General features: G+C 47.8%; 1 protein-coding gene and 1 long non-coding RNA gene across 12 annotated transcripts; one reads left to right on the forward strand and one right to left on the reverse strand.

The window, feature by feature from the left end:
- The first annotated feature begins 101,918 nt into the window (after nt 1–101,918).
- Nucleotides 101,919–451,890, forward strand: LOC100081752 (DAB2 interacting protein). Of its 11 annotated transcripts, XM_029062226.2 has the most exons (17): nt 215,711–215,920; nt 243,788–243,891; nt 292,582–292,700; nt 390,957–391,110; nt 401,268–401,366; nt 402,590–403,141; nt 422,100–422,244; nt 423,803–423,947; nt 427,630–427,866; nt 430,336–430,537; nt 431,453–431,640; nt 434,065–434,959; nt 437,381–437,533; nt 441,959–442,161; nt 443,868–443,955; nt 445,784–445,854; nt 447,973–451,890. In XM_029062226.2, exons 1-17 carry the CDS (start codon nt 215,800–215,802, stop codon nt 447,980–447,982), a joined length of 3,486 nt encoding a protein of 1,161 aa, XP_028918059.1. In that variant the 5' UTR covers nt 215,711–215,799; the 3' UTR covers nt 447,983–451,890. The 11 variants fall into 11 exon arrangements, with proteins under 11 accessions (XP_028918058.1, XP_028918060.1, XP_028918059.1 ...); XM_029062225.2 differs by lacking the exon at nt 215,711–215,920 and adding an exon at nt 101,919–102,262 and having other exon boundaries at nt 445,784–451,890; XM_029062227.2 differs by lacking the exon at nt 215,711–215,920 and adding an exon at nt 187,193–187,267 and having other exon boundaries at nt 445,784–451,890.
- On the reverse strand, nt 230,000–233,006 carry LOC114811089. Its single transcript, XR_003758790.2, has 4 exons — nt 232,871–233,006; nt 231,228–231,247; nt 231,007–231,103; nt 230,000–230,502 (listed from the first exon to the last, which is right to left on the reverse strand). It is a non-coding gene; the product is annotated as an uncharacterized LOC114811089 (long non-coding RNA).
- Nucleotides 451,891–499,232: the final 47,342 nt, after the last annotated feature.

Here is a 499,232-nt window from a genome sequence, read left to right on the forward strand (position 1 = left end):
GAACATGCTTCACCCAGCCATTGTTACCCCAGAACAAGGAGTTTGGAAGGAGGCCTTTAAATATCAGCTGCTTAAAATAATGATAGTAGTATTTGTTCATAATAATAGTAATAATATTAATAATAATTATGTTTATTATTGTAATAATAATACTTATGGTATTATTCTAAGCACAGTTCTAAGCACAGGGGTAAATACAAGTTAATCAGGTTTTCCTACATGGGGCTCACAGTCTTAGTCCCTATTTTACAGATGAGGTAACTGAAGCACAGAGAAGTGAAGTGACTTGCCCAAGGTCACACAGCAGATAAGTGGCAGATCCGGGTTTACAACCCACGTCCTCTGACTCCCAAGCCCGTGCTCCTACCATTAAGCCACGACACACATTGACTCCCCATTTTGCAAATGAGACACAACAGAGAAAGACTAATGAAGTGACTTGCCCAAGGTAACACAGCATGTAAGTGGCAGAACCAGGTTTAGAACACAGGTTTTCTGATTCCCAGGCTCATGCTCTTTCCACTAGGCCATGCTACTCCTCTGGCCACTACTAAACAGATCCACCGCATTCTCCCACCCCTACTTTTATCCACTCCCTGATCTAGACTGTGATCCGGTTGTTGGGTATGGATTATCTCTATTTGTTGCCTAATTGTACTTTCCAAATGCTAAGTACAGTGCTCTGCACACAGTAAGTGCTCAATAAATACAACTAAATGAATAATAGTACCCTTCCAGAATTCCCCTCCTGCCACCATGTGAGCTGCCACAGAAAATGGCCACACTAAACTCTATGGTAGAAGGACTTTGTCTTGCAGAATTACTCCAAATGCCAGAGAGAAATTATGCTAAGATTAATTACAGGAAGTTTGAAGAGTTTTAATAATTCCTCAGCTCTCTCCCACGTCTTCCTAAATTAAAAGTCTACATTCAAGGCAGTGACTAGTGGCAGTCCTTCAGTTTAGCCTTAGCGTCTGGGCAGCTTTTTGAGCTATTGGGATGAGCATGAGTTTCAATCCCAGTGCGGTGTTCTTGGGCAGATCACATCGCCTCCAAGAGGTCTTCCTGGATTAAGCCCTCTTTTCCCCCTACAGCCTCTCCTTTCTGCATTACCTGTTCTCCCTCCCCCTTAGACTGTGAGCCCCATGTTGTCGAGGGACTATGTCCAACCTGATTATCCTGTGCTTAGTACATAGAAAGCACATAAATACCAAAATTATCATTATGCCACACCCCATGACATAAAATGATTACCAACAGGGCCTGAAAATATAGAAGAGGAGACTGTGCATGAATACGTTTCCATGCAACAAGCAGTCAAAATTCCTGGGAGACAGTTCCATAAGGATGACAGTTTAATGGGATTTAATGAACGTTAAAATGTAGATTGCTTTCCTTCTCAGATAGGAAAAAAATGGAGTTCATTGCTCATTTTGTTTTTAAATCCTATGTTCAAGGTATATCAGTAAAACTGTCATTTCCTATCCTGGATCCCGCTGAAAGAGAAGCAGCATGGCCTGGTGGATAGAGCATGGGCCTGGGAGTCAGAAGGAGCTGGGTTCTGATCCCACTTGTCTGCTGTGTGACCTTGGGCAAGTCGCTTAACTTCCCTGGGCCTCAGTTACGTCATCTGAAAATGGGGGTTGATTGTGAGGTGCATGTGGGGCATGGACTGTGTCCAAACTAATCAGTTTATATCTACCCCAGTGCTTAGTACAGTGCCTGGCACAGTAAGGGCTTGACAAAAACCACTGGAAAAAAAAAACACCTGGAAAATACAGGTGAGTAGACATTGCTGGGCACTGTCAGTTTTGTTGAGAAGTTGAGCAGTGCAATTCACAAAGTTTTGTCCCAAACAAGTCTGGTCCTAGCTGCCAGAGGATCTCTAGAACCAACACGTGAAAAAGAATTCAGTCTACCCATCGCCTAAGTGAGGAAAAAGTGGATGGGAGGGAAGGGCTGTCAGCAGGAGGGAACGTGAAGATGGTTCTGAGTCATAGCTATATCTCGGTTTCCGTACTGGGGACCGGGCAAATGGAACCAAGAAGGAAATCTAGCTTTGTTGCTGGCATGGCTGCTGTTGTTCTGTGGCTTTCACTTTCATAAGCTCCAGGATTAGCTTCAATAGCACACATGCATACCAGTCACTACCTCCCTCTAAAACTTTCACTTTTGTGGCTTGTTGGACACATTTCAGTATTGCACAGTGTTTCAACATTATTCAGTCTACAGACCGCCTGCCTGGAACAGAAGGTGGTGGAATTTCTAACCCATCGGCCCTGGATAGTTTACTTCCCTTGGAGATCCCTTCCAGCTCTTGGTTTACTTGGTTTACTATTCTAAGTAATTACTCTATGAACATATATTCTATGTACTAATTCTACCTTTTCTGTAGCCACTCCATCAATATCTACTGCTCTCAATGAATGGTATTCACTGAGGGCTTACTCTGTGCAGAGCACTGTACTAAACACATTGGAAAGTACAATAGTAGACACCATCCCTATCCTCAAGGAGCTACCCCATAACAACAGGTTAAAAGAACAAAATACATGCCTACGAGTGCATCCAGAGTTCAGATGGATTTCAGTGAAACCTAAATCGAATAGGAAATAGCAGATAAACTTCAATTCCTTATTAAATTGGTTCCTTTATTTTTTAACTAGATTCTGGAACTTGAGCTTATTTTCAAGTCTGCTACAAAGAGGCTCAGCCCAAACCTTCAAGACATTAGCAGCGGCCAGATGTTCGAGAGCCCCAAAGAGGAAATGGAGACCATGGAGGCAGAAGAGGGAAGCAGGAATGTACAGGTGAGTGCCCCTTGAGGGATGCCTGCTGGCTTGTTGAGGATAAGCCACAGTCAATTTCTCCCTGCTGGTTTGTTCATCTCACAGTCTATACGAGATGAGGTTATAAAGTGGTCATTCAATGTCTGGGCATGATGGAAGTTTTAGATCTTTCCATAGACTTACGGTAAGTACAGGTTTCCCCTTACCTAGATAGCCCCTGTGTTACTGAAATAACATAGTAATAACAATAATAATACTTGTTAAGCACTTACCAGGAGAAGCAGCGAGGCTCAGTGGAAAGAGCTCGGGCTTGGGAGTCATAGGTCATGGGTTTGAATCCCAACTCTGCTACTTGTCAGCTGTGTGACTGTGGACAAGTCACTTTACTTCTCTGTGCCTCAGTTCCCTCATCTGTAAAATGGGGATTAACTGTGAGCCTCACGTGGGGCAACCTGATGACCCTGTATCTACCCCAGTGCTTAGAACAGTGCTCTGCACATAGTAAGCACTTAACAAATACCAACATTATTATTATTTGCCAGGAACTGGGGTAGGTACAATTTAATCAGTTTGGACATAGTCCCTGTACCACATGGGGCTCACATTCTTAATCCCCATTTTACAAATGAGATAACTGATGCACAGAGTAGTTAAGTGACTTGTCCAAGGTCACACAGCAGACATACAGCAGAACCGGGATTAGAACCCAGGTCCTTCTGACTCCCAGGCCTTGCTTGGTCTTCTCTTCTTATCCTGCCACTCTTAAGGCTCATTTGCTTGGTTTTCTTGCCCTTCCCATTAATCTGACGTCTTCATTTGCACTGGGCTCCTCTTTTCCTCTTCGCTGCCTGACAAAAGATTGATGCCTTGGGTCCCAGTAGGTTGTAGCAACATGCACAACTTAACTCTCACTGATTCACCATTTGAAAGTTCAAGTAAGAAAAATCCTGTCATAGGAAAGCACTCTTGTAGAGTCTTTTGCTGGAGTCATTAAAAGTCAATAATATATTTGTTAAGCACTTAGTTTGGTGCCAAGCCCTGTACTGAATGCTGGGTGAGGTAGGTAATCAGGTTGGACCCATCCTCCTGTTCCACATAGGGCTCCCAGTCTAAGGGAAAGGAAAAGCTCAGAGTCATGTGAAAGTAATCAAAAACCAACTGAGAAGCAGATCATAAAGATCATAGGGTGTTGGTCCAGCCAGCTGATTCTGATGACTAACACAGAACTAAGGCTACCCTGAGAATTAGGGAACTATTTCTTTATCACATGAAAGTCTGTTTAGTGATTGTTCTGCTATTTATACGTGGAGCAAAAATCAAGACACAAGACACAAACAGTGTTTTCTGGCAGTTTACCAACCAAGGCTCTAGAAAATTGCATTTCCCACATCCCCTAAGGGTGATCAATCAGTTGCATTTATTGAATGCTTACTTTGTGCCAAGCACTGTACTAAGCGCTTGGGAAAATACTATACTATAAAATTGGCAGACATGTTCCCAGCCTATAGCGGGATTACAGTCTAGAGGGGGAGACAGACATTTATGTAAATACATTAGTAATTTATAATATGTACTTTAAAGATTTGTACATTAGTGCTGTGGGGGTGAATAACAAGTGTCCGAAGGCCACGGATCCAGCAGCATGACCTACTGGATAGAGCGTGGGCCTAGTTCAATTTTATATTGAACTATGAGTTAGGAGACCTGGGTTCTAGTTCTGGCCCTGCCACTTGCCTGCAGTGTACTCTTCATTTCTCTGGGCCCCTGTTTCCTCACCTCTAAAATACTAGTTCTCTCTCCCTCTTAGACTGTACACTACATGTGGAACTGCATCCGAACTGATTGTCTTGTATCTACCCCAATGCTTAACACACGGTGCTTGGCACTTAATGAACTCCATCATCATGCAGAGCCAGGCTCTTGTTCATACCTGGGATTAAATCAGTCTGACAGCTGGAGCTCTTCTGAATGTTCATTCTGGTGCCTGTGTGCAAATAGAAAGAAGCAGAAACAGTGGCAGATAATTTCATGTAGTTTGACAAGATTGAAGGTAGATAACTAGGCTGAAGCTATACTGATCCATGAAATATAAATTTAAAATGAGGCGATGGAGTTGAGGTGTCACAATCCTTGACTGATTTATAAAGATTAGTTACTCTGATCAAGAACCTCAGGATTTACACAGGAATTACCATGCCCTTTAATGTGAGAAATTAATAAATAAAATCTCTTAAGCACCTCCTTGGGTGTTTCAGCCATAAGATTAAAAAAGCTCATTTAATAAAACATTCAAAATTACAACACAGCCTTCCTTTTTCTTCATTACCCTTCCCTTTTGATCTAAATTTCCTAACATTGTTACCGATTTAAAGCGAAGGAATATAAAAGTTTGGAGGAGGTGTGGCCTGGTATATGACCCTTTGATCCTTAGTAATTATTCCAGCTTCCACTTCAGTCTGAAGTGGGGCATGGTGAACTTTCTAAAATACACTTGAGTTGCCAAAAATCTAAAGCATTTTGCACACCCACTGACAAAATAAATAACCTTCAACTCAAGTTGAGAAGCAGCATGATCTAATGAAAAGAGCACAGGCCTGGGAGTCAGAGGACTTGAGTTCTAATTCCAGTTTTGCCCTTGCCGAAGTGACCTTGGGCAAGTCATTTAACTTCTCTCTACCTCAGACACCTCATCTGTAAAATAGGGCTTAAGACTGTGAGCCCCATGTGGGATATCGACTGTGTCCAATCTGATTATAGTATGTCTACTCCAATGCTTACTGCAATGTCTGGTACATAGCAAACACTTAAAAAATGCCATATTTATTTTTTTTAAAGTATGGACTGGATTCTCATACCCCCTGACAGTTTGCCGTTGTCACATGTCCTAGAATCAGCACCTCAAAAATATCAGGGAATTAGAAATAATAATAATAATAATGTTGGTATTTGTTAAGCGCTTACTATGTGAGAGCACTGTTCTAAGCACTGGGGTAGATACAGGGTAATTAGGTTCTCCCACGTGAGGCTCACAGTTAATCCCCATTTTACAGATGAGGTAACTGAGGCCCAAAGAAGTTAAGTGACTTGCCCACAGTCACACAGCTGACAAGTGGCAGAGTTGGTATTCGAACCCATGACCTCTGATTCTGAAGCCCAGGCTCTTCCCACTGAGACACACTGCAGATTCCTGACCCAAATGGATTTCAAATCCAGTTTGCCACAGGCAAAGTAAGTGACTGCCCCTCCTCACTGCCTGCTCTCCTTAGAAAGTTTCCTGTTCTTGTTCTACTAAAGCACTTATCAGAGGAGCAGGTAGGTTCATTTCTTGGGGTCACATTGGGCCAAACCTTCCATAATATTGGAGCCCATCCAGGAGTGGGATCTGTGACCCAGTATCAACCAGAATTTGGGCTAATTATAACCAGCCTTCTGTCGGGGGTGGGGCACTCTGGGCTGCGATGGGGGACAGAGAGGGTGAAGTCCAGAGGTGATTTATTTTAGCTACTTTACCTAGAGCAGATTGACCTTAGTGCAAATGCATCACCAATTAACCTGGCAAATCCGTGCCTGGGGATCAGTTGGCAGGGAAAAGACAAAGTTGTCAAGCTGCCCTTTTGCAAGCTCCCTGAAAAAACGAAGTCCAGAGAAAAGACATCACTTAGTGATATCTATAAATCAAGTATAATTGATTAGAAAAAAGAAACAGCCAAACATTCTTACCCACTGTGAAACCAGCTATGTAGCCACCATCCTCTTTGAGTGTTCATGTAATTAGTATCTGACTTTCTGTGGAGTGCACAAGAGGCAATAACATTTGTTAAAGAAAAAAAGATCTAACATAAAGAGATGTCTGACATAAAATAGGGTCCCAAGAATGTGATTTAGGAGTAGGGTAAACAGAGCCACTTTTCTACCAGACTAAGAGTGTTAGTTTCAAAAAATATTTGAGACTCTTTTAATCAAACAGCCCATAATTAACTTGAAAGAACACACAAAAATTTATTCATTTTTTGCTAGTCTAAATGGGCTTGGATTTAACAGACTTAGAATTTCAATGATCTATCATATTGAAACAACAACTCATGCCTCATTTTTAAAATAAACAATCAGTATCCTTTGGCACCGAAAACAACTCTTTGATACTGGACTTCAAAGGCCATAATGAACAACAAATGGAATAAAGTAGGTTATCAAAACCACTGAACACCTAAGGGTCTTCCACTGGGTTGTGAGATAAAAAATTGGGAACTTGTGTCGTTTGTACTGTACTAAGCACTTGGGAGAGTACAATATAACAGTTTGTAGACAATCTTAGAATCTGGAGTGGGAGGCAGACATTAATATAGGTAAATTATGGATATGCACCTAAGTGCTGTGGGGCTGAGAATGGGGTGAATAAAGCATGCAAGTTCAAGTGCAATAGAAGGGAGTGGGAGAAGAGGAATTGAGGGCTTGGTCAGGGAAGAGTTCTTTGAGGAGATGTGGTTCTTTTAAGACTTTGAAGGTGGGGAAAGTAATTGTCTGTTGGATATGAAGGGGATAGGAGTACCAGGTCTTTCCTTTGGGCTCCTTTCAGTCCCTCCTCAAAGAAAGCTAAACCCATTCATACGCTGATCATCTCTCAGATTAATGTCATCACCTAAATAATGATGTTTGCTGCAGTGGTTAACACAGTCCTAATGCTCAGTGATGTTAAGTGAATATGCGTACAGAACTAAGCATATCCAAACTCCAGCAAGACGGATGCTAGTTATCTTTCTAGCAGGAACAAGAGAGTGGACACAAACAGGCCCAGAGCTTAGACCTTGCGCTGCAAGCTAACAGAAGGAACAAGACTGAATGAGTCTTTGTATAATATGTATGTACACTAGCAATAGGATTTGTCCAGTGGGATGGCAGATATCTGGACTCTTAAACCAAACCTTCAGACTCACTTGGATTTATTTGAACCAAAAACCCAGCTTTGACCTGATAAGACTAGAATAAGTTAGGTCAGTATGTGAACCTTCCCCATCACGTAGGCTGCATACAGTGAACTCACGTAGGCTGCATACAGTGAACCTTGTGGTCTAAGAAAAGATTAAGTGGACAAGGAAGTTCAGGTCACAAGGTTGGGTGTGAAGGATTCCCTTGGAGAAATCAAGGCACTAAATGTTAGGGTAGATACAAGCTTATAGGGTGGGACACAGTCCCTGTCTCATGTGGGGCTCAGTCTCTAACCCCATTTTACAAAGGAGTAAACTAAGGCACAGAGAAATTAAGTGACTTGCTCAAGGTCACACAGCAGACAAGCGGCAGAGGTGGGCTTAGAACCCAGATCCTCAGACTCCTAGGTCCATGCTCTATCCACTACCCATGCTGCTTCCAAATTAGGGTATTTGTTAAGTGCTTACTATGTGCCAGGAACTATACTAAGCACTGGAGGGGGTACAAGGTAATTGGATGCAGTCCCTGTTCCATTTGTGGCTCACAGTCTTGATACCCATTTTATAGATGAGGTAACAGAGGCACAGAGAAGTGAAGTGACTTGCTCAAGGCCACACAGAAGACAAGTGGCGGAGCCAGGATTAGAACCCTTGACCTTCTGATTCCTAGGCCCATGCTCTATTCACTATGTCACATAGAGACAAGATAAACAGTTCAGACAATCCCTTGTCCTATATGGGGCTCACAGTCTAAGTAGGAGGGAGTATGATTTAAACCTCACAGAAAAATCTGTAGTATTTATTGAATGCACAGCCCTGTAGTAAAAGCCAAAAGAAATTTGTGCCCATGTAAATTTATGGTTTAAAGAATATCTGTAGACTCCTCAAGATTATCATTGAAGGCTTCTGGGGACTAAAGACATTTCCTTTCTATTCAGTGCATCCTAAAATTAAGACTTCTCTTTTGGAACAGGAAGAATATTTGGGCAACAACAGGATTGTCCAAGAGGTGGTCCATTTCTGGTACTGGTTCTTTCCTAAAAGAACAACTATTCCCTGTGAAATTCAACTTTTATCATTTAAGGAAGGTACTTAAAAACACTGTGGCTTCAGAGGAAGTTTTTTGACTTGTGGAAATTAGGGTACATTTAGTGCACATGATGTTTTCTGTTTTGTTAGGTTTTTAAGCGGGGTAAAGTTAAACATGACTATGCTTTTTCTTTTAAATCCTGCTATTAATGCAAAAGGGCTTTCTAATCTCTTATTCCCTGGCATCTGCACAAGTGGGGTGGGTGGTCTCGGATGGTGATCCCTGGATTTGTGTGGTCATGAAGAGGGTAGAGGGAAGTGATGGGATGCGGGGGGGGGGGGAGGAGGAGGTGGGGTGTGTGTGTGTGTGTGTGTGTGTGTGTGTGTATGTGTGTGGGGAAGCCACCACCCCAAAGTCTTCAGGTTCTCAACAGGAGGACAGGTCTAGTGTCAAGTGTTTCTTCCTTCCTCCTTCCGATCATTCCTTCTTCCTTTCTTCCCAACCAACTCTGGGGGCACGCACCTCCTTGTTGCTCAGTTCGTCCAGATAATTTTTGCCAGGGAGCTGTCCAGCTGTCCAGTTGTTAGCTAAAAATACCTCCCAATCCGGAGGGGCAAGTGGAGGTGGGAGCCCACGCTACCTCCAGCTGTCCCGAAGCTCTTAAAGGGCCTGGACTCGACCTCTCCCTGGGACAGATGCAGGGCTAGCTCAGTGTTTGAGAGACATCAGGCAACAGATCTTTAAATCGTGTCTCTTTTTCCAGTACCCCACTGGGGAGGTAGGAGTTCCCAAATACACGCTATGGAAAGACATCTTGCACCGTTGCAAGATAAGGTTAGTGCTCCTTTTTTTGAGGGACGGGGCATGGGGTGAAGTGAGGAAGGGTGGCGTGGTGAGATATTAAAGATATTAAAGCTGGGGCCAGCTGCAGAACTGGGATTTTACTCTCGGATTCCAGAGGCCATGGGTAGCTCCGGGCAGTGGTAGCCATTGACGTGCTGTTTATCCCAGGAGAGTTTATAGAACAGAAATAGAGAGTCCAAACGCATTTCCAAACCCTAAGGAAGTGGGTGTGTCTGTTCTCAAAGCCTGACAGTACAATTTAGTGGTATACACCACCAACTAAATGACCTTTCAGTTGGAGAGAGAGATAAGGAGATCCTGAAAACAGGGGCTTACAACATCCACACACCACACTAGGAGAAAAACAGCAGCAAATGTTCCCATTTCTAGAACCAAAATGTGTGCTCTCCTGTAGATTCCTTTCTCCCATCAAGTTAACAAGGTCGACTCTCTACAGCTCCAAAGCTTAAAGACAAGAGGTTTCTGACTAGGCAGGGCACTGTAGCCAGGGGATTTCTTATTAAAAATAAACAGGCAATTTCCACTGGAGAGCTTACCGTATTCCATAAACTAGCAAGCTTTTTTTGTCACTAGAAATTGCCGATTTCCAAAAAAGGATGCAAAATGGAAAAATTCCATTTTTCCCTAATTGAGGTCTTCCCAGCCCCCTGCCCGCCTCCCAACCAAAAAGACAGACACCAAAAACTACATTTAATAAATATATCTTTTGAATGTAAAATTTAACCAGAGGGAAAATGTAAAAGGACAATTTATTTTTGATGTTCATTAGAAACTCCGAGTCACTTTATCTTTGCAGCACTTAACCTGGGGCAGTGACAAGCTAAATGAGAGTGCTGAGTGAATGAGCCAAATTTATATCCCATAGCTAAGCATTTGGGGAATGGGTTGGGTTTATATTGTGAGCAGAGTAATTCTGTAACTCTGCATTCCAAGTCTGCTGAAAAGTAACGTGACTTATTAGCTCTAAAGAAAACTTTTGGCTATTTTGTAGTAAAAATTATTTCTAATTTCAACTGGTGGCTAAGTGGTGCTACATTTCCTCCACCAAATTTCTAAGATCTGCCCCTCCCTCTGCATCCAGTCATCATACTTGTCCAGTTACAGGTATATCCCTGTTTGACTCCTGCATCAGGCTAATTCTAATTTCTCACTTGTCAATCCAAACTTGACTGTGGCCCAGATCATTTTTTCTTTTGACTTCTCACTCCCCCCGATTCTCCTCATCCTCAAGAGCTTCTAATAATTTTCAATTCCTCAATTCCCGACAGTTGGTTTTAAGACTGACTGACTTACTCACTCTTGGCCCACTCCATTCCAGCTCACACTCTTTCGTCCTCTCAAGCTAACTCATTGTACTTTGTTCTCATCTCTCCTGCTGCTGACATCTTGTTTATGTTCTCCCCTATGCCTGGAACTCCTTCCCTCTTCGTATCCAACAGACGACCACACTCTACATTTTCAAAGCCTCTCTACTAATAGTAACTGTGGTATGTAAAGCACATATTATGTGACAGGCATTGTTCTGAACACCAGAGTAGATACAATATTAGCAGATGGGACATGATTCATTCACCCATTCAATCATATTTATTGAGTGTTTACTGCGTTCAGAGCACTGTACTAAGCACTTGGAAAGTACAGTTCAGCAACAGAGACAATCCCTGCCCACGACGGGCTCACAGTCCAGAAGGGGGGAAGTAAACAAGTAAACAGGCATCAATAGCATCAATATAAATAGAATTATAGATATGTACATATCATTAATAAAATTAATAGGATTATACATGTGTACATATACATTTGTCCCACATGGAGCTCACAGTCTAAGGGATAGGAAAACAAAGTATTTCATCCTCATTTTATAGTCAAAGAAACTGAGGCACAGGGAAGTTAAGGGATTTACCCAGGGTCACACAGCAGGCAAGTGGTAGAGCCGGGATTAGAAACTAGGACTGCTGACTCCCAGACCAATCAAACCACTTCTGAAACTTCTAAAACCATATCTCCTCCAGTAGGCCTTCTCTGATTAATTTCCAATCTCTCTACCTTATATTCCCCCAACTCTCATATCTGCGCTTTCGCATTAGAACTTTCATGCCACATAAGCACTCCTTCTCCCAGCCTCCAGTGCACTCTATATGTATAATAGTAATAGTATTTATATTATTATATATTTAAAGTAGTAATAGTATTTACTGTCCACTCACAGGATGCAAAATTATATCTCCACCCTTATTAACACCCATACCCATAGTCCTCACCAGTTGTTCCAGACATTTAATTTCCTCCTCAGGGCCCCTGACCCCCTGCCTCCCCCGTCCCTTGCCCAAAATGATCTGGCCACCTACTTTATTAAGAAAATTGACACTATCAGGCTCGAGCTCCTTAAAATTTCCCCTGGCCATCCTGAGTCACTCCCCATTCTTGCCCCCTCTTTAACTCTCCCATCCTTCCCAACAGTATCTCTAGAGGAGATCTCGTGCCTCCTCTCAGAAGTCACCCCCCCCCGTCCACTTGCGCATCTAACCCCATTCCTTCGCACTTTATTAAAACTCTTGCCCCCTCCTGAACAGCCATTTTCAACTGCTCCTTCTCCAGTGGCTTCTTCCCCACTACTTTCAAAAATGCCCGTCTCCCCTATCATAAAAACCCTTCCTTGACCCCATGACTCCTTCCAGTTATCTTCCCATCTCTTTCCTACTATTCTTCTCCAAACTCCTTGGGAGAGTTGTCAACACAAGCTGTCTCAAATACCTCTCCTCCAATTCCCCTTTGACGCCCTCCAATCTGGCTTCCATCCTCTTCAGTTCACAGAAACCACCCACTCAAAGATGACCAATGGTCTCCTTCTTGACAAATCCAATGGCCTCTACTCTATCGTAATCCTCCTCTACCTTTCAGCTGCTTTCGACACCGACCACGCCTTTCTCCTGGAAACATTATCCAGTCTTGACTTCACTAAAACTGCCCTCTCCTGATTCTCCTTTTATCTTTTTGGCCATTCATTCTCAGTCTCCTTTGCGGGCCCTTCTTCTACCTCCCACCCCCTAACTGTGAGGATTCCTCAAGTTTCATTTCTGGATCCCCTTCTATTCTCCATCTACACCAACTTCCTTGGAGAACTCATTCACTCCCATGGCTTCAAATACCACCTCTATGCAGATGATACCCAAATCTACATCTCCAGCTCTGATCTCTCTCCCTCTCTGCAATCTTGCATTTCCTCTTGCAGTCACTTGGATGTTCTCCCATCACCTCAAGAACTCCTTATCTTCTCACCTAAAACCTGTCCTCCCCCAGACTTTCCCATCACAGTAGACAGCACCTCCATCCTTCCAGTCTACAAGCCTGTAACTTTGGCATTTTCCTTGACTCCTCTCTCTCATTCAAACCACCCACTCAATCCATCACTAAATCCTGTTGGTCTCACCTTCACAACATTGCTATAATCCACCCTTTCCTCTCCAAACTGCTACCATGTTTATTCAATCACTTATCCTATCCCACCTTGATTATGGTATCAGCCTAAATTATTATTATTATTAATAAAATAGTAGTATTTGATAAGTACTTACTATGTACCAAGCACTGTACTAAGCACTGGGGTAGATAGAAAATAATCTAGTACCACTTGGAGATCACATTCCAAGTAGGAGGGAGCACAGGTATTGTGCAGATAAAGGAACTGTGGCACAGAGAAGTTAACTGACTCATCCAATGTCACACAGCCAGTAAACTGCAGAACTGGGATTAGAACGTAAATCCTCTGACTCCCAGTCTCAAGCTCTTTCCATGGGGCCATGCTGCTTCCTTGGGAAGGAGAAAAGAGTATGGGGCCAAAAACTTAAAGATGTTAAGTACACAATGCCTAATCTTCTGTTATACTTATTAAGAAAGTACTTACAATGAATTGGGCAGTGAAAGGAATGTAAAATGACATCAGAGTTTACTAAATTGGGCAAAACCTCAAGTGTAGAACTAGAAATGAGATGACTAATTTCAACCATCTAAAGCATGCAAATGGGAAACAGACCCTGCATAAATTCGGATGATAGAAATAAAGGACAGAGAAATTAGCAAATCCACTTTGACAGGAAAAGGCCTAGCACTGTAGTCTAAAGTAAAAATGCAGAGGCTGTGGATTCTAATTCTAGTTCTGCCCCCATCTGTTGGGTGACCTAAACAAATTATACCAATCTTTCTGAACCTCAATTTCCACTTTTGTAAAATGAGAGAATAATTCTGTAAGTTGTAAGATCCTTATTGTATTATACTTTCCCAAGTGCTTAGTAGAGTGCTCTGCATACGTTAAATACTCAATCAACACTGATGATTGACTGAAAGTCCCTGCTTCTCCCTACTTCTTTTAGGGATGATGTAAAGATCAGTGAGATTATGGATTTGGCAATACTCTGGGAAATGATAGTACCATATAAAGTCAAGATTTCAAGATATTTCCTTTTAATTTTTTGCTGTTCACTCTCCAATGGCTTCCCCTGCCCTCCCCCCTACCTCAACTGCTTCCAAACATGCTCATGATCCCCATCTGGTTCTTCAAGCAGAGGCTTCTGGTGCGTAGGGGTGGTTCCCCTGTTTTTTGGAGTGTACCTAGTGGTTAAAGCTTGGATCTGGAAGTTAGGACCTGGGTTCTAATCCCAGGTCCACCACATGTATGCTGTGTGACCTTGGGCAAGTCACTTCACTTCCCTAGGCCTCAGTTACCTCATCTGTAAAAATGGAGATAAAGAGTATGAGCTCAATGTGGGACAGGAACTGTGTCCAACCTGTTTAATTTGTATCTTCCCCAATGCTTGGCACATAGTAAATACTTAACAAGTACTATAATTATTATTATTGTCTCTCCCTTGGCTCCACAGCTCCTTTCAGTCATTGCTTAATCTCCCTTCTACCATTCCTCTCCAAACTCCTTGAGTGAGTTGTCTGGAGCCCATCTCCACTTTCTCTCCTCCAATTAACTCCTTGTCCATCTCTATTACTAAAGATGATATCAGAGGAGCTTTAGCAATCTAGGTTTGAATCTAAATCTCAAGTGTGATAGAAAAAAAAGAGAGGCAAAGTGCATGTGCATACTTAAATCATTGTAACTATTCTGAGCAATCCTCGACCGCAGGCGGCAGTGGATTTTTGGGGTCACATATTTATATGTTTCCTTTGTTAAAAGGATGGAGACGCCAATATCCAAATATTATTTCAACCTTGTTGACCTACTGCCCCTTTCCGTGAACCTTAGTTTCATAAATCCTTCTTCCTTCAACAAAAGCCTTATTCTCCTAATGGTGCCTAAAATCACACCCAGAAAACAGACTAGACAGAAGTCAAAAGGCTTGAGGCTGAGAACGGGAGAAATTTTTGAGGTGCTGTGAGGGATGACAAGCTAAAACAAAAAGCAAAAAAAACCTTGCCATGTAGTCAAAAACCTTCTCTTTCTACTTTCCATGTTTAGGAAGTCAAGAAAAATAAATAAATAAACAAAGGATCTGGGGAAAAGAGGTTTCTTCCACAGGCAAACCACCAAATAAAGTGCTTTTTAACTTAGCATCCCAGAAGTGCCCCTGAAAGGCAGAAATAAGTTATTTCAATATTTCACATACCTGATTGTCTGCTTATTCCCCTAGTGTATTAAAAAAAAACAAACAAGGAAAAGTCGAGCCCTGATCAGAAGACTCAAATCGAACTGAAATTAAAAGAAACTGTAAAGTTCCAGTCCTTTCTGTCAAAAATAAATATTAATCAGTTATTCCAGAAAGGGGACAGATCACCATGAAGCCTGTGAGTGTTTTCTTGAAGCCAGTGAAGACCTGGGATGGTTGATTCCAAAATTCATGGAAAAGGAAAGAAAGAAATTCCATCTGTGGTGGGGGAACAAACTATTTTCAAACCCAAAGTGAAAACAAATCCCTCAGTTCTGTTTCTGCTTATCAGGCTCAGTGGTGGGGAGAGTGGGGGCTCAAATATGCAACACACAAATACACACACACCATCCCAGCCACACATTTGCTTCAGTAACTGAAACTTTTCTGAACCAAACACAACTAACTGCTGAAGCCTAATGAAAGCCTGAGAAGACCAGAGGACCATGGAATGAAATACTGAAGAATCTAGGGCTGTGAATAGAGGATTTTAAAATTTAAAATCAACACTAAAAAATATTGCCTCCTTGAGGGCTTTTAATGCAGGGGTTCAGTGTAAGTTTGAAAAAGGGGAGAAACACTGAAAAAGCACAGATTATGCATATACTTTAGAAAGCCATCCCAGTTTAATTCCACCTGCATTTATAACCCTTGTCACGTGGGAATTCAGCAGTATCAAGTGGGGTTAGGCAGCTTGTAATTTCATGATTTTTTGTGTTCATTTAAAATCATCAACAGTGCCACCCTGGGTCAGACCAATAAGCCATCCAGCCCATATTCCATCTGACAGTGGTACAAAAGAGTAGTGCTTTTTTTCCTTGATCCCATCCTCATAGGATTTATCTTCTAGAACCTATAACCTTTCCCTCTAGTAATGAACGCATTTAAAAGATAATAATCAAAGCACCTGCTGTGAGAAGAATAAACCATTTATTTTTGGTATGCATTATATTTGTTTAGGTTGTCAGAGCTTCCTGCACTTAGGTAGTGAGACCTTGGGAGTCAGGGACTAGAAGCCAAGGGTCTGTCAATTGATTTTCATGTAATGATTCCAGCACTTAGTTTTTTACCCATTATAAAGGGCTTAATAAATGCTTATAGTAATAATGATTAATATATGTATTATGTGGGTTCTGTGCATATTCATTTGAGCTTACTTTGCTTTTTGAGAGCAGGGAGTGGTTTTTCTTCTAATTGCCCTCAAAATCTCATTCAGGGCTCAGTGCCCAATGGGCACACAGACATTTTCATTACGTGCTTATTTTGGGTGGTGCACTGTTGTGGAAGTTGCAAAAGAAATCAATTAGATAACACTTTATACCCAATCCTTACCAGCAATGATTTTTACTGTCTCAGAGGGTCTTCATGTCTCACCTCCTGAGCTGAGTGCAGGAATGATGGAGGGGGTTAATGTTCCCAGGGCCTCTTGGCAATGTGTGATCAGAGGGGCTATAGGGGAGATGAAAAGCTCATAGTAGGCAAACTGCAGGAGAAAACCTAGCCTTGGGGGAGATCAGTAGATCATTGAATGAATGAATGAATAAAGTTCTGCCCTTCCCTGGTCATCAAATAGCTGTTTGAAGCCACCTGTTCCAACCTTCAAGATCATATTTATTTATTGAGCATTTACTGTGTGCAAAGCACTGTATTAAGAGCTTGGAAGAGTACAATATAGCAGAGTTGGTAGACCCACTCCCTGCTCAAAACAAGCTTACAATCTAGAGGGTCCACAAGATCTTGAAGAATCTTACAACCCAGCTCTCCCTTCCCTCTAGCCCTCAGTCAAATCAATAGTTTTAGGAATTTTTTTTGGCAGAAAAAAAAAGCCTTGAACCCTCTTAGTAGTTTTTCTTTATCTCTGCCTAACAGCCGAAATTCAGTTTCTCCAGATAACTGACTGGATAGAAACCATGCTACCATAAAAACAACAAAAAAATGGTATAGTGACATTCTTCCACTTGTTCACTTGTCTGCTGTGTGACCTTGGGCAAGTCACTTCACTTCTCTGTGCCTCGGTTACCTAGTTTCTAAAATGGGGATTTAACACTGAGAGCCCCATATGGGACCAGGACCCAGTCCATATGCCCAGCCGGATCTGCTTATATCTACCCCAGTCCTTAGTACAGTGCCTAGCACATAGCAAGCATTTAAATACCTTTAAAAAAGAAAGAGAGAAGGGGGTGGTCCACAGTGTGGAAGTCAGCTGAGAGTTTGAGGAGGATTAAGATGGAGTAAAGGTTATTGTTCAAGTCATTTGAAATCTATCTTGTAAAACAGTGAAAGTTCTGATCCTATTCAAATCCCATCCAAGCAAAGGTTCAATTACCTTTAGGATATAGCTTTTGCCTGTCAATCTTGGGGGGCGGGGGCTGATATTTAACCAGGATTTGTACATCGTTCCAGTTAAATTGGTCTTATTTTTCCAAAATATGAACAGCTATTTGTATTCACCTACTGTAGGGAAGGCACAAGGTCATTACTATAAAAATTTCTCAAAGCAAAGATTTAAGTCAAATAAGATTTCCTTCCCATTTACCTGCCACCCTTCCCCCTCAAAGGTGTTCATGAGTAAACTGATTAAAATTGCAGCTAATGAAACAAAGCTTCGAATTACTTAGAAAAATTGGTAAACTCCATGCAGCAGAAATTCAATGAATCTATAGTAGCTACACAGCACTTGGAAATTCAGGCCTTCTTATCCCATCACTTGTCAAAGCTATTTTCTTTCCCATCAAACCTCAAGAAATAGGAAACCAATTACAATGACTAAAAATATTACAGGACACATTAGGGAAATATAAAGACACTGAGAAATACAGAAATTAGCTTGAGAGATGTGTCAAAGAACAATGTGTTTGTCCTCTGGATATCTGAAGTCTTAATAGACTGTAAAGAGCCAGTGGGGCCAATAATGTAGACTTCCCCCTAGTTGGATTGATAATCGGGGGGCTGTGTTGGGAGCTGCTACATCTGTAGGTTTTTTCAGAGTGTGAGGGTTAGTAGTAGCTACTGGTTTCCACCTCAACCATCCAAGGAATCTTCATATCAAATTACAACTCTAAACCTCTTAGTCCACTTTCTGCTCTAGCCAGATTCCTAGATAGGAAGTGTCTTAGAATGGACTGTAAATAACCCAACTTCTCCAACCCCCTGTTTCTTATCACACCTAAACCAGTCATATATGATTGTCTCTTCTAGTCTTTTGAGATTCTCAGAGAAAGATCCACCCACTGCCTCCAATGACCCATTGCAAGTTCTTAACTGTTTCCCAGCCCTTCAAAGTATCATTTAAGCCCCTTTATTTTTTCTAGTTCAAGACACAGGCACCTCCAAAAAGCCCCCCCAAAACAACCCCAAATACCCAACAACTCATGCCACCATGTCTCCTCCCCTTCCTGTACAACCCAAGAAAATATTAAGATTAACATCACCCTCCTTTAATATGGCTTCAGTTTTTGCAGGCTTTCTGCAAAAGTGGTTTAAATAGCAAAAATAGAAACTTACACCTACTAGGAAAAAGACCCAGGGTAGAATTTCTATCATGCCAGTTCAGAAATAGAAAGTAGAGGCAGATGGAGGTGAAGTTCTGTAGTTTTGGTGAATGTTCTACCTGGAAGAGGTTGAAAACCCAGATGCAGTTGAACTTCAGCTCCCTCTCTGTCTTTAATCAGCTTCTTCTATCACTTCCTCTTGTCTCATGTCTCCCTTCTCACCTCCAGACACAGGCACTAGCTACTTGCTTTCTCACCATCCCCATGAAATGTAAATCAGCAATTATTGCCAGAGCAGAATGAATGACAAACACCAGCTAGAATCAGCATCTCAGGCACCCATACCTGTCTTCACCTCCTCCTGGCCCTACTGAATCTTGGAGCTCTGAAACCCCGAAGGATTAGGAGAAGCCTTCTGGTTGAATCCCCTGGCTCCAGGATGCTGACCCTCAGACCATTCCAGACAGCTGAGAACCTCTCCAATGGAGGCAGAAAAACCCTAGCCTCCCTTGGGCACCCCCTTCCAAGGCCTAACAGCCCTCTTTTTTTAAGAGCTACTTCCTCAAACCAAACCCTAATCCCCCTTTCTACAGCTTTATTTCTTCTTTATCCAAATCACAAACTTTTCACAAATTGCTCATCATCGTATTACAATCTTTTAGTCCACCATCCATGACTTCTTCATCAGGCCAGATGACCCCAGGACTTATTTCCCCACGTTTTTGTCTCCTCCAGGACTGCCTCTGAAACATTTCTCAATATCCATATCTCTTTTGAACTAGGAAAATACTAGACAGTGCTAAGCCCAGTGGAAGGATTACTTTATATCATTTCTGGATTTTACTTCCAGTTTTGCTCATCACTGTGTTGGGGTAGCCTTCTTTTCAAGTAAAAGAGCCAGAAGAGTGAGGCAGTGGCCACAGGGAGAAATGTGTGTGGGCGAGGTGGTGGTGGCTAAAAATAAACATCCCTCCCCCACCAGGCCTGGTCAGAAGCAGAACCTGCTTGAACAGGGATGCGAGAGGGGGACTGCAATGGCTCTGGAGCAAATGGGTGCATTGGGGACCCCTGGAGTCTGTTCCTGCTTGCATTGTATGAAATAAGGGGGAGGGGCAGGGAATACCTCACCACCTCAGGGAGACCAGATGGCTGAAGCTGGCCCTGACCATCACAGTCAAACCTCTTTGCAAAGCCACTAACAGGGCCTAGGGCCCTGCCACTTCTCTGAAGGGTAAGGGTCCCACTCCTGCTAAGCATCCAGAAGGGAGGCATTTTGACAACTACTGAGCAGCAGTGTGGTCTAGTGGAAAGAGCACGAGCCTGGGAGTCAGAGGACCTGAGTTCTAATCCCGCTCTGCCAAATGCTTGCTGTGTGACTTTGGGCAAATCATGTAACTTATCTGTGCCTCAGTTCTCTCTTCTTCTTAGACTGAGATAGGGACTGTGTCCAGCCTAATTCATTTGTATCTACCCCAGCTCTTAGAACAGCATTTGACACAATAGTTAAGGCTTAACAAATACTATTTAAAAAAACCCAAAAAAACTACTGCCTCTATCACACCAGCTGACATCGTCAGTCTCACACAAGTCCTACTGACAGGGGCTTGTTAGAGTTCCCTGGCCCAGAAGCACACCTGCAACAGGTAGAGACCAATTGAGATTAATCCCACCGAATCCTATTTTTCCTCCCACCCTACTCACTTACAGAGTACCTGCCTTTTGATCAACACGTGACAGACAAGTCTTGATGCTCCTCTACACCAAGAATCCATTTTAGGAGCCTGCTAGATTTCCACAATGCTGCCCTGAGTAAGTGCTGCAAAGACATAAAATGTTTCATATAGCTACAGTTTGGGGAGGAGGAAGAGGAGACACAGAGGAATGGGGAAAATCATCCATCACTTAAAGTGGACTCTGATGGAGAAGAGTAAAAGGTTGATGTGCTAAAGTTTCACCTATCATGATCTTGTTTCTGAAAAGTTCTTTTCCACCTCCCAGTCAACCATCTCTTATGAGGATGGACTGAGCAGCCAGCCAGCAGTAGTTTTTCACAGTAGTCTTCTACTGCCATGGGAAACCTGTTCTTACTGGGGTTCTATCCTCTCTGTTCAGGGGAATGTAATCCTCATCAAACCCAGCCAGCCTAAACTGTATCCCATGGCTGCCTCTCATAACCCAGCTTTTTAGGGGTAGGAAAAGCTGCGGCTGCCCATCTTCCTGTGGGTTGAGTGTTATTCAAAAGAATGACCTAATCAAGCCCATACTCTGAAAGCACATCAGTGTTCAGGATGTGGGGGCAGCTTGCTCCAAAATGCTAAAGGCAAGATATAGAAACAGAATTAACCTAAACCAAATGCAGCAGGAAGTCAAGTTTGCAACCAGCATTCAGAGAAATAGAAAGGAAGGGAAGGGAAATGGAGGGCAAGGGAGGGGTTCTGGATCTCTATCAGCTGGCAGCAGTTGGCACTTGGGAGAGGGCGGGACTTTCTCTTCCCTTCTGCTTCATAATCTCTACCCCCAGAGAGAGAGAGAAGGTTGTTGGGTTTTTTTTGGGAGGGGTGGTTTATTAGCATTTGTTAACCATTTATTATTTGCCAGGCACTGTACTATGTGCTGGGATAGATAGAAGCTAATCTAGTTGTAAATGAACACTGTTCCACATAGAATTTACCATCTTAATCCTCAGTTTACAGGTAACTCAAGCACAGAGAAATGAAGTGATAATAATGTTGGTATTTGTTAAGTGCTTACTATGTGCAGAGCACTGTTCTAAGCGCTGGGGTAAACACAGGGGAATCAGGTTGTCTCACGTGGGGCTCACAGTCTTAATCCCCATTTTACAGATGAGGGAACTGAGGCACAGAGAAGTTAAGTGACTTGCCCACAGTCACACAGCTGACAAGTGGCAGAGCTGGGATTCGAACTCATGAGCTCTGACTCCAAAGCCCATGCTCTTTCCAATGAAGTGCTTTGCCCAAGGTCAGACAGCAGACAAGTGACTGAGCTGGGATTAGAAGCCAGGTTCTTCTGACTCCCGGGCCTATGCTCTATCAGGCCAAGCTGCTTCTCTAAAGGTTGAGGCTTTATTTGAATAGCTAAATAACTAAAAATCACCCATATTGGTTTTCATTTTCTGAGCAGAGGAACTTTTAAAATATTTATTTGGTTTATGTTATCCTAGTATGTGGAAGAGAGAAGACTTGGATATTAGTTTAGCAATTTTTTGTTGCCCAGTGCTGCATCTAATCTACACAGACCTCATGCTGTCAGACTGGCTCAAGAAATTCTTGTTGTTGGTGAGGATGTGGGTGATGATGAATTAGCTGGGTAAGTGTTTCATCGTGTGGTTTGGCTTTGATTGGGGAAAGTTGGACTCAATGTCTCATTTTTTGGGTACACTTGGAAAGTTAAACAGCAGTGGCTGTGCAGGCTGGTCTCTGCCAGAGGGGATTAGATTTTCTGTCTTTGAGGGGAGGGAGGAATGGGGAAAAAAGAAGGAAGAAATGGAAAGAGGGGAAAAAGAGGGAGTGGGTGGAGAAGGAGAAGTGGGGAACAATCTTCAAAACAGGATTTGCTATATTGCCTCCTTCAGCTCTCTTCTGCCAAACTTTCTCTCTCTCCCCACCTTCCCTTCCTTCCTTTGCTCATATGTCCCAGGAGTCCCATCGTTCCTCACCTGTATACAAATGCAGATGCAGTGTATCTGGTGAAGTCCAGAAACCCATGTTTGGTTGCTCAGTTCAAAGCTTGGTGAAAGCTAGTTGTGGGCTGGGAACGTGTCTACTAACTGTTATACTCCCAAGTGCTTAGTACAGTGCTCTGCACACAGTGAGTACTTAATAAATATGACTGAATGGGTGTACCACTCACTCTTCCCCAGAGGGGAGGGTAAGTATCCCGGCCTCCAGCCTTTCCTTCTTCCCATCTTTGCTACATGCAGCTGAAGAGGACATTTTCTTGAAATGTCACTTGGTCAAAATCTTTCCTCTCCTTAATACATTCTCCTGGTCTCCTGTGTCTCTCTGCATCAAATCTCTTTCACAGTCAGCTTTAAGGCCCTCTACTAACTCACCTTTTGATTCCCTCCTCCCATTATTCCTCAACTTTCTTTTTGCCCTTCCCCAGATAACCTTCTAGCTGTGCCTCATTCCCAACTCTATTTCCCCCTATCTTGAAACTCCCTCATTCATTCAATTGTATTTATTGAGTGCTTACTGTGTGCAGAGCACTGTACTAAGTGCTTGGGGGAGTACAGTACAACGATAAACAGGCACATTATTGCCCACAACAAGCTTACAGTCTGGAGCTTAAAGTCTACAGTCTAGCCTGCCCTTCTTGAAATCTGACAGGCCAAAGCCCTCCCCACATTCAAAGTCCTCTTAAATCCCATTTCCTCTGACAAGTTTTCCATGATGATTTTCTCAGTTCCCTAGGGAATTTTATACCCCTCTTCAACACTCACCTATCCAATTATTTTGACTCTTTTATTTACAAATGTTTTATATCTGTTTCCTCCATTATCGTGTAAACTTCTTGTGGTCAGGAAACATGTCACTGCTTTATTTTGTTCGTATGAGGAAGCTACTCTGCTACTCTGCATCCATGAGTTGGCTCCAACCTCAGTGAGTCATGAGTCCAGAAACAGGTAGCAGTAACAGAAGGCAGGCTAGTTTGCTTGAGCACACTCTGCTTGGTGCATTTCCAAAGCATATCAATTGGCACCCCAAACCTTCTGTCAAAGAAACTGCATCCTGAGCATCCTGAACTCAGGTGCCGAGGATGGGCCTGTTTTTTCTCATTGCCCTGGGCAGAAAGGCCACGTAAGCTTGGTTATCAGCTTAGTTACTTCCACTGACTTCCTCTGTCTCTCTGGATCAAGAAGCACCACTTTGTCATTCTCCTGAGCTTTTGGCCTGAGCTGTGGGAGCACTCAGGAAGCAGAATGGGCTTGCTGCGGCACGTGTTTCTTAACTTACGCCTGTGCTGGCCTCTGGATCATTCCTTCATCTGGTTCAAGGAGTCTGGAGGAAGTTTCAAAACAATGCAGGGAAAGCATACTTGAAGCATTTATTAGAAAAGTGGTAGGAGGTGTACTCTTCAGTGTGTGGTTGGGGCTCGCAATGGATGATGAGTTTTGTGCTTTAAACATGGTTCCTAGGTGGACATATGTGTGAATCATTTGATATAATAATAATTATGGTATTTAAGTACTTACTATGTGCCAGGCACTCTACTGAGCACTGGGGTGGATACATGCAAATTGGACAGTCTCTTGTCCCACATGGGGCTCACAGTCTCGATCCCCATTTCACAGATGAAGTAACTGAGGCACAGAGAAGTGAAGTGATTTGCCCAAGGTCATACAGCAGACAAGTGGCAGAGCTGGGATTAGGACCCATGACCTTCTGACTCACAGCTCTATGCTCTATCCACTATACAATGCTGCTTTTCTCTCTTTTCTCTCTCTGTCTCTCTCTCTTTCTCCCTTCCTCTCTTTGTGTGTGTTTGTGTGTGTGTAAAAAGATTTGTAATGGTGGGAGGATATGAAAGCCTTTCCACCTATTACCAAGAATGAAAACCTCTGCAAACATATGCACAGGAGTCAAGCTGGATGTGGATGACAATTCTAGTTCTCATCTACCACATTGCTTGGAATTTATAGCTGCTGGAGGGGTAGAGTTTCCTTGGTCCCTTTCCCAAAGGTCAGACATAGGACCCAGTGCTGTCCTCACTCTCCTTGATATCCTGAAATCTAGATGGGTTTTAAAACCATTCCAAAGCAGGGCTTTAAAATTCCCACCAAGACTGTTTTCATGTATTCATTTTGGCATCAGGTCCTCTGTCTCACAAGCCAAAGAGGAGCAAAGGGCAATTTCTACCTGTATGCTATGCAGAAGGGATTGTCAGTCTCATCATGGTTTTATGGTTTTATTTCACATCAATTAAAAAAATCTCACTCCCAACAGAATCAACCTCAAATCTGTAGGCTAGAGATGGTTACATATTAAATACACATTTATCACCCCATATAAATCTCACTGTCATGTTGATTTTTGTAATGGGTAATAGATGTAAAAAATCATCTTTTTTTTTTGGTGGGAGGAGGTTGTATTGGGTTCCTTTATTGTTGGCAACTGTCCAACAAGGAGCCTGTGGCATTTAGAAAACATGGGGTACCTGTGTATGACTACTGGACTATTTTTCCAGCTAGCATGTCACAGCTACAAACCCATGAGGGAGTTGCACTTATCTGTAAGAGACCCCTTCTTTCCAGGTTGGGATTTAGAGCTAGAAAAAGTTTCTAAAAGAATGTCCTTTCTCACTCTTACCTTGCTCCTCTCTGCTGGTGCTGCTTCAAAATTCCAGGTACCTGCCTCTCTCTGGTTACCCAGATGGAAAAATATTGGATTTACCAGCTTCTGTAGTCTTGGTACCTGCTCTTCATATTCAGTGTGACTCTGCGTGCAGCAAACAGTTCCATTCACACAGCTCACTGTTCCTCTGCCAACCTTCTCACTGTACCTCAATCTTGTTTATCTCACCATCTACCTCTATCCTGAATCCTGCCTCGTCTGGAATGCCCTCCCTCCTCATATCCAATATAGAATGACTCTCCCCAACTTCGAAGCCTTATGGAAGGCACATCTCCTCCAAGAGGCCTTCCCTGACTAAGCCCTCTTTTCCTTTTCTTCAACTCCTGTCTGCGTCACCCTGACTTGCTCCCTTTTTTCATCCCCTCTCCCCACAGCATTTACATATCTGTAATTTATTTATTTAATGTGTGTCAACCCCTCTAGACTGTATGCTTGTTGTGGGCAGGGAATGCTTGTTTATTGTTGTATTGTACTCACCCAAGTACTTAGTACAGTACTCAATAGTAAGCACTCAATAAATATGACTGATTGACTCTAGCCTGAGAGTCAACTGGAGCTGCCATAGGGCCCACTTATTCATTCGTTCAGTCATATTTATTGAAAACCTACTATGTGTAAGCACTTGGGAGTGTACAATATAACAATAAACTGACACATTCCCTGCCCACAATGAGCTCACTCATCCTGTTCTGACCAGCCCAGTAGCTGCTGCCACTTGGCTAATGACCACGATGACATCACTGGGCCAGGAAAAGCAGCAGAGACTGTTCTACCCAGCAGGGCATAAACAGGCTAAGCAGCCCCTCTGGAACCACTGGTCAGATCCTGAACTCTAGGAGGACAAGAGAAGCAGGGCCACAGTGCTGCAGAGGAGAAGGAAAAAGAAGAAACAGCATGGCAGGAAGGGTTCATTCAAGTGTGTTTACTGATTGCCCACTCTCTGCAGACCACTAGATTAGACATTTAGGAAAGTACAAAAGCAGAGAGAGACATGGTTTATTTCCTCTCTCCTTTCCTCCTGTCCCCCTTCTCCTTTCCTCTTCTCCAGCTCTTGTTTCTCTTTCTCGCCTCCTCCCCCATTTACTCCTCTTTCCCCACCTCTTTTCTTTCAATGGTTTACTTACAATTCCCATTCCTGCTCTAAATGCAAAATTGGGATCTTTTCTGGGGAGTGTTTGAAGATTCTGGTTAGCTTTTTTAAATTACAAAATTAACATTTATATGATTTTTTTTCTTCCAAGCAAAGAATAGTTTTTTGCTTTTTTGTCCCCTCTGAAATTTCCCTCCATCGAGACATTAATCGACCCTAGAACACAAAAGGAGAAAGACCTGCTTTCCCAGGGCAGATAGAGGACTGTTTAGACAAATTTCCTGGGGAAAAGGTTGGGAAAACTGTGGACAATTTCTTTAGGAACCTGGTGGTTCTTTAGGTCTCAAGCCCAGAAAGAAATCTGGCTAAAGTTGAGAGCAGGGGACAGGCACACCTTGACAATTAATGACATTGGTCATGCTCTCCATTTTATTATTATTATGATCAATAGCATTAATATATAATATAAGGCATTAGTATATAATTTAATATAATTGTAATAATTATAATTGTTATTAATAATGTCTCAGTTTCCTCATCTGTAATGGAGATTCTACTCCTAACGCTCTCCAACTTAGACTATGAGCCCCATGTGGCACAGGGACTGTCTGAACTAATTAACTTGTTCTAACCCAGTGCTTAGAACAGTGTTTGACGCAAGTGGTTAACAAATCCCATAAATAATATTGATGATGGTAATTATGGTATTTAAGTACTTACTATGTGCCAAGCACTGGAGTAGATTCAAGATACAGGCCCTACATGGGCCTCCCAGTCTAAGTAGGAGGGTGAACAGGTATTGAATCCCCATTCTGCAGATGAGGGAACTGAAACCCAGAGAAGTTAGTTGAATTTCCCAAAGTCACACAGCAGAAGAATGGCAAAGTCGACATTAGAATCCAGGTCATCTGATTCCCAGGCCTGGGATCTTTCCATTTTCTCCAAATTAGCATGTTTTGAGGTTTCTATTAGCTATTTCTGTTTCCTTTGCAGCATCAAACCTAGCACTTCTCACCCACTAAGAACAGAAAGCACCCAAACTTTAATAGATATCTCCATTCCTACCTCTCCCTCGTACAAAATGGCACCCTAGGATGCTTGAGCGTGGCTTGGGGGATAGTGCAAGGGACTGGTAGTCAGAAGGACCTGGGTTCCAATCCTGAGTTGGCCACATGTCTGCTGTGTGACCTTGGGCAAGTCACTTAACTTCTCTGGGCCTCATTAACCTCATTTGTAAAATGGGGATTAAGAGTGTGAGCTCCCTGTGGAACAGGGACTGTGTACAACCTGATTAACTTGTAACTACCCCAATGCTTAGAATAGTGCTTGGCACATAGTGCTTAACAAGTACCATTATTATCATTATTATTGGGCTGGCAACACCCCCCCCCAAGAGGTCATTTAGTTCTTGCCTCTGCCTTTGTGCAGGACTTCTGTTAACTCAGCCCAGAAAGAAGAGAGGCTTTCTTGTCATTGAAGTTCTTCAGGAAAGAAGGAAACCAAAGCTTTCTCAATCTCCCAACATTCCTCAGCCCAATTCCTCCAGTCTAGTCTGATCTCCACATTTCCTTCTTCAGCAGCATGTTGCCACTGATTACCTCCAGGAATGTGTTTTGCCTTCTGAACGTATGGTCTTCTAAACATAAAAACACGATGGCTACAGCTGTTTCAGAAGGGGGCCAGCAAATTTCCAACATTTTGACTGCTTAGTTCAGTGCTCTGCAGAGGGTAAATATTACTGATGGAAACTGTAAGCTCACTGTGGGCAGGGAGCATGTCTGCCAACTCTGTTGTATTGCACTCTCCCAGAAGTTTAGTACAGCTCTCTGAACTCAGTAAATATCACTGATGATGAAACAAACCTTGGGCTCTGAAGAAGTTTTTCTCTTTTAGATTTTTAATGGAGGGCAAAATGCATTGGGAAGAAAATGGGAATAGGAGGACCGCAGCCTTCCTTAGGGAGAAAGTCCTGGTAAGATACTAAACCTGATTTCTCAAGGAACACTGAGAGAAGCCAGAACAGCCGCAATGGGTTAGTTTGAGTCCAAATTAGCCTTGGGGTCTAAGACCAAAGTACATAAGGAACTTCTTTGCTACAACTACTAGTACGGCTAGCTGTCAGTACTTTTATGAGCACTGACTGCTGTTTACGGAAGAGTCAATTTCTGTCTAAGGAGGATAACTGGGAGAGAGAAATACAATTTTTTTTAAAACCTAGCACATCCATCTTAAAAGCTTAATTTGTGAGCAAATGGGAAAGGGAGGGAGCCCCTCATCACAATTCAAACTACTCTCCCTAAACATCTCTGGTGACACCTAATGACTAAAAGCCAATCTCTTAAGAGACTAAAAGCCTGAGTTGCTTAAAAGCCTAAGTGGAGGGAAGCTTTGCTCACAGGCAGAAATCAATCATTTGAAAGAGAAAGCAGAATAAGCTAACAGATGAGTAAACTTTGAGGTTTCTCATGCCTCTAAGTGAATAAACCCTCCCGCTCACTGTGATCTCCTTCTGGTTTGATGGATCAGCCCAGTGGTGAGGCTGTGGAGGTGCACACGGAATTTAGCTTATGGGAAAGGAAAATATTTATTTTGAGTGCATGCTACACCTCCATCCTCTTTCCACTGGAGAGTCATTGGGAAATTTGAGGACTGTCTTGTGTGTTTGTGTTGCTCTTTGAAGGAGAAAAATGTTCCATTTTAGTATTTTCTGGGCCTCTTTCAAAAGTTGATGCAGTACTTTCATTTGTGTTGTTTTCTGCCATTTGGTTGCTTTTTAGGGGTTTTTTAGGGTGTTTTTTTTTTTGGTCTTGGATGTGAAGAGAAGATGTTTAGAAATATAATGTCTGCTTCCATGCAGGTTCTGAGGAATGTTGCTTATACTGTTTTCCCCCGGCTATCTCTTCATTCAGTTTGCTTTGTGACATTTACCTCCCCTTTTGTAACCTCTGTATCTCCCCCCACCCACCTCCCATCCTGCAGGAATTTTTAGGAAAAAGACAGTTAATGTCTTTTCCTGACTCTGTCGGTCACTATCTCCTTTTCCCAATTAGCAAAATACACCTAATAAATACAAGTGGCTTTAGTGCCCGACTCCTTGTCCAGATCTCTTTAAATATAATATACTTCACTCTCCAGAAAAAGCCCAAGTTTTTTTGGGTTTTTTTGTTTTAAATTTATGCAAACAAATATTTTCCCCCAGCCTCCAGCCAAAGAAATAAACAGGACCAACCTGCTTCCCAAGGGAGTCCTTAACTTGCTCATGTGGCATCTGGGATGACCCTTTCTAGTACGAGCCCAGAGGGTTGACATATCATGGAACCAGCTGCCCCTGACTCCGATGGAGGGTGTGGACTCCTTTCTCTTTCTGTACACTAGACTCTGTGCTGTACTGCCTCTCTCCTCCCTCTCCACATAGTTGCTGGTTTTCTACTTCCTCAGCACATGCTGGCAGGATGAAGTGATGACTCTTCCCTTCAGAGCAGCCTAGTGCCGAACTTGCTTCATGATACTTCTGGTCTTTTGCAAACCTGTTGCCACCCCAGAGAGCTGGCAGAAAAAAATGTTAGACCAGCAACAATAATGTCACAAAAAAACATGCTAATAGGGCTTCTCTGTCCTCGGCCTTCTGTCCCAGCCCTCAGGAGAGTTTCAGGATGCTCTCGCCGCTGGCCTAAGAGGGATTTCCAGGGGTAGAAATAATTCAGCTAACACTGTGGCATGCTTCCTGATGAGTGAAAAGCAGGAATCAGATGAGCCCAGGTGAGGGACATGTCTCCACAAGAATCAGGAAAAAGAGGAGCAGCGTATTGCTGGACTTCTCTTCCTGACTCCAACCAGGATTTTAATAAGGAGCTCTTAGGCAAACCTCAGACCCACCTAAGCTCCTTGGGCAGTGCAGAGGATCTTCCAACCGAGTTTTTCCTACACTCTGGTTACACCTTCTGGTGCCTGCTTGCTACTGGCACTTCCCCATCAAACAGGAAACCTATATGAACAGGATCCAAGTCAGGGTATCTGTCCTGGGTTCCCTGTGGGACTGGGGTCCCGCTGAGGGCAGGGTCCGTGCATTTCCTGCCTCATCTATTAGACTGGGGGTGCCCCCTGAAGGCGGGGACCGTGTCTGTCCTGCCTCACCTACTCACCTCTCAGATGAGGAGTGGTGTCAATCAAGCAATCAGTGGTATTTACTGAACACTTACTAGGTTCAGAGTACTGTACTAAACTCTTGGGAGAGTACAGTACGACAGAATTAGCAGACCCATTCCCTGCCCATAATGAGCTTACAGTCTAGAAGTGATCTCCTGGTTGCCAGGACCTACAGACAGAACTCTTTTTTGAAGCCTTAGACTAAATTGTTCTTGTCTTGTCTTCCGCTGTCAAGTTGTTTCCGACCCATAGCGACGCCATGGACGCATCTCTCCCAGAATGCCCCACCTCCATCTACAATTGTTCTGGTAGTGTATCCATACAGTGTTCTTGCTAAAAATACCAAGGGGGTTTACAGTTGTCTCCACGCAGTAAGCTTGAGTCTCAGCCCTTGACTCTCTCCCATGCTGCTGCTGCCCAGCACAGGTGAGTTTTGTCCCCTCCAAAATCCCCCCTGTTGTGTCAAATGTGTTGCCTAAGCCAGTGACAAATTAATAATCAGGATGCTTTATATGTTACCTGTGCTATTTTGGTTTCTATGAATGTGTGGTATTGGAGCCTCCAGTTTTTTCAGAAACTAAAATGCAATCCTGAAAAATCTGTTATTTTCAAATTGACATGTATTTCAATCAATCATTTGAGTGCTTACTATGTGCAGCAAGTACAGTAGAAAAGAGCTATTAGAGAGTGGGGAATTGTGCCTGTCCCACCTCACCTATCAGACTAGGGGTTTTCTTCGGAGAGCAGGGATCACATCTATTCTCTTACACTGACTTGGAGCACTGGGTTCAGACAGAGTTTTGCACATGAAGGACCCTCCTAATTGGAAGCAGTGAACCTCTGGAAGCAATAAACCCAGTAGAGCCAACGGACCTGAAATGGGGTGATCTCTCTGGGTACCCTGGTCAGTTGTAAGGTGATTGTTTTGCTCCCCTTCCCCCATCAATTGAGCACAATCACCGCTTTCAGTGGTCTCTTTGAAATTGAAGTCTCTGAGGACTGCTGTACAAGTAACCAGGGCTTTGGATTCATTCTTTCTTTGCCCCGCTGTCACTTTTTTTTTAATGGCATTTGTTAAGTGTTTACTATGTGTCAGATACTGTTCTGAGTGCTTGGGTAGATACAAGCTAATCAGGTTGGACACAGTCCATGTCCCATGTGGGACTCACAGTCTTAATCCCCATTTTACAGATGAGATAGAGCACCAGAGAACTGAAGTGACTTTCCCAAGGTCACACTGCAGACAAGTGGCAGAGGTGGGATTAAAACCCAGTTCCTTCTGACTCCCAGGCCTGTGTTCAATCCACTAGCCCATGCTACTTCTCTACTACTTCTGTTTTGGTAGTCAGAGCAATAGGCCAAGGTCATCTTTATGCTGAAAATGAACAAACATGGCAAAATTCTTTCATGCCTATTGGGAAGCAGTTTGGGCTCCAGGATAGAGCATGTGCCTTGGAGTCAAAGGACCTGGGTTCTAATTTCAGCTCTGTCGCTTATCTGCTGTGTGACCTTGGGCAAGTCACTTAACTTTTCTGGGCCTCAGTTCCCTCACCTGGAAAATAGATATTCAATACCTGCTCTCCCTCCTACTTAGTTTGTGAGCCCCAGATGGGACAAGGACTTGGTCCATCCTGATTATCTTGTATCTACCCCAGAGCTTAGTACAATGCTAGGCATAGAGTAAGCGCTTAACAAGTACTAGCTTTATTCTTACCAACCCTCCTCCCAGCAGAGAAGTCTGGGCTTCTCAAGGGGTCAGGTGAGGTGCCCTCAGAACTGAGTGCAGAATTGGGGGTGGGGAGGGCTGTGGTCTGAAGTTGTATGAGTCTCAAGTAATGGCTGTCTAAAATGATAGATCTCCTCGTAGCACAGTGTTCACCAGGTAGTTCTTATAAGGAGAAGGACCCAAGGAGCTGTTGCTTTTGTCCTACGATCCTAGTGTTCTGTGATTGCGGGAGTCCTGAAGCCCAGCTTCTGGACTTGGGAGCTCCCTTTCTCGTACAATATTTCTTAATTTGGCTTCTGTCTCCACCTTTTCAATGGCCAGCTAATGGTTAAAGAAGTTATCCATGCCACATGTGTACCTCTTCTTCCTCTAAAGGAGAAGATGATAATTATTGCTACTACTACTAATTATAGTGGTATTTCTTAAGAGTTTACTATGTGCCAGTCATTGCATTAAGCACAGGACAGATACGAGATTACCAGATTGGATGCAGTGCCTTTCCCACATGGGACTCACAAGTGTAAAGGAGAAGATGCTTTCATACAATTTTGCAGATAAGTATGCAGCCCAACAGGATTTCAACACTTTCTTAGGCCCTTTCACTTTTATATACTCCCATCTTTTAGCTCTGAGCATCAGTAACTAGAAGCAATACCTTGTCAATGCCCTGGGCTTTCTATTTTTATAGTAACATTATAACATTAATTGAACACTCATCTTATCCTGCCCTGATTAGTGAAGCAACCTCCCTGCCTCCCATCTCTCCCCACTCCAGCCCATTCTCTTGCCTGGATCATTTTCCTACAAAAACATTTAGTCCTTGTTTCCCCACTCCTCAAGAACCTCCAGTGGTTGCCCATCTACCTCTACATTCTCTCCCAGGTATTCTCTCCCAGCACTTAGTACAGGGCTATAAACCTAATAAGCTCTTAATAAATACTATTATTCCTAGAGAGTTTCCTAATCCCATTTTACACTGAGGAAACTGAGACCCAGAGAGGTTAAGGGGAAGCAATATGGCCTACTGGACAGAGGTCTGGGAGTCAGAAGGACCTGAGTTCTAATCCTAGCTCCACCAATTGTCTTCTGTGACCTTGGGCAAATGACTTAACTTCTCTGTGTCTGTACATTATCTGTAAAATGGAAAATTAAACTCTGAGCCCCATATAGGACAGGGACAGTCTCTGATCTGAATCTTTCATATTTACCCCCAGCACTTAGAACAGTACCTGTCGCACTGTAAGCACTTTATAAATTCCATAAAATAAAGTGATTTGCCCAGAGTCATGACTGCAAGCGGGTGTTTGAGTTGGGATTATTCATTCATTCAATTGATTTTATTGAGCACTTACTGTGTATAGAGCCCTGTACTGAGCATTTGGGAGAGTACAATATAACAATAAGTAGACACATTCGCTGTCCACAATGAGCTAATAGTCTAGAGGGGGAGACAGACATTAATTATAATCCAGATGTCCTGCCTGACTCCTAGTTCTATGTTCATGTCTGCAGCCTGTTTTGCTTTTTAAAGCCTGTGTCTGTGCTGGCCAGTAATAGTAGTTTGCACAGGTGATTTATTGCCTCAAGCCATTTCAGTGGGGTAACAACCTCATCTTGCTACTTACTAAACCCTTTATATGTGCCAAACACTATAGTGAGTTCTGGGGTAGATACAAAATAATCAGTTTGGACACAATGCCTGGTCCATGTGGGGTTCACAGTCTAAGTAGAAGGGTGAAGGATTTAATCCCCATTTTACAGATAAGGAAACTGAGATATAGAGAAGTTAATTGACTTGGTCAAGGTCACACAACAGACAAGTGGTGGAAGCAGGATTAGAACCCAGGTTCTCTGACTTCTAGGCCAATTTGATCTATCCAATTCCCTTCCCCACCTCTCCTGACCTTACCAACTTATCTCCCAATATTTTCACAGCTGAAAATAGAAAAAATAATTTTCTAATGTCAGTCGCACTTTTGAATCCCCCTTGAACAGTCCTTCCTCCTTCCTTAGCATAAATAGGAAAAGAGAAATTGAAAATCACAGCAGAATTTGGGCAAATTTGGCTTACAATGGAGTATATGAGGTTATCTGTCCAGTGAACTCTGGTAAAGCCATTATTTCATTTTTACAAAAGTTGCTTTCTACCTTTTTATTTGGTTAAATATTTGGACGGCTTTTGTATTCTAAAGACAATGAATTCCACCTCTGGTATTTTTACATATGCCGAACTGAAAAGGCAATGACAGGGGTGTACATTCAATTTTTTTTTAAATGATGCTATGCTTGCATTTTTAAAGTTTAACACCTCAGGACCAATAATTTTTCAGCTTGAAATCAAGTTTGTTGTTCCTAAGCAAATATAGCTTGACAAAATGCCTTTTTTTTGCATTCTACCACCTCTAAACTAGGCCCTATTTAGTTGTAGTTTAATAGTTGCCTAGGATGATAATACCTTAAAATCTCCCAGAACTATTCTTTCTAGGAGCTTCCCTCTAGCCCCACAAACCTGAACTATGCTTATTCTCACCCTGGACCTGGGATGGGGAATGGAGAATTGCAGAGAGCCTGTGAGACTGTGGAAGAACAGACACCTGACCCAGAGAATCAGGTCTCTGGATACACAGTCAGTCCAGAGTGCTCTCCAGACTAAGCTCTGAACCTGCCTCTCATTCCTACATTTTTGGAATATTGGAAAAGCATTTTCCCACTGGGGAGTCAGCTGAGCCAGAGCTATGACACAAAACTGGCCTGGATCTCATATCTGTCTAGCCGAGGAGTCCAAGAGTTAAATTTCCATGGAAAAAGCTGAGTTGGGAATTTCTCTTACACATATCTTATGGGAGATGGAGAATTTTTTCCATTCTGAAAAGTCTCCCCCTTCTTGACAGAGCTGAATGTGAGTAGTTCTTCTGAATCCACTCAAACAACTGTATCCTTGCCAACTTATTAAGCAGGAAGAGGCTAAGGGGTTTCCTAGCTGTCAGAAGGGAGTTCATCTGGCAGAGGGAAACTGCTTAAAGTTTTCTCGTAGTGATATTTCCTAATTTTGTGATCATGGGAATGGAGCCAAAGACCTTCGTTGAATTGCTTTGAGTGACAAACTCACACCACCTGGCTGCCTTTTTCTAAATCTTCAAAAGCTCTGTTCTTCCCCGCGCCGAAAGCAATCTCCTTGGGTTTCCCTTGATCGACACTTTTCCCTGCCCTCCATTTATTTCCCTCTGTCTGATTCCCTTCCTTGATTAAGATGTTTTGCTTGTATTTTTCTTCCTCAATGACTTACAAGTAGGCAAGAAGGAGAGTGTGAGTTGCCTCAGTCCATCATTTGTATTTGGCAGCCACTCTCCTTTCTCTGTTCCCGGATTTTCTCCCGGGGCTCAGTAACATTCAATCTGTTCTTCTTGGCCCCCACTTTGCGATTGACAGCTTTGGACTATCCCCTTCCTTTCTCTCTGCAATCTGATTCTCATAACTTAGTCCAGGCTATGGAAAGCACAAAGCCAGTCAGGAGATCTGGGTTCTATTCCCCACTCCACTACTTAATAATTATGGTATTTAAGTGCTTACTATTTGTCAAACACTGTTCTAAAAGCTGTGCAGACCCAAGTTAATCAGGTTGGACACAGCTCCATCCCACTTTGGACTCTCAGTTTAAGTAGCAGGGAGAACCAGTATGAATCCCCATTTTTACAATTGAGGAAATTGGGATACAGAGAAGTTAAGTGGCTCTACTGTGTGCTCATTGGCAAGTCATTTAATTTCTCTGTGCCTCAGTTTTCTCATACGTAAAATGTGGATTAAAAACCTGTACTGTCTCCCCCTTAGGTTGTGAGCACAATTGTGGGACAGGGACTATATCTGACCTGATTATTTTGTTTCCACTCTAGTGTTTAGTACAACGTTTGGCATGTAGTAAGTGCTTAACAAATATCACAACTACTATTTTTGGACTTATTATTGTTATAAATAAACTCATTTCCATCTCTCCCCAAAATCATCAGCCCTCTTTACCCTCTGGTAACAAAAAGATGGGGACAAGTCCCAGAGCACTGGTGAATGGTTTTTGGGCCCCTGAGCTTCCTGGCATAAAATTTGACTTTTTAATAGTGTCTCTCAGGAACTGAGCAGCCAACATCCCCAAACTTGCTCCCGCCGTTCTTTCCCCTTCCCAGCCCCACAGTACTTATGTACATATCTGTATTTTTTTTATGTTAATGTCTGTCTTCCCTCACCGTCTCCCCTCCCCACCGCCCCCAGCCTCTAAACTTGTTGTGGGCAGGGACTGTGTCTAAATTGTCCCAAGTGCTTAGCAAATTGCTCTGCACACAGTAAGCACTCAATAAATAAGATTGAATGAATGAACTTAACTGTTCTGTGCCTGTTTCCTCATTTGGAAAATGGGGATTCAAACCCTGCTCTCCCTTTTATTTAGACTGTGAACACCATGTCGGGTAGGGATTGGGTCTGACCTGATTATCTTGCATCTATCCCAGTGCTTAGTTCAGTGCTTGACATATAGTAAGTGCTGAACAAACATGATAATAATAATAATCAAAGCAGTCTTCCCCAGGGAGGGCTCTAGTAGAGCCATTCCAGCCAGAACCTGATTTATTTGAGTGTGGCTTGGCTAGAAAAATTTTCAAAGCAAAATTGTCATAAGATGGTTGTGAATTGTACTTTCCAAGTGCTTAGTACAGTGCTCTGCACAAAGTAAGCGCTCAGTAAATGCAATTGAATGAATTGGTTATGTCCAGAGTTTTATAACTTTGCCAGGAATGCATTCTAGAGCTACTGTTATCAGGAGTTCATTAGCATAACAAAAGGATCCAGTTACAACCATTTAAAATTCACTGTTGGCTGGAAATTGTCTGTGAGCAGTTGGAAAGCAATTCCCTAGGGGATTCTAATGACTACTGATGAGTGTGGGATAAAGATCAGAGAAAGAGACAGATTGCTTGAAACAAACTTTAAGTCAATGTTGTTTATTGAGCACTTACTGTATGTAGAGCACTGTACTAAACACTTGGGAGAGAATAAGGCAACAGAGTGGGTAGAGAAGTTCCTGCCCACAAGGAGCTTACACTGTAGAGGGGAGAAACATTAAAACAAATTGTGAATATGTACATATGTGCTGTCATTCATTCAATAGTATTTATTGAGCACTTACTGTGTGCAGAGCACTGTACTAAGCACTTGAAAAGTACAATACAGCAGTAAAGAGAGACAATCCTGGCCCACAACGGGGTCACAGTCTGAGGTGGGGGAGGGGGCGGGGGAGACAGACATCAATACAAGTAAGCAGGCATCAATATAAATAGAATGATAGATATATACTTATGCATAAGTGCTATGGGATGAAGACCAAAGGGAGCGCGTGGTGGGGAAGGGAGAGGAGCTGAGGAAAAGTGGGGCTTACTCTAGGAAAGCCTCTTGGAGGAGTGTGCCTTCAGTAGGGCTTTGAAGAGGGAGTGATTGCTTGGAGGATTTGAGGAGGAAGGGCACTGCAGGACAGGGGTTGGCAGTGGGACAGGTGACACTGAGGCACAGTGAGAAGGTTAGTACCAAAGGAGTGGAATGTGTGGGTTGGGCTGTAGAAGGAGAGAAGGGAGGTGAGGTAGGAGGGGGCAAGGTGATGGAGAGCTTTAAGCCAATAATGAGGGGTTTCTGTTTGATAAAGGTAGATAGGTAACCACTGGAGATCTTTGAGGAGGGGAGTGACATGCCCTGAACATTTCTGTAGAAAGATATGGGCAGCGGACTGAAGTATGGACAGGTGGAAGAGAGTGAAGAGGCAGGTGGTTGGGAAGTCAGAAAGGAGGCTGATACAGTAATCCAGGCAGGATAGGATGAATGATTATACTACTCTGGTCGTGGTTTGGGTGGAGAGGAAAGGGTGGTTCTTGACAATGTTGTGAAGGTAAAACCAACAGGATTTGGTGATGGATTGGATATGTGTGTTGAATGAGAGAGCAGTGTCAAAGATGGCACCCAGGTTACGGGCTTCTGAGATGGGAAGGATGATTGTGCCATCTATAGTGATGGTCTCAGTATCACACCTAGAGAGTTTTCAGAACTCTACCATTCTTGACTACAGGAGACTTCCATTCCTAGCTTGGACAATGGATATCAAGTGGAAGCAATCTGCGCTACAAGTCAAAACTCAACTGTGCTGGGCAGCAGCGGCATGGGAGAGAGACAAGGATGGAAACTCAAGTTTACTGTGTGGAAGAGGGTAAAGGTAAACCACTTCCATATTTTATCATGAAAACTCTATATACTACAGAACAATTGCAGATGGAGGTGGGGCATTCTGGGAGAGAGATGTCCAAGGTGTCACTGTGGGTTGGAGATGACTCAACAACATAAGACAAGACAGTAAGTGCTCTGAGGGTGAGGGTGGGGTAAATAATCAGGTACTTTAAAGGAAACAGATTCAAGAGCATAGGCTATCTAGAGGAGAGAGAAAGGGAAATGAGGGCTTAATCAGTAAAATCTTCTTGGAGGCAATGTGATTTGGTAAGGTTTTGAAGGTGGGGAGAATGCTCATATCCCCATCCTAAAAAAACCCCTCTCAACTGCAATGTCTCCCTTGCAGATATCACTCCATCTTCCACCTATTCCTCTCCAAACTCCTTGAGTGAGTTTTCTACACCTGCTGCCTCCACTTTCCTCCAATTGTCTGCTACCCCTAGTTTGGCTTCCAACCCCACCACTCCAGAGAAATTGCCCTCTTTAAAGACCTCAATGACTTCCTTCTTGACAAATTTGACAGTCTCTATTCCATCCTAAACTACCTCACTTTTCAGCTGCATTCAACCATGTGGACCACCCCTTTCTCCTGGAAACAATACCTAACCGTGGCTTCTCTGAAACTGTCCTCTTCTGTTTCTCCTCCTTTCTGATTGCTCTTTCTCAGTATTTTTCACAAGCTCCGCTTCTGCCTCCCACCCTCTAAAAATGAGAGCCTCTCAAGGCTCAGTTGTGGGTCTGCTTCTATTCTGCATCTGCACCAACTCCCTTGGAGAATTCATTCTCTTCCACAGCCTCAACTACCATCTCTATATAGGTGATTCCTAAATCTACATCTCCACCCCGACCTCTATCTTTCTCTGCAGCTTCACATCCTGCCTTCAGGATGTTCCTCTAACTGTAACTTATTTATAATAATGGGTCTCTCCCCCTCTAGTCTGTAAGCTTGTTGTGGTCAGGGAATGTGCCTGTTTACTGATATACTGTACTCTCCCAAGTGCTTAGTATGGTGCCCTGCACACTGTAGGCACGCAATAAATACGATTGAATGAACAAATGGGCCCTTGAATTGAATGACTTCAACGCAGATGTGTGAATGACCTCATTGTGGGCAGGGAATATCACTGTTTGTTGTACTGCACTTTTTCAAGTTCTTAGTACAGTGTTCTGTACACTGTAAGTGCTCAGTAAATATGATATAATAAATAGGAAATAAATGCCTCTGTCAGCAAACCAACCCCCACAAAACTATTGGCTGAGCTGGGTCAAGACCCAGAAGCAGGGAAGGGGGTGGTGGTTACTTTCGATGATCTGTAGCTAACCCAGACCTTAGTACAGTGTTTGCCACATGGTAACTGCTCAATAAATACCATAATTACTATTAATGGGACTCTTTAAAGACCCTTGCAGCTCTGGAGGTATGAGGTCCTTGAAATTAGAGTTGAATATCGAGTAGCAACGTGATTTTATTTATTTATTTAAAATTACCCCCTCTGTTTCCTCCAATTCCCCTTTCTCCTCCCACATCCTATGCCTGCAATCTTTGGTTCGCACACAGATTTTTTCACTTCTCAGCTTCTGCCAGTAGATGACACTCACGGCGTGGTCTTGGACTGTGTTTTTAAAACCCGGCCACCTTGCACTCCCCAGTGTGCTGCTGTGGCTCTCTCCTTTGACTCTCTACTTGAAGCCTGTTGGTCTTGGGGATGAAATCGGGATGATGCTTGAGTAGAACAGGCACACATTTAAAGGGTGAGGGAAGATGGGTTTTTCACTGCACCTGAAAGGACTGAAATTAGACCTTGCAATTGTCAGGCCAACTGGAAGGACTAGATGGGGCAAATCTCTTCTTTGTGTTTTCATTATGTCTAATGTAGACAACAACCATATTTTCATTTCCTTTTACTGGAGGACTCTCCGTTTTCTAGACCTCCCCATGCTTATCCAAGGCAGGGCGATGGTGTGGCTGATTCCTCGTTACTGGGCAGGGATCATCTCTATCTGTTGCCGAATTGTACACTCCAAGTGCTTAGTACAGTGCTCTGCACAGAGTAAGTGCTCAATGAATACTATTGAATGAATGCAGTTGTATTTTTTGAACGCTTACTGTGTGCAGAGAACTGTACTAAATGCTTAATAAGTCCCATGACTAAGTGCTACAGCTGATGCTGGTGACAAGAAGTAACCTATAGAATGTCTATTATTGTATTGTACTCTCCCAAGCACTTAATATAGTGCTCCATACACAGTAAGCGCTCAATAAATATGATTGAATGAATGAAGGAATCTAAAGCCATAATCACAACAGCTAAGATAAAGGCAGTCTTTGAGTCAGGCAGTAGGAAACAGTCAAGGTGTTGCCCTCCATCCTGCTGTGGTGAAGAGGGAGGGCTGTGAAGTTGGGGTAGTCCACACAAATAAGACAGGGATGCCACCTGAGACCGCAGGTTTGCCCCACCCATCCCTGCTGCTGCTCTACTGATGTCTGTTTAATAATAATGATGGCATTTGTGAAGTGGTTACTATGTGTGAAGCACAGTTGTAGGTGCTGGGGGGGGATACAAGGTGACCAGCTTGTCCCACTTGGGGCTCATAGTCTTAATCCCCATTCTACAGATGAGGGAATTGAGGCATAGAGACGTTAAATGACTTGCCCAAAGTCACACAACTGACAAGTGGTGGAGCCGGGATTAGAACCCATGAACTCTGACTCCCAAGCCTGTGCTTTTTCCACTGAGCCACACTGTTTGGCTGGCTAGGTAGCCAGAGGGTATCAGGATGGCAAAATTGCTCTTTTGGGTAGTACGTGCTACCCTCTCCTTCCCCCATTTTTAAACTAATAGTTAAGCGCTTGCTTTTATGCCACTGGAGTGGATGCAAATTAATCAGATTGGATACAATCTATGTCCCACATCGGATTTTCAGTCATAATCCCCATTTTACACATGAAGTAACTGAGGCACCGAGTAGTAAAGTGAGTTGCCCAAGGTCACACAGTAGACAAGTGGTGGAGCCAGGATTAGGACACATCCTTCTGACTCCAGGCACAGACCATGCTGCTTCTCCCACCATCCCCTTCTTCCATTCCCTGCATCTATTCTGAGCTTGCTGTGAGGAAAAAACAACAGGGAGGTCCAGGGATGGGAGATGGGGGACAGGAAAAAAGGTTTTATCATAGGTACAGGGCAGGCTTAACATCCCTACGGGCGTTTAGTACTAGTGCTATGGATTGTGTGGATTCCTAGAACCTCTAGGTCTCAACTCTAATCTAGCTAGCTCTAATCTAATCTAGCTCTAATCATCTCAAAACAGGTGATTACCTAGTCCAGTGTTTTAAATTTTGATTTATTTTCCCCTCCCCTCCACCCCAAGCCTGATTTCTTCACATGAATATTTGTAACTAACATCTTCAGGAAGGAAATAGGTGCACAGAGGATTGACTTAATCCTAGAGTTGACTAGGCAGCTTTAGATAACTCACTTTCCATTCTGGTGTTTGTTTACCCCTCAGTTACTGGGGGCTTGGGATTTACCAGGGGGTATGGGTGGTGGAAAGTTTTATCAAGTTTCTGGACAGTAGTGTTAATGCATGACCTGAATCCTTCCAAAGCGAACCAGCCTCTTAGCTATCTTAATTAAATCTACTTTAATTCTTAACCAATTTCAATTCTGCTTTTTGTCACTCTACCAGTTACTTGCTGTGTGACCTTGGGCAAATTACTTTACTACACTGTGCCTCAGTTTCCACAATTGTAATAAGGAAATTAAATTGTACTCCCTCCTACTTCAACTATGATCTCCATGTGTGCCAGGGACTGTGCCCAACCTGATAAATTTGTATCTATCCCAGTGCTTAGAACAGTGCTTGCCAAATAGTAAGCATTTAACAAATACCTTTAAAAAAATCAGTATCCTGGGCCTCAACTAAGTACCCAGTCATATCACCATCAGAGCTGAAACTGAGTAGAATGTACAATCCACCCTATGGGTAAATAAGTATGGGGAGAAGGGCCTGTAGAGGCAAAATTGGGAGTGGTGAAAAATTGAAGCCAGGGAGAGGTGGGGAAACACACTCCTTTGAGTCACCATGTTTTGTAAAAATCTGCAATTCCTAAACCAGAAGACCAGAGCAAGTTTGACACTTGCTTTCTGTTAGAATGTTGGATCTATATCACAGCCCCAGTAGGAAACTTGCTGGGATTTGGCAGTCTTCCCCTGAGGTGCCTAGAGCAGGGTTCCGGGATGAGGGCACACTGGATAATCAATCACTCAATCATATCTATTGAGGACTTACTGTGTGCAGAACACTATACTAAGCCCTAGGAGAGTCCAATATATAATAGAGGAGTGAAGTGTGCGGGCTGATTTGTAATAGAAAAACAGCATTGATTGAGTTGGTAGATATGTTCCCTATCCACAAGCTTAGTCTAGTGGGGAAGACAGACGTTAATATAAATAAATTATGGATATGTTCATAAGTGGTGTGGGGCTGAGGCAGGGGTGAATAAAGGGTGCAAACCCAAGTGCCCGCATGATGCACCAGGGAGTAGGAGAAGAGGAAATGAGAGCTTAGTCAAGGAAGGCTACTTGGAGGAGATGGAGATGTGTGGAAGAGAGAAGCAGCATGACCTACTGGCAAGAGCAAGGGCTTTGGAGTCAGAGGTCATGGGTTTTAATCCTGGCTCTGCTGCTTGTCTGCTGCATGACCTTGGGTAAGTCACTTCACTTCTCTCTCCCTCAGTTACCTCATAGAGGACAAGGACTGTGTCCAACCTGATTACCTTATATCTACTCCAGTGCTTAAAACACTGCTTGGCACATACTAAACATTTAAATACCATTATTATATTATTTTTATTATGTGCCTTCAATAAGTCTGTGAAAGTGGAGAGAGTGATCCTTCCAGGCCAGAGACAGGATGTGGACAAGAGTCAGTGGCCAGATAAACAAGACTGAGGTACAGTGAATAGGTTGGCATTAGAAGAGTGAAGTTAGCAGGCTGTGTTGTAGTAGAAAAACAGCGATGTAAGGTAAGGGGGGGGCAAGGTGATTGAGTGCTTTAAAAGGGCAACTATCCTTTGCTGGGCAGAATGGACATGAGGTTGTCTCGCCCTGACACTGTCCCCACCCAGCTTTGGATTGAGAAGGGCAGATTGATAGACTACTGGACTCTCACAAGTCAGGTCAGGGACACAACTGAGAAATGAAGCTTCCCATCGGCAAACATGAAGGCAGTTTATTTGGAAAGTTGACCCTTAGCCTCCCCTTCATCCAGATGGAGAAAAAGGAATGAAAGCCATGAGACTTGGGGACATGGGAGCTGAACACGTGTATCCGTGTGTGGCAAGGAGAGAGGCCAGAGGACAGCAAGATAGAATCAGTGTCGATCTTTACCCTAAGACCCTGCAATGCTACAACTTCCAAATGAGTTATTAGGGAAAAGACAAAGAAAGAGGTTTATGTTGTTTCTTCAGCAGAGAGTTTCCCAATTTGGGTAGTCTGTTTATTGCAAAGACTGCCTCTTTCTCTGCCCCCTCCCCCACCCAAGATATGGGGAACAGAGAACAAAGGCATTTAGGAAACCCATAAAAACGTGTAGCTATGTTACAAAACTGAGAAACTGTATTTCTTTTACTCACATTCCTAGGCAGCAAAGGCAGTTATGATCTCTGGACAGGACATCATATTCTAGTAGATTGCACCTTGGCTCAAGGCTTCATCATGGACTCTGTGCTCAGAGTACAGTTTTCTGAGTTTCTCCACTCTTCTGTTCCCCCCCTTCGTAAGCGGAGGGCCACTTGAAAACTTAGCGAACCACCCCACTGCCCTAGAATCTATAGGAGAGGATGTAATACCCAGCTACTCTCAACACTCCTGAAACCTTAATCTCTGGCAATACAGGAGGTTGAGAAGAGACAAGAAGCAATGGAATCCATAACCTGTCTAGTCTGTACATTTGTCTTTACCCAGTGTCTGGTTTGAGTTTCTTGAACATCCTGGTGGTAGGTGAGGCGATTCTACAAGCTCTTAGATTAGACTGTAAGCCCGTCAAACGGCAGGGACTGTCTCTATCTGTTGCCGACTTGTTCATCCCAAGCGCTTAGTACAGTGCTCTGCACATAGTAAGCGCTCAATAAATACTATTGAATGAAAGCTCTTAGATCTCAGATTTGTTGGGCTGGGGAGAGTAAACCTTAAGGAGATGGTCTCCCTTCCTCCCCCTACACACCATGCTCATGTTCTTTGCTCTTTCCAAACAAAACCCTTATCTTCCCTTTGCTCAGGACTCACCTTGACTCTGACATATTTTCTCATTTCCCCCCCCTTGTCTGGAACTCTGTCTCGGATTTGCAGAAGCACATTCCTCCCTTCCTTCGAAGCCCTCTACTAAGGTACTTTCTCCAGTAAGCATTCCCTGATTATTTCCCCCACCTTCCTGGTCATGCCTTCCCATCAGCCAACATAAAAGGGAATTATCTGATTAGTTGTTTTTAATTTGTTTATTCAATTGGGTCTATTCTCCTTATCTTTTGTCTCATTCTAAGAATTTAAAGAACATCTAAGCAGTGCCATTCTGGGTCAATCCCATGCTTCATCCAGCCCAGGATTCTATCTCTAGTGCACAAGATCCTTGGAGGGATGTGGGGAGGTTGTCTCTTAAACACTCGTCATGAGGATAGGAATGGACCATCCAAGATATCTAACTTTCTCTCTAGTACTTTATTATGATCCCACAGTATATTTGACAGTTTGTGCCTGTCTTCCCCTTTGAACTGTTATTGCTTGAGGAGAGGAATTGTCTTATACACAAGCCCTGAGTTAGAGTGCTTTGCCTATGGCAAATGCTTAGTTCTAGAGATACTTCCTGAAATTCGTATCTTTCAGCCATTAAAGCTCTTTTCAGTCAGTGGGGAGGGAGGGTGGGGAAGGGTGTGGGAGGGGAAAGGAAGAGATAAGGACAAGGAGAGGGGCTTCTAGGGAAGAAACTTACATTCCAAAGATTACTGGGGATTCAGCAGGTGGCTGGCATCTCCTCATAGAACTGCAAAACATCCTTTTCAATATAGGGTGTGGGGGGGATGATTGACAGCAGCAGTCATTCAGTCCATCACTGGTATTGATTATTGCTCAGAGCACAGCATTAAGTACTTGGGAGAGTACGATCCAGGTGGTAGAAATGATCCCTGCCCTCAAGGAGCTTAGAATCTAGTGGGTAGCAGGGTGACAAGGGATCCTTATGTTAGTACATGACAGCCAGCATAGGAAAAGTTTGCCTCTCCTTTGGGCAGCTATCATTAAGTTCTAGCCCTTTTCAGAGCAGCTTGGAGAGCTAATCTCACTTGAGGGGAATTGAGGGATGGAATCTGGGACTTTTCAGTATTTGGTACCCATATGCTTGTGCTGTTAACCAGCACAAGTCCTTTCTTGAAATTTCTGTGGCTTTGCTTTCCTACAGGATGGTAAGGATAAACTGTTGGCTTTAGAAAGCCAGTAGAATTCTTTAGTGGAAAAGGATTCTGTCCTGTTAAAGTTGCTGGGCCTCTGGAAATGTTGGTATAGGCCTCTGTTCTGGGGCCTCTCTCCCACTCTTTGAGCCTCTCAGATGTGGAAGCTTTCAAAAAGAAAATTTTAAACCACTTCCATACCCATGGTTTCAGCTACCACTTCTATGTATGTAGTTGACACTGAAATCTATTCCACCAATAATAATACCAATGATGGTATTTATTAAGTGCTTACTATACGCCAGGATAAATGCTGGGGCAGATGCAAAGTAATCAGATTGGGCACAATCCCTACCTCACAAGGGAATCACCGTTTAAGAAGGGAGAAGAGCAGGTCTTTTATCCCCATTTTACAGATAGGGGACCTGGATTGCAGGGAGGTTCAGTGAATTGCCCAAGGTCACAGAGCAGGCCAGGGGCAGAGCAGCAACTAGAACCCAGATCTCCTGACTCTGAGTCATGAGGAGAAATTTTGCTCTTCTAGCCACAGCTCCCTACTGACTTTTGTTATTTTGGGTATTGTGTATTTGTCCTCGTCCTTTATGCTGTTTTAATGCTTTAGTGTTTCATTATTCTCAATATACCCATCTTCAGATGTCCCCTATACACCCCACCTCTATTCATAGACTTGGAGCCCCTCTGGAGACGAGATTCATGTCTAACTTCCACCTGTGTACTCTTTCCCAGAGCTTAGTACAGTGCTCTGCACACAGAGTAAGTGTTTAATAAATACTATTACTTTTACTACTATTCATTCAATAGTATTGAGCGCTTACTATGTGCAGAGCTCTGTACCAAGTGCTTGGAATGTACAATTTGGCAACAGATGGAGACAATCCCTGCCCAGTGATGAGCTCACATAATATAATGGTACTTGTTAAGCACTTTTTATGTGGCAAGCATTGTTCTAAGCTCTGGGGCAGACACAAGCCAATCAGGTAGGACACAGCCCATGCCACACATGGGGCTCGTACTCATAATCCCCATTTTACAGAAGAGGTAACTGAGGCTCAGAGAAGTTAAGTTACTTGCCCAAGGTCAACCAGCTGTGTGACCTCAGGCAAGTTACTTTACTTCCCTGGGTCTCAGTTACCTCATCTGTAAAAGAGGGATGAAGACTGTGAGCCTCAGGTAGGATATAATAACCATAGTAATAATGATAGTAATAATAATTATGGTATTGTTTAAGCACTTACTATGTGTCAAACACTGTTCTAAATCCTGGGATAGATAAAAGATAATCAGGTTGGACACAGCCCCAATAGCACATATAGACTATGTATATCCTGATTAGTTTGTATCTACCCCAATGCTTAGTACAAGAGCCTGGCACATAAGTGCTTAATAAATACCATAAAAAGCAACAAAAAACTCTGTTATGTTGTATAACTTTGTTATACTGTACTCTCCCAAGTACTTAGTATAGTGTTCTGCACGCAATTAGCTCTCAATAAATATGATTGATTCTGTGACTTTGGACCAGCCATGAGACATGGGTCTCAGTTTCACCAATGGTAAAATGAGAGTCACCTTAGTCCCTTATCTGGGTCTTCTGACTCCCCTTCCCGGGTGGATGGTTGAGAGAATCAACTAAATAAAATCCACAGAGCAGCTCAAGCTTCTTAGGATCAAGGTGTCCTTAGGGGTTCTTCATGTTTTTTCTTTCTTCATCTAAAGTTTTGTTAACACCTTCCAAATGGGGATAGCTAACCCTAGGACTAATTTGAGATTCCCTTCTGCAACTCCCTAGTGTTTGTTGTGTTTGTTCCCTTTATTCACCCCTTCCTCAGCCCCACAGCACTTTTGTCAATATCCATAAATCATAATTTACTTCTTTATATTAACATCTGTCTCCCCCTCTAGTCTGTAAGCTTGTGGTGGACAGGGAATGTGTCTGCCAACTCTGATGTATTGTACTCTCCCAAGTGCTTAGTATGAGTGCTCTAAATACAATAAGCCTCAGTAAATGTGATTGATGGATTGATTTCCCAGATTCCACAGCTCATAGGTGATCAATTCCTAAAATCCTACTGGCTTCTCTAGGGGACAACTCCTCGGTTCATCCAATTTTTGTTCAGGAGCCATAGGTACCTCTTGGTAGCTCTGATCATTCCTCCCTTATTCCACCATCCCTTCAACTTGCTTCATTATGAAAATAGCATATGGCTCTATTTGGAGCTGGTGTGGGCTAAGCTTATCTGGGGTTTGACGGGCCTCTAGCAGCGCCTGTCAGAGCAAATAAAATAGCAGCTGTTTTCCAACTTTCAGTCTAATGAGGAAAAATATTGAACGGAGGATCTCTGAATCTAAGCATGGGCCGCTGCTGAGGGGATGGCGCCAGCAAGCACGCTGCCAGCTCTTCTGAGAAAGCAACAGATGGTACCCACAACCAGCAGAAACAAATGCCGGAGAACCTCTTTGGCGGGGGTGACTTGTGAATGCAGAATGCGTCATTGGGTTCGGAGAAAAACAATGGTGACCGTGCAAGGGAACCCAAGGCAGTCTGCTGTTGGCTCTGCTGCTTCTCACCCACTGCTCCTAATAATTGTGGTATTTGTTAAGCCCTTACTATATGCCAAGCACTGTTGCTAATCATGTTGGACCCTGTCCCACTTGGGGCTTAGAATCTCACTCCCCATTTTAAAGATGAGAAAACTGAGGCACAGAGAAGTTAAGTGACTTGTTAAAGGTTACTCTGCTGACATGTAGCAGAACTGGCTTTAGAACCCATGTGTCCTCTGACTTCCACTGGGCCATGCTACTTCCCTACCTGGAGCGCTCGCCTCCCTTTGCTCTGCCCAGCCTTTGCCTACTCTTTCTTTCAAAGTTAAGGCCAGCTTCAGAAAACCGCCTCCTTGTGGCTGGGAAAAATGTGTCTTCCCCATCAACAGCCAGCTTGTGTTTTGCTGTGGAGTCGTCTCCGCCCCCACAGCGACTCCATGGACACATCTCTCCTAGAACGCAGTCTATGCCCACATGGGGCTCACAGTCTTAATCCTCATTTTATAGATGAGATATCTGAAGCACAGAGAAGTTAAATGACTTGCCCAAGATCACACAACAGACAAGTGGTGGAGCCAGAATTAGAACCCAGGACCCTTCTGACTCCCAGGGCCATGCTCTATCCACTAGGCAAGCTGCTTCTCAGTAAGTGCTTAATAAATAAGATTGATTGACTGAAGTTACAAACCCAGCCCTCAAGGAGTTTACAGTCTTGCAGAGAAGCAGATTTATAATTTACAGATGACATTATTATGCTTCCTTGCATGCATCCCTGGCCTACATAATGATGTCATATTAGTACCACGTTTTGAAGAACCTTTCTCAGGTGCCATATTGCTGCTAACCCTCCAGAAATCCCACCCCTCATCTATACTGCATGACCCCCAGTGACACTAACACCCCGGCATTCAAGTTTAACAGTGAGAGAGGGAGTCTAGGGAGAGAGAGACAATAAAGGGGATTTTTCAGTGGAAATAAGTAGTGTTGAGAGAACTCTCATGGCAATGTGAAGGCACCCCTGGCAGATAAGTTTCACATCTTCGAAGGGAACTTCCTTTTGGCTTTAGCCCATTCTGAACTGACAGCAGTACCTGCTGCTTCTTATACTTCCTGCTAGAGGACCCTCCAGCCCAAATCTGCCCTGTTCCTCTTTCCCACTGTACAGTGCTCTGCACACAGCAAGTGCTCAATAAATACTATTGATTCTCAGCATTTTACTAGCCAGATGTTGCCTGGAACCCAGATAAATGGCCCTATTGTTTCCTATTTTGCTCACACCTTCCTCTGGAAAGGCAGTGCTTTGGGGATGTGGGTTAGAGCTGGGTCTTATTTTCAGGTACTGGAAATGGGAAGCAGTAGACAAAAGGAAAAGAGCAGCCTTTTGTTCTGTGACCTAGGTCAGTGATGGTGGCTCAGTGGAAAGAGCACGGGCCCTGGAATCAGGACTCATGAGTTCGAATCCCAGCTCTGCCACTTGTCGGCTGTGTGACTGTGGGCAAGTCACTTAACTTCTCTGGGCCTCAGTTCCCTCATCTGTAAAATGGGGATTAAGACTGTGAGCCCCACGTGGGACAACCTGCTTCCCCTCTGTCTACCCAGCGCTTAGAACAGTGCTCGGCACATAGTAAGCGCTTAACAAATACCAACATTATTATTATTATTATGATGGGCAAATCTATAAAGAAGAACTAAATTTGGAAAACTTTCTTGGAGGTTGGTCTGGGTTCATAGGTAACTTCCAAGCTAGCTCCAGTAATTTCCAGCTTCTGAGAGCTGCCAGCAATGAATTGAGTTTGTGGAGGTTAAAGAAAAATACTTGTTTAATATTTTTTTATTTTAAGAGTTCTGGGCTTTTGAGGGGGAAGACATTTCTGAAGAACATTTGATGGAATTTTGAGGCATTCCCAAGCTAACACTTCTTTTGGAATGTTTTTACCGATTTGTACATTCCAAGTGCTTAGTACAGTGCTCTGCACATAGTAAGCGCTCAATAAATACTATTGAATGAATGAATGTTGGCAACAGGTGTCGAAGCTGGCATGCTGCTGTCTCCCCTCTATTTCTCCTACTTTAGCTCTCTCTCTCTCAAAGCCTTGGAGATTTTCCTCCATATTCTACTCTGATTAATTGAAATGGCTATTGCTGCATTATGCATTTTTAATAATGAACTAGCACCCGTCTCAGAAAATTTCAGCTAGAATAGTGCTGAAGGGCTTTTCAGCCGGTAATTAGTCTAGGGACATTTAGTTTCCTGGCAGCTTACATCCTTAGGGTATCCTTGCAGAGGTGGGGCACTGAGATGCTCAGGCTTGCTCTGACCTTTAGTGATTTCTGTTGTCTGGGACACAGTGTGCCATCCTCCCTCACCCCAGAATCCTTTTCTGACCTGAACATTGCAGACCCCGTCTTCTATCGATCCACTGCCCTTTACTCCAGACACTCATCCGGGGGCTCTGGGCAGTCTCTCATGGAGAAAGAAACCCAGTTATTTTGTTCTGTCTTTCTGGGTTCTGCTGGCTCCTCCTCCATGCCCTGTCATTGAGCAGAGCCCTCCCTCGTGTCTCTTGATGGTCAATTGCTCCTGTCTGTGTTTCTTCTCCTGGGCAGTCTCGCTCTCTCTTCTTGATTTCCTCTGTGTGTTGTCCATCCTAGCTGGCTTCTTCTCCATCACATGGATATGTCTTGGCCCAAGAACTGTCTTTTTGTGGTTTCTATGCCTGTGGAGCGCATAGACAGGTGAATCAAACTAGGAATCAAGCATACAAATAAACTGGGGAAGAAGCTTCTTTCTAGCATAGCAGAAACTTCCATACTCCCTCTGGTAGAATCTGTGAGACACCCAGAGAAACTTGCTTTTCATTCACCTCTATCGATGTCCCAAGGATTAAAGTGAAGCCAGGGCAGAGGGAATGACCAGAGAGAGGGGAAGTAGTCACCTGTCCATTACCTCAGTGAGGTAGTCGAGTGAGTTTGAGGCAAAAGAAAGCTGGGGGACCCTTCCCCTCCCACCTAACTTCTATGAAAGATCTTCCAACCCACCCTCCTTTCCCATCTTGGAGCCTCCATCAAAGCTGACCTTCCTGCTTGAAACGGCTCCCTTACCCTCCTATAGTGCTCTGCATACAGTAAGCCCTCAATAAATATGATTGTCAACTTCCTTTTTATCTTATTGCATCTATCACCTCTTCCAAACCACTTCCCCAATCTCTGACTATTCCTTCTCCTCTCAGTTTATTGCGATCACAAATTAAACTGTTCAGCCAGTACCTATAGATGTGATTGCCTATATGTCTGGGTGCTCTTTCACACCAGAGATCCAACTATTCTGTAGCTGGGATCTATGATGGCCTGCTCAGGATGCCCTGGCAGCAGAAGGGAAATTACGGGCCTTTCTGCCAGGAGGTACATGTCATCGCGGGGACGTTTTTGTCTATCACTCTTGCCACTCAACTGGTGACAACTGCAGCAGTTCAGCCGATTCCAACAGAGAACTGGGGTGAAGTTGAGATCAGAAGGAAAGTTTAAAAATAGAAATTCTCTCTTAATAATGATTGTGGTATTCATTAAGCACTTACTATATGCCAGGCACTGTACTAAACACTGGGGATGGGGTACAAGCAAATCAAGTTAGACATGGTCCCTGTCCCACATAGGGCTCATAGTCTTAATCCCCATTTTACAGATGAGGGAATGAGGCCTAGAGAGGTGAAGTGACTTGCCCAAGGTCATACAGCAGACAATTGGCAGAGCATGACCTTCTGACCCCTAGGCCCCTGGTTCCCTGGTTTATCCACTAGGCCATGCTGCTGCTCTTATTTCAATCCCGAGTGAAAGTCATTTCTGTGGTCTTCATCAAAAACTCAAGTGGAGAGCCTCCAGGAGGAGAAAAGATAAATAGATATTACTAACTTTGGGTTAGCCCAGATTAAGTTTAAGACCAACACAAAACTAGGTTCAGTCTGTAGCTAAGCCAGAATTTTGTTGTAAAATTTTTATTGCCTAAATCCTGCTGCTATGAAGTCATTTATTCCCAGCTAAGGGAGATGTTAGATTCTGATTTGGATACTTCCGTGTGCATAGAGTAATTATTTTATATCTCTCTTATATGATGAGGGATGTCTCTGTGAATCTCTTACCTCAGGGAAGTCTTGATATTGCCTTGAGGGGAGGAAGTTGAAGGAATTGGATTTCTTCTCTAGTAGGTTGCTGAACACCTTGTGTGCAGACCAGTAGCAAAAGCCTCCCAGCAAGCTTCCCGTGCCTCTGAGTGGTCAGATATACTGTCATGGGACAGCAGATGAAAATTATCTGCATATTATCAGTAGATTCATTTATTCATTGAATCATATTTATTGAATGCTTACGGTGTGAAAAACAGTGTAAAGCATTTGAGAAAATACAATACAACAATAAATAGACACATTCTCTGCCCAAAATGAATTTACAGAAGCATTTGAGAAAGTACAATACAACAATAAATAGACACATTCGCTGCCCAAAATGAATTTACAGACTAGTGGGATACAGCTGAGCTATTTCCTATTGGGACAACAGAAGTGAAGCAATCCAAGTATCTTCCTTTAAACTAGAAAGGGCTCACCCTGATCACCCTCTCTAATCTGGGGAAAAGTTCCCCTAAAGTCAGTGAAACTTCATAGGATCCTAAGCCAAAAGGAAGTCTCTTCTAAATGGGTGAGGTATGCACATAGGAATATGATTCTAGGACCTGATTCAACTGTACAATCCACTTTCAGAAATCCATACAGATAAGGTGCAGGTAGCATGGAAATCTACAGATAATTCTAAACCTCAAGTAGGTCAAAGGCTTTAATCTCCTTCCTTCAATCTACCTTATATCAGAGCTGCCTTTCTGGAGCAAAATAGTGTGACGTTTCATTTTTCTTACTATTCCCCCACTCAGTCTCTGATGTCGGAGCTGAGGAGCAGTGGAGGGATGGTAAAGTGTGAAGTAGTTGGGAGTTTGAAGAGAAGCAGATGGTCTGAAAAATCCACCAAGTGGATAATCAGCCCTGAATAATAAAGCAGGTTTCCCAAAGTATTGATATCACTTCCACAATTAATGATTTTCCCCATCTGATCTTACGGTGGTCTTAAAAACAAGAATTATGGTATTTATTGTGTCTGTATTCTGTGCAAAGCTCTGGGGCAGGTACAGGGTTATTAGTTGGACAAGCCCCTATCCCCAACTGGGCTCACATCCTATCTTATCCCCTTATTCAGATGAGGAAACTGAGGCCCATAGGGGCAAAGTGACTTGCCTAAGCTCTGCCAAATGGGAAGAGCAGAGACTAGAATCTGGGTCTTCTGACTCTGTCCCATGATGTACTCCTACAGTCTGGAGTTGTTGATCTATAATCAGTATTGAGTATCTAAGGAACCCAGTCTGAGTGGGAGTCAAAAGGAATGATCTGGATCTTTACCTCATGCAGGACCACAGCTAAGGCTTGATAATTCCTTCCCTCAGGCTCTCTTTGTTTGAGAGAGATGTGAGGTCCAGGTTGCCATCTTCTCCCAAGTGTTTAGTAAAGTGCTCTGCACACAATAATTCTACAAAAATACGATTGAATGATTCATGCAGGTACATGCTAGAATACTTCTCCATGCTTCACCCTTCTCTCTTGTCTAAGCTGCTTCTCTGTTGAGAAGCAGCATGGTGTAGTGGATAGAGCACTGACCTGCAAGTCAGAAGGTCATTAGTTCTAATCCCAGATTTGCCATGTTCATTCAATCATATTTATTAATTATTTATTAATTACTGTGTGCAGATCACTATATTAAGCACTTGGGAAAGTACAATATAACAATCAACAGTCACATTTCCTGCCCACAATGAGCTCACAGTGTAGAGGGGGGAGACTGACATCAATACAAATAAATAAAATTAAAGATGTGCTGTGGGGCAGGGGCAGGGAGGAAAGGGAGCAAGTCAGGGGGATGCAGAAGGGAGTGGGAGATGAAGAAAAGTGAGGTTTGGTCGGGGAAGGCCTCTTGGAGGAGATGTGCCTTCAGTAAGGCTTTGAAGTGGGGGAGAGAAATTGTCACATTTGAGGAGGGAGGACATCTCAGGCCAGAGGCAGACTGTGGGCCAGGGTCATTTGCTAGACAGGCAAGAAGGAGGTACAGGAAGACAGCACTACAGGAGAAAAGTGTGTGGGCAGGATTGTAGAAGGAGAGAAACAAGGTGCGGTAGAAGGGGGCAAAGTGATGAAGTGCTTTAAAGCCAATGGTGAGGAGACTTTGTTTGATACAGAGGTGAGTGGGCAACCATTAGAGATTTTTGAGGTGGGGGTGTGTGACATAATAATGATAGTATTTGTTTGTTAAGCGCTTACAGTGTGTCAAGCACTATTCTAAGCACTGTGGGAGATCAAAGGTTATCAGGTTGTTCTGTGTGGGGCTCAGAGTCTTAATCCCCATTTTACAGATGATGTAATTAAGGAACAGAGAAGTTAAGTGACTTACCCCAAGTTACACAGCTGACAAGTGGCAGAACAGAGATTAGTGCCTACAACCTCTGATTCCCAAGCCTGTGTTCTTTCTAAACCATGCTGCTTCTCCTGAAAGTTTTTGTAGAAAGATGATCTGGGCAGCGGAGGAAAGTATGGACTGGAATGGAGAGAAACAGGAGGTTGGGAGGTCAGGAAGGAGGCTGACGCAGTAGTCCAAGTGGGATAGAATGAGTGATTGCATTAACATGGCAGCAGTTTGGATGGAGAAGAAAGGGCAGATTTTAGCAATGATGTGAAAGTGACATCGACAGGATTTAGTGCCAGATTGGATATGTGGGTTGAATGAGAGATAGATGTCAAGGATAATGCCAAGGTTACAGGCTTGTGAGTTGGGAAGGAAGGTGGTGCCTACAGTGATGGGGAAAGTCAGGGAGAGGAGAGAGTTTGGGTGGGAAGATAAGGAGCTCTGTTTTGGACATGTTAAGTTTGAGGTGATGGGAGGACATCTAAGTAGAGATGTCTTGAAGGCAAAGATACGAGCCTGGAGAGAGATCAGGGAAGGAGATATAGATATGGGTATCCTCTGCATAGAGATGGCAGTTGAAGTCTTGGGAGCAAATGAGTTCTCTAAGGGAGTAAGTGTAGATAGAAAATAGAAGGGGACCCAGTGTCTACTGTATGACCCTGAGCAAGTCACTTCACTTCTCTGGATCTCAGTTCCTTCAACTCTGAAATGGGGGTGAGACTTTGAGCACCACTTGGGACAGGGACTGTGTCCAAACTGATTTACTTGTACCCACCCCAGGACTTAGTACAGTGCCTGGGACACAGCTCCCCCCCCACCCTCCCCGGCCTCCACCCAGACATGTGAGCTCACTGTGGGAAGGGACTGTCGCTCTTTATTGGTGTACTTTCTCAAGCGCTTAGTACAATGCTCTGCACACAGTAAGTGCTTAATAAATGTGATTGAATGAATAAATGGATAATAAAAACCACAGTTATTATTAAGCTCCATCATAAATAGTGATTGATTCCTTCTCGTACTTTCTCCCTTAGCTTTTCCCCATCATGTCCAGGCAGTTCATCTAATGATGATGATAATGGTATTCATTAATCAGTGGTAGTTACTGAGCTCTTACTGTAAGCAGAACACTGTACGAAGCACTTGGGAAAGTACAGTAGGACAGTACTAAGCAAGCTAGGGGAGATTAAAGATAATCAGGTCTGACCCAGTCTCTATCCAACATAGGGTTTGCAGTCTAAGTAGGAGGAAGAATAGATCTAGAATCTTTATTTCACAAATTAGGAAATTGAGACACAGAGAAGTTAAGTGACTAGCCCCAACTCACAGAGCAGGCAAGTGGCAGATCTGGGATTAAATTCAAGACCCTCTGACTTCCAAGCCAATGCTCTTTCCACTAAGCCATGCTACTTAATAATAATGATATTTCTTAAATGCTTACTACATGCCAAGCACTGTAGTACAGTGCCTGACACACAGTGAGTAGTCAAATATCACAATTACTATCATTATTACGAAGCACTGGGGTAGATGCAGCATAGGTCTTACATTGGATTTACAGTCTAATTAGGAGGGAACACAGGAATTGAATCCCCATATTAAAGATGGGGAACTGTGGCACAGAGAAGATTAAGTGACTTGCCCAGGGTCACACGGCAGGGACATGGCAGAGCTAAGTTTAGAACCCAGGTCCTCTGAAACCCAGCCCCATGTCTTTTACACTAGGCCAAAGTGCTTCTCACCTGTGGGCAGGAGCAGAGGCCAAGGCAACTCAGCACCAGGAAATACCTGGGTGCTGGAATTGCTTCCAAGGGTTTGAGTTGAGGCTTTGGCTTGTGGTTTATAAAAAATAAGCTTTTAAACTGTCAGGTTGACTCCAGAGTCTGTGACTTTTATTGCTGTCTATTGTGCCCTGTGTATTGTGTTAGGATTATCTTGTAATGAGCAGCCCCAGCTCCTTGAGGGTAGAATGAAACAAACATTGCTTTCTTATCTCTATTGCTTCAGCTAGCTCATTTAATATCGAGGGCATCTGCTTTCATGATTTCACCTGGTAGTGATTTAAAGGGCAGGACTAAGGGGAAAAGGGCTCTTGGTTTTTCCACCAAGAGGTTTTTAAGACATGTTTGAAGCTGGCTCAGTGTGGAGCCTTGATGTTCTCCTGGCAGTGGGGAGTTTCGCTGACGTGTACAGAAGAGCAGGAGGATGGATTGTCAATGGTGGAATTTCAGGTTCTGTGATTGGAGGCTATTTGCCTTCCTTGTTGCCATTATCTCCTTGATAGCCAGGTCAAGTGCAAAGAGAAGGACTTGTTTAGTCCTTGTGTCCTTGGACCATTTTTCTATTTCAGCCTCTAGTGTGTAGGCTGGAAAGCCAGGTGGACCCTGTCCACCCATCAGGAGATGGTTGGTCTAACTGGGGATGGAGGCCTGGAGCCTGGGGACAAGGCAAGAGGCCGGGCATCTAGAAACCAATGGTGACCACCAAAAGAAGTTTTCTTTTTAGAAGAGGAGTAACTAGTGAGAAACCAGATTTCAACTTGTCCCTGTCGTTCTTCACCTTGGAGTGAACCCCTCACTCCTCTTGAAGGGCCCTGGCCTCCCACTACAGAGTACCAATCTGGAAATATGTGGTCTTGGGGTGGTTGGAGGCTAAACCACGTTTTCGACCAAGGTCTCCCTCAGAGAACTTGTGTCTGTCAGTCGAGCAGAGCAAACTCCTCAAGGAACTATTCCTGAATAACATGCATTCTCTGTAGGGGTGAGGGAGAGTCAGGGATGGGACAAGGCTTCTGCTTCAGATAACAAACTGTTTCTGCCCCTCCACAAAGGCCCAGCCTCTCTCCCATATACCTTGGGTTCCCCCCAGTCCCTATGTGGATAGGCATTAGATGGAGAAGCAGGCATGGTTTAGTGAAAAGAGCACTAGCCTGAGAGTCAGAGGACCTGAGTTCTAATTCTGGCTCTGCCATATGATTGCTGTGTGAATTTGGGCAAGTCACTAACCTTTTCATGCCTTAGTTTTCCTGCTCACCTTCCTACTTAGATTGTGAGGCCTATGTGGGACAAGAACTGTGTCCAACCTAATTCACTTGTATCTACTCCAACTCTTAGAACAGTGTTTGCACATAGTAAGCACTTAACAAATACCATTAAAAAATTCCTGTGAAAGGCTGAACATCATCAAAATAGGCTGCCTGAAGGAGTGTTTCAGGCATGGGGAGGCCTGGCTGGGCACTGAGCATGCCTATTTAATTTTTTGGGAGTTTTTGGTATTTGTTAAGCACTTACTATGTGCTAGGCATTGTTCTAAGTGCTGGGGTAGATACAAGTTAAACAGGTTGGATACAGTCCTTGTTAATTTCCATTGAACAGATGAGGTAACTGAGGCACAGAGAAGTTAAGTGATTTGCCCAAGTTCACACAGCAGACAAGTGGCTAATCTGGGATTCAAACCGGGGTTGTTTTGACTCCCAGGTCTGCCCTCTATCTACTAGGCAAACCTGCTTCAGTTGATTTTAGTCTCAAGGAAATGGGCAGAAGAATGGGTTAGCTGACAATACATTTTGCTGAAGAAATTCCGTGCTCTACTCTGCTATGGTTAGCACCATTCCCAAGATTCTCATTCCAAACTGTCTTTCTCCAGGGGGAATGGAGGCAGAAGGAGAAGGAGGAGGGATACCAACCAGCTGAAGGATGCAGGGTTCTGATAAACAAGGTGCATCCACTCAGGACCTAATTAATTAACAAAATTATGTTGACTTTATTGAAAAAACAAATACCACCAAAATCCTTTTCCCCTCACCCTCCTCCCCTCAAAAAATCTGTTCCATCTTTGATTTCTAAAGTAGCCAGAGGAGGGAGGAGAGCAGTCAGTACTCCCCTAAGTGCTCCCCAAGCCATTATTTTCTAAGTGAGATTGTGCTTCCCGCTAATATGGAATAGGCCTGTGTACCTCTGGGTATTGTTTTTTAATATCTTGTTTTTATTGAAATTACTTAGAAATAAACAGACAAGCAGAAGATACATAATAAATGATGCAAAAGGCAGCTGGTATGTCCAAATACCAGTCACTCAGAGAAACTGAAGCTGTGGGGTATCACCCTCTGGAAATGGTTGATGGGGTGAACTCAAACTCTCTTGTGATCATTCTTTCTCCAGAATATCCTCCAAAAGTGCAGGTAGAATTAATATTGATGGTTTACAGATGGAGAATTAATCATTTATTTAGCATTTACTATATGCAGAGCATTTGGGAGAGTACAGTATAACAGAGTTGATAGATACATTCCCTGCCCACAATGAGCTACAGTCTAGAAGGGGAGACAGACATTAATATGAATTAATAAATTACAGATATGTACTAAAGTGCTGGGGGCCTGAGAGAGGAAACCCAAATGCAAGGGCTAGAAACTGCTCAGAAGAATTGATAGTACTAGGGGCTTGCTCTTCCTCAGTGCCACTCTCACTCTCTCTTTCTTGCTAGATGTGTTCCCACTTGGGGCAGAGTGTGTGAAAAAGTGAGTAGATCAGCAGAGATGTAGTAAGAGTGCAGCACACTGTGAAGTGCATCTATGGTCTTCATCCAAGATAGTCAGCAACAGGTAGAATTGGAGCTAGAACCCAGGACTCCTGATTGCCTGGGCACTGCTTTTTCCACTGGACTAAAAGCAGAGCTTTTTGATAAAATGAATATTTAGTAGAAATCATTAGGTTTGGCAAAATGGAGATCATGAAGTCTCAGGTTCAGGAAATGGGGGAGAGAGTTGATTGAGTACCTTAAAACTGATGGTAAGGAGTTTCTGTTTTACATGGAGGTGGATGGGCAACCATTACGGGTTTTCGAAGAGAGGGGAGATGTGGACTAAGCTTTTTTTTTTGATTAAAATGATCCTGGAATCGGAGTGAAGTATGGATTGAAGAGGGGAGGGAGGCAGGGAGGGCAGGGAGGAGGCTGATGAGGTAGTCAAGACAGAATATGATAAGTGCTTGGATCAGCGAGGTAGCAATTTGGATGGAGAGGAAAGGGTAGATTCTAGAGATATATTGAAGGTAGAACCATTATGATCTGAAGGTTGAATGAACATGTGAGTTGAATGAGAGAGATGAATCAAGGATAATGCCCAGAGTAAGGATTTGGGAAATAGGGAGGATGGGATTCATTCAATTCAATAGTATTATTGAGCGCTTACTATGTGCAGAGCACTGTACTAAGCGCTTGGGATGAACAAGTCGGCAACAGATAGAGACGGTCCCTGCCGTTTGACGGGCTTACAGTCTAATCGGGGGAGACGGACAGACAAGAACAATGGCACTAAACAGCGTCAAGGGGAAGAACAGCTCGTAAAAACAATGGCAACTAAATAGAATCGAGGCGATGTACAATTCATTAACAAAATAAATAGGGTAACGAAAATATATACAGTTGAGCGGATGAGTACAGTGCTGTGGGGATGGGAAGGGAGAGGTGGAGGAGCAGAGGGAAAAGGGGAAAATGAGGCTTTAGCTGCGGAGAGGTAAAGGGGGGATGGCAGAGGGAGTAGAGGGGGAAGAGGAGCTCAGTCTGGGAACGCCTCTTGGAGGAGGTGATTTTTAAGTAAGGTTTTGAAGAGGGAAAGAGAATCAGTTTGGCGGAGGTGAGGAGGGAGGGCGTTCCAGGACCGCGGGAGGACGTGACCCAGGCGCGGGAGGACGTGACCCAGGGGTCCCAGGGGACCCAGGGGTCAGGATGGGGGTATTGTACAGTTATGAGAATGTCTTGGGGAGGACAGAGTTTGGGTGGGAAGATGAGGAGTTCTGTTTTGGACATGCTTAGTTTGAGGTGACAGCAGGACATCCAAATAGAGACGTCCTGAAGACAGGAAGAAATGTGAGACCGCAGAAAGAGAGAGAGGTTGAGGCTGGAGAGATAGATTTGGGAATCCATCAATCGTAGATATGGTAGTTGAAGCCTTGGGAGCCAAGAGGCCCATTAAGCCATCAACATTTACTCTTTTGCCTCTAAAGGGTTCTTTAAGACTGTCCTGGGCCCTCTACTTTGCTCAGTTTATATTTATTCTCTCAGAGTTCATCTTCTTCCACAACTTGAGCAACTACTTCTATTCAGATGACTCCCAATCAAGGGAGCACTAATCTCCCTCCCTATTTCCTATCTTGCATCTCTGCTAGTCTGAAAGACATTTTCATATGGATGTTCTGCCACCATTTCAAGCTCGTCGTGTTGAGAATTAAATTTCGCATCTTCTCTCCTAAATCTTCTCCTCCGTCTATCTTTCCCATCACAGTGGACAACGCTACCATCCTCACTGTTGCCAAAGCCCACATCCTTGGCATTATGCTTGATACACCTGTCTTCCCCTTAACATTGAGGGCAAGGATCATATCCTGGACCTTCACTGGGCTTTTTCAAACAGTACAGTACTAAGCACAAAGTATGTGCTCAAGAAATACTTTTGATTGATGGACTAGAAATTTAGAAAAAAAGATCTTTCCCTTTGGAGGATCATGAGGTACAAAGCCAAGTTCCATATAAGCAGTGTAGCTTAGTGGAGAAAGACCATGGGCCTGGAATTCAGGAGATCTGGGTTTTTATTCTGGCTCTGCTGCTTGCCTGCTGTGTAACCTTAGGCAGATCTCTCAACTTCTCTGTGTCTCACCTATGATGTGGGGATTGAACACCTGTTCTCCCTCTCTCTTAGACTGTGAACCCCATGTGGGACAGGGACTGTTTCTGAGCTGATTAGCCTATATCAATCATATTTACTGAGTGCTTACTGTGTGCAGAGCAATGTACTAAGCACTTGGAAGAGAACAATATAACAGAGTTGGTAGACATGTTCCCTGCCCACGACAAGCTTGCAATCTGGAGGGAACTTGCATTCTAGAGAGAGCATCCACCCCAGTTCTTAGTGCAGTGCTTGGCACATAGTAAGTTATTAAAAACTACCCCAATTACAGGCACCATCTCCCTATCCGCACTTAATGCTGGAAACTGGTGATCCCCAGGACCCATTGATCCCATTTCACTGCTGTGTTTCTTCTTGTTTTCTCCCTTCAGGGCTAGGCTCCCAAGGGGACTCTGGTGCTAGGGAAGAGCTGCAAGCCCATACCCAATCTTGGGCTTGGTGGGGTGGGATAGAAAGTAGGGGCCAGGTCTAGGTGGGACACTTAGACTCGAGCCCAGAGAGAAAGTGGCTGGCTCAGATTTCAGGGCCATCAGAAACCCGACCACCAGGAAAAGAATTCGTCAAAGCAGCGCTGCAAATGAGATCATGATGAAGGGGATCTCGGGGGCAGTTAGCAGTTGGAAATGATTTCAGCCAATATCTGTCCCCTAAGGCTCCTGTTGGCTGGCTTTGGCTGGGAATTCTGCCAGGCCTTTTGCATGTGGGCTCTGGCACCTTGCGCTACTGAGTATTACATCCTTGGCAGGTCCGGGAACACATCCCGCCTGTCATTTTCACAACTCTCAGGATGGTGTCCTTTTCTTTCTACTGATGCTCTGCTTGGTCCCTGGGCCCAAGGCTTCCAAGGCAGAATGCAGAGTAGCCCAGCACCCAAGGTAGCCTGTCAACCACTTTTATACCCAACATTAGATTTTCAACTGCCCCAAGTGCCCCCACCCCCTACCCCACCATCCAGTACCCATATGGCACCGAGCACCTCTACAGCCAGTTTTTACTTTTCCACTCCCAGCCTGCCTCCTGCCACCAGGTTCTAGGGATCAGACTCAGCACCTGAGCTCACTTGGTCCAGGAGGGGAATGTGCTGATTCTGCAATAGGTGGAAGGCCCAGGGGTGCCCTTGGAGAAATGCTCAAATCTCAGTTCTAGTGGCTTTCCAATTTGAGTATCAGTGAATACTCTTCACCAGAGGTGGCCAGCACACATTTTGCAAGCCATGATTAGGACTTGATGAAAGAGAATGTTGTCAGATTTTTAAAATATCAACCTAATCAGATATAATAGAGAGTCCCACAGGCATTTTTACGGAACAGCCGTAGTTAAAGGGAAGCTACGGTTTGGCACAATAAGGCCTCCAACAAAATAGAGTGAGCCATCACCGCTTGGTCCCGCAAGGCAGATACATTGATTTGTGAGATTCTTTATCCTCTCGCTTCTGAAAGGGAGACACCCTGCTAAAAGCCATTGGATCATAAATGATAACATGAATTGAGGTGGGGTTTTCCTGGCCCCCTCGTGGCTCACAAGCCAACATTTTGTTGATTAGAGGAAAGCAGCGCTCAGAAATAATTACGTTTGGATTCATTCTGAATCCATCGACAAACAGATTAGAAGATGCAGTTGGAGGCCTGGGCTATGCTGTGCCCCAAGATGGGCTTTGAGAACCTTGCTGTGGGTGGGGGGATTTCTAGACTGCAAATGGTATATTATTATTATCATTAGTAGTAATAATAATGATATTTGCTAAGCACTTACTATTTTCCAGGCCCTGTACTGGGCCTGGGGTGGATATAAGTAAATCAGGTTAGACAGAGTCTCTCATATAGGACTAACAGTCTCAATCCCCATTTTACAGATGAGGTAATTGAGGCACAGAGAAGTGAAGTGACTTACCCAAGGTAACAGAGCAGACAAGTGGCAAAGTCAGGATTAGAACCCATGACCTTCTGACTCCCAAGCCTGGGTTCTATCCACTGTGCCATGCTGCTTCCCACCTACATAGTCTTTCCCAGCATTTAGTACAGTGCTCTGCACCCAGTAAGTGCTTAATAATAATAATAATAATGTTGGTATTTGTTAAGCGCTTACTCTGTGTGCCTCATGAGGCTCACAGTCTTAATTCCCATTTTACAAATGAGGTAACTGAGGCACAGAGAAGTTAAGTGACTTGCCCATAGTCACACAGCTGACAAGTGGCAGAGCCAGGTTTCGAACCCATGACCTCTGACTCCCAAGCCCGTGCTCTTTCCACTGAGCCATGCTGCTTCTCTATTATTACTTCTAAACTCCCCCACTATATTGTACACTCTGAGGGCAGGATCATGTCTACCTACTCTACTGTATTGTACCCTCCCAAGTTCCCCAACTAAACTGTAAGCTCTTTGAGAACAGGAATCTTGTCTACCAAGTCTAGTGCATTATCTTCTCCCAAATGCCTAGTACAGTGCCCTGCACACAGTAAGTGCTCAATAATTACAATTTATTGATTTCTACTGGTCACTAAATCTTGGAACAGACTCTTTGTCCTCTCCTCCAGGCTCCCATCATTCTTCATTGGCAAAGTTTGGGTGACCTAAGACCTGGCTTCCTGTTTGTAGGTGCTTTTTGTGCCTTTCCTGGCCTCAAAGGAATTGCAGAATTCTCTAGATAGGGTCATGTTCCCCCTGGTCAAAATCTGATCTCCTCATATTCATTCTTTAATCTTACTTGGACTGGAAGCCCCATGTGGGACACGGGTTGTGTCCAACCTAATTATTGCAAAATACTCCCAGCACTAGCCTGGCACATAATGAGCACTTAACAAGTACAATAATAATATTAGTCGTAGTATTTTTGCCTCCTTTTTCTTTTCCATCAACGTCTCCTTTCTGTCACTGCCTCCTTTCTCAGAAGCTCTGACGTTTGGTGCCATCTTGGACCTTTCTCTTTTACTTCCCATTGGACTCGAAAATTTCTATAATATATGTAGATCTTCCCCTTTCTCTCCCACTTATGGCCACCTGCCAGACTGAGTCCTTACCATATCCTGGCTGGATTGCTGTAGCAACCTCCTTACTGGTCTCAACCAATCTGCAGAATTACTGAACCCCTATGGTCTGTCAAGCACTGTACTGAGCATTTGTAAAATGGAGTTACTCACCCTGCCTCAAGCCTCTCCCTTTCTCATTCTAATCCTGCTTTGACCACCTTAAATCACCACTCATAGGGCAACATTCCCCTCCTCAAGAGTCCCAATGGCTACTCATTTCTCTCTCCATTAAACCAAATCTCCCAACCATTGAGAAGCAGCATAGCCTAATGGATAGACCATGGGCCTAGGAGTCAGAATGACTTGGGCTCTAATCTCAGGCTTGTCACTTGTCTGCTGTAAATCCTTGGGAAACTCACTTCACTTCTCTGTGCCTCAGTTACCTCATCTGCAAAATGGGAATTAAGGCTGTGAGCCCCATGTGGAACAAGGACTGTGTCCAACCTGAAAAGTTTGCATTTCTCCCAGTGCTTAATATAGTGCCTGGCATATAGTAAGTGCTTAACAAATATCATAAAAAAATGGCTTCAAGGCTTTGTCCCAGATGTCTAGATCTTATCTACTTACTGTCTATAGCTGCTACACTTCAGATCACACTCTTACTTCCTCTCAGGATAACTGAATAAATAGCACTTCAAATAATCTGATAGCCACTAACTAGCATGGCTCAGTAGAAAGAGCCTGGGCTTTGGAGTCAGAGGTCATGGGTTTGACTCCCGGCTCTGCCACTTAGCTGTGTGACTGTGGGCAAGTCACTTAACATCTCTGTGCCTCAGTTACCTCATCTGTAAAATGGGGATTAACTGTGACCCTCACATGGGACAACCTGATTACCCTGTATCTACCCCAGCGCTTAGAACAGTGCTCTGCACATAGTAAGCGCTTAACAAATACCAACATTATTATAAACATATCTGATAATCACTGAATATTTTAAAGCCATTTTAGGATTCCTCTTACTGTGGGCATCCTGCAAGGCTTTGTCTGGATCCCCTACTCTCCTCACTCTCTTGAGGAACTCATCTTCTCACATGGCTTCAAGCTATCAAATCTCTCTCTCTCTTCCTCTCCCTCTCCCTCTATGTGAGCTGAAATCCTGCATCTCTTCTTGCTCCCAGAGCAGCTCCATTTGGCTGTCCCTCTGGAACCTCAATATGTATAAAACAGATCTACTCATCTTTTCCCTAAAACCCACTCCTTCCTCTAATTTTCCCATCTCAGCCTAAAATACCACCAATCGTCACTGTCCCAGTAGCTCACATCCTTGAAGTCATCTTTGATGTCTTGCTGTCTTTCAACTCTCACATTCACTGTACTGCCAGATCCTGCTTTCTAAACAATCTCTTTTGGATCTGACCCATTTTCTCCACCCACCGGCTACAACCCAAGTACAAACTCTGGTCAAACTGTGGCTAGGCAGTTGAAGAAAAAAGGCTAGTGTTTTTAACATCTTCCAATATCAGGAAATCTTCTTCTAACTCTCTCCCTCTTTCAGAATCCAGTCTTAACCAGGACCTTTTCTTCATCGAGGAAAATTATTCTTAGAGAGGTGATGAAGGGAGAATTAATTCTTGGCACAGAAATAAATCAAGTTATCAGAAAGCTTTCCCCAAAGACCCAGGAAAATCTTCTCTTTCCCAGAGTTGTCCACAAGAGGGAGGTTGAGAACGTCACAGAAAGAACAGAGAAAGGGAATAATGGTGGAATTCACTGAGTTTCAGTTATGCCTCTTAGGGACCACCCCAGCAGAGGAGAGGAAAGAGAGGGGAGGAAGCAGGAAAAGGAGCCAGGCTCAGGGTTCTGACCTGGGCTGCTCCTTGACCCAGCTTGAATAGGAAAACATATTCCCAGGCATTGTTTTGACACCTCTATGGCAGTGCTAATCTCTTCGGAGTCCTAACCTCTTCTTTCCCGTTTAGTGTGCCAGCGTGGACTATACATCTCATCTGCCTCGAGTGCCCAGTAAGCAAATGCTGACCCATCCCCAAGGGAAGACAGGCAAGGTGCCCCTTAAGCATGGAAGGTGTTTAAAATTTACCTTTGGGACAGTTGGTGAATAGATCTCACATAATGCAACAGCTAATAGAGAGTCCAGGGCTTGCTCAGGCTTTAGAGCCTCAGCCTGACCTCTCCTGAACTTCAAGTGCTTCAACAAGAAGCAGCATGGCCTAGTGGATAGAGAACAGGCCTGGGAATCAGAAGGATTTTCATTCTAATCCCGGCTGTGCCACTTGTCCGCTTGCTGTGTGATCTTGGACAAGTCATTTGATTCCTCTGTGCCTCAGTTACCCATCTGTAAAATGGGGGTTAAGACTGTGAGCCCCAGTGGGATGTGGACTACATCCAACTCGATTACCCTGTATCTACCCCAATGCTTAATACAGAGTCTTGAACATAGTAAGTGCTTAACAAATACCATGATTATTATTACTATTATTGCTAATAAGAGAAGCAGCATGGCTCAGTGGAAAGAGCACGGGCTTGGGAGTCAGAGGTCATGGGCTTGAATCCCAACTCCACCACTTGTCAGCTGTGTGACTGTGGGCAAGTCACTTAACTTCTCTGTGCCTCAGTTACCTCATCTGTAAAATGGGGATTAAGACTGTGAGCCTCACGTGGGACAACCTCATTACCCTGTAACTACCCCAGCACTTAGAACAGTGCTCTGCACATAGTAAGCACTTAACAAATACCAACATTATTAATAAAAGCTGCTTTCTCTTTTCTGGGCAGAAAGATCTATAGAGATATGAGTTTTCCACTTGCTGGTCTGGAGACAGTTGGGATTCAGTGAAATAGAGAGAAAGTAGAGAGGGAGAGTAATAATATTTATTAACCACTTACTGTGGCTAAACACTGTACTAAGTGTGGCAAACTAAGGGCAAGATGCTTTAGCATCTTAAGCGTGGTGGAGTCTGTGGTGCTTAGAACAGTGCTTGACACATTGTAAGTGCTTAACAAATACCATCATCATTATTTTTAGAAGTGAAGAGGCCAGGCAGCAGCTTAGTAGGGCTCTAGGACAAGGGGCAGGAGGAAAAGCCGGAAGGACTTCAGAGCCTTCCATTACCCATCTCCCTTCAAAACTCAGATGCTAATCTATTATAAAAACCTACTCTTTTGAAGTCTTTCCAAGAGACAGCAGGGAGCAGAGTGTGTGCATGTATGTGGGTGTGTTTTCCTTGGGGAGAGCAGAATGCCCTTCAAATAACAGGAGCATTCCCAGGGAGATGAAAGGCAGGAATAAAGCAGGATATTCAATTCTCTCATGGAAGTAAAGAAACGGGGGAGAATGGGGTGGCTTCCCGTCTGCTCTGAGCCTTGGCAGAATTGGCTGCACCCAGACCAAGGACTTCTATTCATGATCATTTATTCATTAGAAGCAGCCTGGCCTAGAGGAAAGAGCATTGACCTGGGAGTCAGAGGATCTTGGCTCTGTTGTGTGACGTTGAGCAAATCACTTAACTTCTCAATGCTTCAGTTTCTTCATCTGTAAAGTGGGGATTCAGACCTATTCTCCCTCCTACTTAGACTGGGAGCCCCATGAGGGACCTGATTATCTTGGATCTGTCCCAGAGCTTAGTACAGTTTTTGACATACAGTAAGTGCTTAATACCAGAATTACTATTAATTATTATTTTCTCCTTCTACAACTTAGCCCGCACATTTCATTCCTCTAGTGTTAACCTTCTCACTGTGCCTCGATCTTGCCTGTCTTGCCATCGACCCCTAGCCCACATCCTGCCTCTGGCCTGGAATGCCCTCCCTCCTCACATCTGACAGACAATTACTCTCTCCACCTTATGGAAGGCACATCTCCTCCAAGAGGCCTTCCTAGACTAAGCCCCACTTTTCCTCATCTCTCACTCCCTTCTGCGTCACCTTGTCTTCCCCATTCCCAGCCCCACAGCACTTAGGTACATATCTGTAATTTTATTTATTTGTATTGATGTCCGTCTCCCCACCTCTGGAGTGTGAGCTTGTGGGCAGGGAATGTCACGGTTTTTGTTGTGTTGTACTGTGTCAAGCGCTTAGTATAGTGCTCTGCACACAGTAAGCACTCAATTAAATGTGATTGAATGAATCAGAGGACTGTTTGGCCCCAACTGGTACCACTGGAGGGTGGAGGGCCACATCCTACCCTGGAGGTGGTGACAACTCTTCCATGAGCTCCTCAACAGTGCTTCCACCAGCAGAAATGAGGTAATCAATCGGATTGATTGAGGTCTTACTGTGTGCAGAGAACTGTACTAAGGGCTGGGGAGAGTACAATATAACAGAGTTGGTAGATTCTCTCTGCCCATAATGAGTTTACAGCCTAGAGGGGCAGACAGACAGACATATATACATAAAGAACATATATATATATATATATATATAATTATGGGATAAGTACATAAGTACTGTGGGGAAGCCCTATAAAACCCAATAGACCAACTGAAATATGATGGTGTGCCCCTCATTCCAACTTTGGAGGACCTCCCTGCCACTGCTAAACCAGGAAAAATGCTAAAGCATTTTGATCTGGTGGCCATTTTGCTGAAATGTGCAAGGAAGGAAGGATTTGAATGCTTAAACATCCGAATGGGCTTCTCTCCAACACATGCTCTGTGAAAAAACATGCCATTCAAAGATGTCACCACAAATCACCATCTTTGGGAAGGGAGATGAGAAGTCAATAATAGGAATAGTATTTATGAAAGCACTTATTAGGTGCAGAATACTGACTCAGAGCTGAGAGAGAATATCCAGGTGGGAATTGATCTGATCATGAAAATAACCAGGGGTATCTCACTGCTCTTGGAGCATCTACCTGAGTTCTTCTGGGCAAGCTACTATAATACTAGCCATGTATTAGCTGAATGAGTCCAAAATGCAGCACAATAGATAGAGAAGCAACTTGGCCCAGTGGAAAGAGCAAGGGCCCAGGAGTCAGAGGACCTGAGTTCTAATCCCAGCTCTGCCACTTATCGGTTGTGGGATATTGGACAATTCACTTGATTTTTCTATGCCTCAGTTACCTCATCTGTAATATGGGGATTAATTCCTCTGACTTAAAATGTGAGCCCTATGTGGGAAAGGGATCATCCAATCTGACTATATTGACTCTAACCCAGTGCTTAGAACAGTGTTTGACAGCCTAACGAATACCATAAAAAAGTGTGTACACACACATACTCACTCACATACCAGTGCATGTTACCTAAATGTTCATCTCACTCAAACAAGACATTACTGATGGTGAAACTCGTGTGTGTGTGTGTGTGTGTGTGTGTGTGTGAGAGAGAGAGAGAGAGAGAGAGAGAGAGAGAGAGAGAGAGTGAAAAATCCCATTGCAGGACCCACAGTCCCAATCCGCAGATAAAGAGACTGTCCCTTATTGGGTTGTTGTGACTGTTGTTTGCTGCGTGCTATTTCTGTTCCTCTCTCCATTTCTCATGATCCTTTTGAAGCTTCAGTTCGTGGTAAAAGAGATGCACAGCCTTAAGGGATGCAAGGAGAGGAATGTGAAGATTTTTCTCATAGCATGTTCTCTGGAAGATTGACAGCGTTTGGTGACATCTGGGCATCACATTTCACGCCAAACTGCAGGACTAGAAAGTTGTAGCATTTTCTGACCTCTGATATGGCAAGAGCAATTCCTGGATATTACACGGAAGGCTCACTCAGCTAGTAAAGCAGTTTCATCAGCGTCACCTTCTGGCCAAACTCAGGATCAAATGGCAAGATAGTGTCATCAGAATGAGACGCAGTCGTCTCTCTAGCACTTATAGTGATTGGGACTGTTGTACTCTGAGCCGTAAGGGAGCCCAAAACTCTGCTCCTCCAGCCATTCAATCAATGAATGGTATTTATTGACTGCATACTGTGTGTAGAGCACTAAATGATGTGCTTGGGAAAGTATAGTACAAAAGAGTTGGTAGGCACTATGCCTGCCCTCAAGGAGCACAACCCACGATTCGATTGTTTTTTCTGTATTTTGCATGTCTCATTGTTCTAAGCATTTTATGGTTTCATCTCTCCTTATGTGGATGTTGCGTGTCTCCTATGTCCTAGGTTCCCTGCATAGATTGTGAGCCCCTTGAAGGTCAGGGATGATATAATCCCCTCCTGTGTTTTCTTTCCCAGAACTTAGTAGAACATTTCCAACAAAGTAAGTCTGAATAAATACTATTGCTACCACTACCTTCTAGCCTAAAATCAATCAATTAATAGTGTTTATTGAACACTTACTTTGTGCAGCCCCCTGTACTAACTGCTTGGGAGAGTACAGTACAATAGAGTTGGTAGATAATTACCCTGACAACAAGGAGCTCACAATATAGAGGAGGAAATAGACATTAAAATTAATAAATAACTCATGGATATGTACATAAGTATTGTGGAGCTGAGGATTGGGGGAATGTCAGGTGCTTAAAGATCCAAGTGCTTAGGTGATGCAGAAGGAAGAAGGGAATAGGGGAAAAGACAGTTTGTTTAGGGAAGGCCTCTGGGGGGAGTTATGATTTTAATATTGCTCTGAAGGTGGGGAGAGTGGTGGACTGTCACTTATGAAGAGGGAAGCAGTTCTGGGCCAGAAGGAGGATGTGGACAAGGGGTTGGCACTGAGATGGATGAGATCAAGGAACAGTAAATAAGCTGGCATTAGAGAAACTGAGTGTCCAGACTGGCTTGTAGTAGAACTAAAAGTAGAACTCAAAGAAATGGTCTAAGCAACACAGCTTCACTGAGCGAGACAGTTGAGGAGGCTGGATAGTCATAACATGTAATGTTTGTTAAGCACTTCCTATATGCAAAGCACTGTACTAAGCAGTGGGGTAAATACAAGATAATAGTATATATTGAGCACTAACTATGTGCAGAGCGCTGTACTAAGCACCTGGGAGAGTACAATACCACAGAATTAGCAGACATGTTCCCTGTCCACAGTGAGCTTATGACTGTCCAGAGATAATCAGCTAAACTAATTGGTGACATCAGGGCATCACTCTTCACACCAAATTATAAGATTGAAAAGCAGTAGTGTTTTCTGACCTGTGGTATGACACACATGGGGCTCACCATCTAAGCAGGAGGAAAAACGGATATTGAATTCCCATAAACAGATGACAAAACAGAGACACAAGCAAGTTGTGACTTTCCTAAGATCACACAGCGGGCAGAGCCAGGTCCTCTGACTCCCAGGACCACACTCTTTCCATTAGGCTACACTGTAGGATTCCCAAGAAGCTATTAGCCGGTGAGCTGAATTGGAGTTTACACAGCAGCAAGTGAAGAGCAAAGAATTTAAAGACATCATGAAGCACTAAGATCAACCTGATTTTCTCATACCCACCCCATTGCTTAGTTCAGTGCTTGGCACATAAGCCATGAATGAATGATGCCTCCCTACATGTTTTGTTTTCTGTCTCCCCCATTTAGACTGTGAGCCCGTCATTGGGCAGGGATTGTCTCTGTTGCTGAATTGTCCATTCCAAGCGCTTAGTACAATGCTCTGCACATAGTAAGCGCTCAATAAATACTATTGAATAAGCCATTAACAAATATCACCATTATTATCATTACACTATTGTAATGAGAACAAGAGTAAAAACCAAGTTACAACTGGCAAAAAAGGAAGAAAAGGTAAATACAAAATTGGAATAGATAAACTTATAATCATCTTAGTGCTAAGGACAGCCAATAGGAGGACATGGTAGGAGAGGCAGGGATTTATTGGGAATCTTCCATGAATGAGCATTAAGACAACAAAGACCAAAGTGTTGTAGGAAAAGAGTGAAGAAACACATTTTCCCAACCTGTGAAACACACATTTCTCTCTTTAAGCAAAAATAAAAATGGAAATAAAGCACCCTGTGAGCAACTACCCTCTTGTAAAATGGTGGGGGGGCTGGGGGAAAAAATCATAGCGGATCATTTAGCCTTGAAATTTCCCCTTCAGTAAAAACTCAGATTTACTGCTCCCATTGATTGACATTTGTTTTCATGCTATTTGGGCTGAAAAGCAGAGAGATGTGAGATTCTCAAGTCCGGGAAACTCATCATTCAGCTCAAACCACCAAGGTCCCTGTGACCCAGGGGCTAAACTACCTGTATTCTCTAGTCTACACAGTCTTATCTTCTTAATTTTCTCCTCCTTTATCTCCCACTCAGGGCTCTGGGGCAAGCTGGAAAAAAGGAACCAATCAACATGCAAGACCTCTTTCTTGCACTAATAAAGCTGTGTGTGGTGCATAGCAGGCAGCAGCTGGCCTCAGTGGAGAGTTGGTTCATTCCTGGCTATTTGCTATTTCTGGGAAGGAGAAAGCTGCCTGTCCTGGGTTAAGGCGAGTGGGGGAGGGATGTCCCCAGATCCAGTGGGGAAAGGGCCCTTTCCCTTGAGGTGATAGGACCCAACTCCTCAGCTCTAGGCCAGAAGCCTACATGGTTACTCTATTTATTTAGACTCCCTCCTGTAATCACACCCTCACTTCTTATGGCATTTGTTAAGCACTTACTAAATGCCAGGCACTGTACTAAGAGCTGGGTTAGATACAAATTAATCCATCATTCAAATTTAATGAGTACTTACTATGAGCAGAGCGCTGGACTAAGCACTTGAGAGAGTACAATATAACCCACATTCCCTGCCCAAAATGAGATTACTTTCTACAAGGGGAGACACACATTAATATAAATAAATTACGAAGATGTATATGTGCTATGGGGTTGATGGGGAGGGCTGAATAAAGGGAGCAAATCAGGGTGACAGAAGGGAGTAGAAAAGGAAATGGGGGTTTAATCAGGCAGGTTTTTTGGAGGAATTGTGTCTTCAATAAAGCTTTGAAGGAGGAGAAACTAATTGTCTGTTGGATATGAAAAGGGAGAACATTTCAGGCCAGAGGCAGGGTGTGAGAGGGTGGTGGCAAGATAGATGAGAACAGGGAATAGGTTGGCATTAGAGCAGTGAAGTATGTGGACTGGGTTGTAGTGGGAGAGTAGCAATGAGGTTGGAGTGGGCAAGGTGATTGAATGCTTTAAAGCTGATGATAAGGAGTTTCTGTCTGCTGCAGAGGTGGATGGGTAACTACTGGAGGTTCATGGGGAGTGGGGAAATATACCCTGTATGTTTTTGTAGAAAAATGATCCGGGCAGCAGAGTGAACTATGGACTAGAGTGGAGAGAGATGGGAGGCAGAGAATTCAGCAAGGCGGCAGATATAATAATCAAGAGAGAATAGGATAAATTGCTTGTATTAACGTGGTAGCAGTTTGGATGGAGAGGAAAGGGAGGATTTTGGCAATGTTTTGAAGGTTAAACTGACAGGATAATCAGATTGGACACGGTTCATGTCCCACGTGGGGTTTATGGTCTTAATTCCCATTTAACAGATGAGGTAACTAAGGCACAGAGAAGGGGTTTCTATGGTATCTGTTATGCACTTATTATGTGCCAGACACTGTACTAAGCACTGGGATAGATACAAACTGATCAGATTGGTCACAGTCCATGTCCCACATGGGGCTCACAGTCTTAATTCCCATTTTACAGATGAGGAAATCGAGGCACAGAGAAGTGAAGTGATTTTCCCAAGGTGACACGGCAGACAAATGGCAGAGCGGGAATTAGAACCCAGGTCCTTCAGACTCTCAGATCTATGCTTTATCCATTAGGGCACACTGCTTCCAAGTTAAGTGACTTGCCCAAGAACTCACAGCAGACAAGTTGTGGACCACCCACCTGTGCTCTCTGCTTTTAGAGGAGGAATTGGCATCACTGCCCTTATTCTAACACTCACATTATACCTCTATGCCTGAGGAAGGGACTCAGGACTTGTTTGATCAGGCATAGAGGGTGAGCTACAAGGAAGACCCTACTTCTGGACAAAGAAGACTTTGAAGGGAGTTGCCCTCCTAAACCTCCTCCTTCTCTCAAAGGAAATGATAGTGGTGTTTTGGGGGGGGCTTTTAATCATATTTATTAAGTACTCACTATGTGCCAGTCACTGAATTAAGCACTAGGGTCAATGCAGCTAATCAGATTGTACACAATCCCTGTCCCACATGGGGCTCACAGTCTTAATCCCCATTTTACAGATTAGGGAACTGAGGCCCAGAGAAGTGAAGTGACTTGCCCAAGGTCCCCCAGCAGACAAGTGGCAGAGCCATGAAGAGAATGCAGATCCTTCTGACTCCCAGACCCATGCTCTATCCATTAGGCCATGCTGCTGTTTAGAGAGTGGTGTTGTAGTAGACTGCCTGGAGAGTCACTGAGCCCCGTCAAAGCAGATAAAGGAGTGTCTTTCTGCTGTTCTTCAGAGAGCAGCCACTGCCACTGCTGATCACCTGCTCCAGTGTCTAACAACTCTTACCTTCAGCAAATTCTTCCTCCTATATAACCAACCTCCTCCTATCCTACCAGCTGAGGCCAGTTGCCTCTGGTTCAGCTCTCAGTGGGGATAGAGAAAGATTGGTCCACCCCTGCCTTCTTTCCCCTGGTGAACCTGCAGGCAGAAAGTTTAGTGGACTAAACTTTGCTCTGAAACCAGGCTGCACAGTTCATATGGCTTTCAGGCTTTTTCCAGGGCTTGCTATTAACAGTTCTATTTCCTGCTCAGCTGGCTCCCAAGCATGAATAATTAAGATTTACTCCAACTTTTCTTTTCTTGATTTTACAGTTGGGAAAAGACTATCCAGCGTGGATGGTAGAGTGCCTTCAATCTTAGAGTCTGGCTGTCTCCTTGCAGGGGCCTGCTTTTTAACACCCCAGAGACTCTTAAAGGGTAGAGTGTTCTTCTTTATCATCACTTGGTCAACTGTTTCTTCTCCAAAAGACAATGCCTAGGCATCAACATTTCTCTCCATGAGGCGCCACTCTAGGCAGGCAGAAGGACTCAAGGGAGCGGGAAAGTCCTGTTATGCAGAAACAGCCTGGTAGATTTTGGGTGGCGGAGGCAGGAGAGTGCTGGCAAGCCAGCAGAAAGAGAATTTGAGAATTCAGGGAGGGGTGTGTGCTGCCTGTTCTTTGCCCTCAAGGAAAAGTCACAGAATAATGATGCAAGTGCTGGATTGAGTTCTTCAAGATTAATAATACCTTGAATTTGGATTGCAAGTTTATTTTTCCAAAACACTTTTGCATCAGTCGTCTCATTTTATCCTCACAATCCTGAGAGGGAAGGGAGCGTAGGGGGATGTTATATATGATCTCAGTTTTACAGATGAGAAAACTGAACTTCAGAGAAGGTAAGGGTCATGCCTGAAATCACACAGCAGGCCAGAGGTAGAACTAGGGTGACTTTTGGGGAAGAGAGGCTCTGGGTCCTGGCCTTGGAGGCATGGGGAAGGGAAGATTGAGGAGGGGCCAGTGCGCCATGGGGAACAGAGGGAAGAAGCAGCTAGGGATGTACAGAGGAGAGCAGAGACGGAGGAAGGGTTAGGGCAGACCTCTCAGTGAAGAAACCAGAGGCTGGAGGTGCTGCTTCTGGGAGGAGCCAGCAGACTCATCCACAAGCATGGGTTGCTCCATGTCCAGAGATAGGGCTGTGGGCGGTTCTGTGGCCCAGGGTGAGTAGAAAGGTTTGAGTTAGAGGGGGTCAACTCTATCTGAGACTAGCTGTTATATCATGCAGCAAAATGATATCATTAAATGCATATGCATGATGACGTTATATCTTGGATCTCTTGCTCCAGGATGTACAACTGGCTGAAGATGCCCTGGATAGGAGGGGGAAAGCCAAAGGATTCTGGGATGTCTTGGTGAGATGGTTATGTCTGAAACCTGCAGGCCGTTTCTCATGTCTTTGCTGGACATTAGCCACTGAGTGTTTGAAAGCACTCTGGTGCAATATCCAGGTGTCCTCCCTGGATTCAGATCAGTAGGAACAATGTTTCTAACAACTTGATTGAAGAGGGAATATGAGACACCCCTTCCTCGGATGTGTTGGCCACTCTGGGAGGGAGTTAGTCCTTTCAGGAACGAAGTGATTTCCCCTCCAGGTCAGTTTTAGCTGCAGGATTAATACTAGAATTATTCCAATCCCTTGGAAGTAAATTAACCAGCCCCACACCCTGTTTAAACAGGAAAGACTTAATGACATTCAGTGATATTGGCATGATGTCCTTCATGCTTACTTAGAAAAATTCACCACCAAAGAATTGTGGTATTTGTTAAGTACTTACTATGTGCCAAGCCCTTTACTAAGCCATGGGGTAGATACAGGATAATCAGGTCAAAAACAGTCCCTGTTTTGGGGTGTCCCAGTCTAAATAAGAAGGAGAACAGGTATTAAATCTCCATTTTATTTATGAGAAAACTGAGGCACAGAGAAGTGAAATGATTTGCCCAAGGTCACACAGCAGACAAGTGGCAGAGCCAGAATTAGAACCTAGGTCCTCTGAAGTCTTATAACTTATCCAAGGTCCTATAACAGGACTCATTTGAGCCACAATGACCATAGGATCCAGGAAGAAGCTTCAAGGCCCTGGAGGAGTGTCTACATTCTCCCACTGATCAAAAATAGCTAACATAGAACTCACAGGGCCTAGCAAGCTGTGGGGGACCCTTCCTTATCTAGTAGGATCTGGTTCACTCTCCTGAGGTATATTTTTGAATATTTATAAATATGAAGCCTCTCCCAAAGCCTTCCGGCTGTACCTTCCAGCCTCTTTCAGCCACCTAAATTGCTTTTGCAGGTGCACTTGCTGCTTTAGTATATTAAACCATTTTCATTATTTTTATAATTTAAAACTGTTAGGGGCACAGAATGGGCCTCGGGGCAATTTTGGAAAATGAAATTAATGAAAAATAAAATCCCCTCCCTCCACCCCACCAAAGGAAGAGCTGTTTGCAGGGCTTTAACCATGAGCTAGGTATGACGCCAGCTTCCCAGAAGCCTCCATCACATCTGGCCCAAATCCTGCTCCCAGCTGTCTGCCCCACCTCCTCCTTTGTATAAGAAGGGCCGGGTTTGGGGGCCCAAACTGCTGACATCTTTGCATCATGGACTGACTGTTGGCTTTCTGGCCCTGGCCAGCCTGAGAAGGTTTCCAGACAAGTGGACTTGGGCGGGGGGTGGGGAAAGGGAACAGGAAAGGGTCAGGGTGGATTGGTCAGATGCTGAGAGGAAGGTCTCTCTGACCCACCACCTCTAGCCCAGGACAGACTCTGTCAGTTAACCTTGTTTTCCTCTGGGGAACACTGGGTTTAGACTCCATTTTTTTTTTAATAGGATCAACATGTCTGGGTCTCTGTTGCTGCCTGCAGAGCGTGACCCCCAAAGCATGGCTGACTGAGTGAAACCCAGAGATCAACTTGTGTAGGGTTTTTGTTGTAAATTAATCTATGAAACTTGTCCAGAATATCTTGTTCCCCGCAATCACGGTAACTCAACATCTCTCTTTTCATTGTGAAAGAGCACGCTGGAATCCATTAGTTAATTCAAGCTGAATAAACTCTGGGCTGAAGTTCATGCCAAGGTCTATAAAAGGGAATATTGAATTGGTCCTTAGAGAGGCCCTTGCTTGGGTTTCTCAGGGCCATTCAGTGCCCTTCCCAAGACAGAATCTCCCTCCAGTGTCTGTTAGGAGGGGGGAACTTTATCTTCCTCACATCATAACTTGCCCCATGAGATACACACCACCCTAACCCATAGAAGGTTTGCTTATGATGTGACTGGCAACAAATCTAGTGATTCATATTCTGAACGTCATTAGGCAAACTCCTAGTCAAAAATATATGCAGTATATATAAAGTGCTAGTGGCATAACTTCTCTGTGCCTCGGTTTCTTCACATGTAAAATGGGATTTCAATCCCTGCTCTTGCTCCCATTAGAATGTGAGCCATGTGTGGGTCAGGGCCTGCGTCTGTCCCGATTATCTTGTATCTACCCCAGCACTTAATACGGTGCATGGCACACAATAAGCCTTTAACAAATACCAGTTATTATGTTCCTCTTTTTTCTCCTGTTGTTTTATAATAGCCCCTCCCTGTTTTGGAGTTGCAAAAATTAGGCAGTCAATCAATCTTCTGCATTTATTGAGCATTTACTAGGCTCCGAGCACTGTACTGAGTGCTTGGGAGAGTATCATATGACAGAGTTGGTAGACACATTTTCTGCACACATTGGTAGCGTGGCTCAGAGGAAAGAGCCTGGGCTTCGGAGTCAGAGGTCATGAGTTCGACTCCCGGCTCTGCCGCTTGTCAGCTGTGTGACTGTGGGCAAGTCACTTAACTTCTCTGTGCCTCAGTTACCTCATCTGTAAAATGGGGATTAACTGTGAGCCTCACGTGGGACAACCTGATTACCCTGTATCTACCCCAGCGCTTAGAACAGTGCTCTGCACATAGTAAGCGCTTAACAAATACCAACATTATTATTGGTAGACACAATGATCTTACAGTCTAAAGGGAGAGACAGATATTATTGAATTACGGATATATGATAAGTGCTATGGGACTGAGGGAGGGAGTGAATGAATCCTAGTGCAAGGGAGACACAGAAGGGAGTGAGAAAAAAAGAAAATGAAGGCTTAGTCAGGAAGGCCTCTTGGGACAGATGTATTTTTAATAAGGCTTTGAAGATGGGGAGAGTGACTGTCCGATATGAAGAGAGAAGACATTCTAGACCAGAGGCAGAATATGGGAGAAAGGGTCGGCAGCAAGATAGATGAAATTGAGGCACAGTTAATAGGTTGGCATTAGAGGAATGAAGTGTGCATGCTGGTGGGTAGTAGGAAATTAGGAAGATAAGGTAGGAGGGGAGGCAAGGTGACTAAGTGCTTTAAAGCCGATGATAAGGAGTTTCTGTTTGATGTGGAGGTGGATGGACAACCACCGGAGGTTTTTGAGGAGTGGGGAAACAAAAACTGAACATTTCTGTAGAAAAATGACCTGGCAACAGAATGAAGTATGGACTGGGGTGGGCGGAGACAGAAGGCAGAGAGGTCAGCAAGGAGGCTGATTCATTAATCAAGGCAGGATAGATTTAAGTGCTCGGATTAAAGCTGTAGCATTTTGGATGGAGTGGAAAGGGAGGCTTTCAGCAATGTTGTGATGGTTGAACTGACAAAATTTGGTGACAGCTTGAATATGTGGGTTGAATGAGTCAAGAATAATGCCACGTTTATAGGCTTGTGAGACAGAGATGATGATGGTGCTGTTTAAAGTGATGGGAAAGTCAGGGGGAGGACGGAGTTTGGGTGGGAATATAAGGAGTTCTGTTTTGAAAATAAATTTGAAGTGTTGGCGGGATACCCAAGTAGAGATGTCCTGAAGACAGGAGGCAATATGAGACTGCAGAGAAGGAGATAGATCAGGGCTGGAGATGCAGATTTGGGAATCATCTGCATAGAGATGGTAGTTGAAACCATGAGAGTGAATGAGTTCTCCAAGGGTGAGAAGAGTGGGTGTAAATGGAGAATAATAATAATAATAATAATGTAGGTATTTGTTAAGCGCTTACTATGTGCCGAGCACTGTTCTAAGCGCTGGGGTAGACACAGGGGAATCAGGTTGTCCCACGTGGGGCTCACAGTCTTAATCCCCATTTTACAGATGAGGTAACTGAGGCACCGAGAAGTTAAGTGACTTGCCCAAAGTCACACAGCTGACAAGTGGTAGAGCCGGGGTTCGAACCCATGACCTCTGACTCCAAAGCCCGTGCTCTTTCCAGTGAGCCACGCTGCTTCCCCAACAAGGGAACAAGGGAACCCCCAACTGAGCTTTTGAGGACTCCCACATTTAGGGGATGGGAGGCAGAGGAGGAGCCTTCAAATGAGACTAAGTGGCCAGAGAGACTGGAGGAGAGCCAGGAGAGGACAGTGTCAGTAAAATCAAGTTTGGATAATGTTTCCAGGAGAAGGGAGTGGTTGTCAGTGTCAAAGGCAGCTGAGAGGTCGAGAAGGATTAGGATGAGGTAGAGGGCATTGGATTTGGCGAGAAGGAGATCACCGGTGAGCTTTGAGAGGGCAATTTCTGTGGAATAAAGGGAGTGGAAGCCAAATGGGAGTTGGGGGGTTGGTGGTCAAGGAGAGAATTGGAGAGGAGGAAGTGGAGGCAATGAGTGTAGAAAATTTGCTCAAGGAGTTTGGAGAGAAACAGTGAGAGGGAGATGGGGTAACAACTGGAGAAAGCAAAAAGCAGGGGCAATTATGCAAGCGAATATGGTAAAGATGGCAGCACATTCACTCACACACATATGCACTCACACACACAAAAGCACACACACAGATTCAAACATGCACAACTGAACAAGGAGGACTCTTGCTGGACCAGACAGTCAGGACAGGATTCTGTGGCAGTGAAAGCATGAGAATGATGAGATAGTGGCTTGAGAGTCTGTCCTGTCAATGAGAAAGCTATGAGTTTAGGGTGAGTGGGGGTGTGGGGTGTGACGAAGGATGCTAGGAAACATAAACTTGAGGCACCAGAGGCATTATTCTTGGAGGGGAGGCCTCATGCTGAGGAAATTCAGCTAGCTGGAGACAGGGAACACTCTGACATGAAACAGAATGAGTGCAAGGCCCTGCCAGTCTGATAGCGACTGGACATGTCCTTCTCGGTGGATGAGACGATGTAAAACCTCAGGTCCCTGTAAATCAAAGACACTTAAGGATTTCCCTCTGTCTGACCAGACCTTTCTCTGGACCTCTGTTCTATGCGCTTCCTGCTCACTAATTCCCGTAGAGTTGAGGTGGAAGGTAGGAGAGACGGGAGGGGGCATTTCCTGGCCTTAAAAAACAAACTGCACTGATTCAGTGAAAAATACATTAGTGGGAGTATTGTATCGGTGTCCCCAAGGTAAAGTGCTGAACGGGAACCGTTTCAGCAGATGTCCCTTTCTATTCTTTATTAAAGAAAGGCAGGAAGTTTCCATGGAAACAACTTTAACAACAACCAACACTCTTTAGAGGCCATTATGTGTTATCTATATGGTATTTTTAATCTCCACAGTGATACAGTTTCACGATCCACATCTGTATCAACAACACAGGCATGCTGGGGTTGTATAATATATGTTCTCTGCAAGCAGGTGGGGGGAGATTAGATTTTGTAGGAGTAGCAGGACAGTGCCAGATAATAATGTTAGTATTTGTTAAGCGCTTACTATGTGCCGAGCACTGTTCTAAGCGCTGGGGTAGACATAGGGGAATCAGGTTGTCCCACGTGGGGCTCACAGTCTTAATCCCCATTTTACAGATGAGGGAACTGAGGCACAGAGAAGTTAAGTGACTCGCCCACAGTCACACAGCCGACAAGTGGCAGAGCTGGGATTCGAACTCATGAGCCCTGACTCCAAAGCCCATGCTCTTTCCACTGAGCCACGCTGCTTCTCCAGATGAAGAAGAAGGACATATGAGAGAGACAAGACCAAAAATGGCTGGTTGTCAGAAGAGGGGCTTGGTTCAGAAAGGAAAGCTTTGAGGATGACGAAGCAAAGTCTGATGAAAGAACAAAGGGAAAAAGCTAAGAAACCCGAAATTCCTATCCAGATAGGACTTTGACGATTGACTTACTGGCAGACTAGGAAACTCTTCCAACTCAACAGGCTATGGGAATCATTTTAAATCTCTGCTCCAGACACCCAGGAGCTGCTGAATACTGATGCCTGAGTTCCTGAAGCACACAGAAGAATCAGTCAGTGGTAAGAATTGAATGACTACTCTATGCAGAGCACTGAGCGCAGAGGAGAGTACAATACAACAGTTAGAAGACTCGATCCCTGCCCTCCAAAGCTTACAGTCTTGTGGACAAGTGAAGATGATTATGAATCACTTTTCAGAGTCAGCAGAGTCCTATGGGCTAATAATAAACCTGACGACCAAGTTTTCATATCACTCTGCAACAGGAAAATTTGGCATCAAAGTTTTTCATGAGCAACACAGAGTTTAAAGAGGCCACGGAAATTCTGTTATATAGTTGTCTTCATTCCAAATTCAGCATTTGTAGGATATAGCCTATAATAATAATAATATTTATGGTACTTGTTAAGCTCTTTCTATGGCAAGCACTGTTCTAAGTGCTGCAGTAGATACAAGTTAGAGTGGACAGAATCCCTGTCTTACATGGGGCTCACACTCTTAATGCCCATTTTACAGATGAGGTAACTGAGGCCTAAAGAATTTAACTGACTTGCCCAAGGTCACACAGCAGACAAGAGGTGGAGATGGGATTGGAACCCAGGTCTTCTGACTCCCAGGCCTCAGCTTTACCTACTTAGCCATACTGTTTCTCTAAATAAGAGAACTGAGGCATGGAGAAGTCAAGTGACTTTCCCAAGGTCACAGAGCAAGGAATTGGGGGAATCAAAATTTAGAACCCCGGTCATCTGACTCCCAGGCTCCTGCTCTTTCCACTAGGCCATGCTGCTTCTCATGAATCTGAATCCTGGAATGGAAGGGATTTGGACCCACCAGGGATGGGACATTTGCCTTCTTAAGCAGTTTCATCATCATCACCTCAGCTAGCTATATTCACCATCAAATAGCCAGATTAAGGTCACCAAAAGTGAGTTCTTGGACCTCAGCTCACCAGCATCGAAGCAGTCCTCATGGCCACGCAGCTTTGCAGAGAAGCAGTGTGGCCTAGAGGATAGAGCACAGGCATGGGAGTCAGAAGGACCTGGGTCTAATCCCAGCTCTGCCACTTGTCTGCTGTGGGACCTTGGGCAAATCACTTAACTTCTCTGTGCCTCAGTTCCCTCACCTGGAAAATGGGGATTAAGACTGTGAGCCCTGTGTGAGACAGGAACTGTGTCCAATCCAATTAGCTTACCTGGTTGTTTGGCCACATTCGTTACTGAGGGCTGAAAATTTGTGGCATGTCTGTTCAAGAACAGGAGCTCAGCTGTCTAGAAGGCTGTGGCTTGTACAAAGGCTTGTGGGTGCTCTTGGCAGCTCCTGAATGAAGCAAAATAATCAGTTTGATTTGTTTTCATTTTAGGCTGTAACCCCACCTGAAATCAGCAAGTAACCTCAAGTGTCTTGAAGGCTGCTGAAGAGGAGGCAGCAGAAAAGCACCATGATCTAGTGGTGATGACAGCATGAACTTGGGGGGCGGTCAGGAAATCTGGTTTCTAATTCCCAGTTCTGTCACTTGCCTACTGTGTGACTTTGGGCAAGTCACTTTAACTTTTCTAGACCTCAGTTTCCTTATCTGCAAAGTGGAGATGAAATACCTGCTATCTCTCCTTCTTAGGCAGTGAGTCCCATGTGGGGCAGGGACTCTGTCTGAACCTGACTGTTTTGTATCTAACCCAGGGCTTAGTATAGTGCTTGGCACGGAGTAAGTGCTTAACAAATACCACAGCTTTTATTGAGTACTTACTGTGTGCAGAGCACTCTACTAAGCATTTAGAGGAGTACAATAAACAGAGTTGGTAGACATATTCCCTGCTCACAACAAGCTTATAGTATAGAAGGGGAGACAGACATTATTATGAATAGGTAAGTTATGGATATGTACATAAATGCTGTGGGGCTGAGGAGGGGTGACTCTCAAGGCCTCAAAGGGTATAGATCCAAGTACATAGGTGACACAGAAGGGAGAAGGTGTTGGGGAAAGGAGGGCTTAATTGGGAAAAGCCTCTAGGAGGAGGTTTGACTTTATTAAGGCTTTTTAGTTGGGGAGAGTGGTGGTCTGGTATATATGAGCAAGGAGAGGAGGAAGTTCCAGGCCAGAGGGAAAACATGGGATAGGAGTCAGTGGTGAGATAGATGAGATTGGGGCCCAGTGATTAAACTGTCGCTAGAGAAGTGAAGTTTGAAGGCTGGGTTGTAGTAGGAGATTAGTGAGGTAAGGTAGGAAGGGGTGAGCCGATGGAGTGCTTTAAAGCTAATGGTAAAGAGTTTCTTTTTGATGTGGAGGTGGATGGGCAATCACTGGGGTTTCCTGCAGAGTGGGGTGACACAAATGAAGTTGGTTTTTTTAGAACAGTGATCTGGAAGGTAGAGTGAAGTATGGACTGGAAAGGAGAAACAGGAGGTAGGGAAGTCAACAGAGAGGCTGATGCAGTAATCCAGGTGGGATAAGTGCTTGGATCAATGTGGTAACAGTTTGGATGGAGAGGAAAGGATGGATTTTAACAATGTAGTGAAGGTTGAACTGACAGGATTTGGTGACAGATTGAACATGGTTAAATGAGAGACATTAGTCGAGGATAATGCCAAGAGTACAGGCTTGTGAGAAGGAGGATGGTGGTGCTGTCTACAGTGATGGGAAAGTCAAGGGGAGGACAGGGTTTAGGTGGGAAGACAAGGAGTTCTTTTTTGTATGTCTTTTGGACACTGCTCCCCATCTCTAGAGCAGTGGGGCTCCAGCTGTTAGGTTTGTGAAACATATGATGATCCATATTGAGAGGGGATGGATAGACCCTTCTGCTCCCAGAGACTTTCATCCCTGCGATCAGGAGTGGTCAGAAACAAAGACAGCTTCTGAGAAGGAAGGCACACCGCTTCGTGGAGATGTTTGAGAAACACTGCTCCACTGCTCCAACCTCTGACCAAAACCTCTTTCGCATGAAAACCTGGCTTGTGGCAACCACCACTGGTCTCATCTCCTCTGCCCGAGCCGGAAACCTAGGGTTTATGCCCACTGGACTACTTAAGTTTTAATGAAATCTTCTGATATGATTGTCAACTTCACCCACTAGGTGGCACGTTTGGGAAAATCTCTCTGCTTTGAAGCACTCAATCACCTTGCCCCCTCCTACCTCTCATCGCTACTCTCCTACTGCAACACACTTCACACACTTCACTTCTCTAATGCCAACCTACTCACTTTACCTCCATCTTGTCTACCTCACCACGCCTATGTAATCCTTCTGGCCTGGAACCCCCTTTAGGCTGTAATCTCGTTGTGGACAGGGAATGTGTCTGTTATATTGTTATATTATACCCTCCCAAGCACTTAGTACAGTGGCCTGCACACAGTAGATACTCAATAAATATGATGGATTGATTAACTGATTCCTCTGGTAGCAATTCTGCACATCCTATAACTTAGGGTTTTGACGTTTCATGAACTACCAGACTAGTTGTTTGTCTCCGAGGGCGTTTTTCAAGGAGAAGATTTTAACACGCTGACATCTTTCATGAATGGAACAGGGGAGATCTTACGCTTTCTGAATGAATCATCCCTGTGGGCGACTTTTTTCTTCCTTGCGTCTGTCCTCCTCCAGACTTGTTGGAAAATGACGTGCAGAAAATTAACCAAAGCCTGTTCCCAAGCATTTCCACAGGTGTGAGGAGAGGTCCCAGCCACTATTCTCTTACCTCTGGGACATTGCCATGCATCAAAGCCAAACCAGCCACTCCTGGCCTTGGGGTGGGGGAGGAAAGGGGGTGGCTGGGGGGGGAGGCAGAAATCAGGGAAAATCGTCTTGACTCACTATGACCAGAACTTGCAGTGCAGCTGGGGTGTTTTGCATAGTTCCTACATCATATTAAGCTGACCTATTGTATCTCCCACTCTTTTCACCAATTCAGAATCCTTCTTCCGGTAATGAGGGCCTGCAAGAGTCAAACAACTCTCTGGGAAGTCCAAGGTGGCCCAGAGAGAGAGGCAATTAGTCTGAAGGAACTCTGGCTATTTAAATACAAAATTATTTCAATTAACTTTAGTTTTCTAGGTTTCTTGAAGTTCTGAGTATGATCTACCGGGATGTGTTTCTTTCTGATCCTGGTCTGAGCTTTCCTACATTCTCTCCTCCTGGCCTCTCCTATTCCCAAGTTTATACTAGCTCAGTTTCCTAGCTGACTTCCGATTCTGCGTGGCTTAAGGGGCAGTCTGTCCTGAATAAATGGCTAAGTCACAGTCCCTTCTTTCCTGACCTCGGCACTAGGCCTTATTCCAGCACGTGGTTGAATTGCATCTACCTTGTTGTCTCTTCCCCTTATACCATGATGGTAAAATGGATAGAAGATGATTTCTTGGGGAGAAAAGGAAGGGCAATTATTCACTCTATGAGGTAAAGATGGGAAGATGGTTGAGGTGTGCATTGCCTGAACTATTGGATTACAACTGCCCCTGGGCATCTGTTTCTGATCACTGTACACCTAGTTAAAGGGGTGGATTTTTGACATGCTTGTGAGCTGTTTCCTCTGACTAGTTCTTCAGAAAGGATTTGATTGATTGGAAGATCTGCCAATCTTCGACACAAATAAATCATAGTGTGACACAGAAACTGAGATGATTCTGAAAAATCAAAATCACAACAATGTTTCCTGGTTCCTAAGGTTGGAGAGGGGATGTGCTTGCAACCTCTGCTGAACACCTTCCCCTCCCCACTTCCCCCCCTCATTCCCATGAGCCCCATAATACTTGTCCCTGCTCCTCAGGTGACAGGGAGGAAAAACAGAGGAGGCTCTGTCCTGCCTCCTTGGGATGGGTTGTGCCCTCCCCAGGCATTCCCCTCTGTAAGCGCTAGTCCCCAGAGCCACCACCCCTGCCGCAGTCAGAGAGGAGGTAGAGAGGACTCCGGGAAGGGTGATGTCAGTTTAGAGGTACAGAGAGGCTGCTGCAGGAGGGATAGAAGTTGGGCTCCCCAAAATATCTCACCTCCCTCTTCCCCAGCTCTTGTCCCCCTGTCACTGGGCTGGCAAATAATGTAGTTTAAAACACTTAGTGGGTGAGGAGGTAAGACACTGCAGCAACTTACCCAGTTATCTTATAGAACTTGGCCAGATAATGGGTCCTAGTTCAAAAGATTATAATCCTCCATGGAACCGTAAAGGCCAGGCCCTGAATTATGGAGGTCTGGCTGAACCTCTCTAGAGAGAGAGAGAGACAGAGACCCAACTACCATCCCCAAAGATTCCAAGAAAGTGTGCAGCTGATCACTTTGTCTGGCCCAGGCTGACATCATGCTCTGGGCCCAGCCCAGAGAGAGGATCGAGAAGTCTCCCCTTCCAGCTCCACCAGGGGCCATCAGTCTGCAAGCTTCCCTCACAGAACAAACCAGAAGATGGTGGCCAGATTTATGCCACCCATACCAGCCTCTATAGGCTCGCACGTGCTACCATCATAGACAGGCTCCTAGCATTGTGGTGGGAGAGGCATAGATGGATTTTTGGTTTGACAGGTCAAAGGTTGCAAGGATCAAGCTGCCCTGCTCTGGAGTTGCACACTCCTGGAGTCGACAGATCTCAATTCCAGTAATTGGAGTCTTTCATTCCCTACCTCCAAAAAGCTCTGCCCCTGACAGGCCCCAGCTTTCCTTCTCAGTGGCGGAGGGCTAAGGGTAAGCTTAGGGCCACCACACACAGTTTGGCCCTAGCAGGATGCCTGAGGTTTGGAAATTAGTTTGATTTTAATAATAATAATAATAATAATAATAATAATAATAATGATGGTATTTGTTAAGCATTTACTAGGTGCCAAGCGCTGTTCTAAGCACTGGTGGAGATACAAGGTTGTCCCAAGTGGGGCTCACAGTCTTAATCCCCATTTTGCAGATGAGGTAATTGAGGCACAGAGAAGTTACGTGACTTGCCCAAAATCGCACAGCAGACAAGTAGCGGAGGCGGGATTAGAACCCACAACCTTTCACTTCCAAGCCCGTGCTTTTAGCATTACCCCCACCAATCTCCCTTTCCCACCCCTGCTCCCCTTCCCAACCCCACGAGGAATCTGCATTTGTCCCCCGTGTGCTGGCACTCCTGGTTCTGGAGAGGTGGATGTAGAAATTGATCTGGCCTGTCTATCACTTCCTAAACAGCCAGGTTAGCTCCTGGATTTGGACAGAGAGCGATCACTGCCCTTGGGGCATTCTGGGGCCAAAGGCTAAGCAGCTCAGCCAAACTACCTTGGGGACTGGAAGCAGGTTGGGATCAAAGTCCTGGAGGAGAAACCTCATCCCTGTCTCCTATTCTCTGCAGGCCAGCGGCTGATGTAGGACAGTGGCTGCCAGGTGAATGTAATACCTCTAATAATAATTGTGGTATTCATTAAGTGCTTACTATGTGCCAAGCACTGTACTAAGTGCTGGGGTAGATACAAGATAATTAGTCTAGATAAAGTCCCTGTCCCACAGAGGGCTCACGGTCTTAATCTCCATTTTCCAAATGAGAGAACTGAGGCACAGAGAAGTGAAGTGACTTCACTTGCCCAAGGTCACACAGCAGAGAAGTGGCAGAGCCGGGATTAAAACTCAGATCCTTCTGACTCCCAGGCCTGTGGCCTCTAGTGGTCTGCTGGAAGGGAATTGCCAAATCTGCTAGGTGGGGACCAAGGAGCTTCCTTTGGCTATGGAAGAGAGGAGCGGCCTGCTAGGTTTGCCTCTCAGTGAGGCTCCCTAGCTGAATGGAGGTGGGGAGAAACGCCCCTTGGCAACTGAGCAGTGAGTGGGGAAAAGGAGAAGCAATCTCCGAGGCTGAAAATGGGGATACAATAGCTGTTCTCCTCCCAACAAAATGATATTGTGAAAAGGTAATCATAGGGTCACCGGGGTTCTGCCAGGAAAACCCAAGCAGGGAGAACCCAAGCAGGGACTGGGTAAATGGAAATAAGCAAACTCTGCTCTGTCATTGCAGCAGAAGGAGGAAATGAGGGTGTCAGGGGACAGAGGGGTCAGTCACTGAAGCTACCAGGGCCAGTGATCATGATGAAGGGTTGCCCTCCGTTTGAGATCATGAGATTGGGAGCTTGGACAATTGGGAGCTTCAAAGGTGTAGAGGAATCTTTTTCTTTTCTTTATAATAATCATATAACAGTAGTAATAATAACATTTGGTAAGCATTTTCTAGTGCCAAGCACTGGGGTTGATACTAACATTAGACACAGTCCCTGTCTCACAAGGAACTCACAGTCTGAGGAGGAAGGAAAACAGGTAGTGAATCAGGAAGGAAAACAGGTAGTGAATCCCTATTTTGCAGATGAGGAAACCGAGGCATAGAGAATAATAATAATAATGTTGGTATTTGTTAAGCACTTACTATGTGCAGAGCACTGTTCTAAGTGCTGGGGTAGACACAGGGGAATCAGGTTGTCCCACGTGGGGCTCAAACTCTTCATCCCCATTTTACAGATGAGGGAACTGAGGCACAGAGAAGTTAAGTGACTTGCCCAAAGTCACACAGCTGACAAGTGGCAGAGCCGGGATTTGAACCCATGACCTCTGACTCCAAAGCCCGTGCTCTTCCCACTGAGCCACGCTGCTCCTCGAGAGAAGTTAAGTGGCTTGTCCAAAGTCCAAGAGCAGACAAGTGGTGGGGTTGAGATTAGAACCCAGGTCTTCTGACTTTGGGTCCTACCTTCTTTCCACTAGGCCAAATGAATCAGAGAAGTATTAGCCAGAACTGAGAGCCAGGCTAGTGGGGACACTGAATCTGCAGGGCCTCGGAATGGGAATGGCTGCGGTGAACTAAGTGAGATGTGAGCTTTGGAAAGCAAAAAAAGCCCATGTCTAAGCACCAACTTTTGAGAGCCTCTGGGCCTCTGGAAGTCTCTTGGTGGGCTTTTTTTGTCAGCTGTTGGGTGAGGCCAGGCACTGCAGTTTAGAGAGGGAGGACCCTACTGTCCTGACCCTTGGGCAGTAGTAAGGTGATGTGATTGTGGTCAGCTGGAAGAGACTCCAGGTGGGGAAGGGAAGACAGCATGAGGAAACCCCAGTGGTTTGAAGCCGAGCCCCAGGCCGAAGTCTGAGATAGGGTTTGGGAAAGTTGAATAAGTGAGTGGTTAGAAGTGGAGGGGTTGACTGAGGCATCACAAAAAGGCCCAGTTTCATCCCCGTGACACCATGAAACCCTGGGAGAAAGGGAGAACAATAATATTTTGCATTTATATGGCCCTTTAATTCTTCCAAAGAACTTTCACATTACCACATTTTGTCCTCACAATATCTCAGTGAGGTATGGAGAGGTATGTATTATTATTCCCCTGTTAGTGATGAGGCTCAGGCAGGTCAAGTAGCTTTGTCCCAAGTTACCTATAAGGCAGAGGTGGAAGATGCAGGCAATTCTTTAGCAACAAAATGACTCTGCCTCTCAGACTCAGGCTCTTTCCACAGGACTGAACTGCCTCTCAAACAAGAGCAGAAGTAGACGGGGGACAGGAAGAGACTGTGTTCTGAGTGTTTGAGGCCAGCTTCCAGTCCAACTAACTGAACTTGAGGGAGAAAAGCAGCAGAGGGAAAGTGAGGCAGGGCCGTTTAGTGAACTGTGCTGGGAGATGAGTGTTCACTCCTCTGCTGGCAGCAGCAGCAGCTACAGCAGGCAAAACAACATCATTCAAAATCACCTAGGGATGGACCCTTCCTGGAGTCCTGTAATGATAAATGGGAGAACTGGAATGGAGGAAGCTCTCTTCTGAAATGTTAGAATCAATCAATCAATGGCATTTATTGAGCACGTACTGTGTGCAGAGCACTGAACTAAGCGCCTGGAGAATACAGTAAAACAGTAGACACATTCCCTGCCCACAACGAGCTTACAGTCTGTACTTTAGAATCAGAAATCATAGTGGCTCAGCTTCTAGTTCTAGAATGGCTACAAGTCCTATCCTGAGATGACTTTGGAGCCTAGAAAGTTTCAAATTTGATTAGCCGGAAATATTTTTATGTTTGTCTTCCCCTTACAAGGCAAGGTCCTTGTGGGCAGGGAATGTGTTACTTCATTCTGCACGTCCCAAGCAGTTAGTACAATGCACTTCCCTAAGTCAAAACTCGATGAAAGAGATTACTACTATCTAACATCCCAGCACTGCCGGGCTAGACCAGACTGCTCCAGAACACAGGGAGAGACACTGACAATGATAAAAATACCCAAAGGATCCCAGCAGAAGTCTGACTGTTAGTCGGCAGGAAAAGGATTGGGGATCTCATTGACAGTTGCCACAAAGAGTCACATTTTAGCTAGAGTTCGCTCTGTTCTCCGACACAATTTCTCCCTCCCGTTCCCTCCCTCCTCTCCACCTCATCTCTGAATGAAAGACTGAGCATCTCTGATACACCGTATGCTCCTTCAGTTCTGCACAAAGTTACGACTCAATAAATGCTATTGAGTGACTGAATGATTGATCCCAATCCAGAAATGGTCAGAATCAGGAGGAAGTAGCTTCTGAACATTTTCTTCAAAGCTTAGCCAAAAACTCAACCAAAATTTACTCTTTGGGCTTCAGGAAAGGAGAGTTCCTAGGATAAAATGGGGCAGTTCGAGGGATCCAGTGAAGCTTTGCCAGCTTTTCCTTAGAAAAAAGCATACATCTCCCCTACCTAGGCTTTTAGCTCTCTCTCACCCCTTACCCGATCCTCCCCAAAACAAGCTTGGATTACCACTATTAGTAGTAGTAGCATTCATTAAGCACTTATTATGTGCCTAGCTCTATACTAAGCATTGCGGTAGATACAAGCTAATCAGGCTGGACACAGTCCATGTGGGGTTCACACTCAATCCCCATTTTACAGATGAGGGAACTGAGGCACAGAGAAGTTAAGTGACTTGCCCAAAGTCAAGTGGCGGATCAGTGATGGAGCTGGATTTTGAACCCAGGTTCTCTGACTCCCAGGTCCATGCTCTTTCCACTATGTCACACTGCCTCTCTTGGGTGCCTTTTTGATGGATGAGATGGGCTCTCTTTTAGCTTCTTTGCAGTTCTGACACCAGAAAGAACAGAGTCAAAATAGCAGAGAAATCTAGTCAGGGAAGGAGATAGGTGTGGGGCATTGTCCAGGAAATGAGATACCAGACTGGCAAGGGATAGTACTCCAGGGAATAGGACCCTGGTTCAGGGAGTGTCCTTGGGGAACAGTCTGCCAAGTTCACGTTTTGTGCTTACTGGGGCAGGGGGGGATGGGTGGTAAGATGGAGATTGCCGGGGGAGGGGGTCTGGCTCAGTGACTTGCAGGGAGGCAGAGTAGGAAAACCGTATTTGCTGCCTTTTCTGCCCTGCCTATTCCTATCCAGCCTGAGAAGGGGAAAAGACCCTTTTCCTGGCATAAGATGGATTCTAAGCATCCCTGGCCCTAACTGTAACTGTAACCCTAACCCTAATTAGGTTCTAGTCTCCCACTGGGAATAGCAGGCTCTGCAACAGAGGGGAATGGGAGGGTGTGTGGAGCCGGGGGGTGAGGGGGTGGGGAGGAGATGGACAGAAGTGTCTCAGCTCTCTTCTTTGTCCCTGAGCCCCAAGCTACAGCCTGCAGACCCACAGGGAGCCCTTCTTCCTCACTCTAGGCTTCAAGGCTCTATATCACCTTGCCCCTTCCTACCTCTCCTCCCTTCTCTCTTTCTACCGCCCACCCCGCACGCTCCGCTCCTCCGCCGCCCACCTCCTCACCGTCCCTCGGTCTCGCCTATCCCGCCGTCGACCCCTGGGCCACGTCCTCCCACGGTCCTGGAACGCCCTCCCTCCTCATCTCCGCCAAACTCATTCTCTTCCCCTCTTCAAAACCCTACTTAAAACTCACCTCCTCCAAGAGGCCTTCCCAGACTGAGCTCCTCTTCTCCCTCTACTCCCTCTGCCACCCCCCCTTCACCTCTCCGCAGCTAAACCCTCTTTTACCCCTTTCCCTCTGCTCCTCCCCTTCTCCCTTCCCATCCCCTCAGCACTGTACTCGTCCGCTCAACTGTATATATTTCCATTACCCTATTTATTTTGTTAATGAAATGTACATCGCCTCGATTCTATTTAGTTGCCATTGTTTTTACGAGATGTTCTTCCCCTCGACTCTATTTATTGCCATCGTTCTCGTCTGTCCGTCTCCCCCGATTAGACCGTAAGCCCGTCAAACGGCAGGGACTGTCTCTATCTGTTGCCGACTTGTTCATTCCAAGTGCTTAGTACAGTGGTCTGCACATAGTAAGCGCTCAATAAATACTATTGAATGAATGAATGAATTAATTCTTTCATAGAATCAATCGAACAGGAGTATTTATATATTGAGCATTTTCTGTGTGCAGAGCACTGTACTAAGTGATCGAGAAAGTTCTATTGACTAAGAAGACATGATCTTTGCTCGTAAAGACCTTACTATCTAGCAATGGAGAGAGACATTAAAATAAATTACTGTTAGGGAAAGAGGCAAAGTCTAAGGAAATGTACATTAGTGTTGTGGGGATGAGTAGCAAAGCATTTAGGGAATATGGACTCAAGTGCCTAGATGATGTAGGAAGGAGGGAAAAAGGGTGGGGAGATGAGTGATAAGTCAAGGAAGGCTTCCTGGAGGACATGTGGTTTTAATAGGGGAAAGTGGTCATTTGTCAAATATGAAGAGGGAGGGATTCCAGACAGGAGGGGAAGGCCACGAGCAAGCTGTCAATGGCAACAGAGATGAGAATGAAGCACAGTGGGTAGGTTGCTGTTAGAGGAGCAAAGTGTGAAGACTGGGTTGTAGTAGGAGAAGAGTGACGATAGCTGGGGAAGAGAGATGATTGAAGGCCTTAAAGACAACAGTCAGAAGTTTCTGCTTGATATGGAGATGGATGGGTCTGTCATCTCTCCCCCTACACTGGAGCAAGGGCCTCTGGGGTTTGTCCGTGGCATGCGATTGGGCAGCTTATCTCCCATGTGGCAGAATCTGGCAGGGTAAGAAAGAAAATGTTCTGGACTTGGAAGGGGCGGCTCCCAGGGGTCATTTTGTCCATCACCCTGCTTCTGGGGCTGCTTGCCCATTTTACAAGACCTTAGAGAAGGCAGTTGCATGTGTTTGGGTCTTTTTTTCTTTCTGCCACTGCAGTTTCTGTGGACGCCGGGGCCACACTCCCCCTTCTCATCATTCTCCTTGGTGATTCTCCTGGTCATGGCCCTTAGTCAATTAGGAGCCTCATTAGCAGGCTGCTCGGCTTAACTCACTGCAAAGTGAATGAGAGAACAAGAGTTCTCTCAGCTACAGACATGACCTGACACTTCTGGAAGAAAAATGGGAGTTAATTAGTAATTGATTGCCAGTTGCCTGCATTCCACATTAATTTATTTTGAGCCCTGTGATGGGCCCTGAACCTCAGCCCATAGGAGTGGAGTGGCATGACCAGGTATTCTGCTCCAGTGGGAGTGACCTCCTGGCCTTCTGAGGGGTGGGTTCTGAGAGATCATCTCAGCCATCCCCCTATATCCACCCAGCTCTTGCCCTGCTCAGGCAGAGGACTGTATTCTCCAATATTAATGAGCACTGGCTCCCACGGGAATATCTGGTCCTTTGGAGGGTGTTTCTTTGAAAGAAAAAACACTTCAGGGTGCTAGCCAGAGAAGGAGAAAATCCAAGGCCCAGTTACTCTCTGTCCAAACAATTCCCTGGAAACCAGACTCTGGCATGGCTGACTCTGAAGTAGTATCTTTCTGCAGCTTATGTCCTCCAAAGAGCCCAGAGTCTTTTGGAAAGATGAGTCAATGATGGACTGAGTCCAACCCCAGCTCACGGGCAGTTTACCCTCACTTGGTGTCCTAGGGACCAGGGAAGCCCTGAGGCCTCCTCTGCTGGAAAATGGATGCTAGCCCACCCCTAGATCCTCTCTCCTTCTTCCCTGACTCCTGTTGTCCACCATCTCTGGGCCCCCCTGCCTTGTGCCCTCCTCCAAAGGGTGCAAGAGCCTTCTCCTGTGGGCCCTTGTCCTCCAGGGATAGCCTTCCTGTACCTCCATGTTGAGGCCATTCTGAGCCTCTCTCCAAAACAGCCCTCTCCTCCTCTTTGCCCTCCTCTGACCCCGATTCCTCCAGGTGGAATGTTATTAGTCAATCAATCATTCAATAATAATAATAATGATGATGGTATTTGTTAAGCGCTTACTATGTGCCAAGCTCTGTTTTAAGCTGGGGTTGATACAGGGTAATCAGGTTATCCCATGTAGGGCTCACACTTTTAATCCCCATTACAGATGAGGTAACTGAGGCACAGAGAAGTGAAGTGACTTGCCCAAAGTCACACAGAAGACAAGTGGCGGAGCCGGGATTAGAATCCACATTCTCTGACTCCCAAATCCATGCTCTTTCCACTAAGCCATGGTAAGCAGAGCACAGTACTAAGCACTTAGGGGAGTACAATGCAACAGAGTTGGAAGACATGTTCCCTGCCCACAATAAACTTACAGTCTAGAAGGGGAAACAGACATTAATATAAAGATGAGATACGGTGTGGCCTAATGGATAGAGCATGGGGCCAGGAGTCAGAAGGACCTGGGTTCTAATCCTGGCTCTGCAGCTGTCTGCTATGTGACCTTGGGCAAGTCACTTCATTTTTCTTTGCCTCAGTTACCTCATCTGTAAAATGGGGATAAAGCCTGTGAGTCCTATGTGGGACAGGGACTGTGTCCAACCCGATAAACTTGTATCTACCCCGGTGCTTAGCAGTGCCTAGCACATAGGAAGTGCTTAACAAATGCTATTAAAAATAATAATAATAGTGAATGTTTTTCTGTTTTAAGGTCATGGTTGAAAGTTGTGTGATTTGCCAAAAGCCAGACTTGGGGTTGCTCTTGGGGGAGGGCCCCCCCCCACCTCCTGCCTGCCGGAAGAGTAGATGGGCCAGTGGGTCACCTAGGGGACCTCCTGCCCCAGAATCACACTCCCCGGGGAGAAGCAAGGGCCATGAGGCAGTGACTCAGCTCTGGCTCTGACGTCCTGGTGCTCGTGGGGCTGGGGAGGGGCGAGGGGCCTGCGGAGACTCCCCAACCCAAATTGCAGAGATCGCGTTCTGCAGTAAATTGGAGACTTGGATAATAAGTAGCTTTGCTGGAAAACCTCCTCCGTGTAATTAAAGAATCAGAAGAATTCTGTAGCTGAGCTTTAAAAGAGGTAAACAGAGAAGGGGGAAATAGAGGACTCCACCATGCATCCACGCGCACCGTGAAAGCAGCCAAGTGCTACTTTGGGCCTAGTCCTAGGCGACTGTTCTGAAATCCAGGCTGCCCAGGCCTGGATGGTCCCTCTGGCCATGCCCTCTGCCCCAGCGTCTGTGGGGCCTGCAGGAATCTGGGAGCCAGTGGGCCTGGCTGCTCGCTCAGGACATGGCCCCTGCTACAGTTGTTCCCGAGTGGTCAGTCTGCCGCTCCCTGGACTGAAAAAATCACTTGGTAACAAATTGTTCCATTGGGCGTTCTCCAGTTGGCCAGAGGGGCAGTGCTTCCCACATTTGGTTGGGATTTTTAGCTTTTTTCCCCTCTCTCTCCCTCTCCTTCTATAATTATGGCATTTATTAAACCTTTACTTTGTGTAAAGTCCTGGGGTAGATACAAGGTTATAATGCTAATAATACTAATAGGTATGGCTACAAGGTTATAGCAATAATGAGAATAATAACAGTTATAGTATTTGCTAAGTGTGAAGCACGTTACTAAGCACTGGTGCAGATACAATATAAGCCGATTGGACACATGCAGGCGGGGAATGTGTCTACCAACTAGGTTATATTGTACTCTCCCCAGTGCTTAGTACAGTGCTCTGCACATAGTAAGTGCTCTGTAAATATAATTGATTGGCTGAGTTCCTGTCTCATATAGGGCTCACGGTTTAAGTAGGAGGGAGAGTAAGTACTGAATCTTCTTTTTAGAAATGAGGAAACTGAGGCACCAAGAAATGAAATGTTTTGCACAGTGTCACACTGCAGACCAGTGGCAGAGCTGTGATTAGAACTGAGGTCCTCTACCTTCCAGGCCTGGGCTCTTTCCACTAAGCCACACTTTTTCTCAGATGAGACATAGTCCCTTTCCCACACAGTGTTCACAATCTATCTTATCCCCATTTTCAGATAAGGAAATTAGAGCCCAGAGAGACTTGCCCAAGGTCACGCAGTACTCCAGTAGAGGACAGCCTAATAGAGCTTCCTCAGGAGAGTTTAGGAGGGTCAGGAGGTTCTAGAACATGGGTCTCCTGACCCCCAGTCCCAGCCTCTTTTCCCAGGGTCATTTTGCTTCCACCTCTCCTCTCTCACCACAAAATTGTGCTCTGATATATTTCTTCTCTTCTCTCTGCCAGTAATTGATTTATGGTATTTGTTAAATGCTTACTTTGTGCCGGGCACTGTACTAAGCACTGAGGTAGATACAAGTCAAGTCCAGTTGGACATAGTCCATGTCCCACATGAGGCTCACAGTCTTAATCCCCATTTTACAGATGAGGTATCTGAGGCACAGAGAAGTTAAGTGACTTGCCCAAAGTCACTCAGCAAACAAATGGTAAAGCCAGAACTAGAACTCAGGTCCTTCTGATTCTCAGGCCCATGATCTATCCACTAGGCCATGCTGCTTCCAGATCGGGGATCGTGTTTATCCAATCTAAACTGTTGTACTCTCTCTTCAAAGCACTTCAGTGCTCTGCACACAATAAGTGCTCAATAAATATCTCTGTTTGACTCTTACTCTGCTTGGGCCTGGGAGCAGGTTGGAAACCGAGGTGGTTCCTGGATGTTGATGTCAATCAACGACTGCACTTATCTGGTTTGACCCGAGCTGCATTGAGCTAACACCGTGGTACCTACATTAATACTGGATGTTGGGCAATTTTGTCCCTAGCCTCAAGGGTGGGGCTCTGCTGGAGGACCACTGATCTGGTGCTTGCTGGTGATGGAGGCAGGGGGGCGAGGGGCACCTTTCAGCCCCTAACCACCTCCCACTACCCCTGCCCTGCCTGCCTCTGAGCCCCACTCCATCCCTACACTAACCCTCTAAGGAATCTTTCCACACTCTAGGCCACAGTCAAACCACAGGAACTTCCATTGAGTGTTAACAGCTTTCCTGAGCCAGTGCGGGGTGGGTAGACAATCAGGATTCATTAATTCATTCATTCAATCTCATTTATTAAGCATTTATAATGTGGAGAGCACTGTATTAAGCACTTGGGAAAATACAATGCAACAATAAAGAGTGACATTCCCTGCCCACAACGAGCTCACAGTCTAGAGAGGGGGAGAGAGACATCAGTGCAAATGAACAGACATCAATACAAAATTACAGATGTATACATAATAATAATGTTGGTATTTGTTAAGTGCTTACTATGTGCCAAGCACTGTTCTAAGCAATGGGGTAAATACAAGGTAATCAGGTTGTCCCAAGTAGGGCTCACAGTCTTCATCCCCATTTTACAGATGAGGTAACTGAGGCACAGAGAAATTAAGTGACTTGCCCAAGGTCACACAGCTGACAAGTGGCAGAGCCGGGATTAGAACCCATGCCCTCTGACTCCCAAGCCTGGGCTCATGCCACTGAGCCACGCTGGGTTCTAATCCCAGCTCAGTGGAGCAGGGAGATGGGGGAAGAGCAAAGGGAGCAAGTCAAGGTGGTACAGAAGGGAGTGGGAGATGAGGAAAGACCTCTTGGAGGAGATGTGCCTTCAGTATGGCTTTTAAGGAGAGGAAAGTAATTGGCAGATTTGAGGAGGGAGAGTGTTCTAGGCCAGAGGCAGGACATGGGCAGGGGTCAGTGGTGAGACAAGCAAGATTGAGGCACAGTGAGAAGGTTAGCACCCGAAGAGTGAAGTGTGCAGTTATAGAAGGAGAGAAGCGAAATGAGGTAAGAGGGGGCATGGTGATAGAGTGCTGATGTGAATAGACCTTGGAAGTGGCTTCCTCAATGAGGCCAATCTCCTGGCAGTTAGAACATGTTCTTCTTCAGAGCCGGCCCCTGCCATCAGGGCCAATGCCTCTCTGAGGGTCTCTAGAGGTTGAGTTCCCTTGGGAGGTGATTGCCCACTGAGCTCTTGAGGGAAATGGAGCCAGGGCTAATGGTGGATAATGGCAAAGAGCTGAATGGAAAAGTAAAAGGATCAGATTTTCTGAAGGTCTGACGGGGGATGCAGGGGAGGGCTTCTCAGTCAGGACAAATAGTGAAAGGAGGGAGAAAAAGGTAGGCAAGAGAGGCAGAGAAATGCATCAGAAGACAGAGGGAGAGAGAGAAGGATACAGAAAGGGAAACCCAGCGAAGACAAAGATATTTATAGAAGGAATGTGCTCCAGGTTGAGCTCCACTTCCCCCCACATCCAAACCCTCTCTTTCTGTCCTAGGCCTTTGCTCCTTCTTTCCTCCCCAGCGACTGCCCCAGGACTTGGTGGGATAGTTTGGTCCTGCTTAGGTGTGGTGCCTATCTGCTTCTCCACAGCCCAGCTCACCGAAATCACAGCTGAGCCCCACCTCCCCTGGAAAGATCACCATGATTTCTCCCACCCAGTACCCAATTTGCCAACACAATCTGACCCAGCTCCACCTCCCGCTAATCACTTCTGTAATTACCAGTATCCTCTGTTCACAGGGAAGTGGACTTGTTGTATTGGAGCATCCATCTGACCTCCGCCATGATGGTCAGAAAGCGTAGTGGCTGGGGCTATGAGAGAGCCTCACTGAATTCCTGGCTCCCTGAGGAAACATTACTGAGTTGGAGTCCAGTGGAGCTGGGGGTGGGGTGGGGGAGAGATTTGGGGTGAGAGATTCATTAAGAAAGTGATTTTTAGTTTTTAATTTCCTTATCGGAGAGTCTGCTCTGGTAATGCCAGGGTGAGGGGAGCCATAGAAGGCCCAGGGTACTGTAGATACCCTCTCTTTTGCAGGCAGGAAAGAATTCATTCACTCAATCATATTTATTGAGCGCTTACTGTGTGCAAAGCATTGTACTAAGTGCTTGGGAAAGTACAATATAACAACAAAGAGACACTTTTCTGCCCACAATGAGCTCACAGTCTAGAGGAGGAGGATGAAGCCTTGAGCCCTAGAAGATACTCTCTTTGCTGCAGGCCTTGGGGACCAGAGACCAGTTCTGGGCCACACCTGTGGAACGCCTCTGTCCAGAGTTCTGGCCTGGGAGAACTTAACCCAACACATGCAGGTACACACATGCACATGAGTCACTACAAACATAGACACACATGCACATGCCTATGCACGTGTGCCCACAGATGTGGCTGCACAAACATATATCCATGTGTAAGCATTCATCAGTGCACATGTGCATGCACATACATGTACAGACACATATGCATGCAGACCTCTGATCAGAAGTAGAGTTGAAAGTAAACTATTTCTTTTCCCAGAGCAGTAGGCAGGCACTGGTTGGGAACAGGAGGAATGGGAGAAGGAGGATGGCAGCAAGTGGGCAGGCAGAGTCTGTGTGTGGGTCTTGTGGGATAGAGGGATAGGAGCTCCTCCAGATCGCTCGACAGCCTGGTAAGGACACTGGAAGCCCACTGGTCCCTGGGCCGGACTGTGTGCCACCCCCCAAAACAGCTGGAACTGTGGGAATCCGAGCCAGCTTTCTGAGACCCCAGAGCTGCTCCAGATCCTCCGGTGCCCCACGGGGGACCAGACGGTGCTGCTGAGAGTCTCGGGCCAGGGTGGGCATCACAGCAGGGCCAAGCCAGCTCCTTCACAAACACAATTATGGGAGCCTCCAAATCAGTGGGGGTGTTCAATTCCCACACCCTAATAAAGCCCCTAGTCCAAAACCCCAAACCCTTGGCCAGCCCTTCTTCTGAGCCATGGCAGAGGGAGGGTCTGTGCTGAAGAGGAAAAATGTATCTGTTTTAAAATATTAATACCAGAATGGCCTCACCAGCACTTGCTGCTTTCCTGGTACAATGCCCTACAAGACTGGAGCTGACTTTAATAATAATAATGGTGGTATTTGGTGAATGCTTGCTATGTGCCAAGCGCTGTACTAAGCACTGGGGTAGATACAAGACAATCATTCCGGACACAGTCCCTGTTCCGTTCTGGGGTTCACAGTCTAAGTAGGAGGGAAAACAGATATCGAATCCCCATTTTACAGGTGAGAACTGAGACGCAGAGAAATTAAGTGACTCATCCAAGGTCATGCAGCTGAAAAGTGGCAGAGCCAAGATTGGGGCTGAGGTCTTCTGACTCCCAAACCCGGGCTCTTTCCACTAGGCCATGCTGCTTTCTGCTTTCACTTCTGGCCAGAGGAGTCCGGGCTCAGCAAGCAGGGCTTCACCCAGCGTTCATCCTCTGAGGCCTTCCTGCAGGAGGAGGTGGGGAGGCTAAGTCTGTCTCTGGGCATTCGAGCTAGTGAAGCCCGGGAAGGCATCTGTTTGCGCATAATGGGCAGTGGAGAGAGGGAAGAGGCAGGCTGTCTAGCTGCTGCAGGGACCCAGGCGGGGATGGCAGGGGTGCCGGGTCAAAGGAATCCCACTGGCTCGCTTCATCCCGTCGATTCCCCACTCCTCCCCTCCCTCCTAGCCTTGGGGTGGCCGTGCAGTGGGTGGTCTCGGGTGGGGCTCACAGGGCAGCTGGGCCTTGGATCAGGGCGCTCCCTGACCTCCCCAAAGCTTAGTCCGTGCCCATGCCACTGCTGTTTACCTCGACTTTCTTCCCCTCCAGACCCCGCCCCCACCTCCGGGCCCGGGTCCTACCGAGAGCATTAATCACTTCCTTTTTCTCTTTCCCTTTTTTTTTTTTTTCAATTCTGCAAGCGCAGGAATGCCAGCCGCCACAGCCACGCAGCGATGCCTGCGGGTCGTTCTTATTTTAAACTCTCTTAGTCAGCTCGCGTCCCAGTCCCAACGTTTCCACCGAGGCCGAGGGAGGCGAAAGTGGCTGCTGCTACTTTAAATGTAACGCATCGAGGAGAATGCTGGAAAGGGGCCTGCCTGCAGGGATACTCAGTCATCGAGCGGGAAAAGCAGCCAGACGGCGGACAGAAGGAGAAAGCCGGGCTCTCATGGACGCAGCGCTAATTCATAAATCAGGTGAGGCTGCCTCGGCCCACTGCCGTCTTTCTGCCGCTGCTGCATGGAGTCCTGCCTGTCGGATGTTTTGATCCGTGAAGTATGGACTCCGACGATCTTCTGGGTCAAGACAACCCCAATGGTGAGCAGCGGGGCTGGTCTGGATTTTGGGCAAGGGGCCGGGAGCAAGAAAGTGCTGGGCAGGGACAGCATCCTGATCCTGTGGAGCAGGGGAGGGGAAGGGGGAGGACCTGGATCTTCTGTATTTCTTCGATTTTTATTTTTTTTTGGTCGCACGAATCGGTTGTGGGCACCCCACAAATGCCCTTTGTCGTACACCTCGGAGCACGGGCTGGGGAGTCAGAGGTCATGGGTTCAAATCCCGGCTCCGCCGCTTGTCAGCTGGGTGACTTTGGGCAAGTCACTTAACTTCTCTGTGCCTCAGTTACCTCATCCCTAAAATGGAAATTAAAACTATGAGCCCCACGTGGGACAACCTGATCACCTTGCATCCTCCCCAGCGCTTAGAACAGTGCTTTGCACATAGTAAGCGCTCAGCAAATGCCATCATCATCATCACTGTCATCATCATTATTATTATTATCCCTGTTTGACCGAGGCGGGGGGGGGGGGGGTGGAGGGGGCCCTGCGACCCTGCCCGTTCGGGACAGGTCCTGGATCAGAGCTGTCGCGACTCGGCCGGAGAATTCGTGCGCCAGTCCTGGGGCGGGGTCGGGGGGGGCGGGGGAGATCAGAGAGGGAGGGTGTTTGCCCATCCTCGGCCAAGAAGCGAAGGAAATAACTTTGGGACCTCCGAACTGTCGAAACGTACTGCCTGGAGAAGCGGTGGAAGGAGCAGAGGGTCGTTGTTGCCGAATTATACTTTCCGAGCGCTTAGTACAGTGTTCTGCACACAGTAAGCGCTCGATAAATACGATTGGGTGATGAAATGAGTTAGTAATAACCGGGAGATAAATGGAGATGGAGACGGCACCAATAAGCCCCCCGGAATTCAAGTCCCCGGCGAGGAACTGGGAGCGTCCTCTAGATTTATTGGGCCGAAATGCTGCGAGCCGCTGTCTCCTGGCCGGCAAACCGACAAAACGGCACCAAACTACGAGGAGAATTTGTTTATCGCTCAAACCCCTTTCTGCAGAGACTGTCCTGACCCCCGACGCTGGCCGGGCTTGCAAAGACCTCAGCCTGGGGGACAATCGAAATGCGAGTTTGGGCTGTGGCAAGGAGGGGCTGTCCTTCACTCCGAAGCGAGCCCTCCACCCACTTATTCGGTAAAAAAAAAAGGACCGTCTCCCTCCGGGCTGCGATATCTAGAGGAGAGATGCACATTCACCTAGGCCTGAGAGGGAAACTTGGATCCTGGATGGGTCGGGTCGAAGATTTAAATCCTGGAAGAAGGAACAATAATAATAATAATGATAATAATAATAATGGCATTTGTTAAGCGCTTACTATGGGCCGGGCACTGTACTAAGCGCTGGGGTAGGTATAAGCAAATGGGTTTGAACACAGTCCCTGTCCCATGTGGGGCTCACAGTCTCAATCCCCATTTTACAAATGAGGATACTGAGGCCCAGAGAAGTAAAGTGACTTTCCCAAGGTCACCCAGCAGACAAGTGGTGAAGCCGGGATTAGAACCCATAACCTTCTGACTCGTGCTCTGCTGGAATGTGGTCAAAGAAGTGAGGCAATTGTGAAAGTATTTCCTGGGGCTCTGAGCCCAGCGCCGCCGGCCAGAGGAGTCTCCAGACAGCGGCCACCCTCTACGCTGCGGCCTCGGGGTCCCGGGCGAGGGGAGATGCCCACCTCACCAGGGAGGGGAGCCTGGGACGCCGCCTGTGCGGATCACTGAGCCCAGGGGTTCGCGACCGAGGGCCTGCGCGCTGGTCGCCTGACATCCTATCCCCTTTCCCGAGCTTCTATTTGTAGAGGCGCTGCACTTTAAATAAACTTTCTCCTCCCCCGCCCTTGCCACCTCCCCCTGCGCCCAGTGGGACACAAGTTCAAACCCAACCTGTCTTCTTGGTGCCAGGAGCTGGACTCTAAACAATGGGGCCCAATCCAGGTCTGCAGGGCTGGACGCTCCAAAACTGTCCCTGGCTGCCACTTGGACTAAGGAGTTTAGGTCAGTGCAAAGAAAGGCACCGATTTTAGAGGAAATATGACATTTCCTTTCCCACCTAGACAACATGAAGTTTTTAGAGAACCCAAGCTAAATATAGAAATACTTTAGGGTGAAAAGCATTATCATATCCCTCTCCCCAGAGACATGCAAAGTGGTTTTTGTTCAGGTTTTCAATTGCAGTGCAAGACTTTGAACAAGGAGAATTGAACATTGTTCCTCAGGAGAAGACTTTGGAAAGGTTACTCCCTCAGGAAGATGGCACTGAGTGAGAATCCCAGATTAACAGTCAACACGTGCAGACACCCACGTAGGAGTATGCACACAGACAACACATAACCTCTCTCTCTCTCTCTCTTTCTCTCTCTCTCCACACAGAGGGCTTTCTGCCTGTCTTATTACTGGGATGTTAAATTCAGGAATTCATGGACTGAATTGTCAAGTTAGGAAGTCCTGGGGGATGGGGTCTCATTAGAAGACTTGATGAACCTTTGGGATTGTTGGGTACTGCCCAGCAGCTGTGAGAGGGAGCTTGGGATACTGGAAATCCAAATATCTAACAGGAATCATAAAACTGGATCTGGCCTATGGTTGCAGGGCGAGATGGGAGTAGAGGTGGTGTAGTCATAATAGCAGTAGTATTTATTAAGCATCTACTGTGTGCACAGCACTGTTCTTAGTACTGGGGAAAAAAAAGTATGGATGAGAATTAGGCATAGTCCCTGGCCCCCAAGGGACTCATGGTCCCAGAGCAAGTGGGAAGAGGCATTTGGGGACAGACTTTTTTTTAATGGCATTTGTTCAGCTCTTACTATGTGCCAGGCACTGTACTAAGCACTGGGCCACATGCACATTAATTAGGTTGGACACAGTCCTTGTCCCACAGGGCCTCACAGTCTTAATTCCCATTTTACAAATGAGGTAACCGAAACATGGAGAAGTGAAGTGACTTGCCTGAGCTCACACAACAAATAAGTGGCGGAACTAGGATTAGAACCCAGATCCCCAGACTCTCAGACCTGTGTTCTTACCAATAGGCAACACAGCTTCTAAGGGAAAATGAAGCAACCAAAACACAAAGACAACATAAAAGGCAAAGACTATGTTCGATATCGTGAAAGCAATGTGATCACATTGCTAGAGCAGCAGAGTTTCAGTCATCTCACAACTCAAAATCTAATAGTCCTAGATGCAGCCTCCAGCCACAGCCTCAGCCTTTCCAACTTCCATAAAGTTGACAAGGCCTAACTCTGTTACTGTTTCCTGACTTTTCCGAGACTGAGCAGGAGCTGATGGAAAATACTTGTGGCATGGGGGCTGAGCAGGGTTACAAAGAGTATGAATAAAATGACTGATTCCCTAACATTTTTATTGACAGATCCAAAGCAGCAGAGAGCAGGTGTGGGCAGGTGGGAGGTAGCTGTTCCTATGGGAACAGCGGGCTGGACTCTCAGCAAATTCTGTAAAACTCACTCAGCAGTTGGCAACCCAAACCTGATCCCACCCACCCCATCACATCTTTATTATTTTATTTAAATAATACTTAAGTGCTTACTAAGTGCCAGTCATTGTTCTAAGCACCGGGGTAGATACAAGTTAGGTTGGAGACAGTCTGAGTCCCATATTGTCTTAATCCCCATTTTCCAGATGAGGGAACTAAAGCACAGAGAAATGACATGACTTGCCTAAGGTCACACGGCAAGAAAGAGGCAGATCTAGGATTAGAACCCAGATCCCCTGGCTCCCAGGCCCTTGCTTTTCCCACTAGGCTATCCTGCTTCAACGTGTACTCCTTGAGCTTGGCTGTTGTATCAGGCCACTCAGATAGCTCCTGATTAAGCTCCAAGGGACAGGGTTAGGGCCAACATAAAGGGTAGGAGGGGGTGCTAGGTCAGGCCAGGCAGGGTTTGGAGACACTCTCTGTTGTGGATGCTGAAAAAGGTGGGCATCTTGAACAGAAGCAACTAGAAAACAGCCCTAATGAGTTGGAGTGGAGGGGGGACCCAGCCAGGAAGATCAGACCACAGAGGATGGGGGCCATAAATGGATTCCTTGGGGGCAGGTCCGTCAGTGGGTCTGTAGACAGGGGTTGTCTCGCCTCTGGGAAGACGGCGGCCAAGAAAGGGGCAGGGCAGGCCCAGCGGCACCAAGTCACGGGCCAGTGGCAGGCCCAGTGAGACCCAGCAGCAGGTTTAATGACACCCAGTAGGCCAGAAGCGGAGTGGGGTGGTGGCAGGAAGAGCCAGGTCCTCTTCAAACGAGGAGGTGGGGATGGATGTGGCAGCAGCAACAGATGTGGCCATGACCCACAGGGGTCCATCCTGTTGCTACCCCAGTGCAGCGGCTTCCCGTATTTACAGATATTTTCCTAGGTTTTGTGGACATGACTAAGTTTAGCTCTGCTTTACCGACTGACAGTGAATGAAGATAGAAGTTTCCCCCTGCCATGATCCAATCAGACCGCTAGACTGTAAGCTGCTGGAGAACAAGGATCGTGTCTACCTACTCTATTGTAGAGAAGCAGCGTGGCTCAGTGGAAAGAGCCCGGGCTTGGGAGTCAGAGGTCATGGGTTCTAATCCAGGATCTGCCACTTGTCAGCTGTGTGACTTTGGGAAAGTCACAACTTCTCTGTGCAACAGTTACCTCATTTGTAAAATGGGGATTAAGTCTGTGAGCTCCACGTTGGACAACCTGATCACCTGTGTTCCCCCCAGCGCTTAGAACAGTGCTTTGCACATAGTATTTAACAAATGCCATCATTATTATTATTACTGTTTTCTCCTTAGCACTTGCTCTGCAAATAGTAAGCGTTTGTTAAATACCATTGATTAATTTATGGATGATTGGTAACCCTGGGGCTGGGCAGCTTCTCTCCAAGGCTGTAGATCTCTAGTCCTGTGGTAAAGACCCTGGTACAGGGATCCCTTCTGGATAGGAGAGACCATCCTGCCAGCTGGGGAGAATTTTGGTGCCCGAGGCAAGGGCAGTGCATCTCCCAGGCTTCTGATGGCCCTGGGTCACCAGCAGATGAGACATTCCGCTCGCCAGCTCAGGGTCCCTTGGGTATTTAGCGCAACCATCCCTGGAGTCCCAGGCCTCTGCTCCCCTCATCCATCCCCTCAGTCATGCCACCCCCAGAACATAAAATAAAGAGAGGAAACTTGTGGGACAGGCAGTTGGGGCCTATTTTAGAAGGAGCAGCAGCATAGTGGGAGAAAGTGATTTTTGTGGTTCCTGGGTTTGGGGAGAGGGGAGAGTCAATCTGACTTCTCCTGGGTAGGATTCTGAAAGGCCTGTACGTTAGGTCATCAGCACTCATGGAAGCCTCAATCCCTTTCTCCAGGCAGAGCATGGCCGGATGGGTGGATAATCTAGTTGGTTGTATATGTATGGTGGGAGGGGAGGGGGGAGAGAGTCCCTGTGGCTTAATGCCTATTCTTTCTCCACCCCATCCCTCTCCCAGCCTGGCCCCTTCCCCAGCAGTGGCAGGCTTTGTTTGTTATGAAGGGAACTTTTCCTGGAACCCAGACAGCGCCTGCTGAAAAAAAAAATGTGCTGAATCCTAAACCAGAAACCTCAATTGCTCGTGCAGAGGGTTTTGGCCAGGAATATCCCTCACCCCATTCCCCCACCCCCACTCCTCCCTGTCAGTCTTTTGTGACTTCTCCCTTTGCAGCGATCAGAGAGGCTGACAGCTTTGCAGCTCCAAACAAAGGCCACTAAAGTTTCCGCTGTAACGTTATTAACTCATTGTGCCTAGAGAGCCCACAAGCTTGACATTCAAACCCACTTCTAGGATGAGGGAGTAGTGTTGGGAGAGGGGGAATGAGAGAGGTTGAGGGGGTCCCGCTGCTTTCTGGGGTTTGGAAAGTAGTGGCAGTGATGTGAGGAGGAAGGAAGGGATGGGGGCAGTCTCTAGCTTCCAGTTCTCCGACCCCACATGGTAATTAAATACAAGCAAGTAAATGTTCAGTAACCCCCAATCCTCACACTAATGTTCCAAGCTTTTGCCCTTCTCTGAAGGGTCGAGTCTGGAACTTTCCATGGCTATCCCTCTGTACTGAAGCTCACTGTAGTCAAGGAATATATCTAACAATTCTGTTATATTGTACTCTCCCAAGTCCTTAGTCCAGTGCTCTGCACACAGTAAGTGCTCAATAAATATAATTGATTGACTGACTGATTGATTGTTGGCAGCATCGGGCCACCCAGGACTGTGACTTTCTCCTGGTTCCCTTCGCTGGCTCTCCCCTCTCCCAGGCAGAGAAGAAGAGTTCTCATGAGCAATGGCCAATGCAAGGAAGGGCTTGGGTCTCCACTCACCATCCCATCCTGCTGCTCACCCCTCCGTGGGGGTCTGAGCCTGAGTAGGGGCAGTCCTATGCCCATCTCTAACCCAGGCTCTGCCCACCTCCCTCTTGGCTCTGGCTTCATGTCATAGGTTTCCCAGCCATCCTTGGGGATAGAGCCTATGGTCCTGGCTGGAGGAGTGGACACTCTAGGGTCAAAGTATGTCCACACGTAGAACTTTTAAACTCTCATTCTGGCACTCTTGGAAGTAGTTTGGACTATCGCTGACAGGGCTTTCCTCAAGTGTTCTGTATTTCCATTGGCTAGAGTGTCAGGGCAGGTCAAACCCACTTGGTTTGGCATCCAGGCCAGGGCAGACCAGACCAGATCAGGGAGGTAATTTGAATAGGGAGAGGGTAATGAGGGTGGATTCCTTCATAGACTGTGAGCCCTATGTGGGATAAGGACAGGGTTCCCTTTAGACCATAAGCTCACTGTGGTCAAGGAAATTGTCTATCAACTCTGTTATATTTACTCCCTAGTGCTTAATACCATACTCTGCATACAGTAAATACTTATTAAATACAATTGGTTGATCTGCTTACACTGGATCTGCCCCAGTGCTTAATTGCGTGCTTGGCACTTAGTAAACACTTGACAAATTCAACAATTAATGAATTTGATTCTGTACTCTGAATTTCACTCAGGGTATCAGATTGAGGTATCAAACCCAGACTAACCACCCTCCCCACCGGTCACTTTCCCCCAACCCTACCACAGACATACATATCCCATCCCTGCACCCCACCCCAGGGATTCCAACCTTTCAGAAATGGCCAGGGAAGGAGGTGAAGAGTGGGAAACAGATTCCCAAACAGAACTTTTTCACCAGCCTCAGCCAAGGTAAGGAGGGTCAATGATGGAGGTAGCCCCAAGGTTGTACTTACAACCCTTTCAGATGTGGGGATGCCAGCTCATGCAGGCCAGACAGTTTCATGGAGGAGGCAGGGGAGTGGGGAGGGGAGAAGAGACCTGGGCCCATAGCACAGGATGAAGGAATCCAAGTCCCCCAGGAGCACTCTATAACACCATCGACCTGCTTTCCATTTTGCCTACTAAAACAGAGGGAAGTAGGGAGAAGAAGAGGTGACGAAATGAGTTGGGAGGGACAGAGTAAGTGGGAAGTGGGTTTGTTCCCTGGGAGGTGGCAAAAGAGACAAAAGGTCCCCCACAGACTCTCCAGGGAGAAGACCCCGGGACCGTCATGCTCAGCCAGGAGGGTTGGGGGATGCTGGCAGGGGCCAGCCAGGGGCCTAGCTGGGAAAGGAGTCTGTACAATGCGTCCCTTGTCTGGTCCCTCCGTGTCCAACTCATCTCCTGGATACTGACTGCATCTTGGACTGAGCGAGAGACAGTTTCCCGGGAACAGGGCCGGACATTGGGTGGGAGGAGAGGAGGAAGCAGAAATAAAGGATCAAAAGTGGAAAATAAAACACATTCATTGGAGATTGTGTGATTAAATACTGCGGTAAAGTGGCACTTGACATAGATCGTTAAGGAGGGGTTTTTTTCTTCCGCCCTTTCTCACTTCTTTTGCTTTGGCTGTGTGCGATGCTCCACTTGGGTTGCGCTGACCGGGGCAGTGAAGATTGCTATGGGAAAGATTTATTTGGGGTGTTCCTGGGCAGAAGAATTCCTGAACAAGGTGTGGGGCTTATTGATGGGCACTGGCATTATGAGGGGGCTCTGGAGCTGGAGGGGCATTTTCTGCCTAGCAATAAGCCGGTGTGCATGGTAACGGCTTCTGATTCATATTTCCAAAGCCTGGGCTGGCAGCAGGCAGCAGAGACCCGAGTCAGAACTATGCCTTTTCTAGGGAGAGCGAGCCCACTTAGGGTGAGGGAGTCAGGGAGGGGACTTGGATCAAACTGAGGAAAAAAACTTAAAGGGAAAGGTTCACTGATTTCACTTGTATAGTACAGGAGTGGGGAGAGAAGAATTATACAGAGATACTGGGTCATCTCCACTGGGTTCTTCCTCTGGGCCAAAGCCAGTCGAAAACTGACTGATCAGTCCACTTCACTCTGCCAGCCAATGAATCAAGGTGGGCCACAACTGCTGCTTCCTCTTCCTTCCTCCCCCTTCTCCTATGCTCATTTTCCTTCAGCTCCTCCCTCTCCTCTTCCCCCCACTCCCCACCACATCTCCTAATGTTTCTCTTCTTCTTCAGGTCTTATTACTTTTCTTTCCCTCCTCCTTCTCCTCTTTGTCCTCCTCCTCCTCCTTCACTCCACTTCCCCAGGAACCGCTCTGCAAAGGTCTGCAAGGACAAGAAGTTCCAATGAGCAGAGCTACTTGAAAGGAGCCGGGGAAGCGTGGGAGTAGTAGGACCTGCTGTGCCTGCCTGGCAGCTTGAGGAAATAGAAAGTTGGAGGTCTCCAGACCTGAAAGGGTGAAGCTCATGAGGGGGAAAACAGGCCTAGCTTGAGATGAGAGGCCCATTGAGAGGAGAGGAGCTCAGGCAGGGGAAGAGGGGTGTGGGGTTCTGACCTGCCCCCCTAGTCCCGCTTCCTTGGCTGTCTGCCCTTCCTTGATTTTCTCCACTCTCCTTGGGGCCCGATGGGTGTTGTGGGCTGAAAGTGGGCCAAGTGTCTCAAAGGTGGGAGAGTTACACATTGGTCTGCCCCAGTCTGGAGGGGAAGGAATTAGTGACACTTTGCATAAATGGTGCTCTTGGGTCTGGACGCCCACCAAGATCCAAAGAATTCAATGCTCCAGGGATTTCCAGGGCTTCTGTACTGGCCCAGAGGAGACAGATTTTTTCCATTCTCTTGCTGTGGGTCTGGTCAGTGACTTTCCAGGGTAAAGGGAGGCACAGGGCAGGAGGGATCCTGCAGCGATTAGAAATGACATCAACTGTGCGTGCACTAGAGACTTCTGCCCTTCTCAATACAGCTTGCAAGGCACTCAACCCTGTTTGGAACGCGTTCAAGTCCTTTAATAGTGTAGGTCATCTCATTTACAGGGGATTTGATAAATGTCACCAGAGAAAACAGCACTAGGCACTGCAAAGAACAAACCCAACAGCCCAAAAAAGGACAGTCTTCGTGTGTGAACCCTGTGCAGTAGGGACACAGTAGGGATGCAGTAGGTTCTGCTTTGGCCTTTAAAGACACACATGTGCACAGAGGTAAACGTTACCATTGGTAACATCTTCAAAGACAGAGGACCAGTGTCTATTAGTGTCACCATGTTTGATATAAAGAGAACCAGCATATCCTTTAATCCATGAGAAACAGCATGGCATAATGGAAAGAGCACAGGCCTGAGAGTCAGAGGACCTGGGTTCTAATCACCAGCTCTGCCATTTTACCTGCTGTCTGATCTTGGTCAGGTCCCAACTCCTCTGGGCTTCAGTTCCCTGTTCTGTGAAATGGGGATTCAATACCTTTCTCCCTCCCACTTAGACTGCGAGACCCATGAGGACAGGGACTTGACAGGGACTCTATCCTACTTGATTATCTTGTATTTTGTATGTTGTGCTTAGGGTAGTGTTTGTCAGATAATAAGCACATAAAAAACACCACAATTATCATTACGAATCCAGAGTGACCTCAGTCTGGGCACTACGACTCCCTCGGTGATTTTATTAGTTCATTTATTTGTTTATTTACTTATTTATTTAATGCTTACAAAATGCCAGGCACTGAACTAAGTGCTGGGGTAAATACAAGCTAATCAGGTTGGACACAGTCTCTGTCCCACCTGGGGCTCACAGTCTTAATCCCCTTTTTACAAATGAGGTAAATGAGGCACAGAAATTTTAAGTGATTTGTCCACGGTTACACAACAGACAAGTGGCAGAGCTGGGACTAGAACCCAGGTCTTTCAAACTCCCAGACCCTTGGACTATCCACTAAGACAAACTGCTTCTAAATATGTACCAACTTGGTAAGCATTCTTTTACTTATTTGCAAGAATGGGAAATGATCCGAATGCTCCAAAAAAGAGTTGTCAGCCTGAGAGGAGAATGTGGCCTGTGTCAATTGGGTAGCCCAAAGACCAGAAGGCCATGAGCCATAGAGTCCTGGATCTGGCCAAATAGTGTAAGAGCAGTGTCCCGTCTAACAGTGCCATCAGGACCTTCCATCCTCTTGGAAATAGATGGATCATTGAACATCACTAACTTACATCTATAGTTTTATCCAAACCTTTCTTGAACCTTACAGTATCTTTGAACTGCACAACTTTGTGAGCTACTGAATTTCTGAAATTTTAATTTTTTTTAATGGTATTTGTTAAGTGCTTACTATGTGTCAATTTGTCAAGCACTGTTTTAAGTGATGAAGTAGATATAGGTTTATCAGGTTGGACACAGTCCCTGTCCCACATGGAGCTCACAGTCTAAGTAGGAAGGAGTAGGATTGAATCCCCATTTTACAGTTGAGGAAACTGAGGCACAAAAATGTTAAATGACTTGTCCAAGGTCACACAGAAAGCAGTTGACAGAGCCAGGATTAGAACTCAGGTCCTCGTTTCATATTTTCCAACTGTTGGGTGAAGAAATGTTTCTATTCACTTTGTTTCGAAGCTTCTTCCAGTGATGGTGTTGTGGGATTTGGTGAAAAGCAGCATGGCCAAGTGGATGGAGCATGGGCCTAGAAGTCAGAAGGACATGGGTTCTAATTCTGGCTCCTCCATTTGTCTGCTATGTGACCTTGGGCAAGTCACTTAACTTCTCTGTGCCTCAGTTACCACATCTGTAAAATGCAAATTAAGACTGTGAGCCCTATATGGGACAGGAAATGTGTCCAACCTGATTAACTTGCATCTACCCCAGCGCTTAGTACCTGCCTGGCACCTAGTAAGCGCTTAACAAATACCATAAAAAATGTTAAAAACAAAACAAAAAACAATGATTCAGTGTTCTTGCTCTCACCCTTCAGAATACTGTAGTCTCTGACCTTATCCCTGCATCTTTCCAGGCCGAAGAGACTAACTTTTAGTACTCCTCAAACGCCACTGCCCCAGTTTTCTGGTCATCTTGGTTGTCCTCTACTGGTCTTTCTCCAGCTCTGTTTGGCCTTTTAAGGTTCAGCATCCAGATTCTAAGTGCAGGGGTACTCTGGTTTTATGCAGTTACAAAACCGAGCCTTTTGCTTTGTTTTTCTATCCCCCTCCTGAGGATTCCCAATATCCAGTTGGCCTTGTTGGCTGTTGCTGCACACTGGAATGATGATTCAAACAGATTGAGATGCATGGTCCCCCCTAAGGGGGAGACACTTGTTCGAAGGTTGGGTGGAGCCTGTGGTGAGACCACAAAGGAGAATGTGTTTTTCTTACTCTGCTTTGTGGAACAGCCAAACAAGATGATCTGGAGACTGGTTTGGACTTGTCCCAAAAGGTCTCCGGCAGGTGAATGGTAAATAAGAGAAGCTAGTGAGAGGTGAGGTGGGGAGGGGCCAAGGAGAGAGGAGCCAATATATCTCTCTGTAATGACAGAGCAATAGAGAACATGGCTTTTTTACAAGGCAGGAAAGTACACAAGCAGCCTTTAGAGCATAATTGGAAGCTATTGCTCCAAAGCAGAGTTGGAAAAGAAGAGATCCAGCATGTATGATATCTGGTCATTTCAGTCTGATTTCATTGTATGTGTGGGAAACATCAGGGCCAGCCTTCTGGATAGAAAATAGAAAATTGGATGTTAGTTTTCAGGGAAGCTATAATGATTAAGTTTTCTATTTTTCTCATTTAGGCAGATATAGGGAACTTTAAAAAATGAGACTTCGTGAAGTCTGAATAGAGACCTCCTTTCCCAGGATGGGATGAAGGGGTAGTTGGAGTTGAGGGAGAATAGGAACAACATAGGCAGAGCCAGAGATTTTAGGCCCGAGATATAAAGCAAGCTGGGATGTTTGTCGGATGATTCCCCCTGACATCCTCCCTTTAAGGAGTTTTCAATGAGGGATCAGGCCTTGATGTTTCCCATTTCCCATTTCACTCACTCCAGCCTTACAGGATTTATATAATCTTTCTTAGACTTGACTATTTCCCCTATTGGTAATCTATATTACTGTAAGTCTCTCCCTGAAGACTGCAAGATCATTGTGGTCAGGGATCATGCCTATCAACTCTATTGATCTTTCCCAAGCACTTAGTACAGTGCTCTTGCACCCAGGAAACGCTCAATAAATATCGTTGATTGATTGATTCACCCTCAGGATGGTGTCTGAGTCAGGGGAGAATGCTCTTGGGTTGATGGTTGCTTTCCAAGGCTCAGCCTCACAGCTTTCCCCTGAGGAGGTCAGACTTCATGCCCACTCCCCTACCTCAGCCCTCACTCCCCTACTTCGACCCTCACTCTCCTCCCAATGTCCTCATTCTGCTACCTCACTCCTCACTCCCCTACCTCTTCCTTCACTCCCCTACCTCTTTTCTTACTCCCCTGCCTCTGCCATCCCTCCCCTATCTGTCCCCTCACCTCTCTAACTTTGCCCCTCCCCACCCTACCACCCTAACTTGGAGTGGGCTATGCCTGTGTGGGGAGTGGGAGCTCTGACTCTGAGAAATCCCCAGCTCCATCTCCACAAACTATGCCAATCACCATTTCTCCTTCCAGCCTATCTGTACCAGGGGTGGGGTGGGAGCTTGTCAGCTCCTCAGAAAACCTTCCCCACTTTGAGTTTTGTGGTTTCCGGAGACTGACCTCCCCCCCCCCCAGAAAATACCAAACCCAGTAACTCACCGGAAACCACTAAAATTAAAGTGTCTGCAGCCACAGAGCTAAATTATGGAAAGGGGAGGGGTGGATCTTTTTTTTTATAATAGTATTTGTTGAGCACTTAACTTGTGCCAGTTCCTGTACTAAATGCTGAGATAGAGACAAGCTAATCGAGTTGGACACAACCTACGTCCCACATGGAACTCACAGTCTTAATCCCCACTTTACAGATGAGGTAACAGCCACAGAGAAGTTAAGTGACTTCCCTAAGGTCACACAGCAGATATGTGACAACACTTTTTCATGAGGATTTTTAGGAAAGCAAGAGAAAAGTAACCAGAATAAAGCTCCCCAAACCCCTGGGTGAAACCCATCCTTGCCTTCTTGGAGACCCCCTATTTACACCCAGTTGGAGTTGGTGGCTTGGGTCTTGAGCTAGTGTGACTTGGCTCAGATAAAACACATCCAAACTGCTTCCCTCTGCCCTTGCCTCCCACAGTTTCTGATTTTTCTTTTTCCAGAGTTTCTGCTACAGAAAGAGCAGGGGACTGGTAGTCAGTATATTTGGGAAACAGAGTACCTGGTACCATGAGAAGCAAGATATGGTGGGTGCTGAATGCCCATTGTACAGCACTCTACAGTACTCAGTTGTAGAGAAGCAGCATGGCGTAGTGGATGGAGCACGGGCCTGGAAGTCAGAAGGTCATGGGTTCTAATCCCTGCTCTGCCACAGTCTGCTGTGTGACCTTGGGGAAGTCGCTTCACTTTTCTGTGCCTCAGTTATCTCATCTGTAAAATGGGGTTATAGACTGGGAACCCCACGTGGGACAGGGACAGTGTCCAACCTGATTTACTTGTATGCAATCCAGTGCTTAGTACAGTGCCTGGCACATACTAAGCACTTAACAAGTACCATAATCATTATTATTATTATTACTCATCCTTGCAGGTTCAGATTCCCAGGGATTGCATCATTGGCAAGGGAGACTCAACAGGCAGATTTGTCCACCAATCAGATCTTGACTGGAGGAAACAATCAGAGGAGCGGATCATAAACTAAGGTTTTAATTGGAAGAATCAGAAAACAGGTTTCCCAGAAGCCTGTCATTTGTCATGGGAGTTGTAAATTAGCAAGCCTCGAACCTATGGTGAAACTCCCACCAGCTCACATGCTTCACTCTTCTCAAGTCAACCTGCTCACTGTACTGTTTTCACCGCTGCCATCTTGCTCACACCCTCCCTTCAGCCTTGAACTTCCTACTCTTCATGTACATCAGACTACTGCTACTCCCATCTTGAAGGCCTTTCTGAAATTGCAGAAATCTAGACTGTGAGCTTGTTGTGGGCAGAGAACTGTGCCTATCAATTCAGTTGTACCTTACACGCCCAAGCATTTAGTACAGTTCTCTGCACCCAATAAGTGCTCAGTAAATACGTAGATTGATTGATCAATCAATCACACTTCATCCAGGAAGCCTTCCCTGATTAATCTATTATCTCTCCAACTTATCATCCCCTCTTTTGCCACTTCAGTACTTTCACATCACCTAAGAACTTGGTTACTCACCCCCCACAAACCTTGCACTTATGTACATATCTTTATACTTTATTACCACTTCCTGTAATATATTTAACTGTTTATCTCCCATGATAGAGTGCAAGCTCCACGAGGGTAAGGATCATGTCTGCTAACTCTATTGTACTCTTCCAAGTGCCCAGAAGAGTGCCCTGCAGAGAGCAAGCACTCAACAGATGACCGTGATTGATCTTGAAGGAATAACTGGGTTGAAAGACAGACAGGTTACAAGCAGAAAGTCACATTCTCTAAAGTCAATAGCAGCCACTTTCTTGTCAATTATAACTGCTTCTACTCGGTCCTAATCCTCCTCAACCTTTCTGGCGCCTTCCACAGTGTGGACCATGCCTACTCATGGAAATACTATCTAGCCTTGGTTTTTCTGACACCCTCCATCCTGGTTCTTCTCCTACCTCTCTAGATGCTCCTTTTCTTTAGTTGGATCCTCGTTTGCCTCCCCCCATTCCCCTACCTATGTTCTTCTCTTCTCCTGGGTTCCCCTTCTCTTCTCATTCTACGCTCACCCCTTTGGGGATCTCATACACTCCCATGGCTTCAGCCACCACCTCTATGTGGAAAACTCCCAAATCTGTCTCTCCTGCCCTGACTTCTCACCTTCTCTGCAGTTTTGCATGTCCCCCTGCCTCCCAATATCACTGCACAGTTGTCCCACTGACACCTAGAGCTCATTATGTCCAAAATTGAACTCCTCATCTTTCCCCACAAATTCTCTTTTCTACCAAATTTCCCATGACAGTTGACAACACCACCATCCTCCGCATCTCTCAAGCCTGTAATCTTGGCATTATCCTTGACTCCTCCCTCTCTTTCAACCCCCATATTCAGTTTGTTGATGAATTCTGTCGCTTTTTCCTCCACAAACACAATCATAAGTGGTATTTAGCAATTAATCAATTCATTCATTCAATAGTATTTATTGAGCACTTACTATATGCAGAGCACTGTACTAAGCGCTTGGAATGTACAAATCGGTAACAAATAGAGACAGTCCCTGCCCTTTGACAGGCTTACAGTCTAATCGGGGGGACAGACAGACAAAACAATAGCAATAAATAGAATCAATCTATGTGCAGAGCACTGTACTAACTCTGAGTTAGCAAATATGTTCCCTGACTACAACGAGCTTACAGTCTACAATCTACAGTTCACAACCTTCCCAGAATCGTCCCCTTCCTCTTCATCCAGTCGGCCATCAATCAATCAATCCATAAATCATATTTATTAAACACAGAGTACTGTACTAAGTGCTTGGAAGAATATAAAAGAGTTGGTTTCCTGTCCACAATGAGTTTACATTCTAAAGGGAGAGACAGACATTAATATAAATAAATTAATTATGGATGTGGACACAAGTGCTGTGGGACTGATGGATGGGTGAATAAGGGGTGCAAATCCAAGAACAAAGATAACACAGAAAGGAGTGGGAGAAGAAGAAATGAAGGCCTAGTCAGAGAAGGCCTCTTGGAGAAGATGTGCTGCTACTCTTTGAAGGTGGGGAGAGTGATCACCTGTCAGAGATAAAGAGGGAGGTCATTCAAGGCCAGAGTCAAGATGTGGGCAAAAGGTCAGCGGCGAGATAGATGATACTGAGGTACATTGAGTAGGTTGGCATTGGAGGAATGGAATGCATGGCCCGGGTTTGTAGTAGGAAATTAAGGAGGTAAGTTAGGAGGGACAAGGAGATCGAGTGCTTTAAAGTTGATGGTAAGTAGTTTCTGTTTGATGTGGAGGTGGATGGGCCACCACTGGAGATTTTCGAGGAGTAGACAAACATAAACTGAATTTTTTTGAAAAAAAAAGGTTCGGGCAGCAGAGTGAATAAGGGACTGAAGTGGGGAGAAACAGGTTGCTGGGAGGTCAGCAAGGAGGCTGTTGCAGTAATCAAGGTGGGATAGGATAAGTGCTTGGATTAATGTGGTAGCAGTTTGGGTGGAGAAGAAAGGGTGGATTTTAGTGATGATGTGAACTTGAACCAGCAGGATTTGGTGACAGATTGAATATGCGAATTGAATGAGAGTGATGAGTCGAGGAAAAAGCCAAGGTTATGGACTCGTGAGACAGGGAGGATGGTGGTGCTGTCTACAGTTCTAGGGAAATCATGAGGGAGTTTTGGTGGGAAAATGAGGAGATCCATTTTGCTCATATTAAGTTTGAGGTGTCTGTGGGAATCCCAGTAGACATGTCCTGAAGCCAGGAGGAAATGCAAGATTGAAGAGAAGAAGAGAGATCAAGGCTGGAGATGTACATGTGGGAATCATCCTCATAGAGATGGTAGTTGAAGCCGTGGAAGTGAATGAGTTTTCCAAGGAATTGGGTGTAAATGGAGAATAGAAGGGGGCCCAAAACTGAGCCTTGAGGGGGTGGGAGATGGAGGAGAAGTCCTCAAAAGTGAGGATGAGAAGCCAGAGAGAGAAGAGGAGAACCAGCAGAGGACAGTGTCAGTGAGCCAAGGTGGGATAATGTTTCATTCAATAGTATTTATTGAGCGCTTACTATGTGCAGAGCACTGTACTAAGCGCTTGGGATGAACAAGTCGGCAACAGATAGAGACAGTCCCTGCCGTTTGACGGGCTTACAGTCTAATCTGGGGAGACGGACAGACAAGAACAACGGCACTAAACAGCGTCAAGGGGAAGAACATCTCGTAAAAAACAATGGCAACTAAATAGAATCAAGGCGATGTACAATTCATTAACAAAATAAATAGGGTAACGAAAATATATACAGTTGAGCGGACGGGTACAGTGCTGTGGGGATGGGAAGGGAGAGGTGGAGGAGCAGAGGGAAAAGGGGAAAATGAGGCTTTAGCTGCGGAGAGGTAAAGGGGGGATGGCAGAGGGAGTAGAGGGGGAAGAGGAGCTCAGTCTGGGAAGGCCTCTTGGAGGAGGTGATTTTTAAGTAAGGTTTTGAAGAGGGAAAGAGAATCAGTTTGGCGGAGGTGAGGAGGGAGGGCGTTCCAGGACCGCGGGAGGACGTGACCCAGGGGTCGACGGCGGGATAGGCGAGACCGAGGGACGGCGAGGAGGTGGGCGGCAGAGGAGCGGAGCGTGCGGGGTGGGCGGTAGAAAGAGAGAAGGGAGGAGAGGTAGGAAGGGGCAAGGTGATGGAGAGCCTTGAAGCCTAGAGTGAGGAGTTTTTGTTTGGAGCGGAGGTCGATAGGCAACCACTGGAGTTGTTTAAGAAGGGGAGTGACATGCCCAGATCGTTTCTGCAGGAAGATGAGCCGGGCAGCGGAGTGAAGAATAGACCGGAGCGGGGCGAGAGAGGAGGAAGGGAGGTCAGAGAGAAGGCTGACACAGTAGTCTAGCCGGGATATAACGAGAGCCCGTAATAGTAAGGTAGCCGTTTGGGTGGAGAGGAAAGGGCGGATCTTGGCGATATTGTAGAGGTGAAACCGGCAGGTCTTGGTAACGGATCGGATGTGTGGGGTGAACGAGAGGGACGAGTCAAGGATGACACCGAGATTGCGGGCCTGCGGGACGGGAAGGATGGTCGTGCCATCCACGGTGATGGAGAAGTCTGGGAGCGGACCGGGCTCCCAGGAGAATGTTTCCAGGAGAAGGGGGTGGTTGATAGAATCAAAGGCAGATGAGAGGTCGAGGAGGATTAGGATGGTATAGAGGCTGTTGGATTTGGCAAGAAGGGCACTTGCCTTATTGACTCGACTATTGTATCATCTCCCTCATTGACTTTCCCCTCTCGTGGCCATAACTTCACCTCATTTCCTCGATCATTTTTCTAAAGCAACAGAGGGCTGTAGCAGACCCCAAATGAACGAGATGAAGGGCAGAATTGGAAAGCAGCAGCCTGAGGCTTCCCTTGGGAGGAGGGTAGAGAACATATCTGTGGGAATTCCAAGTTTGGGGGAAAGCAGGAAAGGGAACCTAGCCACAGGGGTTGTGGTGAGCCTAGGGAGAGCAGGCAGAGAGGAATCACAGCAGCTCCTCAGGGTGAGATGGAGTGAGGGCAGGAGGCAGAGCTCCTCTCAGACTATGTCTTCCCTGGTGGACAGTTTTGGGGTGACACTGGGAGCCAAAATCTGATGGAGGGTGGGGCTGGAGAAGAACCAGGTCTCTCAAAGTCAGAAATAGAGTGGTTGGCTCACTGACAAGGTGAAAGGGGCTGAGTAGGTAGCATTATGCCGAGTCATTAGAAGAGAGATGGAATGAGGAACACAGCAGAATGCTGAAAATGGTGGACACTGTGGGGATGTATGTGCTGGTGCAACAGGGGACTTGGAATGAAAAGGGAGGGAGCCTAAAGGGGAATATTGACTTTCCCTATGGGTCAAACGTACCAGTGTGGCTCAGTGGAAAGAGCCTGGGCTTGGGAGTCAGAGGTCATGGGTTCTAATCCCGGCTCTGCCTCTTGCCAGCTGTGTGACTTTGGGCAAATCACTTCACTTCTCGGTGCCTCAGTGACCTCATCTGTAAAATGGGGATTAAAACTGTGAGCCCCACGTGGGACAACCTGATCACCTTGTATCCTCCCCAGCGCTTAGAACAGTGCTTTGTACATAGCACTGAACAAATACCAACATTATTAATAACACTTGGCTGCGTCTAACCCTGTTCTACCAAGGAGAGAGAGGAGACCAGAGAGGGGTGTAGGGTGCAAGGGAATTGTGGTGCCAGGAAGGAATCTTCCCTTAGTGAAGTTCCCCTGCTTTTGCCCCCAGGGTGGGGATTGAGTTTGTTTGCCAGCTCGAGGTCAGGGCCAGCTGTCAGGAGAGCGGCAATCTTGGGGAAAGGACGCTCTCTCAGGGCAAATGATTTTTTCTCCCTTTCTCCCCTCCACGCAGAAGCCCCAGGATTTGGACCAGCTAAGTGCAGAGAGTGAGGGACTGGAGTCAGTGGTGGGTGGCTCATTCACAGCTCCCTTGGGGAGAGTTGGAAGAGAAGCCCTGTCTGTTTTGTTCTCCTCTGTCATCAATGTCCCAGATTCCCGAAGAGTCTCAGCCCGGTACAGAAGGCCGGAGACAACAGGGCCTAGATATTATGTAATGCCATCCCACCCTTCCTTCATCCAGGGCAGCATGTGGGTCGCTGACCTCAATGTGAAAGTCGATTTCCGGGTGAGGTACAGAGGCTGGAGGATTCTCTGTTGCTGGCTAAGAACTCTTAAGGCTGTGAGCAGCGGGGACCCACAGCGTAGGTGGAGCAGTCAGATTGCAGTGAACAGTGCTGGGCCCTCAGGAGTCCTGGCAGAGTGTTTCCCAGAGCTTGGCAATGGACCAGCGGAGGGCTTTGCTCTTTCTCAAGAAGAGGTCAGGCTCTAGGAGCTGAAGTTGCACGACACCACCCAGCTGTACCCCACTCTACTCCACAACTTTCAGTATACTCGTAATAATAATAATAATAGTATTTTTTAAGCATTTATTATGTGTTAAGCAAGCACTGGGGCAGATGCAAGGTAATCAGGTTGGACAGAATCCCTGTTCCACATGAAGCTCACAGCCTTGGTCCCCATCTTACAAATGAGGTAACTAAGGCACAGAGAAGTTAAGTGACTTGCCCTAGGTCACCCAACAGGCATGTTTCAGAGCCGAGATTAGAACCCATATCCTTTGAGTCCTATGCCCATGTTCCTTCCACTAGGCCATGTGGCTTCTCACTCTCTGAGCAGGGAAATGAAGGGAAGGGGGCAGGACAAGGAGATATTGGTTTCTTTGCTGGTACTTAATTGTCTGGCAGGAGGTTTCCCCAGGCGGGACGTAGCCTATGTCCCCCTGGCCTCTCTGCAGGCATCCAGCGATACCTTCTTCCCTACCAAGTCTGTTTAATTCTTGCTCCCCGCACCTGACCTAGAAAACCATTCTGAGACCCTTTACTATATGGAGTAATCTGGGGGAGTCTAGTACTCTCTCCATCCCTTATGGGCAGCCCTGTAGGCAAAGATGTGGCTCTTCTGTTGGCTGCCTCAGTCCTTCTTTGTGTGTTCAGCTTGTTTCAATCCCCTAGCAGCAGGCTGGAGCCCATTGAAGCCAGAAATAGGGACTGAGTGATTTTGATTCTGTTTCCTTCCTGGGGTGGAGGGGAGAGGTCTGATTAAGGTTTAGAACTGGCCCTAGTCTAGATCTGGGGAGGGCAAACTGAGGGTCCCAAGTAGCTGGTTCAACTTGACATGAGCACCCTGAGAGAGCACTGGGCAGTGATTTCCTCCAACTCCCTGCTTTCTCCCTTCACATCCTGTGGTGGGAGACCCAGGCTACAATTCCAAGGACTCGAACCAAACCGGACCCCCAGGCCTCCAGAGACAAAGTGAGAGAGGAGGATTTAGTTTTTCCTCCTTCATTGCTGCAGGTGCCCCCAATACCTCCCTGTAGCTCTGGCACTTCTCCCTCAACTGGGTGGCCCGCCGCGTCCACCAAGCTGACTGACTGCAGTGGGCTGTGGTGGGCAGTAGAGGCAGTGACTTCCGCTGCCTGACCGTGTCCAAACTGGCCACCACTGTTAGGAGTTTCCAGTGAGTTCAGTTGACGTATTTCCCCCTGGGCCGGATTTTCCCATCAGCAGGCCCAGAGATCCAGTTCAGGAGCAGTGGCGAAGGTGGCCAAGGCAACTGCTGCTGCTGTCCTCATTGCTGTTGTCCTTTTTGCTACCTCAGCTAAGGTGTTCTGCCTCCCTGTGCCTTCAGACCAAAGTAGGACAGCTGGTCCCCTAGGTACTCCTTCCTTCTTACTCCTCGCCTCTAGCATCGGAGGGCGAGCCCTTTACCTTGTTAGCACCACTTGAAACAGCAAACCCCTACTCCAGCCTCTCCGGCATTCAATCAATCAGCCAGTGTATTTATTGAACACTTACTGTGTGCAGAGGACTGCATTAAGAAATACTGCCCCTGGAGGCCCGACATCATGGTCAGCCTGTCCCTGAGGAAAAGGAAATGAATTCCCAGAGAGGGTCTGGGGAGACCCTAAATCAGGAAGGACAATAAATAAGAAAGAGCACCACATCCGGGCCGGGGAGAGTTGGATTTCCATCATTTAAGTCGCTGAGCCTGAAGAGGGCTAATACCACTGGATGCTGATAAATGAAGGAGAACGAGGCTTGAGATGACAGGTTAGGAACTGGGGTGCTCTCGGCTCTGGTGAAGTGCAAATTACCTTTGACCCCTCTGCAGTCAGGGGTTGAAATATTGCAGCTTCTAAGAGGCAGATATGATTGATGGATTGATAAACTGAGATGAAGAATTTCATTTCAATTTGAGGGTGGGCAGGAAATGTTGTATCGTACTCTCCCAAGCTCTTAGTACAGTGCTCTGCCCACAGTATGTGCTTAATAAATAGAATTGATTGATTGATTGATGAGCAGGGTGCCAAGAAGTGGCAATCAATGGAAGAGACCAGGACATTTTTGGCTGTTTCAGGGTACTGGGGCAGTCACTGTGGGTCAACGTGAGTCGGAGCTGAGCAGGGAGAACAGGAACTAGGCCCTAAAACCCCAGAGGCTTTTCCCGGGTCTGTAGCAGCTCCAGTAGTAGCCCCAGGGGAGGTAGAATCCCATTCAGAACAGCTTTAGCCTCCTTTGCCTCCACCTTGTAGAAAAGTCTGTTACTGCTTGATTCTTTTGGAAATATGGTTCCCCCAGCCCAGTAGCAGCAGTAACGGCACCAGTCTATCGACTTCCCTCAACCTTCCCCAACAGGTCAGGGGATGAAGCTCAGGAGAGAAAAGATGTGCAGTCTCAGGATGAAGGGTCTGCTTTCCAGCCTTAATAAGTGTCTTTGGGGACCTGTGGGCCTGGGATTCATTCATTCATTCATTCATTCAATAGTATTTATTGAGCGCTTACTATGTGCAGAGCACTGTACTAAGCACTTGGAATGTACAAATCGGTAACAGAGACAGTCCCTGCCCTTTGACGGGCTTACAGTCTAATCGGGGGAGACGGACAGACAAGAACAATAGCAATAAAATGGGATGGCATGTGCTGGCATGTCTGGCTGCCCTGCAGAAGTATTGGGAGCCCAGTTCTCACCCACAAGAAGTGCCATCATCAGGAAAATTCATTTTCAACAGTAATTGCAAGCGACAATGTATCTGCTCCAAAATCTAGGCCCCTTGGTCATAGGAGGAGGTATAGACAGTGCCCAGAGCTGAGGAGGGGTGCGGGGGCAGCTGCTTTGCCTGCTTCCTTAAATAATAATAATAATCATGATTATAGTAATACCTTCATTTGTTCAGGATTTGTATTTTCCCAAACCACTTTCACATCTGTTAGCTCATGCTAGTCTTGTAACATTACTGTAAGGCTTATACAGAGAGGTTAAGTGATTTGCCCAAGATCACACAGCAGGCCAGTAGCAGAGCTGGGACCCAGACTCAGTTCCTTGGGCTCCCAGACACGTGCCCTTTCCCCCTGACCACTGTCTTCCAAACCTCCTGATCCAGATCCTGGAGGCTCCAGGGGCTTGGGAAACCCAGGGACCACCATGAAATCTCTTAGGTTTGTGTCTGGGGCCACTGATATCAACAACTCTGGGTGTTTTTTCTCTGCAGGAAGGAGGAAGGAGGCCAGTCTTTCTGGACCCTTTGGGCCCATTTCCCCAGGCCATGTGATCTTTCAGTGTGTCTTAGTGGAAAGAGCATGGGCTTGGGAGTCAGAGGTCGTAGGTTCCCGACTCTGCCACTTGTCTGCTGTGTGACCTTGGGCAAGTCACTTCACTTCTCTGGGCCTCAGTTACCTCGTCTGTAAAAATGGGGATTAAAAAAAAATGTTAGCCCCACGTGGGATAATCTGATTACCCTGTATCTACCCCAGCACTTAGAATAGTGCTCTGCACTTAGTAAGCACGTAACAAATACCATAATTATTATTATTATTATCTTTCTCTCCACTCCTCCCAGTATAGGGAGGCAAGGTGGTTGCTTTTGGGAGGGGGCTCATGCCGAGTAGGTCATGGAGAGGGCGAGGAAGGCAAAGGTTTAAAGTGGAAAATCAGCCCCCTGGTTCCTGGAGAGATCTTTTCCTGGTTAGCAGGGAAGGTTGTCTCAGCAGCCCAGATAATACGCTGTGAAAGGGCTGATATTGGTGGAGATGAGGCATGACGCCACACTCCACTGACCGGGTAATGGACAACGGGCCGCTCCACTGCCCTGAACTAAGGGTGGCCACAGAGATCAGGGGACAGAAAAGATTCAAATTAGGTAGAGAGATGAGGGAGGTCAGAGTAATTCTCCCTGGAAATGAAGAAGCGTTCTGGTTGGCAGGGTTTAAATTATGAAAGAGGGGGATACATCTTTTCCAACAGATCTGCAGGCAGGTCGGCAGAGAGGCCTCCCCGATTAGTCATTTGTTCAGCCAGTTAATACTGATGAGCATTTGCAAGGTGACTGGCCCTCTTCCTGACCCACGGAAGTATATGGGGCCTGTGGTGGGGTCCCTGCCCTCAGGGTGCTTATACCCAGGCCTTAGAACAGTGCTTGGCACAGAGTAAGTGCTTAATAAATACCATCATTATTATTATGGGCTAGTGCAAAAGGATAGTAGACAGCTAGAAGAGTTAAAGTCGACCTACAGTTAATTCCTGAAATGCAAGGGCCTGTCTTGTCTTATGCTGTCCGAGTCCTCTTCGACCCACAGCGACACCGAGGGCACATCACTCCCAGAACGCTCCACCTCTACCATCTGCCATCGTTCTGGTAGTGTATCCATAAAGTTTTATTGGTAAAAATACATAAGTGGTTTACCATTGCCTTCTTCCATGCAGTCAACTTGAGTCTCTGCCCTCACCTCTCTCTCATGCCACTGCTGCCCAGCACAGGGGAGTTTTGACTTGTATCAGATTTCCTTCCACTCTCTAGTCACTGCCCAAGCTAGGAATGAAATGGGAAATGCAAGGAGCTGGTGAAAAACTTTTTTTCCCATCCCAACCCACTCCCCAGTACCTTCCCTATCTTTTCCCGAGGTGTCTACTCACCTGCGCTCAGGACTCTGGGTATAATTTCAGCTCCCTTTCTCCTCTCCTTTACTTCTTCATGCTGTGGGGTGGGTCCTTGGAATTTGGGTCAGCTGAGTACAGGGAGTGAGGGACACCACCACCATCAACCCCATCTCTCAAACCCATAACCTTGGCATCATCCTTAACTCCTCCCTCTTTTTCAACCCCCATTGGCCAGTTTGTTGGCCAATGCTGTCGGTTCTTCCTCCCATACTCTTCCCAGAATTGGCCCCTTCCTCTCCATCCAACCCTTTACTGAGCTTCCCAGAGAGTTTGTCTCCTGGGGAGATTCGGAGAAGCTTCTCTTGGACCCAGGGGCAGTCCTACTTTTCCCCATTGTGGAGAAAAACAGGCCAGATCCAGGCCCCACTGAGGCAAGGCAGGAGCAAGAGATGGCTCCTTAGACTCAGTCCTACTTGGCAAGTAAGAGTAGGCTGGTCATTGGTTCGATTTTAGTCCAGACCAGTTTTCAGGCAATCTATCCCCTTTCCAGTAGAGATAAGACCCCAGACACCTTTCTGTCTGGTAGTTTAATTTTCAGAGCCCAGCTTCTCTCAGCATCATGGCACTGAGTTCTGCAATTTGGAAAGGTGCCCATGTTGAGAGGGGCTGAGAGAAGAGCCAATGGCTCTAAAGCATTGGGAGATTTGGGAGGTGGGGGAGATGGAGGTCACCCCTGGAGAAACACTGTGGGTTCCTGTAAGCTCATATGGACTTTTTGTAAAATGGGACTTAAAATGTCATTAAATTATGCTCCGGATCAGATGTAATGCATATGCCATCCCATGCATCTCTACGTCTGGGATTTTGCTGATCCAGCAGAGGTCCCCTATCAGCAAAGGCAGGCTGAAATTTGTCCCCACGTCTTCCTAAGGCAGCCAGCCTAGCACTCCCAGATATCCTGCTCGGTCCTCAGTCCTCTCCCTGATCTTATCTCATCCCATCCCATCCCATCCCATCCCATCCCATCCCATCCCATCCCATCCCATCCCATCCCATCCCATCCCATCCCATCCCATCCCATCCCATCCTTCTTAATCCCCTAAAACACATTTCCATCTTCTATGTCATTCTGCCCTCAGGAACCACCAGACAGGGCATTGCCAGCCTCTCCGGAGTGGTGTTCCTTTCCAGAGTCAATGATCTCTAACTTTGTAGAGTCATCAAGATACCCCTGTTGCTCTTAAACCCACAGTGCCTGTAGAAAAAACAAACTGTTCATATCCCCTTCCCATTTCCTTTCCTCCCCCTGACTGTCTGGCTTCTGGGAAGGATTGCTGCCTGGGTCATGGGAGTTTGGACTTCTCTGAGTTGCTGCAGGCAAGTAGGTTATGTAGGCTAAGTTGAACATTCACCCACCTGTGGTGTCTTCCAAGCGGAGAAGGACTAAGTCTCCTTTTTAATCGACTTAGGGGCTAGTGGTCATATGCAGTGAATTTATAAACAATCCCCACTGACCCTATTAGAGCCAGGATCACTAGTGCTGTGGTCCTTCTCTGCTGATGAAGCCAGTCTGTACCCAGTTTCTAGAAAACAAATATATGGTTTATTGTTCTATCTGGAACTGTGTACAAAGCCATTTCTGATGTTGTTCCCAGCTCTGCGCTAGACAGGCTGGCCATTGGCCAGTTTTATATGAGGCAGCCTAGTTTTCTGCAGGTTTGTCCCCTGTCCAGTTTAGACTATAGCCCTGGATGCCATTATGTCTGGTAATTTTATTTTAAGCACTCTCCCACCCACACTCCCTCCACCTTGGCTCTTGCCACCAAGTTCCACAGCTGGGAGGGGCCATAAAGGCCCTCTAGTGGAGTTGAAGTTGTCGGTTGTACAGATATCCACAAAAGGTCCTGTATGACATCATTTTTACTAAGTTGTATAACCGGTATCTATTATCAGTCAGTCTTTCAGTGGTATTTATTGTTTACTCTGTGCAGAACATTACAGTAAGTTCTTGGGAAACTACAATACAACACAATTGATAGAAACATTCCCTCCCAACAAGGAGCTTACAGTATAGAGGGGGAGACGGACATTCAAATAAATAATGGAAATGGAAATAAGTCCTATGGTTCCAGGGGTGGGGTGGATATCAAGTGCTTAAAGGGTACAGATTCAAAGGCTTAAAGGTAACCAATCCAAGTGCATAGGCAATGCAGAAGAGAGTGGGAATAAGGGAAATAAATGGGGGCTTAGATAAGGCCTCTTGGAGATGTAATTTAAAAGGGCTTTAAAAGTAGGGAGAGTGGTGGTCTGTCATATATGAAGGGGGAGGGAGTTCCAGACGAGAAGGGGGATGACAGCAAAGGATCAGCGATGAGATAGATGAGATCAAGGCCCACTGAGTAGGTTGGTGTTAGAGGAGAGAAGTGTGCGGACTGGGTTGGTAGTAAGAAAGATAGGTATGGTGAAGTGAGGTAAAATAGAAGGGGGCAAGTCAATAGAGTTCTTTAAATACTACAGTAAGGAGTTTCTGTTTGAAGTGAAGGTGGGCGAGCTACCAGTGGAGGTTGTTGAGGAAAGGAGAGACAGGGACTGAATGGCTTGTTTAGAAAAATCATCCGGGCAGCAGAGTGAAGAATGGACTGGAGTTGGGAGAGACAGGAGTCAGGGAGATCAGCCAGGAGGCTGATGCAATAGTCGAGGTGGGATAGGATAAATTCTTGGATTAGCCTAATAGCAGTTTGGATGGAGAACAAAGGGCAGTTCTAAGCAATGTTGTGAAGGAAGAATTGATCAATTAAAGGTATTCAGTAAGCACTTACTGTGTGCAGAACACTGTATTGAGTGCTTGAGAACCTACAGTATAATAGAATTGTAAACACGATCCTTGCCCACAATGAGTTTACAATCTAGAAAAGACACGATTTGGTGATGAATTTAACATGTAGGTTGAATGAGAGAGATGAGATGAGGATAATGCCATCATTAAGGGCTTGCGAGTCAAGGAGGTTAGTAGTATTGTCTGCAGTGATGGTAAAGACAAGGGGAGGGCAGGGTTTAGGTGGGAAAGGGACTGCTGTCCACAGGTGCTGCCTAGGGAAGCAGCGTGGCATAGTGGATAGAGCGCGGGCCTGGGAGTCAGAAGGTCATGGGTTCTAATCCCCGTTCCACCACTTGTCTGCTGTGTGACCTTGAGCATGTCACTTCACTTCTTTGTGTCTCAGTTACCTCATCTGTAAAATGGAGATTGGCACTCTTTGGGACAGGCACTGTAACCAACCCGATTTGCTTGTATCCACCCCAGCGCTTAGTACAGTGCCTGGCACAAAGTAAGTGCTTAACAAATACCATAATTACAATTAGTATAATCAGGTATTATTGTTACCTAAATGAACCCAAACCTGAGGAAGAATCTTCCACTAGGCAAGCAGAGGGGAACAGGTCATGGGGCCAAGCTCCAAAGGGTTGTTTGATGTCCCTCAGCCTCTTCGCCATGAAACATTGACTGACACTATTTGGGTTTCTCAAATGTGTTGGCTTGTGCCTGTCTCTCTCCTGTTCTCCTCCAGCCCGGCAGGTGGGTTGGTCTGGGAGAGAGAGGTCCATAGCTGGTCTAGGTCAGCTTGGCACCGAAACAAACCTTCCCAAAGCCCACCTCACCCACATCCTGCTGTGTACCTGGAGGGGCACCCGGGCTGCTGTGTGGAGTGGAGGGGATGTGATGGAGCAACGTCAAGTGGTTTAGGGGCAGAAACAGGGAACCCTTGTGGTGGGGAGGGAAATAGCCCATGCCAAAGGCATTGGGGATGGAGGAAGGAAGGGCCCCCGCTAAGTGAGGGGGTGCGGAGCCTAGGTCCTCGATAATAATAATAATAATAATAATGTTGGTATTTGTTAAGCGCTTACTATGTGCCGAGCACTGTTCTAAGCGCTGGGGTAGACACAGGGGAATCAGGTTGTCCCACGTGGGGCTCACAGTCATAATCCCCATTTAACAGATGAGGTAACTGAGGCACCGAGAAGTTAAGTGACTTGCCCAAAGTCACACAGCTGACAAGTGGTAGAGCCGGGGTTCGAACCCATGACCTCTGACTCCAAAGCCCGTGCTCTTTCCAGTGAGCCACGCTGCTTCTCAAAGCTAGTGCGGGTCAGGGCTTGGGTGCAGTTACTAAATCCACTGGGTGTATCAACCCATTCATCTAGGTCCTCTCGGAGGAATCGGACAGGGCTCCTCCCTCGGTGAGCGACAGGCACTGATTGTTTGGAAAGGATCAGTGTCACCAGGTCAGATGAGCTCATCAGCCCTAGATTCCAAAGCTCCCTCCCGGCTGTTTTTCTTTGCAACCACAAAGTCACCCTGCTGGTTCCACAGGGTAGCTGGCAGTGTGCCAGGTTGGGCTCGGGGCATGCCAGAGAGCTGGGGTGGCTGGTGAGAGGAGGGAAGAGGTAGTCCTGAAGCCTCCTCACCCCAAGGCCCGCTCAGGACCTGAAGACTTCCTCAACCATGGTCCAGTCCTGCCCTGGCCACCATGACTTTGGATTGATAACTCCACTGAGAGGGCCAAGACAACCCTGGCTTTCTGGTACTTCCTCAATCCCTCTAGTTTAGCCCTGAGGCTAGGTCTACCCTAGCCCAGAAGAGCATTTCTGGGCCCTGGCTAGCCATACTGCCTTTGCAAATTCCTGTGGCAGGATTGGTCTGTCGCATAGATATTGAGTCAGATTGGTGCAAACATGGGGCAACCAGATGGATTAGCATGGCCTGAGGAAGACAGTCCCTAAATTTGCAGTCACTTTTGGGTAAAGCACCTCTTAAAATGGAGAAGTGGAATGAAGATGTCTGCTCTCCCCAGAGGAGGAGAATCATGAAGTCTGTGTGGCTAGAGACATCCAGCCGATCATCTGGATGGAAGGAGTTGTTTATAGAATCACTCTTATTTGGCATGGGCAGGAACTTCCCCAGGCTCCTGCTGAAAGAAGGAACTTTTCTGGCTGTTTGGGATGGGTATGAAGAGGGGAAGTGTGGAAAGGATTAGAACTCCAGTTCAAAGGGGCTTGCATGAGTCAGGGTAACTTGGAGCATGGGCTTGGGGAGAGAGAGAGAGAGAGAGAGAGAGAGTGAGTGTGAGTTGGCCAGCAGGAGGAAGAGTTCCTAAAGTTCAACTCAGCTCTCTATCTAAGAGCATCACAAGGAAAATGCAGCCCAGGAAAGATCTTTGGGGCACATAGTGGGCCAGGGGACCCTGCCCCTTTCAAGGGGGTTTCATTTTCCCCTCTTTACCAATTCTCCCTCCCCTCCCTGACAGAGGAAAGAACATGCCCCAGCTTCGCCTCCCCTCATTGGTCCACTCCCAATCCCCAAGTAATCAAGAGTCAAGTCTTCGAAGTCAGATATGTGGTATTGCTCTGGCATCCGGCTGCCCGAATAAAGCCTTGGCCACAGCCAAACCTGTATCCGCCTAATGTGCGTTGCAGGCCAGAGGAGAAGGCCTGTTTAGTGGGGCCAGAATCCCACTTTCTTTAAGCTCCATTGTGAGGCTGCTCCCTTTTACTCCCCAGTTCATTTTTTGTGACAAGACGGTTGTTAACTGCAAATGAAAACTCTCCTGCAGGCCCAGAGCAGACCCACTTCTGCGGGGGCCGACCAGCGAGGGCAGAGTGCATGTTAAACAAAAAGATGTGTGTTTGATGGAAGGAATGGTTCATGTGGCCTAAAGTGATTTGCAGGGACCTGTGCAGAGAGCAGCAGCGGGTGGATGGGGCCTGACTTTAGGGCTGGCGAATGATCCAGGTGACAGTCAGGAGCGGTGGGGATCAGGTTCAGGAAGGGGTACCTAATGTAGGGATATTTTAGCAGGGGAGAAAGGGGTTGAGGATTCACAGTCTCTTACTAGGACTGCACTAGGTCTTAATTGAAAACTCAAGCTTTTATTCAAAAAAAGAAATGGTAAAGGAACAGTCTCCAGCCTACTTTTCTAATCAGCATCATTAATCCAAATCTGCATGGACAGTGGGAATGACTCTGGGGTCCTCCAGGCAGGTGAGCTTTTAGAGGGCAAAAAAGGTCAGGGTAAGTCGGGGGAATAGCTCCAGCCCTCCCTTGTGTTCCATCCTTCCTGGGGTTATTCCACTGGGAGCCTGGACATAGCCGAGACAGAGGACTCTGTGCATTTGTTGCCTTTTCTGAGAGCAGAGAAGGGGATCATTTTTTATAGTTTCTTTAAGTACTTCCTTTATGCCAGACACTGTTATAATAATAACAGTTACAATTATGGTATTTGTTAAGCACTTATTATGTGCAAGGCAATGTATTAAACACTGAGGTGGACATAAGCGAATTGGGTTGGACATAATCCCTGTCCCACATGGGGCTTACAGTCTCAATCCCCATTTCATTCATTCATTCATTCAATTGTATTTATTTACTGTGTGCAGAGCACTGTTCTAAGCGCTTGGAAAGTACAGTTTGGCAATAAATAGGTATAATCCCTACCCAGCAACGGGCTTACAGTCTAGAAGGGGGGAGACAGGCAACAAAAAACAAGTAGACAGGAATCAATAGCATCAATACAAATAAATAGAATTATAGATATATACACATTATTAATAAAATAAATAGAATAATAAATATGTACATATATACATATTTTACAGATGAGGTAACTGAGGCCCAGAGAAGAAAAGTGACTTGACCAAGGTGACACAGCAGACATGTGGCAGAGCCAGGATTACAACCATGACCTTCTGACTCCCAGGCCGTGCTCTATAATAATGTTGGTATTTGTTAAGCGCTTACTTTGAGCAGAGCACTGTTCTAAGCGCTGGGGGAGATCCAGAGTCATCAGGTTGTCCCACATGAAGCTCACAGTTAATTCCCATTTTACATATGAAGTAACTGAGGCAAAGAGAAGTGAAGTGACTTGCCTACAGTCACACAGCTGACAAGTGGCAGAGCTGGGATAAGAACCCATGACCTCTGACTACCAAGCCCAGGCTCTTTCCACTGAGACACACTGCTTCTCTATACACTATGCCACACTGCTTCTGTCTAAGCGTTGGAGTAGACACAAGCTAATCAGGTTGGCCATAGTCCATGTTCCACATGGAGCTCACAGTCTTAATCCCCATTTTACAGATGAGGTAACCGAGGCACAGAAAAGTTAAATGACTTACCCAAAGTCACACAGCAGACAAATGGGGGAGCAGAGATTAGAACCCAGGTTCTCTGATTCCCAGGCCTGTGCTCTTTCCATATTCCATGCTATTTCTCGCCCTTGCGAGGTAACATGGATGGACACAAAGGATGCTGGCTGGAGCTCTTGAGGGCACTGGCCCCCGGCTTTGTCCCTTGGGGTCACTTATGTCTGGCCCCAATGGCTGGGCAGACAGGCGAGGGAAAGGACTTCCTGGGCTATTCAACTCCCAGCTGCTTTCTCTCCTGCCTGTCAGCGAACTCTCCTTCCCGTACTTCTAGGCTCATAAAAATGAAGGCCTATTTAATACACCCATAAACGCAGCCCCACTGCAGGAGAGCTGGGCATCCCTCCCAGCCGAGACATAAATCTGGCGGCAGAAGAGCAGGGAGAAAACTCTGAGTGATTCTGCGGGGGTCGTTCCAGGGATGGGAATGCGGCTTCTCTCACTCCCCGAACCATTTCACCTATTTTTTTTTCCAGGAATTCGTTTTCTTCTCCTTTCTTAGCCTATGCATTTAGGGATCTAGTGAATAGAACCTGGGAAGAAGCTTTTTAAAAGAAAAAAAAATCCTTGCCTGTGGCCACCACAAAAACAGGGAGAGCAAAAGAGACGTGGAGACGAGGGGGAAGCTGGAGCTTAGGAGGAGTAGAATGGCAGGGGGAGATGTGAAGCGACAGTCCCAGTCAGTCGGTCAATTGTATTTCTTGAGCACTTACTGTGTGCAGAGCACTGTACTTCCCACTTGGGAGAGTACAGTATAACAATATAGTAGACACATTCCCTGCCCACAGTGAGCTTACAGCCTAGAGGGGAAAAGAAGCATTAATATAACTATGAGCGCTGAGACTCCTTGGAGTCAGTGAAAATTGGAAATGACCCTTAACCAAGCACAGTCACTGCCAAGTCTTAGATGCTTTGGGTGGATGTGGGGGAAGGTAGATTTGGACATGAGCAGCATAAGACATCCCAGCTTCTCATTGAGAAACCAGAGTTTACAGCTCACTTTCACTGCTGCTGCCGCCACCCACACCAGCTGTCCCAGCTCTCGTATCGGTTTCTGTAAATCTTGAGTACTCAATCCCGTCAAGTGTGCGCTTACATTTTATGCCTCCAGCACTTGCAGTTTTTTTTGTCTAATTGTATGTCTGGATGTCTATGTCTGCCCTCTGTCCCCGTTATTTTATGAGCTCTTCTAGGGCAGGGATAGGGTCTTATTCTTTTGATATTCCCCACTCGATCCAGTGCAGCATGGGTCTGTGAGAGTGCCCTAGCTCCCACTTCAGATCGTCAACCATGTAAGGGTAGGGACAGTGGTTTTTCCCCCCGCCCTCCCAAGTTTTCAGTATGGGAAGAGAGAGAGAGAGAAAGAGAGAGTCTGTATTTGTCCTTTCCTTTCTACTTGTATCCCTCCCCTCAGCGTGGTTGTACATGTATTTCTCTTGATGATGATGACAATGGTATTTGTTAAGCGCTTACTATGTGTCAAGCACTGATCTAAGTGCTGGGGTAGATACAAACTAATCAGGATGTATATAGTCCCTGTCCCACATGGGATTCACAGTCTTAGTCCCCATTTTACAGATGAGGTAACTGAGGTACAGGGAAGTTAACAGACCTGCCCAAGATCATACAGCAGACAAGTGGCAGAGGCGGGATTAGAACCCAGGTCCTTCTGACTCCTAGAACTGGGTTCTTGCTCCCTTCAATAGACTGCAAACTCCCTGAAGGCAAGGATTGTGTCTTAATCTTCTTTTATAATTCCCACAGTTCCTAGTGTAACACTCTATCAGAGTAGGTGCCCCCAAAATACTGCTAATGGTGGTAGTGGTGATGGGATGGACATCTGACCCTGCAGGATGTTAGTTACCGTGGCAGTTAGCTGTGCCCCTCCTGTGCCCCTGTCCTGCAGTGTGGCACTCTTTCCTGGTGATTGTCTTAGGAAACTCTTAGAGCCTGTAGCTTTGTGCAGTTTATGTGTTGGCCAGCTTCCTTGCCGATTCAGTTGTTTAATGACTTAAACAATTCGTTTGAGCTCATGCTCTTTTCATTGCCAACATGTTGGAATGTGATCTCTTTTTTCCATGTTCCCTTTTAAGAAAAAGGAAGAAAAAAAGGTTTCAGTAATTTATACCATGTGCCCTCGCTCCAGACAGCAGCAAACTACCTGTGGTCAATTGTGCATGCAATTATCTCCTGGGCCTGAGAAGGGGCTGAGGTGTAATTACCCTCCATGCCGTAGTCACTGTAACCTGGTTATTTTAAGTTTGAGTAAAACTCGTTTGGCCGTAGATGTTTTTTCTTGTTTATTTGCTAGTTTTTTGTTAGGGATGAACTGGCAAGAATGAGGATTTGGGACCAGAGTAGAGGAGTGGGAAAAAGGAGTCCAAACCCCATTTCAGAACCCAGCCACTTTCAGTAACAAATGGATGTCTCATTGTCTGCTTGGCTGGGACTGGCCAGAGGAACACTCCCCACAAATTGCACCCTCACTTTAGATTCTCTTTTTTCAACATTAAAAAATACCTTTCCAATTGTTGCCTTGCTGTATGTAAGGTATTTTGCAGCTTCAGCTGGAGAGAAATTTGACAAAGAGAAGCAGTGCTTGGTACAACTTTTTAAATACTTGAATCCAGGGGATACGTGAATTGTAATGTTATCCTTACCTTGTTGATGCAGTTCCTTGACCTGTCTGCATTAGCCAGTTGACCTTTCAAGATCTCCAAGCAGAGACAGCTGGAAATGGGATGGCAAATCACTACGTCACCTAGGGCTAGGTGAGTCTGGGCCTCAGCTCTGTGCTCTTGCTTCCCCTAAAGACTGGTTCCTGCCAGTCTTCAGTGGAGACAATGGTTCCAGAGAGTTCTTTGTTAAGATTACTGCATCAGCCTCTTTACTGACCTCCCAACCTCCTATCTCTCCTCACTCCAGTCCCTATTTCACTCTGCTGCCTGGATCATCTTTACAAAAATGTTCAAGACATGTCACCACCCCCTCCCCACCCAAAAATCTCCAGTGGTTGCCTATCCACCTCCATATCAAACAAAAACTCCTCACCATTGGCTTTAAAGCACTCCATCACCTTGTCCCCTCCTACCTCACCTTGCTTCTCTCTCCTTCTACAACCCAGCCCACATACTTCACTCTTCCAGTGCTAACCTTCTCCCTGTGCCTCCATCTCACCTGTCTCACCACCGACCTCTGACCCACGTCCTGCCTCTAGCCTGGAATGCCCTCCTTCCTCAAATCTGTCAGACGATTACTCTTCCCTTACTCTTCCCCCCTCCAAAACCTTGTTGAAGGTACATGTCCTTCAAGAGGCCTTCACATACTAAGCCCCACTTTTCCTCATCTCCCACCCTCTTCTATGTTGTCTTGACTTGCTCCCTCTATTCTTCTCCCCCTCCCAGCCCCACCACATTTAATAATAATGATGTTGGTATTTGTTAAGCGCTTACTACGTGCAGAGCACTGTTCTGAGCACTGGGCTAGACACAGGGGAATCAGGTTGTCCCACGTGGGGCTCACAGTCTTAATCCCCATTTTACAGATGAGGTAACTGAGGCACAGAGAAGTGAAGTGACTTGCCCACAGTCACACAGCTGACAAGTGGCAGAGCCGGGATTTGAACCCATGACCTCTGACTCCAAAGCCTGTGCTCTTTCCACTGAGCCATGCTGCTTTATGTGTATATCTGTAATTTCACTTTATTTGTATTGACATCATCTGCCTCCCCTAACCTAGACTGTGAGCTCACTGTGGGAAGGGAATGTTATTGTTTACTGTTGTATTGTAGTTTCCCAAAGACTTAGTACACTGCTCTGCACACAGTAAGCACTCAATAAATACGATTGAATGAATGAATGGAGAGGTAGAAAGCTATCTCTTCCTTTCCTTTAAGCAGCGTGGCTTAGTGGAAAAAGCACGGGCTTGGGAGTCAGAGGTCACGGGTTCCAATGCCGGCTCTGCTACTTGCCAGTTATGTGACTTTGGGCAAGTCACTTAACTTCTCTGTGCCTCAGTTACCTCATCTGTAAATAGGGATTAAGACTGTGAGCCCATGTGGGACAACCTGATTCCCCTGTGTCTACCCCAGAGCTTAGAACAGTGCTCTGCACATAGTAAGCGCTTAACAAATACCAACATTATTATTACCTTGTATCTACCCCAATGCTTAGAACAGTGCTTGGCACGTAGTAAGTGCTTAACAAATACCATTTATCTTTCTTTTTCTTCAACACTGTAGGTGTGGTTTGAAGTTATCGCTCTCCTGGAGCTCAAACCCTAATTCCTTGTTTGTATTATGTGTTATTTTGTGTAATCCTTGCTACATCTCCTCTGTAGTCAAGAGCTGCTGTCTTAGGTAAACTCAGCAGGAGCTAGTCCCTGTCCGCAGAGAACAATTCCCGAGTGCCCAGGGAGTTTCATAGCTTCCAGAGATGAACTGTGAGAGACTCAAAAATTCCAATAGTAAAGGGGCCCCTTGACTGATTTTGGGGGTGTAAGCCCACAACTCCTTCATTGGGTCTGACAGCAGATGACAATCATTATGTGAATGGAGCTGAGTTTATTGGCTGGGTCCCTGCAGATCCTTGTCCCCTCCAGGAGAGCACCCCTCTCTGCTAAAACACCCAAGGTCAAAAGATATTCAAGAGCCTGGCCCACAGTGGAGTCAGGGGCTGGAGCCTCTATGGGTAATCCTGTCCCACGTACTTGGGCTTAACTTTTATCCCTTGCAGTTCATGTGAGTACCACCCAGAGGGTGGAGTGATGTTGGTCACAATCCTTCTCTACCCACACCATCCACTGTGTAGGATTAGTAATAATAATAATAATGATGGTATTTGTTAAGTGCTTACTCTGTGTCAAGCACTGTTCTAAGCACTGGGGCAGATATGACCTAATGCCAACAAGGGGCTCACAGCATGGCAAAGTGGATAGAACATGGGCCTGACAGTCAGAAGGTCATAATAATGTTAGTATTTGTTAAGCCCTTACTATGTGCAGAGCACTGTTCTAAGTGCTGGGGTAGATACAGGGTCATCAGGTTGTCCCACGTGAGGCTAACAGTCTTAATCCCCATTTTACAGATGAGGTAACTGAGGCCCAGAGAAGTTAAGTGACTTGCCCAAAGTCACACAGCTGCCAAGTGGCAGAGTCAGGATTCGAACCCATGACCTCTGGCTCCCAAGCCCACGCTCTTTCCACTGAGCCATGCTGCTTCTCCCAACTCCACCACTTGTTTGCTGTGTGACCTTGGGTAAGCCACTTCACTTCCCTATGCCTTAGTCATCTCATCTGTAAAGTAGGGCTTTAGACTGTGAGCCCTACGTAGGACAAGGGACAGTGTCCAACCCAGTTACCTTGCATCTACCCCAGTGCTTCCAGCACTTAGAACAGTGCTTGGCACATAGTAAGTGCTTAACAAATACCATAATTATTATTATTATTACAGTGCCAGGCACAGAGTAAGCACTTAGAAAATACCACAATTACTATTATTACATTATTGTTATTTTGTCAGGTAATATGTAGACCACTTCTATCCTATCACAGTGGGGCTTTTGGTCAATTTTCCATTGGCACCAGCATGTCTATCTCACTATTCTATCAGAGTATCCCTATCTCTTTATATACAATTCTACTGGGGGTTTTATAATATTTGTTAAGAATTTACCATGTATCAAGCACAGTTCAAAGCACTGGGGTAGGTACATGTCAATCAGGTTGGACCCAGTCCCTATATAAGTAGAAGGGAGAGCAGCCATTGAATTCCCATTTGACAGTTGAGGAACCTGAGCCACAGAAATAACTTGCCCAAGGTATCACAGCCGGAAAGTGGCAGAGCCAGGACTGGAAGCCAGATCTTCTGACTCTTGGGGCACTCCTAGGCCTATGCTACTACTTCTTTACTCTTATCCTGGGGAGCAGGTTCCCCCAGAAATGTTACCCCCCACACACACACTCATATGGGGGTTCTCAACCTAAACCCTCTCCTTCCCCAATAGGGCATACCCAGGATATGGAGGGGAATTGGGGAAGCAGTCTCAGGGCTCTTACTGCAAATACCCTCGTGTGTCTCAGGCCAGAAAGAATAGCTTCTATTGGGGGGGACACCCATCAGGCAAGAATCCCTCTTCCTCTCAGGGTTTTGTTGGGCTTTGGGGGAAATACCCATGACTAGTCTCATCCAGATTTGTTAGAGCCTAGGGGAAACTACTAACAGGGAGTTTTTTTAAAATCAAGCCTGACCCTGTAACAACACACCTACAGGGGACCCAGGACATATTCCACAAGGATGCCCTAGGCTAAACCCCAAGCCCCTGGAATAAATACCTGGGGTGCCTTAAAACCAATTTGGCAGGTTTATAACTGGGAGAATATAAGATCAGAAATAGATTGGTGAACCTTTGCCATGCCTTCATATTTAGGCACTCAGAAGGCAATTCCCAGAGCATGGATCCAGCCCCCAACGAAGAAACCTTAACTTTCCCACATCCCCACTCTTCTTCCATCTCCTACTCCTTACCCTCTTCTATCCCTCCCACTTTTCCATTCCCTCCCCCTTTCCTCTCCACAGCTACTACCTATTCCTGCCCAATATTAACCTCATGGCTCGCCTCCTGTCATCAATTTATAGGCTGCAGGTTCCAGTTAATCCCTAGACTTTCACTGGGTGTGATAGCATAGTAACTTCAGCCTTCTTGAATTGAATTCTCCACTGGAATGTGTAACAAATCTGGAAATTGGAATTATTAAGTCTCTGATTATTCCAGGAGGGCCTCTGAAGGTATTAAAACTAAATTATTTCAAGTTACCTCAGTTATTAGCAAAATAATTCCAGGTGATTAAAGGATACGGCCACAGAGCCTCATAGAAGATGAACTTCAGGTGACTTCCTAGAGACAAATCACTGTGCGGGAATCACCGACTCATCTAATTGCTTCTCTATGGCACATGAGTCTAGTAATTATGTTAATGTCTCTAAGAAATCACCTTTTGTGATCCTAGACTAGGAGGGCCTGAAATTGAAGCAGACGATGTGGATGTTTCCCGCTCTAAGCGAGAAAGTTTCCAGGTAGGGTTTTCCCCGCAATCTGGCCAGCTGGTAAGGGGCTGACCTCACCTCTGTTCCACCTGGGTCTGCCCCTTGCCTCCTAATCAGCATCTTATCAGCCCTCATAATTCAACTGGGGTCAGATTGTCTTCATCAGTGCATCCAGGAAAGCTGCACCTGTTCCCATGGTTGTGCATGGCAATTGGGGGAAGCATAGAAAACTAGCCCCTCATCCCTCTCCCAGAGAAAGCCCTTTCTGGGAAATGGAAATGCCACTAATGCATATTGGGGGCTGATTTGAGCACTGCCATTTCCAGAGGCCTGTGGGAGTATGAATCTATATTCAGAGCTGTCCTTCACTTGCAAAGATCACCCAAGGACAGTGAGATCCCCTTCACACATGAAGGCTTGGCTTGGCTGAAAGGACCAATGCATGACCTATACAGTCCCTTCTACATTGTGAGCACATAAAGATGGTTCCTTGCAGGGTGGCTTCCTGCAGACATGCTGACATTTTACTTCTTGGTTTCCTGAATGCACAAATATGAATACATCACAATATACATAGGTACATACTGATTAGAAGAACATGTAAGACTGTATTGCCTAATGGAAAGCACAAGGGCCTGGGAATCAGAGGACCTGGGGTCTAATCCCAACTCTGCTACTTACTTGCTGGGTGACCTTGGACAAGTCACTTTACTTTTCTGTTCCTCCGTTTCCTCATCTGTAAAATGGGATTCAATGCCTGTTGTCCCTCCCCCTTAGACTCTGAGCCCCATGTGGGTTAGGGACTGTGCCTGACTTGATCATCTGGTGTCTACCCCAGCACTTAGTGGTATTTGTTAAGCATTGTACTATTACATTCATTATTAGCAGTTCACTGATTTATAGCTGCTTGTTTTCCCAATTAGACTGTAAACTCCTAAAGGCAAGGGAGAAATCTTATTCTTATATCCTTGTCCTCCACCTCTTTGTAAATCATACATGTATGTCTATCCTTGCCACTAGGAGATAAGTCCCCTGAGTGCTGGGACTATATCTTTGGTTTCTGGGGTGCCCTCCCAAGTGCTTCTTAGAGAAACTGTGTGGTCTAGTGGATAGAACCCGGGCCTTGGAGTCAGAAGGACCTGGGCTCTAATCCCGGCTCTGTCATCTGCTGTGTACCTTAACTTTTCTGTGTTTCAATTTCCTCATCTGTAAAATAGGGATTAGGACTAGACTGTGTCCAATCGAATTAGCTTGCATCTATCCCAGATCTTAGTACAGTGTCTTGCACATAATGAGCACTTAACAAGTCCCACAAAAAAAGTGCCTACATTCATGTTCTGCAATCAGTTAATGGCATTTACTGAGTGCTTTCTGTGTGCAAAGCGCTGGATTAACACCTGGGAAAGTACAAAGCAATAGAGTTGTTGGACATGATCCTTGCCCACAAGGAGTTTGGAGCCTAGCAAAGAACTATCCCCTGGCCAGTCTCAAGCTTATGTTGTGAAGATGGCTCGTCGGAGGGAAACTGCAAGAGGTCAGAGAAGGTCAGGACCAGGCCCTTGATAAGTACCACTGATGCTGATGATTATACTCTTTGGCTGTCCCCCAAGCACTTAGTCCAGCATTTTGCACAGAAGGTGTTCAATGAATGCTGTTGATGATCATGATATTGACGACAATAATGCTTGGCCTCCTCTCTCTTCCTCCATCCATTCCAACTGAGGACCTGTTTCTCAATTCCTTGTTTATCTGGAAAAATACTGGGTTGGAGCTGCTGATAGATCATTCATGACTTGAACTTTGTAAAAGGGGAAAGGCATTTCTGGAGCTGCAATCAACAGTACAGGAGTGTTTGTGCAAAAGAGAGATGCTAAGTTTCAAGTGCTGCAGTTTTAGGGCATGGAGAAAGAAGTGGCAATTATAGAAATGATGTCTTTCAGCATGTGACTTTTTCATCTTTCTTTTTTAAGGTATTTGTTACATGCTTACTATTTGCCAAGCACTATACTAAGCTCTGGGATAGATACAAGCGAATCAGGTTGGACACGGTCCACATCCCATATGGGGCTCACAGTCCTAATCCTCATTTTACAGATGAGGAATCTGAGGCACAGAGAAGTTAAGTGATTTGCCCAAGTTCAAACAAACTGCAGGCAAGCAGCAGAGCTGATATTAGAACCCAGGTCCTCCAACTCCCAGGTCCATTCTTTATCCCGTAGGCCATACTGCTTCCCTATTTTTCACCTTAGAATGTGTGTGTGATGGGGGTTGGGGGGAGGGGGTGTGTGTGTATGAATGTGGTGGTGGCGAAGGGGTATGGAATCCTGCCAAGTCACCACCCTAGGCCTCTGTTTCCCCTGGTGGGCAACCTGAGGATGCAGCAGCAACAGCAGAAAACCAGAAATGTGACCCAGCCAGGAAGACCAGGAGGAGGTAGGCTCCCTTCCTTGGACAGTGGGGTCCCCTATCTAGCCCGTGGGAGCTTATTTATACCCATCCTCAGCACTTTTGTATATATGTATAAAGATATTCAATTATTTATTTTGACTACCCTAGTTGTAAATGTTTTTATCTTTGTGTCCTCCATTAGTGTGTGATCTGCTTGTGGTCAGGTACTCTATCACTTCTTTATTCTGTACTTCCCAGTCACTTAGTAGAGGCCATAATGCCACTACAGCTACAGGGAGTAGGGGACTTCAGAAAACTCCAGATAACTTTAAGAAGCACTACTCCTGGGGAGAACCTTATAGACTGTGTCTGTGACAGGTAGACCCTGGACCCCTTGGTTCAGGGAGCTCGTGACTATCACACAAGAGGGTCCATGATATGGGTTTGTAGGGGAACCACCTTTCCCAGATTCAGAAGGAAAGGCTGAGGAGGATAAGCTGGGAAATAAACACTCTTTCTGCAGGACTGTCTTGACTTCCCCATTTTTAGGCTTGGTGATCCATCATATCTTTCTAGAGTCATAGGGAGCCCCAAATTTCCACTTGTATATGGTTTCTGTAATTATGGGGCATGAAAATAACTGTGAAGACCAAAGGGATCACCCCAAGGAGGCAAATAATAATAATTATGGTATTTATTAAGCACTTACTATGTGCCAGGCACTGTTCTAAGTGCTGGGGTAGATACAAGATAATCGGGGTGGAAACAGTCCCTATCCCACATAGGACTTGCAGTCTTAATGACACGGGATAAATTAAAACAGAAAGCAATGCCTCTAGGTCTTGGTATTTTATTGGACCCCAAAGAGGAACTCTGCACTGCTTTCGGAATTCACTTTGTGCACTGCCCCCTACACACACACACACACACACACACACACACACACACACACACACACACACACACACACACACGGTTTACTGCATCTGAGAGACAGACAGGAATGCAGAGGGTCATCTTACAGCGTGCTATCTGGCTCAGGGTGAGGAGGGAAAATCCCCAGGACTGGGCTCTTCTGGAAGGTACAGCTTTAGTAATTTAACCGGTTCTGTCAAACTGGAAAGGAGCATTTACTAAATATAGAGACTCAGGCGACTGTCTTGCCTGTGAAACCTGCAGCTCCTTGGGGGGAGGGGGGAAGAGAGAGAGAGAGAAAGAGAAAGGAGTTGTTTATGATTGTGGTGGAGAGGAAAGTTATGTTTGCTCCCTCCTGCTCTTATTTTTTCCAGGGAATCCAGGGAATTCCAGTTATGTTTTAGGAAGGCTGAAAATGCTTCTGGCTTAAATTTCTCCCTCTATACTGTCGTTCCCCCCCACCCCCTCAAAAGCTTCTTTAGCCACAGCTGTCTGCACAAGCCTGGAGTCTGACTGCACAGCTGTATTGCAAGTCGATCGCTGAATAAAATCTGGTTGGAGAGAGGGAGGAAGGGGGAGAAAGGGGAAACTTGCTTGTCCCTGGTGGAGGAGAGTGGAAATTCGGAGAATACTTGCCCCTCTCCCGTGTCACGGTATCAGAAAGTGGGTCGGAGAGTTCAGTTAGGTAGCTGGGCTGGTAGGGTGAGGCGGGGGACTGGAAGGTGACTGACGACTTTGTCAGATTTGGCTCGGCTTGTTGTTTTGGGGCTTGGTTTTTTGTTTATCTGTCACCGAGTTCCAAAAGGGACACCATTTGGGCAAGGATACCCAGAGCACCGAGTCTGCTGGGGAATGGGACACCTTTAGTTGTTTTTAATTTTCTCTTCACACCCCCTGCCTCATTTCTTTAATATTTATTTTTTTAAATCAGGATTTTTTGAAAAACAAACCAGTAATATTGTTCGTTAGAAATAAATTTCTGATTCTGTGCCTTGGATTGAGGGAAATTCTGCCTGGGTTTTCTCCAACGCCTAAGGACCCTCAAAACAAAGCCCTGCAGGCAGGGGGAGTGAATGCCCCGCTGAGCTCCTAGGAGAGTGGTCTCTTCCTCTGCACGGAGGGGTGGGGGTGGAGATAATATTAACTGTGGTACTTGTTAAGCACTCCCTGAGTGTCACACACTGTACTAAGCGCTGGTCAGCCTCAATCCCCATTTTACAGATGAGGTAACTGAAGCACAGAAGAGTGAAGTGATTTGCTTAAGGTCACAAAGCAGACAAGCGGCAGAGCTGGGATTAGAACCCAGGTCCGTTTGACTCCCAGACCGGCGCTCTATTCACTATGTCATCCTGCTTCCCGTGGGGTGGGGATGGAGATAGGATGAGGAAGTATAGTAAGGGTGAGGTGGGGATGGGGCATCTTTAGTTATTTGCCTTCATTTTCTCCTGCCCCCTGCCTCTTTTCTTTAATATTAATAAAACACAAAACAGATTCAGGATTGTTAGAAATGAAAACTAGTAATATTCTTCGTTAGAAATAAATTCTCAGATCCCGTGCCTTGGATTCAGGGAAATTCTGCATGGGCTTTCTCCAGCGCCTAGAGACCCTCAAACCAAAACCCAGCAGCCAGGATGAATGGGGTGCCCCCTGAGATCCTAGGACGGCGGTCTCTTCCTCTGGATGGTGGAGATGGAGATGGAGGGTGGAGGTGGGGGCAAGTTCTAGAGATTCCAAGAATAACCAAGGCGGGGGCAGCGGAGAGATGAGGTGTGGATGGAGACTGGGGGTCGGGGAGAGGGGATGGGGGCAGGTTTCAGAGACTCCAAGAGCGGCCAAGGCGGGGACTATGCAGAGATGGGGTGTAGATGGAGACTTGGAGGGCAGGTTTCAGAGACTCCAAGAGCAGCCAAGGCAGGGACTGTGCAGGGATGGGTTGTGAATGGCGACTTGGGGGGGCGTGGAGATGGGGGGCAGGTTTCAGAGACTCCAAGAGCAGCCAAGGCAGGGACTGTACAGAGATGGGGTGTGGATGGAGACTTGGGGCGGGGCGTAGAGATGGGGGGCAGGTTTCAGAGACTCCAAGAGCGTCCCAGGCAGGGGCTTTGCAGAGATGGGGTGCGGGTCGGGTGAGGGCGGCGCGGGGAGGTTGGCACGGTGCCCCGCGTCCCGGCGGGTGTCTGTGCTAACAGGTGCCCGGTGTCTCCTGGAGGGGGCGGGCCTGGCGGGGCGGGGCGGGGTGGAGTCGGGGCATTGTGCGCAGCGCTCCGGCCGCCGAGCTGCGCCGGACCCGGAACGCTTGTCGGAGCCGGTCCTGCCGGCCCCGGACCATGCGGGGGGCCCGGGAGCGCGGGCTTGACCGGGGGCGGGAGGCTGGGCCCCCCCCGCGCCGTCGGGGCTGAGCACCCTCCCCAGAGCGCTCCGCTCCGCCCCGTCCCGCCCCGTCCCTCCCCCTCGGGGCCTCCGGGACGGCCCACCCCAGCATGGGCGCCGGCAGCCCGCCCGGGACATCGGGCCCGGCCCGGCCCCGCAGCCCGCCCGGCGCCTAGGGTGAGAGTCGCCGGGGGACACCGGCCAGGGGAGTGGGTCGAAGGAGAGGGGCGGGGGCGGGCGGAGGGCACGGGGGTCCCTGCCGGGAGGGGCTCACTGATCCGAGGGCGGGGACTGGTGAATCCGGCCCGGACGACGGGAGCAGGAGCCGGGCTTCTTTGGGTCTGAAACACGACTTGGCAAACTTTTCGCGCTCGGGGTGGAGCGATTTCGCGCGGCGGTGGCGGCTGGGTCGGGGGGCACCCCTCCCCTCCCCTCCCCTCCCCTCCCCTTTCCTCCCCTCCTCTTTCCTCCCCTCCCCTTTCCTCCCCTCCTTTCCTCTCCCCTTCACTTCTTTCCTCTCCTCCTCTCCCCCTCCTCTCCCCTTTTGCTCTTCCCTTTCCTCCCCTCCCCTCCTTTCCTCTCCCCTTCACTTCTTTCCTCTCCTCCTCTCCTCTTTTCCTCTCTCCTCCTCCCCGCCTTTCCTCTCCTCTCCCCCCTTTTCCTCTCCCCTCCCCTCCTTTCCTCTCTTCTCCTCTTCCCTCTTTTTCTCTCCTCCTCTCCTTTCCTCTCCCCCCACTTTTCCTCTCCTCTCCTGTCCTCTTCTCTCCTTTTCTTCTCTCCCCTGCTTTCCTGTGGTCTCTCCTCCTCCCTCCTCTTTGTGTCTCCCGACCTCTCCTGTCCCGTCCCGTCCTCTCCCCTGCCGTGCCCTCCGTCCCTCCCTGGCTCCGTGGGTATCCCGGGGGCGGTCCCGGCCCGAGGGGCGCGGACAGTCCCGGCAGGCGAACCCCCGACCCCCTTGCCCCCTCCTTGGCCCGCCTCTCCGCGTGTCCGGCAGATTCTGGCCCGGGGGGCGGGCTGGGGGGAGGCTAGGTCCGGGGGGCTAAATTGGGGGGAGACTGGGTCCTGTGGGGGGGAGTCTGGATTGGGGGGAGGCTGGGGAGGGGGGCTGGAGCCGGGGAACGGGCTGGGGGGTGGCTAGGTCCGGGGGCCAAGTGGGGGGGAGACTGGATCCTAGGGGGGGCTGTATTGGTGGGGAGACTGGGTCCGGGGAGAGGTGGATTGGGGGGAGGCTGGATTGGGAGGAGGCTGGGCCGGAGGGGGGAGCTGGGTTGGGTCGGCTCAATCCCCCGCGGAACCCGGAGGGTTTGACAGCGGACGGTCCGCAGAGCGCTGCGTCCATCGTCTTCCTTGAGCCCGCTAGATAAGTTTTCTGGGGCAATGGAGAGCCGGACGTTTGTCCGGAGGGTTCGAAGGACCGGTCCGGTCCGGGGTGTGATGCCCCCCGGCCTCCGCGCCGCCCCCATCCCTCCCCCGGCACTTGAATCAACTACCGTCCCGACCGAGCGTGTGTTCAGAGGACAGTCGTTTCCAGCTCCAGGCTGAATGGCAAGAGCCCGGGCTTGTGAGTCAGAGGACCTGGGTTCTAATCCTGCCTCCGCCACTTGTCTGCTGTGTGACCTTAGGCAAACCATTTCACTTCTCTGGGCCTCAGTTACCTCATCTGTAAAATGGGGATTAAGACTGTGAACCCCACGTGGGTCAACATAATTACCTCGTATCTAGAACAATGCTTGGCACATAGTAAGAGCTTAAGAGACACGCTAGTAATTATTGTTATAATTATGAAATCCACAGAGCGCTGACTTTCCTTTAATGTCTAGAAATCCGCCTGGGTTACCAAGGGGTCATTGGTCATTCCAATCTGATAGACGAACCCCGGCGGGCCCCATTCCGGTTCCGAAGATTGGTCCAGCCCCCACTCTCCTTTAGGGACACAGGAAACCCTGAATCCCCTCACTGGGCAAGGTTACCAGGTTCTTCAGGTTCCCTCTTGGTCGAAACAGTCTGCGTGGCCTAGAGGTGGCCTGATGAGAGAAAAACAACTAAACATCTTTTGGGAGGCGATTTATACACGAAGCTGTGTCTTACTCCAGTCGTACTTTCCCAAGTGCTTAGTTCAGCGTGTTGCTCGCAGGTGCCTAATACATACCACTACTTCTAATCCTACCATTGGGTTCCAGTTTAAGCAAAACCTTTTAAGTCCCACCTCAGGAAGCAACATCCAGGTTCCAAGCCCACTGTGGTGCATGGCAAATCCTCCTGTTTCTTATTTTTTCTTTTTGGCTTCTAGAAATTTTTCTCCATCCTCTCCTCCAACACCCACCCAGTTGGAGTTGGGGAAGACAGGCATGGACTTGACCCACCTCACTAAAATCTAGAAACATCCCAGCAGAAACACTTTGAGGGAAGAAGCCCTCAGCTTTGGAGCTTTTCTCCTCTCTCCCGTCAGTGTTGGAGGACCCAGTAATGCGAGCAGCAGGAAAGGTGACTGTTGGGAGTTTTCCAGGTCCGTCTGGAGACAAAAGAAGCACAGTGAGCCCGAGCAGCCTGCGAGAGGCTGGGTGGGAGCCGAATTCAGTCTGTTGACGTTCACACGTCACCGGTGATTTCACATGTGCAGGCGTGTTATGGCCTCCTCCTCCCCTTTCAGCCCAGCAGGCATGCCTGGCGGAGCTCTGCCTGAGTTGCCTGTTGCTCCCCGGTCCCTGAGAAAGTCCTGTTGTGGTTGGCAGGAGGGCCCGTTTCCACGGTTTCCCAGACAGGGCCAAACCCCAAGCCTCAGACTCTTGTCAATTTCAGGTGGAAGTTTTAGCATGTGGAGTTTTGTGTGTGTTTTGCTTGTCCTTAATCAGGCAGAAACCTGTCTTTTTTCCCTAAGGCTGGGAGTGGGTGAGTATGGGGTAGGGGAGTGTGCACACGCGTGCGTGTTCACGCTTCACTGTGAAAATAACTGACCTCAGTTCAGGGTAGCTTGTTTGTGCTGCCAAGCCTGTGGGAAGGAGTGTTGGGGAAGGGCCAATGCCTTCATCTATCTCCTCCCTTTCACCCCTCCACTCCACCCCCATCTCCAGTCTCTCATTTAGTCGGGTGACGTTGAACTAAAATGTCAGGTTCAGCCGTGCATGCTAGCCGAGAGGCTGACCACATTGTTACTTTTTCCGAAAACCAGGTCATCGGGACACCGTCCCAGGCTTGTGCACCCTCCTCCTTCGCCGCCCCTGCTCCCCCCCCCCCGCCCTTCAGTGACCGCGAGCGTGTGGAAGGGTTCAGAAGAAGTATGGGGTTAAAGATCCCTCTAGATTCTGGGGGCTTCGTCCCTACAAGTCCCACAAGGCTGAGGGACCTAAATTGATTTTGGAGCGTGGTCCATGGCAGAGACAGAAGGCCAAGCTTTTAAATCAGTCAAGCAGTCAATGGAATTTGTTGGGCATTTACTATGTGCAGAGTGTACTAAGCGCTTGAGAGAGTACAACAGAATTAGCAGGCACATTCCCTGACCACGACAAGCGTATAGTCTGTGAACAAGAGAGGCTGAGGGTCAAGACGAGGTGCGATGACCAGTTCGGGGGCACTTATTTATTTTTCTAAAGTTGCTAGGGATAGCCTAAAGAAATCCCAGATGTCCCAGCTGAATGGGACATTGGGCCAACACATCTCAAGCAGGAGTGGCCCGGCTTGGTTTTACCCACCCGGGGTAACTTCACTCCCGAAGAATGTAGCAATCAGTTTGCCACGATTGAGTTTCAGATTGCTGCCGCCGCAGCCTCTACAACTGTTATGCTTCTGAAGTCATCACTGACCTTGGAGGCTGGTTGGTCCTTCTGGCTTTTGGAGTTCCTCCCCGAATACCAAAGTCCCTGCAATTATGTCAGTCCTCTCGTCTCCTGTTGGTTGTGTGGTGAGCCGCAGAAAGCATTTCCAGGGTTGTGCCATTTGCAGTTGAGTCCTCTGGAATTCAGGGCGCGTGGATGGCTGGTGCTATTTTTATTTGCTGAGGGATGCTCTCGATCGCTCTGGGTGTTTAAAAATTCGCTCGTGATGGTTTTTGTTTCTGGTGTGAGGGGCTGGGGGTACAAAGCAGCAAAGAAACTGTGATCTGGGAGCAATCTTGACAAGCCACGTAGTTTAACCTCTGCCTCCCTGCTGTACAACTGTATCACAAGTTGGGGGAAAATTGTTCCCTGTCTACCGACCTTTTCAGAGTGGCTTTTGCAAGGTTGACTTTGTTAACATGTTTCTCTCATCCACCTGGAGAGGAGGGTTGGTTTGGTTGACCCTGAATCCATACAAGGCAAAAGTGGTCCAGAGGGCTTCACTGATCCTTTTTTCTTCTGGGTCACATAAGTTAGTGGCAGACTTGGGATTCGAACTTGGAGTCCTTGAGTTTACGGTGGATTGCTGAAGCCCAGAGCCGTACCGCCTCCTGCGGGCAGTCCACAGGGGAGGACTCTGGAAGTCAGACCCAAGGGATTGGCACTGTAAATGGAAAGCCGGTGCAAACTCAAGCTCCATAAACATGAATACCGGTACACATAGAACTCTAAAGGCTGAAATATGGAAACCTGTAAAAACACAGAAGGAACATCAGAAACATAAACGTGCCATTTTTGGAAGATGAATAAAGGTGAAGGGGGTGTCACTGGAATGACTGGAATGAGTGAACTAGGTGGATTTAATCTAGGAAGGCTTTCTGGAGGAGGTATATTTGTATTGGTGTGGAGAAGGGAAAGGGGTTGTTTAAGTGAAGAGAAGGAGAGAGGCCATTCCAGCTCTGTGCAGAAGCACAGGGATGGCAAAAATGTGTGCCGGACGGTCTAAGGGGTGGAAGAGGTGAGCATAGGCAAGGCGGAAGGAGGGGCCTCCGGCAGATTGTGAGCCCTCTCCTTCCCGGAAGAAGGTGCGGCTGGCGTTTGGTGATTGATGGTGATCTACGGTAAACATGTCCCCATTTGGGAGAGCCGTCCCCATGCCAGCAAACAGGACTACCCACCTCCAACTACAGCCATGAGCTGATGAGATTCTCGAATTGTTCTCTCTGAAATAGACCGAGCAAGAGTCGGCATTCTCCACAGTCCATGGTTCCCAGTCCTTCTGTTCCTGGCCCAGGCTGGCAGGCCTGCAGGCACCGAAGCTTGACCCGGCCCCAAAGCTGGGGAGTTCGGGGCCCCGACACTTCCTTGCCAGAAGTCGGGATTGAAGCCGGCCCAGCTTCCCACCCCTACCCTCCTTCCACCTCTACCAGCACCGAGACTTGGCCGGAGTGTGGGGATTTAGTAATGGGGAACTACTGTACTGTTGGCCAGTAGCAGCGTGGACCCAGCCAGATGTAATCTAAACAAGAACCGAGCTGAGCTAGCTCACACTGCACAGCAGAGGGCCAAACCAAGACAATCCCAAAGCTCTGCTCCAGAGGAGAACCATTCTGAAATGGTCAGTCCCTTCCTGGAGGAGAGAGAGTTCCATAAATGATTCAGGTCAACTGGGCAGATCTCTACCTGCAGACCGGACTATATTTTTCAGTAGTGTATTGACCCGGGGGAAAGGGAAGTGGAAGATAGAGGTCAGGAATGAAGAAGAATTATGTGGTTCTCCAGAGTTCGGAGACACTGGAGCTAGTCAGGAGAAAGGGCCTAGGGATTGTTTTTCCTGAAACTTTCAAACGTACTCTCTCTCACCTGCCCAGGATGGCTCAGATTGATTCTGCCTGGAGACAGGGGGATGAAAGAAATGATTTCTAAATGGTCCTTCCTGCCTCACTCCATGTTTCTCTATATAAGTGTCTCTTGATTGGGTCCTTTCACGATTTCCCTGGGGAAGACTTGGTATGTTCCCTCAGCTCACAGCTGGCAGAGGTCTCAGGGCATTGGCAGGTTGTCGACCAGTGCAGAGGAGAGTAACTTTGCTGTTAAGTGCGATTCTAAAGTAAATTTCCCGAACTCTCTCTCCTTTCTCTAGCTGCCTAGAAAATCTCAAGTTCCTCCAGAATGGTCTGCTGTCTGACAAGCTGGTCTAATTTTAGTCTCTGGGTCGATGTCAAAAGGGTTGGCTCTTGGGTGCTCGAAGCTTCAGCCATCTTAGAATCTCTGGGGTCAGTCAAGCAGAGCCTCGTTACAGGTTTTTAATAAAAAGAAAAGTTGGAAATGCGTGTATTGCCCCCAGTGGATGTTTGATAAGTACCCTTTTAAAAGTACTACTACTATCACTCATTTAGATTGAATTAAAGATTCCGCTTCATTTTGAGCGAGGCTGGGTCGCCCCCACAACTGAAACTATCTTAACCGACAGCTCCCCGGTCAAGGGGTGACAGGTGTCTACCCCTCCCCATGTCAAAGATGAGACTAATATAGGCAAATGGCCAGATGGTTAAACCCATGCTAGTGCTTTGGCTTCATGTTTTGATCCCTGGGAGCTGCCCCAACTGGCTCATCAGAAGAACGTTCTTCCATTCTTAACAGCTCTGTTAGTGGAAAGAGCAGAGGCCTGGGAATCAGAGGACCTGGGTTCTAACGCCAGGTCTGCCACTCGTTTGCTGTGTGACCTTGGGGAAGTCATTTCACTTCCTCTGTGCTTCAGTTACATTACCTGTAAAATGAGGATTTAAGACTGTAAGCACCATGTGGGACAGGGACAGTATCCAACCTGATTATCTTGTATCTACTCCAGTACTAAGTACGGTGCCTGGCACTTAGTAATCACTTAAATATTATTAATATCATTAGCATTATTATTATTTTGAAACCTTTTCTTTTCCACCCCCGGGGAAGCTCCTCCTTCCCAGTTCTGGTTCGATAACACCCGTGCCCCGCCTTCTGGGTGTCTTGGCGTGAACTCCATTGGCATGACCTGATTGGAGGCCCATTATAGATTCCTGGTGCTGATGGGCTGCAAACCCCAGGGCAAGGGGTGTGAATATGAAAAAAAGGGAAGTGGGAGAGGTAGAAGCTTGCTCAGTGTCTACCTTTGACAACTTTAGCTGTGGATAAACAGAGTTGTCCTAGGTTCATTCATTCATTCAGTAGTATATATTGAGCGCTTACTATGTGCAGAGCACTGTACTAAGCGCTTGGAATGTACAAATCAGCAACAGATAGAGACAGTCCCTGCCCTTTGACGGGCTTACAGTCTAATCGGGGGAGACAGGCAGACAAGAACAATGGCAATTAATAGAGTCAAGGGGAAGAACATCTCATAAAAACAATGGCAAATAAGCAGACCTCTGCCACACAAACCGAGAGTAGAAATTTAAGATCGTAAGCCCCTTGTGTCTACCAACTCTGTTGTGTTGCACTCTCCCCAGCACTGTAGTACAGTGCTCTGCACACATTAAGTGCTCAAATACCATTGATTGATTGATTTGTTGTATTGTCCTCTCCTAAGGACTTTAGGTCAGTGCTCTACACACAATACGAACTCAATAAAGATTGATATAAGCAAAAAGAGCAGGCACCTTAGTGCCTCTCCTCTCTGGACTGGCTTTTTGGGATGTTGACTGGGGAAGCTGGGGCCTGTGAAGTGGGTGCCAGAGGCCAGGAAAAGGAAGAGAGATGGATGTGTCATTCTAGACCCTGACTCAGGAATTTGGGAGTCCTGACTGCCCCCAGGGAGTGGCTAAATTCCAATGGATGCTGGAGTTGCAGACCCGCTGGGGCTTGTGAAATCAAGTCCTCCAGGGAGATTCATTGAATTCTCCTCCCCTCTTCCCCCCAAGAGATCAACTGGCCTGCCCCCACGCCTCCAGGACCTATTCTCCTGACTAGAGAGAGCTGTGGCTGCCCTTCCCAGGATGGAGATTCCACAGCCACACTGTGTCTGTGCGAGGGCCTTCTTCAGGTCTCATCTAAATCCCTCCCGCAGCAGCTTCTATCCAATTTCCTTATAACCTGCCGTCAGAGGAGATAGAGAAGCATTTTGGGAATAATTCCCTTCCTCCAGCCCCACCCGATGCTCAGACATGATTGTTCTTGGGTGAGGCCAGGGGTGTCAACAAGCAGGAAAGACTTCTCTCCAGGGTATTTTTGGTATTTCTATTTTTGGCCTTCGCCACCAGGAAGCGGCTGGAGATTTGTGCCTCCATCTGGGACACGACAACAAAAGAGAAAACAAAACCCGGAACCGAATGGCCTTTCCCTGCCCCTCCCCCAGGATTCCGCTCCCCACAGCGCTTGGCGTCTTCTCTCTGGCTGTGGTGAGGGGGTCCGTGGGACTCAGGAGCAGCCCACCGGCAACCCCCACCACCCGAACTCCGACAAAGCTGGATGCCTCCCATCTCTGCCGTGACCTGGTCCTGGCAGAGAGGCCTCTGGATTTGGAGACTATTGGGCCGGAGGAGATAGGATGGCACATAGGATGGCCACACTCCTGTTTTTCAGTTGGCCTGTTCCCCTTCTGTTAGTCATATGGAATTGAATGGTCTTATGTCCTCTGTTCAGTTATTTTAGTCTCTAGACTACCTCTGCATGGCTCCTGCTGCCGAGTTTCATGGTCCAGATGCAGTGGCAGAGTTCATATGAACCTGGGAGAAGAACGCAATAGCTCTGGAACAATTAGGAAATTTGCCTCCCCACCCCCTGCGGAGAAATTCTCTCAGGGGTATTTCCGAGGGCTGTTAGGATTTACCCTACCAGGATGTTCTCTTGGAGGGGCAGAGTCCAGGACAGTAGCCAGTTAGCAGTGCTACCTGTAGTGCTCTCCATGGACCTCAGCACCCAGAACCAGCTCCCGAGGGGACTGGAAGGAGCTAAAGCTGTGCTCAGTGCCTCTGGAGAAAGAGGAGGAGGAGAGATGCCCTGAGGGACCTGTCTAATGAGCAATAATAGAGCCCAGGGTTTGTGCTGTATATCTGTCTTTCTACAGTGGCCACGCAGGGAGATTTTTTGGCACGCCGTCCTGTCTTTCATTCAATAGTATTTATTGAGCGCTTACTATGTGCAGAGCACTCTACTAAGCGCTTGGAATGTACAAATCGGCAACAGATAGAGACAGTTTCAGAGGTCTCTGTTCCCCTGCCCTGGCACTTGGTTGGGGCTGGCTGCTTCTGTATCTGAGTCAGTCAAGCCCCTTACTTAGCTTGGTCCCTGACCCTTCTTCCTGTGTCCCGTCCACGGATTGGGTCATGAGGCCAATTTAAAGATAGGGTTGCAAATATCCACCTCCTTTGGCCGACAGGTATGAGAGCTTAGGATGGCACCAAAAATGGCATCCCGCCCACCTCCTGCCTTCCTGATCAGGGAGGCACCGATTGCATGGCTGTAAATACAGGTCTCATGGAGGGAACCCTCACCATTCTGGTAAGCCCATTGAAACTGAGCCTCAGTGCCCAGACGGAGGGAGGGCAAGCAGGGAGTGGGGCTTCTAGCCCATTTGGGCTGTGGGAGGATGCAAGCTGGTCTGCACAGTCCATCTGCCACAGAGGCGCCTGAGTGAAACTGGGGGTGGGAAACTCCATTCTGGAATGGTCTTTCAGCTCCAAGTGCCAGCCTCTTCCTTGTGGAAGGAGCGAGAAAAAGGCATCCCAACTCACCCTTTTGGGTCACCCTTCTGCAAAAACACTTGCTGCTGGTGATTGTTACTTATCAAGCAACCCCGGTGACTGACGGATGTATACCATCTGTAAAGTGTCTCTTTGGATTGTTTAGTTGATTTAATTAAGGTGAAGAATGCCAGTTCTTTCCTGGTGCAAGGGTGGGGAGATTGGGGGCATTCCTATTTTTTTATTCTTAAAATATGTGATGATCAGCGTGGTTCCAGGGGACAGATTTCAGCTCACTTCTCGGGACAGTTCAGGAAAACCCCATAAATTATGCAGCCTCCACGTCATCATCATCAATGGTACTTATTGAACCTTTCCCATGTGAGAAAGTTCAGTACAACAGTTGGCAGACATGTTCCCTACCCACAACAAAACTTACAGTCTAAAGCGGGAGATATACATTAATGGAAAAAAATTCAGGTTAGAACATTTAAAAATATGTACATACATTCTGTGGGGTTGAAGGTGGGGCAAATATCAAATGCCCAAAGTTCACAGATTATTTTTATGGTATTTTTTAAGCGCTTACTTTGTGCTGAGCACTGTTCTAAGCACTGGGGTAGATATTAGATAATTAGTCCCACTTGGGGCTCCCAGTTTTAATTCCCATTTTACAGATGAGATAACTGAGTTACAGAGAGGATAAGCAGCTTGCTCAAGGTCCCACAGCAGACAAGTGGCAGATCTGGGATTAGAACCCATGTCCTCTGACTCCCAAGCCCGTGCTCTTTCCACTAAGCCACGCTACTTCCCCATCCAAGTTTATTGGAGCTGCCAAAGGGAGAGTGACTGGGGAGATGAGGGCTTAATTGGGGAAGGCCTCTTGGATGAGATGTGGTCATAATAATACTTTGAAGGTGGGGAGAGTGGTCGTCTGGCGTATGTGGTCTGGCCTGCTTCAAGCAATTGGTTCTACAGGTGACAGTGGAGTTTTGGCTGGCTTGCATTCTCAGGATCACATTGGCCACATGAGGATGAGACATGGAGAAATCCCTTTCAAATGTTGCTAGCTAATCATCTGGGTCCATATCTGGAAGGGAGGGATGGCCAATGAAATGGAAATAGGAAACCAGTGTGCTTATGCATTGGCTGACCTCTGATGACAAAGGGTCTGCATCTCTGCCTCACCAGGATTGTAGATTCTGATTGGAAAGTGGGGCTCTAAGGCATTTTGGATCTGAGAGTTCAGATCCCTAGCGAAGATTGTGTCCATCATCCCCCTGCCCCTCTGGCTGTCTGTTCTGCCCTGGAAAGTTGAGCTGTCTCCAGAGGGAAGAGTGGGAAAGGAGCAAGGGGAAGAGCAAAGTCTTCCTTTCCTCGAGATGTTAGATGTTAGCTTTCCCCTTGTTCAAGGAGCACTGAAAAATGGCTAATCGTTTTTCAGCAGATTCCTGTTGTATCTTCTGAAATTCCCCAAGGGGATATTACCTGGCTCTGGAAGTTACCCAATGTCTTTGTTATAATCCTACCTGGCAGAGTTCTTCATGAATGTCATTGATCTTAATAATTCAGAGCTGTGGTTGTTTTTGGAGAGGCTGCTTACATCTCCGTTTCCTCATTGAGAAATGTTTTTCTGAACTTCTGTGACTGATCAGTTCAGTGGTGGGGAGACTTTGCCAGAGCCTGGGCTCTATTTGGGTTTGGGTTCTGAAGTTGTGAGTGCATATTGTTGGCTGGGGTTTGCATTTTGAGAGAGACTTCCTGGTGCTCAAGTCAGATGTGCCTGCTGTTGGAAAATCTGGCCGGGAAAGCTGGTACCCCAGGGAGGTAGTGGGGATTTGGGAAGTCAAGAGTCCTTTGCTACTTGTCTCTGGCAGTTTGGGGACCGAATGAAAATTCTGCTTTGTCCTCTCATCTGCAGTCAGATTTAGTTATGGATTGTCCTTATTGTGGAGGGCGGTTGGAGGGAGAGGGACAGAGAGATCTGAGGAGGGGAGATGACCTGGTCGCCCCCTCTGAGAAAAGAGCTAAAATAGGAGGGAGGAAGGCAGCAGGTAGCAAGCACGGGCAGAGGCAGAGATGAGCTTGGGGATCAGGATTCTCCAAGGGCTGGGAAAATAATCCGAATGACAAAACTGCATAAATCGTTAAGGTAAGGTACTAGTCCTTCCAGAGAGTCTCTGTCTTCTCTCTCAGCCTGCAGGAATGGAGGAGCATGGGTCCAGACATCTGGAAGTGCGCCAGCAGGATTGGATGGCAGTGTTGCTATCCATCTGGATCTCTTTTGGCTAGGCAGGGATGCACATGACTCTTCCCAGGCCAATGACCAACCATCTCCTTAGGGCCATTTCTCCCATTTCCTATGGCTGCTTTTCGAGCAGTAGTGACTGGAGGAGGGAGGGACTGGTGGCACTAGCATAGCAGGTGCAACTCCTCACAGCAAAAGAGCTTGGATTAACCCTCCTCCTGCCCCTTCCCATGATGCAGCTCCCATGGCTAGTGCTAGAGTCACCAGTGGGGCTCCTCCTACCCCATCACAAGGTGTGATACCCTTGGCCAATGCCCAAGTGCCCTATCCGTGGTACAGCTATAGCCCCAGACCTCCCTAGGCTAGTAGTTCCTTCTGAGCCTTTTCCTAAATGTGAGGTTGGGGGTTGTACCCCTTGGTTATCTCCCTCCTTCCCTTTCTCAAACTCTAAATCAGGAGTTGGGGAAGCAAGAATCCCCCGCCTGGTACAAATCCTCAGTGAGGCTCACCAGGGGGGAAGGTTAGGGCTGTTAGATGGTCCATGCCTAAGCATAATAATAATAATAATAATAATGTTGGTATTTGTTAAGCGCTTACTATGTGCAGAGCACTGTTCTAAGCGCTGGGGTAAACACAGGGGAATCAGGTTGTCCCACGTGGGGCTCACAGTCTTAATCCCCATTTTACAGATGAGGGAACTGAGGCACAGAGAAGTTAAGTGACTTGCCCACAGTCACACAGCTGACAAGTGGCAGAGCTGGGATTTGAACTCATGAGCCCTGACTCCAAAGCCCGTGCTGTTTCCACTGCGCCACGCTGCTTCTCTGAATGCATGTCAAGGAAGCAAGCTTCACTTGGTTCCGCCAACCATCAAGAGGTTCTTCCAAGCACTCTGTTGCTGCGTGGGAAACAGAACACTGTTCTGGATGACCCAGAGATCTGACACAGTAATGGCTTGGCTGATGACCTTGGGGGTGTGGAGGAGACTGGTTGTCAGATAAAGATGAAGTCAGTTCCAGGATGCAGAAATCTTTAAACATCCAAACTGCAGGTATATTCGGTCCTTCTCCCTGGCATGGGATGCTGGGCTTGAGGCCTCAGGATTTGCAGGATGAAACTGGATGGGCTGACCAATTGGAAACCATGAGAGTGGCATGATAGCCAAGTGGGTGAAGGGAGAGAGAGAATCAGGGGCCAGGGACAGGGTCCCTCATCTAGCTGATGGAGACTTGGAAGACGGCATGTCACTCTGGCTCTTCTGACATCCATCAGCCTAAACGATGAAATCCCTGTTGATCACGGGTATAATAGGAATAAAACTGCTGGGCTAGACTGTTGTCACAGGATCAATGGCCCCAGCTTTTTCCTTCCCTCTTTTCCATAAACGCCGTGGCATTGATGTAGCATCAGGAGACCATTAGAGTGTCAGAACGCCTTGTTCTGTTGGCAGTTATCTCATAAATAGAACATCACCCGGAATATTTTAAAACAGCAAAGTCTGCCCGTGTGTTCTGAAGGAGAGTAATGTGGTTTCCTTAAGGGAAGCAAGAGTTAGATCAGAGACCGGCCCGGCAGTCCTGACGTCAGGGTGGCGAGCAGGAGGAGAGCAAAGGTTAGGTGGTTGTAGGGCCCCGAAAACTCCGCTGTAGCTCTCCCCCTGGAGTCAACCATTGACAGCTTGTGATGGAACCCATAGTCTTCGTGGCTGGGTGCACAGTCCCTGTGTCTATTATATAATCCCACAGAGGGCCTGGCTGCAATGGTGTGTAGCAAAGGAAGGAAACTCCAGAAGGAAGCAGATTTGAGTGGCAGGCTGCACACACATTCCTGGTAGTGATTGAAAGAGAGTGGGGAGGAGGAGTACGGTCTAACGACAAGGCTTAGGAGCATTTTAGGCATCCTATTTGAAAATGAATAATTCAGATATTTTTGAACTTCAGTTTTCATTTTTCTGTTTGAATCCTTTTCTGCATTTCAAAGAAAGTCTTCACTCTATCTCGGCTTTTCCCTCTCCTGTTTCCTCCCACACCCACCTGTCTTTTCCATTCACCCCCAAATATTTTTCTAGGCTAGGTAATGTCTTGGGGCATCCGAGGGAGCCTCTCCTTGGGAAACCAATCCAATACAATCATGGTATTTCTCGTGCAAACAAATGGTTAGAAAAATGCTGGAGGTTAAAACAGATTCCTTCGCATCTCTGCCTGCAGGAAGGTGCCTCACAGTGAGTTTTCCATCTTGTACTGGCTGCAAGGAGAGGCTGATTCTCAGGATTTTTATTCCACATTGTTCCCTCTTTAAATATCTCCCTATTTGGGCCTGGGGTTCATGATCGATAAATGGCACTGGGAGGAAGAAGAGGGCACATGCACTCTAGATCTGGCTCTCACTCTCTCCCTTTCCCCCCTCTCTCTCTCCTCACTCCCTCCCCTCTTTCTTGCTCTTGCTACCTCTCCTCTCTCTCCCCCACACTTGCTTTCTTTTTATCCTCCCCCCCAACTCTCTCTCCCTCTCTTGCCCTCTCACTCTCCCTCTCTCCCTGCCTCTCTCCCTCCCTCCCTCCCTCCTTGCCCTCACTTGATCACTCCAAGTCTGAGAGTTGCCCTGACCTCCCCAGCTTGCTCTCGAGGGCCCCAGCCCATCTGTTCAGCTAAGGCCTTGAATGGGAGGCAGACAAACCCCACCCTCCGGAGGGGACAGCTTCACTTTCTGCCCAGTAGGTCCAGCTGGATGTTCCCCACGGCGGGTATTGTGTTGGTTGTCCTGGGTGACCCGGGGGATGCTGTTGGTCTTCATGGAATCTGATTCAGCCTGAACGGAAAACATTTGTCTGTGTTTGAAGCCCAGAGCTAGGAGACAGCACGGAGGACATGTAGTCCATTTCCTTGCCTTCGGGCAAACTGGTCCCTGCTTTTTCCGGTCTTCCCCTCTCCCCCTAGAAAGCTAATTGGGAGAGGCATATTTGGAAGTTCTTCTGGGCCAACTCTTGCTCTGCTGAGCATCCTGATAGATAGTCTTTGCCGGTAGACACTAAGTCAGGGCTGGGGGATGGCACTGGGGATGGGTGGTAGGCTGTTTTGGTGGACTGCGGAGAATTAGCAGCAGTCCGCCCTGCTGAATCCTGGCCCCAAGCTTCTCCCTGCCACAGTCCATCTGCTGGTTGTACCATCAGCAGTTGTTCCTCTGGTTCTGAGCAGGAGTGCCTACAGAAAGGAGCTTGAGAACTAGGAGTCATAAGACCTGGGTTCTAGCCCCAGTTCTGCCCCTGGTTGCTATGTGACCTTAGGCATGTCTTTGCATATCAGTTCCTCTTTCTGTTGTGGGGATAAAGTAAATTTCCGAGCCCAGTGTGGGACAGGAACTGCATCCAATTTGATAACCTTGTGTCTCCCCTAGTGCTTAGCACATAGTAAGTGCTTAATAAATGTCATCCTACTAGCTCTTGCCAAATCCAGAGGCCTCTACTCCATCCTAATCCTCCTGGATCTCTCAACTGCCTTCAACACATTCGACTACCCCCTTCTCCTGGAAACTTTATCCAATCTTGGCTTCACTGACATGGTCCTCTTCTGGTTCTCCTCTTATCTCTCTTGCTTCTCCTTCCAGTTCTCTTTCGTAGGCTCCTCATCTATCTCCCAACTGTGGAAGACCCTCAAGGCTCAGTTCTGGGTTCCCTTCTGTTCTCCGTCTACGGCCACTCTCTTGGAAAACTCATGCATTCTTATGGCTTCAACTGCCATCTGTCCATGGATGATTCCCAAATCTACTTCTCCAGCCCTGACCTCTCTCCTTTTCTGCAGACTCACATATCCTCCTTTCTTCAGGACATCTCTACCTGGATGTCCAACCAACACCTCAAATAATCATGTCTAAAACAGAACTCCTTATCTTCCCCCCCCAAACCATTTTCTCCCCCTCTCTTTCCCATCACTATAAATTCACCACTATTCTCCCTATCTCACAAGCCTGCAACGTTGGTATTATCCTCAATTTGTCTCTTTCATTTCAACCCTCCAAATGTGTCACCAAATCCTGTCAATTCTACCTTCATAACAATACCAAAATCAGCCCTTTCCTCTCCATCCAAACTGCTACAAAGCTGACTCAAGCACCTTTTATATCCTGCCTTCACTGACCTGCCTGCTTCCTATCTCTCCCTGCTGCACCCTACACTTTACTCTGCTGCCCGAATAATTTTTCTAAAAAAAAAGGTTCATTCCTCATCTCTCCACTCCTCAAGAATCTTCATTAGTTGCTTGTCCACCTCTACATCAAACAGAAACTCCCTACCATTGGCTTTAAAGCATTCAGTCAGCTCACCCCCTCCTGTCTCGCCTCACTGATTTCCTACTTATAACCCAGTCTGCACACTTCGCTCCTCCAACACCAACTTACTCATTGTACTTCAATCTCTTTTCCTTCCCCACATCCTCCTTCTGAACTGGACCTCCCTCCCCTTCCATAAGTGACAGTCCACCATTCTTCCCATCTTCAGAGGCTTATTAAAATCACGTGTCCTCCAAGAGGTCTTTCCCAATTAAGCCTTCTTTTCCCTAACTCCCTCTCCCTTATGCATTATCAGATCTGTACCTTTTTAGCACTTGATATTCACCCCACTCTTAGCTCCACAGCATTTCTGTATATAGCCATGTTTTATTTACTTATATTAATGTGTGTCTCCCCTTCTAGACTGTAAGCTTCTTGTGGGCATGGGACATGTCTACCAACTCTATTGTATTGTCCTCTTCCAACCATTTAATGCCGTGTTCTACACACAGTAAGTGCTCAAATGCCATTGATTGAGTGATTGATTGGTTGATTATTACTTCTAGTAATAGTAATTCTGAGTTCCCCTGTGGTGAACAGTCTGAGAGTGGGGACAGCCCAGCATCTGGCCTGTAAGAGTTTGCAGTCTAAAGGACAGTTATTATAGGTGTGTTTATATAGTGATGAAAATAAAAATTTCTATCCTGAATTGAAGTTACACTGAAAAAGATGCACAGAAGGTCTCACACATGTGCAATATAAAGTACTGTAAACCCCCAGGCAAAGGGAACATGTTGATGAGAACCCCTGAGATGGGCTCCTGGTCCCCTTCCTAATAATAATAATAGTACTTGTTAAGCACTTACTATGTGCCAAGCACTGTTCTTACCACTGGGGTAGATATAAGTTACTCAGGGTCTCTGTCCCTTTTGGGGCTCACACTGTCAATCCCCACACAGAGGCACAGAGAAGCTAAGTGACTTGCCCAAGGCCATACAGCAGACATGTGACAGAGCCAGGATTAGAATCCAGTCTCTCACGTAACTCACAGTTTAAGGGAGAGGGAGAACCATTTAATGCCCATTTTCAGATGAGGAAACTGAGGCCAGAGAAATGAAGTGACTTGCTTTATAGTCCCTCTAGACTATAGGCTCGTTGTGGGCAGGGAATGTGTCAATTTATTGTTGTATTGTACTTTCCCAAGCACTTAGTTCAGTGCTCTGCACACATTAAGCACTCAATAAATACGATTGGATGAATGAATAAATGAATGAACATGCCCACGGTCACATAGCAGGCAAGTGGTGGAGCTGGGATTAGAACCAAGTCCCTCGACTCCCAGGCCCCAACAGTATCCATTAGGCCATGTTGATAACAGCAGTTGTGTTTATAGCCGTCATTATCCTCTTGCCTCTTATTTCCGGACATCTAAGTGGCTCACTAGCAGCGAGAAAACCAATTTTTCCTCATGTTCGGAACCACTGATGCTCATCCAGGGCTGCATCTAGCTCAAGCATTGAGGTGAGGCTTGAGTGGGCTGCAGGCATATCCCATGGTGACTCCAGACCTCAGTGGGGTATGGTCCAGGATTTTGAGCAAACCCCAACTGAAAACAGCCACTACAAGTTCCATTCCAACCCAACCCCGAATTGGGCTTTTCCTCAACAGTTGAACTCTGGTGAGACTGCAGAGTTTCCTGAGTCTCCCTGGGTTGGCTGATACTAGAAAATACCAGGAGCCCAGAGTCGCTTTGGCTTGGAAGTGGACAGAAAAGGAGGCAGGCACAGAGTCAGTTCTGAAGGCTAGTGGGGCTACAGGTTAAGGCCACAGGATGAATCAATCAGTGGTATTTATTTAGCACTTACTGTGTGCCAAGTGGTATAGAAAATGTTTGGGAGAATACAATGCAACAGAAATTGGTAGACACCTTCTCTGCCCATGAGGAGGCTCTAATCTATAGGAAAGAAAGACATTAAAATAATCAATCAATGGCACTTATTAAGTGCTTACAGTCTATAGAAAGCACTCTACCAAGTGCTTGGGAAAGTATAATATAACTGCAAAGTTTACAGACCAGAGGGAGAGACAGACGTTAAAATAAATAAATAAGTCAATGTGGCTATGTACGTAAGTGCTGCTGATGGTGGTGTGAGTAAAGGCTGCAAATCCAAGCGCTGGGGTGAATCAAAAAATTATTGATATGTAATAATAATAATGTTGTTATTTAAGCGCTTACTATGTTTCTCAATAGAGAAACAGCGTGGCTCGGTGGAAAGAGCACGGGCTTGGGAGCCAGAGGTCATGGGTTTGAATTCCCGCTCTGCCACTTGTCAGCTGTGTGACTGTGGGCAACTTCTCTGTGCCTCAGTTCCCTCATCTGTAAAATGGGGATTAAAACTGTGAGCCTTATGTGGGACAACCTGATTACCCTATATCTACCCCAGCGCTTAGAACAGTGCCCGGCACATAGTAAGCACTTAACAAATACCAACATCATTATTATTATTATGTGCCGAGCACTTTTCTAAACAGTGGGGTACATAAGGGTAATCAGGTGGTCCCACATTAGGCTCACAGTCTTAATCCCCAACATTTAAGTGCTATGGGGCTGAGAGGGGGATGAATAACAAGTGCTTATAGGAACTGATCCAAGTGCTTAGGCCACGAAGGTTTAGTGGTGATGGCCTCTTGGAGGAGTTGTGATTTTAATAAGACTTTGAATATGGGGAGAATGATGGCCTGCCATAGAGGAAGCTTGTTGTGGGCCCGGAATGTGTTTACCACTTCTGATATATTGCATTCTCCCAAGGGCTTAGTACGGTGCTCTGCACATAGTAAGTGCTCAATAAATACAATTGATTTGGGAAGAGAGAGGGAGGTTCAGGTCAGAGGGAGAAAGTGGGCAATGGGTCAACAGCGAGGTAGATGAGATTGAGGTACAGTGAATAAGTAGTTTGGCACTGGAGGAAGTGAAGCATGCAGGTTGGGTTGTAGTAGGAAATCAGTGAGATAAGATAGGAGCCTAAGGCTGATTCATTGCTTCAAAACCGGTGGTAAGGAGTTTCTGTTGGATATGAAGGAAGATGGGAAAGTACTGGAAGTTCTTGAGGAGTGGAGAGATGTAGACTCAGCTAATTTTTTCAGAAAAATAATCTGGGCAGCAGAATGAATGTGGAGGGACGGGAAGCAGGAAGGTCAGCGAAGAGGCTGATGCAGTAATCAAGGCAGGAGATACATGTGGATCAGCGTAGTAGCAGTTTGGATGGAGGAGAAAGGGGAAAGTAGCTGATGATATTTGGACCCCTGAGGAGTCAGGCAAGTCAGACACCTCAGGAGCCCGGGGGGGGGGGGCGGGGGGAAGGTCAACCAGCTTTTCCTTTGCATTTTCCAAACCAGGAAGTTTTACAAACTTGAAAGTGGAATGAATGTTCAGGAGTTGCCCTAGGTGGTTTCCCCTAGTTGTCAGGCTAGCCTGGAGTATGTAAGTGTTTGAAGGGAGTCTGAAAACCTAACAAATGTCTCCCTTCTGGTCCACTGTCACCCATCACCGGGGACATGTTCTTTCGGAATCAGCACGGCGCGAGAGAGAGAGGTGCCGGGGATGGAAAACCTGAGTTTTGTATAGAATTTATTCCACGGGGCGAATTGAATTAATAATTTAGATGCGACAAATTGGCCTTTCCTTTCGGAAGAAATATGGTGTTAAAGCTTCCCTAACAGAGGAATACACTGGTATGTTACTTGCGTGTGGCCGGACAACCGAGCCCACCTATGATTTACTCACAATGTGGTGAGATGGCTGGCTCCCACCATGTGCTCGCCCCAACCAGGAGGAATCCACCTTTGCGTTAAATACACTTATGTGTTAAACACTGAGTTACATACCCTTATGAGTTACATACACTTATGCGTTAAACCCAGTTATGCATTACCCACTTATGGTTACTCACACTTGGTGAGGCGGCTAGCTCCCATCATATTCACATCCCGCTTGGAAGGCACCCACTTAGACATCAAATCCACTAATGTGTTACTCGCACTTGATGAGGCGGCTGGCTCCCACTCTGTTTACCTCCCCCGGGGAGACACCCACTTAGACATCGAATCCATTTAAACATTACTTACCCATGGTGAAGCGTCTGGCTTCCAACCCCACGAGCACTCAGCAGGACGGGACACTCACCCATCCCACGGCTCCTCACTCGGTGCAGGCAGAACGGCCTTCTTACGCTCTGGACAGAGGCAAAACTGCAGCCGGCTGCTGCAAGTCTCATTCCTCTGCACCGAAGGTAAGAGGCGGCAGGTATTTATCACCTGTGCCCTTAGGCCATTGCAGCTTCCGGCCTCAGTTTATCCAATCTCTGCCCTCCCTCCTCCTCCATTCCTAATTTGATTGGCACGGGGGCGAGGAACACCCTCTGTATTCCCAACTTGGGCTGTCAATCTGGCAGTTTTGGTTGTGGGGGTGGTATTCCACCCTCACTTCTGAGTTCCGCCTGCTGGCTCAGGAGATCACGAGTTAACATTTGACCTTGAGATGGTCTGTAGCCCAGGGTCACCATCAACCAGGCCTGTCTTCCTGGGACTTGCACACCAACTGGCTCAAGAGGGGCTGTTACTCTTGAGGAGTAGGCACCCCCTCTGAGTGTGCAGGTCAGCCTGGCTGTTGGGCACGAGCTGGGGCAAGGGGGAAGAAATCCTCAGAGACTTCCTGGAGTCATATTCACCTCACCCACGTGTTTGTGCTGGCAGGAAGCCCACATTGCCCCCCTAAACCCAAATGCACTCAAGTGTCCTGGAGACCCCTGAGCTGCTGGGCTCTCTAGGGGTCATCAAGCCTATTCCACTGCCTACTGCAGCATCTTCAACATTTCTAACAAAGGCCCTTCCGCAATCTTAGTAATCTCTTCGAGACTCCAGCAAGACTTCCTGCAAGGAACTTCCTCTTTGCACCTAACCTAAGTCCCTTTAGTTTCCGTTTAGCCCATTTTCTCTTGCTCTATGCTCAGAGGAAGTGGATATAGTTGCAGTATTCTTCTTGGTTGCCTTTTGAGGAAGGATAGCAAAGGGAAGGGAGGCAGGGTGATGGCAGATGCTTCTGGACTGATGTAGATGAATTGATAATGGAGTTTATTAAGAATTTACTGTGTTAAGTCTTTTGATAAGCACTGATGATGATGATAGTATTTGTTAAGTGCTTACTATGTGCCAAGCACTATTCTAAGTGCTGGGGTAGATACAAGGTAAGCAGGTTATCCCACGTGGGGCTCACAGTCTTAATCCTCATTTTACAGATGAGGTAACTTAGGTACAGAGAAGTGTACCCAAAGTCACACAGCTGACAAGTGGCAGAGCTAGGATTAGAACCCACGACCTCTGACTCCCAAACCCGTGATCTTTCCACTAAGCCATACTGCTTCTCACCGGTCTAGATACAAAATAATTCAGACTCATTCCTTGCCCCACCCGGGGCTCATATGCTAAGAAGGCAAGAACAGACACATAGCAGTAGGAGCAAAGTATAAACAAGAGAATCAATTGAAACCTAGAGTTGAGAACTAAATGATGGTGGAGTCTCCCATCAGGAGCAGCAAATGAGCGTTGTACTCGAGCAAGCGAACTGATTATGCAGTGAGAGGTTTGCCCATGCTACTGACACGCTGCCATCCCTGCCAGTCACGTATGTTCCTGCTATGGCTCAGAGGACCATGCCCAGGGAACTTGTCTGCTAACTCTGTATCACTGTACTCTCCCAAGCACTTAGTACAGTGCTCTGCACATAATAAGTGCTCAATAAATAGCATTGATAATCATGTTGGGCTGGGGAGTAGCACATTGTAAAGTGCACGATGTGGTGGTTTAATTTTTTTTCATGTGCAGGACCTCTTTACAGGCAAAGTGACCACAGCCTGGTGCTAAAGCTGTTGGTGGCACCTTTGCCTGGCAGGAGCTGGCCTAGATATTTACCTAGTCAGTCAGTTGTATTTACTGAGTACCTATTGTGTGCAGAGCACTGTACTAAGCACTTGGGAGAGTACAATATAATAGACATGTATAATAGAGGGAGAGACAGATATTAATATAAATAAATTAATTAAAAATATATACATAAGTGCCATAGGGCTGGGAGGGGGGATGAATAAAGGGAGCAAATCAGGATGATGCAGAAGGGAGCTGAAAAAAAGGAAAAGAGGGCTTAGGGAAGGTAGCCTCTCTGGTCCCTTCCATTATATCAGTCAGCTATTTTTCAGGATTCCTGCTGGTTCTGTCCACATTGCTGGTCACCATAAATGGTTCTTTGGTCAGAAACCTTCCTCACTTGATGGTCTGGTCCTCACAGGCTGAACTGGAGCTAGAATCAGTCAATCAATCAGTTAATGATATTTATTTATTGTGGTATTCATTAAGCACTCTCTCTGTGTAAAGCACTATACTAAGTGCTAAGGTAGATTCAAGTTAATCAGGTCAGAATACCATAAGGAGTGCTTGGGAGAGTGTAGTGCAGTGGAGTTGGTAGGCATGATCCCTGTCCTCAAGAAGCTTTCGGTCTAGTTAGAGAGCTAGACATAAAAATAAATTACAGGTGAGGGAAGCAGCAGAGTATATACACTCATTCAGTTGTATTTATTGAGCACTTATTGTGTGCAAAGCACTGTGCTAAGCACTTGAATAAGATATAAGATGTGTACATAAGTACTGCAAGGCTGGGAGTGGGTGAATATCCAAGTGCTTAAAGGTTACGTACCTGAGAGCATAGGTGATGCAGAGCTAGGGGGTTTAGGGTGGGAAATGAGGGGCTAGTCAGGGAAGGTCTTGAGAGAAAGATGATTTCTGATTCCCAGAGTGGAGCTCTTCCACTGACCATTAGAGCCAAGAGCAATTGACACCATTGCAGGGGAAAGCATTTCTTGGAGAGGAGACCCTCAGGAGCTCCAGCTCTCCAGTCCCCACTTATGGGCCCCGTTGGCCCAGCCTCCCCACTGAGCAGTTCTAGAAGTGGGGTAGGCTGGCAGCCAATGGATGCATGGTCCTCCTTTGGGCATGGGATGGTGTCCCATGGGGTCTGTCAGGGCTGGTCAGGACTGCTCCGGCCACTGGGTAGGGTCCATCTAGCTCTCAACCAGCCCCCGAAGCTGGTGCTCAGGGCTGATTCTGGGCCCACAAGTGAATTATTCATAGTAATAGTAGTTATTAAGGGCATACTGTGTGCAGAGTACTGTACTAAGTGCTGGGGAAGACCACACAGGTGCGGTATATGGTGTGGTCTTATCTCAGGCTTGGTGAGGATTCTCCCTGCCAGGGAAGCAAGATGAACTGGCTTTCCAGCCCATCCAGAATTTGGTTCCCTACTCCACTGCTGGATATCCCTTGGATTACTTTCTTCCCTTTCTTCCATTGGAAGGGAGAGATACCCCAGATGGGCTCATCTGGGATTGGAGCTACTTTATCTGGCTGTCTGGTGTGCACCTAGAGCTTGATCCTGAGTGTAGCAGCTCTTTTCTCTGGGGTAGAGAGGGGATTTGGCCCCTCTCGGCATCCATCAGCCAATTGAAAGTAGCAAGCAGGTTCTATGTATAGAGCACTGTACTAAGCACTTGAGAGAGTCCTATAGAACTAAAACTACAATCCCCACCCTCAAGGAGACAGAGAGAAAATGACTTGAAGGGAGGAGGGAAAAGACACTGGAAAGATGAATAGGTGAATCAATAAGAGAAGTGGCATGATGTAATGGATAGAGCACGGGCCTGGGAGTCAGAAAGTCATGGGTTCTAATCCCTGCTCGGCCACATGTCTGCTGTGTGACCTACCTTGGGCAAATCATTTCACTTCTCTCTGCCTCAGTTACCTCATCTGTAAAATGGGGATTGAAACTGAGCCTCATATGGGACAGGGACTGTGTCCAACCCGGTTTCCTTGTATCCACCCTAGTGTTTAGTCCAGTGCTTGGCACATAGTAAGCACTTAACAAGTACCCTTATTATTATTATTATTATTAATAGCTTGCATAGTAGAGTAGGCATAAAAGGGCTAAGGGTGATGTGGGTGGGGCCCAGATGTTCAGGGTAAGCAGTCAGTTAATCATATTTATTGAAAGTTTACTGTGTGCAGAATACTGTACTAAGCACTTGGGAGAGTTCAATTTAGCAATAAAACAGACACATTCAAGGGGTTGAGGACCGGGGTCCTGTATTCCTCGGCTGTTGTCTGTGCCTCTGATTGTTTCCCCCACCATCCTCTTGTGGATGATGGTGGTCTCCTGTGGTTTGCCGTGTTCCCTCTCCGCCTTCTTTCTTTCTCTCTCCCTTCCTGCCTTGTTAGGCTTTCTGGACCTCCACTCGTCCTCCTGCTGGCCTCCCAAGTGTCCTCCCCGCCAGCTCTCTGCTGCAGGCATGGTTTCCCCTTGGCTGTGACCTGGAGCACTGCCCCATCTGCAGGACTCTCTGCTCCCAGGAGAAAGGGTGGACATCCAGTGGGGAGGAAGTCAGAGACCAGTGTCTAACTCACAACCCATCTACCCCTGGCATTGAGTAAGGCCCCTGAGAGCAAGGGGGCAGAAGCCATCCTGCAGGTTCAAGGTGAGCTCCTCAGGGGTAGCAGGGGGCTGAAAGGCAGAGGAAGCTGCGGGAAGGGTCTGGCTATTGGAGCAGAGCCTGTAGGGGCCCCACCGTTTCACGTCGCCCTCACGCTGCAACAGGAGTGTGCACAGCTGACCCCATAAATTTGCGTTGCTTATCTTTTCCTCCAAGCTGTGTTCTGAAAATAAGCCTGGAGATAATCGCCGGGCTACATTTGGGACCGTTTTCAAGACTTCCTTTATTTCTGGGTAATTAATGCCAGCTTTTATTAGGAATGAAAGCAGGGGCTGTTTGGTACCAGGCCGACGCAGTAGAGTGTGACTCAGCAGACAGTTAAATCCCCCTGAAACATTACTTTTGCAATTTATCACCTGTCAGGATTGCTTATTCAGAGAATAAAACAAGTGTACTGGGAACCGGCCAATGGTGTGACAGAGCCCCTCATTAGCTGCTCCTGGGGAGAGGCTGGCTTTGGGAGATTTGCTGTTGTGCTGAGGCAGTTGACCACAAAGCAATTCCCCTGTAGCTGCACCACCCCGGAAAGCAGGGGTGGTGCTTCAGACTCCCTGGATTCCAGAGTCTCCCTTACTGTGGAGAGAGTCGTGCAGCCATGTTTAACCTCCTGACCAGCTCAGAGCTGGCCTTCACTCCCCAACAGGCAAGCAAACCCCCTTCATAACCAATCCCTGGGTAACAAAGCATGCTCATTGGGTAAAATCTTACTTGGGCCCTGGCCATGCAGCCTACAACTGGACCCCCTTTAAAACACTTCTAAGCCAGGATTTCTGCAAAACAAAGCTCTCTTACTCCCCTCCCACCAGGAAGCTTTGTTGTTTTGCTCGATGGCCACGTGGCCGTGTGGGCTGGAGTAGCTCAGAGCGGACCCCTCTGAGTGATCTAATTATCTCAGGAATGGAGAGAGGGGAACTATTTTAGCCTCCTGTTCTCGGCCACCATCCCCCTTGCCCGGGTTCACCCCTGCAGCAGGGAGAGTTGTAGGGTGGGGATGCTTAAAGGTTTCCTGGACATGCTCTTTGCCTTCCAGCCCATATCCCAACATCAGTCCTTCACTTCCTTCAGCTCTCCCTCCCACGTGATGTCGTGGGCATTGACCCCATCCGAGAAAGTTCCAGGAAGCAGGGAAGGAAGGGCAGCCAGCTCAATTACTATGGTTGCTGCTGAGAGGACAGTTCGGGGGTAGTGTTGTGACTCTGTTGACCCAAAGCACACCGATCCTGCTCTCCTCTCAGTGGGCACACATCTCTGTCCTTCTGTTCAGGGACCCTCAGAGGCCGGACTTTTCTTCCCTGCTGAAGACCCCTGTGTCAGCTTCCTTCCAATGGTCCAGTGGGTCAGGCAAACTGGGAAAGGATGCTAGGTGAGAATTGAGGTCTGGCCATTCCTGACATTTCAGTAGCCTAAGGACTCCTTCATCCTGGCTTGGAAGGTGTCAGCAGGAGCAGAGAACCACAGGGCCCCTGGAGACTCTGGCTTACAGCCCCCCAAAGCCAGGGCCATTCTAATTGATGTTCAGGATTGTTCATCTTAAAGGGCCCCATGGTTTCTGCACAGTCTCTGCTGAGTTATTACACACCTGCAGGCTCCAGGGTCCCTTGGACTATAGAGAATAAATTTGCCGTGCTTTATAGAGCACGGAGAAACGTATTTCCTGTGTTTTAATCTTCTTAATAAATCGCCTTCAGATCGTGCACTATTAAACCTTGGAAAATTCATGATCACAATGGGGATAGAGACCTTATTGGGAATGTGTGACAGGAACATCCCAGTAGAAAAAGATTCTAAATTGGGTCACAGAAACTTGTGGGGTCCCCGGGGAAGGCTGTTTTCATCTCTATCCACTGCCTAGAAATTAGCCGTCAGGGTGGGAAAAGGCTGCCTCCTGGCTGCTTCTCCATTTGGTAAATGAGGGGTTTGGTAATGAAGAATTGGGCTCAAAAAACTAATTTTCTTTGAAAAAGAGAACTGTTATGTTTAGTTACACTACCCCTCCCTTTCCCCACCAAAGAGAAAGTGTGATTACATTTCAGCAGGAGAGCTGTCAAACAGAATTTTTAGATCGGATGACCTGGGTCATTTTCTTTTCTGGAATGGTTCAGTGGTAGCCTGCCCGGACACAGGGGAACAGACTTGTTGACCTTTAGCCATGCATTCCAGCCTACGTTTTCCCAGACTGCCTTTTCTAGGAAGACCACAGAAGACAGCCTGGGCTGTTTCTATTGGTTGCTAGAAATGATGTATTGGAGGGGCTGGTAATGTGCGTAAGAAATAACAGCACATTACAAAATCTTTACCTTAAGTCCCCGGCAAAAACAGAGTACCGTCTAAGGTTTGTACCCTGGACAAAGTCATCAGATAAAGAGTTGTGAATCCATTGTGCAATTTGATGCAGAGCAAGCATGGAGGGAAGTGGACATTTATAGAGGTTCCAGGGTCTGGATGGGAAGTGAGGCCTCTATTGGCCCATCAGACCTTCCCTCCTTCAAGATGGCCATGGGCTTCCGCTGTCACCTCTGGCGAGCGACCTCTGATGGGTTATTGTGTTGCAGAATATTGGGGTTTGTGATCTCGTCTTGCCATTTTACTTCTGGTGCTGGTGAATCTGCTTTAGAAGTTGATTGTAGGTCCAGGTCTCACTGTCATATAGGAGGTTTGACAACACTGCAGCTCTGTAGGTCTCCAGTTTGTGTCTGAAGTTGCTGCGATAGGGCACCCTACTCTGGCATTCTCCTAAAGGATATACTGATTTTTTTTTTCTTCTTTGTCTATCACTGCATCATTGGAGAGCATGCTGTATAGATAATGTGATTCAGGGAGCACATTCAGTTCTGCATAATCCAAGAGACCTTTTAACATTTGTAGGAATACTTCAGAAGCAGCAGGGCCCAGTAGAATGAGCACGGGCTTAAGAGTCAGAGGAGCTGGGTTCTAATTCCAACTCCTCCACTTGCCTGCTGTGTGATCTTGGGCACACCACTTAATTTCTTTGTGTCTGTTTCCTAATCTGTAAAATAGGGATTCAATGCCTGTTCTCCCTTTCTGCTTAAATTGTGAGCCCCATGTGGGTCAGGGACTGTGTCCAACCTAATTATCTTGTAACTATCCTGGCTTTTCAGTATAATGCTTGGCATATGGTAAGCGCTTAAGGGATACCACACTTATCATTGCCTAGGGGAGTGTTTTTGAATGGCCTCAGTTTTCAGCCTAATTGTCAACCCAGGGTGTTCTGTTGTTGATGAAAAGGGTGTGTGCTTCTAGAGCATTCAGTAGTGTGCAGCAGTTCCCCAAAGAGTGATTCGAGGAGTCAGAGGACTTTGAGTAACACTCACAACCTGTTGAGTTGGAAGAGTTTCTCAGATGACTGGCAATTGCTGCGTTCAGAGTGCTCAGAGTGTCTCAGAAATCCCTGGACACCTTCCATAACTGCTCATTAACGGTGGTTGAAGATTGCCATATGTGACAAAAAGTCCTGCAAGCCATTTTGACATTTTCAACATTTTAGTCAGTCAGTCATACTAAATACTGAGTAAATATCGAGCCCTTGCTGTGTGCAGAGCATGTGCTTGAGGGAGTACATTGTAACAATGAACAGATACATTCCCTGCCCACAATGAGCTTATAGTATAGAGGGGGAGACATACATTAATATAAATAAGTAAACTACTGGTATGTACATAAGTGCTGAGGGGCTGGGATGGGGGAATGAATAAAGAGAGAAAGTCAGGGTGGCACAGAAGGGGGTGGGAGAAAAGGAAAGGAGATCTTAGGGAAGGCCTCTAGGAGAACTTGTGCCTTCAGTAAGGCTATATGAAGTGAAAAAGAGTAATTGGCTGTCAGATATGAGGAGGAAGGGCATTCCAGCCCAGAGGAAGGACATGGGCGAGAGTTCGGTGGTGAGATATTTTAATGCAAAGTATCATGGGGTCTTCATTGCTTGTGATCAAATTACCCAGGGACTCTTGATAGAGTTCGCTGTACATCAGTGGTAGGTACATGGGAGCTTTTGAGGCACCCTATAATAGACGTATTGTAATTACATGGTCGAGTAATGCATTTGGGCCTCCCTCGTTCTACACTGGAAGGTAGCATTGTAAAATGACTCCAGTGGGAGGTTTGGTTCCAGTCCCCTTCAGACTGAACCAAGCCCTCAAAAATTCTCCTGAGTTTCAGGCAGACCAGTCGTGTCCTTGGCACAACTCTGTTGAGCCACCTAGGCTAACCAGATCCTGTCCAAGGTGTCTGTATGAAGGGAAGGAAACCTCACCCACTAGACAACTATGTAATCTGGCAAATAAAGTGGATGTGTGCCAAACAATGCTAAGAAGCCGCTGGGAGTCGAAGGTGTAAAACCAAGGACAATACCATCCTCTTCGCAACAGTGGTACTTCCTGACCAGGATTCTCTCTTTGACAGTGGTGGCAGAAATAGCGTGACAATACCCACCCCGCTCCTCAACACACTGGATCGTCTAACACCCCAAACTTTCCCTTCTCTAACAACCCATTTCAGACTCTTAATCCATGAATTTATCTCAATGGTTCCTAAATTTTCTAACGCCTCTAACTGCTCCCTTTAGTATGCCACTGGGGACCTATTGTCTATGAATCTAGCTTAACTTTTCCCGAGCTTTCTAGTATCCTTAACTTTTCCCTTTCTTCCCTCATCTCTTTGTTTGCTTTGTAATACAGTGGCTAAAATGAGCCTCTTGTTTGTACATATGTGTCACAGTGTAGAATCTTGGAGGAAAAATGTTCACCTGAATGGCAAGGGGCCAGAAGAGATGCCCTTCATCGTAAAATGTGTAAATGTGCAAGAGAGTCTCTCTCAAAGACACTTATATTCATGGATGCAGCCTCACCGTGGCTGCGTCATTTGCTTACCAAAGGACATTTCTCTGATACCTTGGGCATGGCCATTGGGGTTACAGCCACTTCTTAGAAAAGCAGCATGGCTTCATGGAAAGAGCACGGGTTTGTGAGTCAGAGGACATGAGTTCTAATCCCGGCTGTGCCACTTGTCTGATGCATGAATTTGGGCAAGCACTTAACCTCTCTGTGCCTTAGTTACCTCATCTGTAAAATGGGGATTAAGACTGTGATCCCCACGTGGGATGACCTGATTACCTTGTATCTACCCCAGTGCTTAGAGCAGTGCTTGGCACATAGTATCACTTAACAAATACCATAATAATAATAATTATTATTATTATTATTAGCTCATCAGTGATATTCACTAAGTACTTATTTTGTGCAAATCACTGTGTGTTTTTGTGATATTTGTAAAGCATTTACGATGTTCCAGGCTCTGTACTATTTTATTTTTATGGTTCATTCATTCATTCCATCATATTTATTGAGCACTTACTGTGTGTAAAGCATTGCACTAAGCATTTGGGAGAGTATAGTATAACAGTAAGTAGACACATTCCCTGCCCACAGTAAGCTACAGTATTTGTTAAGCAGTAACTGTGTCCTGGGCACTGTACTAAGCGCTGAGATAGATACAAGCTAATCAAGTTGGACACAGTCCATGTCCCACATGGGGCTCACAGTATTAATCCCCATTTTACAATTGAGGTAACAGGCGTAGAGAAGTTAAGTGACTTCCCCAAGGTCACATAGCAGACAAGTGGCATAGCCAGGATTAGAGCCCAGGTCCTCTGTCTCCCGGGCTTCTGCTCTCTCTTTCCACTTAGGCAATACTACTCCTCATTGTAATAAGTACTAAGCACTTAATCAGTCGTATTTATTGGTTGCTTACTGGGTGCAGGGCACTCTACTTAGTGCTTGGGTAAGTATAATTTAACAGAGTTACAGACATGTTTCCTGCCTGTGAGTGTATTAAATGACTCCATTATTTCGCAGCTCTGCTGCTATACTTGAACAAGGTTCAAATTTAGGTGTCCATTTCTACTGACACCACGACACACTTCCTGAAATCTTCTCTATGTTGGTCACAACCACATAGCCGTTAACTAAGTTGTAAGAGGCTTTGTGTTACTTGTGAACTACGGATCCTTTTTCAGCTCATGGTCTCTTTCCCTGATCCTCTGCAGCACCTCTGCACATTTGGGAGCCAGTGGGAGTTCTCCTTGTCGATTTTGGAAAGCAGCGTGATCTAGTGGGAAGATGCATGGGCCTGGGAGTCAGGGGCCCTGGGTTCTAATCCTGACTCCACCACTTACTTTCTGGGTTACCTTGAGCAAGTCACTTCACTTCTTCATGTCTCAGTTCCCTCATCCTCAAAATGGGGATTCAGTATATGTTCTCCCTCCTATCTAGTCTGTGACTCTCATGTAGGACCTTATTATCTTATATCTACCCCAGTGCTTAGTACAGTGCTTGACAAATACTAAGCACTTAAATACCATTATTATTATAATTATAGTAATTATTATTATTATTATTACTATTTCAGGCTACAGGTAGATCTCCAGCCCAAGTGGTCCTTTAAGAGATTATGTGGGAGTCTGTAGGCCTCTCTTCTTTGGCTTTCTGACTTACTTCTCAGTGACACGACAGTTCTCCAGCCAGCAGGGCTGTTCCAATCCCAGAGACCCTGAGAAAATGTTGGTTTTCTAGGGGTGTCATTCTCGGTGAGATCCTTTCTTAACTTAGGCTCAGTGAGCAAACAGTAGGGGCATGCCTCAAGGAGTTGCATTTGGACCCCTCCTTGTCCAGATTTTCTGAAAGGGAGTTCGTCTTGTGGCAGAGGTAATAAAAGTGTCAGTGAGTGAATGTGTATGCGGGTAGAAAATGAACCTTCCCGCAGTCTGCCTCATAGCCATCAAGGGGGAGAAGAGTTGGGGGAGGACAGAGGATGTGGCTGAATTTGGAGAACAGGAGCGGGGCCTAGAAAAGCTGGGGCCGTGGATTCGGGGTGAATGGAAACAAGTGGGTTTGCAGCAGCTGTATGTCAATTAGGCCTGTGGGAAAGGCATGTGAACATGCCTCAGTTCTCTTCATCTGGCCCCTTTACAACCAAGCCAGAGGATCTTGCTACACCACAGACCAGGTTTTGTTCATCAAACAAAGTTGGTTTTTCAGCATTGTTTTTCTCTCTACCTCCCATCCTCTGACTTCCATACACTTTTGAACAGAAAACTGTCTCAAGTGGAAGCTCCCTTTGGGCAGGGATCGTGTCACTTCTTTATTCTGTACTTCCCAAACACCTAGTACAGTGCACTGTATCAAGCTATTTATATTAATGCCTGTCTCCCCCTTTAGACTGTAAGCTTGTCATGAGCAGGGAACATGTTTACCAACTCTATTGTTGTATACTCTCCCAAGTGTTCAATGTAGTGCTCTGCACACAGTAAGCGCTCAATAAATGCCACTGACTGTTGATGAGGGTGATTACTACTACCATTGAGTGACCACCCTCAAAGAATCAAGTACTCTTCAGGGCCCAGTAAAAATTGGCTCCAAGGAAGAAAGGTTTTTCCCCTGCTTTGCTCACAACCCTGCCCCACCCCCACTCAGCTGCATCTTTTCTAAAAAGTTGTTCCAAGTGCTCGCACTGCATCTCGGAGACGAATGTTGGGAGTTGAACAATAAAACCTCTAAGCTGAACCCGTTGAAAGTGAGAAAATATTTACTGTGGAAATTGCATTTTGCGGCCTGGTGTTGGTATTGCAGAGGAGAAGTTTAAATGGGGCACAGTCAAATTCCTCCCAGCAGTGAAGCCAGGTCAGGCTCACAAGGATGGAATCATCTTCCATTATTGATTTTTTTTAATTTGTACCCCTTTGACACTTCTTTGGTGCTCTTCTTCAGGGCTGTGTTTTACTCAGAAATCCAAATCAAGAGCTCAAGCTTTTCCAGGGACAAAATCAGCCATGGGAGGGTCATGAAAATTTCCCCCGACCCATGAAATTTGCAGTGCCGCCTCCTACATTAGTAGGGTTCTGCGTTGGGGCTCCTCATTCCCTCCTCCACTCCCCAGTGTCAGTGCCCATGAGAGCTAAGGTGAATGTGGCTGTCGCAAAGCACCAAGCAGTGGCTATAATGTGTGGCCTGGTGGCTGGTATCTTCAAGTCCCAAACTCGGGCACTTCTCCATGGAAATAGGGACCAACTGTAGTCCTTTGGAGGACATACACCCTCCCCACACCCCCCTCTAGTCAAAGATTCTCAAAGGAGCAGGTGCCCTGAAGTCCCCACGGCTCTGGGGCAGCTTTCTCAATGGTGATTTCATTCCTTCATACTCCTCTTCTCCTCCTTGCCATCTGATTTATTTCCAGTGACTCTTCCTCCTCACCTCACTAGACCTAATGCATACAAACCCAGCCCTCTAGAAACCCTGATGCCCACAGAAACTGAGTACAAGAGAATAAGCGACATCATGTTTATGGCTTTAATTACTTTTTTTAAAAGTCTGCTGTCTGATTCTTTTTTTTTTCTGACTAGTGCTAGTCTAGCAAGTGGGCCCTCTTCCTCTTTGCCAAGAGTTGACAGCAGAGTGTAAGTGATAGGCGGTCTGCTGAGGACCCAAGGCAGGGGATTGGATGGTGGAACCCATCATTCCATGGGGCTCAGAGGTCCCCTAGTGGCTTATAGCGGGCAGTGAGTTTCAAGAGCCACAGACTAATGAAAAGAGCTCAGGACTGGACATTAGGAGGCCTGGGTTCTAGTCCCAGTTCTACCACTGGCCTGGTCAATCCCTTGACCTCTCAGGGTCTCCGCTCGCTCATTTGTAAAATGGGGATAAAAGATTTATATTATTGTTAAGCACTTACTATGTGCCAGGCACCGTTCTAAGTGCTGGGGTAGATACAAGCTAATTCATTCATTCAATAGTATTTATTGAGCGCTTACTATGTGCAGAGCACTGTACTAAGCGCTTGGGATGAACAAGTCGGCAACAGATAGAGACAGTCCCTGCCGTTTGACGGGCTTACAGTCTAATCGGGGGAGACGGACAGACAAGAACAATGGCACTAAACAGCGTCAAGGGGAAGAACATCTCGTAAAAACAATGGCAACTAAATAGAATCAAGGCGATGTACAATTCATTAACAAAATAAATAGGGTAACGAAAATATATACAGTTGAGCGGACGAGTACAGTGCTGTGGGGATGGGAAGGGAGAGGTGGAGGAGCAGAGGGAAAAGGGGAAAATGAGGCTTTAGCTGCGGAGAGGTAAAGGGGGGATGGCAGAGGGAGTAGAGGGGGAAGAGGAGCTCAGTCTGGGAACGCCTCTTGGAGGAGGTGATTTTTAAGTAAGGTTTTGAAGAGGGAAAGAGAATCAGTTTGGCGGAGGTGAGGAGGGAGGGCGTTCCAGGACCGCGGGAGGACGTGACCCAGGGGTCGACGGCGGGATAGGCGAGACCGAGGGACGGCGAGGAGGTGGGCGGCAGAGGAGCGGAGCGTGCGGGGTGGGCGGTAGAAAGAGAGAAGGGAGGAGAGGTAGGAAGGGGCAAGGTGATGGAGAGCCTTGAAGCCTAGAGTGAGGAGTTTTTGTTTGGAGCAGAGGTCGATAGGCAACCACTGGAGTTGTTTAAGAAGGGGAGTGACATGCCCAGATCGTTTCTGCAGGAAGATGAGCCGGGCAGCGGAGTGAAGAATAGACCGGAGCGGGGCGAGAGAGGAGGAAGGGAGGTCAGAGAGAAGGCTGACACAGTAGTCTAGCCGGGATATAACGAGAGCCCGTACTAGTAAGGTAGCCGTTTGGGTGGAGAAGAAAGGGCGGATCTTGGCGATATTGTAGAGGTGAAACCGGCAGGTCTTGGTAACGGATAGGATGTGTGGGGTGAACGAGAGGGACGAGTCAAGGATGACACCGAGATTGCAGTCCTGCGGGACGGGAAGGATGGTCGTGCCATCCACGGTGATGGAGAAGTCTGGGAGCGGACCGGGCTTGGGAGGGAAGATGAGGAGCTCAGTCTTGCTCATGTTGAGTTTTAGGTGGCGGGCCGACATCCAGGTGGAGACGTCCCGGAGGCAGGAGGAGATGCGAGCCTGAAGGGAGGGGGAGAGGACGGGGCGGAGATGTAGATCTGCGTGTCATCTGCGTAGAGATGGTAGTCAAAGCCGTGAGAGCGGATGAGTTCACCGAGGGAGTGAGTGTAAATGGAGAACAGAAGAGGGCCAAGAACTGACCCTTGAGGAACTCCAACAGTTAAAGGATGGGAGGGGGAGGAGGCTCCAGCGTAGGAGACCGAGAATGATCGGCCAGAGAGGTAAGAGGAGAACCAGGAGAGGACAGAGTCTGTGAAGCCAAGGTGAGATAAGGTATGGAGGAGGAGGGGATGGTCAACAGTGTCAAAGGCAGCAGAGAGGTCAAGGAGGATCAGAATGGAGTAGGAGCCATTGGATTTGGCAAGAAGGAGGTCATGGGTGACCTTAGAGAGAGCAGTCTCAGTAGAGTGGAGGGGATGGAAGCCAGATTGGAGGGGGTCTAGGAGAGCTAATCAGGTTGGACACAGTCCATGTCCCACGTGGAGCTCACAGTCTTAATCCTCATTTTACAGATGAGGTAACTGAGACAGAGTGAAGTGAAATGACTTGCCCACATGGGGCTCACAGTCTTAATCCTCATTTTACAGATGAGGTAACTGAGACACAGGAAAGTGAAGTGACTTGCCGAAGGTCACACAGCAGACAAATGAGGGAGTTAGGATTAGAACCCAGTCTTTCTGATCCCAGTCCCAAGGGTCCCTGTGGGAGAGGAACTGTGCCTGATCTGTTAACTTTGAATCTTTCCCAATGCTTAACACACCGAAAGTGCTTAGGAAATGCCATCGTTAAATTATTCATTCTCAAAAATCGAGAAACCAAAGGCCAAGTGGTCAGTGCTGTAGTAGTCACACTGTGGATCCATCTTAACCTTGGTTGGACCTCACCCTGTTCTCCCATAGATTCTGTGGCACTGGGCATAGGAGCTGGCCCGGCACTGCTCGAGAATGCCCAGAGAGTGAACACAGCATAGAGGTACAGGTCCAAATTTCCCTAAGACGGGCATTTTTTTTTTTCGGGAAGATTCTAGAGTCTCCATCCTATGAACCCTTGATAAACCCGAGAGAGATGGCCCTCCATAGGAGATGACCTGGGGTTAGTTCTGGCTGAAGGCAAGAATCCTAGAATTGGGAGGTAAAATGATTTTACAGAAGCTGTCTGGTGCGGACCCATGTCTCTAGCCCCGAGGAATGGCCAGCCAGCGCTATGCCTGCTGTCGGTTTTTCTCTTATTAATCTTTCCAGCATGCCTGTTAGGTCAGGCAGGGACAAGTTGCTTGCATTCTGTTCTTTCAGGGAGAATCTGAGGCCCCTGAGAGGGTAAAAGTCACACGGCAGCCATGGAGTCGCATTTATTCCTGCCCTTAAACCCAGCGTTGTGAACTAGACCACTGGTAAACCAGACGTTAAAGTAGGATTACCTAGTAGATAGAGCATGGGCCTGGGAGTCAAGAACCAAGCATCTTGATCTTGAACATGTTACTTAACTTCTCTGTGCCTCAGTTACCTCATCTGTAAAATGGGAATTAAGACTATGAGCCCTATATGGGACATGGACTGTGTCCAGCCTGATTGGCTTGTAACTGACCCAAAACTTAGCACAGTGACTGGCTCATAGAAAGCACTTAAAATTACCATAAAACTAACGATCTCTGCCCCACCCTCCCTTTCTATCCTCAGCTCAGTCGTCCTCTCTTTGTCTTATTTCTCCTCTCCCCCTGCCCCCCTTCCCTTCTTCCTCATCTTCCTTCTCCCCCTCCCATCCTTTCCCCTCCACCAGGTTCAACATGTTTATCAGAAGTAATAATGTTGGTATTTGTTAAGCGCTTACTATGTGCAGAGCACTGTTCTAAGCGCTGGGGTAGATACAAGGTAATCAGGTTGTCCCATGTGAGGCTCACAGTTAATCCCCATTTTACAGATGAGGTAACTGAGGCACAGAGAAGTTAAGTGACTTGCCCACAGTCACACAGCTGACAAGTGGCAGAGCCGGGAGTCGAAACCATGACCTCTGACTCCGAAGCCCAGGCTCTTTCCACTGAGCCACGCTGCTTCCCTAATGTTGAGTGAGCTTGCGAGAACCATGGCTGAATGAAAACTCTTCAGTAAAACCCCTGGAGCCAGACAGACTATTATCCAGACACCTACTGTGACCAGGTTCCAGTGGCATTGTTAACCCCACTGAAAGGATGCTTGGTCCTGAGCCCAGCTCAGTCTTATCTGTTCTGTCTCTGAAATTCCTTGGCAGTCTTTACCCCCCACCGCTGCCTCAAGCATTCTCCTCTTGTGCAAGGTCACCCTAAATCAATCAGTCTTTGGAATGTTTGATTGCTTATTCTGTGCACAGAACAGATGAAGCACTTGGGGGAGTATATTAGAGTAAGTAGACATGATTCCTTGCCCTCAAGGAGCTTAGGATCTACTAGGGGAGACAGACCTTAAGATAAATAACAGGTGGGGAAAGCAATTGAGTATAATAAATTAAGTATAAGCAATCGAGTCCTCTATGCAAGAAGAGTGAGGGGGTCGTTCTTATGGAGAGATTTATGGGTTTGGTCTCTCTGGAAACTTATTAGTGGAAGGGGAGATGGGATGGAGTGTGTGTGTGTGTGTGTGTGTGTGTGTGTCCCCATCTGTCCATCCATCCTAGTCCTCTCCTGTGGATACAGAAGAAGGATTTGGGGGAGTTCTTCCAACCCAGCGATAGACATGGCTACAATCACATAGAGAGGGTAAGTGCAGGGCCGTGAAACTCAGGAGTACAAATAGCAGCAATCCAAAAGATGTACAGAGAGACAGGATCATCCTGAGTTAGCAGGAGTGGTGGTATGACCAGGTCAGGTGAATGTGTTTTCTGGGAAGGCTTCCTGGAGGAAGCGTCTGGTTGTGTGGGAGAAGGGGTTTGGTAGGACTTTGAATGAGAGAAGGGATGTGGAAGGGTGAAGAGGAGCAGGGTGGGCACTCAGGGTTGGGGAATAATGAATGAATGGCTCAATCAGTCAGTTCCTTCAGGGGAGACGGAGCCAGGGTATTTGAAAATTAAACCTCTCGTGTTGGACCCTATCCCTGGGTCGCTGGAAGGCAAATTCTGAAGGTCACCATCTCCCCTGACTAGTCACACAAAGTCCATCCCTTCAGCCTCTCCCTGCCCTGTTCATCTATCCTGGCCTGATTCTGTGGCTGCTCTTTCTTTGGAAGGGTGGAAGTAATGAAGGAGAAAACCTACCTGCAAGCCTAAGGGGAGGCTTGTTTGAAATCCTCCGAAGTAAGATTCTTCCAGAAAGGAGTGTATGTGTGTGTGGAGGGGAGTAGAGTGGGGAATTGCATGCGTGCTCATGGTTGTACTTTGTGAGTGGATAACAGGCCGCTATTTCTGGAAGAATACAAAACACAACCTGGGGCCCTGGTACAACCACCTGTTTGCACTAGCAGTTCCTCCAGCAGTCTTTCAATGGGGCCTGTGGTATGGCACTCTAAAGACTCAAGTCATGCCTGTGCTGACTGTCCACACCAAACTCCCACTTCCTCATATAGCTCCTGGAGTCCAATTTCTGGATTTCCCAGATTCCCCAGACCAGCTTTTGGAAACGGATCTGGTTTCATGGGGGCTGGTGACCCTCAGAAGACACAGAGTCGCTTTCCCCAGTGGTGATTAAGACTAGGACAGACACCTTCTAGCCAGGTAAGAGGGGGAGGGGAAGGAGGGAGAATTCAAGTCCAGGAAGAACCTTTATGGGAGGTGCTTTGATGACTTTTCCATGTCCATAAAGGACAAAATAAGAGAAAATGGACTTTAATCCTCATAACAGCCAGGTAGTTTTTACTTATGTCTGACTGAACTCTCCCTTGGTGTATTTTAACGCTGCTGAGATGATCAGCGGTTGTGGAATTCCTATCCCTGAAGGATAGGGGAAAAAAAGGCATCCATTTGCCTGGAGGCAGGGGATTGGATCAGACATTTTTTAAATGGTATTTTGTTAAGTGCTTCCGATGTGTCAAGCTCTTTTCTAAGCTCTGGGGTAGATCCAAAATAATCAGCTTGGGCACAGTTCCTATCCTACATGGGGCTCAGGGTCTAAGTCGGAGGAGGATTTAATCATTATTTACAGATGAGGAATCCGAAGCACAGAGAAGATAAGTGACTTGTCCAGGGTCACACAGCAGACCAGTGGTGGAGCTGGGATTAGAACCCAGGTCCTCTGACTCCAAGGCCACTCTATCCACTAGGCCACCCTAGTAGCCTCTTGACTACTTTCCCAGCCCTAGGATTTGGGATTCTGTCACATTGTCCCAGAGACAATCAGAGTCCAGCTGTCCTGGGTTTTCATTCATTCAGTTGCATTTATTGACTGTTTACTGGGTACAGAGCAATGTACTAAGCGTTTTGGAGAGTACAGTACAACTATAAACAGACAGATTCCCTGCCCACATTGAACTTACAGTCTAGGACGGAGGGAGACAGGCATTGATATAAATAAATTACAGATATATACATAAGTGCTGTGGGGCTGGGAATGGGGAAGAACAAAGGGAGCAAATCAGGGCTATGCAGAGGGGAGTGAGAGAAGAGGAAAGCCAGGACCTTAGTCAGGGAAGGCCTCTTGCAGGAGATGTCCCTTCAGTTGAATGGGGGGAGAGTAGTTGTCTGTCAGATTTCAGGAGGGAGTGCATTCCAGGCCAGAGGCAGGACCTGGGTGAGGGGTTGGCGGCGAGATAGACGAGACTGAGGCACAGTGGGAAAGTTAGTATTAAAGAAGTAATATGTGGGTTGGGTTGAGGAAGGGGAGTAGCAAGAGGAGGAAGGAGGGGGCAAGGTGATTGAGTGCTTTAAAGCCAATGAGGGGGTTTCCCTGACAACCACAGGTGGGTGGACCTGTTTGTGTTCATTCATTAATTCATTCATTCAATCATATTTATTGAGCGCTTACTATGTGCAGATCACTTTAGTAAGCTCTTGGGAGAGTACAACATAATAAGCAGAGACATTCCCACCCCACAGAGAGCTTCACGTTGGACACTGCCTAGCCCCTCTCTGCGTCCTTCACCCTTGGAAGAACTGATTAATCAACCAATCAGTGGTATTTGTTGAATGCTTACTATATGCAGAGCTTTGTACTAAACCCTTGGAAAAGTCAGTACTACAGAGTTGGTAGATGTGATCTCTGCCCACACGGAGCTAATAGTCTATAGGGGTGACAGATATTGACATATAGGGGAAATAGAGAATAAGGATGTATACATAAATTCCGTGGGATTGGGGTGATTAGTAAAGTACTTAAAGGGTGCACAGCTAACTGCATAGGTGACGCAGATGGGAGGGTGTGTTTCTCTCCCCACTAACCCTCTCTTCCTCCCTCAGCATGTTTCCCCCTATTTTTCCTCACCCAGGCTAGAAAAAAGAATCAAAAGCAGAGGTCCTCGTTGGTTACAAGGAGTCCAGGCCTGGGGAAGAATGGGCAAACAAAATTGGAAGGGGCTTAAAATAAAGCAAGCTTCAAGTAAGAAAATGTTGCAGTCTAATCATGGAATGTGGAAATTTGGTGGTTCAGGTATTTCCCCAAAAAGCCTCTTTGTGAGGCTGAGGCCAGAAACACCAGGGTGGGGCTCTGTTCCTCCAGAGAAAGGCCTAGATGAATTTCTGGGAACAGAACCCTGAGGACTTTAAGCCCGCTGCACCCTGTCTTCCATTACTGGGTAGCGAGAGGGAGAAAATGTGGAGAGGGCACCTCAAAAAGAACACTTCTTGGCCTGTGGGGCCAAGGCCACCAGCGCTGCCTCTTTCAGTTGGTGGTTGTTCAAACATCCTCCCAAGCCCCTCTGCTCTCTCCTTCTCTGCAGCCCAATTAAGGTCCCCTTCACTGCTAAGACATCAGCTGGCTCTCCTCCTACCAGAGACCTTGGAAGTAACTGAACTGCCCCTGGTAACTGGTGCTTTCTCCTTCCTTTTGCTGCCTTTAGATTTTCTTTCTCTATCCCTATTTTTTAAACAGAGAAAGAGAAATTCACTTGTTAAGGAAGGGAAACTGACTGGAAAAAAAATCCATACAAAAGAAGAAATGCGGTTGCTACGGAAACTGTAAGTATAAGCAGAAAGTTTCCCTCGGACGGAGGCTGATCTAAGCCCAAGTGACTGAGGAGAGTGGGCTTTGGCGGGCAGCCAACTGAGCTCTCCTCTTGCCTGCCATCCCTCTGCCTCCCTCCCTTCCCCGAGCTAGCAGAGAAGGAAGAAATCAATCTCCCCTTCAAAATTGGAAACTCCCCTCCCCCCCCATCCCAACCATCATGTTGGAATCCAGATTTCGGTGTCTGTAGAGCCCAGAGTGGCTGTGGGGCATTGGGGCTGTCGGCCAGGCCAGGCAGTGACCGGGCACTCCCAGGCAGAACACCACCGTCCATCCTGTAGGTAGCTGGTGGACACCAGTTGGGTGGCCACTGATGACAGTAGAGAATAGCGGACATCTTTGCCGATCCGGAAGCAAAAGGCGCTCATTTATGTTGCCTAAAGAGACATGAGAGGGACTGCAGAGACCTCTGACACTCCTCCCTCCCCATTCCCGTTACTTCAGAGTCATTGCCCTCCCAGGTCTCTGGGAATACAGCGCTGCTTCTGAGCTGCAAGACTTGGCAGGGAAGGAGATTGAGTGTTTTAAAGTGAAAATTCCAGACATAAAGGCACCCGGGCCTTCTCAGTACTGGATCGGGGGCAGACGGCCTGAAAACCAGACTGCTCAGTGTACAACGAGATGAATGACTACCCTAGACACCTCCCCTCTGGGCCATTACCTTGGGTGGAACGATTTCCTCATGGGTCTCTGTTCTGGAAGGAGAAGGAGGAAGGGGGTGTGACAGCATTATTGCTTGGCCCAGGGAGGAGCAGACAATGCCTTAGCTCTGTTGATAAGGATGCCAAAAGAATATACACCTGAGACAAGTATTCCATCTCACTCCCCCTGGGTTAACGGTGTGGTAAGGTCACATGGAGGGTTTAAACCCATCGTGGTCCCTTGCCCACATCCTCCCAATGGCCGGGAATGCCTTCCACTTCCACATACAACAGACCACCACTCTCCCTACCTTCAAAGCCTTATTAATATTACATCTCCTCCAAGATGTCTTCTCCAATTAAGCCCTCTCTTCTCCTACTTCCTCTTCCTTTGTGCTGGAATCTGTACCCTTTAATCACTTGATATTCACCCATCCCCAGCTCCACAGCACTTATATACATATCTGTAATTTATTTATGCTAATAACTGTCACCTCCTCTAGACTGTAAGCACTTTGTGGGCAGGGAATGTCTCCCAATTCTGTTGTACCCTCCCAAGTACTTAGTACAGTGGTCTGCACATATTAAGTGCTCAATAAAGAACACTGACTGACTGATGAGTTGCCATTTTGGTTATTTATAAGAATCCCAGAACTCAACAGAGCTTTGAGGAGTGACCTGGGCAAACCCCCTGCCTTTGAATAGGCAAAGTAGTAAAACATCCAAGAGGAGTGGAATTCTGTTCTTTTCTCAAAGATCTCCAGGAATGGAGGTGCCATAACCTTTCAGGAGTTTCACCACCCAGTCAGTCAGGAAGTTCTCTCATATGTCTGACTGAAATCTCTCTTGCTTTGTGTATTATGTCCATCAGTCCTCAGCCAGTAGAGAGGCTAGCCAGTCAGCATCTTCTCCATAAAATGTGTGATCTGGGTTGTTTCTAAAGGCATAAGGTGCCTAGAGGGCTTCTACCTACAGAAGAATTAGATCTGCTCCCCTCCCATCCCCCACAGTCTGTGGGTATCCAGAACTCCTGCCTTCAAGATTCCATGAAGTTTGCAGGGCACCCAAGACTTCATCTCAGATCTACCTAGGCACCGGGTTGGCAACTCCTCCTTGAGGTGTAGGGGTGGACTCTCCGTCAGGGGGCGGTTTGTGAGCCCTAGGCATGAGGGGTATCCCATCCTAGGCCCCCAGAGAGAGGGAGTAGAGAGGGACCCCCTGCCTCTTACTTAAGTATCCACCATGTGAGCCTCTTGGCAGCTGTCAGGGGCTAAGAATATCCCAGCTGGATGTACTTTGAGACTGGGGCTAAAGTGAAGTGTCTTTTGACTCACAGAGGAGGTAGCTGGTTATCTGGACCTCAGTTATTTGAGTCATTTGAGTAACTGGAGAATAAAGTTAAAAAAACTATGCCACAGTAGTTCCAGGTGCCTGTCTGTGGGAGTGATAGTTTGTTGTCTGCACTAGCCTCAGGTCCTGGTTGCTCTGCTTTCTCCACTGTACTGACTTCTGGGCCAGCTCCAGTTGAGGTCTCTCTGCTCTCTTTCTCTCTTCCCTCCTCCTCCCCCTACATGTGCACGCACCCACACTCCCACACACACACCCCAGGAGCCAAGAGAAAGACATCTCACCAGAGGTGACTCCTGTTTTTGCGATCTGCCCCAGATGGATTTTTTTTTTGAATGAACGCTTGTAATTCTGCACCATCGGCCCTCTCCTCGCTTCTGTGCTGGAGCGGCGTTTTCAATTTCTCAGGGGAGGTGGAACAGAAGAACAGATATATTATTAAAAGGCAGAAAGGCCGCGTGCCGGGTTTGAAATATAATGGGCAAATTTATTTGATGGACTATAAATCATGGAAGGAGAAGCATCAGGAGCTGCAAAAGATGATTAATAAATCCTGAGTTATTACTTATTCATGAGGTTGGGAAGGGGAATCAGTTCCAATCACAGGGCTCCTGGCTCATGAGGCTAGTGTAGATAAAATTGAGAAGGCACCTCTTGGAAGTTAGCGATGAGGGCAGGTTGGGCCTGGAGAGAGGAAGGCCTTACTGGCCTGTCGAGGTGAAAAAAACAACAGTCAGAGTCTGGGCTGAAACCCCATTTCCTCTTTGCCACCAGGCCTACATCTATAGCAAGACCATCAGTACCTTCCATTTCGCAACCAAGCCCAATGTCTCTTTTAAGCCCCCCATCCCCCACCCCAGGCTTCACAGGTCTCTTCTCTCCACCCACTGCCCTCATGGCCCCAGACTAGTCCCCTGTAAATATTTTTTATGGTATCTGTTAAGCACTTACTATATGCCAGGCACTGTACTAAGCATTGGAGTAGACACAATCTAATCAGGTTGGACACAGTCCATATCCCATATGGGGCTCACAGTCGTAATCCCCATTTTACAGATGAGGTAACTGAGGCACAGATAAGTGAGGTGACTTGCCCAAAGTCAACAGCGGACAGGTAGTGGAGCCAGGATTAAAACCTAGGTCCTTCTGACTCCCAGACCCATGCTCTATCCAGTAGCGCATGCTGGATAGATCCATTGAGAAGCTGCGAGACTTAGTGGAAAGAGCACAGGCTTGGGAGTCAGAGGACATGGGTTCTAATCCCAGCTCTGCCACTTATCTGCTGTGTGACCTTGGGCGGTCCACTTAATTTCTCTGGACCTCAATTACATAATCTGTAAAATGGGGATTAAGACTGTGAGTCTCACATGAGGTAACCTGATTACCTTGTTTCTACCCCGGCACTTAGAACAGTGCTTGGCACATAGTAAGCGTTTAACAAATTCCATTATAATTAATTATACATTACTATTATTCTTTCATTAAAGTTATCAAGGTATGGTTCTAGGGGATTAAGAGTGGGCGTCCCATTTGGGAAAGGGACTGTGTCCAACTTGATTTCCTTGTGTCTACCTCAGAACTTAGTATAGTACCTGGCCCAAAATAAGTGCTTAATAAATACCATTATCATCATTATTATTAGTGTCCAGTAAGACAAAATGCCCAGAGTCCACCTGGGCAAAAATTTGAACCATCCCAATTTTGCTCTTAGTTCTCCTCTTAGTATTTTGATAAGATTTAATAACACATAAGGATATTGATTTTGTTTTAGAAAAACTTTCTTTCATGGAGTTGAGAAAGCCACCAGCAGAATTCAAGTGCAAACAAAACTTGAAATTGCAAGACAATGAGGTGACTCCAGTTTGAGTTGTAATCTCAGTTCAGATCGGAATGTGCCTCTCTCCTTACAGTATGTGGACTATTTCCCTAAACAATTCTCCAGGAAAAATAATAGTCTTCCAGGCACCCAGTATTGAGACTGTAGCCTACTGTCAACACAGGTGTTTTGGCTACTAGTGGCCACCTTGCCGATTGAATCATCAATCATAAATTTCTGTGGAACAGCGTCTGTAGAAGGGGGAGAAAAGATAATAATAATAATAATAATAATAATGTTGGTATTTGTTAAGCGCTTACTATGTGCCGAGCACTGTTCTAAGCGCTGGGGTAGACATAGGGGAATCAGGTTGTCCCACGTGGGGCTCACAGTCTTAATCCCCATTTTACAGATGAGGAAACTGAGGCACAGAGAAGTTAAGTGACTTGCCCACAGTCACACAGCCGACAAGTGGCAGAGCTGGGATTCGAACTCATGAGCCCTGACTCCAAAGCCCGTGCTCTTTCCACTGAGTCACGCTGCTTCTCAGATGTGTATGGAAGTGGAGAAGCAGTGTGGCCTAGTGGAAAGATCACAGACCTGGAAGTCATGGGACCTGGGTTCTAATTCCAACTCTGCTACTTGCCTGCTGTGAGGCCTAGAGCAGGTCACTTAACTTCCCTGTACTTCAGTGTCCTCATCTGTAAAATGGAGATTCAATATCTGTTCTCCCCCCTATTTAGACTGTGAGCCCCATGTGGGACAGAGACTGTGGCTGACCTGATTATCTTGTATTTACCCTAATGCCTATTGCAATTCTTGGCACATAGTAAATGCTTAACAAATACAATTACTATTGTTATAGTTGTTGTGATTAAGAAGGCTGTGAGTGTGGAGAGGACATTAATAATTTAATTATGCCTTTGGAGGTCTGAAAATCCGTACCAATAATCTTGTTAAAGTGTAGAAGAAAGGCAGGTAGAAGCCAAGCAAACAGAATTTATTGAAAAGGAAGCAGAGTCAATTATTGTGCTTTCTTGATCCCAAGAGGACTTGTCTGAGTTACCTTTGTACCTTTACCCAACACTTACTATTACAATGCTTGGCCCAACGTGCCTAACAAATGCTATAAATAATAATAATACGGAGTGATGAACTCTCAAAATGCGTTCTTATCAGGAATTCAGGAAATGACAACCTCTGCACAGGGTCAGCAACTAGAATCAGGGGGATTAAACGACCGACCTTCGGGAGTGGAGGGCTAGATATGCCTTCGATCTTACCAGAAGGGGGCACCAGCTTCTTTATGTTTAAAGTGACCCTTGATGTGGCCGTGATTGCTTTTCTGGGGTGACTGGCGGGGAGGGACTCCCACCTCTAGGGAGAGGAATGTTTTCCAGCCCTCCCTGCTCTCCCTTAGACCGATAATATTACAGATAGCCTTTTCTGACCCTAACCCTTCTAATAATAAGGGTATTTATTTAGCCCTTACTATGGGCCAAGCGCTGTACTGAGGACTAGGATAGATGCAAGATTATCAGGTTGAACACAGGCCCTGTCCCACACAGAGCTCACAGGCTAAGTAGGAGGGAGTAGGATTTAATCCCCATTTTAGAGAGGAGGAAACAAAGGCACAGAGAATAATAATAATAACAATGTTTGTCAGGCCCTTATTATGTACTAAATGCTGGGGTAGATACAAGTAAATCGTCTTGGACACAGTCCCTGTCCCACAGATGAGATAAGTGAGGCACAGAGAAGTGAAGGAACTTCTCCAAGATCACACAGCAGACGAGTGGCAGAGCTGGAATTAGAACCCAGATCCTCTGACTCTCCTCAAAGAGCCCAGGATCCTCTGGGGGACAGGGAGGAAGTCGAACCTCTGCTGTAAGGTTTCAGTGGGTTGGAAGGAGAGTCAGGGAGGTGTGAAAACAGTGGGGAAACCGAGGCACACACTGGGTATCTATGTCAGGTCCTGGTCTCTGACTCTGCTCACCAGCTGGAATGTCAGTTGGTGGGATTGTGAGTTTTAGAGGTGGCTGAAGGTGGGGTCCCCCTCCTTCTGCCAGTTTCAAGTGGAAGGTCCGGCCTCAGTGTGCTCATCGGGAGCTTCGACGGGAATTTGGACAGAAACTTTGGGGCTCTGGTTGGAGCCTGAGAGACTGTCCCACCCATCCCCAGCCCCCTCCTCTCCAGCCGAGCCCCTGCGGCCTCCTCGGCCTGCAAAGCCTCCACTCGGGGCTAGGTTTGTGTCATCCCAGCCCCTAACAGTGCCCACCGCCTCCAGAAAGAGACACCTGCTGCTTTGATTCACCAGTGGGAGCTCAGCTTTCATTCGTCGTAGAGGCTTTAAATAAGCCCTCAGCCAAGGTGGGAGGAGAAGGAGGCTCTTCAGCTGGCTGGATGGGCCGATACAATAGCAAAAACTTCCCCTCTCCCACTGCTCCTCAAAGTCTTTCTCAGCCCCATCCCAGGGAGGGAACGTCACAGCCGGATGTTTCTCCTGGAAGCGTTCGCCTCTGATCAGCCCCCGCCTGAGCTGTGTCTCTAGAACAGGAACACTCCTGGAATCGGCTTTCTCCTGAGGGTCTGGGCCAGCCGATGCCGGGGTCAGGGCTCCAGGGGCTCCCAGGTCCTAGGGCAGCTGTCATGGGTAGGGAGTTACTGCTTCTGGGGATTTCACGAGCCTGAAGGGAAGGCCATAGGGGTAGACAGAACACCACCCCCCTCACCGCCATTCCTTTAGTATTTGGTTTGGCCGGATGCAGTGACGGCAGAGTCCGCATCAGGGAAGGAGCCAGAGCAAACAATGCCTCGGCTGGCCTGAGTGCTCCCATCCTGTTGGTTGAAGGGAGAGTTCATCCTCAAGAGCAGCATGGCGTAGTGGAAAGAGCACGGCCTTGGGAGTCAGAAAACCTAGGTTTTAATCCTGGCCTCGCCACTTGTCTGCTGGGTGACCATGAGAAAATCACTTAACTTCTCTGATCCTCAGTCATCTCATCTGTAAAATGGGGATTAAGAGTGTGAGCCCTATATGGGACAGGGAGTGTGTCCAACCTGATTAGCTTTATCTACCCCAATGCTTAGAACAGTGCTTGGCACATAGTAAGCACTCAACGAGTACTATATTATTATCATTATTACATCTCTTCTCTATTCCTTAATTACCTCATCTGTAAAATGGGGATTAAATGTTCCTCCCTCTTACTTGGACTCTAAACCCCATGTGGGATAGGGACTGAGTCCAGCCTGATTATTTCAAATCTACCCTAATGATTAATACAGTGCCTAGCACATAGTAGGCACCTAAGAAGTTCCATTTAAAAAAATGGCACTGGTGTGTCAACCACGACCACCATCCATAGGAGATCATACTTACTGGGTAGCAGGCAAGGATAATTCGCTGTCCCCCGCCCTCCACAGAGGGAACTTCTTGCCTCTGGGCACACAGATCTGAAAGTAGGATGGGCCAATCCCTCAGTCAGGCCTTTGACCCAGCAGCCAATCTTCTGAGAAGGACTCCTTTAGGGGAACAGACCTTCTGAGGGTTCTGATCTGCCTTCTGGTCCTATTATCCCGACGTCAAATGTAACCTTGAGGGTCTGTCGATGATTTTGGATATGCTGCTCAGAAAGACAGACGGGTGAATTGTTTGGGGCAGATGCCAAGGGATTTGGGTTCCTGGGGCTTGTCAGCAATTCAGTCAATCATATTTATTGAGTGCTTGCTGTGTGCAAGGCACTGTACTTAGGAGACAACACACTAGACACAGTCCCTGTCCACAATGAGCTTACAATCTAGAGGGGGAGACAGACTATATATAAATAAATTACAGATATGTATGTAAGTGCTGTGGAGCTTGGAGGGGAGAAGTAAGCAGCTGAGAAGGCCAATGCAAGGCCGGGCATCATCAGAGAGAATCAAAGGAAGAGTCTGCCGTTATGAAAAGGTACATTGCACCCACACCTGGAGTCCCGGGGTAGCTGGAGGGCGCTTCGTCACCCTATCTTGGGGAGGACAGAATAGAGTTGGGGAAGGGACACACAGATCTGCCATTACAAGTCTTTTCAAGAAGGGAGAAAACAATTAGAGAATGTTTTCCCATCAAGATCACCTTGCCTGAGCTCTGGGTGTCACGTTATTTGAAGAAACTGAGAACAGGCAAGTAAGTCCTTAGCACAAGTTTTCCAGAATGTGAGATTTTGTCAGAACACAACCTTCATGTTATAAGAGAAGTGGGTGTACTTAGAAGGGCAGTCTAGGTAATTGGGGGTTCTACATGAGGACAAACTGAAAAGGTTAGAACTCTTTAGCCTGGAAAGACGTGATTGAAATTTTCAGTCACAAAGAGTATTTTTCCAGGAAACGTAGTATAAATGAACAAACAAATGTGACATTTATTAACCACTTTCTATGTGCCTAACACTGTACTAAGCACTTGGGTAGTTACAAGATAATATGGTTGGACAAAAGCCCACATGGAACTCATACAAGGGAGAATGAGCAATGAATCACCATTTTACAGGTGAGGAAACTGAGGCACAGAAAAATTAAGCGACTTGCCCAAAGTCCCATAGCAGGCAAGTTGTGGAGCCGGAATTAAGACCCAGGTCTTCTGACTCCCAGACCCCGGTTCTTTCCACTAGACCACACTGCGTAGGAAAGACCCATTGTAACTCAGGCGTAGCAGACTCAAAGCCAATCGAAGGAAACGTTTCTTTACGGTGATAAACGTGGAATTTGTCCGCATAAGAAGCTCTGCTACTTTAAAATATCAATACATTAAAGAAGGATTTGGATCAATTCATGGACAAGAGGTCCAAATGGAGTTACTAGAGGGCAAGTTAGAGATTAGAGATGTTTGCTGACTCATCTCTAATCATTAGGAATAATGTCGTACTAGGCATCTTATCCTCATTGATGGAGACGGAATATTGGCCTGGATGAACCATTGCTCTAACCCAATAATGGCTCTGCTGAAGTTGCGTGCTGTTGGGACTGTTGTGGTCCCGGTTCTGCGGAAGCTAACGTGGCTTTGCTCTGTGCGACACTCCTAGCCCTCTAGCCGCTTGTTTCCCTCTATGCCCCAGGAGGAGCATAATTGGCAGGGAAGAGAGAGTGTGAGTGATTCTGCACAGGCTACCAGTTATTTCATTAATTCCTCTGCACAGGTTCTCGTTCTGAATGTCTAGAGGTTGAAGCTCAGTGGCCACCCCTGCTGGGAGACCCAATCATTTGTATGTGTGAGAAATTATTTCTGTGGTTTGTATATAGGAGTGTGCACCCTATAATTTGTATGTGTGAGAAAGTATTTCTGTGGTTTGTATATAGGAGAGTGCCATGAGGAAAAGATGTGCTTTTTCTTCCCTTTATAATGAATGCATAGATGTATGTGGGTAAGCCGAGAGAGCAGAGAGGATCACAAGCTGAACATTGTAGCGTCATTATTCAAAAAGCCCAACTTGGTACCAAGAGCTGAACAATAACACTTCCACTGTCTCAGCATCAATCCATCAATGGTATTTATTGAGTGCTTACTGTGAGCAGAACACTGTACTAAGCACTTGGGAAAGTACAAACAACAGAGTTGATAAACATGATCCCTGCCCCCAAGGAGTTTTCAGTTTACAGAACCAACCAGCATTTTAGTTCTCATCACCATGTTTTTAAAATTATAATAATAATAATGTTAGTATTTGTTAAGTGCTTACTATGTGCAGAGCACTGTTCTAAGCACTGGGGTAGATACAGGGTAATCAGGTTGTCCCATGTGAGACTCACAGTCTTAATCCCCATTTTACAGATGAGGGAAGTAAGGCCCAGAGAACTTAAGTGACTTGCCCACAGTCACACAGCTGACGAGTGGCGGAGCCAGGATTCGAACCCATGACCTCTGACTCCAAAACCCGTGCTCTTTCCACTGAGCCACGCTACACTCACTGTGCCTGGTCTCATCTGTCGTGACGCTGGCCCCTTTCCCATATCGTCCCCCTAGCCTGGAACTCCCTATTTACACTTGATCACCCCTCTCTTCACCTTCAAAGCATTACTAAAGTCATATCTTCTCCAAGAGGCCTTCCCTGATTTAGCCCTTTTTTCCCCAGCTCACTCTCAATCAATCAATCAATCATATATATTGAGTGCTTACTGTGTGCAGAGCACTATACTAAGCACTTGGGAGAATACAACAGAATTAGACACATTTCCTGCCCATAATGAGCTTACAATCAAGATGGAGAGACAGACATTAATATGTGTAAATAAGTAATTTATAATATACGATTTAAAGATATGTACATAAGTGCTGTGGTGTGGGTGGGGCAAATGTCAAATATTCAAAGGTCACAGATTGAAGTGCGTAGATGACACAGAAGGGAGAGCAAGCTGGAACAGAGGGCTTAATCAGGGAAAATATATGACCTTAATAAATGCTTTGAAGGTAGAGAGAATGGTGCACTGGTGTATATGGACTAGGAGGGAGTTCCAGGCTAAGGGGGAAATCTGGGAAAGGGGTCAGCGGCGAGGTAGATGAGACTGGGGCACGTGGTGGTGTGAGAGGCGCGGAGTGTGTGTGCTGGGCTGTAGTAGATTAGTGAGGTGAGGTAGGATGGGGCAAACTGAGTGGTTTAAAGCCAATGATTAGGAGTTTTTGTTTGATGCAGAGGTGGATGGCCAGCCATGGGATGTTCTCGAGGAGTGGGGAGATGAACTGAATGCTTTTGTTGATAAACAGAATACTACTCTCCATTCTGTATCGTCTGTACACTTGGATCTGTAAATTTTGGACATTTGATATTCTCACCACCTCCAACTCCACAGCATTTATGTACACATCCTTAAGATATATGTTAAAAATTATTTATTCATATTAATGTCTTTCTCTTGTTCTAGACTGTAGGCTCATTATGTGCAGGGAAAGTGTTTGCTAATTCTGCTGCATTGTAATCTCTCAAGCGCTGAGTACAGTACTGTGCACATAGTAGGTGCTCAGTAAATACGATTGATTGATTGATTTAGAGAGACTAGAGAGGCCACCCCCACCCCCAAGAAGGGTGACAACCATGTTTATAGGCTAGAAAGCAAATCTTATGGGGAAAGTTTTGTGAGTAACAGTGTAGCCTATTAGAAAGAGCATGGGCCTGGGAGTCAGAGGACCTGAGTTCTAACTCCAGCTCTGCCATTTGTTTTCTGGGTGACCTTGGGCAAGTCATTTAACTTCTCTTGGCCTCAGTTACCTCATCTATAAAATGGAGATTAAGACTGTGAACCCCACGTGGGATATGGACTGTGTCCAATCTGATTAGCTTGTATCACTCCAATCCACATAGTATGGAGCCTGGCCCTTAACAAATACCGTAAAAGAAAAGTGAAGGGAATTGGGAAGTGTAGTCTGGGAGAGGTTGAGAAGGGATCATTGAATAGGTTTTCAGTGATGCAAAGGGTTTTTATGGGGAGGCTGCTGACCTGTTGTTCTCTGTGCTCACTGGAGATCAAACAAGAAGAAATGGGCTTAAAAGAAAGCAGGAGAGATTTCTATGGGCCATAAAGAAGAACGTTCTAGCTGTTGTGAGGATGAAACAGTGGAATGGGCTACTGAGTGGAGGCTCCATCTTTGACCAAATGATCTCTTGAGATCCCATTCATTTAGGGTTCTCTGCTCTGCTGCGGCATGCATGGGTTTTTGTGTCTGGGAATAGGTATTATTATGGTATTTGTTAAGCGCTTACTATGTGTCAAGCACTGTACTAAGTGCTGGGGTAGATACAAGTTAATCAGGTTGGATACACTCCCTGTCCCACTTGGGGCTCACGGTCTAATTAGAAGGGAGGACAGACATTGAATCCCCCTTTTACAGGTGAGAAAACTGAGGCACAGACAATTTAAAGGACTTTAATTTTATTTTAATGTACCAGGCACTGTACTAAGCACTGGTGTAGACACAAGGTAATCTGAGTGGACACAATCCACATCCCACTTGGGGCTCACAGCCTTCATCTCCATTTTACAGATGAGATATCTGAGGGCCAGAGAAGTGAAGTGAGTTGCCCAAGGTCACACCGCAGACGAGTGGCAGAGCTGGGATTAGAACCCAGGTCCTTTTGAACTCTATCCACCTCCGTTAGAGGTTCCCTGATCTGACTTGGGTCTTTCCACCACGAAAGGGCCGGGGGTGACTGCCTTAGGTAAGGGGCCAGGTGCCTTGCAGAGAAAACTGGGCACCAGAGAGACGTTGGCTGAGGGCAGAAGGGAACTTGACTTTCCTAGCCTGTTGGAGGAAGCATGGCTGAAAAGTGAAAGTGTCTTCTACTTCTGTTGTATGGTACAGCCCCAAGCGTTTAGTATAGTTCTGTGCATATAGTAAGCAACCAATAAATACCATTGATTGATTGATTGATTTAAAGGAACCCAGGGGGCCGACGTGAGGCTGTGGAGTCGTCTCAGGAGGCTCCGAGACCCCCTCTCTTCTGGTTCTGGCCTAGGCTCGTTTTTATCTTTCATTCAATAGTATTTATTGAGCGCTTACTATGTGCAGAGCACTGTACTAAGCGCTTGGGATGAACAAGTCGGCAACAGATAGAGACAGTCCCTGCCGTTTGACAGGCTTACAGTCTAATCGACTTATCTTACAGTCTTATCTGACTCCTTCCCCCAACCCTACTGAGCCTGGAATCTGGTGATTGATTGGAGAATGCCCCCCCCACCCCCCCATTCCACCCTTTAGCAAGAGGACACGCGAGCCAGGATCCCATTAGCCACTCTCAGGTGGGTCTCCCCACAACCTCCACCTGAACCCCAACTCCCATATGCACACATGCACATATATTGATGAACCTGTGGGGGGGGAGGTGTAGGGGTAGGGGGGTGGTATCAAGGGGAGACAGCGGTACAGGCTGTGTGGCTGGCTCCAGGAGGTGGACCCTCACCTTTCACAGGCCTTTTTGAGGTTGGGGTTGGTGAAGGAGGGAGAGTGTGTGTAAGACAGGCCTGTGTGCTCCTAAATGCACGGACCGCCTGTGTGCTCTAGTATGTTTGAGCGAACACCCCGCGTTTCCCGCAGAACAATCGCGGTCTGTGTTTATTTTACTTCGGTGCTTGCACAGTAATGAGATTTCGGCTGCTTCCTGTTTCAGCGGCTCAGGAATGCAGCTCTCAGCCCTTTCTCCTGCAATTTTCATTTTTCCAGATGAAGGAAAGAGGGTGGGGGAGAAAGAGGAGTGGGGGGGAGATCTTGGGCTTGGTAATAATAATAGTAATAATAATTGTGGTATTTATTAAGCGCTTACTGTGTGCCAGGAACTGGACTAAGCGCTGGGGTGGATCCAAGCCAATCGGGTTGGACGCAGTCCCTGTCCCACATGGGACTCACAGTCTCAATCCCTGTTTTTACAGATGAGGTAACTGAGGATCAGAGAAGTCAAGTGACTTCTCCAAGATCACACAGCAGATGAGTGGTGGAGCTGGGATTAGAATCCACGACATTCTGTCTCCCAGGCCCAAGCTCTAGGCACAGTGCCATGCTGGTAGGGGTCTGTGCCTCCCCGTGGCCACTTATCTGAACTCGCCCCTTCCTCAGGGGTCGGGTACATGAAGAGGTGGGAGGAGCTGAGGAGGTCAGACGTGGTCAGCTGTGGCCCAGCATGGCCAGCTAGGAATCCTGCTCACTGGCCTTCCTTCCAACCCTCCGATTAGACTGTGAGCCCGTCAAGGGGCAGGAATTGTCTCTATCTGCTGCCAAATTGTCCATTCCAAGCACTTAGTACAGTGCTCTGCGCATAGTAAGCGCTCAATAAATACTATTGAATGAATGAATCCCTGGACTCGCAGGGTTGGCAGGACCCTCCCAGGGGTCTCCAGATCCTGGCTCTGAGAATGTGTCAGTCCTGCTGTAGGAGCCCGATGGCTCTCGTCCACCAGAGGTGGGTCGCAACCCGTGTGTGTGTGTTTGGGGGGCAGGCCCCCAAAGTAGCCCCCAGCCCCCAACCCCGATGCTTAGGAAAGCCCCTGAAATGAAACCCCGGCCCAATCCTGCTGCCCAGCTACAGCCGACAATAACAGAGCCTGCTCAATCAATCAATCAATGGTATATACTGAGTGCAGACCTCTGTACTAAGCACTTGGGAGTGTACAATACAGTGGAGTAGGTCGACACGATCCCTGCCTACAAGAAGCTTAATAATAATAATGTTGGTATTTGTTAAGCGCTTACTGTGTGCAGAGCACTGTTCTAAGCGCTAGGGTAGATAGATACAGGGTTATCAGGTTGTCCCACGTGAGGCTCACAGTCTTAATCCCCATTTTACAGATGCGGGAACTGAGGCACAGAGAAGTTAAGTGACTTGCCCACAGTCACACAGCTGACAAGTGGCAGAACTGGGATTCGAACCCCTGACTTCTGCCTCCCAAGCCCAGGCTCTTACCAATGAGCCATGCTGCTTCTCTAAGGGCTGCTTACAACCATTGGGCGTGGGTTTGCCCCCCTATCAGCCGGCCCCAAGGTGGACTAGGGCTAGGGAAAAGTGGCACCGCCTGGCAATTTGGGGTCCCTTTTGGCTTGGCTGGGACTGGGCTAAGGCGGGAAGTCTCCCCCGCCTTCCTTCTTCTCCTGCCGCCCTGGTTCGTCTCTGCCAATTACCTGCTGTGTGGCCTTGGGCGAGTCATTTCACTTGAGAAGCAACGTGGCTTAGTGGAAAGAGCACGGGCTTGGGAGTCCTCTGGGACGTGGGTTCTAATCCTGACTCCGCCACTTGTCTGCTGTGTGACTTTGGACAAGTCACTTAACTTCTCTGTAAAATGGGTATTAAAAGTGTGAGCCCCCACGTGGGACAACTTGATTACCCTGTATCTACCGCAGCGCTTAAAACAGGGCTTGGCACATAGTAAGCTCTTAAATACCGTTATTATTATTATTCTCATTTTCTGTGCCTCAGTTCCCTCATCTGTAAAATGGGGATTGAGACTGTGAGCCCCACGTAGGACAGGGATTGTCCCCAATCCGATTTGCCTGTATCCACCCCAGCGTTTAGTAAGTGCCTCGCTTAACAATTACCATAATTATTATTCCCTGTGCCTCAGTTCCCTCATCTGTAAAATGGGGATTGCGACTGTGAGCCCCACGTGGAACAGGGACTGTGTCCAACCCTATTTGCCTATATAATCATAATAATGTTGGTATTTGTTAAGCGCTTACTATGTGCAGAGCACTGTTCTAAGCGCTGGGGTAGATACAGGGTAATCAGGTTGTCCCACGTGAGGCTCACCGTTAATCCCCATTTTACAGATGAGGTAACTGAGGCACAGAGAAGTTAAGTGACTTGTCCACAGTCACACGGCTGACGAATGGCAGAGCCGGGATTCGAACCCATGACCTCTGGCTCCCAAGCCCGTGCTCTTTCCACTGAGCCACGCTGCCTCAGCTCTTAGTAAGTGCCTCGCTTAACGAACACCATAATTATTATTATCCCTACTGTTCTTCAGGCAGTGTCCCGCTCCCAGGCCTGGAAGTGGTCTCTCTCCAACCCCTTCGGCCCGTCTCCCCTGGAGCCAGTCTCCCTCTTTCTTTGGGCCGGAGGGGGGGCCGCGGGGTACTCCCCTACCCCCCCCCCCAAAAAAAACCCCTCTAGCCCCTGTACCAGGGTCCTTCAGGGTCAGGGCCGGGCCAGACCAACTCCCGTGCGGCAGCTCGGGACGAGAAATGAGTCTAGGAAAGGAGAGCAGGGTCCTCGCCTCCCTCCCAACCCCCCGCTCCTGCCAGGAAAAGAGATGGATCTCCCTTCCCCCACCTTTCTTCTCGGCTTTGATTCTTCCAATCCCCTCCCTGGAGGGGAAGCTGTTGTTAATTTGGCCGCGGCCGCCTCTGCGAAACACGAACTGAACAATTCATTCATTCAGTCGTATTTATTGAGTGCTTATTGGGTACTAAACGCTTGGAAGGTACTTAATTAATTATGGTATTCGTTAGCGCTTGTTATGTGCCAAGCACTGTTCTAAGCACTGGAGTAGATACAAGGTAATCAGGTTTGTCCCACGGAGGGCTCACAGCCTTAATCCCCATTTTACAGATGAGGTAACTGAGGCACAGAGAAGTGAAGTGACTTGCCCAAAGTCACACAGCTGCCAAGTGGCAGAGGCGGGATTAGAACCCACGACCTCTGACTCGCAAGCCCGGGCTCTTTCCCCTTCCTCCCCTCAATCACTCCCAGATGACGGAATCTCTCCACACCATCAATCGGGGGGGGGGGGAGGAAAGGGACTTCAGCTCGTTGTGAGCAGGGAATGTGTCTGTTTATTGTTATACCATACTCTCCCAAGTGCTTAGTACAGTGCTCTGCACACAGAAAGCACTCAATAAATATGATTAACTGACTGAGCCAGAAAGAGGAAGGGAGTTTTACTTAATCCATGTGGGAGTCCAATGGCACTGTTATGATTGTGAAGTGCTCTCACAATAGTCATCTCATTTAGTCCCCAAGGTCCCTCTGTGAGGTAGGGGAAAGCAGGTATTACTGGCCCATTTACAGAAGAGGGAACAGGGGCCCAGAGAAGTAAAGGGATTTGCCTGAGGTCACACAGTAGGCTAGTGACAGAGCTGGAACTAGAACTCAGGGCTCTCCCAGCCCCAAACTCTTGCCTCTAAACCTAGCTGCCTTCCATACTTGATCTGTAGACTATGTGGTTGTTATTTTTTTCCATATCTTGTAGGAAGTGTGGGGATAGCAGCTGGAGGGAGTCTGCATTTGAAACATGACGGTGGAAATCACCCTCTCTCCTGTACATGGGGTAGGAAGGGGTATGGGTACTCTGGGTTGTGGGCAGAGAATGTGTCTATTTATTGTTATATTGTAATTTTATTGATGGTATTTGTTAAGCACTTATTATGTGCCAAGCACTGTTCTAAGTGCTGGGGTAAATACAATCAGGTTGTCCCACATGGGGCTCACAGTCTCAACCCCCATTTTGTAGATGAGGTAACTGAGGCACAGAGAAATTAAGTGACTTGCCAAAGATTACACAGCAGAGAGGTCGCGGAATCGGGATTACAACCCATGACCTCTGTCTCCCAAGCCCGTGCTCTTGCCACTTGGCCATGTTGCTCCTTTTACCCAAGCGCTTAGTACAGTGCTCTGCACACAGTAATGCTCTGCACAAAGTAATTTCTCTATAAATACGATTGACTGACTGCTGGGCACCAAATCGAACCAGTCTCTGGAGAAGCAGCATGGATCAGTGGAAAGAGCACGGGCTTTGGAGTCAGAGGTCATGGGTTCGAATCCCAGCTGTGCCACTTGTCAGCTGTGTGACTGTCACTTCACTTCTCTGTGCCTCAGTTACTTCATCTGTAAAATGGGGATTAAGACTGTGAGCCCCACGTGGGACAACCTGATTCCCATGTCTACTCCAGCGCTTAGAACAGTGCTCTGCACATAGTAAGCGCTTAACAAATACCAACATTATTAAATTCCATCTCCCGCCTGCATGCATACTCCTGGGAAGGGAGGGAATGAATTGGAAACTTGGGAAAGCCAGAAATCTCAAAAATCTGATGTCTCAGGTTGTCCTCACCTCACTGCTATGGGGTGAAGCAGAGGGATTCTCTTCTAGACAGGAAAACTGAGGCACGGAGAAATTTCTTGCCCAAAGCTATACAGTGACTGGGTAACAGAAACCCCAACAGGCAGACAGGGAAGGATGTTCTTTCCTTGGAAATGAAGAATTTTCATTGTTGGTTGTTGGATCATTTGATTCCAGCCCCCAGGCAAGCCATCTGTCATGCTTCTCTTGCATCGCCCTCCTCTCTACCAACCCGGGTGCACTGTCCACCAAAGGAGCTTTGGTGGTTTCTGCTTCTATCCTCTGAATTTCTCCCCTCCACTTCCTTCCATAATTCTGTGACAGGCCTTGCTTGGAGCCAGGCTGTGGCTGGCCTGGGACCCTGTCTCCTAACACTTCTGTTTGAAGCCTTGGGCCCATCTCTCTCTCTCCACTTCCTATGTACTAGAAACTCTACTAAGCTCTGGGGTAGATACAGATAACTGGGTTAGGCACAGTCCGTGACCCACATGGGGCTCACGGTCTTAATCCCGATTTTACAGATGAGGTAACTGAAGCATAGAGAAGTTAAGTGACTTGCCCAAAGTCATACCAGCAGGCAAGTAACAGAGGTGGGATTAGAATGCAGGACCTCTAAATCCCAGACCCGTGCTCTTTCCACGAGGCCATGCTCTCTCTCTCTCTCTCTGCCTCTTTCTCCCCCCTCCCACCCCCTTTCCTTCCCTCCTCAGACAGAGATTCCTTGATCCAGAACAATAATGGGAATAGGGTGTCCGGGGAAGCCCCTGGGATTCATTCATTCACCCATTCAATCATATTTGTTAAGCGCTTTCACTGGAGGTTCCTGAGTTGCTCCCATCCCAGGCACTCCCTGGACAGGTGCAAACCACAAAAAGATTTTCAAAAGAAGCTTTTTTCTCTGCCCAGCTGTTCAAAGATCGAGCCCAGCCGGTGACAGAACTAATCACAGCCTCGTTTTCAAGTCTTTCATTTCCGAGAAGGAAATGGGCATCATGCCGGAGTCCCAGGGCCGAGGCGTCCCTGCCAGGGATCAAGGAGCAATCATTTGGTTTGGCTATTAATAACCCCGAAGGAAAATCCGTGGAGAAACTGAAATGCGGCAGTGAAAAGAAAAAAAAAACACCCAGCACCAGAGCATCCCCCTCCAGACTTGGAGTAAAACCAGAGCCGGACAGGAAACTACAGTCAAAGTGAAGCCGAGAGATTTTCCTCTTTTTCAATAGTTTTGCAAAAGTAGGCATGTTTATGTGTTGTTTGTGGTCGGGGGTTGGTGAGCTGAAGGTGCTGGGTTCTGCGTTTGGGTGTGCCTGGGAGTGAGCCTTTGTATTTCCTCTCTCGTTAGCAGGCTGCTTCTCACCCATGTTCATTGCTGCCCTCAACCTCATGTACATGCTTTGTATATGCCCAAAGGTCATCTCACCTCAGGCCTGGCCTGATCACCCCTGTCCGCATCTGGGACACAGCGGCCTCTCCCCTGTCTGTTTCTGACAGTCTGGACACTGAACGCTGGGAAAAGACCGAGCCTCTCAGTGGTGTCAAGGGGCAGAGGTTTTTAGACAATTGAATATTTGAGGGTGGGGAGACGGGGAAATGGCTTAAGATAAACAACGCTGTTGAAGCCAATGCAATTGTTATAGGGTGTGGATGTTTTACACTGCCCAGCGATGGTTTATGGAAGTTATCATTCAGGGTCTGAATTATAAGGAAAGGAAATAAAATATCAAGGCACTGGGAGAGGTCTTTCTAAAATTCCCGTTTTTAGATAAAAGTGTAGTTAATTCCCAAGCAGTCTTAAGGCGGTAAATGATGAAGAGTGGTCGGTTTTCACTAGTGAGGCTGTGCTTTTCCTGAGTTGGGAGGCTACACTGGTAAGCTCCTTGTGAGTAGAGATCACGTCTACCAAATCTGTGTATACTCCCAAGTGCTTAGTACAATACTCTGCACACAGTAGCGCTTAGAACAGTGCTTGGCACATAGTAAGCGCTTAACAAATACCATCAGTTATTATCATCCCGGTTCATTTTAGCCCCTCTACCCCCAGAGGATCGCCCAGTCCCAGCTGTATTATCATCCACAGGAAGCTGGTGACTTCCGCTCCCAGACGCCTAGCCTTGTAACCTCGGTGGATGGAGCTGTGGTGTTTTTGTTTAGGCTGGGATCTGTGCATGGATTTGTGTTTCCCCAGGGCGCTGAGAATGTGTTTGTTTGGGACCTGTAGGACACCTACTGAGCTATGTTTCCCAGAACTGCAATTTCCACATTAACGAGAGTGGGGGACTTAAGGAAAAAGGTTAAAGATACCGGAGAACCTAAGGCAGTAACTCAGGCTTGATAGTTACGGGGTGAAGGGGTTGGAAGCCGGGCTAGAGAGACAGGGAGGAGAGAGGCATATGAAAGCCCACCCGATGCATGAATAATGGAAATCCCGTAGTCCTCGTTAAGTCTCCAGCTCATTAGTCGTTGAATGTGAACCCTGATTATTCCCTTTTACAACCTCTCTTTCCCTGCTGCCCTCACCTCCTCACCTCTGGGGTGGACTTCTCTGTGTCCCCCCTTCCCTTCCCCCATGACCCCACCTTCTCTCCTTATCCACCCGCCCCCTCTCCATTTGATATGGCCATGTTTAGGGGCCTACCCAGTGTCAAAAAGACCCCATTTCACTCCTACAGGCTTTCTGGAAGGGTTTAGTGCCCTGTCCCTGAGTGATTTGAACTCCTCAATCCTAGGGTGGCTCTCCATCTGGTTTTCATTCATTCAATCATATTTATTGAGCTTTTACTGTGTGCAGAGCACTGTACTAAGTGCTTGGGATAGTACAATATAACAGTAAACAGACACATTCCAGAGAGCCTAGTTCTCAGTTGTTCAGTTCCTGTCTGGTATGGATCTGGTGGTGGGCTCCTTCTTGTCTGGAATTTTTATTTTAAGAACTCAATCTCCCTCCCCCTCATCTCTTGCCTCTGAGTTCTATGGCTCAGAGGCGGTGCCTGTGTTAGCAGGGGAGAGGGAGGAGAGCACAACAGTTCTGGAGCAAGACTGGGGGGTGCCAGCAGAGGTTTCTCTGGAGAAATGCTCTAGATTAGGGTAGGTGCAGATGGATTTCACAAAACAGTGCACGCTAGTTGTGAGCGGGGAATGTGTCTGTTTATTGTTATATTGTACTCTCCCAAGCGCTTAGTACAGGGCTCTGCACACAGTGAGTGTTCAATAAATACAATCGACTGACTGACTGACTGACATCTCTAGAGTCCGCTGTGGGTCCATCGCACCACAAAGGACATCACATGTACATCACAGGAGAAGCAGCGTGGCTCAGTGGAAAGAGCCCGGGCTTGGGAGGCAGAGTTCATGGGTTCGAATCCCGGCTCTGCCACTTGTCCTCAGTTACCTCATCTGTAAAATGGGGATTAACTGTGAGCCTCATGTGGGACAACCTGATGACCCTATATCTACCCCAGTGCTTAGAACAGTGCTCTGCCCATAGTAAGCGCTTAACAAATACCAACATCACCATCATCATTATATGCTCAGTGCCGGTGAAGGGCATCTGTGTCCACTCCTTTTCAGTCCACCTCAGCCCCAGCTCGGTTTCAGCCGGCACAGAAGTTCTGCTTCAGTTCCCAATTCAAATGGATCGGGGTGGTATAGCTGCATACCTCCCCAGAAGGGGCTGCATTCCTGGGCACTCCCCGTGGCCTCAGGTGGTCGAAGGGGAGGAGGGAAGAGGCTCAGCTCTGGGGGGTACAGAAGGGGGATTGGTATGGAAGACTGGGAAGAGGAGGAGGGTTTTGTGGTTGTAGCAGCATACCCCCCTTCTCCCCCCGCCCCCTTAGGTTCAGGGAGAAACAGTGTAAAGCTTGGGAAGGGCTGGGGAGGAGGAGAGAGGAGGCAGGAACCAGGAAGAAGGGACATACGGAACGGGTGAATGGCGGGTGGGGAGAGGGAGGGAGGAGGAGGGGGTTCTGGGCTTTCTCTTTGTAGCAAATTGATTCCACATGGCATTAAGTTTCTTTCTTTCTTTTTAAGATCATGGGGGAGAAGGCCTGAAAGAATTGCTCGCCTCCACTCCAGGGGAGCAGTAGGGGAGGTCTGTGGTGGGCAGCCATTTCCCAGGTCTCTAGCCTGAGAGAGAGCGGGCAAAGTGGTCAGCTGCATGGGAGTCATTGCAAGTGGGGATGGGTGGGGACATTGTCCCCCAGGGATTCCAGCTCTGCGGGTGAAGCTGTTGGTCTCAGCCCCAGCCCTGTTTGGCTAGAGCTCCCAGCCTCCTCACTCATCCCAAGGCTCCTACCAGGAGAGCTTCTACCAGGGCTGCAGAGATCCCAAATCTAGTCTTCCCATCTTCCTGCTAGCCACCCTCCCTTTCTGCCTGCCTCTCTCTGCCTGCCTCCCCCTGTGCCCACCCGCTTGCCTGCCTCCCTCCCCGCCTGCCTGTCAGTGTCCCTGCTGTTTTATCTTCATCTCTGCCTGAATGCCTGCCTTCCTCATTGCCTGCTTCCCTCTCTGCCTGCCCACCTGCCTGTCTGCCTGGCTGTCTCCCCACTAGTCTGCCTCCCTCTCTGCTACTCCACCTCCCTCCCTGCCTGCCTTCCTTTCTCTTTGCCTGCCTTCCTCTCTGCCTGCCTTTCTCTCTTCTTGCCTCCCTCTCTGCCTGCCTCCCTTTCTGCCTGCCTCCATCTCTGGCTACCTCCTTCTTTCCCTGCCTTCCTCTTTGCCTAACTTTCTCTCTGTCTGCCTCCCTTTCTGCCTGCCTCCCTCTCTGCCAGTCACTCCCAAATCCCATCCCAATTGCCTCCTCCCCCACAAAACCTCAATCCCTTTTCACCCTGCTCTTTAAATGGACAGTTGGCCCCCAAAGCGGAGCATGATCTGCTGCTGCGATCTTCTGCTGCTTTGTTTCAGACCAATGCTGCTTCTGGAGTGGTCTTCCAGTCCTGTGGGGCAGGGCCCCAGACCCTCAGAGAATTGGACAGAAGCTAGCTGGCTCCAGGTCTGACCGAGTTAGTCCCAAACCCAGTCAAGCTCTGGGGTTGTTCCTGAAAGGGAAAATGAGGGTGGAGGCGTGAGAGTTCGTGGAAGAGTAGGATTCTGGCCCCCTAGAACATCACGGTTTGCTGCGGGCTTTCCTCTTCCTGTGTGGTGTGAGTTGGCTTTTTGCTTTTCTCACACTGAGCGTCTGGCAGGATCCCAACCCAGCCCACCCCGAAGGCAGCCGCTTGCCCTGCGCCTCAGTCGGCTGTGGAGGGAGGAGGCGGTAAGGCCTTTTGAGAGGGCAGGAAGAACGGGAAAGGAAAAGGATGAGGCTGAGTGTTACCCTGCCCGCCCTGGGTTGGTTTCTGCTACGTGCCCTCCCTGCCCTGCTCCCTACCTTCAGTCACCGCAGGGGTGCCAGACACTACCATTGCCTTCCGTGAACTGAAAACATTGACCACGGTGTGGCCCTGTGTGACGTGAGGCAGAGGAAAGTAAAGACTTGGACCCTGCCTTTGAGGGCTGGGGGTCTCTAATCAAACAATGATATTTAATGAGCACTTACTGCATGCAGAGCATTGTATTAAGTGCTTGGGAGAGTACAGTAGACACAACCCCTGCCCTTGAGGTGCTTACAGTCTAGTGAGGAAGGCAGACATTAAAATAAATTACAGATAGGGGAAATGGCAAAGTATAAGCACACATACGTATGGGTGGGGATGGGGGAGTATCAAAGTGCTTAGGGGTGCAGACTCAAGTGCATGGGTAATTCAGAAGGGAGGACGAATAAGGTGGGGAAATGAGAGGTTAGTCAGGGAAGGCTTCTTGGAAAAGACATCATAGTCAGGCTTTGAAGATGGGCAGAGTGCTCATCTATCCAGTGTGAAGTGGGCAGAGGATTCTGGGCCAGTGGAAGGGTATGGGCAAGGTGGTTGCTTGTGAGAAAGACAAGATGAAGGTACAGTGGGTGAATTGGAGTTGGAGGAGGGAAGTGTGTGGGCTGGATTGTAGTTGGAGATCAAGAAGGTAAGGTAGGAGGGGGAGAGCTCATGGAATGTCTTAAAGCAGATGGTAAGGAGTTTCCTGAAATGGATGGGCAATCACAGGAAGAGTGAGAGGCACACGCAGCAGACAGCAGAGTCAAGGATGGGCTGGATAGGTGAGACTGGAGGCAGGGAGGGCAGTGAGACAGCTGATGCAGTGATAGAGTGATTGATAAGTGCTTGAAGCAGAATGGTAACAATCTAGTTGGGGAGAGGGGTCAGACAGGCACTGAAACACTCCACATTGGATGCTGAGGGGAGGGACAGAAGGAGGAGAAAACATAACAATGGTGGTATGTGTTAAGCACTTTCTATGTGCCAAACTCTGTGGTAAAGGACAGGGTAAAATGCAATACAATCAGATTCGACGAGTCCCTAACCCACATGGGACTCCCAGTCTAAGGGGGAGGAAGAACAAGTATTTAGTTCTACTTTATACAGAAGGGAAGTGAGGTACAGAGAGGATAAGTAACTTGTCCAAGGTCATATAGCAGGCAGGTCATGGAGCCAGGATTAGTACCCAGATGTCCTGACTCCCGGGCCCAAACTCTTACTATAGGCCACACTACACTTCCTGATCTCAGAGAAGTCATTCAAGTGGAGGACCCAAAATACACGCACACGAATATGCACATATACATACACATTCATTGTCTTGAGCTCTGGGAGTAGGGGACAGAGGATGAAGGCATCACCTGTGTGCCTCAGGTTTGAAAATGTAATGGGCCAAAAAGGACACACCCAAGTCAGAGAAACAGATATCGCCTCCAAACACAATCATCAGAAAGATTACCAAATACAAGATCATTTGGAAACAAAACCATCGATAAGCACAACTGGGACTGATGTGCAGTCTTTGTTGCCGGGGCTGTCGGGGATGGGAGGACTAGTGGGCAGGGATAGTCTCTCTCTGTTGCCAAATTGTACATTCCTAGAGCTTAGTACAGTCCTCTGCACATAGTAAGCGCTCAATGAATACTATTGAATGAATGAATGAATGAATGAATAGTGGCTTGAACTGCAGGTGGGAAGCTGGAGATGGGGGACTGCTGGTTGTATGCACTGGTGGTACAGTGTCTGTGGTGCAGCATGATTCTGTCAGAGTTCTGCTGGCTTTTCCCCTCGGTTGCCTGGGAGGGGCCATAGAGGCAAAGCCCCAATGGGGACCAGATGGTGCAGGCTGCGGGCCGGCATGCAGCAACACACCAGGGGCCCCCTCCACCCTCACCTTCCTTACTGATGGTTCCCACCTGCTGGAGCAGAAGGCTGGTCTGGCTTGAAGGTGAGGCTGTCCGAGGCGGGGAGGGAGTAAAAGTCTCCCTTCACCTGGTCCCCGACCCCTTGGTAGCTGGAGGATTCCCGCTGTCCCTAGTAGAGGAGATTTGCAGCCTAGCTGGAGTTACGGCCTCAGAGCCTTGTGGGGACCGAGGGGGGCAGGCCAGAGAGCTGGCTGTTTCACCTTCCCCCCACCCCCTGATGGAGGTCAGCAGGGGATTGGCATAGCCATGTCTCCTGCCCCAGGGAGGCTAGATGAGCTGCTGGCTACCCACCCGGGACCTGTCCAGCCAGGCTGCACTTTCTCTGCCCATCCTGCCCCCCACCGAGGGCAGGGCTCATTGGCCACAGACCCCGGTCCTCCATGTATATGGGCTCCCAGGGCCAGGGACAGACTCAGCTCTCTCTGGCCAGGGCAGGAGATAAGCAGCTTCCTTTTTAGCCTCTTGTCCTGATGGGGTCACCCAAATCTTACCCCTTCTATCACAGCCCTGCCTCCCCCATTTTTATTTTCTTCTCCTGAAAACTTGGAGAGAACCTAGGGAGAACAGGGCCAGGGACTGAAGCCTCATGGATCAGGATGGAAAAGCTTAAATGGGCTCCTCATCATTTTCCCACCTCTAGGTGCTCCTCAAAAAGCTGGGGGAGTGGGCCCAAGCTTGACCCTTTCCCATCAAAACCTTGGGATGCTCCCCTCTCCTCCACATTCCTGGGTGGACTTGAGGGTCAAAGCCAGGTCAGAGGAAGAGGAACTCGGTAGGGAGGGGGATCCAGCATAGTAGAAGTGGGAGGACTCTAATTCTCTCTGGAGACTTCTCCCCCAAGAGCTTTCTCCTTTGTACCCCCAGCCCACACATGCGCCAGCGATCTGGACAACTCTGCTTTGAAGCCCTTCAGAGGCTACTTGCTTAACCCCTTTGCAGCACTCCCCTGCTGAGACGTAATCCCTTGCCTGCTGTGTGACCTTGGGCAAGTCACTTAACTGTACTCTGTCTCAGTTTCCTTATCTATAAAATGGGGCTTAAATACCGGTACTCCCTCCCCCTTAGACTGTGAGCACAATGTGGGGAAGGAACTGTGTTCTGATGATCTTGTTCCTACCCTCGAGTGCTTGGCACATAGAAAGTGCTTAACTACTATAATTTGTACTATTACTACTCTTTCTATTATTATTATTATTATTACCATCTCCCACAGTACCCTCCTCCTAATCCATGCCCCAAAGCTGACAGTTCCTTTCCCCAGCCCATCCTGGCTTAATGCAGAAGCACCCAAGTGGCTAAACTCAGTGTACTCTCAGATTTTCATCACCAAATCCTGACACTCTCCTTCACAACATCGCCAAGATCTGCCCTTTCCTCTCCATCCAAACTGCTACCACTTTAGTACAGTCACTCTTCCTAACCCTCCTGGATTACTGCATCGGCCTCCTTTCTGACCTCCCAACCTCCTGCTGTAATGTAATGGACCCCAGTGTAATGTAATGTAATGTAATGGACGCCATTACAGTCCATACTTCACTACGCTGCCGGATGATCTTTCTACAGAAACGTTCAGAGCATGTCACCACCCCCTCCTCAAAAATCTCCAGGGTTGCCTATTCACCTCTGTATCAAACAAAAACTCCTCACTATTGACTTTAAAGTTAATAATGTTGGTATTTGTTAAGCGCTGACTATGTGCAGAGCACTGTTCTAAGTGCTGGGGTAGATACAGGGTAATCAGGCTGTCCCATGTGAGACTCACAATCTTAATCCCCATTTGACAAATGAGGTAACTGAGGCACAAAGAAATGAAGTGACTTGCTCACAGTCACACAGCTGACAAGTGGCAGAGTGGGGATTCGAACCCATGACCTCTGACTCCCAAGCCCGTGCTTTTTCCACTGTGCCACGCTGCTTCTTCATCACATTGCCCCCTCCTACCTCACCTCCCTTCTCTCCTTATACAGCTCAACCCACACACTCCGGTCCTCTGGTGCTAGCCTTCTCACTGTGCCTCGATCTCACCAGTCTCGCCTCCGACCCCTGGCTCACATCCTACCCTTGGCCTGGAACACCCGCCCTCATCAAATCCACCAATCACTCTCTCCCCTTTCAAAGCCCTACTGAAGGTCACCTCCTCCAAGAGGCCTTCCCAGACTAAGCCCCCCTTTTCCTCAGCTCCCACTCCATTGCGCCTCACCCTGACTCGCTCCCTTTGCTCTCCCCCCCTCTCGCCGCCCCACAGCATTTATGTATATCTATATATCTATACTTCTATTTCTTTATATTGATGCCTCAACTTGTATTGATGGCTGACTTCCTCGCTGTAGACAGTGACCCCGTTGTGGGCGGGGATCGATTCTCTTTATTGCTGTATTGTACTTTCCAAGCGCTTAGGACAGGCCTCTGCACACAGTAAGCGGTCAATAAATAAGATTGAATGAACGAATGAATGAAATCCTTGGTCAACCAGTGTGAGCTACAAGCGGGGGATCGTAGTCTCTGGAGCCCGTGTGGAAATCCTATGGGAGGGTGGTGGGATGATCTATGCACGGCTCCACCTCCATCCCACTCCCCTCCTTCCCCCCGCCCCCCCCATCTCTCCCCTCTCCAGTTCTTTCCCCCTTCTCTCCCGATTTGCCCCCTCCCCCTTCTCTCCCCGTACCCTCTTTCCCCTTGCCCTCCTCTCCCTCCCTGCCCCTCTCCCCGCCTCCCATCTGTCCCGGCCCGGGGCCGGGCCCGAGACCCCCGGCCACTTGGGACTTGGAGAGGACAAGGCCCCGGGGACCGTCCCGGCTCTTTGTTCCTACAAGTTCGAATTCGAGCTGTTCCCTCTCATGTTTCACGGGGGGCGCGTGCACTAGAGAGAGGGAGAGAGAGAGAGAGAGAAAGAAAAAGAGAGAAGGAAAGAGAGAGAAAGAAAAAGAGAGAGAGAAAGAAAAAGAGTGAGAGGAAGAGAGAAAGAGAGCGAGGGAAAGAAAAAGAGCAAGAGAAAGAGAGAGTGAGAGAGAGAGAAAAAGAAAGAGAGTGAAAGAGAAAAAAGAGCGAGAGAGCGAGAAAGAAAGAGAGAGAAAGTGAGAGCGAGAAAGAGAGCGAGAGAAAGAAAAAGAGAGAGGGCGAAAAAGAGAAAGAAAGAGATAGCGAGAGAAAGAGAGATCGAGAAAGAGAGAAAGGGAAAAAGAGAGAGAGAGAGAGAGAAAGAGAGCGAGAGAAAGAAAGAAAAAGAGAGCGAGAAAGAGAGCGAGAGCAAGACAAAGAAAGAGAGAGCAAGAAAGAGAGCGAAAGAAAAAAAGGAGACAGAAAGAAAGCGAGAGAGCGAGAGAAAGAAAAAGAGAAAGAGCGAGAAAGAGTGTTGTGTGGGTGTGTCCCCCCGTCCCGGTCCCTCGGGGTTTCGGTGTTGGGGGCTGACCCCCGGGTGTGCCCCCCCAGCCCGGCCGGCCCCTCTCCGCCCCGCCCCGCCCCGCCCCGCCCCGCCCCGCCCCCGGGGGCCCCGCGTCCGCCGGTGGGACGATCCAGGCCGGGATTTGGTCCAGCCCTGCCGGCCGCCCCGCGCCCCAGCCGGGAGCCCGTGCCCTCCTCTGCCCACCCCCGCTCTCCCCCGCCATCCAGCCGCTCCCCGCGCCCGCCCGTTGCCCTCTCGGGCATCCCGTGCCCGGGCCCCCTGCTCCGGCCGGCAGCCGCCCCGGGGCAGGAGCATCGGTCCTCCTCCCGTCGATGTCTCCGGGGCGCCGGTCCCGGCAGAGCCCCCCCAGATCCCCGCTCCCTGCCGTGCACTAGCCCCGGGGGGCGAGGGGCGGGCGAGGGGAGCCAGCCAGCCCCAGTCCGGGAGCCGATGCCAACATGTCAGCTCCCGGCAGGAAAAGTTCTGGGAGACCGTCTTACTACTATCGTCTGCTCAGGAGATCCCGGCTGCAGAGACAGAGGAGCCGATCGCGCAGCCGGAACAGGCCGGCCAGCCGGGGTAATGAAGAAGAACAAGAATTATTATGATCGGGGCGTTTTGGGAAGCGCTGACTAGGTGCCAAGCACTGTTCTAAGCGCTGGGGTAGATACAGGTGTCCCACGTGGGGCTCATACTCTCAATCTCCATTTTACAGATGAGGGAACTGAGGCCCAGAGAAGTTCACTGTCTTCCCTGAATCCTGTGGGTCCCCATGGTGAATATTCCCTGCCAGATGGTTATTTTATTGTGTTGTTTTGAAGCACCCAGCAGGCAAGTGGCGGAGCGGGGATTAGAACTCAGGTCCTCTGATTCCCAAGACCGTGCTTTGGGGCTCCTTTCATCTTTCGGGACACCGGCCCCCCTCCCCTCTCTGCCCTGCCCGGCAAGACCGGGGGTGCCCGGGGCTGGGGGCGTGGGCGGGGGGCTGTCCGGGGTGGTACCGAACCGGCCGGGACCCCCGGAACTGGGATCCGGGCTAGGAGGACGGGCGTGGTCGCTAGTTAATGGTAATAATAAATAATAAGGGTAATAATTAATAATAATGGTATTTGTTAACCTGATTCCCCTGTGTCTACCCCAGCGCTTAGAACAGTGCTCTGCACATAGTAAGCGCTTAACCACTACCAACATTATCATTATTAAGCGCTTACTATTTGCCAAGCACTGTTCTAAGCGCCGGGTTAGATACAAGGTAATCAGGTTGTCCCACATGGGGCTCTCAGTCTTACTCCCCCTTTGACCGATGAGGTCCCTGAGCCACAGAGAAGTTAAGAGACTTGCCCAAAGTCACACAGCAGACAAGTGGCGGAGTCGGAATTAGAACTCACGTCCCCTCTGCCTCCCAAGCCTGGGCTTCTGCCACTAAGCCACGTTGCTGCTCCAAAGACTAATTGTTGATCTAGTGTCAAGAGCACGGGTTTGGGAGGCAGAGGACGTGGGTTCTAATCCCGACTCCGCCACTTGTCTGCTGGGGGACCTGGGACAAGTCACTTCACTTCTCTGGGCCTCAGTTACCCCATCTGTCAAATGGGGATTAAGACTGTGAGCCCCACGTGGGACAACCTGATTACCTTATATCTATCCCAGCGCTTAGAATAGTGCTTGACACATAGTAAGCGCTTAACAAATAGCACCGTCATTATCATTATCACTTCAGTTTACTCCCTTAAGAAACAGAGCGGAGAGGGGTGAGGCGTGTCGGAGTGGGAGCTGGTCTGGTTTCGGATTTACCCGGGGATCCGCAGGAGGAAGCCGAAACTTCTGAGTTTAACAACTTTTTTTTCCTTTGCTCTTGTCCCTGGGGCATACCCTCCCACCCCCGGGACCCAGGTCTCTAACCCAGTGTCTACTTCAACCACCTCAGAGTTGAGAGATCGAAGAGTGTAGAACGGCTTCCCTTAGGGGACTTTAACTATAAATACCTGCCTTGCCCTGAGGCAGAGGGATGGCTCCGTTTGGGGGGAGGTGAGAGCGCTTTAAGTTCACTATCTTCTCTGAATCCTGCCGGTCCCCATGGTGAATATTCCCTGCCAGATGGTTATTTTATTGTGTTATTTTTAAGCAGCTGACCTTTGCCTCTAAAGGTTAAAAGCTCAAGAGAAACTGGCCAGTCTTGGGTTTGTCAGGGCCCCCAGGCATCAGACTGGAAAACTGGTCCCATGGGGAAGAGGAAGGTTTTGATAGCCTCCTTCTGGAGGGAATAGGGAGAGGTGGGGATGGGGGAACACAAGTGGGCAGGGATCTTAGCCCAGGCCCCCTAGGGATCGCCAGTTTCTGGAATGAGGAAGGAAGAGGAGTTTCGGCGTCACCCTGAGGAGAGCACCGGGTGGATGGCCAATCCCTAAGGGAAGATGTGCTTGCTTACACCTCATGGATCAGAGGAAGGAGGTGGGGTTCTGCTCTTTGAGAAATGGAAAAGCGTCAGATCCAAGGAGTTTTTTATTTCTTTAAAGAGAAGTTCAGACGCGTGTATGAGGTACAGGGTAAGGTGCTGTGTGATGGAGTGGATTTGTGAAAGTACGGAGATTTTCCCAGCAGAGCCCTGGCGGTTCGGAGGGGGATTTGGGAGTAGCAGCTCCGTAGTCCCTCCTGGCCCAGGCTCTCTCTGTGGGAAGCAGAGATCCAGATTTGGCCTCCCTTTTCTTGGGGAAAGAAAGGGGTTTGTGGGTGCATGGTTGACCCCTGTTTTTTCCTAGGCAGTTCTTCCTTCCTTTAAGATCCCTAGGGATGCCCTTCCTTTCCTTGCTGGAGCCAGAGTTCCTGGTCCGCAAGCCAGCTAGGACACATTTGACAGTTGGGCAGACTGAGGAACAAGAAGAGGCAGGATGAGTCAGGACATGGTGCTGCCTGCTCCAGACCGGAAGCCCGATGTAGAGGAGGTGTGGATTTTTGACTGAAGAAGCACATCCAGAAGTGTCCATGCCAGAGACTGGGAGGGGAGGGGAGGAGCAGGGTGTAGGGGGGTCAGTGTGAGGCCAGCAGCCCTGTAGTTTGCCTTGCAGGCGAGGCCATGACCCTCAGGAATGTGGTGTGACCGTTTCTGGGGAGGGACTTGACCATTGAGTTAGCTTTGGTCCTTTAAGTGGTTCACCAAGCCGTCTAGAGGGGCCCTTTGAGCCCTCCCAGAGGGGCCTGGATGGGTGGATAGTGGCCCAGACTGATATGGGCTTGTCCCAGGGTGAAGGAGTTGGGGTCGGGGAGACAGCCCTCTCCCACTTGGAGGAAATCCTGTCCACAATGTGAGACCCACCTGAGCTGGCGTGGAATCAATTATTCAGTCGTATTTATTGAGCACTTACTGTGTGCAGGGCATTGTACTAAGCACTTGGGAGAGTACAAGCCAACAGAGTTAGTGGAAAACAATGGCCCTTCCCCAGAAAACAGTGCTGCAGCTCTGTCTTTTTGACTAAGCCTTCTTTGCCTTTCCTTCAACTCCCTTCTGCATCATCCTGACTTGCTCCCTTTATTCATCCCCCACCCCCAGTCCCACAGCATTTATGTGTATATTTGTAATTTATTTGTATTAATGTCTGTCTCCCCCTCTAGACTGTAAGCTCATTGTGGACAGGGATGTGTCTGTTATATTATTCTCTCCCAAGCGCTTAGTACAGTGCTCGGTACACAGTAAGGGCTAAATAAATATGATAGGCTGACTTACGTACTGACTTTCTGGGGATTTCTGTCTCTATACAAAGCCCCTCCCCCTACCCCCACCATCTTATCTTGAGGGTTTTTCTTTTTTGTACTAAGTGCTGAGGTAGATACAAGATAACTGGTTTGGACACAGACCCTGTCCCACATAGGGTTCACAGCCTAAATCTCCATTTTGCAGAAGAGGTAACTAAGGCACAGAGAAGTTAAATGACTTCCCAGGGTCACACAGCAGACAAGTGGTGAAGTCAGGATTAGAACCCCAAGAACTCTGCCTCCCAGACCCATGCACTTTCCACTAGGCCACACTGCTTTTCTCTCACTCTATCTCTTATTTTCCAGGTGTTTCTCTCAGCTGTCTCCTGTCTTTCTTTCCTCTGGGTGCCTCTGTCTCCCTGTGTCTCTGCCTGTAGGCTTCTCTTTATGTTCATTTCTGTCTCCTATCCTATCTTTGTCAACTGCTGGGCTACCTGATGCTTATTCTATTATGACTCTTAGAACTGAATACAGAGTGTTAGGTTTTGCTCTCCAGGAGGGTATTCCATCTTGAATTCATCCATCCCTTCACTCCCACCGGCTCCATCCTCCCTTCCCAGCTAGGATAGAGTAGGGGGACCAGGGAAAGGCACAATGTTCATGGTTTCCTTGCTCCCTCTCCTTCCCCCTACTGCTGTGCTAGAAGAAGCAGCATGACCTACTGGAAAGAGCACGGGCCTCGGTGTCAGAAGACCCTGGTTCTAATTCCAGCTCCACCATTTGTCTGCTGTTTGACCTAGGGCAAGGTGCTTAACTTCTCTGTGCTTTAGTTACCTCATCTGTAGCACTTAGCACATAGTAAATGCTTAACAAATACCAAGCCCCCCCACCCGGCCCCCAAAACTGGACTCTCCACCCTCTAGAAGATTTGATGGTGGATGGGAGTGGGAAAGAGGCTGATTTAGTATCCTGGAAAGAGTCATGTGATTTCTTCAGGAGGTGCCTAAGACGCAGAGCTCACCACTTAGCTTCCTGGACACTCATTGTTTTCTCTTTTCTCTTTTCTCCCACTCTGATCACTGCCCTGGTGGTTTGGGGTGGTCCACCTGGGGGGGGGGGTCTCCTTAAACAGTAACCAGATCTTCTGTGTCCCAACAAGAAAGCTGCATCATGCCAGCTTCTTTTTTCTGTGTGCCTCGTCTTGCCTGGCACTTGGCCTGCTCAGCATAGAGTTCCTGTGAAATGGAAAGAAATCCAGTTCTTTAAAAAAATCTTCTGGATGGGAACAGAACGAAAAGTTTTTTGCTGGAGGAATATCATTGGCTTGGCCCTGCCTGGCCCCAGCTGAGCCCCCGTGGACTGTCAGTGCCTGAAGGGGGCTCGGCCTCATTTGGGGGTGGAAGAGGCAAAAGGTGAGCAATGTGTTTGGCCATGCATGTGGTCCCTGTGGGATGCCAGGAAAGCTGCACCTAGTGATTGTACCATATATGTGTGGCAGCATGCTAACGCCAGAGCTCCATGGACCTTTCCACCCCTACTAGTCCCAACCTAGTAAGGGGTTCAGGGCCCCCTTATTCAAACCAGTTCTGGACCCAACTGATTTTTGACTTCTGAACCAAGTCCGCCCCTGACTCTCTTCTCGCTGTTGGATGAATCAATCCATAATAATAATAACAATAATAATAATTATGGTGTTTAAGTGTTTACCATGTGCCAGACACTATTCTAAGCACTGGGGTAGATACGAGGTAATTAGGTTGGATATAGTCTTCTGGGAGATGGAATGGTTGAAGGAAGGTATGGGAATTCTGGTCTTGTGTTTGTTCAGCAGTCCATCTGCCGCTTGGGCGAGCCTGTTAGAACCTGCTCAGTGGGCTGGACTTCTGAGTGTGCGCGAGTTCTGGCCCCCAGGAGTCCAGGCAGTGGAACTAAATTGGCCATGGACACCCTTCCTGAACCTGTAGATCCATTTGCAGTCTTGGGATCCTGGATCCCTGGACTCACAGAGCTCAGGCATAGAGCCTGACTAGGAGGAGGAAAGGATCTTGTCATCATCCTTTCCTCTTCCCTTCCTGAAGCAGGTGGGTCCAAGAGAGGCAGACCAGACATAGGAGAGCTTCCTGGTAGGCCCAGCACTAAATTTTACAGCTCAGCAGCCTGAGGTGGAGTTGTGTGCAAAGAGGAAGGGTGTGGTAATCACCCCTGACCAGGCATCTGTGGGAAACAAGCTGTCTGAGCTGTCAGTGGGAGCTTTTGAGAGGCAGCCAATGGAACCCCGTGCTAAGTACTAGACCGGAAGGGGTTTTTGACGAGGGTGGAATGAGGGTTGTAAAGAAGGAATCCACCCCTACCTCTAGTTCGGAGACAACTGTCACACAGCACCACCCTGCCAGACCCTGAATCAGTTTGGCTGCCCTCTCTCCAACATCAAACCCTCCAGGAAGAAGAGCAGATGGTTTTTTGAACCATGATAATTGGTCGGAAATCACCCCCAACCATCTCCTCCTGCTCCTGAGTTCTGGGCCTAAGCTGTGTTTGTCAGCATGTGGAGGCAGTACGATGGTGTTATTTGAAGAACAGTATTCCCCAAATCCCACCCCCCTCCCATTCTCCTCTCCCTTCGGGACTCCTGGGCTGTTTGGTAGGGGATCTTTACAGGATACCTTGGGGTCAACTTCCTGAAGTGGCCAGTTGCTGCAGCTATCAGAGGGTTGGAAGTGAGGGAAGCAGTGGGGACGCTGGATGAAAAGTGAAACTCTGTAATGCCACATATAAAGTAGGCCCTGTGTGTAAACCCACAGGCACCTGGCCTCAGGGTTTTCCTTCCTGTCCCTGCTCTCCTTTAATTAGGGCCATAAATCCAGAGAAGGTGTAGGTCAGCAACTTCTCCATGACTTTTGGAACCGTGTGCCATGGTTCAGGAAGTCAGGGGAGGCTGCTGGGTGCTGCGTAGAATGGAGGCAGAGCCTTCAGAAACACTTAGGAACCCAGAGACAATGAATGAACGATGAAACTAGGGTTCTCCCTCTACCCTCCTCTCTGCACCCAATTTTGATTTCCAGAAGGATGGGAGTGAGGCTCCTTCCTCTGATTGGTGGACAGATCAGAGGGAGCATTCCACTACCTTCTCACCCTACATCAGTGATTGAAAAATGTCATAAGAAACTAGGAGTTCTGCCTCTCAGGTTCCATGGTTTAATGAGTCCAAAAAAAATCTATTAAGAATCCTCCATTCTCCACTCTAGGGCATGGGGTGTCGAAGCCTACAGTCTCCTAGACTGTAAGCTCATTGTGGGCAGGGAATGTGTTTATTGTTGTTTTGTATTCTCCCAAGCACTTAGTACAGAATACTGCACATAGTAAGCACTCAAAAAATATGATTGACTGACTGACTGCTCCTTCTCAGCTGTGGAATTATGAGCTGCAGCCCTAGGACATTATCATTGGCAAATCCATGCAAACCCAAAGAAGCAGAGTTTCCATGGAAAGCAATGAGGAAGTTGTTGCTTGTCACCTGACAAGGCACCGGGAGGAAAAGAACACTAGGGATGGTTGGCTTTATCCGGCCTACTTGACCCTCAGATGGTCCATTACAGGGTCTAAAGCTGTAGGCTCTAGTGGGTGGGACTGGGGGCCTTGTGGATGCAGAGACAACTGCCCCCATTGTAATAATAATAACGGTAATATTTGTTAAGCACTGAATATGTGCCAAGCACTGTACTAAGCGCTAGAGTAGATATAAGGTAATCAGAGAAGTGAGAAACAGCGTTGCCTAGTGGATAGAGCATGGGCCTGGGAGTCAGAAGGATCTGGATTGTAATCCTGGCTCTGCTAACTTGTCTACTGTGTGGCCTTGGGAAAGTCACTTAACTTCTCTGTGCCTCAATTACCTCACCTATAAAATGAGGATTAATACTGTGAGCCTCATGTGGGAAATGGAGTGGGTCCAGTCTGATTAGCTTGTATCTTCCCCAGCTCTTAGTACAGTGCCTGGCACATAGTAAGCACATAAATACCATTTAGAAAAAATCAGTTTAGATCCATTCTGAGTAGGTGGGAGAACAGGTAGTTACTCATTTTACAGATGAAAAAAACTGAGAAACAGAGAAGCTAAATGAGTTGTCCAAGGTCACCCAACAGGCAATTAGAACCCATATCCTCTGACTCCCAGGCTCCTGCTTATTCTCTCCATCTTCACTTTCTCCACTCCAGAAAAGTGTAGGCTCCCCAATCGGGCTATCAGAGAATGGTCTAGTGCTCCCCCGTACCCACCAAACATGCAGGAGAGGTGAATTGAGGCCTATCTGGGTAGAGAAAATAGGCAGTCCCAGGTCTATAGGGGAGTCTGGAAAGCACTTTCACCATGGAACCTAGGCAGAGGCTGGAGAAAAGTCAGACTCGAAGCTGGGGAGTCAGAGGTCATGGGTTCAACTCCCAGCTCTGCCATGTGTCAGCTGTGTGACTGTGGGCAAGTCACTTCACTTCTCTGTGCCTCAGTGACCTCATCTGTAAAATGGGGATTAACTGTAAGCCTCACGTGGGACAACCTAATTACCCTGTATCTACCCCAGCGCTTAGAACAGTGCTCTGCACATAGTAAGCACTTAACAAATACCAACATTATTATTATTATTATTTAAGGGGTGAAGAAAAGCCCTGTAGGTAATCCACCAAGTGGGTAACCCATTTGTGGTTAATCAAAAGTTGACCAGGTTGGGAAAACTAGACATCTGGGAAGCACTTGGCAGAGGAAGGGAGTTAGAGAGCAGGCTGACTGACTTCCAGCTTCTGCGTCAAGGCGGGTAAGGAGGATTTCCCGGGGGCTCCCTTTTAGCTGATGGGATCCTTTAAAGCTGAGCCAAAGGGGTGGGGCATGGTCAGAAACAGCTGGGGATCCCGGCACCAGGAGAAACAAGCAGAAAGCAGCCCTCCTCCACAGAGGTCTAAGGCCTACCTTGAAAGAGAACAAACAGGGACATGTGAAAACTTCATGCAGCCGCAGCCCCTTGCAAGGGCAGAGGCAGCTTCAGTGGGGCTTGGGCATGCGAAGAATTTTAGCATTGAGGACAGTTCAGCAGGATTCTCCTGATTTCACCTCATGTCCCCCCTAGGCCAACACTCAGGAATTAAGGGCCCAAGTTTGAGTGTTCAGAGAGGAAAGAAATATAGCAGCCAGACATCCTGCCTGCTTCCCCTTCCCTGGATTCAGGGGGATGAGGAGCGTTTCCAAGATCTTGGTTTCAGGAAGGGCAATGAGGAAGTGTGTGAGAGAGAGAGAGAGAGAGAGAGAGAGAGAGTGAGTGAGTTTCACCCACATTGGGCTTCAGTGCTTAAATGTATTTGTTTATACTCCAAGGAGCTTACCCAGAAACACTCCAAGGACAGGGGGAAACTTTCCTGAACAAAACCCAGTTGTAGCAGCTCCATCTGCTCACTCTTTGCATGGCTTTCACCTTCCCAGTTATAGTTGGAGTGTTTTCTTCCCTGTTCCCCAGAAAGTTCCTGACTCTTACTGCCTTGTCTATCTTCCTTGTCCCTGTCCTGCTGCCCTGTCCCCCAACCCCTTGGGCTTGCAAGGGGATGACCTCCACATTCTTGCATTTTTACCATCGCTGGGACCTTCTATCAGTGGTATTTATTGAGTGTTTACTGTGTGTGGAGCACTATACTAAAGTTTTAGTTGCTGCAGGAGAACTGAACAGAAGTTGGATAAAGTAGGGAGAAGCAGAGGAGAGAATTCTACAGGAAGGCTAAACAGGACCCGCTACTTCCCCCAGACTCAGCTGCTTGGCACATGTATCTTTGACCTACTAGGTGGGCCAAGTGTGGAGGGATTGGACGGGCCAAGGGCAAGGAAATCTAAAAAATCAGTCAATCAGTGGTATTTATTGAGTGCTTATTGTGTGTACTAGACACATGGGAAGTACAATATAATAAAGTTGGCAGAACCAAACCCTGCCCATAGGAGCTTACGGACTATAGGAATCAATAATGATAAACATTTACTTTGTTAAACATTTACTTTGTGCCACGCATTACGCTAAGCAGTGGGATAGATACAATACAAGCAGATCAGGGAGTCTCTAGAAGTCTCTTTGTATTAAGAGGTACCAGGGGTAGGAGGGACGGAAGGACAGGGCTGCAATGGGCTTTCTTTACTGGCTCCATCACTGTTGCTTTGACTGCCCTTGCAGGCTTCCCCAAGATGGAAGCACTCAGTCCAGCTCCAAGATTATAGCTTTCACCACAAGGGTGATGATGCGGAGACACAGGTCAAGGGGCTGGGCCGAGGCTGCCAGGCTGATGGGAGACGGAGCGGCCCTGGGTCAGCACCACCCAATCCCTTGGTCCCTTGGACACTGCTGTGTACCCCCTGGCAGATGTCATTCTCATTCTTGATGTTTGGGAAGGATCTGGGTTCAGGCACAACAAGAATCCAGAAGTGATGTTGCTGTCCCTTCTCGGTCTGTTCCACCCCTCTGCTGTTTGGGTAGACCAACCAAGCAGAGAGGCACTTCCTGGACTCTGTAACCGGGAGAGTCCCATGGCCATGGGGTGTTGGCCAGGGGCCTCTGGGGTTCTGTCTGGTAGAGAGAGTGACCACAGACTGCAGAGAAGCCCCTGGGTGGCTTGGCCTGTGTGATGTGGAGGGTCACCATTGGCATGTGAGTATTTCTGGTCCCCCCGGCCCACTCCTCCTCTCCCCAAACTACACCTGCACTGCCTGGGCCCTTTAACAGACTGGCAGCCTTCACAGCCCAAGTCCAGAGGGCAAGACCCCAAGACAAAAGCCTCAACACCCACCGTTCCTGCCCCCCGCCCCCACCGTTGTTCCCTAACTCACATCCTGAGGAACAAAATGGGCCCCAGCCCTCGATTTCATCCCCGTTCCCATATCAGTGACTAATTATTCAACCTCTATTCCCAGACGGGGTCCCTGGGAAGGTGGCTTTGACCTGCAGCTCACAGGGCCTCTGCTGCTCCAGAATGGAGCTGGGGGCGAGGGCTGGCGCCGCATACCCCGACACATGAAGAGAGGTGGAGGGAGCAGGCGAGTCGGGCCAGATGACAGAGGTCCCTGGAACTCCTCTTCCTGAGGCCAGTGGGATGGGCTTGCAAATCGTAGCTTTACAGCTGGCCCTAGCAGGGCCCCCTGACCTTACCTTATGGTTAGGGTAAATGAGAGCACCCCATACTTTTCCTTTGCCATCCCAACTGCCTCGTGTTCCCCTGCCCAAGTGGCCCTACTAGATTGATTTAATGCCTGGGCCTCAATTCCTTCCAAGTGGAAGTCTTGCTATCCTCTAGTCTGTAGCCCATCCTCTAGACTATAAGCTCATTGTGGGCAGGAAATGTCTGTTATACCGTTATATTGTACTCTCCCAAGTGCTTAATGCAGTGGTCTGCACACCGTAATCGCTCAATAAATACAATTGACTGATGGACTGACTCCTCCCTCTCCTGCTCTGGTGGGTGGGATGGGAAAGTGAGCTGGGTGCCTCAGGCCATGGCCCCAGCGTGAGGAGGAGGTGCCCAGCTGGTCGCTGCACATCATGATGAGGGAGGCATTGGTTGCTTGCCAAGAGCCTGCTGATGGGCCCTAGTGGTAATTCAGCCCAAGTTCATAGGCCTTTGAAAACCTGTTCTCTTCCACTGTATCATCACCTCTCCATACTGGAGCGCTCTCCTGCCCTGGGAAATGGTCTTGCTGCTGAGAACTAATAGGGCAGATTTCAGATTCCAGGTGGGGGAGGGCATGGTGTGAGGCAAGCTTGTTTCACTTTACACTCAAGTGCAAACTGTCTCCAGGTGATTTTGTGGCTCAGGTTCCGCCTTGGAGCGTTCTCCCTACAGACCTGCATTGATGTGCCTCCTCAGAGCTGGGGTCTTACCCACATTCCCAGTCTGTGATGGATTCCATATCAGGTATTCCAGGTTCCACCCCTGTCCCTTAGCTCCTGCCAGAAATGCCACCAGGCCAGACTCCAGCCATTGAGAAAGGATTGAGCCTTCCATCCGAATGTGTGGGTAGATAATGGCTGGAGGTGGGGAGCTGAGCTGAGGCCTCTAAACTAGTGCAAGGGGCCAGTCTGAGGCAGCTCATGAACTAGGAGAAATGTGGGGCTCCGTCCTTGTAGGCCTAGCCAAATTGGGCACAGGTTAAGTTAGCAACAGAAATAATGGATGCGACTCACAACACTGTGTGCGGTTGCCTGTTTTATAAATGAGGAAACTGAGGTTCAGAAAGGTTAAGGGCCTTGCCTTGGACCATGCAGCCAGGTGTGCTGACTACTGCCTCCAAGTGATTCCCCAGGGATTTTTCTATCCCCACTGCACATCTCCAATTAAATCCATTGACACTGAGTTCATTCAAATTTATTTATTGAGCACTTACTGTGTGCAGAGCACTGTACTAAGCACTTGGGAGAGTACAGTACAATGATAAACAGTTGTATTCCCTAACCACAACAAGCTTAGCAGAACTGGAAAGGTTTGATTTTACTGATGTCCATCTCAAACTCATCCTCCCCTCCTCCAACTCCTCTCCTCCGCCCAGCAACATTTCTTTTACGTCCTGATTGATTCCCATGCCCATTGCCCAGGTCAGTTGTTTCAGACTTTTAACTGCCTCCTCAAGCACCCTGTCTCCCCCTCTCCTTCTCACATCTCTTGGCCCAGTGACGTGACCATATATTTCGTCAATAAAATTGAAACCATTAAGTGTGATTGCCTTAAAATTTCCCCTGCTTCATTCAATTCAATAGTATTTATTGAGCGCTTACTATGTGCAGAGCACTGTACTAAGCGCTTGGAATGAACAAGTCGGCAACAGATAGAGACAGTCCCTGCCGTTTGATGGGCTTACAGTCTAATCGGGGGAGACAGACAGATGAGAACAATGGCAATAAATAGAGTCGAGGGGAAGAACATCTCGTAAAAACAATGGCAACTAAATAGAATCGAGGCGATGTACATTTCATTAACAAAATAAATAGGGTAATGAAAATATATACAGTTGAGCGGACGAGTACAGTGCTGAGGGGATGGGAAGGGAGAGGGGGAGGAGCAGAGGGAAAGGGGGAAAAGAGGGTTTAGCTGCGGAGAGGTGAAGGGGGGTGGTAGAGGGAGTAGAGGGAGAAGAGGAGCTCAGTCTGGGAAGGCCTCTTGGAGGAGGTGAGTTTTAAGTAGGGTTTTGAAGAGGGGAAGAGAATCAGTTTGGCAGAGGTGAGGGAGGGCGTTCCGGGACCGTGGGAGGACGTGGCCCAGGGGTCGACGGCGGGATAGGCGAGACCGAGGGACGGTGAGGAGGTGGGCAGCGGAGCGTGCGGGGTGGGCGGTAGAAAGAGATAAGGGAGGAGAGGTAGGAAGGGGCAAGGTGATGGAGAGCCTCGAAGCCTAGAGTGAGGAGTTTTTGTTTGGAGCGGAGGTTGATAGGCAACCACTGGAGTTGTTTAAGAAGGGGAGTGACATGCCCAGATCGTTTCTGCAGGAAGATGAGCCGGGCAGCCTTCTTCCTCCTTCCCCATCTTCAACTTTCCCATCTTTCCCAGCAGTGCCTCAAGAGGAGATCACCCGCTTCCTCTCAAATTCTACCCCCTTCACCTGTGCCTTCCGGCCCATCCTTCTGCACATTATCAAAACACTTGCCCCCCCCCTTCTTCTCTTCCTGACCTCAGTCTTCTCCTTTCCGAGCTCCTTGAGGGAGTCATCTACACCTGCTGCCTCCATTTCCTCTCTTCTGATTTTCTCAATTCCCTGAAATATGGCTTCCACCCCTCTTGACTCCACAAAAATGGTCCTCAGTAAATATCACTGATTGACTGATTTTCAAAAATGGGGATAACAAAATGTTATGGAGACCACTGTAGCAAAATATTCCTTGGGAAACACCACTGTAAGGGTTTTGTTTTGTTTTAGTTAGTTAATCTCTGGGTATAGCAGTTGGGACAGAGTCAAAAGCTCTAATAAAGCCAAGATAGATTTCATCACTTGCTCTGTTCACTGTTTAGACTAATCTTCCTGACACGGAGTTATGTGAGGGTTATTAGGTAACCATTTATTAATTGACCTTTGACCTTCCTGGGTTCCAGGAAGCATCATGCTCCCCTGGTGTCTTGAAGGCAACTGGTATGAGTAAGAGATCATACCCCTGACCACACCTCCAGTCTCTGACCATGGCTTCTTGCAGTGCCGTCTTGCATTACTGCTATCAGTTTATCAGTTCAGTAGGGAAGCTGAAGTCTATAGACACTTTTGTCCATGGCAAGCCAGTACCTGAGACTGACAACCCCCAGAATAGAAGAGTGGTGACTCCCAGACATACTTGCTAGAGTGCCTTCAGAAGAGCTTCTTGGTAAAACTTCACCGTGGGACTCACAGCTCTTGGGCAAATTTAAGCAATCCCAAACATGCACACACCCTAAACTACTTGTGTGTTTAATTTGAAAAGAGCAGGAAGTTTGTTTTTTGGTTTTTTCCTATTTTAATTATCCCTCTTACCCCTTCCTACTAAGGGAAGGAGAGTGTAGCCTAGAGAGGAGGTCTGATTTCTCCTGGAGATAGTGCATTTTGTGTGTCTTGGGGTAGCAAAACAGTCCTATTTCCCTAATGTTAATAATAATAATAATAATAATAATAACAATAATGCATGGTATTTGATAGGTGCTTCCTCTGTGCCAAGCACTGTACTAAGCTGTGCCAAGCACCTGTACTGATATTTAGGTCTGATACAGTCTCACATGGGGCTCATAGTGTAAGGAGGAGGAAGAACAGAGGTGGAATCCCCATTTGACTGCTGAGGACTCCTACTTCTAGGGCTTGGCTCCAGCTTGCTCTTTGGCTGGCTGCCAGTGGCCTATAAAATGGTCAAAGTCTTCTAAACTATAATCTTCTTGTGGGCAGGGAATGTGTCTACCAACTCTTGTATTATACCCTCCCAACTGTGTAGTACAGTGATATGCACACAGTAAGTGCTCAATAATTGCTCATTGATTTACTGAAGAGGAACTTGAGTTATATAGTCCCTCAAAGGTGCAGAGGGCAGCCAGTTGTTTGGTGACACACAGCTCCAAGGGAGACTTCGCGGTCCTTTGCAGAATTGAATTGCCCAGTGGAAAAGGATTAATGAGATTGGAAGTGTTCTTCTATGGTGACAGTTTCTGGTAGCATGGACAAGGAAGTATGGAAACATCCGCTGCCTTTCCTCCAGGAAGCCTGGTATGGTGTGGGGTTCCCAGGGTATGAGCTTGACTCTGGGATTGAGGCGTCCAGCCAGGCATCCGTGCAGAAAACTGATGAAGCTGATTGAGGTAGGGAACGGACATCATGGTGGTGCGACATACCGCAGTTCATATAGGGTGAGATGGTCTTCCCCTGCTTGTCTCCATTTCCACATTGACTTCTGGTGGTCACTTGGGCCAGAGGACTTTTCTCAGGACTTGTCTTGGTTTTCATTTCCCTGGCCCCTGTGTTTTCTGGTAAGATAATCCAGTTGTGGGGTTCATTTCAGGGAAGTAGAATGAGAGATGTTGAGGTGCTCTCAGGCTTGGGAGAAAGGGGAGGTAGGAGGAGCAAAGGAGAGTAAAGGGAAAGGGGTTTGGGGTCGGGGAAGGATAGGGCTAGAGATGGAGGGGAGAGGAAAGTGGGAGAGGACAATTCAGACCAGGACCTTTTGTTCTTACCTTGCAGAGCCAGTTTGACATGGCACCAGCCTCCGGTGTGAGTGTGATTGCTGGGTCTGAGCTGGTGGGGAAGCAGGGAAGGGTAAGGTGACCAGGGTATGGTTTGAAGTTGGAAACGGGACAGCCAAGAGAGACAGCAGAAAGCTGGAACAGGTGTGACAGAGGCCACTTATTTGGGATCCTGGGTAAATCTCACTCCTTAGCTGATGAGAGGGATGGAGGAGTTGAGGGAACGTGGGAAGGCTGAAAAGCCCTAACAAGGTCTGTATCCCCAAGGCATACCCAACCCGAACTCACCCAGTTGTCAGGATGCCAAAACGCCAGAAATAGGGAGAGGTGGGAGTCAGGCTGTTCCATCCTCACAGAAAAAGCTCAGCATGAGGGCCGCAATCACCTTTTGTCAATCAATTAATAAATGGTATTTATTAAGTACTTACTGTGTGCAAGTGAGTGAAGCACTTGGGAAAGTAAAATCCAGTGGAGTTGGTAGACATGATGCCTGCCCATAAGGAACTTACATTGGAGAGGTGGAGACACACTAAAATAAATTACAGATAAGGGAAATAGCAGAGTGTAAGAGTATGTACGTAAGCATTTGTACTGAGGGTGGAGAGAATATCCATATCAAATGCTCAGGAGCAGGTTTGGTTCCAGGAATGGATGCTGAAGGATAGGAGCCCAGAAACACAGCAGCATCTGACTTCCATTTCAAGGATTTTCCAGAACCTCATGGAGCCCCCTCTAGGGCCAGGCTTTCCAGGGACAATTTGTCAATCACCTGGGGAATCCTCAAAGACTTCCAGGACTGGTGGACCGAGAAGGGGTTAATTCTTTCTCCCCGATTCTTCTAGAGTCCCCTCTACTGAGAAGTGAGAACTCGGGTATTAGGATTGAGAGAGAGTAAACTTGCCCTCTTCCTTCCCTTATTCCATCTTCCCCTTTACCCTGGAACCTTCAGGAAACCTACTCTGTGTCTGGTGGCATCTGAGGTCTCCAGAAAGGGGATGCCCTATCGGCTTTGGGGCCAGGTGGCTCTCTGAACACCCAAGCTCAGTTTTCTTGCAAGGATTTGGCCTGAGATGGTTAAGCAGAGTTTCTCTCCCTCCCTCCCTCTCTCTCTCTGTCTCCCTCTCTCTCCCCACCCTTCCTTCTCTCTTTCAGAAAGGAGTGAAATTCCCCTTGGAGGCTGCAGGTGAGATGCTTGGGCCCTTAAGGTCAGCTGGTGATTATAGGGTAGGTCGGGTTGAAGGGAAAACTGAGCCAGTAAGCTAGGAGTACTGGTTTGCAGCTCTGACCGGGGAAAAGGAAATCTGTGACAACACCTGGGGGTTATGGGGAGAACCTGGCCAAGAGAGACAGGGGCAGAAAAAGTAGGTCAGTCCGGGGACCACCCTTTCCACAGCCAGTGCTTTATTGCTTTTGCTCGTAAATATCCTGACCAATGCTTCTACTCATTAACACTATGGATTTATGTATGCCTTGCCCTGAGAAGGCTCAAAGTACTTTCTCATGGGTCCTCCCACAGCCTTAGGAGACAGGAAGGGGCAGGGAACTTTCTCATTCTCCATATGGAGAAACTGAGACTCAGTGACTTGACGTAGTTCCCAGAGCAGACTGGTAATAGCAATAATAGTTATCATGGTATTTGTTAAGTGTGTAGTCTGCCAAGTGTTAGGGAAAGTACAGGATAATCAGGGCGGACACTGTCCCTGCCCCACAAGGGGCTCAAAAGTCTAAGTAGGATACTCGTCTTGTGCTCAGGCCTCGAGATTCCCAGGTAGTGATGTGGTGTGCCAGAGCACCCCCGATTATTATTTTTTTTGTGTGGTGGCATCACCATCTTCAGTTCCACTCGCCCCTTCTAGTTTTGGGAGTGAACTCAGGAGTGGTGGTGCTCCCATTTGAAGCCTGGCCATCTTTCTGACACTTTCCAATGTTTCTTGACCTTTTTAGGGAGGGGAGTGGGAAGTCAGAAAGTGATCAGCCACAAACCGCCTGTCTGACGTGGGATGAGCCCTTGATGGAAAAGGTGTGAGTGTGTCTCGCTCTAACGACTAGGCATCCATTGCCTTTTGGTGCTCTATAGTGAAAGGATATCTTCTCCTTGAACCCTAACCCCACCCATCCCTCTTCTCACTCTCTCCAAGCCTCTGCTCCTCACCTGTAACTTTGTCTTTAAATGACATGTTTTTTTTCTGCAGCGGATTGAGGTCTAACTTTAACTCGTTCTTAGCATTCAGGTCCTGACACTGTAATTGGACCCCGTGAAATTTGGGGTCTGGGCCCAAACTATATGATGCTCTGAAGGCCCCTGGGTTACTATGGGAACCAGTAACCATTGTCCTTCACGATTAGGTAGTGTCCATGGCAACTGAGCTAGATGCATTTGAATGAAACTGATTTTCCTTTTCCTGGTGGGGTACAATATCCAATAGATGAGGGTTAAAAAACATTTACTTGTGCTGATGTGGGCAGCTTTGGGGATAGGAGGAGAGGGATACCCTATGCTGTCTGGAGTCTCTTTAGGTTAGGCTGTCTGGAGTCTCTTTAGGTTAAAATGGGACAGTTCTTAGGTTAATCCCATCTGGATTTAATCTTGTGAGTTTGGAAGACCCAGTTATAGCCTGTTGAATTCAAGTCTGGGGAACCCATGGCATACATCAACTCCGAACATTTCTCTGTATAAAGAGTTTGAACAAGGTAAACACTGATTTCTTGTTCACCAAAACCTATATTACAATGATAAGAAGCCACCCACTAAAGCTTGAAGGTAGTAGATCCAAAAATGAAAAGGCAACATTTCTTCACAAGTAGGGCATCCCAAGAATCAACCAATCAGTCAATCATATTTATTGAGTTCCTACTATGGGTGGAGCACTGTACTAAGTGCTTGGGAGAGTACAATACAACAGAATTAGCAGAAATGTTCCCTGCCCATGATGAGCATACAAACTACAAGTCAGGTAGACCCAAAATAGCAGGTTCCAGAGGAAATTGGATGAAGTCATTCATGAGAAGTTCATAATGGCTTACCTACTACAGGAAATTTAGAGATTCAAATATTGTGATCCCAACTAGGAGGATGAGTGTTAAAGAAGGACAATGACCACACAGTTCTTCCAGACATCCCACTGTCCCTATTGAAGGGAGAATCCTGCTTTGGCTAGACCAGGAGACTGACAATAATGCGTTTGTTGGTAGTCTTACATTTTTTGAAGACAGTAAATGTCTCCTTCCTGAGGTCTCACCCTCTCTCCCACTGTCCAAACTTGCTGATGAGAGCATTATTTAATAGTAGACATGGTGGGGGATAGGATAGAACTGACCTTTGCAGGGAAAATCACTGAAAGAGAAACAGCATGGCCTAGTGGAAAGAGTGTGGGCCTGGGAGTCAGAGGACCTGGCTCTGCTACTTGTCAGCTGTGTGACCTTTGGCCAAGTCACCTAACTTCTCTGAACCTCAGTTCCCTCATCTGCAAAATGGGGATTCAAAACCTGTTATCCCTCCTACTTAGACTGTGAGCCCCAAGTTGGACCTGATTATCTTGTATCTACCCCAGTACTTAGTCCAGTGTTTGAGACATAGTAATTGTTTAACAAATATTTTTTATTATTATTATTCCACTCCTGAATTGGGTGTTCTACCTGTTGATGTAAAAAAACAAACCAAAACAAAAAAGCCTGTAATCCTTTCAATTTGTATGAGAACTGAATCATCTGTTGTTTGAAAGTTCATCTTCTTCTGTTGCTTCTTGACTTGGGAAGACTGAAACCTAACCAGCCCTTTTGTTCTATTCCCTGGGAAAGGAGGAATTTGTTGGGCACAGTAGTGACCTTTTCAAAGGGATGTGTCTTCCTTCATCTCTTGAGTGAAAGAAAAGTAGTCCCATCTGAATTAAAACGGGTCAAGGAATGAATCTAGTCAGAGTCTCTGATGGAATTTAAACCCTGAGGGTTGGAATTAAGAAACAAGATGACATTTTAAATTGAGCCAGATCTTCCAATTTTAGAGAAAATTGGGTTTATCTAAAAGTTGAGGTGAAAGTTCTCAAGATGAAGAAGAAAGACCTTGAATAGAACCAACTCTTCATTTATCTGCTCTGTGGATTATCTGCAACAGATTTCTGAGCTTCCCCTAGCTGATTTTCCTCCCAATTTCTCTAGAGTCTCATTCCCCTCTCCCCCCAGTCCCTCATCCCCCACCCAACTTGACAATATCAAATGCTGATGTTAGAGTGTTGTACAGTAAAGGTTGAAAAACAGCTGATGGAAAGAGTGACGGGCTCTAGAGCAGAAGCACTCCCAAGCCCTTGAAGATGGCCATGAAAGCTAGCTAGCTTGTAGTTTCTGAGCCCTCTCTGATGGAAAATTCACTGGATAAGTAAAGTTTCTTGGGCAAATCATAAATTCAGTTTACAAATGGGGTGTATTGGGTTCCTGTTGGAAGAGGAGGTTGTTCCCTTAAGGATAGGGTTTTTGGAGGTCCACTCGCAAACTCAGTAAGACCACTGAGTCGAGTGGGTATTTAGCAACACTTGACTGGAAGAATTATCACCCATGCCCTGTGCAGGAAGCTGGCGGGGAGGGAATTTGGGTCTCGTGATGCCTAAATGCCTAAAATGTCCCTTAAACAGAACTGTTCTATTTGGCTTGAATTTGGGCTTCAGAATATTTAACCAGGAGGCCTTAATCAGTCCCTAGAATGAATTGATTACTTACCCCACTCACAGTGCTATAATAAATGCTTGGGAGAATACAATCAAGAAGACACATTCTCTACCCTCAGTGACCTTGTAGTACAGCGAGAAGACAAACTCAAACTAAGTTAGAGATAGAAGAGGGACCTTTTCCCCCACCCCAAAGAACTGTGGTTTTTGCTTTGCCTCTTGAGCAGCTGTTTCTTACACTTTACCACAGGAAATGCATCTAGTCCACTTCACGGGGTTCTGAGATGGAGACAGCACTACCCTTTGAGGGGTGGAGAGTCAAGAGAGGTCAGGAGTGCCTACTATTAACAGTGCCTGGGTCAACAGGACCCCCTGAGTATTGGCAGAGAGGAAGGGAAAGGTTCTTCTCAGTCTTCAGGAATATTGTTAGCTATAGAGTCACTCTTCATGAGCCACAGGGAAAGAGCCTTCCTTCCAGTAGCCCATAGTGCCTCCTATGGAAAAGAGAAAAAGCTGGTTGTTCCCATTCAGAAACCTAGATAGAAATTCATTCATTCATTCAATAATATTTATTGAGCGCTTACTATGTGCAAAGCACTGTACTAAGCACTTGGAATGTAAAATTCGGCAACAGATAGAGACAATCCCTGCCCATTGACGGGCTTACAGTCTAATCGGGGGAAACAGACAAAAACAATAGCAATAAATAGAATCTAGGGGATGTACATCTCATTAACAAAATAAATAGGGTAATAAAAATATATACAAATGAGCAGACAAGCACAGTGCTGAGGGGAGGGGAAGGGAGAGGGGGGGAAATCAAACCAGTAGTCTCCTGTCCCTCTAGCCCTGCCTTTCTGTCCTTTCTTCTTTCCTCCACCCACAACCCCAGACCTTGAGAGAACTAGTCTGCAAGAAAAGGAAGAAAAATATGGGTGGAGATTCTGTCCAGATGCACTCTGGGAGAGTTGGGGAGGGTGGGGACGAGAAATGGCTATCTACCCCTGAATCCCTTTTCTTTTTTCTCTGAACAATGAAGGGCAAAACGACTATGGCACAGAACTTCCTCCATGCCTCCACGTGGGAGGAGGAACGTAGGGTAGGTGACGGGGGGCAGGGCATGAGCAGGGTATTGGGCATCATGGGAGAAAGTTGCAGGGGCGGAGAGGACTTGGAAGGGGCAAGAAGGGGATGACGTTCTCCGACCCAGAATAGAATGTGGGATTGACTCTACCATTTTCCTGGATTCCCAGTGCTAAGAATCAAGTCTACTGGACTTGTTACCTCTGCAAAAACATCTTATAATTGTTATTACATGCTTCCCAGAAAGCTTAAATCTTAATCTGGTGTATTTTGAAACGGATGGGAGCAGAGCGGTGGGCCTGACCCCGTTTATTCCCCTAATGAAGAGCCATCAATCAAACATCTGTTTCAGCACAGTCAAAAAGAATCAAGCCTCTCCTGAATTACATTTGGTAATTACAGTTTCACTTATTTATTTATTTTTATTTCCCGAGCATAGACCTGTTACAGAGAGTGGAGTGCCTGACAGGAAAAAATGAGGTGGTAATTAAACTGTGCAGAAGATCCTATGTCGTCCAGCAATTAGGCCAGATTGAAAGCAAATAAGCAGGCCGCTGTGCCCTGCACTGGGTCTGTCTCCTAGAACCAGCTGCATTTCAAGATCTCATCAAGGGAGACAGAGGGATCTGTTTCATGTCTGGGCCCCTTTGCAGCTAGCGTTAGGGCTCTGGGGTTTAAAAAGTAAAAATACCATCATGCCAACTGCATCTGAGTGGTCTCAGCAGGGAGGACCTAGTTGGAATTAGAACACCTGCTTCATTTCCCCCCCACCCCCAACGGGTGCTTCCATATGGCAGTGGGTGGGGGGTATCACAGGGAGTGGGGCAGGCCCTAACGAGAGCCTGGTCTGAGATTAAAGGCCTGGGCAGACTCTAAAATCCATGCCCCTTGGGCAGAGGGTACAATGAATCCTTTCCATTGTTGAGATACTCCCAGGCAGCCTCGCCTCTGGAGACTCCGGAGTGACTGTTTTCTGCAGACTTTAGCCAGCGTTTGCCCTTCTCTAGTGACATTCTCCAACACTGGTTCCTCCCTCTCCTCATACCCCTATCCCCCCACACTACACTCTGAGGCCTAGTTTCTCTCTTAATGGTAGTAGTCTGGCTCTTAGGCACCAAGGAAAGAGCTTCCCTTGAGGAGCTGACACTCTGTGGAGGCAGATCAGCGCAACCTGCTGCCGTCCTGGGGAAGGAGGGCTAAAGCAGAAGGAGAAGACACAGTTCCTGACCTCAAGGGGCTGATGGTCTGATGGGGAAGATCGAACAAACACAAATAAATGGACCAAATCTAAGGTGCCCGCGGCATAATATGAAAAGCAGGCGGAAGTAAACAAGCATAGAAGCAGATCGTTGCCAGAGATGCCTGAAGCACTGAGTACCAGTGGGTGACAGAAGCCACCAGCTAGGAAGGCTTAAACTGGGAAGGTTCCCTGGGAGATGGAGTTGATCTGATTGGAGTTTGAAGGTTTGCCTTTCCATGACTCTGCTTGACTTTGGTTCCTGCCTGTCTCCTGTTTAATCAGTCCTGAAGGTGGGATTCGTTCTGCAAACAGCAGCCCCTCTGGGATCCCTCTTGCCTCTCAGCAAAGTTCACGGGTCTGTCCCTCTCGGCACAGTTCGGGGGAAAATGTTCTCGGCACAGTTCAGAGGAGAATGAGCCTGGGAGATATCGAACCCAGCTAGCAACCCGACTACCCCATCATCTCCCTGTCCATGTTCGCTTTCCAGTCTACAAACCCTGCCCCTGGCCCCTACTCCTTCTTCAGTGTGCGAGCTATGAGGAGGTCAGATTGTTCATGTCTCATTAATAATGTTGGTATTTGTTAAGTGCTTACTATGTGCAGAGCACTGTTCTAAGCACTGGGGTAGATACAGGGTAATCAGGTTGTCCCACGTGATGCTCATATTCTTAATCGCCATTTTACAGATGAGGGAACTGAGGCACAGAGAAGTGAAGTGACTTGTCCACAGTCACCCAGCTGACAAGTGGCAGAGCCGGGATTTGAACTCATGACCTCTGACTCCCGAGCCTGTGCTCTTTCCACTGAGCCATGCTGTTTCATTACTTCCACAACCAGGTGCAGGTGCAGCCACCTTGCTCTTGGTGTGTGATGAGTGGTCCCCTTTCAAACTGGAGGTGGGCATTTGTTTGGCAGTTCTCTGGACATTGGCCGGAGTGAAATGAGCCATGCCAGGAAAGGCCTTGGAGAAGGGAGATGGTGATTTAGACCCCCACCCATCACATATCACACAGTTGCCTGATTGGCCTGCTTCCTTTCCAGGTGAGAGTCAGAGATCTCATTGGAGAGTTTCTGGGGCTGGCCCCATCATCTGTTCCCCCCGCAGAGCCAAATGATGGCAAAGTCACTTTGCTATCTGATCTGACTGAAGCTCCCTTTTGGTCTGAAGCCTGACCCCCAACCACTTGCCATCAGCCCCCTGGATGGTGGGTAAGCTGGGAATCTGACCGACTCAGGTGCTGAACTGATACCTGATGACAGTCAGTCCTTCCATACTATCAAAGGTTACCAAGAGCTGCTCCCAGGGCAAGACTGCTTTCAAATTTTATCTCTTCCTCCACCCTCGCCCACCCCCACCCAGCACATTATAGTCCCAGGTTATCTCCATTCCCGGGGTTGATGGGAATGCTGAGTAACAGCTCCATGCCACTTTCCATTCAGTCACTTTCATTTTGACATTCGGATTCCTTGTAACATACTCTCCACGTATTTCTGGACACTGGGCACCAAACACTTCCCTCAGCCTTTGCACCCTCAGCCTGGCCCACCCAGATCTCCTCACGTGACTCCTCAGAGCTGGTTTGGGTGGAGTCCCTGCCCAAGCAAGGGCAACAGGTGTCAGGCAGCACCTCCCTGCAGCCCCACGCAGAAGTAGCCATACTACCCCTCAGCCACCCCTGAACAAGCGCGGGGTGGCATCTTGCTAGAGACTCAGCTCGGCTCAGCTCGGCTCAGCTTGGCTCGACTCTTGCTGGCCAGTGGTTCTAATCCTTCTTTACGAGCAAGGGCTTTGTGGGATTTCCATATCATCCATGGCGTGGAGGGGAGATTTCGGCCTTCAAATTAATTCCAGGTTAATAGTGTCCCCAGGACCTCTGGATACTGAGCCTACAGTGAGCTATTTTCTGTCTAAGCTCCAAATCAGCTCTGATCTGGAGGCAGGAAGTGGACAAATGAAGGGGTAATCTCAGCATTTCTCTGATCCTAGGATCAGGGCCAATTTGCAGAAAGATCCTCTATGAGATGGAAAGGTAGAGTGTGGTGTGAAGGGAAGGTGGGGAGAGAGGATAGTTTAGGTTCAATATCATTCATTTCTACTCCAAATCCCAGCCAGTTAGCTGCCTCTGACCTGAAGACAGAGCTTACCTCAGAGAAGCAGTATGGCATAATGGAAAAAACTTGGGCTTGGGTGACAGAGGACCTGGGTTCTAATCCTGGCTCTGCCACTTGTCTGCTGAGTGACCTTGTCCAAGGCAGTTAATTTCTCTGTGTCTCAGTGACCTCATCTGTAAAGTGGGAATTAAATACTTGCATCTCCTTCCCCTTTAGATTGTGAGCCTCATGTGGGATAGGGACTGTGCCTGATATGATCTTGTACCTACCCCAGTGCTTAGTATAGTGCTTGACACTATACTGTAAGCACCTAACAAATTCCATTATCATTACCATGATTATTATTCAGCCCAACTGTATGTTCAGCTTTCTGCCTCAGGAGGCTGTGGCTTCCCTTCCAATCAGGGATAATAATAATTATTATTATTGTGTTTATTGAACAGTTACTATGTGCCAAGCATTGTGCTGAGCCCTGGGGCAGTTACAGAGTAATCAGGTCAGATAAAGCTCCTGTCCCACGTAGGGCTCACAGTCTTAAAGGGAAAGAGAACAGGTATTTTAACCCCGTTTTCCAGTTGAGAAAATGAAAGCATAGAGAAATTAAGTGATTTGCCCAATATCACACAGCAGACAAGTGGCAGAGCTGGGACTAGAACCCAAGTCTCTTCACTCCCAGTCCTATGCTCTTTCCACTAGAAAACACTGCCTCCCAAATTTGCCAAAGATAAGCTTGCCTTGACTCCTACAGGGTCTCCAGAGAAAAAGGACTACAGGGCCCTGATGCTGCAGGGAGGCCTCCTGCTGTTTCAGCATCCAGGTGAACTAGCCAGTTTATCTATAAAGAGTGTTCCCGTTTCTCTGCTTTGGAGTCATGGCTGCTATTAATGCCTGAGGGGAAGGACACTTCTCAGAAATCAAGTTGCTCTCCCTGACAGTCATTACTGATGGTTAATGAACCCCTTCATTCGATCAATCGTATTTATTGAGTGCTTATTGCGTGCAGAGCACCGTACTCAGGACTTGATTGGCTCCTGCTAAGAGGCTAAGGGTGTTTTGGGCCAGCCCAAACCCAGTGCACCTGCTCCAAGAAAGGTGGGTGGCTTGCAGGTTGGGGACACTGCTGAGAAGCCCATTGTCAGGTGTCAACTTGCTGTGTAGCTGAGAGGCAGTGAAGGAAACTGGGAACAGCACTGGGTTTGGGTTGATCAGGCAGTGAGTCAACCCCAGGCCTTGACCCTGAGCTGTCCTTTGAGGATACACTGCCAGGCCATGTTGCCCCCAGACAATCCTCCTGCCTCTCAGAGCCAGACATTGTTGACAAAGAGTGAAAGTCCAGAAGGATGTCATGTTCCTAGACAGATGAGTAATAAGAGTTGTCAGTGCAGGCAGGGGCACCCTGGGTATCTGCATTCAACTGGCAAACCCTGAGCCAAGCACCAGCAAAGAGCCCTCCTAGGGCTCACTCCCCAGGAGTGCCAGGAGTAGCCGGCAGAGGGATTCTGATGTGGAGACACCACTTATGGGAATCTTAGCTTGCCAACCTTTTAAAATACAGGGTGCCCAAGATTTGAATTTTTCCTTTGTTTCTGCAGTCCCAGCATGCCAATTTACCCTGCTTCCTCTAATGCGGCACACCATGTAATTTCCCTTCTGTTGGAGCTTTTCTCTCTTGATGTTGTTTCCATCCCGCCTCTAGCTACAGAACGGGTCACAGCAATGTCATAATATTTGCGATGGGACATGTTGCTTTTGAACTATCATCTCCTAATGGCACCTAGGGAAGTTAGTTAAGCTTTGTTCCCACTGCTCTTTTCTTTCTTAAACAGGTAGTGAGGTAGCATTAGAAGTGCCTGTCGATGAGAAGCAGTGTGGCCCCAGTGATAGAACATAGGGCTGGGAGTCAGAGGACTGGGTTCTAATCCTGGCTCTGCTGCTTGCCTGCTGTGTGACCCTGGGCCAATTACTAAATTTATCTGTGCCTCAGTTACCTCATCTGTAAAGTGGGAGCAAAGTACCTGTTCTCCTTTCCTCTTCGACTGTCAGCCCCATGTGAAAGAAGGATTATGTCTGCTCTGCCTATATGGCATCAATCCCAGTGCTTAGTACAATGCTTTGCACTTCGTAAGTGCATAACAAATACCACAATTATTATTATTCCCATGGAAAACTTGGGGCTCAAGACAGAGTGGCTCCATTTCCAGCCACATCACATGTGGTTCTTGTTCATTTGGGCAAAGGAAAATAAGCCTTGTTCTAAGAAACCATAGCCTTTATGAAGCACCTGGATTCCCAGTCACTAGAGCCTCTTTCTGCCCACATTTTGGCCCCTCCAACAGAGAAATATCTCGATGCATTTCATTGCTGTATGATTTCCCTGCCTCTTTAGGTGAATTTGGGGAAGGGAAAGGTCCTGAGAGAAACTCTGTTTTGTCTGTGCTGGCCCAATTTCAGAATCAGTCAGTCCGTAGTATTGGCAGATCAACTGTTCTGTGCTGACCCCAGGAGGCTTTTCGGCGGCTAACAGAGAACTCTTGGACCCATGGACCTTGCTCTTCTCTCCAGTGTTAGAAGAAAAGTTAGCTGGCTGGAGCAAGTCTGAGTTTGCAGAAGCAGTTACAGTCCCGGCTTGAAATTTGGATGCCTCATTTTGGGATTTTTTTTCACTTGACTCATGTGCTCAGGTTCCATCTGTTTCTGGGGCCCAGAGGTGCCCAGGCTTGGGGAGTCGGGTGAGGTAGATTTGATCTGTTTATCTCATCGAAGGAAAGCTTTGCTGACAAGAGCTTTCGCCTACAGAAACATCTGTCACGCCGACAGGAAAAACCCAGTGGAGACCGGGAAATGTTGTAGTCGTTGGGGCTGCGTTTTTTGTTGTTGTTTGTCAGAGTTTTCATTTTTAACAGACTGAATTCTTTTCACAAGCGGGAAATCTGGACACTGGTTTTCCTCTCTGCCGGTTCAGTCCTAAGTCTGGCAGTTTCCCGCAGAGTTGACTAAGACGTATGGAGAAGCCGCAAGATAACATGATCTAAAGTTCCTGAAAACCTGTGTCTGCCGCCGCTCTCTCTGAGGAGCAGTTGTCTGAGTCCGGGCTGCGTCTCGGTTGCCCTCCGGGAAGGCAGGATATGAGGCAGCCTGGGACGGGACCAGCAGCCTAGGTGGACTGGAGAAGACTCCTTTTTCCCTTTTTCCCATTGTACTCTTGAAAACCAAGCCGTACTGTTTGTCCCCCGGGAAGGGCGGACTGGGGGAACCTGGCAGAATGGTGGGGGGATGGTCATCCTGTTAGCTGAATTCACAGAAAATGGATTTGCTCCTTTTTTTCACCCCTCCCTCAGCCCCACAGCACTTATGTACATATCTGTAATTTATATTAATGTCTGTCTCTCCCTTTAGCTCACTGTGGGCAGGGAACAAGTCTACCAACTCTGTTAGATTGTACTTTCCCAAGTGCTTAGTACAGTCAGTCAATCAATCAAATTTTTTGAGCACTTACTGTATCCAGAGCACTGTACTACGTGCTTGGGAGAGTACAGTATAACAGACCCAATTCCTGACCACAACGAGCTTACAGACTAGAGTGCTTACTGTGCTTTGTGCACAGTAAGTACTCAATAAATATGATTGATGGATTTAGAAGCAGCTCTGAGGACAGGAAGAGGTGGAAGCAAAAACTGTCATGCTTTTCTCTGGGAAACATCTCAATACTGCATGGGTCACATTCTCCCCGCTACCCAGGTGGGGAAACTGAGGCCTGGAATGGGTGATTTGGGCCCTTGGGAGGTTAGGAGGAACCATGGGTGGATAAGGTAGTGATCTTGTTTTCATCTGTCTAGGGATGCTGCTGTTATCTGGAGCCTTGTAATGTCACATGTGGAGTGGGGATTGGAGGGGATCCACTCCCCTTTCACTCCTCTAGCTGGCCCAACCCAAGGGTTTGCTTTGGGTTTCATTATCTCTCTCCTTCTGTTGACAGAGTCACCCCAGGAAAGACCAGCCCAGAGGCGCAGCATGCCCAGCGGCCTCTCTGAGAAGACCCCCAGCATGGAGCCCTCCCCCACCACGCCATTCCGGGTCACGGTAACTATCTCCCTGCAGCGACATCAGCCCTTTAGTTTTACCTAGTTCAGACTGCTTTTAAGGGTTCCACGAGATAGGGATGAGTTCTCTGCATCACCTCAATGTTGGTTCTGGCTATCCCCCCGCAGCTTCCATGGCGAAGAGAGTCTCTGTGGGTGACATCCAGGACCCTCCCTGCCCGTCTTTCCCACCCACTATGCCCTTTGACGTCTGGGGTATAGGAGAGTCCAGCCCAGTGCCAAGAGGGTGCAGGGTGAGGCTATCGTGACTGTCTGCTGGCATTGTTTTCTGCTTAATGCTGTCTTCTCCCGTGACATTCCAGAGATGGAAAGCATTAATTCAGATGTCACTTGGGAAATGCTCACAGAGCATGTAGAGAAAGAATAGAAGTTAGTCAAGGGATCGCCCCTGCTGCCCCTGCTGGCGCTTTCAACCTTCTTGATCTGGGAGAATAGATGAGTCACAGAAGGAGCTTGAAGGCTTATTCCCATCTGTGGAAGTTCAGAATGCTGGGACATGAGGGATGCTGTTGACGAAGTGGACCCAGTGGTGCTTTTGTTATTTATTACTGTTATGCTGTTGATGATGATAATGATGAATTTTTTAAATGCTATGTGTCAAGCACATTTATAAACACTGGGGTGGATACTGATTAGTTTGAACACAGTCCCTGACCCACATGGAACTCACAGTTTAAGTAGGAGAGAGACCAGGCATTGAATTCCCATTTTGCAGGTGAGGAAACTGAAGCTCAGAGAAGTTAAGTGATTTGCCCAGGGTCACATGGCATCTAACAGAAGCAGCAGGGAGCCTAGGTCCTCTGGTTCAGGAAAACCTTGAGACATATTGGTTGGCCAGCCAGAGAGTGTCATCTGCCTTCTCTGGGGGCCGCAAAACGTTTCCATTAATACTTTGGAGATCTCGCTTGGAACCTTGGTGCTCTGGGTTCACCTACCACCAGCTCTGGAGCAGGGGATGGGCTGGGTCAGTCATGGTCTTAGAATAGGGTTGAAGTGAGTGACGAGGGAAGGTGGGGATGAGCACATGTGAGGGGAGAAATGGACTCAAATTGCAACAAGAGGGCGTAGGGTTAGACTTATGGAATAATTTTCTTCCTATGGTATTCAGTATTGGAGCAGGTTTCTGAAGGAAGAGAGAAACTCCATCTCTGGAGAGCTATATAAATGTGAATATATCTACATGGATGTCCTGCGGTCATCTCAAACCTAACATGTCCCAAACAGAACTTCTCATCTTTCCACCCAAACCCTGTCCTTCCCCTGACTTTCTCATCACTGTAGACAGTACCAGCATCCTTCCTGTCTCACAGGCCCATAACCTTGGCGTTATTCTTGATTCCTCTCTCACATTCAACTCACATAGTCAATCTGTCACTAAATTTTGTCAGTTTAACCTTCACAACATCACTAAAATCCTCGCTTTCCTCTCCATCCAAACTGCTACCATGTTAATCCAAGCACCTATCCTATCCAGCGTTGATGACTGTATCACTATCCTCCCTGCTTTCTATCTCTCCCCACTCCAGTCTGCATGATCATTTTTCTACAAAATCATTCAGGGCATGTTTCCCCACTCCTCGAGAACCTCCAGTGGCTGCCCATCCACCTCTGCATCAAACAGAACCTCCTAACCATTGGCTTTAAAACACTCTATCACCTTGGCACCTCCTACTTCACCTCACAACTCTTCTACTACAACCCCAGCCTGAACACTTTGCTCCTATAATGCCAACCTACTCACTTTACCTCGATCTTGTCTATATTGCCGCTGAGTTTTCTCCCACATCCTGCCTCTTGCCTGGGATACCCTCCCTGTCCATATCTGACAGACAATTACTCTCTCCCTTCCTTCAAAGCCTTATTGAAGAAATATCTCCTCCAAGAGGTCTTCCCTGCCTAAGCCCTCATTTCCTCTTCTCTCACTCCCTTCTTCATCACCCTGACTTGCTCCCTTTATTCATCCCCACCCCCAGGCCCACAGCACTTACGTACATATGTGCAACTTATTTATTTATATTAATTTCTGTCTCCCCCTCTAGACTGTAAGCTTGTTGTGGGCAGAGAATGTGTCTGTTATATTGTTGTGTTGTATTCTCCCAAGTGCTTAATATAGTGCCATGCTCACAGTAAGCACTCAATAAATATAATTGATTGATTGAACCGACGCCCTCTGTCTTGGGTGGTTTAGTGATTTTTCTGCCTGGAGGCAGAAGGCTGGCTTGGATAGATTTCCTCCAGTCAATCATTCAGTCAGTAGTATTTACTGAGCAGTCTGATCTGTCCACATCTGGGACCCCTTTCCCAGCCTCGCAAATGCAGCCCCCACAGTTAATGTCATCCAAGTGATGCCCACTGTACATAGACCTCCCTCCCTGGAGAAAGAAATTCCAAGATCTGCCTCAGCCCTGTCTTATCCTGCACAATTCTGTCTCAAAGTTTCCTTTGGCCTTCTACTCTCCGGTGTTCTTGACCGCATCCCTAATTGCCAGAGATTTTGAGCAGGTAGTTCAAACATAAGAAGCCCAGGAACTGACCCCGGGGTGACCCTAGACAGAGCCCTGGTTGGAGAAGCCTCACCAGAGTGTGATTTCAACCAGACAGTAAAGATGCAACCAAAGCAATGCCCCACCCAACCTGTTGGCCACTGCAGAAACAGTGGATGCCTCTGGAGAGTGTCAGAGTCCTAGTGGGAGAAGGCCGACACAGTCTGCAGCTTAACTTTTCCCTACAGACCTTTCCTGAGGAAAACTTTCCAGCTCTTCATTCCTGTACTCTTCCCAGCCCAAGGTAGGGAGTCAGGCTGGGCTTCCGCATGCCAAATGAAGGGTGTTGGTTCTACAAGTAAAATCAACAGAGAAGAGGGACTTCTTGCCAAGTCAGAAATGGGACTGGGGGGAGGCGGCTTACCAGCCAGCACCAGTAATGTCGCCCCTGTTTCCAGACAGGGAATAACTTTGAAGGCACCTGGGGATCCAAGGGAAGGCCAGTCTAGTGTAAAAATACAAAGGCCAAATCATCAATCCATCAGTCTCCATAAGGCTATCCATTAGCTCGATTTCTTTTTTTAGCCAACTTGGTAACCTGAGGCTGGAGGCTCAGACTCCTTGGCCCTGTCAACTTCTAGGGGGAGCCCCTTTGGACTGGCAGGAGAGATTTGAGTAAACCAAGTGGGTGATGCAAGCGTAAAGCAAATTTGGCTAAGAGAACATTTCTCCAGGCTCACCAGCTAAGAGAATGCTGTTGATTATATTTCAGAGTTTTAGAGATGTAACATGGACTAGTGGAAAGAGCACAGGCTTGGGAGTCAGAGGACCTGGATTTTAATCCCATATTTGCCAATTGCTTGCTGTTTAACCTTGGGCAAGTCACTTAACTTCTTTGTGCCTTAATTTCCTCAACTGTAAAATGGGGATTCAATCCTACTCCCTCCTACTTAGACTGTGAGCCCCATGCAGAACAGGGATGGTGTCCAACCCAATTGGCTTCTATCTGCCGCAACTCTTAGAACAGTGTTCGACACAAAGTAAGCACTTAATAAATACCATTAAAAAAAAATTCCTCTCCCATCAGCCGATCTCTTTAAGCACCTGGAACTCCAGATGAGCGAATCCTAGTTGGCTTATCTCTGTCTCTGAAGAAACAGCAAGCAGTGATATCCTAGGTCTTCGAACTGGGCCTCTGAGGTCCCTCATAAACTTTCACTTCCCAACCAGTGGGGATGGGCAGAGATTGTGTCTACCAACTCTATTGTCCTCTCCCAAGTGCTTAGTTTAGTGCTATGCACACAATAAATGTTTAATAAATACCATTGATTGAGGCTGAGTGGGGAAGGGAGAGGGATATTTGGGGAGGTCAGTTGACTTGTGGGGATCTTAGTTTGAAAAGCCAGAGTGAAACCATTGGCTGACAATCATTGAGGTGAAATGTAATCTGTCTGGCCTAAAGGCAGTAACCTGGAATGAGAGAGCACTGATTTTTGGAAAACAATCACATGTGGCTTTTAAAGAAAACTTTACTATTATGTAGGGGCCAACTTCCCCTCTACAACCCAGGCAATTCATAGCTCCATGGCTTTTTTCTTTCCTTTATCCATTATGTCAAATAGCTGGCAGAATTTTTCAGTGAGGGCTTTCTGAATCTTACTGCCTGGCACATGTGCGAGGTCATCATCCTCTCTCTGGGACAGTACCCAGGTGGTAGCGGGTCATGGGGTCATGGTCTGGGAAGGTAGAGGGCCTGATCCTGCTTTCAAACTTGCCCTTGTCATTTCCAATAAGGGACAAAAGCAGAGTGGTGGTGAGTGAGGTGTGTTTCTTTTCCTTCCCCCTTTTCCAGAAGTCACCTATGGCTCTTTAATCACCAGAAGCTGCATAAATATTCAGGACAAGAGGACCTGGATCCTGCATGCCATCCTAGACAAATGTCAAAACTCACCCGAGGGATGTGCAGTTGAAAACCATTTCCCTGTCAGGGGAGCCAGCGCCTCTCCTGATGGAAATGTGTTTGTTTATCTGATGTGCAAGAGGACACTGTGAGGATAGGCCAGAAAGACTCCAGTGAACCTGCTTGTTTTCCTGCACAGGAGGGGAAAGCAGAGGGAAAAGGAAACTAGATGGGTTTAGTGAGATCTACCAGAGTGACTCAAAAGAGCATAAGCGATAATAATACTAATAATGGCAGTTTTTTAATAATATTTGTTAAGCACTTACTATGTGCCAGGCTATGTACTATGTACTTAGTACTATGTACTAAGAGCTGGGGTAGATACAAGATCATCAGTTTGGACACTGTCCATGTCCCACATGTAGCTCATACCTTTACTCCCCATTTTACAGATGAGGTAACTGAGGCTCAGAGAAGTGAAGTGACTTGCCCAAGGTCACACAGCAGAGATGTGGCAGAGCTGGGATTAGAACCCAGGTCTTTGACTCTCAAGCCCCTGTTCTTTCCACAGGGCCACGCTAAGAGCTTACTATGTGCCAGGCACTACTAGATGCTGGGGTGGATACATGCCCTTGTCCCACATAGGGCTCATGGTTTCAGGTTATGGCTGTGAGCAGGACTTTTCTGGGTCAGACCCATGGGCCAAGCCAGCCGGTTCTCCTGTCTCCCACAGGGGCACCAGAATACTTGTACTCCAGAGGTCAGGAAGGGTTCAGAAAGGGTTTAGCTCCAGAAGGGCTGGGTGTTGGGGGTGGAAGGGACAGCTTACTTCTCCAGCAAGGTCCAAGCCAATGGGTAAAGGACCAGCTAACCGAATGGTTGGGAAGGGAAGTCCTGTGTGCCCAGAGTAAAAATCCAGGAGTCTGGGGAATTGGGAAAAGCAGTTTGGGCTTTGGTGACCAGAGTAGAGAAGCAGCATGGCCTAGTGGATAGACCACGAGCCTGGAAGTCAGCAGGACCTGGGTTCTAATACCGGATCCACCACTTGTCTGCTATGTGACCCTGGGCAAGTCACTTCATTTTGAACCTGCTACTTCAGCTGTAAAATGGGGATTAAGACTCTGAGCCCCATGTGGGACCTGGACTGTGTCCAATCTGATTAGTTTGTGTCTCCCCCAGCACTTAGTAGAATGCCTGGCACATAGTAAGCACTTAACAAAATCCTTTTAAAAGAAAAAAAAAAGATAGAGTACCAATTCTCCCCTCTAATTGGACTAATTGGGATGGTTGACTTCCAGTAGAAATCGGGTTTGGGTTCTTGACTGGGCATAAGGCCAGTTTTTCTTGGGTGGGTTACAATTTTTTTTGATTATTTGAGCTAGCTTTGGGTCAGAGAACCCTGCCATTTAGGGTGCCTGGGCCCTGATGTCTTGATTTTGGAGCTGTTCATTTTAGTGAGCTCTGATTTGCATCAACTAGGCTGAAATGTTTTTCCTGAAATTTAAAAAGGCTTCTAATATCTGGGGGAAAACCAGAAGCTCACAGAAGTCAGAAGGACTTACTGTCCACGGGAATCCCTGGCTTGGGCCAGCGGAGTGACCTGGGAAAGAATGGAATTGAATAGATTTGTCTGCTGGGCCTCACAATAGACTGTTCTGCAACTTCTGTTTCTGCTCAGCCCAGAGCACATTCCTTCCATTAATAGGAATGGCTTCATTACGGACCTAGATTTTATGGCTGCCCGGTTGTCAGCAGATGTCAAACAGGAGAAATAGATTCCGCCTCACCTTCCTTCATTAAGCAGAAGGGACTCATTAGCAGTCGGTCCACACCTGCCACCAGGGAAAGTAATTAGCGCTTTAGTTTAGTGGTAATGGCATTATTACTTTTTAGCCCTGTTCTGGAGGGTTTTGATGTTGTAAGTGTTGGCATATTTCACAGCTGAATGTGCTGCCTGACACTTCCAGGCTCATGCCCACCCTGTACCCACGCTCGGCCCAGGGAGGCCTGGGTTTGGTGAATGTAAGGGTGACACACTGATGAGGTCCCGCTGGGAGAGAGTAGAACGCGTGCAGATGTGTGTGTGTGATAGAGAGAAAGAGAGAGAGAGAGAGAGATCTTGCCCCCTCTTCCCCCCCCCCCACTTCAGGGGGTCAAGTCCCAGGAATCATTAGGGGTGGAACAAGAAGGCAGGACTCCCCATCCAGATAACTCTCCCCACCCACCCATCCTGCCCCCCATCTAGGTGATCCCCTAGTCGACCTTGAAGAAGGTCGATTCTGGCCGCTGGGATGAGGAGGTGGGGGAGGGAGCCGTGGAGCCTGGAAAGCCGACAGTGTATCGATCCATCCTGATTCCTTCACAGAAAGTTTAAAGTGGAGAGTCGTGTTTGAAGGTCTGTGTGAAATTAGGTCTCCGGGCTGTTTTTCGCTGGGCACGGCAGAAGAAAAAGCATCTGGTCGTGAGTGGCGTCTGGGGCGGTAAGAGCAGAAGATAACCTCATTTTAGAAACTAGAGAGCCAATGAAAAGTCCCACTTGTGATGGTTATGAGCCTTATTAAGAGGGTGCATACTTGCCAAATGCAGAGCCCGCCCATCCTCTAGCCCCTACTGTGGGTACAGCAGCTCTGAAGTTGCGGGCTTTGCTGCTGTTGCCTAGGCAATGAGGTGAGAGGAAAGGTCTCGGGGAAAACTTGAAGTCATTTTTGCTGCTGCTGTTGAAACTGAGGTGGAGAATTAGAGCCAAAAGGTAACGAATAAATTAATAATAATAATAATAATGATAATAATGTCCCAAGTCTGTGTCAAGCCTGATGATCCTAGATGCCCCCAGGAAAGTGGCTCTAGTAAGCTGAGGACAGGGGCTTGCCATTGACATACCACCTCTTAATTCTGGGGACAACTTGAGCCACTGCAGGGGAGGGTGGACCTGGAAAAATCCAGCAACCTGCTGACATTCCCAGGAGTGCAGTCCTCCTGGGTTCATCTGGGATTGGAGAGCCTCAGGGGGATTTTCTAGGAGGCTGCTAGTGGACTGTGATCACCACCACTTTTCACCCCCTGCAGCCATCAGTGGTATTTATTGAGCGCTTACTGTGTGCAGAGGACTGTACTGGGCACTTGGGAGAGTACAACAGAATTAGCAGACCGGTTCTCTGCCCGTAATGAGCTTTCTGTCCAGAGGGGAGGGAGGAGGGGAAGGGCTGGCCACTCAGCACAGTCCTCAGCCTTGGCTTTGCCTGTCGGTTGGCCTGCTTTGCTGTCATCATTGGTATTTACTGAGTGCTTTCTGTGCACTTATTAAATGCTTAAGAGAGTACAATACAACAGAGTTGGTAAACCTATTCCCGGCTCACAATGAGCTGTCCTAGCCCACAGCTTCTGTTTTTGTTTCAGGCTGCTCCGTGTTGTGAGGAAGTCAAGGTTTCTCTGCCCAAAATAAGTGCTCAAATCAGTATGATTGATTGATTGATTGGTCCATATGCTTCTCTATGTGGTGCCAAAAACCCACCTGTAAACCCAGTTAGAAGCAGCTGATAACCCAGTTATCGGGAGCACTCTTCAATAGTTTTGCTTTGTTTCAGATTCCTGAAGTCAGACTAAGGCATTCACTCATTCAATAGTATTTATTGAGCGCTTACTATGTGCAGAGCACTGTACTAAGCACTTAGAATGTACAATTCAGCAACAGAGGCAATCCCTCCCCAGTGACAGGCTCACAGTCTAAACGGGGGAGACAGACAGCAAAGCAAAACAGAGCAAGACAACAGCAAAACAAGACATCAAGATAAATAGAATCAAGGAGATATACACCTTATTAACAAAATAAATAGGGTAATAAATAATATATACAAATGAGCACAGTGCTGAGGGGAGGGGAATGGGGAAGAGCAGAAGGTGGGGGGGATGGGAGGGGGAGAGAGAACAGAGGGAAAGGGTGGGCTCAGTCTGGAAAGGCCTCCTGGAGGAGGTGAGCTCTCAGTAGAGCTTTGAAGAGGGGAAGAAAGTTAGTTTGGCGGATTTGAGGAGGGAGGGCATTCCAGCACAGCGGTAGGACGTGGGCCAGCGGTCGACGGTGGGACAGGCGTGAACGGGGGACAGTGAAGAGGTGAGCAGCAGAGGAGTGGAGTGTATGGGGCCGACAGTAGAAAGAGAGAAGGGAAGTGAGGGAGGAGGGGGCAACGTGATGGAGAGCTTTGAAGCCAAGAGTGAGGAGTTTTTGTTTTGTGCAAAGGTTGATAGGCAACCACTGGAGGTTTTTGAGGAGGGGAGTGACATGCCCAGAGCGGACTCTGGAAGAATTACACCTCGTACTTCATCTTGCAGCAAGGCCAAGGCCTGCTGGCCATACCCTGACATGCATCATACCTGGCGTAATTTGCAGTCCGTCAGGAGGGATTTGTGTTGGGCTTGTTGAGAAGCATTGTGGCTCAGTGGAAAGAGTACGGGCTTGGGAAGTCAGAGGTCATGTGTTCTAATGGCTCCACCACTTCTCAGCTGTGTGACTTTGGGCAAGTCACCTCATTTCTCTATGCCTCAATTACCTCATCTGTCAAATGGGGATTAAGACTGTGAGCCCCATGTGAGACAACCTGATTACCTTGTATATACCCCAGCACTTACAACAGTCCTTGGCACATAGTAAGTGCTTAACAAATACCATTATTATTACTATTATTACTATCGTTGGGGGCTGGGGCTGTGGGGAGGGACCTGGGGAGTCCAGGTGCAATTTCGGGGCCCTCACAGAAAGCTCTCCTCTTTTGATTTTGCATCTCCCGGCCTCTTCGTTGCATCCTCTGACTCCTTTCATGAGAGATTTCCCAAAGACCAAGAGCTGCATCTGAGGACCCAGGTTTGGGAACAACAATCTTCAGGAGAGGCAGAGGAATAATAATCATCATAACTGTGGTATTTGTTACTGTGCTATTTTGTGCTAATCACTAAACTGAATGCTTGGATAGTTACAGTACATGCAGATTGGACATAATCTCTGTCCCAGTCTGTACTGGGACACATATTGAATGCCCATTTTACAGATGAGGAAACTGAAGCACAGGGAAGGTAAGTGACTTTCCTAGGGTCACCCAGCAGGCAAAACTGCGATTAGAACCCAGGTTTTCTGACTCCCAGGCATCTAACCCATCTCCAGCCCCTCCCTCCCCTGGAGCCATCTGCTGTAGACTGTAAACTTTGTACTGTGTAAACTCAATTTTATTGTACTTTCCCAAGTGCTCAGTACAGTGATCTGCCCACAGTAAGCACCCAATAAAAACCATTAATTGAGTGATTCTTTCAGGGATTCGAGGGTGGGGAAAGGTGAGAGGGCACTAATCTCCAGATAGTTATCCAATAGGGGAAGATCCCTCAAATGGGAGGAGTTCAACCTCTCCAAATACTAGCCAGGTGGTGAAGGAGAGAATTCTGACTTCTTTCCTGTTTCTGCCTGGGTTGCCAAAGCCTTGGCAGCCCAAAGCTTTCCGCTGATCTCATTTTCAGGGCTGGTTTAGAATGTTTGGTCCCCCGGAATTTAGCATAAAGATTTCCTCTTTGAGGACGGGACCCCAGGGGTTGGAGAAGATATCCGTCCCTGCTTGCCAGACCCTCCAAAGTCCGAACCGACTCAGTCAGTTAAATACAAAGCAATTTAAGCCAAGCAGAAAGGAAAAAAGTCCCATCATATTTTTCCTCACTCGTGTCCCTCTTCAAGAGCTGGCGGAAACCAAAACTTCTCCAGGGATGGAGGATAAAATGGAAGGAGAAAAGGAAGTAGAGAAAAGCATGAAGCCAAATGGAAAAAAATAAAAAGAAAACTTCCTAACTTGGAGCTGGGCCCTGGGAATTCCGTGCTAGTGGCTGGAACCCAGGAGATCTTGGCAGGAATTCTGTTGGAGATGCTCGTGGACCGAGCTCTGCTGTAATTACAGTCTTCCATTCCCTTCTCATTAGGGCACTGCCATCTGCTGGCCGCTGTTGTTAGGGCGGCCCATGCCAAGCAGCTCATCTTGGTTGGGTCGATTAATCAATCAATCGTTAGTATTTATTGAGCGCTTACTGTGTGCAGAGGACTGTACTTAGCCCTTGGGAGAGTATAATCCAATAGAGTTGTCAGATATGTTCTCTGCTCCCTCTGCTCCCCCTCTACCCCCCACCCCCTTCACCTCCCCTCAGCTAAGCCCCCTTTTCTCCCCTTTCCCTTAGACTGTAAGCCCGTCAAAGGGCAGGGACTGTCTCTATCTGTTACCGATTTGTACGTTCCAAGCGCTTAGTACGGTGCTCTGCACATAGTAAGCGCTCAATAAATACTATTGAATGAATGCTCCTCCCCCTCTCCCTTCCCCTCCCTTCAACACTGTACTCGTCCACTCAACTGTATATATTTTCATTACCCTATTTATTTTGTTAATGAGATGTACATCACCTTGATTCTATTTATTTGCTATTGTTTTAATGAGATGTTCATCCCCTTGCTTCTATTTATTGCTATTGTTTTTGTCTGTCTGTCTCCCCCGATTAGACTGTAAGCCCCTCAAAGGGCAGGGGCTGTCTCTATCTGTTACCGATTTGTACATTCCGAGCGCTTAGTACAGGCTCTGCACATAGTAAGCGCTCAATAAATACTATTGAATGAATGAATGCTCACAAAAAGCTCACAGATGGATCATTTTCATAATAATAATAATTGTGGTATTTGTTAATCAGTCATATGTATTGAGCACTTACTATGTGCATGGCACCGTACTATATGCTTGGGAGACTACAGTACAACAGTAATAGGAAACATGTTCCCAACCCATAACTAGCTTAGAGTCTAGAGGGGAAGACAGACATTAATATGAATAAATAAATCATTTATAATATATAATTTTAGGATATGTACATAAGTACTGAGTATTTGCAGGTGGGGCGAATATCAAATAACAAATATCCAAAGGTCACAGATTGAAGTGCATAGATGACGTAGAAGGGAGAGCAAGCTGGGGAAAAGAGGGCCCAATCAGGGAAGGCCTCTTGGAGGAGATGAGACCTTAGTAATACTTTGAAAGTGGAAAGAGTGGTGGTCTGGCTTATATGGAGTAGGGAGGGAGTTCCAAGCTAGGAGGAGTACGAGGGAGAGGGGTCAGTGATGAGGTAGACGAGATCGGGGCAGAGTGATTAAACTGGTACTAGAGGAGAGGGTGTGCGGGCTGGGCTGTAGTAGGTGATTAATGAGATGAGGTAGGATGGGGCGAGCTGATTGAATGCTTTAAAATTCATTCATTCATTCATTCATTCAATAGTATTTATTGAGCGCTTACTATGTGCAGAGCACTGTACTAAGCGCTTGGGATGAACAAGTCGGCAACAGATAGAGACAGTCCCTGCCGTTTGACGGGCTTACAGTCTAATCGGGGGAGACGGACAGACAAGAACAATGGCACTAAACAGCGTCAAGGGGAAGAACATCTCGTAAAAACAATGGCAACTAAATAGAATCGAGGCGATGTACAATTCATTAACAAAATAAATAGGGTAACGAAAATATATACAGTTGAGCGGACGAGTACAGTGCTGTGGGGATGGGAAGGGAGAGGTGGAGGAGCAGAGGGAAAAGGGGAAAATGAGGCTTTAGCTGCGGAGAGGTAAAGGGGGGATGGCAGAGAGAGTAGAGGGGGAAGAGGAGCTCAGTCTGGGAAGGCCTCTTGGAGGAGGTGATTTTTAAGTAAGGTTTTGAAGAGGGAAAGAGAATCAGTTTGGCGGAGGTGAGGAGGGAGGGCGTTCCAGGACCGCGGGAGGACGTGACCCAGGGGTCGACGGCGGGATAGGCGAGACCGAGGGACGGTGAGGAGGTGGGCGGCAGAGGAGAGGAGCGTGCGGGGTGGGCGGTAGAAAGAGAGAAGGGAGGAGAGGTAGGAAGGGGCAAGGTGATGGAGAGCCTTGAAGCCTAGAGTGAGGAGTTTTTGTTTGGAGCGGAGGTCGATAGGCAACCACTGGAGTTGTTTAAGAAGGGGAGTGACATGCCCAGATCGTTTCTGCAGGAAGATGAGCCGGGCAGCGGAGTGAAGAATAGACCGGAGCGGGGCGAGAGACCAATATAAGGAGATCCTGTTTGATGCGGAGGTGAAGGGGCAGCCCTTGGAGGTTTTTGAGGAGTGGGGAGACGTGAACTGAATGCTTTTGTTGATAAATGATTCATGCAGCAGACTGACTATAAGCTCATGGTGGGCAGGAAGTGTGTCTGTTTATTAATAATAATAATGTTGGTATTTGTTAAGCGCTTACTATGTGCCGAGCACTGTTCTAAGCGCTGGGGTAGACATAGGGGAATCAGGTTGTCCCACATGGGGCTCACAGTCTTAATCCCCATTTTACAGATGAGGGAACTGAGGCACAGAGAAGTTAAGTGACTTGCCCACAGTCACACAGCCGACAAGTGGCAGAGCTGGGATTCGAACTCATGAGCCCTGACTCCAAAGCCCGTGCTCTTTCCACTGAGCCACGCTGCTTCTCAAGCATTTATTTGTTATAGTGAATTCTCCCAAGCACTTAGTACAGTGCTCTGCACACAGTAAACGGTCAATAAACACGAATGAATGAATGAATGAATGAATGAATGAATGAATGAATGATTGGAATGGGGAGAGACAAGGAGCCAGGAGGCCAGTGAGGAGGAAGATGTAGTAGTCAAGGCGGGATAGGATATGTGCTAGGATCAATCAGCAGGGTAGCAGTTTGGATGGAGAGGATTTTAGCAATGTTAAGCTTTTATTCTGTGCTAAACCCTGTACTAAGCACAGGAAAAGATACAAGATAATCAAATCAAGCACAGTCCCTGCCACACATCTTCTCAGAAGTGGGGAAAAAAGGAATTTAGTCTCCACCTTACAGATGGGAAAACGGAGGCCAGAGAAGTTAAGTGACTTAGTCAAGGTCACACATCAGGCAAGAGGTAAAACCAGGATTAGAAACCAGTCTCCCAGGCCTGTGCTCTTCCCACTGGTTCATACTGCTTCTTTCATGGCTGGCGAGTACCTGGGGCAGGGTCTGGGGGAGGTGGGGTTGGAGGTGATCCTCGTGTGGAGAGTGTGGAGGATTTTGGCTTGGGTGTGATATAAGCAGAGAACCCTGAGTATCATGAGTGAAGCTCCCTGCATTAAAGGTCCTAACTGGATTTTTCTGTTCCTTAACTAGACTAACTGCTTTCAGCCAGGTCTGGATGGCTCAGCATGAGGCAGGGTAGCCTACTGGAAAAAGCAAGCAGTCCAGTCCTGGTTTGGCCTTTGGCCTGCTGTGTGGCCTAGGGATAGTTACTTCATCACTCTCAACTGAGTTTCCTTAACTTTAAAATGGGAATAATATTAATAACAGTGTTCCTACCTGACAGGAATGCTGGGAAGATAAAGTGACATCATTGATGTCATATTGCACGGAAAAGAAAAATCACTGTAGAAATTCAAGCTGCTGTTATTGCCTACTGGAGAACTTGACACTAGGGTCACTGGCTCTAAAGGCGATTCCCTTGACACCCTCCATAAAATCTGTCCCCAAACACACATCTTAGGGGTGCTTGATTTCTGCCCTTCTGCCGGTCTTGGTCCAGCATTGGAGGATTCCTCCAGGTAATCTGGACAAGGAGACCCTTTTCTCCATATCTGGAGTCAAGAAGGAGGGTAGGGAAGGGGGAGAGAGGAATCTTTACAAGGAGAGGAAAAAAAGGTCAGGGGAAAAAGATGGTAATGGTGAGTCTATGCTGGCAGCTTCAAACTCCATCTGCCTCTGTCATCCCAACCAAGATTTAATGAGGACTTTTAAAGCTCTCCCCACCTCCAAAGGCCCTCCACAAGCCATGTCGGGCAGGACTGGATGGATGTGACAAGCAGCTTTGGGGTTCCTGGGGAAGAGGTGGGTTTGAGCTGGAATTATGTCTGGTTCCATCAGCATCTTGCCATTTGGGTGCTGGTGCACGTGATGGGAAGGTAGCCTAGCCAATCATCAATCAGTCAACTGAGCTGCAGCTGTGCTCCAGCTGAAGCTCTTATGGCCCTCTATCCCACTGTACAGAATGTAGGCTCAATGTGGAGAGGGAATAAGTCTGCCAACTCTGTTTCATTGTACTATCCAAAGTACTTAGTACAGTGCTGTGCACACAGTAAGCGCTCAATAGATACCATTGATTAATTGATTAACCCAGAGCTGGGATGACTGAGACAGAGTCGGCAGCTGGCCAGATGGCAGAGTCGAGTTGGTCTGCCCTTTTGCATGGACTGAATTGGTTTATGCAGAGGGTAGGGGCCTGGCTGGATTTTGGGAGTCTTACTGAATTTTGTGGCTATTTGTAAGTTGGGAAATTCATCCTTTTTTGCCCCTTGCATTTGTCAAAATGGATCAAATGTGGACTTTATACTGGTTGCTCTAGTAGCAAGCAGCAGTGTGAAGAGGGGGTCGTGACTGTCAGCTGGGATCCCCCGGCCTCCATACCATCCAGAAATAGGTCTTGTGCCCAGGAGAACAAAATCTCATTTGCCTCTCAGTTGGAGAGAGGGAGAGAGTGAGAGCTTGCATGCATGCTGACCATCCCACTTAAAAACTCAGTGAAAAGAATTCCTTAAATCTCCTCCCAGTGGTTTACCCCTTGCATCCTACACTACATTGGCCCTTGAGTTCCCAACTGGTGATTCTGGATGCACCCAGGGACATAATTGACTTTTTGGGGAGGTTTCCCTTTCCTCCACTTCGTTGGGAGATGGTACATCCCTTCCCTACACACAAATGGCCTTCTAATTGAACTGTAATTGTTTTCTAATCCTTTGCAACCAAAAAGGAAAGTTACTATCCTGTTTGGCCTGTGGCTGCATACATCAGAGCACCCTTTTCCCAGGGGATTGAATTCAAGAAGGAGACTGTTATGGCAGATGATATGTTAAACAGGAATCTGTTAGCATTAAACTGCCAGCCACTGTCAAATCAGAGTAACAAGGGTGGCGAGGAACCTTGTGTAAATGGTGGGGGAGGATTTTATTTTGGGATTCAGCCATGGGACCATGTCTCAGTCTCCTGGTGTCCTTGTGGTCCTGCAGCTTTCTGGGGAAGATTTGGGATTAGATTGATTGGAGGTGGTGGGAGAGCCTAGGGAGTGGAGCCGGAGTCAGCCTCTTCTGACTCAAGATTTCCTTCCTTGCAATGCCGCTTACTCCGCTCCCTAATTTTTACTTCTCCTAAATTGAGTTTATGGGGTTATTTTTTCTCCCATTCCATGACTGTAGCTTAAGCTAAAGTGTCTTCCTCCAGAACCACTCCTTTTATTTACCACAGAGCCAGAAGCTGTGTTTTGTAAAGAAAGAACAGGACCAAATTGTTGGCATCTCAGACAGAAATGTTTTCCTGAATATATCTATATTTTTAAATGTCAGGGAAACCTTTTGCATAGTTTAAAATCTTCCCCTGTTGAGGAAACTGAAAGCCCAGGGCAGGGAGAGAGATGGCCTCCTGATGGGTGATAAACTGAATGCCACTCAAGGAGCAGTGCATGACCAAGAAAAACACATGGTTTTGGAATATCAGATCTTGAGTTAGGCCATCTTAGGTTGGAGGCAAAGGCCCAATCAGGCCTGTCTTTCCGGGCAGTAACGACAGGCTGTTCAGACAACTCTACAAGGTCATGTTCGAAAAAGCATCCTTCCTGGTGATGAATCAATTAGTCCTATTAATTGCGTTCTTTCTGTGTGCAGAACACTGTACTAAGCGCTTGGGAGTAGAATAGTATAACAGAGTTAATAGACAGGTTCCCTGCCCACAAGGGGCTAACAGTCTAGAGGGGGAGATAGATACTAATATAAATAAATAAATTGAGGGTATGCACATAAGTGCTATGGAGCTGAGGGTGGGGTGAATGAAGGGTATAAATCCAAGTGCAAGGATAATAATTATTAATAATAACTATGATATTTGTTAGGTGCTTACTATATGCCAGACACCATTCTAAGTGCCGGAATAGACAGAAGGTAATTGGGTTGGACATAGTCCCTGTCCCACATAGGGCTTACGGTCTTAATTTTACTGATGAGGGAATTGAGGGACAGAGAAGTTAAGTGACTTGCCCGAGATCAAACAGCAGACAAATGGCAGAGCTGGGATTAGAACCCAGGTCCTTCTGACTATCCCCTAGGCCATGCTGCTTCTCAGGAGGATGGACCTTCTAACATCCCTAACTTTTTCTCTCTGATAAATCATCACCATCCCATCATCCATAGATTATCTAAACCCTCTTTGAATTTTCCAGCTTCTCTTTCAGCCCCTCTAACTCTCCCAACTTTTCCCTCTGGGAACTCATTAGGGGCCAATCCAAACCTTTCTTGAACCTAGTGATATTTGTCAGCCTCCACAACTCCTGCTGTAATGAATTCCATATGTCTACCACCTGCTGGCTGAGGAAGTGTTTTCTTTTGTGTTTTGTTTTAAGCTCACTACCTCCAAGCTTCAGTGGTGGCCCCTTAGTCCTGCCTTTGTGGAATCTGAAACAAACCACAATTCCACATTGACCTTGTCCCTACCCTGCATGGTTTTGCAAAACTCTTTCATGTTGCTTCTCAGCCTTTGTGTTCTCAAACTGAAGAGCTCTGATCTTTTCAGACTGCCCATATTCTGACTCTGAGCACCCTGATTTTGGGGCAAACAGCTTCCTGGAGTCAATAGGAGTTTTCTGCAGGCTAGAGTTCTGGGTTCCTGCAGTGTGGGGGCTGTCAGACTCAAGCCTGGTGCAGGTGTTTGAACCATGGTGTATTTATTCCACATGTCACATGGGAGGCAGCAGAGATGGAGTCAGAGACACTGCGTTTGATGGCCTTTTTCTCTGAAAGACAGGACCATGGCAGACTATGGATTTTCTGGGTTTTTTACTCTCTTTTCAGCATGGTCTGGTCTGGCGACTTGAGAATGCAGTGCAAGGAATGAGAGCATCCATCACCCAACAGCCCCACACCACCAGTAGTTATAGGAGGAAACAAGGCCAAAGCAATGACAAGGGAAATTTTATTTCCCATGCCATTAGCTTGGTTTTATTTTCTTGGTGGCAGGACAACCAGTAGGTATTTCTTCGTGCTCCCAAGAGCAGCATGGAAAGATCATGAGACTGGCTGTCAGGAGGCAAGGGTTTTAATCCCAGCTCTGCCACTTGCCTGCTGTGTGACTTCGGGCAAGTCATATAATGTCTCTGGGCCTCAGTTTCCTCACCTGTAAAATAGGGATTCAATACCTATTCTCTCTCCATCTTGGACAATGAGCCCCATGTAGGACGGGGACTGTGTCTGATCTGACTGTATTGCATTTACAAGAGGTCCAGTACCTGCCTTGGGGTCTACCTTTCTCTCCCTGTTGTCCAGATGAGACTGGTAGAGCAAGCCAGGGATTGAAAGAATGCTAATTCCATTTTATCTTTACTCCTCGAGACATCGTTACCTTCATTAGCAATATTGCCATCACCCCCATCAATGCTGAGAGTACCGGTTAAGTGCCTACTTTGTATAGCACTTGTGTATACATGTACATATTTATTATTCTATTTATTTTATTAATGATGTGTATATAATCTATAATTCTATTTATTTACACTGATGTTATTGATGCCTGTCTACTTGCTTTGTTTTGTTTTGTTGTCTGTCTTCCCCCTTCTGGACTGTGAGCCCGTTGGGTAGGGATTGTCTCTGTTACCAAATTGTACTCTCCAAGTGCTTAGTACAGTGCTCTGCACACAGTAGGCACTCAATAAATATGATTGAATATGGAGCACTGTCCCAGGTGCTGTTGAGTGTTAAGGGAGAAGAGTGTCACCAAGTCCCTGCAATCAGGGAGCTTTCCATCTAGTAGGGGAGGTAAGCAAGCGTTAGAACAGAAGGCTGCACAAATAGACGAGGGGCTAGAGCATAATAATGAGGAAAGGTGGGCTCGTAAACCTGTTCCTTAATTGCAAGACTGGCTAATAGAGGGCTATTATTTATATTACATAGACTGTTCACTGTGTGGAATTCTATATATAGCATATGTTCCAGACATTGTTCAATAGGGAAGCATTCCCCAGGCAGGGAGCAGGGGCTTGTGGACATTGGCAAAGAGCTTCGTTTATCTGATTGTAAGATCGCATCCAGGCTGTTCGCTGTTAACCACTCTAAGTGCTCAGTGCAGGGCTCTCCTTCCTGATTGTCTGGCTGGCTCAGGTAGGGGTGTGGCAGGAAGGGGATGAGTGGATCAAGACCTGGGGTCCTGTTGCTTGAGGGGTGGGGTAAGGTGGAGGAGAGGAAAGGTATCCAGGGAACTGTGGTGTTGGGATGGAGCTGGTGTGGCCTCTCTGTCAAACAAGACAATTGCCTTGATGACTCGCCTGGGCCCAGGATGTTTCAGGGCATCTTGCCAGCAGCAGCAGCAGCAGCACCAGTAGTATTTGCTCACTGAAGGCCTGCTTCACGAAGAGTCAACCCTGTTCCAGCCTGTTACTCAGCACCTGCACAAAAGCGTCACGTTCCTCTGACCTTCCACCTCTCCCTCCTCTGCCCTGGCCAAAGCCCCAGGTCCTGTCCTGGCGGCCCCTGAGAACCCCAGGCCTCTGGTGATTTTTGCCCAGTGGTATCTCATGGATTATCCTTCCCATTCAACTTTCCCTTCTTGTTCTCTTCTCACAACCGTAGCTTCTATTGCCTCAGATTAGGGGGAAATGTTGGTTGTCATGGCAACTGGCCGGCTCCTGCAGGGGTCTGCCTCTTTCCTCTGGTATGTCGGCCTGGAAATTGGCATCCCCACCCAGCACCTCCCTCCCCCAACCCCCATTCCCATCTCCCCATCCCCACTGCATTGGGAAGAATGCAGGTCATGGGGGACTTTGGGAATGAGGTGGAAATAGGCTGGAGGGAGGCAGGGGGTGGTGGTGTGGGGGCAACATCCTGCCAGTCACTGTCCAGGTTTTCTGGGACCCTTGCCCTTTCCCATACAAACTCACATCTGGGCATCACTTCTCAGCCATCAGGGAATTTGGGGCCTGATTGCAACCCACCTTTGGGTCCTTTTATGTCCATCATCCCAGCCATCTGGGCTGTTGTCTTTGCTTGTCTTGTTCCCCAGGATGTGAGAAAAGAAGCTCCCCTGATTACAGAGTCATATTTTCCTCCACCAGAGGAGAAACAAGAAAAGTGTGTGTGTCTGTATATGTGTTTGTGTATGGTGGGTTAGGGTGGGGCGAAAGGGGAGAAATGGTCCTGGCTTGCCTCTCGGTAGTGTCCTTCTTCTGGAGATTAGGAATTTTTTCATGGATTTTCCTTTTCCTGTGGCCCATTTTGTGAGCCCTCTTTCCTCTTCTCCCACCTTTCCTCATTTGGAGCTGCTCTGGCAGAGACCCTCAGGCTAGGAAGTCCTCTGGGCCTTCTGAGGGAGAAGCTGGGAAGATCAGTTAGCTTTCAGAACAATGAATTTAATTTAATTTAATGTTAGTATTTGTTAAGCGCTTACTATGTGCAGAGCACTGTTCTAAGTGCTGGGGTAGATACAGGGTAATCAGGTTGTCCCATGTGGGGCTCACAGTCTTCATCCCTATTTTACAGATGAGGTAACTGAGGCACAGAAAAGTTAAGTGACTTGCCCACAGTCACCCAGCTGACAAGGGGCAAAGCCGGGATTCGAACCCATGACCTTTAACTCCCAAGCCCGGGCTTTTTCCACTGAGCCACGCTGCTTCTCTATGAAAAGAAACTCCACTCTTTACTCAATTACTCTCCAGCCCCCATCTATTTCAAATGCCTCCCAGGGTGAGTAGTCCCCTTGTGCAAGAACTGAGTGGAAGCTCAGGGAAAGGGAAGGAAGAAGGGAGGGAGGAAGAGTGATAAACCTAACCCTTCTGTGAGTATCCCTCCCCTGCAGCCCCAGGAAGTAGTATTCCTAGGGCAGGAACAGCAAGATGTTACTGAGGAAACAGCCCAGAAAGCCGATGGGTGGCATGGGTGTTCACAAATGCAGCTGTATTGGTTTGGTTTGCTTTAGCTATGGGCAGTTCATGACCATCCCAGTCCCAGATACCACATTATCCAGTGACTGAACTCAATCAATCAATGGTATTTGTTGATCACTCACTATGTGCCACACACTCTACTAAGCCTTGAAAGAGTACAGTGCCACAGAGTTGGTGGGCACGTTCCCCACCCACAATGAGCTTATAGGGAGACCCCAGGCTTGCAGACCCCAGGCTTGCAGACAGCAACAGGAAAATTGCATTGAGTCACATTTCCAGAGCAAGTGAGTCACTCCAATGGTCACCCTTTAACTAGAAGCTGAAGGGAAAGGAATTCCCGAAAGCTAGAGCTTAATGTCTCCTCCCTGCTCCCCCATCCCCAGGCTCAGACCTAAGTCTGACGCTTCGGAAACCTTCCCAGAAGGTGATGAAGCCCCGTTTGAACAACACACATTCTCGAAGCCATGTTGAATAATTACTGGAGTGAGGCTGCCCCTGTTGAATAATTACTGGGGCGCCCATTTCTCTGATCGGCAGGCAGGTTCAGTTTTCCCTTCCACTGTTTTCTCCTCGTGGGAAAAAGGGAGAGAAGAAGGCTGGTTCTGCTCATTTAACTGCTAAGAACATTGCCCTCCCACCTCTTTCTTTAATTCCGAATGTTGATCTTAAGAATTGTTGGCATTGTTTTTAATTCTCCGGTCTTTGTTCACCAGAGGTTAGCAATTCCTGAATCAGACTCTGCCTCCCCTATTCGGTAGGGGGTGCTGTAGGATACCACACGAGGGCAGAAATGGAGTCTAGAGGGAATCCAAGGGCATCTTGTCCTCGCAGCCATGAGACATTAGTATTTCCTGAGGTAAATGGGAAGTTGTCTCTGCTCAGGGTGATTTGAAGTGGCCCGAAGCTCTGGAGGATACCTGTGTTAGCTCAGAACCTCATGAATGGTGTAGTGGATAGAGCACGGGCCTATCCACTTGTGGTCAGAAGCTCATGGGTTCTAATCCCGCATCCTCCATCTTTCTGCTGTATATTGTTGGACAAGTCACTTAACTCCTGTGGGGGCCCAGTTCCCTCACCTGTCAAATGGGGATTAAGACAGTAAGCTCCATGTGGGACAGGGACTGTGTTCAACCCGATTTACTTGTGTCAACTCCAGCGCTTAATACAGTACCTGGCACACAGTAAGTGCTTAAAAAAACCACGATTATTATTGTGGATTTCTCAGGCTGTTGGGATGACTGCGTGGGAGATTCTTTGAAACCCGAAAAAGTCTGCTCTGGCCAGAGGGGGTGTGTGGCCCAGAAATGTGGGGTGGTGGATGGGTTGGGGGCCCACAGCATCCCTGCAGCCATTATCAGATATCAGGAGAAGTTGTTAGGGAATGGAGATGGCACCCCCGGCCTCCTCCCCACTTCCCTGTCTCCCAGAGGGAGAGACAGGCATTAATATACATAAATAATTAATAATATATAATTGAACGATAAGTTCATAAGAGCTGTAGGGGAAGCTGGCCCGCCTCGAGCCACCAAGTTTCTCTCTCTTTTGCTGTACCCCACCTACCCCACATTAGGGCCCACGGGGCCCATCCACCCCAGCCATCTTGGCTTTATGAAGATGGGTGCATTTGGAGCCTCCATCCCCACCCATCAGTGCAGAGGAAAATCTCCTCCAGGCAAATGTTCTTTGTGCCTCACCTAGAAGAGGCAGAAAAGTAGAAAACAATGCAGTAAGACTGGAGACCTTCCTCCCCTCCACCTCCCGAACCCTTGAATCAGTCAATGAATGATATTTGAGTGCTTAATAATAATTAATAATTATGGTATATGTTAAGCGCTTACTATTTGCCAGGCACTGTACTACACTTACTGTGTGCTAAGCACTTGGGAGAGTACAGTACAAAAGAGTTGGTAAACACATTCCGTAGCCACAGCAAGCTTACTTGAAAAGGTAATGCTTTGCGGCTCATCCATTGGGTTGGGGCATCTCTGCTGTAGGGCTGGTGGCCTGGTATTCCAATTTTTCAGTGTCAGATTGTCTCACACCTGCTATCAAGATGCTCCATTTGGAGCCAAGTCTCGGCAATATGCTTGACTTCTCTGTGCTGTTGAAGTCTTCCTGGGCTCAAGAAGGCCTCACCCACCAGGAAAGTAGAGAGGCTAAAGCTTCCTTTGCATTCAATCAACCGCATTTGCAGACAACAGTAAGACAGTGATATTTCGCTTCCCTAGGGTGACAGTGCCACAGGCTGGTGTCCCCACTGCCCTGGAGAGAAGACAGATTGGGGTTCTGGCTGACAATTGCTTTTCCTTGCTTTCTGATTAAACCTGAGCATTGCTTGGAGAGACTTTACAAATTATTCATTTTTAATCATGGCATGCAGAGCACTATACTAGATGCTTGGGAGAATACTGAAGGTTTCTTTAAGAGGTGTGTGTGTGTGTTTATGTGGTGAAGGAAACAAGCATAAGAAGATTAAACTCTTACCCCTGGAGACCATGTCAAGGGCAGTGTGCCCCTCTCTGCAGGCATGTGGAAAATCTCCCTGGATCAGAGAGGTTGAGCTAGTGGCAGGAGAGATCCATGGGGCTTGGCTGCTATCTCTAGGGGAAGCCCTGCGCGTGTTTAAAATTCAGAACGGCACAGCAGTGATGGCTCACCTTGGTGTGTTTCTGTTTTGCTGATTACTCACTTAGACTGCATTAGGGTGAGCCTGGAGTGGGCAGATTGCTGAGGTCCGTGAGTGACGTGCACACTGTTGGGAGGGGGGCAGAGAGGGGGTGCTTGGGGCATGGGGATTGGAAGGTAGCGGTTCTGCCGGTGTAGCACAGCCTCATGGGGTTTCTGGAGATGATTGGGAAGTCGTCCGAGTACCACACGACCTGTGGGACCACTTGGGGATTGATATCAGAGTTCTGGAGGCAGGAGAATAGGGGAGCAATGAGCAAGAAGCTAGGATGGGGTTTGAGCGGACTCACTGTTTCCCCTGGAGAGGGATCAGAGCCAGTCACCTTCAGACAGAGCCAGCTCCAATCTCCACAGACCTAGAGGAAATTCTCCCCAGCTGAACTGAGGGACACCAAGGCAGGGACCCACCATCATCATCATCATTAATGTCTTTTATCGAATGCTTATGATGTGCAGAGCATTGTACTAAAGCAGCGTGGCTTAGTCGAAAGGGCACGGGCTTGGGAGTCAGAGGTCATGGGTTCTAATCTCAGTTCTGCCACTTAGCAGTGGCAGCTTTGGGCAACTCATTTAATTTCTCTGTGCCTCAGTTACTCATCTGTAAAATGGGGATTGAGACTGTGAGCCCCATGTGGGACAACCTGATTACCTTGCATTTACCCCAGCGCTTAGAAAAGTGCTTGGCACATAGTAAGCACTTAACAAATACCATTATTATTATTATTATTATGATTGTTATTTCGAGAGTACATTACAACAAAGTTGGTAGATACGTTTCCTGCCCAGAACGAGCTTACAGCCTAGAGGGGGAGACGGACATTAATATAAATAAATAATTTATGATATATACTTTATAGATATGCTCATAAGTGCTGAGGGGTTAAAAGTGGGGAGAATATCAAATGCTCAAAGGTCACAGATCCACATGCATAGATGATGCAGAAGGAAGAAGAAGCCAAGGAAAAGAGGAAGTAGCATGATCTAGAGTAAGAGCATAGGCCTGGGAGTCACAGGACCTGGGTTCTAATTCCAGCTCTGTCAATTACTTTTTGTGTGTCCTTGGGAAAGTCACTTAACTTCTTTGTGCCTCAGTTTCCTCAGCTGTAAAATGGGATTAAATTCCTGTTCTTTCTCCTAGTTAGACTGTGAGCCCCTTTCAGGACAGGGACTGTGTCAAACGAATTAACCTGTACCTACTCCAGCACTTGGAATGGTGTTTAAAACATAATACGTGCTTAGCAAATGCCATTAAAAGAAAAAAGTGTTTAATTAAGGAAGGCCTCCTGGAGAAGCAGCATGACTTAGTTGATAAAGCATAGGCTTGGGAGTCCAAAGAATCTGGGTTCTAATCCTGACTCCACCACTTGTCTGTCTTGTGACCTAGGGCAAGTCACTTAAATGTATGCCTCAGTTACCTCCTCTGTGAAATGAAATCTGTGAAATTAAGACTGTGCACCCCATGTGGGTCATGGACTGTGTCCAATTTGATTAGCTTGTATCCACCCCAGTGCTTAGTACAGTGCCTGGCACATAGTAAGTGCTTAATAAATACTGTAGAAAAAAATGATGTGATCTTAATAAGGCTTTTCAGGTGGGGAGAGTGGTAGACTGGCATATATGGAGGGGGGGAGAGTACCAGGCTAGAGGGAGGATGTGGGAATAGGGGTTGCAGGTAAGATAGATGAAATCAGGGCACAGTGAGTAAACTGGTGCCAGAGGAGTGAAGTGTGTGGGCTGGGCTGTAGAAAGGGGCAAGCTGATTGAATGCTTTAAAGTCAGTGGTAAGGAGTATCTGTTGTAGAGATGGATGGATAACCACTGGAGACTCTTCAAGAATGGGTAGACATGTACTGAACTTTTCTTTAGAAAAATGACTCAGACATCAGAGTTGAGTATGGACTAGAGGGGGGAGAGACAGGAGGAAGGGAGGTCAATGAGGAGGCTGACGTAATAATCAAGGCAGAATAGGATAAGTGCTTAGGTCAGCAGTTTGGATGGAGAGGAAAGGGCAGATTTTAGCAAAGTTGAGAAGGTAGACTCTACAGGGCAGGGGACATGTCTGCTAATTTTGTTGTACTGTACTCTTCCAAGTGCTTAGTACAGTGCTCTGCCCATAGTAAGCTTTCATTAAATTGATTGATTCAGGATTTGGTGACACTGAATATGTGGGTTGAGAGAGATGAGTTGAAGACAATGCCAAATTTACAGTCTTGTGAGATAGGGAAGGTAGTGGTATTGTCTACACTGATGAGAAAGACAGGGGGAGAGCAGGATTTGGGTGGGAATAAAAGGTATTCTTTTATAGACATGTTTAGTTTGAGGTATTGGCAAGACAGCCAAGTAGAGATGACCCAAAGGCAGGAGTAAATGTGAAACTACAGAGAGGGAGAGAGGTCAGGGCTGGAGATGTAAATTTGGGAATCTTTAGCATAGAGATGGTAGTTGAAGCCATGGGAATGAATAAGTTCTCCAAGACAGTAGGTTTATATGGAGAAAAAAGGGGGCTCAGAACTGAGACTTGAGTTCGAGTCTCAGGAAACTGTCCGAGCATGGGAGGCAGAGGAAGAGCCCTCCTGGGACTCAGGGGACTCAAGTTCTAATCCCAACACCACCACCTGCTTGCTGTTTACCTTGGGCAAGTCACTGTTGGGCAGGATTATCTCTATCTGTTGCTGAATTGTACATTCCAAGCACTTAGTACAGTGGTCTGCACACAGTAAGCGCTCAATAAATATGATTGAATGAATGAATGAACTTAACTTTTCCGTGCCTGTTTCCTCAGCTGTAAAATGGGGATTAAATACTTTTCTCCCTCTTTCAACCCATGTAGGACAGGGACTCTGTTCAAGCTGATGATCTTGTAATAATAATAACAAGATACAACATAATCAGGTCAGACACAAACCTTATCCCAGATGGGGCTCAGTCTAAGTGGGGGAGAGAGAACAGGTCTTGGACAAAGATGAAGAAACTGAGGTCCAGAGAAGTTGACTTCCTCAAGGTCACATAGCAGGCAAGTGCCAGAGCTGGGATGAGAACTCAGGTCCTCTTATACCCAGACCCATGCTCTTTAACCCTTGACCACTCTCCTTCTCTATCCCAACGCTCAGTACAGTGCAAATTGGCACATAGTAAGCACTTCAGAGATGTAATGTTATTATTATCATTATAATCATTGTTATTGTTGTTATTGTTTTTATTATGAGAAAAACTCACAGGTCTGTAAAGAACCATCATTGTGAGAATGGTCTGGACAAAGAGCACTAGAGGAGCAGAGGTGGCTTCTTCCTAAGTAGTGCTTACATAATAAGCATCCTCCGAACTCTGGCCCAGTTCGGTTGCCCCCCTGGGGTGCAAAGAAGAGTGGAAGCCCAGGATTTGTTTTTCCATGGTAGTTTTTGTTTTCTTCTCCAAACTGGTCAGAGAGAAAGGAAGTCATTCCAGCCCCTTTCCATTGCTTGGAGGGAATGGGTTTAATGATGCCTGACCGTTTTTTCGGACCAGATGGATTATGGAAAATGTAAGCAGGAGAAGAGGGGGACAGGATAGAAGATTTTCATTTCTCTTGTCTGAGTTAGAGCAGGAAGAATGAAGATATCACCTTTGTTTCACCAGAATAATATTTTTGTTTGATTGCAAATGTAATTATATCAGAATACTAGTGTTGAAATTTAATTTTCTGAAACAAGGAGACAGACTTCGGAGCTGGCAGCATCTGTTTCTGACATGATTCCCCGTCTCCCCTCTCCACTCGCCCCGCAGAATTGCCTAATGAATTCTCACACGTTCAAAGGGTGCAAGTCATTGTTAATTCCAAACGTGTGGCAGTCAGCAGCTTTCCGAGAGGCACCGTCTTCTCCGCCACTCTGCCGGTGGCCAGGTTATTAAAAAGCAGAGAGGGCTTGTCAATAAGAGTTGCTCTGATGGTGACATTTCCCAATAAACTTGAGATGGTTCCCTCTCTTCCATCCCCCTCCCCCTGCCTCTGTGTGTGTGTGCGCACACACACACAAGCATATACATGTGGGCGGGGCGGGGGGAATGGAAGGAGGAAGGGGGTGGCCACCTCAGTCGGCCTCTGCCCATAAATTTTCATGGCTGCTTTTGGCCTGGTGAGGAGCATATGAGGACAGAAGGCGGATTGAAATCGGTGCAGCGTGCCGGCAGTAAATCAGGAAGGATGGGTGGCCTATAAAGCACCCTCCTGAAGCCTTTTATTTTGTATTGTATACGAGAAATGGTCTTTATAAAACAGCATTCACCCTGGCAGATTTATGGCGATGCTCCCCATTGCCGCCGGCCTGCGTTTATCACCCTCCCTCGACCGACCCTGGAAGCCAGCACTGGTTCTTCCCAGCCCCCTTGACAGCCTGCTTTGGTCTCCAATTTGGGCTGGCCAGGCCTTTCCTGAGCCTGTTTCTCACACTCGGGCCCTGGGTAAACCTCCCCTGGACTCAGCTGTCTACACAGTTCAAGTGGGTCATTCCTTTGGGAGGGTGCATTTCTGCCCCACAATGGGACTAAGCCAGCTTGGATTTTGGACAGGGCTCTCACTTCCAAGAAGCTCAGATAAATTTGCTGGGGTTCCCTTTTGTGTAGAAACAGGGTGTTGGGTTGGGAATGAAAGGTTGGAGAGGGTAGCTCCCGGGGCTGGGGTGGAGCAGAAAAAGTGGAATTCCAGGCTCAGGGGAGGCTGAACTCCCCAGGGAATCACTAGGATGAGGTGGTTATCAACCTTGACCCATCAACCCAGTTTGCCACGCTGGGGTGAAACTGGGCAGCTTTAGATGGACAGAGGAACCCAAATGTTGGAGTGTCCTGTAAAGCCCAAGGGAGCCCTCTGGGCACAGTGGGGGGGTGCATTCTGGGGTGGCAGCGGAGTGTCTCTTAGGAAACCCTAGGTGACTGGCTGATTAGGGCCTGCTAATCCACCATTTGCACCCCGCCTACCTCCTGTAAGTGTTTACTGCACCTACGTGCACCTCACTGTCCCCAGTGACTTTTGGGTTTGGGCTGATGTAGTGATTTTCAACCAGTGGAGAGTATCCTCCAAGTTTAGATATACAGGGCCACAAATATTTCTCTGCCCATCTGGGGATATCTCTTGTCATCTCACAGACCCTCATTCCCTCTCTGTCTCAGGTTTCAAGAACGTTTGTCTGATTGCAATCCATCACTACCCCGTTGTCACGGAAATCCCCAGTGCCCACTGGGCACAAGGGCACAGCAATTGTGAAACATTAGATTTATTTACAGTCACACATTCTAAACTCTTACCAACATAAACCTCTCAATCTTCCCAGCGGTAAATTTGTCAAGGGACGGTCTGGCCGAGTTCTTCTAGCTCAGGTGCATTGTAATTCCTAATGAGGCCCGAGCATTCTGTTCAGTTACAATCAGAGATGTGAGGATATGAATGTCATGACATGCTCCTTCAAACCTGTTTCCAGACCTTGTGGTCCTCTGTTTCTCCATCTGTGAAATGGAGAGGACTCACTGTGTTCTAACTTGGGGTGAGGAGGAGGGGATGTGGATTTCCTCTAGACTGTAAACTCATCCTCTAGATTGTAAACTCACTGTAGGCAGGGAATGTGTCCATTTATTGTTATATTGTACTTTCCCAAGTGCTTAGTACAGTGCTCTGCACACAGTAAACACTCAATAAATACTATTGAATAAAAGAATTGAATAAATGACTTTGGGAAGCAGCTGGAGATCTGTAGGAGGAAAGTCGAACAGCAGTCTGAGGTGGGAGCACATCGAGCTAGTAGATTGTGGGTCTTATGGCCCCAAATTGCCTGACCTCAGATCTGATCAAACACTGCCTTATGATCTGGCAGGCTGGTGTCTCCATGCTTGGTGTGTCACAAGGAAATTTGTATATTACATTAGAGCTAAGTGTCTGAGAGTCCTATGTCCATCCCCATCTATCTCATAAGGAAAGAGATGCACAAGTTTTAGAACCAGGAGTAATTAAGAGAGAAGACAGTTTTTGAGAACTGAGGCTTTTTTTTTTTTAGTCTAACTGACACCTATTTCCCCGTACTAGGTAGCATATGGTCCCCGGTCTGTCTATTGCATTGTTTTCCAGTTGTCTGCTTCCTCTAGAGGAAGCTCTTGATTGGAAAGCAAATGTAAACACAGAGAACATTTACCTGAAGGAGATTTCCCTCTGCAATGATGTGTGGGGGTGGAGGTTCCAAACTCACCCATCTTCATGATGACAAGTTATCTGGGGTGGGTGGGCCTGGTGGGCTCTGACTCAAGGTGAATGGGGAGAATAGCCACATAGAAGTTTGGAAGCTTAAGGCGGGGCAGCTTCTCACCAAGATCAGCAGAGATACTGAACTCAATCCCACAGCTCTTATGTACATGTCTTTCAATTATATATTATAGATTATTTATTCATATTAATGTCTGTCTCCCCCTCTAGACTGTAATCTCTTTGTGGGCAGGGAACAAGTCTACCAACTCCTGTGTTTTACCCTCCCAAACAGTATAGTTCTTTGCACAAAGTAAGTCCTCAATAAATACCATTGATTGATTGAGTGATTATAGTTATAGTCCTTTTCTGATCTTAAGGAGCTACTGTCCTCCTCTCTGGGAGTGAATGACATTCTACTAGAATCAAGTCAGCTGGATTAGCTCTGATTCCCTGCCTTCCTGACTAATGTTCTCCTTTTAGAAGCAGTTCAGTGGCCACACTCTGCTCAGTCATCCTTATCTCTCCCCCTTTTCCCCACACCAGCACTACACTGACTGGAGTCCTAAACCATGGAGGGAAGATATCGGAGGCCCCGCACCTTGGCCTCTACTTCCCACTGTACTTGGTGACTTGACAGGTCCCTCTCCCTCTCTCCATTTTCTTTCTTTGTCTCTCCACTCAGCCCACGGAGGGGGCCCTGACACCACCCACACTGTATTTGTTAAGCGCTTACTATGAGGCACTTAATGGGGTGGATACAAACAAATCAGGTTGGACACAGTCCCCGCCCCACATGGGACTCCCAGTCTCAATCCCCATTTTACAGAGGAGGGAATTGAGGACCAGAGAAGTGAAGTGCCTTGCCCAAGGTCACACAGCAGAACCGGGATTAGAACCCATGACCTTCCGACTCCCAGGCCCGTGCTCTATCCACTACTCCATGCTGCCTCTCAGCTTCTGATCTAGGTTAGTGTGATCCAGGACACTCCTTTAGAATGAATGGAAGCTCCTTGTGGGCGGGAAATCTACTGCCCAAGCAGCTGGCACAGTACATTGCCCCAATAATTCTACCACCATTATTGCTACTGTCTCTACTGCTACCACCACCACCAAGTGGCATTTTTGGGGCGGGGTTTATTGGCACTGGGCCACTCACATTCTGCTTTATGTCCTGTTTCCGCCCAACTTCCTTACCACTGTTCTCTGATCTCCACAAATAGCATCTTTTCATAATGAAGTTTTGTTTTGGTGAAAGGCGACTTTATTTGAAAAGGAGCCTGCCTGCCTGCCCATAATTAACTGCGTCTTCAGGGAGGAAATGTTCTCTTTACTGCTTATTTACTTATTGCATTTGAACATATTCTGACCCAGTGTTCTATTGGTACTGGGACAGACCAGTAATTGTGATTTGTTGGTTCAAGCCGGTAGAGTGTGCCCCAGACAGGGAAACCTCGTCATTCTTGGGAATTGTTCATCAGGGTTCTATCCAAATTTTCCCCCCTGCTGATCTCTTGCAGGAAATGAAAATGCCTAGTTTGTTCATGGTAAGGAGAGTAGGGGCTCTCTCTTCGTTGTGATGAAAGGAATCCTCTGAGACAGAAGTCAGAGGGCCCAAAAGCTCTGCTCGACTCCTCTCTCAGAAGTTAGCCTCTCTGAGCACTAGCTGGAGGCTACTGGTCAGGCCAAGAGGCCAAAGACTGAGTCTCTCTGACCTGGGGCTGTTCAGAGTCGAGGCAATAGCACAGGCCCGAGGACAGCAGGTGAGAAGCAGCATGACCCAGTAGTTAAAAACACAGGCCTAGGAGTCAGAAGACCTGGGTTCTAATCCCAGCTCTTCCACTTGCCTGCTGTGCGACCTTGGGCAAGTCACTTAATTTCTCTGTGCCTCAGTTACATTATCTGTATCATGGAGATTAAGACTGTGAGCCCCATGTGGGGACTGTGTCCAACCCTATTAGCTTGTAACTAGCCCAGTGCTTAATACAATGTCTGACACATAGTAAGCACTTTGCAAATGCCATTTTTTTTTTTTAAATAAGACAGGCTGGGCTATGGGACTGCCAACCACCAGTGGGCCAACAACCATTCTCCACTTATGTTGGCAGAGGGGCCGGGTTGGCCTGAGACCAGAGGAAGTTTTGTGGGGGTAGAAAATTTGAGACAAACCTGCTCATCCCTGTTTTCTCTAGAATCCCTGATTAACACCATCCTTTGAAAATTTCCACTACTTAACAACGTTCAAGCTTGATAAGCTCAAAACTGGGCTGGACAGGAAGGGGAAGAAACATTAGGGAAGTCACTGGGAGGTAAGGAGTGAGGCCAACATCACTGTCCCAAATGCATGGGAGAGTTCTGATGGAGGTAAAAGACACAGTCCCTACCTTGAAGGAGCTTACAGTCTAAGGGGGAGTTAATAACTTCCCTCTTTCATCTCCCTTCCTCAGGAGCAGCTCCAGGATCTCGGATCGATACTGTTTAGAAAGTGAGGGTGGCCTTCCCAACTGGGGAAACTAAGGTTAAGAAAGGGGCTGTCCCAGCCCATTGTGTCAGGGTAAATCAGAGGCTGAGACTGAAGCAAGTCCTTGGGGGCCTCAATTTTAACCTCACTGGCTCTTTCGGATGTTTGGAGGGCTTTTGAGTATTTCTCCCAACTGGGATCCAGGAAGGGAAACAGTGATGCCTGGTGGGAAGGTGACTGTAATTCTGACCTTGCAGAGCCCCAGTGAATTATATCACTCCAGACAGATTTGGGCTCCCAGCATACGACTTCCAGAGATATCCCTGGAACCAGATAAACTCTGGAGGAGACTTCCTACTTGAAGATTCTATTTAATCTGACATATCTCCCACTCTCCCTCTATCTCCTTTCTCTCCCCCCAACCCCCATTCTCCCCTCTCTCTTTTTCACTCTTTCTTTATCTCTTCCCCTCCCTTCTCTCCCGACCTCCCTCTTTCTCTCTCTCCTGAGAGTTGTGTTACTGAGTGAGGAGCTTGAGCAGGGCTTGCTTTTCTCAGAATCAAATGCCTTCCAAGAGGGACCATCTGCCCAAGCCCTCCCTTCAGATAAATCACTTCCATGATCCCCAGGTTTCCATTTCCACCCAAGGTCATGCCCAGTCTGTGTGCCCACTCACTCTTGTTGTTTTTTTCCACAATTCATCCCTGATTGCCCAATTACCCTCTCTCCACCTTCCCCGAGAATATTTATCTGGCTTGTTCTCGGATGAAATGTTGACAGTTCAGTAATCACCCGACGGAGAACAATCAGGGCAGGGCTGCAGGATGGTTTCTTAAAAAACCCCAAACACACATGGAAAATAATATCCCTGAAGTCGGGTGGGGCTGAGGGTTAGTGTCTTGCCAGTGGGTTGATTGAAACCCCCCAGGCCCTGGGGAAATGCTGATAGGCAGCCCTCGAAAGGTCTTAAAGTCACATGTCCTCCAGGAGGCCTTCCCTGACTAAGCCCCCCATTTCCTCTTTTCCCACTCCCTTCTGCACCACCTGACTTGTTCCCTCTATTCTTTCCCCCTGGGAGAAAGACATCAATATAAATAAATTACAGATATATACGTAAGTGCTTTGGGGCTGAGGGAGGGATGAAAAAGGGTACAAATCCAAGTGCAAAGGTGACACAGAAGGGAGAGGGAGAAGAAGAAATGAGAGCTTAGGTGGGGAAGGCCTCTTGGAGGAGATATACTTTTAATAGGACTTTGAAGGTGGAGAGAGTGATCACATGTGAAGAGGGAGGGTGTCCCAGGCCAGATGTAGGATGTGGGGAGGGTTGCTGGCAAGATAGATGAGATCAAGACACAGTGAGTAGGTTGGCATTAGAGGAGTGAAGTGTGCAGGTTGGGTTGTAGTAGGAAATCAGGGTGGTAAGGTAGGAGGGAGCAAGGTGATTGAGTGCTTTAAAGCCTTATGGTAAGGAGTTTCTTTTTGATGTGGAGGTGGATGGGCAACCACTGGAGGTTCTTGAGGAGTGGGAAACAATGGACTGATTGACTTTGCTTCTGGGAAGCAGAGTGAAATATGACTTGAAGTGGGGACAGACAGGAGGCAGGGAGGTCAGCAAGGTGGCTGATACAGTAATCAAGGATAGGTGCTTAGATTAACATGGTAGCAGTTTGATGGAGAGGAAAGAGTAGATTTTAGTGAACTTGTGGAGGTTTAAATGACAGGATTTGATGACATCAAATATGTGTGTTGAATGAGAGAGATGAGTAGAGGATAACACCTAGGTTAAAGACTTGAGAGATAGAAAGGATGGTGGTGCTGTCTACAATGATAGGAAAGTCAAGGAAAGGACAGGATTTGGGAGGAAAAATGAGGCATTTAGTTTGGGATGTGTTAGGTTTGAGGTGTCGGTGGGAGATCCAAGTAGAGATATACTGAAGGCAGGAGGAAATGCGAAACTGCAGAGAAGGAGAGCAGCCAGGACTGGAGATGTAGATGTGGGAGTCATTTCAAGACCCTCCCTGGCCCAGCCATCTGGCTTCTCCTTCCAGAAAGGTAGATTTAGGATGCTGACAATTAGAACAGACCGGTAATCTGAATGGAAGGCTATCTTAGATCATTAGCCAAAAATCCCAAACAATGGAAAAAAGTGGAAAGTGTGCTTGGCCACGAGAGCCAAGTCTCAGTTGGCTTGCTTGCCCCGATTCTCAGTGAACTCATCTAGCTTCAGTCTTGGTGTGCTCAAATACTCATCTTTCATCTGGGTTGCCAGAGCTGCTGCAGAAGGAAGCCCTTTCAGTTGTTCCAGGATCCCAGTCTGGACAGGATTGTTCTCCTCCATCCCCCAGCCCTGTGATCTTGACCCTAGGCTGCTGAGAATAGCCCAGCATCCGTGTCTGGCCCAGACGTCACCCGGGAGGATGTTTGATCGGCTGTAAGTTACTTGAGAGGAAGGGACCTTCGGGAAAGCAAGAGGACTGTTTAGTCTGGCCTCAAGAAGACAGTTAGGAAAGAAACTTGAGCACTTTCGAACGGGGAGGGTTGGAAGGTCGAGGGAGGGCTGGCGCCATCATTCAAGCTGTTCAAAAACCAGGTGATGGGGAGCTGACGCAAGGACTGTGTGGGCAGTCCCCAAAGAAGGGCCCTCCCTCCTCTGATCTGACAATCACTGTACCCTGCTTCAAAGCCTTACTGAAGGTACATCTCCTCCAAGAGGCCTTCCAAACTAAGCTCCACTTTTCCTCATCTCCCACTCCCTCCTGCATTGCCCTGACTTGTTCCCTTTGCTCTTCCCTTCTCCCAGCCCCAAAGCCCTTATGTACATATTTGTAATTTTATTTATTTAATGAATGTCTGTCTCCCCAACTCATAATAATAATAATGGTATTTGTCAAGCACTTACTATGTGTCAAGCACTGTTCTAAGTGCTGAGGTGGATACAGGCAAATCGGGTTGGACACAGTGTACCTATCCCACATGGGGCTCACAGTCTCAGTCCCCATTTTACAGATGAGGGAACTGAGGTTGAAAGAAGTGAAGGGAATTTCCTGAAGTCACACATAGCAGACAAGTGGCAAAGCCAGTATTAGAACCCATGACCTCCTGACTTCCAGGCCCATGCTGTAGCGTGGCTTAGTGGAAAGAGCACAGGCTTAGGAGTCAGAGGTCATGGGTTCTAATCCTGGCCTGCCACTTATCAGTTTTGTTACTTTGGGCAAGTCACTTCACTTCTCTGTGCCTCAGCGACCTCATCTGTAAAATGGGGATGAAGACTTTGAGCCCCACATGGGACAACCTAATTACCTTGTATCTACACCAGCACTTAGAACAGTGCTTGGCACATAGTAAAAGCTTAACAAATACCATCATTATTATTTATTATTATTACGCCATGCTGCTTCTCTAGACTTGTGACCTCGTTGTGGGCAGGGAATGTAACTGTTTATTGTTGTACTTTCCCAAGCATTTAGTACAGTGCTCTGCACACAGTAAGCACTCAATAAATACAAATCGAATGAATGAATGAATGAATGAATGAATGAATGAATGGGCACCAGGGCACTGCTGTTTCCTCAGGACTTGGGTATCTGCCCACCTTCCTCAGCTAGTCGGGGACCACAGTCTGTTATCTCCACCAAGATGGCTTTCACAAATGCTGTTGGAGGATAGTGTTTTTACCCTCATTGCTTAACAAATACAACAATTATTATCATTATTATTATTGCTATTATTCTGTTGCTCACCTCTTGCCCACTGTATAGTTTAACATTACTTTAAGTGGCCTGGGTAGAAAACACTCCCGTGTATAAAAGAGGTTTTTCTGTAGGGCGAAAATGTCGAAGTTTCTATGAACAGCGTGAAGTGAAAAAGCAGGTTATTGCTCTTTAAATCAGGCTTTCAGGGCTTGGCCCACACCATTCTCTTTACCTAAGAAGTGAGGAGAAAGACATTCATTCTTAAAGGTCACTTATGTCCTCGAAGCCCCAGAAATCTTTTTGTTTGTTTCCACATATCCATGGGGTCTGCATGGCCTCAGTCTGTTGGACAGTCTGCTCCTCCTTGAATTTATAAAATGGCCTTCTGACACTTGACCTTCCTGCCGACTGGATCTGTTTATGATGTGTTTTCTGGATGTTAGTGGTGTCCATTGCAAGAGCGTTTTGCAAAGCTTGGAGGGGAGTATTCAGCGGATGTTCTTGTCATGGTAACAAGGGGAAATAATGAATGTCATCCAAGGCTTCTTGGAGCCTTGAAAAAACAACACTGCAACCCTCTGTGCTTCAGCAGAAACTTCCGTGGAGCCGTTAAAAGCCAGCCAATCAATAATTGTATTATTAAGCTCCTAATGCGTGCAGAACATTGTTCTTAGCCTTTGGGAGAGTAAACAGACATGATTCTTGCCCGCCAGGATTTTACAATCTAGTGGGAGAAGCAGACTCTAACATAATTTATAGACAGGAGGGAAAAGGACAGAGGACTATGTATACGAGTTAGTCCTTACATCATAGGGTAGGTAGGATGTGTACATAAGGGGCTTGGGAAGTTGTGAGTATACCAGTGGCTCCGGGGTGCAGAAGCACTGATGTGGCAGATTAGGGGACACAGTCTGCCCATTGGGTAGAGATTAGAGATTAATTAAGGAAATTTATTGAAGGACATGTGCTCTCAGAAAAGCTTTGAATTTGGGCCTGGGTTTGTTGGATTTGAAATGGGAGGGAGTTCCAGGAAGGGAGAAAAGCATGTGCAAGAGGGTGGCAGCAGAATAATAATAGTAATTGCGGGAAGCAGCGTGGCTCAGTGGAAAAGAGCCTGGGCTTCAGAGTCAGAGGTCATGAGTTCGACTTCCGGCTCTGCCACTTGTCAGCTGTGTGACTGTGGGCAAGTCACTTCACTTCTCTGTGCCTCAGTTACCTCATCTGTAAAATGGGGATTAACTGTGAGCCCCACGTGGGACAACCTGATTCCCCTATGTCTACCCCAGCGCTTAGAACAGTGCTCTGCACATAGTAAGCGCTTAACAAATACCAACATTATTATTATTATTATTTGCTCCATGCTTGCTGTGTGCCAAGCACTGAACTAAACACTTGGAGTAGATAATCCCTGTCCCACATGGGGCTCATAGTCTAAGAGGGAGAGAGAACAGGTATTGAATCCCCATTTTAGAGATGAGGAAACTGAGGCACAGAGAAGTTAAGTGACTTGTCTAAAGTCACCCAGCAGGAAGGTTGCAAAGTCAGGAGTAGAATCTAGGTCCTATATCTCCCAGAACTGTGCTCATTCTGGTAGACCATGAGCTTATTGTGGGCAGGTAACATGCCTACCAACTCTGCTAATATTGTGCTCTCCCAAGTGCTTAGTATTCATTCATTCAGTCAGTCAGTCATATTTATTGAGTGCTTATGGTGTGTGGAGCACTGTACCAAATACTTGGGAGAATACAATACAACAATAGACTCATTCTCTGCCCACAACAGATTTACAGAGCTCTGCACATAAATACAGTTGATTGATTTCCACTAGGCCACACTGCTTCATCTCAGAAGAGATAATAATGGGACAGAGTGAGAAAGTGAACTTGGAGAAGCAGCATGGCCTAGATGATAGAGAATGGGCCTGGGAGTCAGAAAGACTTGGGTTCAAATCCTGACTTCACCATGTATTTGCTTGGGCAAGCCACTTAACTTCTCTGTGCCTCAGTTACCTCATCTGTAAACCGGGGATTAAGACTGTGAGCCCCAGGAGGGACCGGGACTGTGCCTAACCTGATTTGCTTGTTTCCACCCCAGTGCTTAGTTCTGTGCCTGGCACATAGTAAGCACTTAACAAATACCACAGTTATTAGTGAGAGGAATGGAGAATGTGACCTGGGAGGTAGAGGGAGAAGAGAGTGGGTAGATGGAAGTAGAGAGCTGATTGAGGCACTGAAAAGTCAACAGTTTCTGCTTGATGCAGAGAGGAATGGGGAACCTTTGGGGGATTTTGAGGAGATGTGTGGTGAAAATTGATTCGACAGTGGAATGGACTATGACCTGAGAGGGGAATTTGGAGTTAGGGAGACCAGTGAAGAAACATGCAGTCATGAAGCCTGGATGTGACATGGTGACCATTTGGATGGAGAGGAAAAGGTATATTTTGGAATGTCATCGGGGAAAACTGGAAAGAATTTGCCAGCAGATTGAATGTAGGGTTTGAAAGAGAGTAGTAATAGTTGTAGTAGAAATAGTAATTGTATTTATTAAGCACCTGCTGTGTGTAGGGAGGGAGGAATCTAAGTTAATGCCAAAATTGTAGGCTTCAGAGAAGGGGAAAATGATGGTGTCAACTCTGATGGGGAAATTAGATGGAAACCAGATTGTAGAGGGTCAAGAAGGGGGATGGTAAAGGGGAAATGGAGGCAGTAGTTGTATCAGCACTTAGAACAGTGCTTGTCAAATAATAAGTGCTTAAATGCCATCATTATTATTATTATTATACAGTCCATAGGCACAAGGTATATGCAATTGAGATTGGGAAACTTTACCCTCTTGTCACCAATTTCGGGGCCCGAGAGTGTTTTCCAACATTTATCACTATTAAATCTTCTGAAGACATTGGACAGGGTCTTAGCGGCTCTTCTGAAGTCACCACAGTGGTCTCTGAGGAATAGGAGTCGGGAGAGTTAAAGGCATATGCTGGCTGTCTCACACTCAGGTTGCTGAACTCCCAAACCCCCAAGGATTTCAAAACAAACATATTATGAAAGTTAAGAAAATAACATGGCTCAGAACTTAGCAGGTCCATTGTTGTAGACTGGAATAAGCCCCAGCTCCAGAACAGTTCAGTCAGTACCCATTGAAGTAGGTTTTCCTGGCTAAACCTCTCAGAGTAGCCCTGCTGAGGAGGCTTCTGCTGGGTGTAATCCAAAAGGAGACACAGTCCTTTCTCATTTGAGGCACCAAACATGCTTTAGCCCTTCCCCTTCTACTCACTGTGGGGTAGGGCTCCACACAGGCCCAGAAGCTAGAGCTCTTTCAATTGACCCAACCAGGATCCGTGACTTTGTCAGCCCTTCCACAGCAGAAAGCTGAGATATTGTAGACTGTAACCTTTAGACTCTAAATTCTCTGTGGGCAGGATCCATGTCTGTCAACTCTGTTACATTATACTCTCCCAAGTGCTTAATATGGTGCTCTGTATGCAGTAAATGCTCAATAGATAATAATAATAATAATGTTGGTATTTGTTAAGCGCTTACTGTGTGCAGAGCACTGTTCTAAGCGCTGGGGTAGACACAGGGGAATCAGGTTGTCCCACGTGGGGCTCACAGTCTTAATCCCCATTTTACAGATGAGGCAACTGAGGCACAGAGAAGTTAAGTGACTTGCCCACAGTCACACAGCTGACAACTGGCAGAGCTGGGATTCGAACGCATGACCTCGGACTCCAAAGCCCGTGCTCTTTCCACTGAACCACGCTGCTTGCCCAAGCACTTAGTGCAAGGCTCTTGCACGCTGTAAGCTCTCAAGAAATGTGATTGATTACTGAATTGATTTCATTTCTCCAATATCTTACTCGATCATAGTTGGTGGCCGCAATTGAGTTTCAGGCAGCAGGCTACATTAACCCGTAAGAAACTATCAGATTCCCTTTCCCCGGCAGAAGTCAAAGGTGAATCCTATCACCACACCTTAAGCAGCAGTGGGAAGGAGGTATGGTAATTATAATAAATAATGATAACTGTGCTTTTGTTAAGTGCTTACTAAGTGCCAAGCCCTGTACTAAGTCCTGGGGCAGATACAAGGTAATCAGATCGTACATGGGGCTTACAGTCTAAATAAGAGGGCAAACAGGTATCAAATCTCCATTTTTTAGATGAGGAAACTGAGGCAGAGAGAAGATAAATGACTTGCCCAAAGTCGCACAGCAGGTACATGGTGGAGCTTGGGTTATAACCTAGGTCCTCTGATTCCTAGGCCCAAGATCTTTCCACTAGGCTATGCTGCTTTTTTACATACAGATATGACAAGATTCTGTTGAGTGGGGAGGGAGGTCACATACTGTACCAGCATACTGTAATGAACATATTGAAGAGGAGGGATGAGGTAAATCCAGGAAAGCTTCCTAAAAGATGGGATCCTGAACTGTCAAATTGGGAAGGGAGGTGGGATCGTGGACTCCATAACTCCATAACAAATTGGCAACTTCCTGAAGCTTCTCTCAGGGGATTCCTCCCTTTGGGGACCACAGTGAAAAGGGAAAGAGGGAAGACCAGTTCCCCATGATGCTGATTGAGGTGATGACTGAGATTTCCTAGACCTGAAGGAACCTGCCTTCACTTCTGGGTGATACTGTGGCCTGCTAATACGACTGTTTGGGCAAGTCACTTCATTGCTTGGTGTCTCAGTTACCTCCTCCATAAACTGAGGTTGAAGACTCTAAGTCTGTTGTGGGACATGGACTGTGTGTCCAATCTGATTAGCTTGTATCAGCCCCCATGCTTAGTACAGGGCCTGGCACACTCCTCAATTTGAACAATTACTCTCCCGTGCATCAAAGCCTTTTTGAAAGCACATCTCCTCCAAGAGGTCCTCCCAGACTAAGCCCCATTTTTCCTCATCTCCCAATCCCTTCTGCATTGCCCTGACTTGCTCCCTTTGCTCTTCCACACTCTCAATCCCACAACACTTACATACACATCTATAATTTTACTTATTTCTACTGATGTCTGTCTCCCCCTCTCTAGACTCTAAGCTCATTGTGGGCAGGGAATGTCACTGTTTATTGTTGTATTGTACTTTCCCAAGCACTTAGTACGGTGCTCTGCACACAGTAGGTATTCAATAAATATAATTGAATGAATAAAGTGCTTTAACAAATGCCATTAAAAAAAAATTCTGGGTGTTTCTACATAGCCTGTCTCTCTGGCCTAATAGCACAGTATTATCTGTGATGGTAAGAGACTCGTAATCTTATTCTTCCCCCTCCCTCCCTTTTTTTATTTTTTTTGGCACAACTCCAGGAAAGAAGAGACTATAAGACATTTCTGTCAAAACACATTTCCCATATACATTTTGCATACCGGCATTATCCTTGTAAATGGCAAAAAGAAAAAAAAATCCGGGCATAATCTGATCTATTTTTCAATATGGTTACATTATAGATGTAATATTCATAAAGATACCCAGCACACAGGAAATCAGCTGGTCCTACTGAAACCATTTTGCTGTAGGGTTCTCGGAGCCGCCTGCTCTGTAGGTGTCGAGACAGGAAGATTGATGTTTTCCATATGCATCACCTCGGAACGATGGTGCACATTAAGTGGAGCAGCAGTTATTCCGCTCTCCGCCTCGGTCGGTTCCTTTCCTCTGGAAACCCAGCTGCTCTGGACTGAACCCCCTGCCTGGCACGTGGTCAAGACATCTCCCTAGCCCATCCACCCGATAGTTCCACATAGGCCCCTGCCAACCCGGGAGCGAGACCTGAAGACTAGAGAGACAAGAGACCATTTGGACCCTGAATCTAACTTCCCCACTTGGCTGACCTCTGGGGGCCTCAGTTTCCAGCTGCCGGCCCGGCCCAATAGCCTGCTGGAGCCGTGTTGGTGTGGACTGGGGTCTCCTCACCCCTTTTCCCAGACGAAATCACTCTAGAAACCTCCAAACGAGAGGTCAGACACTCGATGGCAGCTCCTAGTAATAATGATAATATTTATTAAGTGCTTATTAATTGCCAGTGCTGTACTATGGAGCCCCTAGCTAAGGTTACTTGGTACCCAAGAAGATTAACTTTCCCTTAGGGAGGGGTTAGTTTCTTCTGGAAAGTGAGCTTTTTGTCTCCTCCCTTAATGGGTGGGGCTATCTTAAGTGGCCATCACAGTTGGGTATAGAAGGATCTCTTGGGGGTGGAGCCCAAGGTGGCAGTCACTTGGTCATTAATGGGCGGCCAGCCTCTCCCTGCTCCTTCCCATTGCTAAGAAGGTCAAAGGTTCTAATCCCCACTCTGCCACTTGTCTGCTATGTCACTTTGGGCAAGTCACTTCTCTTCTCTGTGCCTTAGTTACCTCATCTGTATAATGGGGATTGACACTGTGAGCCCCATGTAGGACAGGGAGTAATCTGATTTGCTTGTATCCACCCCAGGGTTTAGTACAGTGCCTGCCACATAGTGCTTAGCTAATACCATAATAATAATAATCATCACTATTATTATTAAGGCCAAGATGGGGACTGACCAGTCACAGACCAATTACATAACAATTCAGCACGTAGAACAGTGGTCGGCACATAGTAACCACTTATACCATCATCATTGTTATGACATTTTTGCACTTAGAACAGTGGTCGGCACATAATAAACGCTTATACTATCATCATTATTATAACATTTTTACTCTATCCAGTTTTTGGCTTAGGACTGCCACCACTCCCCCATCCCCGGCTTAGGAGGCAGAAGCAAAACAGGAGAGGCTTCTACCAGGCTCGCAGTCTTCGACTCCAGCAACTGTCGGAATCCCCAGAAAAACATATTTCCCCCCGAAAGCTGGCAACCAGAGAGGGAAAGGCTTTGGTGCACATCCCTTCTGGTAGCAATAACTGTAAAGACAATGGGAAACAGAAGGATAGTGATTCCTCCTTGCAATCTTAAATCCTCCTGTCCCAGCCTGGCTTGTGTGTGCTGGCTGTTGTCAAGCTGGGGAAGGCAGTGTAGTGAGAGACGGCAGTGTTCATTAGTGATGCAAGATCTGTCTTCCATGGCGAATACCCCCACACGCCCTCCTCTTCTCCAAGGGAGGGCAGAGGGTCCTGGGAGTCAAGCCACCTCCTCAACCTTGATCCTGCTAAAGGCTGGGGAGGAGGGCAGGTACTTCTGGATAAGGAAGTGAGTTTCCCAGCCTGGAAGGAGACTCAAATGTGACTGAAAAGCAATTTTCTAAACTGGCTGGTTATCCAAACTGAGGTTTGGAGGCTCAAGAAACACTTAGTGAACTGAACAAAATAGGGTGTGTCCCCATTGGCGGCAGCAATATCCAACTGCCCTCTACTCTCCTAATCTTAGATGAACCAAACAATCCTCAGGCTTGATTAGGTTGGACAATCTACTTTCTACCAGATTCAATCAATGTAATTAATTTATTTATATTAATGTCTGTCTCCCCCTCTAGACTGTAAATTCCCACTCTCCCAACTCTAAATTCCTTGCGGGCAGGGATTGTTCTCCAACAAGCTTTCTCTGATTAACCTCATTTCTCATTTCTGCTTCGCCTAAGCACTCTGATACTCACCCCAGCCCAGCCCCACAGCAATCATGAGCATATCCTTATTCTCTAATAGTACCTCCATCTGTAATTATTTTAATATTTGTCTCTCCCACTGGGCAGTGAGTTTTGGAGGGTCAGGGTTGTGTCTACTAACTCGACTCCCCCAAGCAGAGTAGCTCAGTGGAAAGAGCGCGGGCTTGGGAGTCAGAGGTCACAGGTTCTAATCCCGGCTCCACCACTAGTCAGCTGTGTGACCTTGGGCAAGACACTTAACCTCTCTGTGCTTGTTACCTCATCTGTCAAAGGGGGATTAAAACTGTGAGCCCCACATGGGACAACCTGATCACCTTGTATTACTCCAGTGCTTTGCACATAGTAAGCGCTGAACAAGTACCACAATTTATTTATTTTTATTTTGTTGTGGGCGGGGAATGTATCTATTATATTGTTGTTGTACTCTCCCAAGCTTTTAGTATAGTGCTCTGCACACAGCTAGTACTCAATAAATATGATTGATTAATTGATTGGTATTTATTGAGCACTGACTATTTGCAGAGCACTTTACTAAGCACTTGGGAAAATGCAGTAGAACAGAGCTGGGAGACACGGTCCGTACCCACAAGGAGGGAACCGTCTAGCAAAGAACTATATTCTGGCCAGGCTCAAGCTTAGTTTGTAAAGATGGTGAATCAGAGGGAAACTGCAGGAGGCCAGAGAAGGTCAGGAGCAAAGAAGCTCTGCACACAGTTAGCACTCAGTAAGTACGATTGAATGAATGAATGACCAGGACTGGGCATTATCTTTTCCATTTTTATTTATAGTTTTATTTTTCCCCTTCTTGCCCAACTTCTTATAGGCCTGAAGCCTGCAGGCCTGGGAGTTTGGGGGCTGTGACATCTCTGGGTAGAGAGAGAGCGTATGCTCAGGGCTCTGGGTGGAGGATGTGGGATTATGAAGATCGTCGGTGACAAGTGGTTGCAGGACCAGCAACTGAAGGGAGGAGTGAAAGGACTACTGAGTTTGGCTAACAGATGAGCTCAAAGGCAAGCAAGAAGGTTTACGGGTGGGTCCCTATACCTTGCCTAGATCTACTGCTGAAGAGAGATTCTCGGGGTGGTTCCATTAAAAAAACGACCTACCTCCTCAACACTAAACCGGCATGAGGTTTACTCTCTACATCTACATTCAGAGAAGGACTGGTTGGGGCCTGATGCTTCTCCCCAAGAACTCCTCTCCCTTTCTTGTGGCCCGGGCCATTTGCTCCCAAGCTGTTCACTCTGGCTGGAGACCTGATTCCTCCCAGAAGTTGTTCCTGATTGCTATGAGCTGTGCTAGCTCAGTTTGGAGCAAATGCCGATCCAAAAGTGATCAGACATTCTGTACTCCAAAGTATGAAGGGGCTGGGACCCGTTGTCCAAGCATGGGGGAGAAGAAGTCGGGTGGGGGAAAGGAAGGGAGGCAGGATAGAATGAAAGGGGAGCAAAATAGAGAGAAGGGGTGTTTTGCACACAGAAAATGCTTAATAAATATTCCCACTACTGCTGCTATTACTACTACTATTCCTACCCTAAATAGGCAGGGGCTGAGGTAATACTAATAATTATTAAGGGCTTACTACGTGCCTAGCACTATTCTAAGCACAGGGGTAGATAGATATGTCAGTCACAGTCCATGTCCCACATGGGGCTCACACTTTTAATCCCCATTTTACAAATGAGGTAATTGAGGTCCAGAGATGTGAAGTGACTTACCCAAGGTCACACTGCAGACATGTGGCAGAGCTGGAATTAGAACCCAGGTAATTATGACTCCCAAGCCCCACCTAAACCATACTGCTTCTCATATAATTGTGGTGGCTCATGAGTTCAAATCCCAGCTCTGCCACTTGTCGGCTGTGTGACTGTGGGCAAGTCACTTAACTTCTCTGTGCCTCAGTTCCCTCATCTGTAAAAATGGGGATGAAGACTGTGAGCCCCACGTGGGACAACCTGATTCCCCTATGTCTACCCCAGCGCTTAGAACAGTGCTCGGCACATAGTAAGCGCTTAACAAATACCAACATTATTATTATTATTATTTGCTAAGCACTTACTTTGTGCCAAGCACTGTCCTAAGCATGGGGGTAGATATAAGGTAATCAGGTTGGACACAGTCCCTGTCCCACATGGGACTCACAATCATAATCATTATTTTACAGAAGAGGTATTTGAGGCACAGAGAAGTGACTTGCCCAAGGTCACATAGCAGGCATGTGGCAGAGCTGGGATTAAAACCCATTTCCTCTGATTTGCAGGCCCCTGCTCTTTCCCCTAGGTCATGCTGAGTGGAGGGGTCATGGTCAAATCCAATCTTGGGACGTATTTAATGATAGGAACCAGACACTCTCCCAAAGGTGAACTCACACTCTCTCCTCTGACCACAGAAATGGACCAACCCTTATACCTTTGTCACTGGCCATGTGGTGGACAGTGGGATCAGGGGACATAATCCCCTCCATACCCTTCTGCCAACCTATCATTACTCTGGATCTGTTCATCCTCATTGATTCAACCCTTGTCTGTCTTACCTCCCCAGTGAAATGCCCAGCTCCTGGAGGGCGAGGTCTGAGTCAGACCCATCCTCTGTAACTTCTAGGTCAGCTAGTACAGCACCTGACTAGTGGGCATTCAGTAAGTACAGGTTGTCAGTGAGGAAAATTCCGACAGGAAAAATCTACTGTCTCCTATTCCATAGTTTGGTTTTTGTTTGGCTGTAGAAGTTCTTGCCCACCCTGCTGCATGTTCCAGGATGGGAATAAATAGTAGTTTAAGAGCAGCTGGGATGGAGTCTGGACTCACTCCAGGACTATGATTTTGGGAAACTCTTGGGCAGTCCCAGAACTCTGGGATTCCTAAAACCTGGGACTCTCTGGAAGATTTCCTAGCAGTTTTCTGAACACCCTGGGCCCCAAAGAGACCCCCACCACCCACTCTCACTTCCACTGTGACTTTCTGTCACTGTACTGTGGAAGCAGTTTCAGTCTGGGCACAGCCAGGTTGCTTTGAAAGGAGTTCTGAGGGCCAAAGAGGGTTACTGGCCCCTCTGCGCTCGAGACCTCAAATTCTTAAGATAGCCTGCTCGTGCTTGGCATGCCAAGCCTTTCTGGAGAGGGCCCCAAGTGAGGGCAGGGGTTATGCAAACCAAATTTTCAGAGTTGTCGGGAAACCTCAGGGTGCCCGGCCTGGAATGACAGGCAAATAGTTATCAGTGGAAACATTTTTTCCCGTATTTCTTTTCCCACCCCACCCCCCTCTTCCTTTCCCACATTAAATACACAAACATCCATTTGGGTGCCAAACGGAGACCGCTAGAGCTCCATTGGATCTTGGGAATCTTGGGAGGTCATATAGTCCAGCTCCCCCGCCTCCATGCAGGGGAATGACTAAGATGTCCAGGAAAGGTGCTTTACTCCCAAGCAAACCTCTCCATGCACCATTCCCAGAAGAACTCGAGGGCCAGGAAGGGGTGGATTCAGAAGCATTTATGCCTGAGGGAAGGCTCCTCTTTCCAGTTCACCACAGACAAGTTCTGGGGGAAATGGAAGGAATTGTGCTCATGGGTTCGACGCTTCTCCCTAGCCTCTGACTTGTCCTCCCTTGGCAATATCCAGAGATGCCATCCAAACTCCAAAGCACACTCAATCAGTCAAACAGTGATATTTATTTAGCACTTGGGAGAGTTCAAAACAATAGAGTTGGAAGCCACTATTCCTGCCTTCAAGGAGTTTACAATTTAGTGGAGAAGACAGACATTAAAATAAATTATAGATGGCGAAATGGCAGAATATAAGGAAACTGAGTGACCTAGTGGAAAGATCAAGTCCCTGGGAGTCAGAGGTCCTGGGTTCTAATCCTGGCTCCTCCACTTACCTGCTTTACAACCTTGGGCAAATAATTTTACATCTCTGTGCCTCAGTTTCCTCAACTGTAAAATGGAGAATCAGTATCTGTTCTCCTCCCTACTTAAACTGAGAGCCCCATGTAAGACAGTAATTGTGCCCAATCTGATTAACTTGTAGATACCCCGGCATTTAGAACAGTGCTTGACGTATGGTAAACGCTTAACAAATACCATAAAAATAGCCCGTAGGCAATGCAGAAGGGAGGGCAAATAGGGTGGGGAAATGGGAGGTGAGTCAGGGAAGACTTCTTGGAGAAGCTATGATTTTAGTAGGACTCAGCTATGCGATTGTGGGGCCATCCACAGGCATTGGGTTTTTTCTCTGTTATTTAGATAAAGATGAAATTTAATGTTCAGATTATGTAGAACATTAACTCCTAAGAATAAGCAAATAGCACATTAGAGTTTTCTCATTATCCATCCTCTCCTACAGTGGTTGCTGGTTTATTATGTTTCCTGGGTTCTTTTTTCCTGCAGAGATAAGATCACGTCAGTCTGGCGTATCTCTTATGTTAGTCTCAGGCCTCTCCCAGTCCTGAGGTCTGGATAGACAGTTAGGGAAGCTCTTGGTTAACGTGGACCAGTTCTGATCCCAGCAGAACGAGCCGTGCTGTTCCCGGGAAAATGAATGGAATGGATTGCCTTCCCTGCTACTGCCTTGTGGGGTCTGGTTAGGGCATGAGCAGTGGGGTTCCTGTCTGATTTGTGGGATTATTGAAGCTAGATTTACCCAGAGCCCTTTCTCGCAAAGGTCCCACACCTCTCCCCGAGTCTACCCCCAGCACTACCCCCTCCTCATCTCCCCTCCCCCTGCCACCCCGTCCCACCCACACACATATCCTGGACAACCCGATCTCTGCTGGCCCCTGGGAGGGACTGGCCATCCAACAAAGCACTAATCTTGTGATTTCCACATGGCTACATCAGCATCTGCGGAGCGTCTGGACTCAGTGATCTACATGGGAAAAGAAAGAAGATGTGGAAGGGGAGCTGGGCCAGATGCAGGGATTGACTGGGGGGTCGGGGCGAGCGGAGACGGGGAGAAATGGAGAGCCTAGCAGTGGGGAGGAATAATGCAGACAAAGTTTTGTAAACAGGGAGTTCTCAATGCCCGCTGAAACCCTCGGGAGACATGATCTCATTTTCAGCATCCAGGTTTCCTAGGTAAAGGAGAAAAACGCCGTCCTTCCCATCCCGGACCCTTTTCCAAGGGCGGATTCAGGATGTCCTTCGCTCGGCTGTCAAACTGGGAACCAGAGCACCATCTCCCGCTCCCCCAGCCCCTCCCAGGCCCCCTCTCCCCCCCACCCCTCTCCGAGTTGCAATATGCTGGTCTGGTCTCCCAGACCGTATTTTTATGCGAGCTGATGGTTGCCATGGCAACGGAGGCTCAGGGGAGGCTCTCGTCGACGTAGCCCGGCGGCTGCTGCTGCTGCTGCTGCTACTGCTGCTGCTGCTGCTGCTGCCTCCCCTCCGAGCGCGGGAGCCGGGGCTGGATGGGCTCCTCCACCAAGCCCGGCCCCGCGCCCGGCCCCGCACCCCAGCCCCGCACCCCAGCCCCGCACCCATCCCCTCCAGGCGAAAGGAAACCCTGCCCCATCCCATCCTCCCTCCCCGGTCCCATCCCCCGGGAGGCGCTCATTAAGTCGTGCAGGGGAGGGTCTGGGGCGTGTGCGCCCTTGTGTGTGCGTGTGCTCCTCGCCTTTTTTTTTTTTTAATTCACCCCAGTCTTTTCTTTTTGGAGGGGCTTAATTTAGTGTTCTTGTCTCCCCTTTTCCTTCCCCTCACCCCCCGCAGGGGTTTCTCAGCCGGCGGCTCAAAGGCTCCATCAAAAGGACAAAGAGCCAGCCGAAGCTTGACCGGAACAACAGCTTGCGCCACATTCTACCTGGATTCAGGAGCGGGGACAATGAAAGGTAAGCCGGGACCACCCCCATCCCCGGCCCGTCCCCTCTGCCCGCGCCCGCAGCCCCGGGAGGGAGGGAGGGAGGAAGGGAGGAAGGAAGGAGGGAAGGAGAGAAGGAAGGAGGGAAGGAAGAAGAGAGGGAGGGAAGGAAGGAAGGAAAAAGGAAGGGAGGGAGGAAGGAAAGGAGGAAGGAAGGAGAGAAGAAAGGAAGAAGGGAAGGAAAGGGGGAAGGAGGGAGGGAAGGAAAGGAGGAAGGAAGGAAAGAAGGAAGGAAAAAGGGAAGGAAAGGAGGAAGGAAGGAAGGAAAGGAGGAAAGAAAGAAAGAAGAAAGGAAGGAAGAAGGGAAGGAAAGGAGGGAAGAAAGGAAGGAAGGGAAGGAGGAAGGAGGGAAGGAAGGAAGAAGGAAAGGGGGAAGGAGAAAAAGGAGGAAGGAAGGAAAGAAGGAAGGAAGGAAAGAAGGAAGAAGGAAAGGAAAGAAGAAAGGAAGGAAAGGAGGAAAAGAAGGAAGGAAAGAAGGAAGAAGGGAAGGAGGGAAGGAAGGAAAGGGAGGAAGGAGGGAAGGAGAAAAAGGAGGAAGGAAAGGGAAGGAAAGGAAGTAAGGAGGGAAGGAGAAGGACGCTGGACCTGTTTCCCAGGGACTCGCCCCCCCATCCCCAGTCCTGGCCGCGCTAGCCAAGGGGGTGAGGGGAGGGACCAGGACCAGTTGCCGCCGTCCGGGGCAAGGAATGTCACCAAGAATGGGAGAGTCGGGGCGAGGGCAGGGTGCGTATCTGGGGATGCCTTAGGAGCCTCCTCCGGCCGACCGGTCCTTGGCTCGGGGAAGGGGGCAGCCCAGCACTCCCTGGGTCTCGGTCAGACCTCGCCGGGACCCAGCGGCGAGATCGGGGGGCAGAGGTTTCTGACCCTCCCCCCACCCCCCACCTCCCAGACACCCGGGCAGGGTAAGGCAGGGAACTCTGCCGGGATTTTCGGAACTAGGTTGTAGAAACCATCTGATGGGAAAGGTGGTTGTCATGGGTGAGGACGGGGGTTACCGTGGGAAGGAAGGTGGACAGTGAAGAAACCCAAAATGGGGTGATGATCCAATTTCATGGGGTGATGTTCTATTTCTCCCCGCTCTGAAAATCCAAGGAGATGGGATGACCCCAGTTCCAGAGCTTGTGAAAAGGAGGAGACAGGAGGGAGAGCCAAGGCAGGGACCCCATGTTGTAGATCAACTTGTTTGGAAACTTGCCCTCCCTAAGAGCCTGGCGAGTCTGGCTTGGGAGGTGATCGGCACCACGGCCGCTGTTGGCATGTAAAGGTAGGGAGACTCCCCTTCCCACTCATTCATTCATTCATTCAATAGTATTTATTGAGCACTTACTATGTGCAGAGCACTGTACTAAGCACCTGGAATGTACAAATCGGTAACAGACACAGTCCCTGCCCTTTGAGGGGCTTACAGTCTAATCAGGGGAGACAGACAGACACAGACAGACAGACACTCCCCTTCCCTGTCCCCGACTCCAGGGGGCCGGGAGTTCCCGGCAGGGAGAATCCTGCTGACTGGGTAAGGGATGGGAGAAGGAGAGCCAAGGTCCCCTGGGTGGGCACTGCACCTTTTGGGAGAGGTCGGTTGAGCAGCTTCTAGGACTATGCTGATTGGGTGGCCTGGGTGTGTTCTGGAGACCAGGTTACCCATCATCTGTCGAGTCCTTGCTCCATTTTTGATGCTCAAGGGGATTTTGTTTCCCTGGGCCTGGAAGGGGGAGGCAGGACATGTAGGCAGAGCCCATGGCAATGAGAAAAGATGCTGACTATAGGGAGGAAGAGGGCAGTTTGCAGTGCTCTTATGGGCACCTGTGCTTTAAACAGGGCACCCACTGTGTTCTCAGACTGCATGTGGGCAGTGCCTGTGGTGGGGCATCAAGGGGGCAGTTGAAGTGTGAGGATGAAGGTGAATCGAGGTGGGGGCAGGACCAGGGAGATTTCTTTAGAGACAGGACTGAGGAGTCCAGGGCCCAGTGGAAGAGCCCTTCGGACAGGCTCAGGCCGCCTCCTTCCCTCCCTCTGTGGATCTCTCCTGGGGTCCCTGGCTACCTCTGCTTATCACCCTTTTCTTGTCAGTGATCCATCATCATTCGGTAATACGTATTGAGTGCCCACTATGTACAGAGCACTGGTTTAAGCTCTTAAGAGAGCACAATAGCATTAGTAGACATGAGCTCTAACCTCAAGAAGCTCCCGGTCTAGCGGTCTAGCGGGAGACACAAACTGAGCTGGACACCATCCTTTGATCCTTTTTGATGCTCTTTGGAGACAGAGGGAATAAGTTGCTTTTGTGGTCAAGGGAATCATCCTGGTGGTTCAGCCCAATGCCCTCCTAGCCCAGGGGGCATCTCCCCTCCTTTATCCCTCCCTACCTTCCCCTCAAAGGCTAATTGTCATTTTAGGTTAGGACAATAATTGTGCCTTTTCTTCTCTGATGGAAGTGGTGAAAGAATTAGCAGATCAGGAGCCACTCAACCTTAGCATTTGCCTCCGGCGGCTCCCAGGCCCTTTTTCCCCAATTTTCTACCCGAGACTATCTTGAGCCCCTTGGTTCTCTACGTGAATGGCAAGAACCTTGTGGATAATGTGAGAAGCCCCACTCCTTCCTCTCTGCCTTCCCTTCTCCCTAAAACCCTTCCTCCCACCAGTTCTCTGATCTGCCTGCTGCCCATTGGTGATGGTATCCAAGAGAATTTGGAAAATCATCAGAGGAACCCAGGTTTTTTAGGACATGTGCTGTCATCTGGCCCACTCCTTTTCACTCCAGCCAGATGGTCCCCGGAAGGGGCCACGGAGCTCCCATGGGATCAGTCCCATCTCAGGTTTCCTTATGCCCCAGAGAAGGACTTCTAGTGGGGCCCAAAGCCTTCTGCTTTTCCCCATGCAAATGTGTTTCCCCCGAGATTGCTTCCCCAAGGGTCTCAGCCCTGGCCCGGAGAGCCAGTCCCTGGTGTTCCAGCCATAGGAGCCACTGAGTTTGGGAGCCGGAGACAACACTGGCAGAATCTGCTGCCTGGAACATATGGTAGGAAAATGACCGAAGTCATTGACCGGGCAGATCATTATCTCCCATAACATCGAATTATTATATGTCATTATGGCTCATATATCAAACCATCACATAGAATCATAACCATTTTGAGATCTTTATTGTAATCCAGGCGGGGTGGAATGTTTTCAGCTGTTTTTTCTTTTCCCCATTGAATCGCTTAAGAACAATGTTCTTCTTTATCTACATCCTCATTTTTGCCCATCGGCAGGCTCTGCTGGTACCCGAGGCAGGTTTTTGCCCCTCATGGGTATACTAACTGCAATTAAGCTACATTCTATTGTGTGTGCTTTTCAGTATGTGCATGTAGAGACACAATCCATTTCTGGGTTTGGTTCTGGATTCATGAGGGTACAAGGAGTGGGAGGTGTTGGATTTCCTATATCCAGAAGGATATGGATTTTGGGCAGTGGAGATGGGGGTCTTTAAGAACAGGGGAGTTATGATCTGGTGCTATGGGTCGGGCGTGGTCTTGCCTTGAGGCAGGGGGATAGACTAAATGACTTTCTGAGGTCCCTTCCAGGCCGAGAAGTCTATGAAATTGATGATCGCCTTTCAGCCTTTCCATTACAGAGAGGAGAGTTGTTTGGGTGCTCGGAGTTTGGTTACGAATCAATTTCCGGGAACAATGCTAAACATTAGAAATGTTAGCAGGATGTCAAGCTGGCAGCGGTGCAGCATCGTGTTATTAATTTTATATAAACAAAATCTGGCTCACTGGCTGTCTCTGGCAGGGAAAAAAATCCCAGGTTTCCCATGTTCAGTCGGAAAGGTTCTGCTGCCTTTTTAGCCCCGAGATGTCAGCGGGAAGATACGTCTTCCATTTGTGCAGGGAGCAGGACAGTTCCAACTCTCGGACTCTGAAACGGACCCTGCCGGGACTGGGCTCTGCTGAGTCCCCGCAGGAAGCTTCCTGGAGGCGCGTTTTAGACTAAGGAGGCAGAGGCATCTCTCTGAATGCAGTTTGAGTGGAAACAGAGTCGAATCTGCCAAACCCTGAGGATCAGCTGAAGAAACCTGCCATCCTCTTCCAGACTTCCAGAGCTTCCGGACTTCCTGCCGCCTCTACCGAAGAAGCGGTTCGTCTCAGCCTTGCGGCAGGGCCTGGTAGCTGGCCATGTGGATGGGCCATTTCCAGCATGAGCTGCCAGGTCTTGGGGGAAAGGGGCTGATTCCCCCTGGGTTAATCAGGGGCGTTCAGCTCACAGACTGGTCTCAGACACTGAGACCTCCAGATTGGAAGTCCTGTAAGCCTGGTCAGGTTGGGCAAATTGCTCATTTGAGGAGAGCGTGGGCTCCACACCCGGGACCATCAGCTAATGAGGCCCCCGGGTTATTCCTGGAGCCGATGGAGTTTCGGTCACGGGTTACTGAGCATACGGAGCTCAGTCTCTCTGTCGGTGACTCTACCCGTTTGCGGATCCGGCCAAACTCATTTCCATTAACGGGGGTGGGCTCTGGAAAGGGTTTGAGCTTTGGTTTGGGTGTTTGGCTTGGGAACAGGCTGATTTGGGAAGATTTTTCATTTTTATTGCTACGTAGGAGAGGGAAGCTAAATTTCTGGTATGCAGTTTAATTCAGTGTTCACATGGACCGTTTGTGCTGTGGGTGTGTGTGTGAGTGAGCGTGTGTGAGACATTCATGGTTTGGGGTTGTTTTTCTTTAGTTGCCCTATCCAAAATCCATCTGGGTAAATCACTAGATAAATGAGTATTGACAGAAGCTGATCGCTGAATAAATCCTCTGTGGAGCCCGAGCTGACCACCTCTGGCTCCAGGGAGAACAGAGCCGTCTCCCTCCCAGCTGGTGCCACTTTGGCTGGGGGCCTGGAGTGGGCTGCGCTGGGGTCACTGGTCAGCGAAGGACAGCAAGACCCTGTGACCAGGCAGGCTGCTCAGCGACACTCCAGCCCCGGTGCCTGCCTTTGTTCTGTCAAGGAGAGGTGGAGGAGACTGTTAGCTGTCTGAGGGAGTCCAGCCCTTCCAGCAGGGAGGGGCAGAGAGGGCCAACCCCATTCCACAGGTGGGAAAACTGAGGCCCAGAGTGATGGAGTGACCCAGTTCCCCCAATCAAGTCAGGGACTAGAACCTGTGTCTCCTGGAATCCAACCCCGAGTTCTTTCCTCTGGGTAGGGCCGAATTCAGAAATCCCTCTGGGGAGAAAGGTAGGTCAGTGAGACATTTTGGCAGATTAGCAAGATTTTTGGGGTTCTGTTTACAAAGCTTTCTTCCCTTCCCTGACAGTCATGGCCCATTGGAATTCCCAGCTTTAACTCAGGACTCTTTCTGGCCCTTCCCTCCCCGAAATGTTGGGCTGGTTGGTGAGGCAGAGCAGGGGCCTGGCTTCCTCTGTTTCTAGGGTAGCAGCTGGGACAAGGCTTATGTTTTTCCCACCCCTGTGTAACTAGGGACAGAGCTCATCACCCTTTCTTTCTCATCAGAGAGATAAGATGTCTAGCAAAATGTCCATCCTCTAGCTGATGACGTCGGCAGTATTTTTCAACGGGCAGGCCGCATCCAACAGGGGCTGACCCCAGCGAATAGAAAAACTGCGTCTCCCTGGAAAACCCTGGCAAGAAGCATCTCCGGCCAAACAGAAGTGACAGGATGGTTGTTCCTTGGCCCTGCTAGGGCCACATCACCTGGGAACAGGGAGGTCTCCCTCCCCCAGCCCTCTCCCTGTCAGTCCCGAAGAAGAACCTTCTGATCGTTCTTGCGAATTCTCTTACTTAGGTCCCTGGATCGTGTTCCAGCTCAGCTTTTCCCTGGCGCTGACATGTCCTGAGCATATGGATGTGGGTTAAATGAGCCTCAGTCCTGGAAGAAATACAGCTCTGGATTAATCGCCAGCGGGGAAAGCTTGCACTAGCAATTTTCCCCCCCTAAATTCTGTTCTCTCTCAAAGATTTGTATTTATGACCCCCCAGAGGGGCCAGCCAGGAACTGATGACATGTTTAATTCTCTGGCCTCAGCTGGTGCCAGCCGGCCCGGGGTCTGCAGGTCACGGGAATGGAAGGTCGATCATCTGCGATGAGGTGAAGCCCCATAAAGCAGTCAGCCATTAGAGTGAGAATCGCAAGTTTAGAAGGACCGATTTATTTTAACTTTCTGGGGCGCTGTCTGGACAGCTGCTAGTGAAACTAACCAGCCAGCAGAGGGTGCGATGGGCCTCTGAATTGGGACTGCAAATACAGAGAGAAAAAGAGAGAGATGATTCATCTCTGGGATAGAATTTTTGTGGCTGGGAGGTGTCACCGTTCTCTCTCGTTTTTTTTAATTAATCAATCAGTCATATTTATTGAGTACTTAATCTGTACAGAGCACTGACTTAAGTGCCTGAGAGAGTACAGTATAACAATATAACCCGCACATTTCCTGCACACAATGGACTTAGAGTCTTTTTGTGGTATTTGTTAAGTGCATACTATGTGCCAGGCACTGTGCTGAGTGCTGGGGTAGTTTCAAGCTAATCGGGTTGGACCCAGTCCATATCCCACTTGGGGTTCACAGTCTTAATCCCTATTTTACACATGAGGTAACTGAGGCACAGAGAAGCTAAGAGACTTGCCCAAGATCACACAGCAGACAAGCGGTAGAGCTGGGATTAGAACCCAGGTCTTCTGACTCCCAGGCCCGTGCTCTATCCACTAGATCATGCTTCTCTCGTGATTGGCCTAAGTAAGGACAGAAGCCGAGTCTCTGCTGACCAAATCGGGCACATTATGGCAGAGCAATCATGAGGAGCAGCATGGCCTAGTGGAAAAAGCACCAGCCAGGGAGTCAGAAGACCTGGGTTCTAATACCAGCTCTGACAATTGCTTGCTATGTGATCTTGGGCAAGTCATTTCACTTCCCTGGGACTCAGTTACCCCATCTCTAAAATGGGGATTAAGACTGTGAGCCCAAGAAAGACAGGGACTGTGTCCAACCCGATTTGCTGGTATCCACCCCAGCACTTAGTACAGTGCTTGTCACAGTAAGCACTTACAAATAACACAATTATTGTTACTTATTAGTATTATTTCTCTGTACCTCTGTTTCCTGAACTGTTAAATGGGGATTCAATCCCTTTTTTCCCTTCTACTTAGACTGTGAGCCCCATGCAGGACAGGGACTGTTTCCAACCTAATTAACTTGTACCTTCCCCAGGCTTAGAACTGCATTTGACACATAGTAAGATCTTAACAAATACCATAAAAAAAAAGAAATTCAGAGGACCAAACTTCCATTTTTCCCTGCTTCCGAACTGGCTGGGCCAAACGTCACCTGAGCTCAGATCCTGCCCCATCTCAGACTTGAAATGCTTAGGTGGCTCACCTCCCTGAGGTAAAAGGAGCAAGGGAGGTTTGTCAGATAATAGGGCCTGTTTTTCCTGTTCTCTATATCGTTACCTTGTGCCATTTTCTCAGAATTAATAGGCAACAACAGCAGGGATCCAAGAGCCATGGATCATCGACCCATTTCCTGGGTTTCTTGTCTGGGACTATGAAAGTCAGACACCTGATGGAATTTCTGATGTGTCCGACTCCAGTCCCTTCTCCCCACCAAGGGACAGAGATCATGTCTAATTGAATCACATACCTAATTCCCACTTGTGCATCTCTCCCCATCCCCCTGAGTACTTAATAAAAAAATGGTGGTATTTGTTAAGCACTTCTATGTGCAAAGCACTGTTCTAAGTGCTGGGGGATACAAGGTGATTACTTTGTCCCACATGGGGCTCACAGTTTTAATCCCCATTTAACAGATGAGGTAACTGAGGCACAGAGAAGTTAAGTGACTTGCCCAAAGTCACACAGCTGGCAAGTGGCGGAGCTGGGATTAGAACCCATGACCTCTGACTCCAAAGCCCAGGCTCTTTCCACTGAGCCACGCTGCTTCTCTATAGTAGTGTTCTGCACTCAGTAAGCATTTAATAAATACTATTACTACTATTATTACTTTGCCTAATATTTCTTGAATTAAAAAGATAATTCCTGTGGCTATTTTCAAAGGTCAAAGAGGAACTGATGGGCTGTTTATGGGGTTCCCGCTTCTCTGCTGCAACCTTGAAGTAGTGCTTTTCACATTATAGGCACAAATGAATGTCATTAACTGTTGCTATTATGGCTACTATTTCTAAATTCCCACCCTGCCTCCCAGGCTACACACATGTCTGAAAGAACTGTGTGTCTTCCTCCAAGTGAGGAGGTAATAGCCCATACTCCCCTCCCTCTCCTAGACCGTGGGTGAGGCAGTGGGGTAGGATCTGTGTGTGTGTGTGTGTGTGGTGGGGGGAGGGGTTAATCTTACCACCGTTTATGAGCGGTATTTGGGGCAGGAGAACTGGAGACATTTTTGATCTTTTGCAAATCTCCCTGCCTTAGTTTCCTCATTTGTAAAATGGGAATGAAGTTATGGGAATGAAGTTACTGTTCTCCCTCCTACTTAGACTGCAAGCCCCTTGTGGGGCCTGATTATTTTGTATTTCCCCCAGAGCTTAGTACAGTGTTTGGCACATAATAAGCACTTAATAAATGCCACAGGTTTAATTTTAATTATTATTGGTATTAGTATTTTTGGTTGAGTAAGCATGGAATGCAGTTAATGGGACTATCACGGTAGACTTTGGGTCATAAGGGTCACCTCAACCTGTTGGCATTACATTTGCCTATCATTCTTGGTGACCGGGGAGAGCAGGGGTTGGCTTGCCATTGGCATACCAGGAATGCAGCATTGACTCAATTTCATTCTCTATTTAGGAGCATGGAGGGCAGAGGTGTGTGTGTGCATGTGTGCATGTGTGTGTATGCGTGCTTTGAAACTATGGCTAATGCCATCAAGGATTGTCAAGGGCATAGGCACGCTCCACTGTTTGTCCTGAATGGGAACAGTGGCCAATGGAGTGTCTTGTTACCCCTTCCCAAATCCATCCTGGAGCAGTCTCAGGGCCCTAGAGACTGAATTTCTGAACCCCTAGTGCTTAGCACAGGGTCTGGCACATAACAAGGGCTTAACAAATGCCATAGAAAAAAAAAACTCAAGGAAACAAACATCAGAAAATGCATCAGTCCTTGTGGGCAAGGAATGTTTCTGTTTATTGTTATATTGCACTCTCCCAATGCTTAGCACATTGCTGTGCACACAGTAAGTGTTCAAAAAATATGATTGACTGACTGACTAGTAAGTAACTCCCAAGACCCACCCAGACAGGGCAGTCTGCTGGACAGCCAGGGGGGACCAGGAGTCAGAAAATCAGAATTCGAACGCTTACTCCCCAGTTGTCCTGCTCTGTGACCTTGGAAGAGTCACCTAATCTTTCCCTGGGCATCTGTTTCCTCATCTGTGAAAAAGGGGACAGCAATACTCCCTTGTGGAGAGGGTGCTTAAGATCAAGGATGGGTGGATGTGGCAGAGGAAAGGCCACTATTATGTAGGGGAAGAATACCTACCAACTACCTCCCCACCCAAGACAGGACCCAGGAGAGGAGTGATGGTGCCAAGTGAGGTCTTTTGCATAGCCCCAGCCAGGACTCCTGGGGAATCAGCAGGTCCCCAATTCCCAGCCATGGTGCCCCGCCCCATTCCTCCCCAGTGGAGATCTCTCCTTCCCCAGCATGTGCATAATCTCCATCTGCCCGAATATCCTCTCTCCGGGTTCCAGAGGAGCAAAGAGGCCACCCCCATGAACTGGTTTCTAACTCCTTATGAGATGGTGAAAGAAAAGGAGAAGTACGGCTCTTTTCCGGAACTCCACCTTCTCTCAAATCTTACCCAACCCTAGCCACAAACGAGGCCTATGATCCTCCTACAGGCTTTCCCCACATGGGGCCTCCCGACAGCTCCTCCTGCAGAGACTAACCTCCCCCATGACCAGTTGCGATTCAGAAGTTTCCTACCCAAACCATTCAGAAGGGGTTTGGGTTTGGGGATATGTGTGTGGCCCTTTCGTTTCCCTAGGCTGTTCTACCATGGTAATTGACTCAGTGCGTCTTACAATTAGCCCGTGGAAAACATGGCTCGGGTGATTCTTGACCTTTTCTATATCAGCGAGGCCATTGTTCAGGGTCTCGCCTAATTGCAAAATGCTGTGTTGGGTAAAGATAGAGATGACATCCTGGCACCGTCGGCTCTAATTTGACGTGGCCCCATCGTGGGGCGTTTTCACATGGAGGGCAGGGAATTAGTGTAGCGTGAAGCTCCCCTTCTCAGTGCCCAGAGAATAAGGGGAAGTGAATTTCATGCTTTGTCTTCTTGATGCTGGTAATCAAAGCATTGTGTTGCAGCTGCAGACAGTTAGCCTTTGAAGAATGTTTGAGAATTTGGAACAATTACCATTGTTAAGGGAGGAGATGGATTAGTGGATTGAGCCCCTCCACCCCAATTTTCAACAGTTTCTCAGGGGACTCCTACCCTGGGCCCTGTTGGGACAGATTAAGTCAGAAACCCTCCCTTTTGCCCATGTTTGTGGGACAAAAACAGATTCCTCAAAGGGGAGAGAGGAGTGGGGTCCAAATTCCTTGGAGATTGTTGGCTAAAGTGTCCTGTGGTCAACTATCTCCAACCCTAAGTTCCCATGGTGCTATAAGCACTCACTTTATGGTGGTACTCCAGTCTAGACTTCTGAATGCCTGACCCGAGCCCTGGGTCAGTGCTGCCCATGGCAATTTTCATGATCACCAGGAAGGACTGTAGAATAGAAAAGGAGGCCAGGGTCTTGGCTGTGTAGATCTGCCCCGAGAGCTTCAGGGAAGATGCTGGTAGGAAGGTGAGAAAGGCACCCAAGGCCTAATTGCTCCCAGAATATCCTCTTCCTCCTCTCTGGGTAGTTCAGTCCTGTCACAGACTCCCTGGACCCGAGCTCAGTGCTGTATGGGGGAGAAGAGGCAGGGCAGCAACTGCACTTGGGGCCAGGGTGGGAGAGCCAGGAAATGCTAGGCCGTCTGCATGGACGGCCCATTCGTGCCCCAGATAGCACTCAGGGTGACACTCTCCTAGCATTTTAATTTCCCATTATCACCGTGGCTGTTGGGGTTGCCTGCCAAACATTTGCAGCTCTGTGGTCAGCTCCCGGCATCCCTGGGGCAGGACCGGTACCAGGGGAAGAGGGAAGGAGTCAAAGCCCAAGGTTGGAGTGGAATGCAGTTAAGGTGGCTTGGCCCTCAGAGTGTGGAGGGTTTTGGTTGATGAGCCTCAAGCTGCGCCTGAGCCATTTCTGCAGCCTGGGGCCGAGGTATGCCCCAGAAAAGTGGAGTGGGGCTTCTAGCCAGATTTCTCCCCCACATACTCCTTATCCACCATTCTCTGCCTTAATCAACTTCCTCCTTCTGGGCTCAGAGATGGTAATGCCCCAGGGGTTTGCACAGGCTGAGGATTTGGCCTTGAGGAGGTGGTGGGAGACTTTTCTAAGTCTACAGGGTAGGAATACTGTTCCTTCCACCATAAGAGAGACAGTGTGATGTGCTGTGACCTCATGCATGGAAGCACACGGTGGGATGGTTGCCCAGGTTCTCATTGTGGCCCAGAATTCTGGCCTGGGGAATTAATCTGGCCTGGGAACCAATTTGTTTGGGAGCTGGGGGCTGAGAGAAGACAGGGCTGCAAGGAGAGAGGACTTTAGGCGTAGATTGGTTTATGCGTAGACCACTAAGGTCCAGCTGGAGCCCATAAAGAATGTTCCTCTGGCTTCTCCCGAATGCCTTGGTAAAATATCACTGCATAAATTGGGGAATGAGGGAACAAGTGGAGGCAGATTATGGGAGCTTGGGCTTTGGCTTTAGTTTCTTCTAGGCAGAGTGTCAGGAAACCCTGTCTTGAGAAATGTCAGACAAAATGGCAGTGGCCTGGCCCCCTGAGCTGATGGAGCACAGATGCTGCCTGTACGAGCCACCCACAGGGAGACCTGGAGGGCACAACGCTGAGGCTTAGAGTCCTGAGCTTGATGACCTAGATTCCTCAGGCCCCTTGCTAGAAGCTTGGTGACTTCACTTCCTTAAAACATTCTAGAATTTGTGAGTTTTATATGAGGACTTTTTTTGTGGGGGGGGGGGAGAAGAGGGGTTAGGTCAAGAGAATAATTGTGGCATTTTTTTGGTGCCCAGTATGTGCCAAGCCTTGTACTAAACACTGGGGTAGATACAAGATAGATCGGACACAATACCCATCCCACCTGGAGCTCACAATCTAGGAGGTATTTCATCCCCATTTTACAGATGAAGAAACTGAGGCAAAGGGATGTTAAGGGTTTTGACCATGATTACACAGCAGGCATGTTGCAGAGCCAGGATTGGAACCTGTGTCCTCTATCTCTAAGGCCCAGGTTCTTACCACCAGGCAATTCTGAAAACAGGGCAGGTGAAGCCCCAACTCTTTCAATATCCTTCCTGGACAGCTGGGGTCTTCATCTCACTAGGTTTGAGTGACTTGCACCCAGAAAGGTTGCTTTGCCAGCTGATTTGTCGACTAAGTGTAACCTACCCGTGGAAAGCCCAACAGTGCCCATCTATTCTCCAAAGCTCCTGCCTCAGGCCTGGGAAATTTGCACAGCAGTAGGGGGAGGTAGAAGGAAGTTGGCTCCAAACCCTTCCCATATATGCCCACTGAGGAAGGGGCTCCCCTCCGACCTTTCCGTTTCTCTCCAACCCCTCCTGACTGGCCCCAAAGCAAGGTCATTAAGTGACCAATAGATAGAACATGAGGGTCCATCCAGGATCTCTCGGCCATGTGTGGCCTGTCAGATCCCTTGTGGTGAGCCACACCCTTCCACTGATGGTCTCAGGTCCCTGAAAACTTGTATGGGTGTCATCTCCCCTTCACCATAAAATCTCCAGTTTTCCAATGCCCCATGTTCAAAAATGCCCTTTGCTACCATCCTCTTGTCCACCTGTTCCCTTTGGCCTGGAACTTCCTTCCCCTCCATATACACCAGACCATCATTCTCCCCATCTTCCTTGATTGAAATCACATCTTCAAGATGCCTTCCCTACTAAAAACCCCCTCTCCCAGTGTCATCTGTACACTTGGATATGGACTTTTTAAGTAGTTGATACCCTCCTCACCCTCAGCCCTAAAGCACTTTTGTACATATCCATAGTTTATTTTAACGTCTCTTTCCCCATCTAGACGGTAAGCTCCTTGTGGACAGGGAAGGCTTCTACCAGCTCTTTGTATTGTACTTTCCCAAGTACTTAGAAAAGTGCTCTGCACACAGTAAACACTCAATAGCTACCATTAATTGATTGATTGATTTGAAAGAAAGTATGGGATAGGAAGGCCCAAAGGAAAGCACATGGGGCTGAGAGTCCAAGGACCTTGGTTTTATTCCCAGTTCTGCTACTGGCCTTCTCCGTGACACCTACCTATCTCTTACACAACCTGGTTCTTAGTTTCCTTATCTGTCAGTCAATTATACTTATTGTTTACTGAGTGCAGAGTGCTGTACTAAGCACTTGGAAGAATACGATATAACAATATAACAGACACATTCCCTGCTCACAACGAGCTTACACTCTATAGGGATGGAGGTAATACCTCACAGGAATGTGGTGAGGATAAAATAAGGTAACTGATGTAAAAGCACTTTGCAAAAACAAGGTATTACACAATACTGCTGGGCTGCCATTTTCAGAGGTTGGTTGAGGCCTGAGGAGCTGGGGACTGGAAGCTAGTCCTCTCTGGGAATATCTCGGAGACCAAAATTATCTTAAGAAAATCTTCATCCTTGCTCCCTCTGCCCCTTCTTCCTAACCACTGCCGCAAAGGTGAGTCAGCTGGACAATCAGCCCACCTCCAAGTCCAGTCACAGTGGGGACCCACCACATCGGACCAGGCAAAGAAAACTGAAAGATCATTCCAGAATAGCCCCTCCTCTGGCTCCCTTCTCTTCTTGATCGTAAGGAATCTCTGGTCCTTGTTTACCTCAGTCCTTGTCCCAGAGTCAAACCTCCGAGCTCCTCTCAGATTCATTTCTCCCTGATCTGCTACATTCACCCAGCGCTGGAGCGGGTGAGAAATCTGGGGGGTCTTTTTCATAAAGTCAGAGGGAAGGTGGAAGAGAGAAACAGCAGGTGAGATAGAGGCAAATTCTGGAATAAAATTACCAAGACGGGCTGAAGCTTTCAAGCCCTTTGTTCAGTGTTCTGTGGGAAGATATATAAGCCTGACATGTCTATCTCGTTATCCAATTTCCCGTTGCAGTGGCCACACACAGGAATCTGCTGATTGTGGCCGGAGGCGGCGTGGGCATCGAGTTTGTACTCGGCCGGCTGCTCGCCGGGCGAGGTAATGCTGTTGGGAGCATGCAAATGCAAAATAGTATGTCAAGTTCATCCATCACACTGAAGGAGGAAAGGGCCAGAGCCCCCACTCTCTGGTGTAATTAGCACAGGGACTATTTATTTAGTATAGAAGGGGGGATGGGGAGGGAGCCTCTAGGAAGGCTCTTATCAGAGCAATCACCAGCCAGCAGTGGCTTGTTACCTCGATGATGATATCAAAGCCTGTAAAGTCAAGGATCCCGAGGTCACAGGGCTTGCAGTAGAAAGCATGATACACATCTCTTGGAAGAAGCAGGGAATGAGATGAGACACCAGACAAATGAAGTAATGTTCTTGGCTCAGGGTGGGTGAGCTTTTGAAAGACCAAAAAGAAAACACTGGAAAGCAGTAATGAAGCTTGGTTTCAAAGCCCTACGAGAAACCCAGCTTTCCGATGGTGGTGTGTTTGGGGAGAAAGGATAAAGATTGGAGTAGGGAGAGGCTTTTTTGTGGGTTTGCGTTTCTGCATCCTACCTGTTGAGGGTGCAGAGACAGCCCTTGCAGGCAAACAATATTTTCAGCGGAGTAGTCCCACTGTGCTGGGATACTGTGCGGTCAGCAGCCCCTCTGCTGAAACAACACCGTAAAAGCCAGCCCGGTGCTCAGAGCACCACAGAAGCCTGGGCATCTCTTCCCTCCTCCAACATAACCATCCAGTCTTCCTGGTTGCCGGCTTCCCTCCAGGAGTTTCTCTGCAGAGCAGTCTGGCAAGAGTGGCTCGTGTGATTTGCATAATTGCACCGCTCTTGAATAATTAATCCAGCTCTGTCCTTGTTGGGAGAGAACTTGGCTCCATTATGAATAAGCTTTACCAGTTCCCTTTCTGGGAATTCTTGCTTTTCCCAGACTTGTTGGCTCGTCCCGGCACGCATCCCTCAGAAAGGGAAAGCCCGAGGGCCTGGAGTGAGTGGGGAGAGGGGGACGGGGTCACATGAGGGGAGAGAGGTCTGCAGGTAGGCAACATGGTGACCTGGGAAGCCCCACACAGGATCTGTTGTCCCCCAAGGAGGTGGCGAGCACAGCAGATTGAGACCGGTCCAGGCTGAAGGTTACGGACAGTTACAGAAGTGGCTGGAGAAGCTCACGGGGAAGTGCCTTTTGTTCTGTTCCTTATTTGCCTTTGTCTGGAGAGGTTTGGGGAATTGTGGGAAAGGTGAGGCAGGGGTCTGGAAACTGGAGTTACTGGAAGGACAGAGAGCTACGTGTTTGTCTCTGGCACAAAAATCGGACAGCAGGGCAGAGGGTGTGGCACTACTGGCTCAGTCTGTACAAAACCGATCACTTGTCTGAAGCCCGGAAACCAACTAGAGGTACTTTCCATTTCTCAGTGAGGAAAAGGCTTGAGTAACACCCTGAAATGTCAAGAGGGTTTTAGTCAGTCATATTTGTTGAGTGCTTATTGTGTGCAGATCGCTGTACTTAGCACTTGGAGAGTACAGTATAATAATATAACAGAGTTGGTAGACACTTTCCCTGTCCACAGTGAGCTTACAGTCCAGAGGAGCTTTAATCAGGGTGATATGACGTTCTTAATGAGTCCGGACTCCTTGTGTTCCCCAGCAGAGGTATTGGACATTGCGTTGTTAGAACATTGAGGTATCATGAAGTGCACAAGATCAGGGGCCTAGGACAGGTTAAAAATGAGCCACCCAATCTTTCTAGATGATATAGATAGTGATAGCTGGACAGGCTAGTTACAAAATCCCACATATTAGTGTCTTCTCAGTTGAGACATGCAGATCGAAGCCAGTTGATCTCACAGTTTTAATTCACATCCAAGTGGCTTGAAATAATACTGGTAGTGTTTCTCCCGAGGAGTCTTAAGCCCATCTGGGAAGTGCAGTTAAGTGAGGTGGGGGAAGGCAGCTGCAGCTCATTCTCTAAACTGGCTCACCCATCCAGTATTCAGGCTCTCCCTTCTGCCTGTCACTGGGATCCTGGAAATGAAGCTGTGCCAGCTAAATGGAGGTTGCCAGCTCTGCTTCTTCTCATCCTGTAAATGCCTGGGCTCTGATGGGAATGCTCCCAAGTGGTCACAAGGATTGTTTTTTTTGAATCATGTGCAAAACATCATGCAACAATTTCATTGTGTGCCTGTGGGCATTTTGCCTCCAGATCCTGCCAGTCCTGCCGATAAAGGTGGGAGAAGGCAGGAGACCCAGTCGTGTACACAGGCAGTGATCTTGCAGACAGACTGAAGTTTGGAGAAGGGGTGACCCCCTGCTCCCTGGGGCTCCCTGGTGGGAAGAAGAGATCCTTTTGGCTGAGTGTATGTGTGTGTGTGCTTGTGCATGTGCACATGTGCCAGGACTTGTGTATGTGTGTTGAGTGCATGTGTGCAGGGGCTCCAGGGACATCCTGAACCTTGATGAAACATTTACAGTATCACCGTTTCAATCCAACTAATGATCATTGCTTTGTCCAAGTGGGAGAGGGACGAGCAGTCCTGGGTGAAGCTTTGTGGAGGTGAAAGCCCAGGGGCTGTTGAGCACCAGGCCAGAGGCCCATAGCCACAGTAGCGATGGCAACGGCGATGGACCTGGAGCCAGGTGTTTCCAGAAGGATTGCCTTAGTTGACCTATAGGCACACACGGCTAAGGAACACCAGCCAGCCAGTAATGTCCTCCTAGGTCAGACCCAAGGCTACCCAACAAAAAGCTCTGTCTCTGACAGGGAGGGATGTGGGGTGGTTCCTTCCTTTGACTTTTGTCCTCGTAGCTAGGGGTGGACCGTCCAACATCTCTAACTCTCTCTACGATACCCCCAACTTTGAAACTGTTAATGTTTTTCCTCTCTTCCTTCCTCTTCACACCTCCTTCTATCCCCCCAACCCTTTCCTTCAGCTCCTGCTCTGTATAAACTGAAAGGTGCATGCTTTTGTGTTTGGCCTGCCCCACAGAACTGGAATGGGCTGGCTTTTCTCCATTTTTCTGTCTGTTTTACCTGCAAGCCCTGGAGGTCAATTAGCTGATTGAGATGACTGTGTGCTGTAGCTGCATGGGGCCAGACAGAGATGTAGAACTTCAGGACGTTTTTAAAGCCACAGGGGGAAAAACCCCTGATTGGAAGAAAATGAAATATAGTGTAGGTGCAAAATGCAGGGAACAGGGTAATTGCCCCCGGAGCTGTTTGAGCTGGGTTCCTGACCTCCTTGACCCAGCAGCCTGACAAGACCTGAGAATATCCAATCTTGGCTGAAGAGAGCCAAAACAGTGTCTTTCTGACCTGTTAGTTCTGAGGTCTGCTCCGTCCCTGTCCTCCCTCCCCCTCCCCCTCAAATCTCTGCCCCCTCTCACCCCCACTCGCAAAGTGGATAGTAGGCCCCTCTGAAATGTGATTTTATTATGGCAGCCTACACTTATTTTGTGGCTTTAAGAACCAGATTAATTGTACGTAATTAACTTAGTACACAAAATGGTAATTCTTGGTCTCTTTATGAAATTTAAAAGTATAAATACCTCATTTTTATCCAAACAATCATTAAAATTGAGAATGAATATGCAGGAGCTGAGCAGAGTATTTTCCCTCAAGGACCTAGCTATCCTCTTTTCTCACTAGTGAGTGAAGCAGATGTGCCCTTGCTTCAGCCCCTGAGCACCCCGGCCCAGGGTAACAGTGACCTGACTGGGGGGCCACTATCCCTAGGCCTCTGAAAGTTTTGGGTGGGGGGGGTGCTGTCCAGGGCTGGAGTGGGTTCAGGCCCCAGAAAGGCCCACTTTCCATTTTGGGGATCCCTCTTGTGCACCAGAGGCATGGAGTAGGCCGACAAGACCCCCTGCAGCTTCAGCAGGCATGAGGCCACCCACCAATTTCCCACAAGGCTTGGGAACTCCAGGTTCTGCTCTCCCTCTCCCTCCCTTTATTTTTCTTTATCTTTAAATGGTATTTTTTAAACACTTACTATGTGCCAAGCACTGTTCTAAACTAATCGAGCTGGACCAGCCCCTGTCCCAAATGGGTCTTACAGCCTTAATCCCCATTTTACAAATGAGTTAACTGAAGCACAGAGAAGTTAAGTGATTGTCCAAGGTTTCACAGCAGACAAGTGGTGGAGACAGGATTAGGACCCAGGTCCTCTGATTCCCAGATCCATGCTCTATCCAGTAGGCCATTCTGCTTCTCAATTCAATGCAGTCCTAAAAAGTCCCACCAAGTCATGGATGCGGGGACAACTGCCCGGGCCATAGCACCTTTGCTAACTTGGCAACCACCCCACCCTCTAATGGTAGTGCAGAGTGTCTAGGTCAGCAGGAGAGGCTGGGAACCAGACCTTTTACCCAAACACCCCCCATTCCCACCCCCACACCTGGTGTAGCACCCCCAGGTACTGTCCTTCTCCCCACAAGGAGAACAGGTTTCCTTAGCATGGTAACCAGGAGTCACAAGCTAGTTCTTTCTCTGGATGGGACCAAGGCCCCTCTTCTATTGAGAAAGAAAGGGAAAAAATTGGAAACTGAATGAAACTTTCAACTGTAAACTAACAGTTTTATTACCCAGACTTAGAAACTCTCCTCCAAAATGTCAATAATCTGAGTTACAGTAGAAGAAACTTGTATTTTCAAAGTCCAGATTCAGGACAGGAAACAAAAAACCTGTAAAGGGCAAATGTAGCACTATTTAAAAGACTTGTCTGCTCTGATACACATTTCATTCATCATCCTGGAAGAAAATAGTTCACAAGATGATTTTTTTTTTCAATTCTCACCAAATTTCCAGTTTTCCACTAGCAAAATAGGGAGACCCTCTGGGGAAACCACCTTTTCCCCCCTTGCCCCACAGCCCCCAGTGTTTTCACGGATCTTGTTTTTCCTGGGTGGTCACATTTTTAGTGCTGGAGGAAGAAATTGACAGGGAGGTTAGGGCTAGGAGGGAAGAGGGAGAGAGACCCAGAAAACACAAGGCATTGGTTGGAAGAAGGGAGACAAATTGAAAGGGACAGAGAGAGAAGAAAGGGTGGGAGAGACAGGAAAAGATGGAAAGCCTGAAACACTGCTGCTCTTTTGGCTGGGTGCACACAGTGGGGGCTACCAAGGGAGCTGGGAGAAGCTGCCATGTCTGATCAGCTTGATAAGGCCAGGACAGGCAAGAGTAAGGACGTTGGCAGAAGCCCAAGCTGGATCGGTGCTCTCAGTTGAGCAGTGTTTCTCACCAGCAAGAGAAGAGATGAGGGTGGAAGAGATTAAATCAGAGGAGAGGGCAGGCCAGGTCTCTGCCCCTCTCCCCCTAGTTAACTGGGCAGTGCCAACTCCACAGTCCACATGGTAGGTAGGGGTAGGGGAACTTTCCAAAGTCATCTAAGTTGGACCCTGCCTCCAGCTGGGTCGAGCCCAGGGCTCAAGCCCATTCTTAATGATGGTAAAGACTCTTGATTCTCCCTTAGGACTGTGTTTTCAGGTTCAAGTCACTCAGGAAGTGAGGAAGTTTTTCCCAGAATCTGACTGAAATCCCTCCTGCTTTCTCAAGACAGAGAATGTTACCCTCTTTCCTTCTTCTTGACTCCCTTTGACCCTTGTTGTGTGTCATGTTGAGTGACTTAAATGTGAATCCCGTTCGTGAGTGTCTGCAGATGACTGGTCCCTGCACAACAATCACTGTGATTCTCCTCAAGCCACAGATAGAGAAACTGAGAACCAGATAAGGTAAACTCAGTGTCACTCAAAGAGGCAGGGACAGGTCCAGGAATGGAATCCAGGACTCCTTTTTCCCCACTCTGTGTCCTTGTAGCCTTATTGAGCGGAAGTGCATGCAGTGACCTGGAAAGAAATCTAAGTTCTGGAGGCCACAATTAGAACAATTCATTCTGGACAACCAGGCACCAGTACTTCAGGAATGCCTCTGATGCAGGAAGTATCTGTCCCCTCTCCTCACCTGTCCCAACTTTCCTCTTGTCTCAAACTTGGCATCATTTCCTGGAGAGGAAGCCACAGACCACTTCGGAGAGGTAACTGAATTATTCAGTAATGTAACTGAGAAGTATGGACAGTAATCCTATGGCAAGTGGGGGCGGGAAGCAGATTGGCAGCTGCAGAGGATGCATTTGGGCCATCACCATGTCAGGAGGGAGCTCGTCCCCACCCCACACCCACAGAGGTTAGAGCTGCGGGGGATACCGCCTAACGACATGGGAAGTGGATCCATCCCACTACTTTGAAACTCCACCCAAGGACATACCGGGTCAAGGGGAAGGTCAGCCAACCCATGGCAGCTTTGGGTGAGACCGTCACGATGAGGAGTATCTTTCAAGCTCTTTGCTCAGTATAATGCTAGGCACTTCCTACAGTGGTCTGAACACAGTAAGTGCTCAAATAATACTTCGGATTGATCTGAAAACCTTATTGCCAACAGGCACCAGTGTAGGATTTTACCCTTCTAACGGGTTAGGAAATGGGGTTGGAAGCTTGTAACTAACCTGCTGGGTTGTTTCCCATCTGACTTGTGAACTGGCATTAAAAAGTAAACTATGATATACCCTTGCCCTGAAGGAAAGGGCTGGGGAAAACGATTGAAGAGGCCAAATGCCAGCTAAGCAATTTTTCCCACCCTGAGGCCTGCACTAGGGAACGCTCCACAGATGGCAGCCCTGGAGTCACCGGGTCCTCGGTTTCCTCCTGCCATTAGCAGTCTCCCAGGCCATCCTGGGCCTGAGTCCCAGTATGGAACTTGGGCAGCAGTGCTCTTCTCCCATTCACTCCTAACCATGGAGGGTGAAGTGGGGCTGCGCTATCTGCTGACTTCTCCTTCCCTAGAGGGTCCGGACTCCTGTCCGGAAAGCCAGGGCCAGCCTCTTGTCGGCCTCTTTATCTCCCCTGCTTCCTCTCACTCCTTCCCAGCCTCCCCCCAAGTTCTGCCAGTAAGAGTTATAATAATTATGGTATTTGTTAAGCGCTTACTATGTAACTAACCCTGATCTAAGCACTGAGCTAGATTCAGGTTAATCAGGTTGGATATAATCCCTGTCCCACATGGGGCCCACAACCTAAGTAGGAGGGAGTAGGAGTTAATCCCCATTTTACAGATGAGGTAACTGAGGTACAGAGAAGTTCAATGACTTGCCCAAAAACACACAGCAGACGTGTGGCAGAGAGGGATTAGAACCCAAGTTCTCTGACTTCCAGGCCTGTGCTCTCTCCATCAGGCTATGTTGTTTCTCAAGAGCTTCTCAATAGCTGGACAATGGGGCGACCATGCTATCTACCCCACCGCACAGCGGAGCCGCAGATAGGACAGCCACCTGATCTCTGTGGTCATTTGGGTGCAGGAAGGGCAGATGGGGCTAGAACTAAGGACGGGCTTTGTCCCCAGAAGCCTTTGTCTTTTCGCAGCCTTGATCGGTGACCAGCATCACGCTATTCTCTTTGGGAGCTCAAATGGTGTTGAACAAAGACAGGCTGGTTCCCCTGAACCAGGTTTTAGTTCCACCTTCCCACCCCGAGACCCTCCCTCCCTCTCTTATGTCCCAGAGCTCTCAGAGCTGAGCACCTGCCTGAATACCATACTTAATGCCTGCAGCCTGAGTGGTTTTGCAGCTACAACTTGGGCCCTGCTTGAAGTGGTCTTAAATCCACCCTGCAGCAGTCCCCAAGGCCTCCGCTTCCACCTGGTTCCCTGGCGAGCAGAAGCTAGGAGACGCTTCTCTTAAGTAACGCTGGAGATGAAATGATGTTTGTCTCTACATTTCTCTCACTTAGGAAATCAATATTCCGTGGCCTGCCTAATTGCTTTGTTTCTGTTAAATGAGTCATTATGGTGAGGGTTGGGGGGCGGGGGGAGCTTAAATGCATTGTGAGATTAGAGGCAGGAGAGTTGGCAGTGACTTTGGTTTGTCTCTTAAACACACAGAGGATGTCAAAATGGGAAATTTTGAGAGCCGTTGAAGGTGGTGGCGACAGTGACCTTTGGCCCTGCTGCCCAGGAGAGCGCTTGTCTCAGCAAATGTGAGCTCTGCTGCCCGGGGCCCTGTCTGCTTTGCTGACCATAAACCAGCAATTCGGCTTGAAGTATTAATGGCCTCTCAGCGTGGGGCCAGGTGGGCTGATGGCTGAGCCGCGGCCTCTTTGCCCAGAGAATCCCCCACTGGCTTGCGCAGAAAACAGGGTGGCTGGGGTCATCTCTATGGGTCTGGTGGGCACTCCTTCCGCATGGTCTGAGGCTTCAGTTAGGAGCAGGCATCTTGGATGGTGTTTTCTTCAGAATGGACTCTAAGTGCTTGAGGACACGCTGCAGACCAAATGGCAAACTGGTTACCCCCCTTTCTTCAGCATTCCCTCATGGGGGATAATAATAATAATGTTGGTATTTGTTAAGTGCTTACTATGTGCAGAGCACTATTCTAAGCACTGGGGTAGATACAGGGTAATCTGGTTGTCCCACATGAGGCTCACTGTCTTCATCCCCATTTTCCAGATGAGGAAACTGAGGCCCAGAGAAGTGAAGTGACTTGCCCACACTCACACAGCTGGCAAGTGGCAGAGCTGGGATTCGAACCCATGACCTCTGACTCCCAAGCCCGGGCTCTTTCCACTGAGCCATGCTGACGGGGACTTATTCAGTGTCCTCCTCCAGGTTGTAAGCTCATTTTGGGCAGGAAACGTGTCTGCTAATTCTGTTATACTCTCCCAAGCACTAAGAACAGTGCTCTGCACATAAATAATAAGGGCTCAATAAATACCATTGATTGATTTGATTCGTTCATTCATTGGAATGGCTGAAAGTGAAGAGGTGGCTGAGGCTGCTCAGTTCCTTGTGCTTCAAAGGGGTCTGGAAAACTTGGAGAGAAAACATGTACTGGACCCCTCTAGTCAGCCAATTGTATTTACTGAGCAGTTATTGTGTGCAGAGCACTGTACTACACACTTGGGAGAGTACAATATAGCAGTGTAACAGGTATATTCCCTGCCCACAACAAGCTTACAGACCAGAAGGGGAGACAGACATTAATATAAATAAATTACAGGTATGTACCTAAGTGCTGTGGGGTTGGGAGGGGTGATGAATAAAGGGAACAAGTCAGGGTGGCGCAGAAGGAAGTGGGAGAAGAGGAAAGGAGGGCTTGGTCAGGGAAGGCCTCTTGGAGAAGATGTGCCTTCAATAAGGGTAGGCGCTCTACAGAGCTCCTAGCACTTTGTGGCTACCCAGGATTTGTTTACCAGTCCCTGCCTCGTGGGTACATCACTGGGCAAGGCAAGTGATTCAGGTCATTACGGGGCACTGGGCCTTGAGCCTTCTGGGAGTCGGCGGGGAAAACCACCCCATCTCTCTCCAGGGCCCATGCACCCCCGGACTTCCCCATGGCAGCATCCATCCTGAACTCACCTCTACACCAGGTTGTGAGGCAGGCCCGGACAAGAGCGCCACCCTTTGCTCATCCCTCTGGGTAGGAGAGCTGGGATTCTTGGACATGCTCAGATCCCACAAGAAGGAGGCATGTGGATAAAACAGGAATCAGGCAAGATCTTGGGGGGTGGTAGGTCATGAAGGCAGAGGTCACAGGAGGCAGTGACAAAGCAAGGACTTTTGTCCTGAGGCAAACTGAGGGAACCAGCTGCAGCCAGAGAGATAACGATCTCCCCCTGTGGTATCTCAAAATGAAGCCTCTCGACTAGCAACAATAGCAGAGAGGGCAGTCTGCAGGGCTGGTTTCAGCATCCCACCCCCACCCCTTAGCCGCAAAATGACTTCTGAAATTTTCTGATGATTAAAATGCCAAATCAACTAATTACTCCTCTTTGGAGGAGCTCAGCCGGATGAAGCACGTCTTCTCCATGTGAAGTGAATGGATTTATAGGCTGTCATTACCTATGGATAGGCGGCAATTTATGAAGCCCACAGTGCTTCCTGTGGCATGGCGCCAGGGCCAGGCTGGGACGCCAGGGGGTGGCACGTAGGCTCAGAAGAACAAGCTACATCAAGAGTGAAGGTGTGGACCACCAGTCCAAGCCCTGACTGTAGCTGAGCCCTCTCTTTCCTGGGCTTTTCTGCAGAACAGCGTGGGAGGGGATCCGCTCTTGCCTTGATGCATAGTGCCAAGAAGCCCTGGGTGAGGAGATAATGGAGAAAACTAGACCTTTCCAGCTAGAGGGGGTCTGCAAGATGCCATTTCATCTCTCTCACTGCCCCCAGCACTGAGGCTCCCTAATTCAGCCCAGAATGAAGGAGGTGGGAGAGGAAATTCCATGCTGTGCCTTTGGTGGTTTTGTTCTCTCAGGTTTCAGGACTCAGTTGGTCAATCAGTGGTATTTACTGAGCACTTTCTGTGTGCGGAACATTGTACTAAGTCCTTAAGAGGGTAATTAATAAATATTGTGGGTTTTGGTAAGCCCTTACTGTGTGCCAAGCACTGTACTAAGTGCTAGAGCAGATAGAAGATAAACAGGTCCTAAATGGGGTTCACAAGCTAAGTAGGAAGGAGAACAGGTATTGAATCCCCATTTTGCAGATGAGGGAACTGAGGTCCAGAGAAGTTAAGGGACTTGTTCAAGGTCACCCAGCAGACAAGTGGTAAAGCTGGAATTAGAACCCAGAATACAATACAGCAGAATTGGTAGACACGTTTCCTGCTCACAGTGTGTGTACAGTCTAGACAGGAAGATAAACATTAATATAAATAAATAGATTAGAGAAGCAGCATGGCTTAGTGCTGCTTAGGAGAGAAGGGGGCTGGTTGACTGTGGTTCCTTCTGTTATCACCAGGACCCTGGGCTCCTTGGGATCATTGAAGATATCCTAGATGGGGCAAATCATCTGATTTCTCCCCAGGTGAGGGACCCTCTCAGGATGCAGGGTCTAGTGAGGGTGGCCAATCCTATCAGATAGCATTTCTCACAATTCCACACCCAGGAAAAGGACCTGGGAGAAAACACTGGGAAGGAATTATAGTTGTTGGGTTTGGGCACAGAAAGTGGGTCTGAAGCAGTGGTGCTCTGCACACTGCAAGCACTCAGTAAATACTACTGATCGATATCAGGGACCCTAGAAGGAGTGCACGAATCGAGGGGCAACTTCAAGGCAAAAACTTCCACACAAAAGAGAGAAGAAGGCCTCTACAATCACTCAATCAATAATATTTATTTAATGCTTATTGTGTGCAGAGCACTTCACCAAACCCAGCCCTTAGAACAGTGCTCCAGTGCTTAGAACAGTGCTTTGCACATAGTAAGCACTTAACAAATACCATCATTATTATTATTACTTGGGAAAGTACAGTGCAATTGAGTAGCTAGACACATTCTCTGTCCCCAAGGAGTTTGCAGTGTAGAGGAGAGCCAGACATTAAAATACATTTTGGATTGGGGAAATGGCAGAGTATAAGGACAGGTACATAAGTGCTGTGGGGTTGGGGGTGGGGTGTATATCAAGTGTAGTATTTAGTGCTGGGCATGAAAGTTAGACAACCCATGTCCACAGCCAACTCATGCATCTGAGATTGCACAGTTCCAGCCATGGCTCCGACAGGCAGGAGGTCTCAATAATAAAGCAAGAACTAAAAATCACTGGCAGTTTCTGGGTTTATTCCTTTTCCTTGCAGGATCCAGAGGCAAAACACTGGCTCTAGACCCCTCACCTTCACCTTCACCTTCACCCCACTGCAGATGGCTTTGGCATTCACCTTACTAGAGACTGGAAGCTGGACCTGATGCCCTCCCTCTGTTTCCTCCCATCAGCACTCTCAAGTTCATAGGAAAACCCGCTGAGTTAAGTCAAATGGACAACTCCAGCTGGTTGGTCCAGTTCCAGTTTAGCAGATTGAGCTCTTGGGCTTTTTTGTTTTTTGGGGCTCCTCCCAGGGAAACTGACAGGGGAAGGTCTCTGTCGACAGGGCAGGTCAGCGGATCTCCGGACCCATTTCTGATGGACCTTCCTCACTGGGAAAAAGCAAAGGTCTGCTCCCCTCTGGACTGGAAGGTCTCCAGGAAACTCTGGCACCAACCTAGACATTTGGCCCCACTTCTCTCATCCCAAACTGCTGTGGAGCACAGAGCATTTGGTAGTGAGTACTGAGCAGACACCACATCTGCCTTGTCCGGAAATTCTGCATTTCCTGGCCCCCAGTCTTCTCCATCTTGATCTCCTTCACCTCTACTCCATGCCAACCAATGAGGAATTGCTGGTCCTCCTCCTTCCCCTCTCCCATGACTAGACTTGAGATCCCAGCCAACTCTGGTTTCTCCTGTGAGAAAGAACTGATCCATGGACGTTGTCATTCGACCCTGCTGTAGAGGGAAAAGCACGTTTTTGAAACCCTCTGCTCCCGTCCCTCCCACCAGGTTCCACTGTGTCCATCTGCCTCCTATCCTGTCATGCTAGCCTTTCTGGGGTATCCCCAGGCCCTCCGACCCACCAGACCATGGTTTCTCCCCTCCCCCCTTCTAGCACCCCGCTGCTTTGTGGAGCTAGGATGACTCTGAACCCCCTGCCTTTTGCTTTTCCTCTGTTTCACCTTGTGTTCAGATATAAATCCTGGATGCTCCATGCTGTCAGCTCTCTATTGCTTCATGGATCAGGCCAGATGCTGCCCATCCCCTACCCTTTTACCACCCTACTCCCTTTGACTGGCAGCTCGGTTGCCAGCTTTTCAGATGGGTAGCTGCCAAAAAACAATCCATATGGAGACAGGTCCCTGCAAATTCGGAGGTTGAATCGCAGTCATTGGTGTTTTGCAAGGTGATAGACTGTGTAAGACTGTGTGTGTGTTCGTGTGCGTGTGCATTGTATGGGTACATGAACACTGTGCATGTACCCCGTGTGTGTGTGTGTATAATAGGAACATTTGATGCTGTTTGAACCTGCAGGCCAGTAGTGTAGAAGAACCATTCCCTAGCCAGGTAGCAAGTTCCATCCTGAGCTCTGGGATCGTGCTTGTTTCAAGTGTGTGCTGTGGTTGGATTTACACTTTTTCATGTATTTATCTGTTTATAGATGTATTTACTTGAAGAAATGATCCATCACGACTCCAGAGGGTGCATATCATGTGTGTAACATTTGTGTATGGATTATGCTTGGCTGGCCGGCTGGCCACATCAGAACAAGGCACGCAAAGTCAGGCAGCCAGAACCCCATTTCCAGCTAAAAGGGCTGGGCCTGTAGCACTTTAAAAAAAAAATCTCCTCTTAATAATGAACTTGGAAATAAATCTTGGACTTCCTCAGCAATCAGAGCCCCTCCTGGCCTTCTCTCTGCTCATTCAGTGATTGAGCATTATCATTTTAAATGGCTGGATTTCCCTTCCCCCTTCATCCCCCTGGTTCATTTGTAATTTACCAACAGCAGACCCCTCCAGCATCCGGCTAGTTAGCTACTTACAGGAGTAACATCCAGGTGTCTCCAACCAGTGCAGGGATAGTTCCCAAGTGCCTCTTGCAGAGTGTGTGTGTGTGTGTGTGTGTGTGTGTGTGGTGGGTTACTACAGGGACCTAATGTACATGCACACTGAGATGAGATTATGCTCCATTAAAGGTCAAGGCGATGATAGAAATAATACTTCAGGATTCGCTCCACAAGCCCTATAAAGACATTGAATGAGAGGGAAAATTGGAGAGGCTGAGATCCTCTCTGTGAGGAATTCAGGAGACTAAAGGGGCCTAGGGGCTGAAGACCTCTCTGGCCACCTTGCTGGCCCACGGGATGGCAATGAAAGAGCCTGGGTGGTGAGGGCAGCTTACTCTGACCGGAGAATGGGCGAGGAAGGGGCCAAGTCAAATTTCATGAGAAGATATTCTGTGCTGATGAATGCTGATGATCCACTTATTTTATATTTTGTTTATATTAATATTTGTCTCCCTCTCTAGATGGTAAGGCCTTTATGAGCAAGGAATGTGTTCACTAATTCTCTTGTACTTTCCTAAGCACTTTAATACAGTGCTCTGTCCATAATAAAGCACTCGATTCATACCATTAATCAATTGATTAACTTTGATTGGAACCAAGGAAACTGTAGATGCAGCACAATGGAGATTGCCCTCTGGGTCAGGCATATAGTTGTGTTAGACTCCCTGAGATGTATTTTTTGGTTTTCCAAGCCAACTTGGGTTCATAGAACTGGTTGTTATGGAAACTAGGTATTGGGAATCATTAACTTTCAAACCAAATGGCAATTTAATCAATCAGTTGATCGATTAATCATATTAATTAGACACCTACTGTGTGTAGAACACTGTACTAAGCAATTGGGAGTGTTCAATATAACAGAGTTGGTAGAAACATTCCCATCCCACAACATGCTTAGAGTTTAGAGGGGGAGATAGAGATTAATATAAATAAATTATGAGTATGTACATAAATGCTGTGGGGCTGAGGGGAGGGGTGAATAAAGGGTGCAAATGCAGTCCTAAACCCTAAGCAATGCAGTCCTTTCCATCTATCCTCATGATTTGGGTGATAGACCCCCCCCTTCTAGCATTCCTAAAGTTTTCCTTTAATTACAAATCATGGACCTATTTTCCACAAATTCATCTAAACCCTTTGGATTTTCTAACACTTTGAATTTTAACATTTAACTTTTCCTTCTGATCGCTCAGTATGGAACTCTCAGCCATGAATTTATCCTAGCGCCTCTTGAATCTACTGATGCTTCAAATCAGCATAACTTCCTGTGGTAATAAATACCACCCATGGGTGGGGGGAGCGTGGCATTTTTTAATTGATCACTTTCAGGTTGCAGATATTCCTGTTATTCCAGCACATAGAGTGCCCCCTCCACTTTTTAAGAGCCTTGAAATGCCTCCTCCAGGAAGACAGTGAGTTGCTGGTTTTCTTGACACATAAAAAACCTCATGCACTTTATGTTAGAAAAATCCAAACACCTGGGTTAGCAACTGATGGAAACATTTACCCTGGCCATGCATAGGAATATCCCTCTGTGCAAGTAGCAGCATGGCCTAGTGGAAAGAGCATGGACCTGGGAGTCAGAAGACCTAGGTTCTAATCCTAGAAATGCCTCAACTGCTGTGTGACCTTGGGCAAATCACTTAACTTCTCTGTGCCTCAGTTCCATTATCTGCAAAATGGGGATTTGATACCTGTTCTCTCTCCTATTTAGACTGTGAGCCCCATTTGGGACCTGATTATCTTGTATCTTTCCCAGCACTTATTACAGTGGTTGACAAATAATAAACAGCTTCTATATGTATAACACTTACTGTGCTCAATAAACATACACATTCCCTGCCCACAGTGAGCATAGAGTCTAGAGGGGGAGCTTACTGATAACTAATACCGGTTATTACAGAGTGCATGTGAGCTAGGGCAAACTCCATTGTTTCCGGTGGGCCTGATCCAAATAGTAATGCTGTATAGAGAAGCAGCATGGCTTAGTGGAAAGAGCACAGGCTTGGGAATCAGAGGACGTGGGTTCTAATCCTGGCTCTGCCACTTGTCTGTTTTGTGACCTCGGGCAAGCTGCTTAACTTCTCTGTGCCTCAGTTACCTCATCTGTAAAATGGGGAATAAGACTGTGAGCCCCACGTGGGACAACCTCTGATCTCCCTTCCTCCTCTCTCGCCCCGCTCCACTCTATTCTTCACTCCGCTGCCCGGCTCATCTTCCTGCAGAAACGATCTGGGCATGTCACTCCCCTTCTTAAACACCTCCAGTGGTTGCCTATCAACCTCTGCTCAAAACAAAAACTCCTCACTCTAGGCTTCAAGGCTCTCCATCGCCTTGTTCCCTCCTACCTCTCCTCCCTTCTCTCTTTCTACCGCCCACCCCGCACGCTCCGCTCCTCTGCCGCCCACCTCCTCACTGTCCCTCAGTCTCGCCTATCCCGCCGTCAACCCCTGGGCCACGTCCTCCCGCCGCCCTGGAATGCCCTCCCTCCTCACCTCTGTCAATCTAATTCTCTTCCCCTCTTCAAATCCCTACTTAAAGCTCACCGCCTCCAAGAGGCCTTCCCAGACTGAGCTCCCCCCTCTTTTCCTCTGCTCCCTCTACCCCCTCCTTCACCTCTCCGCAGCTAAACCCTCTTCTCCCCCCTTTCCCTCTCTTCCTCCCCTTCTCCCGTCCCACCCCCTCAGTACTGTACTCGTCTGCTCAACTGTATATATCTTCATCACCCTATTTATTTTGTTTATTTTGTTTAATGAGATGTACATCACCCTGATTCTATTTATTTGCCATTGTTTTTATGAGATGTTCTTCCCCTCGACTCTATTTATTGCCATTGTTCTTGTCTGCCTGTCTCCCCCAATTAGACTGTAAGCCCGTCAAAGGGCAGGGACTGTCTCTATCTGTTGCCGATTTGTACATTCCAAGCGCTTAGTACAGTGCTCTGCACATAGTAAGCGCTCAATAAATACTATTGAATGAATGAACCTGATTATCTGTATTTACCCCTTGGCACATAGTAAGTGCTTTCAGATACCATAATTATTATTATTATTAGAGTTGTGCAGCCTAGCCCGAAAGGGTATGTGTGTGTGTGTGTGTTGAAAATGGTCTGAGACACTGATACTTTGGTCAGGGAAGATGCTTTGGAAAGTAGCGATGCCAAAACACCTGAAGGAAATGGATAGTTCCTGAGACAGGAGTTTGAAATGCAGTATTGTCCCAGGGTGGTTTAAGGACAGCACTCAGTTTTCTGAGAGTTCTGATTTCAGTTTGGGACACTACTCTGTCCACCTGAGGCTCACAGTCTAAGTAGGTGTAAGCTCGTTATGGACAAGGAATACATCTGCTAACTCAATGGTATTGTACTCTCCCAGGTGTTTAATATAGTGCCCTGCAAATCGTAAGCACTCAATAAATAACATAAATTGATTGATTGATTGATTGGTTGGTTGAGGAAGAACAGGAATTGAGTCTCCATTTTCCTGCTGAGGAAATAGAGGCACTGAGTAGTTAAGTACTTTGATCAAGGTAACAAGGCGGGCAGAGCCAGGATTAGGGGTGGAAGGCTTCCTTTGGCAACAAAAGAAAAATGTGTCACTCTGAATGTCATTAAGGGATCCAGCCCCCAGGAGGTAGAGGAGGAGGGTAGAGGAAGTAGAAGCAACCCATTAGTCTCCTTCCTATCACTCTACGATATATTTTCTTGTTTACTCAGTATCTACTCTCATCACTGAATTATCTTTGGTTTTATCATTTATATCTATACTCTTAACCTTTAGCATATTGCATGTGTGCTAATTTGAGTCTGCTTGCCTTCTCCATTAGATTTTAACTCATTGAGGGCAGGAACCATATAGTTGCTTCAAGAGGATGTTCCAAGCATCCAGTTCAGTGCTCAGCTCACAGGAGGGGTCCAACAAATGCTGTGGAGGATGATAGTGGTTGGTGAGGCATAGGCAGAAGGGAATATTTGCCTAGTGGAAGAGAGCCCTTTAGAGAGCAGCAGCACTGATAGAGCCACTCCTGGCTGCTGTGCACGGTACTAAGTACTTGGGAACATGCAGTAGGAGGAAAAGATGCAGTTCCTGACCTCAGAGAGGTCAGGGCAGAAACCTCATCCCTGGAAATGTTCCAAACCAGGGCTTGCCCCCCCTTGAGAAGGGCAGGTGTGAAATGCATTGGTCAGGGGGTGAGCTGGGTGAGCGGCAGGGTTACAGCTGGAATGACCTTCTTGGCCTTTCTTAAAGAGGTGTGTGTGTGATGGGGTGGAGGGCAGAGGGAGGGTATGTAGCTTCCTGCAATTTATAGCGTTTGTATCCAAGTGCAGTAGTGGTGGCTGACTGACTGTGCCATGATATGCCAGCTGCTCATATCAGACTCACTTGTTCAGCTGGGCTGATATCCTCTCTGTTAGAGGCTGCTCGGACAGTGAATGAGATGTGTGCATTTCTCATAGCCTAGGAGAAACAGTGAGTCCTGAGGAAAAGTGGCATGACCTTGTGGAAAGAGCCCCGTTGTCGAGGACCTGGGTTCTAATTCGGGTCTGTCACTTGTCTGCTGGGCAACCTTGAGCCAGTCACTTAATTTCTCTGGGCCTCAGTTTCTCATGTGTAGAAAATCAGCTGTGTTAGTGGATAGAGTACAACCAGGGAATCAGAAGCATCTGGCTTCTAATCCCTGCTCTGCCACTTGTCTATCTGACCTTGGACAAGTCACTTCTCTGTGCCTCAGTTACCTCATTTGTACAATGGGTTTAAGATTGGGAATCCTATGTGAGACAGGGACTGTGTCCAACTTGGTTATCTTGTATCTACCCCAGTGCTTAGTACAGTGCCTGGCACATAGTAAGTGCTTAAATACCACCCTTATTTTTATTAAAATGGGGTTTAAACACCTGTTCTCATTTCTACTTAGACTGTGAGCTCTGTGTGGGACAAGGACTGTATCTGAACTGATATTTTGTCTCAGTACAATGCTTGGCACACAATAAGCACTTAACAAATACCTTATTTTAAAAAAAAACCCCACCCTGGGGTGTCAGGTTAGGGATGTTAGCACAATTACGATACCAGCATCCTGATTTTCTTATGGCTGAAGGTAAGAAGGATCCTTAAGCTGATTGAAACCCAGAGCCATGTTGGAATGTAAATGCAAATCCAAAATCCCACTTCCAAAAGAAAATAAAACTGATGGACCATGTGAGCCAGCTCCATGTCACAGGGAAGGAGGGTTGTGAGCCTGGGCGGTGTCCTCCTTCCCTTTGCTGGACACCAGACCCTACTACCCATCAACTCAAGTTTCTCATTGGTCCATCTGGAGGAAATCCTGCCTCTGGCCTGGTACAGGGATGACTTAGCCTGAAAAAATCCAAAGCTGAAGGTGTTGGGTTGCCCATGACATTTGCAATCCTCTTCAGAAGGGACTGTGAGGAGTCTGCTCCTCTGCCTGGGCCCTTTACATATAGGGAAGTGATGAAATACCTGGAAAAAATAGAAAACATCAGCTGCTGGCCTCAGTGGGAAATAGGTCAATTCCTTGTGATGAAGTCTCCAGCCTGGAATGAGGGATGAGCCTAGTTCTAGAGATTTCAGGCCCAAAAACCCATGTGAAGGAATGATAGTGATTTGTGAGGCTCCACTTTGAGAAGGGGAAGGGAATGGTTGGGATCTTCCCTTTTTCCTCAGAATTGTGCAAATGCCACAGAGGTGCTCGGGTCCTGCTGAGGCCCAGCCAGTCAGTTGCTCACTGTCTGTTAGCCCTACACAACAGATCAGCTGATCAGCCCCTTGCAGCTGATCATTCCCAAACAGCTAGTTAACCCTTCACAGTTGCTCATTCCCGCACAGTCAGTCCCTCATGTCTGGTTAACCTCTCACAAAAGGTCAGCTGCACACAGTGGGTCAATTCTGCAGAGCTGGTCAGTCCCTCAAGAGCATTTCCGAGAACAAATGCTTCTCTAAAATTCCCTCAATCAGTCTCCCCCATGCTGCAGGACAAAGTTTGGGGGATCCCCCCTTCTTCACCATCATCAGTGGACATTGGGAGCAGGAGCAGACAAAGCCAGGAAAAAGTTTCCCCACCCCCGCGTGTGTTTTGCTCTCTAGTTAGCTGCCCTGATGGGTGAAAGGTCAGCCCTGATCCTGCTTCATTGGTGGAAAGCAAGGACCAGGTGAGGATCAATAAAATCCAAATAAATAAATTTCCAAATAAATAAATAAATAAATAAAATCCAAATAAATTCTCTTCTCTGGGATCTTTCACCGTGGGGCAGTAAATCTGGCTTGTTTTCCCTCTTCAATCAATCACTGATATTTATTGAACACTTACTGTGTGCAGAGCACTGTACTAAGTGCATGGGAGAGTACAATTCTCTGGCCAATTAAATAAGAATAAGTCCTCCCTAACTTGTTGGAGACCATTGTGGATCTTTTATTGCCCCATAAACCATTCACTTGAGCAAGTGAACAGGAGATCGATCTCCCAGAGCCCTAGGAGATGAGGCTTCCTTCTGGGGTGAGATCAATTTGTGGCAAATACCTGTGTTGTCTGTCCAGTATATCATAGAGGGCCAAAACTGTTAGACCTCCACAGGTTGACAGGGGGGCCTTCTCCAGGGGCCACCAATCAGACTTCCCCTAATTTGTTCTTGTCTCTCTGGAGATGTGAGGAGCACTAACACTTAATACTACTGCTACTAATAATAAATTGTAGTATCAGTTAAGCACTTACTACATGCTAAGCACTCTACCTAGTGCTGTAGTAGATAAATGGTAATCAGGTCCACATGGGGTTTACAGTCTAAATAGGAGGAGAACAGATAATAATAATGATGTTGGTATTTGTTACGTGCTTACTATGTGCAGAGCACTGTTCTAAGCGCTGGCGTAGATACAGGGTAATCAAGTTGTGCCACGTGAGGCACACAGTTAATCCCCATTTTACAGATGAGGTAACTGAGACACAGAGAAGTTAAGTGACTTGCCCAAGATCAACAGCAGTCAGATGTCAGACCTGAGATTAAAATCCAGCTCCTCTCACTCCCAGGCCCGTGAACTATCTACTAAGCTTAGAGTAAGGAAGGAGAACGATGTGCTTGTGAATATCCAGGAGGTCAAGGGTGAAGTTAGAGACCAGACGCGGGTCTCCTCTCCCTCCATCCAGGACTCTGGATGAGCCAGACACACAGTATGGAGTTTATCTTGAGGCAGCATGGCCTAATGGATAGAATATAGTGTCTGTGGAATCAGAAAACTTAGGTTCCAGTTGCAGCTGAGCCACCGGCCTGCCCTGTGACTTCTCTGTGCCTCTATCTGCTATGTGGAGATCCTAATACCTTCCTCTTCTTATCTTACAGGATATTTTCAGTATAAAATTAGACAAGTGATGTGAAAGCACTGTGAAACTATCAAAGTGAACTTACACATTCAAGACTTTTGTTTGTTTTTTTATTTCTTTCCCTCATATCGGTTGGGGTGACATTGCAATGTACCTGCATCCAAACACCAAACTGGATTTTGAAAGGAGAACTCTCCCTACTCCACTAAGGGAAAGTTCCCACTCTTTGGAGCCCTGTCTTAAAGAGTCCTTGAAATCCAGCCTGTTGCTAACACACCACAGTTTTGCAGCCCTTACTTTGCCCTCCTCAAATTTATCATTGAGCCTGACAGGTTAATGCCAGTTCCCTTCTCCACTATTGATTCTCAATTATTGATTCTGAAGAAGCCAATGCCAGTTTTTTCTGAATTCATTGCTGTGCAGCCTTGAATTCAGTGCAGGAGAATTCACAAACACATTGGGTGTAAGGAGAAAATCTGCTTGTAAGCTCATAAATGGACAGGGAACGTGCCTGCTAATTCTTTTGTATTGTAATAATAATAATGTTGGTATTTGTTAAGCGCTTACTATGTGCCAAGCACTGTTCTAAGCGCTGGGGTACACATAGGGGAATCAGGTTGTCCCACGTGGGGCTCACAGTCTTAATCCCCATTTTACAGATGAGGGAACTGAGGCACAGAGAAGTTAAGTGACTTGCCCACAGTCACACAGCCGACAAGTGGCAGAGCTGGGATTTGAACTCATGAGCCCTGACTCCAAAGCCCGTGCTCTTTCCACTGAGCCACGCTGCTTCTCTGAGCCACGCCTATTGTACTCTCCCAAGGACTTAGTATAGTGCTCTGCACATAGTGAGTGCTCAATAAAATTGATTGATCTCAGTCATTGTAAATCAGGATAAAATGGAGGAACCCCCAACTTGGATGGCAGAACCCAACACCAACAAGGGAGCTGCAGGTACTTGCAGTCGTGAGATGGAGAGAAGCCATTTTGAATTTTCACCTTGGTGGTTGGAGGGGGTTACACACCACTGCCTCCTGCTGATTTGTGTGCACATGGACAGAGAACTCCACTTGCACTTGCTTTTCAATTAATCAGTGGTAGTTATTGAGCAATTACTATGTACAGATTACTAAGCGCTCAGTAGAGTACATTGCAACAGAATTAACAGATACATTTGTTGCCAGCAGTGGCATTTATTGAGCACTTACGTACAGATTACTAAACGCTCGGTAGAGTACACTGCAACAGAATTAGCAGATACATTTGCTGCCCAGCAGTGGCATTTATTGAGCACCTATTGTGTGCAGAGCACTGTACTGCTGTAACCTCATCTCTAGACTGTAAGCTCCTTGTGGGCAGGGAATGTTTCTATAGTTATATGGTACCCTCCCAGGTGCCTAGTACAGTGCTCTGCACACAGTAGATGCTCAATAAATAGGATTGAACTAATTAGTCCTTTGAAGAGTACAGTAGAAAGAGTAGGTAGACACAGTCCCTGCCCTCAGGCACATCTACTGGAAGCCAGTAGAGGGTGCGAGTGATTTCAGCTGCTGCCAGAGGTGCTTTAGTCCCTTAATTATTCTGAGTCCTGGTGGCGGAGTGGAAGAGTCTGGGGATGGTCCTGTTACCTCACGGAATCACTCGGAGTCCGGGCTTCGGTCTGAGGGTGGAAGCTTAAAAGCTCCCTGTCGGGACACGGCTCTAAGCCTGAACTAGGAAAAGAAAAAGTCCCCTCTGTTCTCTGATGAGGCACCATTTCCCCCACCAGGATCTGTATTCATGACCCAGAGCTGTACTCCACCTCACTTTTAAATTTATTTTACTCCAAATTCTACCGGGCTTTTCCCTTGCCAATTATGCTTGGTCTCACGTCTGAGGAGTCTTAGGAACATTGTCTATATTTTGGGTAAGTCAGAGTCTTAGGGGAAAAAGAACTACTTTTCATTCAAATTTCCTGTGACCTTGAATTGCTAGCGGGGGTTTTAGTTAATAAAGAAAAGTTTGTTAGCGTCTTCAAAGGAAGACCTTGGGCCTGTTCCTATTGAACTGTGCCTATAACTCAGTCATTAAGGATTCTTTCGTGCCTTCTAAGTCTTTGTTCGGAACTTTACCATTTCAATTTAATACCTTTTCCTCTTTCTAAAGGATAGCAGTGGGACCAGAACTGGTCTGAAAGGATCACAGACGGTTTGTCACAGCAGGAGATGCTATGCCCGTTATCACTTTGCTTATCGTATGTACGTGATCCATCAGCCCAGTCCTTTGGGGAGCAGAGATGGCATTTAGGTGAATGGTACAATACTGAACAAAAAGACCTAATTCCAGATTAATGTTAATCCTACCCTGCCCTCGGGGAGCCCTTCTCTCTGAGCAATTTGGAGCTTTGGGGTTTTTTACTCTGCCTTGCAGAGGAGACAAGAGGAACCTCCCTCTTTTGCAGATGACTTCACAAACACCCAAAGAGGGGAAATGATAATAATGATTATAATGTTTGTAAAGTACTTGTTATGTGCCAGGCCCATATTAAGCACTGGGTTAAATACTATCAATCAACTGTATTTATTAAGCACTTACTGTATGCAGGGCACTGTACTGAGTGCTTGGGAAAGTATAACACAACAATGTAACGACAAATTCCCTGCCCACAGTGAGCTTATAGTGAATCAGATCAGACTCAGTCCCTGCCCCACATGGAGTTCACAGTGTAAGGGGGAGGGAGAACAGGTATTGAATCTGCATTTTACAGGTGAAGAAACTGAGACACAGAGAAGCAAAGTGACTTGTCCAAGGTTACACAGCAGACAAGCGGCAGCGCTGGGATTAGAACCCAGATCTTCTAACCCCCAGGCTTGTGCTCTTTCCATTAGACCAAACTCGTTCTCACTGGATGAATTGCTCTGTTCTTTGTTCCAATTCTTAGTGGCCTACCCATCTGATCTTGCTGCCCATAATCAGTCATAATGTTGATGAAGCACTTACAATGTGTGAGGCACTGTACTGAGCAACATTTGGGAATAGGTGTGCAGTACACCATTTGGAGAATTGGGAGAAGCAGCATGGCCTATTGGAAAGATCATGGGCCTGAGAGTCAAAGGATCTGGATTCTAATCCTGGTCTACCACTTGTCTACTGTATGATTTAGGGAAAGTCTATTAACTTCTTGTGCCTTAGTTCCCACATCTGTAAAATGGGGAATAAAACAGTGTCATGTGGGACAGGGACTGTTTCTAACCTGATAAGCTAGTATCTACCCCACTGCCTAGAATAGTACCTGGCACATAGTAAGCACTTGCGGGATACCATTTTAAAAAACCCTAGTTCCACCACTTTTCTGATCTGAGACCTTGGGCAAAATCAGTTAACTTCTCTGTGCCTTAGTTACTTCAGCTGTAAAATGAGAATTAAGACTGTGAGCCTCAAGTAGGACATGGATGGTGTCCAGCCTGATTAGCTTGTTTCTACCCCAGTGCTTAGTTCAGTGCCTGGCACATAGTAAGTGTTTAATCAATATTATTAAAAACCCCCAAAAAGGTGCTTTGACTTTCCAGGCCAGCTGTAAGAGATTACATTCTGCTCAGCATTCCTCACCCCCACCCCACCTTATGTGATTTCATAAGGGCTTGGCAGATGGGGGTGGGGGGTTGTGGCCTGTTGGTTGTGAAAGGGGAGGGGATTCCCAGCAGAAAATAGTGGGTGAGCAAGAAGTCAGGGGAAGGTAGACACAAATTTGAGATACAGTGAGTAGGTTGGCTTGAAAGGAACCTAGGATGGGAGAAGATAGTGAAGAATAGGTTGGTCAGAATTGATTTGAGTGTCTTATGCTGATGGCAAGAAGTTTGGGGTTAGCTAAGAGATGAATGAGAAATCATTAGAAATTTCTGAGAATAGGCAGGGTGGGGAGGAATCAATCAGTCACTCATATTTACAGAATGCTTACTTTGTGCAGAGCACTGTACTAAGCACTTGGGAGAGTACAACACAACAATATAACAGATGCATTCCCTGCCCACAATAAGCTTATAGTCTAGAGGGGGAGACAGACAAATATGTAAATAAATAAAATTACAGATATGTATGTTAGTGCTGGCAGCAGGAATGAATAAATGGAGCTAGTTAGGGTGATGGAGAAGGGAGTGGAAGAAAATAAAAAGAGGGCTTAGACAGGGATGGCCTTTTTGGAGGAGATGTGCCTTAAGTAAGGCTCAGAAGCAGGGGAAGGTAATTTTCTGTCAGATAGGAAGAGGGAGGGCATTGTAGAACATAAGACAATGGAGAAATCTTGGGAGACCAGAACAGCTCTTTGAATCCTGTGGTTCCTTTACTGCCCCCACCTTCCTGAGGTGTGACTGGGTTTTGGGGATGTGCTCATTTCTGCTCCTGAGCCTTTGGTCTCCTCTCTGCCCTCTAAATTGAACCCATTTGACCTCTTTGCAGCAGCATTCTCCTTACTACTCCTGGGAGCTGTGGAGGAGGCTGAAAAATAGATGCCCGCATGCTGCCCCACAAAGAATCATCTATAGTTTAACCTCTCCTTCACCTACAGTCTGTGTCTCTCTTTTGGGAAGAGTTGAAGCGTTTTTGGGTTTTTTATAGTATTTGCTAGGCACTTATTATGTGCCAGGCACTGTGTTAAACTCAGAGAAAGAGACAGACTAATCAGGTTGTACACAGTTCCTGTCCCAAAATGGGGCTGACAAGCTATAGTCAGGGAGAAAAAGGAAAGTGGGGAGCTCCTTAAGTTCATGTCCTCCATGGGACCAAACCATGAAACTAGAACTGCTAGCTTCCAGGAAATTCAACTCTAGGCTGGTTTTGGTTTGAAATGTCCAAAAGGAAGAAGGTGCTTGGCTTTGTTTTCTTCCTACACCTTTAAAAAAAAATTGGTTAAACACTAATGTGTCAAGCACTATTCTAGCACTCAGGTAGATTCAGTTAATCAGATCAAGCACTGTCCCTTTCCTACATGGAAGTCATTGTCCAAGTAGGAGGGGGAACAGGTATCAAATTCCTGTTTTGCAGTTGAGGAACTGAAGCACAGAGAAGTTTAGAGTCTTGGCCAAGGTCAGGTGGCAGGCAAGAGGCAGAGGTAGGAATAGAAGCAAGGTCCTCTGGGTCCCAGGCCCAGGCTTTATCGACTAGACCATGCTGCTTTCTTGCTAGTGAATGGTAGCTTCCTGCCTCTGACCCCCTATCTCCTATGCATGGCAGCAGGCACAGATGAAGGTCTTTCATTGCATTTCAAAACTCCCTCAGACCGCTGTGCTCATTCCTTAAAAGGTTAATTGCATTGTCTGTTGCAAGCCACTAACTAAGTCTCCTTGATTCTTGGACTGAATCTGTGGTTCACAGAGGGGGCACGGACCTGTACTTATCCCTCCAGGAGAAAAGTGTAAGGGTGTGCGTGTGCGTGCATTTTCCCTTTGTTTGCTTTTTCATCTTGTATTGGTGTCAACAGCCTTTTCTTCTTAATTAGTCTATTTCTGGGAGTGATGATTTCATCCCCTGTGATTTTCAGCTGAGGCTTTGTCAGGTGCCCCTAGTTACATTGTGCCTGGCAAGTTGCATGTTCTTCTTAATGAGTTTAGTGTTGCAGAGTGAAAACTGGCAGAACCCGAAAGGTGGTCGGTCATACCTGCTTCTCAAAAGCCTTGGATTCACAGGTTTCTTTCAGGGAGGAACTCCAGTAGAAATGGTCTATCATTTTCCTCTTTATTCTCACTGCTAATCAGCCCCTGCTACCATTTAGTAAGTCAATCATTGATATTAATTGTGCACTTGTTCTCTGCAGCCCACTGTATTAGGGGCTTGGGAGAGGACAAAAGAGAAAGGCTCCCTGACCTCAGTGATCTTGCAGTCAACTGGAGGAGATAGACACTTAAATAAGTTAAAGGTAGGGGGCATAACAGACTATGTAAATGCTTCAGGGGTTTGTAATAGTTTAAATCCGTTGGGTCATGTGGAAGGGCTAAAGTGGCAGTTGAAGGAGTTTAGAGATTGCTCAAGGAAGGCTTCCTAGAGATGATCAATCAATCAGTGGTACTGAGTGCTTACTGTGTGCTGAACACTGTACTTAGGGCTTGAGAGAATCCCATACAACAGAATTGGTGATCTATTTTCAGAAGTGTTTTGAAGATGGGGAAATCAGAGTCTTTTGGGTATGAAAGGAGAGAGTGTTCAGAGAGTGGGGAGAGCCCAAACAAGAGGTCATGGAGGAGAGATAAGAATAAGGCAGAGTGGTAGGTTAATTGAAAAGAATCAAGATCTCAATCTGGGGTATGTTGGAGAAAAGCCAGTATAAGTCAGAGGGAGAGAGTTGATTCCCTTGAGACCAGTGGTCAGGAGTTTCTGATTGAAGTGCAGGGGAGTAGGAATCCACTGGAGGCTTTCTGAGGTTGGAGAGACATGTGCAGTACAATATTTTGGAAAAAATGATATGAACAGCAGGAGTGAAGTCTGGGCTGGAGAGGGGAGACACTGGAGGCAGGGAGATCAGGGAAGAGGCTGAGGCAGCAATTGAGTCAGGCTATACACATCTGTGTAACTTTCCATTCTTTATTCAGCTACTTCATCTGGCTATATTTGTTCTGTCTACTGTTGGATACGCTGTTCTGGCTGGCTCCTGTGACTGTTAGCTTGTTGTGTGTAGAGAACATGTGGGTTAATTCTGTTGTGCTGTGCTCTCCATTGATTATTTGTAAATTGTTCTGTTCCATAAGGTTATTAGATTCTTGAGCCAAGGAACATGTATCTACCAGTGGTAATTGAGTGTTACTTTGTGCAAAGCACTATATGAAGCACTTGGGAGAGTATGATATAACAGAGCTGATAGATGTGTTTCCTGCTCAGAAGAAGCTTACCGTCTAGAGGGGAAGGCAGATATTAATATAAATAAATTATGGATATGTACATAAGTGCCAGGGAGCTGAGAGTGGGGTGAATAAAGTATGCAAACCCAACTGCAGAAGTGACACAAAAGAGAAGAGGAGAAGGGGGAATGAAGTTTTAGTATAGGAAGGCCTCTTGGAGGAGTTGTGCTTTTAAGTAGGCTTTGTCTTGCTCCCTTTGTAATTTCCCAGGCAGGTAGTGCAGTGCTTTGCACCTGGTAGACCTCAATTAATTGATTTGATTGGTTAATTGTGTGGAGTGGGAAGGGCTTCACCTAATTGCTGATGGATTCATCCCCTCCCCAGATCAGCACATGGGGTAAAGGAAGAAGGAGCACAAACACATTCACCTTACCTAATGGAGGAGGGGGTGACCAGTCTGGGGCTGAGGGATGCTGCCATGCTGAGACTCCTTCTCCTGCCCACCTGAGGGCATTCCGATGGGGTCCTTGCTGGGGCATAGAGGTGAGGGAGACCATGCTCTCCATTTCCTGTGGGTGAAGTTTGTGGCTGTTGGGAACTCTGAGAGGTGTGACGGTGGGGTAATCCAGGCATCATGGAAGAGGCTTGTTGTGTGAACCCCGATATAGCTCTATAAAAAGGCTTTTGGTCTTGCGAAGAATGGCTGTAACTTTCTCCTCGATGGTGACTCCTGCCCACAACATTTTGCTCAGTGGAAAACTACTGAACTCGCCTTTCTCTCCTGCAGCTCTGGTGTTTCAATCAAGCTGCCAATAGGGCAGGCTCTGAATAATTCAAGCTCGGAGCTACGAAGGGGGAAGTAAAGGAATAGAAAAAATGCCCGCAGCTGTCTAAGGCCACAGCCACTGTTTCTCTCTCTGCTGAACTTGGGTATCCCGAAACAGTGAATCTTAAACAAGCTAGGTCACCTGGGGACCCCACAGAGAGGCCTGGGCTGTGATTATTTTGCTGAGTTCATGGATGAAAAAGAATAAGAAGGGAACTTCATTTGCTGTCTGTCCTGCTGGTAATTAAGGTACTTTTATTAAAGCCCTGCTTATTCAAGGAGAAGGTGAGCCACACAGACTTCTCCTGCTGTTTATTTGCATCAGGGGCTTTGTAATTGTTGCTGGGCTTGAGTGGAATTGCATTTGGAGTTAGCTGTTGACTGACTGGACTCAGATGGGTTCCAGTTCTGTTCCCCAATCATCTCCTTAAGCACCCAGGGGCCAATCCACATCCAGTGAGATAAGAGGTAAGTTATAGCAAGTAAATCAAGTGGGTAATGGCCTCTTCAATTTTTCCCTTGGGCCAGGAGGAAATTATCTTATCTGTTCCATGGGAAGTCAGAAAGTCCAGTCTGCTGGGCCCTTCAGAAGGATTTTAGTGGCTTGGAGACCCACATGCCTATACTATTATTATTATTATGGTATTTGTTAAGTGCTTACTACTAGTCAATCACTTTTGTAAAGTCTGGGGCAGCTACAAGTTAATCCTATTGGTTCTACAGGGGACTCACAGTCCAAGTACAGGAGTGTTTCCCTGCAACCCTGGCTTAATATTACTGCTGACAAGTGGCTACCAGAGCCCACCAGTGGCAGGCTTTGCTAGACTATGCTTTGAAGTCTGGGTGGTACCTGGCTTTGTTTTGTTTTTAAAGGTACTTTTTAAGTGCTTAATATGTGACAGGCACTGTACTAAGCCCTGGGGTAGATCCAAGACAAGCAGATTGGACACAGCCCCTGTCCCACATAGGGCTCATGGTCTTAATCTCCATTTTACAGATGAGGTAATTGAGGTCCAGAGAAGTTAAATGATTTGCTTCACTTAAGGGGAGAGTAGAACCCAGATTCTCTAACTCCCAGGCCTGTGCTTTATCTGCTAGGCTATTCTGCTACCATGTTGGTAGTTTCATTCAATTTATTCATTCAATAGTATTTATTGAGCCTTACTATGTGCAGAGCACTGTACTAAGTGCTTGGAATGTACAGTTTGGCAACAGATAGAGACAATCCCTGCCCATTGATGGGCTTACAGTCTAATCGGGGGGAGACAGACAAAAACAATAGCAATAAATAGAATCAAGGGGATGTACAAAATCAAGGGGATTAACAAAATAAATAGGGTAATAAAAATGAATACAAATGAACAGATGAGCACAGTGCTGAGGGGAGGGGAAGGGAGAGGGAGAGGAGCAGAGGGAAAAGGGGGAAAAGGGGGCTTAGCTGAGGGGAGGTGAAGGGGGGGATAGTTTGAATATCTCACTGTTGGTAGTTTGAATCATTGAATTTTAGCCAGTTCTGAGGTGGTTGGATCATGTTCTTCTTCTCCTCCTACATTTTGGTTGTGAGTCCCTTGTGAGCCAGGGGCCTGTGTCTGAATTGATTTTCCTGAAATCACCCCAGTGCTTAGGATAGCATTTAGCACACTGTAAGCCGCTAAGAAATGTTAGCAATAAGAGCAGCCCTGACCATATTGAGGAGGGGGAGTGGGTGCCTGAGGGGGTGGGCACAGGCTCTCAGGAGAGGAGGAAATCCCTAGGGTTCCAGTAGCCAGCCTGCTGTCACTGAAGGCTTTGTCTGGCTGTGGAGGGCAAGGGAGAGAGGTCACCGGAGACGCAGCTAGGACCCAGGAGAGAGGGTTGTACTCTACCAGTCACTCTTGGCCTAATCCCCTCTTAATCAAAGAGCTTTAGGTCCCTGAGATGTAAGCCCAAGGGATTCAGCATCTGAATCTGATCGCAGGAGAGCAGGCAGATCAGATTAGTGGAACTCAGCTGGGCGCTGGGTATTGAGAGGATCAGTTCTGCGCTAGGCTATTGCTGCAGGTCAAATTTCCTGCTCCTTAGATGTGACTTTTGTCCCTGATTTTGACTGATTCTGAGCTGGCCCCCCAGAAAAGAGCTGCCCCTCTGCCCTAGAGGAGGAAGACTACTGGACTGGGTCTCTGAGATGGCCAGGCATTGCTGGTCCCCAAAGCCCCAGTTCCTTCCATGTCAGCTGCCATTTTCAGCGGTGGCAACAGTGAGTGCACTGGCTCATCATCCTGCTGACCTCAGAGAGGCCCATCACCCCATTATCTGACTCTGGGTGGATTTCAGCTCGGAGCCCTCCATGGGTTCCAGAAGTAGCAGCTAACAGGCATGGGGAATGGGCATGACAGGGCCTCTCTCCAACACAGAACTGGCTCCTGCTGGGCCTCAGTGGAGGTAGTTAGCAATTGCCTCCTGCAGGGAGTAATTTGATGGGGATATGAGCAGTGTGGCTTAGGGGATAGAGCATGGGTCTGGGAGTTAGAAGGACCTGGGTTATAATCCTGGGTTCACCTCATGTCTGCTGTGTGACCTTGGACAAGTCACTTAACTTTTCTATGCCTGTTACCTCATCTGTAAAAATGGGGATTAAGAGTGTGAACCCCATGTAGGACAGGGACTGTGTCCATCCTGATTAACTTGTATCTACCCCAGTGCCTAGAATAGTGCTTGGCACATAGTAAGTGGTTAACAAGTACCATAATTGTTATTACTATTACATGGCCCATGAGAAGAGTGAGGGAGCCCAGAGCAGAGGCTCTACCCAAGTCCCCAGGCTCTTCTCTGGGCTTGGGGGGTTCTGTGGCAGATGACTCTCCCATGACTTTCCACCCACTCCCCCAGGTCTGGGCAGAGAGCCTGCACTGATCTGGAGGGATAGTTTTGATTCTGGGTCCAAGACCTGTTGACTGTTTGAGTCTTTTGACTGTATTAGTCCTTCCAGTGTTCTCTTGCTGGGGTATCTATGTTGGCATCCAGCTACCAAGGGGGTATCATCCAGGTGCCCTCCTACAGTGGCCTTCTGCCCTGTTAGTTTGGTTTTCTGAAACACAGGAGAAAAGAAATTAATTTTTTTATGCCCCCACAGAAGCTTTTTCTCCTCACTGTGCAAATGCCCAAGGACACATGGGTGTAAGCACACATTCTCATTCTCATTTGTCAGGTCCAGTTACATGTATTTATTGAGTGCTTATTGTGTGCAGAGCACTCTACTAAGATCTTGGAAGAGTATACAGACACATTCCCTGCCCACAATGAGCTTACAGTCTAGAGGGGGAGACAGACATTAATATAAATAAAATTACAGATATGTACATAAGTGCTGTAGGGCTGGGAGAGGGAATGAATAAAGGGAACAAGTCAGAGTGATGCAGAAGGGAGTGAGAGAAGAGGAAAAGAGGGCTTAGTCAGGGAAGGCATCTTGGAGGAGATGTGCTTTCAATAAGACTTTGAAGGAGAGGAGAATAATTGCCTGTCAGATATGAAGAGGGAGGGTGTTCCAAGCCAGAGGCAGAAAGTGGGCGAGAGGTTGGCAGCAGGTTAGGCCAGATCGAGGTACAATGAGAAGGTTGGCAGTAGAGGAGCAAAGTGTGCAGACTGAGTCATATCAGGAGAGTAGTGAGATGAGGTAGGAGGGGACAAGGTGATTGAGTATTTTAAAGCTGATGGTAAGGAGTTTCTGTTTGATACAGAGATGGATGGGCAACCACTGGAGGTGCTTAAGGAATGGGGAAATGTGGCCTCAAAGTTTTTTTGTAGAAAAATGACCCAAGCAGCAGAGTGAGGTAAGGACTGGAGTGGCGAAAGACAGGAGGCAGGTAGATCAGCAAGGAGGCCGTTACAGTAATCCAGGTGGAATAAGATAAAGGCTTAGATTAATGTGGTAGCTGTTTGGATGGAGAGGAAAGGTCGGATTTTATCTATGTACTCTTTCACACACAACACTGTGGTCATCAATACTAGTTGATGCTTAAAAACTCTACTGGTACTTGGGGGACTTAGAAGAAATGTAAGACAATTTCTGGCCTCACTGGGAAGACAGATGCAAATAGATGAAAGTATAAAATAGTAGCATGGCCTACTGGAAAGAGCATGTCCTGGGAGTCAGAAGACCTAGATAAAAATCCCTGTTCTGCCAACTACTTTCTTTTAATCCCTTTTTATGGTATTTAAATGCTTACTGTGTGCCAGGAACTGTACTAAGTGTTGGTGTGGATACAGGATTATTAGATCTGTCACAGTCTATGTCCTACAGGAACCTCACAGTCTTAATCCCAGTTTTACAGATGAGAAATCTGAGGCACAGAGAAGTTAAATGACTTGCTCAAGGTCATATGGCAGGTAAGAGGCAGAGCTGGTATTAGAACCCAGGTCTTCTGTCTCCCAGGAGCATGGGCCATGCTTCTGTATGCTACTCCTGACTGTTGGGTGATCTTGAGCAAATCACTTAACTTCTCTGTTTCAGTTTTCTCATCTGCAAAATGGGGATTGAAATCTTTTCCCTGTGATTTAGACTGACCTGTGTCCAGTCTGGTTCTTATATCTACCCTAGCACTTAGTGCCTGGCACAAAGTAAGCACTTAAATACTATAGTATACAAGGTCCTGCCGTGCTCTGTATAAAGTGGCTCAAATATCATTGATTGATAGTCATCCCCCATTATAGTCTTTTTCTTTTAGGTTCTTTAGGAAAACTGCTCTACAATTTTAGTACCTGCATTACTCAGTGCAGTATTCCCCTTTGTGACAGTGCTGCAAAGTTTACCTTGGTTTAAGCACTTCTCTATCCCCTCCCTTTAAAGTCGTTTGCCTGACTTGACTAGAGTAATTGTAGTCCATCTAAATGTACAGATAATGTCAGATATGTCATATGCGAATACAAGATGCCTTTTAACTAAACAGTTTGTAAAAGAGAACCCTGAAAATTCAGTAAGTACACAAAAAAAGTAATTTAAAATATTTCTTTGTCGGGATATTTATCGGTGTATGTTTTATCATGTAATGATTTGCAGTCTTTCATCACTGTTTCTGAATATATATTTGGTCTGCTTTTTTTGATCTTGTTAATGCAATAATGCATTTCTGTGGTACACTGTCCTTCATTTACAACTGTTTGGGTTTAAGCTCTATTTTCATGGAGCCAATTAAAAGCATGAATCAGGATATAGTCCTTAGTTAAAGCAGCATGAGAGTACATGTAAATAGTAAACACTGTATTTCTCTCTCTCTCTCTCTCTCTCTCTCTCTCATTCTCTCTATCACACATTGACACAAGCACACACACTTTTAACTCAGGCCACAGGATCAAATATCAACACTTCCACATGTGCAACCACCCACTCAATGCATGAGCTAATATACTTACTACATAGTCACCTCTGTGCACCTCTACACCTGTATAGAGACACACACACAGGTGTGCACAGCCACATGTGGATAGACATAGAATTGCACACACAACCACTTGCACACACTCTGACACAGGTACACCTGATAACTGTCCCTTAGCTGGAGAAAGAAACAAGTAAATTTCCCTCTGACCTTGGCCCATTGGAGATCCCCAGAATGGTTTCGACAGAGTGTATGTTGTATATCCCACTATGAAACTAGCAAACCACAGCCCTGCAGCCCAATGGCTAACCCTTCCTGCCTCTCTCGGCTTCTCTTAACAGTTCTGAGGCCCAGGCCAGTGCTGCTCAACCTATTGATTTTGCACATAATAAATGACTCCTCAGAGGCCAAAGCATAAGTGACCTGAATCTGCTCCAGGTCTCACACAGACTCCATAAAATCAGATTTCCTCTTCCCTCCCCCCCACCCCGGCTCCCACTCCCCAGAAGTGTTGTGTCTTTTGATTAATCCTCAGTCTTCTCAAAGCCCACATCTGGGTCTTCTCTTGTGTCTCTTTCCTCGAGGATATTACCACTCTTATGGACTCATTCGTCCTGCCAAGCAGAGCAGAATTTGAAGCAAACAGCTCTGCTCTCGCTGGACTGTGGGGCTGTGGAGACAAGCGTTCAGCTCTGACCCTACAGAGAGAGGGCAGAACTGCAGGCAGCCAGCCCAGTTTAGATCTGCCTGTCACAGAGAAGCCAAGCATCCAGCCAATTATCTGGATAATTCGGGAAAGAGAATCAAGCCCTTTGCTGAAATTATCTAGATCATTGGTTTTCTTTCCTGTCTCTGTAACCTGTGGAGAGCAGGTCCAAAAACAGATAGGTTATTGGCCCCGTCACTGCTCGTGTGGGAATCCCCATCTTCTCCTGGGATTGATAGGCACTCTCCTGGGCCAGAGGGCAGGGTACTGAACCAAATGACCTCTTGAGCATCTTTCTAGATCTGAGGGACTACCGTGCTCTGAGTCCTGGAAGATCAGATCTGATTCACTCAGGGACTCTGACACTGAAGGCATAATTATTTGTCCACATCTGCCAAGTTATAATATCAGTTTTGAACTTTTTGTAGACATTAAGAAGATTCTACACTCCTTGAAAGCAGGACTCAAGTCTGCTTACTCTATTGCATTCTCCCAAGCATAGAATTCAGTACTCTGCACACAGTAGGTGCTCAGCAAATACTGCTAAGTAAGAAAAAAGAGTAATTGCTTTCATGTTTTCTCCCCTCTCCTTTGTTCTCATTCCTCCAACTGGTTCTGGATCTTGGGGCTTCTGTGTATTAGCTTAAACTTCTCACCTCCATGGCAAGAGTGTTTGAGTTGTGGAGCATTGGCAGTGCTCCAGAGCAACTAAATGAGACATTCCTCCCCTCCTCCACCAAATTAAAGTGTTCTTTAAAGAGGTATAGCTGACAGCGTGTTTTGCTCTATCAAGTTATGAGGCACAACTATTAGCAGTAAACCAGGATCACCCTCTTCTCCAGCAGTGGAGCATTGGCTTATCCATGTTGACTGAAGTTACAGCTAAAGGCCATCAGCATGGTCATTCTGGGATAGACTAGTGAAGCAGTATGGTGTAGTGGATAGAGCCTGGGCTTAGGAGTCAGAAAGTCATCAGTTGCCACTTCTTTGTTTCTCGAAAGCATGACTGCCACTTGTCTGCTGTGTGACCTTGGGCAAGCCACTTTACTTCTCTGTGTCACTTTACCTTTATGGTTACCTCATCTATAAAATGGGGATTGAGACTGTGAGCCCCATGTGGGACTGGGACTTGGTCCAACCTTATTGCTTGTATCCACTCCAGTGCTTAGTACAGTGCCTGGCTCATAGTAAGCACTTTACAAATACCATAATAATGATATCCATCCATCTCAGTATTCCATCTCCAACAGGAGGAACAGGATGCTTGGAAAACTCATTTAGCGGTTGCCCTCCTTAACATACACTTCATGGTTCGAGACGGATGATCTAACATGTCCCTTATCCTCCGGAAACTCATCCTCGACCTCTTGTCCACTGATTTAGTCAAACCCCTCTTGATCTTTCTACCATCCTTCACTTAACTCTATAATAGACCTCTCCCCATGAATTTATCCAAACCCTTCTTGAATATCTTGACATTTTCTTCCTGTGCAACTCACTTTGGTAATGAATCCTGTACATTCTGCCACTTGCAGGCATCCTGTGGGAGTTGGGGAGTTTATTCCTCTCAAAGATTGTCTGTTTCCTGGGTCGACTCTGTCTCTGAGTTCAGCTTCTGTCTCTGCTTGCAGCTAGGCATTCTGGGGAATGTTAGTCTGGTTTTTTTGTGCTCTCTCTCTTCCCCCCCCTCTTCCTCTCTATCCCCCTCTCTCCCTCTCTCCTCTGTCTTTTCTCTCTCCTCTTTCTTTCCCCTCTCCTTCACTGTCTCTTTCTCTTTTCTCTCCTTCTCTTTCTCTCTCTCTCTTTCCACCGTATTTTTCCTGATGATTAAACTTTAAAAATACACATTGGCCTGGCAGAAGGGTTTTTTTTTTTTTTTTACTGTAAATATCCAGATACCAGTGACCAAAGTTAGTTTTTCAATTAGATGAATTGTGTGTGCCAACCTAGAGCCATTGACTGGCTACCTCTGATGTTGCTGAATTTTCCCGCCAGCTTCTGGGTCCTGTGGACTCTCCAGCCCACCTGGTAAGCTTTTCCTTCACTCCAGTCAGTCACTGGATCCCCTCTCTTGTCACAGGAATTAAACCATCTCCCACGAAACATTCCTCGGCATCAGCAGGAAAGTTTTCGGCAAAGTCTCCTTCCTTTCTTCCCTGGGCTCCCTCCTTTTCTCCCCTCTTTCAAAAAGGGAAGGAAGCCTATAGTGGTTTAAATGACTTTAAGAAAACAACACTAAACCCGCCTCACTTTTCCCCCACAGGCCGGAGGGAACATGCAAAACCTATTCATTTAAATTCAATTATTTTTTAAGACGATGGAACGAAACTGAATTGGGTCAGCAGTATGCATTTGCTGTACTCAGCTGCTTTCTCTCTGACACCCTCACCTCCCTGCCTTTATCTCCAGGCGACGCGCACCACTGTGCTCACCAATTAATTCCATATCGGTGCCTTCTCTTGGGTAAACATGGTGCTCGGGGACGGGAGGGGGAACCCACAGTCTAACTACAAGGGGAATGAAATCTGTCATTCCCAGAATCTTGTTAGCTAGTGGCGGAGAAGCCTTCAAACAAAACATTCTGCCGGTAAACTCATATTTAAAGCAGTGTGTGAATTCACTACGGCACAGTGCAGCCCAGACCTGTCAGACTCTAGGACAGATGGAGTCTGTCAGGATACTCCTGTCAGAAGGGTATCACTGCCCAGATAAGCAGCGGTCTTAGTGAAAGGCAGGGATGGGGAGACGGGTGAGAGTTCAGACCAACCTTAGCCCAGCTGTATGGAAGATGAAGTTCCAGGCTGCAGACAGACACTTCAGGGACGTGGGGCTTTGTTGCTGGCTCTGTTGAAGGCCTGATGGATGGCCCACGTATATAGAGCTGTCCTTCACTTTGAAGATGAAGCTACTCACAGAGCAAGCCTATCAAGTGTACTGCTGTAACTGAAAGACCAGTGCATGACAGATAATCCATTCCACACTGCGAGCACGTAAGCACAGTTCCTCGCCGTACGTTATATTTGCTGCTTTCGGGGCCTGTTATTGCTTTCAAGAGTGCCTCAGTATCCCTCTCTTCCCAAAGCCTCACCTCCAGGAGAGCGATCCCTCACGTGGTTGCCGCCTACAAGGCTGCTGGCCTGTGTGCTGGGGCAGCCTACCATAGTCTGCCACTCCACCATATTATTGGAAACTGAACTTCACCATGTCATTAAAACATCTGTTTTGTCCTCCCTGCTTTCAGATGCCCCCTTTCAGTCCACCATACAGATGCTTCTTGGAAATTATGCTATCATCTATTCTTCTCTCAGTTGCCCCTGGTAAAACAGTGTCCAGGGGCTTACAGTGCTGGTGAGCTGACTTCTGTTCTAGGCCCTCATTTCTCATCCCCTTGTCTTGCCATTTCATGTACAGAATGGCTCAAAGGTGCCACGGCTGGTGAAACAGCTCAAGAAGCTGCATGTGGTATCGGTGATAGGTCTAGGCTTTTTAGCCATATATGGAAGGTTGGATGTCCTTTCTCGAGGAGCCTATAAGCCTTATTGTTGTCAAACTCTGGTGGTCAGCCTCCCAAATGTCATATTGGCTTTCTTGATGTGATTTTTTTTTCACATCTTTGTCTATCAGTGCATCATTGGAAAGTCTCCTGTCTGAGATGAAAGAATCCAGGAAGACAGGAGAGAGGCCTACGGGCATCAGGCTGGACAGAAACTCTAGCCTGCTGAATGATCTGGAAATGGTAGGATGAGAGTCAGGGTGAGGGGGTTTATTCCGGGAAGGTCCCATGATTGCATTTCTCAGTCAAAGACCTAACCCCACTTACTGCCTCTGGGAAATCTTTAGAAGGATTGTGCAAGTGTCATTTTGGAGTTGAATTGTTGTAAATGAACCGGTCCCTCTGGCTACATGAGAAAATGTGGACTGAGAAGGAAAGATTGCTGTGCAAATGAGTCTTTTCATGTCCACTTACTTACCTGCAATTATTCAATTGTATTTATGAGCACTTATTTTGTGCACAACACTGTATTCAGTGCTTGGGAGAGTACAATACAACAGATACGGTAATAATGATTTTGGTATTTAAGCACTTACTACTCATTCATTCAGTTGTATTTATTGAGCACCTACTGTTTGCAGAGCACCATACTAAGTGCTTGGAAAGAACAGTTCAGCAATAGAGAGAGACAATCCCTGCCCACACCGGTTACGGTCTAGAAGGAACGTTACTATGTGTCAAGCACTGTTCTCAGTGCTGAGGAAGATACATTCATTCATTCATTCAATAATATTTATTGAGCGCTTACTATGTGCAGAGCACTGTACTAAGCGCTTGGGATGAACAAGTCGGCAACAGATAGAGACAGTCCCTGCCGTTTGACGGGCTTACAGTCTAATCGGGGGAGACGGACAGACAAGAACAATGGCAATAAATAGAGTCAAGGGGAAGAACATCTCGTAAAAACAATGGCAACTAAATAGAATCAAGGCGATGTACAATTCATTAACAAAATAAATAGGGTAACGAAAATATATACAGTTGAGCGGACGAGTACAGTGCTGTGGGGATGGGAAGGGAGAGGTGGAGGAGCAGAGGGAAAAGGGGAAAATGAGGCTTTAGCTGCGGAGAGGTAAAGGGGGGATGGCAGAGGGAGTAGAGGGGGAAGAGGAGCTCTGTCTGGGAACGCCTCTTGGAGGAGGTGATTTTTAAGTAGGGTTTTGAAGAGAATCAGTTTGGCGGAGGTGAGGAGGGAGGGCGTTCCAGGACCGCGGGAGGACGTGACCCAGGGGTCGACGGCGGGATAGGCGAGACCGAGGGACAGTGAGGAGGTGGGCGGCAGAGGAGCGGAGCGTGCGGGGTGGGCGGTAGAAAGAGAGAAGGGAGGAGAGGTAGGAAGGGGCAAGGTGATGGAGAGCCTTGAAGCCTAGAGTGAGGAGTTTTTGTTTGGAGCGGAGGTCGATAGGCAACCACTGGAGTTGTTTAAGAAGGGGAGTGACATGCCCAGATCGTTTCTGCAGGAAGATGAGCCGGGCAGCGGAGTGAAGAATAGACCGGAGCGGGGCGAGAGAGGAGGAAGGGAGGTCAGAGAGAAGGCTGACACAGTAATCTAGCCGGGATATAACGAGAGCCCGTAACAGTAAGGTAGCCGTTTGGGTGGAGAGGAAAGGGCGGATCTTGGCGATATTGTAGAGGTGAAACCGGCAGGTCTTGGTAACAGATAGGATGTGTGGGGTGAACGAGAGGGACGAGTCAAGGATTGCGGGCCTGAGAGACGGGAAGGATGGTCGTGCCATCCACGGTGATAGAGAAGTCTGGGAGAGGACCGGGAGAGGAGATACAGGATGATAAGGTCACACTCAGTACCTGTCCTTCACAATCTAAGTAGATGTGTTTGGTAGACATGTTCCTTTTGACTAGAAGCTCATTCTGGGCAGGGAATGTGTCTACCAACTGTATTGTATTGTACTCTCCTAAGTGCTTAGTTTAATGTTCCACATACAGTAAGCACTCAGTAAGTTCAATTGATTGATGTTCACTGCCCTTAAGGAGCTTACTATCTAGAGGGAAGAGCTTAAAAATTTGTCCAGTGGCGGTAGGCACTGGATCCCCCCTGGGAGTAAACCTCCCTTGTGAAGAAAACATTAATTATGCCCACCCTCCCACTGAGATCTAATAGCTATGATGGCCCCCACAAGTTGTTTAATTCATCTCTTTGGAGTTCACCATTCACCCCTGATACTTTCCCTCTAACTATTTCAAAACCTGGAATTCTCTCCCCCATTAACCTTTCATCTACAGAGTCCTGAGGTTTAAGAGTTGATTTTGTCCACATAGAGTCCTGGCCCAGTTTCTTTGCTTGAGTTCTGGGCTCTGAGTGAAGAGTCAAGCATGAAGGGGCAGCACGGGACTAGTCTTAAGGGACACCATTGACACTGGCAGTGGTGAAATTGTCAGTAGTGAAATATAGTGACTGTTTTCTGTCTTTTGTCTTTGCCACTGCAAGCTTCTTGAAGGCAGCGAATGTGTCTGCCAACTCTATTGTAGTGTTCTCTCCTAAGCGTTTAGTTCAGTGCTCTGCCCCAAGTGCTCAATAAATATCATGAATTGATTAGATTGTGAACTCGAGGGAAGGGGTGTAATTCCTCACAGTGCCTCCCGATAGACTTAATAAATGACTGATTGTTCTCTTGATAGAAAAAAATAAATTTATGAACTTTGGTCTAAGTCTGACCAACCTCCTTTGGGGCAAGTAAAACAAGCTTGACCTTCTCTCTACCAATCCTCTTTTTCCCTCCATATTTCTCTTCTGCTGCCTGTCTTTGCCCAGGGTCAATCTTTGTCACAGGAAAAATAGTTTTGGCTTTCCTGGTAGTTGAAATCATCCAGCCACTTGAGAACCTATGAAGGATCCCACTCCCCTTCCCACCACAGAACGCAGCATTTAGGAAGTTGGTATTTTTGGAAACCAATGACCCTGTAGTTAATTTTTTTTCTCTCTATATAGAGTTGAATGAGATCAAGTGACATTCTGGTAAAATATAAGGCTTAGAAGCTTGCTCATAATGTGGGGTAAGCTGGGAGGATAGGGAGGGCATTATAATAATTGTAATTATTATAATAATTATACTTGTATTAAGTACTTCCTGTGTGTCAAAACACTGTGCTAAGCTCTGCACATGAGAATCTGTTGTAGAAAGAGTGGAGTCAAGGAGAGGCTGGCAATGCCCAGGCTAGGGCAGAGTGATGAGCCTAGGGTAGAGTGGCTTCTCCCAACCCTGTCTTGGCCCTGGTTGTTCCTTGGTTGGTTTGAATGCACTATTAGCTCTGCTTGGACAAAAAATCTCCCAGAGGATGGAGAAGTAGCCTGGACTGCTGGAAAGTACACTTGTGGCTTAATGGAAAGAGCATGGGCTTGGGCTTCAGAAGTGGTGGGTTCTAATCCCATCTCTGCCATTTGTCTGCTGTGTGACTTTGGGCAAGTCACTTAACTTCTCTGTGCCTCAATTACCTCATCTCTAAAATGAGGATGAAACCTGCGACCCCCACCTGGGACAACCTGATTACCTTAAATCTACCCCAGCACTTAGAACAGTGCTTGGCACATAGTAAGTGCTTAACAAATAACATCATCATTATTATTATTACTGTCAGATTCTTGAAGGGGGGATCGTATTTACCAACTCTACTGTATTGTACTCTCCAAGTGCTATGTACAGGGCTCTGCACACAGTAAATAATAAATACTGCTGATTGATTGGAGTTAGGAGACCTGGCTTCTAATGCCAGCTTTGTCCCTTGCTTGATGCGTGAACTTGGACAAGTCACTTAATTTCTTTGTGCCTCAGTTTCCTCACCTGTTAAAATGGCATTAGATAACTGAAAGCCTCATGAGGGTCAGAGATCTCTCTGATCCGATTGTATTGGATCTACCCCCGGCGCTTTGCCTAGTGCTTGGCACATACAAAGTGCTTAGCCAATACCATTATTTTTACTGTTAAGTTCCCAGCCCCCCACAGAGTTCCTTACCCTCACCCCCACCTCGCCAGCTCTGCTCCTGAAAGTGAAGTGAAGGCCCCAAACTGCTGGAGTTGAGCTTAGCCTGGTCCAGACTTCAGGTTTTTGGACCATACAGGTCTTTATTGCTTGGGATCATATTTGAGGCACTTGGTTGTGGCAACAGAGTTGCCAGTGGATTTAGTCATGAAGAAGCAGTGGTTTTTGAGACTTCCCCACCAGGCACTTCTTTGAAAAGCAGCACAGCCTTCCTCTCTATGTTAACCCAAGCTATGTGCTGTGTTATCTGGGGGCAGGGACCTCTACACTTGGCTACCATGGCACGTTGGTGGGAGCAAGCCTTTCACAGTAAGTGGGAGTGCTTGGGGAGGAAGGAAGAGATGTCAGATTGTCAGAAGAGAACATAGATCTTCATTCATTTTAATCATACTTATTGAATGCTTAACATGTGCAAAGCATTGTACTAAGGGCTTGGGAGAGCACAATACAGCAACAGACACATTCCCTGCCCAAAATGAGCTCACAGTCTAGAGGGGGACTTTCCACTCTCTGCCCCTTCCTCTGTCACCTATGCTCTTGCCCCTGGTCTGTGCTGGGCAGACCTGGAAGAAAAAGCCAGGGGCCTGATATTTGGGGAATTAGTTCTTCTCTAATGTCCCCACTGCCCCTAATATTTCTTGACAGCCTTTCCCTCTGCTAATGGGAGAGTTGCATCAAGATATGAGAGAAACAGGGGCAAAAGCTGGAAAGGAAGCCTGTGACTCTGAGAGCAGGGGAAGTTTGATCATTTTATGAGGAGTCCTGAATGAACTAAGGATTCCCAGGGATTCAAAAGGAACTCAAAGTTTGCTGGTTTCACGTTGCAGATGTGCACAGTCTGAGAGCACAAGCGTGACATTGTAATTATAGATTTCAAGCAGGAGAGGGAACTGGTCCTGTTTCCAAACAATAATTTAACTCCAACAATATTTCTCTTTAGAGAAGCCAAATTTGTCCCTTGTAGGTGGGCATCAGACAGCTATCCCGGGAATGGGGATGGGCTTTATGGTGGGAACAGATGGGAGCCGGAGATTATTCAAATGGAGCCTGGGCCTCGCTCACACCCTCCCTTGCATACCCAAGGACACACCATTGGTCTCTCCAAACCTAGGCTGGCTTCCGGTTGGGAGCATCCTGGTCATACACTGGCCCAAAGTGAGAGCTGGGTAGGGGTGGAAAAGGGCTTGGGGGAGGGGCTTTGGTCTGTTTCTTCCTCACATGAGCATAACACTGGGGGCGGTTTCCCCCCAAGTGCTGGTTGCAAGCCAGGGATTTGTAGTGCAGAGGGAAAGAGAGAGAAGGACACAGCATACTCTCCTCCCACATCAGTGAGCTGCCCAGAAGGGTTTGAATTACACAGGAAAAGACAAGAGTGGTGCTTGGATGCTAGATTTTTTTTTTTCCCCCTTTTCCCCGCAGAGGGCAGCTCCGTTCCACTTTTAGCAATCCCCACGGCTGGTGGGCAGGAATGTGTGCAGGTAGAGACTGAGCCCCAGCCAGACGACTCAAGCCAAGCCGGCCCGGAAAGGTCGGAGGGGCCCAGAGCAGGGGGAAGATGAGTCGATGCAGCCGGCCCCGGGGTTCAGGGACCAGCCGTCCTTCCTGTACAGCCTGGGCTGGGTGGATTGGTAAGTCTGCGGGAGGGGTAGCTTTGTCCCCATGTTTGCCAGGGCAGAGCCACCCGGAAGAGGCGTCAGATGTTTTCAGGCCACCTTTCCGGAGGCTGCCATCTGCCCTCCGAGTATGTGTTCCGGGTGTGAATGGCCAGAACTGAATCGAGGGATTGTGCTACAGTTCGAGTTTGCCCCTCGGGCCGGGGAGCCGGGGTGGGCTTGGGAGGGGAGATATCCAACAGGCAGGCTGGGGTATGTAGGTCAGTGTGTGGGTGCTTATGTTCCTTTGCCGTTCCCTGAAATTAGCTGGTGGGGGGACCGGAGGGAAAGGCGGGGAGGTCTGCAGCTGCAGCGTAATCCCATCTCTGTGTTCACTCGGCTGCAAAAAAAAAGCAGCAACCCAAAAAGCATTTCCAAAGCTCAGTCAACAAGCCCCGCAGCGGAAGGGCTCTTTCCCAACTGTTTTATTCGAAAATCTTCTCCCACATGCCTGTGTCAGGGAGGAGTTGGGGGCCAGAGGGGGAACTGGGTGGAAGCTGTGCAGCATACACGCAAGCTGCAAAATGTCGTAGGCACACGGGCCAGGAGGGAGAGAGGAGATGGCCAGCAGAAGCGTCGGTCCACAGCTTGGCCCTGCTCATTGAACTCAGAGCACAAACTGTGTTCTTTGGACCTGTGACCCAACCCAAACTGTGCTTAGGCCTGAGGCAACATTGCAAATGCCAGACAATGGGTGTAGAGCCAGTGTAAGGGGAAGAAGGTCAAACCTGTTCTGTTCTGAGGATGAGGAATGGAGGCTGGTGATCCCAACCGGGAAAATGTAGGTCTCCGATACTGCTGGATCTTCCATGGCGAACTCGGATCAAAACTGGCTTGGACCAAAGAGTTGGGGGAAGGGGGAGTGAGGAATTTTGCTCCAGTTCTGAGATTCTGTATTAAATTTTGAAACACTTATCCCATCCTGGTTTCTGGCATGATTGAAAGGAATCATAAAGTCGAGTGTTCTTTCTCTTGATTAGACAGGGAGCCCTTAGCTCAGCGAGGACCGAGGACCGTGAAAGCAGACTGCCTCTCCTCTCTTTCAATCTGCAGGCCTGGGGCAAGGTGATAGCAGCTATTTGGATTTATAATGTAGCAAGGCAAATGGATATTTGCATTTATTCCCGGTGCTTTCCAGTTGAGGGATTTTATGGAGGCGTTATCTGTGAATTGGGTTCCCTACCCTCCCCCCAACACAAAAAAACACTTGTTGCACTTCAGTACCTGGATATTGCTGGGTAAGAAATCCTTTTGTTTTCCCACTGAACATGTGGACAGCTATGCCATTAGGAGCCAGTTTTGTGGGAGAGGAATGGACCTTTTCTGGGGGAGCAGAGGCGGCTGGGGTGCTGGAGATTAGAACAGCCCAGTAACTAGCTGAGGAGAAAACCTGGGGCTGGATGAAAGGAAAAGCCTGAAATCAGGAGGGAGGGGGGATTGCTGTCCCATAGCATTGTGCAGCTCTTAGCATGGCTTAGTGGATAGAGCACAGGCCTTGGAGTCAGAAGATGGGTTCTATTACTCGTTCTGCTCCTGGTCTGCTGCATGACCTTGGGCAAATCTCTTAACTTTTCTGTGCCTCAGTTACCTCATCTGTAAAATGGGGATTAAGATTGTGAATCACATGTGGGGTATGGACTCTATCTTGATTATCTTGTATCCCAGCACATGGTACAGTGACTAGCACATAGTAAGCTCTAAACAAATACCATTTAAATTTTTTTTTTTAAATAAGGGCCTACTGAGGGCATCAAAGCAGCAAAGAGGAGATTGGGATCTGTAAACTTGGCCTTCACCTCCTTCAGAAGTGTAACCTTCCAAGGAGGCAGGAGAAAGATGAAAGGTAGAGAGGGTCATGCATGTCCCTTAATTTGTTCCCATTTTGGATACAGGTTCTCCTTTCAAAATTGATTTTTCAAGGGCCAGCTGGTAATTAATGGGCCCTCACGTACCATGGAATCAATGGATTTGACACCCAGGGACTGCAAGGGATGGGCCCCACCCACCTGTTGTCTGGTGGAGCTGGAGCCCACAGCCCTGGCTGGATATTGCGCTTCTCCCCACAGTGAGGTCAAAGCCTCCAGTCTGTCTCCTGCAAGTGGGAGTAAGCTGGTAGTCTTCAGGGGAGGGAGATCATCTCTGAGCAGGGAGGCTTTGGGAATATAGTAAAAACCGAAGCCTCCAGCTGGGGCAGATTCCTCTGAGACCCAGCTGCCCAGCAGAATGCCTCCTGGACACACAGGGGATGCAAATACAGAGCCTCAGTGTGCACTTTTGGGACCCTTCAGGGCATGCCCTGGGGATCTCTCCAGCATGAATCCCTCCAATGTTTTTGCACCCCTCTGGATTCTGGAGCCTGCAGAGGCTCCTCCCCCAAAGGGTCTTGGGGTATTCATCCTCCAGCCCCACCATCTCCCTCTAGGAGAGACCTTCCAGACCTTTGTTCTTCCCCTGTCCCTGAAGAGATGGTTTTCCTTCAGCGAGATTGACCCCAGGACCCCTCAACTGGAGAGATCTGTTTGGTGCAGAGAGAGGGGGAGAGGAGAGATGAGTGATTCCGTGTCATCTCCCACAGCAGAAGTGTCAGGAATCACACCTCTTCTTATTTAAAATACTCCCCCTCAGCTGGGACTCCCGCACCTGAAACACTCTTCTTTGTATTCTCTCTCTGACTTCCCCGCAGTTAGACACTTGCAGTCTCTGTGACAGATTTAATAATACCGCCGTCTCTTGTGCTTAGTATTGCAGAGAAGCGCTTTACTCCTAAAGCGTTATCGATCGAGATGATAATCAAAAAAGGTACAGGGATTTGGTTTCCCTTTCCAGGAAGGAATTTCTCCCCACCACTTCGGTCCTACAGAAATGTAGGGGAGCTCTCCTCCCCCCGGCCCCCAGGGCCAGGTCAGAGGGAGGTGGGAACTGTTCAGTATCCTTGCTCATCCAGATGGGCCTCTAAGGACTCCCTTGGTGGTAGAGGCTGGGGACCAAATCTGTCCAGACAACAGGTGGTGATCCATCTTTGCTCCTACCTCTGAGCTTATTCTGCCTTTGCATCTTGAAGGGCTTCCCTAGGCAGCTGTAGTGTTTTGGTGTCCCAGTGAGGTTGACTCTTTCATCTCTGTGGGCACATCCCGTTTTAGCTAAGCCAGCTGCATCACCCACATTCTGCCCCAGTCTTCCAATCCCCATCTTACTGTCCCACAAATATTTAGTTTCTCTGCAGCGCTGACTTTATCAGGAGGATAACAGCCTAATCGTTTCTTAAAGGTTAGAGGGATGAAGCAGGGTTTGGTTTGGGCCTGTCTGCTTTTCGGAAGATTTATCTCCCGAGAGTTTCACTCTAGGAAAAGTCAGAAACTTTTTAGTGGTTTTATCACATGGGCTTGGATAGTCCTGCTGCTTTACCCCCCAGCCCCTCTGGGCTTCTAAGGGCCATCAATCAGCCTTTAGTTTGTTTAAGGTTATAGACTTGGAAGGCCCAGAAATGCCCCAGAGATGATTTCCTGCCTAAATATTTGGAGAAAATAGACTGTGAGTGCCATGTGGGATAGGGATGCTGTCTGATCTGATTGTATTTCATTCATTCAGTCATATTAGGTACTTACTGTTTGCAGCGCTCTGTACTAAACACTTGGAAAAAACAATTTAGCAACAAATCTGGCCCAGTGCTTAGCACAGTGACTGGTACATAGTAAGTGCTGATGAAATACCACTATTATGATGATGATGATTATTAGCAGAGGACATGCAGTATGTTCAGGGAGGAAGTTCAGGATCAGGATCTGGACCTCGGGTGAGCTTGGATGCCACTGTGGTTGCCTCATGGAGGCAAAGGGGTTTGCTTTCCTGGGGAACTGGATGGGTGCCTGCTTCTAGCCTTAGCCAAGGGGAATCAATCCAGACTGAAATTTGAAACAGGGGAGCCTGGGGTCCCCCCACCCCACTCCCACCCTTCCCTGTTATTCCAGAGAGAAGTCCTCCAGCTGGCGAGACAGGAGAGTTCTTGACCTAGAGGTTGTTTGAGAAAGAGCCGGTTATCTATGAGAGAGCGCCAAGGAAAACACTGGATCCAAACATAACTCCAAGGCCCAGTCAGTGCCACCGTCTTGCTGTGTGGTGACAATTACTCTCTCCCCAGGGTCTTTCTTGTGAGCCCTGTCCCTGGAACAGCTCTCTCTGTTCACCCTCTCTCCAAGGGCACAGAGCTTCTCACTTAGGGACCCTGTGTCTGGTTCCCAAAGTTCTATCCACCTCTTCTCCTCCTCCCTTCTCACCACCTCACAGAATTAGTTGTTTGCCTCAAACAGAAACTTCCCTGGGGGGAGAGAGGTGGGGCCCAGCCTAGTCCCCAGTGCACTTATCTCACCACGCAGGGTCCTTGTATTGAAAAGGAAAATGTTGTCTGGAGGGGAGCGCTATTGTTTCAGCCAGGAATGATTTGTCCCTGCTTGGGGTAGGTCTGTCAACATAGCCAGGGAAAAGTTGTGATGGTGGCTGCAGAACTGAGTTGGGCATGAGCAGGGGTCACCCCTGGGGCAAGAGGAGGGGGCAACATCAAGAAGGGAAATGGCAGATATTTTGATTTGGAGCAGAAGTGTGTGTTGCGGGGGGTGGGGAGAGATGGGGGCTGGTGCAGTAGCAGAAATTGAAAAGCTCTGTGGAGGTTAAACGGGGGGAGAGGAGAATTCGGGCTTCTGATTTGGGTTTGACAGGGCACTCAACAGGTGTTCAGGCAATACTGGTGATATTGATGGTGATTAAAAGGATTCCCATGTAATGTGTTGACTCCAAACAATCCCTGAGACTGTGGTAGTAGTAATAGTCATCGTAGTTATAATACGTAGCAGCAGTAGTGGTCTTTATTGAAAATCTACTGGGCACAATGTACTTGTACTAAGCACTTGGAAAAATATAGCAGATGTGTGTATTCCCTGACCCAAAGGATCGTACATCTAAAGGACATAACATCTAACATAACATAAACATCTAACATAAAGGATCTAACATCTAAAGTTATAAAAATATTTAGAAATAATCCGAATTTGATTTATATAGAGAGAGAGAAGCAGCGTGTCTCAGTGTATAGAGCATGAGCCTAGGAGTCAGAGGTCATGGGTTCAAATCCCGCCTCCACCGCTTGTTGGCTATGTGACTTTGGGTGAGTCACTTCACTTCTCTATGCCTCAATGACCTCATCTGTAAAATGAGGATGAAGACTTGTGAGCCCCACGTGGGCAACCTGACCTCCTTGTATCCTCCCCAGCACTTAGGACAGTGCTTAACAAATGCCATCATTATTATTTTTAAGCTTTCAGTACAGTGCTCTGCACATAGTAAGCTCTCAAATGCTATTAAATAAATGAATATATATACACACACACACACGTATACATTTTATACAGACACACTCACCCACGTAAAAGGGAAGGGCAAAAATTAGTATAGAAGTGCCAAAGTTGGGTCCAGAATTGGCATGACTCAGGAAAGGGTCAGAGTTGTTAGAGGAGGTGGGTTTTTAGGAGGGTTTGAACATGGAAAGAGAGCACTTTGCCACATCAGATTAAACAAGAGGATTTGGGATGGATTTCCAGGCTTAGAGACAGTGAGTGAAAGAATAGAGGTGGGAGAATCAGAAGTAAGCTAGAGCTGTTAGGTTGGTTTGGAAGGACCAAAGAGTCAGCTGGAGAGTCCTTTTTATAAGATATATGGAAAGAGCATGGGCTTGGGAGTCAGAGGACATGGATTCTAATCCTGGCTCCACCATTTGTCTGCTGTGTGAGCTACTTAACTTCTCTGAGCCTCAGTTACCTCATCTGTAAAGTGGGGATTATTAATAATGTTGGTATTTGTCAAGAGCTTACTATGTGCAGAGCAGTGTTCAAAGTGTTGGGGTAGATACAGGGTAATCAGGTTGTCCCATGTGAGGCTCATGGTCTTAATCCCCATTTTATAGATGAGGGAACTGAGGCATAGAGAAGTTAAGTGACTTGCCCACAGTCACACAGCTGCCAAGTGGCAGAGCTGGGATTCGAACCCATGACCTCTGACTCCCAAGGCCACACTCTTTCCACTGAACCATGCTGCTTCTGTGAGCCCCACGTGGGACAGCTTGATTACCTTGTATCTACCCCAGCACTTAGAGCAGTGCTTGGCATACAGGGCTTAACAAATACCAACATTATTATTATTAGATATTCATTCAGTAGTATTTATTGAGCGCTTACTATGTGCAGAGCACTGTACTTAGCGCTTGGAATGTATGTTTCTTACAGATATGTGAGATATGGGGAGATTCATTGGAGAAGCTTGGAGCCGATCACGAGGAGAATTTGGTTGATGTGGAGAGAAATGGGAAGCTTCTACATGTTGAGGAGAGGGGAAGTTTGTTGAATACGGTCTTCAGGATGATGGTCTCTGTAGTGCTGTGTAGAATAGATTGGAGCGGGGAGAGGCTGGGGGCTGGTAGACCAGTGATCCAGGTCAGTTCATCAGTTCAACTTTGATCAAGGTGGTAGCAGTTTGGGTGGAGGGGACCAGGCAGATCCAGGAATTATGCAGTAAAATCCAGCAGGATTTAGCAGTAGATGGAATGTGAGAGTGGAGAGCAGTGCTGGAAGTAACGTAGAAAATGCTGGGACTCGGCCCCAGTTTAAGTAAAAGTGGCCGAACCACGTTTCCAGTTATGAAAATAATTTGATGGACGTGGCCCCTTAGGTCAGCAAGGGCCAGTGTCCCTGGGCCAGGAAGGACCCTTAGACCAACAATGAGACCTTCCCTCCTAGCCAAGTTTGCCTTTCCTCAAAGGGAATGAACTCCCACTTGGCAGAAGGTGGAGGGTTCAGTTGTCCTGCACTGGAATACTCATAAGTCAATTAGTGGTATTTATTGAGCACTTACTCTGTGCAGAGCACTATAGTAAGTGCTTGGGAGAGAACAGTTCAACAGAGTACGTAGACACAATCCCTACCCACAAGGAGCTTACTGACAAAAGGGGTAGTTTACCGGCTGGGAGATTAGGGTACCTGCGAGCTGTGGGAAAGAGAGACCAGAAAGGAATCCAGGAACCTTGGCATCCAGCGTCACCTCACTAAGCCCTCCGCCCCTGGCTACATCTCCCTGACCCCACGTTTATGTTAAAAGTTGCTGTGACGGGTCATCTCTCTTCCCTCTTCCACCACAATAGATAGTGCCAACAACCCCACCAGGCTTTCTTGGGCCCTGGCCGGCCCTGTCTGCAATGAAAAGTTTAAGACTGGAGTGAGAGGCTGGTAGGGAACATTTTTATTCATCCCAGGTGGGAGGCCCACACCATTGTTTGGTCTTGACTCAGCAGGCAGACAGCCGGGCTTCCTGCATTGGGGGAAGGGAAATATAAAGGCCAAGCAGTTCCTGAGTGGGAAACTGGACGGACTTGGCCCAGATTAAGACAGGCAGGCATGCCTATAGAAAACCATAGCTAAAGGGAAACTGTGTGGCCTTGTGGAAAGAGCACGGACCTGGGAGTCAGAGGACCTGGTTTCTAATCCCCCATCTACCATTTGTCTGCTGTGTGTGAACTTGGGTAAGTCACTTAACTTCTCTGTGCCTCAGTTACCTCATCTGTTTAAATGGGAATTAGGACTTTGAGCCCCATGTGGGACATGAACTATGTCCAACCTGCTTAGCTGGTAATAATAATAATAATAATAATAATAATAATAATAATAATAATGTTTAAGTGCTCACTATGTGCCAGGTACTGTTCTAAACAGTGTAGTAGATACAAGGTAATCAGGTTGTCCCACATGGGACTCAGTCTTTACAATTGAGGTAACTGAAGCACAGAGAAGTTAAGTGATTGGCCCAAGGTCACTCAGCAGACAAGTGGCGTGGCTGGGATTAGAACCCACGTCCTCTGACTCCTAAACCCATGCTCTTGCCACTTGGCCATGCTACTTCTCACTGATATGTAACTCACTGCTTAGTATAGTGCTTGCAACAGAGTAAGCACTAAACAACCATTAAAAAAAAACCCTCCTCTCCACATGAAGATCAAGGACTGGGTTAGCTGCCTGACTCTCTTTTTGAGTGGTATTGATATAGGCTGGAGTGTGTCCTGAACAGAAAGGGGGCTCCTGGGACTGGCCAGCAACCCTGAGAATCCATTAAAAACCCATGCCTGGGCCAGCAGAATACCAAGGGGAAGAAGTTGTCCTCTCCTCTCCCTTCTTTGCTATCTGACTTTGACCCCTGCAGACTGTCCTTTGAATAGGGGTTAAGAGTGGGAAGGGATCCTGACCGAACCCTTTAAGTAAACATGGAAAGTGAGCCAGCCCCCACAAGCCCTGCTTCTCTTCCTCCTCTTCCAAGGGGACTCTGGGAATGGGATTGCAACTTCCCCACTGGCCTGGAACAGATTATTATCGGCCTTGGGTGAGGGGGCGAGTGAGCAGCTCTTTCCAAAGCTGCCCTGACCTGCTCACCACCACCTCTGGGGATGTACTTTGGCTTGTCCCTAAAGCAGCCCAGTCCCTGCCTCCTTGCTTTCCAGCCCAATCCGTAGCTCTTTTTCCGTGCACATAGTAAGGACTTAACAAATACCTGTAAAAAAAAAAAAAAAGTGGGGGGAGGCTCTTGCTGAGAAAACACCAAGGACAACAGGGAGATCCTGAGACAGCCACGGGCCAATGATGGGAGGGGAGAAAAGGGAAGGGCAGAAGGCAGTGGGAGCCTCTGGCAGGGAAGAGATACTTTCTGCTCTCATTCCAGACTTGCTGGCTCCTGTGGCCAATGCTAGAGGGCAGGGAACATGGAACAACAGGAGCAGAGCCACCTGGGGAGTATAAGACAAGTGTCTCTGACATCGACATTCCATGAACCTAGGAGACTGGAGGAAAGGAAGTGGGCTTACCTGCATCAATCAATTGTATTTATTGAATGCTTACTGTGTGCGGAGCACTGAACTGAGCCCTTGGGAGAGTACAGTATAACAGATTTGAAGCAAGAAGTGTTGAGTAGACATAAGGAAGAACTTCCGGCTGACAGGGATGACTGGAGCAGCCATCGGAAGGAGGCAGTGGAGTTTCTGGCTGCCACAAATGAGCAGGGCGAAGGAGCCAGGGGTGGACAGTTTAGGGACTATAGAGGCCCCCAGAAATCTCATACAAGAGAAGGCCTCGTACTTTCCCCTCATGTTGCTGAGGGAGGTGGCGACAAGGTCTTCCCTAACACAAGCCTGTCCTTATTTCCCCAGGCCAGAGTAAGAAGGGGCTGGTCAACACTGTTAGTGATTCCTTTGATGGGTCAGGGCTTGGGGTGGGAAGATGGGGGGGACGGGGGGGGAATGAACAGCTCCCAGAAGCCATCCTGGTCCTACACAGGATGGAAATAAGCTGGCTCCAGACTCTCTGATCACCTTGATCATTCTTTGTCATCATTCTGTGGGGTGCTGGTTCGGCCCAGAGGAATTACAGAAGTCAGCAAATCAATCAGTAGTGTTTACTGAATACCTACTGTGTACAGAACATTTTATTAAATCCTTGGGAGAGTACAGTAGAATTCATAGACCTGATCCCTGTCTTCAAGGAATTTACAATCTAGTAGGGAAGAAAGATGCTGAAATAAGTTGCAGATTGGAGGAAGATATAGAATTCAAAGACACACACTTTGAATCTGGGAGCTGACCATTTCCCTCCCCCACTCCCCCCTACACCCCCCACTCCAAGTTCTGACCCCAACAAAAGGAATCACCAACAGTGTTGACCAGTCCCTTCTTACCCTAGCCTGGAGAAATAAGGACAGGTTTGTGTTAGGGAAGACCATTTTACTACTTTCCTCAGTGCTAGAGTGCTAGAGGTGTGAGTAACCAAGTGCTTGCACTTGTACTCTCCTAAGTGCTTAGTACAGTACTCCACAAACAGTAAACACTCAATAAATATGATTGATTTTTAGGGGACATGGAAATTCTGAAATGACAGCTGGAGGGATATATGATGGGGACTTTAAAAGTTAATCAGAGAAGGCCTCTTAGAGGAGATGAGATTTCAGAAAGGGACAGACGGTGGGGAGAGCTTTGGTCTTTCAGATATGTAGGAGGGTGGGCATGAGCTACAGGTTGACTATGGAAGGGTTGAGAATGAGTCTCACTGAGTAGATTAATTTGAATGGAATAATAATTGTAGTAGCTGTTAATCACTATGTGCCAAGCACTGTACTAAGCACTGGGATAGATACAACATAATGGATAGATACAACATAATCAGGTCCCTCATGGGACTCACAGACTAAGTAGGAGGGAGGACAGGTATTGAATCCCCATTTTGCAGATGAGGGAACTGAGGCACAGAGAAGTTGTGACTAGCCCAAAGTCCCAGAACAGTCAAGGGGCAGAACCAGGATTAGAACACAGATCCTCTGACTTCTAGGCCCATGCTCTTTCTACTAGGCCATGCTGCTTCTCTAATGAAGTATACAAGCTTGGGTGGAGAGGGAAGTAGATAAGTAGGGAGACAAAGATGATTGAGTGCCTTAAAGTCGATGTTTAGAGTTTCTGCTTGATATGGAGAGAAGTCACTAATCATTGGAGGTTTTAAAGAGTGGTGAGTCAGAGCACTGTTTTAGAAAAATGATCTGGGCAGCACACTGAAATAAGAATTGGAGAGAGGAGAGGCTGATGCAATAGCAAAGCCAGGATATGACAAATACCTGGACCAGGATGGTGGTCATTTGGATAGAGAGGAAGGGAATGACTCTGGAAATGGTGTGGAGGAAGAACTGACAGGATTTTGGAAAGAGGGAGGTGTTGACTGAAAATGGGTATTGAAAGACAGGGAGTCATGGATAATGACATGGTTGAGAGCTTCAGAGATGGGGAGGATGATGTTGGAGTCATCTACTGTGTTGGAAAAGTTTTTTTGTGTTTTGGGGGTTTTTATAAGGATAGAGTAGATGTTTGGCATGTTTGAAGGCGGGGAGGAGGATGCCATTAGAGAGTGAGAAGTTGAAGATGATAGGGAAGGAAGAAACTTGGACATAAGTGTTTGTATAAGATGAGCAACGAGGTTGAAGGTGCAGATACAGGAGCAGATTTTCAAAACAGGATGGAGATATATGCAATCAAATGAGAGTTTATATTGAGCATTTTTTCTGTACAGAGCACAATCTTAAGCACTTGCGAGAGTACAGTAGAATAGTTAAGTAGACATCATCCCTGCCCTAGGAGCTGAACAATCTAGTAGAGGGGACAGACATACTCAATTTCATAGTCAATCATATTTATTGAGCACTTACTGTGTGCACAGCACTGTACTAAGTTCTTGGGAGAGTGCAGTATAACAATAAAGAGACACAGTCCCTGCCCACAATGAAGTGACAGTCTAGAGGGTGACATGGTAGGGCAAAATAGGCAACAGGGAGATATGAAATCTTCGCCATCTGAAGCGAAGTAGGGCTTGGGGACATTATCTTCTCTAACCCCTTGCCTCCAGTCAGATTAATGATGTTCTGCTTAGCGTAAATGGGTCCTTGGCAATGGAACCTGCATGTTCCTTTGAACTATTAATCAGTGGTATTTATTGAGCACTTGCTGTGTGCAGAGCCCTGTTTTAAGCACTTGGAAGAGTACAGTACAATAGAGTTGGTAGACCCTTTGTAAAGTACAACAGAGTTGGTAGACCCATTCCCTGCCCACAAGGAGCTTACAATCTAGAGCTTACAATCTACAGTCATCTGGAAGTCTTTATGGTGTTTTGTCCCATGACAGATAGGTTTTTAGGAGAAGAATCCATTTGTGACATGAGGATTTGTGAAGAGGTGAATTTAGACTGTGAGCCCCATGTGGAACACATCAAATTATCTTGCATCTGCCCCAGCACTTAGTACAGTGCCTGGCACAAAGTAAGCACTTTATAAATACCGTTAAAAAAAATTACATCCTTTGGGGAAAAAAGCCCTTAATTGGGAGTTGGGATTTGTGGGTCCTAGCCCTTACTCGGCTGGGGTTGCACTGGCCTGTTCCTCAGTCCTCAGTCCCCCTTTCTGTTCAGTGGAGAGATTGTCACATGCCCTCAGCACGGGCACTATGGTGAGATCACCCTCCTGGCATGGCCCAACCCAGTGCCAATCTACTCTGAGCTGGAGGCAAGTTCCAACTTCTATTTTGTCCTTGCTCTCCTGCCTGGAACTAAACCATCTGGGCGCCCTCCCAGCCTCTGTTGTTTCAGGTTGGCAGGTTCCTTGGCTTAGCTTGTTGCCTCTCATGCTAGGTTAGACTGCCTCGTGGTCAAGCCAGGGGAAGAGAAGTCACATCCTACAGCACTGGTTGTCTCCCTCAGGAAGACTCCCCTCCCTCCCCCATGAGATCCTGGAGAGACCTGCCAGGTTGGTGAGAAAGAAAGGATCGGGGAATGAATCAACAGACCTGGGCGAGTGTGAGATTTGGATCCTCACCTGTACTTAAGGGAAGGGAAAACAGGCTCTGGAACTAGAGAGCTGGTGAGCATGGAAAGAGATTTCAGTCTCCATTGAGAACCAAGCCCCAGCGGCTGGGGGAGTCACTGAACCCAGGTCATCCTGTTGAGGCTGTGTAGACATTGGGGAGGCAAGGAGGCGAAGACACTGGCAGTGGTGCAAGGCTTTCTGGGTTTGCTTTCTGGGTTCCCTAAAGGCCTGTGCAAGGAACAGCTCCTGGAAAATGTCAAAGTAGTGAGAATTTGGTGCTCTTCTCCTTCCTCCTTTTCTCTGTCTTTCATATTCTCTTCTTCTTGTGCCTGTCTTGATGCCTTTTCCTACACATTTTTCTTCAATTCCCCAGTGTGGCCTGAGGGAAGGAGCACTGTCCTGGGAGTCAGAGGACCTGGGTTCTAATCACAGCTTTGTCACTTGTCTGCTATGTGAACTTGAGCAAGTCACTTGAGCAACTCACAGTTTTTTCATTCATAAAATGGAAGTTAAATCCTCCACCCTCCTACCTAGACTGTAAGCCCCATATAGGACAGGGCTGTATCCAACCTGATTATTTTGTGTCTATCCCAGTGCTTAGAGCAGTGCTTGATACACAGTAAATGCTTAATCAATCATTGGTATTTATTGAGCACTTATTGTATGCAGAGCACTTGTACCAAGTGCTTGGGATTGGTAGACACATTCCCTACCCACAAAGAGCTTACAGTCGAAGGTGGGAGACGGGCATTAACGTAAATAAATTACTCGAATGTGGGAGATGGGCATTAATGTAAATAAATTACCGATATGTACATAAGTGCTGTGGGGCTGAGGGTGGGGTGAATATCAAATCCCCAAAGGGGACAGATCCAAGTGCATGGATGACCCAGAAGGGAGAGGGAGTCAGGGAAAAGAGGGCTTAATGGGGGAAGGCCTCTCGGAAACCTTAACAAATACCGTAATTACTATTATTCTCCAAACTCCCCCCCCACCTTTCCCCCCTCTCCTCTTTTACCTCTTAACTTCCCACCCCACAGCATCTTGGGGAAGAGAGGGGAAAGAGTCTGGAATGTGCCCTAATAGAGGGAAGCAGAAAAATCCCTTTGTAGCTTTGTTGATGAAAATTGGGTTCCTCTTCACAGTGTTTCCATTCCAGGATCTTTGGAGCCTATACCTATCAGTGCTTTCTAAATGTTTATTTTAAAAATCAGTAAGAGAAATAAACAAATCTCAAAGCCTTGGTTAGTGAAGGGGCTCTACGCCTTTAAATCTTCAACTGCCCCAATTGGGTGCTGTCCCTTTAAAAGCACATTACATAGCGTTAGAATATAGCCTTTGTCTGGAGATGATTGTTCCCAGTGGACAGGGCTGGAACAGTTTACCAGGAAGCAGAGGGGTGGAGGGTGGAGGGCACAGGGCCAGCGGCAGCGGCAGCAGCCTCCAGCCCGGGCCGTTCAGACCATACATGGAGGCGAGCAGGCGAACGGCTCCCAGATCCCTTCACTTCCTGTCCTTACAGGCCGGAGTTTGTGTTCAGATTTCTCACTGCTCCAGAGTTGGAGGGAAAGGACTAAGGGATGGTGAGTTGCTGGGCTGTTTTTCTAGAGCTACCTACCGCGTTCCATTCTGGTAGAGCCGGGGGCCGGACAGGGATGGGGAAGGAGAATAAGGGAGGGAAGAGAAAAATCTGTGACCCTGCCAGCAGCACTGTAGCTTATGAACCTTCCTCTCACTCCACCTCAGGGCGATGGGCTTAGCTGTTTTCCTTCTCCGAGTTGTTGCAGTTTGTTTTGAAATCGAAGACCTTTGTGTGAGTTCTTCCCTCTACGTTTGCCCAGACGGACGGGCTGCCGTATCCCAGAGCAGCGTCCCGTCAGGCTAGGAGCAGACAGATGGTTTCTATTCTACTGAAAGAACGGACAGGGAATGCCACAGTCGGGGGTGGTGGCGTTCAGTCCCTCAGCTTCCCCTGCCCCAGACTCCGGCGTATGCTTTCAACAGTTCAATGTCATGGCCACTCCGTCCCCCCTACCCAGGGGCCGACACCACCGTGGCCACTGTTCTTATCCTGGCCCCTTTTCTGAAACAAATAGCTACGCACAGCAGAAAGCTAAATGAATTTGGACCTGGACTAGTTGAACTCATCCAGAGTCTGGCTAATGGAATGAGCTTGCATTTGGCTCTGCCCGTTGCTGGCCTGGTTTGGTGGGGATATGGCCAAGCCACGCTGGGCATGGGGAAGGTAACCCACCTTTCAGCTCATTGGCTTCCTACACAATTTAAATCTGAAGGGTCCAGTGCCCCACCTGACTATAAGCTCTTTGTGGGCAGGGAATGTGTCTGTTATATTATTGTTATATTATTAGTACAGCACTCTGCACACAGTAAGTGCTCAATAAATATGATTGATATAGCTTTTGGGCTTCCCCAGCCAGAAGCAGTTATGATAACTAGAGTGGTCTGTCCAATGATCTGGAAATTATTAGGAATGGCGTGGCTGCAAGGGTGGAAAAACTCCATAGGCCCACCTTTTCCCGGAATGGCATGAACCCATCACGAACAAGGATTTGAATCCATCACTAATGGTGAAGCCAAAAAGCTCTCTGACCCTATGTGAGTTTCCTCAGTAGAGCAAACAGGGGCCCCATGTAGTGGTACCCTTAGCCCCACAGGCAAGTCAGACAAGGTAGGATTCATTCATGTTTGTCTCATTCTCTCTCCCCTCTGCACCCCCTAAATCCCAAAACCCCCAGCTGAGCTGTTCGTATTATTTACTTCCTCCAGCCCTAAAGATCATTCCTGGGTGAAGGCTAAGGAAGTGGTATGGACAGATGTTGGCAGGCCAGGCTCCAAGAATGCAATTTCCCAAGCTCTGTATGCATTTAAGCTCCCCGGCTTAAAGATTTGTAACAGCCGTCAAAAACTAGGTCACTCCAGTAGGGTTGAATCTCTGTTCGGGAGCCGTGTCCTGCCTAGAAGATGTGAGAATGCCCCTTCTTTCAAGAAGATGAGGTAGTAGTAGGGAGGCACCTGGCCAGAGCTGCCTGACCCTGAGAGCCTGCAAAGGGGTGGGAGGAGCCGGGCACCTTCCTGGGCATAAACAGCATCCTGTTTGTCTTCATTGTCTAATCAGAGTGGGACTCAGAGCCACACAGGCGAGTGTCCCCACTGCTCCTTCGGGGATGGTCTTTCTGTAGTGTTGCCCACCTGTGGGAAAATTCAACTTTTTGAGTGTCTGGGCGTCTGCACCCGGTTGGCCAAAGACAGAACATTCTGCCGTCTCGGTCAGGAGGCCCTGGTCTGGGCTCAGTTGGGTCTCCTGGGTTCCCATCACAGTGAGAACCCTGCATGCTTTCAGCCCCCACTTCCTTATTTTTTTGACTGGATTTCCAAGTTCTTTCTCAGTTCTTGTGGCCTCACCTGGGAAATGTCTTTTCCCATAGCTTTTCCACCATTGTTTTTTCTGTTATTCATCCGTGTTGGCTCTAAGGGTTTTGGAGGTGGGCTCAAGAGCTTCCCAGAGATAAATAACTTGTGATGATTTGCCCCAGTGCTTAGAACAGTGCCCAGCCCTTAGAATAGTGCCTGGCACATAGTAAGCGCTTAACAAAGACGATTATTATTATTTGGCCCCAGGGTCCTGACATTCTGTGACTTTTCCTTCCAGTGACCCCCTCAAGGAGTTCTTATGCTCTATCCAGAATATGAATATGTGCACCCTAGGGAGAGTCTGTCTTGAGGGTCCCATGTGGGCAGAGCAGAAGAAGGAAATGGAGCTCTTGCCCTCAAGAGGCTGACAGTCTATTGGAGGGGACATAAATGCATCTGCCTACACTGTACTGGGTGTTGCTGGAGAGAAAGACATGACTTCTGGCCTCCCAGATCTGACTGTCTGATCGGGTGGGCAGAACAGATCCAAACACAAAGAAAAAAGTAATGGTTCATTCAGGTGCCCCCCTCCCCCCCAAATCCCATATTGCCAATTAAAATATAGATTGTGCCTTGGGTATAAAACAGAAATTCAGTGATGGGGAAAAATCCTAGGTTTATTTAAGCGTCTATCCAGAGTCTAAAGAGGAACTGAGAACAGAACACCATCTGAAGGATTTTGTGATTAGTGCTGTCACCAATATTGGGCAGATTCAATGCTGATTTCAATCTCCTGCTGTGCTCTGCATATTCACATGTAAGCTCAGACGAAGGAAAGCCTTTTGTATTGATGCCAAACTGGACTTGTGGGGTTCCCCCCGTTATTGAGTTTTTGTTTTACATGAATATCTCAATCTGTTACATTTTTATTTCACTTTGAAATCAGAGATATTTTCTGGGCCCACGCCATAACAAATAAGAGAGAACACAAGTGACAGAAATCTATAAGCATAAATGTCAAGAAAGAACACAAATACCAGAAACATATAAACCCAGGAGACTCAGTGGTCTTTTGACAGTGGCTAATTCTCTGAACCAGCCCCCTCCAGGCTTCCCTCAACAATTAAAGGACAATCAGTCAATTGTATTTATTGAGCTCTTACTATGTACAGAGCACTGTACTAAGCAGTTGGGAGATCAATAATAATAATAATAATAATGTTGGTATTTGTTAAGCGCTTACTATGTGCTGAGCACTGTTCTAAGCGCTGGGGTAGACACAGGGCATTCAGGTTGTCCCACATGGGGCTCACAGTCTTAATCCCCATTTTACAGATGAGGTAACTGAGGCACCGAGAAGTTAAGTGACTTGCCCAAAGTCACACAGCTGACAAGTGGCTGAGCCGGGATTCGAACCCATGACCTCTGACTCCAAAGCCCGTGCTCTTTCCACTGAGCCACGCTGCTTCTCTAATACAATATAACAGACTTGGTAGGCACATTCCGTACTCATAAAGAGCTTACAATCAAGGTCAAGCTTTCACAGCTCTTTTAAACTCACCAGGAAGGTACCCATGGCAACTTTGGAACAGGCTGGCTGTCTCCCACCTCCCCCAAGCTGCACATTCTGTGCTGTTCCTTCCTTAGTGCCAAGCAGGAAGAGTTCTCGTCCCGGCTTCGCCACATGTCTGCTGTGTGACCTTGGGCAAATCACTTAACTTCTCTTTGCCTTGGTTACCTCATCTGTAAAATGGGGAATAAGATTGTGAGCCCTATGTGGGACAGGGACTGTGTTCAACCTGATTAGCTTTTATCTACCCCAGCGCTTAGCACAATGCCTGGCTCATAGTAAGCATTTAACAAAAACCATAAAAAACAGTAATGGACTGTGCCTGACCTGATTATCTTCTATTTTCCCCAGTGCTTAAAATAATGCTTGACACTTTGTAAGTGCTTAACAAATACAATTATTATTATTATTAATAATGGCGTTCATTCCTAACTCCACCTGTCTCCAAACTCAGGTTGGCCTCATCACTGCTGCTTACTACTAAGAGTAACTGTGGTATTTGTTAAACAATTACGATGTGCCAAGCACTGTACAAAACATGAGAATTAGAGCCCCATGTGGGCTCCAGTTAGACCTCACATGGGGCTCACAGTGTAAGTAGGAGGGAGAACAGGTATTGAATTCCCATCTTACAGATGACTGAACTGAGGCCCAGAGAATTCATTCAATAGTATTTATTGAGCGCTTACTATATGCAGAGCACTGTATTAAGCGCTTGGAATGTACAAATCGGCAACAGATAGAGACAGTCCCTGCCCTTTGACGGGCTTACAGTCTAATCGGGGGAGACAGACAGCAAGAACAATGACAATAAATAGAGTCAAGGGAAAGAACATCTCATTAAAACAATAGCAAATAAATAGAATCAGGGTGATGTACATCTCATTAAAAAAAATAAATAGGGTGATGAAGATATATACAGTTGAGCGGACAAGTACAGTACAGGGGATGGGACGGGAGGGGGGAGGAGCAGAGGGAGAGGGGGGAGAAGAGGGTTTAGCTGCGGAGAGGTGAAGGGAGGGTAGAGGGAGCAGAGGGAAAAGGGGGGAGCTCAGTCTGGGAAGGCCTCTTGGAGGAGGTGAGCTTGAAGTAGAGATTTGAAGAGGGGAAGAGAGTTAGTTTGGCGGAGGTGAGGAGGGAGGACGTTCCAGGACCGCAGGAGGACGTGGCCCAGGGGTCAACGGCGGGATAGGCGAGACCGAGGGACGGTGAGAAGGTGGGCGGCAGATGAGCGGAGCATGCTGGGTGAGCAGTAGAAAGAGAGAAGGGAGGAGAGGTAGGAAGGGGCAAGGTGATGGACAGAGAAGTTAAGTGACTTGCCCAGGGTCACCAGCGGACAAGTGGCAGAGCCAGAATTAGTACCCAAGTTCTCTGACTCCCATGCCACGCTTTTTCTACGAGGCCATGTTGCTTTTAGCCGCACCAGAAAATTGGTGATGTTCCAAGTCAGGGATCCAAGGGAACACCTCAGTGGGCCCCAGGACAATGGTGAGACCACGCCCAGTTGAATTAAGATAATAATACCTTGTGCTTGTGTTGTGCTCCCCCCCCCCCCCAAGTGCTTTCACATCAATTATCTCATTTTATCCTCACAACATCCCTATTAGATAGGGACAGGCAAGTATTATTAACCTCATTTTACAGATGAGGAAACTGAGGCCCAGAGAGGTTAAGTGACTTGCCTACAGTCACACAGCATGCTAATAGCAGAGCTGTGACTATTAGGTTTCCTGATTCCTGATGCTGTGTTTTTCCCACTAGTTCACAGAGCCTCCCTTAAAGGGAAACAGCAAGGCCAAGTAGGGAAACAGCATAGCCTAGTGGATAGAGAATGTGCCTGGGAGTTAGAAGGGCTTGGGTTCTAATTCTGGTTCCACCACTTGTCTGCTGTGTGACCTAGAGCGAGTCATTTTCTCTGTGCCTCAGTCATCTCATCTGTAAAATGGTGATAAAGTCTATGAGCCCCTTACGGGACAAGGGCTGTGTCCAACCAATTAGCTTGTATCTATCCTGGCACTTAGAACAGTGCTTGACACGTAGTAAGCGCTTTATGAATACCATCATCATCATTTCTATGTATTCACATGTACAAGACTACACCTCGTACTTGCTTACCCTTTTCTGGAAAGCAATAGCCAAAAAGAGAGAGAAAGCCACCAATCTCTACATTCTTATTGAAATCTCAGCACACAAACTCAATTAACCACTCTTCAGTGACTGCCAAAGTCTTCCCCACTTAGGTATGAATGTGCCATCACTAGGCACTCCAGGAGTTTGTCAAGGAAAGTTGAATCTTCAAAGAAAATTATTTGTGAAGAGGGCAGTGCCCTTGAACCTGCCTGCTAAGCTAGCCCTGAAGGTAAAGATGGGGCATTCCTTTCCCTGAAGGAAAGAGGGGGAGCTTTTTATTTCCTAGAAGCATTGGAAGGCCCAACACAAGATAAGTTACTGGGAGATAATTCATAAAACACTAATTTATAATTTGCCAGAATATAATCCTATTTGATCAGCATCATTCAGTTCCTTTTTCTTTTAAAATTCAGTGCACTTAACTGTTCTACCAAGGTTTATGAATGTTTAAAAATTGCTTTGCGGTCCCTAAAGTAATTTGACAAGTCTGACAGCTATTGATTAAAAACCAGAAATTATTCAGACTACAGGATGACTAGGGGGATTAGATGGAAAGGGGTTTTATTTTTTTTCAAATGTGAAAGGAAAGAAGATGTAAGAAGGTAAATACGTCCCTGAATTTTTTTTGAAAAATCCATTACCACTGTAAAATTAAATTGAAATGAGATAGCCAGTCTGGGATGAGGGGACTATATCTTGGCCTTACCATGTGGGGCATTGGGAACATGTAGAGTGCAGGTTCTCACTAGCATACCAGTGCTTAGAATAGTGCTCGGCATATAGTAAGCGCTTAACAAATCATAATCATCATCTGGGGCAGTCCTGCCAGGGTATTGATCTGGAGTCAGGAGCCATTGGAGGGGAAACCACATTAAGCATTCTTTCATTCATTCAATCATATTTATTGAGCACTTACTGTTTGCAGAGCACTGTACTAAGCACTTGTGAGAGCACTCCAAGCCCTGGGATCCCATTCATTCAGTCATATTTATTGAGCGCTTGCTGTGTGCAGAGCACTGTACTAAGCACTTGGTGAGTACAATACAATAAACAGTGACATTCCCTGCCCAAACGAGCGTACAGTCTGGAGCAGGGGAGGCAGACGTTAATATAAATTACAGATATGTACATAAATGCTGTGGAGCTGGGAGGGGGGAGGAACAAAAGGAGCAAGTCAGAGTGACGCAGAAGGGAGTGAGACAAGAGGGAAGTGGGGGGAGCTTAATCAGGGGAGACATCCTGGAAGAGATGGACCTTCAATAAGCCTTTGAAGAGGGGGAGAGTAATTGTCTGTCAGACTTGAGGAGGGAGGTAGTTTCAGGCCCGAGGCCGGAAGTGGGCTAGGAATCGGCCACAATGAGAAGGTAAGCGTTAGAGGAGTGAAATATGTGGGTTTGGTTGTAGTAGGACAGTAACAAGGTGAGATAGGAGGGGGCAAGGTGGTGGAGCATTTTAAAGCCAATTGTGAGGAGTTTTTGTTTGATGTGGAGGTGGATGGGTAACCACTGGAGTTTTTTGAGTAGTGGGGTGACATATCCTGAATGTTTTTGTAGAAAAATGATCTAGGCAGCAGAGTGAAGAGACTATAGAGAGGAGAGGCAAGAGGCTGGGAGGTCAGCAAGGAGGTTGATGCACTAATCCAGGCAGGATAGGATGAGTGATTGTATTAATCACGATAATGCACTGCCTGGAAACACTTGGGCTGCAACTGTTCGGGGTCTGATGCTGGGCCAGCGGGAGGTGAAAAGTAGAACACTTCCCTTGTCCGGCTTTAAGAAGTGAGCCACTCTGTCTAGCTTGCCCTGCTCGGAAAGCCGTGGGGTCCTCAGCTTGCCACCATGTAGGTAGTGCCCTGAACAGGTGGCCACCATGATCAGGGAGCCTGTTGACCCCTGGCCCAGGTGAGAGAGGATCACAGTCCTCTCCTTGGCTCTCACCTCCTGCTGCAAAAAACCCTGATCTCTAATCAAAGTTCATTCTCAGGATGGGCCTCAAGCAGCCTGTGGTGCTCCTGGCCCTGTTAAAAACTCTGCTCCTAATGAAACTGATCTTCTGGAAGTGGGTCAAAGAAACATTAAACTACAGGGAGAAAAGACCTTGGGGTAGAGGGGGAGGAAAAAGTACAAAATGAGGCAGGAAGAACTGCTCCTGTAGACCAACCACAATTCAGGGACGTGTCCCCATTCCTGGGCCGCATTGATGTCCAGGGGGAACGCGTTGTTCTCGCTGAAACCCCGCTTCACCCACAGAGAAAATTTGTAATCACCACAACCCCCACCAAGCCCTGACCCCAGCCATCACTGATGAAATGAGTTTTTCTCACCTGGCTGCTGCAGCCAGAAGGGTTGGTGGCTGAGCCCAGAGCAGGAAGAAATTGATGGATGATTTATCTCCTCCAACCTCCCATATCAGGCAGAAGTTCCACCTCTGGTCCCCCCTGCCCCCTTCCTCCCCAAACCATCAGTCCATCCTGATGTTGAGGTTGTTCTCCCTAAGCCACTGGCAGGGAGGGATTCCATCCTGGCAGATTAGTTTATTTTTTCTCTGCTTGTTTGCCCACCACCCCACCCAGCCCTCTCCACCCTACAGAAACAGCCAAATCCTTGGCCTCTGCAATGGCTGCGACTGCAGCTGCTATGGCTCCTACTCGTGCATGGGGCCTTCGTGCAGAATGGGAAGACCTCCGGGATGCAAAGGAGAAGATGGCGGCTAACTTCCCACAGTGACTTTCAGCGCTTGTAGGACTAGCCTCAGTCAATCAATCCAGAGTGTTTATTGCTTACTTACTGTGTGCAGAGCACTGTGTTAAGCGCTTGGGAGAGTACAATATAACAGAGTCGTTAGACACGTTCCCCGCCCACAATAAGTTTACAGTCTAGAGGGCGTCATTCTAAATAGGGGGATCTTTCCGGGCTACATTCAGGTCAGAATCCAGACTGGTGTCTGGTGCTTAGCTCTAGGCTCCACAACTGAAGGGAAATATAGACACCTCGGAGAGAAAATAGAGGAGAGAAGCAGCATGGTATAGTGGAAAGAGCACAGGCTTGGGAGTTAGAGGAAGTGGGTTTTAATCCTGGCTCTGCCTCGTGACTGCTCCATGTCTTTGGTCTAGTTACTTAACTTCTTTTTGCCTTAGTTTCCTCATCTGTAAAAACGAAGCTAAAATACCTGTTGTTCTTCCCTGTTGATTGTGAATCCCATGAGGGACAGGGACTGTGTCTGATCTGCTTATATTGTGTCTACACTACCACTTAGTTCAGTGCTTGGCACAGAGTGAGTGCTGAACAGATACCACAATTATTATCCCTATTAGAAGAGAACCAGAGATGGGGAATAAGGTTAAAGGAACTGAGAACATTCTACCTGGAAAAGAGGCAGTTGGAAGTATTTTACTGTATATAAAATATGGTGACCATTGATAATAGAACAGGAGGAAATGGGCAAAACCAAAAGGCCTGATCCAAAGCGCAAAGAATTGCCACTAAACATAAGGAGGCATTTCTTGACAAGATGGAGTGATAGACATTGAGATGGGTGACCAAGGGAGAGGGAAGTTCTTTGTCTGGAGACCTTTCAGAATAAGGGAGATTTCCCAAGCACTTAGTACAGTGTTCTGCACACAGTAAGCACTCAAATACCATTGATTGCCATCAGCCAAGGGGGGTTAAAATACCATAATAATGGTATTTGTTATGCGCTTGCTATGTGCCAAGCACTGTTCTAAAACACTGGGGTAGATATAAGGTAGTCAGGTTGTCCCACGTGGGGCTCACAGTCTTAATCCCCATTTTACAGATGAGGTCAGTGAGGCACAGAGAAGTTAGTGACTTGCCCAAAGTCACACAGCTGACAAGAGGTGGAGCCGGGATTAGAACTCATGATCTCTGACTCCCAAGCCCGTGCTCTTTCCACTAAGCCATGCTGCTGCTTCATGTTTCGGAACTCCCCTGCCTGAAAACAGAGGGATGGATGAGATGTAAGCTCCTCATGGGCAGGGATCATATCTACTAACTGTATTGTACCCTCCCAAGTGCTTAGTACAATGCTCTGCAAACAGTCATGCTTAATAAATGCATTCATTAATTGGTTGATTGATGACTTCAACCCAAGGATTATAGGAAACAAGTAGGGAGGAGAGCTCAGTGACCCAAGGAGATTGAGATAGAAGAGTTTGCACTCAGATGACTCCAGATTTAGTTCAACCTCATTCTGACTGGGAGCTGGGAGCCCCTCCCTGGTGTCCACATCCTTGGGTGGAGACAGGACAGGAATTAGTTTACCGCTCCCCAAAAGGCAAAAGAGCATAATATGAAGTGATGCCATTTTGGTTTGGACCCATAGTCTCTCCAACCTTGTATCGTGTCTGGCAGTGGCACCAGCAAGCTCGAAATCATGTGATGGTTGCTCCCCTGAGCATCCATCCTCATGTTTAAGGCTGAACCATTTAACATCCATCGATCATGTCTCTTCTCTACTTGCCTGATTCACTTTAGTAACCTATCTTATATGTCTTTCTCTCTCTCATTGCATGTTTGAGAGGGATAAAGCACAAGCCTGGGCGTCAGAGGACTGGATTTCTAATCCTGATCTCCACCACTTACCTGCTGTATGACCTTGGGCAGATCACTTAATTTATCTGTCCTCAGTTTCCTCATCTGTAAAATGGGGATTCAAAACCTGTTCTCCCTCTTACTCAGACTGTGAAGCCCCCATGTGGGGCAGGGACTTCATCCGACCTGATTAACTTGTATCTGCCCCAGCACTTAGAATAGTGCTTGACACACAGTAAACACTCAACAAATACCATAATTATTATTAAAATTAGAGAGAGAAATTTCCCTCTTTGCCCGTGGCTGGGGAGTTGGCATGTGTGTTTCCTTCCTCTGAAGGGCTGCTGAGCTGCACCCAGAATCTGGATCAGAAGTAGCCTTTAATTGGCATGCAGTTAAGCATGGGAGAGAGAGCTGGGAGTTGGAGGGAGAGAAAGCCACATTAATGGAACCACACTGTGCAGGGAAGTGGTTTTTCAACTTGCACTTGTCCTAATTCATTTCCCAAATGATAGTTCAATATTGCACGTGAATGGGTCTGTCTCTCTCTGCCATGGTCTCTCTGCCTGTCTTCTCTGCCACTTGTCTGGAATGTGACCTTGAGTAAATCATTTAACTTCTCTGTGCCTCAGTTACCTCATCTCTAAAATGAGGGTTAAGACTGGGGGCCCCATGTGAGACAGGGACTGTGTCCAAACTGATTACCTTGTATCTACCCCAGTGCTCAGATGGTGCTGGGCAAATATTAAGGGCTTAACAAATACCATAATTTTTACTTATAAATAATAATTATTCTCTACTCCTTGTGACAGCAAGGATTTGGAGGATTTGGGGAGCACCTGTTTTCTGACTGGTGCTCAGATGGGAACCCATGGCTGGTGGCTGTTAATGGGTTGTCTGAGCTAGTCTCTTACCTGGCTGTTGTTTCCACACCAGCAAGTTCAGACAAGCAGCAGAGCATTGTGGTCGCCTAATGATGCTCTGGGCTCTTGGAGACTTCGGGCTGGTATGGTGAAAGTTGGGGTGCCAGCTGCCTGCCGGCCACCTCAGCCGTGGGCTTCTCCGCGGGGTCCCTAGTGGTCTACTCAGGTGGGCTCCATTTGTTACAGGAAATAGTGGCAATTCAGGGCTGTGAAAAACATTCGTATCGTGAATATGGATATGGTTGTGATAAAGAGCACGGGCTTTGGAGTCAGAGGTCATGGGTTTGAATTCCGGCTTGGCCACTTGTCAGCTGTGTGACTTCGGCCAAGTCATTTAACCTCTCGGTGCCTCAGTTACCTCATCTATAAAATGGGGATTAAGACTGTGAGCCCCACGTGGGACAACCTGATTCCCCTGTGTCTACCCCAACGCTTAGAACAGTGCTCGGCACATAGTAAGCGCTTAACAAATACCAACATTATTATTATTATTATTATTATGATAAATATTCATTCAATCGTATTTATTGAGCACTTACTGTATTGAGCAATTACTGTGTGCAGAACACTGTACTAAGTGCTTGGAAAGTACAGTTCAGCAACAAATATGCCATATGGCGAGGAGAGAGGCAAGAAACCACGGAGTGGAGGTGGAAGCCGAGTCACAAACTCTTTTGGGGACTCTACCCTGTGCCCTTTTGCTGAGTCACAGATGGATTTGGGAATGTTTTACCAGGTTACTCCCTCTAGCTCCGCCTGCCTGCCAATGGTAATCCCGGTTCCTTCCCAAGGGCCCTGCGAGACTTGGCAGTGCGGAGGAAGAATCCAGGAAAGCAGGGTAGTGATTCACTGGGAGGGTTGTGCCCCGTCCCTCTAGTTCCTGCATCCCTAGGTTGGCACCTGCCTGCTAGGCCCTAAAGCCAATTTTGGGCAGACACCTGCCATGCAGCACCCAGGATGCATGGACCTACTGTTTCATTGCCTTTATTTGTGTCTTGGAGACGTCAGTAGAGCCAAGCATCCTAAGAGCTAGGCAAGACCTCAAGAGGTCATCTTGTCCAGCCTCTGGACAGGCGAATAATGTACACCGTCAGGGCCAGGAGGGTTTTTTCTTTGCTCAAGGATTTTAGGGAGGGCACACCCTCCCTTGTTACCTGTCTCTTGTAACTCAGAAAGTTCCACTTTATGTCCAACTGAACTCTGCCTGCCTGGAACCCTGGTCCCCTCTCTGAAGTTTATCCCCCCAGCCCTGACCCTAACTCCACATTTTCCTGCCGTGAGACCTTAGAACATGTCAGGTTTGGAGACCCAGACTTGCAGTAAACCCTTCAGCCCACGTTTCTCCTGTCCCATCCTGTAACTTCTGAATGAACAGTGCCATCCCTAAAGCAGATTTGTAAATATCCATTTGTACAAGGGACTGGGCTTATGGAAAGCTTGTGAAAGGCCTGGCCTGTTTAGAGAGAATGTGGGGTTTTCATTCTTAACTTACTCTGTGTGAAGAGTCAGGATCTAGAACACGTGGCTCGAGCGGTGCTGTGTGTACATGCAGTTTCTTTTAATATCTCACTGGGTTCTACCTAGATAGATGTGTATGGCTAGAAGAACAGTCCCTAATTCTGCAACCACAACCTATTCAAAATTCAAAATGAAAACTCACTTCTGGCAGAACTGAGTATGCTTCCTTACAAGGCTGGGTGTCTCCAAGATTGACCCCTATGAGGTCCTGGGCCCCTCCAGCACAAGTTACTGGGAGCAAGGTGGGTTCTAAGGTTTGGCCAGAGGAGGGGGGAAGAGAAGCCCGCACTATGAGGACACGAGCAGTACCACTGCTCAGAAATCTGTATCCGACCTGACCGTGGCAACCAGATGCTTGGAAGAAGGAACCAAGCAGCCTCTCCCACAGGAAGGCACAAGTGGAAAGCTCCCCAAACAATCACACTCAGTCCCTGTGAGCCTCTTTGCAGGATGTCAGCTGTCGCCTTGGTGACTTACCCCTCACTTTGCGATGGGTCTCTAGGGGAAAAGAAGGGCCTGGAAAAAGACAAACCACATTTCTCTGTGTCACAGAGGCATCCCAGGCACGTAGTCTGGGCCGGGAACTGTGACAAGTTCACAGGGTTCTTCGTCCTCTGCCCTCCGCTCCGTTCCCAAGCCCCTGCCCCTGGGAGAAGACCTCCCCGCCTCTGGAACAGAAATGGAGGGAGGTCCGTTTGGTTTTCTGCAGGCTGTTTTTATCCCCACTCTTGACTTCCCATGGGCCGTCCTGTCAGGGACATCTGGCCCCGCAGTCCTGTCCGGGAAAGGCTTTGGCAAACTGGAATTTGACTCTTCCCATGAGTCATGGGGCCTGGGAAGGAGGAAGGGAGGGAGGAGCAAGAAGTGTGCTCCACCAGCTCCTCCAGCTCACCTGCAGCAACAGTTTGTCCCTGGCTGCCTGAGAGACACCTTCTAGAGGCAAGGATGAGTGTCTGAAGAATGTCTGGGTAAGGATGAGTGACCCTGGGAAGGGGTGAGTGACATTGGAATGGGTCACCTGTCTTGGGGGGATGACAAGGCATCTGCCAGTCCCACGATCTGATCCTTCTGATTGTCCCCAGCCCAAGTCGACCCCATTGCTGTGCCATCTGGATTTCAGAGACCACAATGAGCAGATGGGGCCTAGGGAGAGAGACCCCACCTGAAAGATCTGGCCCTCTGAGAGTATTCGTCCCAGAGCCTCAACCTCACCCTGCCTCCTGCCCACTCACTCCATCTGCTTCTTCAGCAGAGGCCACTGAACCCAGCCAAGCGGATCTTCCCCAGGCAGCCCGGGTGAGGGAGGAAGCAGGGAGAGGAGATGGATTTTTATGAGTTTTCCAGGTTTCAGATTGTCATTGCTGCCTCTTACAGCAGATTTTTCCTGATTTATCCCAAACACCTCACCCTCCTGTGGTCCAGTCCAATGGGCTGGAAGGGAATGAGCTGAGACAGTCTCTAACCTTCTCTCCTTCCAAGCCCTGACCATGATCTACCCGAGATACCATGCAGGAGACCAGCTAATCCATTTCCAGGGGCACAAGGGCAGCTGCAGAACAGCTGGGTCTTGGGAGGGGTGTGACAACTGCAAGGAAATATCCAACAATAACAGTTTCAGGTGGCAGGCTCCTTTCCTTCGGTGATTTCCCCCAACAGTCCCCAGAAGCCCAGAGGCTGGATCTGACACTCTGGCCAGAGAGGGTACAAGAAAGATCAGTTGATCCAACTCATTGTGGGCAGGGAATGTGTCTACCAACTCTTTTATATTCTACTCTGCCAAAAACTTAATGCAGTGCTCTGAGCACAGTAAGCTCTCAGAAAATGAGGTGCATTTCCTTCAGGCCTAGCCAGAAGACCCTTTTCCACAGACCTGGCAGGTGCTAGTATACTTCTGCGCCTCCAGGGCGGTAATGAACTTTGTTCAGTATTCCTCCTCCTTCTCTCCTCCCCAGCTCTGAAAGAAGAGAAGCTGGCCAAAGGCAAGTACTTGAAGAACTTGAAATGAAAGCGTGTCTTGTTTCACCCAAATTTTCACCTGTAAACAACATCTGGGCGGCCAAAGTGTTGGGTAATTTCTCCCCACCTTCTGCCGCAGGAAATTAGCTGGTGTCGCCAGCCCAAGGGTTGGAACAAGTAGAACCCCATGGCTCTAAGCCACTTATGTAGCCCCAGTGTCCATGTTGCTTCACATTTTTTATGGGGTTTTCTAGGATTTTGTTGTTAGTCTGTTTGGAAATGTGCCTAATTCATCCTCAGAGTAGGGCTAGGGGATTCCCCCCCAACACCTCAATTTTACAAATGGGAAAACTGAGCCATAGAGATGTTGAATGGCAAGGCCAGCATTAATGGGTATGGGGCAGTGCCCACAAGGCAGTCTTAAGTCTTGGCTCCAAGTCCTGGTATGTGACTCATTTGACTTAGAAAAAGGAAGTGTCAGAACCTGTTTCCTTCCAGGTGCACTCTGGGATCTCATTCCCAGCAGATCTTGAACTGGTGGTGGAAATCTGTGAAAACAACTGGATTAGACTTTCAACTGGTCTGGTGGTTCCGACACAAAGTTGATTGAAGCAGTAAACAGCGTAGCAGGGAAGGAAGGGAGTGTGATACTCTGGAGGTACAGGCAGTGAGTTGAGTTTGCCCTTTGTTGCCACAACCTACCTGGCATTAGGCAGAGTGTTCTGCTTCCTTTCACTGTTCTGCTTGCCTCTCTTTGTCCATTCTGTAGCACCAGGGATAAACCCGTATTGCTCAGTTTACCATTGAGTCCTTTTGCACACTCTCTGCCCTGCCACCCAGGGGGTAGAGAAAGTGCTAAGAGATTTGTGTTTGGGTGGGGCTCTCTAAATGCAATTCCTTCACTGCATTTTTGTGCTTAAATGGTGTTCATCTTGCCAGCTATGGGGCGGGTGGGGGCAGGCCTTTGCCCACTGCATTCCGGAGTACTCTTGCCGAAACCAAGAGCCATCCCTGTGGGGGAGGGCAAGGATTGGAAGGGAAAGGGAGAGGGGGTGTTATTAATCAGTTAAGAGATCTGATAGTTTCCATCCCCACAGATGGACTCCCAGGGCAAGGGTGGATCATCATTCCTCAAGATGGTGGGGAGGGGATGTTGAGGGGAATTGTCTGGAGAGGGAGGTGGGGGTCTTCATCAGGCCACCCTCCCAGTGCTTAAACACTCAGCCTCCGGACTGAGGCAGTAATATTGCTGTGAGTGATGGCTCCAGTGAGGAGTCACCCACTGCCCCAGAACATCCCCTGCCTTGTCACTGCGAGTGGGACTCGCAGAAAACATGAAGTCGGGGCAGCACGCTGACGGCTCCAAAGGGGACAGCAGAACTCATATGAAGAAGACTAATGGGCCTTATCCCCGGCACAGGCCTGGACGGGAGATGCTGCTGAGATACGGCCACACAATGAAAGGCAATTACCCTGGCCTCCTCTTCCCACACCCCTCTCCCAACCCGCCGGAATAATCAGTCTGCTCGGAACTGGCCAGCTTTCTGGGCTGAAGTGATGAGGAGGAAAGGGAAGCTGGGAAAATGAAGACTCAAACCCAGCACCATTAAGAGCTATCCTGGGAGGGCCAGATCCTTGACCGCATTTCCAGTGGTCTAACAGCCCAAAGTTTGCTTTGCCCAGCAAGTGATGGATGGGGAAAAGGAAACTGAAACTGGTTTTAATAGTCATCTTAAGTGGCAGATACTGGGCCTGCACACTCTTTGTCTCTTTTGTGTGTGGTTTGGAGGTGGGGCTTTGGAGTCAGGGATTGGAGGTGGTTTGGGGTTTGATTTTTATTTGAAAGAACAGAAAGATGCGATGAAGCAACTTCTTTCGTGAAATGATTTCCTGAACCCTGAACTCTGTTGCTGCAGCTGCCTGGAAATCCCAGGTTTAAATATGCAGATCCATTCATTAAGGATGATGTCCATTCATTAAGGATGATGAAGCTACCTAAAGGACTTGGATGTTGATTCACTCCCAAATTCAGGGGGTTCCCAGTGGGCCATCATGCTCTGAGTCCCATCCCCTGACCCCTACCTACGGGTGTGTCCTTGAGTCCACCAGAGTGTGATTGCTTTGACCAAAGAGAGCAGAGAGAAAGATCCACCCTACTCCCTGCCCCCATAGCAGGTGGGAAAGGCTTTCGTTCTAAAAACAGCTTCAGAATAAATGGAGACCAGGTGTGCTCCCTCTTAGGTCCCCAGCACCAGCATGCCCCCTGAGGACAAGTGTCTCCCCACCCCAAAGCCAGGAGCCCAGCACCTAGGGAAATGCAGAAAGAGAAAGTGGCAGAAGGCAGGGAGTGGGAAACTTTCTATTCAAAGAGGACACGTTTTCCAAGGTCCCTTACTGCCTCTAGTAAGTAAAGAAGTGTGAGTTTTACATGGGCTGTCATTTTAAGACACTATTTTCCTTCCTGCCAGCACGATGTCTGACTCGACATGGCTTTACCCTCCCAGCCTGATTGGCCCCTAGGGCTGGTTGGGCAGGGACTCTGTCCAAGAGATCCTCTGCAGGAAGGGAGTGGAAGGATACAGTGGCCAGATAGCCCTTCCAGGCATGGCTCACAGCCCCTGGGTGGCCAAGTGGGATTCAGCATCTGGAAGATCTGGTCTGGGACTAGCTGATTGCTCAGGGCCCTCTGCTCTGTGTATTTCTCCTTCATTGTGGCCCAGGACCAGGCACTGGGATTTTGCTTTCTGGATTGACCAGGCTTTGAGCACACAGTGCCAGAGATCCCAGAGGAAGAACTGAAAACTCCAACTAAGAAAATGAAGCAGACCGTCCAACTTTTCCTCTGACTTTAACGGGTTACAAAAAGACATCCAATGAAATTAGGGAAGCAGCGTGAGTGGTGTCTGACTCCCATTGCTGGGGGAAACTGGCAAGCGAGGCTGTCCACCTTTCTTGGCCCAGGCTGCAGACAATTGTCAAGGCCACAGCCTTGGCCATGGGAGATTTGAGGTTTGTTGTCCCCTGAGCTACAGGGTAGGGCTCTCTGTCTTCACCCCAGTCATTCTCTTTGGACTGAATCTTTAGACCTCAGAGCATCCTTCTCCTCCACAGTCCAAGTATCTGCCATGTTTAGCTCAGGCTTGCAGATGACCAAGGCCCAGGGAGAGTGTAGCCAATAGGAAAGAACGTTAGCTTCTGGTGATTTATCCTCAGCCTGAAGAGCCTGGGGACAAAGGGGAAGGTTCAGAGGAAACTGGTAAAATCTGGGGGGCTGATACATTTTCTATTCTTATCTGCAAAGCCAGTTTAGTTCATTAACTTGTAAGAACTCCCTCCAGAAGGGTGCAGGCCTGTGCAGGGACAATAATTTGGTATTTGTTCAATGCTTACTATGTTCCAGGCACTGTACTAAGTTCAGTTAGACAATAGTCTAACTGCAAAGGTGGTTTTGTAACCTGGTCTCTGGGATTAATTGGTTGACCACTCTTATTTTATCTGCTGCTTGTGAAGAATTGCAAGAGAAATTAGGAGTGGAGAGACTATTATGGATTTTGCTGATAGGTTGGAGAGCTGGGGCAGCTGCCTTCCTGGAAGAAGAGACCATCTTTGTGCTTTCAAAGATGGAAAAAAAGAGATTTATTTGACGGCTGTTCCATTCAGGAAAAAAGAAAAGGGAAAACTTTACTTAGAACATTGGAAAAAGTGAGCATCTTAATTCAACTTCAGAATTAGGGATGGGGAAATAGGTTATAAGATGATTATTATTATTATTATTAAGCACTTACTACGTCTCAAGCAATGTTCTAAGCACTGTAGTAGGTATGAGTGCATCAGTTTGGAAACAGTCCCTGTCCCACTTGAGGCTTATGATCTAAGTAGGAGGGAGAACAGGTGTTTTTTACTCCATTTTTCAGTGAAGAAACTGAGGTACAGAGAAATTAAGTGACTTGCCCAAGGTCAAATGGCACTTAGTACAGTGTTCTGTACACAGTAAGTGCTCAACAAATATGATTGAATGAATTTGACAGAAGCAGCATGGAGTCTACTTCCCCTGGCTGTGGAATGTCTTGAGAAGAAGTCATAGACCAGCCAGAAAGTGCCATCTACTGTTCTCTATAAGCATATGCCCTCCTCTGGGGACCAAAATTAGTTTCCATTGACACTATTAACATGTGTTAATAATAATAATAATAATGTTGGTATTTGTTAAGCGCTTACTATGTGCCGAGCACTGTTCTAAGCGCTGGGGTAGACGCAGGGGAATCAGGTTGTCCCACATGGGGCTCACAGTATTAATCCCCATTTTACAGATGAGGTAACTGAGGCACCGAGAAGTTGTGACTTGCCCAAAGTCACACAGCTGACAAGTGGCCGAGCCGGGATTTGAACCCATGACCTCTGACTCCAAAGCGTGTTCTGGGGTTGGGGTGAATAATATGGTGCTTAAGGGGAACACAGGCAAGTTGATTCCCCTGTATCTACCCCAGTGCTTAGAACAGTGGTCTGCATATAGTAAGCGCTTAACAAATACCAACCTTATTATTATTATTATTTATAGTCAACAAGGAGAGGAGGGCAGATAGGGGAAATAAAGGGCTTAGTCTGGGAAGGCCTCTTTGGAGGACATGTGATTTTAGGAGAAGCAGCATGGTGTAGTGTATAGAGCAGGGACCTAGGAGTCAAAAAGTCACAGGTTCTAATCCCAGCTTCACTACTTGTCTGCTTTGTGACCTTGGGGAAGCCACTTCACTTCTCTGTGCCTCAGTTACCACATCTGTAAAATGGGGATTGAGACTGTGAGTCCCACATGGGGCAGGGACTGTCCAACTCGATTTGCTTGTATCCATTCCAGTGCTTGGTACGGTGCCTGGCATATAGTAAATTCTTAACAAATGCCATCATTATTATTTTGAAGGTGGGAAACGTATTTATTGCTATTGTTCTTATCTGTCCGTCTCCCCCGATTAGACTGTAAGCCCGTCAAAGGGCAGGAACTGTCTCTATCTGTTACTGAGTTTTACATTCCAAGCACTTAGTATAGTGCTCTGCACATAGTAAGCACTCAATAAATACTATTAAATGAATGAATGAATATGAACTGGCGGGGGGAGTTCCAAGCCCCACTAAACAACAGGATTTAGCAAGAAAATGACTATGGGGTTTAAAAAAGAGGAAGGAGTCAAGGATAATGCTAAAGTTGTGGGCTTGGGAGATAAGGAAGATATGGTGGAGTCGGCAACTGTGATGGGAACGCTTAGTGGATTTAGTGGGAGGAAAGACGCAGAGCTAAATGTTGGGCATATTGAGCTTGAGATGTGGTCCCGATGTTCAAGTAAAGAGGTCCTGGAGGTAGAAGGAAATGTGAGATTGCAGAAAAGGCAAGAAGTCAGCACAGGTGAGGCGGATTTGGGCATCATCTGTGTATGAATGGTAGTTAAAGTCCTGGGAGTAGGTGAGGTCTCCAAAGACAGTAGCAGAGATGGAGAAGAGAAGGAGACCCAGAATGAGGGGAAAGGAGGCCTGGGGAGGCCCAGACCATCAAGGGTTATTTACAGGCAGGCAGCTCCCTGCCTCCCGTGTGCAGGGCACAGAGCAGCCAGCAGAAGGCTGGGGGAGTCTACCTCTTAATCACAGGCCATTCCTCAGGGGATGGAACTTGTTGAGGACAGCAGTCTGACACTTGTCCTGGAAAATCCATATCTGCCCCAGGTAGCATTTCCTTCCTGGATCCTGATCCCTGATCCCCCTCTACTTCAAGGTGGGTTATCACGAGGACCAGGGACAGGTTGTCAGAGAAGCTAGTGCCAGCGAAACAAAAGCTGCCTTTTCTGGGGTCACCTCAGCGCTCAGGGGGAGAGATAAAGAGGTCTAGACAAGCAAAGCTAGAGAGTGGATGTTGGCCATCTGTCTTTCTCTTAAAGAGGACAGATGAGGTGTGCCCACCAGCTCGCCCATCTGCTGGTCTTGTTCTCCTGAGCCTGCAGCAGTGCCCAGGTCGGCACAGGAGCAGCAGCAGCGGCATCGCCAACCCAGCTGTGCTCCCGGTTCTCCACCCAGAGACGTTTTCAGAGGGAGAGTGTCTGTTGCTGTCCTACCCAGCTACAGGAGCAGCCAATCGGCTGGCGGCAGGCGGGGTGTCTGAGCTGGGCTTGCTGCCATTGTTTCTGTTCTGCGCTGCCTGTGCAAGTGCGTGGACTGGAAAACCAAACTAAACAAACCGAGCCGCCAGAGAGCAGGGGAAAAGACCGGTGTGGCGGGCTCTCTGGTGACCCTGGACTGGTGACCCCGAAGAGTGCCAGTCGTGGTTAGGAGCCATTTACCCCTGGCAGAGCAGCAATCAGCCTGGAGATCTGCTAGGGAGTCTTCCAGGTGCTAAGGAAAGAGGAGAAAGACCTGGGTTCGGCGGCAGGGTACAGGGATGAGGATGAGGGGGAGGGACTGAGAAGAGTTCCTGCTGTGCCCCTCTCCTCCCACCCCCGTCACCATCAGTGCCCTGAGAAAATCTTGGCAAGCGTCTGCGAGGGCCTCGGAAACGTGAGAAGAAAAGAGATTTGGGGCTCCCGGATCTGCCTCTTTGGAGACAACAGACCCAGCTTGGGCGACCCTGAGCTTCTAGTTGAAGCCCTACATCTGCACTGGGCTTCAGCAGGGGCAGCACTCAGGCACGTGCCCCTGATGGGGAAGGAAGCGCTCGAGAGCACGATGCCAGGCACAGGCAGGACTCCAGACTGGCAAGTGGGCACTGGGGTTGGGTCGGGCAGAAGCCAGATGCAGAGAGGTTCTATCCTAGTTGTGCTGACCAAACTGACCCTTCCCACTCAAAAAGGAGCCTGCTGCATTTGGAGGAAATCACCCAGGCTGATATGTGACTTGCTTTCCTCCGCTTCCCCTTCACAGTCCTGTGGGGGTTAGTCTTGGGCCGCCAGCCCTCCTTGGAGGGGGTTGGGGGGCTCCTTGCATGGGGCTCCAGCTATGTAAATTAGCTCCAGCCCACCTGAAAGAAATCAGACAATGGACAGAATGAAAATCAGGCAGCAGGCTTGGAAAAAAATTTGGGGCATTCGACCTCTTCTGTATTCCCCTTCCAGTTGGGCTTTTATGGGGATGTGTGTTGCAGGGCCGGGGGGAGTGTGGTACGACTCCCATGTGTGTTATCCATGGGCAGAAGCTGGCTTTCTCTGTGCCTGTTGCTTTGAACAGTGGGAAGGGGATGTGGGGAGGGAGGGTAGTATAGGAGCTCCTAGTATGGGAGTCCCCTGTGGTAGATCTGGGACAAATTCTGTAAGCTCTCTGCCCATTGCTTTGATTATGTATTTTCAGTTTACCTTTGACAGACCAAGGGGGAGATCCTCATCTGTCTGGTTAGGGGCCATCCAGAACCCAGGCTTTCTGAAGCCCTATGTGGAGACTGAGGGGAGATGTATTTGCCTGCAGTATGATCTTGGGAAAATGACTGAACTTTTCTGCGCCTCAGTTTTCTCATCTGTAAAATGAGGATTCAATTCCTATTCTCTCTCCAATTTATAATCTGATCCCCATATGGGACAGGGACTATGTCCAACCTGATTATCTTGCATCTACCCCAGTACTCAGTACAGTGCTTGCCACGTAGTAAATTCTTAACGAATTGCAGAGTTCAATAACAGTAGTGTGTCTTACTCCAGATCAGAAAGTAATGGGTTCAAATCAGTAATGGGTTCAAATCACCTTGCAATTCAGATATATTTTCATCTAGTATGTAAGCTCTTTGTGGGCAGGGATCATCTAAAATCTATGTTTTGAATTATACCCTCCCAAGAGCTTAGTTCAGTGACTCGCAGACAGCAAACGTTCAATAAATACCATTGATTAATTATTTTTTTCTGGTCACCTGCTGGTCTTCTTGGTCACCCCTGAAAGTTCCTTGTGGGCAGGGAGTAATAATAATTATGGTTAAGTGCTTACTGAATGTGCCTACCACCCGTTAGATTGTACTCTCCTAAGTGCTTAGTTCTGTGCTCTGCACACTGTAAATACTGACTAAATACAATTGAATGATTGATTATGCTCTGTGAAAGAACTACTTTTCAGCCACCTTCCCTCCCTCTTCACCTATGCCTACGCCTGTGGCTCCCCCTGCTTTATTGCCCAGCCAGCTCCTTGCCCCATCCTTATCAGGGAAATGGCAGGTCTGGGCACTTTACTCATTTAGAAACTATTTGTGGTTTCAGATTATACTTTAAACTTCCTTACTGACGGTTTATATGGAGGGGAAAGCCTTTGTTTAGGCGCCCTGGCTCTATTAAATTGAATTACTTCCCCCTGCAGTTTATACATGAGGGCAGCTTCTATTAAATGCAGTTATTTTCCCCTCTGGCTTGCTAAGCAAGCGTGCTGTTAGTAATCAGGGACAACTTCTAAATGTAGGTTTCCGCTGTGCTTAGTGGAGCTGGTACTCAATAAGCAAACCAGATTTAGAGGTGTGCAGTATCTAGGACCTACCCAGAGAGAAAAGTGGGGGTGTTGATGGGTCCCTAATCCCCTGCGTGTTTGGAAAAGAAAATGACACTTAGGAGGCTCATTTTTGCCTGCAAGAATGAGAACTCATTTACAAATCCCCACCTAGACCTGGTGACCCAGGATAGAGAAGAAGCATAGCCTAGTGGAAAGAGAATGGGCTTGGGAGTCAGAGCACCTGGGTTCTAATCCTGGCTCTGCTATGTGACCTTGGGCAAGTTAACTTCTCTGGGTCTCAGTTCCCTCATCTGCAAAATGGAGTTTCAATACCTGTTGTCCCTACTACTTAGACTGTGAGCCCCATGTGAAAACTGATTATCTTGTATCTAATAATAATAATAATAATTGTGGTATTTGTTAAACACTTACTATGTGCCAGGCACTGTACTAAGTGCTGAGGTGGATACAAGGAAATCTGGTTGGACACAGCCCCTGTCCCATGTGGGGCTCACAATCTCAATCCCTGTTTTACAGGTGACATAACTCAGGCAGAGAGAAGAGTGCAGTGATTTTGCCCAAGGTCACAAAGCAGACAAGTGGCAGAGTCAGGATTAGAACCCATGACCTTCTGACTCCCAGCCCGTGCTCTATCCACTAAACCATGCTGCTTCTCAGCATGCTGCTTCTCTACCCCAGTGCTTAGTACAGCGCTTAACAAAAAAAACATTATTATTGTTGCTGTTTTGAAGGGCTGTCAAAGTGTGCTACTGAATTACCTTGGCCTCTATATCTTGGGCCATGTTGGGATAAAAGACAGGAAAAGAGATTTATTTAGAGGGGAAAGCCATAATGAATTATACCTTTTGGGTGTTTTCTGTAACCTCCGGAGGAGGGCAGAAGGCTAGGGTGGCTTTTAAGGATTCTAGGACCTTGTATTCTCAACTGTTGAGTGGGAAGAATTTTATGAGAAACTCAAGAGGTTCTGGAAGGTTAAGTGAACAGAATGTTATTTTCAGAGGAGAAATTGGTTCTAGACTCAGAGTGCCTGGGAAAGGGGTATCCAGATAACCTTCCAGCCTCCATCGGGAGACTTAACACCGAGACAGGGGATGGGTAGGATGACCTCCCAGTTGGAAGAAAAGGATGATTTCATGCACAGTCTGCCCAGTAAAGTCAGCAAGCCTGAGCAGAGGGCGCTGTGTGGAGGACAGGGGAGAGAGATAGACAAGGTTCCCCTCACCCTAGGAATTGGTAGTCCAGTTGGAGGTTGGGGAAAGATTTGAGAGCAGAATCAGGGGCACCATCCCAGATGAACCCCATTGCTCTGAGTGCTACTAGGTTGGACATGAGATGGGCAGGCTGAGCCCCCAGGGTACAGAAGGCTCTGAACTCTAGACAGGAATGGCAGAGGAGGCTGGACTGGGTGCTTGAAGAGTGGTGAGGAGTGTTTGGTTCCAGTGACAGCACAAGGGGATGCTGGGGAGGGACAGGATGTGGTGGGCAGCACTGGGGTTTGACCCTGTGAGAATTGATCAGATGGGGGCAGCCCATTCAGCCCCTCTGCTCACCTCCACCGCTTTGGGATGCTGCAGGCAGGTCTTGTCTTCGCTCAGAGCAGTACCGGCCCACCTCAGCAAGGAGGAGGCATCCCTCAGGCTGGCACAGTCTTGTGCCCAGTATAGGCAAGGAGGCTTGGTGCTCAGGGCCTCTCAGGGTATGGGGGCAGGGGGCGGGAGTGAACATTTTCTTGGTGTTTGGTGCTCAGGGGACAGAGAAAAGATTTTCCCTTCTTGAAGGCTGAAGACAGCCCTGCTTGGATATCTTCTGAATGTAGGTTTCCGCTGTGCTTCTCTGCCTGCTGAGACAAATTCTGAGACCAAACTGACACTTTACACTCAGAGAGGGGCCTGCTGCATTTGGAGGAAATCACCCAGTCTAATTTGTGACTTGCTTTCCTCCACTTCCCCTTCATAGTGCTGTGGGGGTTAGTCTTGGGCCGCCAGCCCTCCTTGAAGGGGGGTGGAGAGTGCTCCTTGCGTGGGGCTCCAGCTATGTAAATTAACTCCAGCCCACCTGAAAGAAATCAGACAATGGGCTTTCCTTTCTTCCCATCCTGCTTTTCTGGACTATGGCTCTAGGGCCCTGTTGGTCCAGGTCTATCTGAGAGTCACTTCCACCTTCACCGTGAGCTAAGGGCCCTCCCTGAGGAACAATTCAGAGCCGGCTGCCTCTGAGCAGCTCTGCTTGGAGGATTCAGCTGAGCTTGATTTAACGTCTCCAGTCTCTCAGGGCCACAGGGTGAGAAAGCAGGACAAAGCAAAACCCACAAAACCCCTGGCAATGTCACCAGGTGTAGCGGTGGCTCCCAGCTCCAGTGGACCTGCAGGGGTAGCTGGGCTCCCTACAGAGTGAGAGGGGATGGAGTCAAAGCTGTCCATCCCCACAGCCGCCCTTACTCCCACTGGGGGCTAGGGAATCTGGGAAAGTTTGAGGCTGATCAACCCTTCTCCGCAGACTAGTGGACAGGACAGGCTGGGCTAAAATGAGGGCCTGATCTCACCTCAGACTCCCAGCTCAGCTCACTCGCAAACGGGAAAGTTCAGCTGCACTTCTCCTGAGTTCTGGGCTCTCTCTTTTTCGAGCCAACGTGGGAAAGAGACTCGCCGCAGATATAACCCCATCCCAGTGGGCCCTGCCTAGAGAAATGGGTGCTCTCAAGCCCTGCCTGGCACAGGTGTTGTGCTCCCGTGTTGGGGTGAAACACAGGTAGGAGCAAGTTAAAAAGGGAAGTTGTGCAGTTCTGTTCTCCAGGAGTCCCAGGCATGGGACTGGAAGTCAAGAGACCTGGCTTGTAATCCCAGCTCTTCCACTGACAAGCTCTGTAACCTTTTTCAGGTCATTTCACTGCTCTGTGCTTCAGCTTCCTCGTCTGTAAAATGAGGATAAGATACCTACTGCCCCTTCTTTTAGATTGTGAGGCCCCGCATTGGGCAAGGACTGTGTCTGATCTGATTTTCTACTCCAGCTTTAGCATGGTGCTGGACAAATAGAAAGCACTTAGTAAAAATAGTACTGATTTTCAAACCGCCTGTGTCTGGGTAGTTGGATTGAAATCCTCCCTGGAATCAGGGCAAAGACAAGGTGACCCAGAATTCTGTGCGTTAGAATCACCTTTCCTGGGTTCAGCCCAGCCACCCATTGGGCTAGGTGCTCTGATGGCAGATCGAGGAACATCAGCACCTCAATTAGGAAACTGTCTCGTTAGCCACCTATTTCCAGGTCCAGGGTCCCAGTGGAGTCAGGCCTTCCATTACCGGTGGGGAAATAAGACATATTAAAGAACAGTTCCTGGTGGGTTGGTGGGACCTGTTTGTGCCTGAGGTCAGATGGGCTAGTTCAGCCCTCGGTTCAGGGTCGGGGAAGGAGGAGGAGAATTCACGAATGCTGACCCTGCGGTCTTCCTTCCCCAGATCCCATCTGATGCCGAGACTGAAAGAATCGCGGTCTCACGAGTCTTTGCTCAGCCCTAGCAGTGCCGTGGAGGCCCTGGATCTCAGCATGGAGGAGGAGGTGGTGATCAGACCTGTTCACAGCAGCATTCTGGGCCAGGACTATTGCTTTGAGGTAAAAGACCCAGGGGCTCAGTTCCAGGAGGGGTCCTCCAGGACAGGGGTGCCCGGGGGCCCCTCCCAGGAGAGAGCAGACTGGGGGTGCTGAGGAACTCCCTGGAATTCTGACCCTCGGGTGGGTGCTTTCCCCTTCCAGCTCTTTACATTCTCAGCAAGTTTAGAGATCAACAGATTCCATCCTCTCAGTCACCAGGGAGTGTCCTTGAGACCTGAGCAACCCCAATGCTCTTCTGCAAAATGCAGAAGCAAACTCAAGACCCTCCCAACCCTCCCTGTGCCTCCTAAGACCTCTTGCGGCTTAGCTGACCTCATCTAACCTTGCCCCTGGAGTCTGTTCCCCGGCTCCAAGTCAGATTAGTTTACGAGGAAGGGAGCAAGCCTTCCCCATGTCCCACCTGATGGAGTCTTGGACAGACACGGCTGAGAGACTCTGGACCTAGCTTCCAATCTCTCCAAATCCCCAAACAGAAGCAGCTGGCAGTTCAAGTCTTTCATTGCTGAAATGGCAAGTCACGACAATATAAAGCCGATTCTAATACAATGGAGGCATTGGTGGAGAGAAAGCCGACTCTCTCCCTGAACAAATCCCAGCTGGGTAGACTCTGTTCATTCAGCATCCCGGCTTCCGGTTGCTAGCCCTGTCTGGAAACAGAGCAGTTTAGAACATGGTCCGTCCTCTGGCCCTTGGGCTCCCGCTGACCTACAGGAACTGTATGGTGGGATCTGACAGAGCCGGGGTCCCACGTCCATGTAATCAGTGTGGTTGGCCAGGCCCTGTCATGGTGGGTGAGGAACTTGTTTACCAAGTTTTTTGTTTTGTACTCTCCCTAGTGCTTAATACAGTGCTCTGCATAGAGTAAACACTCAACAAAGGTTTCATCTTCTCCACAAGACCTTCCCTGATTAACCCTCTTTTCCCTGGCTCACTCTCCCTTTTCACATCATCTCTGCACTTGGATCTGTGACCTTTAGATATTTGTTATTCACCCCACTTCCAATCCCACAGCATTATGTACATTTCTTTAAAGTATTTTTTAATTACTTATTTGTTCATATTACTGTCTGTCTCTCAGACAATTTCTAGACTGTAAGCTCTTTATGGGTAGGAAACAGGTCTGCTAATTCTAATGTATCATACTCTCCCAAGCACTAAGAACAGTGCTATGCACACAATAATGTAATAATAATAACAATAATGGTATTTAAGTGCTTACTGTATGTCAAACATTGTTCTACATGCTGGGATAGACCCCAGATAATCAAGTTCCGATTAGACTGTAAGCCCGTCAAACGGCAGGGACTGTCTCTATCTGTTGCTGACTTGTTCATCCCAAGTGCTTAGTACAGTGCTCTGCACATAGTAAGTGCTCAATAAATACTATTGAATGAATGAATGAATGGGAAATGCCGCTGCTGGAGCAGAAGAGCTCAAATCCTGCACCCAGGGGCGAAAGGTGGTTTAATTTGAACCAAACCAGAGTCAGCGGAATCAGTCATTCAATTAGTCAATGGCATTTATTGAGTGTTTCCTATGTGCAGAGCACTGCACTAAGCACTTGGGAGAGTACAGTACAATAGACATAGCAGACATCCCCTCTGTCCACAATGAGTTTACAATCTAGAGGACAACAGGGAGCCAAACACTTTTACTGGATGCAGGTGGTCAAGAGTGCCTCAAGGGCCAGGAGACATTTGGAGAGGATGAGGTGGAGCTTGAACCCTTCTTCACAGTGGGGCAGAGATGAAGTAGATACGATGACCTCTTCTTAATTCCCAGAATGGGAGTGACCAGGCCTCAAACCACTGGCCAACCCACAGTCTGGGCTGGAGAGATAGAAGAGCAGTAGGCACGGTGCCCAGCAGGTCAGGACTGTGCTACCCTGCTGTGAGCTGGCTGATGGGGACTGGAGAGGGGAGGAAGGGAGAGTTTCCTGGAAGCTGAATGAGATTAGGGGAAGAGGCAGCCAAGCAAGCAGGGAGGAGATTGCTGGATGACAGAACCAGGTTGCAGGGACTGTGTGTGTGTGTGTCTCCCTCTCGTACACAAGCACACTCTCTGTCTCTCTTCCCCCACACTGTTCAGTCACTCGGACCCTGGGACAGGAACTCCGAGAGAAAAGAAAACTCCTTACGAGTCCCCAGAGCTCTGCCTCACTCCTCCTAGAATTCTCCATTCGCACCATCATTTGCTTCTATCAATGAGAAGCAGTATGATCTAGTGGTTAGAGCATGGGCCTGGGAGACAGAGGCCCTGAGTTCTTATCCCAATTCTACCATTTGTCTGCCATGTGACCTCAAGCAGATCACTTAACTTCTCTGTGTCTCAGTCACTTCATCTATAAAAATGGGGATTAAATCTGTGAGCCTTACATGGGACAGAGACTGTGTCCAACCTGATTATCTTGTAACTACCCCAGTTCTTAATTCAGTACCTGGCATACAGTAAGCACCTAACAAATACCATTAAAAAAAAAAATTTAAGATGGGGTGTGTTTTCCAACTTCCGGGAAGGATACTGTGGCAGGGAGGCTGGAGGCTCCCTCTGGAGGTGGGGTTGCCTTGTTTGGGTAAATAGTTTTCTAAGATATGGGTGGGGCAAGTGCAGATAGTGCAAAGCTGCAGCTTGGAGAAGGGGTGTCCAAGGAAGCTGGACACATGGACACAAGGAACTGGACACATGGACTCAACCATGCCACTGCCAACAAGAATGTCCTCAAGATGGGATAGAAAAAAAGGCAAAAAATCCACTGGGCAGGCTAGCGGACTGACCAGATTTGGAAAGACCAGTTGATCCGGAACCTCGCAAGTCATCAGAAACTGAATAGGGGAATGAATCTGATGGTTCTGAATTCACCCAGGCTGACAGATTGCAGGGGGGACTCATGCCTCCAGAAATCCAGTCCCACCAGTAGTGGCTCCGTGGGCTTAGGACATTGGATCCAGCAGCCACGAAGACTATCCATTTAAAGGAACCACACAGATTTTGAAGGCCACCGGGGGCCTCTGAACTCACCGTGCCGCCTCCTCCCCCCGGGAAGGCTGAAGTCCCATTACACCAAGGACCCTGGCCTCAGGCACCATGGGTTGTTCATGTGGGAAAGGATCCAGCTGTGGTGTTCTCCCCTATGGGAATTTCATGCTATCTCCCAGGCCTGGCGGCCATCCCCGGGCCCCTCATCCTCAGAGACCCCAACGGCTGGATCACCGGCCACTGCACCCCCGGAGCGGTCCCACATGACCCGTCGGCAGCCTCAGCCCACAGAACCTGGATAGCAGAGGCAGAGGGGAGCTGGCAGCCCTGACTCCAGCACTCCTGGAAAGTGGAGGAGAGTGCCTCAGGCCTGGAGAAGCAGAAGTCCCTTCAAGGTATGGCACATTTACTTTGACTTTCAGTTCTCATGGCACAGGGGTTTGTGGTTCAACTCTTGCATTGTAACTTGGCTTCCATACATGTCCCCTGTAGTCCGTTTTCCCACTTTGGTCCTTGTTCCCAGGACCATTTTGGTGCTTCTAGGGTGCACCTCGTCCCACATTCAGTTATTCAGTGAATAATGCCTTGCTCTTGACGGACAGTAGGAGTTTCATCTTTCCTAGTAAAATAGCCTCCCAAATAATCCTCTTGCACGGGGATTCGGGGAAGGACCTCTGACATTAAACCAGGCTTACGAATAAGCCCACACACATACCTGCTCCCGAGGTTGTTTTAGCAGCCAGCACTCCCTCCTGAATTCCCCAGCCCATACTTATCCAAGAGTGAAATAAACACATTGAAATTCTTCACAGCTAGCTCAGGACCCAACCTGGGGTAAGTGAGAGCGTTAGTGCCAAGTGGGGAGTTCATCTGGCTAAAGGAGAGGGGTAGGTGGGGAGCCTCCAGGTCTCCGGTTGAAGAGAGGAAGTGGAGCAGAGTTCCATCAGTTCAAAGCCCTGCTCCCTCTATGTGAAACAGCCTGGCACTGCTAAAGAAAGATGGCTCCTTTCCAGCTCCAGCCAGAGACGCATATGTCTTCAGCAGATTTGTGGTTTATTTAAATTCCTGCCTCTCTTGTTATCTTGGGAGCAAGCTGGCTCTGGGCATGCTCCGCTCCCCTCCCTTCACCGTCGGGTGGGAAGCATTGGAGAATCCAGGCAGCCCCAACGTGCAGGCAGATGAGTCCTTGTTGGGGTTTGATCGTCCTGGGAGTTCTCTGGGTGGAATTTCCGGAACAACGTCCCTTCCAGGGCTGAGAACAGAAGCATGCCAAAGCGCCCTCCTTGTCCTGCTCATTCCCTCCGCCGCCCCCAGACAATTTCTCGAAAGATAAATCCCCCAGATAACTATGTTTAATTATTAGCATGATCCATCTAAGGCACAGAGCGAGTAACATCAAGAAGTTACATCAGAGAAAGGAACTAGTTTGGTCCTTTTTGCTTTCAGGGTCCCAGAACATTCATGGCCTGCTGCCCACCCTCAAGGCTTTATCCCCTTGACTGGTTTGTGGGGGTCACAGGGCAACCTCCAGCCTGGCAACTGTCTAGAGTGATTTTTTCCATTTCAGGGACATAGGGAGTTGTACCAGACTGGGGAGGAGAATAGGGTGGGAAGGCAAGGGAGAGGGTGGGAGATGTGACTCTTCTGAGATATCAGATCAGCGGTCTTTTTTCAGTGGGCTGGGAAGAAAAGGGCTGGAATCACTCCTGCAGGTGTGTGTGGGTATGTGTAGTTTTTTGTGCATCAGGGTGAATTTGTATCCAGGCATTTTGTAGTGTGTGTGTGTGTGTGTGTGTGTGTGTGTGTCCATGCGGGTGTTCGATACACGGCAGGAGTGCCTACTACGTAAGCTGTGTGATTGGATTACAGCCTTCCATGATGCTCCTATCTGAACTCCGTGACCCTGTTGGGGAAAACCCATGTTTGGGTGGCGGGTACATTTGATCATGGAGTCTGTGGATTCATTCATTCAATAGTATTTATTGAGCGCTTACTATGTGCAGAGCACTGTACTAAGCACTTGGGATGAACAAGTCGGCAACAGATAGAGACAGTCCCTGCCGTTTGACGGGCTTACAGTCTAATCGGGGGAGACGGACAGACAAGAACAATGGCAGTAAATAGAGTCAAGGGGAAGAATATCTCGTAAAAACAATGGCAACTAAATAGAATCAAGGCGATGTACATTTCATTAACAAAATTAGTAGGGTAATGAAAATATATACAGTTGAGCGGACGAGTACAGTGCTGAGGGGATGGGAAGGGAGAGGGGGAGGAGCAGAGGGAAATGGGGGGAAAAGAGGGTTAAGCTGCGGAGAGGTGAAGGGGGGGTGGTAGAGGGAGTAGAGGGAGAAGAGGAGCTCAGTCTGGGAAGGCCTCTTGGAGGAGGTGAGTTTTAAGTAGGGTTTTGAAGAGGGGAAGAGAATCAGTTTGGCGGAGGTGAGGAGGGAGGGCGTTCCAGGACTGCGGGAGGACGTGGCCCAGGGGTCGACGGCGGGATAGGCGAGACCGAGGGACGGTGAGGAGGTGGGCGGCGGAGGAGCGGAGCGTGCGGGGTGGGCGGTAGAAAGAGAGAAGGGAGGAGAGGTAGGAAGGGGCAAGGTGATGGAGAGCCTTGAAGCCTAGAGTGAGAAGTTTTTGTTTGGAGCGGAGGATGATAGGCAACCACTGGAGTTGTTTAAGAAGGGGAGTGACATGCCCAGATCGTTTCTGCAGGAAGATGAGCCGGGCAGCGGAGTGAAGAATAGACTGGAGCGGGGCGAGAGAGGAGGAAGGGAGATCAGAGAGAAGGCTGACACAGTAGTCTAGCCGGGATCTAATGAGAGCCCGTAGCAGTAAGGTAGCCGTCTGGGTGGAGAGGAAAGGGTGGATCTTGGCGATATTGTAAAGGTGAAACCGGCAGGTCTTGGTAACAGATAGGATGTGTGGGGTGAACGAGAGAGACGAGTCAAGGATGACACCGAGATAGCGGGCCCGAGAGACGGGAAGGATGGTGGTGCCATCCACGGTGATGGGGAGTCTGGGAGAGGACCGGGTTTGGGAGGGAAGATGAGGAGCTCAGTCTTGCTCATATTGAGTTTTAGGTGGCGGGCCGACATGCAGGTGGAGACATCCTGGAGGCAGGAAGAGATGCGAGCCTGAAGGGAGGGGGAGAGGATAGGGGCGGAGATGAAGATCTGCGTGTCATCAGCGTAAAGATGGTAGTCACAGCCGTGAAAGCGAATGAGTTCACCGAGGGAGTGAGTGTAAATGGAGAACAGAAGAGGGCCAAGAACTGACCCTTGAGGAACTCCAACAGTTAAAGGATGGGAGGGGGAGGAGGCGCCAGTGAAGGAGACCGAGAATGACCGGATGTGGATGGGTGGACCTCTGAGCTTGCTTCTGTGGATTTGCATATAAGGATGGGTGTTAGGTGTTTGGATTCAGGTATGCAAATATGGATGTAAAGGGGTGGCTAGGTGACTAGGTGTGTGACACCTTTTCCCAGCCCCAGGATCCCTAGGGCCTAGGGATTTCTCTCTTTTGTTGTCTGCGAGCTGCTGTCCTCTTGCCCCACACTGATGCGTGATCTGATTCCTCTCTCCAGATAGGCAGTGGTGGAGTGGGCTGGGCCGGGTCCGCCCCACCAACCTGGGATAAGCCAATCAGACCTGAGAAGACCCTGAAGGCTCTGGACAGCACCCAGCCTGACTCGGAAGGGCCCGAATCAGGCACGGGAAAGTGACACCCTAGCACATCAGAAATGTGAGAAGATGACCACAAGGCTGAACCCACCGAGATGTGGAAAACCACAGCTGGCCAGGTGTACCACTGAGTGGTAGAAGACACCTTGGGCCAGTGCCTCCCTGCAGGGCTGAAGTCAGAAAACTCAAACCAGAGGGTCATCCGTTCCCCCAGGACACTTGCCAGCCTGCCTGTTCCTCTTGGATATGGACAAGTGGGGAAGTCTAACCAGTCTAACCCTGGGAGCAGCAGGGGAGAGAGCACAGCCGTGGGCTGGACAAGAGTCTGAATGTCTCAGGGAACCTATAGAGCGACATGGATCCCCAAACCACAGATCACACCCAAGCCCGCTCCCTCAGAGAATTTCTACCCTTGGAAGGCAGAGACAGCCAGCCTGTCAACAGTACCCAAGAGCCTTGCCCCAAGCCCCAGAGGGATTTTGAAGAAAGGAAGATCTGCAAGAAGGTGGTTTGGACTCCCAAGAGGGAGCAGTGGTGGACGGTGGATGTGGCAGTTAGGAGTGGGAGCTCTTCTTGAGCGAAGACTCTGAGCAGTCTGCGAGTCAGAGCTCAGAACTTCCAGACGCTGCCCGTGATCACCCCGGACACAAGCCCAGGGTGGTGTGTTTGTGTGGACTCCGAGCCAGGCAGATTATCGGTGACCCATCCTTCTCCTTGGCCACACCACAGGCCCAGATCCTGGCCGATCACTGACCCTGGTGCCATTGTTGAATATGAACACCCCTGCGCTCTATTTGATCATTATGCATAAATGTATATGTTGGAGATGCCTTATAGAGTATGTGTAGGCTCATCTCAGGAAGTGGCCAAAGGTTTAGAGGGCTAGTGCTGTGGTAACAGGGCAGTTCAGGTGTGTCAGCTTTGGGTGGCCAGGATGCAGGGGAAAACATCTCTGGGTTTAGGATGGGGAAGTCTTCTCTGGACACCATTTTTCAGAGGTGTTAGGCCCCAGCGAGGCAGTGGGGAGGGTCTCGTTGCCTGGTCATTACTATTATTATGATTTTTGTGTTAGTTAAGCACTATGTGCCAAACACTGTTCAAAGCTCTGGAGTAGATAGAAGATAATTGGGTTGTCCCACATGGGGCTCACATTCTTAATCCCCATTTTACAGATGAGGTAACTGAGACACAGAAAAGTTAAAAGGCTTGCCCAAGGTCACACAGCAGACAAGTGGTGGACCCGGGATTAGAACCCACATCCACTGTCCCAATTCCGTGCTATTTCCACTAAGCCACGCCTCGTCTCTACCCTGCTTACCTGTCCTGGGAGGGAAAAAGGATCACCACCCCATCTCCCTGCCACCCTGAGGCACCCAGAGACTCCATTTTTCACTGCCCAGAGGTGAGGGCTACTAGAAGGAGTTAGATTCTGCTCAGCCTCCTGAGACCAGTCCCGATGGCTCTAGTTGGATGATCCTGTGACCCCCAAGTGGAACATTAGGCCTGGGCGGCTGGAGTAAGGCAGAAAGTGCCTCTTCTCCTAAAACAGCCCAATGCTGTCCCCTGAGTGAGAAATGGAGGGGCCAGGGGCTCCTATGGTAGAACGTGAAGCACAAATTCCAGGAGCTACGCAGCATCTGGGAACTTGAAGGTTCTTAGAACCTCAGGTTTGAGAGAACTGTCCAGAGGTTGGGGTGACCTTCCTCCTGCCCTTCACCCAGATGAAGGAGGCTGGAAATTTCTGTAGAAGCCACAGGAGCTCTGGATAACACAGGGCAGGGTTGCAGCATGGCTTAGTGGATAGAGCATGGGCCTAGGAGTCAGAAGGTCATGGGTTCTAATTCCAGCTCCGCCACTTTTCTTCTCTGTGACCTTGTGTGACCTTGGGCAAGTCACTTAACTTCTTTGTGTTTTGGTTTCCTCATCTGTAAAATGGGGATTAAGACTGAGCCTTATGTGGGACGGGGACTGTGTCCAACCCGATTATCTTGTATAATAATAAAAATAATAATAATTGTAGTATTTAAGTGGTTACTATGTGCAAAACACTGTTCTAAGTGCTGGGGTTGATACAAAGTAATCAGGTTGTCCCATGTGGGGCTCACACTCAATCCCCATTTTATAGATGAAGTACCTGAGGCCCAGAGAAGTTAAAGTGACTTGTCCAAAGTCACACAGCTGACAAGTGGTGGAGCCGGGATTGGAACCCATGACCTCTGACTCCCAAGCCCGTGCTGTTTCCACTAGCCCAGCGCTTAGAACAGTGCCAGGCACATAGTAAGCACTCAACAAACACTATAATTATTATGATTATTATTAGAAAGAAGGAGAAAAACTAGGGCATTTCATCAGAGCCCTCTCCACCCCAACCTTGCACACGGGCAGACAAGTGTAATTTCGCTTCTCTGCCCTGCTGGGCTGGGTTTTTTGTTTGTGTATTTTTAAATGGAATTTCATGAAGTGCTTACTAAGCACTGGAATAGGTAAGTGGAAGCTAGTAAGATTTGAAACAGTCCATATCCCATGGAGCTCACAGTCTTAATCCCCATTTTACAGATAGAGTAACTGAGGCAAAGAGAAGTGATATGACTTGCCCAAGGTCATCCTGCAGACACATGGCAGAGCCAGAATTAGAATCCAGGTCCTCTGACTCTTAGGCCTTCGCTCTTTCCATTAGGCACGCTACTTCTTGGGGGTTGTTCAGGGACCTTCAGCTTCTTAGACTCAACCACAGTGAAATGGAGGGGTGGGATTGAAATGGAGGGGTACAGGAGACAAAGGCAGAAGTGGAGGGGTGGGAGTATGGGAGAGGACAAAGAATCTGGCTTGTAGGGAACATGCTGTCAAAAAAATCTCTAGAAAGATGCCTGAAGTGAGCTTACTCTTTTGGAGAGATTAGTATCCCCCAGGACCCAAACTTCCCTGTCCTAAGGCTGGCTGATGCCAACACTGGAACTAGCTAGAGAAGAGAGGAGTAGGACTATTAGTACCATCTATTGCCCACACCTTTGGTGCAGTGAAATGAACTAGGTCCTTGGGAAGCTTGGAACAATCGCAGAAGCCCAATAGGCATTCTGCTGGGCCCTTCAAGAAATAATCCCCAGCTCTAGTCCCTGCTCTGCCACTTGCCTGCTGTGTGACCTTGGACAAATCACTTCACTCCTCCATGCCTCAGTTTCCTTTCTGCTGTAAAAGGGGCATTCAATTCTTGTTGTCACTTGTTCTTAGACTGTGATCTTCACGTGTGGCCAGGACTGTGTCCGACCTGATTATCTTGTATCTACCCCAGTGCTTAGTTCAGTGCTTGGCCCACAGTAAGCACCTAACAAAAACCAAAATAATATTATTAATTTTAGCCCTTGTCGGGACAGGACTGTGTCTGACCTGACTATCTCATATATACACTGCTACCTAGTGCAGTTCTTGGCACATAGTAAGTCCTTAACAAATGCCACAGTTATTATTATAATCAAACTCATCATCATCTTTCCCATGCAGGTGACTACTTCCTCGGGGAGTAAATGCTTTTCCTGTCGGTCTGCGGCCGAACGAGACAAATGGATGGAAAACCTGCGGCGGGCGGTGCACCCAAACAAGGTAGCGGCTGGGGCTGATGACCCCAAGCCCGACATCTTTCTTCCCACCATTCCCCTCCCTGCTTCCTCCTTAGAGGCTGTGGCAGAGGAGAGACATATGGCAGGATGTTTATGAGGGTTGGACTGTCTCCTCTGCCTCCCCCTGTCACTTTTCTGCCTGTGATGCTGCTTCCAGGAAGTTTCTGCTTTTTCCCCAGCCATCAACCTGTGCCAGAACGGCTGAGTGAGGGACATTTTGACTGCCAGCCTGACTTCATGCAGTCAGTACCAGGCCAGAGAGGGAAAATGAGGTTCGAAACCACAGATTTATCACCTCAGCAGGGTTGGGGGCACTGTGGTGTCTCCTCCCCAAATAGCTGTAGGAATAAATGATGCCTGGGAAGGAGGCCGAGAGAGACAAAAAGGCCCCTGGAGAGCCCTGCTAAGCCAGGCCCCCGGGATTCTGATCCGGCTCCAGTGGCCACACCTCAGTGGCATTTCTCTCTCCACATTGACTATGATGGCACCATCACACCCCCTGTGTGCCTTCTTTGTGCTCTCCCTTGGGAGGGTGGCCAGGAAATGAGTCAAGTAGCCCCTGGTGCCTCTTCCCAGAAGAGATTGCATTTCAGACAGATCAATTGCCTGGATAACTCTTCCCTGCAGCCCTCCTGCAAAGGATTAGAAACATCTCTCCTTGCCTCCCCCAGTGGATGACAAGAGGTGAGGCAAGTTACAAGCCCACAGTACCAGCCAAACCCCTTAATAATGAGAAACAGATATCCCTCAACATCCTACTTCACCCACCCTAACAGGGGATAGTTTGGAGGGAAGCCCACCACCTCATCTGCACAAATAGAAAGGGGTGGTCCTGTAGAATGAAAATACCACAGAGCTCCTGTGATGTTTTATTACACCCTGGTTAGCAATGCACAGGGAAATAGTGTGTTTTCAATCTGTAGGCATTGGCCCAGGTCTCATATGAGTTGGCTGCTGGAGACAGCAGGCAAGAGGCTAAATGGTATCTTGGAGGGAGAAATTCACTTATGTAGTAAAGTTATGTAAATTCTTGAGTGCCATTGTGGTCTTAAAGCGCTATAGAATCAAGCCACTGGGTTCTTGGGTCCTTCAAATATAAGGAACTTGATTTGGGTGCATTTGGAACTTGCTTAAAGGGTTCTGGGGACTGGGTGGCTTCGTTCCCCCAAACCCACATGACCTTTCTCCCATATCCGGTGATTTCAGGACAACAGCCGGAGGGTGGAACACATGCTGAAACTGTGGATTATCGAGGCCAAGGACCTTCCGGCGAAGAAGAAATACTTGTGCGAACTGTGCCTGGATGATGTCCTGTATGCACGGACTACCTGCAAGTTGAAGACGGACAATGTCTTCTGGGGGGAGCACTTTGAGTTCAACAACCTGCCGTCCCTCAAGAACATCACGGTGCACCTGTACAAGGAGACGGACAAGAAGAAGAAGAAGGACAAGAACAATTACATTGGGCTGGTGAACCTGGCGGTGGGCTCGGTCTCAGGGCGGCAGTTTATCGAGAAGTGGTACCCGGTGGTCACCCCGCCCAACAAGGGCAAGGCCCCAGGCCCAATGATTCGCATTAAGAGCCGCTACCAGACCATGAGCATCCTGCCCATGGAGATGTACAAGGAGTTTGCCGAGTACATCACCAACAACTACCTGGTGCTCTGCTCCGTGCTGGAGCCCGTGCTGAGCGTGAAAAACAAGGAGGAGATGGCGTCAGCACTGGTACATATTCTGCAAAGCACTGGGAAGGCAAAGGTAATCTCTCCCCTTATTTCCCACAGGGGGCCCGGTCTCCCACTGGTTGGCAAGCTCCTCCCTTCTTCTCATGGTCTTCGTGTCCTTTCCTCTTCCCTGGGGGGCTGCAGGGAGCAGTCTTCACCCCTTTCCTGGCACAAACTGTTACCCAGATCAAAGCCAGAGGGACTCTGAGAGAGGTGGAGGAGGCAGGGTGTGGCTCAGTCTCAAGGGTCAGCAAACCCCCACCGTGCATGAGGCAACCCATTGCTCTGGCCTGGGGGTGGGAGGGGAGAGGGGAAGGAAGAGAGAGAGAGAAGGTGGTGGGGAGAGAGCTAACATCGGTCTCTGTTCAGAGAAGCAACAGTGATGGTCACTCTGGGCGGTGCTCTCTTGAATCTTGAAAGAGGTCACGTCTGTCCCAGCAGCCCTGCTGGCACCAGCCTCCCTGAAGGGGGAGGGAGGAGCAGACAGGGGCAAATGTTGAGATGCTATACCACATTGAACGGCCCCGATGTATTGCTATTGTTTTTGTCTGTCTCCCCCGATTAGACTGTAAGCCCGTCAAAGGGCAGGGACTGTCTCTATCTGTTACCGATTTGTACATTCCAAGCGCTTAGTACAGTGCTCTGCACATAGTAAGCACTCAATAAATACTATTGAATGAATGAATAAATCTAGGAAGGCTTTCCCTGAGAGGTGGGCTTTGAGCTGCAGCCCCCCTTGGGCCTGTGAACCCAAAGACTCTGTCCTATCTCCCAGGGTCCAGACAAGAGGCCATGAGTTCCCCACCCTTTTTGGGGTTAGGAGTTTTGTGCAGGGAGCCATGGAAATGAATGAGAGGTCATTGGCTCTGCTGCTAGAGACTGTGAGTGCCTGTGACTGTGGAGGAGGATGCTGTTTTGGCTGGTGAAGTTGGGAGATGTGTGCTACTTCTCTGGCCGAACAGCAGCCGTTTTCACCGGCTCTGGTAGTTGCTAAATGCTGGCAGTTGTAAATGCGTTAGGGTCCCCTTTTCCTGGTTGGCCAGCGGAAAATGCCTTTTAATCCTATAATGCAGTGTGGATGGATGAAGAGGGATTCTGCCTTGGCCTGAGACCCAAGGTTCCCAGGAGTCCAGTGAGCAGGCCCCTGCAGTTGTCCTGGAGCCACCTGTGTGGGGATGGTGGCCTATGGAAGCCACAGTGTTATGCCCACACACACACATACACACCCGACACCCCTCCTCCCCCACCTTCTACTCCCCTAGGCTGCTGCAGGAGGTAGGATCTCTCAGGGCAGGTTTTTCATTCATTCAATAGTATTTATTGAGTGCTTACTATGTACAGAGCACTGTACTCAAACTGTAGGTTTTGGCAGGGGTTATTGGAGGGGCAGAGCCAGGGCAGGGCTACTGGGCTCATCCCCACCTAGAGGGGTGGCAGGAGATTTCCTTTGTGACATGGGCCTATCATGAGAGCGGAACAGAGTGATCGACCCCAGCACCCTGGGTGCCTATGAACACTGCGTAATCCCCCCAATCCACAGGTGATCCTGGAGAAAGAAGCCCTCCATATTGGAGCTGTGGGAGTTTGAATTGGTCCAGAAGTTGTCTCAGGTCTCATTTGCAGCTGGCACAGCTGCACAAGCACAGTATTTTTGTATTTAAGCAGCTGTCCCCTGACTGCTGAGACCTGTAGTTCCAGGATACCACGGTAACAATTAGGACTGTGTACAAAGCAGTGGGCCCCAACTGCCGGACTGCAGCACTCTCTGCTTCTCTGGGAGGACTGCCCAGGGTCCATTTCCATATGTGGGGAAAAAAGCTTGGTTTGGTGGAAGTGGGGGGTGTCCTGTTGAAGAGTTACCACGACATCCCTGGCCTTAGGCCTGGGAAAGGCTAGGTCAGAATAAGGCCCAAGCCCCTGGCTCCTAGGGCTCTGCTCATTTCAGTTTGGGACTGGGAGCTTCTTGGGAACTTGTCCCACTCTCCCCCTGGGCAGCCCACATCTCAAGGCCAGAATTGCCCATTCCAGATCCCCTGGCGTGCCTGAGAGGCCTGGCCTGGGGAATTTGGAAATCCTCCCTGCCCACCATCCTCTTCTGCACCTCTTCGGATGGATGCTATCCAGGGCAGGTGGCCTGTGGCCAGAGAATATCCTCATGTTGAAATGGCAGTGAGACGGAGACAGGTGAGAGGAGAGGTGGACGGAGAGAAAAGGAAGGGTGGAGACCTCAGAAACAGTAGTCCCAAGGACCAGGACATAAGGAAGCTATCCAAACTCCCCCGGCAGTCTCTCTGCCGTCCAGCCCCCATGCTTGACCCTGGGGCTACCATGGGCCAAAGAAGGCCATCATTAGGAACAGACATTGGCCACTGAGACTAGCCATCCAGCTGCCACAGCCTCTACAACTGCCAGCAGAGGGGAATGAGAGTGGAGAGTGGGATTGGGCCTTGAAGAGGAGGCCGGCTAAGCAGCTCTCGGTTTCTCCAAGTGACAGCTGGCTCATTGTTCCCATTGGTCTCATGTCCTGTTCTCCTGGCTGGGGTGAGGGACGGAATCCTGGAGTCCGTGGAATGGAGGGTCCCCCGTCCGTGCTTGTAAGGAGAGGTTGCCCCTCCATCCCCATCCCTTACCTGGTTTTCCCAGTGTCTCTTGGGCCGTGCAGTTTAGGATTTGGAACATCTGGACTCAAGGTAAAGTAGCCAGCAGTGTCTCCTTTCATCAACACAGATGGATCAGGGGTAGGCCAGAACCAAGCCTGTGGCAGAGAAGGAAACTGCAGGCTCTGAGCCGCAGCTGAGGAGAAAAGGAGATCAGGGAAGGACTTCCCATCCACCCCATCAGTGGCCAGAGATTTGGCTTTGATCCAGGCAGGATGGCTGGTCTGCTCAGAAGGTCTTGAGAGAACTTAATGTGATGAAAGGGGTGGGTGTGTCAACGGCATTCATCTATTCTGTTGGTCTGTTCTCTCCGCTGGAGAAAACTGGATTTTTTTTTTTTTGTTACTCTCCACTGCGTCTCAGAGTGGCAGCCTCCAGACCTGGTATTCATTCGTTCATTCAGTTGCATTTATTGAGCGCTTGAGTGCAAAGCACTGTACTAAGCACATAGAATACAGTATACTAATAAACAGACACATTCCCTGCCCTCGGCGAGCTAGTCCAACTGGGCAGCCCTGGGTGGTGGGGGAATGGCAGTCCCATAAATGCAGCCTTCTGAGATGCCACGACCTGAATGTTTGAGAAGCAGAGGGAATATGAGAAACAGCATGTCCTAGGGAAAAGAGCACAGGACTAGGATTCAAAGTTTCTGGGTTCTAATCCTGTGTCTAACACTTGCCTGTTGTGTGACCATGGGCAAGTCACTTAACTTTTCTGTGCCTCAGTTACCTCATCTGTAAAATGGGGATTTAATGTTTGCTTTTCCCTCCCCCTTATACTGTGAGGACCTTGTGGGATAGAGTCTGTGCCAGATGAATAGTATTGTATTTACCCCAGCACTCAGTTCATTGCTCAGCACGTAGTAAGTGCTTAACAAGTACCACATTTATTATCATTATTTTTATTATTTCCTCACATTCACCTTTGGTGAGTGACTCGAGGGGTAGAAGCTGAGATAGATGTCCTGGTGTGGTTATCCCTGAGATTACTGGGAGTGACTTTCTGTGGATCCTCTTCCTTCCTTCACTCTCCTAAACACCACCCCACATCCCCCAGAGTTAAATCTGGTTGGGAAAGGCCTCTCCACAGTCACTGTTGTCATCCCTCCCTAATACCCCTTGTTCCCAGCAGCGTATTCCAAACACACACCTGGTGTCTGGCTCAACTGGGTTTGGGGTTGTCTCTCTGACCATAGCACTCACTCATTCTCCCTAGAATTTCCTCTGGCCAAACTCCCATCACACCAATTCCCAATTCCCTGAATCACGGTCTTAACAAGAGGCAGGCAGCAATGTGAGGAGCGGGGAAGGAGGATTGTTTGTCAGGTGAGTGCAGATGTGTGTCTCACCAGCCTGCTGTTACCTGCTCATTATTGCAGATTTAGGAGAAGTTGCGTGAGAGGTAATGGGCCACAACATGCCTGGGGGGGCTTTCAGCTGGATCTGGATCCTTGGGAGAGGGATCTAGGCACTGAGTAGTGCTCTTTGCCTGTTCTTCTGCCTTGTAAGGGGCAAGTCATCCAGCCCCTACCTCTATTTCCCCAGCTGTGAAATGGGGTTGTTAGTAATGGATTCCCTGTTCACAGAACTTAAACGGGACTCTGGGACAACCCCGTCAGGTGGTGGGAGGCAGGGAGAGTAGCCTCTGGAAGGCAGTCAGGCTGTGGCCTACTGGCTCCTGGAGCAGCTTGGTGGGGGGCAGGAGGGAGAGATGGGAGGAGAAAAACTGGAACCCTCCTGCCAGGAACCAGCCTGAGGTTCAAACTGATATGTACAGAGGGAGTGAGGCTGTGCCTGGAATGGGGTCTGCTTTGGGTTTTGTACTTTTCTACCTCACTTTCTCATTGATGAGCTCCCTTGTCCTCATTACAGTTCTGGGAGGCAAGGAGGGGCTGAAAATATTATCTCCATATTCCAGATGGAAAACCAGTCCTAGAGAGGTTGACAGACTTGCTGGTTGACGGCGGTAGAGCTGGGTTGATTACCCAGGCTCCCAGAGCCCTTACCTGTCCTGGACTGTTGAGTCAGCTCATCCCCAGCCTCCAAAATGTAAGGAAGGCTCATGGATCTTCCCAAGCCCCTACACAAATCTTCCTGGGAAAGAAAGTTGCAGCATCGAAATGGGAATTGTGGTAAATAATAATAATAATGTTGGTATTTGTTAAGCACTTACTATGTGCCGAGCACTGTTCTAAGCGCTGGGGTAGACACAGGGGAATCAGGTTGTCCCACGTGGGGCTCACAGTCTTAATCCCCATTTTACAGATGAGGTAACTGAGGCACAGAGAAGTTAAGTGACTTGCCCACAGTCACACAGCTGTATGTTGAAAACCCATCTAGCAGCAGTGGGCCAGAGGTGCTCTTGGGGCATTACTAACCCCTTCCTGACCCTGAGGATTCATCTCACTGATCTTAGCTTTTCTAAATCTGTGGTCTGGTTAATTATTCCTTTAATAAGATGAGTCCTTTTTCACCAACAGTTGCCCGCTGGAAATGGAGAAGGGCTGGGAGGGAATAGATATGAAGGAGGGGAGGATGTGATGGTATTGTCGTGGTTGTGGTGGCACTGAGGCAAAGATGATGAGATTGTAGCAGGGATGGTAGCATTGCAGCAGATGTCATGGATTGTGGTGTGGGTCGCATTGTGTAAGCGTGGTAACACTTTGGCAGATGTTGGCATTATGGTATACATAGTAGCATTGTGGTGGGTATGGTGGCATTGTGGCAGATGTGAACACTCTGAGGAGATAAAGTGAGACATTTCTGTGGCATCTCTGAACAATCCATTCCACTCTCATCCACAGTTTGCCTTTGAAGAAAGGTCAGGTGGAGTTTTGGGGTGGAGTTTTAGTGATGGCCCCGTGGCTGAGGCCCTGAGGAGCAAGTGGCACCCTAATGGGGCAGTTGCCAGGTCCTCCCCTTCATTTTCTACAGGGCCTTCAGCAAGTCCCAGTATCTGAGCAGGCCAATGGCTTAAGCCTTCCACCCCAAGGCAAAAACAAAACTCAAGGAATGGAAGGCTGGGCCTCACAGCCCAGGCCCTCTTGCCCCTGAGAATGGAATCATCCATTGTGAAGGGACTCGCTGGGAATTTTTCCCAAGGGAAAGCACAAGAAACGGGTCCCAGAATTGCCACCAATGAGTCAAAGAATTTGCTATGATGTTGCTGGATCTACCTTCGGAGGTAAGGCCAGAGAGTATGGGGTGAAGGAAAAAATAGGGCCTGACCACTCTGACTTTGGTGAGAGGGTGTCGGGGGGAGTGCAGTGTTCACGTATACTGTCCCATCTCCCCTGCCAGATTGTCACTCCCTCGAGGGCTTCTGTTTTCCTTTGCCCAGAATCAATTGATAGTATTTACTGAGTGCTTTCCGCATGCAGACCACTGTAGTAGGTGCTTGGGAGAAGACAATACAGTTGAGTTAGTAGGCATAATCCCTGTCCACAAGGATCTTGAGACCCAGCATAGGTTTCTGCCCTCTAGTGAGAGCTCAGGACAGGCTGGTAATTTACAAAACTGCAAACTGGCCGGTGGCTTAGAACTGGATTTTCCCTATGGTCTCTGGGGTGGCCTGAGAACAAGAGATCCAGTTTGTGGGTGCTGCTCATTGGTTCATTGTTTTCCTATGTGTTGCGTGTGTTTTTCTAAGACCCACGTCCTGGGTTTGTACAGATAGCACCTGCCAGGTTTGTGTGCGTGTGTACATGCCTGTGTGAGTGTACACACACACACACACTCTCTCTCTTTCCCAGGTTCTCTCTGCCAGCAAAGGCTCAAATTCTCCAGCTTCAGCTGCCCCTCTGAAAAAAATGTGGTTGCAGCAGGAAGCCTATTAAGCAATGTAATTGAGCAATTACGAGCATGCCTTTTTTTTTTAATTGTCACTACCTTACAGGAGACTTGGTGGTAAATGAAATACACTTCTACCTCGACCCCACTGAGTGGTCACTAATTGCTGTGGTGCTTTGAGGACAGGCAGGGAGAAGCACAGCAGAGGTCTGAATATGAGACCCAGCCCCAGGGCAGAGAAGGGCAGGAGAATTATGTCCTGGCTGGGCCACTCCATGCAGTACCCAAGGGGTCAGGACCAGGGCCAGAGCTGCCCATAAAGCCATGGGCAAGACTGGAATTCTGCGGGCCGCTGGTGCTGGAGGCAGACACAGACTCATTAGGCAGCCTGGTTAAAGCTGCCACTTGAACAGCCTGATCCCAGGAATGACTCTCTCCTCCTGAGCTCATGGCCCTCTAACTCTCCACATCCCAGGGAATCTTTCAGGCAGGTTAGTTAAGATAACCATCATGGGAATTGGATTTGTCTCTATGCTGCCCTTAGATTCCTCAGATGGCCAGACCCGTCAAAGGCCAGTCAGTCCATCTCCCTGCCTCTGGACACTCATCAACCAATCAGTTGTATTCATTGAGTGATTACTGTGTGCAGAGCACTCTCTTAAGGGCTTGGGAGAATTCAGTATAACAGAATTGGTAGACACAATCCTTGTCCACAGTGAGCTTTCAGGGGGAGACAGATATTAATATAAATAAATAATGGATATAATTGATGCAGACATTACTGATCTGAACGATGGCTCTCTCCAGGTCTTAAGGGCCCAGTCTTCCCGGAAGGGGAATCCACAGATTCCCACACTGATCAACTGGTCTAGGGAAGAAGGTTACTCTGTAGGTCTGTCTGATCGGAATTTCTGCCACTGCTTCTGGAGTATAGAGATGTATCGGTCACTCAGTAGTACTTACTGAATGCTTACTCTATTTAGAGCACTGTACTAAGTGCTTTGGAGAGAGTACAGTAGACTAGCAAGGAGGCAGAGGCTAAAATAAATTACAGGTAAGGGGAGCAAAGGAGTTTAAAGACATAGACAAACGTTCCTCTACTGGCAGGCCGATGACCAATGGTGAAGCAAAAGCAGCTCACATCCTGCCTCTGTCCTGGAACTCCCTCCCGCTTCATAACAGACAATCATTATCCCTACCTTCCGATCCTTATTAAAATCACATCTTCTCCAAGAAGCCTTCCCTGACTAAGCCCTCATTTCCTCTTCTCCCATTCCTTTCCATGTTGTCCTTGCACTTGAGTAGGCCCCCTTTATTCACCTCATCTCAGACCCATGGTATTTATGTACATAATTAATAACTATGATATTTGTTGAGTGCTATGTCCCAGGCACTGTTCTAAATGCTGGGGTAGATGCAAGGTAATCAGGTTGGATACAGTCCCTTTGCCAGATGGGGCTCAAAGTCTTAGTCCCCATTTTACAGATGAGGTAACTGGCACAGTAACTGAGGCACAGAGAAGTTAAGTGACTTGCCCAAGGTCACTCCGCAGACAAGTGGCGGAGCCACGTTTAGAACGCACATCCTCTGACTCGCAAGCCCGTGCTTTTGCCACTAGGCCATGCTGCATATCCATCATTTCTTCATATTAATATCTGTCTCCCCTACTAGACTGTAAGCTCCTTGTGGACAGGGAGGTTGTCTATTAACTCTGCTGTACTGTACTCTCACAGTGCTTTAATATAGCGCTCTGCACACAGTAAGCACTCAATAAATACAATTGATTGATTGGTTGCTCTGCTGGGGGACCACTGTGAAGGAAGCTCTCCTTGGGTGGGTGAGGCCCCTCCCAAGGCCTTTGACAGGGCATTCTCCATCTAGGCAGAGGCAGAGAGGATGCATGCAATGGGAGCTGCCCATCACTCAGCAGCTTGGATGATTCCCACCTCCGCCCTGCCACCCAGGACAGGCTGGCCCGGCCTCTGCAGTTTCCACTAAGTCAGTATTTCCATTCCGAGTGCCGAACTTCAGGCTGACATACCTCCACTACAAAACCCCTACTATCCTAGCTCTGTGGTGCCTTCAGCAGTCCCAGCCTGGGAGTCCACTTTGGCTCCAGGCTCTGGGAAATACATCAACCCAGATTGGTAGCCCAGGAGGCGGAGGAAAAGTGTCTCGGAAAGGTTGATGCCTACGGTGACTGTTCTCTGGCCTCTAAACGTGCCAGCCGACTTTGATTTACTAGACTGACATTTAGGCAGGAGCTGAACTCAGCAAAACAAATGCACTGATCACCCGACACTAGTCTCTTGGGGAAGACTGAAAGTCCAGCTAGAGGCCACTTGATAACTCTTCAGCCAGCTCAGGGCAGGAGAAGCTCAACACTTGGCCTTGTTTGGTCAGGGAAACCCTTGTTCTAGATTTGAGAGGCCAGTTCCATATCTGTGCATCACAGACTCATCTGGGTCGGGTTAAAGGCACATCTCTTCTCTCTCCCCGAGTGGCAGCAGCCCCCCATGATGCTCTCTAGGGTAGGGGGCCCGGGGGCTCGGACCACAGAGCAGATCCCAGGGAGAGTGTCCCCATTCCCGAGTCCCACACCGGCCTCCTGCTGGGAATCTGGCCTCTACCAGGAAAGCCCCCCGCAAGTGTCAACTCCTCAGCCGCTAGCCCACCACGGGGAAGGAAGAGAAGGCTCAGCCCCCAGCTTGTTCCCCAACCACAGACTTGCAACAGGGTCCCAGCCAGGTCGGAGCCCAGCAGTTACCTAAATTTGCCCAGTTGTAACCACTAGCTCAGCTTGTCACAGGGCATGCCAAGTCCCAATGGTGATCCCAGGGCTCAGACCTTTGACCCATGTCCCATTCTGATGGTCTTCCCAGCCAACCAGAGCCCAAGCATCAGAGAGGCTGATCTCTCTGTACCCTGAGGTGGAGGGTACCCACTACCAGGGTGAGGGTGTGAGCTGGGCTGGGACAGGCATCCTTGGTCCTTGGGGTGCTCCACCCCTTTGCTCCAGTGGCCCCAGACCCTTAAGGATCGGACCGTGTGCTCCAGCTGTTCTTTTAGCAGTGAAGGGATTTGTAGAGGATAATGAATTAAGTGATTTAATTCAAGGTTTTAGGCAGCTTGAAGCAGTTAGTGGGCCTGTGAGGGGCTTACTCACTCCTTTATGTCATCTAGTTATTAAATGGGGATATTTAGATCCCTGCTTCAGTGCTGCCGCTCAGCTCTTATCTCCAGGCCTGCCCATGCTCAGTAGACCTTCAGGAGCCTTTCCTCCTGACCTTTCCCCCTACATAGCTCCTCTGGAGTAAGGGAGGGGGTTGGGAAAGGTAGGTCTTAGAAAAATGACCTGTAATCTTATTACCTTTATCAGTGAAATCCTCCTAAGGTGAAGCCAATCCCATTAGTCAGCCTTAGGAACCTTATTTTTTCAAAGTCAATCGGCCCAGCCATCACTCAGCCCCCTAGAACATTAGCAACAATGAACCTCAACATCCTCAGAGGTTGTTGGCTGGCAGCCTTGGGTCAGAATGGCTTGCTGGGCCACCTCCTGAATGCCTATGGCCCCGATCAGAGTGAGAGCACTCCAGGCTGTTCCTGAATGCCTATGGCCCTGATCAATAACAGAGTGGCTCACGCCTACTCCTGAGAGCCAGTGGCCCTGGTCAGAGTCAGAATGACTTGGGCCTGCTTCCGAGTGTCCTTGGCCCTGGTTAGAATCAGAATGACTTTGGTCTACTCCCGAGTTCCTGAGATCCTGGTCAGAGTCAGAATGGCTCACTCAGGCCCATTCCTGAGTGCCTCACTGCCCTGGTCAGAATCAGAGTGGCTCAGGTCTGCTTCTGTGTGCCCATGGCTGCCAGTTAGAATCAGAGCGGTTTGGGTATGCTCCTGAATACCTGCGGCCCCAGTCAATGAGAGCGCGGCTTGGGCCTGCTCCTGAGGACCTGTAGCCCCGGTCAGAATCAGAGCAGCTCCCTTGGGCCTGCTCCTGAGTGCCCACGGCTGAGTGCCAAGTGTCTTATGGTCAACAGGCCCCTCCCTTGGTGACAGTCGGCCACACGTGGCCCTGGGATTAAGGAGGAAGAAGAGCACCCAGTGGAGAATACTGGCTCCTCTCAGAAAATTCTTCCTCCTGGAAATCCTTGTGGAGAGGCTCATCCTCCACCTCCTGACAACTGAAGCGTGTTTTCCAGCTCCCTCACTCTGCCTCTGTGAGGGTTTTTCTGGAAGATGCTGCCACCCCTGGAACCTCTCCCCTTATGCTTTCTGCCAGTGCAAAGTGACAAGCTGGACAAGCTGCACATGCTAGGAACCTCAAAGCCTGGCTTCCCTCGCCACTGCAATGAGGACAGATGCCTCTTGCTTCTAGGCCGAAGAGCTATGTAGCACGTATGCCCCTACCATTGTGCCTGGAAGCCGAGCTGGGAATCACTTACCCAGAAAGAACCAACCTTGGAGATCACTTAGTTGTAAAATCTGAATCTTATCATCCTCCTGCCCAAATCAGCCATTGCTGGATGGGGGCCCGGAGGGTGCCAGGTGGAGCTGGGGGCCCAGGACTCCCTGTTTGGTTGGCTTTGATTTTGCTTCTGTAAAGCCCTTGTCGCTGAAAGTCCTTATCCTTGGAGGGTATTTTCTCCACCTCTCACACATGCAGGCACCTGGCAGGTTTGGGGTTTTGATTCCCTCCCATTTGGAAGCTTGCCTGGTGTGGGGCAGTGCCCCTCCTGCTCCGCTCTCCCCTTGCTGGAGCCGTGATTCAGTGGTTCCCGTCAGGCCTGACAGCGGCCATTCTCCCGATCTGACCAATTAGCTGCTTGTAACGGAGCTCGGTGACGTTGCTGATCTCATACCAGCCGGGCTCCCTCTTTCCGAACTGCCCCACCCCTCTGCCCCCTGAGTCCAGAGGAGATTTAAGTCTCGCTCCTGAGTGGCGGAAAGGCTAGCTGTGGGCCAGTGTTGACAGTACTGATTGAGCACCCATAATTGAATTACCACTGCCTTCTATTCCTGGTTTGTCTCTGGAAAGCTCTCTTTCCTATGCTGATCCCCTGTTCTCAGCCCTATTGGCATGACTGGTGGAAGATTCATCATGAGGGCAGGGAGGTCTCTTCTTTTCCACTGCCGTCTTGGCCCTTTTGCCAGGCTTCTTCCTCATTCACGCTGGCATCCGAGTCTTATCTGGTCTGCTGGGGGTAAACCAGGGCCAGGTCTCTGTCAGATAGGGCTGAGATGGATTGTGCCTGTGAGCATCAGGATTTTGCAAGAAACTCTCTTAGCTGGCAAAGAGGGAAGGGGAGAAGGGATCAGGAAGAAGGGAGCTGCCAATCCCGAAGAGGCTGGGATGCAGCAGCCAGGGCAACTGGGACCCATAGCACCGGCCTGAAACCTAGAGACCTCGAAGTTGAGCTAAGTGGTTGGGCCTCCCAGATAATTTCCTCACTGAGTTTTTCCCTCTTCCCTCCTCCTCCCTGTCCTCCCCGTTAATCTCCTTCTCTTCCTCCCCGGGTTTTTTCTTCCCTTCCTCTTCTTCTGCCTCCTTTCTCCTCCTCTCTCCTGTTCTCTGCTTCCTTTCGCCTCCTCTCTCTCCCCCTTTCTCTTTCTTTTCTTCCTCTTCCTCCACTTCCTCCACTTTTTCCCCCTCTTCTCATCTTTCATTTTTGCTTTCTCCCCTCCTCGCTCTCTTCTTCCTTTATGCTTCCTCCTCCACTTTCCCTGCATTCACCTCACAGAGTATTTCCTGAGCTTCCATAGTGAGGAGATCATCCCTTTGGCTTATTGAATGCAGACTAGAGGTCTCTGGGACCCTTCAGGGATCTCTTGAGCTATTGATTGACACCAGTCCAGGGTGGAGGGCCCCTAGACCAAGAGGCTCTCTGTTCCTTACCGATAAGGCTTCAGGTTGACAGATTTCCCAAATGTCTCCCAGCCTCTCTGGGAAAGCTTGGGAGCTGGACTTGGCTCTTTACAGTCTCTCTGCCTAGTGTGCAGTGACACATCTTTACAGACTGCTCCAGCCTCCCTTCCAGCCCCTCCCTCAGAGTAAACACTCCTTCAGAGAGGCCCCACAGTGAGTCATTGGACCCTTACCAGTGCCTTTTCCCTACTCCACTGGTCTCAATTTGGAATCGGCCTCAGGCCTCAAACTTGGGGGAAACAGAAGAATCCAGGGATGTTGATTCTGAAAATTCACTGAACGTTACTGACTTTCCTGATTAAGTTTCCTCCAGCCTCCTATGTGCTGGTTCTGGGCAGCCCAGAGTAGATCACAAGACGAGAAGAGAGAGCCTTCTCCTTCAGGGAGGTTTGTACTCTTCCACAGGTGTCTTCCAGGAGGAAACTCCAGTTTCCATTCTCCTCCCCACCTCCAGCTACCTCTGAGACCCGGCCCTGTCAGCGCCCAGAGTCACCTCTCAGGAAGCGAAACCTTAGGAGACGGAGGTTGTGACTGCCATTTCTCTGTTCTTGCTCATCAAGAAGCCCTTTCCCTTGGCCAAGGGGACCAGAGAATAGCAGTGTTGCCTATTGGATAGAACACGGGCCTGGGAGTCAGAAGGATCTAGGGTCAAATTCCTGCTCCACCACTTTGTCTGCTATATGACCTTGGGCAAGTCACTTAACATCCCTATACCTCAGTTATCTATAAAATGGGGACTGTGAGCCCCATGTGGGACATGGACTGTTAATTAACTTGTATGTACGCTAGTGCTTAGCACATTGCTTGGGACATAGTAAGCACTTAGCAAATGCCATTTAAGAAACAAAAACAAAAAAACAAAAAACAGTCATCCCAGCTGGAAAGGAAACCATCCCTGGGAGCTCTGCATCCTTGGCCGGCTTGATGGACCTGGGGGAAGGCTTTCTAAACTCTGTTCTCTGGTTAGCCGGGGTAAATATTTTTCTGTACCCCGCCTCCTGGTGGGGCAGGGTGAACATTTTCTACACACCGACCCCTGTTGGAGATCATTCCCTCTAAAGGAGGACTATGCCCCTACAGTAATAATAATAATGTTGGTGTTTGTTAAGCACTTACTACATGCAGAGCACTTTTCTAAGCGCTGGAGTACTGTGTGGGAGCCCGTGAGGTCTCGTTTTCTGGACAACTTGATTACCTTGTATCTATCTGAGCACATAGAATAGAGCTTGGCACGGAGTAAGTGCTTAACAAATGCCACAGTTAGTATTGTCATTATTATTGTTATTTCAGATTTAGTAATGTTTAGAAGGGAATCAAGGCTAGAAATGAATTTTGGCCAACAGAGGCAGGAGAGGCTAGCAGTGGTGCCTTTCTCCTGCTCAGGTTGGGTGCCAAGCCTCAGCGGGCAGTCACCCACTAATGAGAGCCAAGCATCATGTCGCACCCTGAATTCAACAGGGAAACCCTTGGGTTGTTTGGGTCACAGCCGGACTGACCGCCGCCTATTTGGTTACCTATGGGCAGGGAACAGGTCTGCTATTTCTGTTGAATGATACTCTGCCAAGCATTTAGTACAGTGTTCTGCACATAGTAAATGCTCAGCAAATACGATTGATTGATTGTAAATGCTCAGTAAATACGTGGGGCCGAGGGAGGGTTGAATAGAGGGTACAAATCCAAGGATGACCCAGAAGGGAGTGGGAGAAGAAGAAATAAAGGCTTAGTTGGGGAAAGCCTCTTGGAGGAAGAGTGCTTTCAATAAGGCTTTGGAGATGGGGAGAGTGGTTGTCTGTCAACTATGAAGCAGCATGGCTCAGTGGAAAGAGCCCAGGCTTGGAAGTCAGAAGTCATGGGTGCGAATCCCGGCTCTGTCTCTTGTCAGCTGTGTGACTGTGGGCAAGTCACTTAACTTCTTTGTGCCTCAGTTACCTCATCTGTAAAATGGGGATTAACTGTGAGCCTCACGTGGGACAACCTGATGACCCTGAATCTACCCCAGCACTTAGAACAGTGCTCTGCTCAGAGTAGGCACTTAACAAATACCAACATTATTATTATGAAGAAAGAGGATGTTCCAGGCCAGGGGCGGGATATAGGCGAGAGGTCAGGAGCAAGATAGGCAAGTGGGTAGGTTGGCATTAGAGAAATGAAGTGCGTGGGCTAGGTTGTAGTAGGAAATTAGGGAGGTAAGGTAGGAGGGGGCAAGGTGATTGAGTGTTTTAAAGCCTACAGCCAGGAGTTTGAACTTTACAAAGTCATGAAAGGTGTTGTCAGGGACATCGCAGAGCTGTCATTCTCCTTATCCTGCAACAGTGGGCTGAGAAGGCACCCATTAAAGTTTAAAGGTGGTAGATTTTAAAAAAAGATAAGAGGAAGTCCTATTTCATACAGCTGTGGTAAACGTATATAATTCATTCCCACCGGATATTGTTTAGGGTGAAAGTGTCAGTAGGTTCAAGAAAGAGTTGGATGAATTCATGGATGAGAGACCTATAATGACTCACTAGAGGAGAACTGGGTTGTAGACAGGAAAGCTAGTGATGTTTAATGGCCATCTCGAGCCAGGAGGAAGGATGGCAGACATCACACAGCTACTCCTAGGGTCCGGCCCTGTAGAGAGGAGGGGCCGGGCAGGTTCCCACCTTGGAGTGTTTTCCAACTCCATGGAGGGGTCCCAACCATTGTGGAAGTCAGTGCTGCCCTCAGAGCCTCCAAGGAGGCTGTGAGGCCACTGCCATCCACTGGACAACCTCCAGCTCCGAGTGTCCGAGAAGCTTGGAGAGTGGCTGCTTATTCATCTGTATATATACCTTTTTTTCCTCTGAATGTGGAATAGTAGTAATAATAATTATGGTATTTGTTAAGCACCTACTACGTGTTCAGCACTGTTCTGATCGCTGGGGTAGATACAAGCTAATCAGGTTGAATACAGTCCCTATCCCATTTGGAGATCACAATCTTAATCCTTGTTTTAAGATGTGATAACTGAGGCACAGAGAAGTTACCTATGACTTTCCCGAAGTCTCACAGCAGACAAGTGGTGGAGCGGGGATTAGAACCCAGGTCCTTCTGACTCCCAGGCTCTATCTACTAGGCCATGCTGGGAGGAAAAGCCACTGGATATCAGAGCCCTGCCCAGCCTGGAGCTGTTTTCTAAATCTGTCTTTCCTTCCTTCTTTGACAAACTCTCCTTCATACTGGTCAAAAGGGTCTGTCCCAGCTGCTTCTCAGAGAGCGCATGCTCTAGCTGCAAGCCCACGGAGGTCCTGTTAAGCCGTAGGTGTCCCTCCCCAACCCAGAGGAGTTTGATGGTGCCTGAACCATCCAGATCAGAGGGCAAAATCCCAGCTAGCACCAGCTTAAGGAGCCTCTGAGTTGTTTTCCGTGAACAAGACCGTGCTGGGTCCATCTACCTGAGCCATGGCTACCCAAGGGGATTAATCAATCAATCAGTCTTATTTATGGAGTGCTTACTGTGTGCAGAGCAGTGTACTAAGCACTAGGGAGAGTACAGTACAACGGAGTTGGGGGACATGTTCCCTGCTCACAACATGCTGTGGCTCCAGATGTGTCTCACACCAGATGTGCATCCAGGACCAAGGGGCATAGGGAGGCAAGGTGCTCCAGTAGCACAGCTTCTCGAGGGACCTAGACCAGCCTGAAAATAATCGGAAGCTCTCAAGAAATCAGAGAGCAGCCCTAATTGTTCCTTTCCCTTCTGTCTGTTGTTTGGGTTTCCAGAGGGGAACCACTAGTGAGAGGGATTGGGGGTAGGAGAACACTGGATGTGGATGAACCTCAGAAAAGCCAGAGGTGGTGAGGATGATGAGTCAGGGAGGTAGAATGCCAACTTAGGGAGATTTGGCCCTTATCCAACCTGCCCCTCTCAGGCAGCTAATGGGAATCAGGCACCAGCCCAGCTAAGAACTGTCTCTGTCCATCCCCTCTGAAATCACAAAAAGCATTGTTACCCAGTAGATAGAGCAAGGGCCTGGGAGTCAGAAGGACTGGATTCTAATCCCAGCTCTGCCACTTGTCTTCTGTGTGACCTTGGGAAAGTCACTTCACTTCTTTTAGCTTCACTTACCTCATCTAAAAAATGGGGCTTAAGACTGTGAGCCCCATGTGGTACAAAGATGGTGTCTAACCTGATTAGCTTGTACCTACCCCAGCTCTTAGAGCAGTGTCTGGCCGATAGTAAGCACTTAAAGATACCATTTTAAAAAAAAAAAGAGGACCAAGGAGCAGAACCTGCTACAGCAGAGCGCGCCAGCCAAATTGCCCTCCCTGACAGCCTCACGGCTCGGTCTGTTCGTCCAGCCCCGGCCAGGTCTGGGATGGGTGTTAGCAGCAGCAGCAGTAGCAGATCCCTGGCTGTGGAAGGCCATAAAACTCAATGTTCCTGAGATAATTAGTATGTTGGGAAAGTGACAGGGGAGAAAACCCGGCAAAGCCAAGGTCAGTGGCTGCTAATTGGGAATCAGCGCCTTGTGTCAGGAGGAGCGGCTGCCCAGAATGGAAACGTTTGCCAGGAGAGATCCAGGGACTGTCGAAGGGCAGAGCCCCGATCAGAGGCCAGAGGTCAGGGGCCAGAGGCCACCTTCGGGGAGCAGGGCAGCACCTCATATTTACGGTGCCAAGGGTCTGAACCAATGTGAGTGGAAGTAAAGGAAAATGGGATTGTTTTTCCCGGCACCATCTGCTTTAGTACAGAAGTGAAGAGAAGGAGGAAGCACCTCACCACCCCCCACATCTACCCAGTGGTGGGGATGGAAGGAGGCTCTTTCCAACAAGGGAACCCAGGACTTTGGGTGCCCCCAGCCCATTCTGCAGCCCCCAATGTGCCACACTGCCCTCCCTGCCTCTCCATCCCCACTCAGGCAGAAGTTTCTCCCCTGCCCAGCTCTCCTCTCTCCAGCAGTTGAATGCAAAGTGAATTATGAGAATGCAAGGAAAAGGGTTGACTCTTTTTCCAAGGGGGTGTGTTCCTGCATTTCTGCCTGTCTGCTGGGTGATGTTTTCCCTTTTTCCTCCCCCTCACAGGGAGTATTATGGGAAGGGAAGCTGGGGAGCCGAGCACTGCACCGTTATTGTCCTGAGAAACAGCAGCCGGCTTGGTGCATTCTCCCACAAGGCCCAGGCGGCTCTTGAAGGGCTCCTTCAGCCACCCAAAACCCAGAAGTACTCTCCCAAGGTACCAGTTTCAAGAGGCAGGGAGCCAAGGTCTCACAGAGACAGACGGGGTTGACTGGCTGGACAGACCCTCATTAGCCTCCCATCTACTACAGTAGGCCTGAATGGGCCCCTGCTAGAGCTGGACTTAAAAGGGATGAGTCTCCTGGCCCACCACAGAAAACATCCACTCTCAAAAAGTAAAGGATAAGAATCTGCACTGCTCCACCACTTGTCTGCTGTGTGGCCTTGGGCAAGTCACTTCATTTCTCTGTGCCTCAGTTACCTCATCTGTAAAATGGGGATTAAGACTGCTAGCCCCACATGGGACATGTGGGCATTTAGTAAGTGCCTGGCATTTAGTAAGCGCTTAACAAATACCATTAAAAAAAATCTGCTGTGGAAAGAAGAGGGACCAACAGTGGCTTTGGGGGCTGGCGAGTTCAGATGCCCATAGGGCTGGGTTCGGGTCAGGTCCCAGTTTGAGGTTGGGGAGCCCATGGGCTTCAACGGTCCCAGGCCGCCAGCTGCCTGTGAACAAGTTCATTGCAGTGGGTTCTGGGCTGTGCTCCCCGCCCAATCAATCCCAGCAGCCCGTGAGAGCCACATTACCTCTCCAACTGTTGCACTCTCTAAGCTCTGCAAACCTCCCCTGAGCCCACACGTTGCTGTGAGCAGACAGAGTTTTTCCTGCATGCAGGCAGTATGCTTCGCCCCCCTTGAGATCCGGGGAGGAGGGGTGGACAGAGATAAACAAGGGAAACTTCTCTTGATTCCTCTTTCCTTCGTGGAGTTGTGGTCCTCCCCCAGGGAGCCTGCAATGTCTCTTCCAAATGAGAGTGGCTCAGGGCAAGCTCTGTCTTCCTGCACCTGCCACTCTTCCCAATCCATTGTGGTGGCCTGTGGTTGGCACAAACACACTCCCCAGGGGGAAAGAGGCTTGGGCTCAGGCAGTTCCGCCTGGGTGATCCTGTTTGGTGCCCGGGGCAAAGACCCCCATAGCACCCTACTTAAACTGTGAGCCCCAGGTGGGACAGGGACTGTGTCTGATCTAATTATCTTGTATCTAATCCAGTGCCTAGTATAGTGCTTGGCATGGTAGACACTTAATACCATAAAAAATAGCCCCTTCCTTTGCCAGGTTGGTCTGATCAGAGAGCCGGAAAGGGCAGAGGACAGAAAAGATTTGGAGATCTGGCCAACCTGGATAGGGAGGCTGGGGAGCCTGGATCTGGGAGAGGAAGGAACTGAACTCAGTCCTCACCCAAAGTGCTCCCCATGGGCCCAGGTCAGTCAGCCACATTGGTCCTGATGGGTCTGGGTTAATTCACTTGGGGAGGTAGGGAGGAGGCCTCCTACCCTCATCTCTCTGGTCCCAGATTGATACTTGGGAATTTCTGAGGAAGGGGAGGAGATCCAAAACTCAGACCATCTGCCTTCTTTTCACAGGACTTCTTGACAGACCTGATGATGTCAGAGGTGGACCGCTGTGGGGAGAACGAGCATCTCATCTTCCGGGAGAACACGCTGGCCACCAAAGCCATTGAGGAGTATCTCAAGCTGGTGGGGCAGAAGTACCTGCAGGATGCCCTGGGTAGGTGCCAGGGCCACAGCCTCCTCTTCAGGGTGGGAAGACCTCTTGGCAGAGGGCGGGAGCCCCCAGCCATTACACTCCTGCTCCCTATTCCTGACTCCCTGAATGAATTGCTCAGCTTTTTTTAAAGGAGAGCCACCCCAAATACTCAGTGAGAAGCAGCGTGATTATGCGAGAAGAGCATAGGCCTGGGCGTCAGAGGACCTGGGTTTTAATCCCTGCTCTGCCATTTGCGTGCTGTGGGACCATAGGCAAGTCATTTAACTTCTCTGGGTCTCAGTTTCCTCAACTGTAAAATGGGGATTAAATCCTACTCCCTCCTACCTAGACTCTGAGCCTCCATGTGGGACAGAGACTGTCCAACCTAATAAGCTTATATGTACTCCAGCACTTAGAGAAGCAGCATGGCTCAATGGAAAGAGCCTGGGCTTGGGAGTCAGAGGTCATGGGTTTGAATCCTGGCTTTGCCACTTGTCAGCTGTGTGACTGTGGGCAAGTGACTTAACTTCTCTGTGCCTCAGTTACCTCATCTGTAAAATGGGGATTAAGACTGTGAGCCTCACATGGGACAACCTGATTACCCTGTATCTACCCCAGTGCTTAGAACAGTGCTCTGCACATAGTAAGCGCTTAACAAATACCAACATTATTATTATATTATTATTAGAACAGTGCTTGACACATAGTAAGCATTTACCAAATACTATTAAAAAAACCCTATCCTCAGATGCTTCCCCATACATTCATTTGTTGATTAGGTAGTGCCTACTGAGTACCTACTGTGGGGAGAGTGCTATGCTGGGTTCTTTGGAGAGTACAATTAAAGTAAGGTGTGGCCTCTGCCCTCCAGAAGCTTCCAATCACTTGAGGGGAGGCAGGAGAAATAACCTCCTGTGGTCTGGGCCACCTGTTAGTTACTGCTGGGAGACATGAACTGCCATCTTACTCCAACCATAGAGAGCTGGTTTGAGTCCCTAGGGTTCAGCGTGTCTACCACGCCTCGCACCCTCACAGCTCAGACTTCTTGCCCACGTCCTGTCTCTGCCCTGGAATGCCCTCCCTCTTCATATCCAACAGACAATTACCCTCTCCCTCCTTCATGAGCCATATAGAAGCAAAACTCCTCTTCCCTAAGCCCTCATTTCCTTTTCTTCAACTCCCTTCTGTGTCACCCCAACTTCCTCCCTTTATTCATCCTCCCTCCCAACCCCACAGCACTTATGGACATATCTTTAATTTGTTTATTTGTATTAATGTCTGTCTCCCCCTCTAAACTGTAAGCTCATTGTGGGCAGGCAATATGTCTGTTAAATTGTTATACTGTACTCTCCCAAGGGCTTAGTTCAGTGCTCTGCACATCATAAACTCTCAGTAAATACGATTGGCTGACTGACTGTCTGAAGTCAGATGCAGTTGACCCGGGTTGCTCCCGAGGCACTGTGGAAAGAAGGCTCCTTCTGATCTGCCCATCCTCGCAGACTCCTGGAGGGATTTAAGGCCTACAATCTCTGCCCAAAGCCAAGAGGGTCTCTGATTGGGTCTGGGGTCTGTCTTGCAGGGGAGTTTATCAAGGCGCTGTATGAGTCAGACGAGAACTGTGAGGTCGACCCTGGCAAGTGCTCCTCCTCTGACCTTCCCGAGCACCAGAGCAACCTGAAGATGTGCTGTGAGCTGGCCTTCTGCAAGATCATCAACTCCTACTGGTCAGTGTGCTTCCCTACAGCCTTCCTCCTTCCCACTGCTGCCCCCAGAGAGAGCCCTCCCTCCTGCAGGGGACTGGGGCTGTGGGGCTCTGGTAGTCATGGTCAATCATAGTCCCCCTCCTCCCCAACATCCACCCTCTCACCTCCCCGCCGGGTACCAAAGGACCTATTAGAGTTGAGTGCTTCTCTCCAAGCTGGGACCCAAAGGTGATTATTCATAGGCTCGGTTAGCCGACTCCCCTCGACAGCCCGCCCGCCCGCCCTCGGGAAGGGGACGTGGATTTATCGCTTCCCTCTGGAGGCTCTGCCACCGCGGCTGAAACGAGTCCCCATGGAGACTACGCAGACCTCCTGTGATGGATGGCGGCCGCCGGGCGGGTTGGTGTGGCCAGTTTGAGTAAATAAACTCCAGGGATGTGTGAAGGCCCCTGTTCAGGGGGTGCATTTTGCAGGTGTGAGTGTGTGTGTGTGTATGTGTGTGTAGTTGTGTGTGTTTATGTGTGCTTGCCTCCCTCTTTCCTTCACCTCACTCTCACTCTTCCTCACATACCTCCCACAGAGATGAAATGCTCTCAGGCCACACTGGGCTACAGGGGGCTGGCCCATCTGACCTGGGCATAGGACAGATACCTCCAGAGGAGCCCACATTTAATGAGGGTAGAGGGCCTTTCCCCATCTCTCTGCCAAGGTGGGTGTCAGGCTCCTGCCAGTGGTGTGAGAGAAGTGACCACAACCTTTTCAACAAGGTTCCCAGGGTCGGGGAGCAGGGAGGAGGAGAGTCTAGGAGAGTGGAAGCTAACCCATGTTAAAGACCTGGTTTTAAATAGAACATCCAAGAAAGCTGTCCACACTGCCAAAGGGGGAAAAGAGTTCTACAATAACTGAAAATTGTTCTAATTAGGGCATGATTTGGACATCTGGAAAGTTTCAGGGTAAGCAAAATTTCAGCAGGCTGCCGCTCATTAGGGGGAAGTTGTGTAATGAATCATAGGCCCAGGCCCTGCTAACTGAAGCCTGCACTTCATTACACAATTCAACTTTTATGGCCTTCTATCCTCAGCAGGCTGCTCCAGCCAGGGAGAGAGAGAGAGAGGAGAGAGCTATCCTGCCCTGATGGTTGTAGGGCTTTATTTTGGGGGATGATGTAGCCCATCCAGTCCCTCAAGCCTTAATTAAATCACATCCTGGTTCCGCCACTTGTCCGCTGTGGGACCTAGGGCAAGTCACTTCACTTCTCTGTGTCTCAGTTACCTCACCTGTAAAATAGGGATTGAGACTGTGAGCTCAGTGTGGGTTAGGAACTTGTATCCACCCCGATTTGCCTGTATCCATTCCAGCACTTAGAACAGTGTCTGGCACATAGTAAGCACTTAACAAACTCTGCCTGTCCACTGGATCGAGCCCTGGTTGGAGGAAGATCTGACAGCTGATCTGAGTTTGTTAGCATGAGCCGTGGGGTCAAGGGGGAGGACCGGGCCCCACTGGACAGAGCAGGAGCCTCTGGGAGGTGTCCGAGTTTTCACTATGGTCCCTATAGGGAGCATAGAGCCTGAACGTTCAGCACCACCCTCTTCAGGCACCATCTGGACCACAGGGGAGGGGCTGGGTTGGTGATAGAGTTGGAGGGTGGGAAGCCCACAGGGGCCTGTGCCAGGGACAGTCCAATTGCAAGAATTGCCCCTTGCCCATAGACCTAAGGGCTGTGGTTTTGAGGCGCTGTTCCAAAATAACAGATTAGAAACCACCGAGTGCAACCCAACCCAGCTCTGTTTTGAGGGAGGAGGATGTCCCCAGATGGATGCTCACTGGCCATTCCCACCCTTTTTGGCAGCCAGCGAGGTGTTGTTGGGAGCCACCATCACGCCCCATTGTTCCCCCCTACCTCCCCACAACACCGCCCACAGCTATTGTGGTCCAGTTGAAAAAAGAAGATAAAATCCAGTGGGAACAGGATAAAATGGAACATTGGAAAAGCCTGAGAGGGGAAAGGGACAGAAGAAACTCAAAACAGAGTCGTTGTGCCACTCAGCACACTGTTTAATTGGGGCTCGCCTGTGAGTCAGAGCTCCAGTGGCTCCTACAGCCCCCGGAGGAAAAATCAGCATTAAGGTAACTGGCTAGTGAGGTGTTGTGTTAAAATTCAAATCTAAAACTGCTCTGAAAGGGCGAGTGAGGAAAAAATAACAGACCCATCTTCTGCTTTCTTGTCCATTTTGCTAGTGGCACCTACCTCAGGTGCTTGGGTCTATGGTTAATGGCATCTGTCCCAGATGCCCTGGTCTGTAGCTAATGGCACCTGTCCCAGCATCCTGGATCTATGTCTAATGACACATGCCTCAAGTGCCAGGTCTGTGGCTAATGACACCTGCCCCAACTGCCAGGGGCAATGGCTAAAGGCACCCACCTCAGATGTGGAAGGATCCAACCACCTGATTCCCTTTCGGAGGCAATGACATTTGCTTTCCACCCCTCGCCCTGTTCCAGAAGGTAGGAGGAGCCGGTTTAGTGCAGCTCATTTCTGTTTCATTGGACTTTCTGGATATTATGGCTTTCTTTGTATTTCCTACTCTGCTGGGACCAATCCCACAGTCTTGCTTTCCCTGGCACTTTTTACAGTGCACGGTGGGATTATTCCCTCAGCCAGGAGCTGGGTCAGCCCCTCTGGCCTCTCCGATACTGGCCTGTTTCAATCGATCAATCAATCAATCATATTTGAGCACTAACTGTGTGCCGAGCACTATACTAAGTGGTTGGGAGAATACAACAAAACAATACAACAAACGCATTTCCTGGCCACAGCAAGCGTAAATGGAAGATTTATTGATGGGGCCGTGGGCTTTATCTCCACAGTATCGGGTGTTGTTGGCCATGGCAGCTCTAGAAGGCTGGGGATGGGACCATGGGGGTGGAGCAGACCAGTTGAGAGTGAGTTCACTGGCTCAAGCGTGTCGCAGAGTCAGCATTTCCAGGGAGGACAGACAGGGTGAGGGGATTCAGAGTCCCAGAGCTCCGACTAAATGATGAAATGCTCCAGGATCAGGATTCGATTTGGTAATCCCCGCACCCCCCTCTTCCCACCCCCATATCATCCCCACATGATTGCTTAGGGGGGACTAGGATTGACACTCATTAGTAGTAATAGTATTGATTAAGTACATTTGCATGCAGGGCCCTGTACTAAGCACTGGGAAAGAATAAAAGGGTGGGAATTAGACACTTATGGAAAGGAGATAGGAGTGGGAAGAAAACTTGATTCTATTTATTGCTATTGTTTTTGTCTGTCTCCCCCAGTTAGACTGTAAGCCCGTCAATGGGCAGGGACTGTCTCTATCTGTTGCTGATTTGTCCATTCCAAGCACTTAGTACAGTGCTCTGCACATAGCACTCAATAAATACTATCGAATAAATGAAACGTTTACTGCTGATCTTTTCACTCTTCACATCTTAAACTGCCTTTGCTAGATGGAGATGTTAGAGGAATAGGTTAAGCATGTTTGAAATGTTCAACAGAGGTTGAGAGGTCCCTGGGTATGTCTGTCTCCATGAGGGTTGCTATCAGGGTGGGCATACTGGTGCCAGGGTCAGAGACAGGCAGATGGACACCTAGGCTGGATGGAGACTAAGTCTGACCCAGGAGAGTGTTGCCTTTGACCCTCTGTGCTTCACCCTGTTCTCTCCACAGCGTCTTTCCGAGAGAGCTGAAGGAAGTGTTTGCTTCCTGGAGGCAGGAGTGCAGCAACCGGGGCCGGCCGGACATCAGCGAGAGACTCATCAGCGCCTCCCTGTTCCTGCGCTTCCTCTGCCCTGCCATCATGTCCCCGTCACTGTTCCACCTCCTGCAGGAGTACCCCGATGACCGCACGGCCCGCACTTTGACCCTGATCGCCAAGGTCACCCAGAACCTTGCCAACTTTGCCAAGTGAGTTGGCGGCGTTGCCCACAAGACTACCTCCCCCTTAGCTGATCCAGCCCAGGGGGAGATTCAGCTTTTCCATGTCCTTCCCCACCCAGTTTTCCTGATCCCTCAGCATTCCTTACCAGGACCTTTGATTTCCAGCAAGGCCAGGTTCCCAGGAGCTTTGACCATCCTGGAAATACCAAGGTACTTTCCCTCATGGCTGTGTCCTCTGTCATTCATTCATTCAATTATATTTCTTAAGCGCTTACTATGTGCAGAGCACTGTACTAAGCTCTGTCCTTCCCACACCTGACAAAGCCCTAGGCCAGGTAGAAAGAGTACTAGATTGGAGACAGGACACCCGGTTTCTGATCCCTGCTCTGCCTCTGGCATGCTGTGCGACCCTGGGCAAGTCACAGTAACCTCTTTGTTCTCAATTCCCTTATCTGTAAAATGGGGATCTAAGGCCTGTTCTCACTGTCCAGTAGACTATGGGGCCCATGTGAGTTAGGGACTGTGCCTGACCTGATTAACAGGCACAGTGATTAGTATATAGTAAATGTTTAACAAATATCACAATTATTCTAATTATTATTTTCTCTCCATGGGCTGGGTCCAGTGTCTGCGTTGGGAGACGCGACCCTGAATGGTGCAGGCCCGGCAATGAAGGAATCCCACCTCAGGAAGTATTACCTCAGGCTAGCTGGGGCTGCTTCCTCTCCAGGCTTTGTGTGGCCTCTAGCTTTTCTCAGTTTGTGACATTTCCCTCCTCCCTTTCTGCCTAGCCCCCAACTCCCTCTATTGCCTTGAAAATAAAAACTAAGGAGGCAACAGAAGGCAAAGAGAACAGCTCTCCCCAAATGCCACAGAGCGGCTTAATTGATGAGAGACAGAGACGGAAGGGATCAGACAGAGAGACCTTCTCAACTTAGTAATTCCGATTCCCACAAGAGGATGACCCCAGGGACCGAGCATACTCGTTCCAGTTTCCAAAGATGAGTCAGAAGAGGTCAAGTGCAGGAAAGATAGCCCGGATTTGCCACCAGCCTCCCTTCCACATCCCAGACCATGATTTCTGAGAATCCTAAAATCTGGCCGGCACTTTGATGCACACGAAACTGAGGTGTCCACTCTGCCTTTCCTCTGAGATAGCCGATCAGCTGTATTTATTGAGCGCTTACTCTGTGCAGAGCATTGTGCTAAACAATTGGGAGAGTACATAGAGAAGCAGCGTGGCTCAGTGGAAAGAGCTTGGGCTTGGGAGTCAGAGGTCATGAGTTCCCTCAGCCGTAAAATGGAGATTAACTGTGAGCCCCACCTGGGACAACCTGATTACCCTGTATCTACCCCTGCGCTTAGAACAGTGCTCTGCACATAGTAAGTGCTTAACAAATACCAACTATAACAGACACATTCCCTGCTTACAACAGACTTACTCTAGAGGTAGGAGAGAGCAGAAGTGGACGCTAAGTGGGTGGCTTTGCTGTCACACCTCTATGTGCTAAGTGACAAGAAGCAAACGTGGGCTGCGTCATCATCACCATAATCAATGATATTTATTGAGCGCTTACTGTGCACAGCACTGTACTAAACACTTGGGAGAGTAGAATACATCAGAGTTGGGCATCAAGTTCCCTGCCCACAGTGAGCCAAACACCCAGCTCCATGGATCCCACCTACACCTCTCCGTTTTCCAAACTATTCCTTCCGTCTGCCATGCCCTCTTGTCTGTGTTATGCCCCATCCTGTTCCTCCTCTTCTTTGAAGTGCTCCAGAAAGCCCACCTCCTTCAGGAAGCCTGTCCAGATTAAACCATGCCAGTTGTCCACTCAGTCAGTCAGTTGTATTCACTGAGCACTTATTGGGTGCCAAGCATTGTACTAAATGCTTGGAAGAGTGCAATATAACAATAAACAGACACATTCCCTGCCCACAGAGAGCTTTCTCCAATTGCCCCAGCAATTAGCTGGCCCTCCAAATACTGGGCCTATCAGTCGGCTGTTTCCGTCCCGTTAAATGTTAAGTGTGCTTACAGAATGAGGAAAGAGGAGCACGTGGTTCTTCCAAATGTCCTTTGGCGCCCCTGTTGAGACAGAATCCTGGGAAAGATGAGCCTTAGGTCTGACCCAAAAGTGACTTCGCCTGTGCTCATCTCTTGCCCCTGACTCTTGTGCTTTTAATCTGATGCCCATCCACACGTCGGCTTGTATCTGCCCTCCTCCCCCCGTTATATTCGGAGCATCTAGCGGGTGGGGACCGAACCGTATTTTTCTTTTGTGATTCTCCAATGGGCCCTCAGTAGACCCTTAGGATATCCTGGCCAAGAAGCTGCAGACAGGTCGCTCATCTCCAGGTGGCCTCAGCAAGATTTCTGAGAGGCCCAAGCTGGACCCCTGGCCGTGCCTTGGGTTAGTTGCCCACCTGACCCGTAGTCTGCTATTTGAGGACTCCACCAAGTCCCTAAGCCTTGCCCCTATCTCGCTTTTCCAGGTTTGGCAGCAAGGAGGAGTACATGTCCTTCATGAATCAGTTCCTGGAGCACGAGTGGACCAACATGCAGCGGTTCCTGTTAGAGATCTCCAACCCGGAGACCATCTCCAACACAGCTGGCTTCGAGGGCTATATTGACCTGGGCCGCGAGCTATCCACCCTCCACTCCCTCCTTTGGGAGGTCATTTCCCAGCTGGACCAGGTACCCAAAAGAAATGGGGACTGGGTGAAGGAAAGGCCAGGATGGCAGGAGCACGAGGCCGGAAGACTGAACCATCTTCGGAACGCCCCCAGAGTTGCTTATTGATGGTGATTTCCCTGAGGATGAGGGAGCTTGGGGAGTGGATGGAGTAGTCACCCCAATGAGATTCAGTAGCTATCCCCACCCCACATCACCTAAATTAAGGCAACAAAGGGAAAGGGGTTAAATTGCGGTGAGAGGGATTGAGGTTAGACTAAAAAGGTGATGAGAAGAGGTTGTACTGTTACCATTCTCAGAGCTCTTTCAACAAAGAAATGAGCGGACCATCTGCACTCTATGCTTTTAGTGTTCACCCACCTGGATTAGATGATTCAATCGATGGTGCTTACTGAGTGATTAGTTTGTGCTGAGAACTATATTAAGCACCTAGAAAAGTACAATATAGCAGAGTTGGTAGAGGCAATCCCTGCCCACTAGGAGCTTTAAGTCTACAGTAGGAGACAGGCACTAAAATAGATTAGGGATGGGGGAAAGAAAGCCCTTGGAGGTTCCTTCCTGCTCTGGAACTCTGTTAGGGACTTGATGACAGTGAGGAGGGGCCCTGGAATAGGTGAATGAATTAAAAGGCAGAGGGAAGACTGGGGTGACTTAGATCCAGTAGAGAGTCTCGTCCAGCTGGGGTGGCCCTGATGTGGTTGTGGATGGAAGCAGAGATGGCCTAAGTGACCACTCTGGGTCCCTGACCATACAACTCTCTGGGAATCTTTTCATTGAGCAACCCTGCCCAAATAAAACAGGGACCCCCATGCCTCCGGGGAGGAGAAAGCAGCTGTTTGAAGGAAGTGGAATTGTGCAGGGATGGGGGCACCTTCGTCAGGTTTTCAGTGAGAGGTGGGCGGCTCTCTCCCCTGGCAGGCCACGGTGACCAAGCTCGGGCCCCTGCCTCGAATCCTGAGGGACGTCAACACAGCCCTGAGCAGCCCGGCAAGCGTGCAGGTGTCGGTCACTGCCGACCCCATGGCCTCCACTCCTAATGCCAGCAGCAGCAGCAGCAGCATCTCTGCCGGTCTGCAGAAAATGGTCATCGAGAACGATCTCTCTGGGTAAGAGTCACGGGTGGCCGCGGAGACCGGGGTGAGAAGGGGGAGTTGGTTCTATGATGACGAGTTCTGGGAGAGGGAGGGGTGAGGAGGTGAGTGACTTGGTTCATGACTCAAACACTTGAATCTTGTGGGGACAGGGAAAGATGGTTGGTTGGCCATCTCACTCTCTTACCATCTCACCTGTTGCTGTAAAGGTTTCTTGGGCTCTGGGGCCCGAGGGCACCCAGAACTTGGTGCCGATGAAGTGGGATAAAGATACCTGTCAGATAAAACTACCTGGCACTCAGGACTGAGAATAAAATACTTTGAGTTTGCACTTTCTCATCCAAAGTGTCATCACATCCATTTTCTCATTTCTTCTCCCATCGTGCCCAGAGCTGCTAGGTGACTCTCCCAGAGTCACACAGCAGGTCAATGGCAGAGGCGGGTCTAAGACCCAGTTCTGGGGCCCAACTCAAAGTCCAGAAACCGGCCCTCCTTTCAGCCTTCACTAGCTCAGCCACGCCCTCCTGGGCTTGTGGGAGGGATTTTATTCAGAAGGGAAGAGTAAAGCAATCAGATCCATTGGGGAATTAAAATTCTGGTTTTTTCTCTGTTTGCTGCCAATCAAATGTTAAGGTGAGGATCAAAGAATAGCAAAGAGAAGGGAAAAGAGTTTTTGGGAGCCCTTTTGTTTAAAATAATTTAATGAAAAGCATACAGGAAAGGGATGGGGAGAGAGATGCCCCCAGCTCTTTAATCCATTCTCACGTTTCCTAGTCTGTGAGACCCCGTGCTTCAGGGTCTGTCCAAATTTTATCCTTGGGAGGATTTCAAGGAATAAAACTCTGTAATTTAAACACCATCCTCTAAATACACCACCTTTGATCCAACATGCATTTTCCACTAAACATGGCAAGTCTTGATCCATAATTGGAGCAGAATGAATGAAAACAACCCTAGTCCCCTGGGAACAAGGGCTTGAAGTACAACCATGCAGATAGCTATAGGCCCTCAGGCTTGCCAACTATCACAATGAATGCTGGGCGAACAGGACCACAGATTAATTTCACTGGGGAATGCACACAGGCAGAAAGCCACTTCGTAAGCTAAATCTAGCCAAAATTCTTAGACCACACTGCCAAAACTGTGATACTGTCTCTCAGGGTGGGGCCTAGAGTAGCTAACTGCCTGGATACTTCAGACTTAGAGAAGTAGTGTGGACTGGTGGAAAGAGCATGGGCTGGAAATCAGAGAACCAGGGTTCTAATCCTGGCTCTATCACTTGTCTGCTGTGTGACTTTGGGCAAGTCATTTCACTTCCTCTGTGCCTCAGTTTTCTCATCTATAAAAAGGCGGTTAAATCCTATTTCCTCTTACCTAGATTGTGAGCCCCATGTTGGACAGGGACTGTGTCCAAAGCTGATAAATTTGTATCTACCCCAGGGTTTCGAACAGTGCTTGGTGCATGGTATGTGCTTAACTATTATTACCGTTGTTACTGTTATCATTATTGTTATTATTATCCTCATTATTATTATTTCTATCTGTCCAGATGCTGTATTCCTCATGAAAGGGTCTTGATAATCTATAACCTGAGCTCTGCAGATAATAAATGGCTAGCGTGGAAATTTGTGGGCTTTCAGATGCACTGAGAAATCTCCCACCTAAGTGATTGGCTTGCCAACTCTCTATCTCCTGCCCTCAGGCAATGATTGGGCTCTGCTCAGAAGGGAGGCATCGCAGTTCCCTGGAAGGGGATTCCAGTCGTTCCTCCCTTCCCTACCCCAGACATCATCCCATCTTGGACTTTCCATCACATGACACTTGATTGAGCACTTAATAAGTCAATCAATGGTATTTATTGAACATTTACCATATGCAGAATGCTGTGCGAGCACTACACAGTGATGAGATTATGGTGTGTGTCTAACACATCTTCCAGCACTAGGGAAGCACACAGGCTGAGTAAAAGTGGCGATCCCATCCTGATGGATATAACATCGAATGGGGAGTGGAAAATTGGGCAAGTCACTTCACTTATACCTCAGTTACCTCCGCTGTAAAATGGGATTTGATTCTGTGAGCCCCATATGGGACAGAGACTGTGTCCAATTCTACTTGCTGGTATCCACCCCAGTGCTTAATACAGTGCTTGACACAATGATAATAATAAATTCGGATAAATCAATGACTAAAGCATGGCTCCCGGACAGCCACCCTATGCGGCTTCTTGCCCCCCGCCCCCCGGCTCCCACCCCCGCCTGCTCTATGTGTTGTTTTATTTTCCTCACACGCTGCCTCCACAATGATTTGCCTGCTTGTTTTCTCCAGATTGGTTTATTCTGTTTAATTTGCGCTTCTGCGTGGCATTTACGGCTCTTCTTCTTCTCTCCTCCTTCCTCCCCCCTTCCCCTATTTTTTTTTGTGCTTGTCTCCTCGCAGTCTGATAGATTTCACCCGGTTACCATCTCCCACCCCCGAAAACAAGGACTTATTTTTTGTCACAAGGTCTTCGGGGGTTCAGCCCTCCCCTGCCCGGAGCTCCAGCTACTCAGAGGCCAACGAGCCCGACGTCCAGATGTCCAACGGCAGCAAAAGCCTGTCCATGGTGGACCTGCAGGACAATCGGGTTTTGGACAGCGGAGCCGCCGCCACCCCCGGGGCCCTGCCGGACTCCCTCAACGACAGCCAGTCCTCGGTGGGGCCACCGCAGCAAGGCGGTTGGCCGGGCCGGACGCCCCAGAACAGCGTCCCCAGCACGGCCACGGTCCGGCGGGCCGGGCAGACGCCCACCACGCCCAACACGGAGGGCACCCCTGGGCGGCCCCAGCTGCTGGCACCCCTCTCGTTCCAAAACCCCGTGTATCAGATGGCGGCGGGCCTGCCTCTCTCCCCGCGGGGTCTGGGGGACTCGAGCTCTGAGTGCCACAGCTCGCTCAGCTCTCACAGCAACAGCGAGGAGCTGGCGGCCAGCAAGCATGGTGGCTTCGTCAACCCCGGCGCGGGCGAGGACCTGGCCCGGCGCCCGGGGGAACTGGCCCGGCGGCAGATGTCATTGGCGGACAAGGGCGGCCAGCCCACGGTGCCGCGCCAGAACAGCGCCGGCCCCCAGCGGCGGATAGACCAACCGCCCCCGCCTCCGCCACCGCCACCACCCGGCTCCCGTGGCCGGACCCCGCCCTCGCTCCTGAGCACCGCACAGTACCCGCGGCCCTCCGGCGGGAGCCTGATGTCGTCATCCCCTGACTGGCCGGGCCCCGGGGGGCGACTCCGCCAGCAGTCGTCCTCCTCGAAGGGCGACAGCCCAGAGCTGAAACAGCGCACCATGCACAGGCAGGTCAGTCCCGAGCTGCCCCCGCCCCCCGCCGGTGGACGGCCACAGGCCAGGGTGCCACCAAGAGCACCTCCGCACCTAATGGGTCTCCCCACTCCGGGAGGAGTCTGCCCCTACCCGACCTGCGTGCACCACCATTCTGCCTCTGCATTTTCCGAGTCCGCCTCGCCTATCCGTGTCCTGAGCCTCCATCCCATGCCACCCACCCTCCAGCCAATTTCATCCCATGAACCTGGATCCAGGGCCAACCTTCCCCCTCTGGCCCATTTGCAGGGCTTTGTCCAAGTGGCAGTGCCATCCGCCTGTGTGGCTGGCCCAGCCCAGTCATGCCTCTACCCTCCTACATCCTGTACCCGCCAGGCCTGCAGGTCCCTTGCCAGGGAGAATTTTATTTTACCTGGGGTTTCGCCTCTTTAATCGCCCAGGGCCTTGAGTAGCCCCCATCAGCGGGTTATCCTGACATTATGCCAAGGGCCCCGTTCCTCACAACCCAATCTGAACCGGTGTTCCAAACGAGCACACGGCACAGGAAGCAACTGCTCCCCAGCTTCCTGTTGCTCCCTAGTAGAGAAGGCCTGGCAGTGTGCCTTGAGGTTTAGTTGATCAATAAGCAACTGAGTGTGGTCTGGAGCAGCCTTTTCCCTTTGAGTTCCCTAGGGTCCCACACTGAAGGGATCAGGGGTATACTTGCCTGCATCCCCTCTGGTGCAAGGAAGGGACACTATGGGCAGTGGGCAACAGCCTCTGCCCTGAGTTCTGGACCCTGCCCTTGGGCTTTTTGGTGGGGACGCCGATCCCTTTCCCAACCTTTCCTGGCAAGAGGCCAATCTAACCTCAGTTTCCCCTTTGCCCAGTTCCCTATCTGCTCCATCTTTTCTACGCTGGCAGATCTAAGCCACAGCAAACTGTTCCTTTTCAGGTTGGGGCTGGCAGAGACCTGCAGTCCTGAATGGCTGGCTTGGGGTTAGAGCTTCCCTCGTACTCCCAACTCCAATCATGCAGGAAGTTTCAGCTCCCCGCTGTTCCCATCCACCCTTGCCCCACCCTGATTCCACTGTGACACCTTTTTTAAAAGAACTGGAGCTATGGTCTGAATTTTCCACCTCATCCGGGTGACCCCAGGTCATTGGCAGTACAAATTCGAGGCCAGTCCCAGCAACTAGTCCACAGCTTCCTTGGCAAAATCCAACTGGATTTCTGCCAGCTGGGAACAGGCCTCCAGGAAGTGCAGAGAGCAAGTACGGCCAGGCAGAAGACCAGATTAATCCCAGAGAGACCATGGGGGTTTCGAAATAGCATCCACCAGACCTCATATCCACAGCCACTTGGTCAGGAGCTGGAAGTTCCTGGTTCAGGAGCTGGTTTGGGTTTGAGGGTAAAAACGTGGGAGGTGAGGGCAGGGTGGCTGCCAGCCCCAGATGGAGAGTCCTGGATCCAGGGTGGAAGGCAAACACTTGGGAGAGTTGTCTTTTTGCTGGTGCTGAGGGGAAAAGGGGTGGGACCTCTGGTTTCCTGTCAAAGCTGAGAAATGCAGATGTGACGGAAACCCCAGCCTCCCGTGGGCAGGGAGTCCCAGTGGGGAGCGATGGTCGCACAGAACTGTCTCTGTAGCTTTTCACTCCAAGGATGATCCATCCACCCGCCCCCAGCCCTGGGGGCCTGAGGAAGGAAAGCAGAGCAACAGGGCTATGCATCAGCCACCTCCTGGTTATAAATGGCTGTTTGTTTCCTGGCTCTCCCAGGGACCCAGGGTGAGCCACGCTGAGAGCTAGCATTACCCAAACGGGGCTGTGGGAATGATCTCCAGCTCTGGCGGAAGTGGCCAAGAGGTTTGAGAGGGGCAGCCCATTCCACTCCAGACACTGTGCCCACCCTCCTTCTCTGTCTGCAGCTCTTCTCTCTCGAAGCTGCTTCAGATCCCACTGGGCTCTGATGGCCCGACTGACTCTATCTGGCTGTGCCTCCAGAAGGCCAGTGGCCTGGGGCTGCCCCTGACCTCAAGGACATGTGTCCTCTATGCTCTCGCCCCTAAACCTGACCCACTTAGCTTCACCTGCTCAAGGGGCTGGACTCGATTAGAAGAAAGCAATCTCCCTGTCCTTTCTACCTTTCTTTCCTCCCTTCTTTTCTCTCTTCGCTCTGTCCTCTCTTTCTCTCTCTCTCCCCCTCTTCCTTTTTTCCTCCCTTCTTTTCTCTCTTCGCTCTGTCCTCTCTTTCTCTCTCTCTCCCCCTCTTCCTTTCCCTCTCCCTTTCTTCCCCCACGTCTCTATCTGTCCTTTCTCTTTCTTCTCTCTCCACTTTCCTTCTCTCCTCTCATGCCCTCTGTGTCTTTCTCTTCTCTCTTTCTTTCCGTCTGTCTCCTCCCATCCATTTTGGTTACAGTTTTTTTCCCCCCTTTTGTTATGGTTATATGTTTCATTTTAGGCCCCTTCTCCTGTGAATCCCAATGCCCTGGACCGCACTGCCGCTTGGCTTTTGAATATGAACATGCAGTTTTTAGAAGATGAGAGCATTGACCCAGAACCCAAGCACAGGGATAAGCTCAGGAGTCAGGACGAACTCAGCCAAGCAGAAAAGGTAAAGAAATACTGGGCTGGACCCATCCCAAGGGTCTCCCCCCTCCACCCCTCCTAGAGCCTTGGGTTTCCCATTACTGTGGGAGGGGGGAGGATATATAATAATTGGGGTATTTGCTAAGCGCTTACTATGGGCTAAGCACTGGGGGAGATACAAGGTAATCAGATGGGACCCAGATCCTGTCCCACACGGAGCTCACAGTCCAAAGCTTGTGGGGGAAGGAGGAGGTAAGTTGGGAAGCCTGATATGGTGAGGCTGTGAGAGAGACTCAATTGTCCAACCAAACCCCCTTCTGTTAGAGTAGGCTCTGCTGCTGCTGATGCTGCTCTAGGCCAGAATTCTTTGTCTGGTTCTCCTCCTTACCTTGGTGCCACGAGGCCTTCCAAGGATCAGAGACTCTCTTGCACCTTATTCTCTTCTAGTTCTTCTGCTCCAGCTTTGCTTATTGATTCGTTTTCCACCTGGACTGCTCTGTTCAGACCCCTGAGAGGACCTAGAGGTATTACAATCTAATTCAGAAGGGTTAATATCCCCTCCCATCTCAAACTGCGAACCTGCTCATGGCAGGGACCCACAGAGCTTTTGGACCCATCAGCACTGAGGGCGGAGAGTACATCCAATTGGGCAAGATCTTCAGGGACAACACCTGCCCCAGAATAGTTCTCCACTAGAAGGAGAATGGGATTCTGGGGGAAGCGGTCAAACTCCCAGCCTCCCAAAAGAGGAAGAGTCTGGAATGGCCCAAACCATTGGAGAAGCCCCCCAGCCCCTTTAAGAATCAAATTTTGTCTCCACCAAAGACATTGCAGGAGGAGGGGTTAAACTGCAGCAGGAGGAAGGCATGTTAGACACCAGGTAAATTTCTCAGTGTGAAGGTGGTTGAAAACTGGGACAGAAAACTGTAAGAGGCTGTGGGAATTCCTCCCCAGCCAGAGACTCGGTGGCACCAGGAGAAATCTTCTGGTCCTACAAGTGAAATTGATTTTAACTCGTGCTTCAGCTTTATAAAATCCCCCTGGGTTCCAGTTGTGTTTTAAAGTTTACAGGGGGCCCAGCCTCCGGTGCCCAGAAGGCTGTTGGCTGCACGAGCCAGGGACTGATCTCTGGGAGAGAAACCTCCCTCCTGTAGAGCTTTTTGGACATTTTTGGGGGGGTGGTTTTGAAGGAAGGGGACATGAAGGCTTTGGGGACCACTTCTCCTCCCCCTCAGGGAAATCCCCAGTCCTGAACAGTGCCCAGTCTGTGGCCCAGCTACCCCCACCCCTAATGCCTCTGACAATCAGTCGGGAGCTCTTTCCCAGCATGGGGAGTGTTTCCCCAAGAGATAAGGGTCTCTTCTCTTCCAGGCAGGGACTGGTGAGGACAAGTGTGCCCTTTGACTGTGGGAATCCATGGGACCACCTTATGGGCCCCTGGAGAGGAAAGTGTGAAAATGCCCTCCTGCTCCTCAGTTGATCTGGTGAGAGAGACACCATGTGGGGCAGTCAAGGTCAGGGAGAGGGCTGGGGAAGCTGGCTGAGTGCCCACAAAGCCCCAGTCTAACCAGGCATTAAAATACAGCCCCTTCCTCAGCCAGTTCTCCCCACCCCTGCATGCCCAGGGCTCCATTCCCATTGCACATCTTCAGTTCTTCCATTGTCATACCAGTTCCTGGGATGAGAGATCTCCATTAGCCAAATCTGTCCTCCCGTTCTCAGATGGAGATTTCAAGGAACAGGAAGGTCCAAAAATTCTGTACCCTGGGTACCTTACTGGTGCAGTGCCTGGTAACGTGCCCCGTAACATGAGGCCGGGGTCTCGGCCAGCTCCTACCCTCTCAGCTCCATGGGGGGCTCCTGGCCAGTCTTGTAATCGCCAGTCAGGGCCAGGAGCTGTTCCCATAGGGGAGGTCAGCTGAGCCAGTGGTGGGAGGCCCTGCAGACAGCTCCTGGGCAACATTTGGCTGGAGTGAGAATCATTTTGGCCCAGTCAGTTTTTGTTAGGGGCAGTCCAGACCTGGCCGGTGTCCAACTGCATCCCAGCCCTTCAATCCGCAGGATCTAAAATAACCCCAGACCCAAGCTGCCCAGGCAGCTGGACATATGTAGAGCGAGGATTGGTAGTTCTACAAATTCACAGAGCGTATTGATACTCTGGCCTGGCTTGGCCATTCCCCAGGAACTGGATCCTGCCGGTGAGACAAGCTGTTATTCAGGTGAGGATCAGATCTTTGGGGAGGAGTTTAAAAGCCATGGGAGCCTCCCAGTGGCTGAGCTGTTATCCACCTGCCTGGAACCAAAACAGAAATTAGGCAGAGAGATGAAAAGAAATCAAGATCCTGCCCCTCCTTCCTGGTTCCTCTGGGTTGTTTTGCTCTGGGATTCTGGATCAGGTTGGATGGTTGTGGGAGAAGTGAGTTATGCATTTCCTCAAAATATGTGCCAGTGTCCTCTGGGCCAGGGAGAGGGTGACAGGGGAGGGGGAGTGGGCAGCTTTGAGAGATGTGGGGTGGAAAAATTGCAGCCTACAGATGGTTTTAAACACCCCTCTCCCCCCCACCCCCACTACCCCCTGCGGTGAGAAGGCCTGAACCAGAGTGAGGTTTTGAATTCATTAGGACCTCACACTTTCCTGGATGGAAAGGATCTGGTCCCCTCCTCCAGTACCCAATGCCCCCCCCCCCCCAAAGTGCCTATCCAACCCACAAGTGATTAACCCACCCAGTTGGGTCTGGACCAATCTTAACTTGTCTTCTGGTCCCTCCAGGTTCCATTAACTCAGCAGATTGTACAGCAGTCAGCCGTTTCCTGATTCAGTCCCAACCTCTGCCCAGGCATCCATAGACATAGTATCCCCGTGGAGCCTAGGGTTCCAGGTTCCCCAGGTTTTGGTTATTTTTCCAAAGACTATTTGAGTGGCCGGTCCAGTCCCTTTCCTGGGCCGGGGGCACACACCATCTGGGCATTTCCTCTCTCGCCTGCTCTCTGTTGATCGCTATCTCACACGAAACCTGCGTTTCTTTCCTAATGCTCCCGTTTCTTCCCTGTTTGTTTCTGCTAAAAGACTGAAAAGGCTCCTTCCACTGTACTGCCAGGATCGTTCTGCACATAGTATTCATGCTTTGACTCCACCCTCCCTGCACAGTCACACCACCGTGGCTTTGGCTTCGTGTGTCTCTCCCCACCTCTTCCAGAAAGAGATAAAGTTGTATCCAAGCTTGGTACTCCTCTGTGTCTGTGTGGCTGTGGTGCAGGATAATAATTAAGAAGAATTATGGTACTTGTTCAGCGCTTACTATGTGCCAAGCACTGTATTAAACACTGGGGTGGATAAAAGATAATCAGATTGGACAAAGTCCCTTGTCCCACATGGGGCTCCCAAGTCTAAGGAGAAGAGAGAACAGCTGGGAAGCACACTCACCCCAGCTTGAAAATCATGTGCCTCAGCTTACTTTCCTCTGGGAGCAGTATACTGAGGGGGTTGTGGGGTTTACCTATCTGAGACAGTCTTTATTTCCCAGAGTCAGTGAGTCTGGGAGAGTCAGAAGATCATGGTCTCATTCTCAGCTTCATTTATGATCTCACTGTATGACTCTTGACAAGTCACTTACCCTCTCTGGCCTTTGGTGGCCATCGATGTAATGGGGATGCTCTTCTCTACCCTTCCCTCCCTGACTGGGAGCCTTGAGAATTTTGGGAGGGTAAAATAATACCTGCAAGGGACCTTGAGCTATTTGGGATCATTAAATGTCAGTATCATAAATCACTGATTAAAATTCCTGAATGTGGAAGGACAAGGTTGGGTCCTGGAATCAGAACCAGACTCTCTTCCTCTGGAAACTTGGGTTCCAAATGTGGTCTTTCCTCACCAAGCTGAATGCGACTCAAGGTTTTTGGCTGACTTTAAGCCATGCCTGTGGCCACAGGTTTTCTCCTGCCAGCCAGATTGGAGAAGTGCCTGCAGAGGTGGAGGAGGAGGAGGAGGAGGTAGTCGAAAATCCTGCCAAGTACTATTGCCCCTCACAGGAGAGATGTGCCCCCACACCTGGGCTTCTTACTCAACAGCCCTGCCCTGTCCAGAAAATTGTCATTTAGCTCTTTCCTTGGGGTTCCTCACAATCTGCTGCCCAGCCAAGAGGCCCCTCTGTCCCCTTGCCCCCTTCTCCTCCTCATTGGAACTGGTCTGGTCCTCATGGGATCTGGAGAAGGGAAAAGGAAGGAGGGTGGCAAAGGGTTGCTGGCAGGGCGCCATCGGGGCCTCGGCCGCTGGCCTAGCCCAAGACAGGGTTGGTGTAGTCCCAGGTGCTGGAGAGGCACAAGGCAGAAAGCATCCTAATAATGACTCCGCTCTGTTTGTTTTGCATGGGTGGGCGTGTGCGTGGGTGTGCATCTGTGTGTGTGCGTGTGGGTGGGTGCATGTATGGCTGCGTCTCCACGGTTGCGGTAGTACCAGCAGGACATTGTGGTGTTGCAAGACAAGCTCCGCCTCTCCACCAAGAAGCTGGAGGAGTACGAGAGCCGGTTCAAGTGCCAGGAGGAGACTACGCAGAAGCTAATGCTGGAGTATCAGGCCAGGCTGGAAGAGGGCGAGGAGCGCCTGCGGCGACAGCAGGAAGACAAGGAGATCCAGATGAAGGGCATAATCAGCAGGTACGGACCTAGGACCCATCTCCATGGTTGCCAGGGCATCAGGTGCGTGGCCGGCAGAGGGGAAGGAGCAGTGAGGGGAGGCAGGGCTGGGTCCCCGTCATTTAGAGCCAGCCTGGGGGAGAACGCTGCCATCCAGAACAAGGTTGGGTCCTGGGATCAGAACCAGACTCTCTTTCTCTGGAAACTTGGGTTCCAGTTGTGGCCTTTTACTCACCAAGTTGAATGCAATTCAAGGTTTTTGGCTGATTTTAAGCTATACCTGTGGATGCAGGCTTTTTCCTACCAGCCAGATTGGAGAAGTGCCTGCAGAGGTGGAGGAGGAGGGCTCCATCAAGGGTGGGCAACCGGGGAAATACACAATAGCAGATTCCATTCGTTCAGTCATTCGATCGTATTTATTGAGCACCTACTGTGTGCAGAGCACTGTACTAAGCACTTGGGAAAGTACAGTACAAGACTAAACAGTCACAGTCTCTGCCCACAGCAAGCTTACAGTCTAGAGTAAGGGGAACAGACATCACTATAAATAAATAAAATTACAGATACGTACATAAGTGCTGTGGGACTGGGAAGGGGAAAGAGCAAAGGGAGCGAGTCAGGGCAACAAAGAAGGGTGTAGGAGATGAGGAAAAGTGAGGCTTAGTCTGGGAAGGCCTCTTGGAGGACATATGCCTTCAATAAGGCTTTGAATGAGGGGAGGGCAGGAGGATGTGACCCTGGCACCCATTTGAGTGACAGAGATGACCACCATTCATTCAGTTGTATTTGTTGAACACTTACTGTGTGCAGATCATTTTTTCTAAGTGCTTGGGAGAGTACAACATAATAATGAATGGACACATCCCTTGCCCACAACAATCTTACAGACTAGAGGACTGGGGGCCCTGGGGCAGCAGCATCTGGAGGGACCAAAGATGTTGGGAAGCCAGGTTCACAGACAGGGAGATGGAAAAGGTCTGCTGTAGATGATTCACTAGCAGAAAGTTGAGAGAGGTCTTTCTTTCAGCTGCAGACTGCAGATTTCCAGGTCTGGAGGCTCCCTAACCGGGTGGGGGCGGATTTTGGGCAGCTCCCCAGAGCAGTGCTAGAACATCAACCATGGATATGCCCTTCCTTCTCACCTAAGTAAATCAGACCCAGATCCACAGAGGTTGCTCCCTTTCAGCTGGCAGAACTTGGGTAGCCATAGGGGTAAGGACTGGCATATAAGGGTTCCCGCACTGAGAGAGGGCTGTGGGCCCGGGGCACAGGGCAGGGGAACAGTGTGTGAGGGACTGATAGTAAAGAGACTGGGCTTACTTGATTTTTCCTCTCTACATGCTAAAGTCTCGTAAGGAGGGCTGGGGAGGCTGCAAGCTGGTAAATTCAGAGTCCTTATCTTCAAGACTGTCTCACTGCAGACTTCAGATAGCCTCTGCTGCAGTGAGGGAATCATGGGGATTAAAATCTTCTCTCTCCCTCCACCAAGGTGGGAGCAGACTCACCTAGGGCAGAGAGCAGAGGGATACCCCTTCTAGTCTCTTTGTCCTCAGGTCATCCCTCTCACCACCTTCACCCCCAACCATCTAAAAATCCCCTAACCCTGAAGACTGACAACCCTCTGCCCCACATCCTCACTCTCAAGCGAAATGTGGTCTGGGCTCTCTGCTGGAGAGACGGACTGCCATGAGTTTAGCGCTGACATGGCTTCTGTTTCCTGCTGCCAGGTTAATGTCTGTGGAGGAAGAGTTAAAGAAAGACCACGCTGAGATGCAGGCGGCCGTGGATTCCAAACAGAAGATTATCGATGCTCAGGTTGGGGGTCGTTACCATTCGTCGTCCTCCCTCCCCTCACTCTCCTCACCTCCCCCCCTTCTTCTTATATTCTTCACCATGACCACAGACAGAGGTGGCTCAGCTGTTAGCATCTGGGGCCCATCCAGCCATCTGCATGGGGGGAGTAGGAGAGGGGGTCTGGCTGCTCAAATGGGGAAATGACCTATCTGTTAGCAAGTTGGGTGACCTCTGAAAACCTGAGAAGAGCTCAGTGGGCCCAGTAGTTTCATTGCAACTCTGACCATTTCCACTTTACAGCCACCTTTAACCTGGTAACTCTGTATGGGGCATTTTCCCCCTCTTGCTCACCTGACTTTAGAAGCCAGAGTGATGCTGATGACCTCTGGCAATCCAAAGAAACTCGCCAGGGGCATCGCCCAGCATGAGGTGGCTTGGGTCAAGTCAGCCTCACCCTGCAGATGATTCTCCCAAGTACTCCCGTACGTCTCCATGCCCTCACAACTTAGGCTGTAACAGGGGTTCTGCATTCTGCATGGATGGTTTTGATGTTCTCAGGGTCCCAACTGCTATCTCAGATGGAAGGGTGTCATAGTTGATGAGTCCTCAGAACACAGGCTGGGAACACCCAGAACTGGCTTGCCATTGTCAGGAGTATCAGGGATGCCAGGCCCATGGTCCCCTCAGCCCTTTATTTTGTCTCTAATGGGGACAGCAGGGGGCTTGGAGGACCAGCATCATTGGCTGCCTTCCTGACACTCATCCTAATATTGAAGTGATCCAAAACCATCTTGAGCCTCCTGAGATTTTTGGCCGGCACACCTCCTTGTGAGGATGGATTCCATATGCCTGCCATCCGCCAGGTGAAGAAGTGTTTCTTCATGTTGGATTTGAACTTCCCTCCTTCTAGCTTCACCAGGTTCCTCATCCTCCTGGAGGATTTGGTGAATGACAATCTAGTTGTAGCACCACTTGGTTATATTGTTGTCTTTGAATCCCTCTGAACCATGGCCTCTTTTCAGACTACAGATTCCCAGTCTTTTTTAGGCTCTTCCCCTACAGTAGCCCCACCAACCCTCATTGGCCATGGTTGCCTGTTCTGCTCCTTCTCCAGCTCTGGATGTGGTGACAGAAGCTGCAGCCAATCTATTTCTGGGGCAGGGAGCTCTTGTTGAACATAGTGCCGGGCCTTGCATTCGGGTTTTGCTGTCCTGCCCGAAGCCATCCAGAATTCCGTGGACATTTTGACTGATCCACTGATCATTTAAAAGAACAGTCAATTATGGCTCTGGAATCCCATTTCTGCATCGCAGCTGATAGCACCAAGCTCATCATCGTGAAGTTGTTGTTCCACCTAGCACCCTGTGTTCTACTAACACCCCACATTCTCCCCTCAGCGATAATAATGGTGATATTTGTTAAGCACTTAGTGTGTCCTAAGCACTGTACTAAGTTGGTGAAGATATAAGATAATCAGGTCTCCTATGAGGCTCACATTCTAAGTAGGAGAGAGAACAAGTATTGAACAGGTATTGAATCCCCATTTTGCAGAGGAGGGAACTGCGACACAGAGAAGTTAAGTGACTTGCCCAAGGTCATACAGTAGGGAAGTGGCAAAGCCAGATTTAGAATCCAGGTTCTCTGACCCCCGGCCTGTACTGCCAACACCACTGGGTGCCTGTTTGGGAGCCAGAGTTTCCACTGTCACCGTCTCCACCTCTAGACTGTAAGTTCCTTGTGGGCAGGGAACATATATAACTCCATTACGCAGTACGCTCCCAAGCAGCAAATGCTCCATAAATATGAACGAACGATTGATCGATTGTTTGTCCGCCCCTGTCGCCCACAGGAGAAGCGCATCGCCTCCCTGGACGCCGCCAATGCCCGCCTGATGAGCGCCCTCAGCCAGCTGAAAGAGAGGTACAGCATGCAGACCCGTAACGGCCTCTCCCCCACAAACCCAACCAAATTGCAGATTACAGAAAATGGAGAATTCAGAAACAGCGGCAATTGCTAAGCCCGGAGGGAGGAGCCGCCGCCACCGCCACTGCCACCACCGCCGTTGCCGCCGCAGGGCTGGGGGAGGAAAGCCAACCCCCTCCCACCCCGTCCCCCCCGCCCCCAGGATCTCCAGCCGCCGGCATCCGGGGCAGCAGGCGCGGGCGGGGATGGGACGGCTGCTCTGGAGAATGGCTCAGCTCCCCCCCTCCCGCCCCCGCAAGAGAGCAGCCGGGAAGGGACCCGGCCCCACGGCGGGTGTGACTGGCGCATCCCCGGCGAGCATCTTGGGCAAGGCGAAAGCGCGGGCACTGGGGGCCGTCGGGTGGCCCGGGCTGACTGCCGCACTAAAACTAACAGATGTTCTATTTGTATAAAAAAACCAACCCACACTGTGTCACTGTCGGTGGATTGATTTCCGTACTTCCCTTTTCCTTAGCTGAAGGGGCTCCCTCCAAATTCTCCCATAATGCCCCGATTATCTGCTGGGAACGAGAGATGGTTTTCAGAAAGCAAGTTTCCATGAGCCTTCTTCCGCCCACCATCTCTCCCTGGCTCTCTCCGGCCCCGCCGTGGCACCAGCTAGCCGGTGGGGCTGGGGAGGCAGGTGGGTTGTGGTTGGGGGTAGGGAGGTCGCCCGCTCTCCCGGGGTGGATCTGTGTGGATCCGTGGGTTGTGGTTGGGGGTAGGGAGGTCCCCCACTCTCCCGGGGTGGATCTGTGTGGATCCCCAGAGCCAAAATCTGCCCCTTTTCCTCTCCCTTTTCCTAGGGGCATGCTCTTCCAGCCTTCCCAGGCAGAGATTGCCAAGCGTCCCTCTCTGCCAACAGACACATGCCTGTGTGCTCACTCCCAGCTGGGGAAGAGAGCCAGGGTTCAGTCTGGAGACCCCAGACTTGGAAGTCTAGCATCTCCCCTCGCCAGGCATAGATCTCTGGACCAATCCTAGGACTTCTAGGGGAGAATATGCCCCGGGGTGGTGGGACCCCAATTTTAGTCAACCCCTCTTCACCCATGGTGACTGGCCTGTTTCCCCCTGCCTTCCCAATGCCCTTAAGATGCCAGCTCCTAGCAGGAGAGCATGGTTTCATCATTGTCATTTTCTCTTTTTTTAAACAAAATTTGGTCCACCTCCTTCTCGGGGAGCAGAGGGTAGGGGAGAAGCGGAGGGAGATCTGGCTGTTTTAATTGTTCTGCTGCCACCAGGCTATAGGGAGAGGCTGAGCCACAGTAGGGTGGGGAGATGGTTTCCTCATGAAACACTGGCTCGTCCATCTTTCCTTCCCTCCTTTCCGTCTTGCTGGTGCATCTGCCATGCTCTCTCTAATAAAGCGGGGCCCTGCTCTATCCCCTCGAGTTTCTCACCAGCCAGCATGAACCATGGTTCTCAGACCAGAACCACCCGCCACCTGTCCCCCTCCCCCTCTGCCCCCCGGCAAACAAGGCTGCCCTTTTCCTAAACCTTCCCCGTAACCTCCTCCCTCCACCTTTCATCAATCCATCAGTGCTGTCCACCCTGCTGCTTTGCCCGTGCACATCTGTGCACATGCATGCACACACACATACATGAGCAAGCACACACGCCCTTCCACAAATCCTCAAAGGAAACTCAGGCCTAAATAGGAATGAAGGAAGCCAAACTGATGAATCTTATGAAATTTAATTTCCCACTTGGGCAAAAAGGACATTTTCCAGGGAGAGAGGGAGCGAAAGGTAGAGACTGGGCACAGTCAGTGGCATAAGCCCCAGGGGCTGTGCTTTATTCAGAACAACTCAGAATGTGAGTGCATCTGTGAGGAATGATAATAATCTGATGATATCTGTTAAGCGCCTGCCACGTGCCAAGCACTGTGCTGAGCGCTGGGTTTGCCACACGATAACCAGAGCAGATCTGGTCCCTGTACCACCCGGGGCTGCTGGTCTGAGAAGGGAAGGGCAGAGGCAGAGATTTTGTGCTATACAATCAGGAGGGGGAAAAAAAAAGCAGTCCCCAAGTGACCCCCATGAAGATCGGTAATTGTAATTTTTTTTCCTTTCACAGTATGCATTAGAACAAAAAAAGCTCGTTTTCTGGAGTTCAGGCCTCTCTAAATTGAGAGCACGCGCACTGCATGGAAATTAACAGCCTTGAAGGATGTAAAACATGATCACACCTCGAGCAGCACGGCCAGCACCGACAGTCCCCGGGGCGCACACGGTTGAGAGTGCGCGAGCTCATCTGCTCTCTCTCTCAGGCAGGGCCCGCCCGGGCACATGAGGGCACTGCTGGCTCGGGAGGTGCCCCTGCATCGGGGATACACTGCCTGCCCGGTGCCATGGTGGGTGGTGGGGAGCATCATTTCATTCATTTTTTGTTTTTTTACATTTTATTTTGTGTGGATCTTTTGGGAATTTAAATCAGACACCCACCCCCAACCCCAATCCACACCCCACTTAGGGACCAGAGGCTTTGCTGAATCCCAGAAGGAGAGATGCCCAGCATGGGTGCCCCACACCCTCTTGTCCACGGTGCACACTTGGGCCCTGGTAATGGGTGTCGCTCAGAAATGAGACACTCTGCCTGCTGGGAGGAATAGTCTGCCCTCGGGCAAGGCGGGCTTATGCTAGCTGAACCGAGGTGGTCAGGGAGATACTGGAGGAGAGCGGGTGGTTTACCTTGCAGGCCGTCTGCTCTCGCCCCTCCTTCCCTTCTCTTCCTGGAGACACACAGTGTTCCGCTAGGGTCCTTGGGTTGGGGCCCAGGACAGCATATCCAAGGCATGTCCATGTAGCATTTGTAGGTGGTGGAAGGAGATCTGGTCCGCTCCTGGGAAGACAAGCAGACACCACGTTCCCAGGCCAAGTTAAGGGGAAGCTGACTCTTTCAGTGCAGATTGTATCTTTCCAGAATCCTCCCCAGTTGGATTTGAAGAAACTCATCAGGCGTGTCATGATATTAAACAGTCCATGAGAAGCCAGATTCAGAAAAGTTAGGAACAGCCAGGATAGCATGGGCAATTTGATGCATGAACCTCTCCTCAGTAGTGTCAGCCACCTCATGAAAATCCTCCTAAAGACTTTTGGGACCAGTGTGACTCAGAGAGGGAGCAGCAGGCTCTGGGTGTCTTACAGAGTTTTTTCCATGTTGAGTCATTTTTATGAGAGGCCTGATTTCACTGGCCCCCGAAGTTTGACAAGCCTGGAATGAGGGTGGAGTTGAAAGAGAGAAGGAAAAAAGCAAACCACTGGGAGATTTGGGCCTGGGGGAAATGCATCCAAGCATATGTGAAAATTTTTCGTTGCCTCTTAGGTGACCTAAAGGACATTTTGGAAGATACTGAGACCTGTGAAATGCCCCCCTCCCTTCCCCATTCCCCCTTCTCTCTGCCTCTTATTTCTACCTTTCCCTTCCCTGAAAGATCTCATTATTTCTCAACCCATCAAATGTAGCAAAGGGGGTCATTCACTTTCTAACCTAAGACACATATCACCTGATTAGGAGACTGACAACCTATGGGACTGATACAAACCATTGAGGTTGATGCATAGATTCTCTTGGTGCGTGTGTGTGTGTGTGTGTGTGTGTATTTTGTTTCTTTAACAGTTATAATATTTCTGTTCCTCAACCAAAAGGATTTTCTTTATTTATAAGCACTGTTTTTTGTTTTTGAAAAAGGGAAGTTTTCTTTTCCATCCTGCATGGTTTCTGCTTTTTAATTTTGTTTTTTTGGTTTTTTGGGGTTTTATTTTGTGTTTTTTTGTTCTTTTAAAACCTGTGTCATTCCTAGCAATACCAGGGACAATTTTTCTAAGTGCCCACCGCCCAGGAGAAAAGACAAAGGAAAGGAAGACCACTAAACCTAACATTTGTGACCTGCTCTTTTTGTTCTCGTGCTGTAGGCGGTTAAGAACATTATCTAGTGCAAAAACTGTAAAAGTGTAAAAAATGTTCACATATTTTTATCTGAATGCAAGTCTTACAATTTTTTTGTAAATGTTCTCGGTGTCTGCTGTAATGTACCTACTGCGCCTAACAGTTGTATATAGTAATTTACTTCTGGTGCTGCTCCCTAGGCAAGATTTGACTGCATCTCTCCTGCTGTTCATTTTTATTTTATTTTTTAGTATGGAGAACCTTATTGAAAAGGAGGGGGAGATTTGTTTTTTGGCGGGGGAGTTGGTTTCCAATTTGTAGGTTTGGGTTGTGTGTGAAGTTATTGGAGGCCAAACCAGAGAGCTTTCCACAGCTTGGATATTTAAGCCCGGGGAGACGTCGGTGGGGAGAGTTGATACTGTCTCAACACTGCCTCAGGTGAAACCTTAAAGAGTTAGTGCCCCATGTCCAAGATGCCCCTGACTGCTAGAGGGAAGCTATCCCACTGTTGGCCATGGCCAATCTCCCTGGGAGGAAGGCGCGAGGTCTGGGGATTGCCTTTGTTTTCTGGAAAGCTGCCTGCACTGCATAAAGAGAATGGTTGATCTCCTGGTTCCCTCTTATCTACTGCTGGGGTGCAGGAAGGGAGGGAGCATGTCATGAGCCAGCTGGGAAATCTCCAGAACCCTTCCTGGAAACCATCTTTCTGGGGACCCAAGATTGAGAGGAATGTTGGCATGTGGGGGCAGCGTGGGAGAGAGCTGAACTCTGCCTGGCCCTTAGAAAGACTCCATCACCCACCCAATGGGAGTAGCAGGTCACCTTAGCACCCCCCACACTCACATAAACACCCATACGCACATACACACGCCACTCTCTAAGGAGCTGTGGTTGACCAGGGCAGGGGATGAGTTAGCAACAAGGCTCTTTCTCAATCTCACTGCTCTTGGGATCCAGCCCTCACTGTGGATCAGCAGACACAGCACTCACCAGACTCTGGGCTCGACAAGGCCCGGTAGATATTTCCAAGAGGCAAGTCGCCATTGACTGGCAATCTCAAAGACACCCACCCTGGCAATGAAAGTAGGTTTATGGAAGGTTCCAGGCTATTGTACAGTTGAAATTTCCATGTCAAGCCTTTGAGGAGTCAAATTTTAGCCAACTTGTGCTCTGAGTGCCCCTAATGGCTACCACACTGCCACTCCAGCAAGGGAGAGCACATCCCTTGGGACCTGCCTGCCCGCAGCCTCTCCTCAGAATCCCAGTCCTCCCACCCAGCTCCCTGCTCTGCTGGAGACAGGCAGGCCTCCTGGCCCCCCGTGCCTCCATCCGGGGACCGGCCTGGACCCCAGGAGCAAGAATAGCCCCTTCTAGCTCCCCCCTCCCCCGCCACCCACATCCCGGGACCCAGTGATCGAGAGGCTGGCCCCTCGCCCTGGGGAACGATTTGGGTTGGCCAGGAAAATCCAAATGTCCTATTCGCCCTGAGGAGCCCTGGCAGTTCCAAACCCCAGGCAAAGACTGGGATGTCAGCAGAGACCCGGGTGAAATGCCCAGGTTTGGAAAAGCCAGACAAGCCAGGAGGAAAATGACATTTAAAATGATCAAGTTTGACTTTTCTTTTTAACTTTTGTAGTCACCACGAAACAGCAAACTTACTGTAAATTCTACATGTTTCGGCACCAATTACAAAAGATGTATACCTATAACCGAGGAATCATCTCCCTACTCCATGTATTCCTTGAAAGGGTATTGCTGTGTCTTAAGATATACCTCTCTTTCTCCTCTCTCTTTCTCTCCTCTCTCTCTCTCTCTCTCCCTTTGTCTCTCTCTTCCCCTCTTTCTCTGCTGAGGCTGATTCTTGTTCCCAATAAGCAGTCACTGTTTTATATCACTCTTATAAAGAAAAAACAAAACTTTTTTTTGTAAGTATGTTGAAAAAATGCAAAAGTTAAAGTGTTTGCTGAAGTTTCTTCAGCCTCTACTTTTAAACTGTGTAATAATGTACAGAGAAAGTTGTTGGTGTTGAAAGAAATAATGTGTCTGTGCAATTTATGTACATTTGCAATTAGAAATATTAAAGATTTATTTAGCTATTTTAAGCAAACTTTCCAGTGAGTCGGGCAAGTATTTAATGAGTAGAGGCTTGAAGAAACCCCAGGGATTTGGTTTGCCCTGGCTTGGATTAGCATCCCAGTGCCAGGGGCTCTGCTGAGAGCCATGACACTGCTTCTTTTTAACTGTAATTTTAGATTCTGGCTGCTGTGCACCCCGAAAAGTCAGCTCTGATCCCTCATGTGGACCAACCGGTCTTATTTGCAGTCACTCTATATCAGCTTTCCCCTCCCCAGGCCTCCCGCGGCCCCCATCGTACCATGAAGTGTCCACACAGGGTGAGGCAAAACTACTGTGGTGCCTCCTTCTCCTCTTCCCCACAACCAGAAACAGAAGTCAGTCCTGCATGTGAGTGTGGAACTTCCATCCTCAACAAGAGACTGGAGGGAAGACCCACGCCAGCTTGGCATGCCCAGGAGAGGAACAATGAAACTGGAAAGTAAAGTCTGCTCCCCAGCGCCAATTCCCTTTCCCCTCTGAAAATCCACACCTGGCTTTCCACCCCAACAAGTTGCTCTCCCAGCTGCCTGGTCCCTTGGAGGGCTGGGCACTCACCAGAATGTAGAGAAAGAGTCCTCTGTGTCCAGGGTGGGAAGGGGGAAACGAATCTCTTGAGCAGGATCTGTTCTGACGGAATGATCCTCTTTGGTCTCCTTCACTAGCAACCAGGTGAGCATGAGCTAGCTCTCCATCGGGCTCTTCGTTTGCTATGAATTTTGACTTTTCTATTTCCATCAGAGTCTAGCCCAACCTTCCCAGGATCATCGATGTCTTGAGCTATGAAGATCCTCCAGGACATCCAGCCCCACCCCTACATCCAGGTAGATAAACCCCTAAAACACCTCCAGGCAGAGAACTCCCTTGGCTGCAAAGGAAAGTTGACTCCCCCAGTCTCCTCCTCCGACTTGCCTGATCCAGCTTTGCCCACTGTCATCACCCAGAAGGGTCTTACTTCTTCTGCCTGCTGAACTTGCCTGTGTTTGGCCCCGGGAAAGATGAAGAAGAGTAACTGGTCCCCAAACACTATAGAAATGCTGTTCAGAGGCTTGACAAGTTTTATGAAATCATCTTTCGGCCCTGTCTCCCTCCGGGCCCCCAAAATCCCATTGCCCATGCAGAGTGTTTGTACCAGTTTTGCCAAGACAATCCTGGATTTCTTTTGGCTGTCCCAGGTATCGTTAGGGAAGTACTCAATCATCTCAGAATGGGAATGGTCTTGGCCAAACTGATCAGCTTACCTTGTTCCAGCTGCTCGTGTTCCCTTTAAGTGCTTGGACTTCCATATCCATGGTGGAGTATGCTCAGTTTACCCTCAATTTAGACTCCAGTGCAGTTTGAGACTTTTAGAATAGTCATTTTATAGTGCTTTAACCCTGTTATTAACAAGAAGACATTAAAGCCTTGAGCTAATATCACAACAACCTTATTTTCAATGCAAATAATCAGTCCAATCTGTGCCTCTAACCCTTCATCCAGCCCAAAGTGAATTCCTACTCTAAAACAATCAATATGGGCCTACATGGCCATATCTGTAGGTGGCACCCTGATAAGGAATTTTGTACATGTAAAGTAGGCTGGAAATAATAATAATGATTCTTGTAAAGTGCTTACTATGTGTCAAGCACTGTTGTAAGCACTGAGGTAGATGCAAGTTAATCAGGTTGGACACAGACCCTGTCCCCCATGGGGGCTCACATTCTTATCCCCATTTTACAGATGAGGTAACTGAGGGATAGAGAAGTTAAGTGACTTATCTAAGGTCACACAATATATGTAGCTGAGGCAGAATTAGAACCCAGGTTCTTCTGGCTTCTGACCTGTGCTCTATTCACTAAGCCATGCTGCTTTTCCATGAATTTGGAAAGGCCCGGTGGAACTGACAGTCCCAACCACATTAAGAACCCACAAAGTCTGTCCCTGGTTGTGTTGACATGTTTGTTATGTGAAGCACCTGGCACTTTTCACTTTGGCTGCTTGTTCTCCTGACTCTCCCAAAGCCACTCCTTTCTTACTTGCCCACCTCAGGCTGCTCGGTCAACCATAGTAGCATTCCTCAGCAGTCCTCATTCATGCTACATTCCCAGAAGCTGCACTTTTCTGTATCTTTAAAGTAATTTGGGGAAGAGAATAGGGTGATGACCCCAGTGGGGGAAACTGATAGCCATGGGAAACTTTCAGCTGGGGCCTAGGAGTGACAGGGGAACCGAGGTCTGTGCTCTAGGGTTGGAACCGGCACCAATTGGGCAGGGAAGGAAGGGCTGAGTGGCATTTGAGCTCCTTCCCCCCACCCCCTCTGTGTCTGGACATTGGCATGCTCCCTTCAGTACAGCTGCTGGGCCATGGTGCAGAGCAAAAACAATTCCTCCTACAGCTACCCAATGTGACGCTATTATATTTTTACCAGGTTTACCAGCACGACTTATTTGAGGTCAGTACTAGAGACTATGAATCTGTGGAAGGTTGGCAAACCCGTTCCCTTCAACAATAGACATGTTAGTTACATATGTAGTTAAATTCAGGATCAGTGAGCCCTTAGGAAAAACACAATTGTGTCATACTAATCTAAGACATTTAAAGAATTTGTGTGTGTGTGTATGTGTGTGAGGGAGTGTGGGTGTTTGTGTACCCATCATATTTGATGATATAGCACTACCCTCCTGAAATTCCTCACGGAACTTATGTAAATGTCCTTATACGCTACTATTTCCCCAGGCTGTGATTTCTTTTAATGTCTGTTTCCCCATGTAGACTGTAAACTCCTTGTAGGCAGGGATCTTGGCTACCAACTCTATTATATTTTACTTTCCCAAGCACTTAGTACAGTGTAGTGCTCTGCACACAGTAAGGACTAAGTAAATATCCCTTGATTGAAGTCCACTGGACAGAGCATGGGCCTGGCTTCTAATCCTACTCTGCCACTTGTCTGCTGTATAACCTTGGGCAAGTCGCTTAACTTCTTTGTGACTCAGTTACCTTATTTGTAAATGGGGGTTAAGACTGTGAGCCCTATGTGGGGCAGGGACATGTCTAATCAATTACATTGTATCTATCCCAGGATTTAGTACAGCACCTGACACATAGTGAATGCTTAATAAATATCAGAGTTATTATATTGCACTGTGACCCCCTTGTCTGACACCACACATATGCACAGCTGGGTCTTCCAACATCATGTGGTGCTTTTACCAACCAGACATGCAAACTCAGAAGAATGTTCCATAATTCCCCACTGGCATACTTAAAAATCCATAGTAAAAACCCAACCTTGGGCAAATTGAATGACTGTACTACATAGGGCCTCATCTTTGATAGTAGAAACTTTGTTCCAGAGCACATTGAAATGATGTGGCTGGGTCTGGAGGATTGTCTCCTGGCTGTGATGAGGGTGGAACCATCCTCACTTTTCAGAGGAGCTGATAGTGTGCAGACACTAGGGTGAGAAGTAAAAGTCTTTGGCTTGGGGCTGGTTTGCATAGCCTTAGATATCTCTCCCTCTGGCAGGCTACAACTTGTTACCTGTTGCTTTTAATTTGATTTGCCTCCCTTGACCTAGACTTCTCTGAGTCTCTCTTTGTTTGGGTCATGAGGCAGCATTGCTGGGTTTCTTCTCCCTAAGTCAGGGTCAGGGAGAAATTCCCATTCACTGGAGATTCCCGTGAAGGTTTCTTGTTCCAAACAGGATGCTGTAATGTCACTGCAGAGTTGCTTGCAGGAATCTTCATTTTCTGGTAGCCCAATACTGAGCCTTCAGTCAAACAATGGTATTTATTGAGTGCTTACTATGTGCAGAGCACTGTACCAACTGCTTGGGAGAGTACAACAGAATTAACATATACATTCCCTGTCCATAATGAGCATACAGTTTAGAGGGGGGGAGAATACTAAGAGAAACAAGAGAAAACTACCCCAGATGCACCCCCTATATAAATCGTGGGGATTCTACTGTTTACCTCTGAGGGCAGTAAAGGGATCTGGGGGACAACCAGATCATGTCATCCACAGGGTATAAACTGCTGGGCTGACTATCCCCAGGCACGGTCTAAGTTTCAGCATGGAAATTAAGGTTCCCAGCAGTGGGTCCCTCCAACCTTGACAATCAAGGGTTTCCCAATGGTGATCAGGCTAGGTGAGTCCAGTAGGAGAACAGAAGTTGACCCTCCTAGAAAGAGTTGGGTCCTTAGGGGAAGTCAGCTGTCTTGTCTATGAGAACTGTGAGACAGATTCTCCACCCAGCTCCCCTCCTCTTTTTTGTATTATTTGGTTTGTTCCCTGACAGGCTCATTAAAATATCTGTGCAATTAAGTGTGAAAACAGCCCATTGTGTCACAGGCTTCTTTTATCTGTGGGACTTTCCCTGCAGGAGGACACCATAAAGAGCCCCTCCCCCCACTGGCTTCCCAATTTATGGGATAATAAAGAAAAATACTTGAGAACTCAACATGACTTTTATGGCCTTAGTTCTCTAGCGATATGTGATGCTTTAGAAATAAATAATCTCAGGGGGATTTGTGTCAATGTAGTCAGAGAAAGGGTTAGAAGTTGTATCTTTAGGAAGCCCGTGCAGTGTGGCTCAGCAGACAGGATCCTGGGGAGGCCTCAGGGGCCGATATGGAGCTGGGGGCGGTCCCTGGCAATGAGTTAGCCCTTGCACTCAGTCACCCCACCAGTGGCTAGACGGATGGACAAATAGTGAGAGAGCCAGAGGCCTGGGTGGCTTAGGTTGCTTGTCTGGCCATGGGCTGGACCAAAAGACTTCTTGAGACTCCTGCTGTTCTAGACTCAAGTGAGCTCCCAAGTCCAAGATTTGAGTAAAAAACATGACTTCGGTGAGAGGGGCCAGTCAGCTCTGTCCAGAGCCCCTTGGGTCCAGACCCACTCTGTCCCACAAGGCTCCATTTCTCTGCCCCTTTTCGATTGCCTCCCAGGTGCCAAGTCTGAACTGGAATTCTCCAGACATCTGGTCAGACCTGAAGTCTGGACTGAAGAACGTAAGCTCTTCTTAATCGACGCTGCCCCTCCTCCGTCTCTCCCCTTTCTGGCCCCCTCTTCAACTGTCCCATCCTTCCCTGCAGTATCTTAAGAGGAGATCACCTTCCTCCTCTCAAAAGCCACCCCCTCCACCTGCACATTCGACCCCATTCCTTCACACCCTATCAAAACTCTTGCCCCATCCCTTCTTCCCTCTCTAACAGTCATCTTCAGCCGTTCACTCTCCTGTGGTTTTCTCCCTACTACTTTCAAACATGCCCATGTCTCCCCTATCCTAAAAAGCCTCCCTTGAGCCCACAGTTCCCTCCAGTTATCGATCGCCCCATTTCCCTCCTACACTTCCTCTCCAAATTCCTTGAGAGAGTTATCTCCACCCCCCCATCTCAAATTCCTCTCCTCCAATTCTCTCCTTGATCCCCTCCAATTTGGATTCCATTGCCTTCTCTCCACAGAAACCACCCTCTTGAAGGTCACCAGTGATCTTCTTCTTGCCAAATCCAATGGCCTCTACTCCATCCTAATCCTCCTCGACCTCTCAGCTGCATTTGACACTGTATACCACCCCCTTCTCCTGGAAACTTTATCCAATCTAGGCTTCAAAGACACTGTCCTCTTGTGGTTCTCCTTTAATCTCTCTGGCCATTTATTCTGTCTCCTTCATGGGCTCTTCCTGCCTTCCACTCCCTAACTGTGGGAGTGCCTCAAGGTTCAGTCTGAGTCCTCTTTTATTCTCCATCTACACCCACTCCCTCAGAGAAATGATTCACTTCCATGGCTTTAACTTCCATTTCTTTGTGGATGATACCCAAATCTACATCTCCAGCCCTGATCTCTCTCTCTCTCTTTTCAGTCTCACACCTCCTCTTGCTTTCAAGACATCTCTACTTGGATGTCCTCCTGTCACCTCAAACTGAACATGTCCAAAACAAAACTCCTTATCTTCCCACCCACACCTCATCCTCCCCCTGACCATACCATCGCTATAGATGGCACCACCATCCTTCCTGTCTCACAAGCCTGTAACCTTGACATTATCCTTGACTCCTCTTTGTCATTCAACCCACATATTCAATTCATCACTATATCCTGTCAGTCCCATCTTCACCCCATCACTAAAATCCACCTTTTCCTCTCCATTCAAACGGCTACCCTGTTAATCCAGTCACTCATCCTATCATGCCTGATTTACTGCATCAGCCTCCTTGCTAAACACCCCCCCACCCAGCCTCCTGTCTCTCCTCACTCCAGTCCCTATTTCACCATGCTGCCCAGATCAGTTTTCCAGAAAAACATTCAGGACATGTCACCCCACTCCTCAAAAAACTCCAGTGGTTGTCCATCCATTTTCGCATCAAACAAAAACTCCTCACCACTGACTTTAAAGCACTCCACTACCTTGGCCCCTCCTACCTCACCTCACTATTCTTCTACAATCCAGCTCACACACTTCTCTCCTCTAGTGCTAACCTTCTCACTGTACCTCTATCTCACCTATCTTGCTGTCGTCCCCTAGCCCACGTCCTGCCTCTGGCCTGGAACACCCTCCCTCCTCAAATTTGACAGATGTTTAATCTCCCTCCTTTCAAGGTTTTATTGAAGGTACATCTCCACCAAGGGACCTTCCCAGACTGAACCCCCCTTTCCTCTTTTCCCACTCCCTTTTATGTCACCCTGACTTGCTCACTTTGTTCTTCCCCCTTCCCAGCCCCATAGCATTAATGTACATATCTATAATTTATTTATTTGTATTGATGTCTGTCTCTCCCTCTCTAGCCTGTAAAGTCGTTGTGGGCAAGGAATTTGTCTTTTATTGTTGTACTGTGCTCTCTCAAGCACTTAGTACAGTGTTCTGCACACAGTAAGCACTTAATAAATATGATTGAATGAATGAATGAATGATTGAATGAGTACTACTCTACTACTTCTAGTTCTCTACTATTACTACTAGGAGTGCTCTACTACTTTAGACTCGAGAAGCAGCATGACGTAGTGGATAAAGCACAGGCTTGGGAGTCAAAAGGTCATGGGTTCTAATCCCAGCTCCACCTCTTGTCTTGTGACCTTAGGTAGGTCACTTCACTTCTCTGGGCCTCATTTACCTCATCTGCAAAAAGGGTATTGAGACTGGGAGCCCCAAAGGGACAAAGACTATGTCCAACCCGATTTGCTTGTATCTACCCCAGTGCTTATAACAGTGCCTGGCACAAAGTAAGCACTTAATAAATTCCATTATTACTATTATTATTATAGACTGTAAGCTTGTCTCTAGACTGAAAGCTCACTGTGGGCAAGGAACGTGTCTGTTATATTGTTATATGGCATGCTCCCAAGCACTTAGTAGAGTGCTCTGCACACATTAGGTGCTCAATAAGTATGATTGATTACTCTGGCCCCAAGGAGGAGAGCCAAGGATGATACCTGGATTGGGAGGCCAGTGGTGCCATGCCTTCCTAGCTACAGGTCCAACCAGGGCATCATCAAGAGCCACCCTGACTCATCCCTCTCTCCAAGGATGACTGGCCTCTGTGCCCGGCTCTCCTGGTCCAGCTCGCTAGTCCAAGCAGCTCATCACAGTTGGGCCTGAAGCATCTCCTCCACCACACCCTGCCCGATTACTAAAAAGGAAAGGGCGGAAGAGCATTAGCAAAGGTTAAAAAAAAGCCCTGCAATTTTAATGCTTGTACAGAATGCAAAAGAGCCATTTAAATTATAAATGAACAGAAAGCAACATAAATATTTAACTATGCCCACCAGGGTGACAGTATTTTATCTTCAGTATGATTTCTTCCTCTTCGGTCACTTTCCCAACCAGTTTGTCTCCAAATGCCATGCTTGGCCCAGAACTACAGTGGAATGCTGGGAATATCTCTGATGGGTTGGACTTCACAGTAGTAATAATAACAATAATAACAACAATGGTATTTGGATAGTGATTACTCTGTGCCAAGCACTATACTAAGTGCTGGAGAAGATAAAACATAATCAGGTCAGACGCAGTCCTGCCCAAAATACTCTGAATTATGTCAACTATCAACTATGCCCTAAATAGTCTGAGGGAGGGAGAACAGTATGGGATCCCTATTATTACAGATGAGGAAGCTGAGGCAGAGAAAAGTTAAGTGAATTGTCCAAGCTCACGCAGCAGGCAAGCAATAAAACCAGAATTAGAGCCCCCATCCCGTGACTCTCAGGCCCATGATCTTTCCACTATTCTTTGCTCCATCTTGGAGACACAGGGAGAATTTTCTTGGCTTGAAGTCCAGCTGACTCCAAAGGTTGCTTCCTACCTTCCAGGAGCAATGACTGGATCAGTCTTACTCCCTAGCTTACAGAACCTTTCTGCCACTCTACTCCCCCAGGAGATGGGGCCAACTGGGTAATCCTGCCAAGGCTCTATATCATCTAGAAGTGCAGGTCCACTCATCCTGAGAATTGACTTCTGAGGTATGGGTTTCTACACCACATGCTTGAAAATCTGTGGAAATGTACATCTAGATCTAGACATATTCATTCATTCATTCATTCAATAGTATTTATTGAGCGCTTACTATGTGCAGAGCACTGTACTAAGCACTTGGAATGTACAAATCGGTAAAGATAGAGACAGTCCCTGCCCTTTGACGGGCTTACAGTCTAACAATGGCTTACAGTCTAACATAGGTCTAGTGGTCTGTCTACACTGCTGAAACAATTTGGATTACTCCCTATCCCAAATTTATACTATCTTGAAACACCCTGTTAAGTACTCCCTCAGATATAATAATAATGAAAATAGTATTGGTTATGCACTTACTATGTATTAGGCACTACTCTAAGTACTGAGTCGATATAATATTGGCTGATTAGACAGAGTTCCTGTCCCACATGAGGATCACACTCTAAGAGGGAGGGACCGAGAACAGGTATTTTATTTTCATTTTACAGATGAGGGAAATGAGGTACAGAAAAGTTGAGTGACTTGCCCAAGGTTACTCACAAGCAAGTGGTGGAGCTGGAATTAGAAACCAGATCTCTTATTCCCAGGCCTGTACTCTTTCCACTAAGCCCCACTGCTTATCCAAAATGAAGGAAAAAAATTGCAGCATATGTGATCCTAAAACAGCCAGTGTCTTTCTTCCCCACAAAACTGAGATTATTTGTATGGTGTGAATGTAATGTTTCCTTAGAATTGGACTGCGAATCCATTCAATAGTATTTACTGAGCATCTGCTGGGTACACTACAAGGCAGTAGAGACTTGGAGGAGTTAAATAGAAACAAAACATGTTACCCTCCTCAAGTTGCTCGCAATCTACTAGGGGAGGGCCAGACAGACCCAAACTGCATATTAAATTCACATTGAGTGAATTTAATGTCAAAATCCCAGCCTTGGAGACTGAGAGGGTGAAGAAAGAACAGGAGGAATACTAAGGAGCCATTAGCAAGGAGAGTGATGCGTCTGTACCCCAAATGTGTTCACTCTGTTGCTCTCAGCTTAAAAAAAACAACAACAAACTGAGTGTTAGCATTTTGACTCCAATGTTAATAGCAAGAGGTTGAATCAATCTTTTCTCCTTCTAGTAAAGCGTGCCTTCTCTCCATCGGCTTTTGTTTCTGCTACTTAAATAATTGATTGCTTGATTGATTGATTGAACGAACGAAAGAGGCATTCAGGAAGAAAGCCAAAGAGGGGATTTTAGTTTAATTTTGTTTTTAACCTTATGTCAGCTCTCATTCTTCCAAGGTGAAAGAGATAGTGCCAATAGGTAAAACCCACAGACAAATCACCAGCCCCATTTGTATCCAATCGATTAGACTCTCTTCCTGCACAAAACTGGTGACTCCTACTGTTGGCAGATAGTAATATTTGCTTATTTCAGATTTATCTTCTTTTCCTCCCCACATCCTCTGTGGAAGATGACAAAGAGACTTGGAATAGTCAACGGGAGGGGAACAGAGGGTGTGGGAGGTTTCAACCAATTGTGTTTATTAAGACCTTACTGTGTGCAGAGCACTCTAGGAAGACAACAGACATCTTCCCTACCCAGAGTGAAATTACAGTCTAGAGGAAGGACAAAGGACCCAGATAATCCGCACCTTCCAACAAGCCATTCCCTCAGACCCCTAAGGGGGAGGGGGAAAATGAGTTACTGTTCTTTTGAACATTAAAGTGCTCTCCTGGACTCAAAAAAAGACAACGTTGATGTTTGGAGAAGGAGGAATTGCTCAGGAGGGTCAAGCCCCTAACTGATTCCACCTTGGGGGTCAGGGCTCACCTATCAATCCCTGAAACATGGCTGATTTTCTCCTAAGAGGTCAATCCCCAGGATGTGTTAGATCCTATGACCTTCTGACTCCCAGGCCCCATGTTCTCTCCAACAGGTAGGAGAGGTTGGGTGTTGCTCTTTGCAAATGAGGGTCCTCAGATCATGGGTGCCCCCAGTCTGGCTAAGCTGCAAGGGCCCCTCTGCCTCTGGATACAGGGACATTTCAGCCAGGAGGAGGAATCAGAACTTACACCAAAGCACGTGTATGTCAACCACCAGTTCAGGACACTTCTCCCCCCTGGAGAACCTGAAAGTGCAGTTGATCCAGGTCTGGAGACTTCTTGAGAAACAGTGATGCTCCAGGATCTCTGGGGTCCCCAGAACCCCGTTAGAGCTTCCCTCTTCCCAGAGAAATGTGGCCAGGGTCCAGCCAGATCTCCCCTGCTGCTGCTGCTGCTGATGGGATGGCCAGGATACCATCTCCATGGTTCCCCTGGCCGGTGCGCCCCCGTGCCGGGACCCTTGCTGCTTAGGGTCCTGGCAAAACTGTCAACCCACTGGACTCCATAAGCTCCTAAAAGGCAGAGATCGCTGCTCCTTTACTGTCCTCTCCCAAGCTCTTCACACAGTAAGTGCTCATATAGCTTTGATTGATTGGTCCAGCTTTGGGAAGCAGTCTGGAGCCAGGGGAAGAGAGGAGGCTCCGGAAAGCAAGCTGGTGGTCTACGAAGGTGGAGGAGATGGGGGGGAATGGGCTGCCAGAAACCAAGACTTCCTAGCAGCTTGAATCATTAAACCTGCGAAGTTTGATGTAATGCTGGCCAGTCCTCAGTAGGTGACAACTGATAAACTGGCTTCATTAAAGGAGCTCACTGGAGTCCTCTAATCTCCCCCCTCTAACTCCTCCCCCTTCCCATAAGCCCCAAGCCACCAATCTAGCTTGATTCTGGATTTTTAAGGTGGCCTTGGGTGGATCAGACTATGGCAGAGCCTCTCTGAAAAGGTTTGTTGCCTGAAGTTTGGTTGATGTGAAGAGGAGTTCATGAAGGAAGAAGAAACCCCACGCATCAACCAGTGGTATTTATTGAGCACTTACCATGTGCACAACACTGTTTTAAATGCTTGACTTCTCTGTACCTCACTTTCTTCAACTGTTAAATGGGATTAAAATCCTGCTCTCCCTCTGACTTAGACTGTGAGCCCCACATGGGACAGAGACTGTATCGATCCTGATTAACTTCTCTCTACTCCAGCAGTTAGTACCTTCCTTGACACATAGTAAGCACTTAAACTTAACACTGAACCTTGAGGGGGACCCAGAGTTAGGACGTGGGAATCAGAGGAGGAACCCGCTAAAGAGACTGAGAATGAGCAGCCAGAGAGAGAGGACAGTGTCAGTGAAGCTGAAGTTGGATACTGTTTCCAGGAAAAGAGGGTGGTTGACGGCATTAAAGGCAGCTGAGAGGTTGAGGAGGATTAGGATGGAGTAGAAACTGTTGGATTAGGCAAAAAAGAGATCATTTGTGACCTTGGAGAGGGCTGTTTCTGTGGAGGGAAAAGGATGGAAGCCAGATTGGAGGGGGTCAAGGAGAGAAGTGGAAAAGGGGAACTTGAGAGAGAGGATGTAGAAAACTCGCTCAAAGAGTTTGAAGAAGAATGGTAGAAGGAAGATGGAGAAATAACAGGAGAAATCCATAGGGTCAAGAGAGGGATTTTTTTTAGGGTAGGGGAGACATGAGCATGTTTGAAAGCAGTGGAGAAGAACCCAGTGGAGAGGGAATAGTTGAAGATGGAGGTCACGAAGGGAAGAAAGTCGGGGTAGGGGGAGGTAAGTGTTTTAATAAGGTGAAAAGGGATAGGGTCCGGTGCATAGGTGAAGGTTGTGGATTTTGAGAGAAGGCAGGAGATCTCCTCAAGATACTGCTGGGAAGGATGGGAGAGTTGAAGAAGGGCCAGGAGCAGGGAGGGACTGGAGTGGTGCAAGGAAGATCACACCTGATAGTTTCAATTTTTTCAATAATGTAGGTAGCCAAGTCATTAAGGAAAAGGGAAGGAGGGGTAGAGGGGACATGGAGTTTGAGGAGGGAGTGAAACGTTTGGAAAAACTGGCAAGGACAATGGGCATGGGTGTCAAAAAGGATGGAGAAATCATTTTGCTGGGCAGAGGAGAGGTCAAAGTTAAGGTACGCAAGGATGAACTTGATATGGACGAGGTTGGCCTGATATCTAGATTTCCACCAGCAGTGCTCTGCAGTTCATGCACAGGAGCAAAGGAAGTGGACTGTGGAGGTGAACCAGGGCTGTGCATTAGCTATATACGATAGAAGAAGGGATAGACTAGTGAGTGCACTGAGTTCAGTAGCAAAGGTGTTGTTGAGGGTGTCAATTTGATCATCAACGGAAGGAAGTTTGGGTATGGAGGCTAAATGGGGGACAATCACTTGAGATAATTGGATGGAGTCAAAGGATCGGAGGTCTCTCTGGGGAAACAGGACAATTCTGGCTGGAAAACATGAGGAAAGCAGAGGTGACAGTGAATTTGGCCTAAGTCACTTGCTTCATTTCCAGAAATAAGCTGAAAGAGCCATCCACAGTGGCTAGGAGAAAGGGATCATGGAGAGGGGATCATGGCCATCTCTGAACACTCCCTTGCTTCCTCTGCTGACTGTCCATTAGCTCTGCATAGCCCCACTCTACCCCTTCTCTATCCCCTAACTCCTGCTAGTATGGAAGCTCCTTGTGGACAGGGAACCAGCCTTTGCATCCTTTGTATTTTTCCATGTAGTTAGAACATTGCAATGTGGAAGCAGCACTGCCTAGTGAAAAGAGCACTTGCCTGAAAGTCAGACGACCTGAGTTCTATTCCCAGCTCTGCCACTTGTCTACTGTGTGACCTTGGCAAGTCTAACTTCTCTGTGCCTCAGTTCCCTTATCTCTAAAATGGGGATTCAATCCCTGTCTTCCCTCCTACTGAGAATGTGAGCCCAATCTGAGACCTAATGACTGTGTCCCTACTCTAGGGCTTAGTATAGCGCAAGGCACATAGTAAGAGCTTGACAAATGCTGCACTTGCTATTATTTTATTTAGTGTACTCCTCCTAGTAGGTGTTCAGTAAGTATCAGTACTACTAAATACCTCCAAAACTGCTCACCTCCATTGTCTTAGGTCCAGTAATAATAATAATAATGTTGGTATTTGTTAAGCGCTTACTATGTGCCGAGCACTGTTCTAAGCGCTGGGGTAGACATAGGGGAATCAGGTTGTCCCACGTGGGGCTCACAGTCTTAATCCCCATTTTACAGATGAGGGAACTGAGGCACAGAGAAGTTAAGTGACTTGCCCACAGTCACACAGCCAACAAGTGGCAGAGCTGGGATTCGAACTCATGAGCCCTGACTCCAAAGCCCGTGCTCTTTCCACTGTGCCACGCTGCTTCTCAGTGCCACCCGGCCAACTGGACATGCACCTAGAGTGACCAGAGAGAGTCCAAGGATTGCTGCCTGTCCCCTCATCACCCAAGCTTTGGTAGCCCTGCATCCTTGCCCAGATTACAGCCACCTGGGCATGATTCCCTACCCTCTAGCCTTCCTGTGTATCTATAGCCCACTTCCTTCCTGACTCTCCTCTTCCCCTTTCTGAGTAGCAATGAAACAGTGGAAGAAAATTCATTAAATCACTTAGAAGCACCAACACCTGTGCCTCATTATCATCCCACATAATTGGCTCCTTGGAGACTGAAGTAGACAAGCTGGAGGAAAATGGCACAAGTTGAGGGTAGAGTGCCCCCCCCCCCAACTGGATGTTACACTTGCTGGCTTTTTTTTTTAAATGGTACTTATTAAGCATTTCCTATGTGCCAGGGACTGTACTAAATGCTGGGGTAGATAAAAGCTAATCAAGTTGAACTCAGTACCTGTCCCACATGAGGCTCACATTCTAAGTAGAAGGGAATAAGATTTAACCTCCATTTTACAGATGAGGAAACTGAGGCACAGAGAAGTTAATCGACTTGCCCAAGGTCACACACCAAATAGATGGTGGAGCTGTGATTAGAACCCATGTTCTCTGACTCCCAGGCCTGGGATGTTTCCATGAGGTTATGTTGCTTCCCTCCACCTTGTACCTTGCTTTTCTGTTTTCCTGGTTTTCTGGCTGCATCAGTCCTCTCTTCCAACAAGCAGATCCAATGAATAAATTAGTGGTATATATTGAGTGCATACTGTGTGCAGAGCACTGTACTAAGCAGTTGGGGGGGTATGATAGAGTAACTACGTGGCCCAGTAGATACAGCCCATGCCTGGGAGTCAGAAGGACCCAGGTTTCAATCCCAGTTCCAACACTTGTCTGCTGTGTAACCTTGGACAAGTCACTTATCTTCTCTGTGCCTCAGTTACCTCTTCTGTAAAATGAGGATTAAGACTGTGAGCCTCATGTGGGACATGGATTGTATCCAACCTGACTACCTTGTATATACTTAGAATAGTGCCTGGCCCGTAGTAAGTGCTGAATAACCACCATAAAAAAATAGAGTAGATAGACAAAATCACTGTCCACATGGAGCTTAAGTTCAGAGGGAGGATCCAGATACCTTGCCTTCCCCCACTGTACTCCCACTGCCTTGGGGTACATTCATTCAATAGTATTTACTGAGTGCTTACTAGGTGCAGAGCACTGTACTAAGCACTTGGATTGTACAAATCGGTAACAGATAGAGACAGTCCCTGCTCTTTAACGGGCTTACAGTCTAATCAGGAAGTGCTGCACTCCTGCATCCCAAGGACAGTGCAGGGACAGATCCCGAATGTACCTGAGATAGGGGCAGGGGCAGGAGCCAGTTCTGATCTCAGGTCCCTTTCTTCCACTTCCCCAGCTGTTCTGCAGCAATGAAACTCTGCAGATGGGAGAGGAAGGGCAGAAAAGGAACTGAGGTACATAGCCAAGCACATGCAGCAACAGTTGCTCCTATTTAAAGGTAGAGTACCTTAATCAGTCTGCATTTCATGTCCCTGAAAAGACAACCAAAGCAGCCCCTGCCCTCAGGAAGCATCCAGAATGACTGAAAGAGAGATGCAGCCCTATCTTCAAGGTGCTCAGATACAGGAAAACAGGATTTGAAGAGAAAGCCCCCATCCCACACTGTCCTAGTAAATTGGAGAGTCCGGAGGGGATGAGCAGAGAGAACAGAAGAGTGGTGAACCAGGGAAAATCTCCAGGAGAGGTTATAAATATTCTTGCCATGAGGGAGAAAGTAGTATGGTCAGGAAGGGGGCAGTCACCCACATCAGCCCTGGTGTTTAGAGCTGGAAGTTAGGACTATAGAGGGAAAAAGAGGATCAGCAGTGGCCCTCAACCCCAGTCTGGGCTACCTAGGTCAGATATCACTTCCCTTTCTGTCTCCCTTCTCCAAATCAGTTGGGATTTGGGGGAGGGGGCAGGGACAGACCTTGGTGAGCTGTCTTTACTTTGCACCTCTATCACACTATTCCTGGAAAATAAACTGATTTCCAGTCAAGGTGTTAACCTCCTCTGATAAATGTTTGCCTTGGGGCTGCTACTTGTGCTTTGAAAGCATTTTGGGGAAAGATGTTTGGAGATGGTATCTCACCTCATCTATTCTCTGCTAATCTATGCTCTGGCACTGATTTACTTCATCAGAAGCTGAAAGGAATAAGAGGGGCAGGAAGAGAAAAGGGAGAAACAGAGATGGGGACTAAATGACTACTCCAAATGTTGGAACACAGATGGTGTTGACTTCAGGCTTATGAGCTCAAGAGAAGGACCATCCTGAGTTTAGATTATTTCCCCTCTTCCACCCTGTCTCTGCCTGGAGAACAGAAACCTCCTTGGGGGCATATGAGGGGCCTGGTGCCTTTATAGTGCACAAATTGGGCAGTGGGAGAACAGGGTATGGGAGGTAGCTCCAGGGTCAGACTGGTCCTAGAAGTTGCTGGGAGAAACCCAGACACCTGGGACTGGTGCCGCCCAGTTTGGGTCAGGCCAGCCTCCTACTGGCTCCTTTCCTTCTCAGAGCTGGGAACAAGCAAGGAGCTGTTTGGAGCCAAGAGGGAGAGTGGAACGGAGAAGTAGAAGGGGTTCTGCTCCCCAGATACTTCCCGGATGTCCCCCTACTTCCCCCTACCTTTGTCCCGGCCTCTCCCCAGCCCTTAAACATTTAGTAGAGTAGCAATTTCTACTTCAGAACCTGTCCCGCTGTATCACCATTCTGTCAGAAATGGCTCTAGGGAGTGACTTGACTGACTGTGATCTCATGGTTGCCTGAAAGTCCCTGCTTGGTTCCATGAGGATGGAGTTTTGGGGGTGACAGATGCTGCTGATTGGCCTGAGAGTTCCTCCCCCTAAGCAAGGCTGGGGTGTCTGGTCCATCTTCTCACCCAGCCTGGGTGTCGTGCTATCTTTCCCAAGGAAACAAAGCCCTCGATGCTCAGGTGCCCAGTTGGGTTTGCTGGTGGCTGAGTTCTAGGGAGACTTGGCTGAGCCATGTTGAGATTGGGGTATGCGGCCTGGAGTTTCACCGAATTCTGTCCTGCTCAGCCCTCTTGTAGCTGCTTCTTTGCTGTTAAGGACTCTTAGTTGCCCTGAACATATTTGTGTCAGAAAGAGCCATTTTCTGAAAAGAACTCCTTCCCCCAGATATTCCTGACTGCATATCTGGCTTGGATCTGCAAAGGTTCTAATCCCATCTTTGCCACTTGCCTTCTGGGTGACTTTTGGCAAGTTACTTAACTTCTCTGTTCCTCGGTTCCCTCATCTGCGAAATGGAGATTCAATGCCTGTTCTCCTTACTACTTAGACTGTGAGACCATGTGGGACCTTATCATTTTGTGTCTACCCCAGCACTTAGTACAGTGCTTGACACATAGTAAGCACTTAGATACTATTATTATTATTATTATCATTCTGAGCCAAAACAGTGGGCACAGGTCTGGGACAGGACAGAGACATAGAGAGAAACAGAGAGGCAGAGAGAGAGATAGAGAGAGAGAACCACAGCCTTATAAGTAATTCAAATGATCCTGACCACACTTTAAGCCTGGATTTCCCAGTAATACCTTGATTAGAATAAGCCCCTTCAGAGATCTGACTTAATGCTTGATTAGAGCAGCTTTGAATTCTCAACTGTGAATTCTCTCTCCCTCCCTGTGCACTTGACAGCTTTTGCTACCGGAGACTCCTGTGCCTTCCTGGAGTGAACCCCAACAGTGGGGAGACTTGGCGGGGGGATGGTGGAGCTGTTGTGGGGTACAACTGGGGTACGAGGTTCTGAATAGCAGATTGTCAGAAGGAACAATACCTGAAGGGTGGTTTGATCCAGGCGGTCTGTGCTTCTGAACCAAAATGCATTCAAGTTGATTATGTTTTAGTAATTAAAGTCCTGAAGGATTTGCATAATATATAACACAAGGAGGGAGGAGCACAGGATGCTTTAAAAGTGCAGTGCCTGGGGCGGCCAACTGGGCTGGGACCGTGGAGATTGGCCAACTGGGCTGGGACTGGAGCTGGGGCTGGTTGGGTTAAGCCCTGTTCAATTACACCTTCCGAATCCCACTGGACTGGCTGGACACTCCCCTTTGCCATACTGGGATGATTGGGCCACTGGAGAAGCCAGTAGCCTCAGCATCATGCTGTGTTGGCTGCCCACCTGCCCCATCCCATGGCAGAAAAAGGGGGCCCAGAGCCGGTAAGCCAAGGCTGCCTTGTCCAACAACATATGGCTGACATCCATCCACTGGCTCCCTCGGAGTTATCTATTCTCTTGTTCATTCCATTCATTCATTCACTCAATCATTTTTATTGAGTGATTACTGTATGCAAAGCACTGTACTAAGCACTCACTGCTTAGTTTCCTCATCTGTAAAATGGGGATTCAATACTTGTTATCCCTCCTAATTATGCTGTAAGCCCCATGTGGGTCATGGCCTGCATGGCCTGATTATCTTGTATCTACCCCAGCACTTAGTATAGAGCTTGCTACATTAGAAAGCCCTTAAGAAATAGTCATCGAAGTAGAGTCGAAGATTTTTTCATTTGTGTTCTAGGTCCTTCTCTGCCAAGGAAGGATGACTGAGGATGATAATGCTACCCATGGTGCCTGGGTCCCCACCCTGGGGAGAACCCAGACGGGGCACTCATGAGGGCACAGGCTGAGTCAGGTCAATGGTTGGCAGTGGGGGGATCCCCTGTCCTCGCCTTGCTCAAGGGCTTAGCAGATCTAGTAGGAAAAGAGCAATTCCTCAGTCCACCGCTCACTGCAAATCCCAAGCTAATCTCCCAACAGCTCCTTGCTTTTGGCTTTCTGCTCTCTAACCTATTCCTCAAGTCATTCCCCACCCAGAACATATTCCGCAACCCTCCCTTCCTTCAAACCCCTCTTTCCTTTGTAAAATGGGGATTAAGAATGTGAGCCCCATTTGCGGCAGGGACTGTGTCCAACCTGATTACCTTGTATGTACCCCAGTGCTTAGAACAATGTTTGGTACATAGTAAGCCCTTAAATACCATAATTATCATAATAATGATAATGCTACTAGTAATAATTGTTATTACTGTTAGTGTTATCATTATTATTATTACCTCCACCAGAAAAGCATTTCAAGATAAACACCATCCCTCAAGCACCAACACTTACCTGGTCATGCCCTGTCACCAGCCATCCTTTTTGTCTGTTTTTATTCTAATATCTATTCCTGATTTATTCATTCATTTGTGCCTCCTACTGATTTCATCTCATTCTTAAACCCGGCGTCCTTGTCAACTTACATCTCTTGTTGTCTCTGAGGGGCTGGAAACTCAGCAAGGACAGGGCTCACTTCTTGCACTTCCAGGCCAGAGCTGTGCACCCAGTAACAATAGTCATAATAACCATGTATTTGTTAAGCGCTTACTCTTTGCAAATTACTGTTCTAAGTGCTGGGGTAGATAGAAGTTAGGTTGGGCACAGCAGTGCTGTCGGTGTCCCTGGCAGCAGCCAGGAGCTTGGGTGAACCCTCCGCCAGGGCTAATAGGCTCCCTGGTTTTGCAGCAGCTGATGGACAGTGGTCCTGTCAGGGCAATGATCTCATCGGGCCAGGGCCCAAGCTGCCCATCATCAGTGCAGTTCAGAACCCTAGCTCTCCTGCCTTCACACAGTCAAGAGCATAGATAACCCCTGGGCAGCTTCAGTGCCTCCATCCTTTGGAGTGATGCCAAATCTGTCTGGTAAATATGCACAGACCATCGCTAACCACGAGGTGAGGGCCTGGCCAGGGGTGTGGAGTCAGTGCTGATTCATGGCCCCAGTGAGGGGACAGCAGAAAGAGTGGGTAGGGTAAGGGCATAAGCAGGGAAGTGCAATTCCAATCAGGTCACTGCCTGCGAGTTGCTATTGACTTCATCTCCTGCTTCAAGGAGTGGTCTGTCCTCCCACCCTTCAACAGTTTTTGTTTTTTAAATTGTATTTGTTAAATGCTTACTATATGCCAAGCACCGTTCTAAGCACTCAGGTAGAAACAAGATGAGCAAGTTGGACACAGTCTCTGTTCCACATGGGATTCACATTCTTAATCCCCATTTTACAGATTCAGTAGCTGAGACACAGAGAAGTTAACTAACTTGCTCAAGGTCACACAGCAGATTAGTGGCAGAAGGGGGATTAGACCTCTTGTCCTCTGTGTCCCAGGCTCATGCTCTTTCCATTAGACTTCTCAGTTGTCCTGGGTGGAGGAAGTCAGACCCCACCTCTTGTACTGTTTCCATTCCTACTATACCATACTTCCTGCATTCGGGCTGAGGATTGCTAAAGACTGTGGATGCTTCCTGGGAGCTTCGTAATCTCTCCATCCGCCTTCCCAGTCCATCTGCCCACCCTCTACTGCCTGTCAGAGCAGAAGATTTCACCACCGGGTGTCTGGATGCCAGTTCTGCGGTATTGGTGGGGATTCAGTCCTTCAGCTGCCCTCATGATTTTTTTTTTATTTTGTTAATGAAATGTACATCGCCTTAATTCTATTTATTTGCTGTTGTTTTAATGAGATGTTCATCCCCTAGATTCTATTTATTGCTATTGTTCTTGTCTGTCCGTCTCCCCCGATTAAACTGTAAGCCCATCAAAGAGCAGGGACTGTCTCTATCTGTTACCGATTTGTACATTCCAGGCGCTTAGTACAGTGCTCTGCACATAGTAAGCGCTTAATAAATACTATTGAAAATACTATTGAATGAATTTATTCCCCAGGGCCCTGCCAACTGCCTTGTCCTGTGCCCAGCTCTGTCTGCATTTCTGTGAGGAGTCTGGTTTCAGGAAGGAAGTGGGCCTCAGCATCCTTGATTCTCTGTCCTAGGCTTTTCTACTTTCTGGACTCTCCAGCACACCTGTGAAGGCCACAGAAGTGCTCTGTGATCCAAGAAACTTGCCTTCCTGGACTAATAAATGGGGGAAGAGGGAGGGGTAACTTCCAGGGCAGCTGGGTGCCCCTGGAACTGCATCCACCCAAAGCACATGGTCAGGAGACCCAAGGGCAACCCCGGCCCCCCAGTTTTCAGGAGGAAACTCCAAGCCAGAAGAGGGAGAAGGGGAGCTGGGGGACAAGGGACCAGCCTGGACCATCCTTGTGTATGCATATATGTACAGGTTTAATAATTCAGTGTTGCCTAGTGTAAAGAGCATGGGTCTGGGAGTCAGAAGTGCCTGGATGTTAATCCCAGCTCTGCCACATGTCTGCTGTGTGATCTTGGGCAACTCACTTAGTTTCTTTGTGCCTCATTTACCTCATCTGTCAAATGGGGATTAAGACTGTAAACCCCATGTGGGACATGGACTGTGTCTAACCTGACTACCTTGTGTATACCCCAGGCTTAGAACAGTGCCTGGCACATAGTAAGCACTTAACAAATACTATTATTATTATTATCATTATTATTAGTATTTGCAAGTTCCTTCATTTAAGTTTAATTAGGCCACTTATTAATTACTCCCTTAATTACTTTTGGGTAGGTACAAGGGCATCAGATCAGACACTGTCCCTGCCTTACATGAGACTCATTCAAAAAGGTAGGGAGAGCAGGTATTTAACCACAATTGACAGATAAGAGAAATGAGGCTCAGAGAGGTTAAGTGAATTTCCCAAAGACACAAACACACATACCCCAACCACCCCCGGAGGAGCAGAACTGGGGCTCCCAATTCCCAGACCCACGATCTCTCCACCAAGCACAGGTTATTTGCGCACATTAACACATGCATGGATGAGTCCACGTGTGAGTACATGTGAGTGTGCCAGTGAGAAAGCCAGAGCTATGCCCAGGTCTCTAGGTGCCCTGCGGCTTATTGCTGACTATGCCGTGGCCTGTCTGTGGACTGATCGCAGTTGCCAAAGCAAAGCAGAAACTCAAGGAAAATATTCATCCTGCTGCTGGCACCTGGGGCCAGTGAGTTTTCTGCCTGAATTCTCCAGGTAACTCCTCAACTCAACCCCCTACCTGGCTTTGCTTGGCCTGGAAACTCCATGCTTGGGTCTACTGGCAGAGGAAAGAACCTGGGCATCAGAGGACCTGGGTTTTAATCCTGGCTCCACCAATTGTTTGCTCTGTGACCTTGGACCTGAGTTTCCTTATCTGTAAAATAGGGATTCATTCCCCCTTCTCCCTCCTGCTTAAAAGACTGTAAGCCTCATAGGGGCAGGGACTCGTGTCTGACCTTATTATCTTGTATCTCCTTCAATGTTTAGTACACTACTTGGCACATAGTAAGGACTTAATAATAATAATGTTGGTATTTTTTCAGCACTTACTATGTGCAGAGCACTGTTCTAAGTGCGGGGGTAGGTACAGAGTAATCAGGGTGTCCCACATGGGGCTCACAGGCTTCATCCCCATTTTACAGATGAGGTAACTGAGGCACAGTGAAGTGACTTGCCCACAGTCACACAGCTGACAAGTGGCAGAGCCGGGAGTCAAACCCATGACCTTTGACTTCCAAGCCCGTGCTCTTTCCACTGAGCCACACTTTATTACTGTTGTTAATGGCCCAAAACATGCTCTAAAACTTTCCAGTAATGCAGGGGTTAACTGTCAGACAGCTGAGCAGTAAATTACCCCCAGCCTGCTTTCAGGTGGAGTTAGGCTTCTCCGCATTTCTCCTGCCTGGAACAGCTTCCTGTCCTCAGTGGCCACGTAACATTGGGTAAGTCACCTTTATGCTTTGTGCTAACTGTGGTGAGGGTCAGGCTCATGGGAATGTTTGCCAGGGCCTGGAGGTGAGAGTGGGGATAAAGTTCTGAGAGACCTTTGTGACTGCTTGAGGTGAGGAGATGTGATGGTTTCTCAGGTCTGGCCCTGGAGAGATCCCCTTCTGAGATAAGGAAGGCCAGCCCAAGGGTAGACCATCTCCTGCTTGTAAAATGAGCCCCGAGGATGGTGTCCTCACCAGGGGGGAATGGAGAGGCTGTAGGGGGCATCTCCTTTGCTGACCCCTATGACACTCCCAGTTCCAGACAGAATATAGTCTGATGTAGCATTGGGCTAATGGCTGCCCTAGTTGGGGACCCTTGGGGGACCTCAGTTGGAGGAACCTTGGATCTCCACTCTAAAAGACCAGTGTGTAGGAAAGCAAGATTTCTGGTTGCCGGGGCAGAGTGCTCTCCTGCACAGGTGAAGTGTGTGACTGTTGGCATTTCAGCAATCAGAATCTTTCAGTGGCAACAGCTGGTGGGTGGGCTGCCCTCCCTTCCTCCTGTAGGATTGGGTCAAAACCCTTCTTTCCAATTCCTCTCACTAGTTTACTCCCCTGGAGCGGTAATAATTTGGATGGAACTGCCGGGCAGTGCTCTTTATGCAGACGGCACTCGGTGTTCTTTGCTGAATCCCAGCGGGGTCTTGTTGGTGCTCCTCTGGCATCTGGGTGAAGAAGAGGGTCTGCTTCTCTGGGCATAATATTGTTTTTAATAACCTCTGTCTTGTCTCTTTTCCTCTTCGTGATAACCCAGTATCTAGGGTAATCTGTCTGGCTGAGATGCCAGAGATGAAGGTTGTCTGGGTTTCTCATTGCCTGGCCCTTTTACATAAGGGGAAGTTGGGGGGCGGAAAAGGGCATAAGGAAGACTCATACACTGTTATCACCCCCATACTCCCTGCAGGACGGTCTTTGATGTGAAATCCCGTATCGGGTGTTTTGATCCAATTCAGACCTTCCCAGCAATGAGGGGGGTGGCTATCTGCAAGGCTGGTTTAAGGCCCTATGTAAGGGACCTGGAGAGGAAGGGAATGTTGGACCTTGGCTCTGCCTCCAGCATCTGCCTTTGGAGGGAGGGGGAGATTTAGGAGAGAAGACCTATATGTTGCAGGAACACTGAAGCTTTCTGGCCTTGGTTATTCATTATAGAATGCAGAGTTTCTGCAGTGCAGGGGGATGTCTGGAACAACCCAACAGAGCTGGTTAATGAGTTGAGGGAGGCAGAGAAATATTGAGCTTGAGCTTTCGAGTACTGAGCTTTTGCACTTCATGTGCCTTCCTGCTGTGTAGCCTAGTGGAAAGGGCACAAGATAAGGAAAGCAGCATGGCCTATGGAAAACCCATGAGCCTGAGAATCAGGGGACCTGGGTTTTAATCACGGCTACACCACTTACCTATTGTGTGACCTTTTTTCTGACTCAGTTCCTTCATCTGCAAAATGAGGATTCAATACCTGTTTTCCCTTCTACTTATACTGTGAACCCCATGTGGGACCTGATTATCCTGAATCTACACCAACACATAGTACAGTGCTCAGCACATAATAAGCACTTAACAAATACCATTATTATTGTTAAGACTGGGACTCAAGAGATCTTGGTTTTAGCATGGTCTAGCCTGGGAGTCAGAGGACCTAGGTTCTAATCCTGACTCTTCCACATGGCTGCTGTGACCTAGGACAATCACTTACCTTATTTGTGCCTCAGTTACCTCATTTTTAAAATGGGGATTAAATCCTACTCCCTCTTAGACTGTGAGCTCCATGTGGGACAGGAACAGGGTCCAACCTGATTAACTTGTATTTACCCTAGTACTTAGAACAGTGGTTGGCACATAATAAATGCTTAACTATTAATATTGTTATTAATAATATAACAATCTCAGCTCCTCCATTTGCCTGTTGGGTGATCTTGAGAGAGTTATTTCTCTGAGTCAGTTTCCTCAACTATAAAACTAGCATTCAACACCTGCTCCCCCTCACCCTTGGACTTTGAGGTCCATGTGGGACAGAGACTATGACTGATTTGATTGTAATGTATCTATGCCAATGCTTACTAAAGTGCTTGGCACAGAGTAAGTGCTTAATAAATATAATTATTATTAATAAAAAAGCTAGGTCTGGGGAATCTCAACCTGCCCCATCCTACTTGATCTATCCTGATCCCCTCGACCCCCTACACCAGTCTGAGAATGACTGGAGAGATCCTCACCTCCGAGCCACTGTCAGTCTCTTAGGTGACCTAGGGGACATCTGAAATGGTGTGTGTGAATGCCTTGGTCTTATCTGAAAGGACTGGCTGACTGTCTTTATGCAATTCATAGCTTCTGTGGCCCCACTAGCCAGGAGAGGATAACCCTTGTCTCTTCTCCCCCTTCCCAAACGTGCTCTCACTATGTGCTCATGGGAAAGATCCCCCAGGTCTTCTGTCCTGGTGGGTTCCAACCCCACTGTTTCCTGGTGACTGACTTCCACTTTAGTTAGGTATGGAATTTTTTAAACACTAATGATGTGGTCAGCACAGTGCTGGGCTCTGGGCTTGTCAAGATAATCAGATCAGACAAAGTCCCACATGAGGCTTACATTATAAAAAGAAAGTAAGGCACTCTTCAAGGGTGGGTAATAGTAATAATAACTGTGTAATTTAAGCACTTATATGCCAAACACTGAACTAAGGTCTGGGTAGATATGAGATAATCAGGCCCCATCTGGGGCTCACAATCTAAGTAGGAGGGAGAATAGAGATTGAATCCCCATTTGCAGATGAGGGAACTGAGGCTCAGATAAGTGAAGTGACTTGCCCAAGGGCACATAGTAGTTAAGCATCCAGTTTTCCAGTGGGAAAAATCCAACTGAGCGTGGGAAGTGGAGAATGTGTCGGTTGTGGGGAGGTGATCTGGACTGCCACCCGGCTGAGAGCTAAATTTCGAATAGTTTTATCACCTATGAGTCTGGGTATAAATAAGTATATAAGTGCTAGCGATACCCGATGGATTTATACACTAGGAATAAATCAGGGAAGGTATGTTGGAGAGGTGGGCTTTCAGCAGGGTTTTCAATATGGAGAGGCTATGGGCTGTTGGACCTGGGGAGAGTGGAATTCCAAGGCAAGGGAATCATAATGGTGAGGGGTTAGAAGTGGGAGAGTTGGAGAATGAGGTACAATTAAGTTGACTTGGGAGGGACAAAATTAGTGAGTAGGGGAGAAACTAATGGCTAGTGATGAAAGCAGATATGTAAGGTGGGGTGGGTTAGGGGATTGTCTTAAAGTCAACTGTGAGGAGTTTTTGCTTGATGTAGGGGGACACAGGGAGGTTGGGAAATGTTTTAGAATTTCAGAGAGATGACTACCGAGTACTTCAGGAAGATGAGCTGAGCAGCAGTGTGCAGAGTAGATTGGAGGCAGGGAGTATACAGGGAGATTGGAATATAGAGGCTGGAGGCAGGGAGGCCAAAGAGGAAGTTAACATAATAGTCTATCCAGGACTGCCACCCTGCTGAGAGCTAAAGCTAGAACAGTTTTATCACCTCTGAGGCTGGGTATAAATAAGTATGTAATCAGTATATATGAATCAGAGCTTGTACTAAAGGAAGAAGTATTTTGAGTGGAGACTAAGTTCACAGTCCCCTGTCTGCTTTTGGTCTGGGTCTCCTCCTCCCCATCTCTGTCTTGTCTCTGTATATTAAGCAGGAGAGAGGAAGAAAAGTCTGTTATTGAAAACAAGAAATAAAACTGCATTCCAATATATCACTCCCAAACATCAGTGACACCATTAGTTATTTCTGAACACCTCAGTTCTGGGGATCAGAGTAATTCAATATGATATGCTTGAGCATGCAAGGTAATAGGTTTCAACTGAATGCCATACGATACAATCTTCTATTGGGTGTTAAATGACTCTTAAAAGTATACCAGATTTATTTATCTGGACAGTTATTGTTTTTGCCAGCGGGTTTGAGGTGAAGTGAAGGTAAGAGAGGAGATAGAGGATCAACTATATATGCCTGCAAGGGGAAGACCTGCATTGTAACCGATGGGGCATTTGTGCCAAGAATCCTGGATGAGATAAAAATCCTGCTGATCTGACCCACAGGAGGCATAAGACCTAGGCTCTGGAGCAACACTTTGGGCTGGAGGAGGAGGAGTTGGCCAGCTGGCTGGAGCCAGGAAATTTTAATTTCCCAAATGTGATGTGCTTGGTATCTGTGTAGCCCTGCCTACCTTGACTTTGAACTGCCTGGTTTCTAAAAGACAGTAAACTCCTCATGGACAGGGGTGGTGTCTATCAATTGGGTTGAACTTTCCCAAGTGTTTAATACAGGATTCTGCATACAAGAAGTGCTTAATAAGTATCATTGATTGCTCTCTCCAAATGTTGAGTCTTTTAATCCAGTCTTGCACCTAGCTGTGGGCCTGAAGCTCAAAGACTCTGAGGAAGGAGTTGGAGAGCCAGTAGGGAAGAATTACTGATTGTATTTTTCTCTGTGCAGAATGGGCTGGCAGCTAGAGGAGGAGCTGGCCAGGGGTGATCGGACCTCTAGGATATTGTGGGAACTCTAGGTGAGGGAGGCTACAAGAAAAGACAAGGTGTCAAAAGCATCTCCTCCCTCACTGCAAATCGGGAGAGAGCCGAGAGGCGTCCTGGGGCCCTGTGCCAGAGTTGCAGCGAGGTGATTGGAAGCCCCATATTAGGCAGGAAGGCTATACTTTGTGGGGTTCTGTCCCCTGAACCCACAAGCAAGATGAGGCCCGGTAAGGGTTGTTGTCTGCCCTGATGAAGGGGATGGGAAGCAAGGGGACCTGACAGTAACAGCTGCTGCCACTAACGCCACTGCCAGATGAACTGTATTTGGCTGTGAATGGGGGTTTTTGCCACAGATGGAAAAACATCACTGGTTATTTATATTACTGTCTGCCTCCCTATCTAGGCTGTAATCTCCTTGTGGACAGGAAACATGTCTACAAACTGTTAACTGTAGTCCTCTGTTCTGCACACAGTAAGCGTTCAATAAATCTACCTTTTCTTCAAATGCCATTGAGTCCTTTCCGACCTATAGCGACTCCAAGGACACATCCTCTTCAGGACGCCCCGTCTTCTGTCATAAAGTCAATCTGGTATATGTATCCATAGAGTTTTCTTGGTAAAGACACAGAAGTGGTTGATCATTGCCTTCTTCAGTACAGTAAAAAATTGAGTCTCTGTCATTGTCTTTGATTAACATTTTGATCACTTGATCATCCTCCTTTGACTCTTTCCCATGCCGCTGCTGCCCTGCACAGGCGAATTGACTTTGATGCTCTGGCTTTGATCTTTCCATTATGGGTAACACTATATGGCATAGTTCTAAGCTTCTTCAGCGTGTGCAAACTCTCCTGCCACAATAAGGCATCGTTTCATAGGAGAGGCTCAATAAGTACCACTGATTAATTGATCTAGTGACCAAGATGAGCCAGCTGTGGCATGCTGCAGCCTGGCTCAACTGGTAATGGAGGGTAGCAGGTAGTGGAGGATTGCCAGCAGCAACATAGAACATAGCCCTCTCCTCTCACTTTTTCTCTTTCTTAATTTCCTTGACTATTGCATCTCCCTACTCCAGTCTTAACTTCACTCTGCTGTTTGAATCATTTTTTCTAAAAGACCATTCAGTCTATGACTCACCACTCCTCAAGAACCTCTAGTGGTTGCCCATCTACCTCTGCATCAAACAGAAGCTCCTTATCATTGGCTTTTAAATCAGCTTGCCTCCTTATTCACTACCTCACTGATCTCCTACTAAAGCCCAACCTGCACACTTTGCTCTCCTAGTGCCAGCTTGCTCACTTTTTTTTTTAATGGTACTAACTCTGGGGTAAGTACAAGCTAAGGTTGGACACAGTCCATGCCCCACATGGGGCTAACAGTCTTAATCACCACTTTACAGATGAGGTAACTGAGTCACAGAGAAGTTAAGCAACTTGCCCAAGGTCACACAGCAGACAAGTTCTGGAATTGAATTCAGGTCCTTTGACTCCCAGGCCTCTGCTTTATATACTAGGCCACACGGTTTCTCACTGTGCCCCGATTTCATCTACCTTTCTGCTGACCCCTTTCCCAAATCCTCCTTCTGCCCTTGAACTCCCTCCCCCTCCATATGGGTTGTGGAAGGAGAGGGGATTTCTTTAAGAAAAATACAGTTATTTCTGTCAGCCTCTCTGGCTCTGCTGCTCTGGATGCAGGCTGCTGGTGACCAGGGACAATCCTGATATGGCTCCCTCTAGATTGTAAGCTCCTTGTAGGCAGGAAACATCTACCAACGCTGTCATAACATGCACTCCCAACATAACATAACATACACTCCCAAGTGCTTAGTGCAGTGCTCTGCACAGAGTAAGCACTCAGAGAGAGAGAGAGAGAGAGAGAGAGAGAAAATATGAACATGAATGCGAATGAATATATCTGATAACCTTTCCTACCGGATTGTTCACCCCTTGAGAACAGAACACCAGATCTCTCCTTCTCTCTACCCATCTCCATCACAGTCTATGTGGGTTTCTCCACCCACTGCTGAAAAGTGACTGGCTTACATGGAGAAAAATGAAAATAAATGCTTCTCCTACCAATCTAGTCTAAACCAGAGAGCCAGGTAATTGGGCTTGTGTAGACTTAGAAACAGGAATGTTTTTATTTAAATGTGTAAAATGTATTTCTGCCTTTGACAGGTTTATTTTAAAATTTCATGAGGACAATCTATTAAAGATCTGGTTTATGTAGTATGGCATCTAATCCATGGATAAATTCACTCTAACATTGGAAATGCTTTCAGAATTTGGCATCTTTCAAGGGAAATGTAGAACTGATTGATTTTTCTGGAAAGAAAATTAATATATAATAGCATGGATTATGACTCTAAAGAAAGAAAGATGCAAGATATGTATCAGGATGACCCATCAGGGCTTACATCCCAGCCTTATAAACACCCATCCGTCAGATTCTGGTTTGTCGGTCATGTCATCAATGCACCATAGAAACCCATCAAACAATCAGTAAGTTCTCAACACTGTCAATTTATTGTCCATAGCTGAGCCAGTGGGAACACCGCATTAAGGGGTTGAGAGAGTCCAAACAACAGAGTTGGCAGACACTCTCCCTGCCCCAAATGAGCTCACAGTTACACGTAGCTCAGTGGAACGAGCACAGGCTTGGGAGTCAGAGGTCACGGGTTTGAATTCTGGCTCTGTCACTTCTCAGCTGTGTGACTATGGGCAAGTCACTTAACTTCTTTGTGCCTCAGTTCCCTCATCTGTAAAATGGGGATTAAGACTGTAAGCCTCAGGTGGGACAACCTCATTACCCTGTATCTACCCCAGCGCTTAGAACAGTGCTGTGCATATAGTAAGCACTTAACAAATACCAACATTCTTATTAGAAACTCCTTTATACACATCAGGAATTGGACCCATCATTGCCCCCTCAATAGGAGCAGCAGAGGGACAAGGGAGAATGGAGGATTAATGGGGGAAGAGCATCAAGATGTTTGGAGAGGAGAGGCCATTAGAGCCAGATTTCTCTCTGGCCCTCCTGCTCCGCTCCCTGAAAAACACAGGTTGGCAATCTCCAGTTCCCTCTCCTGCTACTTCCCCAGCTCCCACTGATTCAGCTGTGGTCATTACCCACCCCACTGCCCCCTCATTACTTGCTCTGGACAAAAGACTATTTAAGGAAAGGGATGTGGGTGTAAAATTCCTCACTGGGTCCACTCCTCAGTATTAGTGCATGGCTTGCGTCTGCCAACACCCCTGGTTGGACTGCAAGCTTCTTGAGAATAGGGACTGTGTCTCTTATTCAGTTGTGCCTCTCCTAACTGCTCTGTATAGTGTTCAGTAGAGAGGTGGAGAAGCAGCGTGGCTCAGTGGAAAGAGCCCGGACTTGGGAGTCAGAGGTCATGGGTTCAAATCCCAGCTCTGCCACTTGTCAGCTGTTTGACTGTGGGCAAGTCACTTAACTTCTCTGTGCCTCAGTTACCTCATCTGTAAATTGGGGATTAAAACAGTGAGCCTCACGTGGGACAACCTGATTACCCTTTATCTACCCCAGGTCTTAGAACACTGCTCTGCACATAGTAAGCGCTTAACAGATAGCAATATTATTATTATTATTAATAATAGGGCATTTCTCCTGATTTACAGATCTATCTGGATCTGAAGATGCCACAATGGAATGGTGGGAAAGGAGAAATTTCATTTTCCACCTGGACCAAAGTTGTTGAAACATTTTGAAAAGTTCGTTTAGCTTATTTTATTTCAGGAACAAACCAAGCTGGCTCCTGCCCCAGACGTGATTTAATATTCCTCTTCAGGCTTCTCGTTATCTCTAACTGTTTCGTCAAAGAGAGCATGATCAAAAGTGACCCTGACTTAAACAGATAAAGCATAGGAACAGAACTTCTCATTCTTACGGTTTTGTAGAGCCCTGGTGAACAGATCAGCTCAAACTCCGAGGGCCTTGGTGAACAGATCAGCTCAAACTCCAAGGGTTCAGAGGACCTACAGTCCTCTACTCTGTAAACTCGTCCTCTAGACTATAAGCTTGTTGTGGACAAGGAACGTCTACCAACTCTGTTATATTGTAGTCTCCCAACCCTTAGTACAGTGCTCTGCACACAGTAAGCACTCAAATACAATTGGTTAATTAAACAGAAGTGAAGCAGGGCCTACCTGGGGACCAAGCTGACAAATTAGCTCCAGGGTAGTGGTCAGATGATTCCAGGGGGCAGAACTGGCTGTGAACTCCCTGTTTGATTAACACCTTAATACAATCACTCATCCTATCCTGCCTAGATTAAAGCATCACCCTTCTTGCTGATCTCCCAACCTCTTGCCTTTCCCCACTCCAGGCCATACTTCACTCCACTGCCCAGATCATCTTTCTACAGAAACGGTCAGGACGTCATCCCACTTCTCAAAAATCTCCTGTGGTTGCCTATCCACTTCTATATCAAACAAATCTCCTCACCATTGGCTTTAAAGCACTCCATCACCTTACCCCTTCCTACCTCAGCTCTCTTCACTCCTTCTATAACCCAGTCCACACACTTCCCTCCTCTGGTGCTAACCCTCTCACTGTGCCTCAGTCTCGCCTGTTTCACTGCCAACCCCTAGCCCACATCCTACCTCTAGCCTGGAATGCCCTCCCTCCTCAAATCCTTCAGACAATTACTCTCCGCCCCCCGTACAAAGCCTTACTGAAGGCACAACTCCTTCAAGAGGCCTTCCCAGACTAAACCCCACTTTTCCTCATCTCTCACTTCCTTCTTCAACACCCTAACTTGCTCCCTTTGCTCTTCTCCCCTGCACCCACCTCACAGCACTTCATTCATTTAATCAATCATATTTATTGAATGCTTACTCTGTGCAGAGCACTGTACTAAGCACTTATGTATCTGTAATTTTATTTATATTGATGTCTATTTGTGTTGATGTCTGCTCCCCCACCCCTCTGGACTATGAGCTCATTGTGGGCAGGGATTGTCACTCCTTATTGTTGTATAGTACTTTCCCAAGTGCTTAGTACAGTGCAGTATGGCATAATGGATAGAGCATGGATCTGGGAGTCAGAACGTCATGGGTTCTAATTCTGACTCTGCCACTTGTCTTCTGGGTGACCTTGGGCAAGTCGCTTCACTTCTCTGTGCCTCAATTATCTCAGTATTATTATTGTTAGTACTCTGCACACAAGTGCTTAATAACTGCAAATGAATGAATGAATGACTGCTGAGTGGGTTGTGTGCTTGGATGAAGGTGATCGGGGGAGGAAGAAGTAAAAGGTGATGACATAAATGATAGGGTTGGTGGAGCTGGAGGACCAGGGCCAGGACTGTGTGGGATGGGGAGCCAGGGTAAAGCTGGCCACACAGATAATATTAATGGTATTTGTTAAGTGCTTAACAGTGCCAAGCACTGTTCTAAGCACTGGAGTAGTTACAAGGTAATCAGGTTGGACATAGTTCCTGTCCCACTGGGGCTCATAGTCTTAATCCCCATTTTACAGATGAAGTAACTGAGGCACAGAGAAATAAAGTGACTTGCTCCAGGTCATACAGCAGACAAGTGGTAGAGTTGAGATTAGAACCCAATTTACACTGGGTTTACATGTCTAAAACTGAGCTCCTTACCTTCACTCCTAAAGCCTGTCCTCTCCCTGACTTCCCCGTCATTGTGGACGGTACTACCATCCTTCCCTTCTTACAGGCCAGCAACTGTGGTGTCATCCTTGACTCAACTCTCTCATTCACCCCACACATCCAATCTGTCACCAACATCTGCCAGTCTCATCTTTACAGTATCTCCAAGATCCGCCCTTTTCTCTCCATCTGAACAGCTATTGTGCTGGTACAAGCTCTCATAATATCCCGACTGGATTATTGTTTCAGCTTCCTCTCTGATCTCCCTCCTGTCTCTCCCCACTCCAGTCTATTCTTCATTCCGCTGCCCGGATCATCTGCCTACAGAAACGCTTTGGGCATGTCACTCCCCTCATCAAAAACCTCCAGTGGTTGCCTATCAACCTTCGCCCGAAACAAAAACTCCTCAATCTTAGCTTCAGAGCTCTCCATAACTTTTCCCCCTCCTACCTCACCTTCCTTCTCTGTTTCTACTGCCCACCTCCGTACACTCCGCTCCTCTGCCGCTCACCTCCTCACGGTCCCCCGTTCATGCCTAACCCGCCGTCGACCCCAGGCCCACGCACTACCACTGTCCTGGAATGCCCTCCCTCCTCACATCCACCAAATTGACTGTCTTTTCCTCTTCAAAGCCTTACTGAGAGCTCACCTCCTCCAGGAGGCCTTCCCAGACTGAGCCCCCCTTCCCTCTGCTCCCCCTTCCCCTCAGCACTGTGCTTATTTGTATAATTTATTACCCTATTTATTTTGTTAATGAGGTGTATATCTTCTTGATTCTATTTGTCTTGATGATGTTGTCTTGTTTTGTACTGTTTTGCTTTGCTGTCTGTCTCCTCCCTTTAGATTGTGAGACTGTCACTGGGCAGGGATTGTCTCTATCTGTTGCTGAATTGTACATTCCAAGTGCTCTGCACATAGTAAGCGCTCAATAAATACTATTGAATGAATGAATGAACCCAGGTCCTTCTGACTCCCAGATCCATGCTCTACCCACTAGGCCATGCTGCTTCTCAGATGTCCATAACCCCACCCTTAAGATGGCCCCAGGATGACAATGAAACGGGACCCAAAGCTGACCCTGACTCAGGAAAACCCAAGAACCAAGCCCTCCTGCTCCCCTCCTCCCATGCAGATTCTCTCCCTCTCCATTGTCTTTGTCCCAGGTGGGGTTTGACTGGCTTAGATCCAGATGACCCCACTGGGGCCTCTTCAGCCAGGAATGTGGTGAGTCAAGGTCTGGTCTTTCTGCCCCTAGGAATGACCTCAGTGCTGCTGACCAAGGGGCTTGAGGGAAGTTGCCCTTTTTCAAGGAAAGCAGTATGGCACAGTGGATAGAGCCACGAGGAGCAGCGTGGCTCCGTTGAAAGAGCCCGGGCTTGGGAGTCAGAGGTCATGAGTTCAAATCCCTGCTCAGCCGCTCGACAGCTGTGTGACTTTGGGCAAGTCACTTAACTTCTCTGTGACTCAGTTCCCTCTTCTGTAAAATGGGGATTAAAACTGTGAGCCCACGTGGGACAACTTGAACACCTTGTATCCCCCCAGCACTTAGAACAGTGTTTGGCACATAGTAAGCACTTAACAAATGCCACCATTATTATTATTATAGAGCATGGGCCTGGGAGTGAGGAGGTCACAAATTCTAATCTTGGCCCCACCACTTGGCTGCTGTGTGACCTTGGGCAAGTCACTTCACTTTTCTGTGCTTTGGTTAAATCGTCTGTAAAATGGGGATTGAAACTCTAAGCCCCATGTGGGCCAGGGACTGTGTCCAACCTGATTTATATGTATCCACCCCAGCACTTAGTACAGTGCCTGGCACATAATAAATGCTTAACAATTACCATTATTTATTTGTATTTTTTTCTACTGAGCCTGGTAGGGTCTGGGCCAACTGCACTTCATCTGGACTCCTTGATGTGAGGGAGCAACTGATTGATTGATTTCCCCAAGGGGGAGCTGCTAGACCCAGTTGCAGAGTCAGTCAATCAGTCTTATTTATTGAGAGTTTACTGTGTGCACTGCACTGTACTAAATGCTTGGGAGAGTACAATATAAAAATAGACAGACACCTTTTGCTTGTTCTGCCCCTGTCCTCCTGACCAGAGAATATGTGGTATCTGGGACCTGAATTAGAAAGAGGCCACCCCCTGTGCCCTCAGCCCAGGCTCCATTAAAGACCTAGACCTGCTCGGGTCAGTTTGCTTGGATCGTTGATTCGAACAAATGCTTAGTGCAATGTGTTCCTCTCAGGGAAGTAGCATGGCCTAGTGCAAAGAGCATGGCCTGGGAGTCAGAACCTGGCTTCTCATCCCGGCTCCGCCACTTGTCTGTTGTGTAACCTGGGGGAAGTCGCTTAATTTCTCTCTGCCTCAGTTACCTCATCTATAAAATCTCCATCACCTTGTCCCCTCCTATCTCACCTCCCTTCTCTCTTTCTACTGCCCACCCCTTTCACTCTGCTCCTCTACCGCTCACCTCCCGCCATTGACCCCCAGCCCATGTCCTACCGCTGTCCTAGAATGCCCTCCCTCCTCACCTTTGCCAAACTAATTCTCTTCCCCTCTTCAAAGTTCTACTGAGAGCTCACCTCCTCCAGGAGGCCTTCCCAGAGTGAGTCCCCCTTTCCCTCTGCTCCCCCTCTCTTCCCCCACCCTTTGTTCTTCCCCCTTCCCCTCCCCTCAGCACTGTGCTCATTTGTATATATTATTTATTACTCTATTTATTTTGTTAATGAGGTGTATATCTCCTTGATTCTATTTATCCTGATGATGTTGTCTTGTTTTTGTTTTGTTCTGTTTTGCTTTGCTGTCTGTCTCCCCCATTTAGATTGTGAGCCCATCATGGGCAGGGATTGTCTCTATCTGTTGCCGAATTGTACATTCCAAATGCTTAGTACAGTGCTCTTCACATAGTAAGCGCTCAATAAATACTATCAAATGAATGAATGAAAATGGGAATTAAGCCTGGGAGACCTATGTGGCACAGGGACTGGCCAACCTGACAACTCCAGTGCTTAGTACAGTGCCTGGCACATAGTAAGTGTTTAACAAATGCCATTCAAAAATAAATCCTAATACTCTTACTATAGCTCCTCTTACTACTGCAATGTGCAGTATCTGAGCTTTGGGTGAGGCCATTGGTGGAACAAGGGATGTAGCCCGGGAGGCAGCTCAGGGGTCAGCAGCCTTGGAGGGAGGTGGCTGGGGTGGGGAGAACTTGCTGTTTATTCCCAGTGCCCCCTCCAGTTCGCTGGGCTGGGACAGGTTCTCCAGATTCCCTGGATCCCACAAGCCTTATCATCTCAGCCTCCTCAAGGAGGTGACAGTTGAAGCAGTGCAGCCGAATGGCTAGAGCATGGGCGTGGGAGTCAGCTGGACCTAGGTTCTAATTCTGGCTCTGCCACTTGTCTGCTCTGTGACCTTGGGTAAGTCACTTTACTTCTCTGCCTCAGTTACCTTATCTGTAAAAGGATTAAGAATATGGGAGATGGACTGGGTCCATTCTTGTATCTACCCCAGCACTTAGTACGGTGCCTGGAGCATAGTAAGAGCTTAACAAATACCATTTTAAAAAGTGGGTAAAATGCCAAATTTCACTAAGGTATGGAATGTTGGCAGGCTCTTGTTTAGGAAATCTTGAAAGTGGACTAAGCAGACTGAAGCGTGCTTTTAAGCAGCTATGTGTTGTAATGGGTTTCATGATGAGATTTAGCTCCATTTGTTGGGTTTCTTACTAATGCATTTCATAATATGGTTTATGATAAGCTAATAAGGAACGGACCGCCGGTTGGTACATTTACAATCCTATTAATAAAGCATTCATAACCGCCTCCTTAATGGAATGTGCTACCCAGGAGAGTGGAGGCTGAGCTGGAGACTCAGATGCATTTCCTCTGGGAGGAAGTGATATTAATCTGTGACACTCGTTTCGTCCCTGGAACATTCACGATCTCGCAGTGTTAATAAGATAAACAGACAGACCCATGTTTTATGAGGCTTTGATCAGCTCACTCAGATGATAGAGAGCAGGGCGAAAAAAACCCGCCGTACGACAGATGTCCTGGTTGCTTGGAAAAACGTCTTTATGTTCTGAATTAATGAACTGCACAGTGGCATGTTCGAGATCTCTGAGAGCTGTCAGGAAGCTGTTAATAATGTCAGATTCGGAACAGGATATTCTCGCTGCCCTGATAAGTGAGTGGAAATGATCTTTGGCTGGTTGGGAGGTGGGAAAGAGGAGAAGACAGGCCAGCTGGGTTAGGACTGCTGACCGACTAAAATTCCCTTCTCACATCAATCCATGCTTTTGAATGGCTCCTTAAAACTTCCCAAAGCACGGTTCTTCTCTGCAAAACTGTTCTGGTCTCCCCTAGCCAGCTGGATGGGTTTGTGCCAGGAGATGGGCCGCCCCTGCCAGGGAGGATGACTTTGTGTAACCTCTCCCAACCCGAGGCCTGCAAGGAGTTGAAGAGGCCCAGGGATTCCGGCATCTAGTTAATAATAATAATAATAATGTTGGAATTTGTTAAGCGCTTACTATGTGCAGAGCACTGTTCTAAGCGCTGGGGTAGACACAGGGGAATCAGGTTGTCCCACGTGGGGCTCACAGTCTTAATCCCCATTTTGCAGATGAGGTAACTAAGGCACAGAGAAGTTAAGTGACTTGCCCACAGTCACACAGCTGACAAGTGGCAGATCTGGGATTCGAACTCATGACCTCTGACTCCAAAGCCTGTGCTCTTTCCACTGAGCTATGCTGCTTCTCTAGTTGATGATTGGGACAGTCGTTCTAACTCTAGCTCCGCCCGCAACCTCCCCAGTCACTGCATTACCGTCCTTCGGTGGTGGGAAAAGTCAAATAGATTCTGTTCCTGCAAGCTCTTCATCAGGGCCTGGCCAAGTCAGCCCCCTGGTGACCTTTGGCTGAAATCTCCTCCCTAGGGGCTCTGAAACAAATCACTAGCCAGTTGGTTAGTTTCCCCAGTGGTGCTTAAGTGCTGCTTATGTCCCAGGCACTGTATTAAGCACTGGAGTAAAAATGAGTTAACCAGATTGGAAACAGTCCCTATACCACCTGGGGCTCACAGTCTTAATCCTCATTTTACAGATGAGGTAACTGAGGCACAGAGAAAGTATCCATTCAATCATGTTTATTGAGTACTTACCTTGTGCAAAGCGCTGTACTAAGTAGTTGAGAGAGTACAATACAACAATAAACAAGTTCTCTCCCCAAAATTAAGTGGTCTGCCCAAGGTCACAAAGCAGATAAATGGCAGACTGGGATTAGAATCCGAGTCTTCTGATTCCCAGGACCTTGGTCTTTGCAGTCCAGCACTAAATACAGTCCAGCACTTAGTGCCTGACACATAGTAAGCACTTAACAAATACATAACTATTATTATTATTCAGCCACGAGTTGTCGCTGATTTGCTCACTACTGGTTTTGACAACTGGAAGTGTTGGATTTCCTCCCTACCATCTCCTCCACTCGAGGAGAATGTCCCACCTATTTAAACTTTGAAATGAAGGGCTGATGGGGGTTAAATTATTGTGGTAAGGGTGAGGAGTTACCTGGCCCCTTGGAGGTGGAGTGAACTTCAGTGAAGTTTTTTTCTTTCACAATAGGTGGGTGAGGGGAGGATCAATTAATCAATCAATGGCTTTTATTGAGCACTTACTGAGTGCAGAGCACTATATTAAGCACTTGGGAGAGTACAGTATAACAAAGCAAGATGTCAAGTTCTGGGCCCTGGTGGGAACATGTGCTCTGGGCCTAGAGTTATTCCTAAAATCAGATCAAGAGGGCCACAGTCAGCCCCCTGACACTGCAGACTCCTTGGTGTGGCATCTTGTATAATCAACTAGAGGTCTTGGGCGCTAGACCCAAGTTGGTTACAGTTTCAGCATTCTGAGCCTCTCACTGAGACTCTTCTGTGGATAGATCTTCTTCTTCGGAAAGATGCATCCAACCTTTGGAGGGACTCCCGACAGCATTCTTCTTGGCACGAACAGGCAGGCAGGCCGTGACACTCTGTCTCCGCTACTGGGGTTGCCCCCATGGTGCGCCCCCACCCCCTCCAATCTGTTCTGGGGGTAGCCCGATGACTTGACCACCATATCCCTGCTAGAGGGGAGGGAGAGGAGACATTGACATTACCCCAGGGAACAGGTGAGTGCCCCTGCTGCAGAGGGCCTGCTTCTATCAGAGATGCCTGCTTCCGGCAGTGACCTTGAATGTCCACCTGACAGGTGGAGCTTAATAGCCTGGGAAGAGCCATGTGGGTCTAGGGAATAAAATGAAATTGCATTTTAAAAAATGTCTGGGACATTGATCTGAAAGGTCCTGATGGCTGGAAGCAGTTATTAAAATCTAAACTGGGGTAAAATCTCTTAACTTTTGATACGCATTTCATCAGTCAGTGGCAGTGTGACCTAGGGGAAAAGACCAAGGGCGTGGGCCATAAAATCAGATTTAATAACAATAATAATAATTGTATTTTTAAACACTTATGTGCCAAGCACTTTTCTAAGCACTTGGGTAGATAAAAAATAGTCAGGTTGTCCCACTCAGGGTTCATCCCAGCTCCAAAGCTTGCCTCTTGGATGACTCTGGGAAAGCCAATTAACCTCTCTGTGCCTTGGTTTCCTTATCTGTGAATTGGGCATACATCATCTTTTCTACTGACTTCTTAATGATGATATCTTTAATGGTGTTTAAGTGCTTACCATGTGCCAGGCACTGTACTAAGCACTGGGGTGAATACAAGCAAATTGAGTAGGATGCAGTCCCTGTCCCATGTGAGGCTCTCAGCCTCAATCCCCATTTTACAGATGAGGTAGCTGAGGCACAGTGAAGTGACTTGACCAAGGTCACACAAATAGACAAGTGGTGGAGTGAGGATTAGAACTCATGACCTTCTGACTCCCAGGTCTATATGCAATCTATTATATCATGCTGCTTCGCCAGCGAGTGTACCTCTTATAATAATAATGTTGGTATTTGTTAAGCGCTTACTATGTGCCGAGCACTGTTCTAAGCACTGGGGTAGACACAGGGGAATCAGGATGTCCCACGTGGGGCTCACAGTCTTAATCCCCATTTTACAGATGAAGTAACTGAGGCACAGAGATAGAGTGAGTCCTGTGAGGGAAAGAGACTGTGCCTGATCTGATCATCTTATGTCTGTCGCAGTGTGTACACCAGTGTAGTTGCACACGGTAAGGGCATAATAATTACAAGGTCAGGTAATTTGGCATCACAGGAAAATTTTTAAAAATCACGCCCTGTCCAAATAGTCAACATGACAGAGCACGGAGCTGGCCATCTACTGTTGGCAGAGCCCTGGACTGGCTGCTTAGTATAGTACCTAGTAGACTGTCAAAGGAACAAGCAGGCAGGTTAGTCAGTGGTCAGGGGTTGGAGGGTCTCTCCAGGGAGCTGCTTCAGGCACTCAAGGCCCGACCAGGGTAGCTGACTGTAGTTACGGTATTTAAGGGCTTACTGTGTGCCAAATACTGCAATAAGCACTTTGGTATATATAAGATAATCAGGTCCTGCATGGGTTTCACAGTGATTTGCCCAAGGTCATCCAGCAGACAAGTGGGGAATCCAGGATTAGAACCCAGGTCCTTTTCTTCCTAGAGCCAGGCTTTTCCACCAGCCTACAAGTGTTACGGTTGAATGTACACTCCCCTTCTCTGCCACTCACCCCCTCACTGTGCCTTGTTCTCGCCTGACCCACCGTCGACCCCTGGCCCACATCCTACCTCTGGCCTGGAATGCCCTCCTTCCTCACGTCGGCCAAACTAGCTCTCTTCCCCCCATTCAAAGCCCTACTGAGAGCTCACCTCCTCCAGGAGGCCTTCCCAGACTGAGCTCCCCTTTTCCTCTGCTCCTCCTCCCCTGCATTGCCCCTACTCCCTCTTGCTGCTCTATCCCCTTCCCCACCCCATAGCACTTGTGTATATTTGTATATATTTATTATTAAATAGAATTTTATTCATGATGTGTATATATTTATAATTTATCTTGATACTATTAATGCCTGACTGCTTGTTTTGATGTCCAACTCCCCCTTCTAAACTGTGACCCCGTTGTTGCTTGGGGATTGTCTCTCTCTGTTGCCGAATTGTACTTTCCAAGCCCTTAGAGTGCTCTGCACACAGTAAGTGCTCAATAAATACGATTGAATGAATGAATCTGTCCTGCCACTCCCTGTTACCACTGGGGAAAGGTGTCGTCGTCGTCCCCGCCCCCCCCCCCCCCCCCCCCCCCCGCCTCTCCACCGCCCCTCTTCCTGCACATGAAACCTGAATAATAATAATAACGATAATGGAGGTACTTAAGTGCTTGCTAAGTGCTAGGGAAGATCAAAGATAATCAGATCATCCACACTTCCTGTAGACATCATCATTATCAGTGATACTTATTGAGCATCCTGCTCCCGGCTTCTATCTTCCCAGCAATCGATCCCTGCCCTGTTGTGCAAGGCCAGAGAGGCGGGGTCAGGACCGGGATCCAGGACAACCTCACTCCCCTCTATGCCGGAATCCTTTCTGTCCCTAGTTCCAAAGCCTTGCCTACTTCTTCTGTGGTCCTTTCCCCATCCCAAATAGGGGTGGTGGGAGGATTAGCGGGAGGGAGCGATTGGGCCCAAATTCCCCCCATTCTCCTTCTCTGTCCCACTGGGGCAGAGCTGGGGAGCTCAGTCAATCACTCTACCCTGTCAGGTAAGGCACCAGGCACCTCCTACCTTAAATGTGACTGGGATGTGCTGAGTGAATGGGACTTGGTTAAGGGTCCGTGACGTATACCCCAGGGTCATCACCAGGCAGCAAAAATTCCATCCGTATTTCCCAAAAGTCTTTATTGATTTGAAGCCATTCTCAAAGATATATTCACTTACATATTGCTCTCCCCTTATAACACCCTTCTTTCCATTTCCCGTCCTCGAACCAGCCTCGGAACTCACAGCCCGCATGGGGAGTTTGAATGCATAGGCATTAAAATCTCAATTGGCAGCAACCATGAAACCACAAAATGCACAAAAGAGAACAGTGTCTCCTTTAAAGTATTTTAGAGCAGCAGCTGAGCCAGACTCCTTGGGACAAAGTCAGCTCTGGATGACTGTCCAGGGAGGCTGTTTGGAGTGGATCTGCCTCGGGCATATTAATCATTCAGAGGGATTTTTTGAGTGCTAATTATGTGCAGAGCACTGTACTAAGCACTTGGGAGAGTGCAATGCAACAAAATTAGCAGACACATTCCCTGCCCATAAGTTTACAGCACGGGGAGTCTTGTTTGGGATGTGCTATCACCGAAGATTAGTACAGACCTTCTCTTCAGTGAGCCACTCTGTGGTAGTTTACATGTGCAGCAGCAACCACAAAAAAAGGGCTTTCTAACTCTTGGGAAAACAGTTAAAGCAGACATTCAGTGGTTCTATCCATTCCAATATTGGCTCAAAATTGTACACTGTTGCTTTCTCCCTGAACGATCAGAGAATTGTTGAGAAAATGATTCCCTCACAGTAAAGTGCAGCATTTTTTTACAGTATGGTAGAAGATAACCCTGTCAGTCCAAGGAAGAAATGTGAAAAGTGCTTGGCTTTTGATGGATCGTTTCCCGAGAGAGAAATTTTAGTAGTCATATAGATTGGGAATGGATGGGAGAAGCCTGTTGGGTCCGATAATCTCTCTCACTTTCCTGTGGGGGAAGGGAATGTGATTAACTAATGTCTCTCTACCAAAGCTGACTAGGCTTAGTTGATGCTGACATCAGAACCTGGGGCCTTCTCAACTTTTTATTCTAGTTCCAGTCCAATAATAATGGTGGTATTTGTTAAACACTTACTAGGTGTTAACCATTGTGCTAAGCACTGGGATACATAGAAGATGGGAAGCAACATGACCTAGTGGATAGAGCACGGGCCTGGGAGTCAGAAGGACTTGGGTTCTAATCTCCAATCCACCACTTGTCTGCTGGGTGACCTTGGACAAGTCACTTAACTTCTCTGTGCCTGTTACTTTATCTGTAAAATGGGGATTAAGACTGTGAGCCCCATGTGGGACATGCCTGTGCCCAACCTGATTATCTTGTATCTACCCCAGCGCTTAGTACAGTGCCTGGAACATAGTAAGTGCTTAACAAATATACTATTAAAAAAAGAAAAAAAATATTCCACCTTACCAGCTTGAAACAGTGGAGAACTCAGGCTTAACAACCCTCTAAGCTGAACCTCTTTGGCTTCCACTGGGATATCTTTCTCCACTGTTCTCGGAAACCCAAGCTCGGAAAGTCCTCTCTGATCCCGGCCATGACAACCACCGTGAACCATTGAGAGCTTGATGACCTCCTCAGTGGAGGAAACAACAGCAGGGAGGCGAGCCTCTAAGAAACCCATTTTTCTTCCCATTTTGTTTTTTTTCCAAAAACATCATAAACACTCTGTTCTGGGTACAGTGTGCTAAGTGACCTCTAGATACCAATTATTTATGAAAACCACGCCCATCCGCCATGGCCTAGACTGCAGTATTAAAGACCCAGTTAATGTTCATTACTCTAAAACAATTGGTTTCTCATCTACCAATGTTGTAAAAGGTCCCAAACCACTTTAAATATGTTTTTCATAAAAGTCCACAGCACTAAAAAGGCCAAGTGATTTATCAAAGATTAGAGGGTCAAAAGGAGGGGCTGCCCCTCTGTAAGCAATGAGTTTTCCCAATGATATTTCATTTGCATTAGGGAGAGTCTGCCTTAGAGAATGAACAGATTATTTAAATTATATATATACTTTCCTTCCAACCACATAGTAAGTGGTTTCTGAAATCCTCAAATTCAAAAGATGCTGTACCTGGCAGCAAACAAGACAGGTCTTTTTGGTGGAAGATCATCATCAGTGGCATTTTTTTGAGCACTTATGTGCAGAGCATTATGCTGAGGGATTGGGAGAATACAATGCAACAGCGTCAGAAGACATGTTTTCTGCCCACAAAGAGCTTACAGTCTAAGGGTCCAGCTCAAAACTTGTCTGATACAAAACCGATCAGTCAATAGTATTTACTGAGCACCTATTGTTTGCAGAGCAATATTTTAAGCACTTGAGAGAGTATAATAGTACACATGATCCCTAGCCTCAAGAAGTTTACAACTTAGTGGGGAAGAGGGATGGTTAAATAAATTACAGATAGGAGGAAATAATACCTAAGTGCTATTGCTGGTTATGAATATTTAAGCACCTAGGTGTTGTGAATGAGTATGTAAGTGCTTAGATGGTGCGGAAGATATATGTTAATATTGATTGAGTTTGTGATTGTGTATGTGCACTTTGCATTGTGTGTTGTGGGTGGTGTTACTGGGTGGTCCTGATGCCGGGCAGAACAATTCCATTTGTGAATTATGCTCAGGAAGCTTCTCTGTCCAAGGGTCCACTCTGCCCCCTAATTGGATTTGTGGAGTAGGAAGAATGGGAGAGTCGGGCTGGGGAGGAGGGCTAAGTTGGGGAAGGTGGACGGGGGTGAGGATGCCTAAAACCTTGGGTTCAGAAATAGCCAGCGATGACCTTCTTGGACCCCTGTCCCTGAGCTAAGGATGAGGTACGTTTCCAAAGCCTTTAGTCAGATAGTTTTCCTAGCAAGACCCAAGTGAAAGACTTTCCTTTTGCCTTATCTATCCCTCAATCAATGGTATTTGAGTGCTTACTGTTTGTGGGAGACAATAGAATTAGTAGAAACATAATCTTTTACATTTCAGCACCCTTAGAGAGAGACTCCTCTCTACTGTCTGATCCCCACCTGAAAACTCTTCCTTGCTCTCCTCCAGGGTTTTTAAATGGTATTTGTTAAGTGCTTACTGTATGTCAAGCACTATCCTAAGCACTGGGGTAGGTATAAGCAAATTAGGTTGAACACAGTCCCTATCCTACATAGGGTTCACAGTCTAACAGGAGGGAGAACAGGTTTTGAATCCCCATTTTACAGATGAGGAAACTGAGGCACAGAAAAGCAAAGTGGCTTGCCCATGGTCACACAGCAAGCAATTGACAGAGCCGGGATTAGAACTCAGCCCCTCTGATTCCCAGGCCCGTGGTCTTTCCATTAGGAATGCTGTTTCATTGGTTTGAATGGAAATATCTTGCAGCAAGTTAAATCCCAATTCCCAAGAAGAACAGCATGCAAAATAAGCCTCCTTGGGCTAGCTAGTTCAAAATAATTGAGGCGTCCATGCTGGTGTGTTTATATCGAATATAATTATCCAGCCAAAGCAATCAATAGCTTGCAATGGTTCCTAGGCCAAGACTGTTTAGTTATAGACTTCCTTGCTTTATTACCGAATTTTATGAAGTTGCTGAGATGACTAAGGCCAAGTAATAGAGTTTTGACTTTTATGGGAGTTATGAAAATTTAATCAAGAATTGTTAAAAGCTTTTAAAAGGAAAGCTACCCATCACCTAGGCAGCGAAATCACTACCACTGGCTATGCTGAAGTGATTAGACTTCCTGGTAATGGGTGCTGTCTGTAGCGACGACTCCCTGAATTGTTTGACCAGGGCGAGACTGGTCGTGCACTCGGTTTTATTCTGTATTCTCATGACTGCCTTTAGTCTGAGAAAATCCTATAGCATCCATTTACCCCCAAATTATTTCTCCTGGATGCATTTAAGGACAAACGAGGGTCCATTTTTAATCACCCTTGGTGTCAGGGGCCATTTAGATGGCACTATGCTAGCAGCTATAAAATATATAATGATATCTGGTAAGCGCTTAATATGTGCAAAGCACTGTTCTAAGTGCTGGGGGGATATAAGGTGATCAGGTTGTCCCACGTGGGGCTCATAGTCTTAATCCCTTAATTTACAGATGAGGTAACTGAGGTTCAGAGAAGTTAAGTCACTTGCCCAAACACACAGCTGACAAGCACCAGAGCTGGGATTAGAACCCATGACCTCTGACTCCCAAGCCTGTACTCTTTCCACTGAGCCATGCTGCTTCTCTTGTGTTGTAAGTCACAAAGAAGTCATGGTCTCTGCCTCTGAGATGCTAAACAGATGCACTTTTTCAGAGATGGGGTCAAAATTAGAACAAAGGGCATCAAATGATAAAGTTGAAGGCTCTTAACTGTAACATTTCTTTGCTATATTCAGGGGGTGGGGCAGTCCCCATTCCTGGAGATATCCAGAAAAGGAGAGGAAAGCTTTGGACTAGGGAGGTTCAATCACCTGCTTGTCTAGAAGCAGAGGGCTGGACCAGATGATATCCTTCCAGCCCTGTCTATCAATTGTATCTATTCAGTGCTTACTGTGTGCACAGCACTGTAATAAGTGCCTGGGAGAGTACAATACAACAAAGTTGGTAGAAAAGTTCCCTGCCCAAAAGGAGCCCCATGAATCAAAGACTTTTAGTGAACATCAGTGACAATTAGGCGGTTCTTTGGAAAAGGGGCTTTTGTTAGGCTTGTGAAGAACCTTGTTGTGGAAATATGTCTATGAATGAACCCCATAATGACTCTCATTTGGCTTCAAAAGCTCTTGTCTGGAAGTGTCTTCTCTAGCAAACAGAAGTTGTGATGGTCAAAGTCATTAATATTAGTCTCACTTAATAGCCTAGAAAAAGATAATAATATTGATGGTATTTGTTAAGTGCTAACTATGTGCCAAGCACTGTTCCAAGCCCTGGATAATAATAATGATATTTGTTAAGCGCTTACTATGTGCCAAGCTCTGTTCTAAGTTCTGGGTTAGATTCAAGGTAATCAGGTTGTCTCATGTGGGGTTCACAATCTTAATCCCCATTTTACAGATTCAGTAACTGAGGAACAGAGAAGTGAAGTGACTTGCCCAAAGTCACACAGGAGATAAGTGGCGGAGCCGGGATTATAACCCATGGCCTCTGACTCCCAAGCCTGTGCTCTTTCCACTAAACCATGCTGCTTCTTAATGTTTGGCTGGTCTTCTTTTAGCCAATTTCTGTTTCACAGGGAATAGAAGTTCAGACAACCCCTGTAGAAACTGAGTCACAAAAAAAAGACAGGAAGCAGACACTAGAAAGTCCTGAGGGAGTGAGGAATAGAACTTCACTGAACTGATCCAGAAGTGACATTTTTTTATACTTCCATCCTAGAGAGAAAGTTAAGGAGGTAAAGGAAGCCCACCTCCGTCCCTCCACGCTGAACATCCTGTGGCCACTGTCAGGGCCTGGATACTGGGCTGGATGGGACATGGATCTGAGTGGGAATTGCAGCTGGTCTGGTGACTCAAAGTGGGTCAATGATCAGAGAGGTAGTCTGAGCCCTCGGCTCCTTGGGGAATTTGAAAAAGCATGAGAGAGAAGAGATTTCACAAAGAAATAATGTAAAATCAGGGAAGTAACGTATCAGAGTCCTAAGGGACTCATATCAATCAGTCAATCATTCGTATTTATTGAGCACTTACTGTATGCAGAACATTGTACTGAGTACTTGGGGGAGTATAATATAACAGAGTTGGTAGACATGTTCTCTGCCTGCAACAAGTTTACAGTCTAGAGGGATATAGGAAGTTTGCACTCACATTTCTACCCTTTGCAGTTGGAATGCCACAAAAGGAGGCTTTATGACAAGATCTCTGGACGGGGGTGAAGACAAATTGGGCAGCACAGTTGAGGAAAACTTCAGGGGAAGGGGTGGGCACCTTCCCACCCACCCAAATCATATAAAAAATACCATTGCTTATGTCCTT

The sequence above is a fragment of the Ornithorhynchus anatinus genome, chromosome 4 (genome assembly GCF_004115215.2).
Source record: "Ornithorhynchus anatinus isolate Pmale09 chromosome 4, mOrnAna1.pri.v4, whole genome shotgun sequence".
Lineage (NCBI taxonomy): Eukaryota > Metazoa > Chordata > Mammalia > Monotremata > Ornithorhynchidae > Ornithorhynchus > Ornithorhynchus anatinus.

Coding starts and splice junctions, on each gene's coding strand:
- LOC100081752 (XM_029062221.2), top strand. CDS start 215,800: ATGTCAGCTCCCGGCAGGAAAAGTTCTGGGAGACCGTCTTACTACTAT. Junction 215,921..243,787: donor GAACAGGCCGGCCAGCCGGG/GTAATGAAGAAG, acceptor TTCTGTTGACAG/AGTCACCCCAGGAAAGACCA. Junction 391,111..401,267: donor GCCAGGACTATTGCTTTGAG/GTAAAAGACCCA, acceptor TTTCCCATGCAG/GTGACTACTTCCTCGGGGAG.